This window comes from Apiospora phragmitis, assembly GCF_038363925.1.
Source record: "Apiospora phragmitis strain CBS 135458 chromosome Unknown utg000004l:1.0-3135199.0:1.0-3139288.0, whole genome shotgun sequence".
Taxonomy (NCBI): domain Eukaryota; kingdom Fungi; phylum Ascomycota; class Sordariomycetes; order Amphisphaeriales; family Apiosporaceae; genus Apiospora; species Apiospora phragmitis.
The window spans coordinates 1,226,177-1,772,335 of NW_027117402.1; the positions used below are offsets into that span (position 1 = coordinate 1,226,177).

A 546,159-nucleotide genomic window follows, 5' to 3' on the forward strand; every position below is an offset into this window, starting at 1 on the left:
CTTTTTAAAGTTATAATATTTTTAAACGTAAAAGAATATAAAAAAAGGTTAAGGTTATAAGGAAATTTATAAAAGTGAGATATTCGCTTATATAAGATATTGGCTTATAAGATACGTTAACCTTTTTAATATATAAAAATAAGCGGTATTAAAAAGTAAAAATTTATATAAAAAATAAAGAAATATAAAAAATATAATAATCGAGTTCTTTTTATAATAAAGCTTAAAATTTATAAATAATAGCTCTTATAGCCGTTAAAAACTAATAAGCGATAAATATTTTTTATACGAAACCTCGTATATTTATTAAAGTATTAAATTTAATCCTCGTTTTTTTCGTTTATAGTTTAACCGTTTTTAATAATTACGATTACTTAATTTTTAAATAATAAACTATCTTCGTAATAAAAAAAGGTACGTTTATTTAATAAATATAATATATATAAAAATAACGTAATTATATAATTTAATGTTTTAAATAATTATAGCTTATTCTTAATTCTTTTATTAAATAACTTTAGGCCTCTCGTATCGATCGAAGGTTATAACGATTATTTCGAACGAGATTTAACTAATAAAAAAGCCGGCTTCGTTAAATTTATAAATATCCTCTTTTTAAATCTTATATTTATAAATTATATTTCCTATAAAAGTAAATTACGCGCGATACGCGTCGGGATCTTTATAAAAAACTTTTTAATAATCGATTTTATAATTAAAATATGTCCGGAGGTTTAATTAACGTCGTACGAAGTTTAAAGCCTAATTAATGCCGACGCGTCCCGCGTCGTATTAATAGAATAATCGATTCGCTATATCTTTAATATTACTTATTTAGGGAAGAAATAACCGCGAATTTAAATCGATTATATATTATACGATTATATATTTTTAAAATTCGTTAATCTTCGAGAATTAGCGGGTATTTCGTATTTTATAAAAGTACCGAGCTATTAATTATAAAAGGTTATATAAAAGATTTTATATATTTAAGCTACGCGTTAAAAACTTAATTTTAGGTCGTTTTTAAGCGTTTAAAGCGTTAAAACTATTTACTCTTCTTTTTAAGTATTAATTATAATAAGTAATAAAAGAATTAAGTTATAAAAATTATTTATACGAAATTTAACGAAAGTGGTTAATTCGTTTATATAGTTATTTCGCTTATAAGCTACGTTAACTATAATAAGTTACGTAAAGATAAAATAACTAAAGGTTAGTAGCTTCTGAGATATTACGAAATCCTCGAGATCCCCGAGACTTAAGAGATATTAATAAAGGAGGGATTAAATATATAACGATAAACGATTCCTTATATATTTTTATTTAAATACTCTTTATTTTAGTAATTAATTTAAGTATTAATTTTAATTTATTAATAAAGTAAATAGCTTTAAAGAATTAATTATATATAAATATCTTTACTCGTTAACTATTTTATTATTACGTTACGAACTCGGCTATTTTTTATTATATTAATAGAGCCCTCTTTTTATCGCATACTTAAATACTTTCTCGTATTATTAGTATAAACCCTAGTACGTTTTACTAGGTTTCTTTTAAAAATTTAAATAGCGTTCGTTATAATTCGTTATAATAAACATTCGCTTTATAATTTAATTTTTATCGAAATTTTTAAAAATAAACTTTTAATGTCTTTTTAGTCTTAAAATATTATTAAAGGATCTTTTTAATGTCGTTTTTTAATTACTTTTATTAAAGTAATCGAAATAATTTCGTATAATATGTTTAAATTACGCGAAAGTATTTCTTTTAAAAATTTTAACGATATAAAAAACTTATTTAATTCGATAATAGTAATATTAATATAAAACCGTAAATAAGCACTTAAACGTTATTTTCGCGGTTATTATAAAATTAAAATAACGAGAGTTTAAAGCCACTATTTTAAAGTACCGGTAATCTTATAATCTATTTATTAAATTAAGTTTTTAAACGGCGAATTATTTAAAAAACATCGAGTTTTTTTATAAAATTAAATAAACTATATTAAGTTTAGATTAATTTAATAACAAGTGTTTAAATTTATAATAAAATTTACTTTTAATAATATATTAAATAATAATTATAGTTTAAATTATATATTTAAAAAATATAATTAAAATATTTATAAAATTATTAAAATATATGTTTTAATTATAATAAAATATATATTTAAATTAATTATTAAATAAAAAGTATTTATATAAAAGATTATTTATTAATATATATTTAATTTCTTCTTTAATTTCTTTAAAAAAATTCAAATTACGACTTTTTAATATAAGCTTAATAATATTATAATATTATACCGAGAATAAGTTTTAATTATATAATTAAATCGTGTTAAAATATAAAGCTTTAAAATTAGCTTTATTTAAAATTAGTTTTATTTTATTATTTTTTAACGAGTAAAATAACTTATTTAATAAATATTTAACTTGTGTATAATATTATTAATTTTATTAAACTAAATAATAACCTTTAAGTATTTTCTTTTAAAAACTATATTATATTTTTATAAAAAAAGAAAGTAATTAAAGTTAAAAGTTAAATAAATTAATTTTATATTAGTTAAAGATTATAATTATAATAAAAACTTATTTAAATTATTTGTTTTAAGAAAACCTCGTTTATGTTATAACCCGACCTAACCATGGGGCTAAGACCCTACTCGCCGGAACGGAATTATCATGCCCCGACTAGGTTACGACGTTATAACTACCGACCGTACTATTAGTTATATTAATATAAACCTTTTTATATTATAGAAGCGCGTAAATATAATTATAAGGATATCCTAGATAACGAAAGGATAGACCCGGCCCGGAAAAGTAACTAGGAAGGAATTACGTAACGAGGAGCGACTAGATTACCGCTTTAGCAAGTAAGCTAGAAGTGACGAGATTATAACGCCCTTAAATAAGCTATTAAAATAAATTACCGTAATTTAAAAAATAAATTACTATAAATTAATAATAAGATTATCGTAAGTTAATAAGCGATTTAACGGATTAATAAAGAAAGAGATTAGATATATAACGATAGATATTCTTTATATATTTTATATAAATACTTTTTATTTTAATAATTAATTTAAGTATTAATTTTAATTTATTAATAAAGTAAACAATTTTAACAAAACTATTATAAATATTTTTAACGTCTACGCACCTTAATTACCTTCGTTCTTACGAGCTATTACTTATTATATCGATAAAAGCGACTTATATTACACATTTAAATACTTTCTTATATTATTAATATAAACCTTAATACGTCTTATTAAGTTTTTTCTAAAACTTAAATAGTGTTCGTTATATTTTAATTACTTTTATTTTTATAAGTTATTATTTAAACCTTCGAATAATAATATTATAAGAATTACGTTTATACCTGGCCTTAGTAATACTATCTAATAAGAAAAAACCCTTATCGCTACCCCTAGCACTTCTTAATGGGACCCCGCTATAGATATTAATAATAATAATAATAATAACGAACTTACATAATAAGTATTAATTAAACGAATTAAGGAATTCGAATAAAAGAGTGCTAATTATTAATATTATTACGTTAAGCTTAAAAAAAAGCGTAATAAGCTCTTAATTAAAAATATTTTAAAATAAATACTTTATAATATTAATAAGTTACGCGAAAAAGTACGTCTTTTTTATATAATTATTAATATTATTTAAACCTTTATTATATTAAAGAAAGGTATAAAGATTAATACGTTAATAACTTTCGACGGAATAAGCTGAAACTTCTAAAGCTTCTTTATTTAAATTAAAACCTATTAGCGATTTTATAACAAGACGTTCTAGGATACCACTTAATAAGTTATTTACGCCACCTTATTCTTTAAAAGTAAGGTATTCGCTTAGTTCGAACCTTACTTAAACGAACTTGTAAAAAACAATTAATAGGTTAAGCTACGCCGCACAGATGTATAACGTATTTTCAAAAATTATAACGGCTTTGAACAAGCCTTTAAATTATTTTTTTAAAACCTCGATAAAAAGTAATAAGCGGAGAAAGAACTCGATACCTTTAAATAAAAAAGATTAACCGCTTTTTATATAGCCGAGTTCTAGCGTATTATAACTTAACTAAATTATACCGAAATTATGAAAATTATAATATATTATTAAAGATTAAAGGATAATATTAAGGATAAATTTAGCCGGTTTAACGCCCCTAATAACTTCTTTTCGTATATAGAGCTTATTATTAAAATTAATACTTATATATATAAACGACGTTGCGAAAAATAAGGCGGACTTTAGTAATAAACTAATTAAATTTAAGCTAATATAGGGCAATTACGATAATATAATTATATACCGCTTAAGAATACTACGACGTATAATTATTATAATAAGCTTATAAACCTCGACGTTATTAAATACGATAAATAAAATAAAAAGTTACGCGGTATTTATTATAATTATTAAAAATTAGGATATTATGTACGAAAATATTAAATATTAAAAAAAACTTCTAATAAATTTCGAATAAATAATATATTAATACTATTAAAGTAGAAAGTACCCTTATAATAATTATTAAAAATAATAACGCCGTTATTAAATATAATAACTTATCCTAAATAGCTTATTACGATAATAAGTATACCTTTTATTTAGCGGATAAAAAAAGTACTAAATAATTCCTTAAAGCCCCGGGAAATAAAAAAAGCTATAGCCGAAATATCGTAATAATACGGAGGGAACGATCCCTTCTTTATAACGAAGATAGCGATTTAATAAACGATATTACGAGTTAATTAAAATAACTTATAAACTACGAACGCCTAATAAGTATACCTATAAACGAATTAATACGCGAGATCGCTAAATTTAGAAATTTAAGAACTAACGGATAATTAGCTATCCTTAATATTCCTTACCTTAACTCGAGACACCTATACTAAATACTTATTACGGCCGGGTTTAATTAAAAAATCTATAATAATTACGCCGTAAAGAATAACTTATAAATCTTCCCTATATATAAAAAATACTTCACGCTTTTATAAATTTTGTACGTATATAACGCTTATATAAAACACTTTACGGAGAAACTCGAATACGAATAGTTTCCCCGAAAAATTAATAAATAACCTATTACGTAATTATACTCGAACTATACTATTAAAAAAATCCGAACATCGATCTTTAACGGACGACGCGCGTACTTATTAATATAAAAAAACCCACGGTAATTATAATAATACTACTTAACGAGACGAGATTAAAAAAAGTATTTTAAAAACTAATATTTTAAACACGCCTAAGAAAAATCGCGAGCTTATAAACGTTTAAAAGAGAACGCCTAACGCTCCTAAGACGTATAAATACTTACCCGATAAGAAAACCCCTTTAATATATTAAAAAACCTATAAAACGTTTATAAATTACCGCGAACTTAATAAACTTTCGAATTACCCGAAAAACCCGGATCTTAAGTATTAAGGATAATACTTCGCACGAAGAGGAGTATAAAAACACCCTTATTAACATACCAGGAAACGCCTTAAAAAAACGGAGAAAACAATAGCGACAATACGAAGATTAATCGCAAGAAATCGTTAATTACTTATAAGAATAGCGTTCAGGAAACAGACGCCGCTTATTATAAAAAAACGATAATAAGCGGACTAAAATAAGTCTTTATATTAAATAATAAATATTCGAACTATTTATAAATATATTATATTAATAATAAACGTAAAAAGAGTTTATATTAAAACGTTACTCGATAGCGGAACGTAAAAAAACTATATTTCATTACGAATCATTAATTACTTTAAATTCGAATAATAAGAGAAAAACGTTTTATACCGACTTAAAACCGTCAATAAAGGATTTATAACCTATAATAATAAAGAAGTATAAAAAGAAGTCGCGAACCTTTCGATCGATATTAAAAAATGCTATAAACGAATCACGTATAATATTATAAATATTATAAAATACGATATAATTTTAAAAATACCCTAATTACGAATAAATAATCTTGAAATTAATTAAAAAACAGGCTAACTTTAATAAAATATATTAAAAAAAGGTTTAATCAATAAGTAGCGGTTTAAAAAGCGACCCCCTAATAAATTTAAAGTTTTTAAAATATATATTATTATTAAAAAGCGTAAGCTAAACGTTATAACGACTATACTAAAAAAGTACCGGTAATTCGAAGCCTTTTTTAATAAAAAACTAAAAATAGGCTTACCGTTTCACATACGGTAAAATCATAAGATACCCTTTAAAAATAAAAAGGAACCTTTATTTATACCTATATATAAACTTAACCAGGAATACGAATAAGCCCTAAAGGAATATATTATAGAAAATTTCGAGAAAAGAGTTATTTAACCATCTATATTACTAGCAGGCTTCCCTATCCTCTTCGTTTTAAAAAAAAGCAAGGACGGGAAACCTAAATAGCGTATATATATCGATTATTAAAAACTTAATAAAATTATTATTAAAAACCGATACCCTTTATTTTTAATTAGCGATTTATAAAATAAATTACTATACGCTAAAATCTTTATAATACTTAACCTTTTTAATATATATAACTTAATCCGAATTAAAAAGGAAGAAAAATAAAAAACCGCGTTTTAAACTAAGTACGGCTATTTCGAATACTAAGCTATACTATTCGGCTTAATTAATATATTAATTAACTTTTAATTTATAATTAATTATATTTTATAAAAATATCTCGATAAGTTCGTTATAATATAACGTATCCCATAAGCGAATATCCTATATAAGCGAATATCCCACTTTTATAAATTTCTTTATAGCTTTAACTTTTTTTTATATTCTTTTATATCCGAAAATGTTATAACTTTAAAAAGAGAGTAATATAATTTTAATGTTTTAAGCGCTTTAGGAAGACTTAATTTTAAACGTATAAAAAGCTATATTAATTTATTATATTTTATTAAAAACTTTATAACGTAAACGAAATAATTAACCTATACGACGCGAAATATTTACGAATTTTCGAAAGCTTTTAAATTCCGAAAAAGATACGATTATTCGATATATTATTAATTTAAATATGCGATTATTTTTTTCCCAATTAAATAATATAAAAGATATAACGAATTAATTATTTAGTTTACGTAACACGGGACGCGTCGGCGTTAATTAGGCCTTTAATTTTGTACGATAATAAACAGACCTCTAGACGCGTTTTAATTAAAGAATTAATTATTAAAAAGTTTTTTACGAAAATCCCGACGCGTATCGCGCGTAGTTTACTTTTATATGGAATATAATTTATAAATACGGGATTTAAAAGGAGGATATTTATAATTTTAATAAGACCGGCTTTTTTATAAATTAAATCTCGTTCGAAATAGTTATAATTACTTTTGATCGACGCGGAAAGCTTAAGGTAATATAGTAAAGGAACTGGGAATAAGTTATAATTATTTAAGGCGTCGGATTACACGGTTACGCTATCTTTTTATATATTATTTTTACCGGGAAAATATACCTTTTTTTTTAATACGAAAATAACTTATTACCGAAAAACTAAGTAATTATAATTATTAAAAATAATTAAATTATAAATAAAAAAGGCGAAAATTAAATTTAATATTTTAATTAATATATTAAGTTTTATATAAAAAGTTATTATCGTTTTTTAATTTTAAACGGTTATAAAAATTATTATTTAATAATTTTCGAGCTTTATTATAAAAAAAACTCGATTATTATACTTTATATATTTTTTTATTTATTATATAAATTTTAACCTTTTAATATTAGCTATTTTTATATATTAAAAAAGGTATATAAAAAAGAAATTAAATATGTTATACGGGCGTATATTATTTATATTTTAAAAGAAAACTTTTTATTAACGTTTTTAAAAGCGTTTTAAACGATTTTTACCGTTTCGAATATACGAAAAAGCTTTTAAAAAATAAGACTTATTTCGCATAATCCGGAATATATTATTTTATAGTTAGATATAAAGCTATATATTTTAATATTTCCGGGGACGTTTTTTAGCCTATTTATTCCTTAAGAATTAAAAACTTTAAATAATTTAATTAAGGTTTAATTTTAAATCGAATACGTTCGAAACCGTATCGTATAGTATTAAAATAGCTTTTTAATATTTATTTTAATTAGTTTTAATTGAATTATAAAAACTATAACGTATATTATATACCGAGTTATTTTTTTAAAAAGTAAGAACGCGATATTTTGAAAAATAAATAAGATATTTAGCCGGCGCCGCTGTACGAAAAAGAAACGGCTATAAAATAAAAAATCACTTTATATATAAATTAAAAAAGATTTATAGTTTTAAAAAAATATTAATAAATAATTATAAAACGAATCGCGTTGAAAGAGTAATTATATAAGAACGTTTAAAATATGTTTATAACGCTATAAAATTTGTGGAAAGCTCGGGTATAATACGCGTACTTATTAGAATAATATAGAAGTATTTAGAGATAAAGATTTTAATTAATTTTAATATATTAAATACGTTATAATAAAATTAATTTATATTTTATTAAAAGGGGTGTAAAAGAATAGGATATTCGTTTATGAGATACGTTACCTTAATAATATCCTTATTTATTCCGAAAATAATAAGCAATACCGAAAGTATATAAAATTAGTATTCTAAAAGCTATAAAACGCTAACCTATTAATTAACCTAAAAAAAAGCGAGTTCTACTAACGATCCGTTATTTTTATAAAGTACATAATATCCTTAAGCGAAATTCGAATAAAACCTTCGAAAATTTTAATAATTAAAAAATAGTTTACGCCTATAAACGCTACGGAAATTAAATCCTTTTTAAAATTAATTAATTATTACCGGATTTTTGTCCCCGGATTTAATAAGATAACGATACCCTTAACGAACCTAATAAAAAAGGACGAATTATTCTAATAAATAGAGAAAAAAATAAAGCTTTTTATAATATTAAAAACGAATTTTTAACGAATTAATACTTTACGTAATAAACTCGTCTAAACCTTTTAAAATTAAAACCGACGCATCGAACTATATAATCGGAGGATAACTTAATTAATAAAATAATAATAAAAAATTATACCCGGTTATATTTTTTTCGAAAAAACTTAACGAATTAAAACTTAATTATTAAATTTATAATAAAAAATTAATAATTATTATTAAAACTTATAAAGAATAAAGATATTATTTTAATAAAATAATAAAATTAATTAAGGTTTATATTAATTATAAAAACTTTATAACGTTTATTACTATTAAAAAACTAAATAAATAATAAATACGATAGTTTAAGTTCTTATTAAAATTTAACCTTATTATTATTTATTAAAAAAATAACGAGAACGGTCGCGTCGACATATTAAGCCGATAACCGGACCACTAGGAAAAGGTTTTATTTAAAACGCGAACTATCCTTATTTATAACCAAGATAATAACTTTATACCGTTAAAATAACTAAACGTTATAAACTATATCTAATATAATAACGATTAGGTTATTAAGTTTCGGTAATTTAATTAAACCCCCGACCTCGTGAACCACCTTAAGGATCACCTCGAAAATCACAACGGCCTCACCTTTTACCGAAACAAGATCTATATCTTTAAACGATATCGCGAAAACTTTATTAAGGAATTTTATAAATACTTTATATATAAATATTAGGGAATATTTAAAACTTAAAAACGAATTATTAAATAATTTAATTATAAAAACTTTAAACTAATCGTAACTAAAGTAATTAATAAATATAACCTCTATAATAAAGTTAAAGCTACTCGATACCGGCTATATAAAAAACTATAACTAATCCTACTATTAAATAAAATATAAAAAACTATTATACTTAATTTTATTATTAAGCTACCCCTATTAAAAAAACCCTTAACTAAGGTCGATTATAATAATATCTTAATAATTACGGATAAACTTACGAAATATACCTACTTTCTACCGTATAAAGAATTTAGCGATATTAACAACTTAGCGTACACATTCCTTCGAATAATCGTTAGCTAATACGGACTGCCCGAAACGATTATCTCTAATAAAAATAAACTATTTACCGCTAAATTCTAGAAATCGCTTATAGCATAACTTAGAATTAAATATAAACTATTTATAACTTACCACCTTTAAACGAATAAATAAATTAAGCGGATAAACTAAACCTTAAAATAATATCTACACTACTATATTAATTACGAATAAAATAATTAAGTATAACTATTACTTATAACTTAATTTATTTATAATAATGTAAATAACGAAGTTACGCGTATTTTATTATTCCGAACAAATTACGGGTACGACCCGGAAATTATTAAAAAACCTTTAAAAAGAGAGCTAGTATTAATCGCGACTATAGAAATCGAAAAACTAAAAGAATTCTAAATTATATTATAATACGACCTCACCTTCTTTTAACAGCGAATAAAAGGATACGCCGACTAGACTAGGTTAAAAGGACTAACCTTCGAAGAGGAAGAAAAAGTTTACCTCTTATAATAAAATATTAAAATAAAACGGTTAAGTAATAAATTAGATTTTAAAAACTAATTACCAATTATTACTATTTAAAATAATACGGATACACCCTATATTTTATATTTCATTACTCGAGTTAATAATTAAAGAAACTTTAATCAATACATAACTAAAAATTAAAATAAATTAATACGAGTATAAAATTAATAAAATTATCGATAAAAGAAAAAAAAGATAGGGTTTTTAATACTTCGTTTAGTAGAAGGGTTACCTATTAGAAAATAATACCTAAAAACTTAAAAAACACTTAATAAATAACGTATCCCACAAGCGAATATCTTATATAAGCGAATATCCCATTCTTTTATACCTTTTTTAATAAAATATAAGTTAATTTTATTATAACGTATTTAAAATATTAAAATTAATCGGAATCCTTATTTCTAAATACTTCTATATTATTTTAATAAATATACGTATTATACCCGGGCTTTCCGTAGATTTTATAGCGTTATAAACATGTTCTAAACGTCCTTATACGATTATTTTTTTTAACGCGATTCGTTTTATAACTATTTATTAATATTTTTTTAAAACTATAAATCTTTTTTAGTTTATATATAAAATAATCCTCTATTTTATAGCCGTTTTTTTTTCGTACGGCGGCGCCGATTAAATATTTTATTTACTTTTCGAAATATTACGTTTTTATTTTTTAAAAAAGTAACTCGGTATATAATATACGTTATAACTTTTATAATTTAATTAAAACTAATTAAAATAAATATTAAAAAGTTATTTTAATATTATATAATACGGTTTTAAATATATTCGGTTTAAAATTAAATTTTAATTAAGTTATTTAAAGTTTTTAATTCTTAAGGAAAAAATAGGCTAAAAAACGTTCCCGGAAGTATTAAAATATATAACTTTATATCTAAATATAAAATAATATATTCCGAATTATACGAAACGAGTCCTATTTTTTAAAAGCTTTTTCGTATATTCGAAATAATAAAAATCGTTTAGAACGCTTTTAAAAACGTTAATAAAAAGTTTTCCTTTAAAATATAAATAATATACGCCCGTATAAAATATTTAATTTCTTTTTTATATACCTTTTTTAATATATAAAAATAGCCGATATTAAAAAGTTAAAGCTTATATAATAAATAAAAAAATATATAAAGTATAATAATCGAGTTTTTTTTATAATAAAGCTTAAAAGTTATTAAATAATAATAACTTTTCGTATAAAACTTAATATATTAATTAAAGTATCGAATTTAATTCTCGCCTTTTTTATTTATAATTGCGATTATTTAGTTTTTTAATAATAAGCTGTTTTTATATTAGGAAAAGAGGTGCGTTTTCCCGGTAAAAATAATGTATAAAGGGATGGCGTAACCGTATAATCTGACGCTTTAAATAATTATAATTTATTCCCGGTTCTTTTATTATATTACCTTAGGCTTTCCGCGTTAATCGGAAGTGGTTACGATTATTTCGAACGAGATTTAGTTTATAAAAAAGCCGGTCTCGTTAAAATTATAAATATCCTCTTTTTAAATCCTGTATTTATAAATTATATTCCGTATAAAAATAAACTATATACGATATACGTCGGGATTTTCGTAAAGGATTTTTTAATAATCGATTCTTCGGTTAAAACGCGTCCGGAGGTCTAGTTATCGTCGTACGAAATTAGAGGCCTAATTAACGCCGACGCGTCCCGCGTTGCGTAAATTAAATAATTAATTCGTTATATTTTTTATATTATTTAACCGGGGAGGAAACAATCGCGTATTTAAATTAATAATATATTAAATAATTATATTTTTTTTAAAATTTAAAAGCTTTCGGGAATTTATAGATATTTCGCGTCGTATAGGTTAGTTATTTTGTCTACGTTATAAAGTTTTCGATAAAACGTAATAAATTAATATAGCTTTTTATACGTTTAAAGTTAAGTCTTTTTAAAACGTTTAAAGTATTAGAATTACATTACTTTTTTTTTAAAGTTATAATATTTTCGGACGTAAAAGAATATAAAAAAAGGTTGAAGTTATAAAGAAATTTATAAAAGTGGGATATTCGCTTATATAGGATATTCGTTTATAAGATATATTATGCTAATTAAGTTACTTATAGATCCCACGTTAATAACGAGGGCTAAACGTATAATAGTTTTTTTAAACCGAGATTTTTCGATACGATTAGTTATAATAAATAAATATTATAATAAAAAGTAATAAGGAAAGAAAACCTACTATAACCTAGTAATATAAGTAATTAGGGTATTTATAAAGTCGATACTTTAAAAATAAAATAATTAAAAGAGGGAGGATAGTATTATAACCCGACTTAACCATGCGGCTAAGACCCTATTTGTCGGAACGGAATTACCATACTGTAACGAACGCTATCTAGGTTCTAAAAGAAACCTAGTAAGACGTACTAGGGTTTATATTAATAATACGAGAGAGTATCCGAACGTGCGATAAAAGTCGCTTTTATCGATATAATAGGTAATAGCTTATAAGAACGAAAGTAATTAAAGTGCGTAAGCTTAGGGGGGGGTATTTATAATAATTTCGTTAAGGCTGTTTACTTTATTAATAGGTTAAGATTAATATTTAAATTAATTATTAAAGTAGAAAGTATTTATATATAATATATAGGGAACGTCTGTTATTATATATCTAATCTCCTCTTTTACTGATCGGTTGGATCATTTGGCTCACCCTCGTATTCCAGTAATCCGGGTGATCCCCTTGTTAGTTAAATTACTGACTCACTTCGCCGTTCCCGGTAATCCTTGTGATCTATCACGTAACGTTATCTTTACTGCTTCCTTAGGCCGTATCCAGCCTGCTGCGGTTTAGGATATTATTATCGTGGTCGCCGTACGTTTTTATAGTATTAGTACGCTTATATTAATATAATTAGCGGCGCGGTTAATAGCTGTAATATTATACTTTAAGCGGGGTATTATAAATCCGGCCCGGTAGTTTTATAAATTTTAACCGTATAATTAGGTTAGGTCGTAATATTATTTTCCTTTTCTTAATTACTTTATTTTTAAAGCGTTAAGTTTTTTAAATATTTTTACCCGCTTATCGTATTAATTCTTAATAAGCTCCTTCTTTTTTTTTTATTATACTTTTTATTATAATATTTATTTATTATATTAAATCGAGTTAAAAAATCTATTTTTTATATAAAATTTAAAAAAACTAAATAATATTATAACTTAATTATTCTCTTCGATAAGTTTAGTTTCGAAATTATACCGTACTCTTTTTATTTAGAAAAGAGGTAGAAATACGTTATATTAAACAATATTTCTCACTATAAGAAGTATATTCGTCGTGGTTAATCTTACAATAATTCCGGTCTATCAGTTTTTACAGTATTTCGGGTCGTTGATAAGTCCCGTCGCCTACGCTCTAAAAAGCAGGCGGCTAGCGACTCTTTACGCGAGGCGAGCGCGGCTCTAAAGAAGGCTCATCGAGAAGCTTAAAGGGCTTTTCAGCGTTTAGAGCGAATTCGGCAATAGCGGAACTCTTTAACAACGCGTAGCGTAGAAATAGCCAGGCGTGGTCTTTATTTTTTAAACGAACTAAAAGCGGCCGAGCACGCTAAGTCCGAGGCGGTTATTAAGGCGTAGTTTTTTAAGGCGTTTAAAATAATAAATTAAAACGCGATAAATTTTAACCTCGTTTTATTTTAAACGCTTATAGTTTTTCCGTAACGTTCGTTAAATATTTCTTAAATTTTTAAATATTATTTTTTTAACGGGTAACCTTTTTATTAAACGAGGTATTAAAAGTTTTATTTTTTTTTATTAATAACTTTATTAATTTTATACTCGTATTAATTTATTTTAACTTTTAAATATGTATCGATTAAAGTTTTTTTAACCGTTAGCTCAAATAATAAAGTATAAAATATAAAGTGTATCCGTATTATTTTAAATAGTAATAATTAGTAATTAATTTTTAAAATAGCTTTTATAATTTTAAATAGTTTTATTTTTTTAAAATCTAATTTGTCGCTTAATTATTTTATTTTAATATTTCGTTATAAGAGGTAAACTTTTTCTCCTTTTTTAAAAATTAGTCTTTTTAATTTTATTTAATCGGCGTATCTTTTTATTTATTTTTAAAAAAAGGTAAGGTTTTATTATAATATAATTTAAAGTTTTTTTAATTTTTTAATTTAAATAATTATAATTAATATTAGCTTTTTTTTTATTAGTTTTTTAATAATTTCTAAATTATATTTATAATTTATTTAAAATAATAATATATGTATAACTTCGTTATCCGCGTTATTATAAACGAATTAAGTTATAAGTAATAATTATACTTAATTATTTTATTTATAATTAATATAATAACATAAATATTATTTTAAGGTTTAGTTTATCCGCTTAATTTATTTATTTATTTAAAAGTAGTAAACCGTAAATAATTTATATTTAATTCTAAATTACGTTATAAATAATTTCTAAAATTTAGCGGTAAATAGTTTATTTCTATCAGAAATAATTATTTGGGTAGCCCGTACTAATTAACGATTATCCGGAAGAACGTATATATTAAGTTATTAATATCGTTAAATTCTTTATACGGTAGAAAATAGGTATATTTTATAAATTTATCCGTAATTATTAAAATATTATCGTAATCAACCTTAATTAAGGGTTTTTTAATAGGGGTAATTTAATAACAAAATTAAGTATAATAGTTTTTTATACTTTATTTAACGGTAAGATCGGTTATAATTCTCCGTATAATCGATATTTAGCGGCTTTAACTTTATTATAGAGGTTATACTTACTAATTACTTTAGCCACGATCGGCTTAAGGTTTTTATAATCGAATCATCTAGTAATCCTTCTTCAGGTTTTAAATATTCTTTAATATCCGTATATAGGGTATTTATAGAATTCTTAAATAAAATCTTCGCGGTACTGCTTAGGGATATAGATCTTATTTTAATAAAAAATAAGACCGTTGCGGTTTTCGAAATAATCCCTAAAGTAATTTACGGGGTTAGGGGTTTAATTAAATTATCGGAACTTTATAACCTAATCGTTATTATATTAAACGTGGTTCGTAACGTTTAATTATTTTAACGATATAAGGTTGCCGTTTTAATTATAAATAAGAATAGTCCGCGTCTGGGCGGGACTTCCTCCTAATAGTCCGGTCGTCGGCTTAATACGTTAACGCGACCGTTTTTATTATTTTTCCGGTAGGTAATAATAAAGTTAAATCTTAATAAGAATTTAAAATATCGTATTTATTATTTATTTAAATTTTTTATAATAATAAATATTATAAGGTTTTTATAATTAATATAAACCTTAATTAGTTTTATTATTTTATTAAAATAATATCTCTATTTTTTATAAGCTTTAATAATAGTTATTAATTCTTTATTATAAATTTAATAATTAAGTTCTAATTTATTAAGCTTTTTCGAAAAAAATACGACCGGGTATAACTTTCTATTATCGTTTTATTAATTAAGTTATCCTTTAATCGTATAATTTAATACGTTGGTTTTAATTTTAAAGGGTTTAAATAAATCTGTTATATAAAATACTAATTCGTTAAGGATTCGTTTTTTAATATTATAAAAAGCTTTATCTTTTTTTCCGTTTATTAAAATAGTTTATCTTTCTTTATTAAGTTCGTTAGAAGTGTTGTTATCCTGTTAAATCCGGGGACGAAAATCCGGTAATAGTTAGTTAATTTTAAGAAGGATCTAACTTCTGTAGCGTTTATAAGCGTAAGTTACTCTTTAATTGCTGAGATTTTCGAAGGTTCTATTTAAATTTCGCCTGGGAATATTACGTATTTTATAAAATTAACGGATCGTTAATAGAATTCGCTCTTTTTTAAATTAATTAATAGGTTAGCGTTTTATAACTTTTAAAGTATTAGTTTTACGTATTTTTAGTATTACTTATCGTTCTCGGAATAAATAAAAATATCGTTAAGATATATTATAACGAACTTATTAAGGTATTTTTATAAAATATAATTAATTATAAATTAAAAGCTAGCTAGTATGTTAATTAAATTAAACGGTATAGCTTAATATTTAAAATAGCCGTACTTAGTTCAAAACGCGGTCTTTTATTTCTCTCCTTTTTTAATTCGGATTAAGTTATATACGTTAAGGAGGTCGAGTGTTATAAAGATTTTAACGTGTAGTAATTTATTTTATAAATTGCTAATTAAAAATAAAGGGTATTAGTTTTTAATAATAATTTTGTTAAACTTTTAATAATCGATACACATACGCTATTTAGGTTTCCCGTCCTTGCTTTTCTTTAGGATAAAGAGGATAGGGAAGCTTGTTAGTGATATAGATGGTTGGATAACTCCTTTTTCGAGATTTTTCGTAATATATTTTTTTAAGGCTTGTTCGTACTCCTAGTTAAGTTTATATATAAATATAAATAAGGGTTTTTTCTTATTTTTAAAGGGTATTTTATAATCTTACCGTATATAAAACGGTAAGCCTATTTTTAATTTTTTATTAAAAAGAGTTTCGAGTTATTAATACTTTTTTAATATAATCGTTATAACGTTTAGTTTAGGTTCTTTAATAATAATATATATTTTAAAAACTTTAAATTTATTAAGGGGTTACTTTTTAAACCGCTACTTATTAATTAAACCTTTTCCTAATATATTTTATTAAAATTAACCTATTTTTTAATTAATTTTAAAATTATTTACTTATAATTAAAATATTTTTAAAATTATGTCGTATCTTATAATATTTATAATATTATACGTAATTCGTTTATAGCGTTTTTTAATATCGACCGGAAAATTCGCAACTTTTTTCCGTATTTCTTTATTGTCGTAAGTTATAAATTCTTTATTAATAATTCTAAATCAGTATAAGGCATTTTTTTCCTATTATTTAAATTTAAAGCAATTAACGATTCGTAATAAAATATAATTTCCTTACGTTTCGTTATCGAGTAGCGTTTTAATATAAACTTTTTTTACGCTTAGTATTAATATAATATACTTATAAATAGCTTAATTATCCGTTATTTAATATAGGGACTTATTTTAATCCGCTTGTTATCGTTTTTTTATAATAGGCGGCGTCTATTTTTCGAACGTTACGTCTATAGGTTATTAATAATACTTTATAATTAATCCTCGTATCGTCGCCGTTATTCTCTCCGTTTCTTATAAGGCGCTTTTTAATATATTAATAAGGGTGTTTTTATACTCTTTTTTATACGAAGTATTATTTTTAATATTTAAAGTTCGGGTTTTTTTAATAATTCGAAAGTTTATTAAATTTATAATAATTTATAAACGTTTTATAAGTTTTTTAATATAATAAAGGGGTTTTTTTATTAAATATATATTTATACGTTTTAAAAATATTAAACGCTTTTTTTTAAACGTTTATAAGCTCGCGATTTTTCTTAAACGTATTTAAAATATTAATTCTCGATATACTCTTTTTAATCTCGTCCTTCTAAGTAATATTATCATAACTACCGTAAATTTTCTTATATTAATAAATATACGCGTCGTCTATTAAGGGTTAACGTTCAAATTTTTTTAGTAATATAGTTCGGGTACGGTTATATAATAGGTTATTTACCGATCCTTTAAGAAAACTATTCGTGCTCGAGTTTCTTCGCGAAGTGTTCCGTATAAGCGTTATATATATACGAGATCTATAAAAATATAAAGTATCTTTTATATATAAAAGAGATTCGTAAATCGTCCTTTATTATATAATTACTGTAAATTCCTTAATTAAAACCGGCCGTAATAAGTATTTAACGTAAATATTTTAAATCGAGGTAAAAAATATTAAGGATAACTAACTACCCGTTAGTTTTAAAGTTTTTAAATTTAATAATCTCGTTTATTAACTCGTTTATTAATATATTTATTAAATATTTATAATTTATTAATTATTTTAATTAGCTTATAATATTATTTATTAAATTATTATTTTTATTATAAAAAAAGGGTTATTCTCTTTATATTATCGCGACGCTTTAGCTATAGTCCTCCTTACCTTCCAGGGCTTTAAAGAATTATCCGGTACCTTCTTTATCTACTAAATAAAAAATATATTTATTATTATAACAAGCTATTTAGAATAAACTGCCGTATTTAATAATAATATTATTATTTTTAATAATTATTATAAAAGTACTTTTTATTTTAATAATATTAACGTATCGCTTTTTTAAAACTCGTCGGAAATCTTTTTTTAATATTTAATATTTTTAAACGTAATATCCTAATTTTTAATAATTATAATAAATATTATATAACTTCTTATCTTATTTATTATATTTAATAATATTAAAGTTTATAGGTTTATTATAATAACTATATATCGTAATATTTCTAAACAATATATAATTATATTAATATAATCGCCTTATATTAGTTTAAATTTAACTAATTTACTATTAAAATCCGCCCTATTTCTTACGGCGTCGCTCATATATATAAGTATCGATTTTAATAATAAATTCTATATACGAAAAGAAGTTATTAAGGGTATTAAGCCGGCTAAACTCGTTTTTAATATCGTTCTTTAATCCTTAATAATATATTATAACTTTTATAACTTCGGTACAGTTTAATCAAGCTATAATACGCCGGAACTCGGCTGTATAAAAAGCGGCTAATCCTTTCTATTTAAAGCTCTTAAGTTCCCTCTCCGCCTATCGCTTTTTGTTGGGGTTTTAAAAAAGTAATTTAAAGGTTTATTTAAAACCGTTATAACTTTTAAAAATATACTATACCTTTGTACGGCATAGCTTAACTTATTAATTGTTTTTTATAAGTTTATTTAAATAAGGTTTAAATTAAACGAGTACTCTATTTTTTAAAAAACAAGGTAACATAAATAACTCGTTAAATAAAGTTTTAAAACGTCTTTTTATAAAATCGTTAATAGGTTTTAATTTAAATAAAAAAGCCTCGAAAATTTCCGCTTATTTCGTTAAAAAGTATTAATATATTAATCTTTATACCCTTTTTTAATATAATAAGAGTTTAAATAATATTAATAGCTATATAAAAAAAACGCACCTCTTTATATAACTTATTAATATTATAAAGTATTTATTCTAAGGCGTTTTTAATTAAGAGCTTATTACGCTTTTTTTTAAACTTAATATAATAATACTAATAATTAACGCTCTCCTGCTTAAATTCCTTAATTCGTTTAACTAATACTTATCGTGTAGGCTCGTCGTTATTATCGTTATTATCGACGTTTATAGCAGGGTTTCGTTAAGAGGTATTAAAAATAATGATAAGAGTTTTTCTTTATTAAACGGTATTATTAAGGCTAAGTATAAATATAATTCTTATAATATTATTATTTAAAGGTTTAAATAATAACTCGTAAAAATAAAAATAATTAAAATATAACGAACACTATTTAAATTTTAAAAGAAACTTAATAAGACGTACTAGGGTTTATATTAATAATACGAAAGAGTATTTAAATGTATAATAGAAATCGCTTTTATTAATATAATAAGTAATAATTTATAAAAACGAAAGTAATTAAAGTGCGTAAGTTTAAAGGGGGGGTGTTTATAATAATCTTATTAAAGCTATTTATTTTATTAATAAATTAAAATTAATATTTAAATTAATTATTAAAATAAAAAATATTTATATAAAATATATAAAGAACGTCCGTCGTTATATATTTAATCTTTTCCCTTATTAATTAGTTAAATTACTTAGCTTACCTTTATATTTTAATAATCCGGATAATCCCCTTATTAATTAAATCACCGACTCACTTCGCCGTTCCTAATAATCCCCGTGATCTATTACGTGACGTTATCCTTGCTGCTTCCTTGGGCCGTATCCAGCCTGCTGCGGTTTAGGATACTGTCGTCGTGGTCGCCGTGCGTTTTTATAATATTAGTACGCTCATATTAATATAACTAGCGGCGCGGTCGGTGGCCGTGACATCGTACCTAGGCGGGGCATCGTAAATCCGGCCCGGTGGTTTTATGGGTCTTGGCCGCATGATTAGGTCAGGTCGTAACACATACCCCGACTAAGCTATAACGTTATAATTACCGACCGTACTACTAGTTATATTAATATAAACCCCCTTATACTATAGAAACGCGTAAACATAACTACGAGGATATCCTAAATAACGAAAGGATAGACCTAGCCTGGAAAAATAGCTAGGAAGGAATCACGTAACGGGGAGCGACTAGATCACCGCTCTAATAAGTAAGCTAAGAGTAACGAAATTATAACGCCCTTAAATAAGCTATTAGAATAGATTACTGTAATTTAAAGGATAGATTACCGTAAGTTAATAATAGGATCACTATGAGCTAACGGGCGATCTAACGGATTAATAAAGAAAGAGATTAAATATATAACGATAGACGTTCTTTATATATTTTATATAAATACTTTTTACTTTAATAATTAATTTAAATATTAATCTTAACTTATTAATAAGGTAAATAGCTTTAATAAAATTATTATAAATACCTTTAATATCTATATATTTTAATTACTTTCGTTTTTACGAGCTATTACTTATTATATTAATAGAAGCGATTTTTATCGCACGTTTAAATACTCTTTCGTATTACTAATATAAACCTCAGTACGTCTTACTAAGTTTTTTTTAAAACCTAGATAACGTTTATTATAGTTTATAAAAGAATTAAGAATTAATAATATTAATTATAATAAAGAAAAATAAAAAATCATGTTTACTATATATATTAAATTATTAATTAAATTATTAATTAAATTATTTATATAATTATAGTAATTATTTATTAATAATAAAATAAAAGCGCTTTTTTTTTTCCTCTTTAAATATACGCGTGGCTTTTTTTTAATAAATATATCTTACGAGGTTAAAAAACTTAATTTAAGAAATTATGTCTTTTTCTTTTATATACCCCTTTTATATTACAATTAGTTCCTTATATAACTCATAAATATAGTCTTTTCTAAAGGGATCTAATAAACCTTTAATAAACTAGGCAAATGGCCATTACGTTGTCACGATCGAGGCTAGTAGACAAGTATCAATGCGCACCCCGCGGGTGCGAAGCTACTGGTAAATTCCGACACCACTTAACCCTTAGCGCCCGTAGCTGTAGTGAGTGGTAAATGCCCAATGTGGCCGCTAAATTTCAGCTCAAGTAAACATTAAAGATCCCTTGATTAACAACTGTCCTGCCTGTATATACATGTAGCTTCAACTGTTCGATGCCATATATACCTTCTAGCAACAGGGAAAACATAGTGATGATCATCCACTCTATCATATTATTAATACCTACTCAAGTACGGATATAATACACGAGCAAACAAAACAGACGGGGTACTTGTACGAATTTGGAGGGCTATTTTATGCGGCTTACTTCAGCTTGATCCTGTTGGGAAGCCGCACCCAGGGTTCTGGGCGGAGGTCCTGGGTAGATCGGAACTTAGTGCTTAGGTCCAGCCACCACCAGGGCGGCTCCTTCGCTTGCCTCGTTAGCAGGTCTTGTCGCGCCAGACTTACCTTTTGACTTGGGGCCTACGGAGTATCTCGCATTGCCCGACGCTTTTTAATTTTCAACCTCGTGACAACAAACGTTTGAACTTTCCGATAGCCTGGAAGCAAGTTAAACCCATCATTAAGGCCATCTGCGCCTATCAGATCGCATGAGACTTGTAGCATACCTCGCCGCCTCCTCTCTACTTTATTCTTTTTCGGAGCTGAACGATGGCAACAAACACAGTCGAAAGGGGCGTTGCTCATTTTGCATCAGGCTGAGGCCACAGAACCTGGGGGTACCTACTTAGGCAATCATCAGCAATGGCACCACGTATCTGCCGTGGTTTCACCTAATAATATAACCCCCTGTATAAGGCGACCATCCTTCGTCTTCGCGGCGATGGTGTTGGGCCGGGGGGCCTTAGAGCGGCTGAAGAAAATGTCACCCAACCACGCTTCATGTTGGCGCAATGGAGCGGGTCTCGCGGTTGGGGTCGCACAGCACTAACCCACAGCCTGCTTACGAGCCACAAGTCTCGACGTTCGATAGATTTTCGGCCAGCCGCGCTTCGAAGACATAATATCAGCAGGCAATGGCCGACTGCTTAAGTCCCTCATACAGCTCTATCACTCGTTTCTTTGTCCTCTTCTCCTCGTATTCTATTGTGTTTTGATTGCCCCAAAGCCGCGTCGTGGCTCATACATAGTAGGGACCGTCTATTCCCCGCTTCGTGATGCTGCCCCGCCCCCAAGCACCGTTGACCACGGCCATCGCCACAGGTGCCGGCGGTGATGCCAAGAGCAGCAATGTGATCCTCAGTCCTACGGGGGTCGAGACCGCCCGCGCAGCAGCGCAGAAGGAAATTAACGTCATTTGGGCCCAGGTGGAACAGCGAGTGCAACAGCTTGCGAACAGGCTGGGAAAGCCGGTTGAGAAGAGGCTTAACATCAACGACGTCCTGGGTTACGTCGATTCCGTCCAGAAGTCCGAGAAGGAACAGTCGGAAAAGTTCGGTTGGTTCAAAGATGCTGTTGCCAACACATTGAAGTGCATCCAGACTATAGGTGGCATCGTATCTAGTGGTGTATCTGAAGTAAGTTGCTCTCAATTAGGTCTGACTCATGCTACTTCCCTACAGCGGGCGTTCTGTGGACAGTTTTGCGACTCAGCTTGCTTACCATGGACTCATAGGTCTTTGCCCCTGCAGACATGTGCTTCAATGCCCTCACTTTCGTGATTGCCGCGTAAGTTACACTGCGGGGTTGTTCTTCCCCCAAGCCTTCCCACGATGCTGACTTACAATAGCTGGCAAGGGTACGAGGGTATGTTCGAGAACCTTGGAGAATTACTCGTAAGGTGTTGCGACTTTCTGGAGCGACTGGATTATTACGACGGCAACATGGACATCAGACTCACCCGAGTAGCATGTCAGAACTTGCAGCTCTTTGTTGAGATCTGCGACCACAGCATTCGCTTGAAGAAGAAGCATCACAAATTCACGGCTTTTATGAAGCGCTTGTTCCTCAATGACGACAACATCTCGGGGTTGCTTGGTATGATGGACAAGCTCAACAATAAAGAAAATCTCCTGGTCAACGCGCAGACGTACAAGATTGTTAGCGACAGCGTTGGTGACATCAAACTGATCCTCGAGGGTCAAAAAGAGCAAAAGAAGGAAGACGACGCGAAGAAGTGGCGCAAGTCGATCGCCAAGGCCTTGAGATTTCCCAATTCCGCCCTAGGAACCGATGGGGAGCCATATCCAACGTGGCAGAGAACGTTCGATGCTCGCAAAGACAGACTTGTTGAGGGCACTGGGCAATGGATTCTCGAGAAGGACGTCTTCATTAATTGGACGAAGGCTGAGGAATCAACGAACCCATTCCTCGTCATTGAGGGTGCCCAGAACTCGGGGAAAACGTCACTGATGGCCAACACGCTGAGGTTACTTCGGAAAGGAGAGCGCGTCAGCACGACAAGTCGCACAGTGACCGCGTATTTCTTTGCCGATGCTGATAAAAGAAAGTTTCAAGAAGGAGAAGAACCCAAGTTTCTCGAAGTTGTTACCAGGACTATGTTGTGGCAGGTGGCCACAGCATTCGAGGCTATGGCAAAGTCCATGGCCCAGATTGCCGACAGAAACCCTGAATTCGAGGATACCGTCGACATCTGGCAGCAGTTATTCATTAATAATAAGGAACGTATCAACAACGACACGTCCTTTTTCTTCTTCATCGATGCTGGCGAATCGGATCTGAAGATGTTGGGAAAGCTCTTGCAAACACTGAGCTGTATCTCGGACGGAAAGCGTGTCCAGATCATGTTGCCTGCATCACCTGCAACCAAGGTCTGGCTTAAAGAAAAGCTGGGATCGGGTATTGGTGTCATCCCTATCAGCGAATGCAATGGAGAAGATATCGACTCATTCATTACTAGTCGCATGAACACGATGCCGATTCTCAAAGATGTCAGAAGGACTGGCATTTCAGACTGGCGCAAAACCATTTTCAACACATTACGAGAGAAATGCGAGGGCGATTACTTCAAACTGCATAGCAATTTGAAAGATCTCGAAAAGGTCGATCTTGTAGATGACATCTATGATGTCCTGGAAAACGCAGGCAAGAGCCGAACCGCCCAGATCGACTCGGCGTTGCGCAATCTGAACAACATTCGAACACCAAAAGAAATTGATGAGATCAATGAGATTATGCTATGGATCAATGATGGTTGCGATTTCCTACCTGTCGAAGCTATGGAATCGATTGTAGCTATCAAACACCGCCGAACTGCGCGCCTACGTGGACAAACCTCCCCCGCCCCCTCAACCCATGTTCGTCGGACCAAGACTGAACAGGCAGTCATCGCGGACAAAGAGCCAGTACCTTCGAGCAATCTGACGGTTTCATTACTCCCCTTCGAAGAGAAACTCTTGGACAAATACGACCCCCTCTTCACTATCACCGACTCCAACAAAGTAGTTACCTGGAGGTCAGACGAGGTGATGGAACGTATTCCCGTCAAAGTGGGGTCCACGTTCAACTCATTGGATGGCCGGTCGGATAGGCCTGTTGTAGGAGAGCCTCAAGTTATCCAAGAAGCTGAGATCAACATTGTCCGTCATTTCTTGAACAGCGTGTGCCCAGGGGAGCTTTATTCACGATTCGACTTCGAACAATTCTTCAAAGGGAAAATTGGCGCAGGTCAAAAGCAGTCTATCTGCCTTGACCCTGACAATGCCCATATTCGAATTGTCATAACGTGTTTAATCGTCCTCACCGATGAGGGGTACAGGAACAACAGGCTGCTACGAGAGTATGCTGCTTTCTATCTACTGTTCCATCTTGATGCTGTTGATCTCTCTGCTGCAGAGCTCAGCAAGGACCTGAAAGCTGAGGTTGGCCCACTCCTCGTGAAACTGTTCACGGAGAACTGCGGGATCGATGCCCTGTTTTGGCCTTTTGTTCTTAATGTGTCATTTAAGACTTGGAGCGAGGGTGAAGGTAGGATTCTACAAGAAGCCAGGGGTGAATGGGTATACTCTGCCGAGGGCGTCCGCCAAGTTGCCCTCTGGCTCAAGGATTCATTGGTGGTGAAGCATGTTGACAAAGCCGGCGGGGCCCTCATAGAGGCGGTGAAAGATCCCGAGTCCAACCTACATGAAGCAGTCTTGGGACGAGCCGCGCTGCGCATGGCTGACCATATGTTTCGCCAAGTCGACTTCACAAAGCAGCATTTCCTAGCTGCTGCGTGTTTCATTCGAGGCTATCTTGATCGGGTAAGCAACCCACCCTTGGCACTGACAATACAGGAGATCAACTAACACGCAAGACTAGCTTGACAAGAAGAAGGCCAAGAAAATGAAAGATGACTCTGATTATTATACCGGGTTACAAAGGGGTTTGAGCCCATATGAAAATGAAGCATTTACTATCGAAGAGCTCAAACGGGTGGAAAAGTGGGCATCGGGGGTGTTAAATAGCGACAAAGACACACCGGAAAAAGCTTCTCAGTGGGAGATTCACTGCGCTCTGGCAGTGTTCCAACTATGCCGGGCTGAGGAAGGGGCCACCGAGATCTACCAAAGCCGCGCGAGGAGAGCCCTGGAACTCGATCCCCGGAACTGGTACGCCTGCCATTTCCTGACAAAGCAGTCGAAGATGAGCGACACAGACGCGATTGAGCTGCTCAGTCGGGCGAAACGGGAGATTGAAGAGAAGCGCCGGGAGGATGCTGCTGAGTGGGCCAAGGACTCGGGGAACCCAGCTCTTTTGGCCCGCATTACTCTGGAGTTGGGTGACCGACAATGGAGCCTTGGGACTGACCTCAAGTCGGCCGCACAAACCCACAGGGGAGAGTTTGCATATCAGCTACGTCCATTTTAGAGACTACGTTCCTCTTCTGGAACGGTACTTGGAAAAGGAGGAGTATGCCGAGTTCATTGCGTTCATCGAGGCCATCAACAGCAACCAAGAAAAGTGGGCGCCACGTCTTGATGACCTGGTCCATGAGTTCCTCGGTAACCACAAGGTACAGGAGTCGCAGATCCTTGCTCAAGCAGCTAACGCGGCGGAGCGCTGGGATGTTGTCGAAACCCTCTTCGACAAGGCAATTGGACTTGCTTCGGAGCAGGAAAGCCACGATTTGCTGTTCTATCTGCATAATGGCAAGGCAAAAACTATGACTGCTGCTGCTGATGAATTTTTCAGGACTAAAGTCGTTCAGGTCCAACAAGATGCGCTTGAGATCCTGAAAGTTCATCCAAGTGACGCGATATCCCCTTATGCCGTGGACGATATGAAAAACAGCTTGGCCCATGAATACCTCGGAATAGCGTTCTTGTCGGGCTTGCCCGCTGAGCAGATTCAGTCCTACGGCCCGCGCATCGAGAAGCTCGTTCCGGAGTCGGACGACAAGGCGAATGTCTGGACCTCGATTGACCGGACATGCTGCCTGATTCGTTTCCATCACAAACAGAAGTCGGAGAACAAAGCGGCCAGCGACTGGACCCGCAAGATTGTGCGCGCCGGTCTCGAGCTCCTTTCCGACGGCGATTTTGACAACGACGACATGGCCTACTGGATTTTAGCACGCCTATTCGCCACTGTGGGTGACGAAGAGAACTCCCGCATTGTTTGGAGGCTACGCAACCTGTTCCAGCTTGAGGCGCAGAATCGATGGGATTCCTGGCTCGCCTCGCAACCCAAGGACATCCAGTCTGCAGCCATGGCCAGGAATAGCGCGACGCTGAGTCGGACAATTTCCGAGGTCGTTTTCGAACCTACAGACGGGAGCACTAATGGTTCGATGATTCTTGATACGCAAGCCACCCGTTCAGGGCTACTTGAGATGGTCAGCGAGGAGCCTGTCCCCAAGGCAAGAGATGACGAAACTGCCTCCAACGGATCCTCGACGCAAGAGAGCGACAATGAGCCAGTAAGCGACGCAGCAGAATCCAAGGGATCGTCGTCTTGGGCGTCCTCTGTCGTGGCCAATGCGCCGATGGAGCCTACCTCGATGGTCTGCTGCGCCGGCTGCCGCGTTCTGTGGACCATTGTGGACGTGGACATGTACGTGTGCGCCGACTGCGTGGGCACGCAGCACCTGTGCCAAGGCTGCTACGACCGTCTGTCGCTAGGCGAGCTCCGCGGCCGCGTCGGCCTCATGTGCCGCCCCGGCCACGAGCACATCAAGATCCCCGCGTGGGATCCGGCCGCGGCGCTGGCGGCCGCAGTAGGAGAAGGGAAGGAGGGGGAAGGGGCCTCGCCGCCCAAGAACAGCGTCCCGCTGCCCCAGCTGGCCGCGGACCGGAGGGAGACGTGGATCTCGGTTGATGAGTGGAAAGCACGATTGAGGGAGTGGTACCTGGATGGGGCGGATAAGGTCAACAATGGGACGTCGTCGGCGGCGGCGTGAGGAGTTGGCACGGGGAGTTTCTGGTTGGGAACGAAGTCATGATGAATGGGATACGGTTGTTTATACTGTTATCTAGGTACATGGCTGGTTGGTGTGAGAGAAATTGGATAGTCTTGAATTCGTTCTATTCTAGGTTGGCACCGTCGAACAACCATTATGTGCAAACTTTGTTGGTTGCGCAGAGCTCTGCAGCCTATTTCCAGCATGCGAGACACCCTCCTCCCACCTCCTTTTCCATGCTTGGGCCTCTCGATCGAGGCATCCGGCAATAGTCTATATATACTGCTAGGCACAGGCGTGTATTATGTCTTTTCGATAAACAAGTTACGGCCGTCATTTGTCGAGATGAACCGCACCGGATACGACACTCTCCTGCCTGCATGCTGGTCCGATTCGCGGAGTTGTCGATGCATCACGAAGTTCATCCACCATCTGCAATCTCATTGTCTGCGTATTTTGGCAATTTGACGATGCCAAGTACATGTAGGCACGTGGAATCAATGAATACTTTTGAGCAATTCCTATGTGGTTCGGTCCACCGAATTGGCTTCTACCACACGCGGGGTGCTTCTTCCTTCGTCTCTAGCTGATGCCATCGATCTTTTGGGAACAGGCCGAACTCCAGCCCTTCGTTGGTTCGTCGCGCCAGTGAGAAAGCGTGGTTTTTCGTTCATCTGTTACTGCGACCAGGCGGTTTCCAACCGAAGTACCTATGTAACAAGCGCTCAGCGGCTGTGCCCGCCTAAAGCTCCCGGATTCCACTGCTGTGGGACGTGTGCCGCTCTAGAATATATTTACAGGCCTTGGCATCAGCGACTGAAGCCCCATTCAACCTTACACGCAGCGCACGAGGCGGTAGAACATTGACGGCTGCTACTGTTTATTACGTATTTAAAAATCTGATATTTACTCTCTTTTCTTTTCTTTTCTTACCTTCTCATATCACTCGTGTCAACATATCTGTTTTATTAGTAAAAAGGAGGGCTGCTACCAGATTGTTGTGTTAGTGAGAAAATGGCATGCGTTTCGAGTGGCACGCTACTTCACTGGTGGGCCAGTCTAGCCACGAGAGGTTCTCTGCTTCTTCAGCGGGTGCTGGTCCCTGGACACCGCTAACGATTGACACCAAACGGGAAACGAAACAGGCCGGCCTTCCGTCCGGTCGATTGAGGCGAGGTGCCGGCTGCATCACACTTACTTCTCATTCGAACTACAACTGCTGCTGGTCTTTCACTGTCAGTTCGGCAAAGCGCACAAATCAAAATAAAGAAAAGTACAAGCAAGAAGAGCCTGAGAAGGATCAATCAATTTGAAATCAAGGATCGCATCGCATAGGATTCGATGCCTGCTGAGTGATGGATTTACGTGTATGGAAGGTTGGGTGACAGCGCCTGAATCTAAAAGCCACCGACGAACGAACCATCCATTCTGTCACTGCTACGGGGGCCGCGGGGGTGGGGGGGAGGGGTTGGTTGCACGCGCTTTGGCGGCTGGTGCTCGCTACTCCAAGTCCGAGGCAGAGAATCCTATCAAGAATAAAGTAACCCACCAAGTTGATCTAGGTTACGATCTACCCAACGGAGAAAGCAGACCTTCGTGATTTCTTGCCAGTAAAGAATGAAGCGCTTAGACCTCAATGTGGGCATCACGCAGCCTTACTCGTTAGGCGAGATAGCGGGAGGCTCGACATGGGTTTTATCAAAAACAAGGGGAACAAGGCACGACAGCTAATGGAAGACCCGATAAATCGGGGCAAGTTCGGTATCGTGGTTCGCCCCTATGATCCCCCACCACGTTAACCGCTTCATTTCGCAAGATTGATCTCCTTGATAGATCAAATACTGTCAGAACGAATGACAGACAAGTGCGCGGTGGGAACGGTGACGCGAGAGAGTTTGCATCATAGTGCAAGGGCCACGCCGTTGGGAACACCTGGCGACGGCGAGTGGCTCTCGATCAGGGTATTCGCACGAAGCCAAGACTTGAAGGATCGCTCCTTTCCTGGCGCCTAGTATACCGGGAGGAGTTTTGGGCCTGATCATGGGGGGCAAGGGGGCCAGACGAGGCCATACTCGGTAACAGGCGGTGGGGAATCCTCATCCGTGCCGCACTCAAATGAAATCACCGCCGCCTGCGCCATACTACCTGCATAGCGTTGGAGCACCGCGACGGGCTTGACGGGGGACGGGTCGTCCTATCGACTCGACTGCTGCTGTGCCGCACAGCATTGACGACCGTGAGAGCCCCCTTCCGACACACCCAAATGTTCCTTCAAGCCTTCTCTGAAACAGCTTGGCCAGTCCAGTCGAATCTCCCTTCTCTCCCAATCATCAAATTGGCCGGCTAAGAAGGAAAGAAAGAAGGAACACTTTGCTGGAAACCAAAGCAGGCCCTGAGTCTTGATATCGTTTAGCCGCCACCACCGCCAACTTCTCGGTTTTGTTCTGGTTCTGTCACACGGCCTTGTCAAATTCGGTCTTGTCTATCTTCACCTTGAGCCAAGGACCTCACGCTCAACCGTATCGCTCACGATGGACGGCAGCGACGCCCCCGAGGCGATTGACAAGACGGCGAACCCTCCCGAGCTGGTCTGGAACCAACTCCTGGACCCTGAGCCATGCGTCCCGGCCTACAGCCCGCAGAACCAACAGCCTCGACAACCTCGGCAGCAGCAGTATCAACAACAACAACCCAATCAGCAATACCGGCAGCACGACCAGCAACAGTACCAGCAGGCCTTGCCCGGTTCGCAGACGGCCTACCCTACGGCATCACCACAGTCGCCGTATGGGTACGCGGTGGGGAAGAGCACCACCGCCGGCAGTGGCGTGAACGGGAAGGGCGTGGGGTCGAAGCGAAATGCGACCATTTGCGGCATCTCACGGGCGCTCTTCATCGCGCTAGTAGTTCTGACGGTTGTGATTATTGCCGCTGCCATCGGAGGCGGCGTGGGGGGGAGTATGGCCGTCAAGTATGACGTCCCTCTGATATCCTCCATTAAAGAGGATTGCCGCCCCTTAGTTGGGGGCACTTCACGTTAACCATTGCTAATCTCTCGTACAGGAGCGCTTATAATGATGGCGCCAGGGGAGTGTCCAGCGAGCACCCAGCTGCCGAAGTGTCCGCGTCGACGACAAACGCGGCGGCGGCAGGCACGTCGGCGGCCAGCACCACCGCTTCGGGCGGCAGCACGACGGGCACCAGCACGGGCACCTCGACGGCGGGGGACTCTTACACGGCGCCGACGGCGGGCGTGCAGCTGGCGCTCGACTGCCCCCGAGCTGACGGGCGAGAAGGTGACGATCAAGTACGGCAGCGATTACGAGGCCAGCTTCAACCTGGCCTGCGGCCTGAACAAGCCCGGCCGCGGCTTCGACCTCTTCAGCGCCACCGTCTACACGTACAACGACTGCATGCGGCTGTGCGTGAGCTACAACCGCGCGAGCCACACCAAGGATTGCCAGGGTGTTTCATTTGGTGCCGGTAAGTTCTCATCATCATCATCATCCACGGTGGTTCCCGACCCCGCTGGCTGCCGTCATCACCTCTGTCGAGCATCTTTACTGATTTCAAAACACGGCGCAGATCTGTCGGACAACGTGGTGAAGGTGTACGCCAATTGCTTCCTTAAGAATTCGACCTCAGATATGATCTCATCGACGGACCGGTATCTATTCGCAACACTGACCCCATGAAGCGCGAGCAGTCTTCTTACACAATGGGGGAAGGCGACGAGAAAATGCAATGTTTGTTTACTAATGGGGCCCGATAAACGAAATAATTCCGGCAGGGGCGCGTGGGCGTGGTATGTCTTCCAAGACGGGCGCTCTTGCGCCTAACATCTACTCCTATCTTCTTCTTCTACCATCTACATTCGATTCCACTTCCAAAGTTATACATAGACTATGAAATGATACCACATTCGAGGCGAAGGAGTATATGCCTTAGATTATATGAGTACTTAAGTAACCTTTGTAGAATACCCACGAGCAATGACCGCATTCGAGGGAATCTTGCGTGACTTCAATTGATCAAGCCATCAAGCCCAATGCGTGGATCACTAATATCCAAAGCTGGTCGCATCAAACCGCCTTCCCGTCGGCATCAAGTAGCACGGAAGGAAGGATTTGCAATGCGATCGCGATTGATAGAGGCACGGGGAAAGCTTTGGTGACCCGGTTGTGCTTGCCTCAACCTACATGTACTCAGCGAAGACATGGGGCAGCGCCGCTGACCAAACGAAATTGGGAGTGGACATACAGAGCAATGGCCAGGCTTTCGCGAAAGTATGGTTCATGTCGGCAAGCGAGGCCTCGATTTGGAAGTCACAAGTGCCCTTCTTGCCTTCTTGCATTTGCGCTTTCCTTGAACTACGGCTCGAGTGAACCGAGATCGAATGCAGGCAGGCAAGACGCACATTCTGTTCAACAGGAAGGTGCGCTGACTGCGCTGTCTCGATCTCAGGCAATCAATGGACATCAAAGCATATAGGTTCACCTTTTCTCTCTTCTACCTACTCGCACTCAATCCCCTCCAGACACAAGGCACATACACACTTTCGATACGTCTCTCTCTACGTGATCGCTCCCTCCAAACCCGTCCTCTACCCTTGACCCCGACAGTCCACTCTTCCCAGAAGCCATCCAACAGGCATCATCGGCCTGCACAAGTACCACACACCACAAACGCCAATCAATCGACCTCACCATGGCCAGATTTTCCCTGCTCAGCATCCTGCTCTGTGCCTTGATGGCTATGCTGGCTCGTGGTGATCGTGGTAAAGTGGACATTTGGTCGAGCAAGTGCTATACCGGTGCCGCCATCGTCTCGCAAGTCCTGACGGCCTTCTGCAGCCCGAAGACTCCCATGGGTCCTCCGTGGATCTGCAGCCAATTGAACTTGAACCACTGCTACGCTTTCACTTCCGAGCGCGGAATCCACGGCAAAGATGAGTGAGGACTCATTATCCCCCAACATTCATTCGCATATACGCGCTCTGCTTCAAGATGGATTGGATAAGAAAAGCTGACTATTTCCCACGAGCCGCAGGGGCAATTTCGGCGAATTCTGCGCTGGCTGTAGGCTCTCGATGGATGGTCGCACCATGGAATGCTACTGCAGAAGCGGCGAAGGGACCGGGTCTCTCGAAGTACACGATTGACACCGGTAGGTTTTGCTGCTGGCACCATTCCTCGGGTGATGGGAAGGATGGGCGCATCACTTTTCCACACATCTATTCACTTTATAATCAACCTGGCTTTCTATCTTGTTTACCCTCCTTCCTCGCAGAAACCAGTGATTGATTACTGTGTGGTGGCCTTTGGCCACTACTCGACAGATATCGATATCTTCGTCACCGACGGATACCTACGCTGCTTCAGACACCTCGCATCCAAATGCGTCAGCGACAAAGACGACGCAGCTGCTCTGAACACCACCGATTTTACTCACGTCGAAGGTACTAACTAGCATGGCACTGCCATTCGCTGCTTAGCTGCCTGGGCTCGACACAGACGGCGGAAACACAACGGATACGTTGTAGGCAAGGAGAGTGTGCTGTTCAGCATTATCAAAGAGGCTATGGTGAATTGTGCGGGCTTTTGGGGGTTCGGTGCATGGATGTATGGTCTTTCGACTTTCGAAACCGCTACTATCTTGTGTTCAAGGTGTCTTGTTGAAGTTGAGATTACATGGGCTCGGTTATCTCTTGAGATCCACTACATGGACTAATATCAATCAAATCTTTGGAACAATTGGAGCTGTGCACCTATTCGTGACACAACTAGGCCTTCTTGATGTGTAATTAGTACATGCTGACTGAATCTAGAGAGCTGCGGCAAACAGCATGGCGTTCTAGCATTAGTACCGAATCAATCTTTTCTTGACGTTAGTGACTACGACAGGGTCATGGAAATTATGACCAAATATATCCCGATGCCAACCGTTGTCCTATACAGGCAGAGTGGTATATTGAGTGGTGTTACAACCCATTTCCAGTGCTCTAGTCTCTCATCTTCCAAATCATCATCCATCGTAGTGAAACTGGTAATGTGCTACGAGGTGAAAGAGTTGATGGATCGAATATAATCCAGTGGCAGGCCATTGTATGTCCAGCTGAAATATGCCAAGGTCGTTCCACAAAGGGGTTTGGTTACAAGGTTTGGCCGTTGCTAGAAGAAACGATGAGCCCTGAAGGTCGAACGACAATAGACCATCGAAGCTTGCCTGTTCTCTTTGCCACTCTCGCTGTTGTTGTTGTTGTTGCCAGCAGCAACCTATACAGGAAAGGGGTCACTGGGGCGAGTCAGAGCCAAGATATGAGAGAGAGAGAGAGAGAGAGAGAGAGAGAGAAGCATTATGGTAGCCTACCTGGTTGTCTGTCTTCTGCTGGTAAGCAGGCTTACCCCTGAATTTTTGGCATCCTTGACAGGTAACTCCATACCAGCTTCTCTCGCTTTTTAGACAAGAATAGATAGATATTCTATCATGGTACTCTCATTTGGTGTCTGATTAGGCTTTTTCTCTCTCTTTTTCTTTACTTAGTGGTATTAGACTTACTCCATTCAGATTGGTAGTTCATATGGTCCAAGGCTTGAGGCGTCTCATCTTACCTATCCTCATGAAGTACAAGCCATGAATGTTATCTTTGACGGCGGTGTTGCATATACCGAATAGGTCGACCTTCATCCGTTAGAGCGACTACTTAGTCATGTTTTGTTTCGCACTTTTTTTGGTACTTTTTTTCTAGGTTTGTTTTTGTCTAGTTTGATAGCATTAGATATCTTCGTACTATATATACACATGTGAACTGGGCTCAAGGTGCGTCTGGTCTACACACACAAGAAGGTTTCGTGTGGTTTCTTGAACAAGAGAGGCCCAGCATCGCGACCACGGCCGCCCAGCCCAACGCATGACACGGCTCATTACGTACACAACGGGCTTCTTCCATCTACACTCCTCCACGGACGGTCGATTTGATCACGATCTGCTAGCCAGCTTGGCCTTCCACCCCTTGGGCTGATTGGGCCGGTGCTGCTGCACGCCCCACGTGTTCCACGTGCCCGACGTCCGGTTGGTCTCAGCCACGGACACTCGCTGCGGTGCCGGCGGCGGCGGGATCTTCTGCGGATCGATCGCGATGGGTAGTAATACTCTCCAACCGCCGCCTGCTGCGGCTGGTACTGTGGCGGCATGGCCGGCATAGGGGGCTGGAACCGCGGGTCCAGCGTCGGCGGCGCCGCGTCCCCGCCCCACTGGCTGGCACTGTCGTCAGGTCGTGGCGGTTCGGTCATCTTGAACCCGCCGGCCGCGCTAGAGGTCATGCTCGCGCGCGCCGTCAGCGGGTTCAGCATATGGGATGATTGACGCTTGAGCCACGATCCGACAGGCGACTCGGAGCGGTCGTTGTTCGCCGGGTGCGCCGCGGGGTCTGGCTCGCGTGGCAGGATCGGGTCCTGGTCGTCCCGAGTACCGAACCCACGCTTCTCGTTCATGTACGTGCCACCGACTTGGTGCTTATACAAAGTACTGCCGTCTTCCGCCCGATAGGCATGCCCCATGAGTGAGCCCAAAGCGCTCGAATCTGACCGCTTCAGGCCGCCGGGGCCGACGCCGGGGCGGGTGTTGTCGTTGGTTCTTAGCTCTGCCCTCGGCGCTTGGTCATTGGCCTTCTTCCTACGACACCACCAGGATTTATAGATCAGGAACCCGACAGCAACGAGGAACCCTATACCGCCTGTTGAGTCACACTGTTAGCTTCTTTGCGTTCTGCTTGGGAGAAAGATTCATCAATAAGGGTAACTTACCAACGACCCCAAAGCCGATAGCAGTTTTAGATATTCCGCCGCCTCCGCCACCTCCGTTGTTTCCTCCCTTCTCGGCAATACCGTTGGCTGGGATCGCACTAGCCGTGGCATCCGACTTCGTTTGCCGAACCGTAGATGAAGCAATAGAAGTGGGGATAGTAGGCGTTCCTGCATTCAGCACGGAGCTGACCAATGTCGTCGAGGATAACACAGACGTAGCGACCACGGGCTGAGCTGTTGGGTTAGCCGTAGTCGTCACGCCTGCAGGCGGCGATGTTGTTGACGTGACGCCTTTTGTTGGCGACTTAGTGGTCGTGGCGCCTGGAGGGAATGCAGTGCTTGTCGGTGAAGCAGAGCTCTTAGCTGAGCCGGGTGTACTAGGTGATGACCGAGGGGCGAGATCGTCCCCATCCTCCAAGATCCCGGATCTCGATGCGCAAGGCATCTGCGATCTCCTGCCCACGCCGGAAACCTCGTCTGGATTGGTCAACATAGGGCTCTCGATATACAACGTCGATCTGCATCCTTACCTCATGTTGCGGATGTGATTTCGGAGTTTCGATTCGAACAAGTTCTCGTCCTTCGTACGCCTCACGTACGCCTCAAAAATGCCACGCGTGTCGGTTTTTTCTTTTGTTTTTCCCGCCAAAATTCGCAAACAGAGAAGAAACGAAGAGAAAGCAAGTGAAGAGGATATGCACCAAAATGCAGTCCAGCTGTTGCCGAAGAAGTCAATAAAATCTTAACGGGGTCCGGCCCTACGAAACCGTAACAAGGAAAAGATGACAAGAAAGTTAGTTGTGAGATGGGATGAAAGGGAAAGCCCAGGAACGAAACCCAAAAGCTTTAAGCTAAGCCAGCCGAGAGATGATCTTCTAGTATACTGTAGTATGTAGTAGGGCAGCCCCAGGGTCGCCGTCCCTCCCGATCACTGGCAGCGCCTCCCGGGGTCGCAATGACCGTATTCACCTCCAACTCGAGCTGTTTCGACGTCTTCTTAGCTGACTGCAATGTTTCGAACACACAGGCGGTTTCTCCCCAACTTTGTGTCTTGGTGCCGAGCTCTGACGGGGCGTAATTGCACTGGTGGCCGGGGTACCGACACACTAGCCGTCTCGAAAGGGTGGCTCTCAGGCCAATCAGGAAATGGGCGCCCGACGACAACGGCCCAAACTCCAGTTAAGCCCGTCGATCAAGCTACGTGCACTGTTTCGGCCGATGCTTTTTCGAATTTCTTTCTCGATGCTGCGAGCCCGCAATACCACATTAGGCCTCTGTGATGTGACATTACAGCAGCCAAGCAAAACGAACCGTTTCAACGGTGGCATCCCCGCGGTTGCAGCAAGCCCGGACTGAGCCTGTTTAGTCCCTCTTGTCCCGCCGCAACTGTCAAGCTGAACCCGACGACCAGACGAGGCACGCGACCGATTGCTCCAACAGGAAATGGATGATCCTATTCTTATGCCCATTCTCCACGAGCTTGGCCTGTCCTTCTGGCCTGTCGATGGCACCCCTGCGCATCATCAAGTCGGCTTGTTCGCGAAAAAGCCAGGGCAGCTTGAAGGAATGAGATCACAGGGGACTCGGAAACTGACAACCCACAGCTCATTGCCACCCCGGATTGCCCACACAACAATGAAGCTTGTGTCAACTTTCCATGTCCAGATCTTTCAATAAGATAAGGGATATGGGCAGCTGTGCTGCCTCTTAAGGGTCCCAAATCCCAATCACTGTCTCAAACAATGGCGTAGGGGACCATAATAAAAGAGCTTGATTTCGACTGCTCAGCATGTCATGCATGCGTCACCGTTTTACTGCGGCCATCGCTTGTTGTGCATCGACCATTCAGCTCTTATGAGTTTTTCGAATGTGCAATTGCTGAGAGGCTGTGCATATGACATGACTTGAAGAACGGCCCAACGAGCGGGCATTGGCGCTCACGGGATGCCTCAACTTCGTCTTGAGTGATAAGTGAACGATGGTGCTGTCGTTATCTGTCGCACGTACGCCGCCAAAATTGGAAGGTAAGGCTGCCTAGCGTTCTAGTTGTGGCGGGCGACTGCCGACACTTGAACGAACATTACATAGTGATATGCCTCTGACAACGCCCTGACATTAGTGCCTTTGTGCCTGCAGCATGCTGCTGTAGCGCGCCGCCTAGTGGCTGAGTCTCAAACAGCTGGACCCTGGGCTCCACCAGAAGACTCCCCTTCCAACGAGCCAGCCACAACATCAAAATGCCCCCAAAAAACAAAATGACAACGACAAGCTTGACGAGTCATACAGACACAGGCCGTTCCTGATGCATCTTGGCTGGAAGTTTGCACCACTCGAAGCTTGCATTCGAAGAGTGAAGACAACCAAGCCGGGCTACAAGAGTCCGTCCAACTTCTGACTCGGCTGGTAGCATATTCCCCTCCGTCTGGTCTTCGTCTGAACCTAACCTATAGTACCTCATGTGGTCTCATCGCTGTGTAACCTACACATGAGAGCCCCAAACCGAATCAGACCACTAGTGAGCGCTGATAGGAATTGAACCTACAGTATATCTCCATTTGTGTGTATGGGGTACCCCCTACATATGTATATCCACGTCACCACGTGAAGAAACCATGCATTGTTGCTCATCTGATGTAGCGGCTTCCCGTCGCCTGCGTGAGGTGAATAGCCCCTAGTGTGAAACCGAACCGAGAAAAAGACGAATGATAACCACATTGAGATCCTCTTTCCTGTATGCGGCGGTGCAGAGAGAAAAGCTACTGGCTTAAATGCCTTCTTGAGTCATACACAACTGCATATTCCTTGGGCCTACGGATACACATGGCCCGTAACGGGAAACGCAGATCGGCTCTTGATTTTGGTCCAATTATGGAATTCGACGTGTTTAGATCATCCGTCGGAAATGCCCCTGAACCCTCACCCGAAGGGCTCGGATCGGCGAGACCCAATCTCGGAACATATGTAAGGTGCCCTTCCGGAAAGTAGTACAAGCGATCGGCGTCTGTGGTTGAGTAGCATCTTTTCAGCTCAACCGCGAGCTCACGCGAATGCTAATCTTGACTGCCCGCTATTCTTGGTCGTATCTCCAGACCTGACTAAATCAGGACATTTTGGTAAATAGCTGCGCACGATACGCCCCGGAAAAAGGCCAACCACGCGCCGCCCAAGACGAACCCAATAGCTCTCACGTCCCTGGTCACTAGGCCTATTCAGCGGGTGAAGAGGGAAAGGCTCATCCATAAGGTTTTCTACAGAGCATATGGTCACTCTTGTCGCTGTAACAGAACGCCAATGGCTGCATGGATGGTGATGCATGAATGTGTTCATTAAGTTTTAGGACTAAGTATTTACACTAGAAGTACTCGCAGCTCTATCACGGGCGGCTGCAGCCCCCTTCTGCATCAAATCTAATCGATGACTTATATTCTTTTCTCCTTTTCTTGGCCTACCCCAACTTAGGTATGGCGGTCCCCTATACTTCTAAATCTCCAACGGGGCGCTGAGCACCAACTTGCGGCTGCTAGGCCCGACGTGGACCGTCTTGGGGTGCTCCGAGATGACCCAGTTCTGGCTAGCAACGTCCCAGTTGCTGAGGTCGCGGCGCGTCAGGATGGCGCGGAACTCGGCCGACTGGCCCGGCTCGATGCGCATACGGTCGAAGCCGCGTAGCTGCACGGGCGGGTCGGTGGGCCCGCCCAGAGCCACGTAAAGCTGCGGCACCTCTTCGCCGACGATGGAGCCCGTGTTGGTGATGGTGGCGGTGACGGTCTGCATGATGTCCCAGAGCTGGCGGTTGCCGCCGGGCTCGTCGGAGGCAGCCGGACCGGCGGCGTTTAGGGGTTGAACTTCGGACGCGATGGCATTGGGCGGGAGGAACTCCTCGGCGGTCTTACCGTAGTCGGGATCTTGGGAAGCCTCGGCGGCCGAAGATGTGGTGTTGAGGTACGGGTAGATGTAGTAGGGGATGTAAGGGGAACGATTCGCTGGGGAATGCATAATCGTTCAGGTCGGTCGAGAAGTTGCCAAACGTGGGGGCCTCGGGTGTCGAGCCCGTAGTGGGGTTGTACTTTCCAGCAACGCTCTTTTCTACCTTGATGTTGGAGTACTCGAATGTGGTGTAAGACAGACCATGGCCGAACTCAAAGATAGGGGTGATGTTCTTGTAGTCGAAGTACCGGTAGTCGATCATGACGCCCTCGGTAAAGTCCTGCTGGGGTGCACCTGCGCCATTGTTGGGCTCATAGATGATATCGGTACCGTAATCTTCACGCTTCGCACCCCAAGTGAAGGGAGTGCGAGCAGCGGGGTTGACTCGTCCGTAGAGGACATCGACGATGGAACGACCACTCTCCTGGCCAGGCAGACCAGCCCAGAGGATGGCAGTCACATTGGGCGAGTCGTACCATTCCGTTACGACAGTGGGGCCGGTCGAGTGAATGACGACGATCGTGTTGTTGCAGAGCGAAGACACGTTCTTGATGAGTTCGTCGCCGCTTCCCCACAGAGTGAGGTTGTTGCGGTCACCCTCGTTGCCATCAACAGTGATGTATCCCTCGCCTGAATCGGCATTCACAAAGACCAGAGCAGTGACATCAGCTTGAGATACCAGAGCCTGCGTAGATGACCATGCATAGTTGTCGATAACGTGTTCGAGCCGTGTGCCATCATCAGCAGTCTTCATAGTCAATGCGTCAAGGGGAGTGACCAGGTAGGGGAAGTCGGCAGTGCCAGATCCCCAGCCCATTGCAAGTGTTCCATCGTCGCAGCCACGGTCTGCACAGCCATTAGGTCCCTTGGGGTTGGGTCCGGCATCTTCGCCAATAACAGCAAGGAATTTGGGTGCCTTCAGGGGAAGAGCATTGTTCTCGTTCTTCAGGAGGACGGTCGATTTGGCGGCAACGTCTCTAATGAGGTTGCGGTGGTCGCGCTGGACATTAACGTGCCAGTTGATCTGCTGGTTACCCTCATTGGCGTAATAATGCATGGGACCGTAGGTGTCCTTAGTCCACGAGTCGAAGTTGATCGTGGGCTGTTCAATCTCATTGCCCGTCTTGAAGAAGGCGGCCATAATGCGCATAGCCATATCATCGAGGCGGTACTCAGGAATGGTTCCGTTGATGACAGCCAGGGTCAAGTTGGTACCCCAGTAGCTTTTACCGTCATTGAAAGCAACGTCGCCGGGCATAGTCATGTCCAATCCAGCAACAGCACTTGATGCCCCGGAGTGTTGGGCTGCCCAGTCACTCATCACGAAGCCTTGGAAGCCTAGCTCGCTCTTCAGGATGCCGTTAAGAAGCTTACTGTTCTGGCAAGCGTAAGAATTGTTGACTTGGTTGTAGCTGCACATGAACGACCCGACACCAGCCCTGACGGCATCGACAAATGGCCAGAGGTAAAGCTCATGCATTGTCTTGTCGTCGACGTTCGACGAGATGGCGTCCGACACATTGGGACCGCCTTGTCTGAAATGCTCTGGCAGGATGTTAGTCACATGGCGCTTCAGGTACGGGGATAGCGAAGTTACCCACCCTGCTCATTAACGATGAAATGTTTGGCGCAAGCAATGACACCAGTATCTTGGATACCCTTGACGGTTTCAGCCAAGCCGACACCAGTCAGCCACGGGTCGGGGAAAAGCCTTCCCAATTTCTTCCGCCTTCGGGGTGGCGACCAAGAGGTCCGGCAACAGGGCCAAGCATGACGTTCACGCCCCTTGTCCTTGTGCTCCTGTCCCATGGCCTTGCCGCGCTGGTACATGAGCACCCTGTCGAAAGAGGCCGCCACAGTCTGGCCCGAAGGGAAGGCCGAGACATAGTCGCCGAAACGGACACCCAGCGGGGAGTCCTGCATGCATAGACCTCGGAGGCCCAGTCTTGGGATTGAACCGACCTGGCCCACGCACTGCTCGCTTTGCCAGCTTCACGAAGGGTTAGCAATCGGCTATGGGTATGAAGGCTGTGGTACGTACCCGACACCGGTAGTCAAGTTGACCTTCTCCAACAGAGTCATCTGAGAGATGAAGTCTTTTGCCTTGACGTATGCATCCTCCCAACCAATTGCCTTGGGGTTCATCCATGGTGATGGGTAGAAAGGTGGCGAATGGGCAGTCTCAGCTCGCTCCTCGATCTGCACATGGTTAGAACTTGCGATTTTGGGCCAGCACGAGGAATGAACCAAGTATTCTCGAAAACATCATTTTGTCAACATCGAGTACGAGGATCGAATGTTGCCTTGAGGGTTGAGGAAGTAAACATTTTGGGTAAACACGAAAGAGACACAAGAGGGAGGAAGTGTGGCGTCTCGTCGTCAAGTTTTATGTGCTCATGTCTCACACGGGCCCGGAAGGGATATTGGATATTGAATATTGATGAACAAGCCAGAGGCAGCTGGGTAGTTGAACTTACTGGTTGCGCGCTTGCAGCTGAACTGCAGGCCGCCCAGGCGGCAACGAAAGCGTACCGCATAGTGAAAGCGTCGCTGCTAATTGGCCTTCTGGAAGGAACGCAATAAGTAGACCACGGAAAGGCTTTCGACTAGGGAGGCAAGTCGAATAACAAATGGCGCTGACCGAGAGAAAGGGAAGGTGTAGCTACACATTCTGGAAGGGGAATTTGGATGGATATATAGCGACGGTCCGGCTTTCCTTGTTCGCCTGCGCGGCGTCGCTGTCGATCGTCACATTACTTTGAAAAGTGCAGGTAAGCCAGGCATGGCAATGCATCACGTCGTACATACTGGTTGTTTATGCAGCGCTGCCTGTAAGTGACAGGGTTCTCCGCTTGTTGCATCTCCACACGAACCCCAACGAGCGAAAAGTCCGAGCTAAGGAAAGTAGGCGGGGCGGGTGGGTTGATCGATTCGGGCTGGCCAGTCCAAGTCATGTGTTCTCTAGCGCAGACGCGGGATTAACTACCTGAATGTCGAGACTACAGCTTGCTTGCATATTTTGAATAGGCGGTAAGTATGTAAAGGTAAAAGTCACGCAGGGATAATCAGCTGAGGCTTGCCTGATTTTGCCTCGTAGCCGTTGCAATACATGGTCAAGAATGGCGGGATGGGGGCCCTGTGGGAGATGGGGGAAAGAAACAAACGGACGCGGTCCAAAAGGCCGTTGGCAATTGGGCCTGGGGTTGTTGGCTTGCAGCTTGGCTTCATTTGGGGTAGACAAACAAAAGTGTACTGGACGCTTCCAGTGACCTCATCCGGCTTGTATGCACTTCTCGTAGTCGCGGGCGCCCACGTTGGCGCTGGCAAGGTTGGGAAGGGCCGATGTAACCCATGTTAATCCGGGCACGCAGGCACCAAGACAAGCCGCGACTGGCTGGAATGAAGAAAGCGAAAGAAAACATATTTGACTGACGGTACGCTTACATCCGCTTGCAATATATTTGCGACCTAATATTCATCAATTGACTGATCTGGGATCCTGTGTCGTACAACGTTGGGATAAAGTTTTCTCGTGAAATGAAGCAAACAATCTTCGCATGGCGTTCAGTTTGTTCCCTTGTGTGGCATGCCTTGCTTGACTCGTGGGCTATTGATTTATGACATGGCGCGTTGACTCCGCTCCATGAGTCCATATCGGTCAAGAACGTTTGATTGCGGGGTATGGAATAAACTAATATGTTGCAGCTTCATTCCACTCGATATTCTTGATGCCCTCGGCCGAAGAGCTACCAGGTTAGCCGGTGTGATCGCAACGGGATGGAGCAAGGAACCATCCGGCTGGGGTTGGTGATGTGGGTTAGTGCGAGGGAATGGCGCAGATTGGCTTCAATAATCGCTAACCGCTTCCTGGTTAGTGCTCCGCGTCTTGATCCATCCCGTTGTCTTGGTTAGCTTTACCAGTCCCTTGGCAGGTCGTTGTTTTGTTCGTTCATGATTTCATCGGTCCCAACCCGTCCCCAATTCCAGTTACCATGGCTCCGGATCTATCTCTCTCTGCGGTTGAGGGATTTTCACTTGCTTTCTCGGCGGCTTAGGGCTCTTTGCTGGGCTAAGCTGCGTGCGCTGCAGGCAATTGCAATCCCACCTTGGCATTAACACGGCTGAAGGAGGGAGTGTTGTTTACATGACTCATCATTTTGCATGTAAGCAAGGTGAAATGAAATGAGGTCCCGCTGATCCAAATCATATGCAGCATCAGCCGTCGGTGACGGGCTGTTGTGCCATGCCATGCCATGCCATACCCATGCTACCAGGCTACATTTGTGTTACATTCACATTCCTAATGCAGTGCTTGTAACGTGAATTTCGTGCAAGTAAGTATGACAGAATCATGGGATGGATTGCATCCGTCCAACCCAACTTTACTCAAAACTATTTACCAGATCCGGGCTCTCATCCGATCGGGTCCCTTGCTGATCTCGAAATCCCAAAGTGCTCTCTTCGTTTGTACTTCGTCCCAATTGCCCGTTTGGTAAAGAGAAAAGTTTTGTTTACTTTGGGGCACTCAGGCTCGGCAAACATCCCCCATCTCGCCTGTGGGCTAACCCAGTGCCACCCCCGCTAAACTCCCCCGCATGACCCCAACTGGGACGGCTCAGAAGGGGCACGATTCCGAATGGCAAGAGTATTAGCGCAATCCTCCCCCGAACATAACCCGGCGAGACGAGGGGTAGTCTCCATTGTGCTGCTCACCCATCCCAACGGACCAGCCTGAGATTACCTGATCCAAAGAGTAGCCAAGCGGAATAGGCCTCGAGTCGGCCCTTTTCCTCCTTGTTCTCCTCCCTCCCGGAGTCTACGGGTTCTGTGCTCATACGTCCCTCAGCCGAGGGTGGGTCTCTTTGCCTTTTTGTCTCCGTCCTTTCCGGAGAGAGCGCTCGCAGGTGCTCTTGGTCTCCTTTGAGGCCAACATCACGACCATTCTGCATAATTTCGTCATATTATTTTTGATAGATAGCGATGCCGGTCGTATAAAAAAAGGACAAGAATACATTTCGGTCAGCGGAGAATCGCGGCCGATTATGACATTATGTCGCGGTTGTCGGCAACTTTTTTCTACTCGAGTTTTCTCCGATCATGTGCCATATGCCTCAATACCATGGTTCACAGACTATATTATTCGAGTAACGCATATGCAGTTGGCCATATGCAATACATCTCAGATGATATAGTAACCACAGTGGTCACTACGCTCTCAGGTGATATATGTTAGCCTTTCAAGATCGGGTATGAAAGAAGCAGATCGAGTATGTTCGTATGTGTGTCTATTATGGATGCATTTTAAGCTTCTAAGCTCAAAATTAACTAGTTTACAAATAACGAATCTATCTAGGCCAGATCGGCGCACATCAGCTTAAGGGAGATGTTCTTATTGAAATCCACCAAGGGAAGGCCGGGGCAGAGGCTCTCCAGCACCAGCCGGTGGGCGGCCTCGAAGCCGGCCGCGGACGGGAGGAAGTCCGGCCGGTCGAACTGAAGCTCGGCCACGTCGTGGGCCACGACAGCGAGGCGCGCGAACTCCAGCCCGTTGAAGGCGCAGTTGCTGTCGCGGACGGCGCCCTCGCGCTTGCGCGTCAGCTCGTGCTGCGGCGACATGACGATCCAGACGCGCCGGCTGCTGCAGCTGACCTCCAGCAGGAGGTTGTAGGCCGTCAGGTGGCTGGCGATGTGGTAGGGCGTGCGGGCCGACTTCTTGCGCAGGAAGAGCTCGCCCAGGTCGTAGACGTAGGCCGGCGGCTTCCACTGCCGCTCCCACGCCGTGTACCGCACCTGGTCGTCGTGCAGCATGACGCGCGGATCGATCTTCATGCGCAGCAGGCGCAGCTGGCTCAGGTCCACGTGGCGCAGCAGATTGGTCTGCTCGTGGCCGGCGGGCGGGCGTGGCCGGTGTCCTGGCCCAGCTGTCGCACGCCGAGGCCCGAGTGCACCACGTAGTCAATCGTATACAGATTGAACTTCATGTCCGTGAACATGGTGCATCGTCTGGCGATGCTGAAGTTGTCCAGCTTGGCGAGCTGCACCAGGTGGTTCACGTCGTTGAACTTGATGGTCTTCATGAGGGTGTGGTATCCTTGTTCGTCAACATCTGGTACTGGTAGAATTGGTCCATCGGCAGCAAAGGGACGGACTCCGGGGCGAAGTTGGAAGGAACAAGGGGGGCACCAGGAGAAGAACCAGCGGAAGCGCGACCGGCGGCGGCGGCGACGGGACCGGCAGCAGGAGCGCGACTGGCAGCGAGAGCGGGGCCGGTAGTGGGGTCAGCGCTGGCCGCGGCAGCGTGACCGCCACCGGCAGCGACAGGAAGAGCGGCCATCGGTAGCGCAGCGGGGCCCACAGCGGCAGCGGTGGGCGCGAGGCCGAAGGGGCGGCGGGGAACCAGTCCGCGGACGTTGGCATTGGCGCTGGCGCTGGCCATGACGCTGACGCCTGCGCTGACGCTGACGCCGGCGCCGCCACCGCGGGCAGGAGCGCTGTCGTTGGCAAAGTACTCGGTCAGGTAAGCTCCGAATCCGCGAAGACACTCATTGACCTCCTCCTTCACCTCCGCCTTGATGTCGACACCGCGGTCTTTCTGTGCTTCATTCTGGGCCGCTTTGATCTTCTTGTCGACCTTCTTGTCGAGCTCTCTGACGGTGGCATCAATGTTATTCGTCTTCTTCTCCAGTCTGTTCAGTCGCGGATTGTATCCGTCAACCCTGTCCTTCACTTCTTTCTTGGTATCATCGAGCGTCTCATTCATCTGCTTCGTGAAGGCGACCATGGACGTGGTAATATCATTCTTGGTAGCACCTATTCTGACGGCCATCTCCTCGCGGAGCTCCTCGGGAAGTTTCATCATGTCATGGATCAGTTCGTTGTTGGGTCGGCCATCACGGTGAAGGCGTTCAGGTCGACGGCCGAGGCATTGTTATTAGGGCGTGCGTGGACGAAATCTTTATTATCGTCAATGAGACCCTCGGCGATGTTTCCTGGAGCATTACTATTGCCATTGTCTGAGTCGTCAAGATCGATGACAGCCGGCTCACGCTTGATCTCTCTGAGAGAGGATCCGCCTGCGCTGTCCTCTCGTTTACGCTTGCGATCGAAGTTGCTCATTGTAGCTGTCTTAGTTCATGGCTGTGGAGTTGGGAGTTAGCAGGAGAGTACAGCATCAATGACTGTTGTTGCCGTGAAAACTTTGGGTTGGACCCATGTTCTCCAGATAAAGGGGCCAACGTATAGAAAAAAGGGGCTAGTGGTGGATGGGCACATGCGAGAATGGGCAGTATTGGTATGGTTAGAAACCAACCAATGAAAAAACGCGAATGAGTGAATGATCACCGAGTGCTTGCAGTGCAATGGTATTAACGACCAATGGACTTGGGATACCCAAAGGTTAATTGTCTTTCGTTGACGATAGGGGCAAGGGTGACAAGAAACGAAATTCAAATAGCTGAGAATGATTGACGACCGGAGACGACTAACAACTGCTAGCCTCGCTGATCTCAAAATATTGATGAAGATGAAGGAATGAAGTTGAATTCTGAGGGATGTAGTGATCCGCAAGAGCAGGAGTGATAATAACGATACGCGATTCTCGCCCGATGAAGCAGTGAAGACGTCCTGAATGCTGAGTGGATATGAACTTACGAAGATGCAATGATGGTTGACTGGCAAGAGGTCGTTGTGAAGTTGAGTACCAATTCAAAGTACAAAGGTGCGAGGTCGAAGTAGGCGTAGCCACCAAGAGGAAGGAACAAATGAATGTTGGATGATTTCAATGTCAGGTCGACGTTACCAATCTGTCGACACTGCAATGCTAATATTTTCAGATGTTGATCGCCGAGCGAGTTACTGAGGCTCGAAGGGTGGAAGAAAATGTACAGTTGAGTGATGCTTGGTGAAAGGTGCGAAGGAATGGTCCCCGATGTTGACCAAGATCTGGAGATCAGTAGATATCTTGTCGGTTCCGGATGTGTTGGCTACCAAGTTTGTTACATAGAACACGCAAACTGGCTACTTCTTTGACTTGACTCGAAAATTGGATCTTGACTAAGACGGTAATCTCTTGGATATGGGAAGATGATGTAGAGCGTATGGCGTTCGTGTCTTCAAGACACGGCTTCTTATGGATAGATCGTGAGTAAATACAACGGCTACCGACTCCAGTCAAAGACTTGGCGTTCTTAGTTAGAAGTTGCTGGAAGGTTGAAGGTTGGAAGAAAAAAGTTGGGTGGTGGTCGGCGAAGGGTGCGAAATAAATCGGTTGCCGGTGCTGGTGAAGGCTTGCAGCAAACTGTGAAGATTCTCTTGGATCGCGTTCTCTTTATTGGCTCGTATGCGAATAAACGGAGGCAGGAAAAGTCACAGAAGAGGGCCTGTGATGTTGTCGAGTGAAGTTGCTCGCAAAGGCAGAGGATGGAGAAAATAAGTTGAGGGATGGTTGGTGTGAGGGAGAGAGGAAATAAGTTGCAGGATACTTGGTGTGAGGTTTGGTTGCGGGTGTTGAAGAGCACTCGCAAGGACTTGCAATTATTTGCTTGTTCTAAAGCAACTTTGTTGCCAAGTACGTGAGTGCATATAGGGAATGAATTGTGGGAAGAAAGTAGGGCTGGTATCGTGATGGTCGTCGGCGCGGCTGTGTCAATATTAGACGGTATATGAACGGATTCCATTCAGGAGAGAGCACTATGAATACTATGAATTCAAACTACCATCATGTCGATCCCAACTAACTTGCCACGAGGGCCCGCACTCTTAGCCACCTTGGCTTTGAACTCCTCGAAGAGATCCGTGGGAGTATGGAGCCGGCAGTTCCCATTGATAGCCGTATTCCGCATCAACTCTGGCAGATCCTGAATAGGGGTGCATTCTCTTCCCTTCTGGTACCAATCCTCAGCCCTAGCCGCCAACTTAGCCACGTCAAATTTCGGGCTGATGGGTTCCATGACATTGCCCCCATTGGTCACACCCCAAGAAGCCAAACATGTCGAGATCGCGGTCCAAATATCGCTCTTCTCTTGAGGTGAACGCCTTCCTCCACGCCTTGATGCCGGTGCACCAGCCACAACGCTCGTTCGTTCGTGAATAGGGCTCTCGATATCCATAACCATATGGCAGCCGATATGTCGAACCTCGTGGTCTGCCAAGCTTCCGTCTAAGCGGTGATGATGAGATTCTACCTTGATTTCGCCGATTTCGATGACGAACCGAGGGATATCAGGAACAGGGGTTTGATCTGACAATCTGGTGCTCCTCTTGCTGGGTCGGGCTTGCTGCTTAGGAGAAGATCCGACTTCCAGCGCCATGACCATTGATTCGAAAAGCTGCTTTGGTTGGTCGAGACCAAAGTTTATGCTGCTTCCAGGTTGGTCAGAGGGCCAATAACTGCACTGAAATTTGAAGTCAAGTGGCAGTATCTAGGCTTCACCGCGGGTAGCTGTGTGGTACAGATTTCGTCTTCCACTGCCATCACGAATAATAGCCTCTACCTGCCTGGAATGCTTTATGTGAGAAACAATCAATTTTAGCACATGCTCTTGCGTAAATACTGCTTACTTCCCGTCTGGTTCAATGGTCATGGGTTGGTTTCTGTGAGGAGGCCATCTACATATTTAGGAGGAACGAACAACACGCAAGAAGCAAATGATTTAGTTGCTCTGACCTCGAGCGATGCTGCATTCATTTTCAATCCAAGCTACAACCATAAGACCATCAAGACACGCCTTGGGTAAGTAGCTACTGTTGGAGATTATATGCAGAACTTCTCTTTTCGCTTCAGGCGCGCATCTCACATTGCGACCGTGTGTCTAGGCTGCCGTCCACTTTGAGAGCCGCCGCACATCTACATCCCCACCCACCCGCTTGCCCACGGACGGATGCTCAACACCTCCAACTAGACGCGCAACCAAAACAGGCAACGGGCAAACGACTTCATTATACACATGAGTCTCCGCTATCCAATCAGTCGCCTAGACCATCTTCTCGAGAGGCGGGAGAAAATCTGTTCAGTCTGCTCATCCCAATACACAACGACTTCGAACTTACTGTGACGAGTGCATGTGGGCTTGAATTCCCCGCTCCGTTTCAATCAGCGCCAAGCGCTTGAGATTATCCCGAAAACAGCATATTATATTTCACACATCTCTGGCACGCATTCCCTGGTTGGGTTTTACACTATTGAACTGGTTTCACGCGATTTCAAGGGCGAATTACTGAATCGTCAAAATGGCTAAACTACCCAACGAAATCTATCGCCAGATACTCTCACCGCTCGATTTGGGAACGCTTCAGGCCTGTAGACTAGCCAGCAGACCCATCAATCAGCCCGCGACGGAACTGCTTTTCCGCCATATATCGCTAAGCGTCGAGTTTGCGCCAGCTCATATGGCGACATCGAGCCTGAACTTCATTCAGATTGCGACCGCATCCCACTTACGACCTCTGGTACGGGAAATAGCCATCAAGACCGTACCCTCCGTGGCCTTTACGCATAAAGGGCTTCAAGGCGCCGCTCACAACATCCCACAACATGTGGTACCGGAGCCCTTCCTGCATGCTTTGCCCTTCTTGAGAGCCTTCACGGGCCTGAAAAGCCTGGAAGTCAGCTTCGACGGGGCCACGGCGGGGAGGACAGGACTCATCACCGGCGTGTGGATACCGGTCCATCTATCTGGGCCTTTTGCCGGCCTGGTAGTAGATACTTGTCTCAGATGCCTCATCGGAGAATGGAGCTGCAGCCGCCAGGTCCGCCTTCAGAATGAGCTGCTCCGAGCCATACAGGCAATAGACTGCGAGCTGAGCGCAGAGTGGCCCCCTTTGGTTACTGCCCCTCATACGGACCCAATGGAAGTAACTACCTTGACAATCAAGGGCCAACCTTTGTCCATGCAAACGGAGCTGCCGGAAATGCTTTTGTCTTGCAAAAGCTTAATGAACTTGCAGCTCCAGCTCGTAAGCCCCGGCTGGGAAACGTGGCATAACCTTCCCCGCCAGCTCGGAGACCGGTTTGATATCTTCCAAAACCTTCCAAAGACATGGCTCCTCCCGGCTATAGCCCAGAACTTGCGTGTCCTTTCGCTAGTCTACGAGCACTACTGGGGGTGGACACCTAAGATGGATTTTAGGACAGTTAACCCAGGAATCGGGCTTCCCAACCTTAGGGTTTTGTCACTAGGGTGCTATGTGTTCAGCCATGAGTGGCAGGCTGATTGGATCGCATCTTTGGGGCGACAGAACGGACATGGTGGCCTCGAAGAGCTCTACCTGAAAGACTGCCCAATCATGTGGGAGGCGAGAGTCCATTCGAGCCTCGATGAGTCTATCACGGAACTTCCAACCACGAATGGCGACGTAGTTCGCATCTCCAATGAAGGTTACCCTGACGACCGGTCTTTGCTACTCCCAGATGACCTGTCGAGCACGATCGAGGTGTCTTTTCCGCTGCGATGGAGCCATGTCCTGGACCCTTGGGCTAGCACCATGCCCTCAACCCTCAAAAGATTCGTCATGGGCTCAGATCCTTGGGGAGAGGGGCTTTATGAGCAGTGGCAACAGCTACCTGCGAATTCACCGGGTTTGCTACAATACGTGCACTTCAATATTGGTCTCGACCCGGAGCCCTGGATCGAGCAGGACGACAGACGGAGGCTGATTATGGATATCAATGGCCTTGACAAATACAACACAGCTCGGAAATCAGACTACGACTCTTACGACAACTTTGTGGACGCTATCAAGCGCCGACTGCAGTCCTCCAATGGTAGCGATGAAGAGAAAGCCGGCAACGTAATTAGCGAGGGTATCTCTGAGGGCTGTGGCACGAGTTGATCCATACCTAGTCAATCCCATGGGAGTCGAGGATTGCCTTCTGTCTGATAGGAGAGATCTTAGGAGACGGTATACTTTCCACAGGCATAATTATCTGGGCAGCAAAATGAAAAGAAAAGTTAAGATATGAATTCAAACGACCTACATGGGTTCCGTTATCAAAATTTTGCGACTTTCATGCATGGTGCATCTGTCGCGGGAACTGAACGAGCAATACTCTGATTGTTTCTTTACAATAGGGGAAGTGAACTTGATTGGGTCGACTACAGCAATAGTATCGGGTGCAAGCCCTATCCTGTCAGGCAGCCTTGGCCACTATAGCGACTTCTGGCGTCTGCGTAGAAGGAAAACGCAAACAGGTTCTTTTTATATGAAAATCACACCATCCTCTCATCCGACAGCCGACAGTCGCATACGCAAGGCAGCCAGGTCGCCAATCTCGCCCGGAGCCAACTAAATAAATTGCCATTTCTATTCTTGAGTCCGGTGTGAGTGGTGTGGTCTTGGGGACGTTGGTTGTAACCACACCAATCTGCAACCTAACCTGCATGGAAGGCATGGAACGGAACACGCTAGGGCGGATTCGACAGGAGCGTTGGTTGCCCACCCTGTCACCTCCGTCCACTGCACACCGATTCTGGTCTCTCGTTGGTTCTGTGTTGGGTTAGGCATATCAGCCGGTGGTACAGCAGGTGTTGATAGGCCAGTCAGCGGCTTTTTTTACCACACCATTATTCATCCGCATCGTTGAGCTGGCTTGCTTGGTCTACAAAACACCTACGCCACAGCTTGGCGTTTTCCATGCGAAGACCATCTGGACCCCTTGCAGGCAGGTCTTTCGGTTTCGTGGTGGTAGTAAGAAACACCCCTCACTCCGGCCCGACCAGGTAAGCATCTTGTAAGCCGTGATCAAGGGACCTACGGGAAGCAAAAGAGGGATATGATGTAGCAAATGATTGAATATTTGTGGTTTTTGCAGATGGCCGTCAAAGGAAGTGGCTACTACTATTTGACAGGTTGGACCGTACAGAGAGGCCCGGTTACCAGCGATAGACAGGAAACGAAATGGCGCCACACAACAAGACCCCCCTGAGGCACCGGGCTAAAAGCAAACCACAATACAACGTTGAACATATCTACTCCCGCCTAGCTTCCGGCGACACGTTATAGCTCGGTCCTCTTCAGGTAGTCGAGGTGCTCCTCGATGGTGGTGGTGTGTTGGTGTTCGGCCTCGTGCAACTGCTTCTCGGTGGCTGCCACGACCTGTTTGTTGAGCTCCTCGGGCTCGAACACTGCGCAGAGATGGGCAGAAACGTTAGCCGTGTGTATCATCGTATAAAGAGCATTTACCATGTCCAGGATAGTATTAGGTAGAATGAGTACTTACGAAAAGTGAGTTCTTCCAGGGTGCGGTTGTAGGTCTCCGGGTAGAAGAGGAATTGGAAGATGAACTCGAAGCCGATCCAGCCGCAGTAGGCAGCGAGGAATTTCCAGTCGATGGCATCTAGAGCAATGGGATTGACATTGGTGGAGAAGAAGCCACCGGCCTTTCCGAAAACCTGCTCAAGTCCAATACCGCGACTTCGAATGGCGTACGGGAACAGTTCAACGAGATACGCTGGAAGAGGAAGAGTAATGTATCAGCAACCAGAACGACAGAACCGGTCCAGCATGGGCGATTTGCAGAAGAGGTGGGAAAAGAGCAGAAAGACTCACTGTATGTCAAAGCATTGTTGCCCAAATTATAGCATGGCGAGTAGGCGAAGTAGAAGAACAAGGCCGCAATGGATGCCGAGTTGTTGGTTTCACCACGTTCGTTGGCAGAATGCAAGACCTTGAAGGAGACGGTCATGGCCGAAAAGACCAACAACATTGAGCTCGAAGACGCCATGAAAGCCCACCGACGACGGAAGCGGGTTACGACGAGAGCGAGAGCCGTCGCGTTGAGGAGACTCCAGCACTGATTGGCGATGTTGATGCGTGTCTTCACGGAGCTCTCCGTGAAGTTCATCATCTCGAACAGCAGGTTCTGGTAATACGAGAGGAGAGTGTTGCCAGACATCTGAGTAAAGAGACCGAGGAAAACACTGATGAAGACACGGCGGCGGTTACCAGCAGTGGACCACATGACGGACCACGTCTGCTTGGAGTTTTCCATTTCCAACTTAATGGTGGACTTGATCTGGGCCATCTCAGCTTGCACCAACAATGAGCTGGCATCTCCTTCGGCATGGTACTTGGTAAGGACGGCAAAAGCCTCATCATCTCTATCCTTACTGACGAGGTACCGGGGGCTCTCGGGGGAGAAGGCTATAGTTGTATATTAGTGTCGCCGTTTGAATGTGAGAAAGAAATAACAGCATTGAGGTGTGAGCGCGTACAAGCAAGTGCACATCTGCATGACCGAGGGAACAATCTGCAGGAGCGAGGGCAGTCGCCAGCTCCAGTCCCCCTTGATCTCGACGGTACCGATGGCGATAGAAGCCGCCAAGATGGATCCAATGAAGTAGGATGAGTTGAATAGCGAGGTCATGACAGCTCGCTCCTTGGGGTGGCTCAGCTCGCCAATCAGGGCGGACCCTGAAATGATGGCGAACAGAATGCCCACCCCGAGAATCATACGAGAGACAATGTACATGCCAACTGTGAGGGTATTCATTAGCTCGGATCGCCGTGTCCGTAATTGACTCTTAGCTTACCGTGCTGGGAGAATCCTTGCAGGACAGCGCCAACAATCATGATGATTGACCCCGCCATGATACCCCATCGTCTGCCGAATCTCTGGTTGAACCAAGGCGCGATCGGGACGGCAAGAATGGAGCCCAGCTGGTAACACGATGAAATGAAACCAAGCATGGCTGGCTCGATGCTAGCCTTTCCGGTCTTTTCGCTGATGTACCCATCGCCGAAGTCTATCACCATAGCATTAGTTCATGCTTTCTAGGGGAGGTCTCTCGCATCGCCGTTGCGCCATCACCTACATTTGTTGAAGTCGTCCGAGAATTGTAGGGTACCAATCAGTTGGGAGTCGAAGCCAGAAGTCATCTCTACGCCCATGCAGCAGCAGAATAGCCAGATGTACATGATGCGCAGATTGGGCTTCTTGTACCAAGGGGTAGTGTCCTCCTGCAAAAGCCGGGTGACGACCGGGTCGCCGGCATGTCCGGTCTTGATGACACCCATCTTGTCGGCGGATCGATGCTGGCGGATTCCAGTGATGACTGCGAAGACGGTCGGGAGTCAAAGAGAGTCTCAATCGATCTCAGTGAGGGGCGACGAGCTGGACGACTGGGGAAGAGAGACCTGGGTGAGACCTAACGCGGGCGGAAGCGTTGCATTATGAATGTCTGACACGCGATGGGGGAAATTGGCCGTCCAATCCCAGCCAAGACAGGCCCTGCCAGTTATCGGACCGCGTGCCCATCCTTTCGTCTGAGAGGCCAAGCCGAACTGCAGGCAGCAGGGGAAGCGAGGTAAGAATGCTACAGTACACACCCGAGTCATGGGGGCTGTTCCAATGAGGTGGTTGATATTATCCGGGGTAGAGTGGGACCGATCCAATGGTATGGCTGATATGATCCGGGGTAGGTGTATTGGCGACATGGAGACCAGTGACTGGAGACTGGCAGACGGGGCAGGAGACGATTTGGGTATGCATACATATGACATGCCGACCACCAACGCATGCGGGCCAAGGTGAGCTATTGCGGCCACGGCGGGGTATCGGTTGCCCAGCCCGGCTCCACCAATTCGTTAGTGACCTGGGGCCCCAGGCGGGCTGTCGGTTGTCGAGCCCGTCAAACGGTTTGGAGGTTTCAACGACCTGGACCGGGGCATTGGACGTTTGACCACAACGAATTGGACTTGATTTGGCTTCGGGTCCTCCGACATGGACGTTCCTTACGCCGTGTCCGAGACCTACTACTGTACCTGGCATCATCTGAACTCCCCGACCGACCCCGTCAATCAGTTCTAGACCGAAGCTCAGCAGTGCCCACCACCTTACCGACTGACAATGCAGGTTTTCACCCGAACCGATGGTAGGCGTATATCATTGGCTCGCTACCATTGAATGTCCGTTATGGCATTTTGATTGGAGCAGATCGACGCGTCCTTCTCACGACTCCTGTCAGGTCATCAAGCTCTTATGGTTGCTTGGCTGTCTTTGCCAACACGCCCGCCAAGGGCACAAGAGAAACCAAGACGGCAAAACTCGACTCGACGCCGACCAAACCCCGCAGCGATTTTGACTTCCCTTTTCTCCTTGAGTTCGAAAGCGAGCGCTAGCTCTAACAGCTGAACCCCATGCCAGCTTTTCATCATCTCACGAGACCGACCACAGACTACAGCTGAAGATCTTGGCTGCCAGCGGTTCAATGTAGTTGACAGGCCAATTTAACCGGGTCTCATCCAGCCGACTAGTCGATCCTTCAGACTGGTCAAATATAGCTGACTGAATGAGATTCCAGGCCTATGGGTGTGGCGAGTTGCTTGCCGGTTTTGATCGGCCACGATGCGAAGTCAGGCTTCCTCTGTTGATCTGGAACGCATCTGAACTATTGAATCATCTCCCTTGGGATCCCAAGCGAATGAATCAAACGATGCAGTACTCACCCGTATTGCTCCAAATGCAAGCGCTGTGTTTCCCATGGTTCGCTCACCTTGCCAGGGGTGTGGGGAGCTAATATCGAAGGTGCATCTGGGCAAGCTGGAATGTGACCTCGGATGCAACCACTTTGCGCCGGAAGCACATAACGCATGCGCCCTGTACCACAGATATGGAGGAACAGAATCTAGGTCAACGGTCTGATACTTCTCTCTCTCGTATGAGGCACTTCCAGCTGGAAACTTGTCCTACTGTGTGCAGCGTGCCGGCATCCGTCCTTGAATGCTCAGCGGCGTAGCCGGTAAGGCGGGACGGTGGAATCATACCCTAGCTCGGCCGAATATCTTTTGGGTGTAATCCTCGCTGGTTAAGTCGGTTGGGGTGTATTCTCCATGGCCCTCACTCTCTGAGGGTCCGTCCCGTGCTCCCACGGCGTTCCTTGCCCACACAGGCTCGGTTGCGTTCGGGGTTTCATCATAGAGACCATGTCGGTACTTTCGGGACACAGTGTTGTCCATGGATGTGACTGGTCGCGCGAGTGATGGCCGGTCGGGTGGTGGTATGGACCTGGATAGCGTTAGTTCAATATCGTCGGTCGTTCCCAGGTTTCCCATTGGATTAAGCAACGTCTCCATATTCTTTCAAGTTTCTGGTTTGCAATGATAATTCAACGTTGATTCCACGTTTATTCCATACCAAGTGGATGTTTAGGGCGAGGACGGACGTTTATTCCAGTGGACAGTTGATCGATGGTTAGTCCGTTCGTTTATTAGACCCTGCCTTCTTTCCTACGGTAGGTAGTAAGATGAGAAAGCACACATTAGATTTGACTGGTGCTAACGTCAGGTAGACGGTCACAGAATTTCTGAATATACCCTTCTTTTTATCACTTTGGAAGCTGTCAGGTTTGGGCGTGATATACTGTGTGCCGTTGATCCCAGCCGGGGTAATGAGTCCCACGAAACCCATTCCTACCAAGCCCCAGGGGTTCAGCACTACTATCCGTGTGGTTCCAAGACCATTAGACATCTTCGGTGCTGTTTCCGTCGAATGTGGGAAGACCGAATAGCGCCCATTCTCAGGTATCTCTTGCAGATTATCACCGACAACGCCAAATACTTTACATTCTTCGGTCAGCTTCAATTACTCCAAGTTGTGTCGTTGGGCACATTCGGGACTGATCAGCTCCATCGGCGATCCGGAACCCAGCATCACTTCTCGCACGATTTCGCCATCAATCTCGATGATGTCCGAATTGACTTGATCGAGATCCCACTCTCATCACCATAAAAAGAAGCCCACGGTGGTCACCAATACCAAGCGGTCGAAGGTTGGGGGAGAATGATTGGTATTCTAGTGTACTAAGCCATTAGATTAGATGATAATCTAATCGTCCATTCAACATTTTATGGAAAAGAAACTCTGCCAGAAACCTTTTGAGTTAAACTCGCGCAAATTCGAGGTTAAGTTTGGCAGATCCAGTTCTGGCTTGAAGTCATCACCGCAAGCAACAGTGATAACGGATGAAGGCATTTGCCCATAAATCAACGGCTGTGCTCGGTAGCTCAACATCAAACGTGATTTCACTTTTGTACCTCTTCAACTCAGCGAAATGCATCACGCACCGATTCAAGCACTTGCCTGCGATACCGGGCGGAGGCATCGAATCAGCACCCCAGACGAATATACACGACCCACTCTCGATGACAACCCGAAGGCTCTGCGAAAGGCATTCGAAGTTGTAAAAACCTTGGCACAGAAGAAGCGGCAACCTTAGGTGGCGAAGAAACCGTTCTGGTGGTTTACAATACAGTACAACACCGTCGTCTGCCTCCTCTACCAGCTGTCAGACGAGCTGCTACTTGCTATATGCCGCGAACTTGAGGGACCTGATGTGTACATTGCACGCCAAACATGCTCATTATTTCGGTGTATCCTCTCTGACCGAGAGTTTGTTTCGCCGGTAGAGCGGGAAGCATGGCTTCGATTGCCCTCTCTGTCGGTGGTTTTTCCTAAGCTTGGGGTTGACTGGGACGACGTCTACGAGCGCCTTCGCCGGCGCCGGTGCTGCTCAGACTGCATAGATGCTCGAATACCTAAGAAAGATGGAGGCGATTCTGATCACGACATCATTATGCTACGGATGACAAATGATACCCAGTACTGTACCGAATGTGAGGATTGGCACCCCTGGATCATGTTCTCGCATAACCAACGGAAGGAGGTTTCTTGTCCCTCCAAAGATCGGTCCAAGGCTAAGTCAGGCCGATGGAAGCGAAAAAACGGTGGTGTCTGCATTATGGTCGAGGGCGGCGCGACGATTTGCCCACATTATACTGTCTCTGAAAATGCTGCGGAAGTGGCATAACAGTATTCGTCAAGATAGCAACAAAGAGCACGAGAGGTCTCCTTGGCCTCTTAATTGCGAGCTTTGTTTCCAAGACCTGGGGGAGCCTTTCCGTTCCACCGCAGTCCAGCCTTCTGCAACGTATATCCCAAACAGACCTTACGACGACAAAGCCATGGGCAAGGCTTATGTACAATGGACTATGCCGCTCCAGTTGGATACCAAAACAGCATTGGACGGTAATTGGACAGAAAAGCTCAAAAAGGCATTCTCCAAGGCGGCCGATACTTATGATGATCTTCTGTGTCCCCACGCTAGCTTTGACGATTTGCCTATTCTCCACGATTTCGCGCGTCATTCGGACTTTCGGAGGAGGCACACTGACGCTCAGCTACGAGAATGGGGACTTATCTGGACATCTCCTTCGGGGGAACTCGGGCTCAAAGATGAAAGAGATATTTGCAAGGTTTGCTCGAGCTGGCTAAGGCCAATGGGGGTGGCGCAACCGAGGAAGTGGGAGTATCTATGGGTACTGGGAGAGCATGGGCTTTCTCTTCAAAGGCAGCTGGAGTTGCCAGTACCAACGGGACACCAGTTTTCGCCTGCCTATGAACCCTGGCTACAGATGATGAGTCCTCCATCGTATGGGCTCCCCGCAGACACTGAGCTACGTCATATAACATGGTGTCCCGACAAGCAGTGTGCGAACGGCAAGAACTGGATCACTCACCTGCAATATCTACATACCATTGCTCAGCACTTCAAGATTAGATCAGGTAAGATTAGAGCAGGTTTCACATCATCGAGGGCACCACGAGTATGCTCTCCACCTATTAGATGTGGAATCGACAGGAAAATAATGCATCGATATGGTGACACATCAGATCACGCATCAGAGGCGATGAGTTTGCCTCATCTATATAGAGGGTTGAAGTTTATTCCTATTAAAGAGGAGTGGATAGATATTTATATATATTTAGTGCTCAACACAACGCAATATAAAGCTTCAGCACTTCCCTGGCATAGACCATATTTGTCTCCCATTTAGCAAACTTGCAGTTCGGGAGTCTTACTATATCTATGTGAGTGTCAGACCATTCCGTCACTATTCGGCCATTTCCCCCGTTTCTTCTCTGACTAAGTACTATCTCCCGTACTGCAAGTAAAGGTGACTATCTAGACTAGTTCGAATGTATCCCCATGCTAAGAATTGGTCCTTGACCAGTGAAGTTCACAGTATCTGTCATCACATCTTCAGCCAACTCTGACTGTACTATCCAACCGTCAGCCGCAAAACCCTGTTCTTCGCCACATTGTCCTATTAGGATTACTATTCTAATAACATTTTCCGCAAGGCATCTTCCAGTTCGGCCGTACCCCTCACCGTATCCCCCCACCGTCGAGATCCCCTGCCACCACGCCGCCCGGGAGCATGGATGTTATCAGCTCCACGAAGTCTGGCACATAAACTTCCGGTACCTCCTTGGCAAAATGCTCTGCGATTCCTGCCCTCGGGATGTTCAACAGCTCCCATTTATTGCCCGTGGCATTCTCGATGGCCTCGTGGACATCTACAGAGCTGTAATTTCGGGGTCCGTGAAGATCCACGCCTCGAAAACTCTGTTTTGAGGCTTCAGAGCTGTCGAGAAGGTATCCCGCGCAGCATCTTCCTATGTCCTCGACGCTGACCTGGTGATACACTGTCAGTCCTTGTACTGTAACCACCTTGCATCGTTTCAACCCATGTTTGAATTGAAGGTATTGTCTTACCATGGGAATCTTATAACTTGGGTCTTCTAGTGGCGACTCAAAGCACAGTTTGTCTGTTCCTTTGGCTTTGATGGCGGCGGCCCATGTCTGAAAGTAATACGCAGGCCTCACAATGACGACCTCGGGCACCGCTTTTTTCAAGACCAGGTCAGTGGCATGGTTGAGTCTCAGCATGCCCTGTCGTTGCCATTCCACATGTTAACGCCGTACTTCAAAGCTGGGGGTTGCAATGTGTGAATGAACGTACAGTTCCACGCTCATACTGGGAGCCCATAGTCGATGAGACCACCAGCCGTCGGACACTGGGCACCCTCTTCAGTGTGGCCAGGACATTGTTGGCGGTCTGGGCGGCAAACACGGCCGGATCCCGGCCGTCGAACGGCGGTGGCAGGTTGTAGAACACGGCGTCGGATCCCCTGAAGTCAAGGCCGGACCACAGGTCTATGTCGCCCTTGGCGGCATCGAAGCGGGGGTTGCTGGTGAACTCTTCCGGCGCCTTGGACGTGTCTCTATATATACCGCGGATGGTCGGCTTCTGCTCGGCGTTCAACAGGGCGCGGATGGTGGCCTCTCCCGACTGCTTCGAGGCCGGAAGAACGGTCACGTGCATTGGTGTGTTTGGCATGGTTTCGGTTCAGACAGCGTAACCTGGACAGACGAACCTTGAGAATGGGCAGAAGGAAATACACTTTCCATCGCTCTGAGTGACGAAGACCATTTTTATAATCGCCCCCCGCCGTCTTATTACCAATCGGTCGTACCACATGGTATGGCGGTGGGCATATTGGGTAGGTGGTGAGCTTCCATAGAATGACGATCCCCGCGGGGTGTCTTGGTATGGCCGCACCTCCTGCTGCCAAAAGCGGCTTGGCAGCTCTGACCGTCATAAGATTTCGGTGGGACACTTTGCCATCGCAACTGGCTATCCCCGGCTCCCCCGGATTCTTTGGGAGCTACGAATATTCACAAATTGGGGATTTCGGGGTCTGGGGTTGAGATTAAAGTGGTGGTTAGGTGGCCAGGGGTTATGGGCAGTACAAACAGCCAGATTTATCTACACGCAATATTCCAGGTCGCTTACACTTTCGTCAGTACTTAACAAACACGGGTTTTCTTAAATCGGAACCATTTATGTTTTGGCTGTCTGCATCAACCGGGCACAAAGCCAAGACTATGCAACAATAGATTACAACTGGCTTTACCACACGGACGGAAGACTATGATAGCTTTTCGCGATTCCTCCAGTTATGCCGATCCTGCTGGATGCTTGAAGACATAAACGCGGCTGTTTTGACCTATCGAGGACAGGACATTCTGTGGTGCTAGCGACTAGCCGGGCCGGGCCGGGGGCAGGACGGACAAGGAGCACCGCAAGCTTAAGAAACTTTCCCTCGGGCGGTCCCGCTCATGGTGAAGGTCTATGCTACCGTGGTCGATCAACTAACTAATCTTAACATCGGGTCCGCCGTGGCACACTGCACCGCTACCTCCTGAGCGGGAGCAGATACGTACGCTAATTGATCTCAGAGCAGCGGCTGATGAGACGTAGCTTGGGCTTGTTAGGGTATGATTGTATTGGTGTCTACCTGTATTGTTCAGTCGTTATAAACGAATTGAGGAAGGTCGCAAAACGATGCCCGCCTCAAGTCAAATAGGGGTAGCTCGTATATTTTCCCGGTGACACTTATTGGAAAGCAGCACCACCAGTAACAGGCGCGCGGTCGCCAAGGAGCAAGTGTCTTGTGTCGAGTACGCGTTATCTGTCTCTTTCTTCTCCTCTTTCAGGCTATGTGCAATATCTGACTACTTACCTACTTCTTAACATTGAAATCTCAACCCTGGCCTACTATGAGCTGTCTCTGACGACCGCTGCAGTGGCCTTTCGTGTCATATCCACCCTATGTGAAGATAGTAGCTACGAGGGGGTAGGACGTTGAATATGACCATGATTTTACAGCCAGTCAAGTAATCAAGCCAAAGTACAAGACAACACGCATGAACTAGCAGCAAGTTATCAGTGGTTTGGCGGAGATCCAATGCCCCTGTTGCGATGCCGATCTGCCGAGTCGAAACAGGGTTAGGCGACCAATCAAATGACGTAAGGTACTATTGTGCCGCCAGAAATGCGACCTGGTTGCGTGTGCGTCGGCGGGTTCTAATTGATGCTTTCAGTTTTCTATCGATGAGTGAGTGTGCTGGCATCGAAAATGTAGAGACACCAGTCAACAAAGCGAGCATATTGAGCACTAATTGCATGTAGTTTTGCTTATCCTCTGCGCTTGGCAGCAATGTACTTGCCATTCAGCGCTGGACAAGACGGAATGTCGGCGATGCTAGCGGGCTGCCCAGCCAGACTAAACTCTACTGACAGTGGATAACCCACTATGAATGGCGCTCAATGTCCCTTGTTTCAGTGGACATGCCAATCGGACCACGATCAATGAGTTGGCAGACGGACGGGAGCTTAGAAGTACATAAAGTTAGGTACGCCCTGCCAGCCACTGCGAAGCTTTGTTGCTGTCATTCCAACCATTCCCGTCAGTTTTGCTATTCATCATCATAATCATCATCATGCTTGGCTCCAAGGTACGTTTCTCGGGTTCCCCAGCGCACGCGCCCGACCATGTGCAAACGAAACGCCTCAATGCAGCAAACCCTCTAATGTGCAATGCAGATCCTCCCTGCCATCCTCTTCACCCTGCTGTCCGCGGCCGGCGCCTCAGCGAGCGCCGCCGACGTCGCGGAACGCGGGGATGTCGTGCTGGTCGAGCGCCAACAGAGCTGCGCCTACACCTGCGGCTCCAAGTGCTATCAGCAGAAGGACATCGACCAGGCCGTGAAGACGGGCTACGGCCTGCACCAAAAGAGCCAGACTCTCGGTAAGCGACCCAGCGCAGCGCAGCGCGTCTTTTTCTCTCTGCCTCTCCGTGCACCAGAATCTGACAACTGCATTTTCGCGCATTCTATCTAGGCAGCAGCAAATACCCGCATCAGTACAAGAACTTCGAGAACTTCAATTTCCCCTCGCCGGCCCCATGGTATGAGTTCCCGATCCTCTCGAACGCCAAGATCTACACGGGCGGCTCGCCGGGCGCGGACCGCGTCATCTTCGACAACAAGGGCAAGCTGGACTCGTTGATCACGCACTCGGGCGCGAAAGGCAACAACTTCGTCAACTGCGTGCAGAGTAAGCAGCAGGGCAAGCAACCCGACGACTCGAAGAGCGGGGCGGCGCACGAACTCCTCGGAGCCGGTGGCGGCGGACTACTGGCCACGGCGGCAGCATTGACAGCGTTGGTTTTGGCATAGGGTTATAGGTCGATATCACACATATGATTGCAATATTCTAAGAGTTATCGTGGAGGTGTTCGGTTCACTTGAGAGACACATGCTTGCGCAAGCCCCTTATTCGACGTCGAGCATCCATTGGCTAGGAAGCTCTTTCATCTTTCCTTCGGCTGAACTATCGTACTCTTCCCCCCATGACGCGCTTCTCCAACGCCTCCTCCATCTTCTTGATGTGTTCGTCGATCTCGCCGACCCGGAGGCCTCGACACTCCTGAGGCGCGCAACCCTGGGGCGGGGACCAGCGCCAGCCCGACTCCAAGAAGACGAACAGCCGCTGCAGCCCCGCGTCGCGCAGCTCCCGCAACGGCTCCAGCAGAACTGCGTGTACCTTCCATAGACTGCTGCTTTCTCCGTCGAGCCCGATGAAATGCTCCAAGTATCGCTGGAAGCTTCGCCGGCCATCAACGGACGCGATAGACCAATCATGGGCGGGACGCCCAGATACCTGACTCTTCCAGTGCGGGTGGATCATCGCGGGCCGCAGGTAGCTGTCCCACGCCAGCCGAAGATGTACGATGATGGTCAGGCCCGCCAGGTCGTCGCCGCGCTGCTCCCGCAGGTGGCGCACGGCGGCGCTCCAGTTCTGGCAGACGAAGTCGGTCTCCGGCCGGAGGTGGAAGTTGACTCGCGTGCTGATGCTCGGGAAGACGAGCTCGAGGGTGCGCAGCTGCGAGAGCGCGGCCGCGGGGCCCAACGCGCGGTGCCGCAGGAGGAACTGCGCGGCGCCCAGCGTCGACCGCCCGGGCATGGCTGGTAGGGTCCCCGGCTCGACCCAGCGGCGGCACAGGATGCGGCCGTCGTCGGGCACCACGATGACGCGGTTGCGGCCGTAGAGCACGGCGATGGCTTGCGCGTACATGGCGCGGCTGACCCGCATGAGCGCCCGGGGCGGCATCCAGCATTGGCAGCGCGACGCGTACCCGCTCTGGCGCGCGCCGCAGATAGCGCCCATCTGGTACGAATCCTGGAGGGTGAGGAGGGGCTGGCCGGCTGCGGGAAGGCGCTGAAGGACGGGCTGGCAGCTTGTGAATCGCTGCCATCCCTGCGTTTCGCGACGTATCGTACTGTAGCCTGTATCCCTACTGGCTGCATGGCACAAGGTATGGTTCGTGAAGGTGATGCCAAGGCCCCTTCTGGGGCTCCACTCTACCTCTTTGGATGGAGTGACCAGGTCTGTGTACTCGAGTATGTTTAACCGGACCTCGGGTGGGAGGGCCATGAATCGAAAAGGCTGATGGACATCGCCTTCCAGCCCTTTCGCCCCGGAGCGCCACGTCCCGGGCTAAGCTACAGAGACGGCCCTTTCTTCTCGGATAAGGCGGATCTGACAGTCGCGGAGACTGCCCGGGTAGTCCATCAGAGGCTGCAGGACGGCTGTCGTTGCTTCGCTGTCGCCAGTGTCGCAGACCAGATGCAGCTTCAGCGTTTGACCGTCCGTGTGGGCGAGAACGTGATCGGCCGTCACCTTCCACGCGTCGATGTAGTCCCCTTCGAGCGGACATGAGCGCCGGAATGTGGAATCGTCCTTGTACCAGGCTGGCTTACGAGGCGCCTCTAGGTAAAGGTGGACGTGCAGGGACTGCAACTGCGCGCAAGCCCGGGGCGGCAGACGTCGGAGATAGTTGAGGCCCCATTTGACGTCGTGATGGTCGACGATCAGGCGGTTCCTCGAGAATAGCAGATCCCTCAACTCGTCATGGATCGCGCGACAAGTCTGGAGAATGCTGTAGACGAAACGGTACCCGTCGTCGCTTTTGTCTCGAAGCCGCCAAGCTCGCCCCGGCCTGCGGTGGACGATGATGTCTTCGTTGACCAGCAGCCCGGCCTCGATGTATATTTGACGCCGGACCGAGCAGGGGAGATGGAGGAAAGTACTCGCGCTATCCTGCTGGGCCGTGTAGCTGGTGGTGTCGATGTTCGACGTCTGCTCTTTTGCCGTATTGGGCGCGTGTGTATGGTGACTATTCGACTAGGCTTGAGTGAAGGCTCCAGAGTAAGGCAAGAATTAAGAAAGAAAAAAAGAGATAAAAGATGATGATAGTGAATTCTGCAAAGTGGTTATCAATAGGTTGACCCAAGTTTTATCTAAACCTTCATGGTAACGTTCACCATACCTTGGAAATCATAAGGCTACTACCCTGTACGGTTTACTGCGTAAAATCCTGTATGTATTCCATATAAATTGGTAACGACCGTTTCCAAGGGGCCTTGCATAATTACTTGTACAGTTTTATTGTAATTGTTCACCCGGTTCCGAAAGTGGGAAATAGGGTTTCGAGTCTTCACAACTCCTGGCGGGTATTGGATCCGACCTTTAGCATATGATCTATCATTGAGACTGTAGTCGACCAAGTTGCTCTCATGCTCGTACTGCCTGAGCGGTAGACTCGCCGTTTTTGACCGCGCCTATGGAACATGGCGACTTGCCCTTCGTGGAGCCCCCCCCCCCCTTGAAGTAATTAGGGCCTCACGTAGGTTGTTGGAGATGTCGCATCTTCCCAGACCACTTCCAGGGGGTGCTTCGACAATGCCAATCATTGATCATTATGCAGTTTATTATTTAATCATTTTGGCCCTTTGATTCAGCGTCACTAAGCTTGAATAAAACCCTGAAATATTGATGGGATAGCTTGCCCCCTGAATCCAATGAGAGTGAAAGAAAACTGTATATCTCCGGTTAGATGGCACCTCAAATCTCGCGAGGTAGATTGGTGACTATGTAAGTGCGACTGAGGTTGTGCTCCGGCATCCATGGATAATTACTTAAAATAACAATCTACATGCGCATCTTTGCCTTCATTAGGCTATAACAAGCTGATAGCGAGACGAGTCCAGGAAAGCGCAAAGGGTGATACGACATTTGCTGGACTCAAGCTTGGTTGTGAGACATTAGTAAACATGACAATAAGAAACCCATATAGGTTGCATCTAATAATTACATCGTCACCCATGACTCCGGCGACAAATTGTAAAGATTGAAACGTGAGATTTAAATTCTATGAGTCTAGCGTAATTCGTTGAGCTGTTCTAACCAGCCTTCTTCGTCGCCTTGCTTCGGAGCTTCATCATCAGGAACACCAGACCATACGAACTGATGCAGAAAAGCGCAGTGATGCCAACCTATAAAGCACACATGAGGTTAGTTCTGGGATTCGAAAGGCCAGTAGGTAGTAGCAGGAGGCGATAAGGGGGAATGGGGCAATTCAAATACTTACATCTCTCCACCCGTAGTAGCTCTCGTTGATGTTCATGTTGCGCAAGTAATCGGCGCCCGAAGTGTAAGCGCAGTACTCACACGTGTCTGTGGCGTCGCGGTCGACGACGTAGCCGCCGCTCGAGGCCAGGAAGTCGGCGAGGTAGGTGCCGCAGGTGGCGTTGGGCGGGACGGGGATGCGGGTGAGCTCGTCGGGCTTGCACTGGACATTTACGTCCCAGACGACGGGCGTGAGGAGGCCGCCGATGAGGTACGTGAAGGGGTCGATCCAGTAGAGCCAGTAGCGCCAGAAGGCCTGGATCTGGGAGTAGGGCACGACGACGCCGCAGAAGTTGATGAGCGCCGCGCCGATGACCATGGGGTTGGCCAGCGCCGCGAAGACCTCGCTGGGCGAGTAGGCCGCGATGGCCTGGCCGATGGACGTGTAGAGGAACTCGTACAGGATCATCTCCAGGTACACCTGCCCGGACTTGCTGGCCGCGACGGGGAAGCCGGCGGTGAAGTACCAGCACACGAAGTAGACGGTGGCGCAGACGATGAGGACGGGGATCTCGGACATCAGCTGCGCCGAGATGAAGGCGAGCCAGTGGTAGGCCTTGGACTTCTTCTCGCGCGTCTCGAAGAGCTCGCGGTTCTTGATGAAGAGCGGCTGCATCTGGTTGATGCAGCCCGGCGCCACGAACACGAAGTTGAAGACGGCCATCAGGCGTAGCTGCAGCTCGAACGACCCGTTCCCGATCATCCAGAAGGTAAAGCCGCCGAACAAGGCGTTTGTTACGTGGAAGCTGATCTTGTTCCATATGTAATCCGGATTCCGCCAAAGTGCGATGGACTGCCGCAGTGTAACGAGCTTGATCTGATACATGACTGGTGTGGCATAGTCCTTGGACTCGGCTTCCGTAGGTTCGGGGGTAGTTTCGGAGGTAATGCCCGACTTCTCCAAGGTCTGGCCATCATCAAGGCGTTCCAGCTCAGCCAGGGCCTCAGTGCGCTCTTTCGACGCGTTCCAGACCTCGGGCCAATCGATCTCGGTGCCAAAACGTCCCTGGACCACGTCCACGATGTGTTCGGCGGGGTTGACGTCCGGGAGGGCGGCAGCGCTGTTGCGCGAGAAATAGTCGAGCACAATGGAGGAGTCCTGGCCAGTGGGTCCAAAGTACGTGGTTCTGCCACCCTTGGCGAGAAGCAGGAGAACGTCGAAAGCCTCAAAGAGCGCCGCCGAGGGCTGATGGATGGTGCAGATGATGGTTTGGCCAGACGCGGCGAGCTTGCGCATGAACCGACAGATCTCGTAGGCGCTTTGGCCGTCCAAGCCGCTGGTGGGCTCGTCGAGGAACAGAAGAGATGGCTTCGCAACAAGTTCGGTGGCAAGTGTGAGGCGCTTGCGTTGCTCAATGGAAAGACCGGAGCCGGGGATACCGACGAGCGCGTGTTTCAGAGGAGTCAACTCGAGGAGCTCCATGATCTGGTTGACGTAGGCGATCTTGTCCGCGTCGGGCACAGAGTAGTCCTGTCGGAGCCGGGCGGAGAATACCAGCGACTCGAATACTGTCGCTGTCGGTTCGTGTACGTCGTTCTGCTCACAGTATCCCGTGGTCCGTTGGAAGCTGATGCCTTGGGGCTTGCCATTGACCATGATAGAGCCATCAATGCGGCCGCTGTCCTTGCGCTGCGCGAGGACGTCCATGAGTGTGGTCTTACCTGCTCCAGAACTGCCCATAAGTGCGACGAGCTGGCCTGGCTTGACGTAGCCCGAGACGTTTTGAAGGAGTTGCTTCTCCTTGCCCTCATGGTGCACGAAATACGAGATATCCTTGAAGGTGAAAACAGTCGATCCTGCTATGGCGTAGTCTCCTTGCTCAGGAAGACCTTGGGTCTGAGTCTTCTCCGGATCTTGGCTCTCTGCCAACTCCTTCTGCTGACTCCGTCGCTCGTAGAGGACCTTGGATCCAGCCCCCGAGACAAGATTCACCTCGAAACCAATTGCTGCAATAGCCACGAAAAACACCCAGAAGGCAATGAGGATGCCGACATTCCTCCATATTTCCCAACTGTGGATGTCATATTGAAGATTCAAGTACTCGGCACCGTTAATATGATCATCACCAGGAGCTGAGCCGACGGTAGTGCAGCTGCGATACTGGTTACTGTCATAAGTAGGTCCAAATGGGACGAACTGAGGTTCGACACAAGTCATTTGTCGGTTACCCATCTCACTGGCCATGACTGCGTTGAATGCGTAACTGGCCGGGTTGATATAGGCAATCCAGCGGAACCAGGGGTGCATGTTGGGGATGGAAATCAGATAGCCTGCGTAAACCATCATCACCATGGTCACGAAGCCGCTGATCTGCGCCGCCAATCCGAAATGGCGGCACCAGGCGCCGATGAGTCGGTACAAAGACGCGAAGCACAGTGTGATGAGGATATAGATGAGCCATTGGGTAAAGAACCTGCCAGCGTCGTGTTGGTAGCCGACCATAAAGTAATAGACTACGTCGAACAGACTGAACATGACGACGATGAAGGGGATATCGGTAAGAGCGCAGGCGAATGCGTAGGCAGCCGGGCGGTTGAACCCGAGGCGCTTGTGTCGGGTAAAGATGGGACGCCCCATGAACGATGCGACAGTTTCGCTCATCTTGTTAAGACCCCAGAGGAGAATGGGATAGAACAGAGCTCCAGGCCGTCGGAAGATGGAGCTACTGTCGCCGGGGAGGTTGTACATCAAACTGCCAGTAACCAGTGCCATGATGATAGAGGAGGCCAGTTGCAGGCCGTTTGTGAAGCGATCACCCCAGAGGATCTGGAACTGCCTATTCACATCATTAGCATCTCATGGTAGGGGCGGCTAAGGCAGTTATAGCATGTACATACCTCTTGGAACAGACCCAGACCTGTTTGGAAAATGATGCAGTGTAGGGACTCTTCTCCCTAGACAGGAACCCGACAGTACGGATCTTCTCCAACTGTCCCGCAAGCTTGAGATCCTCAATCTCGGCAACGAGAGAGGAGTCGGTGGAACGCGCTGTTACGCCAGCCTTCATGCGACGGTACGTCTCGCTGCTCTTGAACCGTGCTTCGAACTCCTCGGCTGTGTTGGGCAAGTTATCCTCGAAGCCGGGGCGGGCAGTGCGCTCCGTGAGGACGGCGACAGAGGTGAGGAAGTCGGCCACATTGGCACCTGGGGGGCACTTGAAGCCCATTTCCTCAAAGTAGGCCCGGGCCTCGGCGCGGGGGCCATAGTATATCTCCCGGCCCTCCCCGGCCAGCACGAGCACCTTGTCGAAGCAGTCATAGATACCGTTGCCGGCCTGGTATAGTGTCGCGATGATCGTTTTCCGCTGCTCGTCCGCCGTCTTGCGTAAGAGACGTGCAAAGTCAAGCGCGTTACTGGCATCGAGACCTCGCGTCGAGTTGTCCCAGCACTGCAAGGGAGCCTGGGTGCTCATGACTTCGGCCAAACTGACACGCTTGCGCTCGCCGCCCGAGACGCCCCGCACGAACTCGTCGCCCACGATGGTGTCCTTGGTGTGGCCAATAGCCAGGGAGCGAAGGGTGGCGTCGGATGTCTGTGTGATGTACTCCTTGGGCTCCTTCAGGTGATCAGGCCTGGATCCGGGCAACTTAGTCGAGGTTGCGAAGTCCAGTGTTTCGGAGACCTTCAGGGTGGGGGAAGTGCATGTCATCTGATCACTGTCAGTTATGGGGTTGCCATGCAGAGGCCTCCTTTTCCTGCCTTACCTTCGGTGTTCATAACAACTTGATGACGGAAGTGCTTCGCTTCTTCATGGCCAATGTTTCCGTAGCGTACCTGCCCGGTGACCTCGAGGAACTCATCACGCTGGTTCGACAGAATCTTCAACAAGGAGGTGCATCCAGAACCGGGTCTACCTAGGACAAGAAGCTAGGACCATGTCAGCGGAACCGCAGTCAAGGCCAGCGATATATTTCAGGGGTCAACTTACCATCTCGCCAGGGCATACTTGGCCGCTCACACCTTGAAGGATGTGCCTTCTCGGCCTGTTGCTCTTGCCAAAGGTTGGAACTAGATCGCCCAGGACCGAGAGGCAGTTGGAGCCATAGTCTTGACCAAGTCCGAAGACTTCGATACCGACGTCCTCGAAGGTGACGGTGATCTGCTTCCGGGTCACGCCTGTCCCAGCGTGGTCGACTTTGCTGACACTAGTATCACTGTCAGATACCTGGTTGGTCGCCATCTTGGGTAGGTGATTATAGAACGCAATGACCTCACCATCTCACCAAGAAGGCGGCAGTCTTGGCTGGCACCCATTGTCCTTATGTAGTACTCGGTACTCCGTAAGTGCGGCAAGATGGATCGGATATACGGGTTTATTTTGACGGGTGGGTTCGTCCCGTCGCCCCATCGAAAAAGCATCCCGTCTAGGCGATAGGAGTTCGGGCAGTCGCGCCGCGTGTGTGGTTCGTCCAGAAGTCTGTCGGGGTTTGTTGGTAAGCTGTCGCCTGCGCAGCTCCATTGAAGATAAGCAACCCTGGCTGATCGGTTAGTCATGGCTGCATGGTGAGTGTCGGTCAGTGTTGTTGGTATGCAAGACGGGGTTGCTGTTTTGGGGAAAGGGGTTGCATTGGCCCGGGAACCTGGCGCAAGCTCAGATGACAGACAGATCTAAGGGACCAAGAAGTGCCGGGAATTGTGGGACACGCATGCGCATACACGACACTATTTGGCTACATGATGTTGATGCACAACGAAGATGTCACTACTATATTCTACTGGGAGCAACTGGAACTGGTGTTGAGATTGGGACTATGTATGACTTTAGAGACTTGTTGAGGTTTGGTGGTTTCCAGCGAGCGAGCGTGCTGCTGCTGCTGCTGCTGCTGAGGAAGAAGACATGCCGAAACACCGAGCTCAAAGGAACTCAAATCTAGACGTTTCAGCACTAGATCACTGCACACTTCAAGGAGTTGAAGCTCCCACTGCTTACGAACGCGCAGCCCGCTATAGCACATACCCCACCAGAACTGCGACACTCATTACTGAAACGTCAATGGCAGCTGGTTATTACCTAAACTAAACGTATTTTACGACGCCCCAGGCACCTTTAATTTGCTGTATTCGAAGATGAAGACTGACTCAGAGTCGCGTGCTTTTGTACATTTCAATTTCCATAATGTCATTGCTCAAGTCTTCTCACCGAGCCTACCTCTATTTAATCATTAATAATTCCGGTGCACTAAACCTTCCTTTCTGCGCGATTCCAGGCCGCCCTGCGGTCTACCACTCGACCCAGCCATTTGGAATCGATTCTGCCGTCCTCGGACTTACGGAGAATAATGGACAGCGCCCTTTAGCTTAATCCGTGCCCATTCATTCTTCCTTCGCTGACCCGACCTCAGTCACATATCTCAATCCCATCCCTCCTTTTGATCTTTTCCGGCTTATTCCTTTTCCGATCACATCATTCTCCGGCGAAGTATGAACAAGATCTCCAAGGCCTGCGAGCCCTGTCGGGCCCGAAAGATCCGTTGCAATGGATCGCGACCGGCCTGTCAGAATTGCCACGCAGACCCTTCCCTCTGCGTCTACCGCGCCAAAGCCCGCATACGGAAATCCCTGAAGAATCCCGATCGCCTCAATGCTACGCTTCCACGACGCGATGGCGGGCCTAGCGACCTGACCCGGCCCGTCGCGGGAGCTGATTGCAGCGTCGACAGTGACCGTGGCATTCCCTCGGGGGATGAGGGCGGCGTGGCCAGCCCGGCCAGCGATGGTCACGTCATGACCGGCCCGTCATCGGAAAAGCCACTGGCGCAACAACGCTGCCAATCCGACCCAATCCATATCGATGGTGGTGTCACAGAAACGCATCTGGCCCCGACGAATTTTGATAGCTCTCAGCTTTTCTACGGCCCCTCTTCCAACTTTGCCTTCTTGCAGCAGGTTCATAGAGGCATCTTGTCCAAAGTTTCGCATTCACAGCCACAATATGGACGTCCTCGGGGTGGTGACAGGTCCGGCCTGGACACCTTCATGCAGAGGTCCATATTCTTTGGGACGCCCTCGAGGGTAGATATCGAGGCCATCAGATCGCCTCGGGTTCAATTGCAGCAAGTCTCATTCGACCAGGCCAAGGAGTTCCTTGAAAACTTCAAAATATCGTCGTACAGCAGAATGTCGTTTTACACCATCCCGGAATTGGACGATCTTCTTCGGCAATTGTACCATACCGACGATCTGATCCCGCCACAGACCAAAGCCTGCTTCCTCGCCATGCTTGCTATCGGTGCTTTATGGTCAGAGCATACCGTCCTGGCCGAAACACTGTACACCCAGGCCAAACGCGAAGCCGTCGTCTTCGATGATGCGGTGACTCTTCAGATGCTGCAGTTCTCATTACTGATGTCCGACTACCAGATCAACATGGGCCGTCCGAATTCAACGTACCTGCATCTTGGTGTGGCATGCAGGAAGGCGTTCGCGCTGGGTCTGCACAAAGACGGCCCGAGTCTTCGAAACGGCGAAGGGAGCCTTGCGAAGCACCGGAACACTCTGTGGCTCCTCTACTTCTACGAGACGTGTCAAGCCCTAACTCTAGGCCGGAGGGCCTCCATGAGCATAAGTGACATATCTTGTCCCTTCCCTACCGATCCCCCTTTCGTCGCCAACTTGTGTCACATAGCCAAGATCATGGAGGACGGCGCCAAGCTTATCTACGGGCGCAAATCCGAGTCGCTGCGGCAGCTCTACGTCACGGCCGAGGGCCTATATGCTCAGCTGCGGCGGTTCGCTGAGTCGTGCGACATTGCGTCGGCCCACGCAAGCCAAACCCAGTCACCGGCCGAGGCTATCGAGACACTCACATTACACAATTGTAAGTTGAGAAGACGCGCGATTTTGGGTGTACCTACGTGCTGCATAGTTTGGACTTTGACTAAGCGTTTGCAGGTTATTATCTTGGGGTTATCTTGACCTTTCGACCCTTCTTGATCGCCAACTATGCCATGCGGTTTGGCAAATACCAACGAGATAACGGCGAGATGTGGCTTCGGCAGGCGTGCCGATATGCTACCGATGCTGCGCAGGACTCGATCATTTTCATGAGCAGCATAGTTACAAGGATTGCCATCTGTAAAGTAAGCTTTCCGCTTCCTCTGTCTCACCCGACTCCCGCTCGCTGGCGACTAATAAAAGCTCCACAGTACCACCGTTATCAGGCTTTCTTCATAGAATGTAGCTGTGCGGTACTTATCTACGATATCTTATGTCAGCCATCTAAGTACACGTACAACATCGAATACATTCATACCGCCCTCCAGACGCTCAGCTCGATGATAGTCGATGAACCGGTCACCTCGGCAGTCAACTCCATCAAACGAGTGCTTCGAACCATCGAGGATTCGATATCGACCCAAGGCCACGGTGCTTCTCCCGCCGAGTCTGCACATACTCCCACCAGCCGGGGACAAGCGTCTACGGCTGTAACGCCGAACTCTGGGGCTCAGAACCACTATTCTAGCATTCAATTCCCCTCCCTCGATCACCTCACCCAGAATGGTGCTGAGCAGATGATATTCCTGACGGAACGGAATTACCCCCAGCCTGCAGCCGCAAGGGCAGCACCGATGGGTCCGTATGCCACTGCGGCCCCCGGGAATGGCTTTGGGCCTCGATCCCTCGTTTCTCAACGCCGCTTCGAATTTCAACTTGGACGTTATGACCACGGATCTCTTCAACTTCTTCCCCATGGACGTTACAACGCCCTTGATTTCACGCCAAGGTCCGATGGCGGGTAGGACTCACCTTACGTAATATTTATTTGGTAGTTACATGCGAACAAACAATCTATCCCACCAGCCGCAATGTCCAAGACAAGATGGGTGATGCAACCCCGTTTTTCAGCTTCCCCAACCTAGTCGGTTCTTAGTTACATGTGAGGCCCATTGATAGCTCAAATGACCTTGCCGGCGTGTACCCGCCAGAGGGGGTTTCAGTAGTGGTACAGCATATGCCTCGAAGGCGAATGAAGAGTTATGTATCAACCAAACCAAACGTAGCCCAAAGACAGTCGTTCGCGAAAGCCACCAAAATCTGGGTAGCCACTTTGATGCGTTGTATCATGCAAAAGGCAAGAAGCAAACATGCATGTATAAGTGCCGATCGCTGCAACTGGCCAGAAATGGCGTTGGCGGCAAGTGAATCCGTACTCACGTGTGACAAGAGCGGGATTTGGGAACAGGCTGCAAGTCATGCTTGGTATATGATTCGACAGCCTCCTCTTACTTAACCTAGCCTGTTTGAAGAACACCCTTCCTCTCCTTGTTGAAGTCGCCATCTTATCGATATGGGAAAACCAGTAACCCAGCTGCAATGAGCCATGGCCGTCGAGATAGACACATTTCATACAACAGTTGCAGCTATCAAGTCATCAAGCCCAGACACCAACTCAACAGATCGTCCTCGGAGCTTCAATGGTACCTTCCCATATTGTCGCACACAAAAGAGCAAGCTTGTCCAGCTTTCTGACGACTTGCTGTTGTTGATATTCTTGGAGTACTGCGATCGGATAAGTGCCTTCACTTTCGGTCTTACTTGTAGGAAACTGGTCGACCTAGTACATGGGGAGTTTTACCGGAAAGCCTCTCAGCATGGCCCTGCGTCCGTCGTCAGTTGGGCAGTTCAACGAGGCATTGTGGCTACACTGGATCGCCTGTCGTACCATCTTGCCCCCGGCGAACCCTTAGAGCTCGATACCCACTCAGAGTCATTGATATCGCCAGTATCCTGGAGCGGCTGGAAGAGATACCCCAATGGCAACATGTACAGATATTTCTCTCGGACCGACCACGCCATTGGTCTTTTGGAGGAGGGGCTTGTCGATCTGAATGGGGTTCTCCTGAACCGGAAGCAATACTCCACCACCTTTGGATCCGCGTTGCAACAGCATAACCTTTCGGGATGGACGCCAATCCATATCGCCGCTCTATTTGGAAACGCCGACATGGTTGAATACCTCGTCGGAAAAGGGGTGAGCATCAACAGTAAAGACCGGTCAAGGGCCAGGGCCCCCGGACCCCCATATTCTACGCCGAGGTGTCGGACGAGCCCGATACCATCCTGCCTCGCATGGTTCGCCTCGGCGCGGACATTAACCAGAAAGTGGGCAGTAGCCAGCTGAGCTTGTTGGCCTACTTGTGCAGCGCCCGTTGCTACCGGCTGGCGCTCAGCCTGCTCTGGGCGGGCGCTAAGGCCAGCTTCAAGACAACGACCCGCAAGACGCCGCTCCACCTCTGCGCCAATTTGCATAGTTGCGCCAACGTGTACAGATACGCCAAGACGAGCTGGACAAGGCAGGACCTGGTCAATATCATCCAGGCCCTCGTCATCGAAGGGGGCGTGGACCCCAACACCAAGGACCGAGCTGGCAACACCTTCCTGCACTACGCGGCCAAGACGGGCCGCGAGATCTTCGTCGGCGCCTACGAAGCCCTAGCGTCTCTGATAGGTCTGGCCCTGGCTCCCGCTTCGTGGGGTCCTCCTCCTCACGGCAACGGCACCACCACCAACGGTGGCGGCCCCAAAGTGGTCTTCGACGTGGACGCGCAGGACGGCCGCGGCGAGACCGTGCTCATGGTCGCGTGCGACATGCAGTCGCACGTCGACTACCGGGCCGACGCTCTGCCCCGAGCTAGGGCGGCCATCCAGGTCTTCCTCGAGACCCTGCGGCCCAGCACCGGCCTGAAGGACGCCCGGGGCCGCCGCGTGACGGACCGGCTCTGTCGCCGCGTCGGCAAGAAGGGGTCTTCGTCTTCCACGAGACCTCATCCCGCGAGGCCCCATCTTGACGCATAGATCCGAAAATACTTGCAGTTCCCAGTTCCACCCGCGACACCCGATCATCGGCCCGTGTCGTCGAGCAACAGCGGCAGCGGCGGCAGCAGCAGCAGCAACCTCGGCTGGAAGATGATCGAAACACCCGGAAAGGTGCAGCAGCAGCCGCCACCTTTATTCTTTCCGAAGCCGCCGATGGCCTGGCAGCAGATGGAGATTGACGGAATCATGCATTCGCGACCGAATCCCTGTCCGGACAACGAACCTTGGACCATCTTGATATATCTAGATGCTTAGGCAGATTTTTATTTGCGCGAGAAGAGTCTTTTGACCTGTCAACATATACATATGATCGAGCGAACCTTCCCTCATGACAAGATGTCCCCGTCTTAGAGAGCACATGGCCTAATAGTGGAAATAATTCAGTGCTGCAGAGTCTGAAGGGGTGGCTCGCGAAATGTAGATCATGTAATATGGCTTACCCGACCGTGTTCCTGACTCGACATGATGCCGGCGAATAACTGCTACCATTGCTATGGGATTCACGCTTTACTGGATATGACCATCTTGTCTTAGAGAGACCCGTAGAGGGAGGTCGATTTGAGCAGGAAATATTAAGCACGCATGAAAGTCGGTCAATCTAGAGCACTTCCTGGGGGTTATGAATCATGTATTGTTTAAGGTCGAAGCTACCTACAGACGTCAGTGGACGCCCTATTAGACCTTGAATTCTTGTGCTGCGGGATCACACCCATGTTGTGTACGCGTGTGCGTTTGTGTGTGAATCATCTCCATTCGCTCTTGTTTGTAGATCGGGGGTTCATGTGCGTAAGACAGGCAACCGTGGAATAAACAGACCAGCTCATTGCATGGGGTGGTATCGAGTAAGCGACTTTCGGGGTTTATTCCTTCCACTTCCAGTGTTTATCCCATCTTATTCTCGTATTTATTCCACCTTATTCCAGTGTCTCAAGATGACTGACTGCAGGATTGCTCTATGGCCCCCTGTTCCCAGAGGCGTAATGATTACGTCCAGAGTCGATAAGGTAGGCTTACTCAATCTCTATCTCATGGATTTCGAGAGACCTAGTCAAACCTCTCTCGGCTAAGTCGATCAACATGGTTGACTGGGATGCGATCACATCGAGATACAGCAGCACCTTTGGATTTGGGTGTTTAAAGGCGTCTTTGACTTTAGGAAAATCCTCAGCCTACCAATAGCACAGTGCCTCTCGCTCGGTAGGGTTTCGATTCAATATGTCTCCCAAATCAGTACCGTAGTCGTCCTGTGGGTGATAATAGCGATCCTCTTGTCGACCATCTTTGACGTCGCAGAAAACGATGTTCCGAATGTTTGATCGCACCTCCATGGGAAGGGGCGGGGACAAATGTCGACGCTGGACCTCATGCTCGTCAAGAGCGTCTGGGCCGAGAATATCTGCCTTGTGATCAAGAATAAATTGATACGACAGCAGATCCACTTGTGGATCGTTATTAACTTCTGACTCGCTTCCGTCATTCGCATGGATACTGACCTGCTCAACCTTGTGGCGAAAAGAAATCTCGGAACCGGTCAGCTGATTCGTTGAGGAAGATGTATCCACTGGGCATGTCTTTCTCCAAGTCCTTAATGAGGTGGTAAGCCAATACTTCGAGCTTGCCTATGGCGTATTGATACCAATACCGCTCAGAATTACTCCAGCAGCCACCCCGTGGGCCCAGTGCTTTTCCCCAACGTAGATTTTCGTAAGATCAATCCATTCCAGGAAGCTGAACTCTGGCTGTTCCTTCAGAGGAGGCAATCGGTAGATAGGTATGCGAACGTTGTAGTGCTTGATGGTGACTCGTCGAGCTTCAACGCTGACAGAGAGAAGTGGGCTGATGTTAATCTTGGTCGGTAAGATATTTAGAGTGTACGCGGAGACGAAGAAGACGCGTTCCTCGGTTTCATCGCATATGGCATCTTCCCAGATCTGGGCACGGATCTCCGGCGGAAACTTCGGGAATTTAACGAGAGGATCCATAATGACTTGAGGGTACCTAGGTATTGCACGGTCGAGAGTAATAAATAATATATAAAGTATTATAATAAAAAGAAAAGAAAGTTAATAAAAGAAAATAATATTTAAAGTATTATAATATAGTTTATTATTAAGTTAATTATATTATTAAATCGGCCACTTTTTTTTAACTTATATAATTATAATATCGATTTAATTAAAAAAAATCGTATTATTTTAATAATTTAAACGACGCGAGAAAGTTCGAATCGAATTAGTTAAAAAGCTACTACGAAAGTGTACGACGTCCCTCGAACTACTCTAGGCGACCGACTCTATAATATTAAACCTCGACGCGAAATTCGATATTTATAATATAAATTAAATTTAATTAAAAAAGAAGTACTTTATAATTATATAATTAATTTAAATATTTAAGAAATACCTTTTAATATTAATATTATAAAAGATATAGTTAATTTTTTTTTAAATCACGTAGTAGCGACCGCGTTAATAATTATTAAATTAAACGCTTTATTAATTATAATATAACGAACGTTATCTAGGTTTTAAAAGAAACCTAATAAGACGTACTTCGGTTTATATTAATAATACGAGAGAGTATTTAAACATACGATAAAAAAACGGCCTGTTAATATAATAAGTAATAATACTTAGTTCGTAAAGTAATAATAAAAGTAGTTTAGCGAAAAAATTCTTATAATAGAATTATTATAGCTATTTACTTTATTAATAAATTAAATTAATAGGTAAATTAATTACTAAAGTAAAAAATATCTATAAAAAATATATAAAGAATATTTATCGTTATATATCCCGTCTCTCCTTTATTAATATCCCTGGGTTCCCGGAGATCTCGAGGGTCTCGCGAGATCTCGTCGAGCCGGCTCTCTAGATCTCGTTAAGATCTCGAGAGCTATTAACCCTTTAATTATTTTATTTTTATTTAACTTAAATTAAGTATCCGTTTAATTCGTACGGTCTTAATTTATTTAACCTTAATTATTTCTTTTTAATTATTTAAACTTAATTATTTAGTTTATTTTAATCGCTTAATATTATTATTATTATTTTACCTCGTGTTTTTTTATAATAATTATTATCGCGTTTTTAATAAATAAGTTCGTTATTATTAATAAATTATAAGCGTTAATTAAGTAAGGCTAGCTTATACTAAGTCTCGTATATATTCCGGGGTATTATAAAGCTGTATCGAAAGTAGGTTTAAGTTATATAGTTAAGCTAAGTTATAATATTATTTCTCTCTTTTTATTTACTTTATTTTTAAAGCGGTCGGTTATTATTAATATTATACTTAATCTTCTTTTTTATTAACAAGTTACTTTTTTATTATTATAATATATACTTATTATAATAAATCGTATCACGGTAAAAGTCGCCTAGAACGCTTTTAAAAACGTTAGTAAAAAGTCCTCCTTTAAGATATAAATAATATGCTATTACAGTGCGTTTAGACTAACCACTACGCCATAAAACAAAAGCTTCGGAAATAACTAGACGGTTATTTTTATTTAATTCTACGCCTTAAGTACTACCCCGCGGGGGAATAACCCGCCGATCGTAATATTATACCCCCTATTTAAGGGCATACCCTTATACTTAAGGCGATAAACTCTTAATAACTATATAATTTACTTAAGCTCGGTATAGAAAAACTTTAAAGCTTTTATATAAAGAATTAATTCGTATAAGGCTTTATTTATTTATTAGCGATTTTATTATTTTCTTATTATATTTACGGACGTAGTTAAAAATTATTCCCGCTATATAGACCGTAAAACCGGCTTCGTACTCTTTAAAACGCTTCTTATTAAAATTTTAGAAACGTATATCGCTTATTTTATAATACTCTTTAATTTAAGTAATAATTTCATGCTAGGTGATAGTATTTTTAATAGCGGTCTTTATAAATTCCTTTATATTTTTATAGCTGGTATAAAAGAGGAGCTGTTATTTTCGAATCTTATCGTTTATATTATATTTTTTTATATAATTATTCTACTTTTTAAAAAATTTAGTAATATTAGTACCATTAAATTATAGCGAAGGGAAATAGTTTAAATTAAGTATCGGCAGCTTTATCCGGTTATTTATAAGTTTAAATAATAAAGCTATCCTTTTAAAGGAGTTATTATTTAAGTCCGCGGGTAAATTACTTAGCTTACCCTACCCTTTTATTAATTAGCTATTTCCGCGTCGTTAAGAAGCTTTAATAGTAGCTAAATTAGCGTTAGTCTAGCTCGATAATAATAGTACCGAGTAGGCAGTTAATAATAAAAGGGGGGGGGGGGTAAGCGTGGGTAAATCTTAGCTCGTAAATTACTGATCGATACTTGAAAGGGCCTCGGTGATAGTTAAAACGTTAACTGCTTAGCTTTTTCTCGCTAAATTCTATTCTATTAATAAAGAAGTTATTTTTCCGTTCTTTTTTTAATAACTTACTTAATAATTCTTATCCTTATAAGATTATATGATTTTACGGATTTAATTCTATTTTTAATAATTAAGAGATTTTACTATTAACTTAATTATTATAATTATTGTTTTTAATAAATATAAAGTTTCGATTATAATCTAGTTTATTTTATTTTATTTAAGCTATTTAATAATTAATATCTAAGCGTCGGCTACTTAGGTTATAATTAAGCTTTAATAAACGAACTTTATTAGACTTTTAAGCGAAGAATCCTATTATTATACCGTAATATTTAAAATATTAATCTATTAAATACTACGCTTCTTATATATGTTAAATATATTTATATTTTTCGGCATATTAACGTGTTTTGTTTTATCGTTTAAATTATAGCCTTCTTTATTCTCGATTTCGTTACGTAGTACGATATTTTAATTAAATTATTAAGGTTTTCTTAAAACTTATTAATTTAGTCTTTTAGTATTCGTTCTCTTTTTTTTACTTAATTCTTTTTATTTAAATATTTTCTTCTTTATAAAGAGGGTTTAAAGATAAAAATAAGCCTATATGGGGGAGCTATAAGAATATATAATCTATATTATTATAAACTATGGTCGTGTTATAACCCGACCTAACCATGCGGCTAAAGACCCCACTCACCGGCACGGGAATATAATACGACAGCCAGCGATCGTACCGCCAGCTATACTAACGTGAACGCAGTTATATTTTAATAGCGTGCGATAAAATAAGCGGCCTTAGCCCCCGCGGTGATAGGATGAATATAGGCGGATATAATAATAAAGCACGACGAGTCACGTAACGAGCCCCGGAGCGACAAAAGGCACGACACCTAAGGTAAGCTAACTAAGGTTAGATTACTATAATTTAAAGGACGGATTACCGTGAGCTAATAACGGGATTATTATAAGCTTATAAGTAATTTAAAAGATTAATAAAAAAAGAATTAAATATATAACGTAAAGTATTTCTTATATATTTTATATAAATATTTTTTATTTTAATAATTAATTTAAGTATTAATTTAATTTATTAATAAAATAAATAATTTTAATAACCTTATTATAAATACTTTTAAATTTACGCCCTTTTATTACCTTCGTTTTTATAAATTATTACTTATTATATCGATAAAAGCGAACGTTTATCGCACGTTTAAATACTTTTTTATATTATTAATATAAACTTTAATACGTTTTATTAAGTTTCTTTTAAAACCTAGATAGCGTTTATTATATTTTAATTATTTTTATTTTTACGAGTTATTACTTAAACCCTTGAGTAATAATATTATAAGAACTATATCTACGCCTGGCCTTAATAATACCGTCTAATAAAATAAGATCCTTATCGCCACCCTTAACGCCTCTTAACGAAACCCTATTATAGAAGTCGATAGCGACGATAACGACGACGAGCCTACCCGATAAACGCTAGTCAAGCGAATTAAGGAGCTCGAGCAGGAAAGCGCTAATTACCAGCATTATTACGTACGGCTCGAGAGAGAGCATAATGAGCTCCGGACTAAAGATACCTTAGGATAGATACCCTACGATATCGATAAGCTACGCGAGGTACGTCTCCTCTATATAGCTATTAATATTATTTAAACCCCTATTATACTTAAAAAAGGTATAAAAATTAATACGCTAACATTATTTAACGAGATAAGCGGGAACTTTTAAAGCTTCCTTATTTAGGTTAAAGCTTATTAATAATTTTATAAAGGGGCGTTTTAAAACGCTACTTAACGAGTTATTTACGCCGCCTCGTTTTTTAAAAATAAAGTACTCGCTTAGTTCGAACCTTATTTAAATAAACTCGTAAAAAATAATTAATAAATTAAGTTATATCGTATAGAAGTATAATGGATTTTTAAAAGTTACGATAGCTTTAAACAAGCTCTTAAATCACTTTTTTAAAACCTCGACGAAAAACGACAAGCGGAGAGGGAACTCGAAACCCTTAAATAAAAGGGATCAGCCGCCTCCTATATAGCCGAATTCTAATATATTATAGCTCGATTAAACTGTACCGAAATTACGAAAGTTATAATATATTATTAAAGGTTAAAGGAAAACGTTAAAAACGAACTTAGCCGGCTAAATACCCTTAATAATTTCCTTTCGTATATAAAACTTACTATTAAGATCGATACCCGTATATACGAATAACGCCGCGAGAAGTAAAGCGAATAATAACGGTAAACTAATCGAATCTAGGCTAATATAAGACGGCTACGTCACTATAATAGCATACCGAACAAGAACACTACGGCGTATAGCTACTATAGTGGACCTATAGATCTCGACGCCACTAAACACGATAAGCACGATAGAAAGTAGCACGTCACCTATTATAACTATTAAAAGCAAGGAAATTACACTCGAGAATATCGAGTACTAAAGAAGGATTTCCGAAGAGTCCTAGACAGACGACATGCCAATGCTACTAAAATAGAAGGCACTCTTATAGCAGCTATTAAAGGTAGCAGCGCCACTATTAAATACGGCAGCTTATCTTAAACAGCTTACTATAACGATAGGTGCACTTTTTACTTAGCAGATAAGGAAAGGATGGGATAGTTCCTAAAAACCTCTAAAGATAAAAAGAATTATAACCGAAACATCGCGATAATACGAAAGGAGTAACCCCTCTTATATAATAATAGTAGCGACTCCACGGACGATATCATAAATTAACCGGCGTAGTTAATAAATTATAAACGTCTAGTTAATATATTAATAAAAGAATTAATAAATAAGATTATAAAATTTAGAGACTTAAAAACCGATAGATAGTTAGCTATCCTTAATATTTTTTACCCCGATTTAAATATTTACGCTAAGTACTTATTACGGCTAGGTTTAATTAAAGAATCTATAATAATTATGCGGTAAAAGACGATACCCGAATCTCCCTTATGTACAAAGGGTATTTTACGTTCTTATAGATTTTATACGTATATAATATTTATATAAAACATTTCGCGATAAAACTCGAATACGAATAGTTTTTTTTAAAGGATTAACGAACGACTTATTACGTAACTATACCTTAATTATAATATTAAAAAAATTTAAACATTAATCCTTAACGGACGGCGCGCGTACTTATTAATATAAAAAGATTTATAATAATTATAATAGTATTACTTAAGAAGACGAGATTAAAGGGAATATTTCGAGGATTAATACTTCGAATACGCTTAAAAAAATCGCGAGTTTATAAACGTTTAAAAAGAAGTACTTAATACTTTTAAAATATATAAGTATATACCCGATAAAAAAACCTCTTAAACGTATTAAAGAACTTATAAAACGTTTATAAATTATTGCGAATTTAATAAACTTCCGAATTATTTAAAAAAACCTGAGTTTTAAATATTAAAAATAGTATTTTATACGGCGAAGGGTATAGAAATACCTTTACCGGTATATTAAAAAACGCTTTATAAAAAACGAAGGGAACGATAGTAATAATATAAAAATTAATCGTAAGAGGTTATTAATTACTTATAAGAATAGCGTTCGAGAAATAGACGCCGCCTATTATAAAGGAATAATAATAAGCGGACCGAGACAAGTCCCTATGCTAAATAACGGATAATCGAGCTATCCATAAATATATTATATTAATAATAAGCGTAAAAAGAGTTTATATTAAAGCGTTACTCGATAGCGGAGCGTAAAAAAACTATATTTCATTATAAATCGTTAATTGCTTTAAATTCGAATAATAGGAGAAAAACGCCCTATATTAATTTAAAACCGTCGATAAAGAATTTATAACTTATAACGATAAAGAAGTACGGAAGGAAGTTACGAACCTTCCGGTTAATATCGAAAGACGCTATAAACGAATTATATATAATATTACGGACGTCGCAAGATACGATATAATTTTAAAGATACCCTAATTACGGGTAAATAATTTTAAAATTAATTAAAAAATAGGTTAACTTTAATAAAATATATTAAAAAGAGGTTTAATTAATAAGTAACGGTTTAAAAAATAACCTTTTAATAAACTTAAAGTTTTTAAAATATATAACGTATCCTATAAGCGAATGTCCCATATAAGCGAATGTCCCACTTTTATAAATTTCCTTATAGCCTTAACTTTTTTTTATATTCTTTTATATCCGAAAATATTATAACTTTAAAAAAAAGTGATATAATTCTAACGCTTTAAGCGCTTTAAAAAGATTTAATTTTAAGCGTACGAAAAGCTGTATTAATCTATTATGTCTTATCGAAAACCTTATAGCGTAGACGAAATAATTAACCTATACAACGCGAAATATTTATTAATTTTCGAAAGTTTTTAAATTTTAAAAAAGATGCGATTATTTAATATATTATTAATTTAAATACGCGATCGTTTCTTTCTCGGCTAAATAATATAAAAGATATAGCGAATCGATTATTTAGTTTATATAACGCGGGACGCGTTAGTATTAATTAGGCCTTTAATTTTATACGATAATAATTAGACCTCCGGACGCGTTTTAACCGAAGAATTAATTATTAAAGAATCCTTTACAAAGATCCCGACGCGTATTACGCGTAGTTTACCCTCGTATAAAATATAATTTATAAGTACGGGATTTAAAAGGAGGATATTTATAACTTTAACGAGACCGGCTTTTTTATAAGTTAAATCTCGTTCGAAATAATCGTAACTACTTCCGATTAACGCGGAAAGCTTAAAGTAATATAATAAAGGAACCGGGAATAGGTTATAATTATTTAGAGCGTCGGATTATACGGTTACGCCATTCCTTCGTATATTATTTTTACTAAGAAAACGTACCTCTTTTTTTTAGTACGAAAATAGCCTATTACCGAAGGATTAAGTAATTGTAATTATTAAAAATAATTAAACTATAAATAAAAAAAGCGATGACTAAATTCGATATTTTAATTAATATATTAGGTTTTATATAAAAAGTTATTATCGCCTTTTAGTTCTAAACGGCTACGAAAGCTACTACTTAATAGCTTTCGAACTTTATTATAAAAAGAACTCGATTATTACACTTTATATATTTTTTTATTTATTATATAAACTCTAACCTTTTAATATCGGCTATTTTTACATATTAAAAAAGGCGTATAAGAAAGAAATTAAATATTTTATACGGGCGTATATTATTTATATTTGAAAGAAAGACTTCTTATTAACGTTTTTAAAAGCGTTTTAAGCGACTTTTATCGTTTCGAATATACAAAGAGGCTTTTAAAAGATAGGATTCGTTTTATACGATCCGAAATATATTATTTTATAATTAAATATAAAGTTATATACTTTAATACTTCCGGGGACGTTTTCTAGCTTATTTATTCCTTAAGAATTAAAGATTTTAAATAATTTAATTAAAGCTTAATTTTAAACCGAATACGTTTAAAACCGTATTATACGGTATTAAAATAGCTTTCCGATATTTATTTTAATTAGTTTTAATTAAATTATAAAAGTTATAACGTATATTATATACTGAGTTACTCTTTTAAAAAGTAAAAACGCGATACTTCGAAAAGTAAATAAGATATTTAGCCGGCGCCGCCGTATAAAAAAAACGGCTATAAAATAGAGGATTATTTCGTATATAAGCTAAAAAAGACCTATAGTTTTAAAAAGACGTTAATAAATAGTTATAAAACGAATCGCGTCGAAGGAGTAATTATACGAGGACGTTTAGGACACGCTTATAACGCTATAGAATTTATAAAGAGCCCGGGTATAATACGCGTACTTATTAGAATAATATAAAAATATTTAGAAATAAGGATTCCGATTAATTTTAATATATTAAATACATTATGGTAAAATTAATTTATATTTTATTAAAAAAGGTATAAAAGAATAAAACATTCGCTTATATAAGATATTCGCTTATAAGATACGTTATTATTATTAAAAAACCTAATCTAAACATTATAACGACTATATTAAAAGAGTACCGATAATTCGAAGCTTTTTTTAATAAGAAATTAGAAATAATCTTACCGTTTTATATATAATAAAATTATAAGATACCCTTTAAAAATAGGAAAGAACCCTTATTTATACTTATATATAAACTTAATTAAGAATATAAATAAGCTTTAAAAAAGTATATTAGGGAGAATTTCGAAAAAGGAGTTATATAACCATCTATATTACTAGCAAGCTTCTTTATCCTCTTTATTCCGAAAAAGAGTAAGAACGGGAAACCTAAGTGGCGTATATATATCGATTATTAAAAACTTAACGAAATTATTATTAAAAACCGGTACCCCTTACTTTTAATCGGTAACTTATAAAATAAACTATTATATATTAAAATCTTTATAGCACTCGACCTCTTTAATATATATAACCTAGTCCGAATTAAAAAAGGGAAGGAATAAAAAACCGCGTTTTAAATTAAATACCGATATTTTAAATATTAAGCTATACTATTTAATTTAATTAACGTATTAACTAGTTTTTAATCTATAATTAACTCTATCTTACGAGAATACCTCGATAAATTTATTATAATATATCTCGACGATATCCTTATTTATTTCTAAAATAATAAATAATATTGAAAATATATAAAATTAATACTCCGGAAGCTATAAGACACTAATTTATTAATTAACTTAAAAAAGAGCGAATTCTATTAACGATTCGTTATATTCGTAAAATACGTAATATCCTTTAAAGAAATTTAAATAAAACCTTTTAAAATTTTAATAATTAAAGAGTAGCTTACGCTTATAAACGCTATAAAAGTTAAATCCCTTTTAAAATTAATCAATTATTATTAGATATTTATCCCCGGAATTAATAAATTAATAATACTTTTAACGAATTTAATAAAAAAGGACGAATTATTTTAATAAATAAAGAAAAAAAATAAAGCTTTTTACGATATTAAGGAAAAGATCTTTAACGAATTAATACTTCGCGTAATAAACTTATTTAAACTTTAAAATTAAAACCGATATATCGGATTATATAATCGGAAAATAATTAAATTAATAAAATAATAATAAAAAGTTATACCTTATTATATTTTTTTAAAAAACTTAATAAATTAAAATTTAATTATTAAATTTATAATAAAAAGTTAATAACTATTATTAAAGCTTATAAAGAATAGAGATATTATTTTAACGGAATAATAAAACTAATTAAAATTTATATTAATTATAAAAACCTTATAATATTTATTATTATTAAAGAATTAAATAAACGATAAGTACAATAGTTTAAATTCCTTTTAGAATTTAATTTTATTATTATTTATTAGAAGGGTAGCGAGAATGGTCGCGCCGACGCGTTGAGCTAACGACTAGACTATTAGGAGGAGGTCTCGTTCGAGATACTAACTATTCTTATATATAACTAGGACGGTAACCTTATACCGTAAAAATAATTAAATAATTCGATTACGAAAACCTTAAACTAGTCGTAATTAAAATAATTAGCGAATATAACTTCTATAATAAGGCTAAGGCCGCTTAATATTAATTATATAGAGAGCTATAGTTAATTCTACCGCTAAATAGGGCGTAAAAAATAATCGCGCTTAATTTTATAATTAAACTATTAAATAAAATTAATTATAATAATATCTTAATAATTATAAATAAACTTATAAAGTATACCTACTTTTTATTATATAAAAAGTTTAGCGATATTAGCGACTTAGTATATATATTTCTCCGAATAATCGTTAACTAGTACGGGTTACTCGAAATAATTATTTCCGATAGAGATAAACTATTTACCGCTAAATTTTAAAAATTACTTATAATATAATTTAATGTTAAACATAAGCTATTAACGGCTTACTATTCCTAGACGAATAGATAAACCGAGCGAATAAATTAAACCTTAAAATAATATCTACGCTACTACGTTAATTACGAATAAAATAACTAGGTGTAATTATTATTTATAGCTTAATTCGTTTATAATAGTGTAAATAATAAAGCTATACGCATGTCACTATTTTAAGTAAACTATGAATATAACTTAAAAATTACCCGGAAACTCTTAGAAGGAAAGTTAGTACTTATTATAACTATATAAGTCGAAAAATTAAAAGAACTATAAATAATATTATAATAAGACCTTATTTTTCTTTAATAACGAATAAAGAGACACGTTAATTAAATAAAGTTAAAAGGATTAACTTTTAAAAAAAGAAATAAAGTTTACTTCTTATAATAAAATATTAAAATAAAGCGACCAAGCGATAAACTAGACTTTAAAAAGATCGGATTATTTAAAATCGTAGAAGTTATTTTAAAAAATAATTACCGATTAATACTACTTAAAATAATACGGATATATCCTATATTTCATATTTTATTACTCGAGCTAGCGGCTAAGAAAACCCCGATCGATATATAGCTAGAAATCGAAATAAATTAATACGAGTATAAAATCGACGGAATTATTAATAAAAAAAAAGAAAGGACGAAACTTTTAATACTTCGTTTAATAAAAAGGTTATTTATTAAAAAATAATACTTAAGAACTTAAAAAATACTTAACGAATATTATAAAAGAACTTTAAAGGTTTAAAAAGAGCTCCCCTTATAAAGATTAATAGGCTAGGCTTTAAAAAACCGGCTAAACTAAAGAACGATTAATCGATATCCTCGAAAACGCCTAAAGAACGTAAGTTATTTAAAGTAAAGTTCTCTTAATTAGTAATTAAAGAAGAAATACTATCCTCTTTATTCAGCTCTTATATCCCCCGACGGAACGTTTCCGAACGTTTTTTTACCATAACCTTTTTTATACGATAAAAACGAGCTAGGCGACCTAAAGTAATAAATAACTATATTTATAATAGGAATAGGGCCTCTTCTATATTTAACTCCTCCGCCTTTAGCTTTTTTTATTAGGCAGCTAGCTTCGTTAAAGCCGATATAATAAAGGTGCTATTATAAAAACGACTAACCCGAATATACTCCGAGTAACAAAACGACTTCTCGTTTATATAATAAGCTAGGTTTTAACGAAAATAATAAATACAGGGTATACTAATTAAGTCACCCGTGGATTCTAAATTAATAATAAGAGCTAAACGCGTAACAGTTTTTTTTAACCGAGATTTTTCGACATAACTATTTATAATAAATATATATCTTAATAAAATTAAATAAAAAAAAGAAAAACCTATTACGACTTAATATACAGGTAACCGAGGGTACTTATAAAATTAATACTTTAAAAATAAAATAATTAGAAAAAAGAGGATAGTATTATAACCCGACCTAACCATACGGTTAAAAACCCTACTTACCGGCACGAGAATACGATAACCCGATCCGGCTACGATATAATAATTAGCGATCGTACCGCTAATTATATTAACGTAAACGTAGTTATATTTTAATAACGTGTAATAAAATAAGCGGCCTTAGTTTACGCGGCGATAGAACGAATACAAGCGGACATAATAATAAAGCACGACGAGTTACATAACGAGCCCTAGAGCAATAAAAGGCACGACGCCCGAAATAAGCTAACTAAGGTTAGATCACCGTGATCTAAAGGACGGATCACCGTGAGCTAATAATGGGATTACCGTAAGCCTATAAATAATCTAAAGGATTAATAGAGGAGGAATTAAATATATAACGGAAAGTATCTCTTATATATTTTATATAAATACTTTTTATTTTAATAATTAATTTAAATATTAATCTAACCTATTAATAAAATAAATAACTTTAATAACCTTATTATAAATACCCTTAAATCTACGCCCCTTTATTACCTTTATTCCTATAAACTATTACTTATTATATTAATAAAAGCGGACTTTTATCGCACGTTTAAATACTCTCTCGTATTATTAATATAAACCTTAATACGTCTTACTAGGTTTCTTTTAAAACCTAGATAGCGTTCGTTACAAGTCGGTACTCGTAAAGTTAGCCCCTTATTAAGCTACCTATACGCGGCCTTCTTTTTAAGAGGGAAACATCGTAGGAGTAACGAAATAAGCGTTTAAGTATATACTAAAGAGTATATATTTTTAATTAATTTGTCGTATATCGAAAAATATCGCGAAATTAATGTTATACCCCTCCATGTCACATAACTAACTATCTATGCCTCAGGTCGCGATTTCTTAGCCCTGCTATAATATTTACTTCGTTACGTTTAAAAACGGGTAGTACTTATAACATTTAAATATTATTTAAATTTTAATAGGTACTTATTAAAAAACATTTTAATATTAATGTTAAATATGATAAATTAAATATTAAATAACTTATAAAATATCCCTTTTATATAATTAAAAACGTCTTTTAAAAAACGTTAATTTAGTTTTTTTAAAGGGTTAAATAGTTTAAAATTCACGAATTTAATTTAAAAAAGCCCGTATTATTAATGAATTTTAAAAGAACTAAACTAATAAAATGAAAAAGCGTTTAATAATAAATAAAGACGAAGATAAAAGTTCGTTTAAACAAAAATTAATTAATAAAAAGCGTTCTAATATTTATAATAAAATAAATTATAATATATAAACATATAAAAGAGATATAAACATATAAAAGAGATATAAACATATAAAAGAGATATAAAATTAGGTAGCGAATTAAATAACGAGTTTTTTTAAAGACTTTTGAACGTTATAATTAAATTAATCTATATAAAATTATCGAAATATAATAAAGGTAAATTCTTTAATAATATAAATCACTTAATAATAAATCACGTTAAACTTTTTTTACATTTACTTTTAAGATAATATATTTATAAATATTTTAATTCTTTATTATTTAATATAGACACTTTTTTAAATTCCTTTAATATTTTTTTTTTTTATATTCGACGATATTTATTTTTTAACCGATATATTTTCGAATAAATATTAAATTCTTATAATTAAATATAATATTATTATTATTTTTCTTTTTTCGATAAGGTATTATTTAATAAGTTAATAAAAGTGTTTTTATACCCTTTTTATATAATATACTAGTATTAATATTTAAAGTTTAAGTTTACTAAATTTTTTAAAAATTATAACTTTTTACAAGTATTTTATAATGATAAACATGTTATTTTTATTTAATGTATATTTATATATTTTAAAAGCTTTAAATATATTCTTTTACACGTTTATAAGCTTATAATTCTTTTTAAGTGTATTTAAAATATTAATTCATAATATACTTTTTTTAATCTCGTTTTTTTAAATAATATTATTATAACTTTTATAAATGTTTTTATAATAATAAATACGCTTATAGTTTATCTAAAATAAAACTTTCATTTTCTTTTAATATAAAATAAGTCGCTTATTACTTTATTAAATAAGTTATTTATTTTTAAGTTTCTTTATAATGTTTTTAATATAAACATTATATATATATAATATTTATAAACGAGATGTAAAAATGATCGTTTATAAAATAATTTCCGTTAATTTTTAATTAAACCTTATTTTAATAAATATTTAATATAAATATTTTAAATTCGAATAAAAAATACCGTGGATAATTAACTATTCGTAAATCTTTATATTTTAAAGCTAAGCGATTTTATTTATAAACTCGTTTATTAATATATTAATTAATAGCTTATAATTTACAGGTTATTTTCATTAATTAATCGGATTTTCATTGTTATTTAAATTAATATAAGTCGAGGTAAATTCTTTATATATCATTATAACGCTTTAGGTATAACTTTTTTAAATTTAAAAAGTTTAAAAAATTATCTAGCTTCTTTTTTCGTTATTAAATACTTAATATGCTTATTATATTAAGCTAATTAAAATAAGTTCTTATAAAAGTGTTTTCCTTTTAAGTAATATTAATATATTATTTTTTAAAGACTTTTTAAAACTCTGTTTTAAATATTAATCTTTTTAAACGTGAAACTTTTTATTTTTATTTTTTATAATTATAATAAGTAATGTTTTTCGATTATAGTTAATAGTATCGAAATTTATGAACCCGTTATAATAATTATATATAATAATATATTTTAGTTATATATTAATATAATCACCTCGTATTAGTTTAAATTTAATTATTTTATTATTATTAACCGCTTTACTTCTCGCGGAGGCGTTTATATTAACGTGTATTAATTTTAATAATAAGTTTTATGTATAAAAAGAAATAATTAAAGGTAATAAACTAACGTACCCCACTGTTTAATTTCTATTACTATTTAATTTCCCCTCTTTTTTAAACATTATATAATAATATATAATTAATTTTATTATAATATTTAAAGTACCTTATAAGCGAATATTCCATTCTTATATACCCTTTTTAATAAAATATAAATTAATTTTATTATAACATATTTAATATATTAAAATTAATCGCAATTTTTATTTCTAAATATTTCTATATTATTCTAATAAGTACGCGTATTATACCCGGGCTCTCCGTAGATTTTATAACGTTATAAGCGTGTTTTAAACGTTTTCGTATAATTACTCCTCCGACGCGATTAGTTTTATAATTACTTATTAACGTTTTCTTAAAACTATACTTTTTTTTAATTTATATACGAAGTGATCCTCTATCTTATAGCTGTTTTTTTCGTACGGCGGCGACGGCTAAGTATTTTATTTACTTTTCGAAATATTACGTTCTTACTTTTTAAAAAAGTAACTCGGTATATAATTTATATTATAACCTTTATAATTTAATTAAAATTAATTAAAATAAATATTAAAATATGTAGCTTTATATCTAACTATAAAATAATATATTCTAAATTATACGGAACGAGTCTTAGTTTTTAAGAACCTCCTTATATATTCGAAACGGTAAAAATCGCTTGAAACGCTTTTAAAAACGCTAGTAGGAAGTCCTCCTTAAAAATATAAGTAATATACGCCTTTATAAAGCCTTTAATTTCTTTTTTATACGCTTTTTTTAATATATAAAAACAGCTTATATTAAGAGGTTAGAATTTATATAATAAATAAGAAAGTATATAGAGTATAATAATCGAGTTTTTCGTAATAAAGCTTAAACGTTATCGAGTAATAGTTTTTATAGCCGTTTAAAATCAAGAGGCGATAATAACCTTTTATACGAGACTTAGTATATTAATTAAAGTATCGAATTTAGTCCTCGCCTTTTTTATTCGTAATTTAGTTATTTTTTATAATTACGACTACTTAATCCTTCGGTAATAGGTTATTTTTATACTAGGAAGAGAGGTACGTTTTCCCGGTAAAGATAATATACGAAGGGATGGCGTAACCATTTAATCCCACGCCTTAAATAATTATAACTTATTCCTAGTTCTTTTATTATATTACTTTAGGCTTTCCGCGTTAATTAAAGGTAGTTATAATTATTTCGAACGAGATTTAATTTATAAAAAACCCGGTTTCGTTAAAATTATATGTATCCTCCTTTTTTATTTTATATTTATTAATTATATTTTATTTAAAGAATAATAACGTATAATACGCGTTAAACCCTTTATAAAACACTCTTTAATAATTAATTTTTTAATTAAAATATGTCCGGAGGTTTAATTATTATCGTATAAAATTAAAAGCTTAATTAACGTCGACGCGTCCCGCGCTATATAAACTAAATAATTAATTCGCTATATCTTTTATATTACTTAACCGGGGAGAAAACGATCGCGTATTTAAATTAATAATATATCTAATAATTAATTCCTTTTTAAAATTAAAAAACTTTCGAAAGTTTATAGAGATTTCGGATCGTAATCGAATTCCGCGTCGTTAGTTACGTAACGTCGACTTTAAGATATAATATATCGCTATAGCTTTTCCTATACTTAATTTCGAGTTATTTTAAAACGTTAAACTAAACCTTTTTTCTTTATTTTTTAGTTCTATACTTATTAAAATAAAGTTAATTAAAAGTTATAGCTCGCTTATATACGCAGCTCGTTTATAAGGTATGTTAAAATTAATTAAAACTATTTAAAATCGTTTTTATTAAATACTTTTACGTTATTTTGATAAGTGCGCGTATTATGCCCGGGCTCCCCGTAGATTTTATAGCGTTACGGGCGCGTTTTAAGCCTTTTCGTACGATTACTACTCCGGCGCGATTTATTTTATAGTTATTCTTAACGTCGCTTTAAAACTATAGGTTTTTTTTAGTTTATATACGAAGTAATGTTTTATTTTATAGCTGTTTTTTTATATAGCGGCGTCGGCTAAGTATCTTATTTACTTTTCGTAATACGTTTACTTTACCTTTTAAAAAAGCGAGCTGGTATATAACTTATGTTCTACTTTTTATAATCTAGTTAAACTTAATTAAAATAAATATCGAAAAGCTATTTTAATACCGTATAATCCGGTTTCGAACGTATTCGGTTTAAGATTAAGCCTTAATCGAGTTATTTAAAGTTTTTAATTTTTAAGGAATAAAATAACGGTACTTTCTTTTTAAAAGCCGACTATAATAATATAGTAAAAGAACGCGGTAAAAGTAAAGCGTTACGCGAAAATGTAGGAAAGTGAGGAATTAGACCGTGCAGGAAATTAGACCGTGGGGTACGTTAATTAAATTATTTTTTAATTTCTTCTTTTAATCTTTAATAATATATTACAATTTTCGTAGCTTTAATATAATTTAATTAAGTTATAATATATTAAAATTCGATAATATAAAAAGTTGATAATCTTTTTTACTTTAAAGTCTTAAGATTTCTTTTAACTTATCGCTTTTTAAAGCGGCTTTAAAAAAGTAACTTAAAAATGTTCTCGAAGCTATTATAATTTTTAAAGATTTATTAGACATCTGTTCGATATAATTTCATTGATGAATTATTTTTATAAGATCGTTTAAATGAGTTTTAAACTAAACGAAAAGTTTTTTTTAAAAAAAAAACTAAGCGGCGTAAATAACTCGTTAAATAGTATTTTAAAATATTTTTTTCATAAAAGTATTAATAATTTTTAATTTAAACAAGGAATCTTTAAAAATTCCCTCTTATTTTATTAAAAAGTAATAATATATTAGTTTTTATTTTATTTTTAAATATAATAATAGTTTCAATAATACTAATAATAATATAAAAGAAATATACTTTTTTACGGAATTTATTAATATTATAAAGTATTTATTTTAATACTTTTTAATTAGAAGTTCGTTACGTTTTCTTTTAAATTTAATATAATAATATTTTTAATTAAGGTTCTTTTCTTCGAAATATTTAATCCGTTTAATTAATACTTAATAGATAAAACTATTATTATCGATTTTTATAACGAATGTTTATTAAATGATATTAAAAATAATAATGAGGTTTTTTATTAAATAAAATAATAAAGTTTGAATATAAGCTTAATTTTAATAAAGATATTATATAAAGTTTATATAATAGTTTATAAAAATAGAAATAATTAAAATATAATAAATATTACATAAGTTTTAATATAAACTTAATAAAATAAATTTGAATTTATATTAATAATATAAAAAAGTATTTAAATATAAAGCAACGCTTTATTAATATAATAAGTAATAATATTTAATTTATAATATAATAATAATAAAACTTAAATAAAGCTATTTATATAATAGAATTACTAAGATTAGTTACTTTAATAATAAATTAAATTAATATTTAAATGAATTATTAAAATAAAATGTGTTTATATAAAATATATTGGGAATATTTATTATTATATATTTAATTTCTTTCTTATTAACTTAAAGATCACGCGAATTTTATGAGATTTTATAAAGCCGAATGTTTAAGTTTCGTTTAAATCTCGAGATTCGTTGCGTAATCTTTTTTTATTTTAATTATTATTTATATAATTTCTCTTATATTATTTATTTTATTTTATTATTAAACTATTATTTTAAAGTATTTATATTAATTATTATTTACTATTATAATATTAACTTTAACGATTAGTTAATAATATAGTAACTTTTATTACTATAAATAAAACTATACGCGTTAATTAACGAGGTTAAATTACGCTTAATACTTTATAAGCGCTTTAAATTATCGTAGTCTCGTTTTAAAAGTAAATACTAGCCGTATCGTCGAGTTAAGTCGTAATATAGTTTAAAAAGTAATATAGTTCGCTTAGTAATAAATTACGTTATATTTAAAAAACGAGCTTTATTTATTAATACTTTTTATATTAAATAAAAGTTTTACTAGGTATTTATAAAGCGGCTAATAACGTTTTAAAGTTATTATTTATAATAATATTAAAGGTAACACATTTAATAATATAATAAAGGATAGTATTTAAATTAAAATAAACTATTACGTTATTTAAAGTTAGAAATAATCTTTAAAAATTTTATTATTTTAAAAAGCATTAAGTTATATTAATAAAGGTGGCGTTTATAATTTATTAAAAAAAAGAATAGGTTTATTAATTTATAATTAAAATGTGATTGTTTAAACTTTTAACATTAAAATAAAAGAAATTAAAAACTTAAATATAAAATAATATAAAGAAATAAATAAATAAATAATAATAGTGAAGTTATAAATATTAAGTAATTAATCTTTTATTATAATTAATTAATTAAAAATAAATAATATTATAAAAAAAATTAATAAGAAATAAACACGATGATTTTTTTTAATTAAATAAACGCCGTATAGTAATTATAAGATAAATTATATTTATAAGTTATATAATAAATTAACGTATCCTATAAGCGAATATCTTATATAAGCGAATATCCTACTTTTATAAATTTCCTTATAACCTTAACCTTTTTTTATATTCTTTTACGTCCGAAAATACTATAAATTTAAAAAGAGAGTAATATAACTTTAGCGCTTTAAGCGCTTTAAAAAGATTTAATTTTAAGCGTATAAAAGGCTATATTAATTTATTACGTTTTATTAAAAACTTTATAACATAAACGAAATAATTAACCTATATAACATAAAATATATATAAATTCTTAAAAGCTTTTAAATTTTAAAAAAATGCGATTATTTAATATATTATTAATTTAAATATACGATTATTTTTTCCCCGGTTAAATAATATAAAAAATATAGCGAATCGATTATTTAATTTATATAACGCGGGACGCGTCGGTATTAATTAAGCCTTTAATTTTATATAATAATAACTAGACTTCCAGACGCGTTTAAACCGAAAAATCAATTATTAAAAAGTCCTTTACGAAAATCCTAACGCGTATCTCGCGTGGTTTACCTTTATACGGAATATAATTTATAAATACGAGATCTAAAAAGAGGATATCTATAATTTCGACGAGACCGGCTTTTTTATAAGCTAAATCTCGTTCGAAATAATCGTAACCACTTTTAATTAACGCGGAAAATTTAAGGTAATATAATAAAAGAACCGGGAATAGGTTATAATTATTTAAGGCATTAGATTACACGGTTACGCCATCCCTTCGTATATTATTTTTACCGGGAAAACGCACCTCTTTTTTTAGTACGAAAACAGCCTATTATTAAAGAACTAAGTAATCGTAATTATTAAAAATAACTAAATTACGAATAAAAAAAGCGAAAACTAAATTCGATATTTTAATTAATATATTAAGTCTTATACGAAAAGTCGTTATCGCTTTTTAGTTTTAAACGATTACGAAAATTATTACTTAATAACTTTTGAGCTTTATTATAAAAAAAACTCGATTATTATACTCTATATATTTTCTTATTCGTTATATAAGCTTTAACCTTTTAATATTAGCTATTTTTATACGTTAAAAAAGCGTATAAAAAAGAAATTAAATATTTTATACGGGCGTATATTATTTATATTTTAAAGGAAAACTTTTTACTAACGTTTTTAAAAGCGTTTTAAACGATTTCTACCGTTTTAAATATATAAAGAGGCTTTCGAAAAATAAGACTTATCCCGTATAATTTAAAATATATTATTTTATAATTAGATATAAAACTATATACTTTAATATCTCCGGGGACGTTTTTCGGCCTACTTATTCCTTAAAAATTAAAAACTTTAAATAACTCGATTAAAGCTTTATTTTAAACCGAATACGTTTAAAACTATATTATTAAATATTAAAATAGCTTTTTAATATTTATTTTAATTAGTTTTAATTAAATTATAAAAATTATAACGTATATTATATAGCGAGTTATTTTTTTAAAAGGTAAGAACGCGATATTTTAAAAGTTAAATAAGATGCTTAGCCGGCGCCGCCGTACGAAAAAAAACGGCTATAAGATAGAAGATCATTTCGTATATAAGCTAGAGAAGACTTATAGTTTTAAAAGGACGTTAATAAATAATTATAAGACGAATCGCGTCGGAGGAGTGATTATATAAAGACGTTTAAGACACGCTTATAGCGTGTAACGAACGCTATCCGGGTTTTAAAAGAAACCTAGTAAGACGTACTAGGGTTTATATTAATAATACGAGAGAGTATCTAAACGTGCGATAAGAGTCGCTCTTATCGATATAACGGGTAATAGTTTATAAAAACGAAGGTAATTAAGGTACGTAGGCTTAAAGGTATTTATAATAGTTTTATTAAAACTGTTTATTTTATTAATAAATTAAAATTAATACTTAAATTAATTATTAAAATAAAGAGTATTTATATAAAATATGTAAGGAACGTTTATTATTATATATCTAATCTCTTCCCTTATTAATTTATTAAATTATTTAGCTTACCCTCGTATTTTAATAATCCGGGTGATCCCCTTATTAATTAGATTACCGACTTACTTCGCCGTTCCCGGTAATCCCCGTGATCTATCACGTGACGTTATCCTTGCTGCTTCTTTGGGCCGTGTCCAGCCTACTGCGGTTTAGGATACTATCGTCGTGGTCGTCGTACGCTTTTATAGTATTGGTACGCTTATATTAATATAGTTAGCGACGCGGTCGGTAGCCGTGACATCGTACCCTAGGCGGGGCATCGTAAATCCGGCCCGGTGGTTTTATGGGTCTTGGCCGTATGATTTAGGTCAGGTCGTAACATAGCGCTATAGAATCTGCGGAGAGCCCGGGCATAATACGCGTACTTATTAGAATAATATAAAAGTATTTAGAGATAAAGATTCCGATTAATTTTAATATATTAAATACGTTGTGGTAAAATTAACTTATATTTTACCGGAAGGGGTATAAAAGAATGAGACATTCGCTTATGTGGGACATTCGCTTATGTGGGACATTCGCTTGTGGGATACGTTAATTAAAATATAGAGGGGGTGTGAGAAAGAAAAGATGTAATCTCCCAAGCTAAGTTTTCTGACCCCGCAGGGTGTGTCCATCAGGAAGGAGCCACGCGCACCTCTGATCTAAACTAACTTCCAGAAAGTGCTTGGTTCGATTTGCTCCAACAATTCTTGATAATACCGATTAAGTTCTACCCGCCGCCACGCTGCGTACAAGCCAATGCCATTAGCCTCCTTCTCTTGGCCCTGCCGTTATTGGCGGTGATATTGGTACATACTTCCACTGACGTTCACTGATGCTTAAATCTACATAGTAATCCTCGGCCTTATTAGCCACCGACATTCAAGGTAGGAACCCGCGTAACCGTGTGAGTGACCTGCACCAGATCGGCCGTCTCCTCGCCGCTGAGTTTGATCAAGACGGGCTTCAGGTGTCCGATGTGATCCCCTTCCGTCAACGCGACGGGGCCGAACTCGGCCCAGCCCTGCGGGAGCACACCGCTCGACTTGAGGCGCCGGCTGGGCTGGAGCGACGCCTGGCACTTGTCGGTCCAGAAGTGCACGACTTTGTCTGCGGTGAAGTCCCTTCCTTGTAGCGGGTCGGAAACATTCTGGATCCAGCAGAGGCGCAAGCAGTCCCGCCTCTGCTCCCTTCGCACGCCCAAGAACAGGATGCGCCGCTTCCCAATGCTCTGGTCCGTCAGATACAGGAGCGCGCCATAAACTGCGCCCCGCGCAGGCTGGTTGTCCGAAAGCGCGACCAGCTCCAGCACGCTGCGCAGGGTGTCGAATGTGGCGGCGCGACGGTTTCCGATCAGCCAGGGGAGTGCGATGCTCTGGACGCTGCGCGAGAGGTCGTCCTCTGCCGTATCAAACAGCAAAAGGAGCGCAAAACGGCTACGGACCTCGTCGAGCGGCACGGACCGCGTCCGCAGCTCGCGTCTCCGGATGGGCGGGATGTATACCTCGGTGGAGGCGACGGCAGCCCAGGTGCTGGGAAGGAGGGGCGGCCGGCCCGGGTACTCAGACCTCTGGAAGATGCCGCCGCTTAGGGAGCCCTCGAGCGGAAGGCAGATGCGTAGGCCCTCTCCCCGGGAGTTGTCACGGTCCCACAAACTACTGTCGACAGCATCCAGGACTGCGAAGAAGTTGCTGAAGCCGCGGATGAGAGGCAGCTGGATGCGCAGGCCGGCATTGGTCATGGCATACGAAGACGCTCGCCAGTCCTTCTTGGGAGTCTCCCCGATGGTGCCGCAGTTGGCAAAGCAGGACGGGTTCGACACAAGGATGTCCTCGCGAGCGGACACGGAGGCGGTGGGGAGCATCCAACAGAAGATGGTGTGGTCATTCCGCACCTTAATGATCTTGCGCTGCAGGCGGATGAAGGCTTGGGCGCCTTCGTCGTACAGCAGCGGCATGTTGATGTCCAAGATACCCAGCATGCAGTACGCCATGTCCTCGATACGGGTCGTGGTACGCTTGGCGAGCCACAACATCTTCTCGGCAATGCATACGCTACTTAGCCGGTCTTCGAGGGTCAATACTTTGGCCCTCACGCCTGTGATATTGGCGATTGTCTGGACGAGCGTGTCCTTGGTGCCCAGCGCATGCCAGTCTTGAGAAAAGAAGACGACGTCAATCGGTGCTACAAGCTCCTGCAGTGTGAAGCCCCTCGTAAACCAGCGACTGCTCCGAAGCTGTGCCCGGCACTCATTATCGGCCAAGTCGTGTCCCGACACATCGGCAAGATAGGCAAAGCAGACTGCACTGTGGCGGTACCAAAAGTACATGGAGTTGATGGCTTCCGACAGCTCGGCAGAACTCGTCTTGTCAATGCAGTCGGTATCGACCCAGAGGTAGTCTAGACCGCGACTACGTGCCTGGAGCCATGAAGCCTTTATCTTGGCATAGCCCTGTCTCCCTTGTATGCCGTCGCATGTCGAAGGTGGCCCAGCTGTCGCGGCATTCCATTCGTGGAAAGTAACCTCCTGGCCATGCTGCCATGTATGCGACAGGATAGCATATTCGTGTTCTAGTAGAGAACCAACAAACTCCTCTATTTTGAGTGTGTACGTTGATAAGTCGCATGTGGTACTGGTACTATGTAAGATTCCCGTGCATGTTCGTATGCGACCGCTGCAAAGCTGCCTATTACTCATAACTGTACTGAAGTCTTGCTATGATTCTTTGGTAATTAAGTACCTAGGTTAGTTGATTCTATTTTTATATCTACGTCTGGTGATCGAAGGCGACGCAGTTTTAAGCGAAGTTTCCCTGCACCCACCAGCAACGCTCAATCAGAGAGCATCTCACGTCAGCACAACAACCAATGAATGGGCATAAATATGATAATTGCTACGTTCGCTGCGTCTTTTCACCCGAACGATCCTCTTAAGGCATCCTTCATTCCAAGAGGAAAGAACCCAAGCCCCCACCTACCCATCCAACAGACAGCAGTCAGTCAGCAGCCAAAATGGATGAAATGAGCAGTGTCAACTGCACCTTATACTGCTATCCGTTCTCGCTGTATTCAATAATGGTCACACACCTTATCCAACTTGCCAAGAAATCCGGCGAGCCGCACGATGCGACTTCACCCGCGCTCCACATCCGTGAGCGAGTAATCGACCTGGATCACGACGAGAACATCGCCGAATGGTATTTACTGAACGTGAATAGAAAAGGCCAGGTGCGTCTCTCCACTCAGCCAATAGCGCCAAGTGATTGATTGATGAGCGAGAACGTACCACCAGGTGCCAGCCATGGCCGCCGACGGCACCGCGGCCTCCATCACGGATAGCCTGGATATATCCTACTGGCTCTGCGGCATGTTCCCCCAGCTACTCCCTCCGCAGCACGAGGCTACCATCCGCCGTCTCCTGCGCGACCTCCACGCAATCGAGGGGATTTCCATCACCATACGCCGCCGCGAGGGTCCTGAGGAAGACCTGATCGATCCTTGTGTCGAAAACATGTTGGCCCGCGACGACATCGGCCCGGAACACCGCCAAGCCCTTAAGGCCAAGAAGATCTTGTAAGTCCGGCGTTTTTATGTGCCCCCGTCCATCACCCCTATCTTCGCATCTATCACGTGCTCCAAGTCTAGAATGAGTGATCAAAATCTGTATTTATGTCGCACCTTCCTCTCCCCACAGTGACGACAGCCATGTGCCTAAAGCATCCCACCACGTCAACATCGACCGGGCCGAGCAACAGACGGCCTCCCTCCTGACCGATGTCGCACGCATCTACGAGCAGCACGGCCGGGGCAGCAGCTGGCTCCTGGGCGCCGACGTCGGCCCCACGCTGCTCGATGCCCAGATCGTGCCCTTGGTCACGCGCGTCGAGGATGCGGGGCGCGCGCGCCTGGTGCCCGAGGGGCTGCGGCGGTACGCTGCGGCTGGGAGGGCCTCGCCGGAGTGGGACGTCGTCATGGGCGGGAAGAGCACGATCCATAGGAAGGAGGACGGGCAGGTGTGCGATATGACCGCTGAAGGGCCGTTGACGACGCTTTCCATACCCCGTCGGTCGTGATATTGTATGACGGGTAGGCTTGGCTTCTGGTAAGGTTGAAATCTGTTCATATTAATTTTATTACCTCACATACTTACACTATGTTATAACAAGCTCTCGACGCGGTATCTAGTGACGAATAGTTGGTAGTGGCATGGTTGGAAATAGTATCACTATGCATAGTAACTTGCTCTTTGTGATTCATCCGTTTCTGCGTGGCTGACTTGGCATAGAATGAAGTTTAAAGGTGGTAAGAGAGATAATCAGCATAAAATGGTTAGTAGTTTTTATATTGCAATTTGTCGCCCCTTGGTGTATGACTTCTTGACATAAGACAAGGATGCCAGAACTGAGGCTACTCTCAGACTCGTACATGCAAGGACCTCGCGAGACTATTAGGCTCTCTGCTGTTCGTATTGAAAAGCTGGATGTCAAATCCCTTGGCTACGAACAACTGAGACTGACTATTATTTTACCCCTTTTCTGGCTTACAGTCACCGTCGCGAAGGATTACAAAGACAAAATTGACAGGCTCAGATTGATGATGGCAACTGTGATTAGATTACGGTAGTAACACTGAACAGTCATAATGGAGTCAGTGTTAGCCTTGAGTCAGAGGGCAAGGTACACCGGGTTGGTCCCTTTCAGTTAAGCACAATAAGGTTGCGGGCCGAACCGGCACGTCTCTTTTACTTCAGATGACATCTCGACCCCTAAACCTTGCATAATTCAGAAGACTGCTTTAACTACTGCGAGGAGCAAAGATTGCCGGACTAAGATAACACTCATAATGAGTCAGGATAGATCAGATATGATTCGACAGTCCTACCGCTAGTGTATGTAACCATTAATTCACTTAGTAGAGTCGCAGTACGTAACACCGACCGAATACCATTCTATAATTAGTGGAGTAGAACGAACCACCGGCTCGACCAGCTTTCAAGCCCCATCTACTAGCACATATACCAAGCTGAAATCACCCCGTAGTAATAGGACAGGGCGGTATTCGCGTAGCATCAGAAGCCGGAGAGGATCGCGGTGAAAGATAGCAGAGATTTGACGAAACGCGGTGTCTTCGGAGATGCCGGGTTTGGTGAGCAGGGTCGACTCTAATATATAGGAAAAGGGTAACTGGCAACCTGTGAAATGAGTTTGTTCGCGTTGAGTTTCACGAAAGCCGTATGCGAAGAGGATTACCCTGGCTTACCTACGAGGAAAGAGGAGGCAGTGATACTGGAGGCCAGCATGGGTCAGTGAAGAGGTTGCTCCATGAGCAAAAGTGATGCAGAGCTGAAATAATGTGTGTGGACCCAAGGGCAAGTTTTATATATCACAAGACTACCAAAGCAAACAGTTACATGAACTGATTTAATCATTTCAGGTGACTATGTGAAACTAGACAGGTTTTTTCATGTTTCTTATGGATCGTTCAGGAACCACGCTGACGTCCAGGGGCGCCCCAAAATGGAATTGATCATTGGAGAAGCGCCGCTGCTTGTCCTTGAATGGTGTTGACATCTCGATAGCGTTCTCTCGAAGTTCCAGGATGGTAGATTCAGAATAGAATGGGGGTCAATGTAGTCTCAAGACCGACGGTCCAGGTCCGATGAGGAAATCTTGACTCATGTCAGGGCGTGCAGATCTCTTCGAAGCGTTCACTCTCCCTTCATCATGTACGACTAACAGATAGGCGCGCAATATTTATTACCCGCGAGGACCTTACCGACTCCCGGCATTAGTATTACCTTTTTTTTCTTCCCCCGAATAAACGGGATGTCACAAGAAGGGATAACGACGACTCCTCGAATAAACGGTGAATCCATCCCCCCTGGGACACTGGGATAACGAGGAATAACGGCTGGAATGGGAAGGAATAATCCCCGAAATTCGCTTCATGTTACCTTCTTCTAGCGACACCTCGGCCAAACCCCCGGGATCAACAAGCTGGCACGGATGGGGGCCGAAGGGAGCGCGACGCGCTAGAACCACAAGGTTGCGTACATCCTGTTCAGCAACATGATGCACTACTCCGAGGAGTACCTACCAGGGCATGCACACCATTTCCTTTGCAGAGTGGGAGGCGTGCGTCGAGGTGGTGCGCCTGCGACGAGGACCGCAGCAACTGGTACACGACGCCGCAGTCCCTGGCCTGCGGCCCTCCCACGTGAGTTGGGCTCGTCTACCACATCGCTGACGCTGCCAATGACCGCGACTACTTTGACGTCACTCCCAGCTGTCCCAGCTACCGCAGCAGGGTTCGCATGGCCGGGCCGGTCTGTTCGTCGGCGTGGACTACGCACTCGACCAGAGCGCCGCCACATGGCGCCGTCCTTAAGGGCACGACCTTCCGCAGAGTGCCCCGGCATCCCCATGAATCGTTTCTTTTCGCCGGCGCGACGGACTGGGGCTGCTTCATCGTCATCATTAACGACCAAGACGAGGACTAGACAGGAGAAAGCTGTAGCCGCTTCAGCGAAGAAGCCTGCCATTACTCCGTAGTCAGTAGCAAAGCAACCCTGCCCTCGACTCCATCGACTCGGGGGATTCGGCGATTCGAGTTCGGGGACGGCATCGTGAGCGAATGCATGCGCGCATCATCGCGACCGAGTCGGGTTAGACGAAGAGATTCGTGTTTCTTGAGTGCGCCAACATTGTGGAATCGAAGGGGTGGCAAAATGGGTACTGCTGAGCTGGGCGGTGGTGTCCACGGAAGGAGTTGGAACTCTGGTTGGGGAGGTCGTAAGTAGTGATAAACTTGCAGTATTGATGCCCAATGAGGGGTTTTGGACTGTTTCTATTATGAATTAGTGGTAAGCGCGCCTGGAAGAGTGATGTAGATTGACACCAAAAGACGTGAATGAAATATGTGGTGGCAGCTCGGATCCTCTCGACACCCACGATGCGATGCACATTTGGTAGCGCCGACGAGGTGTTGGGTTCAGCAAAGGTTTTCTTTCCCTCAATGTTTCATCTGCGATCGCGTAAGTTTGCCCTCAATCGTGTCTTCTTGCAATTTTTAGCGGCTGCTCTGCTAAACCAAGCGCTTGCGAATGCTAGTCATAATGAAAGCATTAATTGTTGTCGTGCGACGACGAGAATCAGGTTTTTGACAAACTTTATGAACGGGAGCGCCCGCAGTTGGCAGTGTTGCTGCCGTAGTGGGGGAAACGGGCAATGCAAAACCAAATTCCAACGACATCTCAACGCCATCAACGACGGTCACTAGCGGTGTTTGTTAATTAACTTCTTTCATTAATAGATGTATGCGACATTATATCCCTAAAAACGATTCAGACGGCGAGCCCTTTGTGTCTGGCTGTCGTCTGCCCAACTCTCCCTCCCTCTCTCTAGCGTCTCCTGGCGGCGGGGGTGCCGGTGGGTTGCGACGACGAAGAGACAGTGGACGAGGTGGTGCCGCCGTTGCCGTCCTTGCCCACGACGACGGCCTGCACCACCTGCCCGGCCGCGTTGGTCACGACGTTGACCAGCGCGCTCAGGGGGTCGTACTTGTACGTCTTCTGGATGAGGCCGCCGTCGAGGATCTTCTGCGCGCCCGTGTAGGTCATGTTCTGGTCGTAGTTGCCGATGATGCTGCTGACGACCTTGCCGGCGTCGCCCGCCACCTCCTGGACAATGTTGCCCAGGTTGTCGACGATGAAGTTGATCTTGGAGTCGCCGTTGACGATGGAGCCGAGTAGGCCGTCGACGGCGCCCACGACCGAGTCGACCAGGTCGACGGCCGTGTCCAGGACGTTGATCAGCAGCGGGTTGAGGTCCAGCGACGCGAGCGTGCGGTTGACGATGTCCACGAGGTTGCCGAGCCGGATCACGAGCTCGAGGTTCGCGTCGACGTCGGCGATGGTGATGTTGACCTTCTTGATGCCGACCTGCACGCCCGCGTTGATCTCGACGAGCGACGCGACCTGGGCGCCCAGGTTGATCTCGGCCTGCAGGTTGTCCACGACGAGCTCGATGCGGCCGACGTGCAGCTCCGGCACCTGCAGCAGCACGTCGGGCGGGCCCATGTCGCCGTTCTTGGGAGTGCCGCTGGGCTGGCTGCCGCTGCTGCCTCCGCCGGTGGTGGTGGTGGCGGTACCGGTGGATGATCCCCCGGTAGGAGCCTGGGAACCGCTGTCCGCCGACGTGGTGGGCGCGGGCGAGGTGGCCGCGGCGGTGCTAGTAGGGGAGCCGCGCCGCCGTCAGTGGTCGACGCTGTCTGCGCCGCCACGAAGGCGAGCAGCAGGAAGCTCCAAAGGAAGGAGAGGAGCGCGCGAGACTGCATGGTGCTTGACTAAGAGCGTGGTTGTGTGGGGTGAAAAGAGTGACAGACAGCACACACGGCAGTAAGACACACTCGCGTCTTAGAGGGCAGCCGGGGAACTCATCATATAAGAGAGATCCTAGAGAGAGAGAGATCGCAAGATTTCCATGGCACAAACCACACCATGCCCACCCCCCTGGTCAGGAAATTAGCTTACCTGCTCTGTTTGCTGCAGTTCCCCGTCATTTCGTCCCGCATAAGGCTAGAGGGGGGCATCCATGCTCGGCTGCCGTCATCGCAACCGACTCTTTTCTCGGAAGCCGACGCGCAGAGAGGGAGAGAGGAGGTGGCTTCTAAGGCAACAAGTGATACGACGATGGAAACTGGAATTCCAAGTTGGGGAAATTGCACAATGCAAGCTCTACTGGCGGTGTCCTGGGTGTCTTTGTGGTCTTCCTGCAGGCGCCCCATACTCGGGCCCCTCCCCTCTCGAGGCACAGGCTAATGCCGGTGCAGCTGGGCAGCCAGTCTGCAGCTCTGAAGCCCCTGTTTTGTGGCGGGGAGGGCACCGGATTAGGCCCAAACCCACGTCCAGCCGTTCCAGCCGATGGCCTTTTAGGGCCAACGCTATTGTTTCAGTGCCATATAAGCATATGTTATGATTCTCTTGGTAACGCACCTCATCTCGTTCGAGACTTTGCAAGCTAACCTACCTAGGCGCGCGCATTGCATTGCATTCACTGCCTTGGAAATTGGGAACAACTGGTCATATCAGATGGCATTCCGGGGCCAGTGGAAATTGGATCGCATGGACGCCGGGTCAGGGAAGAAGACTGCAACCCCGGTCAGCTCGCGCAGCCCACCTTCGTTCGCCAACGGGCGCCGGATTGACGCAACGTCTCTGCCATCCTTTAAGGTAGTGGCCTCCCCCTCCCCATCCCACCCACCGACCGACGATTGTTGCTCGTTGGTATCTGCACGTCAAATTCAGGTCCAGCGTCAAGTCACAGCCCAGTCAGTCAGTCAGTCAAACGTTGTCCAACTGCCGCCGCCCCAAGATGCATTCACTCTCCTTAAGGCCATTGGCCCTCATCTTCCTCCTGTCTCTCATTACCCTCATCCTGGCTGCCGACGATGGCTACATCGGCTACGACCTCAACAAGCGCGGTGACCCCGACTCGGCCATCTACGAGACAGCCAACACCAAGGGCGGCGTCATCCTGCCCGAGGAGCCGGACGTGCGGCTGAACGCCTCCGTCTCGGTGGGCGAGATCGACATTGAGGTCGACAACCTCACGGCCAAGGTCAACCTCGACGCCAAGGTGCTGAGTCTGCTGCACTTCACCGCCGGCGTCGACCTGTCCATCGACCGCGTCAAGCTGCAGATCCAGAACGTCAGCGCCAAGGTCTACCTCGAGGCCCGCCTCGAGAACGTCGTCTCCATGGTGGACGACGTGCTCAACTCCATCGACCTGAACCCCATCATCGCCACGCTCGGCAAGGGCGTCGGCAACATCGTTGGTAACGTCACCGATACCCTGGGCAACGGCGGCGGCGGCTCCTCTTCAGGTGGCGGCTCCGGCTCGGGCACCTCGTCGTCGGCCGCGCCCAGCGCCTCGGCCTCGGGCAACGCCAAGCGCGGCCTCAGCGCGCTCGACTACAACATGGCGCATGGGATCCTATACTCGACCAACGACTACTCGGGCAACACGCACGCGAACCGCATCCTGGGCCAAAACGGCACCATCTACGACAGCTACCTCGACAACGACGGGCACGAGACGCGTCGCGAAAACGTCGGCTTCTACAGCCGCGATATGACCTTCACCGGCCACAACCGCACCATCACCATCGATGGCAAGACCGAGTACGAGATGGGCTACTTCTACATGCCCTACCCCGGTCTCGAGGTCTTCGCCGCCATCTGGATGGACACCGTGGGTCGCATCGTCAAGACCAAGATCGTCTCCGAGGCGGAGGCGGGCGGTACCAGCACCATCAGCTCTGAGACCGTGGAGAAGTCTTCTCAGAAGTAGCGGCATTAGTAGTACTGCAATAACCCTAACGAATAATATATCACTTAATTAACTCGAACTCGTCACATTGTAACGCTACCTCGCTTGATCTGCGTTCACTTGATTCGTTCCTCCCATGTGACGCGTGGTGTTTTTCGGGGTCGGAGAGTTCCATCGCTTAGCTGTCAGTAGATTGGGAATGCAACCCACCCTTGTACGTCATCGCCTTTGGTCACTCCTGTCGTCTGGTTGCCGATCAGATGGCATTAATTACCATGAAACTGGTGACGGCACCGTTGATATGCAAACCTGGCTTGAGGATCTGGCGATAAAGTTCGGACGAGATGAAGAAATCACATCCGCTTCTCTCTGAGCTCTCTCGCGCGAGTCAATCTCTGGGTACAGTATTTTCTGGCGCCCGACTGATCAACTTTGGACTGATTCCACCAAACGAACGATGGCGAAATGCCAAGACTTCTAACTACCAATCATCGTGTGGGTTTCAGCCCTGGTGGAGCGCACGCCCACAGTGGGCCTGTGGATGGCTGGGGCAACTGCGGAAATACCACCAATACAGTAGCGATTGGCAGGGCGGATCTATTTTTTCGGTGGTGATCGATCTGCCGTTGCTGCCATTTCTCGACTTTCCCATCCAGTCCGGACCTTTTCCCCCTGCAGAAACCCATCAACATTCTCCATACGGCGAAACCTCCGATAACCACAACCAACAACGAGGGCCCCACAGTCCTTCCGCAGCCCCCCCTTCAAACCCAGAACCATGTCCATATCTTGCGAAATCTGAAATTTTGCAAATTTCCTTTTTTTTCTTTCCCGTCCTCTTCAAAGCCATGGTGCATGGGGGCTCGGGAAGCCGGCACTGGAACCAGCCGTCGGCAGTTCCTGGTTCAGAGAACAGGGCGGCTCACCGTCGAGTTGGGACACCGGAATAGAACACAAGGGAAAGGAAAGAGAAGGTCAAGCAAGGATTTACGGAGTATGCCGTGCCGAACGTTCTGGCTTTAACGAAACAGCCATTCATTCCACTACGTCACTGGCCCCTATCAGTTTTTCGCGAACCTCGAGTCGAGGAGTGCAAGCAGTGGTGGGAGGCCACCCAAACGAACTGCAGTACTGAGTACAAGGGGTCAAGGGTTCTTCTCTCCGAGGCTAAGACATGCATATGCACGTATATGTACTATTCAGGAGTAATTTGTAATGATCCGTACTGCCGGGCACACCATCAGCCGCCAACAACGGTTTTGTCCCCTGTAAGCCTGGGCTTGTGCTTGTAGCAAACGTGCATGCATACTCTGTCAGGCATCAGGGGTTGAAGCAGGGAACAGTACTGATCACCACACTTTCTCTTCCCCAATCACGATGCGGCACGTTCCAGCACACCCGCAGCGTGTGGCTTCCTTGTTCTTTCTTCGCTTCTTCTTCGTCTCCCCCGCCCCATCACGGAGATTCCCTTGAGCGGGACTGCCTCCTCGGAGGAAAAAAAACGTAGGCAAGCGGCCGACCGGCTTATTCCATGCCATGACCCATGGTCCTAGAATTCCTCAATCTCCATATCTTGTCCCAATCACTTCGGGCTGCCAGGATGCAGATGCTCAACAACTGCCTCCCCTATCTTTTAGCGTGGGAAAAGTTTGGTTGCGTTTCCCACGGAAGCGAGATGACCTTCAACTCCTACTGCCGGGCTTCCTTGTTTTTGAATATGGTCGCGCGCAAGTGCCAGCGGACACGATTCATTCGGCTATCGTAAGCCATGATCTGACCACACTCATCGGAACTGCCCGTTTACTGACAATGTTTTGTTGTTGTTTTTCCCGCGGATCGCTTAGTACGTGTGCTTGGCACGTTATCTTATCTTACCCTCCAGAGCCAAGGCTATTCATCGCTGCGCTCTCGGAGTATCCAAGCCGATGATGAGTTACGGGTTACTTTTGTTCTCGTTGCGGCCCATGAGGCTTTCCCTTCCAGAAGACGACGATTCACTAACACAGCTGTCGTTGTGGAACTGACAGGGGCTGGTGGATCTCGATAGTCCGACAGCAGTCGCCGGCTCCGATGACTAACAAGAGACTGGAATATCCCGGTCTATTGATCGTTCGGGTTTATCTGGAGATACCTTGTACGACTTCTACTTTTGGTAAGGAGTTGCGTTCTTCTTCAGTCAACCTCGCTTCCGCCCAGAAATGAAGCATGATCTTCAATTTGAATTCACCCAACCCAGAGGAATCAATAGACCATTCATACGCTATGGAGACTTGGAAGTCCAGGCCGACTCCGCAACGATCGAGATCTGCAGCGGCCGGCCCTCTGTCAGCGATAGCCTCAAAACAAAACAAACTTGCAAAGAATGCAACCGTTCGAGTCAGATACCGATTCTTCCGCGTGTATATTCCACATTGCAAGTCATGCGGACGGGAAAAGTCAGGGGTTGGGTGCAGCTAGATTTCAGGGGGTGCAAGAACCATGAATTATATGGGTTGATCTTGTGCTTTTCCTGACATACGGCTCCTCGACCGTAAGCCTTGTGATGAAACCTCCAATAACAGAACATCGCCGCGATCGACATCACGGAGTGCTTGGTATAATAACTGTGCTGCTTAAGATGGTGATAAGCCATTCGTCGCCCATCACAGTAGCTGAGTATGTCGCCCGCTTGGCTTAGTGGTAAAGCGCATCACTAGTAGTATATCAATATATACGCCATATCCTATCACGGCCTCTGGTAATGATGAGATCACTGGTTCGATTCCAGTAGTGGGCATGCAACATGCGGAAATTTCAACACTATCGACATTTTGCTGCTTGCTTGGCCTCTCCGCATCACATAGACCAACTTACAGCTCTGAAGACGACTAAGATTAGGTACTAAGTCCGGGTAAGGAAGCTACAATGATTAAATCTCCAAATCGGTTCAGCTTTACATAGCGTGCCAGGGGGTATATTGGGTTGGGGATATGTTTATCCACAGATAGATAGATGGCCGTGTCACCTTGCCGTTCGAAGAGATATAGCCATGTTTTGCGTGTTACGGTCACAATGGTCGCCGTTGTACTAGCTATAAAGCCACACATTTCCTATAAGCGAAAGAACACCAGACCTACCAGGCAGTAACAGTGCCTCGTTAATATTTAAATAGATACGTTTAACTCGAGGTCCCTAGTCTACACATATCATCATGCTTTTTACACTTGTCTCTATAACTTAATGTTTAAGTATAAACACTTTAATCACTTAGCCGTTTTATTATATAAATAGCTACTTAAACTTAATATTAAACTATCGTAGTTTAAGTTTATTTAATTAATAACTATTTAAAAAGAAATCGAAATATTATAACTTTAACGAATTTTAATTTTAATATAACTAGTATTATTAAAAGCACTTTTCGAATTTAAGCTAATAATTTAAATTATTTTATTTTCTTTCGATTTACTTTAAAAGTTATATTATTAACTTATTATTTTATCTTAAACTACTATTATATTTTATATTATAATAAAAGTACGATTAAAGTTTTTAATTATTTAATTAGTTTTAAGTTTATATACTTTATATAATTCGAGTTTTAAACGGTCTCTTTTTTATTTTAATTTAATTAATTAAGCGTTTAAAATATTAAGCCTTTTTTAAACTTATAAACTAATAGCCTCTTATAAATACTATTAGATTAATTATTTTAATTATAAATTAAAGCTTTAATTTAAAGTATATATTAAAAACTAATAAGTATAAACGCTTTTTAAATAAATATTTATTAATTATTAAATTATTTAAGGTTTAAAAAGACCACTTTTTAACCGCGGCCTTACTCGTATTTATATAATCGAGAGTTAAAAGATTTAAAAATATCTTGTAAATAAATTCCGGTAGCTCGCTACCGGTTAATTATTACTTTAAATTTATAAGTTAATTCTTAAATGTAATATTACGTTTAACGTATCTCATAAGCGAATGTCTTATATAAGCGAATGTCTTATTTTTTATACCTTTTTTAATAAAATATAATTTTACCACAATATATTTAATATATTAAAATTAATCGGAATTTTTATTTCTAGATATTTCTATATTATTTTAATAAGTGCGCGTATTATGCCCGGGCTTTCCGTAGATTTTATAGTGTTATAAACGTGTTTTAAAAGTTTTTATATAATTATTTCTCCGACGCGATTCGTTTTATAACTGTTTATTAACGTTTTTTTAAAATTATAAGTTTTTTTTAGTTTATATACAAAGTAATCCTTTATTTTATAGCCGTCTTTTTTATACAGCGGCGCCGGCTAAGTATTTGATTTATTTTTCGAAATATTACGTTTTTATTTTTTAAAAGAGTAATTCGGTATATAATATATGTTATAATTTTTACGATCTAATTAAAACTAGTTAAAATAAACGTTAAAAAGTTATTTTAATACTATACGATACGGTTTCGAACGTATTCGGTTTAAGATTAAGCCTTAATCGATTTGTTTAAAGTTTTTAATTTTTAAAGAATAAGTAGGCCGGAAAATGTTCTCGGAGATATTAAAGTATATAGTTTTATATTTAATTATAAAATAATATATTCTAAATTATATAAGACGAGTTTTATTTTTTAAAAGCTTTTTTATATATTTAAAACGGTAAAAATCGATTGGAACGCTTTTAAAAACGCTAGTAAGAAGTCCTCTTTTAAAATATAAGTGATATACGCCCGTATAAAACATTTAATTTCTTTCCCGTACGCTTTTTTATTATATAAAAATAGCTAATATTAAGAGGTTAGAATTTATATAATAAATGAGAAGGTATAAAAAGTATAATAATCGAGTTCATTTTATAATAGAGCTTAAAAGTTATCGAGTAATAGCTTTTATAGCCGTTTAAGATTAAGAGGCGATAACGACTTTTCGTACGAAACCTAGTATATTAATTAAAGTATTAAATCTAGTCTTCGCCTTTTTTATTCGTGGTTTAGCTATTTTTAGTAATTATGATCACTTAATCTTTCGGTAATAGGCTGTTTTCGTATTAGGAAGAGAGGTGCGTTTTCCTGGTAAAGATGATATACGGAGGGATGGCGTAACCGTATAATCTAACGCTTTAAATAATTATAACCTATTCCTAGTTCTTTTATTATATTATTTTAGGTTTTCTATATTAATCGGAAGTGGTTATAACTATTTCGAACGAGATTTAATTTATAAAAAAGCCGGTCTTATTAAAGTTATAAATATCCTCTTTTTAAATCCTATATTTATAAATTATATTCTATATAAAAGTAAATTACGCGCGATACGCGTCGGGATTTTTATAAAAAACTCTTTAATAATCGATTTTTTAATTAAAACGTATCCGGAGGTCTAGTTATTATAGTATAAAGTTAAAGGCTTAATTAACGCCGATACGTCTCGTATCGCGTAAGTTAAATAATCGATTTATTATATCTTATATATTATTTAGCCGGGGAAAAAACGATTACGTATTTAAATTAATAATATATCGAATAATCGTATCTTTTTTAGAATTTAAAAGCTTTTGAAAATTTGTAAATATTTCGCGTCGTATAGGTTAATTATTTCGTTTACGTTATAAGGTTTTCGATAAGACGTAATAGATTAATATAGCCTTTTATACGTTTAAAGTCAAGTCTTCTTAGAACGCTTAAAGCGTTAAAATTATATTATTTTCTTTTTAAAGTTATAGTATTTTCGGACGTAAAAGAATATAAAAAAGGTTAAGGCTATAAAGAAATTTATAAAAGTAAGATATTCGCTTATAGGATATGTTATATTAAATATTAATTAATAATAAAGAACTAAGTATTTTTAAACATTTTATTTTAATATAAAAAAAAGATGTAAATTAAAAAACTATAATATATAAAAAGTATATATTAGTAAATATAATAAATAAATTTTATTAATTATATATTTCGTTATAAAATAGTTTTATATATAATTAGTATAGTTATTTAAAATAAATAACTGTTATTATTTCGAGTTTTTCTAGTTTTATTTATAATGAATAAATAAATAATTAATTTTAAAGATTTATTTACAAGATTTAAAATTTATTACCGAGGTTTAAAAATAATTAAAAAAAATATCATTTAGATTTATAAACTTTATACGAACTATTTATTTATAATAAATAATATTTTAGATAAATATTTTAATTAATTCGATTAAATTAATTATATAATGATTATTAATTTTATTTATATTATAAGTAAATCGAATAAAATTATCCTTAATAAAATCTTATTTAAAAATAAAGAAAAAAGGTTAAATTATTTTTTAAATATATAATAAACTCGTTAAAAGTTTATTATTATAATTAGTATAATTTTTTACTTAAAGTAACGAGCGATAAATTTTAAAGAGTAAGGCGCGCTAGTTTATTTTAAATAACCGGGTAACGAATAGTCGAAGTACGTTATATTTAAAAATAAAGCTTAATTACGCTTATTAAATAGCTTAGGTTTTAAAATATTTCTTTAAACGAAAAAAGGGTTTTAACGAACTTTATAAACTCCGTTCGAGTTAGTCTACCTTTAATTTTATCTTATAAAAAAGCTCGGGGTATTTTAAATATTTTAAAGCTATACGTTTCGACTCGCTAGTTTATATAATTAAAATAATACTTTAGATAATAAATTTAAAGATTAAAATAAATATAACTAAAAAGTATAAAAAGTAACGAATTTAATAATATCTTTTAATTATTAATAAAATAGTTAAAAGGCTTTATTTATTAGTAATTAATTTAAGTAGCTAATTATATAATAAGACGATTAAATAATTAAAGTGCTTATATAAAGTAATCTTATTCTTTTTTATTACGCTCTTTAGTATAGATTACTGCTACTAATGTTACGACACTTATATTCGTATTTAAAATCCGAATCGAATTTTATCCTCACCACTACCGCGTTAATAAAATTTTACTTCTTAGTCACGGTTTTACGAATAAATCGAATATAACGAACGCTATTCGAGTTTTAAAAGAAACCTAGTAAAACGTACTTAGATTTATATTAATAATATAAAAGAGTATTTAAACGTGCGATAAAAAAACCGCGCTATTAATATAATAAGTAATAGTATTTTAGTTCGTAAAGTAATAATAAAAGTAATCGAGCGAAAAGATTTATATAATAAAATTATTAAAGCTATTTATTTTATTAAGAAATTAAATTAGTATTTAAGTTAATTATTAAAATAAATTAATGTTTAAGTTAATCTTTAAAATAAAATTTTTATTATAAAATATACAAGGAATCGTTTATCGTTATATATTTAATCTCTCCTTTATTAATATCCTTAGTTCTCGAGGATCTCGAGGATCTCGCGAGATCTCGTCGAGCCGGCTTTTTAAACCTCGTTAAGATCCCGAGAGCTATTAACCTTTAATTATTTTATTTTTATATAACTTATAACAATTATCTTATTTTAATTATATCGTTTTAATTATTTAAACCCGGCTGTTTAGCTTATACTAATCGCTTAATATTATCGTCGTTAGTTAATCTTACACTTTTCCTTTAATAACCGTTATTATGCCCCCGGCGGGCAGATTTATTATTATTAATAAATCGTAAGCGCTAATTAAGTAAGCCTAGCTTATACTAGGTCTTATATATATTTCGAGGCATCGTAAAGCCGTATCGAAAATAGGTCTAGGTTATATAATTAAGTTAAGTTATAATATTATTTCCCTCTTTTTATTTATTTTATTTTTAAAGCGATTAATTATTATAAATATTATACCTTAATATCCTCTTCGGTAATAAATTCCCTCTTTTTTTTACTTTTTATTATAATATATATTTATTATAACGAATCGTGTTAAAAAGCGCCGCGCGTAAAAATAACCTAAGACTAAGAAGTCTCGTACTTATAACCTTCTTATTTAACGTACCTTATAAGCGAGCTACGCACTTTTAATTAATTTTTTTATAATTAATTTTATGTTAACTTTTCACTTTTAATAAGTATAAAACTAAAAAATAAAGAAAAAAAAGTTTAATTTAATACTTTAAACGTTTTAAAATAACCCGAAATTAAGTATACGAAAAGCTGTAATAATAAATCATATTTTAAAGTCGACGTTACGTAGCCGACGACGCGGAACTCGACCACGATCCGAAATCTCTATAAATTCTCGAAAACTTTTTAATTTTAAAAAGGAATTAATTATTCGATATATTCTTAATTTAAATACGCTATTGTTTTTTCTTTAATTAAGTAATATAAAAGATATAGCGAATCGATTCTTAGTTTACGTAACGCGGGACGCGTCGACGTTAACTAAGCTTTTAACTTTATATAATAATAACTAAACCTCCGGTCGCATTTTAACCGAAGAATCGATTATTAAAAAATCTTTTATAAAGATCTTAACGCGTATCGCGTATAATTTATTTTTATATAAAATATAATTAATAAATATAAAATATAAATAGAGGATATATATAATTTTAACGAGACTAAGTTTTTTATAAGTTAAATCTCGTTTAAAATAATCGTAACCACCTCCGATTAACGCGGAAAGCCTAAAATAATATAATAAAAGAATTAAAAATAAGTTATAATTATTCAAGGCGTTGAATTAAACGGTTACGTTATCCCTTCGTATATTATTTTTATAAAAAAAACATACCTTTTTTCTTCTATAAAAACAGCTTATTATTAAAGAACTAAGTGATTATAATTATTAAAAATAGCTAAATTACTAATAAAAAAGGCGAAGACTAGATTTAATACTTTAATTAATATACTAGGTTTTATATAAAGGGTCGTTATCGCCTCTTAGTCTTAGACGGCCACGAAAGCCACCACTCGATAACTTTCGAGCTCTATTATAAAAAGAACTCGATTATTATACTCATATATATATATATATATATTTTATCGCATAAGCTTTAACTTCTTAATATCGGTTATTTTTATATATTAAAAAAAGCGTACGGGAAAGAAATTGAAGGTTTTATACGAGCGCATATTACTTATATTTTTAAGAAGGATTTCCTACCAGCGTTTCTCAAAGCGTTCTAAGCGACTTTTACCGTTTCGAATATATTATTTTATAATTAAATATAAAGCTACGCATTTTAACACCTTTAGGAACGTTTTTCGACCTATTTATCCCTTAAGAATTAAAAACCTTAAATAATTTAATTAAAGATTAATCTTAAACCGAATACGTTCGAAACCGTATCGTATAATATTAAAATAGCTTTTCGATATTTATTTTAATTAATTTTAATTAAATCGTAAAGGTTATAACGTAAATTATATACCGAGTTATTTTTTTAAAAGGTAAAAACGCGACACTTTAAAAGGTAAATAAGATACTTAGCCGGCGCCGCTGTACGAAAAAGAAACAGCTATAAAATAGAAGATCACTTTATATATAAACTAGAGAAGATTTATAGTTTTAAAAAAAATATTAATAAATAGTTATAAAACGAATCGCGTCTGAGGAGTAGTTATACGAGAACGTTTAAGATACGCCTATAACGTTATAAAATCTACGGAGAGCCCGGGTATAATACGCGCACTTATTAAAATAATATAAAAACCCTTAAAAATAATAATTATTAATATATTTAATTAGTTTTAAGCGTTATAATTAAATTAATTTATAATTTATAAGGCTTAATAATAAAAAGTACGCAGCTTACTTATATACGTAGCTCGCTTATAAAGTACGTTAAGTTATTTTTAAAAGTTTTATTACTATATTAAACGGTTACTTTTATTATATTCGTCGTAGTTTTATTTATTAAGTTTCGCTAAATAAATCTTTTTTTATTTATTATTAATATAATATATTTATAATTATTTACTATTTAATATAAAGATTTTTTTAAATACGCTTAATATTATTTCTTTATATTCGGCGGCGTTTGTTTCCCGGCCGATATTTTTATAAATAATTAACAAGCTTTTACGATCGAGCGTCGTATCGTTGCTATTCTTCCTCTCTTTCTCGGTAAAATATTACTTAATACGTTAGTAAAAGTATTTATATACCCCTCCTCGTATAAAGTACTAGTTTCATACTTATAATTTCAGTTCGTTAAATAGTTTAAAAGTTTATTAAGTTCGTTAAAGCTCGAGGCTATTTTACGGGTTTTTAATTATAATAAAGAGGTTTTTTTATCAAATATATACTTATACGTTTTAAAAGTATTAAGCATTTCTTTTTAAACGTTTATAAGTTCGCGATTTTTTTAAGCGTATTTAAGGTATTAATCTTCGAAACACTCCTTTTAATCTCGTTCTTTTAATTAGTATTATTATAACTATTATAAACATTTTTATATTAATAAGTACGCTCTTCGTTTATTCGATATAAACGTTTAAATTTTCTTAATAATATAATTAAAGTATAAGTACGAAATAAATTATTTACCCATCTATTAAAAAAAACTGTTTATTTTTAACTTTTTTCGTAAAATATTTAATATAAATACTATATATACGATATTTATAAAAAAATAAAGTATATATTATTTATAAGCGAGATATAAAAATCGTTATTTACGGCGTAGTTTTCGTTAACCTTTTAATCGAACCCTATTATAATAAATACTTAGCGTAAACGTTTTAAGTCTAAGTAAAAAATACCCGGGATGGCTAGTTATTTATTAATCTTTAAGTCTCGGGGCTTAACGATTTCCTTTACGAGCTCTTTTATTAATATACTTATTAGTTAATCGTAATTTATAAGTTATTCTTATTAATTAATCGTACCTTCGCTATCGTTAAAATTATTATATATCGAGGTAAGTTCTTTACGTGTTATTATAACGCTTCGGTTATAACGTCTTTTAACTTTAAAAGCTTTAAAGAATTATTCGGTCCTTTTTTTATTTATTAAATATATAATATACTTATTATTATAATAAATTATTGAAAATAAGCTGCCGTAGTTAATTATAACGTTACTTTTTTTAATAATTATTATAAAAATACCTTCGGCTTAAGTAGCGTTAATATACTATTTTTTCGGGATTTTTTAAAAATCCTTTTCTAAGCATCGATATTCTCGAGCGTAATACCTTTATTTTTAATAATTATAATAAATAATATTAATGTTTATAAGTTCGTTATAATAGCCGTATATAATAATTCTTTTAAGTTATATATTATTATATTAATATAAACGTCTTATATTAATTTTAACTCGGTTATTTCATTATTATAAACCGCTTTATTTCTCGCGGCGGTATTTATATAAACGCGTATTAATTTTAATAATAAGTTCTATATATAAAAAGAAATAATTAAGGGTATTAAACCGGCTAAATTCGTTTTTAATTTATTGATTTACCCTTTAATAATATCTTATAATTTTCGTAACTTTTATATAATTTTAACCGGGTTATAATACGTCGGAATTCGGCGGTATAAAAAACGGCTAACCTTTTTTATTTAAAAGTTTTAAGCTTTCTCTCGGCTTATCGTTTCTTATCGAGATTTTAAAAAAACGATTTAAAATAGTCTTAAAACCGTCGTAACTTTTAAAAATCTATTATACTTTTACCCGGTATAACTTAACTTATTAATCGTTTTTACGAGTTTATTTAACAAAGCTCGAATTAAATGAGCGCTTTCCTTTTTAAAAATAAAGCGACGTGAACGATTCGTTACGTAGCGTTTTAAAACGTCCCTTTATAAAATCGCTAACAGGCCTTATTTAAATAAGGTCTTTTTAAAGATTCCCGCTCGTTTTATTAAAAAGTGTTAACGTATTAATCTTTATTCCTCCTTTAAATACAATAGGGGTTTAAATAATATTAATAATAATATAAAAAGGCGTACTTTTTCGCGTAGCTTATTAATATTATAAAATATTTATTTTAATATTAACTTAATTAAAAGCTCGTTACGCTCTTTTTAAAGTTTAGCGTAATAGTGGTAATATTCAGCGTTCTTTTATTCGAAATATTTAATACGTTTAATTAACTCTTATTAAATAAGGCCGCCGTCGCTGTCGTCGCTATTAACCTCTATAGCGGTGTCTCGTTAAGAGGCGCCGAAGGTAGTAATAGGAATCTTTTCTTATCGAGCAGGGTAGCTAGGTTTAAACATAGATATAATTATTATAAAGCTATTACTTAAAGGTTTAAATAATAATTCGTAAAAATAAAAGTAATTTAAATATAATAGACGTTATTTAAGTTTTAAAAAAAAACTTAATAAAACGTACCTAAATTTATATTAATAATACGAAAACGTATTTAAATATATAATAAATAAAACGCTTTATTAATATAATAAGTAATAATATTTTAATTTATAAAATAATAATAAAAGTAATCGATTGAAAAGATTCGTATAATATAATTATTAAAATAAGGAATATTTATATAAAATATATAAGGAATTATTTATTATTATATACTTAATCTCTTTTTTTATTAATAATTTTAATTCTTAAAGCTCTCGAGGATTTCGCGAATTCTCGTCGAGCCGGCTCTTTAATCTCGTTAAAATCCCGAGAGCTATTAACCCTTAATTATTTTATTTTAACTATATCGTTTTAATTGTTTAAACCCGGTTATTTAATTCTTATTAACCGCTTAATATTAAGCTAGCTAACGATACTACGGTCACCTCATATAACGGCGACCTTAAAAACTAATAATAATACTACATAATAATAATACGAATAATTTAATTAAAAATTAATATAAAATCTTAAAAACACCGTTTTAATCTCGAAACGCTTCTATAACACTCTTAATCTTAGATTTAAAATCAATTTTAATTATAACGGCTTCCGGCGCCGACGATAAAGGAGTAACAGCCTAGGGTTCCGGTATAACGCTATTTATTTCCCTCTTAATTACTATAGTATCTCGTATACGCGTAAACTTCTAATTAAGGTTAAATATTACTCTTTTCCTCTTTTTACCTCTTTCCTTTTTTAAATTACTTTTTAAAAATAATTTCTCGTGTTTTAATTAGCCAATCTAGTCGTTTAAAGTATTTAGACTTTTTTAAAGCTTTTAGAATAAAACCCGGCGCGTCGTACTATTAAAAATAATATTATTATTATTAAACGTATCCGCTAACTCTTTAATTTAGCGGCTAGTTATAAGTATTAATAATGTTATAAAAGAGAATTATTTATTAAAAATCGGGGGGGAGGTTTAAATAATCCTGCCTCTACCTGGTTTTTTATCCTCCGGTTCCGGCTATTAAAGAGCTTATTAATATCGCGAGGGAATATACTAGTTATAGCTTAACTATTAGTTATTATATATAGCCGAAAAATAAACCTTATAATTAGCTTATAATATTAAAAGAAGTCTTTTTTATTTATATTTATATTATTAAACCCTATATAATATAGGGTTACTTTTTAATAATAAATATCCTTTAATATATTAAAAGGATTAAAATCTAAGGGTTATAATAAGTATAATAAGTATACCGGAAAACAAAAAAGCTATATCTTATACTTTAAGCACGTTATAATAAAATCCTCGCTTACGTAGCTAGCGTAGCTATTTAAAATAATAAGCCGTTATTAATCCTCGTTTTTAAGCTTTATATAAAAGATAAAGACCTTATTTAATTATACTAAAGCTAGCTCCTTATTAGTCCAGCCTTTAGGGGATATCGTAAAGACTTAATCCTCTATGGTATTCGTTAGCGAGTCCTCCTCTTTTAAAAACCATTACTACTGGACTCATTAACCCTTAAATATAATAAAAAGAGGCAAGGCTCGGCTTAAAGCGTTATTATATTCGACCGTAGAAGCCTATTCTCGATTAAAAGAGTTTATAATTAATATTCTCTTTATTTTAATAAGTTTAATAATTATTATATTTATTTTATAACTAAGCTAATTATCGATCTCGTTAATATTAAACCGAAACTCTAGGGGGATCGATTTTAAAATAAGATTATTAAGCTGCTAGAAAGATTCGATAATTTTTTCTACGGAAGTTACGTTAAGCCTTAAAAGATTTATCCTTTTAAAAAAAGTAGCACCGATAAATAAATAACGAGTAATAAATTTTTTAACCTAGTATTTACCGAGTATTATATTAATCCCGTTAATTTAAAAAATTTATTTAGCGAATATTTAAAAAATAACGTATATTAATAAGTAGCTTAAATTATATTACATAAGTTATTAAATCACGATTTAAAACTCTTCCGCTATTATTAAGGTTTAAAAGGACTTATTCCGTTGTTTTATAGTTTTACGGCCGTAAATCCGAGCCCTTAGAATTATTCTAAGGATATTATGCTTCTCGGCGGCTTGTTTTATTAACGAGCTATTTATAATATCTTAAATCGCGCGTTATAATATTAACTCGTTAAGTTTACAGCCTATCGAAAAGAGGAAAAAAAAAAGGAAAAAGATAATATTATTTAATTAATTATAAATTAAAAACTAACTAGTTTATATACTAATTTATATATAATACTATTAAAGGCTATTTAAATTTAAAGGTCGCCGTTATATAAGGTGACCGTAGCACCGTTAGCTAGCTTATCGTTATTAATTAGTTTTATACTTTTCCCTTAATAACCGTTATTATACCCCCGACGAGTAGGTCCGTTAGTATTAATAGATCGTAAAGCTTAATTAAGTAAGGCTGGCTTATACTAGGTCACTGTTATAACCCGACCTAACCATGCGGCTAAAAGACCCCACTCACCGGCACCGGGATACGATAACCCGATCCGGCTACGATACCACAGCTAGTAAGCGCACCGCCAGCTATATTAATATATACGCAGCTATACCTTAATAGTATGCGATAAAACAAGCGGCTCTAGCCCGCGTAGCGACGGGACGAGTAAAGGCGGACATAATAATAAGGTATAATAAGTTACGTAACGGATCTCAGGATCGCGGCGAGATCTCAAGATCCGGCTTAAATAGATTTCGTAAAATCTACGAGATTTAAAGAATTAATAGAAAAAGATTAAATATATAACGATAAATATTTTTTATATATTTTATATAAATATTTTTTATTTTAATAATTAATTTAAATATTAATCTTAATTTATTAATAAAATAAATAACTTTAATAAAATTATTATAAATATTTTTAAATTTACGTACTTTAATTACCTTCGTTTTTACGAACTATTATGTATTATATTAATAAAAACGGACTCTTATCGCACGTTTAAATACTCTTTTATATTATTAATATAAACCCTAGTACGTCTTACTAGGTTTCTTTTAAAACCCGGATAACATTCGTTAGTCTCGTATATGTTCCGGGGCATCGTAAAGCCGTGCCGAAAGTGGGTCTAAGATCGCATGGTTAAGCTAAGTTATAATATCGAATCGTTAACTTAAATAGCTTATTAAATGTTTATATAATCTCGTGAAACCTAAACACTTTAACCACTTAGCTGTCTTATTATATAAGTAGCTACTTAAATTAATTACCGATAAACGAAGCCCTTTAACTATTTTTTTATATATAAATTAATATTTAACTCGTTTATTAATAATTAGAAAATATTATTAATAATTAGAAAATATTATTAAAATCGTTACTTTTTAAACTTTTTAAATATGCTTTTTTTAACCTTTTAATCCGCTATTTAAGGTGCTATTTTAACCGTATAAACTAACGAGTCGAAACGTATAACTTTTAAAAAACTTAAAATACCTCGAGCTACTTTACGAAATAAAATTAATGGTAGACCGACTCAGACCGAGTTTAAAAAGTTCGTTAAACCCTTTTTCGCTTAAAAAGAATACTTTAAAACTTAAGCTATTTAATAAATATAATTAAGCCTTACTTTTAAATATAATATATTTTAACTATTTATTACTCGGTTATTTAAAATAAACTAACGCGCCTTACCTTTTAAATATATTAAATCAAGAGATTTATTACTTATTATTTTAAACTAAAAACTATATTAATTATAATAATAAGCTTTCGACGCGTTTATTATATATTTAAAAAGAATATCTAGCTTTTTTTTTTAAAAAAAATTTAACATTTTATTAAAGATATTTCTATTTAATTTATTTATAATATAAATAAAATTAGCAATATTATAAGCTTAAATAATAATTATTATATAATTAATTCGGTTAAATTAATTAAAATTTTTATTTAAAACACCGCTTATTATAAATAAGTAACCGCTATAAAGTTTATAAATATAAATAATATTACTTTATCTTTTTTAATTATTTTTAAAGGCGTTAATATATAATAGTAATAGTTTTTAAATCGCGACGATAATTTTTATAATTTACGAATAAATCTTTAAAACTACTTATTTCTTTATTTATTTAAAGAATAAACTAATAATAAACTAGCGATAATATAGCTATAAAATATTTATTTATTACGGACGAAACCGGAGGACCCGGAGTAATAGCGGCTACTTATTTTAAACGGCCACGATAATTACGTATAAAACTATTTTATAATAAAATATATAATTAATAAAGTTTAATTATTTTATTTATTAATATATACTTTTTATATATTAAGCCAGCTGACGGTGTTACGGTCACTTTATACAACGGCGACCCTTAAATTTAGATAGCTTTTAATAATATTATATATAAATCAGTATATAAACCAGTTAGTTTTTGATTTATAGTTAATTAAATAATATTATCGTTTTCTTTTTTTTCCTCTTTTCGATAGGCCGTAAACTTGACGAGTTAGTATTATAATGCGTGATTTAAAATATTATAAATAGCTCGTTAATAAAATAAGCCGCCGAGAAGCATAATATTTTTAAAATAACTTTAAGGGCTTGGATTTATGGCCGTAAAATTATAAAATAACGGAATAAGTTTTTCTAAGCCTTGATAATAACGGAAGAGTTTTAAATCGTGATTTAGTACTTTATATAATATAATTTAAGCTGCTTATTAGTGTACGTTATTTTTTAGATATTTGCTTAACGGATTTTTTAAATTAACGGGATTAATATAATTCTCGGTAAGTATTAGGTTAAAAGATTTATTATTCGTTATTTATTTATCGGTATTACTTTTTTTAAAAGGATAGATTTTTTAAAGTTTAACGTAATTTTTGTAAAAAAAATTATCGAGTTTTTTGAGCGGCTTAATAATTTTATTTTAAAATCGATCCTTTTAGAGTTTCGGTTTAATATTAACGAGATTAGTAATTAGCTCGGCTATAAAACGAATATAATAATTATTAAATTTATTAAAATAAAAAAAATATTAGTTATAAATTCTTTTAATTAAAAATAAGCTTTTATAATCGAATATAATAACGTTTTAAGCTAAGCTTTACCTCTTTTTTATTATATTTAAAGGTTAATAGGTTTAGTAATAATAATTTTTGAAAAAGGAGGACTTGTTAACGGATATTATAAAGGATTAAGTTTTTACGGTATCCCTTAAAGGTTAAACTAATAAGGAGCTAGTTTTAATATAATTAAATAAAATCTTTATCTTTTATATAAAGCTTAAAAATAAGGATTAATAGCGGCTTATTATTTTGAATAGTTACGCTAGTTATGTAAGCGAGGATTTTATTATAACGTGTTTAAAATATAAGATATAGCTTTTTTTTTCCGGTATATTTATTATATTTATTATAACTTTTAGATTTTAATTTTTTTAATATATTAAAAAATATTTATTATTAAAAAATAACTTTATATTATATAAGGTTTAATAATATAAATATAAATAAGAGGGATTTTTTTTTAATATTACGAACTAATTAAAAGGTTTATTTTTCGGTTATATATAATAATTAATGGCTAAGCCGTAATTAATATATTCCTTTACGATATTAATAAGCCCTTTAATAGTTGGAATCGGAGAATAAAAGACTAGGTAGAAATAAAATTATTTAAGCCTCCCCTTGACGTTTTTAATAAATAATTCTCCTTTATAACGTTATTAATATTTATAATTAGCCGCTAGATTAAAGAATTAGCGGATACGCTTAATAATAATAATATTATTTTTAATAGCGCGACGCGCCGGGTTTAATTCCGGAAGCTTTAAAAGAGTTTAAATATTTTAAACGGCTAGATCGGTTAATTGGAGCACGAGAAGTTAGTTTTAAAAGGTAATTTAAAAAAAGAAAGAAGTAAAAAGAGGAAAAGAGTAATGCTTAATTTTAATTAAAAGTTTACGCGTATACGAGATACTATAGTAGTTAAGAGGGAAATAAATAATGTTATATCGGAACCCTAGGCTATTACTTTTTTATTGTTAACGCCGGAAGCCGTTATAATTAAATTTAATTCTAAATTTAAAATTAAAAGTGTTATAAAAGCGTTTCGAGATTAAAATAGTGTTTTTAAAATTCTGTATTAATTTTTAATTAAATTATTCGTATTATTATTATATAATATTATTATTAGTTTTTAAGGTCGCCGTTATATAGGGTGACCGTAGCACCGTCAGCTGGCTTATAGCTTTTAAATTTAGGTTTTTTTTTAATATTAAAGCGAAAAATTCGTAAATATTTAATTTTCCGCTATTAATTAACGTTTAATATAAACGTAAGTAAGGCTAACTTTATTTAAGCGTAGCACCGGGCCCGAGAGTTAGCTTTTAAACTTAAAATAATAGCTAGCGGGTGGCGAGCCACCGGAATCTATTCACAGGATATTTCTAAACCCTTAAACTCTCGGTTACATAGATACGAATAGGGCCGCGGCTAGGAAGTGGTCCCTTTAAGCCTTAAATAACTTGACGACTAGTAGACACTTATTTAAGAAGCGCCTACACTTATTAGCTCCCGGTATATACGTTAAATTAAAGCTCTAGCTTATAATAGAGATGTTGAGCTTAATAGTACCTATAAGAGGCTGTTATTTTATAAGCTCGAAAAAGGGCTTAATACTTTAAATAATTAATTAATTAAATTAAAATAAAAGAAGAATCGTTTATAAGTTAAATTAAATAAAACATATAAGCTTAAACCTCGTCGAGTAATTAAAGACTTTAATTATACTTTTTATAATATAAGAGATAATAATAATTAAAGATAAAATAATAAGCTAGTAGTATAATATTTAAAATAAATAAAAAGAAAATAAAGCGATATAAATTATTAACTTAAATTCGAAAAGCGATTTTAATATTACTAGCTATATTAAAGTTAAAATTTATTAAAGTTATAAATTTTTAATTTTCTTTTAATAATTACTAATAAAATAAACTTAAGTTAAAATATAGTTTAATATTAAGTTTAAATAGCTAAGTAGTTAAAGTGCTTAATTATTAAATAATACTTATATGTTTTATATATTATATATAAAAATATTAATTTACTCATCACCACAAATTAATATCACAAATATTCCTGAAAGGTCTTTCATATAACACAGGCTGCTGTGAATGACCATAAACCAAAGTGGCAACTCTCATTTGTACAGATAACAGTGAGGGCCGTCTATGGTGCTCATCTGATCGCGGATGACGGAACCTTCGCCAACGTAGCCCATGTCGATGGAGTCGTCTAAGGAAGTCAAGGGAGACGGAGGCTCGTTGTTCCACTGTGGTTATGGGGGTTTTGAATCAGCTCTTTGCATACTTCTAAGTACAAAGACCAAATTCGTCCATGCATGAACAAATGGAAGCGTTGGGGCCTGTTAAGGGGGGAAGGGAGTCGGTTGCTTTGTGAAATTTACTGTTCTGTGGCCGTAGGCACCGGCATCCAGGTCGACGTGACGCGTTTTCGGGTATATTGCTTGCCTGCGGTATGTACTGTTAGTCTTGTCTACGGTATTTAGGATCACGGGAGCCTCCGTGTGTGGCCTCTACTTACCATAGCGATCACATGCGGTCCATCATTCCATGGTGAAGATAAAAACACGGCTCAGCTGTAGCAGTCCACTACAATGTCCATGTTAGACAATCTTCTGCTTCATTGTGAATTTTGATTTGAGCCAATATATCCAAAAGTGGATGTCAAACTTACGAAGTCACCACTCGGGTCGCCGCTACATAGGCTATGTCAGTAGAGATCCAAAATAATCGATATATACGTATCAGGGGGGATAACTTACTTGATGGTGTAATGACCAGCACCGTGGGGGCCGATTTCACCCGTATTGAACGGACCCTCGAGCAACAAGCGGTATTCCTTGATATCGGGCTTCTGCAGGAGATCTACAGGCAGTGTTAGACATCTTGCCCTGGATAATCAAGGGGTGTATTGAACTTACTCCGGACAGTAGAAGCGTTGGCATAGCGCATGTTCATGGCGGGGCCAACATCTCGTTTCAGAGGTCTGGGGTTGTAACCCAACCCGTCGGCTTGCAGGTTGGGGGCGGTATCGTGCAGGGCGCCGTAAGGGCCCAGGTTGACCGTCATATTGGCAAAGGGGCCCTTGGTAACCAATCCGCCGCCGAGGCCACAGGGGAGCACGATGTTGTCCCCAGTGACAACTTCGGGGAGAACAATGACGGAGTTGGGGAAGTCGGGCAAGTACTCGCCGTTGCCTCCCATGCTGTCATCTTCGGCGTTGAAGATGGGCGAGTCCTGAGGCGCCTCGGCATATTTAGACCAGTCCCAGTACTATTTGGTTCACATCCAGTCAGTTTCTCTGCTTTCCCTTCCCGGGTCGCTAGATATTCGTGCTCGCTTGTGGTGGAGTTACTCAACGGTTGGTAGCCTTCATAGCCACACTCAACTCTCAGAGCCTTTTCCCAGCTGTGCATGAACCAACGGTTCCAGGCTTGGAAGTTGGCGGTGTAGTGTGCCGTAAACGTTTGCTGGATGTGAGTAACAACAAAGTCATCGAGCTGGATGCGGCCGAGCAGTTAGAACGTGGCATATCAAGGACAAGAGTTATCAGCAGAGACTTACACGGTTCTTCGCGCCTGGTGAAACCGATGCGGGTGTTTTGGCAGGCGCGTCCATCATGCATTGCATGGCCCGGACATAATCAGGTCTCTCCTCCTCGTGAGATCACCACTGTAAATCATGCTATGTAAGCCAATGTAGCATCCCCAATGAGGGCAGTGAGGGGCGACACTTACTACTCGCGGCGGTAGACCACATTGTCGAGATTGCAAGCTGCGTCCGGACCCCGGCTGCGCAGCTCGTCGATCAGGCCTTGCTGGATCTCTGCGATCCGCTTCTTGAGAGGCTCCTTGGCGGACTCGTGGTCATTGGAGGCATCGCTCAGCTCGTGCTTCGAGATGGCTGCGCCCGAGGCCACGCTGGCCAGGGTTGCTGCAAGGCAAGTAGCAATAACCGACGCCCGCACATTGGCGAATGCTGGGACGTGAGACGGAATGAACGTGAAGGATGCTAGCAGACCAAGGAAGTAAAACTTGGCTACAGACCAAAGAGAAGAGGGACGAGGGTGAGCTAGAGTAGAGAAAGAGAAAGGTTTGGGAGGTGCCGATCACAGGAAACCATACGTGACAGCAGAAACCGACTGCAAACGGGTAATTATGTATTCTCGAGCAGAACCCGAGCAAACGGAAGCCCGGCTGTGGCAATACGGCCTGGAAGCATATGCCAAATTGCAAAGTGCTTTGCCGCTCTAGAATCGTGACAATATCGACATAAAGTGGTAACCACGGCGGAGTTAACCATTGCATTGGTAACGAATGTGGTCTCGCCAAGGGCTCATGCAAGTCGCCCAATAGGGACGCACCGGCGACATTGTTCAAAACAAGACTAAAGCCGGCAGCCGGGTGGACTTTCGGTGAGAAGCCATCTACAAGCGAACAAGATCAATACCTTGATTGGCTCGGATGTCTAGCAGTCATTCCCGGGAAATCCTTCCCCAAGCATTAGCCGCATAGTTCCAGAACACATGACAGGGGTTCAATGCGCAGGCATATTAACTGCAATGCAACTCCATCTCGTAAAACTTTTGTCTTCTTCTCTTTTCATTCGGCAACACCAGTGCATCGAAGGAGTCGAGGTCGGTCATCCGAGTGTTTTCCTTTCGATCCTCCCCTAGGCACAAGCCGGATTAGGGAGGTCGCATTGTTCTGCAGCGGCAGCACATTCTAAAGCCCTGGGTCGTGCGGACAGGGACGACGAGCCTTGAAGATCCCTTAATTTCCTCGCTGAACCTAGGTGAGTGAGATGGCGTTCGAAGCGATGCAGCCATGGGCCTTGCCGGATCCTTCAGCTGAAAAACACCATCCGAGCAAGGTGAGGGGCCACGTGCATTGATTGAGTGTTGCATTGTGTGAAGAGGGATGGATATCGGAGTTTGGACTGGCGCTGAGCTGCCGCCGTTTGCTGTGCCTCCCTTGAGCATATCAAGTGACATTAGCAAGGACACTGCAACAAATTGCAGCAGAATCATGAGAGTCAGTGGCTAACCAAGGATGGCGAGTCGTTGCTCAACATGCAGCCAAGGACTCCGGCAGAAAGGCAACACCCGCGTTGCCGAGGGAGCACACTTGGCAATAGAAATGGAACAAAACGACTCGGGGGGGATGGGGTGGAGTTCCACATCAGTGTTGATCTCTTGCGAACGAAGTTGGGAAATACGATTCGTGACTCTCGCGCCTCTTTGTCAGTAGAGTGATGAGGTTGAGTGGCAGCTGCAAAGCACAGAGGTCACAAGTTATAACCAATAGAAAAGGGATTCTCAATTTCCCCGGGAAAGCAGTTTCACGTTGCTTGGACCGGTCAGCCGCCACCGCCTGCAGGGCCTGCCGTACTAATTCCTCAAACAGCAGGTCCAGCTGTTCGGGACCTCACGTGACGGTTCATTGCAGAATTCAGGGATAGTGGACGGATAGGCACCGTTCAGTTAAAGGCCCGACGAGCGAAGGCAGTACAAGCTACCCCTTGAAAGTTTGTTCAAATCGTATCCTTGTGTGAGAGCCCTTGTACAGGTATTTCCTGCGTTTGCAAGACCTCTATCGTGCTGAAACATATCCCTTTGAGGGCATCTTCCACGAGTAGCTAGTCAAGTCAGGTTAGCCACATGCAGGCATGTCGTTGCTTCCTATATGTGGTTGCGGTCGTCACTTGCAGGTACCAGCATCGTTGTAGAATCTTTCGATGATACACCTATATTGTCACCTCGACCCCCATGTCCTGCGGTTGCTGGGACGTAGCTGGAACATGGCAACGTGCCAGCATTATACCAGGCAGAATCCTTCGAGATTTGTCGCAGATGTCCAGATCAGGAGTCACCATTGAGCCACTAGGCATATATGTCCCCGCATCATTCCTTTTCTATCTTTCTCCCCTTTTCAAAGTTTAGTTTGGGCGATCCCAAATGTTGATGTACGGAGGGAACTGATCATCATCGTCGTTCTGTTCTATGCTCGTAGTTCGAAGAGAACGAACCTGGCCGCCCCCATCGCAAACCATCTACTAAGCGCTAGAACCCCCGTCCCGTCCCGCCTAATTACCCCTTACGTATTTTTGGTGTTTGCTTCTCCAGGCCGGCACGCCCCCCACCCCCCGTCCGAGCATGGATCCCGCGTCCCTGCCTCCTCCTCCTCCCCCTCCCGACGTCAACCGGGGCCCCGAGATCCTGGCCGTGACCGGCACCCTCGTGGCCGCGACCCTCTGCGTCGTCCTGCTCCGGCTCTGGGTGCGGCTGCGCCTGGTGCGCCAGCTGGGCTGGGACGACTTCTTCGTCGCCGCGGCCATGGCCCTGCTCCTGGCCGAGATGATGGTAATCGTGCCCGAGGTGCGCTACGGCGCGGGCCGGCACCGGCAGTACATCCAGCCGCCGGAACACATACCCATCGGCCTGCACCTCAACTTCGCCACGCAGCCCATGTGCCTGGTCGCACTCACGCTGACCAAGGTCAGCGTCGGCGTGTTCTTGGTCCGGTTGGCCCCGACCAGGAACTACCGGGTCTTCATCCATGCCATCATCGCCTTCACGGTGCTTTCGTCGACGGCGGGTTTCTGTAAATTGCTTGAGATATCTGGCTGGCTTTAGGGTCAATAGTACGCAAATTTACTTACAAAGACGGGATACAAGTGACGGTCTTCTTCCAATGTCGACCGCTTAGCTTCAACTGGGACAACACGACGCCGGGCGGTAGATGTATCCCGGCTCAAGATCTCAAGATCGCAACGTGTAAGTTTGGCTGCATCTGTAATTGTGATAACAGGGCCACTTCCACTTCCCTTCTTTGTATAACACAGGCTTATGAATAAATTATAATTATCTAGACTTCAACTCGATCGTCTCCGCCGCGACGGACTTAATATTCGCTTTACTTCCCGTTCCGATGTTAATCAATGTCCAGCTGAACTGGAAAGCTAAGTCCGCTATTATCGGTATCCTATCTCTGGGTGTTTTGTACTTATCCCGCTCTCTTATTCCCCCTACTATCTCATTATTAGAAAGTCGGGCCTGGGTTGCAAAACATTCCGCTGATACAATGTCGCTGTTATTATTTACTGCCACCGCTGCCGCCATCGCCAAGATGACGTATCTTTCCAACTACGGAAAATACGGCGACCTGCTCTTCGACAGCGCCGACATCACGATCTGGACGACCATCGAGATCACCGTCGCCATGATCGCCGGCTCGATCCCCTGCCTCAAGCCGCTGTTCAAGAAGATCCTCGACCTGTCGTCGGTGTACCGGGGCGGCGGTGGTGGCAAGTCGAGCCACCAGCGCTACTACTACGGCCAGAACTCCGGGCATCACTTCGGCAACAACGGACGGTCCCGGTCCTCGACGTTCGGCGCACACCGGCGGCGGACCTTGAAGGCGGAAGAAAGTGGCAAGTTCGAGATGTTCGGCAGCGTTGTAGACGGCAGTTGCCGAGCGGGCGGCTTCGCCCATGACAACAATACGTCATCGTCGTGCACCTGCAAGGGAGGCAAGTCGAATCACGATGCCTCCACTGTCGCGCTGGACAATAACTCGGAGGAATTTATTTTGCAGGGGCTCGTGCCCGAAGCGCCGGTGGGCATCACCAAGACAGTGCAGGTCACGGTGGAGAACCGGTCCAACTACGGGAAGGGCAACGATATGGCTTGAGGGGGGTGCGTGAAATACAAAAGAGGATGGGAATACACACGAAGTCACGGCCTTGTTTTAACTGATCCTGTAGATTAGGGAAAACTATATAATAATATCATATGCCTCAGTTCCTTCAAAACCACAGTTTCAAATCAGCCCGCCCAGAGCTTTCATCGAGTAGAAGAGCAACGGACACTCAAAGCCCTGCAGTTAATCGGCAGGCCAATGCGACAACACACCTCCTACGATATTTGAATCTTTTCATGCTGCGAATATGATTGAGAGCTATAGCAACACATTTTCAATCGCACGAGAAGCTGGAAGCGTCTCAAGGTAGATGCATTATCACAAAAGGGGCGGAGAGTGACATGGCAAACCTCCTCTCTTGTCCGACGGTCGTTCTCCAAAGTGCGACCATTTGATAGCCTCCCAAATTGATGCACCGGAAGATGTATGCGATAAGATGTGATCTGACGAGTATCATCCGATCGAAGTGATCGTCCTATCAATGGTTTGTCCACCAGTTCGGTCAGGAACTGCAGTGGGAATGTGACCAGCAGTCACAATGATACCCTAGGTTAATAAGTACAGGGCCAACAGCGCTAATATGGAACAGATGGGTGCGACCCACTGAACCCACTCCTAATTCCACCTCTATCTCACCAACTACATAGTACGGAGATCCCCTTCAAAAGAATCGAACCCCCCCCCCTTGTCACAAAGTCCCTTGGCACAGCTGCGCACCAGCTGCCTTTATACCATAAAAGACTAACCAGCTCGTACGGAATGGGACAAGGATTATTTAACCAATTAAAATCTACCCTTAAGGTAAAAACGGTGCTCTAGTACGGTATTAATTACACAGCGTAACTCCAGCTGACAGGACGGCCTCCAAGGTCGTCTTGGCGACAGAGGGGGGGGAGGAGGGGTTCAGTTCTTTTGAAGGGGACCTCCGTATGCATGTGCTAATTGCCATGGTCTTCAATGTCATTGTTTAATTTGAGTATATAGTTGAGTAGTCTTAAATTCAGGTATTATTGTAGTAATAGCCAAACGAATATTGGCCTCCTCGTGGTATTGATTCGTGCGCTGGGTGAAACCCATTTACAGTAGCACCAACACCGCCCCCAGATCAGGGCAGCAGGCCAGACCCGACAGTCTGTATCGCATCCACTGTCCACCTAGGGCCCTCGCTTTTGAACCAAACTCCGCCGCTTCTGCAGCATTCCATTTTCCCAGCCTCGAGGTTCTGACAGGCTGCCATAGAATCAGGAAGTTAATTTCCTCATCACATGAATGTACCAAGATCGGCGGACCATTGTCGCTCGGGTGCGGTGTAATGTGTGTCGAGCCGATACGAGTCAGATTGCGAAAAGATCGGTGAAAGATCCGAGATCGGACTCGAACCTGATGTGATTGAACTGTCCGCATGGGGAAAGAGCGTTGGGGTTAGGGTGTTCCAATTGGCCGGCCAAAAGTTGTGTGCCGCACTTGATCTTCCGTGCACCGTTCATTTCCCTTTGTTGTCGACCAGTGCTGATTTTCTCATCATGTTCTCCGTGAAGTCAACTTGTATGGTGCCTCTTCAATCATCCCCTCCTCGCACCCCCATGCGGTTCTCCTCTCTGAGGTAGATCATATCGACGTTGCCGCGGACGTGCAGGTTTAGTTCGGACCCCTTGCTGACCTGCGCGTTCACATGCAACCGTGCTACGCCGACTGTTACCGGAGCTCTAGGGTCGAGGAACCCCTCACCGACGGGGGTGGCGGGGCTCATGTAACTGCTGTTCATCAGGAGGCTGCCGTCAAGCGATTTGTGGATGTGCGTGGTGGTGTTGGTCCTGGCGCTGGTGATGCTGGTGCTTCTGATGCTGCTGGTGGAATCTATGGACGATGTGGGTGACAATAACGACGTAGGCGACGTGAGTGAAGACGAGAACGTCGACGCTGTTGGTGAAGAAGATGATATCGAGGACGATACGGAGTGCATCGACGACGGCCTGGGCTCGGCGTCCGTGTTGATGCTCAACGGTTGAGGTTGGAATGGCCTGGAGCTTTGGAAGCCGCGGGTCGCCATGCCGGCCGTCCTCTGTGGAGGCTGCTGTCGAGATCCGGGGCTTTGGTTCGTAGAGGCTTCCATGGCTGCTGCTCTTCTCATCCTTCTAGTCTCCCAGATACAGGGTTTGGAGGGCGATGGATTTGGTGACACGGGTTATGAAGAGCTGGATGGCTTTCTTTCCGGCTTCGCTGAAGACTGACGAGTACGTCACCGATCCTACTGCCACGAGCAACAGGACAACCAGATCCCAGCATATACACGTCCAGATGACAAGACAGGCCAGGGAATCAGCGGTATGTTTTCCAACAGAGTTGAGGTTGCCGCTCTTTTGAGTTTGGGTTTCCGTTTGGGTTGGCGATCGACTCGGTTCCTGCAGCGATGATAAAAGGATGCGTAGCTGGCTTTCGGGTGATGAGTCTATAGTGAGTTGGGTTGGCTCTGTGAGGCGTGTCATCCTTATGTAGAACATGAGCTGTCTCTCCCTCCCTCTTTCTTGGCATCCACGTCGATGGGGTGTAATAAATGTGATGCTATACCTACTAGTGTAGGGCGGGAAACTGGGCACGACTTGGTGATTAAACTTTGAGGGGGTGGATTCGGTGGTTGTGTGCCTGGTTTTTTTTGGCACGCGATGTAACTTCAGCGGTCGGTTTCGGGTTATTTATCGAGAGGCTCGGCTGCTCAGCCAGGAATTCTAGAAATGCGGCGAGTGGCGACTGCGACCTCCGCAAGAAAGATCTTGGTCAATTCTCCCTTTGCCGAATACCGAGGATCCAGTCTACTGGCGCCGCTATGGGTTCATTCGCAGCCCATTGGTTGTTCTATTCATGTCCTCGACGGCGGTCCATGGCGAATGCCACGGTTAGTGTTTGGACAGGGTAAGGTTAGCCGGCTTTTACAGTCGGGAGGATCCCTGTTCTGCAACGCAATCTGGGGTGGATAACCTGGCACATGCATTGATCAACGTCGACTGCCGACGACGAACTCGTCGGCGGCAGCATGCGGCCGTGAGGGGGTAGGGCGCCCGCTAGTGACCAACGCATCGTGGGGGCTCGCTGCCTTTGCAGATGACAGATCGCGTCAGGACCACGTCAAGACTAAGCCGGATCGACTCTGTATGTGTGTGTGTGAGAGTGTGGCCGCTGGATAGAATTTGAGATGAACGCTTCGCCGTTGTGATTGACGGGTAATATGAGAGGTATATGACATGGACATGCAAGTAATTCGTGGTAGAGTGGGCCTCGCGATGTATCTTCATGCATCGCCTTCACATGATAGTTTTCAAAGTACATGGACTAAATCACCTGACATAGTATTCAAGATTACCTGGCTTCTTCTTGCCGCCTGCCTTGATATACCATGTTCACAAGCCTCCACTCCATATACTACTCGCTGCCACTGAGAAAAGGGGCTATCCGGATCCGAGTTTCAGCCGAGTCGGAAAAAACAGGCTCTTTAGTGGTAAACTTGGCACGACGTTCTTGCTTCTACTCGTTGATACAGGCCACGGCTTCCTGATTGGGGCTGTGTAGTCGAGAAATCCTGTTGGTGTTTTTCACACACCAGAGGCTCTCGAAGACATGGCCCAACTCTGGATTCCATGCTATCTCTCTTTTGTTATTCATGAGTTCATAGTCTACCTCCTTGAGCAGTTACATCTTTTCTTCTGACCTTCGTTTCTATGAAGCCGGAACCGAGTTGCCGATCTTCAGAAGACTCCAATGCCTACTAAGATCCCATAACGCAAACGTGCTCGCGAGAGCGAATCTTCGAATTACTAGTATGCAATATAAGCTTTCAGATTACTACTGTTATATTCAGGAACCATGTCCCGGAGAGGGAGCCCCCGTCAAGCTTATGGTGAGTTCGGGCCACATGGTTAGTCTTAACTATTCATAGAGTGGTCTAGGCATCTACATATGTACCGTGGTAATAACGTGCGTGGCTAGACTCTGCACACGCGGCCAACATGGATAGCGAGTACCCTCCCGTCAAGCCACGACGCCTTTTATCCCACCCGGAGCTTCTTCCACATGGTGTGGTTTTCAGGGCCAGACCGACATACCGTTTCCCACCGAGTTCGCAAGCGTGGTTCCCATCGATTACAACTTACCTACGATATGAAAACGTCACGACTAAGCTTCGACAACCCACTAAATCCAACCGAAGAAGCACCTTTTCCCAAGGGAGGCAGGAGGGGAATGAAGCACGACTCGGGTTGGGCTATTAGAATTTACAGTGGTGACTCGTTCATTGATATGCCTAGCAGATGTGTGGCAATGATATCCATCAACGGTCTATGTTACAGAAATCGAGCCTCTCAGGTCACAGCAGCCAAGCAACTAGGTCAGCTAAACACCCAATCGTTGCTTGTTGCGGATCTCCCTCTCCTTATCCTCCTGCTCTCATGATAACTGGGGCGGGGGACGGCCAGATGCACACCCCATGATGGGATTGACCCATTGGAACAGAACTGGGTCACACTGGCCACTATCTGCTATGTACATATGAACTCGACTGTCGATCTGAGTGGGACTGCGCGGGGGGTATGGAGAAAAGAAAGGCGATCACTCCCCCCCCGCTCCCCCTTCTTTTTTTATTATTTCTCCTCACTCATGCTTGGCCTTGGGCACGATCAGATCCCTGGCCTGGAACCCACGTTCCAGGTCCGCAGGCTCGGGATGCCTCGCCGCCATGTGAATAGCATCGGGTATTGCCTGGGAGTCTACGTCAACGACCGCAGCCGACCCTGGGTGGTGCGCCCTCCTCCTCATCGGCGACGGCGGCTGCTTCTCTACGGGGTCGTCGGCGGCATTGTACAGCAGCGGCCGCCACCAGCGGCGCGGGGACGGGTCGCGGTGCGAGTAGGCGGCGTGGCGGCAGCTCCAGAGCCAGAAGGCGACGTAGAGGAACCATAGGACGGTGTAGGCGATGTTGCAGGCCAGGAAGACCTCGAGGGTCACGGGGTAGCAGCGGCACACGGCGAGGTAGATCAACGAGCCCAGGGCTTGGGCTAGGGCGGCCAGCGTGAAGAAGAAGTAGATTGTGGCCTGGTGGTGGTAGACATAGGATTGCCTCCTCTCTTCTTTCCAGCTGGTGTTGGAAGAATGTTCCAGTGTGCTGGTGGTGGTGCCCGTGCTGCATTGTGTCAATTATTAAAAACGGCTAAACTATAAACGAAAAAAACGAAAACTAGATTCGATACTTCGATAAATATACGAAATCTTATATAAAAAGTGTTTATCGCTTATTAATCTTTAACAGCTATAAAAGCCACTACTCGATAACTTTCGAGCTTTATTATAAAAAAAAACTTAATTATTATACTTTATATATTTTCTTATTTATTATATAAGCTTTAAACTCTTAATATCGGCTGTTTTCGTATATTAAAAAAGTTATATAAAAAAGAAATCGAAGGTCTTATACGGGCGTATCTTACTTATATTTTAAAAGAAAACTTCTTATTAACGTTTTTAAAAGCGTTCTAAGCGACTTTCACTATTTTAAATATCTAGGGAGGTTTTTAAAAAGCAGGACTTATACCGTATAATCCGGAACATATTATTTTATAATTAAATATAAAACTATATACGCCGACGCCTCCGGTAGCCTTTTCTAGCCTATTTATGCCTTAAAAATTAAAAACCTTAAATAAGTTAATTAAAGCTTAGTTTTAAACCGAATACGTAAAAATTCGAATCGCGCGGTATTAAAATAACTTCTCGATATTAATATTTACTAGACTTAATTAAATTATAAAAAGTATAACGCAGGTTATATACCGGCTCGCTGTTTTAAAAGGTAAAGTAACCGCATTATAAGAAGTAAATAAGATATTTAGCCGGCGCCGTCGTACGAAAAAAAAACGGCTATAAAATAAAAGATCACTTCGTATATAAGCTAAAAAAGACTTATAGTTTTAAAAAGATATTAATAAATAGTTATAAAACAAATCGCGGAGGAGGAATAGTCGTACGAGGACGTCTAAGACGCGCTTATAACGCTATAAAATCTATAGAAAGCCCGGGCATAATACTCGTACTTATTAAAATAATATAAAAGCGTTTAATAAAATAAATTCTAAATAGTTTTAATTAATTTTAAACGTAGTAATGAAATAAATTTATATTTTATTATACGAGGTTTTAAAAAGTATTTAATTAAACCGTATATTTAATTAAACCGTGGATTACGTTATTTTTAAAAACTTAATTAACGAGTTAAGTCATCGGTTAAATTAAATTAAACCTCGTATTAACGCTTATTAAATTTAAATATATAGCTTAATAAATATTAAACGTTTTTAAGGCGTTTTATATGTTAAAGTAACGTTAATATACTTAATTTTCAATTAAAAATAAGTTCGTTAAAACTACTAGGTTTAAAATAATTAATTATAGCCGTATTAATAAAGTAATTATTATTAATATTAACGTCTTTTTTAATAGACTTAATACCTCGAAGTTAGTTAATATCTCTTTTAAACGCTTTTATAATATTAATAAAATAAGTATCGGCTAAAGCGTTAATAGTAATTATTAAGTAATTATCGAAGTTACCAGCTATTTAGCCTTTAAAAAAACGTCGAGAAAAGGGAATAGATTACTACCCTAAAGTATATAAGCTATAATAAGGTAGCCCTCCCGCCGCTAGTTATTTTTAAAGGGGCCGACGTTTAAAACCAGTAGTTTCTAGACTAAGACGGCTATCTTTAAAATAATTAACGGTTTAAAGCATCGCTTAAAAAGTGGACTAATAATTTTATAATATTAAATTAAATTTAAAATATGTTTATTCTTTATATTCGATCTCGCTATAATAATAAATAAGTTATCTTAATTTATAACGGCTATAATTTATATATAAATAAAGATTTTTTATAGCTTTATTTTATTAATAAAATATAAATCGTTTTTTATAAGCTATATTATAATTATATCGTATAAGTTTTAAATATAGGGGTTTTCGAGCTATTAAAAAAAGGGTAGAAATCTTTTTAAAAGTATATTTAAACGCGGTCTTTAAATTAAAGCCTATTAAATTAAATATATTAAACATATACCGCTAAATTAAAATTAACGTTTTAATTCCTTTAACGATTTAAAATATTTAAAAAATAATTAAGATTTATTATCGAAATTAATCGAAACCTTTATTATTAAAATATATTATCTTAAAAGATAAAGGTATTACTCGACTATATTTAAAACTACCCCCGGTAATTAATAAAGAATCGACGCCCGATTTCGTCGCCGAATTAGCTTTAAAACTTATTAAAACACCGTTTAATAATTAAGTATTAAGAAATAATAATTAAAAATTAGCCGCTATAAACCTTACTTTTAATCTCTTTTTTTAAAAACTCTTTACTCGTAAAATTAATAAGGCCTTTAATAAATAAATTAATAAAATCGCGAGCCTCGAAGTTTAAATTAATTATTTTTAAACTAAACTTAATAAAAAAAACTATTAAAATACGTTAAAAAGTAAGAATCGTACCGGGATAGCGATTTATTCGTATAGCTAATATACGACGGGCTAAGCGGAGGCTAAAGGGTAGGGTCGTATTTAAGGACGAATTTACCGACGTTGAGGTGCTAAGCAAGCCGCAGAACGATATAGAGGGAATAAAAAATAATAAAACGGAAATAAAGGATTATATTATTATTAAAAATATTAAAAAATAGCATGTCCTAACTAATTTTAACTATAGAAATAACTTGAATTAAAAGGGTATATTTAGTGGGTTTTCTAGTCCGCGAAGGGGTGGTCCGTGGAGGGGTGCTTTAGCTTAGTTTCTATATGGCAAGGCAGATATTGCGAGTCGAGTGAAGAGTTTTGTCTTTGCCAGCAAAGGTTTTTTATGATTGTGGCGTCTATTGGATGCCGATATAGACAGAAGGGTGTTTTGCGATAGCTAGGGAGAGACTTATAGCTAGAGCTCGTATCATCACTGTCATTAGTAGAATCATTATCTTCTTCACGAGGTCCACCACCTGGCTTGGTGAACTGAACTCACACGAGTACTCCGCCATTGGTTCTTTTCTGCTGCATCGACTCTGCAGTAAAATTTTGGAGAAACCGAGCCCACTGCAGTCCCGATAAGATGCCATCTCCTATCACGACATCCCAATTTCGGGTGGCAGATTTGGCTTCGGCCATATTTTTGACGTTATACTCATCGCAACCGAATTCCCTCGGGCATGTCGCCCGGACAAGGCACGCCTCCAGAAAGTGACGTGCTAAGTCCTTGACCCTGGAAAAATTCTCAATATCCTCATGGATAGTCATAAATCGTTGCCCAGTCAGGTCCGTAAGGCAAACGGCGGTTATACCCATGACGGGCCGTGTGATGATTAGTGAAAAGAGGTTGTGTGGTACATAATCGAGAACAGCTCGAATGTTAGATAGAACCAAATCGGCACTGCACAAGCTGGATGTCTCTCTTTAATGCTGCAAGTAGAGGCATATATGTTTGTTGCTCAAAACACCAGTATTATATACTCGCGATGCGTTTTACCAGGGGTTCCAGGTACACTACAATGCCCATGATCTTGCTAAGAAACATAAGGTGCCCATTGTGTTTCTTATACAACCAAGTAACCTGATTCTTCGCCTTTGTTTTGTCTCATTATTCAATGAAGCAAAAAAACTTGTTAAGTATATTGATGAGCGCATGTTGAGCATCGTCAAACGTGGCTTTCCTTCTTTGTTACGCCTCAAAGCAAGGGATGAAGTCTGCGCTCAGCCACGAGGCACGTGAGAAGGGCTGCTACTACCTACGTCACATCTTTTTTACCCCTGGCAGTGGCCGTTGGTGGCGGTTGCCGAGCAACCAAACAAAACGAACGCTTCCTCGCTTGGAGGAGGAAGATCCCTGTCGGAAACAGGTGGACAGCTAACGGTTGCGCCAGCGCATACTGCCATTGGAGCCCAATGGCCGGATGCAGCCACCGCTGCAAGCCAGCATTACACGGAGAAAAGGCTGTCAGTCTCATCGGCACAATTGGCTTATTTTAACGTTCGCATCAGGAACGTATTGTGGTCGATGTTCGTACGTACATGTTCTCCCAGGACGGGAGATGAACACCTAAACGGGATCGCCAGTTCTGCAATTGAGCCGGCTCATCCAATCCGTGGGCTATGGCGCACTAGCAATCGTTAGCGCGCATTACCAGGCATTAGCATGACTTGACAGATCATCCTGGCACGAAGGAAGGACTTCCGACGAAGCCAACTTGCCCAGCCAAATGTTTGTCTTCCCCCCCCTCCCTCGTTCGCTCCTCGGAGGCTGCTGAATTCGCGGGGATTCGCTATCAGTATGTGGTGGTGTGGACCGGTGTGATGGAGGCGTGGCCTGTAACGAAGGAGAGATTGAGTAATTTCGTACCATTGGACGGGTGTCACCATCATTGCTGCTGTTGAACAGAAAACCGGACATCGTGGACCGTTGGGATTCGCCTGCCTACTAGACGACTCAGACGCGTCCCAAACTTCTGTGTCTCTATGTGCGCGTATCACTCAATACTGCAGGTGATAGTGAATGCACTTTGCGGGAGGCGATGCAACAGCAACCCTCCTCCCCCATATGCGGGAAATCAAACTCGACGGGGTCCAGGCCCGGAGGGAGGGAGGCCAATCTGTACGATGGCGACAAGTCATTTTTTAGGTATCATTCGTTAGCCAATGCCTGCCTGGGGATGTTCGAAAAGCAATGGTGTTGTTGTTATTTCAAGGGACGGGTTGCTTGCTTGCTTTTAACAGCGTTCTATGCATGGAAGCACCAATGAGTCACATCCTCCATACCACACCAGCCAGCCGAGCACCCACTTGCGGTGCTAGTCTTGGGGATGGGATGAACGCCCCCCGAGAAGACTCAGCAGAAACATTCAGATATACCCTTCTGGATTATGGACATCATTGAGAGTAACGGAAGTGAGTGAGTTACTGTGTTCACATCGGACGTATCTGTCTTTGATATCGAAGCCGTTTAGAGTCCATGCATGGCCACTCCGTCCCTCCCACACCACATGGCAGTAGGTAGTGGCCACAATGCAGCTGAAGCTCTGGCTGAACAGTGCTGTGAGCGGGAGCAGCCACCTTGGTGTGGGTGGGGCTTGGGTGTCTTAGCGGCCCAAGTTTCAACCAATTCAGCGTTGTGGGTGGCCTGCGCTGCAACTGTCATAGGCTGCCCGCTCCTGCGTCAACACCCCCTCCCCGCCGCTAAGATATTTTTTTTACTGCCCTCGCAGCAAAGGAAGTAAACAGAAGGCCTCCCCCCACCCCCCCAAGCGAATCCAGTCCTTTCCAAACCGATCTCCATGCTAAGGACCGAGCCGACTCCATTTCGGTTCGACACCGCAATTTGTTCGTCAATCTCGCCATGCCTACCTCACCGTTCTTTCTGTTTGCTCTTCACTCTTCAGAGATTTACTAAAAGACTGCAGGAAGGTAAAATTCTTGTATATTTTCTTGCATCGTTGCATTTGCATTCTGCTTGGTTAGGCGTTGGTTTCTTCTTTGCCGTTGGATTGTCGTCGACTTCCACTTCCCAGTTTTCTCGTACCCGGTAAGTTACGTGTGGCCTGTGAGGTCCTCCCAGGTTTGATCATACAGACCAGGACATGATCATCTCCTCGAATCCCTGCCGCCCACGGAACCTTCCCTGCCTATGTCAAAATAGGTGGCCTCGGCTTGCTGTCGAGGTTTGGAGGAAGAAAAACTCCTCTTCCCTCCTCGTTCTGCACCTCTTCATGGCATTTCTGAACCTCAAACCAAACCATAGACAACTGACCTCTTTCTTTACAGTACACCAGTCTTAGTTCGCGACGTTACGACAAACCCTGATGGCCGATTCAAGATACCCCTCGATATTCCGACCCTACGTCTTCTGTAATTAGACCATAGCGTTGCGTTGTGTTGCCTTCCCGCGCACAAGTCCTTCCTGTTCAACTTCTCTCATTCTGAACCCGAGACTACCGGTAGTCTGCCCGCAAGATGGACGGCCCTCCACCGCCTCCGCCGCCTCATGGCTCCAACCCCAGGACCACCAGTTCCGGCGCAGGTAATGCGAATCTACCGCCCGGAAAATACGACATCTTCATCATACCCTCCCCACTCCTCCGGCTCCGGCTTCTTATACCTGCCATCCTTGAAACCCCAAGTCAACAGCTTTGCCGCTGGCTTTGCTTCTGCTCTGGTTCTCGTCGTTGTCTTCCAGAGCATGGCGCCGGCCTTCAAGACATGGTGGAGTAATTTCCAAGGAATGGGCCAAATGGGTATGATGCTGCTTACCATTGGAGTCGGGGTTGGGGCATGGGTGCTTGGAAGAACACAAAATGGCAGTCTCCCTGGAGCTGGCTTTGGAGGAAGCGCCGGTAGTGATTGGCATACTGGCCCAGGCGCTGGTTCCTATGCCGGCGCCGGTGCGGGTCCTACTCCTAATGGTGCGCCTCCACCACCCCTCCGCACGGCCACCGGTCCTCATCGTCACACTCGGGACCACCACCCGGATCTCACGGAGGTGAGAATCCCAAGAATTCCTGGCAAGAACGTCCTCAAGCTGAGGAACCACAACAGGACGCCCCTAAACCCGAGGACCCCAAACCAGAGGAACCTAAACCCCAGTCCGACGGGCACAAGAATGCGTGGGAGAAAGCCCGGGAAGAGACTCGACGGAAAGAGGAGGAGCGGAAAGCCAGGGAGGCGGAACAAAAACGAAAAGAAGAAATAGCGAAGCGGCTGCGAGAGCTTCGCGAGAAGGAAGCTAGGGAAAGAGCAAAGCGGGAGCAAGCCGCGCGAGAAAAAGCCGAGGCTGAAGCTCGTGCGGCAAGAGAGAAGGCCGAAGCTGCAGCTAAGGCGGCTAGAGAAAAAGCGGAAGCAGAGGCGAAGGCCGCTAGGGAGAAGGCGGAAGCAGAGGCGAAGGCGAAGGCGCAGCGTGAACAAGAACAAAAGGAGAAAGAAGAGAAGGAGAGGCTGCAACGCGAGAAGGAGCAGGCTATCAAGGACAAAGTGCACCGAGAAGCACGCTTGCGCGAAGCTCGGGAACGAGAATTGCGCGAGCGTCTCGAGCGCGAGAGGGCACTCCGCGAGAAGCTTGAAAAGGAGGCCATGGAGAGAGAGTCACAGAGGCTTCAGGAGGAAGCCGTGAGACGGATTAAAGAGGCGGCCGAGAAACGCGCCAAGGAGGAGGCCGAGAAGCGAGCCAAAGAGGCGACTGAGAAACGAATCAAGGAGGAAGCTGAAAAACGAGCCAAGGAGTTGGCTGAGAAACTAGCCAAGGAGGCGGCCGAGAAACGTGCGAAGGAGGAGGCCGAAAGCCGCGCCAAGGCGGAGATCACCAGGAAGAGCACATACGCTTTCTCTTCGGTCGGTGAGAGGACCAACCCTTGGCCAAACGGCAGACCGCCTTCCCAGGCACCTTCCCAGGCACCTTCGCAGCCAGCTTCTCCCGCTGTCCCCAGCCCTGCTCCTAGCTCTGTTAAACGTCCCCCACCTCCTACAGCCAAGGCGACCGAAGGTGATGGGAGTGAATACTCTTACCGGCCCTATGATACACCCAAACAACATCACCGACGGAGATCGGGCGAAACTGTCTTCACAGAATCCTCTTACGCATATTCACAATCAACATCGCGCACCTCGCCTCCCCCGTCAGAACGTGGCGCATACTCGACCAAAGACCCGGACAAGATCGTGATCAAGGCTGTTTACAGTTTTATGAACCAGTTCGCCAAGACACCCGCATCGCAGCTGTTTTCGGGGCAAGGTACCGTGACTGATGGCTTGATCCTTCGCATCACCACAGAAGGGTTGTTCATCGACGACGATGTCCGAGGTGTCCCGCAACGAGAGTGGGACGTCAAGGCCTGGACGCTCAAGCTCATGGAGGTATGGTGCCCCTCGCGCGATTTTGCGGCACCCGCAGCCACCCCCACGCCTGCGCCCAAAGGCAAGCAACGTGCGCGCATGGATCGCGGACAGCCCAAGGTCCTCACCGGCGACGAGGCCGACACGTTCCTTACCGACATGCTGCGAACCTGCAAGAATGACTGTCGCCTGTGTCCGCACGGCGATGGTGCCTCGGCTTACTCACGCCAGTCGGGCGAATTTCGACAGCAAGGACTCCATGTCCTGCGCGCCACCATCCGAGACCAAGAGGGCAAGAGGTACATGTTTGTCCTCGGCGAAGAGGAGGGCTGGAAGGTCTCTCTCGGGCTGCAAAGGCTTCGCCGCGGTACCCAGGTGCGTCAACTCGGTGTCCAAGCCATGTCGGTTCCGGAGGCGCGGAACACTTTGGAACTACTGGGGTGGACCTGAGCTATTGCTCTGAATCTGACCTGGAGACGACCCGGCAGCCTGGACTCTTTTAATACTGCTTGCGCGGTGGAGCCGAGCCCGGATCAAACGTGTTGTGTCTGGCTAGGGAATGCTGCGATACCCCCCACTTTGGCATTCCAGAGCGCGATGCAACATGCGATGTGGATTTGATGACTGCTTTTTGGGCAACCATAACGACTCTCTCGCTTTGGAATGTTCGGAAGACTGATATGTAATTGGTGTTGGTGGCATACTATGTTGCATATAGAGTGCCAAAGAATCACTGTCGCAAGATTGCATGAGATGAAGAAATTACAAACACACACATACACACAAACATTCCAGTCTTTGCAATTGTGTCATCGTGACATGTCAGAACTTGATTCATTATTATCGTAGTGATGCAATATGTAACGCCGGTAAACCAACACCTCCCTCAATACTCCTCTCCCTGTATGTATCTCGTAGGCAGGCCATGGTTTCCGTCTATATGCATTTTTGCCAGCCAAGTCAAGTGTTGGCTCATTATCTCTCGTTTTGGGTAACAGAAGTGGCAATACAAACATGACGAAGTGACGAGCCAATCCTCCATCCCCTAAATTAATCGAGCTAAAACCCCCGGGGGTGAAAAAAAGAAGTGTTTCGTTAATTCATCTCAATTCCTCATCTCTCATCCCATCTCATCTGATCTCCTGTTTTTCCTCGTCTACTGCTGCGGCCGTCGCACAAAAACAACAACATCATCATCATTTGTCCCCGCCGAACAGGCTGAATCGGAACCGGCTCTTCTTGCCCTGCTGCGACGCGCGGCCGAAGGACTGCTGGCTCATGATGCGGCGCGACCCGGGCCGGCGCTGCTGGTAGTCGTCCTCGTCTTCGTAGTCGTCCACGTCCATGTCGTCGTCGATGTGACGGCCGTCGTGCTGCGGGTTGTGTACCGACGGCCGGCCCATGCCTGCCTGCTGCTGTTCTCGCTGTTGCTGCTGGAGCTCGCGCGTGGTAGGGGGTCCGTTGGTGGTGGTGGGAGCGGTGGTGGTCGCCGTCGCGGCGTGCCGCATCCCCGGCATGGGCGGCGCGTCGCCACGCAGCGCGCGCTCGACGTCGGCGTACTGGCGGCGGTAGTCGTCGTGCTTGGCTTTCGCCTCGGCGTGGCGCGCCTCGGCCTCGGCCTTGCGCGACTGCAGCAGCGCGATCTCCGTGTCGAGGCGCGAGATGGCGTCCTCCTCCTGCGTCATGAAGCCGAGGTACTCGGTCACCTTGCTCTCGAGCGGCGACAGCACGCAGTCCATGACGCTCGGCGACTTGAGGCGCTGGATCGCGTTGCCAAGGGCGGCGCCCGCGGCCGTGTTGGTCCGGGCGAGGGGGCGGCCGTCGCCGCTCGAGGCGGAGTCCGAGGATGTGGGGCGGGCTTGCTGTTGCTGCTGTTGTGGCGTGTGCACGGCGCCGCTGCCGGCTCGCCAGGGCGAGTTGTGGTCGCTCGAGGGCGAGCGCGGGCCGCCCGGTATCGGCTTGCGGGCGCTAGAGGGGCCGGTGGGGCTGGCGCCCTGTTGCTGTTGCTGCAGCTGTTGCTCGCGCAGCTGTTGCTGGCGGCGGTCCCGCTCGCGCTGCTCCCGGTGCTTGTCCACGAGCATCTCCTCGGACCGGCTGCCGCTGCCGTACGAGGGGGGGCCGCGAGCGCATCTGGGCGCCGCCGGTCCCGCGCGTCACGGGCGGGCGGCTCTGGTCGGGGGTGCCGTTGATGGGGATGGGGCGCTGCACGTTGGGGCTTCCGCCACCGCCTTGCTGCATAGCCATAGCTGCTGCGTTTGGGTTGTTTGAGTTGGGTGGTGGACCGCCGCCGCCACTGCCTCCGCGGTTGCTGTCTAAGAAGTCGTAGAAGTCGTCGTGGCTGTCGAACTTGCTGGATGTGCTGGGCCTGCCGTTGGTGTTGTTGTTGTACTGGGCCTGGGCTTGCATCGCCGCGAGCTTCTCGAAGTCGCGGGGGAGTGATACGAGGGCGGGAGGACGGGCTTGGAGGAGGCGGTGGTGGGCGAGTGCATCCCTGGGAAAGGGTACTGGACCGCGACGCTCATGAGGGCGGCGGGAGTTCCGGATTTTTAATTCGTAGGTAGGTATGGCTTGGTATGTATGTACTTCCCTTGGTGGGGGTGTTTTTTGTGAGCTGGCACCGCACCGCAGAAAGTGGGATGAGTTGTTGGAAATGGAAAGATCCAGGCCAGGAACAAAATGTGGAGTGAGGGTGAGTGTGAGCTGCAGGGGCTCCCCAATTGAGTATGAACAATTGGATGGAGGAGGAAGTATTCGTATTACTTCCAATCAGGACTAGGGGTTTAAGAGTTTCAAGATAAGAGTGAAAACAAAAATGAAAGAAAGTAGATTCTCGTAACGGTCGGGAGATCGCCTCGGGGAATGGTGAAATACGAAGCTCTTCTAAACGGGAGGTTGGTGTCTGAATAGGCGGCGGCTGGGGATTCAAGCGCCCCCCCAAAGTCGGGCAAGTCTAGGGAGGGGGGACCCGACCATTGCCCATCTCTCAAACAATCTCCACCCCCACCACTCACTCGCCATTCACCACTCCCAGCCCGCCGATTTCTGATCAAGCTAATGCCCATCTCTTGCAGGATGCATGGCATATAGGTTACCCCCAGGCAGTGTCTCGTATTGATTGCAGCTAGAACATGACCAGTCGAATCTCATGTTTTTATCGTGCTATCTTGCCTTGTCGGATGGCTGCAGCCCAGAGGCGTCGTTTGATGCCCGTCAAAAAGGAAGCCCCGTCGTCCCCTTCCCACTTTCCCCCGTTCCCCCCCCCCGAAAACCCGTGGCTGGGGAATTGGGCCGATCAATTGAGTTGGGCCAAGAACCAAGGTAGCACGGGTCGAAAGCTTGGACCCCATAACCCGCCAACCTAACCTACCTACCTCCAAGCTACCACTACCACCACTCCACCACTGCTATCCCGTACGCACCAGACATCAATACTATCTAAGAAGTACGGCGATCTGAAACCTGCCTTACTTCTGAGACCTACGTCATCCAACTATTGTGCGCACGGGTTCCAGTATATCAGACTTCGATGTGCCTGACGATCGTTGCCGCTTCGAACTACACGCCATGCTTCCTATGAGACTCCTAGTAGCCGCCGTTGCAGGCAGGCTTTTTATTCGAAATACCACACGTCCAGGGGACAATCTGTCGATCAAATCCCTCCCATTCCTTGTTTCAATCACACGAGGAAAACCAGAGTTTTTCAAACTACCGAACCCAGCCAAACCATTCTGGAAACGAGTTTGGGATGAAGCCACAAATGTAGAAACAGTTGTGAGTACAATGGTTCTATATGTACCCTTTCTTGGGGTAGCTGTGTGTATATGGCTAGGAGGAAGGAGATTGAACATGAGAAAGAGGTCGAGCGGAAATCGTTGGAATAAGTAGGGCCTTGGGGGTTTTTACTTGTCCTTTCTCAGCTTCAACATGCTGTCGTTCTCGGCTGGCTGACCTCAATCCTGTGAAAGGTCTAGTCACCGGGTCGGTCTTGGCTTTGTTACAATTAGCCGTGGTCTAGTCCACATGTTTATTTGGCGATTATTGTCAGAGAGATGGAACTCGATCGCCCAGAAAATTCTGGAGCAGTCTACCTTGTCCAGTTGAAATCATAATAAATACTTCTTGCTTTCTCGTCTAGTATCTTTTTCTATTTTCACGAATTTTGCCGGGGCACAGGAAAGACTATAGATATCTTCTCGTATCGCAAATTTAGAAAAGGTTTTCTATACAAGTGTACTGTTATTTAGCTACCTGTCATTCCTCCTTTGCTCATACTATATGGCCTACTTACTTCGCAAAGCCTTCCCAGTTTCATAAGCCGGCAGATCTTGATTCCGCAAAGGCTTGTATTAGTTACTCTGGGTAAGTAACGCCCTCCGGCTTCTCGCACGCCTCGTAAGCGATGAAGACGCGATCCCCCAACAGCGTCGACCCGAGCAGCTCCTTCTTCGCCTCCTCGAGCTCCTTCTTGCACTCCCCGGCCAGCGGCCACGACGTGGCGACGAGCACGGTCGCGTGCGTCGCGTCCGGCGCCAGCTCCTGCAGCTTGAGCGTGCAGCGCAGCGGCGGCTCCACCTCCTGCATCTGGAACCCGCACTCGCCGTGCTCGACCGGGATCCGGGCGTCAACCTCGGCGAGCTCGGTGCGGATCGCCGTGCCGTCCAGCACGGTGCCGTCGAGCTGGCGGTGCGCCTCGGCCACGTCGACGCGCTCCGCGAACGAGATGTAGGCGAACGCCGTCGTGCGCGAGCCCATCTTCTCGGCGCGCGCGGGGGAAGTCGAAGCTCTTGATCCGGTCGATGCGCGCGAACAGGTCGCGCACGTCGGCCGCTTGGGCCGTGCCCGCGAGGTCGTACACGCTCAGGACGAGCTCCGGGTGCACGTCGTCGTCGCCGTCGCCGTAGAAGAGGGCCTCGGAGAGCTGGGTGTGCAGGACCATGTTGTGGTAGAAGGTGCCGCCGATCTCCTTGTCGGCGCGGATGGCGTCGCCGCGCTTCTCGAAGCGGATCTGGGCGGGGCCCTCGAGGCGCATGGGCAGGAAGAAGCTCTGGATGGGGCCGAAGCGGGCGAAGAGGGCGCGCAGGTCGGCCTCGGGGACCGTCTTGGCGATGTTGCTGACGGACAGTATCACCTCGGGGTCCTTGTAGTACTCGGGGGAGAGGTTGGCGTGGCCGGTTTGGGCAATGTCGACCAGGCGGTCGCGCAGGGGGGGCTTGCAGGTCGTTGGCCCAGTGGGCGCGGATCTTCTCGCGCTGTTCCTCGGTGAGGACGGGGTGTCCGCTGCGCTCGGTATCCGTGGTCCAGTACTCAGGCATGATGGAATCTGTTTCTTCTTCTTCTTCTTTTTTCCGGGGATGATAATTGGTTCAGGGGTTTAGGATAACAGTAAGTGTGTGATGGAAGATGTTGAGGGTTGGTTTACGGTAATTAGGGATAGGAAACCCGGTAACATGATATGCTACGGTACTAGAAAATGTGTAGCACTTTAGACAACGGGCATGTTGTTTCAAACAAAGAATTCATGTTTACTCATGATGGGTTTGTGATCTTGAACAACGACTTGACTTTTTGCCACATGTCCTCTTTGATAATTTAGGCAGTACCTTTCTTCGTAATAGCTGCTACCAGCAGCCTTTAATACGCTTTACATGGCTATTACTTATCAAAGGGGGGCACCAAAGGCGCCATCAACCTCCACATAGTGACTGGATACATGAACATCCTCGAGCCTGTTGTTGTCACCATGTCACCCTCATGTTTGACCGTCTCAAGTAATTGAACAAGTATTACGCCCTTCTGCCTTGAGAATTTGACATGGACAACCAAAGTCACCCCAGCCAGTCACCATGGTGCTGGGGGTATCTCATAGTCCTTGGGCATTATCAATTCCATCCGTGGTTGAGATCTGTACTTTGACTCTGACGTCGACACCAAGAGACCCCCATTCGCTAGGAATGGAGGAAGACACCCTCCCCTCTTTCTACTCAAGATTTATAGAGAAGGCCCGCTCAGCAGGGGTTAGCAATGTGGGCCGTGCAATCATTCTGCCTAGCCATTTTATTAACACATGCAACAGACTAATAACTAAACATAACCCCGAGAAATTTATAAAGCTAGTATTAGGAGAGTTATGGTACTGGCTGGAACATAAAAATTCATGACGTCGTGAAGTGTCGTACGCTTAGTAAAACAGATCTATAATACACAGGCAGGGATAGTCGTCTAGTCCCTAACCGTTGCACCCCATCGTAACATAGTATTTTATGCAATGATGCCCAAAATAGGAAACCCATCAAGACGACAAAAGAGAGCTCAAGAGCTTCCCATCATGAGTCGCCTGAGCTCCTCTGCATACAGATCCTTGTACCGCCGAACCTCAAGGTCCAGGTTCTCCATCGGAGGCATCAGTGAGCCGAAATGCGGGCCCCGGCGCCCGTACGCCAAGGCCTCCCAGTCGTCCCCGGCCAACCCAACAACATCAAGCACAGCGTCGAACCCGCCGCGCGCCTGCAGAACGGCATACAGGAGCGGGTGGCAGTTGCGGTAGACCATGCGCGCGAGCCCAACCACGGGCGCGACGGCGCGCCGCTCGTCCCGGTAGTAGCCGTGGTAGGAGAAGAAGCGTTCGACCAGCGGCGTCAGGATCTCGAGGCGCTCGAGGCCCGGGGCCGCGTCTCGCAGCAGCGCGACGGCCGGCAGGTTGACGCCGCTGCGCGACCGCGTATGGATCCAGTCGTGCAGCGCCACGCGCCGCAGCCGCGCGACGCTCGCCGGGCTGAGCTGCATCAGGAAGGCCATGAGCGCGAAGCCGTCGCGCGCGACGAAGCGCTGGCCGTACAGCATCGGCGCGGCCTCGGCGTGGATGGCCTTGCAGGTCGCCAGGCAGGGCCGGCGCGAGCCGGTAGTCGCCGTGGTTGTTTCCGTCCGCAGGCTCTGGGGTACACCAGTCGTGAGACCTCGAGAACGGATGGCGGTGCTTGGCGATGCGGCGGTGCGCCTTGCCCTTGGCTTCTAGGTAGACGCCTCCGCGGGGATCCGTCAGGACCAGGGCGTAGATGGTGTTCCGCAGCTCCGCCGGGAGAGACTGGAAAGGGAACGGCTTTTGTTGCTTCTTGGGTCTGGTGGTACGCTTGCGTTTCTAGATGTGTTATTAGTCCAAGTACTCCGTAGAGCAATTGCGAATTGGAATTAACTCACCTTGTGTGGCTTGCCAAACTCGCCGTCGTCATCATCATCCATGTCAGTACCTTCTTGTTCTTCGTTCTCGATATCGAAGAGCATATGGTCGCTCAAGTCCGTCTCTATATAAGACACAGGGGCGCTTTTTCTTTTCGAACAGCGCAAAGCCGGGGGGGGTTGGACTTGGACAGCCACTGCCGTAGTCGACATGGTGAATGCCGTTGCTGGGTAAATTCTGGCTTGTAGTAGCTGATGGGGTAGTAGCAGTTGGTGGCACCGTGTAGTGAAGTAGGTATCTTGAGTGAACCAAAAACTGTTCGAAACCCAACACAGAAACAATTGGTAAGAGGCGTGGAAGCAAACGGTACGCGAGAATATCTTTTCCAGACACCACGAAATGGACTCGAAACCATGTGCTTTAATAGAGTTGTGGATGCTCAATTTAATGGCTCTAATCGCCATTGCTGCCTGGCTTTCTGCCTGTTGTGCCTCCTGTGCCTGTTGTTAGTGGATTGTCCCACTATTTCATCATTACTCAGCTGCCCCCCTTTTCCCCAAGTGTGTCAGGCACACCACGAGAAGCAGGACAAATGCTAAAGGGATATTGTTCTTGGTGTATTTTACGACAGTGAGGCTGTTGTGGGAGAAACTCTGACCCGTCACTTCACTCACTTCTTGAGATGAATGGTCCGTCACGCGGCTCTTGTCTCCATGAATGCTTTCATTCCTGGGCTTCATGGGGCATATCAGTGCTGGCCGTTGTAGATAATCTTCGTTGAATATGAACTAGTTAATCTCTGCCACAGAGGTATGCGTGCTTGTAGGTACAGGGACGAGTGGCACGCATCGTGGCTCAGACTCCTCCACGCGCTGGCATAGGTACCGGCTACTGAAGGATATAACACTCCCCTGCCTATGAAATATGGACCAGGCTTCCCGAGAGGCTGTAAGAGGCAGCGATACCCCAAGGCTTGAAATATACTCGTAATTCTTTGCACGATTTTGATATTCACTCGTTCACCCATGAGACTTGCAGTCATGCAGGACCTCAATAAAATCTCTCTTGATATCTCCAACTCGGGGGTGAACAAGTAACTATAGTTCTCTTCCGACTCCTTGGGTGGTGCCTGGCTCAGTTGGCTCAGCTGGCTCTCCGTGCCCTTATTCTTTGAGCCTTTGTGGGAGTCCCCTCTGAGATGACACGATGATAACAATTGCAACTTTGGTTTAATTCGAATTTATATTAATCGTTCTCCTATGATCCCGGGGACAGACTAAATTACTCGAACATACCGAGAGAGAAGACACCCCTGGGCGAAACGATTAGATTATATACCGTCCGTTCTGTCTTCGGGCTTGAATACTGCCAATGGAGCTTCAACCAATAGGCGCAATTTGAATCTTCATCTCGTCGCGCACAGGGCGGTTGGGTTGATCTTTGAATCCTTGAGGCGACAAGGGCCGTGATTAAAGTGATCGATTCGTGTCGGGCCAGGGCACCTTGGTCACATCTGCGTGAGTAGTCGATCACTCGATACAACAAGATAATGGACAAAAAGCATGCTTACTTCCAAAGCAGCGAGCTACTCTAAGCTCCCCAGGTGCACATATTCTTTGTTTTGTTGCGAGTGACAATCCGTATAAGAGGGCGAAAGACGGGACAAGAAAGCCCTTGTTATTCATAATCGCGTTGTGGGCGTTTCTTGAGACGCCAAAGGGTACGAGTCCTCTCGACCACGTATAACAGACATACAGTTTGTGATATGGCATTGGATGCCATGACAGCACAAACCAACGACCGATACCCTCTCGGCGACACGTGTTACTGCAACAAGGCCCTCTTCACACTTGAGGGGGAGGTACTCCCCAGTCGCCATCTATACGACTCGATCACGATGCGTTTCGAATACGCATCCAACGACACTCCCCCCATGGACACCATGGACCTCGAAATGTTCGACACAGAAACCATAGGAGAGTGCGATAAGCGTTGCAAGAAGCCTTGCATGAACATTGCCACGGACCGCGAGACGTACGACATGGCCTTGGAGAGTTGTGATATGCTTGGTCTTGACTACATGGGGATGCCAGTGCTGATTGCACTATATCCGGATATGGGAGTCTTTCTGCAGCATCAGGTGGCTCCACAGAAATTCCACCAGCTTATCGAGCCTTCCACTTGCGAGATGGACCTCGTGGAGGAAGCGGGCGTTGACATGACCACAAGTGTGCTCTTGGGCCCAGTTGCACCTGACTATTTCTACCCGCATGCGGGACTCGTCTTCCCGCCGACACAGCAAGGGCAAGATGAAGGGCAAGACGAGGAGTTTCACCGACCTCGCGAGCCTTGCGCCGCGATCGACTACCCTCCGCCTGTTGTACTGGGCGACGGACCTCCGGCCTGGTATGGAGAACCCTTTCCTGTTACCGAAGGCACTACTATGAGCCAACCGAACCGGACGACCCGGAAGAGGACGTGGAATGGGACGACCCTTCGTATCACGGCATTCCGCCACAAACGCGAAACATGCCCTTCCGCACTCTTCTAGAGCTAAACAAGTCGTTCCGTATCCTGGTAGAAGTGCACTGGCCCCAAGTCGTGGATATGTACAACCAATCGCCGTGCCGCGACGTCTTTGCCAACTTCCACACCATTCGAGATCTGGCTACCATGTTCAACTTGCGCCTGTCTGAGGAGGTGTTTGAGGAGAATGAAGAGGAGCAGGAGCAGGACGAAGAGGAGAAGGATCAGAATGAAGACGCTCCAGCGACTGATGCCGATGATAAAGAAGGCTCGGATGACGACTCAGATGCTTGTACGTCCTTTTTGGCAGCTGATGATGATGATGATGATGATGATGATGATGATGATGATGCTAGTGATGCTGATTATAACGACGATTCAGATTGTGCGTCCTCTTCGGCAGCTGATGATGATGATCATGACGACGATTCGGATTGCGCGTCTTTCACGTCTGCTGATTCGGATGATGATCGTATGGACATATAATACGTATCTTTATCTGAGCATTCGAGGCTCGTCAGGCCCGCCACGGAAACCGAGCAAACCGGGGAACATCCGGCTAAGAGTTTAGGTACCATTACATGTGCGGAGATAAGTCCGACGACGAATGGAGAAATGAAGGATACCTAGGCTTCAGAAAGCGGATTACTTGATCCCTTTGAATATGACTTGATTGACATCTAGAAATAGCTTCCTGTTCGTTTCTCATCCAGGACGTGACATGACATCCAAGGACAAACACAACATTGAAGCTTTCTTCGACTTGAGAGAGTGGCAAGAACAAGCGGATGAAACACATCTGAGGACGCAAGATGGTTGGTGGAGACTCCATGTAAGCGAGATCGGGCGGGCCCGTCGAACAGCTGAACACTACTGAAGCTGTGCCTGGGGCCTCATTGTGTTGTGGTCCGCCAGCTGGCAAATCTCGCAAAACCACTGCGCTGGGTTAGATTGGGTTGCTGGAGCCTGGAGCGCATGGAGTTGGAGGCTGGTTCTGGAATGGCTTAGTGGATTTACCCGCTGTATTTGGTTCTTAGTGAAACACCCTTTGGCTTTGGGGTTGGTCTCGTTTCCTCTATTCAGACGGACTTGCGATGCCCATGCTGCCTCCCTTTTGTCTGCTTGGTAAATGCAAAATATTGAGAATTACAGCTCGTTCCAATTACAGTATGACTTACCAGAATAAAAACCGGTATAGAGGCGCGGTTGACTGTGACTATGCGACTAGATAGGTACGTGTCCGGTGCTCCAAAACCACCATTGCTCAGGCGGGTTTCTGCCAAAAACCGTCGGCATAGCGTGCTGGCTACCAAAACCCCAAACCCCAATTACCGACGTCGTGACCTGATTGGCCCCCAGGGTGAACAAGAAACATTAAGCGGAGGCCACTCCCTGGCATTTTTGAGCTGCTCGAGTCTCAGGCCTGCCTCGAATGCCTGCACATGTAACATGGCTTTTTCTCTACCAAAGCACCGAGCGAATGGCAACCCCTGTTTGGCCCATCTGGTTGCGGAAAGCCTCCCATCTATGGTAGCCATCCCATGAAGTTGGCGCGAACCGCCAAAATGGGCACTGCGGCGAAACGGACTATGGGGCCCCTGGGGACGCAGTGTACGTACGTACAGCGCAGAAAAGCAGGTTCCCCTTTTACTGTACAAGCCGTGTGTATGGTAGATATGGTTTCGGCAGTCGATCAATAAAACATTGACACCTCCCTCCCACGCCCTCACCTCGCGCTTTCTCTTCTTTGCCAAGATTTCTTCTTCGCCTTCACTTTCCCCTTTTCTTTCTCTCTGCCCAGACGTCGTATACCCGGTGTATAGTCCGATCTGCTTGTACTAATTGCTCTAAACAAATCGAAGCCGGTCTTCTTTCACGTCTAATAATCACATCACACCAAATCATATATAAAAAAGAAGATGCCTTCGAAACAGCAGAGATACAACGACGTCAGCGCCGACGACCGGTCCAGCACCGAGGTCGAGTCGCTGATGGAGGTCGAGAAGCCATGGCAGACAGCCGAGCGTCCGACGCGGACGCAGCGGACGTGCGCTGTCTTCAACCAGTGGCGGTGGCTCATCGACACCACGCTGCTCGTCGCCATCCTCGTCTTCGTCATCCGGCTGCAGTCCCCCGCCGCCGTGCAGGAGGAGTACCAGCTGAACGGCGACATGACGGGCGTCGGCCCCAAGTGTAAGAGACATTGATTGACCAACCCCCCCCCCCGCCTCCCCTTCAACCTGGACTGGCATGCTAATACACGTTCCACGCCACAGTCACCCAGAGAGTCGTCAAGTGGGAACCGGACGAGGAGTACGCACCATACAACATCTCCGAGTTCTTTAAGCCCGAGGTGCTGGACAAGTGGAACAAGCTGATGCCACGTACGTGATCTCATCCCACCATCAACACCACCCCTACTAACACGCAGCCAAAACAACTAGTGGGTATGGGTTTCCAGTGGGTAAGACCCGACCTCGCCAGTACAGCCACCTGCCGACGCCGATCGAGTGGACGAGGGAAAGACGGTTTTCACGACGTCGTGGACGCACCAGCTGCACTGCCTCTGGGCCGTGGTGCAGACGTACGCTGGGCTCAAGTCCAACACGACGCTGCCCGAGGACCACCACTGGCACATGATCCACTGCTTCTCCTACATGCGCCAGGCCATCCTCTGCTCCGCCGACACCGCCATCGAGGGCCACGAGACCACCTTCCCCGACGACAACGGCGGCTCCGACGGCTGGGACGCTCACCACGTCTGCAAGGACATGGGCGAGGTCCGCTCCTACCTCGAGAGCGTGCGCGCGTACTCGGACCAGGAGATCTTCTAGATCAGGACAAGAGAGAGCCGGAAACTCAAGTCAACTTATAGCACGGGCGCAATCGGAACGAGCTGCTAAAATGATTCGGCCTGGTGATTGAACCGCGATGGTACCGCTGCTTCATCAGAGCAATAAAGCGGCAAACCCAGGTGGAGCAGCCCAACCCAACCCAATATACTGATGGCTACTTCTCGACATCGACCGCCGCCCAAGAGCGTCGGGGGAGAAACGCGCCGCTGGCCTAACGCATTCTGGCTGTTCGTTCGTGCATCTCAACGCAGAGCCTTGGCGAACCACCTGGTCATCCTCGTCGATCGAAGGTTGGTGGGTTGGTAGAGGTGCCAGGCACGTTATATGAGGCCATCCGCTCCTCATGCCAAGGAGTTCGTCATCATCACCCATCTTCGATCAAGTATACTTTATATAGACGATTGGTATGAGAAACATGTGAAAGACATCCACATCATCATCTTTTCCCGGTGTCCCTTACGTGATTCATGGCGATCGAGCTAGCTGCGCCGCATGGCTGCATACCAAGTTAGTCCCTGAAGTTACGCTTTGGGTCAAGTGTAGGACCCACCGTCAACCACATCCGTCCATCGCTTCCTTGTCAGCATCCTCCCAATTTGATTTATCCGGTTGAATCACGTGTGGCGGAGTTGACTTCAACTGTAAATGAACCTCATCTTACGATCGGAAAGGATATCATGTAATGACTGCGCCCCCCCTCAACAAAGATGGGAAACGATGAAGAATCTATTCATGACATGCGAAAATGCCCCTGGGGTATGATTCTTTCCAGCTTGTGAAATGATTCAGACGCAAGTAAACCCTATTTTAACTCCGGCCATGCTTTTTGTTGTCCCCCCTCTCGAAATTCAAAAACATCCTCTTCGACGGCACCTGCGCTCTAGGATGTGTTTTTCATGCCGGTCGTCGGTTCGGGCTTCACCAAACGCAATGCCCACAGCAGCCAATCCTCGAGGACGAGGAAGTTCAGCAGGAACTTGTTGCCCAGATAAGAGATGAGCACGACAAAGGCGCCGGCGACGGCGTCTAGGATATAGTGGTTCGCGGTCGAGACAATGGCCAGCAGGATCAGCGCGGGGTAGCAGACGCCCGAGATCAGGTACGCGGCCCGGACGAAGGCGGAACGCCGGGTCTCCTGCTCGCCCTCGTCCTCCATCTGTTTTAGGAAACGCGGTACCTCCAGATTGTCGCCGGTCGCACCGGGGGAGGGCGAAAGGATCGAGGAAGCGTCGTCGAGGGACCACTGCTTCTGCGACGAGGAGCTGCCAAAGGGGCGGCACCAGGTGCGCATGAACCCGCTCTCGTACACGAACACGCAGCCGATGCAGAAGGCGTAACCGAAGTGCATGCTGGGCATCGCCGCGAGCTTGTTGACGTAGTTGCCGCTCATCCAGACGCTGGCGGCGTCCTCGGCGTTGACGGTGTCGAGGAAGCCGAACTCTCGCGGCAGCAGGCGCGGCGGCATGCACGGGTACACGGTGAAGGTGAAGAAGGCGCACAGGTTGAGGAGCGACATGGTGCGGCGCACGGTGCAGAAGCGCGTGTGCGAGGGCGCCATGGTGTAGTACCACGCGATGAAGCCGACGGTGCCGGGGATGTGGATCAGCGCGTAGACGCGGTTCAGGACAGTCAGGAAGAGCTCGCGCATGTCGCCCGCCACGACCCCGGCCAGAAACCACTGCTGCACCCGCCACTCAATCCACCGCTCCGTGCCTGTGCCCTGGCCACCCATTAACCACGCCTCCAGCTCCAGGATCGAGATGCCGTGGTCCTGGGCCACATTCCAGAGGCCCACGCTTCCTCCGTACCAAACGGCCGACAGGTACGCCGTCATGCGGTAGAAGAAGTAGGTAAGGATCCAGTAAAACATCTCGATCAGGAACGGGAACTTCTGGAGGATTCGGGAGTGGACATGACGGGCGAAGCGGAGCGAGTTGGGCGTATGGACTGTCCAGATGCCGAGGATGCGCCTGCGCTTGGGGGCGAACTGCGAAGAGGACGGCGACGGCGAGCGGTAACCGTCTGAGTCGAACGAATCTCGCCCATAATCGAAATCGTCTCGTGCCGGCTTGAGGGACTTGTAACACGGGGAGTTGGAGGAGTTCAAGATGGAGTAGCTCTTTCGTCGGGTTATGAACATGGCGCCGAAGAGGATTCCTACGATGACCTGGGGTGATCCTGGTTAGCTTCGGGATCAGTCGCCGCCTAGGGGCGGGTGCTTACAACTGGCTCAACCCATTCTGGCATTTTCCAAGCCTTCAACTTGGGAAGATTGGGAACACCTGTGTTTGGCTCCATGATGGCGGGAAGTCTGAATGCGCACGCTTTCCAGCAGTGGCAATAGGTGGCAGGATGCCCTTAGTGTAACGAAACACACGAGAAGTGGCAGGCGAGCAGAACGAGTCTCTTGTCTCTATCGAATGATGCCGAGGACCACCCTTGGATTTGCGACACCAAGGCCACACGGCTCAAAAACCCTGGAAAGTTCTGATGCTACCACAGTGGTCGAAGCAGTAAATTTTACTGAAGCGGCTGTTTTTTCAAGAAAACAGAATTGCGTTGGAGAGCTCAAGGCGGGTGTGGCAAGTCGGGCCAGAAAGCCGATCGAGAGGACTCTGGAGGGAGTGAAACGCCTGAAGCTACTGTGGGCGATTAAGGACCGAGGAAGTATTCAACGCAAACCAGCAAAACCCTCGCGAGCCAAGAGGCAGAAGGAAAATTAGAGAGATATTACTATGAATATTGGAAGAAAGACGATTCTGTTGGGTATGGACAGGAAGGGAGGAAGAAGAAGCAAGCACTTGCTTGATGCGACGAACTGACTTGACTGACTGACCACATGCATGGGACAGCTAGTCAGGGCAGAAGTCAGGCCAGTCTGGTACCAAATAAGTGGTCTTTCGCTTGCGAAATGCTTCGAGACGTTGGCCGCAGCCTTTCTGCTTCTTGGCTGGGCACTCTCAATGGCACTCAATGCAAATAATCCGACTGGGTGGTGGAGTTCGTCAGTCACCCCATCAAGAGAAGGGAATCAGTGGAGCGGGTTCGAGAAGGGGGTTCATTCAAGCTTAATGGAGGGGAGAGTGGTTACTGTATTGTGACTGTACCCGTTACCCTACTGCCAAGCGACGAAAAGGACCAGGGAACACGCCTGCGCCGCGAACCCGCTGCCGAGCTAGCCGTCTTGTCGTGGGTACTGAAAGGGCAATCTGCTTTGTCTGTCTCATCACCAGCAAATTCGCCAATTGCCATACTGCTTGGCGATAGGGGAAATAAAATGACCGTGGCGGCCATGGGTCTTGGCACTTTGGCTATGTTGGCGGGAGGCAGGCAATGGTGGGGTTTGGTATATACTGTACGTATTTGTCGGGCGCATATACGCGCTGTGCCGCATCTGGATTTGGGGGAGGAAAGATCTCGTACTGTATCGATTCGATGTTGGACAAATTGGGAGGTGATTGGCAAGGTAAGTGATCTGTAACCTTAACTTAGATGCTAACCTAACTGATGACTGATCTGCCCAGGCACGCAGGGTATTGAAAGTTCTCAAATTCTTGCAGCTCGTCATATCGGGAGGGGAACCGCGCGTACCAAGCGTTTACTTGTGCAATGATGCGACAATACTTGTGTAAGAATGCAACGGCGCCCAAGTGCAACCGGCTATCATGCAACGCCCGTTAATGCAAACATCCCGTGATCGTACCGTCAATTACTGTTTAGGAATAAAAGGTTGTCCTGTCGTGACGGTTTATCCATCGGGATCGCGTGGCACAGCCTCCGTCCTGGCACAGCAAATCAAACTAAGCAAAACGGTAACCGGACTACCATGAACCAATCGGCTCAGGCTGCTGATTATGGCCCAAGCTCCCTCGTAAACTATGATGGTCACCACACAAGGACTTTCTAGTGATGAGGCAGGGAAAGTCGAAGCCTTGCACCTGGCTCAAGTAATTGCGAGTAAAACAGCCTGCTGCCTGCAGCTGAGTTCGTCCCCATAGGACCCCGAGCAGAACACCAAGTCAGGCCAAGTCTATCTTATGTACCCCCACAACTTCCCACCATGGTCGCGTGCCCACTGCCCAGCCGAATTGCTGGCCGAGTAAGAGCCGCAACGAGCAACCTCACTACCACTAATAAGGTAGCATTAGGGGCTGCTAAGGTTGATGGTTGATTGTACTAGGTTTTGCCTCCCTACAGCCCTGTCGGGGTCGCTTGACACCTGGCTAAAAACCTAGCCTGTGAGACGCAGAAAACACAACGACTTCATGTTTGTTGGTTGGCGTGTGCGATTCACGAATATTTTACCTGAGAGAGAAGAAGAAATACAGAAGGCTGTTCGTTTTCTTGGGTCCATTTCGTACGCTAGAGTACAAGTAGGATCTCAGTGATCTCCCTGCCAAGACACTAAGCAGTATCATTGTCGGAAAGCAATCCCAGTAATTCCCGCTCAAAGTGGACGAAGTGACCCTTTTCCCACGAATTTATCTCGCCTTTGTTGTTCCCCTGAGAAAAAGGAGAGAGATGTATATACAGGTGGCAGGCGGGCACGCACCGTACTACTGTCTGTACATTACATTATGTTCATATTAAGATATTGAGATGTGACGCTATTAATAACACTCAGGGATTGTATATACAAGGTTCGGATACAAGCACGGCGTCCTTAATAGAAGCTCCCAATAAATGAAACAATAATGTTTCGTATGACTGATTCAATATCCAAAGCGCGGGTGGGTGGTAGGAGAAGATTAGCGATTGGCGAGTCTCACTCATTGCCCAATCCCCAATGCAACTGACTTCGTTACTCATCACAACTATCGCCCAATTAAAATTGGGGATTGAAACGTTTCGACGCCCGGATATTCACTCTTCCTGGATTATGCTAACAGCACCACTGCCAGTTGGATCCGGTCGGTCCCCGAGATTTGATGCCCGGCGACTTGGAACTTTTCGAATACCAGCGCCAAGCCTCGACTGCCCGCTACCGATGCCTAGCTACTGCTATCCCGCCGTAAACAAGCCCGCAAGTCCAGGCCGATAGGCCACTAAACAGATGCCTAAAAGAACGACTCCATCTCGGGAGCAACAAAAACCCAGAGATAATAATCAGAAAGTAGGTGAAGATTGAATCGAGGTTTTACCGAGGCATATTACCGGCTGGCCAGAAAAGTCGTACGGTGTCTTGCTTGGCGGCATCATCCAATCACCGGCCTCGGGGCGACGAGCTCTTGTCCGTTTTCGGCTGCTCGAGTTTGCTGGCAACAAATTGAACTAGGTATACTGCGCCAGTCTCAATCCGCTTCTTCTCGATTGGATCGGTCTCGGATTGATGTGGTATGTATGCATTCACGCCGCTGTACACTTACGGTATTAGTATCCTGACTTGGCCGTCCGGCCGTCATGAGATCAAGACGTCATTGCATGACTCGTTTCCCGCAACTTGTTCTACCGGTACATAGCCCAGGCCTTTGACGGGCTGACTAGCCTCTACGGAGTCAAGAAGGAGGCCGCCTTTGGCATTTGGCTTCTGCATGTTCCGCATCCCAACCATGGCGACATCATGTTCCAGTGTCGCAGTTTACCGACTCCAGGCTTAATGACTTTCGGTGCAGAGTTTGGGCAGGGGGGGGGGGGGGGCGCCTCCGACCTACCTGGTCATCTACTCCGTACAAGCGGCATCATCTACTCCACTTGCCCGACATTGCATGGCCCGATGAATGATGAATCGGCTCTGTTGATTTGCGCAACCGAAGTCGGGCCCCAAGGTGAAGGCTGGTCTCGGGTTCGCGCACCATCGCCCCCATTTTCAGCCTATGTCTTTCTCAATTCAACCCGAACGAAAGTAATGCTGTGGCTTGACCCGCGCCACTGGAGGTCCGGCCCGGTTTGCTCCTCTTTTCCCCAGGCAGACAGCTTTCTGTGAGACCTGCGATAATGGTTTTATGGGTTTGTCAATTGGAGACTGCTAATCTCGATTCAACTCCTCCTATTAATAGCTACCCTATTGATATACTCAATAAAGCTGCCTTAGCCGAACTGAACTAGATTTAAGGCTGAAGTTCTTGTATTTTTTTATTTTATGGTGTTGAGTGGTTTCTCCCAATAGTCCACTCAAACACACTTGAACACTCATCAGTCAATTACCATGGGTCGCAATCAACCTTACTGCTGTATCTGCGGGGCTCCGATGGTAGAGGCTGGGCAATGGTAAGCTTTCCTGCTTACAGAGCTCATCATCGTCCTTCGTAATGACGCAGGCCGGAGCGGAGCTTTTATTGACCCCCATGCCAGCGACGACGAGTCCAGTGAATGGCTGAACCGCACCGTTCTCCTTACCACCGCTCATGCTATCGACGAAAATGATAACGTCCAACTGGATCTGTATTTCCCTACTCATGGGCGATTTCTGGACCTCGGTCCTGACCTGCCAGAGGATTCCACGCGGCTTGTATTAAAACTTGACGCCCAATGTGACGACAATAACTGCTTCCGAATCCTCGAGTCTGGAGAGACTGTCGAAGCCTTTCAAGTCGAATCAGACGTATTGACTCCCGTCTATGGTGCGGGCGGTCCTCTCTACATGGCCGTCCACGCCCCCTGCATCAAGCTTGCACGCCGCTTCATTCAGAGCAGAGGGGGACAGCAGTAGAACGGCTTTCATATGGGTCCCGACGATGAGATACGCTCCATCAAGCAACTGTGGCAGGTGCTGCACCGTCGCATGCTAGGAACTCTCCCCGTCGTCGGCGAGTACCTCATAGAAGAACCGCACGATTATTTCGGGGGCAGGTTGTGCAGGAACGTCTACTGGGAGCTCGACGATGATCCGAAATATGGCCAGGTACGTTTTTTCTTTTGTAGTTTCTGCCTAAATGCATCATACGATGACTTACATCTTACGAACTAGCTTCTGGAAGCGGACCCCCTGGAAATCGTCAACATCACCGAGTCTATCCTGCAAAACCTCGAGCCGATACCGGCAAGCAGCCCAGAGCAGCAAGAATCTCGCCACAACACAGCAGCACAAGCGAAGCTACCCAAGACTCCCAGTGATCTACGGCATTTGGATCCAGTTTGTGACTATGCACACAGCCAAGAATGCTGGTGTGATGTCCTCGCTACGAAAACATCAACTCCTTGGTTGTGGGATTTAGACGGCGAGGCCGTGCGCAGGAAGCAGCAGAACGGTGATTGGAACTGGGAACATCTCGTGCGCCGGCTCGCCCAGGTCCGCATTCACGAGCCGGGTGACACGACCTTGCAAATTTCCCTGGGACTGCGGAATCGCCGTAAGATCAACGGGGGTCTCGCGCACCGTGCACCTCACGCACCACACCAATTTGAGGCTCACGATGAAAAACGTAAATTGCAATAAAACCAACAACAAATCAACCACTCCATCAATTGAGCCAATTCTTTCAGTATACGGCCTCTATATAGTCCTCTGCCTCGCTCTCACTTTCGCTGCTCGATTCGACCACAGTTAGCTCCTGTTTCACGCGCCGAGACCTCGTCGGTGCCTCCCCCTCGGCCTATATACCCTTCTTAGTTATGAACACACTTAATAGGCGCACGAATTCCTCGTTTAGCGCAGGTAAGACTCTCTTATGTTTAGTAGTACATTTTTTACTTAAAGCCGTGTTTAATTACTTATTTAACTACTTTATAATATTAAGCTAGATTATATTCTTAATAAGCTAGCTAACGGTGCTACGGTCACCCTATGTAACGGCGACCCTAAAAACTAATAATAATACTATATAATAATAATATAAATAATTTAATTAAAAATTAATATAAAATCTTAAAAACATTATTTTAATCCCGAAACGCTTCTATAACACTCTTAATCTTAGATTTAGAGTTAGATTTAATTATAACGGCTTTCGGCGCTGACGATAAAAGAGTAACAGTTTAGGGTTCCGATATAACGCTATTTATCTCCCTCTTAACTGCTATAGTATTTTGTATACGCGTAAATTTCTAGTTAAAGTTAAGTATTACTTTTTTCCTCTTTTTATTTCTTTCTTTTTTTAAATTACTTTCTAAAATTGACTTCTCGTGTTTTAATTAGCCGATCTAGCCGTTTAAAGTATTTAAACTTTTTTAGAACTTTCGGAATAAAACCCGGCGCGTCGCGCTATCAAAAATAATATTATTACTATTAAGCGTATCCGCTAATTCTTTAATTTAACGGTTAGTTATAAGTATTAGTAACGCTATAAAGGAGAATTATTTATTAAAAACGTCGGGGGGAGGCTTAAATAATCCTATTTTTATTTAGTTTTTTATTTTCCGGTTCCGGTTATTAAAGAGTTTATTAATATTACGAGGAAATATATTAATTACGGTTTAGCCGCTAATTACTATATATAATTAAAAAATAAACCTTTTAATTAATTTATAATATTGGAAAAAATCCTTTTTATTTATATTTATATTATTAAGCTCTATATAATATAAGGTTATTTTTCGGTAATAAATATTTTTTAATATATTAAAGGGATTAAAATTTAAGGGTTATAATAAGTATAACGAGTATGCCAGAAAGAAGAGAAGCTATATCTTATATTTTAAATACGTTATAATAAAGTCCTCGTTTACGTAGTTAACGTAATTATTTAAGATAATAAGCCGTTATTAATCCTTATTTTTAAGCTTTATATAAAGGATAAAAACCTTATTTAGCTATATTAAAGCTAGCTTTTTATTAGTTTAGCTTTTAAGGGATGCCGTAAAAACTTAATCCTCTATAGTATCCGTTAACGAGTCCTCTTCCTCTAAAAACTATTATTACTAGACTTATTAACTTTTAAATATAATAAAAGGAGGTAAGGTTTAGCCTAAAGCGTTATTATATTTGACTGTAGAAGCCCATTTTTAATTAAAAGAGTCTGTAATTAATATTCTTTTTATTTTAATAAATCTAATAATTATTATATTCGTTTTATAGCCGAGCTAGTTACCGATCTTGTTAATGTTAAACCGAAACTCTAAAGGGATTGATTTTAAAATAGGATTATTAAGCCGCTTAAAAAACTCGATAATTTTTTTTTACGAAAGTTACGTTAAGCTTTAAAAAATCTATCCTTTTAAAAAAAGTAACACTGATAAATAAATAATAAGTAATAAATCTTTTAACCTAATACTTACCGAGGATTATATTAATCTCGTTAATTTAAAAAATCTATTAAGCAAACATCCGAAAAATAATGTACGCCAGTAAGCAGCTTAAATTATATTATACAAGGTACTAAGTTACGATCTAAAACTCTTCCGCTATTATTAAGGCCTAAAAAGACTTATTCCGTTATTTTATAATTTTGCGGCCGTAAATCCGAACCTTTAGAATTATTTTAGGGATATTATGCTTCTCGGCGGCTTATTTTATTAACGAGCTATTTATAACATCCTAAATCGCGCGTTATAGTATTAACTCGTCAAGTTTACGGCCTATCGGAAAAAGGAAAAGAAAGGAAAACGATAGTATTATTTAATTAATTATAAATTAAAAGCTAACTGGTTTATATACTAATTTATATATAATACTGTTAAAGGTTATTTAAATTTAAGGGTCGCCGTTATATAGGGTGACCGTAGCACCGTCAGCTGGCTCAAGTGCTTTAATTAATTTTTAAAATAAAAGCCTCGTAATTAATTAATTATAAATCTCTTTAATATTAATTATTATATACAATAATTTATTATTATTATTAATACTCTTTAAAGTATTAATTATAACGTTAATAATTTCGTTAATAAATCGATCGGCGTAATATTATTAAAGTTCGTAGAATTACCCTCCTCTCTCACCGAGAGGTACTACCTATAGAGACGAGAATTTATAGCCTTAAATTAGTCCCGGGGGAAAATTCTCGTTATATACCAACCGGCCTTAATCGTGCCAACCGTAAAGGCATCTTTTCGAGCTTGTTTCCAGGCGTTCACGAACTCCTCGTGGCCTAGAAACCATCGTGAGGCCTCTAAAACAGGCGTCGCGCAGGTAAGCCTTGAATTTTCGCTTTAAAATAGAGAAGGGACCGACGTCGAAAGGCTAAGTAACTTAAGAAGTATGCGCCGGTAAGTAATTAATTTAAATCTTAGTTATAAAGTACGTTTATATAAACTCTTTAGTGATATATAACCGGTGACTATTAAATATAAAGTGTCGTTATTAATTAAAATTATTAAGCTTTATTTTTAATATAAACACGTTATTTATTTAATTAAGTATAATTTAATTATTAGTTTATTTATTTAAATTAATAATAAACTATTAATTATAAATTTTAAAGTTAAATTCGTTATAAAACTATTATTATTAAATATATTTATTAATAAAAATAATTAATAAAGGTAAAATATAACTTAAATTATTTATATATACTTTAAAATAATTACTTACTTTAATTTATTAAAGTTTTTTATAAAGACTTCTTTTAACTCTATTAAGTTAATTATTAATAAGTTATCTTTAATTTCTATAATAAAATTAACCTCATTAATATTATAAGAGTATTTAAAGGTATATTTTATATTATAAATAAGTTAAATTAATTTAAAAAAACGTATAAATTATTTAAAAACGCGTCGTTTAAACGCTTTATACTAATTTAAATACTTTTAATTAACTTAATTAATAAATTTCGAAGTATAAATTTATAAAATTAATTAATACTAAGGATTTTTTAATTATTAAAGGCTTAAAATATACGTTATATATAAAATTAAAATTAGTATTAAAATAGCAAGAACTAAGGTTTTCTATATTACTTTAAAAGGGGTACTACGTACTTACGCGTACGAACTCCTTTTTTATTTTATTAAAAATGATATACGATACCCTTTATAGCTCGTATTAAAAATAAATATAAATAATAAAATAAAAATAATTAAACCTCGATTAAAACCGGAACTACTATATATACGAGAGCTTATTTAATACTAATTAATAGTTACCCGTAACGATTATAAATTAATAAAAGTAAAAAGACGGTTTTACGCCTTTATCGACATAAGGACGACCGTATTAAAGAGCCCCGAGAATTTCCGCCCGTTAAAAATTCAGAGGAAAAGCCGAACTAAATTAATTATATAAAGAGGAACCCTTTTTTCCGAGTATATATTATAAAGAAGAAATTAAGTTCTAAATTATACGCGAAATTAGCTAAGTTATATATAATTATATATTTAAATAACTTTATTATATAATTTATAAAATAATAACCCTTATTAAAATAAAATTAATTACGATTAATAAATCGAGATCGAACTTAAATATATCGGATTTTAATAAACTAATAACTTTAAACCTCGAACTAATTATATACGAAATTTTTTTTTTTAAAATACCGGGATCTTTTTAATAATTTAGAAAAAGAAACGTTAACCTCGCTTTTTAAAAACTCGAACTTTTAAACGTACTCTTCGAAAAAATAATACCTAAACTATTTATAACGTACCTTATATAATACTTTTTAAAATATTATATATTAAAAATAAAAAAGACCTCTTTTAAAAAATTATTTATTATAAAATTTAATAAATAAACCGAATATTAATTTAATTAAATTAATCGTATATTTTAAAAAGAGCTCTTTAATTACTTTAAAAAATACGGAGTCGATATATTAACGGACGAATCTTTTAAAGCTAAGCTTACAAGTCTAGTGACCGGCCGATCCTACACATTAATAAGACCGACCGGTAGAACCGACTTCGGAAACCCGAAAAGAGGATATTCCATACTCTTCCCGAGAACAGACAGTCGAAAAACCGCCGCCTAAGCGAGATATACCCGGTCTCCGTACGGAGCAATCGTCCGCGATATTATAGGGCACTTTAAGACCGACGTTTAATTCCGGAGTCTTAAACACTTTAGGCCCGACGTCTAACCCTGGATTCCTAAGTACCCGAGCGTCGCAAAATATCGTCCTTTTTCTTTTTCTAACTCCGGTACCGCTATATTAGACCGTACGATTATTTAGTCTAGCGTACGTTACAGAGTATAATATCCCTTTAAGCTGAGCTATTTATAATAATAAAATCGATTAAAATAAAGTCGTTACTTTTTTAAAGGTATAAAAGAAGGAAAAAAACTATATTAATAAATTATATAATATTTTTTACGATAAAGTATAGATATTTATTAAAATATACCGACGGCTAGATATACCGGAAGACTAATACTATAAAATCTTCCCGGATATTCTTTCCGGCCGTGTAAAGGTATTCTATTTTAATTATATCGGACCCGAGAAGAGATAAAACGAGATATACTACTTTATAAACTCGTATTTTAATATAATAATAAACTACGTATAATATTTTATAAATTAAATAATAACTTCTTTTATACGAGTAAAAAATAAAAACGCCGAGAAGTAACTTATTAAAGTTTTAAAAATCTTATTAAATAAGTTCTAACTCGTATAACGAGCTTTTAAAAAAGGATTCGAAAAAAAGATCGCTCTTTATACCTTAATAGTACGAGCTTATTAAAAAGTTCCGGAGCTTATACCGGCCTTTATTAATTAAAAGCTAATATACGAAACGTTATTTTCGAACCTTCGCGTATCGCTAAGTATAATAATAAACTAAATATTATCGGAACGATATTTAATAAAAAAATTATATCGAAACCTGGCTATAAATACGTATTTAATTAATAAACGGTTTATAAATAACCGTACGAGAGGAAACCGACTAACCTACGGCAATAAATTACTATATAATAGCCGACCACTAGGATAAGAAAGGATCCAGCGACCCGCCGGCACCTTCCGACCAAGATTACCGTACAAGAACCGGAAGTTCGAACGAAGAACCTGCCGAATCTACCATAAACAAGGCTATTAATCGATAAACCACCTAGCCGAAAAGCAGTCCCGAATAAGGAACTAATATCTCCAAGCGTGCGATAGTATCGGATAAGGCCCCATTTCTTAAGACAAGTACGAAACGTTCGTCCAGGACTAAGAAAAAAAAAAGGGAGGAGCTAGAAAACGACGAAGAGGAGTACGATTATCTCGATCTAAAAGATATATAATAAGGTATTACTTACCTAACGGACGCCGTGTTTTATTACCGGCTTATTAGCGAAGATATTTATTTTACGAATACTTAATTAAATTAAGAACGACGAACGAGAAAAAACCGATGATCGATATTATGTCGCTCCGAGAATCGTATAAAAAGGGAGATCTCGGAGATCTGTTAAGTCGACGGCCGAGATAACCCTGTAGACGCCTTTACTAAGAAATCTTTAAATAAAGCCCTCGAATAGCTAGTATTAACTAATAGGTTAACCGTACGCGTAGAAGCGTACGTCGAGAAACTAGACTCGCACGGCGAGTAAAAAGAGAGGAGAGAAAGAGATATCTTCTTTTTTAACGAGGTATAACGTATCGCGATATATAATAACGCCCCTACTATTATTATTATTTTTATTATTATTATTATTAAGGGACTTATTATTTAATTAAGTTAATATTAAAAAGGTATAATATTACTTATACGGCTTAAGTAGGTACCGAATACCGGATTAGCGTAACCCATCTATACGAGACGTTTATAAAAGGAAGACTCGTTTTAAAAAAGGGAACTACTTAAATTTATTATTAAAATAAAGACTGCCAGTATTAAAATAATAAGAATTAAGGTTTTATATTATTTTAAAAAAGGTACTACGTATTTACGCGTATAAACTCCTTTCTTATTTTATTAAGAGGGGTATACGATACCCCTCGTAGCTCGTATTAAAAATAGATATAAATAATAGAATAAGAACAATTAAACCTCGATTAAAACCGGAATTACTGTACGTATAAGAGCTTATTTAATAATTAGTTTATTAAAAGTACGAACTATAATTACGTTTATACTAATATTTAATTAATTAAATACCTTTTTTAAACTAATAAAAAGCTTATAAAAAAGTATATTTCTCTTTAAAAATTAATACGCCTTTAAAGCGACGTTATAATAACTAGTGTATTATGTTATTACTTTTAACGTATCTTATAAGCGAATATCTTATATAAGCGAATGTTTTATTCTTTTATACCCTTTTTAATAAAATATAAATTAATTTCACCATAACGTATTTTAATATATTAAAATTAATCGGAATTTTTATCTTTAAATACTTTTATATTATTCTAATAAGTACGCGTACTATAGCCGGGCTCTCCGTAGATTTTAATATTAATAGATATTAAGAATAAAAAGTATATTTCTATATTTTGTGTAATACTTTTAAATACGATATAATTTTCGAAAAGGCCTAAATAACGAAATAAAAAATAAAGCTTCTTTTTTAAAAAAAAAGTAGCTATAGATTCGTATAATATAGGTACGAGTAAAAAACCTCGGACGAAAGCGACCTACCCTCTCGTATAAATATATAACGATAAAGGATATAGGGTTCGGATATTAAATACGGAAGGAACTTTTATTATAATATTAAGAGTTCCCTTTATTATTAAAATATTTAAAGAACGGCTTATTACCCCTTTTTGAGGGGAAAAAATTAATTATAATATCGAACTCGTATAAGAAAAAGGAAAATGATTAAAGGTTTTTTAAAAGTTATTATATAATATATCGAAAAAAAACTATTAGTTTTATAAAAAGTTTTAATAAAATTATTAAATAAGGGATTTATTCGAGTAAGCTATTCCCCGGCGGCGGTATTAATTCTTTTCGTATAAAATCTTAAAGGAGGCTTACGGTTTTATATCGATTATTAAGCTTTAAATAAGATTATAAAAAAGGATCGCTATTTTTTATTATTTATTTAAAAAACTTTAATTTAAATCTTATAAGCGAAATAATATATAAAACTAGACGTCGCGGCCGTATTTTATAAAATTAAGATTATAAAAGGTAACGAGTAAAAAACGGCTTTTCGTACGAAATACGGGCTATTTAAATAGCTTATTACTTTTTTTAATTTCGCGAATATACCGAGCACTTTTTAAAAATATATTAATTAAACTTTATAAAACCTTTTAAATAAGTTTTACTTTACGTATATTAACGATATTTTTATTTATATAAATAATAACTTTAATTAATATTATACGTACGTTATAAAAATATTTTAACGCTTTATAAAAACTAGTTTATAACTCGATATTAATAAATACGAATTAAAAGTTACGAAAATAAAATATTTAAGCTTTATTTTTAATGTTCGAAACGGAATCTAAATAAACCCTAAAAAAGTTCGAATAATTTAAAAATAAAAAACCCTAAGTTCCGTACAAGGAGTACGAAGATTTCTCGAATTCGTTAATTATTGTCGAAAACTTATTCGAGACTTTTCGAGAATAATAACACCGCTTATACGCTTAATAAAAAACGACGTCTTTTTTTACTAAGGTTTTAATTATTAATAAATATTTAATTACTTTAAAAACTTAATTATTTAATAATTAATATTATTATAATTCGATTTAAACCGTATAACGATACTCGAAACGGACTCTTTAAAATATTAAAAGGGTTCTTTTTTAATATAATAATAAAAGGCTTTTTTATTTTTACGCCTATTATTTTAAAAAAATATCGCCTATTAAATATAATTACGAGATTTATAATAAAGAGATATTAATAATTATTCGGTATTTAAAAAAATAAGATACCGAGTTATAATTCGTATAAAAATTTAACGTTATTACGAACTATAAAAACTTTAAATATTTTATATCTTTTTAAAAATTAAGCGAGAAATATATATAATAAACGCTTATTCTTAACCGGTATAATTTTCGAATTAAATATAAAATTAATTATTAAAATAAACAAATAAACGTTTTATTTAAAAAGGAGTAAGATATATTACGAAACTTTTATAATAATAAGATTTAATATTAAAAGTTTTAATTAATAATATTAAAAGTATTTAATTAATAAAGTTATTTAATATAAATAATTATTATTTCCTTTTTTATTTTTAAACTTTAAGCTTTATAAAATTAAGGGTTTTAATGAAATAAAACGTATCGTATAATTATATAAAGCTTAAAAAATAGCGTTATTAAGTTCCCCTCGTTATTATAACTTAAGGTATTAATATTTAAATACGTTTTAAACGTAAATAATTAGCCTCTTTTTTATAATTAACGCTAGGTACTAAAATATAATCCCTTATATACGAAGCTCGTCGTTAAAGCCTATAATAACCTGCTCGCTAAATATTTTAAGTATTATTAAACCTATACCACATTTACGAGAAACTTTTTCTAGCTAAGGATAAGCCTTTTCGTACGTCGATATATAAAGAATTACGACGTTTATAATAAATTAAAGACTTAAAAAAACTAGAAATAAAAGTTTTTAAAACTATTATTAATACTCGATAAAATTTAGAAAAAAGTTTCGGTAAACTTCGTTACTAATTTAGAAAAAAGTTTCGAATATACGAATATAATAATCGAACTTATAATAGAGATTATAATAAAATTTATAACGTAAGCTTTCGTATAACGAGTTATTAATTAATACGGCTCGTTTACCGTAATTATTTCGGATTATAAAAGGTAATTTATAAGCTTTTTTTAAAAACGAATATATTAATTTTTAAGGATCGAATAATAAATCTTTATAGCATACTATTTAAAAACCGACGAAGCTACGAAATAAATTAACAGTGTTATTAAAGCTTATTTAAAAGCGTATATTACGAAATATTAAAACCGATAAGCTATATTATACCTTATTATTAATACGTATTAAATGTTTATAAATTAATAATTATTAGGTTAATATATTTTATAAACGAATATCTTATATAAACGAATGTTTTATTTTTTTATACCCTTTTCGATAAAATATAAATTAATTTCACTATAACGTATTTAATATATTAAAATTAATCGGAATTTTTATCTTTAAATACTTTTATATTATTCTAATAAGTACGCGTATTATACCCGGGCTCTCCGTAGATTTTATAGCATTATAAGCGTATCCTAAACGTCCTTATACGACCACTCCTCCGACGCGCACGATTCGAAACCTCTATAAATTTTCGAAAGCTTTCTAATTTTAAAGAGGAATCAATTATTCGATATATTATTAATTTAAATATGCGATCGTTTTTCCCCGGTTAAATAATATAAAATATAAAAAAAGAATATATATAACTTTAATAAAACCGGGTTTTTTATAAATTAAATCTCGTTGAAAATAATTATAACTACTTTCGATTAACGCGGAAAGCCTAGGGTAATATAATAAAGAAACCGGGAATAAGTTACAGTTATTTAAGGCGTTAAATTAAACGGTTACGTTATCTCTTTATATATTATTTTTATTAAGAAAACATACTTCTCTTTTTAATATAAAAATAGCTTATTATTAAAAGATTAAGTAATTATAATTATTAAAAATAATTAAATTATAAAAAAAAACGAGGATTAAATTCGATATTTTAATTAATATATTAAGTCTCGTACGAAAAGTTATTATCGCCTCTTCATCTTAAACGGCTATAAAAATTATTACTCGATAACTTTTAAGCTTTATTACGAAAAAAACTCGATTATTATACTTTATATATCTTTTTATTCGTTATATAAGCTTTAATTTTTTTTAATATCGGCTATTTTTATACGTTAAAAAATGTATAAAAAAGAAATTAAAAGTTTTATACGGGCATATATTATTTATAATTTAAAGGAGGACTTCCTACTAATGTATTTAAAAGCGTTCTAAGCGACTTTTATCGTTTCGAATATATAAAGAGGCTTTTAAAAAATAAGACTCGTTTTATATAATCCGGAATATATTATTTTATAATTAGATATAAAGTTACGTATTTTAATACCTTCGGGGACGTTTTCCGGCTTATTTATTTATTTTTAAATTAAAAACTTTAAATAACTCCATTAAAACCTAATTTTAAACTTAATACGTTTAAAACCGTATTATATAGTATTAAAATAACTTTTTAACGTTTATTTTAATTAGTTTTAATTAAATCGTAAAGGTTATAACGTAGGTTATATACCGAGTTACTTTTTAAAAAAATAAGAACGCGATACTTTAAAAAGTAAATAAAATACTTAGCCGGCGCCGCCGTAAATAGTTATAAAATAGAGGATTACTTCGTATATAAGCTAAGAAAGACCTGTAGTTTTAAAAGAATATTAATAAATAGTTATAAAACGAATCGCGTCGAAAGAGTAGTTATACGAGAACGTTTAAGACACGCCCACAGCGCTATAGAATCTACGGAGAGCCCGGGTATAATACGCGTACTTATTAAAATAATATAAAAATCTTTAAAAATAATAATTATTAATATATTTAATTAATTATAAACTTTATAATTAAATTAATTTATAACTTATAAAGCTTAATAGTAAAAAGTACGTAACTTATTTATATATATAACTCACTTATAACGTATATTAAGTTAAATATAAGCGTTTAAAAACGTATGTTTAATTTATTAATTACTTTATTTAAATATTAACGTATTAAATTAAATACGTTAAATTTAAACTAAATGTTATTTCTTTATAAAAAGAATAAAATACGTAGCTTAAAAAGTGATAAAAAACTCTAGCTTTATAATATAATTTATTAACGCCTTAATAATAAATAAAGTGTTATATTTAAAAATTAAAGTAAGTGAAAAGAGTAAAGAGGTATACTAAGTATAATAATACCGTTATTCTCTATAATATTCCTCGAATTCTACCGAAATATAGCTTTTATAATCGTCTAGGATTAAAAGGCGATAAGAGCCCTTTTTCCGCTCCTTAATATACTTATCGAAGTGTCGAATCTAGTCTAGGCTCGTCTCGTTATCGGTCTAGCTATTAGAAGTCGGTTTAATCACTTAGTCGCCCGGTAAGTCGTATTCGCGAGACTAGTTTACGAGGTTATATTAGCCTTAAATAATTAAGAACGGCGAAATATACTAGCCTTATAAATTAATATATTTAATAGCCGTTAACTATTCTTAATTATTAGGTTAAACCGACTTCGCTTTTTTATATTAATCAGAGAGTGTTACGACGAGTATTAACTTAATCATGCTTATTATAAAGCCGGTCTCGTTAAAATTCTATATATCTTCGTTTAAAATGCCGTATTTAGCCTTTATATTCGTAACTAGCGCGAAGCAGCCGGAAATAACACCTGCATCCTCGTAAAGAGCCCTCTAATAATCGTATCGACGGTTTGTTCGAGTCTTAAGGTCTAGGTTGCGGTCGATAAAGCGCCTGACCTAGTGCTTGCTAACGTGGTCGCCGCCGCGCGACGCTGTGAGGAGATTAGCCATATCTCTTATAATACTGATATTAAGAGGCATCCTCGGGTATTTAAATTAATCATATAATTACGAAGCACCTCCTTTTTAACTAGATTTAATTTATATCGTGGATGTCGGATTCCGCGTCGTGGGGTTCGGCTGTTGATTTAATAGTTTAGGGTAGCTCGTTCGCTTAAGAGATTTATTAAATTTTATATCGTTTAAATTATTAAAACGATTTTAAATTCTTTAAATTAAATCGATATTATAATTATAAAGATATTACGTATTAAAGTTTAAATAAATTAAAAAAGTAACTCGTTTAATAATATAGCTTATTTAATAATAAACTACGTTAATTATTTAAAATAAATTTAAAAAAATACTATAAAAATACTATGAAAAGATTTATTTATTAATTAATACGAAATTATAAATTTAACGTTTAAAAGAAAAGTTAAAGCTTATAAAGTTATAAAAAAATAAAAGGTATAAATAAATTTAAATTTAAAATTTATATTAATAAAAAGTATATAATATATAAAAAGGGATTAAATTAAATTAAAATTAAATAATTAAATAAATAAATTTTAAAAAATCTATTATATTTATAATTAAAAGTAATTATATTATAGTTTAAAATTAATAACTAATTTATATTATTTATTTTTTAAAAGAGTTAATTATAAAAGGAGGGGAGGGGGGGGGTTAATTATAAAGTAATATATATTATTATTTCCTTTTCTTTAAGATAATAACTAAAATAATAATATTTTAAACAATTAATAAGTATTAAAAGCAAGGTATCACAATTAACATTTTAACAGCCCTTTAATAACAAAGCTAAAACAACAACAGCAATATGTCTGCCCCAGTTAACCAAGGATCATGCTGCTCCAGCGAACAGTCCGGCGGTAGCCCCCGCAGCACACCCGCCCCTGCTCCGGCCCCCGCTCCGGCCCCCACCCCTGCCACTGGCGGTTCTGGCAGTTCATAATCAGCTGCTGTTGGTAGCGGTTATTCAGGCTCTACTGCGAACTAGATATCACGCTCTGCAGCGATGGATCAGAGACAATGGGGGGAAAGGGTAGTAGTGAGCGGGAGGAAGTTCGCTGGTTTAAGATCTGGTAGTTAGTGGCGACAAGGCACAGATAGGATCACAGAGGTTTCCAATCAAGATATCCCAGCGTGTGAGAACTGTCCCATGTTCCATGTGTCTATACCCTTGTGCATTCTCATGCTCACAGTCTATTTCCGGAAGTCTATGTGTTGTAGGTGCACCACTTGGGTCGGCGAAAACCTGAATTCAGGGATAGTAGGACATGCTCTGTGTTTGAGACTTCTATGCGCATCAAACATGTAAAGTGATTAGAGTCAGTTCCCTCTCGGTGCATCATTTCCCGCAAAAATCTGTTTATTTGCCGGTACGAAGTTTCTCATCCTCGAGGATTCTCTTTATCAAGCAATCAGGAAAGAGCAGCTTCGTCGTCCAGGAGGGCTCTCCTTCGATGTGACACACAAAAACGTGGCCTATGGCTTGCAAACATTCTTTCAGGAGGCCCAGCACCAGTGCAAGCAAGCAGGAAGCAATGGCTGTCATGAATCCATGGACTACACCGAACAGCCACACGAAAGGAGTAGCTAAGCACCACACGATGTACGGGAGCACGATCAGAAGTAGGACGCCAGCGATGACGACTTCGACCCTGACGAACGCTTTGTTGGGGTTGGGTGTTGTTGCTCGAGTCGACTGCAAGAGAAAGAGTGTCAGTCAATAAATGTTCTTGCTAATAGAATAACGAGGGACGGTATGAGAGGAATCGGTGTCGTGAAGGGGCCCACGTTGGGCTGGGGATTGAGTTGTACCAAGGCTGCATGGGGTCCATCGTGTTCTGTCGGGGAATGAAAGGATAGCAGAGTGAGGATAATGTCGATAGTGATATTTCCTTGCTTTTCTTACCAGCTTTTTGACATATTGATCCAGCTTCTTCGCCATGTCACGCAAGTGCTTGGCACCATCAAATGCGAACATAGCATGCCCCAGATCATTACCATCTTGGGCCCAGATTTCCCACTCCAACTCCCCTTCCATGAGAGCCAATGCGTGGTCAGCGACACCGAATTGGCCGGCGAGATGGTGGAGCCGGTCGCGGAGGGCCTGGAGCCGCTGCTGGCCGGGGCGGTCGGGGTCGTTCAGGGGGTCCTCCAGCTCCACATTGGCGTCGCCGATCCACTCGTTGCAGAAAAGGGTGAGATTGTCCATGATGACAGGCAGGAGGTCTCTGGTCTCTTCGAGCAGGGACCGCGCATTGGCCAGGCACTGCCCGGACGCCCAATAGTAGACGGCCACGGCGTCCAGGTCCGGGTCCTGGGGCGGGGCAGGCTGGGCCGGAAGGATAGGTTCTTCTACCAAATCCGCATGCTGTGATTGAAATTCGAGTCAGTGAGGTGTACTTCAAATAAAGAGTAGAAAGAAAGAAAGAACAAAGAATATTTCGTATATTTATATGTATAAGTTCTGCTTATTAACTTACTTCAGGTGTCGCGCGGCGGCGGCGGTGATATTGGTTACGACGGCGAGCGCGTCGTCTTCCGTGTGTTCTGGGCATGGCGAATCTCCAGATGAAATAGTAAATTTTGTGTCGCAAAGTGAAGTTATTTGCAGTTGTGCGTACCTCGTGCAAGTGACGTGTTGTTGTTGTTGTTGTTGTTGTTGTTGTTGTTTGATTGGCCCTAGCATACCAGTTTGCATCGCCGCCTGAGGAGCTCTGCAGGAGGCAGCTGTTGATGCCCCAACCAGTGGTGCTCTAAGGCATCCAAATAGCCCTATAGCCCAGTTATGCTTTTGAAAACAGAGCCACTGGTAGGTCCCTGGAGGTTTATTCTAGCCTGTTTAGTGAACTGAGGCAGGTATCTGGGCTAACACATCAACCTCCAGGGGCCTTTCCCGATTGTTCTGTCACCGTTAAATAATCGGTTACAAAAAGACTGAGGTTTACTCATCGCACTTCTTGTTAAACATCCCTTCCACCGCAGCAGCAATCTCGCCCAATCTGCATAGCGCAAAAATCAGATGAGTCTGGCCCTCTTCTATTATCAGTCATGCCCCCGTGTGTCACCTTCAGCATCTCTATTGTTATTTTGTTCTACACATACTGAACCATAGTACCCTACACCCATACCCATGGCCACTACATCCATATAGACCAGCCTGGCAAGGGAAATAAGGTCCACATCCCCGCAATGAATCACCAATTCGTTCCTTAAACCAGCAGACTTTCCGACAGGATGCTGAAGGGACCCCAACCTCACTTTTGACCAGCCGTATCTAGCCGCACAAGAGACGTGACAGCTTGCCTTCAGTCGAGGGCAATGTTGGCATTGATGTTATCGACTGATACCGAGGTCGAAGAGCCAAGAAGAGTCGGCGTTGCGCGGTGAAGGAGTGTTTCTAGGTGGCTCTCGAAGACCACTGCCTTTCGCATCGCGCAGTCAGGCTCGTTCTAGAGAAACACTCAGATCGTTTGAGTGAAGGCGTCAAGGCCCTTGCCGCCGTGAGCCTCAGCTGCCTTCCGATCCTCCCTCATCTGGATTATCCAATGTGTGCGTCCATAAATCCCTGAGGGTGTTCTCAATCTGCAGTAACCCTTGCATCTTTCCCCGTGCTGGAGTTGAATATAAACGAGAATATACTGCTTTGCACTTCCCAGCGGAGCTTAGGTATTCCTGTGTCTTGGGCGCTGCCCTCAAAGCAACAGCAACCCGAACCAGTGGTAAAGCCAACTGTGCATCAAGAGGCCGTTGGATGATAGTCCTCGCCCCACAAACTAAGCCACGCCCGCAACCTCAAGAGCAGAAACCCCTCCAGCTCCTCCTGGCCCTCCTTCTCCCGCTCTCGCGCCGGAGCCCACTCTTCTCTCGTCCGCACGATGGACCGCACCAGGTCGCTCCTCTCCTCCAGCTGCCAAGCCAAGACCGGGTCCCGGGCCTGGGCCGTGCCCGTAGCCAGCAGCGCCTGAGTCGCCAAGGCCTGCGCCTCGGCCTCGCTCGCGGCGCGGCTGTCCTCGGTGGGACCGAAAGTGGCCTGGATACGGCAGAGGAAGATGATGGCGTGGAAGAAGATGCCGCGGACCCAGGTGCGGCCCGGGGGCTCGGCGGCGACGGGAAGGTCGAAGAGCGACGGCAGGTAAGGGGGTCGTTGCTGGTAGAATAGGTGGCTGGTGTGGAAGGCTCGGTAGATCCGCCCTGTTCGCTCGAGGATATCCGTACTCTGTGTCGTGTACTCGGGCTGACACATTGGCGTGTTTTCGAAGAGGGACTGGATATCCTTCAGAATTCCCGCTATGAACGAGACGGCTCCGATGAATCTCCATGACAGCTGTGAGTCTGCGTCTGTTTCCTCGCTGGCCGCGCGGTCGAAGAAGTCCTGCCATTCTTGGGTTTCAAACAAAGATGCCTACCTCTTGAATATCGCCTTTGTCACCTGTATATCATTTAATCAGGGGGACGGTTGGGATATTCAAGTGGATCAGGCTTACTCACGACGTATGGCCCTTGGCTTCAGATAAGTGCCCGATCAAATGCAGACATGCTACTGGCAGAGCCTATCTGCTTGATCAGGTCGATCCCGGCATTGTTGTGGAGGACTAAAGCGTCTTGATTTGGGGGACCAAGCGACTAAAGAACGGTGGCGTTACTATCGGTGTTTCGCTTGGCTCAAATAGGAACCGGCACGCCTTACCTCGTAAAGCACAAGCAGTCGTGTCGCGCAATAGATATCCGAAAGCAGGGAGGGATCGTCAGCCTGGATGGCAGCGGCGACATTAGCCAGGGCTCTGGAATAGAGTGCAGTATGCAGAAGTGGCGAGGTCGAGGATCCCACCATGTAAGCTGCCCGAGCTGCAACACAATGCATGGCATCGTCCAAGAACGGCCTAGAGTCATAGCGGCTCGGGAGGTAGGATAGGAAGCATGAAGACCATCTTTGAAGAAGGGAACCGGCACACTCCGGGTTGTGCTGCAGCAAGCTGCTTGCACTTGCCGTGAGATCTATGCTGGTGAAGCTGGTTAGGCATGTGATGTCGAAGTTGAACCTGGCCCGCATGGTCTCGTAACCGTTGTAGGAAGGCAGAATAAGCGGACCAGCGTATTGCTGAGCGCGAGCTGACGCAGCGATCACTTCCGCCTGTGGGCTGCCCTCGGTCGCACCCGTCTTATTAGTTTCGCGGTTACGTTTCCTGTTTCTGCAGCCGGATCTCGCGGCTTGGTGGCGGATGACCAGCCGCGTATCCTCGTTTTGACGCCCAGTCCGGAAAGGCTCGACGGCGTCCACAAAAACGAGAGCCGGCCCATCCTTGCGCCGGCTGCGTCTCTGTCTTCTGTAGGTGCCGGCTCCATAAGGGGAGTGTCCGCGCGACAAGCGAGTTTAAAAACTGTCACACAAGCCGCTTCCCGGATTGGCTGCCAACTAAGGAAACGCAAATAAGGAGACGGTTGAAGTTGGCCGGCCGCAGCTGTATGCAGTGAGATGCGCGAGTGATGCCTGTTCCTGGGCTAGTGTATGTTACATTCACTGCAGGTGCTAACCGTCTTCGAAGTGCTACGGCACAGCAGGGGGAACCCGGGATGTCCGGTTGTGGCCAAAGGATCTGGAGAACATAGAATTAACGTATCCCACAAGCGAATGTCCCATACAAGCGAATGTCTCATTCTTTTATACCCTTTTTAATAAAATATAAGTTAATTTTACTATAACGTATTTAATATATTAAAATTAATCGGAATCTTTATTTTTAAATACTTCTATATTATTTTAATAAGTGCGCGTATTATGCCCGGGCTCTCCGTAGATTTTATAACGCTATAAGCGTGTCTTAAACGTCCTTATACGACCACTCTTTCGATATGATTCGTTTTATAACTATTTATTAATGTCCCTTTAAAATTATAGGTTTTTTTTAGTTTATATATAAAGTGATTTTTTATTTTATAGCCGTTTCTTTTTTATACGGCGGCGCCGGCTAAGTGTTTTATTTACTTTTCGAAGTATCGCGTTTTTATTTTTTAAAAAAGTAATTCGGTATATAATATACGTTATAGCTTTTACGATTTAATTAAAACTAATTAAAATAAATATCGGAAAGCTATTTTAATATCGTATAATACGGTTTTAAATATATTCGGTTTAAAATTAAGCTTTAATCGAGTTATTTAAAGTTTTTAATTCTTAAGGAATAAATAGGCTAAAAAACGTCCCTAAAAGTGTTAAAATACGTAGCTTTATATCTAACTATGAAATAATATATTCCGGATTATACGAGAAGAGTCCTATCTTTCGAAAGCTTCTTTATATATTCGAAACGGTAAAAGTCGCTTAAAACGCTTTTAAAAACGCTAGTAAGAAGTCCTCCTTTAAAATATAGGTAATATACGCCTATATAAGATATTTAATTTCTTTCCCGTACGCTTTTTTTAATATACGAAAACAGTCGATATTAAGAGGCTAGAGTTTATATAACGAATAAGAAGGTATATAGAATATAATAATCGAGTTTTTTTTATAATAGAGTTCGAAAGCTATCGAGTAGTGGCTTTCGTAGCCGTCTAAGACTAAGAGGCGATAATAACCCTTCGTATAAGACCTAGTATATTAATTAAAATATTAAATCTAGTTCTCGCCTTTTTTATTCGTGGTTTAACTATTTTTAATAATTACGATTATTTAATCCTTCGGTAATAAGCTATTTTTATATTAAGAAAAGAGGTGCGTTTTCTTAGTAAAAATAATATACGAAGGGATGGCGTAACCGTATAATCCGACGCCTTAAATAATTATAACTTATTCCCGGTTCTTTTATTATATTACCTTAAGCTTTCCGCGTTAATCGGAAGTGGTTACGATTATTTCGGACGAGATTTAATTTATAAAAAAGCCGGTCTCGTTAAAATTATAAATATTCTCTTTTTAAATCTCGTATTTATAAATTATATTCAGTATAAAAATAAACTACGCGTAATATACGTCGGGATTTTTATAAAAGATTTTTTAATAATCGATTCTTTAATTAAAACGCGTCCGGAGGTCTAGTTATTATTATATAAAATTAAAAGCTTAATTAACGCTGACGCGTCCCGCGTTATATAAGTTAAATAATCGATTCGTTATATCTTTTATATTACTTAGCCGGGGAAAAAACGATCGCGTATTTAAATTAATAATATATCGAATAATCGCATCTTTTTTAAAATTTAAAAGTTTTCGAGAATTCGTAAATATTTCGTGTCGTATAGGTTAACTATTTCGTTTACGCTATAAGGTTTTTAATAAGACGTAATAAATTAATACAGCTTTTCGTACGTTTAGAGTTAAGTCTTTTTAAAGCGTTTAAAGCGTTAGAATTATATTACTCTCTTTTTAAAGTTATAATATTTTCCGACGTAAAAAAATATAAAAAAAAGTTAAGGCTATAAGGAAATTTATAAAAGTGAGACATTCGCTTATATAAGATATTCGCTTATGAGATACGTTAATTAATTTATATATACCCTTATAAACGTTTTCAAGGCAGCATAAGTTATAAGCAAAGTGTTTATTCAAGATTTCGAATGTTGTTCTTTATTTTTTATATTATCCCGAAATAGTAATAGCCGTCTACTTGTCCTCTGGAGAAGAAAAGAAAATCCATGAAATCTAAGGAGAAATCTAATCGTGCGGGTCTTTTCTACTCACTGTATACACTCATCATCATCAAACCCATTAGAACGCCAAGTGAGAAACCAAAAGGCGCTGATTCTTTGAAACCCCACCGGGCGATCTCGCATATATGGCATAGACCTCCCAGTAGATCAAAACCCACGTGTAAAACTCCCACGAGCACACCCAGCCTCTAACCTAGTGTAAAACCACATATGTCAGGCAAACCCCATCCCATCCAACTAACAATCCGGCACGCTAACCGGAATGTTCAACGGCACGCTCGTCGCCAGCCCGCTCAAGCTCGTCTCCTTGAACTCGTTGCGCATGCCCTGGGCCGTCAGCCGCATGGCGCGGATCGCGTCGTCCAGACTGACCTTCTGCTTGCCCGAGCTGCTCAGCGCCAGGTTCGCGCTCGAGATGGCCTTGATGGCCCCCAGCGCGTTGCGCTCGATGCAGGGCGCCTGTACCAGCCCGCCGATGGGGTCACACGTCAGGCCCAGGTTGTGCTCGATGCCGATCTCCGCCGCCTGCTGGATCGTCTCCGGGCTCGCGCCCATGCACGCGGCGAACGCGCCCGCCGCCATCGAGCACGCGACGCCCACCTCGGCCATGCAGCCGCCCTCGGCCGCCGAGATGGTGGCGCCGCGCTTGTAGAGCATTCCGATGGCCGAGGCCGTGAGCAAGAAGGTGAGGATGTCGCGCTCCGGGTCGTCGCTTACGAACTCGACCGTGTACTTCAGTACGGCGGGAATGATCCCAGCAGCGCCGTTAGTAGGTGCTGTTACGATGCGTCCGCCGGCAGCGTTGGTCTCGTTCACCGCTGTCGCAGTATGAGTTAGTTATCAGTAAAACCCGGAAAGAGGACCTATCTTACCCATGGCATAGACCGAGAGGTGGTCCATTGCGGGAAACGTGGTTCGGCGGAGAGGGGAAGGCATGACCGGATGATAGAGGGAGCCGTGCACGCGGGGAGGAGTGGCCCGCTTGATCGCCGACTCGGAACGGGTCAAGGCTCTTGATGTGGAGGACGTTGGTGATTTGTCCTTGTTTTCACTGGCGGACGATGCCAACTGTCCACTGACGGTTGAGGTATGCGAAGGGTAGAGTCCCCGTGTCAGCCTGCTGTAGAGTGCAGGTGCGCGCCGGTGCAACTTGAGAGATCCGGGCAAGACAGCATCAGATGGTGCCTGCACGCCCTCGAGGATGCTATGGTCCATGGTCTCCCAGATGCGGAACACCTTGTCGTGAATCTCGTCATCGGTGTAGCCATGGCTCTTCTCGTTCTCATACACGAGTTGCGCAATGGTGAGGTTGTGCTTCTTGCACAGGGTCAGGAGACTTTGGGCATCCCGGAAGGCGTAGAGTGGTTGCTTGCTATTGCCGGTTGCCTCGCTCGCATCCGAGGTGGGAAGACCAGACGGGCCTGTGGATTCGTCATGGACGCCTGCCTGCACTATAGCCCCTGGTTCCCCAGACTCTCCAGAGCCGTCCAGAAGCTTTACCTCGGCGCCCGTCTTTCTATCGCCGGCCGCATCGGCTCTCCTGATCTCCTTGTAGTACATGTTCTCCGCCAGATCAGCCGGGTGTCCGGCTTCGTTGGTGCCAGTCAGAGACCCCTGGGACGAGCTATCAGAGGGGGCATTCTCCGGGTTGATTGACAAAGAGCCATTCACGACGAAACCGCCGCCCACGCTGAACAAGTCATTGGTCGCGATCATGTACCCGTCTTTGTCGAACACCCGAAACCTCATTCCGTTGCTGTGAAGAGGCAGCTTCTTGCCCCACTCCCAGGTGAAGTCGCGATCGTAGTCGAACGAGATCTCCTTGCCCTGGCCCTTGGGGAATCCATGGCCCAGATACAGCTTCTTCTTTTCCTTGATCTCGGTGAAGCGCTTGGGCACGTAGGCCGTGTCGACCGACTCGACGTCCGCACTTTCGAGACCCAGGAGCAACGCCGACGGGGTCATGTGGCCTTCACCCGTCAGGGCCAAGCTCCCGTACAGCGAGATGCGGATGCGATCGACCTGCTGCAGGAGGCCAGCCTCGATCAGGTCGGTGATGAAGATGTTGCCAGCACGCATGGGCCCCACTGTGTGGGAGGAGGAGGGCCCGATGCCGATGGAGAAGAGATCAAAGGTCGAGATGACGGCATGTTCGTGATCAGCTTCGCTGTAGGTGCCCCCCTCGCCTTCGTCCTCGTCGTTGCGGGTGCTGTACCGACGAGCCTGCGTCACGTGCCGCTGAGTTGACGCCGTGGCTGCACGCAAAGACGCGCGGCGTGGCGCATGGTGTGGGGTGACAAGAGACAAAGGAGCGACACTATGCAGAGGCCGGACAGTCGTCCTTCCCAGCAACCCTAGCGGCCGGGTGACTGCTCGGCGCATCTTGATGGCGGGATTGCACTGTAACAGGTGAAGAGTGAACCTGGATGCAGCGATGGCAAACGACCAATTAAAAGGACCAATTTGAGTTGCAGCGAACCGAATTGGGCCTGCAAGCACAACGCTTTATGACTCCCGAAGTCGCAAGCTTAGCAACCGACGACGTCGGTCAAATTGCCAATTGGCCTTTCCGTGTATGCCAAAGTCAAACGATGAACGGATTGGACTGTGCTAATCGTAAGAAACTGTCGAAAAGAAAGAAAGAAAGAAAGATATGTACCCAGCAAGAATGAAGAACGGGAGTCTCACCGTCGCTTTGGAACTTGGTCAACTTCCCAGGCCATGAACAAAGATCCAAGCTTATCCCGGTCCCTATCGATAATTCGGGCTATGGGCCAATCACAGTCGACGTATTGACCCAATCTCTGGTCAAGTGGGTATCTGTCAGTTGGCCTTATCAATTATTGAGTAATTGGCAAGCGTCCATTGAATATAGCCGGAAGGGATCCGGCAAGAGACCAGATGAGTTCGCTACTATTACGGACGGACAGAGCTTTATTGTTAGGCTACTGTATATTTGTTGCTCGAGTCAGGTGAGGAAGTAGTCCATCTCTGATAATCGCCCATGGACTTGATGTGTAAAAGAAAGCCCGAAGAGAACTGCCAGTTTGAGAAGGGAAGCTTTGGTCAAATTATCATCAATTCTTGGCGGCATGTCATCATGCTAAAGCCAGTACACTTGCACGCCACCTACCTATCCATGAGGCGAGCGTGCAAGAATCCACCCTATGGTACAATACATCAAATACCACGCAATGCAATCATGAGCTGAGATGAGATGAAGCCATCATCCCCATATTCGTGATCCCCCTCTAGTATAGCACAAGAATAACCTTGCCAGGTGAGGCGTAAAGCCACTCGCGAATGCTGCCCCTCCAGCCCCTTATTACATGACATGGCGCTTCGAGGCTCGGAGGGGGCAGAATTAGATTGGGTTGAAGGTCGTATAATAGTGTACAAGGTGATTGGTATCTCTGTAAGACACATCGCCTGAGGTCGAGGTACAGGTTGCAATCGAAGTGCGGACACGACGGGAAAATCATTAAGACCCTACAGAGCAGGCTTGGCCTCTCGCCGAGGGCGGCGCCGACCTGCTCGGCTGTCGCTGAGCCGCCTCCGGGAGCTCCAGCAGTGAGAATCTGAAAGGACATTTAGTAACCATAACGCAAGGCTTGTCAGATCACTCCAGAATGACTTACCTCACCACCCATCTCGCGCATCTTCATCTCCTTCTCCATCTCCATCACCTGCTGCTCCTCGGCCCACGCAAGAGCCCACGGGACACCCAGGACAAGCGCAGAACTGGCAAGTACCCACATCGTCTTGCCGCTAAAGCTCAGCACAGACTTAACGGCATCGGTTGTCGCAGTCACTGTGTTGGCTATCGAGGACCGGGTGTGGGGAGGCACGATGTCGCGCAAGGCGTACAGACGCTCGGCGAAGGACTCGTCGACTGGGTCATAGTCAGACTCGTTGGAGATCTCGGAATCTACAAGTGAGAAGTTCGTTAGCAACCGGCACAACCGGAGGCGCGCAAGCAAACTGGTGTCACAGGCAATCGCAATGCGACAGTCTGGACGGGGCGACGTGGAAGACATACCGGTATCAGTGAAGTCATCTCCGTCTTCCTCAGGACCGGGCTGACCCTCCTGGAAATGCTCATCGACGACCTCGGTAAGCTGAACCATCTTGATATCTGGTCTGGATTCTGGTGGCTGGGTCGGGAGTCGATTGACGTAGGTGACGTCGCTAGCACAATTGTCGAGGTCTAGTGGCTCGAGGGATTGGAGCTCAGCTGTATCGGCGACGGCGGGAGAAGTCCAGGTGAGGATCGGAGTGTTTGGTGGTGCAACAATGCCGGAGAGGTAGGGGCTGTCGTGGTTGAAGATGAATCCAAGGTTACTAGCAGTGGCGGCGGAATCAGCAGCACAAGTTGGAGCTTCTTCAGAAATTTCGCTGGGAGCCATGACGCTAAGCGGGTTGCTTGTCAACTTGCGCTGGGGTGGTGGTGGATCCGTCGGTGCCGATGCTTTTCCGATGCCGACCCTCCGTTAGAATTGAACGGAAGCAGGTGGTGAAGTACGAAAACATATGTAGATACTGTGCCTTTGCACGGTACTTGGCTGGGGACTGCAAGACTGTCCCGGCTCTCCACAGTACACTCTTCCTTCACCTTGTGGACATCACCACGCAGCCCCGTGTCTCCGTCGCACGGGTCGTTTTTCGGGATGATAGGGCCATAGAGCTCGGGACATACGGCATGCGATTAAGTCGGTTGACTTCCCTCGGACGCTAGATGCTCGCGACATTTCGCCGACGACAAGACGACGACGGCCTGGTCGCCCGCACCTCCTGAGCCCAACAAGCCACTTGTCCAGTTGTTATTGAAAACATCCAATACCATGATCAACGATATAGTCATAACAGACTGTAATATTTTTCTCACTCAACCCTAGACATGAGCATACCTGCATAGGTTCTCATGAATATCACATGCGCTGAATCTCCTCTCCTACGCGCAATGTCTCTGGGCCGCCCCGAGATGCGTCCCAGCAGGCGGCAACGTAGCCAACCCATGCCGAACTAATACTTCGATATTGTCTGGCCAGTAGTATTGAGTTGGCTTTTGTTCTTTTCAAGTAAGCGGTTGCATTGTACACTCTCTCCTTGATTGGATCGGAACCGATTCCCCACGGCCATTGCCTCATTTGGCGCTTTCGGGGGACTTCAGGACACGCGATCTACCGATCATGAAACAGCCTGACAACGCCCAGATACTACGCGTAATAAGAAGCTTGACCAGAGCCGTTTTTTCCTGTATCGAGAGAAAGAGAGAAGCCGAGCTCGGCTCAGCCTTGATCGGCCGAGTCCTATCACTCATTAGGACAGCCGCTCGTCGCACACTTGCATATGGTAAACAAAGGGGCTTAGAAGTCATGTTTCAGCCGAAAGCAATATCCTCGTTTGGATTTTAGGTTGTGGGCAATCATGATAGGGTATATCTCTCCAATCGAATTTTTAGGGGACATCGACCAATGCGATATAAAGTCCATATGTTGTCCGAGGCTCTGTTCCTGTCTGGAAATACCAAGTCTTCAATAACACCTATTTCTTCCCTTTAGACCAAGCTCCAACCCTCCAACTCTCAGCGCCGGTCGCAGTGTACATTATCACTTTAGCAGTACGTAATTCGTATCTTCCGTATTCGTGTTCAATACAACATCCCGTCTCGCCAAAATGCGCGCCGTAGCCATTGTTGTCGTCTTTGCGGCTTCCATCGCCGCCGCGACTCCCGCCATGAGCGTCAACAATCTCAACAGTAGAAAAGCTGACTGTGTAAGTTCATCATCATACTTCTCAAGCCCCTTTTTACAGCTGTTCGTTCTATCCTAACCTACCCAGTTCTGCAACGAGAACAGCTGCGATGGAACCCCCTTGCTGCGCCAATGGTAGCTGCCCTTGAACCCTCGGGCAGCTCTTGGAGCAAATGTTCTGTATATGGATCATAATACAAAGGGTGTTTTGTTTGGAGATAGCAGCTGTGTTGGACTTTGGGGGCTAAATGACAAGTGTTAGTCATGATGTCCTGCTTGTATTTTAGAAGGATATACCAAATTGGAAAATATATCTCCACTTTGTGTCTTTGGTTATTGTCGTTTCTTATATGATTCACCGAGATATTCCTTTTAAACTTCGGCTCACTGCCAAAGATAGCCCAGGAGGAACGAAATACCCACACCCAGCAGGTTACCCCTGAGTTCGCAAGCATCCGGACGACTCAGAATTCAAGCGACATACTAACCACGGAGAACCATGACTCATGGGCAGCACATATCATTCGGGAGAACAGAGCGCAACCATGTAAGATGCATTATCATCCTAAATGGCGTGGTAGCGGAGGGATCCAGTCCCCAAAATATGAGCCGGCCTGGGCGCATTGTCAACCCAAGTCCTCTTTCGGGTACGTGCCGCTACCGTGCCGCATCCTGCCTCACGTCGTCGACCTGTGTGGCAACGCCGGGACCTATCGTGTACAACTCAGTTGCAGAGCGCTCCTAACCCACCCCACCCGTCACCACCCAGCGAGCCTCTATTACAGGGAAGGAAACAAGGAAGTAGACATGAGTAGTAGACTGGCCGAAAATGGTTTCTCGCAGTCCTCAGCAGGTATTACTTTCGAAGTCGCAATAGTATATGTATGATCGATCAAAGGAAGAAGTTGAAATAAAGTTAGGCGTTGCTGAACCCCGCCTATTTGGTTGGTAACATCACCCCTATCCGCGGCTACTACCTAAAGCTTTAGTGGGGCAACAGAAAACCGAGTGGAGGCAGTTGCAGGTAATTAGGCCCCCTGCCCGTCTAGCACTGAGCGGGATTGACCAGTTGGGTTTGTGGTAGGAAATTAATATTAATCCGACGTCTATGTATGCACGTACTATTTTCATTTCGTCCGACGGCCAATTGCTTTGAAGCGCAAGACAGTAATACCCCCGAACCTCATGACCAATCAATCTCTCGTTGCGCGCGCTATGCTTTCTAACATAAAACCATGATGATGCCGGGGCATTCATTGCCCTCCTCCCTTCCGTCATGGCAGGCCACGTATGCGTATGTGTAGGTATCCGTATGTGCTTTCATCATCATGTCATACCCTAATTACTCTCATAACAACCGATAAGAAGAAACACAGCGACACTTAGTGTCGAGGCGACGGTTCCGCGAACCGGATCCCCCGCCGCGCCGGGGGCACTCTGGGGGTATCATCGTCATCGCTATCGCTGTCCTCGGCGGAGTCTCACCCAGACCCAGAGCCGCCTCGCGTCGCCTCCGCTCGGCCGGCGTCTCCTTCTCGGCAACGTCATCGTCATCCTGAATCGTCGACAGGGCGGCCATGCGTCTTCGGTGCTCCGCCGCCGTCTCGGGCTGGTCGCTGCTGGTTTCTCCGGCCCCTGCACCATCCCCACCCGTGTTGAAAGCAACCTGCGACTTCGCCGGGCCAGTTCGGCCACGGGTGACAGGGACTTCTTCTTGGGGCTGGGCTTGCGCCTTCCTCTGTTGCTGCGCCTTGTCGCTTTCCCCCCTCTTGACTGACGGCCTTAAGCTTCCGGTAGCCGCTGGACTAGCAGTTCCAGCTTGACCTTGTTCCTTAGCCAAAGCCTTCATAGCTGGCGAAGCGTCGGATTGCTGGATGACCTCTCGCCTTTGCTTGACATCAAGCTTCTGCACTTCCCTCAGGAAATCGTCCTTCGTCATTCGTCGACCCTCACCACCAATCGTGAACCTGATCTTGCGGTCATCTTCGTCTGCAACCTCCGGAATTGCAGCAGCGTTCTTCTTTCCGGCCCACCCGCTGAAGCTAGGCTTGACATTGCCGGGCTTGGCGCCAGGACGTGAAGGTCCTGCCGAGCTGCTTCCTTCGCCAGACGACTCTACGCCCTCTTTCTGGGCTTCCTTCTGCGCCTTTTCTCCCTTCTTTCCTAGGCCCATGTACTTCAGACTCGAAGAAGCCTTACTGTCGGCCTCTGGATTTTGGGCCTTGCTGGACGGCAACTCGTATTTCTTGACGACTTCACCATCTTCGTCCTCAACGATGATCTGTTCCATGGTTAGCACAATACCTGCCGAATAAGGAAGTTAATATTGAAACTCACAGTGTTGCCGAATTGATATGCCCGGGCAGGTTCGTGCCTTCTTTGAGAACTGGTCTTGCCCTTCCGTTTCTGGGCCTCTTCGTTTCTCCATTCTCCGACGCGCTTCTTCAAAGACTCGTATGTCCAGTTGCCCTTCTGAGTCTCCTGTTGGGCCGCTTCTTTCAGACCCTCCAGATTTGACACGGCTGGGTGGTGTTGCCCATGAGTCTCTTCCACAGCAAGCACCTGACCATCTTCATCCTCGATGACAATATGATGCCCTTCGTGGTAGACACCGACTTCTGGTCGGCTACGGTTTTGCTCGTCCGTACCATCGGCGTCGAGCTCCGCCTGGGCTTTGTGTCGTTTTTCTGCCTTCTCTGCCTCCTTCTCCGAACTCTCGGAGCCCTTCTCTCGCAAGTCACCAGACGACTCGTCGCCTGCAAGTGTCCCGGAAGGATCCTTCTCTTCGAACTGGTTCTGTTGCGCAGCCTCGGAACCCGGAGACATTGGCTCGAGATTGCTTTGGGAACGTCGCTGGGGAAAGATGGCCGACTCACTGACGGGACCGCCAGGTCCAATCCCGTCATCCCACACCTTTCTACGTCGACGACCGTGTGACGACGCTCGGCTCGCAGACCTGCCATTGTCTTCGTCCTTTCGGCGTCGTAGAAACTGGCCAGGTAAGCCAGTCGGTGGCAGTGTGCCTGGGGGAAATTCAGGAAGCTTCATATCGTCGCCTTCGGTATCGGACATGGTGCGCGCCTGCGATCGCGACTGGGACGAGATGCGGGGCAATCTATTCATCCAAGAAGGACCATCCTCGGGCGCGGCGGTGTAGGACATGGTGAGCGACAAGGTGTTGATGCGCTTGCCAAGTGTAAAGACTGCAATCGACGATCCATGGACGATGATGGAGGAAACGACAATGAAAGTCACAATAGGCCAGACAAGGGTAATAAGAGCATGGTGTGGTGTTCCCTCGGGTGGAAGTTCTGCAAGAGGTATCGTGTGCTCTGTCTCGAGTTCGGCACGAGCGAGGATGGCAACGAAAATGGCACCCACACCTATAGGTCCGAAATGCCCTGCAAACAGAGCCTCTCGCCAAGTCTTGACGTCTGGTATAAACGGTTTCAGTGCCAACATGATCGGAATGCGTCGGAAAAGAATGACCAGAATGGATATAGCGACGAGCTTTCCAGCCGACAGACCCATTTCGACGTTGTTGAACTGTTCCCAGGGGATAATGGTGCCGAAGTAGACGAAGTAGGTCAAATGAGGAGTAGATCAATGACGTTGGAAACGTGAGACTCCTCTGTCTTAGACGAGAACCATCCGTCGTTCGAGAAACCAACACCGGCAGCGAACCCCACAAGCAAGTCGTCCACACCCAGAATACTCCCGGATCCGGCGCAAAACAGAGCGAGGACGAAGTAAAAGACGAGAAAACTCTCTCGATCGATGAGGTCGCGCTTCTCGGCATACTTGATGCCGTGGCGGGCGATGTATCCGACCAAGAAGCCATAGATGGCGCCGAAAACGCATTCGTAGAGGATGGTGTAAACGATCCAATGGTACGTCGTCTCCCTGGCATCCAGATGCTCCTGAATAAGGTATAGAGCCAAGTAGATGAACGGGAATGCCATGCCATCGTTGCAGCCAGATTCGGCGGAGAGCAAGTCTCGCAAATGCTTGGGCACGCGCTTAGCGAACTTGCCCTTACCAACAACGGACGATGCCAGGACAGGATCGGTGGCAGTGACACAGGCCGCTACGCACAAGCTTTCCAGCCAGTTCAGCGGCGGAATCAACCACCAGATAAAAAGACTGGTGATAAGCCAGCCAAACGTCATGACGGGCAGCAACAGGAGAATGACGGACCTCCAGTGCTTTTCCATGTAGAACTTGGGCAACTCGACACCAACGGCGAAACATTGCACGACGAGGACAATTCTAGAGAACTCCAGTGTAACTTCGTCCGTGTTACCCCATGTTTGTGGATTAATAAGATTAGCAGCATGCGGCCCAAAAATCAGACCGCAAAGCGTAGCTACAGTAGCTTCACCAATATACATGCGCTCCTTAATAATAGTAGAGCAGAGCATGAAAAGTGATGTGAACCCACCCAGGATGATGTACACCAAGTGCGACTTGGTGACGGACAGATGATCCCACGTCATGGCTGGAGATTATCCGGGGTATTTACCCTCGGGAACTGCGGTTCTTACTTGTTTTTTTTTGTGGAAGAGGAAATCCAACCGTCCAGCTTCGAAGGAGGTTCAATTCGGCCGCTGGTCGGAAACGGGAGCAAATATGGCTTTACCCCGAGCGTGAGGGATTGGTCGCGGAGCTGTGTTCGAGACCGATGCCACCCGAACAAAAACAAACCCGCTATTCGCAAACCGATCTCGAGGCATTCAGATCACTATCTTGTGTTGATATCCTACGCGAGAGTGACGGCAGCAGGCAATTGGGAGCCACGGTGTGAATAGCCAATGGGCTTCGGTGGTGGGAGGGATCGAGATCGCCGCGAAAGAGCGCAATTCGTGCAAGTCGTGTTGTGGTCGTGCGAGCGTAACGAGCTCAAAGCTAATGACAAGCTTGTTGTTGTTATTGTTGTGGCGAAACAAGCTCTTCCTCTCAGCAGGCGCACAGCTAAGGCGACTGCAGTGATTGGGTTTAGGGAAGAGAAGCAAAGCCGTGGGTCTGATTTCCTTCCGTAGGCTGTTGAGGTTCGGAAAAGGAAAATAGAAGAAATACCTCTCTACAGGGACGAGAGTTATCAACAGCAGGCTGTAAGGGAAGGGAGAAAGAAAAAAAAAGAGCGCCGTCGTGCGCCAAGGCAATGGGAATCTTCTGTCATTTTAAAGTTCCGCCGCGCTTGGGTATTTCTGACGATGAGCACTTGGGGCGTTGGGAGTAGGGTCCGATGGAAGGATCCAAACAAGCTAAACAAATCGCACAGGGCCGAGGCGGGGACAGTCTAGGCTTGCACGCCCACTAAAGTCCAGGGGTCCCTTGGTTCTTGGGTGCTGATGGTCGATGGCTGAGCTACATTGGTCGCCAATCGCCACAAAAAACCAATACCCGTACAACATGGGCGCATTCTCGAGTGGGCGCAGGTGGTGAGTGGTGTGTCATGTAGCGAAAAAGTACCTTGAAGGTTCCAGCGACGCCGCTGTTTGTTGCTGATCAGATAGATAATCTTCTAGTTCGCAAGCCGATGAGCAGATGCATATGATAGCCATTAATGTATGGCGATGATCGCGTAACTTATATCCCCCTCCCAATGGACCTCGGATCTGATAGACCCTGATTAAATACGTCTACCATTCGTTCTGAAGTCATAAAATTGATTTTTCGAGTAATTATTTATTAGGTACAGATTTCTAAGACTATCGGTATATACCTCTAGTATATCTTGAGCGGGAGCACGAGACTTATAAAGCCTTGGAAGCGCCTGGTTCAGTTGATCTCTGGTTCTGGATGGAGGCTTTTTTTCTGACGGAACATGAAGCTTCAACCTTCTTCAAAGCAATGCAGACCTTGAATTGCGGGGTGATTGATCATTGCCCTTCCCATTCTCCGACCTGGTGCGATGAGCGTTGAATGACACAAGAAGACTCAGATGACCGCTTGGCAATTACTGAACAAACTGCAGTATACCCGTATGATGTTTCTGGATGCGGGAAGGCGCTGGCCAGAAAAGACGGTCGTACCGATAGCACACACATCGATTTCCAACTGACACTGACTAGCTGTGTCGGATAGTGACACAAGCTAGCGACATTTTTAAGCTTATTCGCGCCCTGCTGTAGGACTCTGCTGTGTGCGCTGTGAGCGGCGGTATCTCAGAAAACACCAGGCCTATCTGCCTGCCTATCGGCTCCTTGCACGGCACGTGTAACCACCGACTTTTGGCATGGCATTTAGATCGCCAGGCTTCTGAACACTCACTTCTTCATCAAGCACCTCTCCAATATCTCGGTAGGCAAAAGGAAGCACGCATGTAAAGAACCGCATGTCGTTAGAGATCTGCAAACATGTGAGCAAAATCCATGTCGGTTGCATCTTTCCAAGCAGTTGATTGGATGGACAGCAGACTCCTACAACAGCAATACATGGCCGTTACTTCGAGGATACCAAGTTCGTCCATTCCATCATGGGTATCTGGAACCCGTTAGAACTCTCGAATCACGCTGATGTCTTATCTCGCAGTGCCTGTCGATTGGAAGGTTCGGCTGCACGCAGATTGATTTGACTTTTCCTTTATAGCGTTTCTGGCTCGCTATTGGGCCTTGCATTAGTGAGCCTCAATTTGCTACCTAACAAGCACGTTTCCGTTTGTTCTTCTTTCCCTCTCCTTTCCCATACCATCGACATCGTATTTTGGCGTTGGGCATGCTTTCCCCGTGCCCAAACAGACAATAACAGCCGAGCAGGACGATGCAGAGACAAGCACCAGGGTTGTACGTTCGCTCTGTGGAAATGGCCAAGCTGAGTACAAACAAAGCAAAGCAGGGCATTCAGCTTGTGCCGAAGTTCCGTGGAGTGGTTTCCCGCAGCATTGTAGGCTAGCGCCTTGGCGGTTCATCCCCAGAGGGTCGGGACCCATAAGATTACGTCGCTTGCTACTGGGGTGCTTTTTCCCTCTCTTTCTCTCTCTGCTAGCAGTGCTCTGTCTATCCGACATCTGGCTACCTGTATGTCTACGACAAGTATTTCTCAGTTAATAGTCTGCCAAGCTCGGGATGGCACAAGGACGTCACACGCATCCTCTGCCCGGAAGGAAGGTGGGCAGGGGGCCGGGTGCAATCTTTCTGTGCGTTTCTTCCTGGGTTGGCAAACGGTCGGCAGGTCGGTCTGCTTGCATGTAAGATTTGGCCCAGTTGGCGAGATGGGCGATGGCAAGCCAAGCAATGCTCGGCATGAAGAAAATTCCAAAATTCCATCAGCCAAGCTGCTCCCAAGACCGCCCGTCTGCCTGGGCATTCTCGGCATTGTGGACTGGCGGTCACCCAACCACGGATTACATCGTCATGGACGCAAACAAGCAAGCGAGCGAAGCTTTGCAAAGAGAGAAAAAAGCTCAATTCCAAGAGATTCGTTGTTCCCCCAAGCAACTCTTGTCCAAGTCTTGTTCAACTGCTTGATTTACTACTCCGTACAGCCCGGGCATGGGCAGAAGAAGGCCAAGCTGGACCCGATTTGGTGCATGGATAGACCTAACGAACGGACGGCCGTAGCGTGGGGAAGGGCGTTTGTCGACCAGCCGACCCCCTTCGTCCAACACCTCCAACTCACGGTCCGGCTCCGGTTGTTTCATTGCCCACCGATGGTGTGGGGGCCAATTTCTCTCCCATTCCACTCGAACTTGTCTTCCTTGATCTTTCTTGATGACTGCAGCTTTTCAGGTGCAGGTTTAGACAGCCATAACAGGTCACGACCCTCACCGAATCTGTAGGTTTGGGGGGTTCACGGATGTAGGCCCCGAATGCAGGCCCCGAGTCTACTGCCCGATTCTACCGCAATCAACTAATCCCACCCAATTCAGCGTCTCTGCTACCCGACGCTACACCGAGTTGCCCTGTGGCCCCCCACGTTGTCTCGCCCGGGAATGCGATTTTGCTGTTGCGGCTCTGGACCTTTACCAGGACTGCACTTTGACTTCTCCGAACGGCTAAGATCCCTGCACTTGGCGGGGTGGCATGCCAAATCCTTCCCTTGCATCTGTATTAACGGGTCACATGAGCTTGCATCTGCAGTCATTGGTGTCTTACTGGAATCGATCGTATTCGTCCTTGGGACATGTATTCTAGGTTTGTGGCTACGACAATCTTGCTAATCGGTACTTTCTTCTGCAACCTCCCACGTTTGGGTGTTTAAGCCCATCATTTACAACTTGTCCGGTGATCTCTTTGTCATCCTTGGTGCTTCTTGCCATCTGCCATCCTTGATGTCCTTCTTGCCGTCCTTTTTGCTTATGTTTTCGGGTTTGACTTTTTGCGGGCGACGGGCCTTGTACCAATCATCTTCAATCGGACTCGGCTCAGGTTGTTTGCGGAGGACGGCCGAGCAGCTAGAGAGGGCGGAGTAGGGAGGCGCTGAGCGCTGGCAGACCAAAGCGGCATACCTTGAGGTGTTGGACATGAAGCAGCGTTGGTCTGAGGGTCCACTGTGCCCTCCTGCTCCTTGCCACCTAGTGCTCAATGTGTCAGTGTCGTTTTTGGTATACTTTTCAGGCTGGCTACCGTGTAGTGTCCACCCCGAAACATGCCCACTGCGTGCAAGATAGACCTGAGGTCGTGGAATGCCTGGTGTAGGGTTTGATTGCAACGACCAGCTGGCTCCTTGGGGAAAGCTTTGACTTACCAGTCTTCTTCTTTCTCCTGCGGGCACGCCAGTCTTGCATCCTGCGACGGAGAGAACGATTGGAAGTGTCCGGGTCCTTGGGCGGCTTTGGTTGCCAAGGCTGTTTGGGAGGCTTGGGAGGCTCGGGTTCCCTGAGGTACTTGGGATCCTTGGGAAGTCTGGTGTCCAATCGAACCTTGATTTTCTTGAGAGCCTTCCGCCGTGCAAGGGTATGCGGTTGAGGGTCAGGAGGGGGTGCAAGATAGTCACTATCGCGAGACATATTTGTAACATGTAAAGGATGGTCAATTGCTTGCTGGAGCTGGCGACGCAGAAGGGAATTATCACCCAGTGCGGGGGCCCACCTTCCCAAGTGTAACACCATGCTGCTGCCATTGCTGCTACCGTTGTTTCCGTTGCTGCCGTTGTTGCAGTTGCTTCCGTTGCTACCATCGCTGCAGAATAATCGTCTTTCTATACGAGGAACCACCGGCGATGTCCTCCTTCTCAAGCATGGCAGTGCCGTGCAGGTCAAGCACAAACTCTCCACAGTTCGGGTCCTGAGGGCGATCCAAAGCCTCTAAGCCGAGAAGGCCTGCAAGTTTGTGGACAGTGAGATAAACGTCCGATTCTTCGAATAACGCATTGCTGACCTCGTAGAACCTGCTGTCCAGGCGTCCACGCCAGTACTCGCACGGAATAAACGCACCATCCGTCAACTGATAGACATGTCCGTGGATATTATCATCAATTTCGAGACCGGGGTAGGTTTGGTCCAGCACATATTCTTTCTTTCTCTGATGAAGATATATCCAACCATAACGATTCCCTGAGGGGCTTGCGAGTGACTATGAACCAGATGCAATCCGTACGCCTTGTGGGCGCCATGGCGAACGAATATCTCAGCAAGTGCCCTCAAAGTTCCATGTTCGACATCGGGCTCTTGGCTGTCACCTGGTAAGGAGTTGTATCTATATTGAGTAAGCTCTCTTTGCTTCCGGTCGAGCTAGCCTTGATATGAATTCCCGCGTGTCAAGAGACGACTTGGAATCTGAAGTAGTTGGATAAGGTTGCGGTGGATCCACACAACACCAACGCTCAAGGGCTGGCATGTCTCAACAGCAGCGATAGCCATGATTGCAGTTTATACTTGATAAAATATTTCGTTTCGAATTGCTCCTTCAAATATTGAGGCCTAGTTTGCTGCGTATTCAGACCTCAGTTGGCAGGGTTCAAGGATCTATTTATGCCTTGCTTGCCAGCGGCAGACGTCTTTGATAAACTTCTACATGGTTAATATAAATGCCGCATCGCCTTGCATATCACCATTTTCAGGACTGGTGAGATGTTCGTTCGAGGCCAGCACAACGACTCACCTAGAAAACAACTTTAAAGAACGCTGATGTACAAAGACAGCGGAAATCGCGCAAAACTCCAAGGGTAAGATTTCAGTTTTTTATTGATGATATGTATTGGCTGACCAATGACGTGCGTCTTTGTGAAGCCCCTACAAGTGGAAATGGGAAGTTTAGCTAGTATCTCTGTTGAGCATGAGCGGGACAAAGAGATCACACCGTGTTTCCAGCTGTCATTTTCGTATTGAACACTATTAGCTGAAAGCATGATTCTTGGGGTGACCCTTCAAAGATTACCAATCACTTCTTTAACCTTTCGTTTTCTATCATAATCATATATCACCAAAAATTCTACGGCCTTTAGCCTATCAAAGTCAACATAGGTATAACTTATGTTTTTCATGAGCTGCTGCCAGGGTGAAATTTTCAACTTTGAATCAACCATTCATCTTCACATTTACTCACACTACCTTAAATCGCGACAAAGCTCTCACCATGGGTGCTCAAGATTGGATGAAGCAAGCCATTGACGAGTTCTTTGATCATCATAAGGACCCAACCCAACAAGAATGCGACCAAAAAGCTCACGCATTGCTACGGGCAAAGGCTGTTAGGCCTGTGGAAATGCAAGGATCTTTGAGTTATACTGTGATTGCTACTACGGAGACAGTCGTCTCGTTTCGGGTTCCCGAGGCAAAACTTGGGAATGAATACGAGAGCCTTGCCAAGTACATTCACGGGGACCTTGTTCCTCAGTCAGCGTATCATGGCAGACTCGGGGATGAGAAGGACGATAAGAGAAGCCTCCTGATTTACACCATGCCTTACCTCCCAGGAAAATCATATTTGGAAGTACAGCCATTCGGACCTGAGTTGACCGACGTGGCTTTGGAGAAGCATGTCAACTATATTCGCCACCTGGCAAGGCGAGTAATTTGAGAGATACAATACGTTTCTTTGTTCTAATACCTGACAGATATCTCGCGGGGTCCTGGCTGAAACCTCAATCTATCAGCCCAGAGGTACTTCAGCAGGCACAAATCGGTATTAGAACCAAGCTGGCTCTGCTGAGAGGCTCCGAGAAGTATGGCTTCCTACATGACATCATCACAGAGCTGGAAGGCGAAAGCGGGATATCTTACTTGTTCAGCAAGGGGGTACCCCCAGGTCCTGAGTCACATGGATCTCTCGGAAACCAATGTCCTCGTAGATGAGGAGTCCTTCGACATTTCAGGGGTCATTGATTGGTCCCAAGCGTCTGTTCAGCCCTTCGGGTTTGAACTGTGGGCTTTGAGACGCATGTTGGGAGTCATGTCAGGGCCAGGGTGGCATGATTATTCCTCTCGAGGGGTCAGTGAAAGTGCTTTCTGGGACGAGTTCTGGCATGCTACGGGAATCAACGATGACAAGCAGCGAAATTATATTCAGCGTCAGTCGCTGTTAGCGAGTAAGCTAGGGGTGGTCATGGACTTTGCATTTTCCAGGACTCTGGATGGAAGGCCTCTCGACGTGGTTATGGATAAGCCTGCGCGGTATCTTAGAGAGTGGCTGGGAGCGTCGTGGCTACAGATCTTACCCATCAGGCAGCCTGGAGTAGAGAATGCTCGAGCTGGAGCTCGAGAGGTCTCTCGAGAAGCTGCAGAGGGACAAAAGACCACCACGGACCTATCTCCAGGTATCGAAGCGCAAGTTGATCCTACAGCTGACACTATGTAGGGATGAAGCTGTAGTTTGGGAACGAGAATGGCTTTCGATCCAGTCAGAGCGGATTATCTATTATCAGGAATATGGCCGTTCTGTCTCTTGACGGAGGCTAGGCCCTACCACAACAGTGAGCTGGGAGACTTCCCTTTTTCTTTTTTCATGAGAAAGAAATGAAACACTCGAAAGTTCGAGCAAACAATGATAATTTGTACTTCGGGGACGTTAAAAAGTAAATCAAGGTTTTATGATAGTCCGCTAATAGGTACTGAGTCATATCCCCTTAAGCGTAAGATACACTAATAAGAGTAAGGACTTTCTCGATGCTTCCGTATATGTTATTACCTAAGCGAGTTATGCATCTTCAACGGCGTAAAACCCTTACCATATAAAGATACATGAAAACCTGGTTGAACCAGAGGCTATCTCCACACGTATTGCAGTATTTCGCGCTCAGGGGAATACCCTCTGCTACTACCTGAGCCAGCAGGCCGCCGCCGACCTGAACAACAAGGACGGCACCAACGGCAAGAGCCAGACGCTCTGGGACCACGTCGAGCCGTCCCACCTCGCGGCCTGCGTCAGCTCGCACAACCACTTGGTGCGCTACAGGAACCATACCGCCGTGACACGCGAGCTGGAGCACGTCCAGGACCTCTTCTGGGCCGGCAAGGTCGGGCCCCATGCTGCACTACGGCCACGGCCCGGGCAAACGCTTGCCGCCGCTGCAGACGACGCCTGTTAACGGTACCGGCACCAGCACCGGCACCGATCCCACGCCTACCAAGAATCCCAAGTTCAGCAAGCCTTCGCATGGGAATTCAGGAAACCCAAGGAGGCAAATTACACATTGCGGCCTCTAGAAGAAGTCTCTCATGCCTCGAAATGCACCGGACTAGTTAATAAAGAGCAATAAATAAACACTTTTATTTTCTTTCATTTCTTCTTTTTGCCAATAGCTATAAATGTAATACGTTGTTATCTATATTCTTATACTACCAAACCTGTTAACGATATTCATGGAGTTTCGGTGCAAGTTGCCGATTGGTCTGTCGGGGTTGTTTGGGCCGACTTTATCGTGATCCTGGTTCGGCAGCCCAACACCAAGCAACCAACAGCCAGCCGCTTACGAGCGCTTCCGCGTCATCTTGTCGCGGTTACCTTTTCCAACCCTGTTGATGTACAAAACGAGCCCTGACCGGCCCATTTCGTTGTGCAAAGTTCGAGAGTGTTGTTAATACTTTTTTGTTGATAGACAACAGGACAGGAAATCGCAATCGCTACGTCACTACCACAATGGTGTTCTGCAATTTCCCTAGAGCGGTGGCATATCTAGCTCTCTGCCTCTCTTTGCAAGCAGCCGCACTATCATTTACAGGACCGGTCCAGTCGCTCTCGGACATCTCTATCACGGAACTCACGCAGCTCCTTGACAGTGGCACTGTCACCAGTCGCGACCTCGTCGACCTTTACTCGGACCGTATCGCCGAGGTCAACGCCGAGCTCAATGCCGTCATCGAGATAGACGTAGACACCGCGCTGCACGTCGCGGAAACGCTAGACCGCGACCGATCCAACGGAGTACTCAGGGGCCCGCTCCACGGCATCCCCATCCTGGTCAAGGACAACTACGCGACCACAGGCGGATTCAACGAGTCCTTGAAGACCGGCGCCGGGAGCGTCTGTCTGGCGGCGGGGTCCCGCCCCCGCGAAGACGCCACCGTCGTCGCCAAGCTCCGCGCCGCCGGCGCCATCATCTTAGGCAAGACCAACCTAGCCGAGTTCTCGGGCGCGCGCGGCCACCACGTGCCGCAGGGCTGGAGCGCGCGCGGCGGCCAGACGTACGGCGCGTATGTGCGGGGCCAAACGGCGTGCGGCAGCTCGAGCGGCAGCGGCGTGGCGGCGGGGCTGGGGCTCGCGGCCGCGGCCCTGGGGACCGAGACGGGGGGCAGCATCACGTGCCCGGCGTCGTTCGGCAACGTCGTGGGCGTCAAGCCCACCGTCGGGCTCACGTCGCGCTTCGGGGTCGTGCCCGTTACGCCGCGGCAGGATACGGCGGGGCCCCTCGCGCGCAGCGTGGCGGATGCGGCGCTGCTGCTCGAGGTCATGGCGGGGCGCGACGTAGAGAGGGACAATTACACGGCGGCACAGCCGTGGGACAGCCCGCCGCGCTACACCGAGGCCTTGAACGCGTCGGCGCTCCGGGGGAAGCGCATCGGCGTCATGTGGTACGAACAGGGCATCGAATTTGGCATGAACTACTGGGCCAACAAGAAGCAGATCCGGCGGCTCTTCGACGCCGCTCTGGACGATCTTCGTGGCGCGGGGGCCGAGCTCGTCGATGTCCCTTTCGGCGATCACGGTGGTGCGGACAAGGGGCTCTTCAACATTCACGTCCCCATGCGCAACGGGGGCGACTATATGCTCCCGGACCTCAAGGAGGCGCTGGCGCGGTACTACGACAACATGGCCCCGGACGATAACGCCGACGAGGCCAGCACGGCGATCCAGAACCACACCCAGCTGCTTGCCTGCCTGCGCGAGGACCCCCGCGAGCGTAGTGCCGAATACAGCCTCGAGATCATGGCCGCCATCGCCGAAGAGGACGAACCGCTGGGCCCTGCCGGCGGCGCCGAGGCCTGGGCCGCCTACGTGAACGTCTCGACGGCGACGGGGTCTCTCCTCCGGGGCCCCCTGCAAGAGCAGAACCTCGAAGGCCTCGTCATGTACATGGACCTGGCCATCGTGCTCGCGTCGGCGCCCGGGCTGCCCATCGTCACGGTGCCCATGGGCGGGCTGGGCGACGACGCCCGCGTCGTGTACGAAGGTGAAGGAAACGATGACTACAACCTCCCGAGAGTGATTACGGGCGCACCGGGGATGCCGCAGGGGCTGAGCTTCGTGGACGAGAAGTGGACGGAGATGGATCTCGTTGGGTTCGCATATGCGTACGAGCAGGCTTCGCAGAGGCGGTGGACGTTGGCGCCGTGGGTGAAGATGGAGAGTGATCTGGACAATTGGACTGGGGACCGGATTGGGGAGCTATGATTGTGTAAACGCCGATCAGCAGGGCGGCACATATATATACTCATGATGGCGCGCTGGAAGGGAGCTGACATTCATCTTGCGAGGACTTATCCTTGACGACGTATGGGACATTCGTGAGTGGAAGACCTCGGCTTTGAAGAGTTACGAAGTTCAATTTGTCAGGACTAGTTTGGTGTTTTGTCTCGACTTCATGACATCAGAATGCACGGAGAGTCCCTTATCTCAGCTTCTAGTTAGGTGGCGATAGTGTGTCAAAGAGTGCCTCGACACTTCAATAACCATCCACGAGCAAGGTTGGTAGCCATGATGAGCTTTCAAACATAGTATTATTCAAGATTGATAGCCACAAACTTGTTGTCTAGCCCTTTCTCCCTTGCGTATCCGCGAAGATATTTCTCCGCACGCGTTGCTTTGATGTGTCAGTGAAGAAAGCAGCTAGTTGCCCCATCCTGGATAGTCAAACTTCGTAAGCAACAAAACTTTTTCACTCAGGCCTTACCTTAATGATTTCCGCCGCCTGGCTCATTAGTGTGCTTAACAAGAGACCAGACAGCCTTTATGTATTCCGCCTTAGTATTTTATAGGAGCCGCTTACACCATAGTTCAAAGCTGACTGGGAGATGGTGTTCTTGTTCTCAGTTGTGAGTGGTATATATCGTCTGATGCTATGTAGTATGAAGTAGGTAGGTATCAGTCCTATCATATATGCTCTGTGGCCCCTAATACTTACTAGAGGAAGAGGTAGCTTGCAGGGATGAGTTCTTCCGAGAGGTTGTGCCGGCCAGCAGTGTCGGATGGAGGCGATGACAAACCAGGCAGTAATGTAGTAGACTCCTTCTAGTCCCAAAGCCCAAGTGCTTGCATACCAACTTCCCCACTGACCAAAATCAACCATACAAGGGTAGAATCGATCTGCTTTCCCATATATACCCACCTTATTGTTCCACTCCAGGGTGTCAGGGTATGCATGGGCAACCGTGGCAGCACCAACATTCAACAACACCAAACAGCGCGCCGGCATCAAGAGCCTCTTGCATCGCCAGCTTTTCGAGAAGCCAACACTGCCCGAAAATATCGATCTAAAGAGCAAGACGGCCATTGTGACCGGATCCAACACGGGCATCGGTCTCGAATGCGCCCGCCAGCTCCTCGACCTGAGGCTCAGCAGGCTCATCCTCGCCGTACGGAACGATGCCAAGGGCCAGCAGGCCCGCGAGGGCCTAGCAAAGACGCACCCCTCCCTCCCCGGGGACGCGATTGAGGTATGGAAGTTGGACATGGAAGACTACGCCAGCGTCACGGCGTTCGCGGAACGAGCCAAGGCGCTCGCGCGGCTGGACATCATCGTCCTGAACGCCGGCGTGGCCAAGACGGTCTACAAAAGGGCCGCAGCGACGGGCCACGAGGAGACGATCCAGGTGAACATGCTGTCGACGGCGCTGCTCGCCCTCCTCCTCCCTGTCGTGAAGGCCAAAGGCGCCGCTTCTTCCTCCTCCGGCCGCCTAGTCGTCATGCAGTCCGACACGTCGTCCTGGGCCAAGTTCCGAGAGAAGGGGCACGTGCCCCTCCTGCCGGCCCTGGACGACGAGAGGAAATTTGACCGCGCCGACCACTACTTCACGTCCAAGCTCATCCTGCAGCTCTTCATGATCGAGCTCGCGAGGCGCGTGCCTGCGTCCGTGGCGGCTGTCGTCACCATGCCCAACCCCGGCTGGACCTACGGGACGGGCCTCGGCAAGGGCAGCGTTACTATGGCGGAGAAGATCATCTCTTTCCCGAACAGGATACTCGGAAGTTCCCCATCGGCGGGGGCGCGCGTAGTCACGACCGGGGCGGTGGCATTTGGTCCGGAGGCGCATGGACAATACATCGAGGATGGGAAACTCCAACCGTGAGTCTTTACTTTCGCCCTATTTTTTAGCTAAATGTGGTCAGTTTACCTACTGGTGCTAATACCTCTTCAGGACAGGAAAGCTCCATTTGTCTACACACCAGGAGGGGAGAAAGTGGGCCAGACAATTTGGGACGAAGTCATGTCCGCGTTGTCATTTGCCAGTATGGCAGATATTGTTAAAGAGCTGCAAAAGGGGCTGTAACGTACTTGGTGCATTTAGTTTCTGTTTTAAGTCTATCCGTAGTATAATCTATGTCGAAACTTTGCCCAGTCCTTCCGGCGTGTCTTGCTGTTATGGGCCTCTTGTGAGAGGTTGCTGAGCATGGAACAGAGGAGCTCCCCAGTCACCATAGGCTGCATAATTCCCTGCAAAAGCTCATCCTTCACAAATTCGGAAGCGGACTGAACTGATAGATCCTTGCATCCTTCACAATCATCATTCCATTCTCCCCACCATAACCATTCGTGGATGAGATCCCCGTCCAAATTGCGGCTCACGTCGGGCTTCCCCGTTGGTCCTGCAGGGTCAGATCGGTTTAGATCGACCTGGAGAGTGACGCCATGGAATTTTTCATATTTCGGAAACTGGTCATCACACTCGAGGTCTCCTTCATCTTCGTCGTCTTGCCGCTCTTCCTCGCTCTCGCCTGCCGAGGGGCCGTCTGCGTACCGAGAGATGCGCTCCAAGCAGCGGTCGATGTCGGATTGCTCCCCTTCGCTCTCGCTTTCCGAGACGCTGCTATCGTCTTGCATACCATAGTTCTCAGCGCTGCAGTCAAAGACGGTTTCCATGGACCATCGCCGCATAGCCGCGACGCGCGCCTCGCCGGCGGAAGCGGCCCAGGCTCGCATGTCCTTGACCGTGAAGTCCTCGAACTCGTAGACAATGCGGGCATTCTCCTCGGCGCCGTCCAGCAGGCGCTGCAGCTCCGCCCGGATGAGCTTGCAGAGGCGCAGCAGCGACCACGGGCTGTATGATTTCGGCGCCTCGGCTTTCGCGCGCTCGTCCCTGGTGAAAGGTGACGTGCCCCGCACAGTCAGACTATAGGCTGGTTGAGGAAAGAACCGCCCGCTTGTTGGCAACGACGAGTACAAAAGGTATTCATATATCATGAGTCGGACCTCAGGCGGTATGGTTGTAAGAGTTGGGGGCGGTGACATTATAAATTCAGGTCGAGCTTGGTGGTATTGTAGCAAACAGTAAGGGCATAAAAGTCACTATGATGGAAGACCAAGAGAAAAGAAACATACAACAATGTCAGTTTTGTGAGGAAAGGAATGTGATGACCCACCAAGATGCCAATTACCCACTCTAATCATCTATTAGGCACCAAGCAATATGATAAGTAATGATTATTCTTTGTGGCGCAGGCTTACTTCCACGTCATTGTGCAGGGCAAATTGAATACAGCCTGTACACAACTCTCCCTCAGCTTGACCGATCACTTAAAAAGAAATTTGGTGATGGCTTAATTGCCAGTTTCATCCCGTCAGCTCATCCGTTCAGCTCTCTGGCTTCTCTCTAAACCTCCCGGTCTACGGTTTCAACTACGCCGCGCAATCAGATCTATTGTTGCATTTGCGGCGGCCCCTTCTTGGAACCCAGCGCCCGGTACGTATAAACCTGCATGCAGCCTTATCATCGGCCGGGCCTAACCAAAATTCCTGCAGTGACGACGAGTCCAAGGATTGGCTCACTCGTGCAGTTGTGCTGACGACTGGCAATGACACCCCGGACGCTGCTGGTGTCAAACTCGACACTTTTCGCTCCCACCCGTCCGTTCAGCACCCGGTCCTCCACCCCGAGCATGCCCAACGATATGTTCTGCAGCTTCCCTCAGAGTACCACGAGCGCAACGGCTTCCCCATCGTACCCTCGGGCGAGAACGCCATAGCCATGGACATCGGCATGGCCGGCGGCCATCTGTACTTCCCCGTGCACGAACTGTGTTCCCAGCTGGCCCAACGCTTTATGGACAACCGAACGGTATCGCGGGACACGTTCCAAACGCAGCCCCAGGAGGCAATATCCTCGGTCAAGCAACTGTGGGAGGTCTTGCTTCACCGCATGACCGGCTCGGAAAGTCAGTACATTCTACCGGAGCCGCACGACTATTATGGGGGTAGTGGCTGTCGGAACGTGTATTGGGAACTGGATGATGGTGAGCCGGAATACGGCGAGGTTAGTAACCGCTGCTTGTTGAGATTTCCATCTCACCACTTTTTTTAACCATGTTATGCTTACAATAATCACAGTTGTTAGAAGCAGCGCCAATGGAAATGGCCAACCTTACCGAAGGAATTCTTCAGGATCTCCAGCCGGAGGCATCAGAGAGGCCAAAGGAGATAGGTACTACTGAAGATGAGATAGCCTATGGTCAAGACTGGTGGTGCGAATCTCTCGCGAAACAGCAGCGGCTGCCCTGGCTCTGGGACTTGGATAGTGAACTCGTCCGTGAAAAGCAACGAAACGGCAATTGGGACTGGGAGCTTCTCGTGCGTAAGCTCTCCAAGCCTGAAATTCACGAGCCCAGTGATACGACCCTTAATCTACCGGTGGGCTTACGTAACCGCCGCCGGATCTGGCGTTGTCTCGAAGAAGCAAGGGTTGGCGATACAAATCCTTGAGAAACCAAGATGTATGTAGGCGCGCGGATGGTGTTGGTGGTGCGCTGCCAAGCGCGCTGAAGCGCGACACTGCAGATTAGTTAGATTACTGGATACAGAACAATGCCCGATTCAAACATGTTCGTTCCTTTATATGACTAGTGCTGATCTCAGAGAACTCCACAGACTATACGAGCAGCCAAGGATAAATCCCCAGCTGATCTTGGCAAAACCAGGGTGTTTCGATGAAATGCAGTAGGTCGATATTAATCGGCTACATTGGCCAGCGGGTGCAGAAAGGCTGACCGAGGCGCCGGCATGTTATCTACAATGGCCCCCGATGAGCGGAAGGGCTGTGTTTCTTGGCCGTGACCCAGCCAATAGTCATTGGGGAGCATGTGTTACCTATTTTTGGAATTGTTCAGGGCCATAGGGGCGACGTCAGATGGAAGACGAATGAGAAACTCCTGGATGAGGACTCCGCCGGCAGGATCTGGAGGATCTGAGACTCTGAGCCCGCCCCCACCCCCGATGTCAGCAATCAATCGTACCAGTAGCTGGTATTGTGGGTGGAGAGCCCGACACGCATGTACAGGAGCAAGAATAGCTTTGTCTCTATCTCCACGGCCTGTACGAGGCTGGCCCAGAAGAAACAGACCACCCAAAAGTAATTAAACAACTGTGAGGTACCCCAGGAGGTTAGGAGAGAAGTTGAAGCAAGTAGAATATAAAGTACAAATGAAGCCTTCCAGTAGTCGAGGTTTTGGAAAGGGGCATCTGAAAAGACAATCATTCACCGCCTCAGTAGTCATGGAGCCGTCGTTGAGTTCTATGTTGTTGCTCTTTCTTGCAGCTCCCCTTGCATATGGAGCTTCAATATCTTCTTCAGCGTCTAAGGCCACAGTGTCCTCGAAAGATTCGTCAACAGCTTCTTCAACCGGTAGGTGCACTATCATTCAACCCACGTATATATATCTTAACATGAACCGCCCACAGATGATGGGAAAGACCATGTCACTGTCACTTCGGTCGTCACCGGGCCTAGCGGACCTACCACCCGTACCGAGACCTTTGTGCCGACCACCTACACCCAGTTCAAGGAGGTTTCCTCCACGGTGACCACGAAGACCATCGTTACTGTGCAATACGGGGGGCACGTCTTCCAGCTTTTCCACCTACAGCTATGAGATTGGGCCGGGAGGAGTTGGCTGGCACCTGCCCAGTTTCAGCAATGGAGCCCTCTCCCTCTGCCCCTTCCTACATATCTTCCGGGGGAGAAACCGTGATCTGGATCAAGTTTGATAATTAGTTCAACGGCATCCAGTACTACACGGACTAGTTCCGCGAATGTGACCTCGTCTAGGACAGGGTCAAGCTCTAACGGATCGTCAACCAAACCCTCATCCACTGATTCCACGAGCTCAACGACTCACCATGCAGACTCTACTTCAGGCCAGACTAGCTCTAAGGCTTCTAGCAGTGCATCTTCCAAAAGTCTACGTCAGACCAGTCCTACTAGCACAAACAGACCAAATCCAGCAAGCACAACGTCATCGGCTAGATCATTGAGCCAAAGCAGCAGTGCATCATCCTCCAAGACTAAATCTAGCAACACAACTTCCTCCAGCAGCATAAGCTCGGCTGGTGAAAGTAAATCCGGTCCAACATCTAAAGCAAGTGCGACAAGCAGTACTAAGGCATCAAGTACTGGTCCAAGCATCACCTCGTCTACCGCTATGATTACTGCGACCATCACTCAGGCCCCAACTGGCTTCTCTGCCGAGACTGTTTCAGGTACCACGTACCCATCCAACACCTGGATCACAACGAAAGATAAGGATGATCACACTACAATTCTCCACGTCATCATCTTTGGAGGTGGCCCCCCCGATTATCATGTGGGGGTTGCCGCCCACTCCCAATGTCCAGTTCAGTTTTCCCAAGCTTCCCAAGTTTCATCTTCCCTGTATCAAAGTCTTTGGAGTCTCCGTTGGCAGCTGTTCTACCGACCCGGTGACAGACGGCCCACCTGGTGGTGAGGACAACCCAGAAGACCCTACTACAACGGACAAGACAACCGAGAAGACAACTGAGAAGACAAGCACAACCAAGAAATCTTCGACCACGGACGAGTGCAGTTCCACGAGCACCGTGTCAGCTTGCGAGGTCAGGTGTGCGAAGACTATCAGTAGTAGTTCCTGCGCATCCTACAGCAACACCTGCTCCGAGACCAAGACCGGCTGCTCGGTCACCGGCACCATCACCACTATCACGAGCAGCACCAGTGCTTGCTCCACCTGTGGAAGCTGCATAGCCCGGGGACCGGCCGGGAACGGCGGGCCTCCAGCCCCCGACGGACCCTCCTATCCGACCCGACGACCAGAAAGAAGGAGCCTCCGACCTCCGCAAGCGCGATCACCCTCGCCACTTGCAGAAGCGTGCCGGCTCTGCATGGGAAGTCAAGACGCTTGGTGCATGCGCCCTCGCTTCTGGAACCGTGTCAAAACTGACCAGACCAGCTTGGCCCAAGGCGACTGGTGATATACTCAATCCGGACTCTCAAGGCAATATGAAGGCGAAATGGTCCGTGATGTCCCGGTACGACCGAGCCACGGGCACCGGTCCTTGCGGCACAGTGCCTACTGTGACGAGGATAGATGCAAACGGTTTCAAGGTCGCTAGTAAATACCAAGCCTTGGACGGCAAAATCAAGCCCGACAATGACACGCTTAGTCTTGACTATGCGTGTAAGTATCAATCCCCTCTTGCATTTTGAATGATGATCGCTTTTTATCCCCCGAGGGAGGTAAAAGCATATAACCAGTGGTTTCCGAGACTGACAAAAGAGCTATAGACGAGAAGTCCTAGATTAAAGATTTCCTCGAGTCGACCGCTGGTACATCTACCGGGGGTGGCAAGCTTTCATGCTCCGATATCAACACATTCTTTTCCCTCAGGCTAAAGCGCCACAAACTTGTCAATGGAGCTTGTTACAGCCCGTCTGGAACTCCATTGCCAGTGACAAAAACCCCCAATACTTTATCGCCATGTCACAGTATGTCAATGGCGACGGCAAGGCTCCTTCTTCCAAGACCCTGTGAAGCCCCTCGCGCAGAACTACATCACGGATCCCCTCTACAAGGTGGCGGCGAACGACGGGAAATGGCACTGGGCAACAGGCAAGACAGCTGGTACGACTACCACTTCAGCAATTGATGCGTTGAGGGAGATGATCAATAAAGGATTCGAGCGCACCCTCATAGGTTGCGTTGAGATGAAGATGGCTCCTATGCTCGACCTCATGGACAAGACAAATAACCGGATATACGATGAGCTGTAGGTGCTTCTTGAAGATTTCTTTACCCGCCATTTAAATTTCAATACTAATCACGTGATATAGTTCACTTATCGATCAGAGGATCGGTCTTGCTGCCAACCAACCACTATTCGGCGCCGCCAATGTGCCAAAGTGGACTACGGCCTTTGGGTCCAATGGCATCGCTGGGGCTTATAAGGACTACATGACCAAGAACATCGAGCCGCAGATCACCCTGCCCCCAGAGTACCTGACCAAACTCTGGGATTTTATCAAGGACGGACTAGCAGAGGCTGAGAACCTACAGGACGTCAAAGAGGACTCGAATGACAACACCAAGCCGGGAAAGCATTATCCGGAATGGCAGCAAATGAAGGATTTTGCAGACGACGTTGACAAGATTTACAAGCAGTCGGGAGCTTATGATTGGGAATACACCTTCTCTTTCCAATGGGACCGCAACAACAAGCGGGACGAGGGAGACGCCGGGGGAGAAAGTGAAGAAAGCGACCGCAAGCTCGAACTCAGCTGTTCCGGCAAACCCGTCAGCGAGTCCGCATCCGCCACCAAGTCTGGCACTTCGTCTAGCACATCCAAACCAGCATCTCAAACGGCCTCGTCGGGATCCACGTCTCAGTCCGGCGCGTCGTCGTCATCGGCATCGAAGACATCCTCAGGCCCCTCGTCGTCCAAGACTACGTCGAAGAATTCCTCCGCTTCCTCCTCATCAACCGTCAGCAAGACCAGCAGTCGGAGTAGTAGTACCAACAGCCAAAGTTCTAGGACTTCCTCGACAAAGACCAGCAGCAGAAGCAGCAGCACGACGCAGCCGCCGCGCGTGACGGCGCCCTCGGTGACCATCGGCACGTCGACGGAGAAGGTCGATAAGTGCGAACAGGGCTACAGCAGCTACTCCATGATGGCCAAAGCGACGGCGCCGGCCCACGCGAAGTCGCAGCGGTTCTACGTACCGCGGGCGGACACGCTCACGGGCGGCATGGACTGGTCCGTTGAGTTCGTCGACGGCTTCGTCGGCGAAGACCCCAAGAAGTTCGACAAGAACAAGCCCACGGACCCCAGGACCGTGGTGGCGTCGTGGTCGGTCGGGACGTTGGAGGGGAAGGACCCGGTGGCCAAGGGGAAGGGTGGAAAGGATATGAAGATCGAGTGGAAGGCACCCGAGAAAGCTAGTAAGTTATACTACAGACCGTCTCCCCTTTGCTTTAGAAACAGACAGCAATCTCCTTGTGTTGTGGACATAGTGCTAACTTGGAGCCCCCCAAGATGGAACGTTTGTGGGGCTCGTGTACGTCGAGCCTGTAGGCCAACAGGAATGGGGCATTATTGCCAAGGGCGGCAAAGCAGCCTGCGTGCCAGACTCGTGTAACGGCCATCCCCGAGTGGTAAGTCTTTATTGGTTCCATACCAATTCCCCCTCCCCTCTGTCCCTTCCCTCTCCCTCTTTCTGCCTCTCTCGCTCTCTCTCTCTCCTGACTAATACGAAACAAAAGGTCTCGGACGACAACGGCAAAGTATGCAAGAAGTGGCCCTGCAGCACGCAGATCGTTTGCTCGGACGACGGGCCGATCACGCCGCGCGCCGACTGCCTCGTCGTCGAAGACGGCGTCCTCGTGCCGATGTGGTACGAGGTGAGCATCGCGGCCAACAACTTCATCGAGGACGGCGGCTCCGCGCTCCAGGGCGAGGAGAAAGGGGTGCGGGGCCCTGACGGCCTGGAAGAAGCACGACATCAACATCCGCAGCCAGGACGGCAGCTGGACCGCCGTCCAGGAGTTCACTTTCACCCTGCCCATCAACATCAGCTCCGGCTGCGTGGAGCGCGCCATTGCTAGTGCTGGGGGGCCGAAGGATCTTCGCTGTCGACAAGGGACGAGCGGGTGGGTTTTTATCTAGAGGTCTCACCACTTGCTTATACGTCATTTTCCTGTGATCAAGCAGAGATGATGAAGTTTCAAGGGTGGATCATGCTGCCACTCATCAGAAAGAGCAATTGTGGTAGGGGCGTAAAAGGTTAACCTTGGGTAGCGTAGGACTTTTCGAAATATAATAGGTTCAGTCACATTTTACTCGCACGATGTGGAGTACATGACCTACGATCACCTGGTGCTGATAGCAGTTTAATCATTTCAGTGGCTAATAAATCACCGATTGGTCTAGTAGGCCAAAAGAAGCTTTCACTCTTGCTATCCTCGAGTTCTACTAGCTGACCACTGGGTATAACTATTCCTCGTCTTCTTCCTCCGGCAACGAAGCATTCAATGTTCTTCTCCTTTTTCGGTCGGATCTAATGCTAGGCCGGCCCAGAAGAAACAAGAGAAGAGGCAGTTGTATGCAATGCCTCGTTATGTTTAAATAGATTAATTAAAACGTCGAAACAGTACGGCTGCCACGGATCGACAAAAGCTTTATGATACCTAGGTTCTATCAGATCGCAGAGTGCAATACATTTCTCCAATCGCACATAAAAGGCTGCACTTTCTGTATCCCCTCTTGCGTGGACCGAAGCTGAACACACAGCATGGCCGCACACCAAATTTTATCCTTCTTTCATCCTACAGTCGACTGGCCCCCGGCCCTTACACAGAGCGCCGTGGCCTCGACACCCGGTCCTTCTCTACTCAAGCTTCCCCTAGAGCTGCGCAACGAAATCTGGTGTCTTGTTGTCCGACGCAAAAGGCCTGTGCACCTCCGTAGGCCCTCATACATGAGCGCCTGGGCCAGCAGCGAGCCAATCCGGATTGAAGCCAGCAAACCGACTACTCTCAGAACCTTCCTCCGCTCACCTCCCACCACGAATGCAGGCAGTAACGCCATATTCCTAGTCAACCGCCAGACACACGCCGAAGCCTTCGCTGTGTTCTTTTCGGACAACAGCTTTCTCGCCACTCACGATATGGAGGCATGGGTTTGTCTGTTGATGATGTAAATGACCAGGCTCCCTCGCGCCCCGGACTTCCTACTCGGCCCTGTGATCTTCTGGATTGACAAGTGCGCTGATCGGAATGAATGGGCAACGCTGATGCTCCTCTTGAAACGCATGCTGCCGAGGCAGTCCACAACCCAGCTGAAGCTGTTCTTCGAGACCCCGGGGAGCTAACCAATGCATCCCGGGTCCAGGACATCAGGAGCTCGCTAGTCGTGTGAACCAGAAGCGCTGACCAGCACTGACCCGCCCGTTCGCGCCCCCGGCTATATTGCTCTCGCATACCGTCCACTCATCAACCCGGGCCGTTGGGGCATGGAATGAAATACGGCTATTCATGCCAGCCGCCATACCCATCTTCAAGATACATGGCGCTCTTGAATACTCACTCGCAAGTGCCCACAGGGGCTTTGCTTCGCAAACGGGGACGCTCAACGGACTGCCGTAGGGGGCTCGCTGTGCTCACGTACCTACCTGATTGGAGACGCCGAGCACGAGCCGTAAAGGCTGGGACTATGCTGATACCAACTACTTCATCGAGCACGTCCTTGCTGGCGTCGAGGCATATGCAGGCCGTCACACCAGATCCAGATTGGCCGGCGGCACTCAAGGACGAGGCCAGGTGGCTCGATACGTCGAGGGCATTGGCATCGATAGGACGGAGCACGCCCTATCTGCTGAGGAGGGCAACGATTGACAAAGTGAGAGGCACCGTGGCATTGCGATTCCTGGCCCAAGATGACCGGCATCTGTTTGTCGTTATGATTCTAATAGCGTATCAGAATGCTACGACAGCCATTTCCTGTTTGTGATGGGCTACTTAAAGACTGTATGTATGTGGCTTGATTTCCCTTGGGGTGTTGAAATGCCTAGGGTCCACAAGACACGTTCTAATTACCAAGTGGTCTATGCTTTCAATCTGATAATGGGATAAGGGCGACGGAACTTGGTTTGATAGCGATTTACAGGAGCTATCGTCGTCACAAAGCAGAACACCGCCGGCAGGATATGGGGGGGAAATGATGTAGGCATGACACCAGAGCAAGACGACAGCGGTGTGGAAATTGCAATGCCATTTAAAGATAGAGAAATATCTGGTTCGTCCTGTTTCGTTCTGACTCGCGATGTTGTAATTACCACGTGTTGCAGGGGGCCAGGCACCTGACTCGTGCTTCCGATTTGATTTAGGGCTGCATCAGACAGGAACATATGCATACATAGTACGTGCGTTGATGCGCTAATTGGCTTTTTTTTTTTTTTTTAAATCTATTCATAGATGCAGCAGCAGCAGCATATGTTTTTCTTCCTCTTTCAACTCTCTCATGAATTGGCAACCTACTCCTATCAATATGAATACTTCTCTCCTTTATCGGCTACTATTGGAAGTCACCCTGTTTGTTGATCATTGCCGCCCGCTCGTCATGGTCGGTCAATCCCGAATCTGGTTCTTTGGCCCGTGCCGTGTCTTCCACTACAACACGGGGAGGAGACAAGGATCTTAGGCCCGGCGTTGCATTAGGGCCAAGGTCCTTGATTGGTTACCAGGGCTGATGCCGACCCGTCAAACCTGCGAGATAATGTCGCACTCCACGCACACCAAGCCCACACTGGCAGATACTGGCAGACACCGGGGCCATCATTGGCTATATTGTTCCAGCATCGTCGGTGCCAAAGTATCTGGCAGCTTCCTCATATCTTGTTTCTAGCGGGTCGCGCCGTAAGTCGGCCGGCGGTCGCACTCAAAGCCCGGCGATCTTGCCTATCCTCAGTCCCCTAAGTCGGATAACATCACCAAATGGTCGCCCTAGACAGGGGATGAACTCCCGACTCGGATCCAGTTCTGCCTACAATCTGCGGGGATCCCATGCCTGCTCAGTGCCCAGCAGCGTGCCCGACTCTTTTAGGTTTTTGCCGTCTTGGTAGCGAGCAAGGTACACACACATGCTGCAGAGATTGATCGGTCATGGGAATCTCGGGTCGTCTATATATTGGAGTCGCATCGCTGTGCTGATCTGTTACCCGAGCTGCGCTCTGTAGACTCTAGTTTCTTGGTCGCTCGAAGCTTACCTTGGCTCACTCTGAGCCCTGTGTAGTCCCCCACCATGCGTTTCTCCCTGGGGCCAAGCCTCCTGCTTCTCTCATCGGTGGCAGCCTACACGCCAGAATCGACTGCCCAGACGGACGCCGTCGCAGCCAAGAGCTTTGCTACTCTCAGCCGCGCCGTTAGCGACGGGACCTTGAAGAAGGAGCTCGCCACCAGAGGTGTCTCGCAGGAGTGCACTATCCCCAACGCGGTGGTTCGAAAGGAATAGTGCGTGGCTTCCATTATCGTTCGCTTCACAAACCCGTATTATAAGGATTTTACGTACAAGTTCTATGCTTACTATCGGTCTCACGGCCGAACAGCGCCGACCTCTCAGATGCAGAGAAGATTGACTACATCGATGCCGTCAGGTGTCTGATGACCAAGCCTTCCATCACCCCGCCTGAGGTGGTCCCCGGTGCCCGCACACGCTACGATGACTTCGTGGCCACTCATATGAACCTGACCAAGGCCATTCATATGACGGGCAACTTCCTGACTTGGCACAGGTAATTACTATGACTTCCCACTTCCACCCCTGACGAAACCAGTATTAACCAACCGCCCTGCTTATCAGATACTTCCTCTTCACATTCGAGACAGCCCTGCGCGACGAGTGCGGCTACCAGGGCTACCAGCCGTACTGGAACTGGGCCAAGTCCTCCATGGACCCCATCCATTCGCCCTACATGGACGGCAGCTCGACGTCCCAGGGCGGCAACGGCGTCTACGCGCCCCACAAGTGCACGCCCTTCGTCGACAATTCGACGACCCTGTGCATCCCCCCGGGCGAGGGCGGCGGCTGCGTCGAGTCGGGCCCCTACGGCGTCATCACCGCCAACATCTCGGCCACGTCGCCCACCTTTGAGCCCGAGGGCGGCGTGCCCGTCGGCCCCCTGTTCAGCTACGGCCCGCGCTGCCTCAAGCGGGACATTTCGCCCTGGATGACGTCGCAGTGGCTGACAGACAACGTGAGTAGTGGTGTCGAACTCTTTACCTTACCACCGCGCCCCTCCTCCCTCTTGGCAATGCATAGCAGCCAACTGACAAGACATAACGAACTAACTTCTTCCCAGCACACCATGGAGCTCTTCGCCAACCCCACCCACGACATCGCCCCCTTCCAGGACATCCTCCAGCTCGACCACCCTGACGGCCCCGTCTGCGTGCACTCGGCCGGCCACTTCACCTGGAACGGCGACCCGGGCGGCGACGTCTACAACAGCCCCAACGACCCGCTGTTCTGGCTGATGCACGGTGGTGTCGACCGCGCCTGGTGGATGTGGCAGAACCTGGCGCCCGCCGAGCGCGCCTTCCGGATCGCCGGCACCCGCACCATGCGGAATGACCCCCCGAGCGCCGACGCGACGCTCGACGACCTGCTGGACATGGGGTTCAACGGCGTGCCGTCGCCGCTGCGCGAGCATGTGAGTACGGTGGGGGGGCCGTACTGTTACATTTATGCTTGAAGTGAACGTAAATGCCGAGCTGCGCAAAGTAATAGACATAGAAATACACACAATAATAATAAAAGGTTAAAGGCATAATCTTCTGAGTGTTTCAATTTCTTCTAGGCTGACATGGGCATCGATCGACTCCACGTCATAAAAAGTATACCTACCTACAAAGGCATCGTATCCCCCACATACGCGTTCCCGCCCCCCACCGTAACAACGAACACCTGCCGCGGATCCCCCGAGTTGACCTTCCCCGACCGGTCCGCGCCTCCGTCCGGCTGCACGTCGTCGTAGGCGAACGCGTAGCCCTTGCCGTCGAGGCTGACCTCGTGCAGCAGCCGCGCGTAGTGGTTCGTCGGCTCGCGCCGGTAGTGCGTCTCGGCGGGGACGGGTGGTCCGCGACGTCGGCCAGGCTGGACCGCAGGAAGCCCGCGGCCAGGCGTGGGATCAGCGCGTTGCGCGTCGGCGAGGGGCCCGTCACGAAGGGCCCGCTGTTGCAGCCGAGGATGTCGGCCGTCGTCGGCTTGCCGAAGGCCTCGCTGCCGCCGCAGAACACCAGCTTTCCGTCGCTGGGGCGGACCGCGCCTTCGACGACGCCTGCCGCTGCTTGCGTGTTGATCCGCAGCTTCGTCCCCGTCGACTCGTGGTACTTCTGCCACACCTCCTCCACCAGCGGCTCGTAGTACCCGCCGAAGTCGGCGCCGTTGGTGCCACCGTGCGTCGGGCTGAGCACCCGCAGCGGCGTTGGACCGCCTCTCTTGTCGGGCACGATCAGCTTGTCCCACGGCCGGCCGTCACGGCCCGCCTGTTCTCTCAGGCCTTCACACAGGCGGCCCAGCCCGTCGGCGGCCATGCCCGAGACGTGCTGAACGCCGGCGCCGTCCTTCAGCGACAGCGCGATGGGCAGGCGTCCGACGAAGTCAACATAACTAATATTGGCGAACAGCTGGTCGCGGTTGAGGGTGAACTCGGCGAAGGCGAAGTCGACGCCGGCGTTGGCGTCGGTCGGGTTGAGCACGCTGGGCTCGACGAGGGCGGCGCCGGCGGGGCCGCCCGGGTTCAGCAAGAAAGTAAGCTTCGCGCCGCGGCTGAACCAGACGCGGCCCCCGGCCATCTGCGGGCAGCGCACCGTCACGGGCGGGCCGCCGGGCGGGCCCAGGCGGATGGCGCAGTCCGCGGCCAGCGGCTGCAGGATCCGCGGTGGGTTGGCGGGGAAGTAGAGGGAGCGGCCGTCGGCCTGGAGCAGGACGCGCGCGCCGGCGTTCTGCTGCAGGGAGAGGCCCGTCACGTAGGCGTAGATCTCGTCGGACGGGGAGGGGCTTTGGTTCTGCAGCTGGATGTCCAGGGAGTCGGGCATGGTGCTGGGCTGGTCTTTAGTGCGCGGGGTTCCCCACTGTAGAGCCTGTGCTGTAGGTGATGGATGTATGTAAATAATCGAAAATAATGATTATGTTTGTCCTTTTTGGAAATGATGTCTTGCCGTCGAGAAATTGGGTACGCGCGTTTGTTTTATCGGCTCAAAAACTTTGTAAATTCCAGGGCCTACGTCATTAATGCGCCAGTGTTGATGTACCTGGCAACTCAGTTCAACTGCCATCACCAATTTCACGGCAACTCGGCTCCGACAACAGACAACATTCAACCCAAACGGCAACTCATGTGAAACACCAGATGGATGAATTTGTGTATGGACTGGTAAGAGCATTAAAGAGGTATTTTGAGATGTACGGAGTTTACCTCCACCCTCATAATTGCAGCAATATTTCAATGGGGTCTTGCCAGAGACAAGATCCTTCTGTTCCTTCCGTCTCACAACCCAAGGGGCACCTGGTAGCTGTACTCCGGTGCCCCAGCCCACTGAGGGAAGGCATTCCCAACCTTCAGGTACCATCCCATAGGTAAGAAACTACCCATCTCTGTCCTTTTGCAACCCCGCCCCTCCGTCGCAGCCGGCCTCCCCTCGAACCGGTCCTGGATCCAATCCAGCCAGATCTGCCGCGTCGCATCCAGCGTCGGGACGTGCCCGGTCCCGTTCACCACCAGAAACTCCAGCGCGCTGTCGGGATGCGCCGCGCACGTGGCTGCGACGGTGGCGTTGGTGACGCTGTAGGGCACGTAGACGTCCTCGGTCCCCTGCAGAACTAACAGGGGTCCCCGGAACGGCCGCCGACCGGCGTTGGCCAGCTTCCCGTAGGCCTCGACGTACCACGTCTCGTTCCACCCGTCCTTGAGGAGCTGCGCAGCGCCATCGCCTAGGAACAGCTGCTGCGCCGCCCCGATACTACCCTCGAGCTCCCGGAAGAGCTTCACGCGCGCCGCGCCCACGGGCGTGAACCAGTCAGCCAGCTGGAACGAAGGGAACACGGACCCGAGCGCCAGCGCCACGAACGGCGCGATGAGGGACGGCCACCCCGTGAAGACGTCCGTCGTCGGGCTGCCCGCGACCGCGCCCCGGTAGCCCGGCGCCAGGTCCGCGAACTCCTCCGGCGTCTTGCCTTCTTCGTCCGACAGGACCTCGGCCACGCTCCACGCCGCGCCGCCGCCCTGGCTGTGGCCCATGGCCACGAAGCGCGCGTCCAGCGCCTCGGCGAAGGCGGCGCGCGCGGCGCGTAGGGCGTACAGGCCGTCGCGGGCCGAGATGCGGCTCATGAGGTACTGGTGCGGGATCTTCTGGGTATCGCCGCCGCCTTCGCCCCAGGTCGTTGAGATGCCGAGACCAGCGTAGTCAGGTGCGACGACGGCGTACCCCTCGAGGGCCAGCGTGAAGGGCGCCGCGTCGCCGTACCACAGGGCGCGGTGGGACGACGGGGCCGCCGAGGCGAAGAAGCCCGAGGTGCCGTGCGTCCAGAGGACGACCGGGGCTCCTGCTCCTCCTGTTGGTTTTATTTGGTCGTCGTAGCTTCGTTTCTCTTCTGCTTTGTCGCGTTGTTGCGCATGTTGGTTTCCAGTTGCCGAGGCGGTAACGATATTGCGCGCCGTGAAGGGCCAGAGTATGAAGGCGGTTGCGGGAACCACGGTGCCGTTGTGGGTACGGGTAGTGTACAAGATGCGCGAGAGCGCCGTGTTGGGCGGGATGGCGAAGGTGCTCGGGTCGGTGAAGGCCTGGGTCTTCAGCAAAGTCCCCGGCTCCAGGGGGCCCGTGCTGCTGTTGGTCAGGGGCGGCAGCGTGTAGAAGTCGTCCTCGTGCGGCCCGCCGTTGGCCAGCTGGCTGCGGTCGAACCGGAGCACGTTGTTCAGGCTTGTGGCCTCGGCGTCTGAGAGGTTCGTGGCCACGATCTGGTCCGGTGTCAGCGCGAAGGTCGAGTTGAACCCGGTTGACTGCTCCGCCGCCGGGGGCGTCTGGGCGCTAGCCGAACTGGCGTGGCCGGAGAGGAAGAGCGCTGTGATGGCCTTTGCAGGATAGAACATTTTAATTTATGTTTTTGGTCAAGGGGGCGGGTGTCTAGAAGGGGCTCGTCAGAGAAGCTGTTAATTATTTCGGTTGACCATTATGTTTCTTTCATGGGCGGTGCGGTCACAGTTTTATACAAAGTTGTTACGTGATTCCTCGTAAAGTCGGACAAACAACAGATCTACTGATGATTACTCTACTCGGTCTATGGGTTGATTACCAAGCTGTAAGGGATAGAAGTAGTACGTGTTGGGACCAATGAGAGCTTCGTTTGCAAATGTGGAGCGCCAACGCCGCGGCGTTCCGTGGCGATGGGGTGGTTGACAATTCCTTGGCTGTGTCGCCGCTTCTCGGTCCAGCTGACAAAGCTAAAGCGAGTAGATGACATAAGTCGACAATTTCCTTTCTACAGTGCTTCGGGGATTGCTATTGGCCGAACCAAGCATTCTATAACCCGAGCCCCTTTTCAAAGTAAACCCTCTCATACCCATCCTCGACCTTCCTCCCTGTCTCCGAGAACCCCAGTTTGGCGTATAGGCCAATGTTCTCCCACATCATCACGTTGGTGAACAGGGTCAGCTTGTGCAGTCCTCGGGCCCTTGCCAGCTCCTCGGCGAACCCCATGAGCACGCGCCCGTAGCCTTTCCCTTGGAAACCCGGGTCCACGACGAGGTTGTTGATCTTGAGGGCGGCGCCAACGGAGTCGGGAGCCAGGATGATAGATCCCACTGCTTCTGGTGCCGCCATATTGGTGCTCTTTTCCTTGTCTTCTTCCTCTTCGAGATCCACCTGCTGCTGCTGCTGCTGAACGGTCTTTTCGCCGTCACTGTTGGGAGTCGGCGACGAGGCATCACGAGTGCTTCGTTGTACCAGAACCCAGACCTCCTGAGTGCCCTCCTCGAGGATCTTCTCATAGTCCTCGAGCATGGGTGCCGGCGGCTTTCCGATGCGGTCCACGTACTTGGCGTAGGCGTCCTGGACCATGGCGCGAATCGCCGGCACATGATCCCGAGTTGCTCTGATGACTTGAACGTCGCCCATGACTTATTGGTTCATGTGAAGGCGCGTGATTAAAGAGTGAACTTCTGGAGCTTGCCTGTTTATCGTCGTTTCAATGGTCTCTGTTTTTTCATCCGCAAGCCAAGTCCAAAGGCGCCAAGCTTTTGAGGATACGGTTTGACAAGACATGCAGATGAGATGCTTTACTTCGTGCGACTATCGGGGGAGGGCTCTTATTAGTGAAGCATGCACCGTGTATGAGTCATGTCCGATCCGATAAGGGTAATTTGGAGAAGGCGGGGTAGCTGATAAAAAGCCAGCTTTTACGGATGAAGAAACCGGGGGACAGCGAATGATATTTGGTTGGTTGAGATTATTTGTTGTTGGCTCAGGAGTAGGCAGGTAAATAGGAGTCAAAACCCTCGGCCAAAGGCAAAGGTTCGATAATACAGGATAACGCTTACCCCGTCTGTTTCCATTTGTGTCCCTTTAAAAGTATGCACGTCGCCGTCCACAGAATTACTTTGTCACAGCCCTCAATTTGCACAGCAGAGGCTTCTTCTCCCAGAGTACAAAGACCTTCTGCTCCCTCCAGTCGCGGCTATCGTCGCAAAGCTCCAAATCGAAGTTGAAGAACACCTTGGCAGCTAAGAGACGGATCTCGTGATAGGTCATGCTGTGTGATTGGTAGATGGGTATTTCATTAGTTGTATGCTATTGAATTTGTTCTAAAGCAATACTTCATTCCGGGGAAACGGGATGAAATTCGGGAAAGAACTCACTTCTGACCCAGGCAGTTTCTGGGACCGCATATGAACGGCTGGAAAGCATCACGTTGGTCGTCCTTGTATTCGGGGTCGCCCAGCCATCGCTCGGGGGCGAAGGTGTTCGGGTTCTTGAAGTTGGCGGGGACCGGTATAAGGCGGTATGGTGGACCGAGACAGATGTCTGGGTTTTCATGTGGTTAATTAGCTGTAAGATTTTGCATACTTACTTGACTGGTGTGTTTTACTCACCCCTGGGGCTGTCCACTTGTCCAGGATGACATTTCCGCCCTCGGGTATGATGCGAGGTATCATGTCCGAAACCGGCGGGTAAATGCGCAAAGCCTCCTCGACGCACGCGTTCAGGTACGGCAGCGCCGCCAGGCCTTCGAAGTGTTCATCGCTTTCCGTGGCGAACGCGCCGCGGATCTCGCCTGTGACCTTCTCTATCTTGTCCGGGTGGATTGCGAGGTAGTAGCACACAGCCGCTCAGCAGCGTGGCCGACGTCTCGGTCCCCGCCGTCATGAAGATCTCGGCGTTGGCGTGCATCTCATCCAAAAACAGACCCCGGTCCCGGTCGCCCGCTGCGAGCACGAGGCTCCGGATGTCGGGCTGCCCCGGGCGGCCGCCACGCCGGATGTGTGCGTCGACGCGGTCGCGCGTGTGCTGGAAGTGCGAGAAGCGGAGGTCCTTGACCCATTACGGCTCCAGCCGGTGCAGCACGGTCCGGAGAACGGGGTTGTACTCGGTGAGCTGCACGAGGGGCAGGACGGTGATGGACCGGAACATGCGCTCGACCCAGGGCGTGTACTTTCGGTGCTCCAGCAGGCCCAGCGGCTCGCCGAAGGTGAGGTCGCTCATGATGTCGAAGGTGCAGAAGTTGAACATCGCCACCATGTTGACGCCCTCCGCGCCGTCGGCCTCGGCCTGTTCGCGCAGGACCGCCACCAGGACGTCGGCGTACCTGCGGAACAGCGGCTCCTGCTGCTTGAGGGCGCGCTCGGAGAAGGCGGGCGCGAGGACGCGCCGGGCTCGGTTGTGGTCCGGACCGTTGGCGGTGATCCTGTTGTGCACGGGGGCCTTGGTCGGCCCGAAGAACGCGACGGACTGCGGGTTCTCCTTGCGGCCTTTCGTCTCGGGCCCGTAGATGTCCTTCCATGCCTGTCCGCTGTCGGCATAGCGGAGGTCGTTGGGGCCATACCGGGCGTGCAGTTGGACCAGCCAGCTGCAGGAATCTCCCTTGAGCGCTGCGAACCAGTACGGAATGCGGGAGCAGGCGGCACTGTTTGGACCTGGGATTTCATGCAATGGGTGGAATTGGGTCGCGTAGACGAAGCTGCCAATGAGGTAGGTCAAGAACTGTGTTGTGTTGTCATGTTAGCAGACCCCACTCTCGCATCTCTCATTCCTGTGTCTTACAAGTGACAATCCCATCAATGGGATGGATACTGCGTCGTACGATACCAGAGCCATGGTCGGATCGAAATGAGCGGGGCATCGGCTTCAACTGGGTAGCAGCTGGGCTAGATACTCCGTGAATTAACGAGTGCCTACGGATAATCGGCCATGGCGCTCTTGTCGCTGGGCGTCAGACATCTGGACGCGGCTGACCAGCATGTCAGGGGCAACCCGATGGGGCAACGGTACGGCATACCAGGCAGAGACCGTGGCGTCTGGGCTTGCGGCCAAGTTGCACAGGGGCTCGAATGGGGAGTACATGTTCATCAAATGCTAGCAAGGTAGAGACAGTAGCTTAGTATCGATATTACAGTAATGATAAGGGCACAAACCCGACATCTCTATGTCCATCTTTTTTATCTCCTTATGTTATAGTTAGCTCATGAGAAAGGGCTACAGACGTTGAAGAAGCTCAGTCAAAAGTAAATAAAACAACACACAATCGGTGAACAACACCAGATATAGACCAAAAAGCAAAAACATACAACACCGAGGATTCCCAGGTCGTCACCGACCCTAGTACTAATTCGGCTCTCTGCTGCTTATATATGGGAGAGCGGACGGGATCCCTAGTATTCAGCAGGATATGGTCGTATGTAGCAGAAAACCCCTTTTTGGGAGGCTATATCTCACCTCTGTATATTTAGCCACGCGTGGGCACCTGCTAATTATCGCCATGTAGGAGAACAACACAATGTTCAAGGTGTGAACTAACATGGCAGAGGCTCTGCCTCTGGTATCTGGTTTTCCGAGCTAATCCATAAGCATGGGCAGCTGGATGAGTTCTGGGTCGTTTCTGGAGAAAACTCGTTACGTGGTGGTTTTATGGTTCGTGTGCCGTTTCTAACTCTCCTTCCATTACTGGTGTCTAGTCTCCAATGCGCCGAGTGATTCTGCTCGGTACAGATATCCAATGCGGATTATATCCGTAATATGTGTTCAATAGGCATTGCAGCCATGCAGATATCCACTCACAGTTGCATGGCAAGGTTCGACAGCGCCTCTATACCATTCACAAGAGATCTCATCCACAAGGGGGTTGAGAGACTTGGAGTAGAAGGCAAGCACCGGCAGTTTCAGTCTGCATTCCAAGCTCTGGATGTTGGTTTTCGGGGCCAATGCGAACAACAAAAGCCACAAGAAGGAAGGAAATGACGACATAGAATATTGCTGAGACGAAGACCAAGACGACAACAAGAAAGACAACGCGCGGCACTCGACGTACAAAGCAAGAGAAGAGCCCGAGGTGTCCCTGAAGTGCAAGCGTGCAAAGGAGTCTCTCTGTGTGATTTGCTATCCCAAGGCCTTTTCAGTACGGATCCCAATCAGCGTTAGTCTTCATCACACGGGTGATCAACGAGAGAGATCCCAATATCTAGGTACATTGATTACTGGATTGTGACATCAAAATGCAGCATTACCTCATGCGTCCGGGTCAGTACAATACTGTCTGAGAACGCACAGCTTCTTCCGCGTCTGGCCACGGCGAGGGGGAAAACGGTGCAATATCCGCCGTCCGGACTGTGTTGTCCTCGAAGAAAAGTCGGCCGGTGAATCAGCTAGGAGACCATAGTGCTGGGTTGACTTGTTCATTTCATGTGATTGTTATGCTACCCTGGCCACCTAGTAGTAGTTCCATGATGCTAACCACTTATTAAAAATAATAGACCGACTCATGGCAGTAGAAGTCCACCTTGAAGACGTCACGTCACCAAACTATCTAAACAGTAAAAGTCACCGCTAACGTATGAGCATGTTCACAGGGTTTATAGTATTAGAGGGAAAGGGGCAGGGTGCTAAACCGTCTTCTACCCTTCCTCCAACAAATATGTACACTGGGGGGCCAACAACACAACGCCAAGCTGTTTGGTTGGCTCTCATGGCAACAACTATCCCCCCCCCCTCTCTTTTGCCTTCTTCTCTCTATCTTTACACCTCACCATCTCTGTCTTTTTCTCTCCAAGAACTCGTAGATAGGAAGCAGGTAGCGCTCTCTCTCTTTCCCACTACACAACTCCCAAGTGGATCCTCTTGTGTGTACATCTTGTCTTCTTTTACCCCTAACCAGGTGTGTGCCGCTACGCCATGATGAAAAGACCCATGGATGGCAGCAGATACCACAACAACCATTAGCGAATAAATAATCCATTTCCGCGAAAAGACTGCGTCGGAGCAGATTGCCAAAACCATAGGCGACTCTCGACACAACAAAGCAGAGTAGTCGAAAAAAGTAAATACAAGAATTTGAAGGTGAATGCCGAAGGGTGGATTACAAAAATTTTATGTATCATATCCCCTCATCATCAATCAGAACAACCGACGAAAACCAAAACCAAAAAGATGTGTAGAAAGAAGTGTTGAACAAGGTGCAAGGAAAAGGAATCGAGCAGCCGTCAGGCTGGATGCGTATGACGGACGATTCGAGTCGCCGTCGAAGAGACAAAGGAGAAATGCAGGGCAGGCATGCAATGCGTAGCATAAAGTGTGAGTTAAGTACGACGCACGAAACAAAACTGTATGGGTATCAATCGTGTGCTGTACTCGGGAGAGGAATGAGGCCGTTGGCTATACAAGGCAAGCATTCATCCTTCCGAGTGTCGGCGGCATTGCTTCATTCAGGGGTATATTTTCGGTGGGCATCTTCAAGAGCTGCGACGCTGTTAGCCTTTACATCCACAAAAGACCCGTCCGTCTTCAGTCAGCTTACCATGTAGTGTACTAATCTGCCCGGCACGATCTTCGCATGCGATCTGCAAGCTACTCCCGAACACGAAGTCGAGCAAGACACTGTTCGGAAGCTCCTGAATCTCGACATCAGGGATGTAGGGAAGGCGGAAATCGCTCATGTGGTAGCGCTTTGTCCCAACGACCCGATCCTTGGCGGCAGGGGCATGGCCTTGCAGGGCGCTCAGCACAAGGAAGCCAGCCGAGTCCAGGCACATACTGCGGCGCTTCCAGAGGAGATTGTCGGGGAACTGGACGTTCACGTCGCCCATATACGAGGACACGAGTGATTCTGGGGGCGGGGGCGGGGTCGGGTTGACCGACGAGACGCTTGACTCCGGCCGTGAAGTCACCGCGGTAGAGACACCGTCGTCCTCTTCCGCTACTGTAGGGGAAATACTAGGTGACTGAACCTTTCGGCTGCCGCCCAGTGAGTTCGAGAGTCGGCGTATGAGGCGCGAGGCGGTACTCTGCTTTTCGCCTTTCTCGTCGGTCTCCTCGGTAATGGAGGTTGGGGACATAGTCATGTCGCGCTCACGGCTCAACGACCGACGACTAGAGATCGAAAGCCGGCGGGCGATGCTGCCACTGCTGCTATGATGAGCCGAAGGAGGTCGGGTCGGTGATCTCGAAGAGGTTGCTGGAGACGGAGAAGGCAGGTTGTCGACCGAATTCGAGCGACTTGAAACGGAAGTCCGGCGGTCCTTGATAAAATCCTTGACAATACTCAAGGACGTTCTGTGCTTGTTCTCAGCGCCATTGTCAGACTCTTGTTTTGAGTTTCTTCTCTCCTGGATCGTCTCTTTCGGTTGCTCGGTGATGGTTGGAGCATCAGCAAGTGGTGCGGCAGCAGGGTCGGAAACTGGTTCCTGGGCGGGTTCGGCCTTTTGGTGCTCGACCGTGATAGGCGATTGCTTGAGGTTGCCGGCATGGTAAGCTTGAAGTTCGTCACGGGAAGAGGGCCGCTTAGGGAATGGTTGTCCTCCATCTCGCACGATCCTTGCGGTAACCTGGACAGCCTCCGGCCGACCGCGAGGTGCATATGCAACTGATAAGGTAGGGTTGGGGGGCTCAAATACCGATAACCTGCTCTGGACAGAGGCTGAACGATCACGCTTAGTGACACGACTCGGGTCTGGAGAGCCCTCACGAGACTCTTCAGGTGTAGCATCTCGTGCGTCAACAGAACCAGCAGGGTCGCCCGTGGAAGGGGATGCGGACGGTTCTCTGATGCTCGCCGACTTCCGCACCGTAAAAAATGTTGAGGAGGGGGTAGTCGGTCTATTTCGGGCGGCGGCGGTGGCTTGGGGTTCACTGCCGGCTTTCTTTTCCTTGCCAGACATCTGCTCTAGGGCCTTGATCCTCTGAGAGATGCTAGACCCTACAGAGGGAACCGGCTTAGACTGCATGCTGGCGTTGGAAGACTGTCGTGAGAGGCCGTTGGTCATCGATGTACTGCGCAGACTGCCAAATCTGTTGGTTCCAGGTACAAGTAGAGAGTTACGAATCGGATTAGACACGGCTCGCGGCAGCGCTGGAACTTGTGACTTTCTGGGGCTTGTACTGGGGAATACCGAGGTGATGGGAGATTTGGCAACTGTCATAGGCTGGGCGTGCTGCAACGTCGCAGCCTGCAGCTCATCCAAGAGCGCTTCGTCGAGAAGAGGGTCGGATATTTCGGAGCGATGGGTATTTTTTGAGAGCTCGGCTCGAGCAGCATCAATGGCGGCGGGCTTGCGCTTTACTTTGGATGGCAGTTCCGGGGTTACGTCGTCAGCGCGAGCGACATTCGACTCCTCAGTAGGTTGAACCTTCACCGAGAGAGCATCAGAGGGTGATGGGATGACCTCAGCCACGACAGGGATACCCTCAGCAAATGAAGCTTTCCGGAGATCCTGAGTTGAAAACCTAGACTTTAAAGTCGGTGTTGCGGGCGACTTTGCCTCGTTACTTGAGAACCTGGAAAGTGGTACGCCATAGGGGGACTTGGGCGAAGGCTCATCTTGATTCAGTGGGGCTACTGCTCGGCTGCGAGATTGCGGAATTTGAACCTCAATTTTGGATTTATCGGTAGATGTTGTAGCTTCCTTGGGTGACGCCGCTGCCGTCACATTTTCGACCTGATGGTCATTTTCTGGAATCTTGGCAGCTTCTTCAGGTAACGGCTCATCGAGGGCCTTTGAGACATCCGGCTTCCCATCTGTAGCGTCATGGTGCACAACTGGGCTGCCGGTAGTTTCATTATTACTCGGGACGGTGGCCGTAGCGAGGGGTTCCGCCTCACATGGCTCGTTCTCCATATTGTGCACCTCGTCGCTGGTATTGTCTTCTTTTCGGAACCCAGTGGCTCGTTCTCCATATTGTGCACCTCGCCGTTGGTATTGTCTTCTTTTTCGAAACCCAGTGGACCGTCGTCGGCATCTAGCTCCGTATCCTTTGCTGGGTGGTGAACAGTCTCATCAGTGGACTCGGACAGTGAAGAGGCCTTTGTCGACACGCCAACGTCAGAGGATCCAACCGTTGGCGAAGGTGGATGCGAGGCTGTGGAAGTATCTTCCGTGTTGGCCTCGGCGTGATGCATTGGTAGGATAGGCAGTTCAGTCCCGGTTGTCGCAGGTTCCACATCGATATTCTCGTGATTTGTCTCCCCCCCTCTGTATGGTCTTCTGGTTGCACATCTAATGCAGTGCTCTCTGCCTTTGGGGGTTCAGGCTCGGGGACTACCTCGGCGGGCAACATGCTCAGCTTCTTCTTTTTCTCCCGAAGCTGCAGAGCTTTCATAAGACGTGCCTTCTCAGGTGTCATCTTATTCTTGTCGGCGAAGGCTGAGGACCCTTTGAGGGAAGCGCCCGAGCTTGTAGCGGGTCGGGTCGGGAGTAGTAATGTAGTAGTATTGGCAGCTTCCGGGTTCTGATGATGATCTTGGGTCGCAGTCGACGTGGCATTTGTTGTGGATTTTCCCTGCTCCTTTTGGCTCAGCTCCTCTTCTTCCATCTTGTGCTCCGCCTTGTTCTTCTTTGCGCTTCTAGACAGCTTGAAGCCCGCTGGGAGAGCGGCAATGGGCCTATAATTGCCAGGTGTATTCGGCCTCAAATTCGCGTCCATAGAAGGGCGGGGCGCCAACTTCACCTTGGGCTTGCCATATGGGTAGGACGAATAGGTGTACATCTCTGGCCGCGTGAGCTGCGAAGACTGGCGCCTGGGCGGCTCAATGTCAATTTCCGACTTCGTGGGTGAGGCTGGTCGGGCTGCTCCTGAGAAGGTCGCTGGGTCAGGGATGGAGGCAAAATCCGGACCTTGTGGGTCGGTAATTTGCTGTCGATCCAAGACCACCGGTGGTTCTGGAGACGATAAAGGAGGTGAATGTGGAGTGGCCTCGCTGTCGTCCTCATTTTCTTTCTCGTCGTGAATTGATTGTCTCTTTCTTTCTCTCTCCTCCTCCTCCTCCTCCTCTTCTTCTGTAATTTCCATCAAACGCCGCCTGCGAAGGGAGCTAGTCGACGAACAAGCTGAGCCCGTCGCAGTGTGCAAGGAGCAAGCTGCCGAAAGCGTGGTGTCCTTGAGGTCCTTCGCATTCGTGAGCTCGAAAGTTGTGTTGAACGGATGGAAATTATCGCAAATGGCGTTGAAATGGACTGTTGCTCGGGCTATATATACGGTGAAGCGTCTGTGGTTAGTTTGGTGATCGCCTCAAAAGCTCATGTGTACCTGCACTGGAGTGCAGAGAAAACATGCGCCGGGTGGAAGTTATCCGTAGTAGGTACTAGGGTACTGCACCAGACGAAGAGGAACATTCTTACCTTGCACAAGTCTTGAACAGCCCTCCGGCTGGTACTTGATGATGATATTTCTTCGCCGATATTTCAAGAAGCCGTACAATGGTGACGTTTCCTCGTACTGGGCAATGGCCTTGCGCATCTCCACGACGCCCGTCATCCCCCGGCTGTGGAGCTCAACTTCATCGCGACTCGCATATTTGAGGAGGAACCTGTCGCGCAAAGACAACGGTTAGTAACCAGGTATACGGCATAATAACATTTGGGGCCGATCGGGAAACAGTGTAGATTGAGCTCTGTTCAAGCCAGTCGTCGCATGCCAGGAACTCGGTATCCAGCCAAAGAGGAGATGGGATTGAACATACCACCCGCCTGATTCAGCATTCGCAGCTTCGTGCGCCTCCTTGATGGCCGCACTGTCCAATCCCCCCAACGACATTCTTTGCCTTCGCGATGGGAGATCAGGCTCGTAGAGGAGTAGAAGTGGAAGTCGACACGGAGTCTAGTCGGAAAAGTGGTGCGAGGTCGCGCGAAGATACTGTTGTTCTAGCGAGCAAACAATCCCTCTCCCTTTCCCAGCATTGAAAACCAGTCGGATCCGGCGCCAGCGCAGCCAATTCGTCGTTCTTCTTCTTCTTCTTCTTCTTCTCCTTCGGGGAGGGACAAACGGAGGTTGAATGTTGAAGAGATCCCCGACATCTAGTCGACGGCTGGGATAGGAAGCGACAGCATTCGGTGGCGGGTCTCCAGCAGGCCTTTTCCGAGCGGGCAGCAATGGAAGGGTTATAAGCGATTGCCAAAGACGCGCACACGAAAACACACAGAAACAACAAGCTACGTTGTCTAACAAAATCGCTCTTTCGCTCTCTACTCGAACGGTCCAGGCAAATGGAAGAGACGACAAGCCCGTTGTGGCTATTAGGAATTGAGCATGAAAGCACAAAGCTCTTGCGAGACTGGGGGTCTGGCGTCTGAGCGGGACAGGGCAATATTTCGCCGAAGGCTACCTATTGATAGGGGTCGAGCAAGTCGACTAGCGCTTGCGATGGTACAGCAGGGGGACTGGGATGTCGCTCTGCGACTTTGCGAGGGTAGAGGGTTACAGCAGAATATGCTTCCGAACTAGGTTAGGAAAGGTGAGGTCGGATTTGATTCGAGCTTGCGACTGATTAGATAACCTGATGGGCCAGGGGTTGCTGGAATGCAGTCGCAGCCAGTCTGTACTTCTACAGCCAGTATGCGATGGCAGACTTGTTAAATTGGTATTAACGGGTTATTAGACGAATGACGCAGTGCAGTAACAAGACACAAGCAAGAACATCTCAATATCAATTAACACACAAGTCGCAAAATAGGCCGGTAAAGTGTAAGAGAAAAGGAAGAAACCCAAGGGACGGGGCCCGCAGGTTAGGGAAGGTAGGCGGGCCTTCTCTGGCTGTATGTAGGAGCTACCAGGTACTGTAGAAGCTTGTGTAGAAGAAGCTACCTAACCTTAGATGCTCCTTAGGGTAACGAGATATGTACGCGTAGGTAAAAAAGAAATAAGGGCTGACAGGCAAATCTAATCGATTGGGTTGAAGTGAACAAGATACGATTGTGAGATGCAGACCAGTCTCTCCAGTGGCTGTAGCGCACGCGAAGTGATGATGATGTGGAGGAAAGCGGGTTGGCGAAAATAGTCCACGTCCAAGCGGTTTAGTGGCTGCAGTGGTCGGAAGGGAAGGGGGGTTTTCTGAGGCGATCCGCAGGCGGTGACCAGTCACATTTCACCATTCAACCCAACCCAGCCCACCCATGCAGGTGTTCGTTCGCACTAGGCCACAACTACTGCTTCCCTGCACGGTCCAGGGACTTGATTCTCTTCAATGTTCAATCTTACTACCACGAGGTCTTCGTGAAGAAATCCGCAAATAGGTTAGCGAAGATCACAGAGTAAGCGCACGGCATACTTACAGTAAGTACATTAGGTTAAGTATGTAGAGAAATAGTCAGCTTGAAGTCTGTCACCCGACGCATGGATCTCTGCATGTCCTGTTGGCAGCCTTGAAGCCAGAGCCATGAAATCGGAAGGCAGTGAAATACTTCTTCATTGGTCGTATTTCTGAATATTGTGTCCTTGAACCCTCCATACCAGAGAACATGGGGACGTGTGTTTGTCTCCGTGTCTCAATAATCATGATGTTTCTACGTCCGCTTGCGTGACTGTTACCTTGTTCTCTGAAACGGCCGAACTCCGACTGCCGATGGCTGAGCAAGTTCATGACGGCAAGACTGCCCGTCTTGCCCACAGCACTACCGGCACAACCCACGATGCAGTCTCAAGACCTGTGTTGAATTCCAGAACTGTAGTCAGCCACAGTACTGCCCATGATTCATAAGCTGAATCCCGCCGGCACACATGTTACACCTGCTACTGCGCAAAACCGAAACCCTCTCTCTGCACAATATTGCATGGGCGCTAGCGTATGGTGCCTTTTGGGGGAACTCCCGCCCGCTCTTTGTGTTCCCCACCAGAAAGAAAGATCGAACCGAGATACGGATGAACTGCACCTTATGGAATTATGATCCTTATTGTTCTGAATGGGAAGTCTTACACGGGGAATTTCCGTACTTTATAGATATAACAGGAGCAGAGAGAAGAAATTCGAACAGTACAGCATCTGCTTTCTTGTTATCACAATCCCACAGGGCAATAGAAAATCACCCCTGCAGCCAAGTTTCGGAGGTCGCTTTTGGGTTAGACAACAGAGTTCCGGATCACCACAGCGGCATGCGCTGAGAAGCATGCAAGCGGAAGAAAAACCTTGATGTGCCCAGCATATCATCTTTCCCGGGAACGTCTCCTTGAAATCCCACCGTGGTAATCTGCCGCCTGTCCTGCACCAACCTACCGGTCGGCATTACTCCCATCATGACATCTCATACAGCTGATGTATCGTGTCACCTTCGGAGCATGGAATACATAACTCACCCACGCCTCGGAAACAACATCCTGCTACACGTGGTGGATCTCCATTGACTCTCCAAGAAACAGCAAGTGATGGGTGACGGAACTTGTTTTATGTACGCTTTGATCCCGCACCCTTCTAGGCACCCTACCGCATGCAAGCATGCAAGCTGAGGGCGACCGGACGATCGAATCAGATCCTAGCATCGCCATGCGGTAGCGGATATCCATTCACGACACGGCCCCACAAACCCGTGATCAATCCCCCGAATGTTGCATTGTGCGATAGGTAGGCAGGCAAACAAAACAAGTCACCCCAAGCCTGCTGGCTGTTCTCGGAAGCTGCCTTCGTGACAGCTATCTATATATGTGCACTTACCCAGGACGTGACATTGACATTTGACAATCCATGCAGCAGCATGTCACCTGCGGGAAAGGAGAGGTCATAGCAACAGTTCTATCACAGACCTCGAACCATACGATGAACGCCTAGCTTTCCCATTCGAAGAGCTTCGTGTGGCTTACTCAGCTCATGGATAAGTGCGCATGCGGTGCACAAGTTGAAGCCTCCTCTCCTGGATGATATACTACACTGCTTTGTAGGTCCCCACAATCAGGGGCAGGCAGTGAATATCGATAGCAGTGGCCGTTGCAGGGGCACAAACATTTTCTCAAATACCTCTAGAATAATATGACAAGAAAGGAAACTATATTTTTTTTTAGGTTTTTTTTTGACAGTACAAGGAAGGGAATGGATGCTGTTGCGGGAAAAGCTCGTTTGGAGTGCAGCACTATGCTCATTCCTGAAGCCACTGGAAGCTTTCCTGCTCACCTTAGGGTCTACCTAACGCCTCAGCTTTCATTGTTAATATTTACAGTACATTATGTACGTCTAATGACGAAGAGGTCATTCGCCGTGAACCCAGTCTCATCCAGCCGCGCTGTCAGCATCCCAGGGCACACCACAAGCTTATGCAATGAGTGAGCGAGCTCGTCAAGTGTAGGGGGGCTATCAGGATAAGAAACCAAAATTTTACAGGAAGACGAGGGAAGGTAACTTGAAAGGGAGCGGATTCTCGTCTCAGGGGGTTCTGGATGGCAAGCACTCTACTAGCCTGAATACCTACTACTATGTTTTGTTGGCTCTCCAGCTTCATCTGACAGGGCCGATGGAGATTGCCCAGTCCAACAGCATATCTGTCAATTAGTTCATCTAGTATCCAGGGAGAGGGCAGATCAGAATCAAGTAGCGTAACCGCATAGAGTTGGGCCTACGAGCTAGGTAGATATCACAGGAATAGAGCTGGGGGTGTCATCAGGGCAACCCCATCGCCGCAAAGGTTGGTGTTATACCATGGACTGATTACACATCGCATCAGACTCATCAAATTCCAGGGAGGAAGTGAATTTCAACAAGTCAACAATGTACAACCTCGTATCATTCAGGTCCACCCAAGAGCGCTTGCTTAATCTCGCTATTTCCACGGGGCTTCTTGTCCTCTCTTCTTATTTGTTTTCATGAGCCAGCTGCCTACTCCTACACAGATACACAACTATTGCAGCGGCGGGAAGATAAAGAAAAAATGTAAAATGCGTATGTCCACCGCTGAGAATGATTCCTAAAGGCTAGAAGCTGCTTGCCATTTCTTCCGTGTCGTCTCCCTTTAGGAATATCACCCTGGTTTAGTCAGAAAGGGACAAGAGCCCGTAACGCCCCGTCGTGAATTGTCATTCGTGTACAGTTGTATGTTCAAAATACCAGCGCTCCGTTTCTGTCCCTTTTTTGGACGGCGTATGTCAAGAAGTCCCACGGGGATGTCGAAACGGCACCCCACACGGCGCGGCAGCAACAATCAAAAGCATCAATGCCCACTGTAATCGGGGGTGTCCGCTAAAGTTCAGCAAATTCTGAAGACGGGTCGTCATGACGACTCTTTCGCTGCCTCTTTCACCTTGTCGGGCAGATGGATCTCGGGCAGGTCTTTCGACTCGGGACGCCCGAGATCGGCGTTCTGAGGAGGTGGCTCCGCAACTTCGGGTGCATCGCTAAAATCCGGATTCGGGGCCTCTTCCTCCACTGCAGAATCTAGGGTGGTAGGTGTAAAGACTTCGGGGTTATCGTTGATAACGGGTATAGGATCATGACCACGCCCACTGTTGCTGGCCGAAATACCAATCGCCGGGTTTCCTCCATCGGCAATCATCTGCTTGGTCGAGGTCAAGATCTTCTCAGACTCGCTGACCTTTCCGCTTGGAGCGTTAGGGTCTCCTTCCACACCAAGAAACTTGTCCTTCTGGTTTTCCAGGAGAGCAGCCTTGTCGAAGCGTACGACCATGCATGACAGGTTGTCAGTACTGAACCGGGCCAGGGCATGATCAACGAGCTGCTTCGCGGCCGAGCTAGGGTCTGATGACTCTCGTACCAAGTCAACAGCTTCTTGATCCGAACAGACATCCCACAACTAGACAAACGTTAGCGAGTAAAGAGAGGGGAGTCAGATCATAAAACTTACACCGTCGCATGCAATAATGACAAACTCGTCCATCTCGGCATGGATTACCGTCTCGGTTGTGTAGGGGTGCCCGGTCACCAGATCCTTCATATAGGTATCTCCTAGCGCACGCGTGACAGCCAACACACCGTTGACGCGGTTGTTGAGAATCAGGCCACCGGCATTGGCAATCCTCTTTCCTTCGTTCTCATCACTGCCTTTGTGGTCGTAGGACAGCCGAAGCGCCTTTCCATTGCGGCAGAGGATGATTCGTGCGTCGCCGACATTTGCGGTGTAGAGAACTCGTTGTCTCGCAGCTGTTGGTTTTAGCTTAGCATGAGCAGACTCCGGAATGGCGTTGGAGGTGTCATTGTCTTCAGACTTACCGTCTTTAGACTTTGACGCGTCCGTAGCCTTGGAGGCTGCCGCGGCGGCGGGCGCAATGGCCTGCGATCCGGTGGCAGAACTAGAACTAGGGACACGGTCCTCCCAGCGCAGTACTGCGACTGCGGCAGTGCAGCCACTGTTCTTGAGCGGGAGCTTTTCCAGCTGGTTGTCGACACTGGTAAATGTCTGATCCAACAGCTCGGGAATGGGTACGTTGGGGTTTCGTTTTATAATCTCTTCCAGGAGGATGTGGAGCTTCTTCCCGCACCAGTCAGCAGCGAAGGTTCCGGCATGACCATCGAAGATAGCGAAGTAGCCGTTGTCCGTCTCAACCATATCCTGCGAGACAATCGATTCGCTCTGCGCTTCACCGTCTTCGCTGGGCTCGTGCGACTTGGAACTCTTTGCATCGGCCTCGGCAGCAAGCATGGGCGCAGGGGTATGAAGAAAGTTGTACAAGAAGGCATGCGTATCCTCCATGGTACGCCGACATTTCTTGTTTCGGTCTTCCCAGACACCGACGCGGAAAGTCGAACGGGGGCCAGGCAGAGATTCTCCCGCCGAGTTGTTGTGCTGGCCCTGAGGCACAGCCAGAGCCGGGTCTTGCTTGCCCAGCTTTTGCAGGGCCGTCTGCGTATTCATATCGCTGTTGGATCGACCGACTTGGGAGAAATTGAGAGTGTTTTTGGCGCTGGCTATGAGACTGCTCGCCTTGGAGCCAACACCGCTGCTTCTACGCTTCTTCTCGACCTCGCCTTGTCGCCCAGAGGGGTTGCCATTGCCACTGCGCTTTTCGCCACTCGCGGCCTGATCACTGGATTTTATGGAGACGGGAGAGGAGTTGTCGTTCTTCGGGTCGGGAGACGGCGACTTCTTTCCAGCTTTGGGCGTCTCTACAGCCGAGTCGGATTTGGAGGAAGAGCCGCCACCAAACATCCTATTCAGCAGACCTCCTTGAGAGGAGAGACTGCGTCGCTTGTTCCCTGCCAGATTTGTGACGGTGGAGAGTGCGAGGAAGTGCGATGGTCGGAATAGCGAATCAATACGAGATAATCCGCTGTGGTGTGTAAATGGGGGGTGTCGCGTGGTAGTGACGTCGTGGGGCGAGGGTGGATTGGCCAAATCCAGGCAGCTTACAGGTAAGCTCTCGAGGCTTGGCTCTCTAGGCTACTAAATCGCCTGTCTTGATAGGAAAAAGGTCAGCTAAGACAGAATAAAAACCCCAGTAGGATGTTTATTTAGATGGGTGAGGATATTTGTTGGTGTTGTTGCACTGTTTGGGTTGATGCAGTGGGAGGAAACAAGGTTGATGCAGTGTCGCTGGTTGGTAGGCAGAATCGGGAGGTCAATAGCTGGAATCAATAATCCATAGTAAGGCGGCTGGCTGGTGGAGGTTGAGGGGTAGAATAAGTAAGTCGGGTCAGGTACTGGAGGGATTCAATACCAATACTGGCAGGGGCAAGGGGGCTTGGGGGGCGCTGGCTGGCTGGCTCTCTTAGCTCTTGGTCTGAGGCCTTGTTCTTTGTGTGCAAGTGGATTCACCTGGGATTGTGCTGGGGCGAGTTGTTCGCTGTCGCATCACGCTCAACGCTGGACAGGCACTGACTGACTGACTGCAAGTGACGTCTGGCTTAACCTAGCCGGACCGTTGGCGTCAGAGGCAACCTCGCTTGACAAGCGCCTAAGGTTAGGGTGCCTTCCGGAATTCCTTCCAGGTTGGGAATGTTCAGGGTCTTGCACAATTGCACAAGTTCTGGGGCTTCTTTGATTGAGGCATGCGCTTGCAAACAATGAGGCGCGAAGATAGATGAGATCAACCAGACGGCAACTAACCTTGAGCTGGGGGTACAAAGCCAAGAAATGATCTTCCTTTACACAAAAACACGGACGGAGATAGACCAAGTGACGCTGGGAGGAGGGCGAGGGGGTAAATTCAATATTAGGGACAATGGAAAGGGACAACATTGAATCGGGTTCGTTCTCTCAACAAGGGCGCCTTAGGGCAACGGGCAACGCAGCAACCGGACAGCGAGAACAGTGAACAGACCCAGCTTACGATGATGCAGGGTCCTACAGTATGACTCGTTTTGTACGTACCTTAGTCGTTACGGAGTTCGAGTGTTGCAGGATCTCGGTAAGATCCAAAGCGGAATCGAGTGTTTGTGTACTGTACGGTCAGGTCAAGCTGGTCTTGGCCGCAAGAAGGAGTCGGGAGAGGGAAGAGAGGGAGAAGTTGAATAGAAAGTGAACCTTGAAGGCTTGCGCCTAATGGTCACGAGATGGAGTGTCGAAAGGCGCGTATGTACGAGTAGAATAGCCGATCCGGCCTAACCTTGGGAGTTATGCTGCTGTTTGATGACGATGATAGGTGATAGGCTGCGTTGGGTAGGCTGTCTGGGAGATGGACATGCTTGCGTTGCGTTTCGGCGCGTGGGCCGTGGGGCACGCAGTGTCTATCACTATCAGCACGATGTGTGTGTATGTAGCTGCTGCTGTTGGCTGGCTTGTTTCAGCGCGCTGCCCATCTTGATCCCTGGCCCGAGCTACCGACTGACATGATCGCCAATAAGAGGGTTCAATCCGGTTACGATAACAAACCAATGGACAGCAACGTGTTCGTGCAAAACACAGCCTCTCACTTGAAGTATTTGCATACATGATTGACTGTGAAACCGATATCTGTATTATCCAGGCTACTTTTTCTCTGAGGTCCTTCTTACATGTACAGACAGACTATCATGGTGCTAGGCAGGTGTACATGGCTAATGTCTCATACACGTACGGTGCATTGTTACGTCATCTAGTAGGCTGTTTCGCCGAGTCGCACAAATATAGTGCGATGCGGTCCTGCCTGAACGCCTGAACCCCATTTTACTAGACACTGCAGACCAGTAGCGACAAGTTCGTAAGCACCTACGCACCTACGCAGCATATAAGAATGTGGCTGAGCTCGACTTGCTTCGTAATATACAGTCGGACTTCACGTGGATGCAGACAGGCAAGAACGCAAACCGGGGTATTTCCCAGTGCCAGTCATGGCAGATAAAGCTGAAATAGGAATGGGCCAATAGACTTGACAGCAAAGACTTCGCATTCAACGACTCCGCTTGGGAATCTGGAAGTCCGAGATGGAATCAAGCAGTGGACCTTCAGAAAACGGTCTAGAATCTCAATCCGATGTGTTGTAAGCCAGGTCTGGTATATCGTATCGTATTAGGTAGGTACATAATAGGTAAGTAAGGACGGGAAAGAGAGAGCCACCAGGAACCGAGAGCGGGGTTTTACCACATTGCCGGTAAATACATATCGTCATCACGTAATTGCCATCTGCGCAACCGTGGCAGTGGACCCTTGCTCAATCCAGGCTCTACCCGGTGAGCCAGCATCAATTGGCCATTGTCTCAAGTCCTAATTCAATATACCAAACTGCATCGATTCTACCTAAGCCGAAATATATATATACCAGATTATAGATTGTATTGATACCTAAAATCAAAAGACTCGAAAGCCGCTGCATCCGAAGCCAGTCACCCAGGGAGCCGCCGAACCACAGAGATACGCCAAGCTTCCAGCTTCCAAGTTTTATCAAAGTTCCGGGCCAAGTAAGAGACCGCAAAGACGGACGATGCCTCAGGAGACCCATCGCCCAGCCTTCGCGGGCCGCGAGAAGCCCTCGGTCTCCTACGGCCTGCCCTTCCCGCTCACCCTGCTGCACCACGCCGGCTCGACCTTCGGCGCCACCCGCCTCTACGTGCTGTGCTCGGCGTCGCTGGCGCGCAACACGCCGCACCTGACGGCTCTAAAGGACACGCTCAACTCCAAGGTGGCGGGCGTGCGCGTCGGCTTGCAACCCCACACTCGCTGGTCCGAGGTGCTCGAGGTGGTGCGCGAGGCGCGGGCGCTCGACTGCGACCTGCTCGTGACGCTGGGCGCCGGCTCCTTGACGGACGCGGCCAAGATCATGTCGCTGGCGCTGGCCAACGACGCCAGCACGCCCGAGGACCTCGAGGGCCTCCTTCCCGACCCGTCGGCCGCCAGTAGCCGTCCGGACCACACCGCCTCCAAAAACATCAAGCCTGCCCGGATCCCCGTGGTATGCATCCCCACCTCGCTGTCGGGCGGTGAGTACTCGGCCTTTGCCGGCGCCACCAAGGACGCCGACGGCCGCAAGTATTCCTTCTCGGGCCCGGCCATGTCGCCGCCTTCTCTAGTCATTCTTGACCCGGCGCTCGTGCAGAGCACACCCGCGCGCGTCTGGCTCAGCACGGGCGTGAAAGCCGTCGACCACTGCGTCGAGACGCTGTGCTCGCTGAAATCGGACGACGCCGCCGACACCGATGCCCGGCATGGGCTGGCCCGACTGATACCGGGACTATTGCGGTGCGCCAAAGACAAGGACGGTAAAGATGAGGACGCGAGGCTCGTCTGCCAGCTGGGAGCTATCGATGCCATGTCCGCGGCCACGCGAGGTGTCCCGCTTGGCGCCAGCCACGGCATTGGCCATCAGCTGGGTCCCGCGGGGGTCTCACACGGAGAAACCAGCTGCATCCTGCTTCCAGCGGTGTGCAAGTTCAACTACATGCAGAATGCAAACCAACGCCGGCAACGCTTCATCCAGAAGCTCTTGTGGAAAGATAAAGAGGCACGGGTGATATTCGAACGGGAAGGACTAAAGCAAGAAAGTGCCGATTTAGGGGATCTGCTAGACGTATTCATCAGGGAGCTAGGGATGCCTCGTACATTAAAGGAGTTTGGGATCGGCAGGGACAAGTTGGGTGGGATCGCGAAGCATAGTCTCGAGGATCGCTGGGTGAAGACAAACCCTGCGCCGTTGAACGAAGCAGGGGTAATGGAGATTCTGTACATGGTGCTCGAATAAAGAGTGCCGCCGTGGCGGTTCATATTCAGATATCCCAAGCGAGTAATAGTAAGCAGGCACCAAAAACAATAGTCCGAACTCCGCAAACAGACAAAAAGTACGCCTCGTTGTAAATGCAGGGGACAAAAAGGCCAATCTGAAGACTGAGCCTTCTCTAAAGACCAGATTTCATCACTTCCGAAGACTGTCAAGGCGAGCCTGCAAGTCATCATCGCCCGGGTCTGCACCACCACCTCCCCGACAGCTTGTGCGACTCGGCCTTCGGTGACCTTGTCGGACTGTAATCCCGTAGGTGTCTCACCAAACTGTGGCAACTATTAGATCCGGAAAGGAGTATAATGAATGGTATCAAGGCATTACTCACTGCTTGGTTCAGATCCACTCCAAGCTCTTCCATGACCTGTTCTACGATCTCGTCGCCTTCTTCCTCGATGCCCGTGTCCATGGCATCATCGATCGCATCGTCCATCATCTCCTGGCGCTGCTCCATGATATCGTTTTCGCGCTCAAACTCCATGGCAATGCGTTGTAGCGCGGGCAGGTTCATCGACTTGTTCATGCTGCCAAGGGCCATGGTGGCGCCCTTCATGGCCTGCATCATCTGTTCGTTTGTCCGGTGGGTCTGGAGGCGGAGAGAGATCTTCTGCAACTGACTGCGCATGCTGTAGAACTTCTCGACATATCTGGATTGAAATACCGAAGGGGTTAGTACGATGTCCAACGAAGTCCCGCATCTGGGGCGGGTGGTGGATGTGTATATTCACCTTCTTGTGCGCACGAGATCTTTGGCCTGGATCTTGGCGGCGCCCATCTGGCCCTTCTGGGCGCTCTGCTTGATTTGCGTCTGCAGCGTCTTCTCCTGCTTCTCGAGCTTGACTCGCATCTGGTCCAACTCTCGTATCGCCTTATCGAGCATGCGCTGGTTCTTGCGCAGACGCTCGGCGGGCGTCATGCGCTTGCCGAAGGCCCATTCGAGGATCTAGTCGCCGCATTATGGTCAGTATCTTCCTTCAGCGACCCAGCCACCGCGATTGCCTTGGGAACGGGCGTTATTGTGTAGTGCTCATACATTCATGATGCCTGTCGTGTCGTTACAGCAACAACAATGGTTGAAAGTGGATTTGTATGTTTATGCCTTTGGTAGGCTCCTGGAGACTAGCCGGCCGGGAGAGGGATGATAGATATGCTTCAATTCTGAAAACCGACCGAGCCTGTAGGCACGTTAAGTTGTCGGTAGGATTCACTGCGCCGGTTCGTCACGATGCCGCACTGCGTCGTCAGCAGGAGGAGATAAGGTAATCGGTTGCCTAGAGTCGGGGTTGTGGAGGTAAGTTTGGGATACGATAAAGCTGAAGCCAGCAAATAGACCTCCTCCGATCCCCAGATTTCCAAGGTTAGCTGGTTGGGTTACGAGATGGGCAAGCGTAACAGATGCGATGCGAACCCGCTGGTTACCGTCACACTACGGTCAGACCAGAAGCCAGACTGCCTTAGTCCTCTCCCTCAAGTGAAAAAGCGGAGGGGGGAAGATGGTGGCAGGTGGGGCTGCATGTGGTGTGGCTGCCACCACTGTACTAGAACAAATCAATTGCCAGCCCAGCAGCCCCGGCAGTGCCTATTGGCTCTCAAGCAGTCAAAACAGATCGTTGATGCTTGGAAGAGCTCATCAACTTCCAAGCTTTGCATGACGTGTTTTTCCGAGCTCCGAAGTCCAGCCAATCATGCGCATTTGACCGCAGGACGGGGCAAATTTCCAGTTTATGCAAGTCGGGGTGTCGGGCTGCGACGGTCAGTTGAGAAAGAAAGAAAGCGAGAGCTGAATTTATTACTGTCGGACCTTCATTATTACAAAATTTCTCCTCCGGAAATTTGTGAGGCTAATTCATTTTTCTCATCCGCCTCCACCTACAATTACTCCATCCACCACCTGATTTGCATGGATGCACACACCGCGAAATGAGTCAGGAATATTCTTCGAAGAAGGGCAAGTCCGCCAAGGGCAGGTCCGCCAAGGGCAAGTCCCGTGCCGGATCTGAAGGCGGCGAGAGCAGCAATCGCGACGCCACCGACTCGACCGCCAACGGTAGCAGCAGCTCGGCTGGCAAGCCCGCATACGCAAGTAGGAAACGGCTCGACTTCGCAGCATGCTGCTCGACTACAACAACTGCTCGAAAATGATTCTGGCTACGGCGGCAGTATCGCAGGAAGCGACTTTGGCGGTGCATCCGGAAAGCTGCCTATGGGGTCTCCGCGCATCGACCCGAGCTTGGGTGACTCCTCAGTTACCATTCCGACCGGCAATGGCGACTTGGACCGCCGAAACCAGGCTGCCGCGGTCCACCAGCTGTGGTACAACAAGCAGAGACTGGCACTCGCCCGTGCAATCAATGGCGTCGTCGACCTTTTGAAGGGACTACAGGAGACCAATGTAACATGGCCGGCGCATTACCCGTCTGTGTCCAGGACCGACTCGAAATTCTCTGACCGCGAACGGTCTTCCTCACGACCCTCCTCGAGGCCCGGCTTCCAAACCACCCACTCTATGGCAGGTGAGGCTGGCCCGTCCCAGCATCCCGGACATTTACGACGATCGATGACTTCGGCGGATGACTACAGCCCCGCCGAATCGAGCAGAGAAGCCGAAAACAAAGCAGCCTCCGAGCCCAGGCTGGTCACCCCTCAGATTGCGCAGGAATTCTCCGTCTTGAAATTAGATCTCAAGCTTGGCGCCTTGCATCAAGCCGAATTGGTTCACTCGCTTGAGAAAGGCTCGATTGCTGCGTTGCTTGATGGGAAGATCAGCTCAAGCATTAAACATCTCCTGTCACTACGAGAGCGCATAGAAGATACGTCCAGCAAGGTGCTCATCACAGGTGACTTGAATGCAGGAAAATCCACATTCTGTAATGCACTGCTGCGCCGAAAAGTCTTGCCCGAGGACCAACAACCCTGCACCAGCATTTTCTGCGAGGTCCTGGATGCACGAGAGAACAGTGGAGTTGAGGAAGTGCATGCCGTCCATAAAGATGCCACCTACAATCGCCAAGACGAATCAACCTATGACGTATTCACACTCCTGGATCTCGAGGAAATTGTTGCGGACAACGCGAACTATATGCAATGCAAAGTCTACGTCAAGGATGCGAGAACAATTGATGAGTCCCTGCTCAACAACGGAGTCGTAGATATCGCCCTGATCGATGCCCCGGGTTTGAACTCCGACACCACTAAGACCACGGCCGTGTTTGCGCGCCAAGAGGAGATCGACGTGGTTGTGTTTGTGGTTTCGGCTGCGAATCACTTTACCATGACCGCCAAGGAGTTCATCTGGGCTGCCGCTGCCGAGAAGGCCTATCTCTTTATTGTGGTCAATGGTTATGATGGAATCCGAGCCAAGGAGCGATGCCAGAAGATGATTTTGGACCAAGTCCAAGGATTGAGCCCCCATACGTTCAAGGAGTCCTCGGAGTTGGTGCACTTTGTATCCAGCAATGCTGTGCCCACGGCACCACCGCCTGGCGGCCCTGATGGCAGTGGGAGTGGAAGCGCGAGCGGAGGTGGGGGAGGCGACGACCCCAGCAATGACCCCAAAGGCAAGGGTAAGGAGAAGGAGAAGATTCAGGACTTCGAGAAGCTTGAGCAGTCCTTGCGCAGGTTCGTGCTCGAGAAACGAGCAAAGTCCAAGCTTGCACCTGCCAAGACCTACCTGATGAACATTTTGAACGATGTCAACGTATTGGCAACCGTCAACTCGGATGTCGCCCAAGCGGAACTTCGCCGTGTCAACCGCGAACTCGAGGAAATCGAGCCTGCGTTAGAGTCGTCGAGGAAGGCCAAATCGGTGGTTGGCGACCAGATCGATGGAACAATTGAGGAAACCTGCAAGGATGTGTACGACCACACTCGATCCGCCCTGAATCAAACCATCACCGATGCTGGAGCCAATGCCCTAAGCGTCCCTTACCGTGGCATCTTCAACGCCTTCGACTTTGCCGAAGATCTCAAGGAGGCCATGCTCTCGGAAATTTCCGCCTCCGTCGCTGAATGTGAGGGGTATGCCCGGACGAAGACCGTTGGCGGTGTCAACGTTATCAAGCAGCTCGGCATCCTGCATCTAGGCGACGATTACCACGGGCTTAACTTCCGGTCAGATGTCATGTTCACGAGGAAGCGCCATATGCTTGCTAAGCAGATTGACATTCCCACGGAATTTTTGGACTTTGTGGACTGGTCGACTCTACTCCAGCGGCAAGAGAAGTTCGCCGGCACTGGTATGGCACTCACCGTTGCCACCGCACTTGGCGGTCGAATCATGGGTGGTTACGGGTACATGGACCATGCTCTAAGCCTTGCCAAGGTGTTGGGCAGCGACAACCTGCGGCGCTTGATTATTCCAGGTATTGTGGTGGCTGGTAAGTTATTTAATGATCCCCCTTCTTCGGCACAACTCAATGCTAATCTTCTACACAGTTCTCGGCGCTACTGCCTACATTCTCCAACAGATCCCGCAATCACTGCCGCACAGGATCTCAAGCAAGATCTCCGCGCAGCTCGCTGCCATTGACTACGTGCACCTCAACAGCACACGCATCGCCAGTGAAGTCCGCAAGGTCCTGCGTTTCCCTGCCGACAATCTTCGGGTGGAACTCACTCGATCTGTCGAGCAGCTTGGCACCCGACGAGACGAAACGTTGAAGGCACGCGGTGAGAGCGAGGTTGCCCTGAAGTACTTCGGCAACCTTGTCCGCAACAGTGCTCGACATCGTGATACTGTTGAGGCTGTCAACCTCGACGCGCACCCCCATGACCCAGCCACGGAAATGACCCTCTCCTAAGCATTGGTGCCATCAACCCCGTTTTCTCTATTACGCATTGTTCAGGCGTTGGACGGACCCGCAACCACAAAAACTTCCTACTTTTATTTGAGATATACACAACATACCCCGTCACTCTTCGCGGAGTTGGCAAGCACCCCTTCCCTCAATGTTTGGTCAATTTGGGCATGACGCTTGGAAGAAGCATACGAGATCGGAATATGAAGAAAAATAAAGGCCTGTCTTGTTCGCAATGGCGTCGGATCGGACGAGCAAAGCAAGCAAGCAAGTCGCTCCTGACCTCGTTCCCTTTGGGTTGGCAAGTCAGCGTACCATCTTGTCCGGTTCGACTCCCGCCAGATAGGCTCACCTCCCTACTCTGTCTTCACATACCTAGTTCACAAAATGAATGAATGAAATAAAAATTGAAACGCTTGGTCATTATCGTCGTGTAGCTGTGTCTAGCCAACTTTGGCATCAGTCGGTCTCATATCTGGGACTCAACTCATCTAGACTCCAAGATCACAAACTTTGGCCGCCTACCCCCTGTCCACACCAAGCTACTCGCTCAGTCTTCTGCCTGCCCTTTTAAGGATGCTAGTCAAGCTGGCGTTGGGCGCTGGGCTTCTTTATGAAACCTCCGTTGTCGTTGGGCGGCATGACGCAATGATCATGGTTCGAGGAATGAACGAAACTACCATCTCAGAGGGGGGCGGTGAGGAGAAATAATGTTGCCGAGGAGCAGGCATTATTAAAGGTCTGGCTGGATCTTGACTGTCTGCCGCTAGGCGCGAGTCAAGCCTCGCATCACTGATATGACCCTGGTCTGGGGTGATATGTGCATGTACCTTGCATTACTAATGGAGCAGCGAAAACTCTAATCCACGCGGGAAGATCATGGATGATGGTTGAGTTCCTCTGTAGCATTTAGCCTATTCGGGCGTAATTGAAAGCTTGTAAAATGAAACCGCCGTCGGTGTAGAGGTTCCCGCACATTAGCCATTACGACGTGATGCACAGCCATGAGTATTGCATGAGGTCCAGCCAATAGCAGGCTCGCCTAGTTGAACTCTATTGGGAGCCGAGTACTACTTACTACGTGGTATATCATGCCGATACCATCCCCCTTTCCCCCTCCCATCATTAAATGCGGAACCACGAGTCGCACAGCAGCTAGATTTCTTCTGCAGCAGCTGTCCCCTGACATCAACTTCCGCTGCTGGAGGCCAAGATGAGGATGACTGCCTACCGCCTGTTTGCCCTATTCGTATTCCTCTTGGTATTCTCAGCCAAGGCTTGGGGTGCCTGTCTGGCTGCTGTCAAATACTGTGGCTATTGGATGGTAGGTGACTGCTGCAGGGGCAGCGGCCTCGCCGTCTCGGCACTTTCAGCGTTGATTTTGGGATGGCTATGCCGGGGCTGGTGATAGTATAGTCCAGCATCGTATATCTAGATCTAACGGTTAGTGCAAGTGCCCCTGGCTAAGCATCGTGAGTGGAGTCAAAGGGTAGCATCGTCGTGAATACTAACGGATGGAGCGGATCGAGTGTGGTATGATTTTCTCCAGTTCGACCGACTAAGAGGCGGGGGAGAGAGTACGGGGTCTCGTCCCCAACGGCTCCCTAAGCGAAACACCTAGTGACTGCCGACTTTATGGAGTCTCGGGACTGGGTGTGAAGAGAATCTGTACGTACATATTGGGCAGCTATGCCCAAATTGCCTTAGTATGTACAAGTGACAAGGACGGAAGCAGGGCTGAGAGTCCGTTGTATAAAACAAGCCTCGGCGCCTTCCATTCTATCTCTGTCTATCTCTGACCCTTTGTGATCGGCAAAGCCTATATCTCTGATAAGTTCTGTCCCGACCAAGTAGCTGAACTCAAGTGAGGTGGCCTTGTTCTCCCTTCATCAGATCAGCTCTTACCACGATACCGCGGCACATTAGTTTAATTATCATCCATCCACCATGCAGATCCTTGCCAACACTTCCCTTTTGCTGTCAGCGGCCTTCGCCTCCCTTACCATAGCCGCCCCGTTCTCACCACCCGCCCACGATCGTCGCCAAGCCTATGGCCTCGTGGGCCAGGGCTTCGAGGGCCCCGAGAAGAAGCTGGGGAACCAATATAACTACTGGACGGTTATGGCCAACGGCACCGTCGACCTGACGCGGCGGGCCACCATGCCCGTCACGGAGCCCAAGATTATCCCCATGGCCAAGGGGGCTTCGCACCCGGCCGTCGTTGTCGAGCCCCGCCGCACGGTCTTGTGCCTGGTGGACTTCCAGAACCTGTTCCTGCACCCCTCCATCACCCCCTCGGCCGCCTCCGGGCGCGCCGCGGCGAGCGGGCCCGCCGTTGACATGATCAAGTCCTTCCGGAAGGCCGGCATGAAGGTGACGTGGGTTAACTGGGGCCTGACGCAGTACGACCTGCTCACGATGCCGCCCGCCTTCATGGCCAGCTTCTCGGGCGGCACGAACCAGCCGGACAAGAGCTTCGGGAGCGAGATGGGCATGGTCCAGGACTCCCCCTTCCCGCCCGCCTCCTCCAACGGGACAATGACGACAACAAATGACAATCAGGACAACAACTCAAAAAAGATGGTCGACGCGGGCCCGATGCTCATGCGCGGCGCGTGGAACGCCCGGCCCTGGGGCGTGCTGGGCCCCATGATGGATGAGGGCGTCGCGGCGGGGACGGATCTCCTATTCCACAAGAACCGGCTCAGCGGGCTGTGGGGCGCGCAAACGCCCTTCGGGCTCTGGCTGCAGGAGAACGAGATCACGACCATCTTCTTCGGGGGCGTGAACGCGGACCAGTGCGTCTGGAGCACGCTGGTGGATGCTTACTTCAAAGGTATGTAAAAGAGAAGAGAAGAGAACGAGAAAATGCGCACTCCGCACCAACCGAAACTGGATACCAGAAGACTGACTCGCTCTTGCGTGTGCCAGGATACGATACGGTATATGTGGACGACATAAGTGCCACCATTAGCCCGGATTATACGACGCAGATGACGCGGTATAACGCGGACGGCTATGGTGAGAAATCCCACTCCCCTGAGTCGCTTTATTCCAGACACTTAACTTGCGAGTGTCTCCCTTGCTGACAAGCATTGATTCCGCAGGCTTCCTGGGGAACAGTTCAGACATCGTTGCAGCTCTGGGTTGAGCTTGGCGGTGACTACGACCGCGAGTAATCATACAGCACCCCCTAATTATTTGGCGCCTTGTGTGCAAAGTAATGCATTCTTGAGCCACGGCACATACATATGCATCAGGGCGTTGAGGCATACGAACACTCTTCCTTTATTTGTATATATTTGAAGATAGAAAGACAATATCGAATACCCCTTTTAATCTCTATAGTTGCTACCCTAGTATATCAAATCCGAATACTAAACAGCCAGCGTTTCTCCCCATTCTTGGCTCGACTCTTTCTGTCATAACTAACCCCCTTATCTTCTCCCCCTCATGAGGCAGCAGCAGCCGCAGTAGTAGCCAGCTTCCAGCACACATTGATCGCCGCCGCGTTAGCGAGCAAGTGCGCCGGGCTCCGCACCGCCGGCACGTCCGCGACGTAGGCCGGGTAGTACACGAAGACCTTGGCCAGGACGTGCAGGCCCAGCAGCCCGACGAGGTGGCCGTCACCGGGCCGTAGGCTCTGGGTCAGCGCGGCGGCGAGGGCGTAGGCCGGGAAGTTGTCCAGCAGGTTGGCGTGGGCACTATACAAACGCAGCGGGAGGCCCTCGAGCTGCGCCAGGCGCCGCCGCGGGTGCGACAGGTCCAGGCCGTCGCGCTGGGCCATGGCCTGGCCCGCGGCCGAGAGGGCGCCGCTGGCGCCGTAGCTGACGAAGAGGTACAGTGCCGAGAGGGCGGGGATCATGCCCGCGTGGCTGCTGCTGCTGTTGCCGCTGCTGCCATAGCCGTCGGCGACTGAGGGCGCACCCGGGCATCAGCGTGACGGTTTGGCGGATCAGGTATTGCAGGGCTCCGGTGCGTGCGACGTAGTCGGTGACGGGGATCAGCCCCAGGTAGGCCAGGGCGAAGATGCCCATGGAGATGCCGGAGGGGTTGGGTCTGACTTCGATGTTAGCTCTCTCGTTCTTTTTTTATCTTGAATACGGAGGAATCATGAAGGAAGATGGGCAATGTGACGTAAAACGGACGAACATGCTGTCATTGTTGGTCCCTTTTTCATCGGTTTCTCCGGGAGGCCCTTGGGTTTTGCTTGTCTGTTTCTCAGGCATGTTGAGTTTTGCACTTCTCCCAAATCTTCCAATCTTGTATGCGATGATTGATAATAAAGAAAAACCGAATGCAATTATTTATGTCTGCTTGATCAAGTATGTCTCTGGATTTCCACATGCTGAGATCCATGAGGTCAGACGCTCCATCGTTTCCCCGCAATCGGTAACGTATGTCACCCCATAACCGACACCCCTGTACAATACTAAAATGACTCACCGCTACTTTTCTTTATTACCTATTTTTTTAACTAATTTTAAAGTAATTTATCTTATTCTTTTTATATTATATTTATTTAATATTTATAACACTTTATATATAAGATAATATTACTATTATAATTTTTAACGTTATAAATAATAAATTAATATGCCGGGCCGCTTTAAATTAAGGTATATTAAAAACTACGCTAGTTAACCGCCTCTATAGAGCTAAATCGAAGCGGGAGGTTAAAGAAAGTTATTAAAGGCTCTCTTCGGTATAAGAAAAGCATCTAGTAGATTAGGTTTTAGTTTAAAAAGCCCTTAGCGTAGCACCGACGTATATATAAATTAAGGAACTAGCTCAACGGGTTTTAACCCTTAAAGGAGACTATTAACTATTCGGTAAAAATTAAATAAAAGCCTTCCTTCGACGCCACCTAGCCTTAAAAATAAAAAGGTAACGCCGAATCGACTTTTAACGCATTAATAAAGTATTAATCGAAATAATTAAGTCTTAGTTTTTAATTAAATTACGTATATTTTAAATTTAAATTATTAAACTTAAAAATAAATATAATATAAACGAGCATAGTATTTTAAAAGGTTAAAAAAGTAATAGCTTTATAATAAATAGTTTAAAATTACGTTCTATTTATTAAAAACTACCTTAAATAATTTAAAAGATGCTCGTTTACTTATTTTAAATAAGTATAATAGTTATATAATCAACAATTTTATATCCTTTTATTATTAAAATAATATTTATTTATTATTTTTACCCCTTTATTTATTACATATTCTTTAACCCTTTAATATTAAGGTTTTTACCTTTATAAAAGTGTATTATTAAAAGGAGATTAGTTTCTTAACTTTATTAACGGATTTATCCCTTATTAATAAATAAAACTTCTTTATATACTATATTAAAGCTCATAAAAAGGCTTTATCGATTTAAAATATTAAAGGTGGTTAACGTGGTAATAGTTTTTAGCACATATATATTACTAAGCCACTTATCAGCCCTTTTTTAATTAAAAATAGTAACCGAAAGTGACTAGAAGAAATAACATAAGTCTTAACTAATTAAAATAAAGCCCTCACACTTATTTAAACTCTTTTAACTAATAATATATTATAGTTAACATTAAAAAAGTATATTAATATAAAGCATTAAATTTAACACTTTTATTAATTAAATTAAAGCAACCTTATTATATAATGCTAACTATTTAAAAATACTTAAAAAGGATACCATGAAAAGGATTATTTATTAGTTAATACGGAATTATAAATCTAGTCCTTAAAAGAGAAGTTAGAGCTCGCAAGGCCTCGAAAAAAGCAAAGGGTACAGATTAACCCGAATTCGAAATTCGCATCAATTAAAAGCATACAACGTACGAGGGAGTGGCCAGACCAGGTTGAAATTGAGGACTCGGATTCTAAGATATCTACTGTATCTACAGTCGAAAGCGATTACATTATAGTCCAAAATTGAAGGAATGGTGGCCATTTAGAGTTGGTGGTCGATTTCCGCGTTCTATTTTGATGGGGTGTCGGTTATGGGGTGACATACGTTAGTCAGCCGCCACAACCAACATCCCGAACTACCCGAGGCACCCTTGTGGTGCCTCTCCGAGCTCCGCGCAGCTGATTGCGTATTCATAGTACTAGTACAACTCCGAGAAGAGAAAAGAGATCACGAGACTTAAATCTCGGAAACAGAGCAGGCGCCGACGTGTTCTCCGGGTTTTGGTTGTACAAAGTTACAAATAACCGCCCGAGTATACGTTTTAATATTTATTTCTTCGTCATCAACGGTAAAGGGACTAATCGGGCTGGGGAAAGAGTTGGCATTAACCAGGAGCAGCTGCCGATAGGGGCCAACATGCAAGGCCGTACAACCTCCCCATAGCGAGAAGCGCGTGGCTAGTAAAGTATATACAAGAAATCAACCATCCAGAAACTCTTACTCTTATTCCGTCATTGGATCCTCTTTTCTTTGAATACTCTACGAAAGAGCCTGAACAATGGCACCGTAGGCCGCCTTTTCGTTGTAACTGCCATCGAACAACGTCGGGTTCTCGTCGCTGCGCCATGATTGCTGAATTCACCCCACCACAAGGTTAGCGAATTGTACGGGAAACAAATATCATGTCACGTTCAAGCAATTGCAAAGACGGAAAGAAAGGGGCTTACCGTGTCTGTAACACCCCAAACAGTGATCCCCACGCACTTCTCCACCGCAAGGCAAGCATTGGTGACGGCCACGTAGTCGTTCGCCGCGGCGCCGGCGATGTCGAGCTCGGTGATGGCGACCTCGGATACGCCCGAGCCGGCGAGGGCCTCGAGCGCGCCCTGGGTGCCCGACGAGGCGCCGGCGCCGAGGTGGGACTGGGTGCCGATGCCGTCGATGGGCACGCCCGCGGCCAGCCACTTCTTGACGTGGGCGACCATGCCGTTGGTCAATTTCGCGTAGCTCGCGCTGTCGAGGTTGTAGTCGTTGATGTACAGCTTGGCCGCCGGGTCCGCCGCGCGCGCCGCCTCGAACGCGATGCGCACGAAGTCCTCGCCCAGCACGTTGGACCAGACCGAGGGCGGAGGGAGCCGTCTTCGCTGAAGATTTCGTTGACGACGTCCTGCACAGCAGGAGTTAGTACGGAGAGGCTTATATAAGGAAGGAGGGAAGGTGGAGGCGGAGGCGGAGTGCTTACCCAGGCGTAGACTTTGCCCTTGTACTGTCCCACAACACCGTTGATGTGGTCTTGCAGGACCGTCGTGAGCTCGGCAGGGTCGCTGATCTGCTGCACCCACTGCGGGATCTGGGAGTGCCAGAGCAGGGGTGTGGCCGCGGATCAGCATGCCGTTGGACGTGGCGAAGTTGGCGACCTGGTCCGAGCCGGAGAAGCTGAAGCTTCCGCGCGAGGGCTCAGTGGCGTCCCATTTCACTTGCGGCGGACCGTTAGCAGCGCCCCCTATACATAATACTTCCCGATGAGAGAAAGAGTCGGGATGGGTACTACTCACTGGAGTTCTCTGCGGTCAGCTGGCCGAAGCCGGCCTTGAGGATGTCGGTGGTCTGCGAGTTGCCCAGGCTCTGGGGGTCGGCGATGTTGCCGTAGTAGAGCTTGCCCTTGGCCTTGAAGAGGTCGTTGATGCTCTGCGAGGGTGCCGCACGGCCCACAACGGCGGGCGCGGCGAGGATCCCTGCGGGGCCGAGGAGGCAGGCAATGGTGGTGGCCTTCATGTTGGAGATGGGTCTGTTGTGGTGTGATGCTGCTATGGGACGGAATATGAGACGAACTCTAAGCTTTCCGAAAACACAAACTCAACACGGGACGTTGCTTAATTGTTTGGAACACGGGATGGTGGTAAACTCTCACTGTTCGAACGTAGAACGAGCGTGGTCGGGTCTTTATATGAGTGCGAATCATTGTGAGGCGCCTGCCCTTATTGATGCCTTGACATAACTTCAGGATCAGGCGGCTACGGCTTTGCCACGATTATTTGTCCGGACGGTACACTTGGGTCTGCGATCCTTATTCCGCGAATCAGGGGCTGCTTGCGCCTGACCAGCCCTTGCTGTTTATCCCGCTACCAAAGTTTTACGTAGCGGCAACGACCAGGTTTAACCTGGGGATCAGCTACACGCGGGGAGAACCAGAGGGGAGTGACTGTGTACTGTATGCGCGCCAAAGAAGCAACTCGTGGCTGATGACGAGGGTTACACTCGGGTTGACAGAACCGGGGCGGGCAGCGGGTGACTCTCATTCAGTCGGTCTCGGCGCCGATCGTTGCTTGTCTGAAACGCCGAGGCGCGCATTGCAGTTTTCGCGCCAGTAGCAGCACCCCAACTCGGCGGATCCGATCTCTGAACCTGGTTGGGGGCCAGTGTCTTCTAAAGTGCCAAGAGTACCGCTTGGAGTAATGATGATTCAACAATTGTTAATCAATTGCCGGAGTCGGAGTCGGCAGGGTTCAACACCTTCCGTGCTCCGGATTCATTTCAACACCGGCCGGGGCACCAGGCACAGCAAATCTCCCTTGACCCGGACACGCGACGGAAGAATCACCATCCACGTCTGGTGCAGTGTACACAAAGGAACTTCGGTCCACACAATTTACAGGACCATCTTGGCACCATGCAATTCCGTTCTTCGCTGTACCCCTACCCCGTATGGTGAACCCCTCGCTCGCTGACTCTAAGAGGGTGGTTAATTCTGTCATGGCCGAACAACGACCTATCCCCTTGAGTCCCAAGTACACCAATAGAAGTGGGCAAGTTTTTAACCAATCGATAATCGTGCACACCACGTGATCATGTCAATACGTCCCTTTTAGTGATCTGTGCGACCAATGAGATATTACTGATTAGGACCCATTTCTATTGGTGTACCTGGGACTCAAGGGGGATAGTCTTAAGTCTGTAGAGACAGCTCTGCCCATAACCAAACCGGTAATTATGTATGTCTAATGTCAAGATCTGATCTATTGAGAGCTTCTAGAGTAGTATTTTCTGGCTTGCACCCCTGTGGATGCCGTAATGCGCGTGCATGGGTTAGCTCCCAGGTCGGTAAGAATGAGGTAAACCGCAACCATGAGGGAATAAGATATACTGGCATTTTGACTCAAATCATTTTGACGATCCCGTCATTGCTCGATTTGGTCTTCTGTTTTCGTTCCTTCAGTTCAAGTTCCCCGTCTTCCGCGGGGGCTCAGTTGGGGAGACCGGGGGCTACGCTCGGATAGCGCATCCCCCGATACGACATAACCCCGTGTTTCATCTTCGACACGCGCCACATCTTTGGCCGCGTAGATTGGAAACATGGACGACGACGTTAAATTTGACTTCAACATCACCGCCAAACATTTGCGTCAAGATAAGCTTTCGTCAAGAGATAATTGCCCAAAACCAGCAGCCTCCTTACTTCCATCAGCCCCTAAATCTTTGTTCCACGACACCCGGTCTACCCCTGTCTGTCCATTCGCAACACAATCATCATGGGTGGCTTTGACAAAAACTTCACCTTCTTTACAGTAAGCAGACGCCCCTCTACTAATCTCCCCTGCCGTAACTCGAGGCTAACGAAACATCTCATCAGGTGCCTGCTGCGTTTGTGCTTCTCTTCCTCCCGAAGTTCTACAGCTTCTCCCTGGGCCTAAAGTATCTGGATCCCGCCGACCCACGGAAATACCAGCCCGCGGTGCTCAAGGCGGATGACCTAGACGATAGGGTGGGTTGCCCTCCTAACCCCTCTCAAGCTCCCACATACAACGGAAGCCGTGAAAGAGGTTCTCTTCTGGCCTGGTGACTGACTCCTTTTCTTTGCTTTTTGGCTTTCTAGACTAAAGCCCGCATCCTGCGCGCCGAAGCCGCGTTTGCCAACGGGCTCGAGACACTCGCTTTCTATGCCGCCGCCGTGGCCGCTGTCAACGTGCAAGGCGTGAATCCCGTCGCGGCCAACATCCTGTCTTTGCTTTACCTGGCGAGCCGCGTTGTGTATAACGTCGTTTACGTGGTGTTGCAGGACAACCCCCGATGGGCTCTGGTGAGGAGCATGACGTGGTTCTCAGGCATCGGCATCATCTTCGCCATGTTCTTTACGGCCGGTACCGCTGCGCAGTATAAATAAGGACTATCATGACTATCATTAGATACTGAATCGCGAGAATTTTATCATTCACCTTGGCATATAAGGACGAAGTGCAACCTGAAATAGCTCCAAGTAACCCTTGATATCATGACACTATATCAAGAAGCCTGCTGCCTCGTGGCGCCCCCATGTGCGGATCAACGCGGCCAAGAGGGGTGCGCAATGTTTGCTTTGATGAGGGTGAAATACGACGTCGTATCATAGCCAATAGCATACTAAACCCCTATGAGTTTTTTCCGAGTGCTAAATCCTCTCCCTTCTTTTCCCTTCTCACGTCCCTATCTTTCTGATTGTTTCAGCCTCAAGTTCTGACTTGTCCCATCGCAACCAATGAAGCTGCTGCCCAACCGAGGATGGGAAGGGGAAATGGCAAGAGAATGCGAAAGAGGGGTTAAGTAGAGGCGGGAAATGAACCAGGATAGGAAGGTGGTACTTATGATTATAAATAGGCCGTTATTCTCTATATCTTTAGGAACTTAATTATACTACGAGCATGTTATTTAATCACTACTAATCTGACCAGAGAACTTCAGCAAGGCCTTGAGAGCTTACGGCAGGTCTTTCAGGTCTTTCAAGATGAAGAGAACTATCAGTTGGGTTATCGTACAACTCTGCGCTTTTGCCACCGCAGTATCATCCGTGTCCACAAAACCAGCACCAAGAGGAACACACAAAATCATAATCGACACCGATTTCAACACCATTGGCGATGACGGCCAAGTCCTAGCCATGGCCGCCCAGCTGCACAAGAGCAAGGTGGTGGATATACTCGGCGTGACCGTAGTGACAGGCAACCAGTGGCTGGCGCAGGGCGTCTCCGACGCCCTCAAGGCCGTCGAGCGGCTCGGCATCGAGCAAGACGTGGGCGTCTACGCCGGCGCCCACGAGCCCTTCCTCCACACCTACGCGGCGCACCAGCTGGAGAAGCAGCGGTTCGGCAACGGCACCCAGTACGTGGGCGCGTACGGGACACCGCCGCCCCCTTTGGGCCGGGCCGCGAGGAGGCGCTCGTGGCCCCGCCCGACGGCTTCGCCACGCACACGGCGCCGCGCCGACGGAGCGCGGCCCAGTTCATCCTGGACGCGGTGCGCGAGCACCCGCACCAGGTGACCGTCCTGGCCATCGGCCCGCTGACCAACCTCGCGCTCGCCCTGCGGCTGGACCCGACCGTCGCGCCGCGGCTGCGGGCGTCGCCGTCATGGGCGGCCAGCTGTACGCCGCGGGCAACTCCTACAACGGCGCGGGCGAGACCAACTGGTGGCTAGACCCGGAGTCGGCACGCGCCGTGCTGCGCGCGCCCATTCCCAACAAGATACTGCACCCCCTGGACCTGACCGACACGGTCCGCCTCACCAACGCGACCTACGACCGCGTCGGCGGCCACGAGCCTGCCACGCCCATCACGACCCTGTTCCGCGATCTGGTGGAGCGCTGGCCCTACGCCTACGACGCCGTGGCGCTCGCGTCGCTGGCAGACCCGGGCCTGCGCCGTGACGTGCGCGCGCTGTACGTCGACGTCAGCTGCGCGTTCGAGGACGAGACCTACGGGAAGGGGCTGGTGTGGACGGAGGATCCGTACCCGGGCACCGGGCTGGAGACGGCCGCTTCTGTGGTCTTCTCCGTCGACAGATGACCGCTTCGTCGAGCTCTATGTGGACTTGCTTACTCGGCCGATACTCTTATAGAGCCGAACGAGGAAGTGGATGCACACGCGGATTGGTTTCTTTTTCTTTCGTATTTAATGATGGCCTTTGCTATTATTCTATATAGCCCCTGTAGGCCGTTCCTAGAAGACAAAGGCAAAAAGTATATTGCTAGCCAAGAGGAAAATGGCATATAGCTTGAGGCAAAGAGCAGAATCCGCACCGGCAGTAGTTACTGTCGGACTTGTACTAGGTCGGGACTTTTTAACTTGTTAGTCTGGTTCCTTTTTTGGGATGTACTTTCAAGGGTGTTACTGACGCTGTTGCCGGCTTCGGTGGTTGCCGATGAGCTGGGCGACGCAACACCCGTTGATGTACCTGAGGCAGAGGAGACAGTGGATGACTCGACTGTAGTGGAAGTTGTGGCAGTCGGTGTTACCTCGCCGGTGGTCGACGAGGAAGCCGAGGTGGCACTTGTCTCCTTCGGGGTCGGAAGCCCTTGGGTGCTGTCGTGGATGGATTCGCCGCACTGGCGCTCTTGGCAGCGGGGATCGACAGTGGCACATCGGTGGTCTTTTCGGTGCTAGGCGTAGTGGGCAGCACGCATGAGCTCGCTGTCTTGGAGAGGGCGCTGCCGTAGTACATCCAGATGTCGTAGTTGTCGGGGCCAGCACAAGAGAGGCAAACAGCGTAGTCAGTCAAGAAGGTCTTGTCGTAGCAAGGGTCCTCGCCCCGAGAGGCAATGATTGACTGGCCTAAATGACATGTATTAGGATCGGTGCCTTTTCGTTATGATGCAGCATGTTTGAGGCCAAGAACAGAACTTGCCGCAATTATCGTGACAGTTGTATGCTGGTGTGCCAGGCTCTGGCATCTGCTGGCGCTTGGCGAAGTGAGCAGCTAGTTCGTTGCTGTGCACGTACAAGCCGTCTGTGACTGCCGCAGCCGCAAGCGAGGAGAGAACGAGAGCTCTGATAGTATACATTGTGAAACGTATGGTACCAGCTTAATTGAAAGTTTAGCCGTATAACAACAACCCAAGGAGTTAAGGAGGGGATATTGGGGTTAGAAAATGTATTCTGTGTGCTATGGACCTAATAAAATGACTTGGGGAGCAATTGGTTGTTATAAACAGTGTACACTTTGGGGTTAGAATGCTCATGCAACGAAGACCATACCATCACTCGGTCCCGATTCTCGGTAAACGAGGTTGGCAATGTCGTAACAATTCGAAAGTAAACATCAGCCCAGAGTGCATGAACTGGTGGGTTTGTGCGAAAACACTGCATGGGAGAAAATCGATCGTGCACTGACTTGACCAACAGAGTGCGTAACTCTGATGGGAATAGTGTGGCTAGCTGCTCACCATCATCCGGCGCTCCCCCGATCTTCTACGAGGTGACTATGTGTGGCATGGTTCTTCCTGAGGAGTCTGACAGCCAGTATCCTTATTGGCTAAGTAACTAGTCTAGAGCCGACTGGTACGGTGGTATTGGAGCTAGCCTGCGGGAAACCGGTCTCGGCCTCCGCGGCTCCGCGGCATGGAGGTCTTTGGCGAACGCTCTGCTGACTCTCTGGCTGCCTGGAAGAGTTTTTCCATAGATGGTACTCTGGAGATGTAGGCATGATGTTGGGCCGATACTCGGACCCGGACGTACTAGGGTCTGACCATCATGATGCAATGCAACGTGGTGTTACCTTAGTTCGGGGTTGGGAGTGCCTCGTTATCTCTCGGATCAAAAGTGGGACAAGTGATCCCGGATGAATCTGATAAGATGGTTTTGATAAATTGGCTTGGCATTACATATTCTACCCATAATGCAACTTAGTCGTGGTTTACTTCTTCTCCCTCTTCGCTGTCTGAATCTTCTACGAGGATCTCGTCATCATAGACTGCGGGCCGCAGTACATCTTGAAAGTAGGGCAGGGCCCCCTTGTCCCATTTCTGCAATTCGGAATACTGAGTAGCAACTGGTTTGTCGAGAAGCTTGTTGCGACGCAGTTGATACACCTGTCCAGCTTTGCGAATCTGGTAAACGGGCTGGTCGATCTTGAACTGGCAGCGTAGGCATTCAGACGGAAGCTGTGCGTCAGCACCAGCATCAACAACATCGCCATGATTGGCATCATCGTCTTTTGGTGTCGGGGGCAGGCAAACGTCGAAGCAGAAGTAGGCGTGGTTGCGGCGGAGCTGAATCACGAGGAGTTGCTTGGTGAAGACGGGAACAGCAGGATCACCGCCGAGATCTCGCACCAGTGCCTGGCAAGCCTTGTCGGCCAGTTCCTCGGCCCAGACCTTGACATGCTTCGGCCGGCGGGACTCTTGGTTGTACCGCTTTTTACAGAGGCACCGAACGGGATGGCCGGCTTCCAGAGCCGCGCGCGATTCCTCGTCGGGCTGGATAACGAGCATGATGCGAGGTTGAAGTTGAGTTAGAGTTGGGCTGATGTGGGGGAGTTAGGCCGGCATGGAAGGAAAGAATGACGGCTCAGGCCTGGGCCTCGCCAATGGGACGACTTCGGCAAGTACCCAGGTATAGATAGAGGGGTAGCTGTTTGCCTATTTGCCTGTTTGCGCTAAGGTGGAAGGGGTGACGGGGCACTCCGGGTCTCCGACCCCGGACGCCGGGGTCTAACGGTATGGTATCCCTGTCTAATATCGAGACAATCAACTGTTGGTCAGGAGTCGGGGTTCCATGGTCATACGAGGAGAGAGTCCTAAGTAGTAGACCATCTTGGCGTGATAGTGTGAGTAGTGGGAACATCGACAGAGGTTAACTCGAGCAAGTATGCCTGCTTTAAGCGAATTCCACCGTTTCCGATTACGGCCTTGTAGTTTCTTGAACCATTGCCACTCACTTCTCACCTACATAGTAATGCGGATCATGCTGGGCTTGTCATAAAATTTCACTCAACCCCTGACTTGAACTTTCTCTGCTATTTGAAGTCAACCTGTCTTGGACATCATCATGTACTCTGCCACGATTCTGACGGTGCTAGCGTCGACCTGCGTTCGACGGACTATGGCTCAGCAGTTCCACGGGCGGGGAGCCGAGGGCACCGATATGGGTCCCGCCGCCTTTCTATGGCCTCATGACCGTCCATGGAGTGCAGCTACTGACAATATCAGCCCCTACGGTAGCACCATGGGCGTAACAAACCGGACGACTTTCCCCCTTTGAGTAAGTGAAGAGATCGGTGCAACGACTTAATTATGCCAGCTACCAAGAAACCACCCGCTAACCACCGTTGCATCCGAAAGCCCAGGGCGAGGTAGCATTATCTATTGCCGACGAAGTATATCAGGTGGCATTCAAAATCGCATACGACAATGGTATTTCCAACACCACACAACGGACCTACCCTCATCTCACGTATGTGTACTGCACTGATCAATATAAAACAGAAGCTCGGGCACAGAGTGACTTCGCCCAGCAAGCCGTCAGCAATGTTATAGAGATCGAACCAGGACACCAGTGCTACAAGATCGCCCCCATCCCCGAATCGGTCAAGGCTGGAAGCAACGCTACCATCCAGCTCGAGTACTGGGCTTCCGACGCAAAAGAGCAAGGTGGTGCAAAGCAGAGCTTTTTCGCCTGCGCTGATTTCGTACGTGCCCTTCTGTCCCTTGTTTAACTATACACAGAAATAATAAGCCATCCTCGTCGTGGGCACCGCTAACACCAGACACCCACATGTGTAATACAGACATTCGTCGAGGCCAAGGACTTCACTCTGAGCGTGCCCTGCTTCAACGTGACCGCCTCCGACTTCAGCCTGGCCGGTCCCTCTGGCTCCTCGTAGCCCAAGAGCCCGATTGATGAGGGCGGCGCCTCCACCACTGCCTCCTCTGTGGCCTCGACAGGAGGCGGGCTCACGGCCGGCGAGAAGCCTGGCATCGCCGTAGGTACCATCGTCGGTTCTTTCGCCCTTGTCGGCATCCTGGCTTTCGCGCTCCTACGCAAGAAGGGAGTCCAGCAGCAGGCTGATGTCGAAAGCCCAGCACGCCAGGGTGCCCATAAGGGGGTCACTGGTGCGATGTCTGAGCGCTCCGCTTGATATGTAGATTGATTGATAAGCTAATATGTCTTATTAGTTTCCACTCAATTCTGAGACACAAAAACTTGTCAACTCTCCCTGCTATCGAGTTCTGTCCGTCGGCTAGCCAGGATCAGAGGTGGCAGGTTTGTAGTAGAGGGAGAGGACCCATGAATGATAGGATCATCACAAGTAGATGAATATTGGCAATGTATTTTTATGAACTTTAATGCAGGCCAAGCTATTTAGGTAATTAACTCTTCATGTATACAGCTAGGGAGATTGTCCTTCGATCTGTGTATCGTGACGTGCTATTCTGTAGAACAGATCTGGCGAACATGTGCTCTGATGATTTATATACCTGGTCATACTTTCAATACACACAAGGCCCGAGAGCGAGAGATTCAGGGAGTCCCACCAGCAGCGGCACTTATTAAGGGGCACCGATTTGGTCGAAATCAGGCGATTCCCCATGAAAAGAACAGCAATCCATCATCTTCTGATCTACGTCCAACAACGATGAGTTATCTACTCTCCGCTTTAGTAGGCTACAACACAACCAGTAGTATGCGGGACCGTCCGGATGTACTCCGACCACTGGCGAGTTTGTGTCTGTACCAGAGGAGCTCCGATAATCCTAAGCTACAAGAAGCGCGGGATGATATCTAAGCCATTGAGAAACATTTCGAGAGACAACCCATCCTTACTCCGCAAATCATGTACGAATACGTAATCTCCACGGACTTCTTTCAGAAACAAACATATGCTCTCGGTTAGAATATCTTCTACAAGGTCTCGTCCACGGGAATGCCATAGGAGAAAAGGCTCTATCTAATGTACGCAGGAACCAACCATCGATCACCCGTACACTTGAACAAAGTCTGCCAACGCTTCAAATTTACATTTGGTATGTAATCAACGTGGGCTCAAAATTTGATCGACATTTAAAATCTCAAGCGTCTAATATATTCGATTCAGGGGTATATCAGACGTCTACGAGGCATTATTCGGTCCGTTAACTGTAGCAAAATCTTGAACTGAAGTTCAATAATCTATTCATACCAGCCTAGCCGCGCCCGGACCTGGGGACTAAACCATTATCCGTAACGCTTGCGATGACCAGGGCGAAGAAGGCGGAGACGGAGGCGAGGAGTGAATAGGACGCAAAGTTCCTGAACTCGTTTCGCGGCTATCCGGCGGGCCATGCTTTCCCCCTTCACTTGTCAATACCGGTGTTGACCCCTGCACGCTGGTGATTAAGTATAGAGCTGGTTCCAGAACCATGGGCAGTCGTGACACAGGTTGAGCGTATGGACATCTATATCCTTTTGGGGAGAGGCTGGCAAGTCGGATGCTGCGGCCTGGTTTGAAAAAAACGGATAGATGTACCGTGGTGGCACGGGCCACGAATAACAAAAGGCAGATGTTTCGGTAACTGCGGTTGGTTGTCGTCGAGAGCCGATCACTGACGAGGTAGGGCGCGACTACTAAGCCCTGCAGGGTGAGGATGGCCGGACTCAGCTCCACCAACAACGGTCGTCATTTGCCTACGAATCTTGGCGCGAAAGTCCACAATTCGGAAGTCGGCGTCGGCAGTCGTCGAGTGTGGCCGACGACCCCTTTCCCCACGAGCCCGGTCCATAGGATCCTAGCTAGCCCACCTCCACCCAAAATTCTGGCATATTCCGTCTGCTGTGCCAATCTCTCCCATTAAAGATTGGCAGGCAAGTTGTTCCACCAATGAGAGCCGGGGCATAAGGAATATCGTCTCTCGGCCTTCGTGTTAACAACAAGGGAAAGTGTATTACATTAAAAAAAAGGAAAAAAAGCAAATAGGTAGGATCCATCAGCATGGGTGTGGGCGGGCCATTGTCAGCAATCCTCGGCCGAGAGATTTCAACCCCCATACATGATACGGGATAGGCCTCCAACCGGGTTAGTTGGAAAGTACTGTACGCTTATCTGCCATGCGAGACTAACGTTGACAACCCCGGGAGAGGTCCAGACCCAGCCCTAGGGTAGCATTCCCTTCCCGGAGCGGTAGGACGACAGGGCGATCCTGTCTCCCCGGTCGGCGCTACCAGTGTATGCATGATAGGTCCCCTAGTGGTAGCGAAGTCGTATCCCGAGTGCTTATCCCGGCGCGCATGTGAAACGATGGGTGGGGGGGGGGGCGCGCATCGAGCCATCGCCGATGCGGGCTGCTCAGAAAGCTAGCAATCATAATGACTGTTGGGCCATCGTGCGAGATGCAAAACATTGGGTGGGAGATCGCTTCGTAACCGGTGTGGCGAGTCATCACTTAACGCCGATTGTCACATATCAACTGTCATCCGCCATGGTGCAAGAACCGGCCACCCCCTATATGTGCGATAATAACGCTGAGGAGGAGGATGGTAGTGTCTACATTAACGATCTACGCACTAGGAGGAACATCAAACTCATACTCTCCCCGCGGATTACTAGTTCCAGGTATACGATACCCGCCGTGGTGATGTTGACTCAAAATCTCCATGTGGGAGAGAGGCCCACACCACCTCTCGCCCGCTAGCATTGTCTCTTCCTCCCCAGGCACCAGGCCCTTTCTAAAATTCAGTAGTAATAGTTGCCATGTTATAGGGGGCTCCACCCGCTCTCCTCCCTCTTCGTGTTCCAAGAAGGAATGCTACCACGTTTGCTCTCGTTGCTTTTGCTTTGCTGCCTGCTATCTCCCGATACCGCTAGTCCCAGAGGCAGCTCCGATGATGATGAATTTGTTTACTTCCGAGGGCTATGTGCTATGTACGTCTGAGGTGCGTAGCGCCGCGTCCGTTATGGGACATGGGAAGGTGAGAGTTGCTCAGTCTATTAAAATCTGCACCTCCTGCTCGTTAGAGAGCGAGGGCTGACTTCAGCTTGATGAACCTGCCCACGTTTCGCTTGACAAAGGAGATCCTCCGATTTCCGCCTGGCTCCCTGGAGGGGGAGCCGCTTATCCATGTGTTTACGATTCAGATGGCCCTTGAGGCTGGCTGCGTAGTAGAGACGCCGTTAGTGTTGGGTCGCTGTTGAGAGCGGCTGGGGTTGCTGTGTCGCTGTCAGGAGCGGCGTAGGGGTTGAGGGTTTTCACCATCCATTCGAAGTCACGGAAGCCTTTCTCCCCGAGTATCCATTTGGCTGGGTCCTCGTTTCCTGGGATGTTCTCTCGTAGCTTCGCTGCCACAAGAGGGCAGTTCATGGCGTGGCCTGGGGTCCTGTCTGCTCCGCATTTGCACTTCTTTGCGCGTTCCGGGTGACCGAACCTCCAGTGATAGGGGTCGAAGTCGCCGTGTCCGGAGCGCTCAGCGAGGAGGCGGTGGAGGGTTGTGCGTGTGAGGGAGAGTTCCTTGGGGTGTCCTCTCCAGGGTAGCTCCCATTCTTTATACGAGACTGGTTGGTTCCTGGCCCAGTACTCGTCTACTTTGTGCTGTCTGAGTTTCCTGTTCGTCGCGCGGACGTGGGAGAGTGTGGGGAGGCGGTGGTTTTCCGGATACAGGGTAACCGTGTTGACTTGGTTGTTTGGGGGAGGGTTGGGTGGGAGTGAGAGGTTGATGTCTGGGTGGGAGTGTGGGGGTACTCCTTTGCTCCCGAGTCCGGCCTCGGCGTCCGCAGCTTCGTTTCCTTGGATGTTCATGTGGCCTGGTGACCACTGTACTGACCAGTCTTGGAGTTTCTCGACGTTGTCCCGGAAGCGGATTTGTACCGCTTGGGAAGTTGTCGGAGGGGTGGCGGGTGATGCGTTGGATGACGCCGGTGTTGTCGATGCAGAAGTGGAAGACGCCGGGGGGCCGGGTGAGGGCCCACTCCGACGCTCGCCACGCTCCGTGAGACTCGCCGTCGTAAACTTCCGCGTCCCGGAGGGTGCCGTGTTGTTGGTAGATTTGTTCGCCCCGTTGGTAGGCAACAACCCCCCACCCCGTATGCTCGGCTTTGGAGCCGTCGGTGTAGATGATTGTGTGCTCGGGGGAACGTGTTCAAGCCACTGGTGGTGGAATTTGGTCGCCGCTGGTTTGTCGGAGAGTAGACGTGGGAGTGGTTTGGTCCGCCATCGTCGAGTGAGGATGACGGGCCGTTCCGCTGGTGGGGTGAGGAGTGCCGTGCGTTGGAGTCTTGTGGATTTGTCTACGGGGGGCCGGGTCGTAGGTCGTCCTCCGCCGTGTGTCGCCGGAGGTGGGGCCGTGAGGCGTTTGGTGAGGGGGGTGGAGCGGGTCCAGGGATCGGAGTCTCATGGAGACCCGGAGTCTGATTTGTTCCAGTATCACCTTAGCCGGGGGGATGCCGGATTCCCGGTGGAGGACGGGGATGGGGGTGGTTTTCCAGACCGGGAGGATGGCTCGTGTCAGGGTCCTTATGGCCCGGTCGAGTCGGGTTACGAGGCCTTCCACTTTGCAGCTTACGATCTGGCCGCCCACCCTGGCGCTAGGCTTGAGGAGCCCTGTCCACCAGACGGAGGCAGCTCCGAACCACCAAGGTCCGCAAGAACTGATGAATAGCGGCAGTGGTGTTCGGACTATTTACACCTCTGTTTTCTGCTGTAAGCACCGTAATAATGCGCGACCAGGGCATGGTATTGTATGTGATCGCATTGTACTTCCGCCACCTCTTCCGAACTCTCTGCACCTGGCAGATCACTCATTAGACAGGGGGGATGGGCTAATCCAGGAAGAGCCAAGCTCTGCTTACACCTGTGCATTCGCGACGTCAATCACCCGGTCGATCAACAAGCCCAACCCCCTCTTTGACAAGGACTTACTAGTGCTCGCCTACTTGAGGTGGGTTATCCCAAGCCTGGCTGCCTGGGCTTTGGCAGACCGTCGCCACCGTCTAGGCCGCTAACTGCTTACATAACTTGACTGTGTATATCCCTGCTCGAGCCCCTGGCTTAAACGCGCCGTCACTGGTCCTGGGAGTATAGAGATAACGAAGGAGACATATAGTAAGACAAGATTGCGTGCAGGTGTGCCGGGGTTTGATTGCACATACCTAAATGGCTGCTACGATAGCTGCATTTGTCTTGCAGAGTTTTCCTGGCATGAACCGTAAATCTGTAAGCCAGAGGTTAGCATTGAGTTTCACTGTGATTAAGCTGCAACATTCGTTCAGAAGAGACCTCAGGTGAAAACTCGGACTGCGAATGTTTCGCTCTTAAATATGATCCCGGGTCACCTCAACTTTTGGTATTGTTGTAAGCTATTTCAAGTAGTTCTATGGAAATTGGTACCAGCTGTATGCAACTGTTCTGTTATTAAGTCGTTATATTTTTGACAGAGAACCCGTAGTGAAACCAAGTCCTTAGCCCTCGCGCGGGTGTAAGGGAGCTGCCTCCTTCGTGTATAATATCAGCTCCCATCACACCAATCCATCCGACAGTTGTTGAAGTCTGTGCACACGTCGCTGGCCGGCGTTGCGTAGAGGTCGGAGCCTACCACCGAGCTGCCCTGTGCCGAGCTTTCGTAATCACGTTCGCTATCGGTCTTGTTTTCATAGTGATCGTCGTCGTCGTCGTCGTCGTCTTCTTCGTCTTCGGTTGCTGTCGTATTAGTAAACTCGTCGAATTGGTACCAGGTCCTCGAGCTGCGAGACCAGTTTGTGAGCCCGCGCAGCCCCCATGTTAACGACGGCAAGTTCGAAGTTGACAACTATCTGCGTTCGAGCCGTCGCCCAGGTGGTGGAGGACGTCGTTTTCGTCCCAGGGAGCGAAGAGTGCTGTTGTTTTCCGCGCTCCCGGAATTGCTGCAAAATCTTGCGTGCTTTGGCGGCCCGAATGAGGCGGCTTTCGAGGGCCATGTACAGGAGACCCTGCGCGATGGGCATGGCGAGCGCGTGCTGGAGGTACGCGTCCTGAAAGAAGCACATGCAAATATCAAAGTAGAGTCGCTGCTCGAGTCGCTGGCTCTTTGTCATGCTGGCAATGTTTGCCCCGGAACCAGCACCTGCGATGGCGCTGCCCAACTGCACGTATCCAGCGTAGGCAAAGCAGGAGAATAGCTTGCCCGAGTGTCGAGAGTCGAGGTGTTGGAGTACGATGTGCTTCATCTGGTTGATCGAGGCCTCGTATATGGCGCTGGGGGAGCTATCGGCCGAGGTAAAGACCCGCAGCTTCTGGTGTCGCTGTGGACCTTGGAGAAAAGGGCGGAAGAGGGTAAGGATAATAGTGTGAAGGTACATACTGTGTCCGGCGTTAGATACACGCATAGGAATAGGAAGGAATAATGTGAGACTTCTCAACCCGTCCTAAAGAGAAGTAAGGTGGGCTTACTGAAAAAATAGAGTGTTGCTTGACGTGCCCTGTTCCAGTCTTTGGAGTTCCGGTCCTAGTGTCGCGGCCCATTCGAGAAGCTTTGTATACTTGCTTTCGGCAAATGCAAGAGAGACTCTTTCAGCGAGGGGTTTCTGCCGATCAATGGAGTATACGGCTGCTATCTCTTGAGCGAGAGCCCAGAGCGTGCACAGTGCTGGGAAGGCGCAGCCCATCCAATGTGGGAGAGAATGTGCAGGCCAGTCGTAGTTTACTGCAGTTCCGCGTCTGTTCTCGTGATGTTCGCCGGGGATTGGTAGGATCGGAGGATACTCGATGGCTTGTTCCTCATAGAAAAGGGTATGCATACTGTGATGATTAGCGGCCAGAACAATGTATACCAAGCGATGGCGGCACAATAATTACGCACCTCAGCCAGTTGTATAAGCCCCAAGCCGCCTGTGCAGATGCGACTTTCATATACGAAGGCATGTTGTTGAAGTGGTCCCGGTGACCTTTCTCATCAGTAACCCCGAATAACTTTATACGCTCGCCTATCTGGCGGCTGAGTTGCCGTGTTTCGAGAGCCAGGTCCTCATGACATTGTAATCTACACACCGAGCTGAAGATCGCGAGGGCAGAGGAGTTAGGTAGACGATCCAACATGCGCTCCGCTCGGTAGAGCGTCTCCGCTTCCTGGAAGAACGCGTGACCCAACGCTGACGCCCGCGAGTCGATGGCAGCGCACGTATACTATAACCATGAACAGCACGTTAGTTACTACGCTCACAACGGCCGGGTTGTAATTAGATGGGCCACGGAGAGAGAACCTACGCAGGCTTGGGAGAGTAAGGAGCTAACGAGAAACGGGCTGCAGAAGGTGATTTCCAGGTGGACAAGATCGTGGAGAAATAGATCAGCATCGAAGAAAGCATAGACAGGGTGGTCGACCTCCAAGTAGGAGGAAATGACGGTAGCAGCAAAATCGTTGCTGATGGGCACGCTCGTCCAATAGTCGATCTGCAAGCGGTGCAGGCGCTCATCGATATAAGACGGGGGCCTTGCTGGTCTCGGAGACGGGGCACTGGCAAGTTGATGAAAAGAGCCTAGTCGTCTGTTCAAGGCCGCCGTTAGGCTACCCAGGGGATCGGTCGACCCAGTTTGCCCTTGCAGGAGGGTAGCTGGGCTGCTCGAGAATGAGCCTTCGGCGTCAAGGAAGTGTTGTTGGTCTAGGCCGGTCTTGAATATGGGGATGGTGAAACGAGGTTGAGGGTCAATAGTGGCGAGCGGAATCGGAGAGAGTGCAGGATAGGCTATTTGATAGCGAGCAGTCAACTCGTCGAACCCGAGATCCACCCGGGAGAGGGAATGAAGACTACCAGCCACGCTCGTGTCTGTTGAAGAACGTCTCCCTTGCAGTGTTTCGAGCTCGCCTCTAGCACTAGCAAGATAGGCCAGGGGTTCGGGGGCTGCTTTGAGGTCGCGCAGGACCTGGACGATGTTCCCTTCCGGAGTTGCGGATAGCAAGTTCACTAGCTCGACATGACTATCGAGACAAGACTGCAACTCCTGTACTCGTTGCTTCAAACGCTCCCCGGAGGTGCTGTATCGGCATGGTAACAGCTTTCTGGTGCATTTGGAACAAGACGGGCGTTTGCCGTCGCACTAAAGCCCAGGCTATCAGATCTGCTCCAGGATGTCCGAGGGTTCGTTAATGCTTTGTGAAGCTACTTACAGCGGTCTTTCTGGTCCGGCAGGTCTCACAGGCGATCTTGGGTGTTGGTTTCTTCTTGAGATGAGGCGGCGATGTCGGATCGGGACAAAGGTGGCCATAGGCAGGGCGTGGTGCAAGAGCCTTATACGACATGGTGTTTTCCGCTATCGGCCTAATCCCATTTGAGAGTCAAATGCTGTCTGTGGTATGGGGGAGAAGTGATACTTACCTTGGTGGTTACCGATGGTTATACGGTTTGTATGTGTTCAACTACAAAGAGGTTGGGCTGTCACGAGACGGATCATGCATCAAGGTGCAGCCGGTCTTTTCATCTTGCCATTCGCAACTGCTGTCAAGGCTCAAGTGGAATAGACCAGACTATATAACCCAAATGCGTATTTGTTTCCGAAGTGGACGGTGGACGGATGTTTGCTCAAAGTGCGACGTTGCATACGGGTGTTGGTGGAGATGGAGGAGGAGAGGAGCAAAAGCCATTACAAGGCCGTGATCCATGGTTGGAAGCCTGGGTAGGACTCGTCGTATCGGAATAGCAGGAAGCTCAAGGGGGACGATGAATGATCTATCATCGATCCTTCCCAAGTTGGTCTCCCTCATGCCGGTGAGACACTGCGTGGCGGGACTAGTGAACTCTAGCTTTCTTTTTGGTCTTGTTGGAAAGTGGTAAGGTGGACGGACAAGATCAGAAAGCAGACGCGACTGCCCGCCAGCTGGCAAGGGGGCGGAATTCTATCCCGTCATTGCCCTACGCATGGTCAACGACAGACAAGTGATGCGACCGGCCTTATGCACGGCAGGTTGATCAGCCCGACGGGGCTGGTATCCCCTTCCCCTGGACAGCCATCTGTATGTAACTCAACTGCGTAAACGAGAAGAAAAAAGCAAAAGTAGCGAGAGAGGGGTAGAACGGTAGTGGGGATGCCTTCGTATGTATATCTTATTTGACGCATTTGGATGGCGTCACGTGGCAGCCATGTTGTCTGATTGGTTCCAGAGGATGCCCCAGCCCATGTTGGCGGAATTGGGTGTCCAGGGTGAGTGCAAGGGGGATTACAGGGGATTGCAGGGAATTGCAGGGGGGCTACAGGACATCCAGCCAGCCCATCAGTAAGCCCATCAACGCCTGTCATCGGTGTCAAATCTGTCAACCCTGTCAGAGACGAGCAACCCTGTCAGCATCAGTCAGCGCTAGATCACCATAATGATTTGATACACATATGATGTCCCTTCCAAGCTTCTTTTCTTTTTCAGTCGCCAGAGGCGTTACCAACGTTGGTAGCGGCTGCAAGGATCGACATACCACGGAATATTTTTCTATCCGCGGAATGGCACAGTCGGCACATATGCCCTGCGCTTCGCAGGTAGCCAAAGAAGATTAGCCCGACCGCGGGTGGCGTCTTGCTCCACTCTTAAGCTATTGTTCCACTGCATCGTGGCCGACAGATAGCTGTTCTAGGGACCCAACCCGAGGTTCTAGCTGCTTACCGAAGCTGGCTGGCAATTCAGCTTCGAAATATGGAGCCGGGAAGCCTCAATTGGTAAGTAGCGAAGACGCGTCTGCTTGTTGGATGTATTTGTCGGTAAATAGTGAAGGTTCAGCCGGTGGGATGGAGGCAATATGTGAGGTAGTCACCGTGCACATGGGTACACCGAGCAGACTTTTCCCAGGCCCGCCTATTTTACGTACAGTACCTGGTAAGGTCTGATGGGGACCCCATCCAGGCCCCAGCAAGGGATCCTATAGATAAGTCTGCTACATCTGGTAGCAATGGCTTGACTTTGATGTGGATTATTCTAACGAAGGTGACCTGCTGCGAATTTGTTGCTCCCGCCCCAGCATAAAAATGCCGTGCGCCGGAGATCCCTATCTGCGGATGTTGCTGACAATGGACATGGTCTGCATAACAGCACCTGTTCGCCCACCCTAGATAACTAACCACATGTATCTCTTTCCAGGATCTGCCAATAAGTCTCTCCCGGGGAGCCCTCCTTGACCGCTGATTGGGACCGACAGCAAAAGGGGTGGCCGGGTAGTTCTCGTGTACCATCATATCATGCTCCCGGTGGGGGAGTGCTAAATAGGGTAGCTCACCGAGAGGAAATGGGATGCGGCTCCTGTTCATTGTGCTGCTTCGGGAGACGAGCGAGCCGTCGGCTCGGTATCATATGCGTTACAGTCACAGTTCTCGGGTTCTTTTCGCTTTGTGTGGTTTGCGTTGCTTCCTGGATAAATGACCTAAAGTCAGTCATGTGTTGAGCCAAGGACGCAAAGCGAATAAAGAGAAAGAGCCCCCTGCAGTGTCACTTGAAATCTATTGGAGGCTCTCTGTTTCCTGCCGCTACCTGGCAGTACACTGACTTACTGGTGCGTTAGAGTAGATGCAGTAAATTTGTGTGTCAAACCAATAGTTGGGCTGAGGCCTCTGATCTACAGATCAGCCGGCATGGCAGGCACCATCAAAACAGCGGTGGAACAACAGGGAGCCTACTTTACTGTAGCTATACAAGGCATGAGCAGTGAGTGTGCAACCCTTGTACAACAAGCCGGTATGATCAAATCTGTACACCACTTCTGGCACAATAACATGGTGTTTTGGCACCACTGATAACATTCCTTTTTGCGAGGATGCTAACGACGAGCATTATCAGTGCCAGCTGTGGTGGGTAGTTCCAGACCTGGCCTAACGGCGAGGTCAAAGCTGCAGCACTGCTGCGTAGACGTATGCATACTTTGTTGATTTCTCGTACAAATCGCCGATGGGCAGTTATGCAGCAAGGCCAACACGTCTTGTCAGTTTGACACCTATGGTACTTGAAGGGTACGAGGAGAGTAGAGTGTCGGTTCGGCAAGCGCCCCTTTAGGGTTAGAAAATCAATGCGCTTTGGCACAAGCAGGTGCTTGGTGCCAGGCCGTCCCGGCGCTCACCTACTTCTACGGCTTGCACGCCCTTGTAAGCACTGCGGAGCAAACAGCCATTATTGGTTATGGCTAGAGTGCTTTCAGCTAACCGAGCCCATATGCAGTATTTTCCAACCTGACACGAAGCCCATGGCCGTGATCTATCGCATGGTCTGATCGGCACTTGGATCTTGGTTCACGGAAAGATTTCGGCGATCGCTTCATGTGGTCTCTAAGCCGCTGATAACGTCAGCATTCTGTGCTGGTCAGGTCAAGCTCCTAGCGAGTTTCACTAGTGCCCCTCTGAGCAATGTTGATAGCTTTCCAAAAACGATCCATCAACTATCTAGCAAGCTAGGTACTTGAGAGAATGACTGAAGTGGACTGTACCCCCGGATTTTACCCCCACAAATGGCTGTCAATTGGAGTGGGCCGACATTATCCCCTTGAGCGCCAATTACAACAATAATAGTGGAGTGCACTTTCTGAGCCAATCACACAGCGTGCATGCTGCTTAAAAAGGCCGTGAGCCACCAGCACGTAGCGTAGCACTGAGTGAGCTGTGCGACCAATCAATTCACACAGATATTGGCCCTCTTCTTTTGTTGTACTTGGCGCTCAAGGGGATAAGATCTCTATTTGAATCAGGTGGCGGATCAGTGTTTCACCATCTGCGCTGTGGTCCTATCTTCGATGCCACTATCCAGGTAACGCTGTGGGTGCTGCCATGGCTTCTTGGCACTGGGCGCTGCGGGGGCACCGGCCGAAACGGCGTGCCAGAAAAAGACTCTGCCAGAGGCTGTCTAGCCGTTCTTAGCTATCGATAGTCAGTGAGTGCAGGGATGGTACAGCATGTGATCGTTCTCACCCGCATGCACTTGTTGACGGCTCATTGGATCCGATGAAAGTCGGTAAATACGACATCTGAATAGCGATACCGAGGGCTCCAATCAGCAAGCGCACCAATAGTGCCAACTGGCCCTTCCGCGCAAAGCAAAGAGGAATTCAGAACAAGCTGAGTCGGATGCAGAGTCGGACCCTGTCAGCCTGTGTCGGACTTAACGACAGAGAGAAGCTCCTCAGTCCCGTGCAAGCGCTATCCCGCTTCCGGATCAGCCGCTCTGGCATGCAGATCATACTGTATTCAAGAAATCGAATCATTCCCCACACTCTTGCCGCCCTTTATTTTTATTTTCTGGCAGATCCCAGAATCTAGAGCGGTCTACGCACGCATTTTCAACTGACTGTCCACCTGCCAAAAACCAGGTATGACCGCATACCAACAAAAATATTGATAAATCGAGAACTAAATCCATCCCTCGCCATACATGACCTGCTGGTCGGTACCGTGTCTGACCGGTCTCGGCAGGACGGCACGCCAGGTTGAAGATGACAATGGTGAAAAGTCAGGCTTAGGGCGGGTTGTCCGAACCGTCCTTGGAGACCCCATCTCTGTTGCTGGGAATAGTGGCGCCACGCGATGCTGCGGCCCGCTTCTAGGCTGATGCATCGCGTGTCACTGACATAAAGCCCTTTTACATCTACCTGCTGAACCCCGCCGGATGCTGTCAGGCCCGCCTGAGCTCAGGTGGCGGGAGGAAGTAGGTCTTGGAGAAGCAGGTGTGGATAATTCCATTCCTGGTCGGGGATCTATGACAATTACTCACTCGTCGGCAATAGAATAAGGGGCGCCAACTGTAACAGCACTATGTATATATAGGAAGTGATAATAGACTTATTTCCCACTCGAGATCTGGAACCTATCCGACAGCACCACGTGGTGCAACGGTAGTAGTGGTAGCAACAGCAGTGGCAGCAGTGGGAGTGGCAGTGGCAGCAACGGTAGCGGCAGCACAGGCAGCAACGGCGGCAGCGGTAGCAGTGGCAGTAGTGCCAGCAACGGCAGCAGTATGGTATTGCAACAAAAGCCGCGATATTCCATGGTGTCGACGGGCAATCGATGCGCTTGTCAGCGCCGGCAATGGAAAACTTCAGGTCCATAGCCAAAGACAGGTGTGGCGTGATGACCGTGCATGGTAGCCGTGGACAGGCCATAGTAGGTGAAAGATCAGTTTTTCGTAGTAGGTGCAAGACTTCTCCTTTATAGATCCTCTTGGCCGTCCTTGTCAGCGTAGAATTTGTCCAAACCACAAGTGCATCCATTGGTTTGGCAGTCCCCGATATGCTTCTTTTGTCGCACGACGACTCCTTCTGGCTTTGGCGTTCCCACAAGCGGCCGAGAGGTTGGAAATGCCCAAATGGAAGGCCAGATTGCATCGTCGAGCCCGGCCTCGGACTCTCTTTCCAGTTCCGTAGACATTTGCTTGACCGCGGCGGCGTTGCATGTGATGCTTGTAAGGCCTGACGCCCATCCATAGGGTAAAAACAGACCTACCAGGGTTAAGCTGGCCGGCAAGCACGCGCTTGCTTGCATCAGGGAGAGTTTTCCGCCGGTTGATCCCATCCGCATAGACAACGCGGATTGGTAGCCTGAGCTGGGAAGGTACCTGGTATATCGACAGGCCTTGCAGTGCTGTAACCAGCTCCTGCTGCGAAGTCCCTGCTCCATCGTCGCCCAGGATTACGCGGGCCCTTGCCTTTTCCGCAGGTGTTCCCATAGTATTGACAATGTGCCGGAGCGTCTCCGCTGCCTCCCTTACACAGACCAGCTCATGAATCCCTAGGGTAGGGTACAGATGGGTCGGGAGAAAGTGTTCCTTTTCTCCTGTTCCCAGTGCGCAATGTGATGCCGATTATACCAACCTTGCCCTGGCACAGCAGTATTGAAAAGTCAGACGCGAGCGCCACAAGAACCGAGGTGTCAATATTCAACACTTCTGTAAAGGATGACGACTGGCTCGGAAACATGATCCCCATTAGCCCAATACTGAAGCTAGGAATAGGCGGCAACGCAGCACCGCACAGTATAACCGCCCCAGTCTTGCGACAGAGTTGAAGGAGTTTGTCAACCTGAATATGCTCACCTTCCGAGACCCGCGGAAGAATGATGTATGTCTTCGGCTGTTTCGTACGAATACGGTGGTTTGCTGCTGCCTGTGTTATGTCCTTGGCAATCTTCAATAAAGGAATGTCAAGGTCAGCGGTCTCATTGTCGAATGGATCATCCTCTTCATCTTCACTATCCCCACAGTAGACGGCTTCCTTGGCAAGGTCATAGATAAGCTTCCTGTTGGTCATGGTCGAGACCTTATACCAAGCTAGACCGCCATCGGTAATCACGTCGACCGTGATGTGGCGTAGTTTGGAGCTGGATTGGGTTCCCAATGAAGGCATCATCCGGTGTCCAGGTGCCAATGATGGTTTCCTGGTAGGATCGATGCAGATTCTGCACCTGATGTCCACCACGTCCCTCGAACGTTTCACCGTCTCCCAGATGGCCTCGTAGAATGGGAGATTGGCACCGCTCAACCCGTTAACATCTTGAACACCCGGATCGTCGGCCTGACGTACTTGCTGTATCTTTCCTTTCCAGGACTCTGGCGTCAGTCTGGACATCTGAGCTCAGCACTTTCAGCCTAGAATGCAGCTGTGTCGTTGTGCCCACTCGAGTGTCGCGCACATGGGCTGCGAATTGCTCAAGCTCGGATTGTAGGCTCCTAGCCCTTTCAAATAGTTCTTGATGTAAAGCTTCCATGACCGTACCTGGTGCCGCCTGGATAAGGCGATGGATACGTAGGCGTCAAATTCTGCTTCGAACAGAATACTCCCACTACTGATGTGAGCACCAACTGAGCAAAAGCGAAGGACAGATAGCAGGAACTGCGATGGCTTCATGAGTAGTAGCTCTAATAGCAAAACAGAAAAGATATAGCTCGAATCGTCGTGTCGAGACAGCGTAGGTAGCGAGAGTAGCGACAGCCTAGAAATCACAAAAGGATGACTCAATGTGCCTTCTGGCGAACTTGGAACCCTGAAACCCCAATCGTCAAGATCCACTGGGAATCGCCGCAACTGATTTTCCGTCCCCCGGTAGGAGCAGTGCACCTGGCTTCCAAGCCTCTCCCAGTTTGTCTGATGGGAAAGCTACCATAGTTTATTTGTCAATGGTGTTCGGTTTTGTCATCATTCCAGGTATAAATAAAGGTCATACTTTCATCTTGGGTAGTGACTGCTGGTGCGCTCTCTTGCCCGAGGTATTCTGGTGTGGAAGTCAGAATTACCCCACCCCTCTTATTGCGGGCAGTTGGTAAGGTTAGTGGCATCGGCCGCCAAGGCCGCCTCTCCTACAACCGCAATGCGATCTTTCGGGGGCAACCTGAGACCCGCCCAAGAGCCGCATGCTCTTCATTGTTGCATGGCAAGGACCTGGCGCACCCTTTTGATATGACCCTGATAGTTCTCCGTAACCTAAGGGGTTTTTGACGCGTGGTCAAGAAACAGTCTCGGTTCTTCTGATCTACACCCATGATCGCCGCTGCCGCTTGACTTAATACATAGGCTACCAGTATGCGGTAAGAGAAATGCGCAGATATGAGTTGATATATCTAAGGTCCATTTTAGATTCGAGTTACTTCGGATGAATTTACTGGGCGAGCATTACGTCGTATGGCGAGGCGTCGGCCCCCTTTCACGCTGCTGCGCACGGGGACGGAGTCTTGTCGGGCCGTAGCTGGATCGTCCAGGAGTCGGCTTCAATCATGGGGGGGAGGGGGAGGGGGGGACAGGGGCGAACTCTTACATGTAGAAACGAATAATCTATCAGAGAAGCACAACGCCGCAATTAGGGAGTTATAGTAGGTGGCAGGAAATTTACGCGCTCACTGAAGCCGAATTGTACACCCCTAGGCTAATAGCTAATGCCTTTTCTTTCTTCGCCATATCACAGTGTAATGCATTATCTGCTTGGGTAATTATCCAAATATGCAATTTGGTCCTCGGAGCCAAATATACAATAACGCCGATAATACACAATACCAAATATAGACCCAGCGACAATTGACAGGAAGGAAAAGAGTTCATTCCGACCATGATGCCTGCCTGTATTTAAAACAGCCGGTTTCCAAATGTCTACTTTGATGGGTATGGAGCGGTCATCGTAGATCCCGCACATACGATGTGCACCTGCTATTCGGGAATGGAGCCAAGCTGTACCAGAGTTGACGCCATGTGCGGGCGTCCTGTCAAACGCGGGATGACACCCACCCATCTCATGAACAAAATAATTATCGTGAGGTTTGACATAATTTGGCTGGATGGATTCAATTCCCACGACTTATTGCAAACTTCGGAGTCATTGATAATCTCCGTAAGTATCCATGGATGCTTATTGTTTATCTAGGAGGCACAAACAGCATCTGGGTAGTGGTACCTCCAAGTCAGGCACGTGATGAGATAATATTTAATGTTTCCTGTCATTTGCGACGCGGTTGTCATTGGTCGAGAAAGGCATCCTGGAAACAACCAAAAAAAGACATTGATCGAAACAATTAAGGTTGCGCAGTGCTGGCCCATGTGCGGATGGGACGGCAAAACACCAGATGCGCATCTTTGCATCATTGTGGGGTCCACTACCACCGCCCCAGATGCATCCCTGTTTGCGGTACGCCTACAAGTCGCATTCTGATACGCATTGCAACCACACTCGAAATAAAATTGCACGTCGATGTTGGGCAGGTTTGGAGACGATGCTCCGGAACAACGTCCGCCAGTACATTCCTCTGGAAAAGACACGCGGAGTGTCCCCAAGGAGTTGAAAAGGCATTTCAGCTAGCCAATATCGAGATTTGCACCGGCGCCCCTCGGAGCAGCTCCTTTTGTTCTCTTCGGGTTTGCGCCTCGACATGGATAAGTCAGCTAGCGACCCGGTGGTTTTGTACTATGACGTACTTGACTCGATACAAAGCAGACATTCCTCCTTAGCTTGCGAAGCTGTCATGTCGAAAGTCATCCGTCGGTTCGATGATGCCAAGGTGATAGCACTTGGCACTTCCACGACAGGACCTGGTGCGCTGGCTCAAGAACAATCGCGTCCCAATCAAACAATCAGTGGTCCTCTCGTTCGCACGCGTCATCGCCAGATTAAACCATCAGCAATCGAGGACGGTACTAGCTGCCCAAACCATTGAGGTAAGGGGGCTATGCAAACTGAGATGTGATAGTAACCGAGAAAAGACAATAAATCAACCAGATACCATCCGCGACTTTGCTGCGATATTGAGAATATTGAGGATTTGGTCAGTTAATAAGGGCTAACATTGCGATCGAGCCCATCGTGTTCCAGAACTCATTCCAATGATCCGTTGTCATGGCTACATTACCTACCTGCATGTGCTTGCCCAACACACCACCCGACTTGAATAGATGATTTCCTCAATGCCAGGGCAGGTAATGACGATGTTGCGCTGAACTTGTGCTAGGTGCAGCTAAAATGGGAATTTGAAATTAGAAACAGCCAAGTGCATGTGGCTTTGGTCCTCGAGGATGAAAATGTATTGCGAAATTGCAAGCGCTGGGAAACGGAACAGCCCATGGATGTGGCCCCATGGCCTAGGCCCAGGCCCAGTCTCCATGTCGAGGTGGTGCTGTCTACTATTTTCTTAGCGGAGGATCGCGGCTGGCCGCAGGGCATTTGCATGCCGGCACCCCTGTCGGACCAATCGTCAGCTCCCCCATAGCGCCCCAACGCCCATAGTGACAGGAGCTTACACACCCTTGCCACCTAAGCTTGAAATGCCTGTCCCGGTTGGGAAGAAATCACCTTTCATCTAGCTGTATTCGGAGGTGAAAGCCCATAAATCTTTCCAGCAATGGAAGCAGTCATCGCCAACAACCTGCTTTTCTACGAGGAAGGTTATGTAATCTCACAGATTGAATGTATGAATCCTGGATAAATAGAGTAAAAGTAGCGTAGCAAGCGTAGGTAAGTACAGTAGTGTAGGCTCTTGGGGGCCTGGATTGGATTGTTTTCGGGCCCTGAGGATTCTCGGGGAAGCGTAGTAGGCGTGTCCTGCAGGACGGCAAACGGGTCGCAGATGCCAATCCAACGATGACGTACCACAACTCAATGTTTCACGTCACCACCGCCAACCCATTGATTCAACACTTGAGCACCCTTTGGCAGAGTACATGCAGTACCTAACTTGGCACTGCACAGAAAACCTGCCGCAAGCCTTTCCCTTCCCCCTTTGATCTCCTCATTGAGACTTCATAAAACCTTTCTCCTTCCCGGATCCTCGCACCTGATCTTGCTTTTACATCTCCCATCTAAGCATTCCCCAAACTGTATTCTCTTTTCTCGTTGTGATACCCCCCAAAACAAGCTTGGTACCTATATACCCATACAAGCTTTAATAACCCCCAAGTCCCCCATCTACGACCCGAATCCCTCTTGGCCAACGACATACAACACTCAATTAGTGCTACACACCAAGCATCTTCAACCATGTCGGTCAACAAGCCCACAGACGTGAAGCAGAAGGAGGCCGATGTCAACCGCAAGCTGCAAATTTACGGCATCCTCAACGCATTCCAGGCTGGCAAGGTGCCATCTGTAAGTTTCCCATGCGCACACCATTCGTGATCTTTCCCGCATGACAGGTACTGACATGCGATTCGCCTACAGAATGACCAGATCGATGTCGCACTGAACAGCTTCCTCGCTTCCAAAGCGCTCGCGAACCCTTCCAATAAGCTCTCCACAGAAGGCCGTGCACTTGTTGGTGACTTCCGCGAAGTCGTCAATCAAGCAAAGAACCTGCTGCTGTCGAAGAATGAGGGAAATCTGCTGCAGGACTTCATCTGGCAGACCACCCAATTCAACCCTCTGGCCGTCAGCACACCGAACGCGCCCATCAACAAGGAGATCGCACAGCAGCATGGTAACCAGGCAATGGAAGGTCTGCGAACACTTGGAACTCTGATCATCACTAACGGACAATTCCGCAAGTTGCTCAACGATGCGACCATTCTCCTTCGCGACATGGCTGGTGATGCCGCCGCCAACACCGCTAACAAGGTCCGACCTGACGGTGATGCGCTCAACCAGATCGACAAACCCGCCCAAGACAACACTTGGCACGATGCTCCTAACATCAACAAGGATAACGTGAAGTCCCAGCTCCAGGCGTTCTACAAGGGCAACCCTAAGGAGGATGCCAAAGATGCTGCCGCGGCTGGTGTCAATGCTGCCCAGCCTACATCCAGCGGCATCAACGACCAAGCCGGCCAGCAAGCGGCTCACGGTACCGCCCAAGAGCGTCTGCAGGAGAACACCTCAGAAGCGCACCGTCAGCAGGCCATTGAGACCAAGGAGAAGGGCAAGGAAACTGCCGCTCAGTACCGCGAGCGGACTAAGCAGTACCTCTCCAAGAAGATGCCCGAGGAACGCCGTGAACAAACTATCTGGCGTCTGAAGGTATGTTCGCATCACCGACAAGTTACTCGCTCTTCTGTCTTGCTAACATCTGTTAGAAAATGGTACTTGAATGCCAACAACACCCCGACTATCAGACAGCCATCACCACTCTGCTCGATCTCGCCGAGCAGTATGGCGGCCACGCTAAGCAGGTCACTACTGGTGCTACTGGCACCATCCAGGAGGGCCGTTCTGGTCTGGCCCAGGCCGAGGCTGATCTCAAGACATTGATTGAGCGTTTTGCGAACGGTACCTCCAGCGACGACCTCTGGTCTTCTATCCAGACCGTCTATGAGGACGCAGACAGAGATCCTGAGCTTAAGGACTGGTTCAAGTCTATGAACAAGTACGTCCGACGCTGCCTCCAAGAGCAGGGTTACATCATGGAGGAAGACTCTACCAGAGAATGGAACCACCTGTACGACCACGGCAACTATCTCCTTCGCGACCGTTACCGCCAACACACCGATCGCATCGTCGACGAGATCAAGTTCCTTGCTACTCAGTTCGACGAGGACCCAATGAACAAGCGCTTCGGACAGTCTCTCCAGAAGCTGTTCAACGACCTTGGCAACGACGCCAATGGCAAGCCTACGTTCAAGCCTCATCTGATCAAGGACTTGACTGAGATCATCATTCCTTCTGCTTTTGAAAGCATTGCCTACATCCCCATCCCCCGCATTGAGTACTCCGACCCCATGATCGATGCGGTAGTGGAGAACCTGGTTCTGGAGAGTGACAACTTCATGCCCAATGTGTTTGAGATTGCTAGCGACCACTACTTCCGCTGGGGACGCAAGAGTGTTGCCAATAAGAACAAGCAGGCTTTTGATGTCAAGGTCACTGGTATCCAGATGGACTTGCGTGATGTCAGCTACTATGTCAACCGAAAGCAGGGATTCCCCTCCATTACCGACACCGGTGTTGCCAACCTCTTCATGGGTGGTGATGGCTTCTGCTTCCGCATGAAGTTGGCTTCGGCCGACAAGGATGATCGCCAGAACTTCTTCAAGATTGAGAAGGTCGATGTTGATGTCAAGAACCTGCAGGTGAAACTGGTCAAGTCCAACCACAAGTTCCTCTTCGGCATGTTCAAGCCTATCATGCTTAAGGTGCTTCGCCCGGCTGTGCAGAAGGTGGCTGAGAAGCAATTGAAGGATCAGTTCAACCAGTTTGACCAGCTCATGTACCAAGTCAAGCAGGAAGCCGATCGCGCCCTTGACGAGGCTAAGGAGAACCCCGAGCAGGCGCCCAACATCTACCAGCGCTACGTCACGGCCATCCAGAAGCGAGCCATGCAAGGCAAGGACAAGGTCGAGGCTGTCGCTAGCCAGACCAAGGTCAACATGGCCGTTACCAAGGAGGACAGCATCTTCCCCAACATCCAGCTTCCTGGTGGCATTAGCTCCAAGGCCACCGAGTACAAGGAACTGGCTCGCAAGGGCGAGAAGTGGGAGAGCCCCGTCTTCTCCATTGGTCAAGCGTCCAAGAGCAAAGACCTCCCCAGCGCACCCACAGTCACCCGCAAGGCCCACAACCTCGCCAGCGGCAACACTGGCCACACGAACGGCAGCGCCCATGGCAATGGCACTTTGGGCGGAAACGGATACACCACTGGCAATGCGCTCAACGGCTCCTCCAAGCCTCTGGACGCCACATCGCCCCTGGGTACCAATCCCGCCAACAACACGGTGACTATTTAGGAATGTCACGAAGATCACGAAGAGGAGTGCGGGCTTGATTGATTTTTTCATTTGTAAGAGGACAGGGAAGATGGTCGATGGATGGACAGGTTATACCCCGGTCGCGCGCGCGACCATACATGTTCATGGCGGGAAACACGATGATACCTTTGGTTCTTTGCGTTTTACTTTCCCTTTGTACGAGTACTTAATCACCAGCAACCTAATACTGAAGAAAGAATGGTTCTTTATCTGCCTATTGAATTTGTTTACTTGTGAGATGACTGTAATCAGTTTGACCACTCTCTGTGCATGTTGTACTTCTGCACTGGACATATATGACTTCGTGTACCCAGCTCATCGAAGCAAATGCCACCATCTTAGTCATCGCAGCCGGCGTATTGGTTCCTAATGACCACGATGATTTATGCACCACATAGACCGTTAAGCTCATCAAAGTATCAATTTACTCATTGCTCTCTAGTCCACCATTTCCAGCATAGAAACTACTGGGGATATGGGTTTTCACGAGTGTCACTCTTCTACAGGCTCTATTCATGTCACAATCCCATCATCACATCACGTTTATCACGACGCTTTGTCATCAGACGGTTTGGTGTTTGACTTCGGTTTTCTATTGGCTACTTCTAACATGTTTGCCTCGCTCTTCAGACTCACTACACAGAATGAGTCTCGCATTGCACCCCTCCCGCGGGATTGGTTTTTCCCCCTTCTATTATGGTTGACCAATCATGTCGATCTACCATGAGTTGCTTATGGTAGGAGTGAAGGAAGAGGAAGAGAGATAGAAGAAGAAGAAGACTCGCCTAGCCTAGACGCTTTAGTTCTGAGGCTTCTCCGGCTTGGGCGCAGGTTTCGGCCGAGGCGAATCCGTGACCGGCTTAGGCGCAGGTTTAGGGCTGTTAGTGATGTCGTAGCCGCCTCGTCCCAGGTCGGGGAAGAAGAACCCCTCCGCTGCACCCGGGTCCAGCCGACTGTGGTTGACGAGCGGCGCGAATCTGCTGCCGTTGCTGCTGGTGCTGGCCCCATTGCTGCCGTCGTTGTCAGAGGAGATGATGGTAGGTCCGGAGGACTTGGACTTGGGCTTCGGCGGGGGGGTTGCCGGTGGTCTCGTAGCTTCCACGACCCATGATGAATGTTGTTATTGTTGAAAAGGAGTAAAGAGGTTTGGTTATTGTAGAGTCAGGGTAGGATGTGTTTGTGGTTGTGTTTGAGTAGGTGTTGATGGTTTGATGATGAAAGATGTTATTGGTACAGAAGGTCAACCTGGCCCCGTGTATTTATAGAACCTACGAGTGCCTGGGGGACACGATACAACAAGCTGGGTGTTTTCCATCTTAGAGCTTGTTCCATGCTCATTTCGTCTGTTTTGCAAACAGACTGCACTGTTTGACCGCATCCAGCACCGTGTTATAATCCAAATAGTGTATAGAAAGAAAGAATGAAAGGGTATAGAAGAACCTGAACAAAGCATATGTATGTGAACAATGACGGGGGAAGGAAATTTGCATATAGGGTGGGCTAATTACTTTACTGAGACACCCCGGACTCTTTGTCCTCCCAGAATACAATGCGGACGAGCAGGGTTTACACAAAACCTCATTGGTCGCCGAAAGGTCGGTGAATGCTTACTCGAGTCGACCGCCTGGGGGTTTGACTGCGATGCTCTGCGTCTCTGTCTCGCCGCCTTCGGTACTACCGGCGACCGTCTTTCCCTCCTCTCCTCTATGTAGATGTTGATTGGGGATAATTAGTTCCCTATAGCACGCACAGTTCACTTACCATAACCCCGACTATAGAGTACATTTTCTCATCTGTTAGGTGTTATCTAGATGTGATGTGCAGCTTAAAATATAGCATTAAGCCTCAATTGAATGCAGTTCTTCCCTAAGATTCAAAATTCCTGATGCATTCATGCCAAACGGTGCAAAACAAAGTATTCTCATTCTCGCCGAAGCAACTGTACCATTTCATCTGGCTTCTAACGTACAGCCACATTTGACCAATAAAATATACTAATTCTCGCCGAAACATTTCCATCATTCCATCTGATTTCTCTACTACCATATTTGACCATGCCTACTCCCAACACAGACCGGCTTTCTGCGGCAGCCGTGGGTTCATCTGCGCTTGCCATCTACATACTATGTCTCCTTCGGGTCACCAAGATGATTGGACCTCGCCATGCTCAACTTCTCCTCCGTATCCAGCAGGCCATGCTCAACGTTCCCAGCCTGTATAAGCTTGCCACGAACCACCAGCTCGCCCTCACGGTCCCTCTCTGGTTTGGTAGCGCCTTCAAACTGATCGAAACACTGATCAGTAAATATCGTTGGATCAAGACCTTCTTCCTCAAGTCTTTGACTGTTTCCATCACTGTCCCCGCTTCCGATATCCTCAACACCCAGATTCAGTCGTGGATCACGCATAAAGAGCAGCCCAAACGGCGACACTACAACTTCACTGCGACAGCGAGTGGGAGGGCAACCTTCGACCCAAGAACCCCGGGTAAAATAACACTGGAACCTGAGTACAAGGATATACAATTCTGGGAGGACTGGCGTCCGTTCTGGACTATCCGAGACACGAGACTCAGTTCAAGGCATGACAACGGCCCCGTAAGCCGCGGCCATGACATGACCATTGTCACCCTGGGCTATTCGATTGCTCCCATCATGAAGTTCTTCGCGGCGTGCCAGAGGCTGGCCGAGGAGAAGCCCCCGAAGCAAGATGATTTCCCGGTGACTCGGGTGTATTCCATCTGGATGGACCAGGAACTACCCAACCTCGTGTGGTGGAGCGATGGGGAGCGCACGGCTAAGCGGCGCCTCGACAGCGCCTACATCGACGAGGGGGTCAAGGGCGAGCTCCTGAACAAGATCCGCCTCTACCTGAACCCGCTGTGGTCCCAAATGTACGCGGCCTGCTCCGTGCCGCGCCGGCTCGGCTTCCTCTTCTAAGTTCTTGGGCCCGCCCGGCACAGGCAAGACGTCGCTTTCGCGATCCAGCTGCCGCTGTACATCCTCGACCTGCCCGCCCTCGCGAACGACGCGCAGCTCGAGGCGCTCTTCCGGGACCTGCCGTCGAACTGCTTCGTGCTGCTGGAAGATATCGACTGCGTGAGTTCGACGCGAACGGTGAACAACGACGCCGCCGCCGACGACTACTCGAAGAAGAACAGGGGAATACGAAAGGCGAGGGTGCTGGTGTCACGCTTTCGGGCCTGTTGAACGTCTTCGACGGTTCCGACGCGGTGAACGGCCGGCTCCTGCTCATGTCGAGCAACCACCCGGAGCAGCTGGACCCGGCCCTGATCCAGCCGGGCCGCGTCGATCAGAAGCTGTACCTCAGCCACATCAGTCAGGCCAGCGCCGAGACCATGTTCTTCCGCATCTACGCCAAGTTTCGCGAACCGCTACGGCAGATGTGTCGGGTACAGAAAGAAAACGAGGAGGCCGAGTCCCTTCTTTCTCCACCTCCTCCCCCGATCGTCGAGATGACCGACTCCGAACTTAACAACCAGTCTGCTCCCTGCGCTTGCCAAGCCGAGATGGGTGCCATGCCCCAAGTACTTTGGATCGCGCATCCCGCCTGGGACCTTCACGCCGGCCGAGCTCCAAGTCTACATCTTTGACCACGAGGAGTCGCCGTGCGTTGCCGTCGAGAGCCTGGACGAGTGGGTGAAGTAGCAGGCTGGGTCTAAACAGCAGCTAGCGAATTAGAAGCAGTGCTACCTTCAGGGAATAAGATGATTGCGCAAATACAGCAGTCTCTAATCATGACAAACACTTTTTGCTCTTCGCATCCATGGTTAACCCAGTGACTGTATGACTGTCTCCCTCTATTACTGACCAACACCACTAGTTGATACGACATGTGATTACTTGCTCAAAAGGTGAGATATAAGCGCTAGGGCCAAGCATGAGGGAAATTAAGTACTGATTATTTCTTATGTATGCGTTAAGTGATTTGATGATGGTACGTTTCACTTCTTTTGTCTAGAGTCACTCCATATCCTTATTGCCAATGATCTCATCAACTTCCGACTCATCCTCAGACTTTTCCTCCTTTTTATGCCCTCCATTGCGGGGGTCGCGGCTACTGTATCCGCTCCTCAGGCTCATCTTCTCTCCAAAGTAGAAAAGCACGAAGGGGATGGGCAACATGACAATCGTCATGCCGCCATAGCCGGCAAAGAGGATCCTCGTCGGTACGTTCTGAGCGAGATATACGGCGAAGACCGGCATGATGCCCGCGGATAAGTAACGCGCAAACGCCATGGCCGTCAGCGCAGTATGTGCATGGTGTCTGGAGTATGCATCGGACACGTACGAGACCAACGAGACCTATGATTGTGGCGACAAAGATCAGTAACAGTTTGAGAGGATGCTGACTCGAAGGAACGCATCTCTACTTACCAAGATATCCATGGTTCCCCATGTCAGGATGACAATGCCGGCGAACACGAGCTTGACATTCCCCCTGGCATTGGCCGTGAAGCCGACGGCGAATAGTGTGGTTGAAAGTATGAGACCCCCGAGTAAAGCCGGGAGCAGCCGATTCTCTGTCCTGGGTTTGCCAAATGCATCTCTGGGCCCCTTGCATGCACTCAGGAGGTCAATTATGATGTTTGAGGTCAACGAAACCGAGGCGCCCAGAAGCATGCCCAGAAAGGCCAGGCTCGTCTGCGCAAAGGTGAAGCCGTACGTGTCCCGAAGCAAAAGCGGCCCGCTGATGAAGAACTGGAAGACGATGGCGTAGTTGAGCGCGAGGTACAGGGAGCAGACCAGGACGATCGGGTCACGCACCAGCATCAGCAGGGGCTGGAAGACGCCCTCCCGGACGACCTCGACGGTCGTGGCCCAGAGCACCGCGGGCCGCCACCACGGCTCCTCGTCCTCCTCCATGGCCTGCTTCAGGATCTTGCGGACGCACGTCTCGGGCACGAAGAGCAGCGCGCCCAGCGTGAGCGACGCGTACAGCAGCGCCGTGAAGGACAGGTAGGGCAGCCCGAAGATCTGCAGGATGACGACGCCGACGAGCCAGCCCGCGGCCGCGCCGACGTATTGCACGAAGGCGAGGATGGCGTAGTAGGTCATGCGGCGCTCCGACGGCCAGAGCTGCGAGAGCGTGCCCTCGGCCAGCACGATGCAAGGGCCGCCCAGGAGGCCGATGAGGAAGCGCAGCAGCAGCAGCTGGCCCATGGTGTGGGCGAAGGTCAACCCCAAAACGACGGCGCCGTACAGCAGGAAGTACACGAGCATGACGGGCTTGCGGCCGTACCGCTCCGCGAGCCAGGGCGTGTAGAACGGCGCCGACGTCATGCCGAGGAAGGGGATGCTGAAGGACAGGCTGGCCATCGTCCGGGACGTCCCTAGCAGGGCCTGGAAGATCGGCACCGCCGTGCTGAGCGAGGTCGTGGTGTACATGATGGTGAGTACGGGGAAGAGCGTGAACATGGACGTCGCGATTTTCTTCCAGAGTGGCCACTGCCGGGGCAGTACCGGGGCAGTATCCGTCTTCTGGCCATTTTCGGGATCGATAGGAAAAGGCAACTTGATTTTCATTGTATTATCCTAGGTAGACCTGATCCTGCAAGTCTTCTGAGATACATCGGGTAGCCCGGGGGGCGGGAGGACGGGAGGGCGAGGCGAGATTTTCGAGACTGAAAGCACTCGTTGGACTAATATGTCGTCGGGCAGGTCACCACTTCAAAAAGTAACGAACGATGGGAAAGAGGGTAGGTTACAGACGAGAAGGGAATAATCAATCAATGGAGAAACCCGCGTCTTTCAAGGGTAGGGATCACAAACTAGGGACCATCTGGTGCTTTGACGGGCTCTGGTTATGACGACAATTCCGGCCCAAAGTGTTACGCTGCGTATCAAATGCATCGCCTCGAGGGCTGTGGCGCTGTCTCTGACATCCGAACAATCTATGCCGTACTTGCGACCTGCCACCACGACAGATGACAGGTCCGATTCCCTTCTTATTTAACAAGCACTCAGGCAGTCTAGACATCCAGTTTACCTGGTCTGACGACAGTCCGCGAGCTGCGTCTGCGTTAGCGTTGTGACGACATGGCACGCAGTTTGACGTTTTGGCTGATATTCGGTTGCGGAAATGTGACTTGAAACCCCACGAAACCAATGCCGGCCTGTAATGAACGTGGTCTCTCAGACCGGCTGTCCTGGATACACGGGCAAACCACTTTAAACGTTTCGGAACCGAAAGTTAATCCCAAGCCACACAAAGTCTCGAACAAAAGCTTAATGACCACTCCAATTCGATCGATCCATTGAAGTGAGAACTGTAACTCGCTTCATCTAGATGCGGCCTGTCGAATTTGAAATAACTTAGCTGCCTCTGTGCTTTCTTTTCTCTCGTCGAGATCCAATCGCGATGCTTTCAGCACACAGGGAGACAGTTTGGTACCAAAATCAGTCATAGTATGTTGGGTGCTAAGCAGAGCATCAAATACCAAGGACAGAGCAGGAGGAGCATGTGCGAGCTTCTGGCAAGGTGATTTCAACTGTCTAACTTCAGAGGAAGACGTCCCGCGGACTACCGGGTCGGGACCGGCAGCCGCCACCAAGCTCCACGTCAACCCCCGTACAGTTAAGGCAGCAATCAGCCATCAACCATGTTTCCCAGTCTTTCAGGGTGACTTTGGTTGACTGAAAATGGTGTGCGCACTGGTTCGTGGTCGCTGGCGCTTGCCCGGACGTCAACTGTGTCACGCTCCACGACATGGCCGGTGTGATCTGTGCATCCTCTCGCCCTAGTCCTGGCCCATGGATTTGAGCAAGCTCATGATGGCTCAGGGCACTCGTCTGTGAGTGCAAATAACTCTTTTCAGGAGTGTGAGAGACCGTGTATCGAAAAGACGCCCAAGAGGTAGGCGCTTCTGATTCATGATTTAATATGTCTTATCGGGGGCTTGATTCCACAGTTGGTATTCCACCAGAGTACATGTGCTTTTCGAGAGTGGTGGTTCACTGGAGTACGGAAATGGGCATTGTCGACTATCCGTACGTGAGGCTGATTTCTTGCAAATCATGTGTTCTCGTCCTTGGGTAGGGTGACCCGAAGAACCTCTTATATATCGAATAGTGAACACAGTACCATGCTATGAATAACACCGTCTGTCTCTGCCTCCACTGTGCTACTTCAGTCGGCTGTGTAAAGCCACGCGCATGAGATTTTCCAACGATGAAGTTCTGATTAAGACAAGCCACCCTCTCGTTGACTCACCCATATTATTGACCAGCATAATGTGCTGAGTGATTATTTCGCAATTTTGGCTAGGAGATGGGGCTTTCTAGGTGGTGGAGTCAGCAAGAGAGGACCGAATGTTACCTTCAGCTGTGCTTTGTGCCCCCAAGAGCCCCCTAAATCGTCGATGGGAGCTGGGCGTAAGGCATCCAAAGTCACCGCCAAGGCAGTCGCTTGATACTAATACTTAAAGACTTCCACGAAGGCCGAAAATTGTTTCTTTTGAATAGAAGGAAGGTTATGGCCTGACCCGTCACTACCCGGATATACACACACTTACGATTTATCTTCCGCCCTGGCGTGTGTCTTGGACATCATGCAAGACGAGCCAGCACCGACCGGCGAACTGGATGGGCGACGTCCCAACGACGAGAGCCACTGCTTCGTCCATGATCAGCAAACGGAACCAAATACGCCGTTATCTTCACCGGCCCCCAGCGCGACCAACAACATCGCCAATCCTGGCCATGACGAAGTGACAAAGACAGATGGCACGGCCCTGAACTCAACGCCATCCAAAAGGGGCCCCCAAATGGCGCTGGGCGATGCAAGCAAACGAGAAATATTGGCTGACTGAAATAGGAAGCTGCGTGGTCGCACTTGGTGTCTTGGTGGCCCTCGTCTGCGTTCTGCTCCAGCACGACGGAAGCCACTTCCTGACTGGAAGTACGGCATCACGCTCAACGCGCTGGTCTCGGTGATGTCCTCAGTACTCAAGGCAGCGGCGGTGCTGCCCCTTGCCGGTGGGATCTCGCAGACCAAGTGGCTCTGGTACAAAGAGCCGCGCCCACTGAAGGAGATGGAAACCTTTGACGACGCAAGCCGGGGACCATGGGGCGCTCTGCTTCTGATGCTCGATTTCCGCCCTCACTACGTTGCCTCGTTCGGCGCCCTCCTCACCCTCGTCGCCATGGCGGTCGACCCGTTTACGCAACAGGTAGTGCAGACGCAGCCGTGTGTGTGGAAAGACACGTCGGCGGTCGCGCGCATCCCGTGCGCCAACATCTACAACCGAACTGACACTACATTACACCAATGGGACAAGGCCACGGATAATATGAATATATACCCGGCCTTGGCGCTGGCCATCTACCGCGGCCTCATATCGCCATCTGATAATGTTTTCGTCCATTATCTCGCCCATCTGCCCAAGCGGCAACTGCACCTTTCCAGATCACGATGGGGCGACCTACCAGTCTATCGCTATGTGTCACAATTGTGATAGTATCACCCACCTATTGAAGGAAGCCTACGACCCAGAAACTGAAGGCAATATCTACAGCTTCCCCAGCAGGATAAACGTGACTGACTACCACCCTCTCTCTACCACAACCAGGAACAGTACCCCAATGACGAGCGACCAAGGTTTTTATGTCGAGATGGTCATGTTTACCAATCATAGCGACCCAGAGGTGGTCGGCCAATCGAAGAGCGGAGAAACCACGGGTGGCATTCATGCGTTCGGTGCCCGCTGCAGCCTATTTCCGTGTGTGAAGACGTACGGGGCACAGGTTTTGCGGAATAACCTTGAGGAGTACGAGCTATTCAGCGAGGAAATTAAATTGCAGGATGACGGCCCAGCCATAATAGTTTCGGACCAGGCCATTCGCCATGCGATGTTGCGTGAATGCTCTACTAATACCACAAACCGGACTACGGACAATACCATCCCGATTGTCTTAGACGAGTTTGAGGAAAAACATAGATGGGCAATCGAGGACTGTTTCTGGTAGGTAAGAGATAATGCCGCCGGATGTGGAAGACTCAGTTGTGGTCCCGCCACCTGTTCCCCCCCCTTTTTATTTTTAAGCAAGTCTACATCAGTCGGACATGTGAACCGCTAACGTTGTCGCTAATAGGTGTTTCACCACATCGCTGCTCTTGCAAACAAAGCACTTGCTAACAAAGCACTTGCTGAGCAATCTGTTTGCCGACAAACAGCTGTTAATCATCAGTTCCGATCTACTTCCAATGGGTGGCATCTGGCTCGTGAACCTCTTCCAATCCGGCTCCGCGGACATGAGCTCGGTAAACCGGTACATGGCCGCCCTGGCCGATTCAATCACGCAGCATTTGCGGACCGAAGGCTTCCGCGAGTCGGCGGCCTGGGCCGAGGGCTCAGTACTGCTCGAGCGGACCTGCGTCCGGGTGAACTGGGCATGGATTGCCCTCCCCGCAGCACTTTTGGTGCTAGTGCCCGTGTTCATCGGTCTGGCAGCTGTTGCGACGCTACGAGCGAGCTGGCAGGAGGAGTACGGTCTGGGAGACGAGACGGTGGCGGAGTCGCGGATTGGGTTCCTCAAGTCCAACCCCCTGGCCCTGCTGTTTTTCGGGCTGCATCGCGATGTGCTGGATGGCAAGGATTGTCTCAGTGACGCGATCACGATGCGGGATGTTGCGCAGAATGTCGACGTGGCTCTGAAATGGTGTTGGATCGATGGGCAGTGGCAATTTGTGAAGGCAAAAAGCCCCTAGGCTGCCCATACTCATACCCTAATACCCTACCTATCGTCCGGGATACTTCATATGACCATGCTATTTCTCTGATAAAACGATCGATCTATGGTTTCCTGTATCTATCCAGGGGATTCGACGCCGCAGAGCGTTCAGGCAGAAACCTTCGGTTAAAAGGGGGGGGGGGGGGACGCCTTTGGGGTCATTCTCCACACCACCATGGGCACTAATCCGCCGGTTCGGCCTGTACTACTAGACCGTCCATGGATGCCCTATTCCTATTTTGACTTCATGCTAATGCCCATTCGGCATGTGCCGGGCCGGTCCGCGGAAGGCGATTACTCATAGTATGAGTACATCGGCAGAATATGATCTACCCTCAATATATCTGTATACATGTTGCATTCGTCTTATATCCGGCAGAAAGATGCCTTGTTTCCCATAAGAGTCCGAGAGGTGTTAAGAGCCTATCAGCCTCCAAGACATCGAAGCATAAGTAACCTCTGCTGTCATGGATGCAGCGTCCAACCCCGCCGTGCAGCTCCAGAATATGCCACCGGGGGTACAGCCGGAGCCGGACGAATTATTCGAGCAACTGAGACAAAGCTTGTCGCGAGTTGCCTCGCCGGGCTCTAAACAAGCTGTCGACAGCGGCGACCTCACGGGGAGGATTACAAACGATCCCCATCTAGAGGAAGTTATCGCCCTCGACGCAACTAATGGTGATGGCCATAGGTCCGGAGTAAGCCACGAACTGGAGGCGGGACAGCCCCCCCTCCGCGATAAGCCCACAGACGAGGAGAGAGCCCATAACGACGAAGCCGAAGCCGAAGCCGAAGCCGACGTCTTCCCCGAAGGCGGCCTCCGCGCCTGGCTCGTAGTCGCCTCGTCCTTCTGCATGGCCTTCGCCTCCTTCGGCTTCATGGTCTCCATCGGCACGCTGCAAGCCTACTGGCACACGCACCAGCTCGCGCACCTCACCTCGCGCGACGTCGGCTGGATCCCGTCCCTGTTCACGTACCTGAGCCTCGCGCTGGGCCTCTGGGTCGGCCCGCTCTTCGACCGCTACGGCCCGCGCTGGATCGCGGCAGTCGGATCGGCCGCGTATTTGGTGATGGTCTTCCTGCTCGCCGAGTGCACGCGGTTCTGGCACTTCCTGCTGTGCTGCGGCGTTCTGGGCGGCGTGTCGGCCGCCGCACTGACGACGACCCCGCTCGCCGTCGTCGCGCACTGGTTCGCGCGCCGCCGCGGCCTCGCGCAGGGCGTCGTCATGATCGGCAGCTCGTTTGGCGGGCTCACGCTGCCACTGCTCCTGCAGGCCGCGCTGCCGCGGTACGGGTACGCCTGGTCGATGCGGATCCTGGGCTGCATCTTCGCGGGCTGCCTGGTCGTCAGCAACGTGCTGATGAAGGCGCGGATCCCGCCGCGACGCCGCGCCCTACGATGGAAACGAGCAGGACAGAAAAAGAAGCAGGAGCAGGGGCGGGAGCAGGAGCAGCCCATCATCTCGCTCGCCATCTTCGGCGACCTCCGCTTCAGCCTCCTGACCGTCAGCGTCTTCGGCTTCGAAGTCGTCCTCTTCAGCGCCCTCGGGATGCTCCCGACCTACGCCGCGGCTCTGGCCAACGCCACCGCCAACCCGACCACCGACCCCGCCGCCGAGACGACATCGATGGGCTTCTACCTGATCGCCATCCTCAACGGCGCGAGCTGCCTGGGCCGGCTCGGTCCCGGCTGGCTCGCCGACCGAGTCGGCCGGTTCAACATGCTGCTAGCCATGACCGTCTTCACGCTCCTCTGGATGCTAGCGCTGTGGCTGCCCCTGCGCCCGCAGTCACCGGTGGGGATGCTGTACTCCCTCGCGGCCCTGTTCGGGTTCGGCACGGGCGGCTGGATGGCGCTGACGCCGGCGTGCGTGGGCCAGCTCTGCCGCGCCGACGAGTTCGGGCGCTACTACGGCACCCTGTACTTTGTGGCCTCGCTCGCGACGCTCGTGTGCATCCCCGTCAGCGGCGAGCTGGTCGAGAGCGTGGGGCCGACGGCCTACGTCGTGTTCCTCTGCGCCGTGCTGGCCTTGAGCTTGCTGAGCTTCGTCTTCAGTCGGTGGGCGTGCTTGGGCAGGCGGTGGCTTTTGATGGCCAAAGTATGAAGCGAAAGCGATTGCAATAGATAATTGGTTTTGTGTCGATCATATTTATATGTATGTATACTTTTCTACACTGAGTTATTCAAAGCTCATTCTCCAATATTTTCCACCTTTATCTAAGCACACATGCCCACCGAAACGCCATGCCAAAATGTCGTCGATTCGAAAACATCCTGCCGCTAACCAGTGCGTGGCTGGCCACTCTGCAAATGGAATTTCAAACCCCAGAAATCCAAGAAACGGCAAAAAGTGAGAGAGAGGGCCTCGTTTAATCGAAAACATCCGTGGCGTAGCGAGCATTACGCAGCTCATTCCACCAGACCTTAGCCTCCTCCTCGGTAATGTCCTTACCCTCCCTCTTCTGGGCCGCCATGTGCATCTTGAGCGCGACGTCGGTGACGGCGTCGCCGACGGCCTTGGAGCCGCAGATGTACAGGCGGGCGCCGGCGGCCCAGGCCGTCTTGATGTCGAAGCGGTCCTCCCAGATGGCGTCCTGGACGTACTTTAACCCGCCGCTGACCTCGGGCTTGCGGCTGTAGACGCGGCGCACCTTGACGGCGCCCGACTTCTCCCAGGCCGCGAGCTCGTCCGTGTACAGGTCGTCCTTGCCCGGCTCGCGGCAGCCGAAGTACAGCGTGGCGGGGGCCAGCTTGCGACCTGCGTCGAGCATCGCGGCGCGCTCCTGGATGAAGCCGCGGAAGGGTGCGAGACCCGTGCCGGCGGCGACGCATATGATGGGGGTCGTCTCGCCGTCCGCGGGCAGGTGGAATGCCGTGTGCGAGGGGCGGACCGAGACGTTGAGCCGGTCGCCAGGCTTCAAGGCGGACAGGTAGTTGGATGCGACACCGACATACTGGCCCTGGCCCGACTTGGATGGAGCATCCAGAATGGAGAACGTCAGTGTAACGTGGGATGGGTTCCAGAGCGGGGAAGACGAGATTGAACTAGAAATACGGTTAGTTAAACATCCGTTAACAGAATGGGGTAATGTGAAACAACTCACTATTGACGCACGCGCATGGGCGGGAGCATGGTAAGGAAGGATGCAAGGGGCAGGTTGACGGCCGGGTGCTTCTCCAGCAGGTCCAGCACGGACATGCGCTTGCCGATGATTTCGGTCGCAAAATCGTCTGAGGCGAGTCGCTGGAGCTCTGCCTTGACCTTCTCGTCCATGGTTGCCTCAGCGAGCATGGCAATGTTCCTTTTGGTCGCGGGTTGTGCAAGCTCGACGTAAGCGCCGAAGATGTCGTTAGCAGAAACAGGCACGCCGGTGGGCAGCGAGGTCTGTGCATCAGTCTTGATGGTGAGACTGGCGTCCCAGGCAAGACCAAAGCGCTTCAGTGCACGTTGCACGGTGATCGTGGGGTTGAAAGGGAGGACCGCCAGGTAATCGCCGGCGCGGTAGGTCGACGAGCTGGGCAGCTTGATCTCAAGATGCCTCTTGACTGGCTCTCCCTCAGCCGTCATTGTTAGGCTCTCCACTACTTCAGCTTCCATCAAGTCTTGGCGGAGAGCGGACAAGCGTGGCTTATCTACAGTAACACTCATATTGGAGGCGAGGAACGGCTCATCTTCACCCTTGGCAGCGCCATAACGCTTTGCGAGGGCGGGCCATAGTTGCTCATCCTCCCAGGCCTCGAAGTCGGTGAAGCAATCGCCACTAGCGACATCGGCGAGACCGATAGGTGCAAGTCGCTCAGCGCCTGCCTCCGCAAGCTTGTCGTTGACGAGCTTGGGGATGCGGTGGAAAGTCTGTGCCCATTCGTGGTGACCGCAGCCGAACACTGCGTAGGAAGAGTCTTTGAGAGTGCTTTGGTCCTTGATGCTTTCAACCCAGTTGACGAAAAGGCCAGCGTTGTCGGGAGGTTGGCCCTCGTACGAGGCAGTAATGACGACAGTCGGCTGGTCCTTAGGCAGGTTTCCGAATGAACTGTCCATGCAGTCCAGTTTCTCAACCTTGAATCCGTGTCGGGGCGCATCAGAAGCTAGGCGCTGAGCCAAGGCTTCACAGGTACCGCTGTTGGAACCGTAAAGGACAGTCAAGGGCTTTCCGGAACCGGTACCATTGGCCGGAGCGGCGTCTCTTGATGCCTTGGGGCTAGAGTCCTTCTCTGGGCTCGTGCCAGACAGGCGGTGTTCCAATTGGGTGGGCGTCATGCCATCGCGGAGCATAGCTCTCATGTAGAACTCATCCGGTTTGATAGTCAAGGTTTGCTTGATATCGCCGTCGTATCTATCCATCACGAAGTTGAAGTTCTGCAGTAGCATGGTGATAGCAAGCAGCGCTTCCTGCCAAGCGAAAGGTCGGCCAATGCAGCCACGAGCGCCATTGCCGAAGGGCTTCCAACTGTTCCGCGGCAGCTTCTCGAAGTTCTCATCAAGCATGCGCTCTGGTTTGAACTGGTCTGCGTCATCTCCGTAGACGGTCGGGTCAAGGTGGGACTTGGACAGAAGGAGGAGCAGTCTGTCATTGGCCGTGACAGGGTACTTGCCAGCTAGAAGCGTGTCTTCCTTGGCATGCACGCCGAACGCCGGGAGGGGCGCGTCTAGTCTGAGAACTTCGCGAAGGATAGCGTTGAGGTAGGGAAGTTTGGACAAATGGTCCACGGTGATCTGGCCCTTTCCGACAACGTCGTCGACTTCTTGCTGGGCTCTGCGGTAGACTTCGGGGTGCTTCAGCAATTGTGCGAAGGTGAAGGAGAGTAGGCCACTTGTGGTCTCGTGTCCGGCAATCAGGAATGTGATCAAGTTGTCGGTGATTGATTGATCGGTCATCTTCTTGCCAGTTCTGGAGTCGACACCATTCAGCATGGCTCCCATCAAATCCTTGCGATCGCTGGGGTTCGCCTTTCGCTCCTGCAGCACCTCGTCTGCAGTCTTTTGGAGAGTCTCGATGTCCTCAAAGTACTTCTGGTTCTCCTTGCTGTAGAACCACGAAGCGACGGCCGGACGACGAGATCGGTTGCCAGCCTCTACGAGGAAGTCACCCATGGCCTTGATGAATGGGTGCATCTCGGCCTTGTAGAAACTGTTGAAGCGATAGTCCATGGAGCACAGTGCTAATGTGTCCAGGGCCAGACGGGTGAAGTCGTCCGTGACCATGATCGGGGTGTTGGAGCCATACCGGGCCCACTTCATGGCCAGTTGGCCGGCGATGTCTCGCATCTCATCGAACATGCCTCTGATGCTCACGGGGCCGAATGCGGGGACCAGCACTCGGTGGGCGATACCCCAATTCTCCTCGTCGATGAAGGCGGTGAAGAGACCGTCGTGGACGGCATCTCTGATCTCCCTCAGAGCTGAATCCGGGAGCTTGATGAAACGCTTCTCGTCGCACACCTCGTCGACCAGGTTGTGGGAGCCGAGGACGACAAGAGGGCCGGTGGGGAGGTTCAGACGGTAAATCTCGCCATACTTATCAGCAAGGCCCCTCAGTGACTTCAGAGGGCACCTAGGATCGATTTCCGACACATTCCAGCCCAGGAAGGGCAGTCCCGGAGGCTCAGGTACCGGAGTGCTTTCCGACATTCTGAAGACCGGCGGACCGACTCAGATGTGTGGTAAGGACGATGATGTCAAACTGATGTGTCTCAGTCGATCGAGTTCGGCTGATGAAGAAAGAGTTGGTCGATGCACTGGTATGAAATAGGTCGGGCGGTTAGGAATGAAGAAGTAGGAGGGGGAGATCTAGCTGAGCTGATCTACGACCATGTAGAGTTGGTATATATGCTGCTTCAGCTCTAGGATGACTTGTCGCAGAAGTCAATGGGCATGAAATCAATTTATAGATGTGGCGCTTTGCCCAGTTCTCCCTGCGTTCCGGAGGTGCTGGGCTACTCCCTCCCCCCTACCTAAAGTTTTAGCAGCCATAGAGACCCTGGAGTCGGCAGGGCCCACTGACATTGCCCGCGGTGGACTGCGACGCCTGGACGCGGAGGGCCGCTGTCGAACCATTTCGCCGTTCCCGGTCCACTGATCTCTTGGCGATAAAGATAGAAAAGCGGGCTGGGCGGGGTCATGCAGTCAGCCTTTGCTTTTGGCAAAAGTGCCGTGATTATTCAGCTGGCCAGTCGTAACGGTGCCGTCAAGATCGTATCACGCACCGACTGCCATAAGCCATCTAGCCATGGAGGTTCGAAAATGGCTACGAGGCAAAAGTATGGGGACGAGGGACGCATCCATGTCGTCAATGGCATGACGATTGTTAATAAACGGGGTTTGGTAGGGACGGTTGCCATGCCGGAGGCCCATAGAAACTCTTTTGCGCCTCGGCTCGTCGGAGGTGTCGGCAGCGCCCCACCATTTCACATGCAGCCAAACAAATCTGCCATGGCCTAGAGCTTGGCTGCAATATAAGCAGCATCCAGAATACACACAAACCCTGGATAAGCGAAGTGAGCCCGTACGAATCAGGGGCAATGGGTAGGCCAGATTGGGAAGTGGTAACCGGTTGGTTGGGGTGTTGGGTGTCGGTTTCGGTTTCTGTGAGTCGGTCAGCTCGGAGAAGTTTGGAAGAAGCACCGGCGAACACTTCCCTTTTCTGATGACGTTAGCAGGCTGGGCAATACGACGTTGAGAAGTGCCGACTGACCAATTGGTGTTAATACTCAACTTACTACTGGTAATTGACAAATAACGCACTTCGCAAATACCGCCAATGATAATACGGCCTATGATAATACGGCCTATACATAACGGGCTCAAAGTCCGTCGGGCCAACTGTTTGAACGGCGGGGTTTCAAGAGGAGGAGTCTCTGCGTGTCTGGCATGGCTCAGCCGCTTAGGTGGCAGGCCCATCACTAAACTCAAGCAGTCTAGGGGTCCGACCTCAGGGATCATTTAGCCAGCATAACCCTGCCCTTCAAATTCTTGCTTAAAACATTGCACCGACGTGGCAGCTTGATCTACACTTGCCCTCATGCATTATGCATCCAAGCACGACACTAATCAAATTGAACTGTGAATTGTTGGTGCAAGTACGGAATATATCAAATATGTGTCATTGAGAAATTGAGAACCCCCACGCGAAACATTCAAGTACCACCCAATGCAACCGCAACTGCCATAAGTACTATTGCAGCCTTCAGGGTTGGTAATCACTACTACTACTATCATTATCGTCCACGCCATTAGAACCTCCGTCGTCATCCGCCGCCGGGACCCGACGACGGCGCGTACTGCGCAGTCTCTTCGCCCGAGGCTCGCGCACCGTGATCACCTCTTCGGCGGACGATGACGGCGCCGGCGATGACGGTGGCGTCGAGGGATCGCTTTTGCGCTTGACCCCTTGCTTCACGGCGTTGCGGATCATTTTGGACACTTCGAACGAGAAGCCCGTGTTGATGCCGCCGTCAGGCCGGATCTCGTAGCCCGCCCGCTTCTCCGGCCCTTCTATCATCTCGTACAGCGTCGTGCCGTGGTAGTCTGACGGGAGCCATGACGTAACCGTGTTGGTCGCCGCTACACAACATTGATTGATCATCATGTCAGCCATTTACGTCGTCTTGCAATGTACAGTGATGATGAGTAAGTAGTGACTCATTTCATCTTCGTGCTTACTTACCTTTCAGCATGATGCCGTACGAAGCATTGAAAAAATTACCCCCCTTGCTCGGGTCGGCCGGCGCCTCCGTCGTGCACGCGATGAAGAATTTGTTCCCGTTGTTCCCCTTGTGAGTGAAGCGCGAGTGGTTAATGGAGCACAGCCCCGACGGCGGCGGCAGGTCGAGGTCATCGAAGGTGACCATCTTGCCATCGAAGGGGAAGCTGAAGTTCTTCTCGGTGCGCATCATGTCCATGCGCGGCGCCCCCGCGTTCGCGATGGCGTCCTCGTAGTCCTGGATGATCTCGTCGGGCAGCCGCGACTTCAGGATGTTCCAGCCAAGGCCCGCCATGCCCTGCGCCCGGTAGTTGAGCCGGCGCTCGTGCTCCTGGCGCGCCGGCGTGTTGAGCCGCTTGTTGCAGGTCGCGAGCCGCAGGCCCGGCTGGTGCCGCGACCCGCACGTGTAGCCGAAGTGGCACAGCTGGCCCAGGTCCTCGCGCCGGTCGTCGCGGCGGCGCTCGACCACCTCGAGGCAGACTTGGGTGAAGGCCTTGCGCATCGCCTCGTCGGGGAAGAAGTCGCGGAGCACGACCATGACGAGCTCCTTGGTGTCCGCGTCGCGGAACTGCACGCTCTCGTCCTGCTCGATAACGTACTGGAGTTGGGCGAAGTCGATGGTCTTGGTGCCGCGCCGCAGGCCCTTGTTGTAGCGCGGGCCCTTCAGGGGCTTGCCCTGCCAGTACGCGTCCCACTCGTCCTGCATCTTCTGGGTTCCGGCGGTGTAGAAGTCATTTATGGGATAGGGGGTTTCGAATCTTTTCAGGTATACTGTCTTGACCGAGTCGAGGTACGCTTGTTTCTGGGCGGGAGACCAGTTGATTCCGAGGCGCTCCTCGATCTGCTTGGCAGTCTCTTCTACTACTACGGATTTCATCGCGGGCGTCTTTAGGGGTTTGTTGTTCTAGGAGCTAATAACGAGCGGAACGACGAACAGTCAAGATAAAATGCTGTACCAGTGTCCAGAGTCGATGCACTTATGGTGACGGTAACGTGGCAGTCCTTTGTTTGATAGCTCGCCTCCTGGTCGACGACTTCGGCAAACTCAAGTCATGACCTTCAGGGGCCAAGTCCAGACCATTACGTTTCTGGCGAAGTCCCGCAACGCGTTTCGTGCATGCAACTATTCGGCAAAAACGCTTTCGGCTTCTCTGAAACCCATTGTATAGAAATTACAGTCCTTGTTTGAAGCTGTACAACAAAGGCACACGGGTGTGGCTCAAAGAACTGACCCATTCTCGACAACGGCGTGTTGACAGCCCCCAGATATGTCTCAGTCAGTCCCCCAAATGCTTATATTTAAAACTAGCATGGTGATAATTTACCACGATAAAACAATGATGAACTAACAATGCCCGCATTGTGGAATCTTGTTTTTGGAAACTAGCGACTATTTCCCATAGGACAGGAGTCTGGGGAAATCTTCAAAACGGCAGCGGAAACTAGCTACAGGCAGATTAGGTATAGACCGATATAGGCAAACTATACAATAACCCATTTACTTAACGAGCTTGCTTCCCGAATTAATCTCACTACCCACTGCCATATATACTGGACAGACAACACAATTAGCCTGGGCTGGGAGTATTAGTAACTAGGTGGCTAGCCAAGACCCTAAAGACATAAGGCCATATGAGACTCGTTACAATTCCTCGTCCCAGCAGGTTTTCAGGTTGTAATACGCTCATAATCACTGCTTAAAACAGACTCGTACAGTACGGCTACTACGACTATGCAAGTGCTATTGCCGGAGCAAGAGGAGGGCACCGGGTCCAGTATCACAGGACGCCAGGAGGGTCTTTCGAGAAGCGAATTATCCTGGAGATATGGTCTCCTTTGGCATCTCACCCGAGCCTATGGACTTGAGCGCATTGAAAGCTGAGTATCTGATCTGCGCGAGCACGACTGTACATATTTGACGTCGGGCTTGACTATACGCTTCCTTTTCCATCGCGCCACACTCCCAGGCAAAGTATTTGGCACATATGGATGCGAATATTCCACGTGATAAACGAGTAAACGCGCTACTTTCCTACACAAACATAGTAATCCGGCCACAGCCCCGAGCAGTCTGTCTTCACAGCAGGATTCCAGGCGTAGAAGTCGCTGGAAGAAATTGTAGCACGCGCGCGTCAGCTTATCTCATACTTCGTTATGTATCATATGAGACAGTCAATGGGCCTGAGACTTACTCCAAGTTAATGCCAGCGGCGTTCGCAATCGCCCAGCAGCCGTCACCACGTTGAACCAGAACGAATCTTTTGCACCCGGCCACCATTCCGTCCTGTAGTTCGATCATTAGGTCAGAAGTCATCCCCAACGGCCGAAGGCTTGATTGATTGTGTGCGATCTTTTTGCGACCTTACCTGTATGGGTGTCGGGGTAGCCACCGGCGGCGGCCCCGTACTGGTAGTGGTCGAGGATACGGTCACCGTCCCCGGCAGAGAGGAGGAGGGCGCAATGGTAGCGGTGCGGGACGTTGGCGTGCCCGGCACGGCGACGCAGTAGTACAGCCCGCCCACGAGGCCGCACGCCGCGCCGGCCCCCGCGGCCGGGTTCCAGGCCTCGAACTGCGCGCGCGAGAAAGTGCCGAAGATGGCGACGACGTCGTCGCACGAGTCGAGCGCGCCGGCCTCGTACCACCCCACGCACGCGTCCGTGGTGCCACCGCCCGCCGGCAGCGACGGCGCGGGCGGCTGCACGCTGGCCGTCGAGACGGGCGGCCGCGCGTCGCTCGGCCCCGCCCACACGCAGTAGTAGTAGCCGGCCCAGAGGCCGTCGCAGTTGCCGTCGAGAAACGGGTGCCAGGCGAGGAATTGCGACTGCGTCAGGAAGGTGTACTTGGCTACTATGACGCGGCATGTGTCGCCCTGCAGTTTGGGGGGAAAGGAGGGAAGAATTTTGGGTTAGTACTTATGTAGTGTCGAATCGAGACTTCTCCATCTTGGGCAACTAAGAACACACTTACAGAGCTTGTCTGGTACCATGACTGGCAGTCCGACGGCAGGGGCCCTTGGCTCGGTGTCGGGGAGAAACTGAAGTCGACTGAAGGCTCCGGCAGCGGAGGCCAGCTGATATAGGGTGGGAGATCTGTGCTATTACCCCCTAGCCCGATTTCCCAGGGTATACTTACCGAAACCTGTGCCGTAATGCCCACACAGACGTAATTATAAAGAAACAATCCCGTGCAGTCTTCTCCCACAGTGGGGTTCCAGGCGTAGCTGTCAAGGAAGCGTCGTATTAAAGAAAAGAACTAAAGGGGGTTTGGATGACGACATACAAGTCTCGTAAGCCAGCCCAGCCCGAGTGCTGGCGCATGATGCTTTGGCAGTCGTCGCCGGGCTGGACATAGTACCACTCATTGCAGTAGCTCGGCTGTCCCCCCAGCGTCTTGATAGGTGGCCATTCCGTCGGCGCCGGCGGCGGTTCCGAAAGGGTGTAGTTGGTAACGGGGTTGCGGGTAGAATACGGCGTGGTCGGGCTCTGGACCGTCGTACGCGAAGAGCTTGTTGCAGTGGTCGAAACTGGTGGCGGCCGCGTCGCCGGCCCGTTGGGGTCGATGCCTACGCAGTAGGCGTACGTGGGCCAGAAGTTGGTGAGGCAGTCCTGCGACACGGACGGGTTCCAGGTCAGGAACTGGGCGTGGGTTATGCCGAACCGCGCCTCCACGGCGTCGCAGCCGTCGTCATCATCCTGCACAACGTACCAGCTGTTGCAGTTGGCGGGCGTCCCGGTCTGCGTCGGCCCCGGAGGTGCCGTGATCCGCGAGGTCGACGTGCTGGTCGTTCCCACCGTCGTGGTCGGAACCGCCCCGGCGGCCACGCAGTAGGCGTAGTCTGGCCAGAAGTTGCTGAGGCAGTCGCTGGACACGGCCGGGTTCCACTTCAGGAAGTCGGCATGGCTTATCTTGTAAGTGGCCTCCAGAGACGCGCACGTGTCGGTGTCCTTGACGATGTGCCACTTGGTGCACGACGATACTGTCCCGGGCTGCGTTGGCCCAGGCGCCTGGGCTATTGCTGAGTTGACTGTAAGAGCCAACGCGAGCAAGGCAGTCTTACTTGGAGAAATCATCGCGCTTTGGACAGGGTACTGCCAGTGAGGAAGGGGCCGAAGCGACAGCCTTTGCTTTGAAGGGTTTTAGATAGCTATCGAGCTGTCAGCAACGTCTTGATACTGGGCACAGGAAACATGCTTTCCGGCGGACGGAAATGTGAAGGAAGACCTGGACCGATAACGACGTTGCATCAATAGACCCATCATCTAATTAATATTTCTTGGCTAGAGAGACCTATTAATATCCCGATAGCATGAATAGCCTGTGTTGAGGTTCACGAGGCACCTCTTGATTGTACGCCGGGCCGGCCAAGAACTCTCTGGTATTGTCACAGTGCGAATAAGACGGTGTTGGATGTATTGTCTGGTCAGGGGCATGTCGAACCTGATTGGTGGAACTCTGCTGGTGGTGCCCTTTTGGGTAAGCGGCGATAACGAGCGCGCCATCTTATGTCAGACACGACCACACTACGGTGCTGCTAGGATTATACGGTTCTTATCACTTTCCTTTTTGATATATTTAGACGGCGAAGGGTTGCCATTAATAGCTCATGCTTGTTCTCCGTCATGCCAACCTCGGCGTAATCGCCGAAGACCCCCATGACGGCGGCGGGTGCGGCAGACGATGTCGGTTGGCCCATCGGCAGCAAGTCCTGTGCTATCTCATCACCAAAAGGTGATTAAGACAGGTCGTGCGTGTTGTATGTTTGCTTCTTGAGACCAAGCCTGACTGCTTTATGGCCGCCTTCTTATTGATCCCCTCTGACAGCAGAATTTTCTTGCGGAAGCATCATCGCTCTCTAGCAATGTTACCACTTCTACTTCTGTCAATTCTCCCGGCAGTTCTTGCTGGCTCTGCCGCCTGGCAGCCGAAGCTTGAGTACCACAAGCCTTTGTTGCCTCTTGCAGTGGAACTGTCTGGGTATGCTGTTCGAAACAAGACAGCAGCTCCCCACGCTCAGAAACGCTGGTTCGGCATGAATCCGGGCCAACCTATCAATCTATGGCCGGATAGTACGATCAAATACTGCTATGAAACTGAAGCGGGGAAACAGGCTCTGTTCAACTACCTTCTAGCAGCGACGCAGAAATGGCAGGATGCTGGCCTGCACCGGGATGTGTACAAGTACCAGGAAGTGGCAAACCCCGGAGACAGCTGCGTCAACTACGCCAATCGCGCTACAACACTGCTGATTAGATACCTTTCCAACGAGAAGAAGTACGACGCCAACATCGGGGTGCCACCACTGGACGGCAATAACCCCAGCTTCAAGGGCCCCGTCATGAGAATTGGCACCGTCGACGATGTCGGCAACTATCCGACCATCATCGCACATGAACTTGGCCACGTTTGGGGGACTTTCGCACGAGCACCAGGTATTTCTTGACTGCCCCATCACTACCCAGGGATCCTGACTGACATGAGTCGCGCCATGATACAGGACCCAAACTTCTGGGCCTCGCCGTATTCCCCTCGCGGTGGCACGGCATTCGGCACTTATTTCGACTGCCCGGCTGTCGTTGGGTACGCCGAGGCCCTGGCTCGAATCCGGGCGGAGGACCCGCAGAATGAGCAGTTCCTCTGCACCCATGCCAGCGTGGCCGCCCATTTCCAGTTCGCCGCCAGCCAACTCCTGCCCGATCTCAACACCCAGCTCAAGTCGAGCTGGGGCGTGGTCGGCCAGTCCGAGGCGTACGTCGATTTCGAATCCATCATGATGTACGGCAGCGAAGCGTTTGCGGCCGACGGGCAGCGCCCAACGTTGAGGGCGAACAGCGGCGATTTCACCACCAGGGAACCGGATCCCAGTTATGGCGATGTTGTGGCCATCGAGGCGCTTTACGAGAATCCCTTTGACGCCAACCACCAAGTGCCCACCCTTCACAATGCGCCCCAAAGCTACTGGTACGTCAAGTTCACGGATCAGTTCCACAAGTCTAAATGTAGTGGCTAAGTGACATCGCCTGGCGATGTCATCTTTTACCGAACTAGCAGTAATGCGGCAAGATGGGGCTCGGGGGCTCGAAACAGTATTTGATGAGATCGTTTACGTAGTACTAGGTCATCTAATATATCGTGTAACCTGCGCCATCATCAGTATACAGCATGACTACTTCATCTTGCATTGGTGTTCTGAAGAAATAAAATAAACCCGGTAGCACCGTCTGGATCTAACAAGTTGTGATTGTAGAGATTAAGCCTGACTCATTCATTTTACAAGGAATTCATTGTGTAGATGGATCAATAGACTAGTTATTTAATATACATGACATTGGCACAACTAAAAGAGAGAAGAAAGAAAAGGGGCGACCGCAATACCTGCGCGACGAGAAAGTCAGGGGCCGCTAAGCACTTCCACCGCACCCGGCATCATCGTAGCCCGAGCCTTGAAACTTGTGGTGATACCCACCCACCTTCTTGGCGGCCTTGTAACCCTTGTCGAAGCAGCGGCCGACCCAGATCGGGGTGCGGAAGTTGACGTGCCACTCCCAGCCCTGGCAGTCGGCCTTGTCGGCGCAGTACTGGAAGTTGTAGCGCGTGACGCCGAGGCCCATGCAGCCCTTGAGGGCGTCGAGGAAGGCCTGGCCCGAATCGTGCCCGTTCCAGCCGCTGCCGCTGATGTCGTAGTCGGCGAAGAAGAATTTGTACACGCCGTTGCACTCGCCGCCGGCGCGCGTCTGGAAGGGCCGGAACCAGCGCGGGTTGATCTCGTACGTGTAGTCGCCGCGCGTGTAGCGCCCGCCGTGCTTCCAGTGCATCGGGTTCGCCGCCTCGTCCGTGTCGCAGCTGCCGAGGATCTTGTCGAAGGCGGCGAGGCAGTCGTCCTTGTTGAAGTCCTTGGCGCCGTTCTCCAGCTTCATGTAGAAGTCGTGCTCCTCGTACGTCTTCTCGTTGTACTTATAATCGGCCTTCCAGTTGATCTGCCCGTCCTCGGGCTTCACGCGGTTCTCGCAGAAGTCCTTGCGGCTCGCGTCGAGCAGGTCCTTGCCGGCGTACGGCTGGTTCTCCGTCCCGAGGTCGGACCAGCACACAATCTCCTTCGTCTTCTTGACTTTGCACGCGTCCTTTCCCAGCATCTGCGCGCGCTTCCATACCACCGTCTGCAGGGCGAAAGCAGCCATGCTCTCGTGCCCGTTGGAATTGGGGTGGAAATTTCGAGCGAATGAGTCTGGCAGACCGATCCCCAGGGGTGCATTCGGGAGACTATCTCCTGGACAGCCGGCAGGCGAAGGTTCTCTGGAGTCCAGGCGGTGTAAAGCCTCTGCCCTGGGGTTTCGACTTTGGTACAGCAGGGACTCGTACAGGTCGTCATTCGCTAGGGAGCCAAGGTCAGAGGCATACCATTGGATCTCCTCGTCTGAGACCTCGGTGGTCTTGTTCAAATCCCGCTTCTTGAGCTGGTCATGGCCAGTGAAAGCCTTGACATGAGTATCCCGTTTGTAGAACTGCATGTTGGGCTGCTTGGAGTTGGGGAAGGTTCCGTCGTCGCTGAGCGAACACATTTGTCCATCAACGATGCTCGGCCAGTCAGCCCAATCCGCATAGGCAAGTCGATACTTCTTCTTACCATCGTTGCTCTCCACGGTCTCCCGGATTGCCTTGTTGATATTCTCTACCAAGGTGTTGAACTTTTTCCGTCGCTCAATGCTTAGCGACAGGGGTGAGCCAAAGAAGTATCTCCATTTCCAGGCGAATATGGCCCAATTCTGTTTGTTGGCGTCACCGCAGTCTCCGCTTTCGGTGTTGAAGTAGGGCGCATAGCCGGCGTAGACGACGACGCCGTCGTCGTTTACCTTGTCGTCCAGCGCGTCGATGACCTCCTGAATATTGGGCTTCAAGATGCTGTCAATGTTGCTCTGGGCCTTGTCGATAACGTCTTGGCATGACTTTTCGCCATCCCAGGCTAAGAAGACACATTGTTTCAACATTGCTGCCTGTTGTCCATTGTTAGAACTCAGGTATCAGCGAAATATTACCCGGGTACTGTGACTTACAAGACAAAGATCATTCCCACCAGCTGTCATCATCACAAGGTCGACCTTTCCGTTGATTGCTTTTGCCTGGTTGTATATCTGCGGCGTTCTGTCCCCGCTGCAGGCCAGAAACTGGAAGTCCGTGACCGATTTTCCAAGTGCTTTATTGACAATCTGCACCCAAGAATAGGTGTACCGGGAGCATCTCCAGTCTTCGTTGTTGTGGACAGGGGTGCCCAGTGGTTTTCCAGCGCCTATGCCTGCGGTGAAACTATCACCGATGGCGGCCCATCTCTTGACCCAGCTCAAGTCGGACGGATCATCATCTCTTGAAGCCAGAAGAGGGGCCAACCCAGGGACCAGGGACACGTTTGCGGGACGAGCGTCAACAGGTCGGAGCCCAATGCACGAGAGGAAAATCAAGATCTGGGGCAGCATTGTGGCACTAATTCACCACTTGGTGATTGCGTAGTGGTCCTGGTCTGGTCCGTAGCAAGATTAATTGCACTTCGCCTGGGCAAAGTTAGGCTACGGAGAAAATAGTATAGCTAGGGGTATTTTATGCGTCTATTCAAATGGCTTCGTCGCGCAGTATGCCAAGTCCCCTGACCTATTCCTCGAGCTCCCAATAATCCGGTGGGAAATTAGGCTAACCAGGTCTTACACAGTGTTGGCGATAAGAACTCAATGTACACACCCGCCGGTGACCACGAGGCGGCGTTCGTTAAAGTCTGTGATCTGACATAACTGGGCATCTGACATCCATGCAACAATCGTATAGTATCTCATATACTCTCATTCAACCACGAGACGGCGTTCGTTGAAACCTATAATCTGACATAATTGGGCATCTGACCTCCATGCAACGATCGTATAGTATCTCGACCCTGGAAGTACAAGGATCCCAAGCAACCAATATGCCTGCAACATTCGTATACCAGATTAAGCCCACCCCCCTTACCTCTCGGGTGCTTATGCCCTATGTGGTATAGCACTGACCATCCACTTACACATTCATGGCCTTCAACAGACACGAGACGCGTTCACACACATCCCTTGCAGCATTAAGGATTGATTAACTTTTTGAACGCGCGCACGAGTGCGAGACAAATTGAAATTGTCCGTCTGCTTTCACGGTATGCAGAAACAGCCGTAGCTAAACTCACCGGAGGCAGTCAACTAATTATTGCAATGCACCTCAAAATCTTCATCTTGCAGGCCATGGCGGCGGCGCCAGCCGTCCTCGTCCTGGCCCAAAGACTTTCTTCACCCATGGCGACGGGGGACTCGACGTTCAAGCTGCAAGCAGAGGCAGCCCTCGGCATCGCTGCAACAGCCGATCCCGATTACACCTGCTCCAAGACCAAACCTTGCGCCTCGGGTTGCTGTGGGCCCCTGTGAGTGGTGATGGATCTTTGCCGTCTTGCTCGGTCTGAGCTGACTTTTGACTACCTCCTAGCGACGATACCGGTACGGGGGCTTGCGGACTGGGTCCCAAGTTTTGCGGCGAGGACTGTACCTCTACATGCCAGGAGAAGTCTGAATGCGATCCGGATAACTGGGGGCCGCAGTATGCCAACGCCACTGACTGTCCCCTCAATGTCTGCTGTAGCGAGTTCGGCTTTTGCGGCACTACGCCTGGTTTCTGTGGTGGTAAAGTCGTCTCGTCGCCCGAGTGTGGTAGCAGAAGCTCTGATGGCCGCACCATTGGCTACTACGAAGGCTGGAATGGTCAGCGGCCATGCGGCAGTAAGTATCCCTGAGTCCGAGTTTGGAATTCGCCAACTCGAGGAACATGGGCTGATATTCGTCAAGCAATGAAACCGGACGATATTCCCTTGGGTTACTATACCCATATCTTCTACTCGTTCGCCCTTGTTCACCCCGATACCTTCCACGTGGTGCAGATGGATACCGAAACAGGCTCTCACTATGACGAGGTCACTCAGCTCAAAAACAGACAGCCTGGACTAGAGGTCTGGATCGCCATTGGAGGCTGGGCCATGAACGACCCGGGCCGTACAGAACAGCTTTTTCCGACATGGTCAAGTCGGAAGCCAACCAGGACGCGTTCTTCGAGTCACTCATCTCTTTCATGGCCCTGCACGACTTTGACGGGGTGGATCTCGATTGGGAGGTAAGTGCACTGTCCCGTCTTTGAACTGGGGAAAGACGAGAGGACTGATCTGCAATCTCGAACAGTACCCCGTGGCAGAAGACCGGGGAGGCATTTCAGAAGATTTCGACAACTACGTACACATGCTCGCACGTTTGAGAAATCGTCTCAATGGGACTGGGCACCGTGTTGGGATCAGCATCACACTGGTAGGTAGTCCCGATCAAGATGAACCCGTGCAAGGCCTTGCTGACTGGACAAAAAGCCGGCATCTTACTGGTATCTCCGCGGTTTCAACATTGTTGACATCGAGCCTCATATAGACTTCTTCAACATCATGACATATGACATCCGCAAGTTGCAACCCGATCATTACCTACCTACTGACGGAAACAATTTCTGACCGGCTACTTAATTCAGATGGTGTCTGGGACAAAACGGTCAACTCGATAGGCCCGTATGCTTTTGCTCACACCAATCTCACGGAGATCCAACTAGGACTCGAGCTGCTGTGGCGCAACAACATCAACCCACAAAGGGTCAACCTCGGACTAGGTTTCTACGGACGGAGTAAGTTGTCGCCCCCAGTCTCCAAACTTTTGCCCATGCGCACTCCTCTCTGATCCATCTTGGATATGACAGGTTTCACCATGAAGGATCCCTCATGTATGCATGCCGGATGCGAGTTCATCGACGGCGCGCATGGTGGCGAGTGTACCGGCACCCCCGGTGTCCTTTCCGCCGCCGAGATCAACCGGATCATCAAGGACGGGGCTACCGTCACTTTTGACGAGAAAGAAGCCGTCAAGATCGTGACCTGGGACACAGACCAGTGGGTATCGTGGGACGACGCCCAGACGCTGAAGATCAAACAGGACTATGCGAACAAGCGCTGTCTTGGAGGGTGAGTTCTCCCGAGCTTCCGCAGCCGTCTCCATGTCTTCGTTATGCCCAAGAAGGCCAACTAACATTCAATCTTCCCATGCACGAAGAACCATGATCTGGGCCATTGATCTCGACGACGGTACCCTGATCAATGCCTTGGGGTCGAATCTTTCCCGGAAGAAGGCCTCGGTCTTGCCGGAGAAGAACAAGACAGACCTCGCTGATGGGTTTGAGGGTTGGTGGGTCCCTGTTCAGTCAGATCAACAGGCTCTGGCCTAAGTAGGTAGTCAATGAGACGCCTCTGCGTGTAATAGTTAGTTTACCAGGAGGGTTTGGGACTGTGGTCGGTAAGCATCTTATATCTTATAACCCAAAGGCCACCATCAAATATATTGCCAAGTACTATGGCTATACTATATGATTGATCCAATGCCACTACTGGCTTCGAAAGATGTGATCTCAGTCGAAAACGCCAAGATATTCCGAATCGTTGAGTTCTCAAATAACCTTCAATGGTACGCGCAGGCGAATATTGCTGCAGAGTCAGGGCTTTCATCCTCCTAGGCGCGTTAGATGGCGGGCGCATTTTTGAAAACGTGGCGCCTACGGCGATTAAGCTGACATAAACTCTATATTCGAACATGAATAGAGGCTCGCAGTAGATGTATGGGCGTTTTGGATAAATAATCTTGGCAGTCTGTAGTTTTTTTCTGTTGCTGAGTCAAAGGTACGGCTCCGGGACAGGAGTTGGGCCACCGGCCATCCACGGCAGCTCCTGAAGGCGGCCACTTCGTCAACTGTTTTCTTTCCACCGACCATAACCTTGTTTTCCTGTTTCACCTCCATTATCTCGGCTCATGATGAATTAATATGACCGAACAATGTAAGCGCATGTCCCTGATAGGATTATACGCACAATAACCTCCGGATCCTGTTAATACCGTGGAGGCTGTGCCGCATGTATTATGAGTCGTCTGCCAGCCTACTACATGGTATTTTGGGATATCATGGACTAGGAGGCTATGATGCTATATTTCATTGCAATCGGCATCAAAGTTAGGAGTTTTACCCTTGGGCGGTTCATTTCCGGTTGCGTCAGGGGAAGGCCGATATCGTACCCGGCGGTTGACGAAGCTTATTTCAACCAACATCCTACCTTATCGGAGAAAGAGGAAACACACACCTCATAGATATTATAAGTTTCCAAACACATCCATGTCGTGTCAAATCGGAAATCGACCTCTCAAGTTATCTGAAGACGCAGCTCATATCACGTCTTACCTGTTGAAAGCCTTTTTACCTGGTACTACCGAATACCCAAACCGCTACACCAAGAGCCATACGACCACCAGATGGCCTCCATCCCATTAAAAAAAAATCAATTCCACGTTGAGTCAATAAACCAGCCCTCATCCACCACATCCACCACCACCATGCCAGCCACCCCCTCCAATCCCCGCCCCCGCCCCCTGATCCACATCAACGGCTACCCCGGCGTCGGCAAGCACACCGTCGCCCGCGCCCTGCAGACCCTGCTCGCCGCCCACGCCCTGCCCGCGCGCCTGGTCGCCAACCACCTCCTGATCGACGCGGCCAACGCCGTGCTCCCGCGGGCCGAGCGCGGCTACCACGCCCTGCGCCGCAGCCTGCGCCTGGTCGTGTTCGAGGCCCTCGCCGACGGCCCCGCGACGCGCGACCAGGTCTACATCTTCACCGACAGCCAGGGCACCGACATCGTGGGCGCCTCCACGTGCGCCGAGTTCGTCGTCACGGCGCGGCACCGGGGCTGCGGGCTGGTGTCCGTGGTGCTGTCGTGCGACGAGGGGGCCCACCTGGAGCGCGTGCTCGCGGCGGACCGGGTGGCGCGGGGCGGCAGGATGGTGGATGCTTCTTTAGCCAAGACGATTCGGGAAAAGAGCCGGATATACCGGTTCAGCGAACTGGCCGCGGAGGGCGGCACGCTCGAGGTGGACGTTACCAGTCTGAGCCCAGAGGAGGCGGCGATGAAGATATTCCGACATGTCCTGGATGCCTGTCCCGAGTTGGGGAGTGATGTGGGTAGCGCCGCACAAGCTAAATGAAGAAAGTTCTTATGTTGAAACTATACCCAAGCATTATGCCAATATGTTAAGAATAAATGGGTATCATATATATTTAGAAGAATGAAGGGCGGCACGCCAATGAAAACATCACATGACCTGCCGATAGATAGAGATCAGTGCAAACACTTCAAACTTTCAAATCCGTGACTCCACCTCAAGCCGCCCATGATTGCGACCAAGAACGCCAAAGCGACAATGACGCTAGTGAACCCGTATATGTAAGCGTGACGCCTTCTGAGTCCCGTTAATTCGGAAGCCCAGGTGGACACAGTAGTGAGGCACCCGCAGAACCCATCCTCGATACCCTGGAGCACCTGGCAACCGATAACGCCGCCCGAAGGGACATGCGCGAGGTCCCAAGCCATGCCCAAGACCGCGGTGCCGAAGATATTGACGACGAAGGTGCCGAGGGGAAAGGAGGCGATGCGACCATTCAGGTACAGCGATGCGTAGAAGCGGCCCAGGCACCCAAGAGGCGCGAACACCAAGGCGAAAGTGGCGCGACCCCGCCACGTCTCCGATGCTCCAGGGTGCGAGGAGCGGTCCGGTGGAAAGATGGAAAGGAGAACTGCGCCAAGCCAACAACCCCAAGCCAGAAACGCACTGATTCTGTCGACGACCTTGCGAGTGGCGAAAAATGGTAGAGAAGGCATCACAGGCTCAAGGCAGATGGCAAGGTGAGCCCCAACGAACAAGCCTGAGATGGACAGGGAGACAGTTGTGAGGATGACTGCAAGCAGGGCCATGAAGGAATAACCACCGTTTCGCGACATGGGTGTACTTCCACCATCGGGGGTGGTTAGATCGTTGGAGAGAGCGAGGAAGACATCTCGGATAAAGGAGGAGAAGGAGGTGAACGACCCGCAGAAGCCGGTCGCCAGGCCAATGTAAAGCGGGATCGTCTTCTTGGTTGCCATGTGCGCCTTCTTCGCGGCAGCAAGGTCGACCTGACCACTCCCCGGACTGGAGCTGCCGCTCTCTTCGTTTTCGCGGGTTTTCTTGGCCTGTTGAATTTGCTGGTGATAGTTTGGAGTCCCCCACTCGTTGAGAAACAGCTTGCGATCTTCCGACAAGAAGCCCATCACAATGCATCCGGCAAAGTTAGGCCAGACTACGCTTGTGGCCATCGGCGCGCCGGGGTAGTAGGTCAAGGCTTGCAAACCAAGTCTCGCCAGAGTCCCGAAGATGGAGAAAAGGATTAAGTACGAGATGGTGTAAAGCTGGGTGGCCAGCCGTGAGACTTCATAGGTCTCGCGATGCTGTTTTCCCGGTGGCTGTTTCTCAGCTTGAACATCGCTATCTCGCCGCCGCCTCTGCTGGTCTCTGCTGTACTGCTGGTCCAGGCTCCTCGTCCGCTCTAGGGGACGACCGGTGTCGGTAGATTTCGGCATCATGCCGGTTCTCAACCGGCGAGAGAGCAGACGCTTCCGCAACGTTCGCATACGAGTCTGGAACATCGTGATCGAACCTCGAGGCAGACGAACCGCGGCGATGTCGGCTGCCCTGTGTAGTGGAGACTTGCGACGAGGGCGGGTGTCCTGTATTGACACCCGCGAGCCAGCGGTCTCCGGATGCCGGCTTGGCGGAAGCTCCCCTATGTTCTTTCGGGGCGTGTTCCTGCGTTGGCTCTTCAAGCTGGTTTGTGGCAACCCCGGAAGCTGGAGTCTCCCTGATTCCATCCAAGGCCTTGTCACCGTTTTCATCTTGTCTAGACGTCTTGTCGGGATGAAGCGAGGTAACCTCACTAAGGTCTTGCACTTGCGTCATTGTACGTCGCACGCACAACGAAGTGCAATTGAGGTGGCGCACGTCAGTTGTAAAGCAAACCCCTCTATCCGAGAGCAACGATTTGTGTATATCATGAAAAGGGATCCAGTCGCTGCATCTTGGGACATCAACATCTCTCCCATAGTCCTGGTCGCATTGTGTCGTTCAAGACGCGAAGTAATTACTTCTTCAGTGGTGGATACACTTCACGGATTTGTTTTCTCAGGTCAACTTACGTAAAGGCTCCCTGGCAGCCTTAGTCCGCTGTTCGGATCCTCGGATCCTCCCCCAGAGTGGGCGAGCCAAGCGCTACAGGGGAGTAGCTCTCCACTATTGATGCTTCCCCCAAGCTTATCGCTTATCTCCCCGACAGGTACCCAGAGAGCCCCGCGCCCAGCCAGCCAGCATGACCAACGAACGGACACTCCGCCATCTGGGAGATAGGCTGGACTCCGGCATAGGATGTCCCTCGTGAGCACACGCAGCAGATAGTGTGTACGTAGCTAGGCTTTAACTCGACGTGCAGTCTTGGAAACACTCTTTCTTGTTCTTGTACACGTCTCGTCTCATCTGGATTGCCATCATTGGATATATCACGGTTGCTTGCTTGCTTTCTGTTTAACTAATAAACCTTACCTAGTTTCTCCTCCATAGTAACACAAGTCCCGAACACCCGACCAATCCGTCTCCAACCTAGCTGTCCGCGCAATGTCACTTCCGTCCAACGTCCATGTCTCCCGACACCCTTGCTTGCTGGGCAAGCTGAGCCTTCTTCGGTTCAAGAGCGCTTCCACGCGCGAGGTGAAGGCCCTTGTCAATGAGATCGCCACAATTGTCGGCGTAGAGGCCCTGGCGTCTGCGCTGACCCCTGCAGACGGCCCCAAGGTAAGCACAACACCCGACGAGGTCTCCGTTGCCACCAGGGGGATGAATTTGCTTAACACGTAACGACTGGTTCGCATATAGGACGAAACTCCCATTGGCTTCGAGTACACCACGACCACGATCGAGCCGCAAGCCCTCTCCCTCGTACCGATTCTGCGATCCGGCCTAGGCATGGTAGAAGGTACGCCATCTCCAACCACTTCCATGAACATGCAGTAACAACTAGCTAACCTCCACCCCCCAACCAAAACAGCAATCCAAACCCTCCTCCCCAACCCGGTCCCCGTGCACCACCTAGGCCTCTACCGCGAGCCCTCGACGCTAGAGCCGGTCGAGTACTACAACAACCTCCCGCAGCACGTGTCCTCGGCCTCCGCGGCGCACCAGTCGACCCCCGAGAAGACGGCCAGCCTGGCCATCATCCTGGACCCGGTCATCGCGACGGGCGGCACGTGCGCGGCCGCGATCCAGACGCTGCGCGAGTGGGGCGTCAAGCGCATCCTGGTGCTGTCGGTCGTGGCGGCGTCCGAGGGCGTCAAGCGCGCCGCCGCCGAGTGGCCCGGCGCCGTTGAGATCTGGGTCGCGGGCGTTGATACCGAACTGACCGGCAGCGGCATGCTGAAGCCCGGCGTCGGCGATGTGGGCGACCGGCTGTTCCTGACCATTGGCAAGTGAGGAAAGATACGGCCAGGGGAGGGAGGGGCTGTGGGGGAGGGAACACGGAGTCTTCCGGTGGTTTTGGCACGGGTGATCCCCCTTTACGGAGAGAAAAAAAGAGACGAAGGACAGTAGGTAGGGAGTGGACTACATTACAGTAATTTGAAAATCTTATTATGCGTCATTGCCATCAATTGACTTCGATCATACTGAACAGGGGTCGTGATGTTCAAACATACGACGTGGAGAACACGCAAGTATGACCATATAATTATTTACACTGCTTAAGCTAACATGAAGAGATCCGCTAGTTATTCCACCTCAAAAACCTATGCAGGGACATATCTCTCCTCATCCAGCAACGTGCTCTCCTTCCAACACTCCCCGAGCCATAATTGCGTAACTACACGAGGTATCGGCGTTCTCCTGCTGATAGTTGCCCGTACCTCTGCACTGAGATCCCTCTCGTTCTGGCCATCGGCACCAAACACGACGACGTGCGACACGGATATGTCGTCGAGATCCTCCGATATGATGCCGCCGCCGAAACGCACCCAATTCTTGAACTTGAGGACCCTGATGGGCGATATCGACTCGCCTACCGCGAAGTAAACCACATTGCGCCGGAACATGTGACACTTGAGGTTTGCCAAGTCGTGGCCGTGCTCTTCCAGCTGGGTGACGAACTGCTGCTTGTCAAAGGGCTCGTAATCAATCTCCTTCTTGGGCATGTCCGTCAGCAGTTCTCTCAGCTCCTCCAGGCTGAGATTCCTAGCATAGCTGTCCCCAAACTCATCCACGTTCTCCTGGGCCCAGTTCCGCAGCCCGTCCGTCCCATGCAACAGGTGGCCCGGCTCATAAGGCAGCACGAAGTTGTTGCCCTCGGCGAGGCAGTCATATACCCACTTCGGCCGGATGATCTCCACTTCTCCGGCCTTGATCAGGCTAGCCACCTTGACCACCTTCTTGTTGGCGAGGAGTATCATCTTCGAGTCCACTACGGCTTTCTGCTTGATTGTCCCGCCGTTTTCTTTTATAATAGACTCAACCTGCGCCTTAGATTTCCTCGGTTGCGTCGAGTCGCTGAGCACGCAGAACTCAAGATTCTTGAACACGTGCGACTGCGGGCCTTCGAAAGCGGCGGGCGCTGCGGCATCTTGTCCAGCGATGACGACCTCTTTCTTGACACGCTTGGTGGTTCTTGCCCGCTTCTTCTCCATTTTCATCGTCTTACCTTCATTGGCCTCCTCCATACGTTTTCGTAGGGTCACGAACTCGTCATAGTCGAGCGCCGAGTCCCATGTTCTATCAAGGCGGAGGCCCTTGAACCTCGGGAACCGCAATGTGATATTCTTGGCGAACTGGTCTGACGTGGTGGCACTGGCGGCCTTGACCGAGATCACAAAAGAGTCCGAAGCACGGATCCACTTGTCTGGCCTCTCGGCTTGCCTCGCCTCGCCTCCACCGAGGACAACGTACTCCGAAGGCGGATTCTTTTTGTTCCAGTCATGCCATTTCCCGTCCGTGATCTCGAGAATCTGTTGGTAGTCCTCGCCCTTGAAACCTCCACCAACTTTGCAGAAGCTGTAACATGTCTCTGGATTAGCACCCGCTCTGATGTCGTTCTTCGTAGGCCGAAGCCCGCAAAGGAAAGACGACAATCTGCCTCCTCGGCGGCCTGAGCCATAATAACCTCCAATAACCACGACATCGACGTTCTCTCCCAGGTCGTCCATGTATTCTGGCTTAACCTTGATCCAGTCGTCATTCCGGCTGTTCAGAGTGTAGACAGATCGAGGATCTTTCAGAACAAGGCCTTCGGATGCACTTGCGACGACGGTTCGAAGGGCTGGCTCAATAACGTCCGGGGACGTAGCTGTTTCATGGGGATGAAGTTCAAGCCTGCGATGCACACCCTTGACGACCTTTTCGAGGGCCTGGCGCCGATCGCGTAGCATATACTGCCTTAGATCATTATCATTCAAGTACAGGATATCAAATACCCGATAAACTGGCCGTGGCCCGGTCTGGTCGAAAGGGTTCTTCTGCGCTGCTAACGCGACCGTCTTTAGCGTCCCGAAGTTCATGATCTTGTCAATATCCATGTCCCACGTCACCATCTCTCCGTCGAGAATGATGCTGGTTACTTCTGGGACGAATGCGTCTCGGAGATGTCGCGTAAGGGAGGATTTTTCGTCGAAGAAACTATTGCCGTAGAGATACGTGTAATTCTTGGCTTGCCGCGACCAGAAGGCGAATCTCATACCACCCCGTACTGTGTCATCCTTTTGCATGTGCATTTGCATTCGTTCACCATCCAGCTTCTCTTCGATCCAGAAGTCATTGTCAGTTTCGGTGCGGTGGCTACGGGTAAGGACATCGACCATTTTCTGAAATGTGCCAGAAAACTGAAACTGGGCCAATTGTGGCTGGAATATCTGGAAGAGCTCGATTTGGCTCTGACGGCCGTCAAGGTTTACATCGGGACTGTGGAGCTGCCAGCATACGCGGCGAAGGTTGGACGACACGTTGAAGAGAGCATCGCCGTCGGCATGCCATATGTTGAGGAAGGTTCGCTCCGTAGCACCGACTTTCATCTGTTTCAGGATGATGCGAATGAGCCACATGAGCTCGTCGGCATTCATCCTATGGTAGAAAGACTCGAGGATAGGCATTTGTTCCTTTTCACCTGAGGCGGCTGAAAGCTTGTCGAGCATCTCATTGACGTCGGCTATCGTCATGTTCCCCGGCTCCATCCGTATTGGTCTCCTGGAGATCACTTCATGGCATCTTCCACTGAAATCGCCAGTCATGGAGCTGACCCTCTGACCAGGGTCCTTCCAACGCAGTAGGGCCTTCCCGTCCTCCGAGTTCCTGTCAATCTTCAGGATTTTGACAAGGAGTTTACCGATAGCATTCTCCTTGAGACCATAGACAGTTCGATCTCGGTCCTGGCTCGGGATGATGAGGCGCATTGCAGGATATATATCATTGCCTACTTCTGTGCGCCATCTCGAGAAGAACTGCTCGATGATGGAGCGTCTCTGTTCATGAGGTGACGTCTTATTGGGGCCATGAGGACCAAGCTTGGCGCGATGCACGTTGGGTCCTGTTGGCTTCTTCTTGTTTTCATTCAGAGGATCAAACAAGCTCTGATATAGTTCGGAGAACAGCCAAGTCCTCGAATGATTCTTGGGCCTATACGGATACCTGGTGGTGATGGTCAGCGCCGAGTTGTTTCGTAATATTGACTTAGACTACTTGCTCCTCGTCCAGTTCTTTGAGTGTGGTGCCGGCCACCTCGTATTGGCGTCTTTCTTCGTCCTCCGCCTCGGGGCTACGGGGCTTTTTACTCATGATTATGACGATTGGACGACAAGACTAAATGCTGCAGAGTTGGAGAGGGATGTCACAGAAGCTCTGCCTGCGAGTTGAGCGTTACTGTGGGCTGTGGATTGAGTGTCCCTTCAATGAGATGTTTGATGTTGCAGTAACCCGATAGGCAATGTTCCTTCTTGAAAGACACCCCTAGATGAATAAGGGCGTTCAAACATCCAATCAGAGAAGTTTGGAAGACGGGTAAGAAATTAATCCCATCGGGTCTTCCTTTGATGCGTGTTGATTGACATGGGGTCACGAAGCAGGCAGCAGCTGCGTGAGAGCCTGCCTGGAATTGGAATGCTAGGTTACATCTTCTAAAGTTCCAAGTGCGGCCAAGATGGCACGCGCTCACGCAACATTGAACAGTGTATTTATTGGCTGCATGATGAGCCTGTCAGTCCCTCGCCCAGCAAGCATTGGATCAGCTCTTTACGGGGGTACAAGCCAGTTGTCTGCATAAAAGATGCACGTATTTCGATTTACCAATCAGGGCCCAACTCTCCAAATTTACAATTGATTGCTGTGTCGCAGACAAGGGCATTGAAAGGAGGAAGCTGTGAAGATACGCTGTTACCCAACTGTAACTGCATTTGAGCACAGACCATCTGAGCTGCCCAATCCACCCACCTAATTGGCCCCCCTCTGCGTGTACCACTAGATTATCAGTTTACGCGCTCCACGAAACGCGATTTGCGCTGAGTGCCACCTAAAATCGGTTCGATGACCCGGGCGCAGACCCAGACTCAAAACATTGAGTGGTCGACCGATCACCACAACACCCTCTCTACGACAAGGGAAACAGCTGCATGCTATCGACCGTCCTCCGTAGTCTCCTGCCTTCAAGACCCTTACTCGCGTGCCGGAACCCGGTGGTGTCTGTCGCTTCACAGCAACGAGCGCTTGGTTGTGCCTTCTCGAGGCATGCATGCAGATGCACTACATCTTCTAGACCACTAGAAGCCAACACCATGTTCAAGCGGGCGCACGACAAGTTCCAGGCCTCAGCGCCGCCCGTGTCGCAAGCCCGATCTGGCAAACCGGATCTCTCCAAGCAGATGTACCACTCGAGCAGCCCGCGCGATGGCAACATCGTCGACTTGGTCAGCAGTAGCCAAAGCCGTGGTACGTCAGGTGCGAGTGTAGGGTCTTCGAAGGCACCTGGTCAAAATCAACTACAACCGAGGTCGAGTAGTTCCCTGTCTAGATCCAACACTGGGTCATCTGTGACCAGTTATACCAAGCCTTCCGACGGCTTCGCCACTCTCTATAGCAAAGCCGACTCGTTCAAGGAAGAGCCCACCACCCAGCAAACAGGCTCGTTTGGTGGTGTCGCTATTGACTCTGTCTATATAGCCGAGGACGACTTCAGCGACGATGACGACCTGGAGTTAGACTATGCTTGCCCATCCGCCCTCCCGAGTCTGCCGCCACCTCCCAAGCCCACCAAGCAAATACCCGAGTCCCCAGTATCTGCCCCGTCTACAAGCCAGGTACCGATACCGGTGGACCTCTTCTCCAGAGGCCCATCGCTTCCCTCCTCAAGCAACAAATCATCTCCCGCCGAAACGCCAGTCTCCTGACGGTCTCGTTCCCGAACAGCCCATTAAAAAGAAACGGCAGCTACCAAAGCACTGGGGTGCGACCAAGGAAGAATCGATTGACCTTGATGCAGCTGCGGAGAAAGGTACCGCATTGGTGGCCACCCCAGCACCAAAGCCCAAAGACAAGCCCATATTATGGGACACGACCCAAAGTGCAATCAAGGACAAAAGGGCGCAATTTAGAAACAAGACCAAGAAATCGGAGACCGAAGGCTCCGTCGCGCTGGATGATGTCCGGCCTGCCCTTGATTCCCACACGACCAAGAAGAATGCCGCGATCTCGCTCAGTTCGGAGCAACGTCAGGTCCTTGACTTGGTCATTGGACATAATCAAAGCGTCTTCTTCACTGGTCCTGCCGGAACAGGAAAGTCTGTTCTAATGCGAGCCATCATCGAAGAGCTCAAGAAAAAGTGGGTGCGTGATCCGGAGCGAGTGAGTGTCACGGCGTCCACGGGACTGGCGGCGTGTAATATCGGAGGACAGACCCTGCACAGTTTTGCTGGAATCGGTCTGGGCAAAGAGGACGTGCCTACGCTGGTCAAGAAGATCCGCCGCAACCAGAAGGCCAAGAATCGTTGGCTGCGTACCAAGACCCTCGTCATTGATGAAGTTTCCATGGTAGACGGTGATCTTTTCGACAAGCTGGCTCAGATTGCCCGGACTATACGAAACAATGGACGACCTTGGGGAGGCATACAACTCGTTATAACAGGCGATTTCTTTCAATTACCCCCAGTGCCAGACAAACAGAAACGAGATGTCAGGTTTGCATTTGAAGCAGCGACCTGGACCACGTCCATCGACCATACTATTGGTCTAACGCAGGTTTTCCGTCAACGGGATCCAGGTAATATGCCCTTACAAAACTTATACAGATGACAGAGGCTAACATCCAAATAGAATTCGCCAATATGCTCAACGAGATGCGGTTGGGTAGAATCAGCGAACAAACGGTGCAGACTTTCAAACAGCTTGCCAGGCCCCTGACTTTCGACGACGGCCTGGATGTGACGGAACTATTCCCTACGCGACAGGAGGTCGATAGATCAAACGAACAGCGGCTACGCAATCTACCAGGTGCAACCCAAAGATTCGACTCGACAGACACAGGTCATCCCGATATCCGAGACAGACTACTCGAAAATATGATGGCGCCAAAGGCCATTGAGTTGAGAAAAAGGAGCTCAGGTTATGCTGATCAAGAATCTTGATGATACACTGGTTAACGGCTCACTGGGCAAGGTGAAGGGCTTCATGTGTGAAGCTGCATTCGAAATTTGGAGTGGAGACGGAGCTGGATCTGGGGACGAGGAAGATTCGGAAGCTCGCTCCAAGAAGAAGATCAAGGCTTTCAGTCGAGATCCTGAGTCGACCAAGGATCTGAAGGAGTACCCGGTTGTCCAGTTCAAATGTGTTGATGGTACTCACCGGACCCTATTGATGCTCCCCGAAGACTGGAAGGTGGAGCTTCCCAACGGCGAAATCCAAGCCCAACGGAAGCAGGTACCCCTGATTCTTGCCTGGGCTCTCCCGATCCATAAGGCGCAGGGCCAAACATTGGAGAGAGTCAAGGTCGATCTGGGCAAGGTCTTTGAGAAGGGACAAGCGTATGTGGCGCTCAGTCGTGCCACAAGTAAGCACGGCCTGCAGGTACTACGGTTCGACAAGAACAGGGTCATGGCGCATCCACGCGTGATCCAGTTCTATAACAAACTGTACAGCGTGGAATCGGCCATCAAGAAGAAACCAACACCGTCACTGGCGGATTTCACTTCCCGGGGCCGTTTGGAGTCCAAAAGCAGGGGGATCATTAATATAGACGACGACGAAGAAGCCATGGCGGCGGCATACGGTTAAGGTAAGAGCGCATTGCAGGTCCAGTGCAAAACACGACTACAGTGGCCAGAATATACCCAGCATAGGGACGGAGTTTTTGAGACGGAGCGAAACTGCCCGGGTTGACGAATACACTGAGGTTAGCGACGAGATATCTGGGGTGCAAGTCGATACGACGTTGCCTGATAGTGGGTTGTTAGTAATCATCATATGCTCCGGCTGCGACAGCCGCGGGCAGTAATGGAACTGATGTAGATGTAACGAATATATTCTCCAAGTATACCACTCAACTGAACAGACTACCTAGGTACTTCAAGTAGCCTGTCAGCTCTATCATGTGGCCGATTACTGAGACTGAAGCTAAAACCATTTGCTGATTAATTGGTAGTGGTTAGTGGTCTGGAGTGCAGAGGGGAGAGAAGCTAGGCAGCGACCGGGGTTCTTTACTTACATTTTATCGATAAGCAGCACAGCAAGTGGCAGACGCTAAAGTTGCCAAGTCCCCCCTCCATTGCCTGGAGAACCTTGAAACCCACGTTCAAAAGGTTTGATAAGCTCCAAAGATAAATTAAAAGTGACTACTCGTACCTTACTGAACCTCCAGTACCACCCTCGCTGGCCTGCAATCCCTCCAGTCTTGGTCAAGTCGATCAACCACCATCCCATCCCACCCTCGAGTCCATCAGTCAATCTGTAAATTCGGCACATGCACATCTCTTGACCATTCTCCCTCTCCCTCTTCTTCCCCAAACCGCCCACCATGGCCGAGCAGTTTTTGGGAATGCGTATGACGGTGATCCTGAACAACCCCAAGGATTTGACATTGGTGGGCACTATCTATTCCATCGTTCCCAACCAACTGCTGGCCCTCCACCAAGGTACGCACAGTTAATTTCCATTCCGGTGACATCCCTTTCTTTGCATGAGGGCCGCTGACACATCCTTGCGCAGTCCATGTCTTGACCACCGGCCAGCATTACCCGACCTTGGAGCTGAACCCAGCTTTAATCAAGGACATCAGAGAGGCGCCACAGCAGTCGTACAACGAACAGCCACCGCCAAATACGGCTCCTCCTGTTGCTGCTGCAGCCCCGGCACCCCCAAAGTCCTCCAACGCGAGTTTCCAAGACCCGGCCATCATCAACATCGGCAGAAGACCGACTTCGATCCGTCATGACGAAAATCGCAACCCCCAACCCCCTAATACCAGCGAAAAGCGCGATCCCCGCCCATCGTCTCGCCTCGCCCAGCACGATCTTCTGGTTCCAGTCCAGCCAAGCGACATGATACCGCAGTCCTGGAGACAACACCTCTGGCAAGAGAACTAAACAGGCTGACGATCGTTGCCAACGCCAGCAATGCTGCCCTGGGGAAGTCACCTGCCGTGGGAGACGACCTGGATCAGAACGATACGACCGAGGACGAAGCGCTCAATGCCACGCCCACCGCCCCTCAGGTTGTAGATGGGCTATCAACTGCCAAAAGCAAGAAATCTCGGCAACGACAACGTAGGGGTGGTCGTAACGGGAACCGCAAGAATGACGGGGATGCCACACCCACCTCAAGCGCGAAGCCTACTGAGCAAGGCCCCGGATGGCGTCAGACTCCCATACTGCAATCCACCAAGTCTTTCCAGCCTTTCGCGTCTCTTAAGAAGAGCCAGAAGGGCCGTCAACCGCCAAACGCCGACAATGGTTGGGCCTCAGAGGATGTGACTGACGTTCAGGAGGCCGGGGACTTCGATTTCGAGGGGAAGCTTGGCCAAGTTCGATAAGCGGACCATATTCGATGAAATGCGCCAACAGGATAAAGTCGCTGACGATGAGCGTCTCGTGTCCCACAACCGGTTACCGCGACCCAAGCCAGGAACTGCCGGTGGCAAGAACCTACACTATACGGAGAACGTCCTGGATGTGCCGTCGCCCACGCCGAAGCTCAAGGAGACACCCGACGACTTCTGGAAAAGTGAGGCTGATGATGCAACCGTTAACGGTGGTGAAAAGCAAATGAGTGGGCGGGAAGGAAGCGGCCGCAATTCTCGTATGCGGGGCGACTCACGAATGTCCAACTCAAGGCGATCCCAGTCACGTAAGGCGAGTGCCAGTGCAATACAAGGCATAGGAGGACCAAGTCGGGGCAACTCCAATGTAAGACATCCCGCCGACAACCTTGCACACCAGGTGCATTTCCGCACGCCTTCCGGGATGCGCAGGAGTACTAACACTGAAAAGCAACCAATCCCGACGATAAGTGGAGAGGGATTCTACGCCGTGCCTTTGAATCGACGCATAGAGACGGTAACACATCTCCAGATGTTGAACCTGGAAAACATTGCCCATAACGAGATCGGGTTGAGTGAGGACCTGATGGCCGAGAATGCAGGCCGTAGCGTTGCCGAGGTGGCCTTAACTGCGCTTGGTGATCCTGCCATCAAACTTCGCAACGCCACGGCCTCGCCTCCTAATACGCCCACCATTGTTGTCTTGGCTGGCAACAACAAGTCCGGTAGCCGAGCTATCTCCGCCGCTCGGCATCTACGAAACCGCGGGATCAACGTACTGGTCTGTGTGGTGGGGATTGAGCGTGAAAAGGAACTTATCGAAGAATTTCGACGTCAGATTCGGCTCTTCCGCAACTTTGGCGGCGCTGTATGCTCCAAGGCGCAGCTCTTTGAGAATCTTAGCAAGAACGCTACAAGCTTGGTGGCCTCATCACAGGTGTCTGTTACGCTCATCATCGATGCTCTACTTGGTCTTTCGATCACGTTCGAAGAGCTGCGTCCGAGCGATCAAGCTACGACATACGAGCTGATGGAGTGGGCGAACCGCAACGAGGCTTTCGTCCTCGCTATCGACATCCCCAGCGGCGTAGACCCGACGAAGGGCACTGTCAACGTCATCGACGGCGCCAAGCTGTACGTGCATCCCCGCTACGTAGTCGCTCTGGGTGCTCCCAAGCAAGGACTCCTGAAGGCCGTGGAGATCGGGCAGGATGACGGCGACTTGATGGTGGAGGAGTGGAAGTTCTACCTCGCGGATATCGGACTCGGTGCCAGCATATGGCGAAAAGCTGCGACTAGATTGCGCCGCGGCATCGACTTTGACGACAAATGGGTTCTTGAGATGAAGTACCGGGCTTTGGAAGAACTGAGTTGAAGGCAGATGCCCCGTACGTACAAGGCCTTGGACTGCCCGGGATGGTGGTTTGCCGACACTACGTCACGTCGGACCAATTTGGCTGCGATTTACGGATGAAGAAGATAAGACTGGGAGTTGATGATTTTTGGTGGCATTGCATTATTCTTCATACCCACTGTGCTTGAGCATTTCCAGGAGTTTTACGACTAAGGTAACATAAAATAGGGAGGCGTTTCGGCGCTTTGTCATTAGGGCGACGGTTGGTTAATAAGGGCAACTAGACAGAGTATACCAAGTTTTACGAGTGAATGGTTACAGCGTCTCTTTTCTAGCAAGACGAGAAGGGATTACACGTTATTTATTGTGTATCAATACAGTTCCAACGACTGCCAGGGCAGGACGTGATTCCGACCTGCTGTACATCTATCTGTCCACGAATCACAGCCCGACGAATTAGTGCATTGCGTCCGTATGCCCGATCTTTGGAGAATAGGAGTGCCACGCTTAGGGCATCAGACCCAACACCCCGAAGAAGTGGTCGCGTGGGTCCGTGGCACGGCGCGGCGCCACTGTGTCGAGCTGGTGGCCTCGACGATGCTAATGAAAGTAGCGTCGTCGTAGTCGCAATTCCCCTTCTTCGTCCTCTTTACCAATTATAACAGTAATGCCAGCCGCGACCTGGTTGCGTGGGATAATAAGACGGTATAAGAACGCTAATCCATGTTGGCCAGTTCCTCCGCGGATCTCAGGACAAAGCCGGGGTTTGCTCCGGTCCCACCCGGACACTTTCGCCACTTCAAGACGAACACGCCCGAGAGAGTCCGACTTCATGTATCGGAATAAGTGGCGACTCTCAACAGTGTTTCTGGCTATATCCTAGTAGCTGATACTAACGGCCTCCAATAATAGAATCCGATACCAGCCACCTCTGCGGTTCATGACTTACTCCAGTCAAACCTACAATAGTTGAGTCTTGAAACAATAAGGACGAGCTCTGGAACAGCTGGATGGCTACCTGTAACCCCTGGCTCCCATCTTCCCTATATGATTCAGATTGGTACCAACCAGTTTGGTTAGTAACGTTTAGGTAGATCTTTGTTCTGGTCGCGCATGCCATCCTTACAGGGTTAAATACGGCAGGTTAATGGTATGGGTGTGTGTCAATGCGCTGCTGGCCCAGGCCTTCATGGGCTAATCGAGACGGAGCGACAAGGCCTATGAGACAATCAGGGAGACAACTCCAGCCGGCCTGATTGGACTCCCGGCATTTTGTAGATCAGCGCGCCAGAGACTATCGATACATAGGCCGTTCAGAAGAAATGTATAAAGTGCCACCTGCCGCTTCGCATTGACAGCAGCCTGGAGCTCAGTAACCAGTGTCATCTTCACTGCCAAAGAAAAGAATCATCACTTGGATCATCTGAGTACACGCCGGAAGAACTCCTGGTCTCCCTTCAGATATACTTTCTCTGATTCGCACTCAGCCCAAACCCCAAATCCATCGCCATGCGTTTCCAATCGCTCTTCATGCTCCTCCCCATGATGGGCAGCAGCACCCCTCACCAGCGCCTCGCCCACCGGCGCCACCGGGGTCTCGTCCGCCCCGGCCCTGCTGCTGTTGGCGTCCCGCCAGTCCGGCACGTGTAAATGCCCCGAGCCCGACGGCAAGTTCCCCAACCCCTGCCGCTGCACCCAGTACATGCGTTGCACCAACAACATCCCGATCATCGGCGACTGCAACGTCGGGCAGAAGTACGACTCCGAGCTGGGCCTGTGCGCCCCGGAGCGCATTGCAAAGTGCGCGCCTACGCAGGACTGCTGCTCCTCTTCTTCTTCGTTGTCTTCTTGAAAGTTTGGCTGAGCTGGGGTTCTGTGTCGTGCTGCTGGTTGGTACATGGGCCGTTCAGGGTAGGGAGCTTAGAGAGCGAGGTTAGATGGATATGTTCAAATATTTGGGCCTAAATGCTGTCTACAATACCCTGCTATAATTCAAGATTCCTATGGCATTGTCTTCAAGTGAGCTTTATGGCGGCATTCTTGAACTTTCAGTCGTCCCCTACGCTATGTCTGAGATCACAGCTGCGGCTAGTTCATGGAACTGAACCCCTTTTTACCAACCTCGTTGAGTAGATATTGCTAGATAGGTTATTCTGATTTTGACACCTAACTTATTGGTGATGTTAACCTAATCTAATATATATACATCATATTCCAACACGGGAATATTAACTATAGTTTTAAAGTGGAGTAAAGATACAGATGTTACTTTTAGCCAGTGGCATATTCGTTATCCCTAAAAACCGGAATGGTTATATTTTTTTTTATATGCTGAGAGTGACAACTGAATAGATGTTGACATCAATAAGAATCACACTATTGGACAAGAACCGAGTAATTAGCTTATTCTTGTTACCCAGCTAATCACTTACAAGTAACGTGGTCTGATGGTTTACTCATGCTTGTTTTGGGGGTAGCCCAGTGTTCAACGAAGCAACGAGCATCCTGGTGACATCCTTGGCTTATCTCTGCCACATCTATACCCCTATATCATTTCTCCCGAAAAGCTCCAAATGTAGAACAAGCTGGTTACCTAGCATCTGCGAATCGTAAGCCTGAAAGGCAGAGAATGGATTAATCTACCGTACAAGTGCTTCATTATATCGCAAGCTGTTTGCCATACTGGTCCATTTAATAATACGCGAGCTTAATATGACATGATAATTGTGAGCACTTTCAGCCAAACCCGGTCCCTTTAGCCTGTCAAAGCAAACGAGGGCGACTATAGCTTCCCCATCGCGACTCCGCCTATCAAGCCATCACTTGAGCAAATCACTTAGCTAGCTGATGCACCTTAACCCGCAGTCCCTTGGAGTCCTCCGGCATGACGGGTACGACAGTATCACTGGTGATGACCAAGTCAGCCGCTGACGTCTCAAAAAGCTCCAGCCTGCCGACGTCGTCCTTGCCCCGGACCTCGGCCGTCCCGTACACCCGGAACAGCGCCGCCAGCGTGAGGTAGAGCTCGGCGTACGCCAGGTTGATGCCGAGGCAGGCCCGGCCGCCCTTGCCGAAGGAGACGAGGTAGCGGTCGAGGCGGGGGTTCTCAACCCAGCGCTGCGGCCGGAAGGCGTGCGAGTCGGCGAAGACGCGCTCGTCGTGGTGCACCAGGTTGCTGGTCATACTGAGCGGCGTGCCGGGCGGAATGCGCCACTCGCGCCCGCCGGCCCGGTACACGAGCGTCTCGTCCGGGCAGATGCGGTGCAGCCGGTGCGAGATGGCGTGGCTGAGACGCACGCCCTCCTGTACGACGCCCGTCAGGAAGGGCAGGCGCTCGAGCGCGGCCAGGCTGAGCGGCTGGGCCGGGTCCGGGATCGCGGCCTCGAGCTCGGCTTTCAGCTGGGCCAGGAGGTCCGGCGCCGCCAACGTGAAGTACGTCGACACGCCGAGCGCCCAGGCCGTCGTGATGGTGCCCGCGGCCACGACGACCTCGCCCTCCTGCCAGAGCCGGTCGCTCGACTTGTCGTAGTCAGACAGCTTGCTGTTGAGGATCTCGTGGAAGATGGTGCGCTGGGCCTTCTCGTACGCGTGCGTCTGGTGCGCGCGCTGAATCTCGGCGACCTGGCGCTTGACGTCGGTCTGGAGCTGCGAGTAGGCGCCCATGGCGGGGCTCAGCCGGAGCAGCCACGCGTCCGGCAGTTTGCGGAGCATGTCCATCAGCCACGGGAAGTGCTTCAGCACATGGCCGGATTTGCCGCCCTGCAGCATGGCGTCTCGGAAGGACGGGTCGAAGTCTGGGGCATGGAGACGGTCCTCGCTCCGTCCAAAGGCATAGTACTCGACAATATCTACTTTCGAATTAGTAGGCAAAACTCGACTGCAAGTCGCAAGAGGGATTCCTTACCGTTAGTTAAGGCAGCATAAGCATCGTCCAGCTTCATCGTGGCCCCGCTCGTCGCAAAATCCTGGAGACGTCCAAGCAGAACGGCCATATTCCGGTCAACAAGCGGCTGCAGGGCTCGCACGCTCTGCTTCGAGAAGTACGGCGATAGTGCGGCTCTGCGCACGCGGTGCTCGTCGTGCCCGAGAGTACCAATCAGGCTCTCATCGACGCCGAAGGACCGGGTGATCCAGTCCCACTTGTCGCGCTTGCGACCGCTGCCGGCATAAATCGTGTCATAGAAGTCAGGGTCTACAATATGGATTTCATCCGGGTTGATGCGGATGATAGGCCCTTGATTACAGCTGGTCAGTATGAGCTCTTCAGACTCGGGACAGGACCGGCACTTACCATATTGCTTGTGCAATCGCCCAATCTTGAAGGTATACTCGGGCTCGGCTACCACGTCGTACCAGAATTCATACCAGTACGTCCATGCCGCAAGTTTCGGCCCTGGGAAATTGGCAATTGGACTCAGATAGAGACGGTACACGGTGAGGTACAGTACGTAGAAAATGAAGAATGCGATAAGGGATACCAGAGTCACAGACCCGCTGAGTGCATCGACGGAAAGGATGGATATCGACATATTGAGCCGATTTTTTTGTTTTATTGGGAAGAGATGAGCGGGAACTGAGAAGAACGAAGACCTTGCGGCAGGCTCTTGCAACCTACCAGCAGCTCAGTCACTTACGTCGGAATCCGGCTTCTTGTCAGTAGAAATGCATATATGTTTATGGTATATCAGTATCCAGGCACACGCAAGGGCGCGAAATACTCAACTCCAAAAATCCCGGTGGAGATACTAGCAGCAACTGCGTCACCGTCTTTGACAGGGGGGTGGGCCCGTCAGTTCTGAACTCGGGTCTTCGTGCAACCTTCTTTGCCGGATGTTGTCGGACGCGTACCATGGTGAGCATGCAGGTGGTCAGCGCTATCACACCCGCAGTCTCACATCAGCAATACCAGATTAGCAACACCAAACGGGGAGTGCCGCGTCAGAATGAATGTACGGCACGGGTCTGGATTGTTGGCTCTCTTATCAGCATGTTGTACGTCACATACTTCCGTACACCGCGACCAAGTATCCAGCTTGCTTGCTATGGCGTGATCTGCTAGGTACATCCCCCTTTAGAAATACTAAACGAAACATGAACAGCCTGGCTGGATTCATGTAGATATCTGAAATAGACGAACGGAAGTTGGCTGAGTTTCCCGTGGGTACCTAAAAGGCAAACAGTTACTCTGGACATCACTATTGCAATTTCTGGTCTTGAAAGCAAACTGAACGTCATGGAACCACTATCGTACCAGTCGAGGCTCGTTTCTCCTGACGAAGCCAGCTTGACGGGTTGCTTCACAACGCTACCCGTTCGAATTCATCCCCGAGATGACCTCGCCAACTCTGCAAGCCGCCGCTTTGTAAAAGACTGGGTGAGGGAAATCGGCGACGGCCGTGAGAAGAAAACCCATTTCTCTTTCTCGCCAGTGGGGAACTGGTCTTCTCTCATCTACCCAGAGGCGATTCCGGAGCGGCTGGGCGTATTGGCCTACCTCTCCGACCTAGGCCTGATTCACGACGGTACCATTGCTCCTATATAATCTCCCCTTCACGCATTTGCCACTTTTGCTAATAGGGCTTTTCAGATAAGGGCGAGGGCCTCAGCATTGACGATGCCAAAGCTGAGAACGATGAGCTCCATGCAGCTCTGGATCCAAGCGATCAGCGATCTCTGACCCCCGACTCGAGGGCCATGAAGACCAAGAAGCTTGTCTCACAGTGCATCCTCGAATGCGTGAAGCTTGATCATGAACTTGGTCTGAACATGCTCGCTGCGTTCCGTGATGTCTGGCTGGCGATAAGCGAGAAGAACAGCGACAAGGAAGCCCAGACCATAGAAGAATACTTGCAATACCGCAGCGAAAACGGCGGGATGCTGTAAGCAACAAACCACATTCCTCTCTGAGGTTCCAAGACTAACCAAAGTGACAGCGTCTTCTGGCCCATGCTCCAGTTCAGTCTTGCGATATTCCTCTCGGAGGCAGACTACAAGCTCGTGCAGCCTATTATTGATGCAGCCACGGAAGGACTTCTGTTGGCCAACGACTATTTCAGCTGGGAACGTGAATGCAGAGAACTAGAGGCAGGACATTCCAAGCGGATTGTAAGTGCCGTTGAACTGTTCAGAAGAACAAAGGGCCTTTCAACCGAGGCCGCCAAGAACGAGGTGAAGCTCCGGGTCATCAAGTCAGAGCGCGACTTTTGCCAACGACGTGACGAACTCTACATGGCCCAGCCAGACATACCCTTGAAACTGAAACGATGGATTGATTGCGCCGGCTTTGCTGTCTCAGGAAACCACTACTGGTGCTCTGCTTGCCCAAGGCAGAATGCATGGAAGAACGATGCTCTTGCAAATGGCGTCAATGGTAGCAAGGCCACCAACGGCAGTGTCACCAACGGTACCAAGACCGCCAACGGCAGCGGCGGCGTCAACGGTGCCAACGGCAATGGAAACAAGAGGGGATTCTCACCTAGTACCGAAGACGATGCTCCCACGAAGAGAAGGAGGGACTCGGGCGTCAGCGTACATGAAGGCAGCAGCAGCGACAGCAGCAGGCTCGATAACTACGACACTTCCAGCTATCCGTTTTACACGCCGTCCAATCTTGCTCTGGATGCACCCGCAGACTACATCTCAAGCATGCCTTCCAAAGGCGTCCGAGGCGCCCTTATCGACGCCCTCAACACATGGCTCCACGTGTCTCCGGCCGCGATCAAGCACATCACCTCCGTAGTCAATACGCTGCACAACGCATCCCTCATCCTCGATGATTTGCAGGACAACTCCCCCCTGCGCAGAGGCCTCCCGGCCGCGCATGTCGTCTTCGGGCCGGCCCAGTCGATCAACAGCGCTACCTTCATGTTCGTCCGCGCCGTGGGCGACGTCGCGCAGGGCCTGAGCCCGGCGGCCCTGACGGCCGTGCTCGAGGAGCTCGAGGGCCTCTACCTGGGCCAGAGCTGGGACCTGTACTGGAAGCACAACCTGGCGTGCCCCAGCGAGCCCGAGTACGTCAACATGGTCGACCACAAGACTGGCGGCATGTTCCGGATGCTGCTGCGCATGATGCAGGCCGAGAGTGCGGCGTCAGCAGCCGCAGCTCCTGCGAAGACACAACTGGACTTTGAGCGGCTCACGCTGCTCTTCGGCCGCTTCTTCCAGATCCGCGACGACTACATGAACTTCGGCGACTACGCGACGCAGAAGGGCCTCTGCGAGGACCTGGACGAGGGCAAGTTCTCGTACCCGTCGTCTACTGCCTCGCGCACCACCCGGAGTACCGCGGCCACATCCTCGGCGTCTTCCGGCAGCGCCCGACCGCGGCCACGAGCAACGGGTCGCCGTTATCCAAAGAGTGCAAGGCGCATCTGACGGCATGTCTGAAGAAGTGCGGGGCGTTCGAGAAGACGCTGGACTGCCTGCGGGACCTCGAGCGCGAGCTGGAGCTGGAAATTGACCGACTGGAGCAGCTGGCGGGCGAGGCAAACCCGATGCTTCGCTTGTGCCTCGCCAAGCTCAGTGTCAAGTGAATTGTGAGGTTAGAATAAGCGCGATGATTTTATTGGCGCGGGTTGCTCCGCAGTATTGTTTATCTACTTTAGTTTGTTAGTGTGGGTGAATGCATACCATGAACGACACGTTATCCAGCATGACCAATCAAGTGCCGGCATTTTTGTGAGACCATGTTCAGTGCAACCATCCTACATATAAGCTGTCAGTCCTCTTTGAATCTGTCAGATTGCGTGCAAACCCCTCCCCATTAATTAGCCTCATGCCAAGTAAGAAGCCAAGATGTGCTGGTTAATGATCCTTGATGGCCCAGACCAGAGCGCAGGCCTGAGGCAAAAGGGGATTGGCAACGTTCTCGCTGGTGCCGCTTCCGACGTGACCACCTCCGAGCTCTTCTACGACGACTCTCACGTCAGCAGCGTATCTGCGGCCAAGATCAATAGTCAGTCACACCGCCGACCGCCCGAGCTGCTCGGCGCCGAGGCATACACGCAACGCGCAGGATAACACCAGGGCCCATATATGCAGTCAGCAAACTCCGGGCCAGGCCTGCGCCCGCCTCGTGTGCAAATACAGATGGGATGGTCCAGAGATACGTACTAGGTCGTTTTCCCGCTTACCAATATACCTGACCAGACCGGATCTCTCCTTTTTTTTTTTGCATGTGAACTTTCAATCGTTGGCCCCTGAAAATAATCGCTCAGAACTCGATTTCAAGGGGCTCACGCAGGTGACTTACAACGCCACAATAACCGTGTCCCAGACCTGATTGTCCAACGCCCTCATCGGTTTGAATCATTGAATCTAAAATCAAAATGCGCCAATCATTGTACCTGCGCTGCATCGGCGTCCTTTGCGTTTGTATTGGAGGAAGCAAGGGCCTGACAGCAGACTATGGAGCCTGCAACAACGTAGTACGTATGATCAAGATGGCGCTTCGATGCCAAAAGGTGAAGGGGTAAATTTAACATTCTTAGTGTGGCCTTCTACTATTAGTAGAGCCCTCGGTTAATACACCGCTTGGCATCGTTGCTGCAGACCCAGACTTCGACCCAGCCGTCGACCAGAAGAAACTGGATAACGCGTGGGACGAAGAGGGCAAACCGCTCTTCTGGGTGCAGCAGCAGCAAGCCGTCCGGCCCAGCTGCCTCTTCCCACCGCGAAACGTGGACGAAATCGCGACCCTGATCGCGGCGGCGCGCCAGGACGGCTGCCCCTTCGCCGTCCGCGGCGGCGGGCACTCTGACATCCCGGGCGCGAGCAACAGCGACGGCGGCATCACGGTGAACATGGCCGGCCTGAGCGACGTCGTCGTCGACGAGGCCGCCGGCGTGGCGCGCGTCGGCGCCGGCGCCAAGTGGGGCGACGTGTACCGGGAGCTCGAGAAGACGAACCGGACGGTCGTCGGCGGCCGGCTGCGGGACGTCGGGGTGGGCGGCTTGTTGCTGGGCGGGGGCTGAGCCACTTTTCCGGCTTGCACGGCTGGGCTTGCGACAATGTTCGCAATTACGAGGTAAGTATAACTGGCATCGACAACAGCACTCTATATATTGTGATCATGTTTGTGTTTAGCTAATTAACGCTGATAACCACAGGTTGTTCTTGCCAACAGTACTGCCATCGACGTCTCCCAATCTACCCATCCGGACCTCTTACCGCGCCCTCCGGGGCGGCGGGAACAACTTTGGTGTCGTCACACGCTTTGACTTGGACCTGTATGCGCAAGGGCCGATGTGGGGGCGGTCTGCACGTCTGGCCGCTGCTGCCGTCCGTGACATCCACCATCACGGAAAACTTCGTCCAGTTTGCCCACGAGGCACCGTCAGACCCGCACGTCTCGCTCTTTGCCGGCCTGGGCTACATGCAAGGCAACTTTGCCTGGGCCGTGGGCCAGTACGACGCCCTCGGCCGGGAGGAGCCTCCTATCTTCGCTCGGTTCCGAGACGATGTCGAGACTTACGGCGCACAGAAGATCGCCAGTACCGCGCGTGTGACCTCTTTGTCGAACCTTGCCGAAGAGCTCAACCAGTCGGAGCCGCCAGGGAAGCGGAGCCGTTTCACGACGGCGACTTTCAAGGTCGATCAAGCACTACTACAGCAGATGGCCGCGTTCTATGTGGAGCAGGTCAAGAAGGCACTTGACAACGGCCTGGAAAAGGATGAAGGCTTTGCGCCAATGTTGGGCATTCAACCACTCACACGAAACATCCTTCGTGAGCAAGCAAAACGCGGAGGAAATGTGATGGGTCTCAGTGAAGAGGATGGGCCCCTGATGGGTGAGTTGCTTTCTTCCCCTATGAATGAACTATTGCTTACGGAACCGTTTCTGTCAAAGTATGCTCTTTTGGATGGGAGTGGTCTCACGAATCGGATGATGGGACCGTCATTGCCGGTATCAAGGCTGTGCTCGAGCAATCAGTAGCAGCCGCCAAGGAGAGAGGGCTGTATCATCCCTTCAAGTACATGAACTACGCTGCAGAAGACCAGGACCCCATTGCAGGTTACGGTTCTGACAACGTCAACTTCTTGAAGGAGGTCCAACAAAGGTACGATCCTGGCGGAGTCTTCACGAAGCTAGTCCCTGGGTGGTTTAAGGTCAGGTAGGCTCTATCAGCCACCAATTGTCTTTCAAAGAGCCCAGAGGAGCACATGTAAAAAGAACTCAGCCATATGAATATCCTCAGATAGCATGATGTAACGCTGGAAGCGAGTAATTACTTCGCCAATGTTTCAAAGTACCACCCGTTCATGACACATGACGTAATAACCCATAGGCCCTAGGCTTTGTCCTTGGCCAACCCCGGTTGTCTCGGAACATATTGAACCTTAGTTCGATAAAGACGCGTATCACCATGTAAGAGCTAAGGCGTAAGGGGTGACCAGCGGGCGAATAGGGAATGGCGGGATATGTGTAGCTTCCGGGGCTTATGCAATCATCTTTTGACAGTATTCAGGCGCCGCCAACCGGTGTCTGATGTAGGTGTGGGGGCAGCGCGGGTGGCATCTTACCGGGATGTCAAAGATAAAAACATGTAAGACATGACTGCATGATCAATAATATCAACTATGGAAGGTTGTGCGTCCGAGTCTCCCCGCAGTAAGCACGGGACGGGACCCGACTTCAACTACAGAATATCGGATCCCCACTAAGCACTATCTGGGATCGATAGTGCTACCGCGTCCTTCAACACCTGGCTGACAGGCTATTCAGCTGAATACTCACCTTTCTCACGTCAGAGCACTCCGCCACGATATAGGGCTCAATATTGTGCTGAACACATGCATGTCATCCTGTATTGTATTTTCATTTTTGGGAATAGTCTCGATGGGTCCTACAGCCTATCACAACCGTACGGATTTGCTACGATGACGAATTGAAATGGCTGTCATTCTTGATCCCCCGTGATAATGGCACGGAGATTGCCTATCCAACTCCCATTATACTACGGCTTCACTAATAGCCACAACGAACATCTATCATGGCATTCATCTCCCTATTGCCAGCTTGGAGCTGGGGACAACAAGCTGGCCTTGCGGTAGCTATTGTAGGCCGTACCTTTCAACCCTAACTTAAATTGAGCTAATGTTTGCAGTTTGCCCTGGTCCTTGCATCAGTGGTGGTATATGACTGCTTCCTCCATCCAATTTCCCACGTTCCTGGGCCATTTTTGGCAAAGTTCTCTCCGGTGAGTTGTCATAAAATAGCTATGTCAGACGCTCTGTTCCTAATAAGAACAAGCTATGGATAATGAGAGCCTTGTACCGCATGAGATTCAACTCGGAACTACAGGCCCTTCACCAACAATACGGTAAGATAGTCCCCGACGGTTCGGTCTTACAAAGAAAACTGACTGACTCGATACCAGGCCCTGCTGTACGAATCGGCCCCAATGAAGTATCCTTTGCCTCCCTGGAGGCGGAGACCGCCATCTACGCAAAGCAGGAGGACGGTCGTTTTTCCAAGGACGGGACCTTCTTGACTCTTTTCTCAGACCTGGTCCTGAACGCGCCCACGCTCATCACCATACCCGATCCCACGCTCCACAGGAAGCTACACAAAGTGATCGAGCAAGCTTTCACCCCTCAGGCGCGCGCCAAGCAAGAGCCTATCCAGAAGCTCCATATCGACATGGCCATGTCCAACATAGACGAAATTGTGGAAAAGGGGGGCTCGAATGGATCTCGCCGACACGCTGGAGACCATGTTCTGGGAGATCATTGGTGATCTGGCGTTCGGCGAGCCGCTGATGTCTGGAAAACGCCGTAAGTCGTGCAAGCGCGTTCTTCTTTGAACCAACAGAAAACTGAATCGAAGCCTTTAGCTGCGTACGAATCCTTGAAGCAACGTGGTAAAGCGTCGATGCCCATAGTGGAAGCCCTGAGCTTCTGCCTCACAATGCCTGGCATCGCTCAAGCACTCCAGTTAGTCAGGGGGCTTTTAACAGCAGTAACGCCATCCTCGCAGCTCTCCAAGCTTGTGCCATCGACAAAGCTACGCGAGTGAGTAACTTGTTTCGTGATTCCCATGACACTTCTCTAACTGACGTTTCCCAAAAGTTGTATCGACCGGCAAGATGGCAGAGAAGACTTTCTCACCGCTATCATGGGCAGCGAAAAGCAAGGTCTGACACTCGATGCAGATGCTTTCTTCAGTAACGCTATGGGTCTAACGTCCGTACCGCCTCTTTCCGTCTAGAACGCAGCAGAACATTTCATGCTGACAGACAGATGCACCTAGACTGGCCGGCTACCAGACTACCGCTACAACGCTGGCGGCCACGTTCTACCACGTTCTGCGCTACCCTGACGCCTACAACAGGCTCTGTGCCGAATTAAGGACCACTCTCGCCAGTGAAGATGATATCACAGGGGAGCGGCTCGCCAGGCTACCCTTTCTGAACGCGTGCGTCCGGGAGACGTTGCGACTCTTACCCCCCGCCAACGGCAAGACGGCACAACGCACCGCTCCGGAAGGCACCATAGCGGGCCTGTACATCCCCGCCGGCACCATCGTGTCCGCCGACCTGTACACGATCCAGCGGTCGCCGGAGCACTTTGCCGACCCCGCCGCCTTCCGGCCGGAACGGTGGCTGGAGGGCGCCGAGAAGGGCGCCGAGTTCGCCGCCGACGATCCGGCCGCGTATCGGCCTTTCCTCATCGGTAGCAGGGCATGCATCGGCCGGCACATGGCCCAGCAGAGCATTCGGCTGATCGTGGCCAGCTTGCTCTGGAGGTACGACTTCGAGCTTCTCGACCCGGCGGGGTTCGTCTGGGAGCGCGATGCTGGGAGCAGCCTCATTTACACGGACTACAAGGTCAATGTTCATGTTAAGAAGACTGGTGCGAGGGTGTAGAGGACGGGAAGTAGATCAACGCTTATTCAGTGTGGCAGTATAGGTATGTGCTGAGGCAGTGCGCATATTCACTCGTAACTAAATAGAACTGATGCAAAAGTGACCATACTCAAAGAAGTGCTACACGTACCATTCTCAACTAACAGCTGCAAACCATGGACATCGCGCTACTATGGTGTTTGTATAGGGAATTCATTTTAAACCCTTGTATATTACCGAAGCGTCGTATCAATGCCAATATCGCTCCTGACACAGCGCGTGCTTGTCGATATGGGTATCGCTTGTCTCCAGAAACGAGTATATTACATCCTAACTTGGGGGATCCCTTCTAAAAGCTACTTCAAATATGTTATCATTATCGCGGCTTTTGCTATCAGTGTATATATTTCCAAGTACCCCCTTGGCCAACCAGATACTCAGATAGCAGCATCCACCTCAACCTTGACTCTTGTATTCGGTCAAAACCGCGTTCTAAATATCTTTCTTGTATCATGGAGTCAGTCCCTGAAACTCGGCTACAGGGGGGGATTTGCATACAGCAGGTAAAGATAATGTCCTACTCACTAGGCGTGTCTCGAGCCCCGCTGTGTGTGTGGACTACAGATCCCCGAGCGGGTAAGTAAGTTGACTAAAACCCGTTGGCCTTGTTATACTCGTCGACCACCTCCCTCGTAGCCGTCACGATCTCGACGCAGCCGGGCGAGTCCGAGTGGCAGCAGACCGAGATGGCGTAGTCCCTGGTGGGCAGCGGGACCACCTTGCCCGAAACGGACGACGTGACGACCGAGTCCTGCAGCTGCTGCCGCACGTGCCGCTTGACGTCCTCGACCCTCCACGGCTTCTTGACACGGTCGATGACGAGCAGCCCGCCGTCATCGTACTTCACGTCCCCATAAAACTCGGCCACGAACTCGAGGCCCATCTCGGCCGCCACCATCTCCTGGCACGTGCCCGCGAGCCCGAACACTTTCAGGCCCCGCGGCACCCCCGCGTACACGGCCCGGCACACCTCGGCGTCCCGGCACATCATCCCGTACAGGATCCCGTGTGGCTTCACGTGGTGCAGCGCCACGCCCGCGGCGTCGAGGAAGCCCCGCAGCGCGCCGACCTGGTACACGATGTTGGCCGTGTGCTCCTCGGGGCTAAGCTTCATCTCGCGCCGGCCGAAGCCTTGCACGTCGGGCAGACCTGGGTGGGCGCCGATTTTGATGCCGTGCTCCTTGCACAGACGCACGGCTTGTTGCATATGAAGAGGGTCACCGGCGCTGTTTCATTGTCAAGTTTCAGGTCAGCTTTCTTGAAATCTTCTCGGTATAACATGGAACATTAAGCGGACTCCTGACGTACTGGAAGCCACAGGCCACGTTGGCGTGGTCAATCATGGGGATGAGCAGCCCATCCGGCCCGCAGCTGTAGTTGCCATATCCCTCTCCCAGATCAACATTGATGTAGGCTTTGCGTGGTGCCATTGCGGGTAGCCGGGTCTTGCACAATTGCGTATGCGAGATCAACTGAGGAAAGGGTGTTTGGGTTTGGCTTGGCTCCCCTCGGACTTTGTTTCCTTGTATGGTCGCATGATAAAGACCGCAGCAATTTGGAAAGGAATCACAGGGTCACAATACCTCGCCGTAATCTAGCGCCAGGGCAATTGGAGATGGGTTTTTGGAGATTCTCCAAATCCTTCAGCCCATAGTGGCACATGTCCTCAATGCCAGCCCACTTGCCATGTTTTCTTACCCCAACTTGAACCTTATCACGCATGCGGCTGCCTATCTCGGCATGTCTGCAATAGCTTCTTATCTTCAACCCCAATGTTGACTTATCTTGCATGGACAAGCATCATATCCCAACGCTGATCCAACGCAGATCCCCGGCAATTCCGTTGTACCGAAATGGTATGTACCGAGATATGTGTTGCTGATCAGGTGCCGCCGATGAGCCTGATGCATTGCATATCTATCCTGCAGGCTGCTCTCTCCTTAAATGGGGCTTATGCGCCTTGATGCAACATAGCTCACCCTTATCACAAACAACAGGTAACACACGATGGATCATCTAAAGACCATCCTCATAGCGAACCGCGGGGAGATCGCCGTCCGCATCATCAAAACCGCCAAGCAGCTGGGCTTACGCACCGTCGCCATCTACACCGAGCCCGACTCAGCGTCGCAGCACGTAGCCGACGCAGATGAAGCGCACCTGCTGGAGGGGCCCGCGGCCCAGGCGTACCTGGACGGCGCGCAGATCATCCGGGTAGCGCTCGCGGGCGCGCAGGCCATCATCCCGGGCTATGGGTTCCTGTCGGAGAACGCCGGGTTCGCGCGGGACGTTGCCGCCGCGGGGCTGCATTTCGTCGGCCCAAGCCCGGAAAGCATCGAGCAGTTCGGGCTGAAACACACGGCGCGGGAGCTGGCAACCAAAGCGGGCGTGCCGGTCGTTCCTGGGAGCAAAGGTCTGCTGCGCAGCGCTGACGAGGCCTGTCGCGTGGTTTCCGAGGACCTTGGGGGCTACCCGGTGATGCTAAAATCCACCGCGGGCGGCGGCGGCATGGGCCTGCAGACGTGCGCCAACGATTCCGAGCTCCGGGCCGCGTTCGATACGGTGCAGTCTCGCGGGGAGGCACTATTCCACGATTCGGGTGTGTTTCTCGAGAAGTACTACCCCGCGGCGCATCACATTGAGGTACAGGTCTTCGGCGACGGCTGCGGACGGGTGGTAGCGCTCGGGGAACGCGAGTGCAGCATCCAGCGGCGGCACCAGAAGGTCATCGAGGAGTGTCCGAGCCCCTTTGTTATGGCGGCACAACAAACGAAGAAGAAGCCGGAGCTGAGATGGGGCCTCGCCGCGGCGGCCGTGGCTCTGGCCGAGTCCGTGCAGTACGCCAGTGCGGGCACGCTGGAGTTCCTGGTCGACGACGCGACGGGAGATTTCTTCTTCTTGGAGATGAATACGCGACTTCAGGTGGAGCACGGTGTGACGGAGATGGTGTATGACGTCGACCTCGTCGCCTTGATGCTACGACAGGCAGACGCAGTACTTGGCGGACAAGGGGGTCTCTCCACTGAGGAGATAACGAAACTGGCTGAAGCAGGGAAAGTACCAACTGGTCATGCTATAGAAGTCCGGGTGTACGCCGAAAACCCCGCGAAAGGATACGCCCCGTCTCCCGGTCTGCTTCAGAAAGTGGAGTGGCACCAGCTTCCCGAGACGCGGTTAGACACATGGGTACGTGCTGGTATAACAATCAGTCCTCATTACGGTAAGTGGCCTTCAGATCATATCCATATCTATTCTGCATTAACTTCTGGTGACTTTTCCAACTTGTGATGGTGATGAAGACTAACATGGCGTCCGATCGCAGACCCCTTGTTGGCTAAAGTCATCCATCATGGTCCAACCAGATCAGATGCCTTGGCGGGACTCCAGGAGGTTCTGTCCAGAACTGTCATATGCGGACCACCTACAAATTTAGATTTCCTGTTAGCTGTACTGCAGGACCCCAAGTTCCAGGATGGCGAGACAATAACGCAGTTCCTGTCAACATTCGAGTTCCGCCCGGCAGCGATAGATGTTTTGGCCGGTGGATCGTATACCCTCATACAAGACTATCCGGGCCGTCCAACCATCGGCAAGGGTTTCGGCCACGGGGGCCCTATGGACCCCGTAGCCTTCCAATTATCTAATGCGCTGGTGGGAAATCCCCTTGGGGCAGAGGGCCTTGAGATAACGCTGACCGGTCCCGATCTGCTGTTCTTGGGCGATGCCGTCGTGGCGCTGACAGGCGCAGCCATGTCAGCAACTTTAGACGGTGGCACCTTTCCCATGTGGACCAGAGTTAAGATATCTGCCGGTCAGCGGCTTACTATCGGGAAGACACTGTCTGAGGCTGGGTGCAGGTCGTATTTGGCAGTGTACGGCGGATTCCTAAACGTTGCCGAGTGGTTTGGTTCCAAGGCTACGGTTTCTGTGACCTTGGTTGGTGGGTACCAAGGCCGACCCATTCGCGCCGGCGATCTCCTGAAGATCACCAACAAGCTGCCTCCAGAGCTGGCGGGATCGGCCTCTGGTGCCTCTGTGTCCATCCCGACCGACCTGGTACCCAACTACAGCCATGACTGCTGGGAACTCCAGATCATGTATGGACCGTATTGCGAAGACTACCTGGCCAAGGAAGACTTCGAAATGTTCTACAACACTGCTTGGGAGATATCGCATAACGCTGCCCGTGGTGGCATAAGGTTGATCGGGCCGCGGCCCAAATGGGCGCGGGCGGACGGCGGAGACGGAGGCGCCCACCCGAGTAATGTCATCGAGTACGGGTATCCCATGGGCGGCATCAACTTCACTGGTGATGAGCCGGTTGTCCTCCCGAACGACTGTCCTGACTTTGGCGGATTTGTATGCCCCTTCACTGTTGTAAAGGCGGATTATTGGAAGGTTGGACAAATCCGATCTGGTGACAAGGTCCGGTTTCGTCCCGTGTCCCCTCGATGAAGCCCTCGGTGCACGCCGAGCACAAGAAGACTTCATCTCAGCCGTGGCGAAGCACCTAGCGACATTAAACGAAGACCCAAGTGGTAGTGGTCTGGGCGCTATCTTCAATCCCCTGGACAATAATATGGCACATACACCGAGTGATCGTGCCAGTGCCGAGCCAGAGCCAGGCCTCATAAAGCTCCTCGAAGAGACGGAAACCCATCCATGCGTCTCGTACCGCCAAGGCGGGGATGACTACCTGCTTGTGGACTATGGCCACGGCAGCTTCGACATCAACCACAAGTGCCGGACCACGGCGCTCAAGCGCAAACTCGAAGCCGGCACCTCCGGAACGATCCGCTTCTCCGCGACGGGCGAGGGCATCTACAACACGGTCTGCATCGGCAACTCGATGATGATCTACTACAACGGCCTCGCGGTGCCGCGGGCGCAGCTCCTAGAATACCTCGTGTCGCTCGAGGCCGGCCTGGGCCACCTCCGGACCGCCCGCGTGCCGAGCCGGCGATTCACATTGCCACTTACCTTCACCCACCCCAAGCTCGTCGAGTGCACCGAGCGGTACATAGCGAACCAGCGGCCCTACGCAAGCTACCTGCCCGACACGTTCGACTTCGTGGCGGAGAACAACGGGCTGAGCCGTGCGGCGTTCCGGCGGCTCTGGCTCGAGGCCGAGTTCGTCTGCGTCGGCATGGGCTTCTTCATGGGCCTGCCCGAGTGCCTGCCCGCGGACCCGCGGCACCGGCTCAACGCGCCCAAGATGAACCCGAGCCGGACCTGGACGCCCGAGGGCACCGTCTCGTGGGGCGGGTCGTGCCTCGCCATCTACCCGGTCGACTCCCCCGGCGGGTACATGATGGCCGGCCTCACGATTCCGGGCGTGGATACGCTGGGCTATAAAGAAGGGTTCTCGCGCGAGCGGCCCTGGATGTTCGAGGACATGGACGTCATCACGTTCGAGGAGGTCGACGAGCGCGAGTACGACCGGCAGATGGCCCTCTTCAGGTCCGGGCGGTACCGGTTCAAGGTCGAGTCGGATGCGACGTTCGACATGGGGGCGCACAACGTGCTCCTGGAGAGCACGCGGACGAAGTCGCCGCGATGAAGGAGCGGCAGAGGAGTGCCAGGACAAGATGGTGCGCCTGGAGAAGGAGCTGCTGGCTAAGTGGGACGAGGAGAAGAAGGCCAAGGGTATTTCCGTGGACAACATCGAGGCGCTTCTGGATGGTGAGTTAGTTCAACGGTTGTATGCAGCTGAAAGTGTGCTGAAGAGAAGCAAATGCTAACCGCTGGATTCCAACAAATAACAGATCCTAATATTGAGGTCATCGAGGCGCCCGTAAACGCCAATGTGTGGAAGATGTTGGCACAGGAGGGCCAGACGATAGAGAAGGGACAGGTGGTTGCTATCCTCGAGGCCATGAAGATGGAGATCAACGTTGCGGTGGATGATAGACTTGCAGGGTCCACGGTCGAGAAGGTGCTTGTGTCATCCAACGACATCGTGCAGAGCGGAAAGCCATTGGTCTTGGTCAGAGCGGCCGCCAAATAAATAAGACAGTCATATCGGCAATGACATATTTGAGGACCGTGCGGCCTGTTAAAGGCAATCTATGCTTGGACGAATCTATCGTCAGCACGTCTTGTCACCTCGAGAACCTAACCGCGTGTAACAAGTCGGATGAACTAAATCCTTAAACACTTGCATACGAGCCATAGATCGTCTCAATCACTTCTGACTATTGGGGTAAGACGCAGTAGCCTGAACAAGTGATTGATTAAAGTGGTACGAATAGACCATTGAAAGAGCCTCTATACAAGTGGTTATGTCTGCACAGGATAAAGCATGTGAGTGCCATATTTACGGAAACCCGAGACGGTAGAGCACTCCGTCAGTTTGTACGCCAACACGTCGACAATGCGCAATAGCTATGGCAATGAATCAAACCCTGTGCGGTATCTTGACCATTAAGCCTAGCTCAGATGACCACCCGGCTGGTAAGGCTGTCTGGTGCAAACGGCAATCCGGAAGATTATACGAATTGATGCAAATGAACAGCGATCTGCCTAGAAGGGGCCATGGTAAAGCAGCAAGCTAACTAGCCTTTACTTCACGCCAATAACAACCCGCCACGGTTTCGGTCTATCGATGCGGGCGTACTGAGAAATTCCATCAGGCTAGATCCCCCCACCAGGAGAGTTCTTGGGGATGTCTACTTAAGTTTCCTCGATTGCCTAAAACATTTACGTGGAAAATTTCAGGATTTAAGCTATTCCACCACCGGTATCGAATGCAAACGCCATGTCATTCGCCAGCTATGTGGGTGCCAACGCCCTTCTACAGATAGGGCTGTCTCTCAGTGTCATCGCCCTCATCATCCACAATGGACGCACTAGTTGATCGAACTAGATGGATGACGCAGCACGTTTTGGGGGCCTCGCTGATTCTTCTTAGGTGCCCGTCAAGGGGTGGGCCCAGTCGGAACTCAGAAATCTGAAGCGAGTGAAGCATATTAACCATGCAAACCTCGTGCCGACCTTAAGGGCCTTCATCCAGGAGACCAAGACAACGAAGAGTTATAACATGGTATTCCCGCTGGCACTAGGAACCTTGAAACATCTATTCGAGGGACGGTTTGATGAACAGCCTGAGATCTTCGCCAACGCCGGAACCTAATGGGCCAGTTCGTCGGTCTAGCCAGTGGTCTTGCACATCTTCACCACTTGTCTATTGCGCATAGAGACATCAGACCTTCCAATATTCTGTTGTACAGAGGACCTGAAGGACCTGTGGCTCTGATTGCAGACTTTAGTCTGTCAGTCGACTTCATGAATTTGTCAGGTTGGAGCGACACTAATTATTGCCTATCGTGGACGGTACCTCTCATCTGTCGATCCGTCCTCGCTGCGGTACAGTCTACCCGATCGAGGCATTGCAAGGGGCGATAAAGACACAGCGGGCAATAAAGATATTTATGCCTCAGTAACATCAGGAGTACGGAAGATCCCCACGCCAGAGGCAATCTTGCCTAACGATGTATGGAATCTCGGTTGCGTCTTTATCGAGATGCTAGCATACATAATTGGAGACGGTGCCCAAGGCGTGGCGAAGATGAGGGATCATTTCCAGATTTCCAGGCGCCACGTAGATCGGTTATACGAACGAAAGTCAGATGTTGACGCGCGAATCAATCTGGACGTTCTTGGCTGGGTCGCCGAGGCAAACAACAGCGTCATCGCGCAAAGGTTGAAGCCGTTATGGAGCAAGATGTTCGCCGAGGCCTCACTCCGCATCACTGCAAAAAACACTTGCATTGAACTGATCGATGTGAGTTTACTTATTCTATTATCTGCCTGAGTCTACTGCAAGGTTGTCATTCCAGAACCCGACCCTAGCATCCGCTGAGATCTCTTGTACTTACCTGACATTGTCCAGATGGAATTGGCAAGGGTCACGTACCATGACGGTATCAGGGAGGTTACTTTCAAACCCGCGTCGAGTTTAAGGCCCTTGACTACTGAGGAGAGGCTCAGGCGGAACTTGGAATTATGGCTTGGTCAAAAGATAGACTGGTGGCCACTCAGTCCCTTGCCGCCAAAATCATCTCCTAACGACGTCATCATGGAATGGGAAGTGAGTGCATCGATGTTGGATTCCCTTGATCTGAAAACTGCTAACTCGCGTTCCAGTGCGATTCACATCATCTGTCGGTTGTACTTTCGAAAGAACAAGCAAAGCTTTACAAATCCGTATTTTCCCCACTTCAGGCCTCGAGCCCATCAAGAGAATTAGGGAGATCCTCGTTCGAAGATAGAGGTGACTATTATGCGATCCAGATGGACCCTATAGCGGGCGACATTGGTAACAGGTCCCTGATCCCGACGTCGGACTTCGGGGATCGGGATCAAAATTCATCATCATCATCACAATCTTCAGGCTCGCGAGAATCTTCACGTTCGCGGCAGTCTTCAGTGGCGGACAAGAAGAGGACAATATTCTACTGCGTGGATGTCCCCTACAGTGAACCGAAGAGGACCCTCCTTTACTCTGTAGAAGATGTCGATGCCCTGGAAGACGACCGAATGTTCTACGCCAGGGCTCACCAGGGGATTCGGGCTTCGAAGGGTACTGGTTTGACTCGATGGGTAATTCATCTGCTGTACTGGAAGGCTTGTACAAGGGTGGAATTCATCCAGGTATGACGAAACAGCTTTCCTTTGAAAACGACTCAACCAGTTGACATTACTTTCCCTTCTTAGTTCCATATTGTTGCGGATGGCAAGGATGAAGTTCTCCGTGGTGAAACTGGACTCCCACCAGTTGCGAATCTCGGCTACCAGCGTTTGGTCCGTGTATTGAATGCTGTGCAGTTTAAGTGCATTGCGGAACAGATCGTACATGGCCTGGCTAATCCATCCAGCGCCCGGGACAAACGTACAGTCATCCAAATGGTCCCTAAGAAGCTTACACCGCCACCTTTCGAACGAAGGATGGGCGAGGAAGGCTGGGGCATCGACATCAAGGTGGCATTCTCGGTGACCAAGATCCCGATCTGGTTGTCGTCACGTACGCTGCTCACATTGGGGTTCGTCACGGCGTGGCTCTCGTTGATTAAGTCGACTGATTTGACCAACGCGTTCGTACCAACATCTTTCTTGGTTGGAATCGTTACAGTGGCATCCATAGCCATTCAAACTTTGGCCACCTAGGTTAGGTCTAGCTTCTCCACGCGGTTGATGTCTTGAATCTTACGATAAGATCACGTTTCCTGGCGTCAGCTGCTGACTGCTTTTCGGTTTTTTTCGTCCGTACCTTTAGTAGCCCTTTCAGCCGGTTTTAGTAGCTAATTCTTATCATAGTTCCCAGCTTAGGACTTTATGCTCTTGCCTTCGGAATTACGGGTTTCGGAACTAAAGTTTCTCTGGTGTAAGCGATGTTGTCAGGCTCACTTAATTTAACATAGGGGGGGTAGCTAGGATACTTCAGGGTAGTTGCTCCCACCTCAGATCAGTACGCACAACACCTGATGCGTTTTCACACTCTCTACATCATGCAAAGATTTCGGTAGTTGGCTGCATTTTCTTGTTCTCTAATCTCGCTCTTAACATTGGGTCTTTGCAGAATATTCCTATTGAACGCAACCGCAGTGATCGCCAAAAAGGAGGAAACATAACTAGAAACGTTGTTGAAAACCTCCGTGACAAATGACAAGTGAGTAACGCCTCCTCTGTTGAATTCCCGTCATTCTATCAAGCATAAGCCACCAGCCCGAGGTTCCCATGCTCAAGCCGGGCCGTCAGCCCGTCGATTTTCCGGTTGTGGAAGTCCTCGAGCCCGCCCATGGGGGAGGATGGAGTGCATCGTCTTCATGCGCTGCAGGGCCGCCGTGTCCTCGGGCGAGAGCTCGCCGAGCATGCCGGCCTGAGCGGCCGTCCCGTTTGCCTCCACGATATTGGTCAGTTTGCCCTGCAGCTCCGTGTCGTGCAGGTCGTTGAGCGCGTTGAGGCAGAGGTCGATCGTCTCCGTGATCGACTCTTGCTGCCCTTGGGGGCCGTCTCCTCGTCGGCGGCGCCTTGGATGACTGGCGGGATATGAAATGTTAGCAACATGAAAACAGAAGGTGAAATACACCACTGAACAGCAGCGGAAAAATTGGGGTAGGGATATCTTACCTGGCCTCAGGATATTGAAGGCGCGATCAAAACCTTCCTCGTCAAGGTCGGACAGGATGGGCTTTTCTTGCATGCGGATCTGCTTGAGCGCAGCCATGACAACAACCAGAAACAACGTGTAACCCTCGTCGACCCTTTTCGCAAACCACTTGGAGGCTGAGAATTATTTGCAGTCTCCCCCGCAAGCACGCGTTGATGGAGGTCGCCGCCGCCAGCGCACTCGAAAGCGCTAGATGATGCCCAGACGAGAAGAAGGGGTCAATGAAGCATCCCGCATCGCCGACGATGCGGAAGTTGGGGCCGGCATACGCGCCGGCGCTGTAGGAATAGTCCGCGGCCTGTCGGATGCCCGAAGCCAGCTTGGCCGGCTCCAGGTACGACGATATCATCGGGCACAGCGCGACCAAGCTCGCCAGGGTTTGGGCCTCCGTGGTCCCTTCGGGCAAGGCCTTCTTCTTGGCCTGGAAGATGTCCTTCCGAACCACAGCACCGATGGATACGGTGCCGTTGTGCAACGGCAGCATCCACACCCAGCCGGATCCATCTATGGCCATGCACGAATACATCGGTTAGCGGGTAACAACAAGCCTAGATTTGCAATTGCTTGACGAACTCACCTTTCATGCCTTCGGATATGGGCTGATTTTCGCGATCCGTTCCTGGGCTTGGTGGGATATTTCCACTGTAGTATCCCCACATGGCAATGTTCTTGAAGCTTTCGTTGAACTTGCGGTTCTTGAGGTACTTGGTCGAAATAATGCCCGCTCGGCCCGTCGCATCCACGATATAGTCGAACGATATGGTGCCGGATCGGCCATCTTTCGTGGCCCAGTTGGCCGAAACCGGCCGTCCCGGGTTGGCCAGCTTGTTTTCGCTGGAGAACGCGTCGTTCTGGTAGGACTCGAAGTTGACTGACTTCAACGAGACGTTCTCGAACGTCTTGGCGGAAAAGAATCTCGTCGTACTCTGATCTCACCACGTTCCAGGAGTATCCGTTGGGGCCGTTGGCCCGGATGAAGTCGGTGTCTGTGGTGTCATTGCATTAGCAACGTAAGCTCCACGCATGGCCACAGGGGTTAATTTGCTCTACTCACATCCGGCACTCTTTGCGTTTAGCTTGAAGAATGCACCGCGCTGTGTTCCTAGGTCAGCCTATCGGAACTGGCAACAAGTATACAGCCACTCCAGTCGTCGACTTGAGGGTTATCTTACCTTCTTCTGGAAGCCGTGCTGCTCGAAAGCGTCCTCGAGATCGATGAAACGAAGCAAGTACCTCATGGACGGGACCAGACTCTCTCCAGTGTGGTATCTACAGGCATACGTCAGTTGGTCAGGCGAGGCAAATATGCGATGAAGCTCGGTACGCGGATACATACCGATGGTGGCTGTCTGCTTCGAGCAAGACAACATCAACGCCTTCACGCGCGAGAGCGGCGGCGGTATAGGAGCCTCCGGGGCCACCACCGGCTACGAGAACGGTACAAGATTCAGGGATCGACATTTTTCGATATGTGATAAGTCGAATACGTACTACTGAGGAGTCTAATTGTATCTGTGTCTTGTGAGACGCTATTAGAGGCCTTGTTGAGGCGAGATATATTTTATTGAGTTTCTAACGGGATACCCGGACATTACGTCGAGTAATGGCTGGAAGCACTATAGTAATTTTCCAGTATTTCAGTCAGCATTATGGATAATGCTGCTTACTGAGGATTATGGGCAAATAATTCGAGCTTATTTTACATGATTTTCTGGGAAGATTACAGCATGCGGTAATCGTATTATAATGAATCGATCTTGCTTTCGTCGATCTTGGTCTTGGTCTTGGGCTTATGCTGACAGCCACCGACCGTATTCCACTCCGCCCAGCAACCGGGAAAAAGGAGACCCGGGCCATAGTGATCGCTCTACGAATCAGCGGAGAGGTATGGGTCTTGCCCAGGTAATTATGGGATAATTGATTGGCATGCACTTCACCTAGTGCGTAGGGCTTATCTGCATGATCTTCTTCCCTTGGCATCCGAGAGCCAAAGCCAGTCGTATTACACGACAGGTGCCGCGTCCCCAGTTGTCTCGAATCTACCCACGCCTCCCGTGCCTGCCGTACACACATCGGCCCAAGCTTCTTGGGCATTGCTCAGCACCTTGTCCAAATAGGATGGAATAGGAGGGGGGGGGGGGTCGACATACGGGGGCTGGCGCACGGCTTACGCCCAGGATGCGCCGCGCACCACTGAATAGAGTGTGGCGGCCGGGAGACCCCCGTCTTGGCTCTATGTGACGTTTGGCGTCGCGGCACGGTAGTGTTGGGCCCATGTCAATGTTATACGGCAGGCGCAAATCACCACCCCCGCTCCTCCCTTCAGTCTTACCTGCAGGGCTGGCCAAGGTTTCTTTACGCTGGCCCCGGTAGGTAACGGGACGCTCTGGTTGACGGGACGCTCGGGAGAAGGCGGCGGCGGGGACCGTTCGCTGCCCAACCGGCAGAACAAGGACGGAGAGACGCCGCTGTCGGCCGCCGTGAGCGCGAGGAGCGAGGTGGCTGTGAAGCTGCTGTTGGAGTCGGGGGCTACGGTCAACGTGGACTGAGTATACTTGTACTCCCAACGCATAGAATCCAAAACGGTATACAAAGGATCTGGCGCAAGCAAAGAAAGAAGGGCATCAGGGGTGGCTTATAGTCGATAAAACGCCGAGATAGATAACCAGAACGCACTAGTTAAGCGGAAGGAAGGGGAGAACGAAAGACAATCCATACTCAATGTTACATATACTCAAGACAGGCTGGTGACTAAGCAAAAACATTCATGCAACAATCGTTTGCTTTTTCCCATCGCTATGACAGGATGGAGGCGTCGAGGTTTTGGGAATTACTGTGGTCGCAATGCAAGTTGCCGTATCACCCGGATTGCCCCAGTCTCCGGTAAGTATGACCCGGCCAAAAAAGAACCCAAAGTCATCTTCGCGGATAGTTGCCTGAGTGCCGAAATTGATCATCAAAAGCGGGTAATCGATGCCGAAGTCCCACCTATGCGAAACCTACCTTATGTAGAAGATCTCGATCAAGAACGGAAAGGTCGGCCCTTAGATAAACCACCTATACAGTTTGGAGCATACGGAACATAGGATTGGCCTTTAACAACTCTCGGGATCGACATCAGCCGAGCCAGACACTCCTCAGAGGTCAGTCACGTAGCTAGCGACCATCTTCGCAAAGTAATACACGTATCTCGACTCTAACCCCTGAATCGCTCCATTTGTTCATCTAGGTAGTCTTTGTACTAAAGAGATAGGCGTAGCAGACGCTGTACAGTGCGTTTCGGCGGCCTCGAAGAAAAACTTATAAGCCCCGGACCTTGACTGTAACCTGAACGCCACTCTGCTTGTTGAAAAAGTAGTCATGAGTCGTCCAGCTCTTGCTCGGGTTCACCAGTTCAAACTCAAACTTGCGAATCATCAGTGGTACAAATTTATAGATCTCACTAAGAGCAATCTGCGGTCATGTTAGTGCTTATCTTCGGCTTGTTGTCTCGGATAAGACTTACCTGCTTCCCGATGCAGGTCCTGGTGCCCGCTCCAAACACCAGGTCGTTGCATCTGTTCATGACGGGGTCGGTGCGCTCGATTCATCTGGCCGGGCGGAACGTATCGGCGTCCGGGCCGTATGCTGCCTCGTCCCGTCCAACCACGGCCGGGTTTATGCCGACTTTGCATCCTGCGGGGATGTGCATGCCTGCTAGCTCGATGCCGCTCTGGCCCACAACCCGAGGCATAGTGAAACCCATGCCGGAATGCAGTCGTAGTGCCTCTTTGATGGCTGACTTCACCAGTGGGAGCTGCATGACTTCAGAATAACTGGGATACTCGGATAATGTCCCGTTCTCCACGGCTTGGTCAACCTCCTTGCGAATTTGCTCATACAGGACGATCCTTGGCAAGGTAATAAAAGACTGCCTGCAGCTCAATCATAGTCGCCTCTGCACCTGCTGTCCTATCGAGTCAGCTGTATCAGCATATATGGTAAACGAACGCATGAATTTCATGCAATGGGGTCACTTACAGAGCCGCAAACGCTTCGTTCTTGACATCTTCGACGCCGAAATCCACCTCGCTTCCTTTGGCGCGGACAATGGCCAGCAGGTAATGCAAAAGATCCTTTCTCTCCCGTTTCCCGGGCGACGCCGTAGCGGCGTTTCTTTCGTCCACACTCGTGCGCGCCGTGTCGATGATAAGATTCATCCCTTGAAGTCCCGTGCGTGCCGTGGAGCTAAGCATGAATAGGCCCATGATCAACCCACGCACCAGGGGCGTAGACACCGCCGCCGGGGTCATGACGGGCAGCATGAACTCGAGAGACTCGAGAAAGGCGCCTTGGTCGCCATGATTCTTAATGAAGCCGAGGGAGCGGCCGAAGAAAAGCTCAGCAATGACGTCGTAGGCGTACCTTACGAATGCATTCCATTGTCAGTACTCACGTCACCGCTCTGAGGCTTGGACTTGGGCAGAAAAAGATAGGGGATAAGAGTTTCCTCACTCACCAGAGAAACCAATCCCCGAGATCAATCGCCTGCCCGGGACCGACACGCTCGATCATGCGCTCGACGAACAAGCGGCTGCAGTCGTCAATGTACGGCTCCAGGGTCAACACGGTCGACATGCTGTAGATGCCGCTCATGATGCGGCGGCGCTCGGCGTGCACGCGCACGCGACCTCGTCGGGCGCGATGCGCACTAAGGGGACCGTACCGCTGGTGTAGCCACAGCTGCACCACGTCCAGGTCGCCGCGTCACGGAGGGCCAGAACGGGCCGGGGACTTTGCTCAGGGGGTGCAGGGTCCGGCAGTAGATGCACCATAGTACGAGATATCCAACGGCAGCGAGCGAGCCGCCACCGATTTATGAAACTAAGAGTTATCATCATTGTGTATATTCTCAGCTCTTTGAGATTTGTGTCAGGGTTGATGATGAAGCTCAAACCTCGTCAGTATAAACCAAGATTTCATAACGAGACCCAAATTCAGGTGAGACTCGTGAGAGAGAGAGAGTGTGTGTGTGTGTGTGTGTGTGTGTTTTGTAATTACGCATAATTCGGGTCGTAATCACCCCGGGGGTTTGCATACTACGAGGGATTACAGCCATATGCCTGTAGCCAATTAGGTAGTTGATTAGCATGGCTTACAGCGACATGCAACCACTGAGATGACACTGCAAATCATGTCAGCTTTGTTGATGGCAGCCACGCTGCACCGTGTCCCGCAGTCTAAGTACCGGGAGGATGCGATCTGTCAGTCGGATAAAAGCTACAACCCGCGGTAGGCTTGAGTCATGTCTTGTATGATTTCCGATGATTGGCATCCGTTCAGTACGGTGCTCAGTAAGTAAGTGGCTTGCATTTGGACCACGCCACCAGATCCGTGGCGCTGCATGGCTAAAACAGCCTTCATCACCGGCGCCAATGGCATCAGTGGCAGCGCCATTGTGGGACATCTGTAACACAACCACCTCTGACGATTGGGCCTCCATTATCTTCACTTCCCGGAGTGCATTCAAGCCTACCGTCGCCGATCCTCGCATTAGGTTCATCGCGATCGACTTCCTGCACGATGTTCCGGACCTAGTGAAGCACATGCAGGAGGTCTGCCGCCTCGTGACCCACGCCTACTTCTGTTCCTACCTGCACAAAGACGACTTCACCGAGTCATATGCTGCCAACAAAGCCCTATTCGCAAGCTTTCTAAGCGCGCTCGACCAGACCACACCCAAACTGGAAAACGTCACCCTGCAGACGGGCGGCAAGTACTACAAGCTGCACGTCGAGCCCGTGCCGTCGCCTGCGCGGGAAGACGACCCGCGCCGGCACGGGCCGCTCGAGAACTTCTACTTCCCCCAAGAAGACTTGCTGGCCGAGATGTCTCAGCGCAGTGGGGGTGGGAATAGTAACAAGGCCCCCAGGTGGTCGTGGAATGTAGTGCGGCCCGGCCCTATCATCGGCGTCAACGCGCAGCCATTGGGCCTGAACGTGGGCCTGATCATGGCTGTCTACTTCCTGATCGGCCGCGAGCTGGGCACCGAGTCGCCCATGCCGACGAACCGCCGTTACTGGGGGGGCGCCGACGACGCGTCGTACGCGCCCCTGATCGCGGACCTGGCCGTCTTCGTCTCGACCCATCCGAATTGCGCCAACGAGGCCTTCAACGTCGCCAATGGCGACTCCTTCAACTGGCGCCACATGTGGCCGCGCCTCGCGGCTAGCCTCGGCGCCCGGGCCGACCCGGAGCAGTGCTTCGCGAACCCCACACCCGAGGAGGGGAGCCGCGGCGCGCTGCAGCTCGACGGCTGGAGCTTCGCCGACTGGTGTCGCAACAAGCGGCCCGTGTGGGACGCGCTCTGCGAGCGCCAGGGGCTACCGGGCGCCAAGGCGACGTTCGACCTCGCCGGCTGGGAGGTCGGGGACTTCCTTTTCCGGCGGACGTGGAGCACGACGCTGAGCGTGGACAAGTCGTGCCGGTACGGGTGGACTGGGCATATCGACTCGTACCAGGCGTTCGTGAATACGTTCGACAAGTTTAGGGAGCTCAGATTGATACCTAAGTAGCACACCTAATGATACCATGTCAATCCGTTTTCCAAATCATCATCAATCAGATCGCCTTAGTAACGTGAAGATTCCTAATCAGGTGCGGTACTCTCGAAACTGCGCCGGAAGGGTTGCTACTGGTAACGTTCACACACAGCGCCAGCAAAAAGCTTTCTGACTCTTGTAATCAGCCATTTGAAAGCAGGTAAGGCATCAATAGCTTTGCCAAACAACGACTGCATGCTATCAAAGACTTGTTGAATCACTCTATGTAAATCTCATTTCTACAGTTGTTTACGTACAAGCCTGTTAGACTGCTTCCATCTAGTCACTCTTCAGCCGAGCCTCCATAATCGACCACTCCCTCGGCGTGCTCCAGTTCCCGACCACCTCCAACCCCACACTCTCCAGCAGCGCCTTCTGCTCCGCCTCGGACCGCTGCGCGCCCCCGACCGACGCGAGCATGCTCAGGTCGAACCGCGTCACGTTCTTCGACGGGCGCAGGTCTTGCAGGATGACGCGGCCACGTGAAGGGGGTAAGGCGCCGCGGATGCGCTTGGCTTGGTGGCCTAGACCACCGCCGCTGGATGAAAAAGAAAACAGGATCAGTTTGGCCTTTCTTTTCTCTTTGTTGTCTCGCTGGCCTTCAAGTGGGAAAGAGGAGATGAAGAAGAACCTACATATCAACGAAGATAATGTCATGTGCATTGGAGTTGGCCAAGACAGTTTCGAAGGGGTAGAAGCTGACGAAGTCTTCCTCCTGGGTGGTACGGGGGACGACCATGTAATCGTTGAATTACTTGCCGAGACTGGGGTCCTTGGACATGCTCTCCCAGAACGTCTCGGTGGTGTTGGCGCCGACCTGCCAGCCACAGTGGCTCGCGTCAGGCAGCACCTTATAATCGTTGGCGCGAAGCCAGGTTGGGAGGGCAAAATAGGAGGGCATCAAGCCGATTCTGAGAGGTTTCCATCATCAGCACAACCGTCGCAGCTGAGAGGGTAAAACAAGATAATGAGATACTGACTGGGTCATAACGTTCCCCTTTCGGTAGGGTTGTGTATAGTCTCTCGTGATCGCGTTTGCTGCATATTGGCCCAGTGATACTTGATCAACCATATAATGTACGTCCAACAGGCGCAGGATTCGAGCCAACAAGGCCGGATCAGCATTGAGCTCTCGCGCAATGTCCGCGGTGCTCAGGGCCCCCGAGTGCTTTGCCAGGACGTCGAATATGCCCATCTCACAAGCCACGCCGGCGCCAAACAGCTCGAGTGGTCCCCATGTCTGCGCCTCAGCAAAGGTCATAGGGGTATGGAGCTGGTGGACGGTCTTCTCAGCAAGATGCAATGCTCAGATACGAACTTGCTCGTCTTCGGTCCCAGAAGAAAACAAGGTAGGAACTCGGCTACAGAGAGCCTCGAACTCCTGGACCCATTCCTCGGTAGTAGACATGGTTATGCGATGGATGGTTTGGTATTTGATGATTCTAGCTGCCCAAGAATACAATGCTGCGAGGGAGCCCGACGTTTTATATACTCCGTACACCAGGAAGCTGAACTCGCCAAGGGGTTATGCATCTATCGGGGTATTACATCCGCATTTAGAGATATTCGGCATGCTTACATGCACCAATCTGGCAATTACAAGTCGTGACAGACGGCTTACACGGCTGACTATATATGAAGGCCATTCATGACGTCGCACGTACAACTAAAACACCGCTGTAACATCCTCAGTATTAGAAGATTATTCACTCAGCACTTTCAGCATCTTTCTGGCCATTCTCGCCCTGGCTGCTTTCGTTAATTCATTCGTCATGGCGCCAAAGACTTCAAGGGGTCTTCGGAACTGTTCTGTGTCGACAGCCAGCCTTTTATGAAGAAGTCCGAGGAACTAGTCGGTCTTGTGCAGTCCCCTGCGGAGCATGCCACGTCGATGATCCTGAGAACAATGGAAATAGCTGTTATCAGAACTCTGTTGTCCTTGAATGCGCTCCAAACTATTCTGCCTACAGGTTCCATCCCTCTCCAAGACCTGGCGGCAGCCACCAAGACCCAAGCGCCCCTGCTCGAGCGTCTCCTGAGAGTGGTGACGAGAACCGGCTTCCTTACCCGCGAGTCTATTGGCGCATACAGCCATACACATACGTCCTTGGCTTACGCCGGGCCGATAGGGGCGCTTTTCTCGCCCTGCTACGACGAAGGAATCCGGGCCCTGGTCAGACTTCCCGAGTACCTATCCGTGCTGGCCAAGGAGGAAGCGAAAAACGCCAAACACAGCCCCTTTACGTGGAACGAAGGCCAAGAGGGCAAGGCCACCTTTGAGATCCTCTCCGAAATGCCGGCCAGGACGGAAGGCATACACACGCTGGCCTCGAACGTCCAGCACCTGCGGCCCTACACGGGCTTCTACGACTTTGCCAAGCTAGCGTCTACTTCTTCTTCTGGCGCCGACGTCGACCGCGATCGGCCCGTTTTCGTGGACGTGGGCGGCGGCAGCGGCCACGTCATCGAGGAGGTCCTGCAGGCATTCCCCAGATCCGCCCCGAGCAGTGCGTCCTCGAGGACTGCGCCAAGACCCTGGCGCTGGCCCGCGCGACGGGCCAGCTCCCGGCCGGCGTGCGGCTGCTCGAGCACGACTACCTGACCCGCCAGCCCGTCGCGAACGCCCGGGCGTACCACCTGCGCGCCTGGGTTGGAGTTTGGGATCGTGGAGGCAAGCTTGAAGAGGCCATGAGCTCGAACTGACATATTCCAAGGAAACGGTTGAAATAGTTCCTATTTCCCCTCCCATTACAGAGGAAAAGGGGGTGAAGATGCTGCTGGCAATTTACATCATAGGCACGTTGACGTTAGGTTCCCTCGTTTCGCAGGGCTGCTTTTACGCATATACGGTATTGGTGATCAGGTTGGAATAGATTAGATCAGAGATCATTGAACCGGGCGAAGTTTGTTTGCGGTTTGTGGTGCACTAGCATCGAGTGCACTTTATACGACCCCTGGAAATATTAGACGTCAATAATCGATTATCACTTAAGCGCCTATATTCGTATTTCATGTGCCTGTGTTACTACTTCACGTCTATCTAGATACGAAAGTAGCCCCAGAAGATCTGAGTGCTGCGTTAATATATTTTATAACATAAGGTAATTACTAGTGAGACCCTACAGGTACATCATCCATTGAAAAGCTATCCGCCGAATCAGAATGACTCAGAGATCGGAGCAAAAGATCCTGATGATGTGTTTTAATATTTATACTGCTTTTTGTTGATGTCCCACAGTTAATGATGCTCACAAGTATCCTTTGTCCACGACTGAATCCCTGGGCCGCTTGCACACGCGCGGTATGTATTTCGCTCCATGATGCAGGTCTCGTCTTCTTAGAAAACTGTGCCAAGAACAATCACGCTGTGTCATCTGTTCATGAGGATGGCGATGTTCTGGGAACCTCGATTTCATTATCTTACATTCCCTTGCTATGCGCTCTTCATGCAGCTTATGCCTTTGGAATCATGGGTTACTTGAACTGGTAATATAGAATAAGTAATTAGGTAAACGTGAGTTGCTTATACACTACCAGTAATTACTCATGCGTGCTTATGCATTAGCTGGATATTACGGCTTGCTTATGGGGTAATTTAGCTGCTTACAACTTATGGATTCACTTATGCCCTGGTAATCGTGTCTTGCTTACATGCATGAGCAAGCCGTCACGGATTGGTGTCTCGGGTCACTCAGCGCCCGGCCATGACATGACGTATTACTCCCTATTGGTTTGTAACAAGGAGTCTTGAAAGCCCCCCGATAACGACGCACAACATTCTCACCCAAAACACTACCCACGGACGCAAAGTGAGATCTGCAGCATTCGCCTAACATGAACGGCCACTGTGTTCCCATGGCCTCCGAGACGAGCCGGGCCGCTCATTTAGCCCAGATCGTTAGTGAAAGTACGGCCAAAATCAAGGCCTACCGTCAGGAAGAAGGGCTGCCGCCCCTCAGCTTGGGCCCCGATGCGCCGCTCGACGTCAAGTACCCTCCCCACGTCGAGCAAGGCCGCCGGGCCCTCATCGACGCCAGCCTGGAGCTGGGCGACCTGGCCACAGGCCCCGTCGAGCTGCGCCTCGTGCCCGGCTGGGCCGTCATGACCATGTTCGCCGTGACGCAGTTCATCTTCGACTTCGACATCCCGCATCACGTCCCCCTGACCACGGCAGAGGGTATCTCGTACGACGCCCTCGCAAAGCGCGTCCACGTCGGCCCAGCCGTCCTGTGCCAGATCCTGCGCGCGGGCATGCCGTACCACATGTTCCACGAGCCGCGCCCGGGCCACGTCGCGCACACGGCGACGACCAAGGTCATGGCGAGCCGGCCCCTGATCAAGGACTGGACGGGCTTGTCCAACGACGTGCTGCTGCCGGACGCGGCGGGGCTGACCGAGGCACTCCAAAAGGAGCCCGCGGCCGACGACCCGGCCAAGACGGGCTTCATGTTCGCCAGGGGCGGCGGCGAGCCCGGCATGTACATGTACCTCGAGAAGCACCCGGAGCAGGTGCGGCAGTTCGCGGGCGTCATGGGCGCGTTCCAGCAGGACGAGGCGTACGCGCCGCGGCACCTGATCGAGAGCTGGCCCGCGGACGCGCGGGGCGGCGGCACAAAACTCGTGGACCTGGGTGGGTCTACGGGCATTGTCGCCTTTGCGCTGGCCGACGCGTTCCCGGGGCTCGAGATCGTTGTCCAGGACCTGCCCGGGGCCCTGGAAGCTGCCCAGGTCCGAGAGGGCAAGAATTTGTCGTTCATGCCGCACGACTTCTTCAACGAGCAGCCGGTCAAGGGCACTGATTTGTACGTAATGAAGGCCGAATCACTACTTATTCTGTGGTTGGCCGTGTGCTGGTCGTTAACCTTGTGTGCTCCGCAGATATTTGTTTCGCTGGGTCTTGCACAACTGGCCCGATGCGCATGTCCAGCGCATTCTACGGGCTTTTATCCCGTCTCTGAAGCCCGGCACCAGGGTCATCATCTTTGACGAGATTATGCCTCCGGCTGGCTCGATGAGTTTGAGCGTGGAGCGGAATCAACGGTATACCAATACTTAGTCCGTCGTGTAGTTTCCTTTCGGGCAATGCTAATCTTGCGTCCTCCAGAAATAGTGATTTCGGCATGTTGATTCTTTTCAACTCCAAGGTACGCATACCCAGACCTTCCACCTGTTGTTTCTTTCATCGTTTTCCTTCACTCTAACCGGGATCTCTCTATCGCAGATTCGTGACGTTGAGGAATGGAAACAAGTCATCAACGAAGCAGACCAGCGTTTCGAGGTCAAGGATGTCAGATACCCAGCTGATTCTCGGCTGTCCTTCCTTGAGATCATATGGCAGCCATAGGAGCCTGGTATGTATCGGGGTATCTGTAGAGGCCTTGAAAAATCCCTAGATATAAAAGAGAATGTTAGAAATCAACAGTCTGATCCAAAGCAATATGGCACAAACTATGAATATGAATCGCTATTACCGCAAACTACGATTACCAACAGCAGATGTCATTTTGGAGTCCCCCTAAAGCTCACTGACGTCCGAATTTATGACAACGTTAATGGCAGGGTTAGGGCTTTGACAAGTTGTAAGGATAACAAAATAATTTCCTGTCTAAAATGAGTGTCAAACTATGTACGCACCTTTGCAGGTGTTAACAGAATATCGTACATAGACTTCCATATACATCGTAGACATCTTAGATGTAGTGAGTGTTTTTATCCCCAACCCGAAATCTATACATAATAGGAACACATATGACAGAGGAAAAGGTAAAAAGACACACACAAGTCCAGGAATCCTCCTGCTCATAGCGCGTTTTCTTTCTAGGAAACTAGCTTCTTCAAATCCCCAATCGTCGCCACCTCGAGGTAGAACGCGTCGCGGATCTCGATGCCCAGGTCCTCGCGGAACTTCTGGGAGATGACGAGCGACATGAGCGAGTCCAGCCCGATGTCGCCGATCTCGCACTCGTCCGTCAGCAGGCCCATGTCGATCGCGAGCTCCTCGGCCAGGATCTCGATGGCGCGCGACGCGGCACCGCTATCTTCGTCGTCTTCGTCGTTGTCCTCGCCGCTGGTGCTGTCGGTCCCCGGCGTCTTTGCGCCTCCCATCTGTCCGTTCAGGGGGGTCATGTCGCCCGGCGTGAGGAGGTTGTAGTCGAGCTGAGGCACCTCCTTGGGGCTGCCAGACTTGCTCATCGGCCCGGACCGCGGTGGGGTTATGGTGGAAGCATGTGCGGGGGTCGTCCCGCCGTTGTGGTCTTCGCCGCCAATGCTGCCGCCATGGCCTTCTCCTGCAAAGAGCTCGCAAGTGGTAGCGGACTGGGAGTCGACGCAGCCTTCTTCTTGCTCTTCTTGGCAGGAGGAGCAGCAGCAGACGCCGCCGCCCCCGCGCCACCGAGCGGGCGGAAGAAGCGGTTCAGCATCACGCGGGGCCACTGCCGGAACAGGATGGCCTCGACCACGCCCACGATCTCGCCGTCCTGGAGGATGTAGACGTCGCCGACGTACGAGGTGAGGTTGTTGCTGCCGTAGGCAGCAGCCTCGCCGTTCGCCGCCGCCGCCTCGGGCACCATGCGCACGTAGGCGAGGTAGCGGCCGCCCGGACTCAGCGGCTTGGCGAAGCGCATCGACTTCCACGAGGGCGTGATGAAGAAGTTGTTGGTATTGTCGAAGTGGGTGCCGCCGTTCAGGACGAAGCCCGAGAGCGAGACGCAGCCGTCGATAAAGTGCGGCGGCACCGTCCAGTCGCCCTGGGCGTCGCGCGGGAACACCACCTCGGCCACGGCCTCGTCCTCGTGCAGCACGACCGACTGCATGGTGCGGTACATGCCGCCGTAGTCCACCAGCTTGCCGAAGAGGGTGTAGGCCAGCTCGGTCGTGAGCTTGTTGGCCGTGCCCTGGGCCGCCATCGCATGGAGGGCGTCGATGCGGCTGGTCACGAGCCGCGTTGTCCGGGCCCAGTCCGACAGCCAGGCCGAGGAGTCTTCGTAGTGGGCGGTGGCGTGGCAGTACCACTTCTCGTTGGCGGGGTTGAACCACTTGATGTGGACTTCGCGCTTGTCGAGGTCGGCTTCGGCATTGATCAGGATGGGATGGGGATCAATAGGGTCTGCGTGCTTCACGACAGGATCGTGATACTCGAAGTTGGCCACATTGATGCCCATTCCGCTGAGGTCCGCCGAGAACGACTTCTCTTGGATCCTTCGGGCCATCGTGAATGCCATATCAGCATGAAGGAACTATCAAAGGTTAGCTGAATCTCGAGCATGGGGGATAAATTGGTCAGAAACTTACCGACGAAGCAACACCATAACCGTTCATGGCATGCCCTTCAATCACGTCCTTGAGCACAGGGGCGGTCATGTCGGATTCGCCCAAGACCTGTGCCTTCGAGGAGTCGTAGTTCTCGGAGTAGAGTCGATGGATGCTTGACGTGTGGAACCCGCTGACGGTGGGAAGGACCGGCTCAGGCATAGCCTGGCCCTTGGTTAAGTTCCAGTCTCCGCGGTACTGGATCCAGTAGTTCTTGTTGTTCCAGGCGTAGGTCGGCACCGGGGCGAGCCGGAGCGCCGGCTCGAAGGGTCGGTGGTATTCGTTCCAGTCGATCTGGAGTCCGACTTCGAAGAGACTGCACAGCGTCTTGGCCAACGACGTCCAGTTCTCGGTGTCGCGATGCAGACTGGAGCACGCGAGACGGGTTTCGGTGAGCGTGCGGTTGACGAAACCGGCACATACGGGATGATGGCCCATCTCGAGCCAGACAGTGGCTTTTGAAACCACGTCAGATTCCCACGCCACATGGAGCGCTCCCGTGAAGTCGACAGTCTTTCGCAGGGAGAGGGGCAGGTACAATGGATCGACTTCCGCGCCGGCCTCGATGACCGCCGAGTCTCGAGGGGGATATGATGGGGATGCTGGGCTTGTTGTAAGCCACCCCCTGGGTCTGGCGGATGAGATCTTCGAGTACATGGTCCATCTGGGCCGTATGGTACGCGTGCGGCACGTCCAGGCGCGTCGCCCTGTACCCAGCCTTGGTCAGACGCGCCGAAAGGGGCTCGAGGTGCTCCACGGGGCCGCCGATCACCGTCTCCTTGGGGCTGTTGATGCAGGCGACCTCGAAGGGCGCGCCGTCGGCCTCGCGCGTGATGTCGGCCACGGAGCCGCGCACAGCCACCATGCAGTGGGTGTTCGGTGTGCACTGCGAGTCCAGGATGTCGGCCCGCGTCCCGACGAGGAAGACGGTGTCGCTGTCGGACAGCACGCCCGCCACGGCCAGGGCGGCGTACTCGCCCAGGCTGTGCCCGATGACCGCGGAAGGCTTGATGCCGAACGTCATGTACATGCGGGCGAGGGCGATTTCCACGCACACGATGGCGAGGTGGATGGTGGAGGACGGCAAGTTTTTCGCGGGCGCCGGTCTTATCGGCGATGGCGTGCAGGAAGGACGGGAAGTGCTGGCGACGGGCAAGGCTGTCGAACTGGTCGAGCTGCGAGCTGAAGAATGGCGACTCGCGGTACAGCGACGCTCCGATGCCCATGTAGAACGTGCCTTGGCCCGCAAAGGCGAAGGCGACCGGGGGTCGTTTCACCGAGCACGGGGTTTGGGACATGGCAGTCTCTATGTGCGGCCGGAGCTGTTTGACGGCGTCGGCCAGGGATGTTACGACGACAGATTTCCGGTATTCGAAGTGGCGTCGCCTGGCCGAAAGTGTGTAGGCGACGTCGGCAAGGGATACTTCTGGCGAGGTTTCCATGTACTCGACAAGGCGCCTGATATTCCAGCTGAGAGATTGGGCCGTCTTGGCTGAGACCGTAATGGCGTGGGATCCTCGTGTGTCCTCGCCTATCCGTGGCTTGGGACTGGCCTCTTGGATGATCATGGCCGTGTTGCCTCCCGCGGCACCAAAGTTGTTGATCATGGCCAGCCTCTTCTGCGTGTTGGCCGGGCTAAAGTTGGCAGCCTCGTAGGGAATTACGACCCCCATCTTGCTCAAGTCTGGCAGTGCAGGGTTCAAGCCTGTCTTGACACCGATATGAGGCGGAATGGTGCCGTTCTGGAATACCAGCATGGTCTTGACGAACGCCATGATACCCGCGGCAGCCTCTCCGTGGCCCATGTTGGCTTTGACCGAGGCCACATGCAGGGGTACAGGTCGATGGGCACCATGACGAGCGGGTGCGAATACGCTGGTCACAGATCTCATCTCGGTAGGATCTCCAGCCTGCGTTCCGGTGCCGTGCATCTCCACGTAACCCACCGACAGGGGGTCAATCCCCGCACGTCGGACAATCTGGTCGTACAACATGGATTGTGCCCCGTCATGGGGATGCGTGATCGAAACTGCTTCCGCGGAATGAGAGGTGGCCGCCGATAGGACCACTGCGAGGATATTATCGTTGTCGGCCTCTGCATCTTCGAGCCTCTTGAGGACCACGCTTCCGACTCCATCTATCCAGTCATCTCTGGTCAGTTGCATACTTTCGTAATCACGCATGGATATAAAGCATTAAAGGGGCGGTGGGCACACCTGATCTACAGTATCCATCTGCACTCTCGTCCCAAGTCTTGCAGCCTCCCGTTGGGGAGAGAAAGTGGCCTTGGCTGAGCCCGGCATACACATCCGAGTTGGTTATGATATTCATCCCTCCCTAAAGTGCCACAGCCACAATTCGATCAGCACTTACACCTTGATGGCAATTAGTATGAATTGGAGTAAACTTACGGTAATGGCCATATCAACATCTCCATTCCACAGCGACGAGCACGCGGCTTGGATGGCTGCCAAGCTCGAAGAGCACGCCGTGTCGACACTGAAGCTAGGGCCCCAGAAGTTGAAAAAGTAGTTGATGCGTCCGGGGCCGAACGCTCGGCATCCGCCGGGGATGAAGTAAGTACCGACATCCTGTCCCGAGTTAACCTCGCGATAGTCATCGCTGGCCTGGCCGTAGTAGGTGCCGACGCGCCGGCGGTGGACGACGCCTCGGCCGTCGACGAACCCGGCGCTCTCCAACGCTTCCCAGGCCGTCACCAGGGCCAGCCGCTGCATCGGGTCCGTCTGCTCGGCCTCGCGGGGCGACATGCCGAAGAACATGGCGTCGAACAGGCCCGGGCTGTCGACGAAGCAGCCGAAGGGGGTCTTGGACGTGTTCTGCTTCTTGCCCGTGGGGTCCACGTGCGTCTCGGTGTCGAATCGGTCGGGCGGGACGGGCCGGTGCATGTCGTCGCCCTTCATCAGCCGCTCCCAGAATTCGTCGGTGCTGTCGGCGCCCGGGAAGCGGCAGGCCATGCCCACTACCGCAATCTTGGACGATTTGGTGTCCTTCGGCGGACTCTTGCCGAGAGGGAGGTCCAGGGCCACTGGCATGAGGGCGAGGTCTGACACCACCGCGTTAGGCAACTCGGCCCGCCAGCGGTCTACTAGGTTATGGTTGTAGTGCGATGGCTGTATGCTAACCAGTTGCGCAGATCTGGGCTGTAGCTGCTTCAGTTGCCCGGAGACGGTGTCGATGATCAAGTCCCACCGCACCCGCTCGGTCAGAATCTCCTCCATGATCTGCTCGAGCAGGGGTCCGGCCTCCGTCTCCTGGAACGGCTCTCCGCTGACCGGCGATATCAGCGGTAAGTACAGTTCCCGTGTGGAGTCCATCTTCGGGATGACTGGCCCGACGTGCTCCGTACCATATACTCGGTCGGTATGCCACATGCCCTGGATTTTCTTCATCGCCACGTTCTTGGTCTTCTTGAAGCCGTCGGACTCGGAGAACAGCGCCTTCAGCGTTTTGGGCGGTCCGCCTATGCTGACCGAGCCTCCGGCGTTGTCGACGTTGAAGACCGTGGCGCCATTGGTTGGCGGATACCCCTATTACGTTCATTAGTAACTGATCGTCAACTAACGACCGGCATTCCAGTTCTGCACTGACTTTGTCTTCGTTGAACTGTTGTACGTATTCTCGCGCGACATTCTCATCCACCCCGTGTACGCAGTATACCCAGGCACCATCGGCATTGATCTCCTCTTGAGAGACCTCCAACGACCGACAGACTTGATCAACCGCCAGACCAAACCGGAATGACACTCGGGCGATGTCTTGGGCAATGCCTGGTATCATCGAGATGTTTGGCGACAGACCAATGGCGGCTGCTGAGAGTAGGCCCGAGCCCCTTCCGATGAGGAAAGTGCTGGTTGGTATGAAGTTGTACTCCAGCGGATGAGCCCCATGGTAACTTGGCAGAAGATCGGTCAGCTTTCTGTAGTATCTCCACCGAATGGCTCAGGGGTAATAATTACGCAATGAAGCTTCCAACCTGAAAAACAAGAACCAGGACCCGCTCGATGGCTCCTCCGAGTGGCGTCTTTCGTAATTGCACAACGTGGTCTGTCAAGTCGAGGACGCTCTCGAAAGGGGGGACCAGGTCACGTTGTGGCCGGCTTAGTCGGTTGCACTCCTCCTTCACTGCCACTGTTACAGATTGTAAGAATGATGCTAGAACCACATGATCTCGCTCTTTGCTGAGAAGATTTAGCTTTCTGAAGAGCGCTCTCTGGTCGCCCTCGGGGTCGCCCTGGGGATCTCGCCCGAAAAATACAAGACTTTGGCTGAAACCATCTTGGCGAGTTTTGCTTTTTCTTTCTCGTGTTTGCTTGCTTGTTGAAAAGCTTACACTAATTACTCGACACCAGGCTCTCTCCAGCAGGGCTATAAGACTTACAAGGCTGCGAGTATTTAAGAGTCTTCTTGAGTTTAATATATGGATACTTGCATATTCGCCTGTCCGGTATCACACGTCAGCATAAGACATTACCGCACCCTCCGGGGCTGCTTACTCTGCTTACCCATCTGCAAGGTGACAGGCCAAAACACGCGTAATAAGGAAAAAAGACCAGCAAACGAGCCTCAAGCCAGGGTTCTTATCGCGATTGTGAACTCAGGGCCCGTATGTTTTGCCAACTTTAATTCGATGTCGAATGTTTCAGCCTGGAAGGCGGACAACAGACTCGACTCATCACGATGCGGGTTACCTGAACTCAGGCCCGTCTATTTTGGGGTCTTCGCGGCGACGGACGTCCTTTTCACACCTCCCACCCGGAAGCAACTCTTCGCGATCTCCCTTACGAGAACGGAGATTCAGTTACACCCGAGCTCCGCCACTTTGAAACACCAAAGAAGAGATTTTCATGTGATGTTTCTCACGATCATTCAGCATATCTCCTCCCTCCATCATCATTGTTAGCGATCCAACTGGCCGGAGAGAACCCGACTCGACCGGCTGTCGCTTCCGAGACGCTGATACAACGACCTATGAGTGCGATATGACAACCATATCAGTCCCAAACAAGTCATCCGGAAGCATGATTCGAATAGAGAAAGTGTGGTCACACAGTCCGTCCCGCCGGTGTCAGACCGTTGACTGCGTCCTCCATAAGCCGTTGGGAAAAGCACGCAATTCAGTCTCCCACATTCTAGAATGGTGATGTCGTTCCATATCCCGATCTTATTGTCCCATCGCATTTTTCAGTGCGCGGCAAATAGCATTATCCGCAGACCAAGAACGCCTCTTCACACCGCTAACGCCGGTACTGTCGACGCCTCCTGCGCCAACTGATATTCAGGTTACGCATATTTATAAGCTGAAAAACGTAAACGGAACCAATCAGCAACAGTGTAGCCGATAGCGTCAGCAAACTTTAACAATATCGGTGGCGCTGGCAGTGTCGGTGTGATTATACGTATTGATAAGACGGAGATATATTCTGTGCCGGTACCAGCAACCCATACGAGCTATTCGCATGGGTATCCATACCTGTTCTAAGACCTGTATCGTGAAGATAGGCACATTAAAATCTACCGCACCGGAGGAAACAGGCTGACACGAACGGGATGGGATGCGACGCCCCCCTCAGGTGAAGTCAAGGCCTTAGCCCAGTATAGATGCCAAGCAGCCTAGAAGGGCTATCGTGCTAGCCGCGGGATTTGCTGGACCTGACAATCAATTATATTACTTGCATTGGCTGTACGTCATATGTGTCTTTCGAAAGAACGCGTATGCCTCGATGATGGAATCGATGCACACGTCAGCGAGTTGGCGCCGTGCTTGTCCTTCTGGCCCTTGTCGTAGCCCTCGACGGCGACGTGAGATTATTCTTTCTTGCAGTCGCTGAGCCAGACGACAGTGGACTTCGGGGTAGCACACCTCGCGTCAAACGAGTTGGACCGCTTAACGCGAAGACGTAGGGCGACGGCTCGCAGAAGTCGCCGATGGCCTCATCGGCCTGCTCCTGTCTGAACATCTTCTTCTCGTCCCAGAACTTCACCACCGTGGTCGCCGGCAGCTCCACGGGCTTGATCGTCTTGGAGCGACTTCTTTGTCGTTGTCGGCGCCTTTGTCGTGCTGCTTTCCTTCTTGGTGGTGCTGTGCTCCTTCTTCTTACTGGTGGTGGCGGTGGTGATGGCCCTGAAGGTGATTGATGAGCTATTATATGCCTTATTGGATGAGGGTCGATTCTGCCACTATTTGTTTTACAATGTTGTTCGTAGCATCCTGGATTGTTGTCTGCCTCTTGGCAAACGCTCAACCTTAGAAGCCTCTCTCTCTCTCTACCACCCTACCACCCCAGGGTATTGTACTGGGGCGTTTCATCAACTCAGTGATACATGCTGATATACGCTTTCATCCAGCCTGTATCCCCTTGATAGCGAGGACGCAACTTTTGGTGCCATGCTGTCCATAAATGATCGGCAGGTGGATGTATCTAATCAAGCAATATGTACAGTGGGATCAACATTATGCCACTGCCACTGAGCAATCCCTGATCCGTACATTACGGCATAGCCTGGTAGGAGCAGCACTTTCTCTATGACGGGGATACGTAGGGGGTTTATCCGTCTCGAAGCAATCCACACCCATTGGCCATCTTCAGCTATATGACCGTACTGGGAAAGGTCCTCCTGACAATCGGAGTCCGGGAACACCGTTCTGGACAACGCGTCTGCAACCAGGTTCCTCTTTCCTGGTATGTACACGATCCGGACGTTCAATGATCGAATTTCTTCCGCCCACCGAACATAAATGCCCTCAACGTTTTGAGATGTCGGAAAAAACGTCAGCGGCTGATGATCCGTGTGGATTATAGATGGGGCGGGTGCTCTAAGGTATCGCTCATGCATAGTGACACCGTCTTGTGCTCTTTTTTATGTATATGATACATTTATTCTATATTTCTGAGCTTTTTCATAAAACGCTCAGCTCAGTAGCCATAGTGAGTACTTAAATTAAGGGGCAACTATAAACCCCCATAGTACTTAAAAAACCATAGTAATAAGCCAGATCCGGGAACGCGCATGCAATACCGGTCATATGACGTCGCGTGGCGCACGAGGTCATCATTCCCACAATCAAATCACCCCCAAGAATCCAGAGCTCAATTCGGATCTACTAAGACCGAAATACATAACCTGCAACTAGAAACACAGAAATCATTTGGCGTAGGGACTCGTGGAGGAAAACAGGGCCAAGGTGGACGGTTTCACAGGCGTCAAGGGCTACAAAGAATCACCGCGCTGTGCTGGAAACGTTGGCCGCATCTAGCACGGTCGCCATGTGCAAATTCCTCGAGGAACACGGCGCGTGCAGCCTAGTCCCCGCGTTCTACACGTCGCCGTGGCGGTAGCAAGGAGTGGAGCTGCAGACATGGCTCACGATGAACAAAACTGCCGGCGACGAGGGCGCCGGCGACATGGCTACCGATGTTGAGATTCGCCGGTTCCTGTGTCGAGGAGCACGGGCCAGACGTGAACGGGATCGACTGTGACGTTTCTCACAAATCAATGGACATACACATCACTGATGCACACCGATTGCGTTTGCAGCCGCTCGACAGCGTGGTGCAAGGGTAGTGGCATGGTTGCAGGAAGAAAGGGGCCGATTCCAACATTAGAGGCCCCCTTGTGCCCGACGCAAAACGCCTTTGACCGGGCGAGAGAGATTCACTCGGATGAGGTTCTATCGGTTCTTCAATCATGGAAAGGCTGAGATACAGTTTTTAATACTCGATATGGTACAAAATGTGCATCGGGATTGCGAAGAATGCGCCAAGAAAAGCCTCAGTCGTTATTCTGTTGCCTTTTCTCAACATTCAGGGCAACTTTCCCGCATAACAATCCATCTGAAGTAATAAGCGTGTCAAACTTGTGTTACCAAGCACGAAGTGATCTTGCAAAGCGGGAAGAAGCATGAAGGGTATGTTTGTATCGCTTAACCTTTTGCTTTATCTTGCCGCCGGGGACAGTGTCACGTCAGCATGGAAAAGGATGCCTAAATATGTTTTAACAAAAAAGGGGGTGGGGTTAAGTTCGAACTGAACTCGATGCCCTCTCCAACAGTATATCATCCATTCGTAAACACACATTCAGCTACCGATACCTTTACCAGCATCCATTCATCTCGAACATGGACAGCTTCCTAGCAGGCTATCTCGGCCACGGCCTTGACTTCCCCCTACTCCGTTTCCTGGACCGATTCAGCAACCGCACCAAGACAGCTCTCCTCACTGCTACCACCGTGGGAGGCGCCTTTTACAAGGGCTGGTTCGTGCTTCCGGCCATGATCCAGCCCTCCTGCAATTGCTCATCGGCCCCTTCACCTCCACCGCGTCCATATACCGCAGCGACGGGCTCTCCAAGGACGTTACCGACTAGGTCTCGCGCAACATCCTAATTCCCCGGCAGACCCGCGTCCTCTGAGCCTATACCCACCAAAACCTGTCTCCGTTTTATCATCACCCGAACTTCCGCCCGCCCCGCCGGGGCCGGCGAAGCCCAATATCGTCTACCTCCCCGGCCTCCGCAATACCTCTTTCTTCTACCGCCACCGCCCCTTTCTCGTCCGGGTCGCTCGCCCCACCACTCATGCGCACGGGGGCGACTACAATGGCGAAAACGAGGGTGCCAGACAAGGCGGGAAGCGCATCTCCGTCCTGTGTTTCGGCCGCTCGATCGACCCCATCAAGCAGTTTCTCAAGCTGTGCCGCCGCGCCAGCCAGGAGAAGCAGAAGACCTACGTGACGGTGCACTTGGTCTCCCTGGCGGACGGGTCGTGGCCGCTGCAGTACAAGCCCAAACGCGCCCTCGACACGATCCACCTCGACGAAGCTGCCAAGGCCTACCTCGACCCCCTGACGCAGCAGTTCTACGGCGACCTCGCCATCCCCTACCAGCGCGTCTACATGTTCTGGGGCCCGCCGGGGACGGGTAAGACCAGCTTCGCCATCGCCATTGCGGGCTTCCTCGACATCCCCTGTACGTGCTGCCGCTGCCCAACATCAGCAACGACGCGCAGCTGCAGCGCGTCTTCGAGTCGATCGAGCCGCGCTGCATCGTGCTCCTCGAGGATGTCGACTCGGCGCGCATTCGGTGGGACAAGGCCGGTGGCAAGGACCAACAGGCCGTTGCACAAACGGGTCCGACGCTGTCCGGGCTGCTCAACGTGCTGGACGGCGTCGCATCCGCGCAGAACCGCGTCGTCGTCATAACAGCCAACCAGCCCGACACCCTGGACGAGGCTCTGCTACGGCCCGGGCGCGTCGACAAGCGCATCTACTTTCGGTACATCACCCCCGAGGTCGCGCAGCAGATGTTCTTGCGGATCCTGGCCCCGCGGGTCTTCGCGCGCCTCCATCCGTCATCATCATCTTCAGAAAACCACCAAGACGGTGGTGCTCTGAAAACATCCAAAGAGAGCAGCAACGCCTCGCAAGAAGAATCAGACGAAATGAAACGCCTCGCCGCGGAATTTGCTGCCCACATATCCCTGGATACGCTCACGCGGGTGCAGCTCCAGGAGTATCTGCTCAGCCGTCGGACGGACCGGCAAAAGACGATTCGCGATACCACCGAGCTCGTGCGTAGCTGCAGACGACCAGAAAGCATGAAGGTAGGAGCTGGGGAAGGTGATTCGTCTGCTGCTTTGTGGATGATGAACGTTGAGCAAAATTCAGTTCAGAAACCGAATGGGGATGATGAGGCTTCGCTGGGTTCACCGAGTCACCCATTGTGACTTGGGTAGCCCGCTGGAAAGATCCCGGCACCTCGAAGCGACGTCGCCATCGGCGTCGGAAAGACTGCAGTGGAAATAAACTTGTGTACAGGGTGAAACAATATCCGGTCTGTGTGAGCAGGAGGATAACCCGGGCGGATGATGATTGGCACCCACCAAACAAACTTAGAGCCCCCTATGGCCTGCTTTTCGAGTCAACCGCAATCAGCGAGAAACTTGAGACGGAAAGCTTCGGTCTATTGATAAACACCCGCGCTGGGCATCCTCGCCTGGGCTTACAGTAGCTTAAGGCGGTCTGTTCGCCATGTCCGTGCCATCCGCTTCATCGTGTAATCCGATGTGAAACTGAAATAGAGCAACTTGAGCCCATCTTTCTATTGAACGTCCAAGTTACGTTTCTCCCTCTTCCTCTGGTTTTCACTGGTATAACAACATTCAGCGTGTCGGTTCACAACATGTCGAGCTGGCGGTTGCTACCGTTACTGCCCCTGACCATCGCGGCCATTCTGATGATACCGATAGTTGAAGCTCAATCAACCCTTGGCCCGGACATCTTAACTCTTGCGGCATCACTGCCTTCTTGTGCTGTAAGTATCTTACTCATTCCGGTCAGGAGATATGTCTAGCTCGCTGTTAATCGTTGTCTACATCGTGGGGGGACAGCGACCCTGCATCGTCGTCTTGCTCGGCACCGGTAAATGCCCTTTAACGAACATCAAGAAATTATCCGACTGTTTATGCACGAACCACGACTTGCTGTTGGACGTCGTAGTGTGCGTGGAGAGCGCCTGTGGACTGGAAGACTCAATAAGTAAGAGATCGGTTTCCCCTTATCGTGCCCGACAGCAGCTGCCATACATCTACCTAATACGGTCGAGTCACAACAACAGAGGCGAGCAAGGCCAGGGAGCAGCTGTGTGCCTCCTACCCGAAAGAATCGCGGGTCCTACAAGTCAAAGTCGTTAGCTGCGTGGCCATCGCCCTCACATTTCCCATCGTGATCGCGCGTCTCGTAGCGCGGTATACGATATCGGGGACGCTGTTGGGCGATGACATCGTCATAGTGCTGGCTTCGGTACGTGAACGAACCACCCTTGGCGGCAACCAAGTGAGCTCATCACACAAAGCAAAGATCTTCGCCATCTCCGCCGACGCCCTAATCCTCGCGACCGGCTTCCTGGGCTTCGGCCTGCACCTTTGGGACGTGGACCCGGCCAAAGTGACCGCGCTGCTGCAGCTCGTCTACGCGGGGCAGATCGTCTACAGCCTGGTCAAGACGCTCGCCAAGGTGGCCATCCTGTGCCTCATCCGGCGGGTCTTCTCCCAGGTCGTGTGGATCCAGCGCGTCGTGCGGGCCGGGTTCGTCTTCTACTTCTGCTCGGGCGTCGCCTTCACCACGGTCGTCACGATCCAGTGCCTGCCGATCCAGGCCAACTGGATCCCGTCGCTGGAGCCGCGCAAGTGTCTCGATATCCAGGTCGTCCGCTATGTGGACGGCGGCCTCACCATCGCCGAGGACATCTTCATGATCGTCCTGCCCCTACCGCATCTGTTCCGCATGCAGATGAGCATGCGGAAGAAGCTGAGCGTCTCACTGCTCTTCGGTTTCGCGTTCTTGTGAGTATTGCTTGCTTGATTGCCTGCCTGTCTGCATTTGGTACTTTCGGACGCCGTGTGCATCCCATGCATTGACAGTGTGCTCGCTCCAATCAATAGCGCCACGATCACAAGTATCGTAAGGCTCAAATATCTTGTTGAATATGGGACTTCGTTGGATCTCACGTGTAAGCCTGCCAACACCACTGCATCTCCACAAGATGAAACTGATTTGACTTACTTCTCGTTGTCAGGGGTTAACGTTGAGGTCGGCATGTGGTCCATGATCGAAGTGCACACGAACATCATCTGCGCGAGCCTGCCCGTTCTCTGGCGCTGGTTCTGGAACCTCGCGTGGGCCGTCTGGAAAACGATCACCGACCGCGACGCCAAGGCGAACAGCGGCAGCAACCTGGCGACAAGAGTGATGCAGCGATCATTGAGAAGACAGGAGAATCGCTCCTCGTTGACGTACTACCAGCTCCAGAGTCCGGAGGAGAACAGGATGATGCACGAGATGCTGTTCACGCCGATCCCACCGCTGACGCACACCAAGTCTGCGCCGGGCGGTCCCAGGGGCGGCAATAGGAACTTCGATGGCGTCGAGGGCGATGGTTATTACAACACCTTCGCCTGGAAACTGCCTTACCAGAGGGCTCGGAGGGACGGAGTGATAATTCACAATTCCAGGTAGATAGAGATATCGCTGATCTGATCCGAACGAGAGCCTTTCCAAACAACTCAACTCCAAAATAATAGCAGTAACCTAAAACAAAGGACTATTTACCTACTTGAAATGGACCAAAAAAAAAAAAGGAAGCAGTTCTTCTGTGGTCAGAAGAGCGTGGTAATCTCAGTGATGAGAGTGGGATTCGAACCCACGCGGATTGCTCCACCAGGATGAAGATATTAAGGTGACCTTAACCTGACGCCATAACCAACTCGGCCATCTCACCGGTTACTGTTGAAGATTGGTCGGCTTATCGGTATACTAGATGACTGCCTCGTTAGGCTGGCCACTAACCATTAACCTACATATCCGATCTTGAGAATCACATTCTAGAACAGCATAATATCGGCAATTGTCAAAGACAGAACAACATAAAGATAGAGAATATTTATTGCACATGACATCAGCTACATTCGATAATAAACATTCCAATCAACTATATATATTTGGATTACGCCAAATTTTCAACAGCTCCTGCTAAAATATGAACTTCGATAAGCGTCATTCTGGGTATCTTCCATCGTGAATCTCGTCTGCAATTCCTCCTCAAACATCACACCCTGTTTTCTGAACTATACCTTAATCACCCAGCCCATGTCGTGAGGCGCATGGCAATAATAAAAGCTCCCAAAAATCCCGAAACCGAAAGAAAGAGAAAAACACATTGTTTCCTCTCATCCCATCAAACGCCCCATAGTATTCCCCAGCCTATGAAGTAAGAAATTAAATGTCACGAAGCTCCTGCCCACCCAGCAGCCAAAAGTAATAAGAGAGCATCACATCGCTAGATCAAAAGCCCGAACCCTCCATCGCGTTGAAGTTGGAAGGGTCCATGGCCATGTAGTCGAGCAGGTCAAGCCCGCCAATGTTGACGCCCTGGTCAGTCATCGTCACGTTGGAATTTTCGCCCATATTCTGGAATAAACCAGGTCCCGGAGGAAGGTACCACGTCGGATCCTCTGGGTTGGTCCATTCCGTGCCTGGCTCGAACAGATTATCGCTGATGCTGTGGTCGAGGGCTGAGCCACTCACGGCTGGTGTATGCGACCCCCCCAGGAGAGACGATGCGCCGTGCATGAATGTGTAATTAGACGTATTCAAATCGAAAGGCGTGGCAGTGATGGGCATAGACGGGGTAGTGGACCCATCTATGGGAATGTCAGTAGAGTCTCTTATATGTTTGACTCGAAATCTCGAAGTCGCCAGGGAATGCTCACCCAAAGACTCCTTAAGCTTAGAAGACAAGAACCCGCTTTCTATGCCAAGAGAGTGGGAAAGCTGGCCGTTAACGCTCTCGGCCCGGCTTATATCACCGCTCCTTGAATCACTTTGCATGTTCTGCGTAGGCGCATGCTTGAATCTACTACGTAGTCGATACGTAAGTGATTCGAGCAGGTCCCCGAAGCGGATGCCGAGATGGACATCATCGACAACGCAGCCCCGAAGTCCTGCAACAGCCTGGTCCATCAGCATGATGCTGAGATTGATGTCCGACTTCGGGGCACCAAGCGCAAATGTTTTCAGAAGAAACATGGCACCGCTGATGATTCTGAAGTATGTGCGGACTGGCGCATGCTTCAGATATCCATCCGGGAGCAGGCCGTGCACCACAGTCCGGAGCAGGTTACGACTTCCCTCCACCACTTCCTTGACAAACTGCTGGTCTTCAGCACGGAAATCGCCGAGGTGGCCGAGAGGAAGTGCGCCTAGGAAAGATTGTGTTTGGGGAGACAACATGGCAGAGTGTCCATTCGCACTGGGGCCTTGGGCGCCGTTGCTTGGGCGGCCAGTTTTGTTGGTACATCTTTCGACCACGGCTTGCAAGGCCAACGAGTTCACGTATATCCGGACATATTCGTACTCAATCGTGAGGATGTGGCGGATATATGGGGGCATATCATGCATACGCTCGAAATCCTTCCACCAATCTCTCAAGATAGGCTGGAAATCCTTCAGCATAGCTGTGTACTTGCCAGTCTGAATGATTTCGGTAGTGTGCTTGCGGGACCGAAAGAGCCTTTCGTTTCCAAGGTGCATGGCATTACTAACACCAACCCAACAGTGGATGATGCGATCGTCAAGCTCCACGTCGGGGACGTAATTGAAAGTGGCGGAAGACATGTTGGTGCCTGGTGTGTTGCCGTCATTTGTCGCGGGCCGCTGCTTGGAGCCCCTGAGCGCGGGGTCGCTTGATCGAATGCTTTCCGGCACCATATTGGTCCATCCCAACCTGCCTGCCAACTGCGTGGCATATATCAGTAACAGACGCTTGATCCGCAGTGCTCGGAGACGATAGCCTTCGTCTTCATATTCAGGGCGAGTGATTGCATTTGTCGCGAGTAGTTCCTCGATGTTGTCAAAAACACCCAGCTCGTATGCAAGGCCCATGGCTGTGCTCAGCAACATCCAGCACATTCGATCACTTCTCCAGGCCGGCTCAAGCCATCCCTCGATTCTTTTACCGCCAACGTCGCCGCGGAAGTTTCCATCCTCGTCTGTGTGCATATTAGCGTCATAAGATGGCAACATCAGTTCTTCGATAGCTTCATCTGGGGGGAAGTGCAGAGCCCGCGGATGCCACTCAGTCAAAATCATTAAAGACTCGATAGTGCCTAGTGTGCGTAAGCTTCCCTTTCTTAACCCGCGCCAGGGAGCTGTGCTCGAAGTGAGAGACTCGTCAGCCCCTGAGCCGCAGAACCCGCCCCCGAAGGCCTCTTGGCCCCATACGCATCTTTCGATCATGCGGCGCAGGTACCGCCAGAGCTCCTCGTGAATCGCATGCGATCTGCAATGGCCACCAGGACCAGATATCATGTAGTATCTCGACGCAATGGTAAGCAAAGTGACGACGAGGATAGGCTCCTCAGTCAAGAGGGTGTAGTGAGTCCCTGGGTTTCCAAAAGTAGGTGGCGAGATAGGGGTCATAGGCGACAGGAACTTGAAGTAGCTTTTGGACATTAGCCAGTGATCTCGCGGGGCCAGACTGCGTACTTACTACGCAATGTACTTGATGGCTTCTTGGCTTGTAAACCAACCGGCGCGAACGAAGCGAAACCGGGACCAAGCTTTCAGCGCATCCCCGTACCCGGGATTTAGATGAAGGTCGAGCATCTTGTCAAGCTTTTCTTTATCGTGGCCTTGAGCCCCCATCATCAGACGCGGGTCAATGGGCTCAGCAGACTTTGACTGAATGCGGCTTGGCTGAACATGAGCATTCAGTAGCGAATCAGTAGGAGTCTTAGTTTGAAGGGTAGCCGGTGATGGCTGCACCACTGTACTGATGCTCTCCTGCCGGCGATGCATGGTATCAACATGAACACTGTGGTAGCAATCAGTACACAGTCCGAATATGGCATATACGCGCAAAGAAGTTATTAGACTGACTTGTTCGTGGCCGCCTTGTAAAGAAGGTCTAAAGCATCGTGTGGCCCATAGACCTCTTGGCGCATAACGGACTGTGCCTCCAGATTCTCCATCTGCGCGTTCGGCTCGCCATCGCCTATATCAGTGAGGCTATTGCCTCGGCTCTTCCCACCGCTGTCTTGATCCGAGTCCGGGCGCTTGAGAGGCTGGTTCCTGCCCGTGGAGCCCCCAGGCGTCAGCGGGACATTGCGATAGGCATGTTTATTGACCGGCGGTGGTGGTGAGGCTTCGGATACGCTCAGGTGGTGTTGTTTCCGGCCGTTACGGACGACGTAGGCCTCGTCGCCCTCTTCCTCGCCATCTTCATCGTGTTTGCGCTTTCTTCGTGTGGCGCTGAAGTAGCACTCCTTGCTTTCGCGCCGGCAGCGGACGCACGGGGGGTCATGTGGGTTATCTACGCTGCCTAGATCGCAGCGCACTTTGCGGCGTCGGCATGGTATACAAGCCTGTAATGCGAAACAGAAACAGCACATTGGTCAGCAAGAAGCTCGGCATAGATTCGTCACAACAGAGTCGCATTGGCAATTGGACTGACCTGGTATACCCGCTTGTGCTGGGGAGGCTGGGGTGAGGGATCCGCGCCAGCTTCTGATGTCTGGCGCTGCTGCTGTTGCTGTTGCTGTTGTTGCTGTGGTAGCGGTGGCTGCTGCTGTTGTTGACTTGGCGGTAGCTGACTCGAGAATTGGGACATGGCAACAAGCAATGATGACGGGCCGGTGGCCTGATGGCCTGACGGGAACCTTGCGACTCAAGCACAAGGTCGAATGTTTCTTGCGCAATGAAAGTGGCCAGTGTCTGTAGGAAGCCCCCCACGTCTCTTGGAAAAGTGAAGATAGTTCGGTTTAAGGCGGTTGTTGAGGGCTTTCGAAGGCTCAAAAGGCGGGACGGTGGTGAAGTGGGACGAGGGGTGCTTTTGTAAGGACGGGGAAGCTTTTTTATTAGTCAAGGCGCCTTTTCGATAGGGACTTATGAGGGAGGGTAGCAGAAGCTCTTCTGACCCGAACTCCTCTCTTTTCCCCAACCGCCAACGGGCCCTACGACAAGCCCAGCCAGTTCCCGATACCTAGCTGGGCAGGTATGGGCTTCATTGGCTGCTAGCTACATGGCTCACTGCAAGTACTACGTTGAGTGCGGGGATACAGTACTGTAGAGCCTTCACCCCCATCCCTCTTCCGTACTAAATCTCCGGCCATTACATAAATCTCCTGCAGTCCAATCGTAGACTCTAGACGACCCTTCCTTTGGTATTATCCATCAATTGGCTGAGAAAGATAGATATTGATTGCTGAGAGACAATGTACGATTCCAAATAGAGCTAAATATATGTTTATTTGCGCTGTCTGCCTACAGTAGGTGCACTGTTCATGCTGTACATACTTACATCAGGTGTATAAGTACGGAGTAGGTAGCCTGCCTAGAAGATTTTGAGTGCTCAACGATCAATTGGAGCGGAACACTGAGCAGAAAGTCCGCATGCTGGAAGCCTATTTGCGTAGCCCAGGTCATGTGCACTAATTCGGAGCTCGGCCGGATTACTTGTATTTGTAAACCATCGCCTCAAGTCCTACGGGCATCGCAAGAACGAATGGGACGGACCAGTGCAATGGATCGTTCGAATCATAAAGTCTCTTCTATCGAGGGCCTGCGCTGCGGCTGGTCCAAAAAGGGTCACGAGCATACGGGGGACGTGGCTGCGTGGACGAGTGAAAATGAAAAGCAGCGCTGTACGAAAAACCTTCGATTGGTCTGATAAGCTGGCCGATTGTTCCCAACTGATCAGTCAGATCTGGGGCTACCTTGCATCCCTATGTGCAACCCACCTCAGCGGTCTAGCCAGTCAATGAATAGCAACGCGCATGCGCTTGATGTTCTTCCAGTCAGCGTACAAAAGCACCTCGGTCATCTCGGTGTAATGATGGCATCCACATCCAACGGGAGAGACATGAAATCGCATTGGAAATCTAGAAAATTGGCCAATCAAAAGCATTGTTGCGTCAAGAATCAGAGTTCCAAGAGCAAGATGGAAAATTGGCGTGGCACAATATGCATATGTCCTGCAATAGCGTATTGGTTTTCTTTTCTTTTCCGTCTTGCCAAGAGCAAGGCGCGAGAAAATCGTAAAATCGGATATCTACATGTACCTGAGTGGCGGTCGAGGAGCAATTATTATGGCTATGAAATAATATGCCAGTCCTGATTCCGTAGAACGTTTTCTTTCAGAGAGCGTAGTCATAAATTCTACGAGCTGCTTCGCGAACTGCCGCTCTGGAAGCTAAGGATCTGTCTGGTCTCAGGGTACCCTGCGTCGGATTCACCTGCAGACCGCGGAAGTCTGACCTTCCCGCTCACCGAAAAATGGGGATGCCGGTAAGACATGGGAAGTCACGTTGGACAGCTCCCCTAGCTATACACTAGTCGCTGACCTCAATTGATTAATATCACTAATATGAGCCTTTATTACAACGCTCCCCCGGAATTTGATTCGCAAGTCAATTCCTCCATTGTCAATAAATCCAGCTGAGTACCAGGAACGAATTGGCGGTGTAGAAAGGTCTGCCGGGCCTGTGTGATGTCATAACCTATGTCACGCTGGATTCCAGCTCTTCGCCCTGCAAATCGATAGTTGTGATAGGCTCAGCTGAAGTGTCCCCAGATCTGATTTACCCCAGGGGGGAAAGACACGCGACCCAGATACAGGGAGGATCGGACGGAGACTCCTTTCGCCCCCTGATCTGATGCGAGGTCACATGAACCATGCCTGTACACTCTGACCACGTCCGTCAAATAGAACAAACCCCGAATGTGTTTGTATGTCTTATCGAGGGATAGAGTATTCCATGCTTTAGATTGAAACCAGCTTTATTCATACGTTGTTCGGCGGGTATGCCGGGTATCTAATGGTGACTTAACTATAAGCGTTGACGGCAACCTCGATTGGAGTCATCATCATTGCCACCGTCCAGTTCATGTCAATCAACTGTCTTCACCCCCCTCTGGAGTGACCGCCTTCCATTCTGCGACAGTGATGATGCGGGAAAATCAAAATCATCGCGGTATAACTGCGTCTTGTTTATGACATGGTGCAGTGAAAAGGAAACGGGACGAATTAACAAACGCAAAGTCCACAGGACTAACTCCTGCTTATTCGGCCTCTTTTTATGCCGCCTCAGGAAACTCCAATGCAATGCATTAATGGATACTGCCCATGTTTCCCCGAAGCCAATAATACAGTGTACAAGGGGTAAGTTCAGGAACCAGAGGATTAGTCGTCCCACTAGGCCACCTTCTTCTGATCAACCTAGTAGAGTAGGTCAGTATAAGTATTGCGCGCAGTGGGACGGTGACTTACCAAGAAATCCCAGATCATGCGAGCCAGGTTGTCTGGCAGCGTGAAGAGATCAACTGAGAACTCGCCCATCTCCATGTCATTCTTCGTGTAGGTATCCTCGTTCTTGTGGTCGTGGATCATCTGGATGACGTGCAGCAGGTCGTCCTCGTCAAGCTTGGTCATGGCATCTGCCATCTTCTCGAAATCCCACTGGTTTTTCCGCTTCTTGCCGTCGTTGGCCTTGCGAACCTTGTTGACCTTGGGATCCTCCTCGGTGCTAACGGGGCCGGTCTCGCGCAGGATGTTGAGCAGGGCCTGGGAAGGGTTCTTGAAGGTGACGGTCTGGAGAACTTCGTATCGGGGCGACTGGAAGTTGAGGTCGTGGTATACAGTGGTCTTACCACCCTTCTCGGTCGTGAACATGTCAATGGACATCTCGAACTCGCCCCATCCCTCATTCTTACAGGTGAACGGAGGCTCTGTGAAAGCTGCACGCACACTGTCAGTGATACAAAGACGCAAAAGGGAAGGCCCGGGTTTGCATGAGATTAGACGACGTACTCTGGTTGGGGTTGGCGAAGGACGGGTGGAGGTTGTAGGTAACCTTGGTGAAGCAATTGGCAGGATGCTCGCCACCTTCGGCGTCAGTGAGGAATATCTTAACGCTCCATTCCTTCATAGGAAACTCTGGCATAGGAGACTCCTTGTCACTGTACAGGAAGAATATTGTTAGGAGGCCGAACGTATGCGATGGCGGGTTGCGGCGCGTCGTGCGCGGAACGCGGTCTGACTTACATGTTGCGCTGCTCGGTAACGAGCTTGACCTTGCGCTGCAATGCCAGAATGTGTCAGCTAATTAATACGTCGCAACTCACTGGGTTTGCCGGAGGGAAGCGACGGATTTCTTACCTCGAGCTGCATCGTGGACGGACTGGAGGCTCGCTTTCGCTTGAGGCCTGCACTGTGATTCTCGGGTTCACTCCTGTCGTCCTCCAGTCGCCTCGAGGAGCGCGTACGAGTAGGCCGGGGCTGAGCAGCCTTGTTGCTTGAGGTCATGTTGCCGGATCAAGGTTCTTCCGTAGAGTATCCTTGTGCGCTTTTTCTGGGGCTTGGATCCTTGCCAAGGATCTGTGCGTTCCGTCTGGAGTTTGTGCTTGATTCGTGATCCTGAAAGAGTCCGTGCGCCAAACTGATCAATGACCTGGGGTGGCTGAAGCTGCATTCAATGTGGAAAGTTGTGTGGGTGACGTGAGTGACGAGGGTGGGTAACGAGGATGAATAAGTCCGATTATTGTTAGTAGGTAGATTGGCTTGAAGTGTTTCTACGTTCCGTTCAATATATCTGAGCTTCGGAGTTTTGTTATGCTCCTCCAGTTTATAAGATTCAGATACTCCCAGATGTCAAGACATCTCCGATAGATGGGTCGGGATTCTTCGTCGCTTTCAAATTCTCATCTAGCATTCAATGAAAGGTACAGACTCTTCACTTTCAGTAGAACGCTTCAAGTGAAACCGTGTACACGCAATCTGCAACTCAAAAGACTTCTTTGCTCGACTTGTCTAAGGCACCCTGATTTGCACGATTATTCGTCGGAATAAGCCACCATTCACTAACCACAGTGTTTAAGCAGGCATCCGAGCCATCACAGCCGGAGATAGGGAGCAGGGGTTTTTTCTTTATTCTCCGTCATTATATAGCAGAGGCTGCCATCTAGCTTTTGTCTATCCATGGGACTTGCATGTATGGCAGTTGAATCTTTCTATGAGAATTTCGAATGTATCAGGTATGACAATCCCCCTTTTTGAGTTGAACATTGAGGGGTCACCTGCTCGTTGTGAGTCCTTCAGCTCTGATGGAGAAGGAACCCATCAGCTACCTTCATTCTTCTTATGAGATATCAATGCTTCTAAACACCATGACGATTCTGATTCGCAGAAGGGTCTCTTGGTTTACGTTGAACTCGAGAACTCATCCTGGTATCAAGACCCAGACTTGTGTTACAGTCTAAAACCGTGGCAGTACAGCAGAAAATCCAAAGATTGGTATAAAGAAGATATGGCCGACATCAGCGATGGTAACCCGCCACTACGACACAGGCTACCTGCCGCCCTTCGGCTTTTCCGATGTTGAATTTTAGAGCCTGGACCACATCGAGAACGAGTATGACTCCGAGGCCGTGGCCGGGACTCTCAAGGGTAACAACGGCTACGGACCCTGGAGGCGGTTGGAGGAGGCCACCCGGCATGCGTGTAGCGCAGCCCACGTGGAACACTATCGTCTTGAAGAACACATGAGAGCTTGGTTCAAAGTGTATAAAACCTCGAGTGTGAGTGTGTTATTAAGTTCTGATCAAGTCACTATCAAATCTATAAGTCTCTGATAACGCTAGATACAGCCCATTGCCCAGGCTTGTTGCGTCACCATTACTAAATTAAGCATGTCGAATTGGGATCATTCATTGTCTCTCTATTTTGATGTTGCATTGCTATTTGTTCCCAATTAGCCTTGCCATGGTCTTGCTCGAGCCCATCGAAAAGGGGCAACACATTGATTTACATATATTGATACATAAGTTCGACAATGTTGTAGGCAAACGTGGCCCGCAGATAATGCCACCTAGCCCAGTATATCGCCCCCAAACCCAACGGGGCGTCTACGCCCATCGTTCTCGGGCAAGATCGCCAAGGCTTTGTACAGCTTGCCCATGCCGTTGGGGCCGCGGTCCACCAGCCTCTGGCAAGCCTTCTCGATCTCGACCTTGTCGTTTCCTTGGCCTTGGACTTGACCGGCCCGCTTCGCCAGCATGTCCGCGCGCTGCTTGATGCCCATGCCCTCGAGGAAGTCGGCCTGCTGGACGGGGCCGTGGACCTCGACGCCCTCGCTCGCCTTCATGGCCGCTTCGGCGATGGCGAGGAAGTCCACGTCGGCGCTGAGGTCGACAAGACCGGGCTCGCTGAAGGAGCTCACGCGCTGGTGCTGCTTGATGCCGCGGAGCGAGTTGACGGGGATCGTGTCGCTGGGGCCGTAGTCGAGGATGAGGGCGGCGCCGGAGGGCTTCTGCTTCGGATATTGTGGTGACCCGCCGATGCGAGTGGCGAAATCAGTAGCGTAGAGCGAAGCGTCTGGGCAGACCTCGATCACAGCATTGGGGGTGGACTTCAAGGCCCGGTAGCGGGATGATGTCTCGGGGAGGTAGAGGGAATGACGGGTTGAGGAGGATGACAGTGTGAGCTGGAAGTCGGGAACAGGTCCTCCGTGCTGTTCCGCCTTGGGCGTACCAAGGGACTGATGGGTAGAGTCTGGCGGTGTAGGTGCGACAACCATTTCTCGCCACTGAAGGGTTGGCGATGTTGCGTTGGGTGTTCTCGGGTTTGGACCTGGGGTCGAAACAGGGGATGGGGTTTTTTGTGTGGGTGGAACCTCAACGACTTGGAATGCGTGGATGGGCAGAGCATCAAAGAACTCGTGTGCTACAATAAAAGGGGTACTGTCTGGCTTCTGGGGTATTGACTTGATAGTTTCAGTCCAGACGATGGGCAAGTCAGAATACTTGGAAGTGCTGTGGTGCCCTGATTTGGACTCTTGTGACTGCGCGCCTTCACCACACAGCAGGTTCTTCTGTGCTTTCCTTAGCTCAGCACTGGCTTCCACCATGTATACTGCATCAATAGCGGAGGCCATGTCCTTGAAATTTCGAATCGTCTAGAAGTATGTTAGCAGGGCTGTCGTGGTGCTTGTAGTGATGCATCGTATATTCAAGATTGACCTACACGCAGGATATCATCCATCAAAGTACCTCTCCCAGGGCCGACTTCGATGAGCTCAACTCCCTGCTTGGGGCGGCCTTGGGACATCCATTCTGCAACAAACCAGATTCCGATAAGCTCTCCAAAGACCTGAGAGATCTCAGGAGACGTGATGAAATCTCCCTTTCGACCGAACTGGTCACGGCCTTGTTCAATGGCTCCGGTATAGTAACCTCCAATATCTCCAGTAAGACACATGCGCATGTAGCTAGCCAGAGGGATCGGGCCAGTGACCTATAAGAAGAAAGTTAGATACCAGATACTCCATTGAGAATAACAGAATCACCTTGATGGCCTCGGCTAGTTGTTTAGCCAAAGGGGTTGACCATTTGCGACCGCCATCTTCATCTTGTCTAAAGGCCGTTGTGGCACTGAAGCTTCTTGAGCTGCGGTGGAAGAAGCTAGGGGCAGCTGATATGGAGAGCCGGGAGACTCGGGTTTTCGGTAAAGTTCTCAGCCCTTGACGGGCTACCAAAGTAGCAATTGACCTCATCTTGGTCAAACTAGACATCACGACTTTTCCATGGCAGGTAGCTGGCACATATCAGAATCAAGAAGAGAGACGGAGACAGAGCTATGATGAGAGGAGTGGTGTCGCATCAAATTATTATGGGGACCGGAGCTCTGAAGCTAAAGCTTGGAGCTCAAGCTCTGCCGGCTTCAAAGCTGCGGCTACCCGAATCAGTGGGCAGGTTCAATTGGCTAGGAGTTTAGGACGTACACTTCAGCTCCCTGAACAACCAAAAGTTTTGGACTGAGCATTTCCCGGTATCGCGAACTTGACGTAACACTTACTACTCTTTGTGACAATCCAAATAGGCCGAATTTCCAAGTCACAACCTCCACCGCCAGCAACTAATTCTCGTACAAGCACTCGGGCAGCGGCGCCCAACTCGAGGGTGCCCTGGACGCTTATACATACGGCTTTCACCATGGCGAGCAAATCACGATGGGCCGACACCGAAGAAGACGCTGAGCTGGAGGCGAAGCTCAAGCGCGAAAAGGAGGAGAAGAAGCGCCTCAAGGCCGAGAAGGCTCGCAAAGCCGCCGAAGAGGAACAGAAACGCATAGCCTCCAAGGCACAACAAGCTGCCGCAGCAGAACAACAAGCACAGCAAGAGCAAGGACGGTTACTAAACGAACCCCCTACGAAGCGGCGGCGGCTCACGCCCGATCGAGACGACGACAGGACGACTGAAAAGGGCAAAGGAAAAGACGACGGCAGCAGCAGCACGGGCGAGAGCAGCGCCAAGCTCCTGCGATTCGAGGCGCCGACGTGGAAGCCCACCGCCAGCGTCGAGAACTACGACAAACTGAACGACATCGAAGAGGGCACCTACGGCTGGGTAGCGCGCGCGAGAGACCTGCGGACCGGCAAAGTCGTCGCGCTGAAGCGGTTAAAGCTGGACGAGGCGACCGGTGGCGGAATCGCGACGACGGCGACGACGAGCCGCGTCGGCCTGCCCGAGACAGGGCTGCGCGAGATCCAGATCCTGAAGGACTGCTCGCACCGCAACATCGTCGGCCTGCACGAAGTCGTCATCAACGACGCCGCGGCCACCCACCCCAACCGCAAAGAGCCCATCGAGGCCGTCTTCCTGGTGCTCGAGTTCGTCGAGCACGACCTCAAGTCGATCCTCGAGGACATGGCGGAGCCCTTCCTGGCGTCCGAGGTCAAGACGCTGCTGCGGCAGCTGGGTGAGGGCGTCGCCTACCTGCACGCGCACTGGATCCTGCACCGCGACCTCAAGACGTCCAACCTGCTGCTCAACAACCGCGGGCAGCTCAAGATCGCCGACTTCGGCATGGCGCGCTACGTCGGGGACCCGGCCCCGCCGAAGCTGACCCAGCTCGTCGTGACGCTGTGGTACCGCGCCCCCGAGCTGCTGCTGGGCGCGCCGACCTACGACGCCGCCGTCGACCTGTGGAGCGTTGGCTGCATCTTCGGCGAGCTGCTGGCGCGCGAGCCGCTGCTGCAGGGCCGCAACGAGGTCGACGCCCTGTCCAAGATCTTCGAGCTGTGCGGCGTGCCGACCGAGGAGACCTGGCCCGACTTCCGGCGCCTACCCAACGCGCGCAGCCTGCGGTTGCCCTCCGCCGCCAACGCCCCCGCCGCCGTGACGGCCAGCATGATCCGCGCCAAGTTTCCCCTCCTGACCGCGGCCGGCTGCCAGCTCCTCAACTCCCTCCTGTCCCTGGACCCGCGCAACCGCCCCTCCGCGGCCGACATGCTCCGCCACGAGTACTTCACCCAGGACCCCAAGCCCAAGCACGAGGCCATGTTCCCCACCTTCCCCAGCAAGGCCGGCCAGGAGCGGAGGCGGCGCAAAGAGACGCCCAACGCGCCCGGCAGGGGGCAGAAGGCGCCCGCCAGCGTCGACTTTAGCGGCATCTTCGCGGGCAGGGAGCGCGAAGAACGGGGCGGCGGGTTTAGTTTGCGGATGATCTGATGAGATCCGATGAACCAACCCGGACTGGGCTGAAGGAAAGTCACACATAGCCTTAGAGTAGTACATAACTGCCTTCCCCTTTATCTGTGATATGCCTTTTAAATGATGCTGTCCATAATGAAGTCGAGATAAGAAGGGTTTATTCACTACTACAAGCATCAACAGCAGCAGCAGCCGATGGTGTGGTTCAGACAGTAGAAGTCATTGATTAACACCCAGACAAAGTATAACGTCACTTGCAAAGGTTTTGGTAGGTGATCATATTAAGCTATGTGTCGGTAAAACATGCGTCCCACCAATGGCTCATATTTGTCTCTAGCAACAGTTGGTCATTTCCATATCTTGCGTTACTCTCCTAGGTTAGACACTTTCGTGTCTAGGAGATATGTTCTTTTTTTGTCGCCCCCAAATAGCCTCCCTGTCCTATCCTCACAAGCTATGTATAGCCCAAAATGCGGACCAACATCAAGTATTATAAACGCCCAATGCAACATATTCAACCCCAATTCTCCGTGCTCCGTATTACCAAATTTGTATGAGTTTACCCAAGATGCAGAGTAAGATGCTGCTGCCCTGATCATAATATGCACAGTTTGAAAAAGTTGTGGGAAAAGACAAGACGCTCCACGCTCAACCGGGTGTCGGTCTATAGCAGCTGACCGAAGCCGGCCACGAACCATGTGAAACTCAGTATCGTGATCACACTCATCGACACGGCGAAGCCCAAAGCCTTGGTATCAAGGCTGGCGGCGCCGTTGCAGGTCGCGCATTTCCACTCGTTCAGCGGCTGGTAGTCCTGGGGCTTGTACAGCCCGAACTTGAAGCCGTCAAATGTGGAGAGGTAGCCAGCTTCGGCCGTGGCTGAGACGGACGACTCGGCGTCGTAGATGATCAGGGTGTACTCCGCAGTCAGCAGCTGGTTCTGGACAGCTGTCTCCGCGTAGGAGTGCGTGTCCCAGGTGTAGCTGCCCTTGGTCTCGTAGGTCATGTTTTGCGTCAGAGTCCACGTCTTGGAGGCGGTGCTGCAAGAAACCAGGACATCGATGGCAGTGGGCGTAGCCTGCAGCGACGTATAGTTCCATCCCCAGGTGATGGTCTGACCAATCCTGTACAGCTGAGTTCCCAGAACCGGAGCGGGTGTCAGCATGGAAACACCGCCGGCGGGATCTTGCGGGTCAAACGTCTCGTGCGTCGGCGAAGTACTGTTGCCGGTATGCGTGGGCTTGGAGTCGCCGGACTTAGTTATGCCTCCCGTGTTCAGGTTTGTTGTTTGGGGCTCATCGCCTCCCGTAGTGGTCGATGGCGCGGGCTTGTCAGTAGCCGAGGGTTTGGCGTCGCTCTTTGGGTCCGCAGTCTTGGTGGGCGCTGGTGATGCAGTATCTGCGGTATCGTGTTAGTGTTTTGCTTGTGACTTTATTTGTGGAGAATCCTGTTACGCAACATACCTTTGGAGGGTTCATCTTGCCGTACGACAAGAGTATCGACATCAGGAAGCCAGCTCGGCCATGCTGAGGCAGTAGAAGAAGAAAGGCAATGGCAGTGGTCAAGATTTGACCGAAGCTCATTGAGGCCCTCATGGTGTTTTTTTTAACGTCTAATGTCTCAAGTGCTGGAATGACGGTTCGACTTTCTCCCACGCGGAACTGCGAGGAGGGCAAGATTGATATGGGATAAGTCGAGTTGGACGCCCGCTAGGCTGGTTGATACAACAGTGCCTCTGATCTTCGAGAAAAGCTGTTGTGACACGTCCGAGGAGCACGAATAGTTGTCGTGGACGGGACCTGTTGTGATTTGGCTGGACTTAGTTGCGGCTGATTGCTGCTGCTAGGGCCTCCTTATTCTCGCTGGGCGTTGGGAAAACAAGCCACAGTACGAATTGCGTGAACGATGGGCAATATTACACGGACGAAATCTCCCTTGGGAATTATTAGGCGGCCGAAGACAAGTGGTGTAAGTGTCTCGGATATAGTCGAAGCGATTGTCGGAAAGAAAATAAACAGCAGAATAGCGAACGTCGGGTAAAATAGATGTGAATTATCCCAGGGTTTGAACGACAGACCGTCAGGAGTTGACGAGTTGGGATGATGGTGAGATGGGGAGACAGGATCTCGTGGTCAGGGAAATTCAGGATGGAAGCGTCTTTGAAGGCAGGCTTAGACGTAGAACCTTCGCTGGGGGGCTTAGCAGAGACGGGCTTAGGTAATGATGAAGGGGGACTGAGAGCCAGCTGGACTGGAGTCGGGGAGTTCCGTGCATTAATGACGGGCCACTGAGGAGGGAGCAAAAGACGCCGTTCAGAGTGTCATCCAGCCAGCGTCTGGGATTTTCGGGGCTTTCTGGGCCAGGTCGGTCAAGTCAGTCGCTGGATTCAGTGAACACGAGAAGCTGTGGCCCACCTGCGGTACGTCCTCGCGCCCAGACGGGTTTGGTGCCAGAATTCTGGTGGATGCTCCGTGATGGGATTCCTGGCTTCTAGAGTTCTTTTTCATGCAAAGTGAATGAACCTTGGTCTAACTTGGCAGATAGGTGGGCTCTGTTTTGCGTGTTGATATTCTTCAGGTTCGGTCAGGTTCGGTCGGGGGGTCGAAGATAAAACTATGGAAATCTCAGGTCTTTTCCCGCAGCCTGTGTCTCGCCGGTCTTGTTTACAATTGAGTGAGTGTATGCATGTATCGGCCGTTTTGTTATTTTGGACACGCAAGCCGCCGCCCAGCCAGTCCGGGCCATTTGCGCTATCGATGGAGAGGGCGATGAGTGTGAACCGCTAGTCGACCAAGCGACGGCGATCTGGGCTTGGCCAAGATCGTATTTGCTCTTCGTCTCTGCCACTCCTGTTCGTTCGTCCAGTCCCGGGGTGGGGCGAGCAGGACGCATCCAGCATCCTGCATGCATGTGGTTCGGGTTTGGCTGGTTTTTTTTTGTGTTCACTTGTCCTGGCACTCGCCCTCTAGTCTGCCAGACGGTCGGGCTTCTGTCCAGCAAAAAGCCGCCTAAAAATAGAGATGATCTTCTCTAACAAAGCCGATCACCTCCTCGTGTTCCCCGTATATATTTTATGTATGGCCTCATCCACATTCCTCGATTGAAACTCATTGAGCCTCACGAGATGTGTCGAGGTTGGTGTAGCACATTTTACAATTGCCCCGAAAGACAATAGACTCAAGTCTTAATGGCGGGGAAATTTACCTTCTTGTCGCCTGTATCGATGGAGTTTGATTGACTACAAAACCTGCAAAATCCACTGGACGCCATCAGCACAGCAGCAATGCAACCCGCCATCTGACCAAAGCGCCCTACCGGAGCTTGCTGCAGGCAGGTACGCATACGAACATTGTGTATTGAGCTGCAGCTATGTAGGTACACAGCCAAAAACCCAACCTCCCTCGATCGATGCAGCGCAAGCATGGCGCTCGGTTTTGTGAACACCCGGTGGCGGATTGCTTCTTTTCTCATTCCTGTAATGAATCCTTCTGATGAATCGACGTCATTCCGCCTGTCGGTTCGCATTGGGATCCGGATCTGGCGGAGAGGGTAAACTCGTTGATCCAGGGCATAAACATTCAGGGGTGCATCAATTCTAACATCGGAGCAATCTATCATCCAGTGTCCAGCCAGTTTTGGTTTTGCGTGAGGCTTTCGGACGCAGCCATGCGCGCCGTGCAGTCCGTTGTGGAATCGGATGATCCCAACCCATCCCAACCCAGCCACAACAACGTGCAAACCTTTCCATCTTGACTTCCCAGTCTGAAATAGAGAGACATCTTGCTAATGGTTGATTAAAGACAGCTCTTAATCAATATACAGGTATGCATGCGGTAATACATACCTGGTTGGACAGCTCTGCCGTCGAAAGCTTCGGTCCGTTGCAGGAAGGGAATTTGCAGCACAGACCCAATTCATCAATATACTTCAAATCCCGTCCAATGTCCAAGCGATACTTCGGTTTGATTCATGGCTCTGATTGTCTCGAGGGAATGAGCATTGCTCAAGCACAGTTCTCCATCAAATCAGTCTACGTCAATAAGCACACCTGTATGTGCTATTAACGCAGCAATGGGTTTTCATGGACTGCGTGTCTTGCCAGTTCTTGGCTTGCCTAGCACCTCGAATATCATTGCTTGAAGCTCAAAATCGCCTGGGCTGCCGCACCAGAGCCAGAGGACAGAGTGAGAACGAGAACGGCGAACTGGCCATGTACAGTATACTACCTACCTACCTACAGTGCAGACAATTCAAATGGCCATCCCATGCGACGGATTGAATAACAAGAAATTCTGATTCAGGAAGTGTATACCATCTTAACAGGTTTGCCTAGGTACTCTCCCACTCAAGGTATGGTGATTTACCCGCTCACCGAGATAAGGGCAGACGGGACGACAACAGTCGATAGATGCACATACTGCCGATCTCTTGCCTTTCGTGACGGCAGCTACGAGAGTTGGGTGTCAAGCAAAAGTCATGAAGCCCTACGCAGACACGCTTTATCATCTGGCGAAACGCTCTAAAGGGGGCGGCCACTTTTCGAGCACTTATTATTCCTCACCTGATCGTGGTCCCATGCTTTCCCTCGATATTTGGGGCTTGTCATGTATCATAATAATGTTTCGTGTCAAATACCTATGTTAACTTGTCACAGAAAGTCATCTTGGTTCGACATTTTCTTCACCTTGAGGGTTGCACTAATGTGGTAGGGTTGGTCGTGCCCATGGCAGATCTGAATCGTCTTGCTTCGAAACCTGCTTAGTAAGTCGACGGGCTGCTGCTAGCCCGAGGATGAGAAGTTTTAAAGCACTTGTGGCTCTGTTGAAGAAAAGCCGCGATGGACTTGTCGGGACACAGTACTCAAGTTTTGATGTATGTTTCGATGTGATTGTTGTTCCTTTCCGTTTCCCATGTCTCATACGTAAACGGTACGGGAATAACCACCTGGCGACCCAGCCAAAGTTGGATCTTCCCGGTACCGCGGAGGGCGCTAGGTGTAGATCAAAACAGGACCCGAAGAACCTAGCAACTGGCGGGGGTCTGGTGCATCTCAGCAGTTAGTTCATCTTGCTATTTTCTCGATCTGCCATAGATAGAAAGAGAAAATAGAAACACTGGGGGCTGGAGTTGGAAATCTGAAATCCGAATATAGTAAATCGAATCCTAATAATAGGCATCGGAAACCTGCTGTGGTCAATATCAAAAGGAATGAATGAATATAAATGCATCTTACTTACATGTAGATAACCTCCTTGCCGCCGGTTTGCTTGTCAAACCAACCTTTGCAGGCTTAAAGAGGAAAAGGTGCTCTGTAAACGACCCCTAATAGGACCCCAGTTTAGATGCAGTCAGCGCCAACCTTATCTTCCAAACAGCGAGCCAAAAGCCCCACCACCACTAACACTGACAACCACTAAACGCGACTGCGCTGCTGTTGAAGCTCGAAGCCCAAGCTCCTTTCAAACAGAGGCAGAAGCAGGAGCAGGTGCCGTTGCCGCCCCAGGGACCAAACAACGAATCAACTGGCAGGTCCAAACGATCTGTCACACTGCCATTGGCCATTTCTTTTCATTTTATTTTGTCTCTATTCTTTCCCTGGTTGGGGGGAGAAGGGAGGCGTCGCACGAGACGAAACGAGGGAGTAGATCTTTTAGGGTTGATCTCTTTTCGATCGTCTATTCTGTTCTCCCTTCCATTCTCCCGCATTCCTTCTCCATCTTTGTGTCTGGAAATCCCAGTGCCTATTCACACACGCGCCCGAGTGAGATCAAAGTCAATTGCGGCTTGATCACTCGACGACGTTCCCGTAGCTCAAGATGACGGCGGCTACGTCAGGTACCGTTACTATCGACCGTAATTACTTTGAGACTCTGCTCCGCAGGTAAGTTCAGCCCCTCCGCGTCCGGAACCCGAGCTTGAAGCAACTTCAAACTAGACCCTAGCAACCCTCCCCTCAATGTCTCATCGTGAAGCTTTCCCCTCGCCTGCGGGCACAGTGGAAGTGAAACTTTTGTCGCGGAGGCTGACTCGTAGTATAGGGCCAATGTTGTACGTTTGTCCCCAACGCCAGACGAGACGATACGATACGATTCGATCGATCTGCTAGTCCTTTGAAACACCACTCTAATCAAACCATCTACGTAGGATACCAATGACTTCGCGGTGGCGACAACAGGCACTCCGTCTCGAGCCCAGGACTTCACCATTGTCCCGAATGTCGAGTATGAAACACTTCTCTCCATTGCTCACAAGTTTTCCCGACTTCGACAAAACCTAATCAATGGAGGCGTCACGGAACCTACCATTGCTGTAAGTCCGCACTATCCACACCTGCCGCAACCCCATGGATCGGCACATGAGGGATACTTTCGGGCCACTCTACGAGTTGCCAAATCCAACGTCGAACTAATGCTTGCGTAAAGGTGTTGAGCCAGGACGTCGAAGCCCCGCTTCCTGATGCCGGCACTCGACCTTTGGAGAAATTGGAGCAGGAGAACACTGACGACGGCGGGGTCGTGCTCAACCATTCCAAGAGCTCGTATTATACCTCCAACAATAAATCGGATGGGCGGCATCACACATCGCACATCGGCAACGGATTTGGAAATGGCGGCCATCATGGCGGGTACGGCGGCAGATCGGTTGGCAACCAGCAGGCATGGGGCGATGTGGATGTCGCCGGCGACGACTTCTCGGCCTCTTACTCTGGCGAAGGGTTGAGCCCCGAGGCAACTCATCACCAAACGTTTGGCCAATTCACCCAGAACGCTGAGGTCCAACGACCACAATACGCCCGGATGTGCAAGAGAACCATTGTTCTGGCTGGACTTCCTGACAACACAAAGCACGAGGACATCACCAGGGCTGTGCGCGGTGGCCAGGTTCTCGAGGTTTTTATCAGATCACATGAACACATGGCCATGGTTTCATTCTTACGCGAGGAAGATGCTGTACGCTTCTACGATCACTCGAGGCGCCATGATCTGTACATCAACAATAAGCGGGTAGGTGTATCTGGCCCCTCCTGCCATGCGATAAGCTAACCGCCGCTATAGGTATTCATCAAGTGGGCTGAACGACACTTCCATCTTGCCGGCCATGTCGCACACAAGATCGTTCAGGGCGCGACCCGTAACATGGTCATCCGGCGCGTCGACCCCACTCACACCGAGGACAGCGTTAGAGATGATCTTGAACACATCCACAATCTGGTCGTGATCAAGATCGAGTTTCTTGGGGGCAGCTGCTACATCAAGACCAATTCTGTTCATAACGCTATGTTCGCTAGGACCTGCATGATGAGTCGCGCGTAAGTTTCATGAGTTGCTTTCTAGACTGTACAGATGTATTAACGGTATGGGTAGCAAGTACAAGGGGTCCAAGATTGATTGGGATTTGGATGAGTGCGCGCAGCCCCTGAGAGTAGAGCAGAAGCCGCCGGCGCCTCCCAAGCCTCAGCGCAACCCCTCACCGAAAAAGCCTGCTGTCAGCATCAACCGCTTTGCTACGTTGCGACTGGATGATGAAGATGATGAGAGCGATGATAAGTTCGACACCTCATCTGAGTTTCCTGCATCCACGACTGTCGGGGTGACGGCATAAGGCCGTGACAGACAGCCAACCGGGAACCGGGGCATCCTCCTCCCATTATTTGTACGACTACTGCGCGGGTCATGCAGCATCAGATCCGTCCCGACAAGGTAGAGCCATGGAGGAGACGGTTCGTATGTCTCGTATGGTCTGTGGCTACTTTTTTTATTGACTGGAGGGGTGGGGGCGGCGTCGAGGAGTTGAGGACGGTTTGATATGGATACCCAGAATTGTCAAGATTGTTACAGCACCAGCATACTCGACTTGATGTCAGGAAGCTGGCAGGGACGGTTACTCAGGGGGGTGAGGTCTGAAAATTGCAGATGCGAAGTGGTAACAAGTGTGTTCCTGTAGCTTTGCGTATTACGAAACAACACGACTCATTTCAGCCATACTGAGTGGCTATACATTCTGTTCTCAATATGGTTCACCCAATGTTGTGAAAGATGCTGTCTCCTCTGCCACGTCATGTACCATCCTGTCAGTTAGTCCATCACCAGCTACCCAACTGCTTGAAGTGACAATACGTATGGTACGCCCAAGCCAAACCCAGAAATAGAGGTCGTTATTTGACTGTTGTAAGTTGGTCCCATGAATAAACAGATGAACGGTAGAGGGTTCTTTGCGGATGTTACAAGGGACAAGTTGACTTCTCCTTTGCCTCTCTACTTCCTTGACCCGGCCGTACGGTACACTAAAGATGATTCTATTCTGGGGTAGTCCATCACCAAGCGCTTAAAGGGTTGATAGGGAGATGCCGACAAGCAAACCAGCAAGGGAACAAACAAACAACCGGCGATATCGACCTTCCTTTTTGGGAAACTCGTTAGATTCTTTGCCTATACGCAGAAAGAAAGCTGGGTGCCTAGTATGTGTACAGCCAATCGGACAGGAAGAAGAGAATTCGGTTCCGGAATCCTTCTCATGCATGCATGCAAGCAAACGAAGCGACAGGTATCTATTAGCTATCATCAGCTATATAGATAGCATAGTAATCGTTCTCGGCCCGGGTAAGGTGTGGCCCTCTAGTAAAGGCGAGAGGTGTGTGTGATCCGATGTGACGTGGTTCGAGGGAGGTGCAGCGGGTGGGTGGTGCGTGACCGGGCGACGGATCGAGGCTGGCTGGCTGGATCGATGATGGTTCCATGCCATGCGACAGAGACACATGGGTCCTGTGGTGATACGATGTGGTTGCAGGGTCTATGCGTATTTGTGTGTGAATACAAGTAAGTACTTCATCTGTTGTATACTGCTTCTCCTTGGACCAGTCGAAGCTGTATATAGAGAATGTGGCGCCAGTCACACGATATGGTACGGCATAGTCGGGCTGGTCTGTCTTGGTATCCCGCATCCCGCCCCCTACAGACGACCAGGTTCCCCGCGCCAATACTGACACTCTGAAGTTGTGCAAACACACCTTGGTCGTACATACGTAGTACTATCCCACCTATCGAGCCTTATCACGAGTGTTACATGTATGCGGATAGTCCTGCGCTTTTCTCCAAGATCCAGGTTGATTCGCGACAGCTCAATATCACTGTTTTCTTAGACTTTGAGCAATCAACGGAGAGAAGGTATTATCCGAAGAGAGACTTCGAGTGTATTCCATCTGAAGTTCATCACATCAACAGCAGCAGCAGCTGCTGCTACTGCTACTGCTATTACTACCAACGATCACAGCCACTACGGGTTTGCCCACGGCTGGTCGGCATAAGTGATGTAGACGACGATGCCCTTTGAGATTCGGTCTGTCCGGGATGCGTGCCGTGTGGCGGCCGTTAGCTCTTGCTGAATGAAAGACATACATACAGCCACGTTTCCATCAAGAAGAGCACGTTAGATTTGCTGGAGTAGCTGCCATGTACTTCCATAGCACTAGGTACAGGGAACTTGCTTCATAACAACGTACTTCAAGATAGCGATCATATGATAAATAGCAAATTGTCCATTATAACTTAGCTCGTAATATCGCTATAAACCAACGTATAGTATTTGATCTGATACTAAAAAACTAAGGGTATTCCATGCGCTATGACTCCACACGACCGCCCAGATGCATGCTCACTGTACGACTATGAAAACCATTGGGGTTCCCCCTTTTCCGCCTCCCTCCCGCCTCCCGCCTCCCGCGACCGCGACCGCGACCCCTCACCCGCCATCGACAGACTAGATAGCCATTATTAGATGGATCCCTAGATCCCGCTTAGCGTTTCGCGTGATTCCTAGACGCATCCTTCAGGAAACCCATTAAGAAGTCTCTATCTGCAGGTGTTAAAGGTGTCTGGCTGCCACGCCTGCTGCCGAGCGATGCGTTATCACCAGCGCCGGAAGCAATGGAAGCAACGCGAGATCTGGGTCGCATGTTCTCGCCCATAGAAGCCGGCTCCTTCCCTTTCCCAAAGAGCGAAAGTAGGCTACTCTTCTGCTCCACAGTTGCCTCGGGGCGGGCCTTAAAAATCCCGCTAGGTACGGGAAGCGTCGCTGCTGAAGGCGCCCCCAGAGACATGGCGAGGTTGGAGGCGCTCGAGTCAAAACTGGTCCCATATGGATACGCCATAGACCGAGTTGGTGTGGACTGCTGGGGTTGGGGGGACTGCTGGAATGAAGGCACCGGTTTCTTTCTTGATGCAATAGCAAGAGCTCCGAACGGAAGATTCAGTTCTGGGTTCGACACCTGGGACTGCCCATGGTGTTCGAGACTTTGCCTTACTGCGGTGGCTGGTGACACAGACTTTTCTAGGGCAGGCACAGCAGCAGCAGCAGCGGCGGCCGCCGCACCAAGGCCTAAAGGCGATCGGCCCTGCGGCATAGTCTCGCCGCCCACCAGCTTCTTCGTTGTATCTGTCTGCTTGAACATATCCAGAAGGCTTGACTGGTGCTTGTTAAAGGATCCAACGGGATGCGAACTGTTTGATGATGGGAACTGCGGGCTGGCTGGTCCGATATTGATGTTCTGAGGGTAGCCTTGAGACTGCGGAGTGTTTTGGGGTGGGGCTGCATGCTGTTTGACGTCTGGCTGTGGTGTAGTACCCTTGAACACACCCAGCAGGCTCATCGAGTGTGCAGTTGGCTCGAGGCTTTGTCTTGGTTGAGGAGGGGTTCCTTGTGCACCAAGAGGGCTTTGATGCTGATACTGCTGATACTGCTGGCTCTGTTGTTGATGCAAGTGATGCTCCTGCTGCTGTTGTCGTTGCTGCAAATGTTGCTGTTGCTGCTGCTGTTGTTGATATTGTCTTTGCTGCAGATGCTGTTGTTGTTGTTGCTGCTGCTGCTGCAGATGCTGCTGTTGTTGCTGTAGATGCTGCTGCTGCTGCTGGGCAGCATTGGCTCGGTAGCCTTGCGGTGGTCCAGTAGCGGCCATCTGCTCATGCATTGCTGGCGTTGGCACCATCCCTCGAATGAGTAAGGATTGCTGGACCTGGGGAGGTTGAGGCTGTGGATGCATGAGCTGTGGTGGCTGCTGATTGGATTTGTGACGGGGTGAGACCAGGATTTCTGGTTGCCCATTATAGTCTGTCGATATATGAACCTGGGGCCGAGCAGCCTGGTGCTGGTATGCTCGGTTAGGTTGCTGCTGCTGTTGAAACTGTTGTTGGCCAACACCAAAATAAGGTGGCTGTCCCTGTGGGTAGGACAATCGTTGTGTTGGATGGTTATGAGGTGGTGTGCGAGGTCGAGTTGCTTCGGTGAAGACCTGTTCATGTGGCGTATGAGGATACGGGTGAGCCGAAGGCGAAGCGCTGGTATGACCGTTCTGGCCCGTCGATGGCGCTTTGGATTGCAGGATCGACATCAATGCAGCCCCAGCGTTCACATTGGTCGCAGCGCTGACACCTGACGGCATGTATGCATTGCTAGCATCGGTACCATTCGATCCTAAGCCTGGTTGGTAGACGGACGTGGGTATAGGAGGCGAGATCTCATCGATCTCGTGCTGATCGTCCTCGGTGAGGAGATCCTCCTCCTGTATAGTAACAGGATGTTGCTGTCCCGTCTGTCTCGCAGCTTTGTGGGCATCGCGCTTCTTTTGTTGGACTACCCATTTTTTCAAGGGTACCAAGAATGGCGCAACCATGTAGAATTTGTTGGCATTCGTGGCAGCTTCTGCGGCGTTGCCCTCACCGCGACCAACACCCTTCTTTTTCCTAAAAGCCGGTAGATCCTGCAACTTGTACCATTGGATTTTGCCAATCTCTTTTCTGGTTTTGGGTTCGAATACGGTATCCATGGGCACGTCCCGGAAGACGTAAAGACGCATGTGCTGATCACGCATAGTGATCTCGATGTACTTGACATTGTTGTCCTCGGGAACAAGACCGGCGCCACGAACATCGAAGCCCGTCTCTTCGAAAACCTCACGGATGGCGCAGTCGAGGTCATCCTCGTCCTTGTTTATCTTCCCCCTCGGAAAGCTCCAGTTGGCGTTGCTTTTCCAACCTCGGACAAGCACGGTGCTGTCCATGGCATGATTCATCATGATGGCGCCGCGCACAGGCACTCGCGTCTTGTACAGCACGAACTCATCAAACGCCTGCATGTAGCTATCTTCGCTGAACGAGGCGAACAGAGGACAGTGCTGGAACATGCGAAGGCAGAAGGTGCGCAGCGACATGTTCGGCAGGGTCGGGTCTAGCGGTCGAATGAAATCTTCGTAAAACCAGTGTGCCTCCTCAACTTGAAAGCAGATGCGGGCGACAGACTGTAGGTCTTCCTGCGGGAGGTTTATAATGAAGCGGACACATAGATCGTCCAGCCAGTCTTCGAGAGACATCTTTTCCTGAACCTGAGACATCATGGGCCAAATATTCTAGCATATCCACGGCGAGGCGCGAGAGGGTTCGGATGTAGGAAGCGTTTGGCGCGACTGTCAAGACGAAGAGGGAGGGCTCATGCGTCGGGTGTTGGTTGACGTCAGTCAGCAAGCAATCAGGTTGAAGCCAGCAATGCTGCTTTGGAGACGGAGAGGTGGAGTAAGCGTGACAATTGGAAGTCAGGTCATCCAAGATGTCGGTCGGTAGGAGGTAAGAATGACTTCTCCCAACTTGAGAAGACTGTTGAATAATGCAAAAGAAGGAATCAGTTGGGCACTGATGGGGCAAAAAGGTTCGCGAGGACGGTTGGGAGCGTAGCTTAGGGCAGCTTCTTGAGGCTCGAGTTGGACTGACGACCTCAACAAGACGATTGTCGGCCTCTGTTGACGTGGAGAGCTCTGAAGCCAATTATTTGCCTGCAAGCTGGAGGTGGAGGATGTGGGGGGGATAATGGATTGCGTGCGATAAGATAAGGTCGTCGTGTGGCTTGAAGTTACCGCAAGCCACCATTGATTGTCGTGCACACCATTCCTTACCTCTTACCTAAGTAAGTATTAGTGTGCGGACGGGCGGCAGGCCCTCAATGCAGAAATGGACTTTTGGTGGTCCATATCGACTTTTTACATCGATTTTTAGAATTCGCACGTTAACCAGTTGCCGGTTTCCGTGTCGCGGCGGAGGCTGGATCATGGAAAAAGTACAGTACCTACCTACGCATACGTCAACTGTAAGCAGTAGTCACAAGAATGGACACAATTGCATTAGAGGTGGCAAGCACCAGAATTAGCCGGTGATAGTTATGCTATTCGCCAGTCGGCAGCCCAATACGCCGGACCATCCAATCGGTCTGGTCCCAAATGCCTGCGAACAATTGTTTAACCTAATCCATCACGTTCTCGAGTCTGTAGTGGACAGTAGGGAGAGCTCATTGTTGCGATCAGATGCTACGGTCTTCGAGGTAGTATTCATTCGGGAGGCAACTCTACCACTTCCTCCCCAATGTCGTCATATGAACAGACGTCGGGCTTTTCCAGCTTAGCACCACAAAATTGCCCAGTATTGTTTGTTGTTTACTTGTCACGAAGTTCGACCGATCAACGATCTTCTTATTTCTAGGTATGCCCAAGCATGCCCGAACTCTAAGTTTCCTGCTTCGCTAGCTGGGCGACGATCAGCGGTCAAACCACCAAGGGGACCCTCCAAGCCATTCCACTTCCCTTTTTCCAACGTACTTGGTTAGAATAGATGAAGTGTCGCCCAAAGCCCCAAAGCCCCAGAGGCCCAAAGCTCGTCGGCCTTTGGCGCAGATACGCTTTTTCAGCCATGTAATTGCGCTGGAAACCTTGATCGGGGGTTTCCCAAGCCGCTGGGATATCTAATTAAAGACCTCACCTCACGTAGAGCCGTAACAGACCGCAGCTATGAGCGCGTACATCAAAGCTTCTCGGAAGATCCCTGGCTGAAGAGAGAATTGTACCGTCCTGTCTTGGCCCCTTCTATGTCAGGCAGCCGCATTCCTCGGTCGCCGCGGCCTTCAGAGGCTGTGAGCATCCCGTCTCCATGGCCATGTTGACAAAGGGTCGCCATGTGATGTCGATTAGCCAGCGCTTGGAAGTATTCCGTCTGCTCGCGACTCAGGATGGCCACGAGTAGGTACAAAGCCGCTGCGGCTCAACTTCAGAACTCCGCACCTACATGGGCTCCGGGTAAGCCTTTGCCGGTCAAATAATGCAGTATCCATGTGCGCATCGCTGTATGCCTGCTTCTGTTGATGGATGTGACCTCATTCGGTTTGTTTTTGGCCACCGCAGAGTCGAGAGAGCGGAATCCAGTATTGAATAGACCTAGAGCAAGTAGCGTCGTCGTATGCGTGGCAACGAAAATAATGATGGGTTCATTTGGGAAATGAGCTCGTCGGCCGATGTCTTCCCAATGTGCAATAATACACATTTGTCAGCTCGCTTGCAGTTCATGTTGTAGTTGCTTTTAGCGAGCCAAGTAACATTTGAAAGCTCGTGAGTCGATCTGTGATCGCGAGCCCAAACAACCATGAATGCAACAGTCGTCCCACTCAAGTCAGCAGAAAAGAAGGGGAAAGGCTCTATTTTGTATTCAATGTCACCCACCATGCTACGACCGGGTTTCATGTATGTAGACCAAACAGTGTGCAGGTTTTGGCGGGCTCCTTCAATTGACAGCTCACGTGCCCAACCAGCTCCTGCAGGAATGACGAGGGAGACGGGCAGGAAAGGGACAGGTGATCAAGGGCGTAAACCGCGATGGGCAGCGGCTAAACTCGGTTGCTTGGCATCGACTTCGCCCGTGGACCAGACTTCACATAATTCAAGGGGCTAGCAGCTGGGCAGAAACCTCTAGCGCTTAGTGCCATGCACCTACTCGTTTTTGACCCAGCCGGACCGTGGCGGTGATCAGAGGAACGGGGCAAAGCGGACCCTCCGACTCGGTGGTGGGGCCGTAAAATCCTTCATTCTGACCCACTTGTGGCCTCATCTCCCGACTGATTAGCATTGATCAGCCAACTGAGCCGCTCGTCTCATTGGACCACTGCAACTTTCCCCCCCTAGTCACTGGCCCCCTTGGGACATCCGGCTAGTCATACAAACCAAGGTCTCATTTATATCATTACGTTATTTCTTGGTGTGTTTGCCCGCCATGATCATGGATTGTACAATTGTCGGAAGCAGGTAGTCTTGGAAGTGTTGAGGTCGGGCGGGTCATGTACATACATTGGATAGTTCTAGTCAGGGCGGGCCGTCAGTCGGCCTTGCAGCCTATGTTACTTACCTCCTAGGTAACAACCATGAGCCCACCAGCAGTAGCCCAGCAGTAAAACCCGTTAATCAATCAGCAAGCCGATGACTAGTAGTACATACCACAGGAGTGGCTTGTGGCAATTAACTGGTAGCTAGGCGTTTTACTTGTCAGGATTCTAGAAGGACGGTTTGGGCACCGGGCTGTTCCATGATGTGGTTCAGCTGTGTCGACCTACTGGTAGTGCAGTAGTAATTTGTGTTGGTCAGCCACCTCAGACTCACTCAGTTCTCGGCGGTACTAAGTGTAGCCTGCAGCTCTGGGTTTGGGCTGTGCACGAATACCCCCTCATTGTCACAATGCTTTGGGCTGGGCATTGGGATTCACCGAGAGGCTGTTACGGCTAACATACATACATGTTCCTTGTCCGCAATGCGGTCAGAAGGCTCAAGGTGGGCTCATGGATGGCGGTGGTCACTAACAACTTGGTGTTTCGGCCTCAAAAATTTATTTGATGGACTCAATGTGTCGTTGCCTGAAATCCTAAAAAATAAACCCTTGTTCTGCCATTTCCATTACATACATGCATTCGGTTTATCCCCCATTTTCTTATGGTTTCTTTTATTATTGGCCAATTGGTACTGATTTATTCGAATCACACGTGATTGGAAATGGTTTTGGATTAGGTGTCGACTAACAAGTGAAAAAAAGATTGACAGACGAACTTGATCAACAGGTTTATCCACCACAGGAATCTGCCATCCTGTCTGTCTACAGGCGTTCGGGCATTTTTCTCTCGTTCGGCGAGTCCGCAGTTCGGTTCCGCATGGTGCAACACGACCAGCGTCGGAAGCATGCTCTGACATTGGACGATTTTTCCTTCAATATCTCTGCCTGCGTCTGCCACGCACACTGCCTGGGCCTCTAGGCCTCTGAGAGCTGAGCAATGCGAGCCAAGATGGTTCGGCGAGAAAGTGGCTTGACCCAGGACCCAATCAGAGGCGGTTTGGTTGCAAGGGAGGCTTGCCAATTGCGACATTTAAAATCAAACCCTTCCAGGGTTGACTTCCAAGACTCGCTAGCGTCGGGCGCGGGGCCAAGGGTCAAATCTGTGTGCGTCGGAAAATCTGGGTGGGTACGAAGCGAGGGTCAGGACGTGAACATGCTCGTACCAAAATAAAGGTGGGTGCGTAGACTGGTCCCGACGTCATCTCTCTGGGGTGGATGTCTTGGTTTGGATTTAGTCCAGGAATCTTCCCCAGACACCAGACCGGCCAGGGACGAAGGAAGCAAAAGAATGCATAGAGAAAGGCAGAGAGGGAAAAACGGTGCAAGTCTAGTGGTCTAGCAGAATCCGTCGATTGGGCTTTAATTTGATTGCAGCAAATACCAGCAACTGTCGGCTAAGAGAGGCAGGCTGGTTCATGGCATACCTACCTACCGAGCTTCTTCATTGACCGTGGCCGAAACCTCTCCCTATCTCTTCCTCCCACTCCGCCCTACGCTTTGATACGTACGTACGATGAGGATCTATCTGCTGCACCACACAGTGACCACTGCAGGAACTATCCCCTTGTACGAAGCAACCTAGACTAAAACAATTGGAACATTGGAACGGGAGAGATGGGCCACAGGCCAGCCACGCTTACTACAAGATGTCATCTTCCAGTAGATGCACGTTCCAGCATGGGGTAAAGCCAGGATACGGACCAGGATGCGACCAGGATGCGGCCAGGGTATAATTCGACTGGGCAAAGTAAAATGGGATATATTTTTTTATCAGTTAACATGGGCAGTCACCCTCTGCCCATGTCGCTAGTCTGGTTCGAGGGTGTGTTTTTTCCACCCACACTATGTAGATAACGCGACAAGCGCAGTCAGCTTCTGATCAGCCTCTCGTAGCAATCCGATCATAGGCCCAGACGCTGCGACTGCTCTGATAGGTTGTGCACTCCCATTCTGGTCAGTGGTCCCAGTCGGCCCCCCCTCCGAACCCTATCCTCTGGCTACTGCACGTATGTATGTACCGTACCGTACATTCTATCTACATACATGCAGCGGCACACCCCTCCCCCGGCCCCCCCCATCCTAACGGATACTAGCTGCCAGAGGAAAATACAAGACCCACCATCCCTGCTCTCTCTCCCATGTCCCCTGTCTATCCACTCTTCCCATCATTGACCAATCCCCTCGGCCGCGCGCGCGCCTCTGAGGGCGAGAAGAGGGACGCAACGCAGATACTCGACAAGACCCAGAGGAGGTGCGCATTGAGAGTAGGTATCCAAGAGTGGTGCCGTCCTCTATTTCTCGCTTTTGCAAGCAGGCTAGGTAACCTACGTAGGCGAATCTTGGAATTTCTGGATCTGCATAAGTACGCCGTCTTTCCCGTGGTCGGTTCCCCGTCTCGAAACCTTTCCTCTTTCACTCTTTCTCACCCATTCCTATATTGGCTTCCAACTGTTCAACTCGGTAAAGATGGCTCCCTCCTCTCACAAGTCCGAATCCAAGGAGACCGGCAGCGGCTACGTGCGGGATTCCGACGATGTTGCTACCGGCCATGTCGTCGAGAACGCCGACGGCCTCGTTCGCCGGCTCAACAACCGTCAAATCCAATTGATCGCCGTCGGTGGCTCTATCGGCACTGCTCTCTTCGTCAGCATCGGCCAAGGTCTCTACAATGCCGGCCCGGCCAGTCTCTTCCTTGCCTACCTCCTCTACAGCTGCATGCTCGGTCTCGTCAACAACTGCATGGCCGAGATGGCCACCTACATGCCCGTCAGTGGAGGATTCATCCGAATGGCCGGCAAGTGGGTCGATGAGGCCTTCGGCTTCATGGCCGGCTGGAACTTCTTCCTTTACGAGGCTCTCCTGATTCCCTTTGAGATCACTGCCCTGAATATTGTCCTATCCTTTTGGCGTGACGATATTCCTGCCGCCGCCGTTTGCTGCGCTTGTATCGTACTTTATGCGTGAGTTCTCACCGAGTACTAATCCTGCCCCTTGGCGCACCGAGTACTAATACGGCCTCCAGTCTGCTCAACATGGTAGCTGTCCGAGCCTATGGTGAGGCTGAATTCTGGCTTTCCGGAGGCAAACTCATCCTTATCATTATGCTATTCTCCTTCACCCTCGTCACTATGTGCGGTGGCAACCCAAAACACGATGCCTACGGTTTCCGCCACGTAAGTATATATCATCCCCCCCGTTTCACAGTTCAGTCGTGGTGAGAATTGCGCGCGGTGCCCTGTTTTTCTTCCGGGCGTTTGTACTAGACAATTGCTGACACTATCGCAGTGGAGCGACCCCGGCCCTTTCCGCGAGTACCGTTCCACCGGCGGCTTGGGGCGCTGGGAGGGATTCTTAGCTGCTCTTTGGAACTCCTCGTTCACCATCGTCGGACCCGAATACATCTCCATGGTTGCTGCTGAGGCCAAGCGACCGAGTATACACATCAAGACTGCTTTCAAGACCGTCTACTACCGCTTTGGCGTTTTCTTCATCCTCGGAGCGCTCTGCGTTGGCATTGTTGTTCCCTACAACGCCAAGGCCCTCGCAGACCTCTACGACGGCAGCGGAAGCGGTGCCGGCACTGCTGCTGCCTCGCCCTATGTCATCGCCATGAACAATCTTGGAATCACCATTCTCCCCGACGTTACCAACGCCCTTATGCTTACTAGCATTTTCTCTGCCGGCAACACTTATACAGTAAGTCGATGTCCCCTCCCCCCCCCCCCGCCCCCCAACGTGCTCGGTTGTTAGTTTGCTGACTTCCCAATAGTACGCCGCTACACGCAGTCTCTTCGGTCTCGCTCTTGAAGGTCGCGCGCCGCGCTTCCTCCGCAAGACTCTCAAGAACGGAGTCCCGATCTGGTGCTTTGCTGTTACCATGTGCTTCCCCGTTCTGTCGTTCCTGTCGCTCGGCAGCGGTAGCAGCGAGGTTTTGACATGGCTGGTAACCCTGATCACCGCTGGTGGTGTCATCAACTTCATTGTGATGTGTGTCACCTACATCTTCTTCTACCGTGCTTGCATGGCTCAAGGTGTGGACCGCCAGTCTTTCCCGTACACTGGCTGGTTCCAGCCTTACAGTGCCTACATTGCTCTCGCCTTTGAGACGTGTGTGGTGTTTTGCTACGGTTACGCCAGCTTCTCGCCTTGGAGTACGAAGGACTTCTTTGTGAACTACACGATGGTGATTCTGGCGCCTGTTTTGTTCTGCTTCTGGAAGCTTTTGAAGCGCACCAAGTTCGTCAAGCCCCTTGAGGCGGACCTGGTCTGGGACCGTCTCATCATTGACGCATATGAGGCTTCCTTCACCCACGCTCCTGTGGGATTCTGGACCGAGGTGCTGCAGATGTTTGGGCTCCGAAAACAAAGCAGGGAACCCAGCAAGGTTTAAAGTCGAATTTACAGTAAATGTGAGAAATGCGTGACGATGGCGTTTTGGATCGAAGATACCCTGTTTGCGCTCTCTTCCACAAGAGGCTTGACGCAACAATGGAATTATTTGTCTTAGCCCGGAATTTATTATCAAAAATCCCCCCCAATATTGTTTCAACTCTACAAGGTCTCTCGGTTGTGACATTTATACTCTTCTTTTTTCCAATCTCTCCGTGGTACTATGTTTGTGTGTGCATCTATGCGTTGTTTTCTTGACTACGGATATCAGCTGGCCAAGGATCTGTTGAAATGCATGCTAATATCGTTGAAGAAATTGAAAGAGAGATTCTTTACTTTTATTCGCCAATCACCAATACAGATATGGTTCGCTTCTGTCCATCGCCAAACCACGGCCATCAAGCCAACGTGCCGATAATCGCGCATTGCCCCTGAAACGTTCGTTGTTGGCATCACTGGCGACCGTGATTCCTCGGCGAGCCAGCATGGGGCCTATGGCGGTATGTGGTTCATGGAGATTGCCGTCTGTGGGGACCTCAGGGATCCAACCCATCCCTTGACACTTGCAACAAACAAGTCATGTATTATTTGCCTGATTTGACCGCTTTTACCTTTTCTCGTGTGTCTGAATCCGAGCTCTTGGCTGCCTGAAAATTGGCCAAAACCCCATGTGGGCATTTCTCCAAATCCCAAAACCGAAATCCTGGAGAAAGTCGATCCGTGACGCAACCACGGACTTGGTTTTTAGTGCATACGCACGCAAGTCAATTGTCAGTCAGTCAGTCAGTCAGTCAGTCAGTCAGGGTTCTTTTTCTGGCACACGACGGATACCACCTGCAAGGACCGCCGGCCCTCTTGGCTACATCAACGTTTATCCTGGAGGAGTAAAGTCTTTCGGTCCCCTGACGGGTTGCACCGAACTCAGGGACAGACACCGCACAGCCGCTTACTCTAACCATACTCGGACTTACTACTACGCCTCACTCACCACCACCTCGCTTGGGGGGTTGGTTTGATACCCAGACTCCTATTTTCCCCATCTATCTACTACCACTACACTACCACTATCTATACTACATACATATCTGATCGATCGCTATCAAATATATCTACCGCCCACTACCATCCAAGCTCCGCACCTAATCTACGGGAACCAACCCCAAACAACCCCTCCCGGTCTCTCTCTCCCTCCCCCGCAAAATATAGATACGTACCTTGCGCTGTATACTGGATACATACTAGGTACTGCTGCGCATTGCTTCTTATCTATCGCCTTGGCTTGCCGCTACTACTACTACTGCACTGTGCTACCACGGTTCACACTTGCAAAGTTGCATCCTGGTGTGCAGGTGTGCCGCGCGCGACTGGGGCTGAGACGGACGGGGAGATAAGGAAACCGCTTCCGTGTGCCGCGCACACGCATAAGCCCTGCTGAGGCTGCGGCTGCGGCTGTCTGGTCGGAGCTGGAAACGGACAAAAACGGGTAGCGAGTTAGCGAGCGGGAAGATAAGCCCAAGAGAGTAAAAAGGCGCACACGCAACGCAAACTCCGACTCACTACCTACCTCCTGCCAAGAGGCGAGGGAAGCAAGGAAAGGAAAAGAAAGGAGAAGACCATGGCGCTCATCAACGCGACGACGAAAAAATGGATCTACCTCATCACCTACAACACCCTCTCGTTCCTGCTGTGGACCCTCGTCACGCTCCGCGCCGTGAGGGTGCTGGTGCTCGGCCCCGACACGGACGAGTATGACGACGCGGCCGACGGCAGTTTGTACCGGCAGCTGCCGTTCCCCTTTTTGGCCTTCACCCAGACCCTGGCGTTCCTCGAGGTGGCGCACGCGGCGCTGGGGCTCGTGGGCGCGTCGGCCGCGACCACGGTGCTGCAGATTGGGGGGAAGAACCTTGTGGTAAGCTACTAGCCTCTCTATGCTTTCTTTTTCTTCGGTATTGTTCGTTCTATTTTGCATCTATCTCTCCACTACCGATGTGTATGTGTGTCTTAGTCCTAGGTGCGGGTGTGTCCTACCTCGGGATATACAGATATGTGCATGTATCATGTCTCGCTGTCCGCCTAGCCACTAGGGGGGGAGGCGTCTCAAGAACGTCTAAAGCCGCACTTGTTCTAACGCCCGGCGATCTAGGTATGGACCGTCATGGCGCGGTTCCCGGAACTCTTCCTGGGCACCGATAACGAAGGTAACAGCTTATGGGGCCAAAGGGGTGGCCCAACGGGTTTCGCGGGCTGTGTCCTGGCCTGGGGCTGCTCGGAGATGATTCGGTATGCCTTCTTCGTCGGGCAGCTGCTCAGGGGCGAGCCCTTCGGCTGGATCAAGTGGCTGCGGTACAACGCTTTCCTGGTCCTCTACCCTGTCGGCCTCGTCAGCGAGGCTTGGCTGGTCTATCTCGCCTCGTGCGGGCCTCGGATATCGGCCCCGTATATCGGGGTTATCTATTCCTGGGTTTGCTGACCTATCTGCCCGGTAAGCAGTCTCTCACTCTCTTGCTAGTTATTGTCCTATGCTTATGCTTTCCGCATCTGGAAATCGTTTGCACCCGAACCATCCCCCTCCCCCACACCCCTGGCTGATAAGCTGACTGACGTATTCCCCGACAGCTGGGCCGTATCTCTTTACCCATATGCTAAAGCAGCGCCGACGTGCTGTTCAAAGAAGAACATAGACAAATGCGATCGGCTTGTCATGAAACAAGCAAGTTGTCGATCATAAGATAATAGAAAAGTGGGATGGATTAATTGACAGGCTACTAGACTCTAAGAAGAAATAGAAAAAGAGGGAAATCATATTCCTCATCCACCTATATCGAGCCTGCCCATTGCTTAGCTTACCGTTCTTAGTCGTCATCATCGCTATGCTATGGAAACCTGGAAAAATGTCCCGAATGCTGCGTCCCGTACCCTTCCCCCCTAGGGTGGAGTCGCCGAAGAAGATGCGCTGCGCATGCGCCGACGTAAAAATAACCGCCCTCGGGAGGGCTGGGCCCGCTGGCGAGCTCTCCCGTAAAGGTTGAGACGTTGATCCACCTCGTCATGTCGTACTGCGGGAGGCCCCGGGCAGGCTTCCCAGGGTCGGCACGCCCCATACGCATATGCATCGATAACCTATAAAGATGTCTTCACAGTCAGCGTGGACCGTAGGGAATTCGGCGGGGTCGCCGGGGGGACCATGCCGATGTCAAAGTTGCGAGTACCGGCCACGTTGAGCTGCACGAGTGGGTGGGGGCTAGACCGTTGGGGAACTGGGCACGTATGTACATCATGGGGACATCGCGCATGCATGCCTGCAACCCTGGGATAAGGGAAGGGATCGACATGGGACGCTGTTGGCGGTGGTGTCAGGTTCAAGTTCAGGTCTGCTCGGAACGGCGTGAAGTCGTCAGTATTTGGATACATCATTATTTACATGACGCCCTTGGCCAGTACGTTCTTCGTTTGGTCGCTATCTGAGCATGCGTTTCCCGGACCATACCAAATTAACACCATTGCCCATGTATATGGCACTGGCATGTTTTCGATTGTCGTCCCTGGTCAAGTTCGAACTCTACAATGCAGGCACCGGGGACCACCGGATATGTATGTGTCCTTTGAATAATTATATCCCGCATGGGTGAATGTGTATCGAGAAGCAAATCCCCTACTTGGTGAAACTGCACGCACGAAGGTGCATAAATATTCGTTGGCATCAGGCACCGCTACAAAACGTCTCAGTTCATCACTTCCCACTTTCCCACATGGCGATTTCGTTCACGTGATGAATATGGTCTATCAATTCGACAGAGCAGTATTCTACAACTCGCTATAACCCGACAAATACAGACTAAAAGAACACAAAGCAATAATGTCGACTTTTTCCCGCCTATGTCCGCAGCTGGCCCTTCTTGGACCACTCCCGAAGCACGTTCTTCTGGATCTTGCCGGTGCTCGTCTTGGGCAGCTCCCGGACGACCTCGACCTCGCGGGGCACCATGAACTTGCTAATGGCGCTCTGGCCCTTGGCCCAGTCGATGAGGCCCTGGCCCTCCAGCTGCCGGCTCTCCTTGACCGTGATGTAGGCCTTGGGCCGCTCGCCCCAGTGCGAGTCCGGGACGGCCACTACGCCGGCCTCCAGCACGTCCGGGTGTTGGACGAGCATGCTCTCCAACGCCACCGAGGATATGTTCTCACCGCCTAGTGGTACCATGTCAGGCCAGGTTAGTATAAGAGTTACATACATACACGCTGTTGTTTTCCTCGAGGAGAGTTGGGGGTGGGAACTTACCGCTGATGATGATATCCTTGGCTCGATCCTGAATCTGCGCGCTCCCGTCTGGATGCCACGCGGCGAGGTCGCCCGAGTGCAGACCGCCCCCAAGGAACAGCTTCCTGGTGGCCTCGGGGTCCTTGTAGTAGCCCTTGGCGCAGATGTTGCCGAAGAAGACGATCTCGCCGATCTCCTTACCGTCCTTGGCGACGTCGACCAGCACGCCGTCCGGCTGGTCCGTCTTGACGACGCGGATGGGCAGGCTCGTGATGAAGCCGTGGCCCTGGCGCGCCATCTTGGCGTACTTGTCGGGCCGCGGCAACGCGTCCCACGCCGGCATTGGGTACCCCTTGGTGATGGGGCCGTACGTCTCCGTCATGCCGTAGACGTGCACGGGCTGCAGGTTGAGGTCCGTCATCTGCTCGAACAGGTGCGCTGTCGGCGGGCTGGCCGCCACCGTCACCTTGACCGGCTCGGGCAGCTTCTCGGCCTCGGGGGACGCGCACAGCAGCGTGTTGACGGTCGGGGCTGCGTTGAAGTGGGTGATCTTCTCCTCTTTCAGGAGCTTCCAGATCAGGGGGTAGTCGATCTTCCGTAGGCAGTAATGAGTTCCTCTTACAGCGGTTACTGACCAACTAATAGAGTTATATTAATTCATAATCCATTCTCAAAGGAAGAAGTATCGTTCTCTTCGTTCAGAGATTGATAAAACTTACGGAAACGTCCAACCCATGGCATGGAACCTGTCTTTGCGTCAGTAACCCATTTTATCTTCTTGTCTGCTCAGTTGGATAGATCATAATACATACATGGGAAGGGTCCAGAGATACCTGCATCGACCGGTGCCATTGTAGTTGAGGCCCGACTCGATGATATTCGCCAGGCTGGCCAAGTACGCACCCCTATGCGTCATGACGACTCCCTTTGGCCGTGACGTGGTCCCCGACGTGAAGGGGATGGCGATGGTAGCGTCCTCATCGCCGCCGGCGCACCGCTGCGAATAGAGCCCCGCCCACCCCTTGCTCCCCTGCGCGACGTCGTGCTTAAGCCCCTCGAGCACAGCCTCGTCGAACTCGCCGCCGAGCTCCCCTCGGTCGCGTCCGTGTCGGCATCGACGATGAGCGGGACGCCGGCGTGCGCCTGCCTGAACTCGTCCAGCAGCGCGACGTACTCATGGTCGACGACGATGGCATCAACTTCCGCAAAGTCGAAGATGTACGTGATGTCCGCGGGCTTCAGCCGGTAATTGACGGGCACGATGACGCCGCCCGACGCCGCGATGCCGTAGATGCTCTCCAGGAAGGCCGGCGTATTCGTGGCCAAGACGCCGACGCGCCGGTACCCGTGCTTCTGCAGGTAGTAGGCGAGCCCCCGGGCGCGGTCCGCGAACTCGATGTAGGACCGCCTCAGGACGCGGTCGTTGGCGGTGACGTGATAGATGGCCGTCGCGTCGGGCTCGATGGACGCCGCGCGCTCCAGGAAGAACGTGGGCGAGAGCTGGTGGATGTGGTGGTTGTGGGTATACTCATTATCAGCAGCAGCAGCAGCAGCAGCAGCAGCAGCGGTAGCTGGAGGAGGCGGCGCCGGTGCAGGCGGTTTCGAGGAACCCCCCAAATGCCCAAGGATACTCCTGAGGCGCGAGGTGGCTCCGGACATGACGATAGCCTCACTTTTGCTGCGGCTTTGAAGGCGGGTTTTTCCGACGATGATTACTGTGTAGCCACTGTGTTATATACCAGTCCAGGCAGTAGTAGTAGTAGTAGTATTAAACCCGTCTTGATGAGCTATTCACGTACAATCAGAGGGCGATGGTCAATACTAACGGTGCATACAAAGACGTGTTTAATAACTTAGATAAAAGGGGAGTCAAGCCATTGCTAAAAGGGCATCACTCGGCAATGGGTGAGAAACGGTCAGAAGTTTACCCCAAGCTTTCGCTATGTCATTGGAGGCGGGCGCTGACTCCGTAGGCTCGGCCTAGGGGAACTGAGGTAGTATGCGGGGGAAGCCTACCACCAATGGTCCGGGGTAAAATGGGACTCAATCCCACCACACACTAGCTTCAACCAGCAAGGGATGTACATTCCCATCTCGCTCAGGCAGGTATCGTCTACATGAATTTCTCAGGCAGGCTAAGGACCCGATAAAGCTGCATATCTTCGCCCAGGAGGCAGACTCTTGCCGGCAAATGGCCCCTCTGCTTACTTGCCCCTCTGATTTCCATCTGAACAGGATCCCATCCACCATCGGCCGGGACCATCATGTTCGGGAATACGCTGGTCACTTGCTCGGTGCGGAGCACATGCGGTACAGTCGGTTGCCCCGCAACGTAGTTTGTATATCCTAGTTCGGCGGATTGATGAGGAATTCGAATGATTCGCATTTCGTCTTTTGTGTTTTGCGTCAGTGTTGGGTTCTCGGGATAGTAAAAGCGTTACTTACCATTGACTGATATCAGCGCAAGCAAGGAGTCCCCATGCAGGAACTTGATATCAATGATCTTTGCTTCTCCAAGCGACAAGCAAGAGTATGATGTTTTGGTGGCTCCGCTGATTCCATTTACAACACTGGCCTCGGTGCGGTATAGATGAACTATGGGTCAAGTTAGTGGAGTGGTCCAAATAATGCCGCGGCCGGGTCTCACCGTTGCTGGGCTGTTCATCCTGCGAAACAGCGGTGAAAGTCAAGCTGTTGATAGTGTTCTTGAACTGAATTAGTGAATGGAGAGGTAAGCATTGCGCAGGCAAGAGAAAGACTCACCTCATGCTCAGTGATAGACATGCTGACATCGAGCTTCGACACGCGGTTCTCTAGCTCAATCCTTGTGGGCTGCCCGAAACGAACACTACGCCTCTCGGCCTCAGCAATTCCATTGAACACCGCGCTCGCCTTGTCCACCAGGTAATTCACGAGGAACTCGACCTGGGGGAGAACACCACCTTCAGGTTGGCCGAGCTCTTGGGACCTGATCTGCTTGTCGAGCATCTCCAGCACAGACGATCCGTTCTCAGCCTGTTGCCGGTCCTTCCCCGAATCTTCCGGTGAGACGTTACTTAGATACGCTCTTAGAGGGCTGGCCTTCATACACTGTTGAATGTACGTCAGGATCTTGCCGTGCTCCATAGTAGCTTCCTTCTCGGACAGCTCTTCGGATATAGTTGATGAAGCCAACCGGTCGATTTCGAACCGGAGCCAGGTAGAGAAAGAATGGAAGAGTTCCAGCTCTTCCATCACTAATAAGAGGATCTTGTTCCCTACGAGCATCAGGCACGAAACAATGTCCATAACTGTGGTGATCTGTGCCGCAGTGAAACCGATGTCGTTCTTCGAGTCGTGAAATCGCGCTATGCCCAGCAAACGGCTTAGTATAAGGGCGATCCGTTCTAGCGACGGCAGGAAGTTCTCATGTACAAGGCTCCGGAGTCCTTCTAGTCCGGAACTGACCGCCTTATCCCATCGTTTATGACCCTATTGTGTGTAAGCAGAGAGACGCGCTATCATGGAGTAGGAGGTAGGTCTTACGCGTTCTGCTAGCTGGTCAACTAGCCATTCCTTCACCTCCGGGAAGGTGTGTCCTGTCACGACCGAGTGGTACATGGCCTGTCCGATATCCATTTCACCGTAATTTCCGGCCTCTTTGAGTGTTTCGTTGATACTGTTCAGAAATTTGCTTGGCAATTCTCTGGTGGCCTGCCATTCATATAACATGCGCAGCTGTACTTGCTTGACATATCTGAGTAGCTTTTGTAGAGTTGTTGTTTTAAAAGCCAGCAAGGAAAGGTTTTCGGGGAGGAATATATAAACGTTAAGTCCCAGGGGACTACATATAGAACATTGGACCCGCTGTCTGTTACCGATTGGAACACGAGGAGTGTGTCGAGACATCCGGGTGGGAGGCATGTGCTGACAGCTTCAGGGCACTACCTTGACCAGAGGGGCCTGGTATCTTGAAGCGAAATGTTCCGATGACGAAGGAGTCGTAGATACTAAGGTGGATGTGTCCGTCATCGGACCCGACGACCATAATGTCGACCTCATCACTGCTCCCTGGCGAGAGGGGACAGAACAGAAACTCCAAAGAAGCTCTTGTGGTGAAAACATACATGTCATCGCTATATACCATTAGTTCGCATCGCACGTGCCTTGGGAAATAGATCTGGCTTACCCAGAACCACCCGACGCAGGCAGAGGACTGATCTTGGGGAGTGCCGTCTCGATATCGAGGAACGTCAGCTCCCTCGGCAAGTCCAAAACATCCTTGCGGTCGCTTTCGTCGGTACCATTGAGTGACAAGCCTTGCAAGGCTGCAGTCACTGATTCGGTAGCCTGAGGAGATGACCGTCTATCGGTGCGATTCTGCGCCCAGCCGATGTAGGTGATGGCACGGCTGCTGCCAGCCTCGCACACGGGGATCTGGTGGATGGCTTTATTGTTCTCCAAGCCCAGGAGCCTGACACACCCGTCGCTCCATCCGACAGCAAGAAATTGGCCTAGCATGCAGTGATTAACAGGGCGGGACGGACGACGACATGCGACGAACGGGCTGAGTCAAACTTACCATTGGGCTTCCAACGCAGGGCCTGCACCGACTCTTTTTCGCCGCGCTGGCTGCTCTTCACGACGACTTGGCCATTCGACCGCCATATCTGCAAAGTTTTGGACCCTGCTGCTCCAGCGAAGAGCTCGATGGTGGGATTGTAGGTGAGCATGCCATCATGTCTTTGGTCCAGCACAGTGTGGCTCATGAGCCCAAGCTGGACAGGCTCGGCCATTACTGGAGCTTGAAAACCGGCGTATTATCGCGGGGCCTGGTCATACTTAAACGGATGGATGGCTCGGACTTTTGCCCAGGAACATAGTGCTGGGGAATATTGAGAGAAAGAGGATCACTTAACGCGCCTTGACGCGATTACTTGGGAGGTGCACCAATGCGAGTGGAAGTGTTCTTGCGTTTTCGGAACCACAGTGTTGCTTGTTAGTTTCGACACTTGCTCCAAATTCCATATTCCACACACCACAGGACTTCCTTGCCATGCTTGTACGCATACCAACCAGATGGTTTATTTACTTACTTTTCGTATGCTAAAGATATGTTTACAAATCAGTGAGAGAGAAACAAGCCATTCCGCCAATTTTTGATGCAATGTTTTCTTTTCATCATCTCGGAAATACTTCCAGTACATCACCCATAGTAAGGTATAAGCACCATCTGTATGCATTTCATAGCGTCTGCTTTGGACAGATTACAAGTAAATCGCGCGATATCAAGTATTGCGTTTGCATCAAAGGCGCGATGCTCTATAGACTTATTTGCTAGCCGCCATAGCCCTCTAACCACTTTACTTTTCGCTGTGAAACCGAAGTACTGAACTCCATCCCCTTTCCAGGACTATTTACTCGACTAGATAAGAGTCTGCCGAGGACTTGATGTCCTTGGAGAATGTAACCTCTTCGTTCATTTCAACCAGCGATACCGACGAGACCTAGTTTAAACGCCTGTTAGCACAGTTTCAAGAGAGTGAAAGAAGTCGGGTACTTACATCTACGTCGACATATGGTGATGTCTTGGAGAACCGCACTTGCATCGGGAAGAACTCGTTCTCGTCGTCTGCCTGGGCCTCGAACTCAAACGAGCCAGTCGGTTCGTCCGCCGTCACTGTGCCAATCGACCATTCTAAGCTATCTCCTGAAACCTCGTAGGTTGCATCGAAACTAGAAACCGAAGGCTCGCTTGTGACATAGGGAATCACCACGCTAACATCCTTCAGCTCCTCTCCTCCAGTCAGCTCGTACTCGACGGTAAGGCCGTAGTTGCCCTCAGAACCCTTGTTGACCCAAACAGTGAACTGGATCGGCACGGCAGTGGCATCGTCTGTCTTCGGGGTGGCTCTCCACCTCAGCACACCGACGGCGTTGTTGACGGGGAAGCCGCGCGCAACATTGCTCATCTGGATGACCTTGGAACTGTTGAAAACACCCTTGTCGACATTAGGATGCGTGCGGAACTGCGCGCCGTGGGAGGGGTGGGCCGAAAGGTCAAGTTTGACCTTGGTCAGGCTTGGGTCGGAGATTCGCAACGTCAGATCTCCGCTGACAGCGAGTGAGTTCACAGCTCCTTCTCTTGACAACTTCGCCGATATGGACTCGTTGATAGTGACGTGGATGGCATCCCGATCGAGGGTAGAAGACATTCGGGCAGCGGCGGGCTCGGCGGCAGGCGTCGGCGCAGCGACAGGAACGAGGGGTGAATCGTCCACTTCCGAGCCCATATCGCCCCGCACACGCTCGAACATGTCGGTTGTCTTGGACTTCTTCCCCAATTGCATTCCTTGCCCTTCAAAGCAGGCTTGTGGGCAGTCTTGTTCTTCTCGGCTTCGTAGCTATCGTATGTATCTTGCGAAGGGACGGGTAGGCGGCGTGTACGTGGGGTAAATAGGCGTTCGTGGGACACCGGCGCGGCCACTTCGTGCGGCATCCTTGCGCTGCATCTCGAGCTGCTTCGCCTTCCGCTTGCGCTCTTCCGTGGCTTCCAGTTCCTTGTTCTGTAGTTGCCGTTAGCATCCCCTCCAGCACCCCTGCTACTTTCAGACATACCCTAGCAATGATCTCCTGGATGCGCTCTTCATGGGACTCCATTTCGAGGAAAGTCTTGATCTGGCTGATGGTCAAGTTCTCCCGGTAGCCCAAGGTGACCAGCTCGTCAAAAGCACTGAGCAGTTCATAGGCATTTCGGAGAATTTCGCGCTCGTCCAAACTCTTGCATGTGCTGGTGACGACTTGGGCGAAGAGATGAAGCGAGTTGATGTCCTGCAGGATGTTGGATTGGCGGTTGGTGATGAGGACCATGTACAGCTCGTCCAGGGGCTGGTAGACGAAGCGGACATTGTCCTGCTCCACGGTGGTATGCTGTGTGCTCGAATCGGCGAGCTTCGGGAAAGACGCTAGGAGAGCCTCGATTCGCGATCGGGGCATTTCGCGGAACTGTCTGGAGAGGACAGCCTTGCCCCCTCGGGTGCAGATGGATGCAGCCAGGACAACCTAAAGGGGCGGCGTGTAAGCAGTTTGGCAATAGCCAGGTGTACTCTCGATATGTCGCCTACCATCTTGTATGTATGTGTGTTGACTGGAACACGGCTATAATACTATGCGAAAGGGAATTGCGCCAACAGCGGCTGTACAATGGATGGATTTGTTGTCTCTAACTGAGGTCGTAATCAATCGTGAATCTCAGGTGCACGATTGATACAAGCACAGCTGTCCCCAAAGGACATGGAGCCAATTCAGGGATTAGATGTGGGATGTGGCCCGTGAGGAGCTGAGCCACAGCCGAATCTCCTTGGATTTAGGTACGGGGTAGGTAGCAGCTGGGAAAGTGGTGTGGCTGATGTACAGTGTGAATTCCCAGGTGCCTATGCCTTCAATTTATTTGAGTTCGGAGGCACTCCTACGGGCAGAGCACATTCAAAGGCCTACCTACCTCATAGCAGAAGTAAATCAACAGGCTCACAGGTGGCCTGCAGGATACTGTAAACGTACAAACGTAAACAGGCTTACTGAAGGCAGCCTACATGCAGATTGGCATGTGAATATTATTTCGGTAGATGATGAAAATGCACATATGTATGCATACACATTGATGTATCCTCAAAAAGCAACGATGCTGCTTTGGCAGACTGCAGGTGCTTAATTTAGCACCTAAATTCACTTGGGTCATCAGCCACAGCACAACTGCTGCGCGCTGGAATACAGTATGACCTCACGTAAGGCCAACCCACCTGCCACCCACGCGTTAATTGGAATGCTGGCCTTGCAAAAGCGTGTTGGTGTCAACCTAAAACGGTTAATAATCCAACCATCCATCCACCCATTACTTCACAATCAAAGGATTCTGCTAATCGCCACACTCTTTTCATTCTTCCTTCCTACCTATTGATTGTCCATCCCAGACCAGGATCAAACTCTTCATCGTCTGGACCCTGCCTGTACAGATCGCAATCGTAACTGCCTTGTCCGATCCGAAAGACCGATCATTGTCCGAACTGAAGCTGACGCTTTCAACCACGTACCGATATACCAGCCCGTCTTCCATCACTCTGTCGGCGTAGTTGCTGTGAGATTGGGTTCTGGGATTTTACCGTACCTATTATCTTGTGACGCGCATCTCCAAATCGTCAGAGATTGTGGTTCCGGTTACCTAGCAGCAAGTCGCAAGGATCCGTTCTCCGAGTGCAGCAACTTGGTTATCGGATTGTTTCGACCAACAGCACAACCATACCCAGGACCGCTTGCGCCCAACAAATTTGCTGGTGTTTCCGGCCACAATCAACAGCAAACCAGCAGTTATTTCGCAACAAATGATTTGGCAAGACTTTACAGCAACATACAAACTTGGTTTAGGGAGTCTCGGGCTTGTTTTTGCCAGCAACCGTGATAGACCGCTGCTGGATTAGGACTCCTTTGTTCGTTTTCCGGCTTCGTAGGAGTTTTCCATGGTCTTCTCAAGGCAACGGTCTCGCAGTCTGTCGAATCGATTTATTTCTTCTCAACATCAGTACCACCGCCTGTAAACAGTCAGCACCTGAGTAGTGTTGATAAACCTATCCACAATGACGGATGAAGATATGGAGATCATTACTGGCAATAGCCACACCGATCAAGTTGAAGATATTGATATAGATCTCAACTACACCTCTGGACAGATGGATGATGACATGATACTTGGCGATTACGACCAGATCGCTGACGGCCAACCACACAGCCCTGAAGCAGGAGATGAGCAGATGGCAGAGGGGAGATGATGCGTCGTATGGGATGGTCGATGCTGACGAGATCGATTACAATGAGGTGGCCGACCCAGCCAATGACCATGACATTGAAATCGGCGACACCGACGACAACTCGTGGCAGCCAGAGTCGGTTGCCATGGTGCAGGAGCATGGAGATGCGCAGACTTCTGTTGATGAGGTTGATTTCGCTATAGTCGCAGATGCTAATGACGTTGAAGCCCAAGATGCCACAGAGGTCGGGGGCGAGGTCTGGCTTGAAGGCCAAACCTCGAATGTCGCAGATCTACCCTCAGCTGCCGCACAAACATCTCCTATACCGGAGGCACAGAAGGATTCCTCAAATGCTATCGAGACCATCCCTAGCAACGTTGACCATACGGAGGTATCAAACGGCGCTTTAAGCCCTGTAACCTCGAATAACCCTCCCAGCATAGAAATTGGCAGTACTGCTCCGCGGGAGCAGGGAACACAGCAGCCGGGCATGCAAGAGGGAGCATCAAGAGGAGCCTCACGAGGAACCCCAGGAGGAGTATCAAGAGGAACGCCTTGATGGGTACGAAGAGGAGCATCAAGAGGAGCATAATGGAGAGCATCTCGAAGAATATCCCGGTGAATACCAAGAGGGATTCGAGGAACTCGATCAAGGCTTTGGTGAAGATGATCAAGAGCAAGAGGGGGCAGAAATGGGTGCATCCGAGGTTGTTGGTGCCGACGCCACCGGCGAAGGTCCTGAACCGTCGATGGATCTGCAGCATCTCGAATCAGGTGAACCCAATGGAGGGGATCATGTAGAGGATGCACAGGCTACAGATGAGTGGCCTGGAGAAAATCTTGGCATTTCTGACGGGGTCCAGGCAGGCGTTGACTCTCATGAGACCGCCAGCCAAGTCGAGCAGCAGGTTCCTTCCCAAACCCATGAGGATGCTCCAGTCGCACAGAGTTCATCTCCCCTTGCGAATTCTGCCAGTGCGGAAGACGATAATGCTGGGGAGAGCAAGACCGTTGGGCCATTGCCGCACCCGCAAATCACTGCTACTGAGGATCCGTCAGCTATTGCCGCTCGGTATGACATCGTTGTCCAATATGGAGATTCGGATTATCAGCTCTTTGCTAAGTCCACGGAGGATGATCCGAATCGCTACTTTCTGAGCGACCGATCCACGTTAGACTTGCCATTGGCTGAATTTCTGTCGAGTATCCGCGAGGTTATAGCTCAGGAACTCTCGCCCTTGGATGAGCTTGTAATGAGCATCGATGGGTTGGGCGTTGAGTTTGCAGAGGTACGTTCCGCTTCCTCAATTGCTTAAGCCTTGACACTGACTCGTGACAGACTACGACTCGTGATTTTATCGAAAGATATACATTCGGTGATATGCTGGTGTTGTACGACAACCTTGCAAGCAATGACGATGCAGACTTCAGACCTGATATCCACATTGTTCTGCAGGTGCGACCTAATTGCAGTCAGCGACTTGCTGCACTAGTGGACCAAGCCAACTCCGGTCGAGGTCTGAGTGATGTAGCTCTTTACCGTGATTCACCCCAGCTCGATGATGACGACTTCGATGAGGATTTTAAGGAGTACGAAGAGGATGAAGCCCTCGCGATAACCCCCGAACCCGAGAACGATGAGTACCACGATGACGTCGACGACGAGGCGGATGACAATCATCAACCAGACGAGCAGAAGGCTCTCGAGTACACAGAAAACGACGATCAAGACCAACGTTCGGACTCCCAAGAGGTAAATGGCCAATCTGCTGACATACCAAAGTCGCCTGGAGAGGACGAAGCAGAAGTGGCCAACGTGGACGACGATTCACTGAACGGCAATGATGAACTGGATCTCGGCCCGGCTAAGCAGGGTAATACCCCTTTTTTCTCAAGTTCTCCTGCGGTGCATTGCACGGGAAACCCCAGCGAGTGCTTATACGATGACTGCTTTCTTATGGATCTCTCGGATGATGGCGATGACCATCAACCTGGTCTTTCGAGCCCGGTGGTAGCCCAGTCTTGTTTTCATGGCACCCCGAGTGCGCCTAATCATGCATCTCATAGCAAAGTCTATCAGGACACAGTCTTACTTCCCAATACGTCGGATGCTAATTCAAAACGCTCTCAAGATCAACCAGGCTCCAACGGAACACAGGGTCAACCGATCAATCATAACGATGAACCTCTTACTCAGAACGGACACGGGTCAGACGCGTCTTCGCATCATACCAGTGTCACAGCTACCTTGAACGGAGACGATCAGGATGAGATCGACTACTCTGACGATGAAGATGGTGACGACCAGGATGCTGCAAACAGTATCTTACAAGATGGGATTACTACCCAAGAACCCACAGCGCCGACCAAGTCGCAAACCGCTGCCGACGATGAGATTACTTGGGAATCAGAGGATGAGGACGCGGGTGATGCGGCCAATACCACACCTTCCAAAGTGTCGGCACAAGTGTCGCCGACAACGAGAAAGCGCACACGATCTGCTTCTAACGCGGCAGATGACGAGGCACCTCCTAGTAAGCTTCTCCCATTCATATTGTCGACCCCAAAAATGCATGGCTAACTCGGTGCAGGTGCTAGACCTCGTCTGTCATGATCATCTGCGAATCCCTCCTATTTTCCGGTTCTTTTCGCGTAGTACTGATCTTTACACTCCCCCTTCTAATTGCGACCATCCCCGCAGCTATTGGGGAAATCTCGAGACTGATATCGTTTTTCGACGGTCTCGGTCCTTGCTATACTTTCTCGAAAAGTATAGTCGGTCTTGCCTTTGATACTAACGAAAACAGATTGATATCGGTTCGATTGTCCTTGTTTGGTAAGTAAACGAACATGTGTCGGCTGCCCAAACGCTGCACACCATAGTGTTATTTCTGGAGTTTTCGACGTCCAAAGCTTCCAGGTTTCGCCAAATTGATACCCACGCTTTCGGTCTTACAGACCACTCTAATCGCTGCGTAACTGCAACGAGAAGCAGAGTCTTTATTTTTAGGTCCTAGGGGCGTTCAAGAGTCTTGGGGTTACTTTACGAAAAGAAGATAATTCCCGGAATGGGGAATCAATGGAGGGTATACCATTCCAGCGTTTTGGTTTTCTGTTTTCCCCGAGGCATTCGCAGAGGCGGTACCTGTATGAGTACGCACGCAATGTCTGCGGCGGCACAAGGACGAACCATCATAACAGCAAAGGAGAAGAGAAGGAGAACAAGAGAAGTTGCTCGGGAGCTGTTGGTGATGTTTACACATCGGAGACACAAACCTCCGGCGACATAGCTAGCTGGAAGATGAACTCGAGATCCGGATCTAATGTAGGCTTTGGTAATAGATCAAGCTGCTGGCCTGGTATCTGAGGTGGACATATCACAATTTCTCTGTGGTAACTCTGTGTTAGTGTTGAGGAAGGGACACTGAAGTCGCGGCGGCGACGGCGGCGGCATCGTAGTAGTTTAGTACTGAGTTGATGAAGCCAGCTAGTTCCTGGAGGCAATTGATGATATCGTCCTTGCAGATGAGTTTGGGATTCTTCCTGGATCCCGTCTTCTGATTTTCTTCTTGTGTCAATCGGCAAGCAGGCTATTCCTCCAGTTGCTCCACGCAAGTGAAACAATGAAGTGCAAAAAGACTCGCTCTCGTCGACGCGTTAGGATAGATGGATAGGATATGGCGTTGCGGGCGTGCCCCGACACAGGGTCCTACGGATAGATATCATCGAATTTCCTTTGATTATATGAGCATTTATGCAGAACGGCGATTCCCATATTGGTATTTGACGCCATCCACATCTTCAGTGATTACTTACCTAGTCCACGAACTACAACCAGGCATTCTCCAGCATCTCAGCTATCTCGTCACTCGTCGCCGGCCCATAGGGGAGACTCGGCCGAAGAGTGGACAAAAAGTCGGTGTCACGTGAAATGACGACATGCAGGGGTCTTTACTCAAATATAGTATTTGCTCAGGCTAGCTCTGGAAATGGGAATGTGAGAGAGCCGCACACTCACCGTCAACCGAAGGAGAAAAAAAGTATCACCATAGAGTGACCGGTCCTGGTTCGGGATGCGCCGTTGACCGCCTGCCGCTGAGGGTGCATTGTGTGCACTATGCGCTGCTAGCTCGTGGGGTCCGCTATCCTAGCTCTGGAATCTATGCGTGTGTGGTGTGGAAGGGAGGGGGGATATTTCTGCCGGACGGTTAAAACCTAGCAGATAGAAAAACGGAACGAGGCCGCACTTTGTAGCCGCTTGGCACCGCCTGGCCGGTCGGCTTAACAAGCAATGAAGGTATACTATTACTACACTTACACGCCATTAACTAGCACTTCCTCTTAGGCACGTAATGGCCGCGACTGATTAGTTCTTGGGTTTCTGGCCCTCTATCAGGCCCCTCCTCCCCTCCCCGTATCGTGTCCGTGGGCAGGTGAGCTTTGAATGACACTCACCACTCGGAGCAATAAGGGTTGGACTGTGCAGGTCATCCATCATCATCATAGTAGTAAACAAGGGGCCCCATATAATAATAACCTTGGCATATCACGCGACATTTGGGCGTAATCAGGGTATTTTCATTACTCAATCGTTTGCTGATAGCGCAATTACCCGGACTGCGACATCGACAACGCCAACCCCGGATGTCGTGATGTGATTGCAAGAATTGATGCAGCAGACTGAGCCTCGAAGTCGTCAGGAATTCGTCGGCAGCAGCAAAGGTTCGAGCAAATGAGGCTCTTTTCTCTATTTAGCAAGTTGCTAGATTGCTCCGAGGTTAGCGCAACAAGCCGGGACAAGACTTTAGGGGGGCGATCATGGTGTGCTGGCTTCCTGGTTGACAGTTGCTTTTGCGCATCTGGAGCTGGGCGAAAAAGCTTGGTCAGAGTTGGCAATGTCTTCGATTGCTGGGCAAGCGCTGGGCAGAAGCTTGATACTACATAAGTAGAACTCGATAATTGACGATCACGCCCGGAATTGCCATTTGCCTCGCACGAAAAAGGAACATCCTTTTTCTCGAGTCATAGGCCAGTCACTATCGAGCAATTGCAATCGCGACTCATTCGACGGCTGAATTGTGAATGCAACGTGCCATGGGGATACACCCACAAACGTCAGCGGCGCGCGGCAAAACCGCTTCGCTTCTGCAGGTACCCCGTGTTTGCAGGCCGGGAGGCATCCCAGCATCCCTACGTTGCAAGTTGACAGCTGATAAAGATTGTCTTGCCGCCGATATGAGGGCATCGCGTTCCCCGATGAGACGATCAAGTCGCCTCATTTCCGGTTCTCTGGTACAGCTACCCACCCACGAAGATAAGCTGAGTTCATCTCATTGGTAAGCCAGGGACAAAGGCCGTGCGGCTGGTGCGCACCATGTCTGGAACCACCACACCAGGATTCCACTCACCAGGGTTCTAGATATGTACCAGATGCGCGCTTCCAGGCCGGCCCGGGCTTTCTTCGCCTAACTCGCGGATGCTGAGAGGCAATACTTGTATGGATCGAGTCAGGCTAATCCTCAATGACAGCCAGCCCCGGTTTCAAACGCCGATAATCAAGCCTGCCATAAGCAACAATAAGCCTCGGCTGCTGGCATTGACAGAATCTAGAAAGCGTTGAAATGGCCGTTGACGACTGAGCAACCAGGGTTGTCCCGGCGAGCAATGGCGGGCCAAGATTTGACTGGGGCCCTCCGGACCGACTAGTTGAGACATGAGAACAAGGCCCAGTCCGATAATGGAAGGTCGCAGGAGTCATGCTGTAATGAGCAAGTGCTTCGTTTCGGGATCTCATGCAGTAGTATGAGGTCCAGAGAAAGGAGCCGGTCTAGTGTCAGACTACTGTCAACTACCTCTTCCCAACATGTGTTTCTGGAATGCTGTATGTAGGAGCATCTGAAAGCGGGTAAGGATGGAGGCGGAAGGAGGTTTCTGGCCGCATCTGCTGTATGTAGTATTGATCCGCCCTAACCGGGCGGACTCTCGGGGGGTTGGTGAGAATCACGACACGATTTTATTGTCTGGAATTGACTAACGCCGATCATCGGTGCTGTGACTCCCGAGTCCTGTCGGTGTGCTTTGCCATGGAACCTGGCAAGTCCCGTATATTCGCATCAAGCCCAATCTCCTTCGCCGGGTGTCTGACTCCATCCGGTCCTTGTGTCAGCCGTAATCTTTGAGATTAGAAGCTGGGGAAGATACATCCAAGCCACGAGATGTCAATTGGGGTGGCCGCTCAATGCTCAATGCGCCTGCTGTCTGCCATATCTTATATGTAAGCTTTCCTAGCTGCCCCTAGCTTGCCTAGTACTTTCCGTTCTTGCAGCTTCATTGGAATGGAATGTTACGGCCGTGTTGGTTCCCGGCGGTATTTCCCTTCGCAGTAAAGAGCGGCTCATCTCAGTGGCGTTAGTGTGTGGGTGGATCCCGGCCAGTGCCAGCTTAGAAGAAGAAGAAGCAGAATTGCATGTACCTAATGACTGCACCCCGCAAAGGACTACGCACCCCCACTGTATTTTTCCGACCTTCTAAGAAGGGTAGGATACGATATTGCTGCGATATGGATGGAGGGTCATCCCGCTTTGCGACGCTCTGATACGCTCGCATGCCTGGCTCCTGGCTGCTGGGGGCGAGGGACGCCTACAATGTCCGCCTCGCCGCTAGGATTCGGGAGCTTCCTGGTTGGTCCTAACCCAGACATCCAACCGACCGATCTGGTGTCGGTTCAGGGTTGGCTCTTTCGCCGCCTCCTGGTTTCATGTAGGCCCTACCTAGTACGGAGTATATTCCATCAAGCACAGGCATGAGAGACAACCTGGAAGGCAGAGATAAGGAAACTGGGGACCGTTTGGTCCCCGTTCGATCCATTCTATAGGTGTCGGACAGTAACCAATCTGGTGGGCCGGAGAGAGAGGCAGGCTTGTTGGTGACTTTATTCTATTTCCAATTTTTGGCCCCGTTTCCCTCTGCCCTCCCTGGCGGCGAACCCCAGTGTCCAGACCGGATCCGATACTTGCCCGCCTGCTCCCGTTACTGCGTCGCTGCACTGTAACTTGGAGCAATCGCAAGTCCAGCCTCTGGGCAGGCGCACCTGCATCTCTCGAATCGTCCCATCCCAGCCCACCCCCCTTCCGACTAGGATCGCCCACATTGCATTCAATCCACCCTGTTTAGGCGCGCACTCGGCTCGGTAATCCCTCATGGCGTTCGACACCCTCCTGCTGTTCATATAAGTCGCGATCCCGCCCACCTACTGTCTCTCTTCTCTTTTCCCTCTTCCCACCTTCAGTGTCAATCGCTCGTACCAACCAGTCTCCCAAAATTGCTGGAGCCGATCATCGTCATGGGTATGTGAACCAAGTCGGCTCGACGCCACTTTTCTGGAAAAATTTCGTCGCTGACCATTGCCCCCAATAGCTGAGAAGGACATTGAAAAGATGCCCTCGGGCACTGCCGACGAGATCACGCGCGGCGGCCTTACTCCCCCGGCGACTCCCATGCGCCTTACTTCGACAACGCCAAGTTGTCGGACGACTATGATGGCAAGCCGACGGAAGAGGAATTCGCGACACTTCGCCGAGTCCCCGGCAGCATCCCCGTGGTGGCCTACATGATTTGCGCCGTTGAATTCGCCGAACGAGCCTCCTACTATGGTGTCCAGCCCTTGATCAACAACTACGTCAACCGACCCATGCCCGAGGGTGGTAACGGTTATGGCGCGCCCCCGCCTAACACCCAGGAAACTGGTGGTGCCCTGGGCTTGGGTACGCAGGTCGCCAACGCGGCCGGCCAGTCCTTCAGTTTGCTGGCATACGTCCTGCCGCTCCTGTTCGGTTACCTGGCCGATACCAAGACCGGCCGGTTCAAGATGATCTGCTATGGTGTGGCTGTCTGCGGTCTCGCCCACATTCTCATGGTCGCTGCCGGCGCCCCGACTCTTCTGGCCAACGGCACCGCCAAGATCCCCTACTTCATCTCTCTCTATATCCTGTCGCTTGGTGCGGCCATGTTCAAGCCCAACGTGTCCCCGATTCTTCTGGATCAGATGACCACTACCGTGCCCAAGGTTATTCTGAACAAGAAGGGCGAGAAGGTCATCCAGGACCCTGAGTCCACCACCGAGCGAGTCATGCTCTGGTTCTACCTGCTGATCAACGTCGGAGGCTTCATGAACGTCGCCACTGCCTACATCGAGAAGTACGTCGGCTGGTGGTTGGCCTTCCTCGTCCCCCTTATCCTGTACTTGCCCCTGCCTTTCCTCTTGTGGTTCCTGTTTAAGCGCCTTGTTCTGCACCCTCCTGGCGGCAGCAACCTCCCCGACTGTTTCCGCGTCCTGGGCGTGTGCATGAAGAATGGTGGAATCATGAGGATTGGTCGCAAGGGCTGGTGGGACTCCGCCAAACCTTCGGTCATGGCTGCTCGCGGCCAGCCCGTCACCTGCAACTGGAATGATCAGTTTGTCGAGGATGTCAAGAAGACTTTCCAGGCCACCGGTATCTTCTGCTTCTTCCCTATCCAATACCTGAACGACAACGGTATCGGCTCCGCCGCCAACTTCTTGTCGACCATGTTGAAGACCGACGGTGTCCCCAACGACGTCCTGAGCAACTTCAACAGCTTGAGTATCATTATCGCCGCCCCGCTTCTCAACTACGGCCTCTACCCCTTCCTGCGAAAAATGCATATCCACTACGGCCCCGTCGCCCGTATCACGACTGGTTTGTTCCTTTCGTCGGTCGGTGGTGTTGGCTACACTGTCCTGAACTACTACGCCTACAAGATGTCGCCCTGTGGTAACATGGGCTCCACCAACTGCACGAAGGACGGAGGAGTTGCCGACATCAGCATTTGGTGGCTGGCTATTCCCTTCTCCATTGGTGGTGTCTCCGAGCTCTTCATCAACGTGCCCGCTTACGGTATCGCCTACTCCCGTGCTCCGGTCAACATGCGAGGTCTCGTTTCGGCCATCAACCTCTTCAACACCGGTGTCGCCTACATCATTGGTCTGGCCTGCTCGTCGGTCATCACTGACCCGTACCTGACGTGGGATTTTGGCGGCCCGGCCATCGCCGGCTTTATCCTCACCGCCATCTTCTACTTCACCTTCCGACACATCGACTCGGAGGAGTACGAGATCAACACGACGACCGACTATACGCTCGAGCTCGAGGGCACTGGCCCGGTAGTCGGCGAGAGCGAGAAGAACCACAGCGTGAACCGCCCTGCCCCCATTTCCGACAATGAGGAGATGATGATCTCACAGAAGCAGTAGTTCTGTGGGCGTGGGTGTTTGTGTTTGAATAGTTAACGGAGCGACGGAGTTTAGTTGTATGAATTGCAAAAGGCACCTTGAATGATACCAAGACATGCGTAATAAAGCATATGCCAAAGCGTATATGATATATAGTACCGCTTAATGAGAACGGTTCGCATCAACATTAACCAATCTTTGAATCTCTTCTTCTTGCATGGCCGTGATTGCAAATGCTAAGAAACAAGGGCCTGAGTCGAGTGTTATACAGCAAGTGAGGTTGGAATAGGCTTGGCGCTCTGCCCTTGTAATCATGATGCGGCTCAACTTGCACAGACCGGGGCTTGAGTTGAGGGTGTGGAAGTACCTAGCTTCTTCTAATTTAGTTGGTCAGCTTGTCACACCCATACGCGTACACACACCCTTTGAACGTATTAGTGTTAGGGGCATTCGGGTATGCAGTCACCTACCCTGTATCACATCATATGATAGCTGCAAGAGGGGATAGGAGCCAAAGGTCTTGTTTTGGCGCAGGTTCTAATTGTTATGGTAAAAAGCAGCATTGGATGGGTTTTCTTCGTTGCATCATCTTGCTATGTTCTTTGCATGTTACTGGGTAACTAACTAGGTAACATGTCGCTAAGTCATCCTATCGCAAGCTAGATAGCTATTATCAGCTAAGTTAGGTAATCTTCCTGGTACTATGATGAACCGACTTACCATCCCGTCGCTTAGCTATACCTTAATGCCTCTTGGTTACTATGCTTACTCAGCTTCGAATTGTATACTTGAAGTCATCAGACAGCAACCAAAGACCGACAGCTGGCGGAGTTATCTTGTATCAAAGTTGGCATATTACTGATTCTGCCTCTTATTCTTCCTTTACAGAGCAACCTGACATGGAGGGAGATAACCTAGAGCGGCCGCTGCGGTGGATTATTACTACCTATGGGAAAAGACGCCTGTCTCCCCTGGCAAGCCGAGATACACGGACATATCTTCTGATCCCTGGCAGATCTCTTCACGTGTCTCGATACCGTGTTTAGACGGGGTCGCTTTGCCATTGCCGGCAGCGTGGGCCTGCAACATTGCAATGGATCTGGCAGGTCGGGACCTTGCCGGATCGGCGCCGTACTTTAGGGAAAGGGGGGGGGGCTCCAACTTCTGCCACCGCCTGCGCCAGTTATTCTTGGAGCTTGGGCTGTGGGCCTCTTCCTGTTCTAAGGCTGGATGCTTCGACCGTGGGTTTCTGCGGTGTGAGCTCTGTGGGGCATGTTGATCACACCGACCGCACTGTTGCTCGGTCCACGTGTAGACGTTGGCGGTGTATGGTACGTAGATCAGATAGCTAATAATAGTTACTGTTGTTCCTTTGGGCTGTCGGTGTTAAAGATGGTCTTTGTGGATGGAGCTGGTAAAAAAGGGGGATAATGGCCGGCGGCGACCTTGCAAATGGGCTTGGCATCTGGCCATCCTAAAATAGGGGCAATGCCAAATTCCTCGAGAAATGAGTAGTTGACTCAAATTGAGCTGACTGGACTATCGGGTTTCGGCAGAAGTTGACACTTCCAGTGTATCTGGCTTTGTCTTAAAGAGAAAGGTCTCGGTGCCGTTTAGGTTTCTATCAATGCGTACGCTGCCAACAGCTTCCTGGTGTTTTCCTTGCTGCTCTCTGTCTTACAGTACCCGGATTCTTTGGCCCCCGTGATAGTCATGATGCATGTTCAAAAGAGAGATTGAATATGGAGATACACAGTCTTTTAGCTGTCCAAGTCGCTGATTGCAGTAGTCGGGGCATCCAGCAGACCGTGGACTAAAGAGCGGACACAAGCTCAACTGCCTGGACCCCATTGTGACCGTCAAACTGCTCTATATCACAGATAGCCAGGAAGTGCTGGTGCCTAAGGCTACTACCCGTGGGAAGAAATATTTTTGTGAATAGGCTCGTCCTTGTTACTGGGCAATGTGGCTAGAGGGTAGTCAGTTAGTAACATGATAAATGTCAATCAGTGGTAGACTAGCTAGTAACGGAGTACTTCGCTGACATGGGGTAGGATAGGTAGCTAGTGATGCGGTAGTTGGTTAGTTCTTGTGGTACAGAGGTTGTCTGCCCGTGTCTCCTTTTTCTCGCCTGAACGTGTCCGGACGTACGACCATTCTGTGATAAGATAGAATCAAAAAGATATGCGTTAATGCTTGAAGTGCAGTTTCTGAAATATAAGCTATTTCAGTAATGACCAGGAACTCGTCCGTTGCAGACCTATCACATGCCACAGAATTGCCTCGGCGTCCCAGCGAGGGGTTCTCTTAGGATCATCAACTTCATAAAACACGTCTTGAGGATCGCCACAGCCTGGGGCGCGGGTCGAAGTGTTGTTGGCTACCACCGGTTCCTCGCCAAAAGCGTCTGTATCAACATATGTTAGTTTTAGTCCCAACATTGCAAGCTACGGACAGGGGACTATAGGCAGCAATAAAGAAGCACAGATGTTCGATGGATAGGGGTAGCACAGACTAAAGCCGCCCTTTTGCCGCACCCCAGAATTAAGCGGCGCAAACATCTGTCGATCATACACCCCCGATGCACAAGAGGAGACCGACATTGAGGATAGTCGCATTGGGGGCAGGGTAGCCTAGCGCTGGTGGCCGTGAGGCCAGCAAGAGAAGGAGAAAGAAAGGGAACCAAAAGACACACTGGTGATTGCCAACAAGGGTTTGGCAGCTAATGAATGTGAATAGGTCAAGAGTCCATGAGCCCAAGAGGTAAAACGCAAGAGTTGCCCTATCGAGACGGGGAGTGGGTGGTTTACACACATCACTTCTTTTTCGTAAAGACAGCCACTTTATATTTGGGACGCTGGAAAGGAGGCAGGAGAGTCGAACGCTTCATCTGCGGGTGGCGCGCACCTAGGAAAGAGACGCATGGAATTGATCAACGGATTTTATGTCAAGCAAAGGCAGATAAGGGCCTACACGAAGGAAGTAACGTCCGAAAGGGGAAGTGCACCCCTTTACACCAGCTTCCTTCCCTGCCATGCCCGCTAACCTCGTCCTGATCCGGCTTGTGTAAAGGTAAAGATCGTATGCAGGGCCAACCGCGAAAGGACTTGGATTTGGTGCTAAGGTCATATTGCATTGGTAACATGTAAAAGTCAAGTCACGTATCTTCGTTGACTCCATCTTGTACGAACGCCCCTTAGCTGGGCCGACCACTGCTTTCTGAAGTCCATCACGGGTTCGAAATGCTTTCGATCTCCCGGGCATAGCCGAGTTATATTTTTCTGGGCCACTATACAGCTCACAAGTCAGAGTAGTATATCACTTGCAACTCTCCCTTTGCTATACCCGTTAGGAGACTAGGTCGTTACAATAGCCATGCCAGATTAGTCGTGCCACATGGTTGGAATTCACACAATGCCAGCTAAACAAGAAGATCATGCGGTTTGCCTAAGCCCTGTGAAGATCTGCCATCATCGATCATCTCATTGAGGGTGGCCTACAGAGTATGGGGTGGGAAGGGGGAGCGAATGCAAAAAAGTGCCTGCAGAGGGAGTTGAACCCTCTTGTCTTTAAGTATAATAGAATAAGAGATATTAACCGCTAGGCTATACCGAACCGGGCAAGGGAAACAGGTATCAACAGGATACTTAAAGCCCAGAAGGGGAATGTGTTGCTTGCTGTTAATGCGGTGGTGTCCTAGGTGCGAATGAACTCAAATCTCTGTACCGTACGATGTCAACTCGAGTTACCCAGGCTCACGCAGACTGATTGATTAGCAAACGAAACATCTAGCTTGCCCTCTGGCCGTCACATGAACTAGAGTACGGGCGCAGTTGGTTCAAAAGCCCAGTCTTTCTTCTCCAGGGAACGAACGCATTTGACCCCAAAATATGAGCTTGGTGTGACTTCGTGGAACGGTAACGGTAACCTATTGCGATGGTAGTCATGGACTCAAAAGCGGCTGTGATGAGAAGGAAATATCACCCACGGGCGTTGACAGCCCCTCCGCTTTCTCGGGGGCCTTGGGGCGTGAGTCCTTGGACGATGTGTGTGTGTCTTCCACGCCAAACTCGAAGGAAAATCCAGAAGTTCTCTGTCCGCGGTAACGGCGATAACTTTTCCAAGACTGAACCGAGGTTAGTACAATCTGACTTACCAAGGCTTATAACGGTGTCGAGCTGCTACGTAGGGTTGGATGGGTTGGCGGTTGTCGTTGCAAGGGTGAATCGGTATGGTATATGTGCATAGATGGGTATCTAGCTTTGCCTTCGCAGTGATCCGGCCTTGGAACTTGTAGCTCAGGTATCCAACAGAAGAATACGGAGGTGAAATAATAATACAGCAAAAAGGGTTGTAACTGTCAGACTCGGCACCCTATGCCAAACTTGACTGACCAAGTCTAGTAGCTACATGTCGCGGGAAAAAATAAACACCAGATAGATGCGAACGGTAGACCTGCTCTCTGTGATATCCGAGCGTATCCATCAATCATCTATTACCCAGCGGAAAGACTCAGCCATAAATGTTGAATATCAATCTAGAGAGGGGGGGGGGGATATATGGTCTACTCGAGGGCACATCTAGAGATTTGATAAGGTAACCCCTTAATAAAGGGTCAACAACCACATTTTCTGGCGAACAGGACATACCTGGACTTACACACAATCCAGGAGACCGAATATATGGACTCAATCATCACCACCCACGGATTTTTGCCGACATTATGAGTAGACCTGTTTGAATGGGTTGGACTATAAGGCCCCGTGTTGAACGAGATTCCAATTCAGCGTAGTTTTAATGGTAGGAATCTTACGCTCTACATTGGTCAGGTTATCACGACATGCTTATCTTTACGTGGGTGCAAGGCTCGCATCTATGTATGCTCATCTGACCTAAGATACTCTTCATGAGAGGTTGGCAAACGGGAGCAACTGCAATAAGCTTATGGTCGAGGCCCTCATCGAACATCTTGGGATTCTCGATTTGGTGCTCTTGCATGCGGCCGATTATTGACTTACTGCTTGAATTGGAAAAAAGACTCCCCTGGGGTTCCCCATGGACACGAACAAATGAAGTAAGCAGGATGCTTGCTCCAGAACGTCGGATACGAGGTAAGGCCATAATCCCCCTCCGCGATCTGAGATCTCTGCGTGATCTGGATCAGGGTAGGTTGAAATGGTTGACCTCCTCTGATTCGGCCTTGCTCCGTGGAAGGAGGCGTGGAATGCCTTTCCATTAGAACCGGCAACGGCTCCCAGGTAGAACGCGGAAGCCCTTGAACTGAGGATGTGATACTGCCATCCGGACTCTTGTGTAAGTTTGTAAGGCACGAAGTGAATTAATTATGAAGTCTTGACACATAATATCTGGTGTTGGTTGAGTATGGGATTGCCGGCCAGGCTCGGCTGATAATCCCACACGAGCGCATGGCCTTTGACGAGGCCGACGACACACACCTTGCTTATCAGCTAGTGAGTTACCTAAGGAAATACGAGGGATCTTCATTCTTCCTTTATGTACACGATGTATTCTAGTGTCGACCAGGGCTTAGGTGGCGGCCTAGCCCATATGACGCGGCAGACAATGTGGGAATTATAGAAGCCACCACAGAAGAAGTTTTATCGTTGCGAGACTCGTAAGGGCGTTACGAGAACGCCACTAGGAACAGTGACCGAAATAGTCTTAAACGGGGTGGTCTTTCCGTATAGACTACGGGCGACATGGCCGAGAGGAAAGACGATACAACGAAACATGATCGGAGGCGGAGCGCTAGCATTGCGAAATGCCAGGGATTATTTCTAGGAAATAATCCATGTGCCATGTGCCATGTGCCGTAACCTTAAAGGCAAGCAAGGAAATGGAGGCCCTCGGGTGCCGCATTTTGCCCATCAACCGGCTTCAGCGGGCAACACGTCATATCGTTGGAAATACGGGGTGGACATTTTTATTTTGTTGCCCAGTCCGAGCAAATGTTGAATTCCATACCGCCCGAGCCACCATCATTAGAAAAGTATTGAATTCTCATGCCAACACGGACTGTCTCATTGCAGGGTAAGTATGTTATCAATATGGGTATGGTATACTACATGTAATACTTAAGTACATAAGTAGATGCACATATCCGCTCAATTGCTTGTATGCAAAGGCTCAATCCCCAAGCGTCTCGAATGGTGATTTTTAAAACACGTTTCCTTGGCGATTAGTCTCAGAGAGCTTCGCGTCCCGTCCACGTTGTCATCATCTGTCACGCTGTGCACCTCCCGGGAAATTGCCGCATCTAGTTTCTGCAGATGCGCTATCACTAGTCGAGAGCTTTGGTCGGTGGCTGTGCAGAAGAGGGCAACAAAGAGGTTAATACATTCATCAATATGTTTGATGAGAGCCATGCTTCCGTGGTCCCAATTGTGGTGAGAACCGCGGGCCGCTTAAAGTTTCCAGTTGATGATCATTTCTCCGCAACCTTGGCGGGCTAAATACAGAGAACACAGAAATCGGTATGTGGTTTCTAAAGCATGAGACTGAGCCTCTGAGCTCTGTATATGTGTAACTATCGACACACTAGAATAGCATCTCGCAATAAGCAAGTGGCCCGTCAATCCCTGCGGGTAGAGTGAGAGGTGAGTGCACCCTTTTCCCTGCATGCCTTACCTGCCACATCCCTGTATTATTATCCCTTTCAGGCACGCCATATTCCCTCGTCGGTATCGCGATGTAGAAAAGCCGGATGGATAGCCACTCGACTGTATGTGCTATTAGTTCTCCTAACACCGAGCAGGCCGTCGACCTGCCTTGTCACAAGACAACAGTGAAGATCCTTGGTCGTCACACCAGAGTGCAGACATCTCCATGTGTCATGGTCCCATTCCAGAGGGGGTACGTTCATAGCGCGCCGACCACCAAACACACCAGCAACCTTGGAAGGGGGTGTGTGACTGGGAATCCCCACTCGCCGAGTGCCTCCTGCCTCCTTCTTAGGCCTTATTAGCAGCCCCAGGTACGGTGTCTGTAGGCGGGTGTGCCGTCCTGAAACCTCGAAACACACGTAACGCCCACCCCAAAGTGGTTCTCGTTACCTTTATTCTCCTAGCCCCGAGTCCTCACCATACTTGGTACATGCAATTGAATCTAGAATCCATCCAGTCCAGACCTCCTCCCCCCCCAAACCAAAGAAAGAAACCCCCCCAAAGCCAGACACGACACGCTAGATTAGGTCTTCTGACTAGGAAGGTTAACAGCCACCCAGGAGGGACACTTTGCCCGAAAGTCGCATTTTGGATTGCCAACGCAATTAACCGTCTTGATCTGATCGCAGCGCATCGCATCGCATCTTCAGTCCATCTCTCTGATCTCCATCTAACCAACCTTCTTTCTCCCACCCGACGAGACGACCGACGACCACGTCCCTGACAAGACACTGTTTGCGCCTTTGTCTTTTTTTCGACGCACCAAAGAAGACTTCACGCCCTCTTTTCGACGTCCACCTCCATTCCGACTAAACAACGATCGTTACTGCCCCCATATGTATCTGGTTCATTCCCTTTAGTGTGCGCTGCCACCACCAGTCCTTTGATTCAGCTATTCGTGGCATCCAGCCGCCTTTCTAGCCACCTGCCATTGGAGAGCGCAAACGAACGCCATCAGCTACACGATCCCTCGGGGTCGCCTTCAAATCCCATCATTGAGCATATTCGCGAACATTCGCCTTCTACGCTTGCCCTTGTACTATTGGAACCGCCTTTTGTTTCTCGCCAGGCGCGAGCTACTGTACAACCATCACAGGTCTGTCGAGTACCCCGGCAATTAGTTGGATTGCATTGATCCTGCACGATTTGGCGCATCCCTTCTGAAATGATGCTTGACGAGAAGTATGGCAACCTCACTTCTCACCCTTCCGGACAATGGATCCGTCTATTAGGGGGGGACATCCCGAACTCGAGTGCCGGGGGCTAACGTGATTCTGCTTGTAGATATATTGGACTGGCATTAGCCATGTCATCAAGTTTGGCGATAGGTATGTCGTTCCCATGAACATTCCCAAGCGACACCTGTTTCTATCTATGAGTAGCAGCTGACCTGTTCCTCTGTATAGGCACGAGTTTCGTAATAACGAAGAAGGTACGCATTTTACTTCTCGAGCAAACGCCGCCTTCTCATCAAGGCTCCCACCGTGTCCTAACTCAGGGCTGATCTCGTCTTCCAGGGTTTGATGCAAACGAGCGAACGACATGGCTTCGAAGGCGATGGCTTCGTCTACCTACGGAACCCGGTGTGGTGGGCTGGCATATTATCTCGTGAGCACCATATGAACCTAGGCAACCGCCTTGAGTTTCTGAATCTAACAAAGACTGTCTTCCAGTGGTTCTCGGAGAAATTTGCAACTTCGCCGCCTATGCATTTGCCCCCGCCATTCTCGTAACGCCATTAGGTGCCCTCAGTGTTTTGATAGGAGCAGTGCTGGGAGCTTATTTCCTCAAGGAGGAGCTGGGTACACTGGGCAAGCTCGGCTGCGCTATCTGCTTGATCGGTGCCATCATCATCGTTCTGCACGCCCCGCCAGATGAGAACATTGAGACTATTGATCAGATCCTTCAATTTGCGCTCCAGCCCGGTGAGTAACCCCGAAACAATGCGCCGGTTTTTCCTACCCCTAACAATAGCCTAGGGTATCTCCTCTACTGCCTCGTGGTCGTCGTGTACGCCAGCGTCATGATCTACAAGATTGCGCCCATTCACGGCAAGAAAAACCCGCTGATCTACCTCTCGATCTGTTCGACTGTCGGATCCGTCTCCGTCATGTCCGTCAAGGCTTTCGGCATTGCAGTGAAACTTACTTTCGCCGGGCATAACCAATTCAGCCACGCCTCCACTTACGTTTTCATGATCTTGACGACCGTCTGCATTCTTATCCAGATGAACTACTTCAACAAGGCATTAGCCACCTTCTCGACGCAAATGTATGTTGACCTGATCCGACCCGCTTCCTAGACGAATCCATGGCTAACAGCGTGCAGCGTGAACCCCTTATACTACGTGACATTCACGACCGCCACCCTTTGCGCCTCCTTCATCCTCTTCGGCGGCTTCAACACGTCAGATGCGGTCAACACGCTTTCGCTACTTTGCGGGTTCCTCACCACCTTTACCGGTGTCTACCTACTCAACCTTTCGCGCCGAGATCCCAACGGCGACAAGATGCTTGGCGGTCGCCGTGACGGTAATGACGCTACCGGCACCGACATGATCTCTAGCATTCAGACGAGACTTAGCATGCAGGCGCGACGCAGCACCGACCCGAGAATCAGCGGAGATCGCGAGGGGCTTATGCGAGCGTACGATGAGGAGTCGGGCGCTTTCGGTCTTGCTGATCTCGCAGACGATTCCGAGGACGAGTCATCCTCCAGGAGAAATGGCAATGGAAATGGCCATGTCGCGAAAGCGTATGGGAATTCGATCGAAATGCAACCGAAAACAAAAGGCGGCGAACGGTAAAGCCTCGGAGCTTGCCCTGTAGATTTATACATCTTTTTCTCGATTCAAACTGTATATATCCTCCCGTCGTCCCTGTCCACTTTCGGCCAAGAACAACTGCATGGAGGTCTCGAGCTCGACTTTTGCGGGCACAACTCGCTTATTATTACTGGAGTATAACCCGTAAGGGATGGCTTCTCCTACGAACATTTTGAAAGAGGGATATCGCATATGACTTGTAGGAGGCATGAGAATGAGGGCTCTGGCGGGAACAACAACATGGGATTTGGCTGGTTGATAGGTATGGATGGGTCTCTTTTGTGGCGTTCAGGGGTGGGTGGAATAAGGCAGAGAAATGGACGGCGGCACACTTTTAGGAGTTTGTGGGCTCTGCAGCCAAAAAGAAGGTAGCAAGATCTACCTCTTCGGGTCTTTTTTCTCAGATTTGTATTTTTTTTTTTTTTTTTTGGATTCATCAGGGCGAGAGGGGCGCATGCATACAATCACGGCTTAGGTGATATGTGCATAGTCTGTACGAATACTTCACTTGTTGCGCGAAGACTGGGACGGGCCGGCCAGGCCATATATGGAGGAACACATGGTGTCGAATCGAGTCGAGTCGAGTCTTCCATCACCATCACCATCATGGAAGAGAAAAACAGACAAGGAAAGGGAGACAGAGAATACAGATGGAAAGCGAGTGGTTGAGCTTAAGGGGTAGGCGGAGAGGAGAGGAAATGAGAGAATTCACTGCTTGCTCTCTCCCCTTTTCTTCCTACCTTGAACTTCTCGTTACCTACTTATACTTGCTTTTCCCCATCGATAGAGATTATTAGACAGACATGAATGAGAGATACCAGCTACATATTGGCCATGAACCGATATCTGTGCCCTGAGATTGCTACCTACATGTATGTATATATGCATGGTTGGTCATGGCGTCATGTCAAGCCTATGGGGATGGGCTGAATTTCGGTGCAGGATGTCATGCATGAGAGCCACACATTTCAAGCGCCGGAAGTAATCCCGAGTGTCTCCCAAGCCCATGCGTAGCAATTGACGCTTCATATCAAGATTCACGGTTGACTTTGAGTTCATGCTTGGGACATATCACAGGTATGATCAGGTTTGCCAGGGCAAGGAGTAGCATTGTAGTGAAGTTGCTTGTTCATGCAGTCATCTACGGTATCATGACCATTACAGACACGGCTGAATGGCAACTACTCACGTAGTTCAAGAAAGTTGTGTTCCCCGAAACCGTTCCCCTGCAAATGCAAACGTAAACGTGATAACGCCATTGTGAGATTTCATACCCGTGCGTTCGTTCACATTCCCCGCCCTTCCTCGATCATGATTCCATTAGGGTCTCTTGAGAGAAGTCCAGCACCGACTTGCCTCAAATCTACTGCTGCTCGGCAGGGGCGGCCTCCTCGCCACCCTCCTCCTGCTCGGCAGCGCGGGCAGCCTCAGCGTTAGCCTGCATCTGGGCGGCCTTAGCACCGTAGTCCTGGCTCATGGGCTGGACGACGCTCTGCTCCTCCTTGGGCTCGATGATGGTGACAGCATCGGGCAGGGACTTCTGGGGACCGGCCTTGCCCTCGGGGTCAGAGCCGCGCATGATCTTGACCTTGATACCCAGGACACCCTGGCGGAGCAGGACGTGGCGGGTGGCGTGGTCGATGAAGTCGTTGGCGGGCTGACCGGAGTGGATCATGAAGCCGTCGGTGAACTTCATGGACTTGGCACGGGCGGCACGGAGCTTTCCGGAGACGACGACCTCGCAACCCTTGGCGCCAGACTCCATGATGAAGCGGAGGACACCGTAGCAGGCACGACGGACGGCGAGACCGTTCAGGAGCTTGTAGCGGAGGGACTCGCACTGGGCGACAGCGGACAGACCGCGATTCTGGACCTTGGCGGCATAGAGGGAGACGGAGTTCTCGGGGAACTTGAAGCGCTTCTGGATGAGCGAGGTGAGCTCACGGATGCGGCGGCCCTGCTCGCCAAGAACCTCCTGGGTATGGGTGGCGCGGATGATGATGTCGGTGACGGTGGGCGTGACGCGGACCTCGACGCCGGAGTAACCCTCCTCGGCCAGCTCGTGCTGGAAGAACTCGTTCAGCTCGGCGTAGAAAACACCGTCAGCCACGAACTTTCTGCGCTTGGAGCTACAAGAAGAACATGATATGTCAGTACGAGGGAAGATACGACACAATCAAGCGAGTCGAGCGAGACGAGAAGCCATCCATGGCGAAGCGCATAATTGCAACAACCAGCGATGCCCCCCGCATCTCTCTGCGTTCGTGATCATTATAGGGAATCAATCAATCGACATACATCTGAGTACCCGGGACGGCCATCTTGACGATTGGTTTTTGCTGGTTGTGAGATGACTGTTGAATAGGGTTGTGAGGGAGGTCTGGTCGAGGTCGAAGAGGGTCGTCTGAGTGGGATGGCAGATATCGCGAGAATTCGATGCAAATGTCGTGGTGGAGATTTTGCCCAACTGGCTGCACCCTCGATTTTTTGGCTGGTTAGGGCTTTTTTTCTTGTGTGGGCGAGTTGCGACTCTGGGTTCTGAGGTACCTGGGTACTTGTGAGAAGGAGTTGAAGAAAGGCACAGACCAAGGGCTCCCTTTCTTAGCATTTACCCCATGCAATCGATAAGACAGTACCCCCCACCTTGATGGTCAGTCTAAGTTGCTCACATGTGACGTCGGCACCAGCCACACCCCAGAGCTCCGACAATGAACAGGGTCTCTACATAGAAGAGAACAACTAGGTACTATCAAATTCAGCTATTGATGCTGAGCGGGTGGCATTTTGCAAATGCATCACATTGAATATATTGCTAGAAATAGGTCTTATTCTCTGCTTGATATCAGTCACGTACATACATATATGTAGTGAGTCAAGGAGTGTAGTTGTAGTGATGGTGCTAGTATCTGGTATGTGCTGTCAGGACTCAGCAGGAGCAGTTTGTTGCCACTCTGGGACAATTTACCTTTATTACCCCACTACAGCTGGGCTGATTGTTCATCTATCAACTTTACGTACACACACTTCTGCTGATGCTGATGACATTGGCTGAGAGGGCTTGCGACAGCAATGCACTTTGCCATATGACCCGACAGTAGCACAATCCAGTCCAGTGCTACCTTGTAGCCCAACAAGCCAGCCTTTGCAAGAGGCCGAGAAAGCACCACCATCACATCGTGAGATCACCTTCCTCGCTCACAGTTCGCTCACAGTGACTGCCTGCTACCTCCCCCCAAGTATCCAAGGCCAGGCGTGTCCCCCAAGCACCTGGGTGATGCAGGCCACATCGCGCAAATCCCCCAATCATTTGCCATGAATTTAGCTGCCGAGCTCTAATGCGCCGTTGAATCCTTCTTTTCTGCTGCCACCGTACTACCAAAAGACCACACTTCACCTCAATGCCACCACTCGGCGATAGTGATATTCTATAAAACTGGTCACTCTCACACCTCTCCATCATGCACGTCAAAAAGATTGCCGGTGTCGAGGCCGTTCGCGGCGGCGAGATGCAAAAGGGCGACATGCACCTAACAGATCATCACATCGTCATGGTGATACCACCTGCAGAACCAACAGGACGGCCCCGCGAGCTCTACATAGCCTACCCGATCCTTGCTCATTGCAACTTCAGACCCTCCCACCCAGCTTCAGGCCGACCCTCGACGATTCGCTTACGATGCCGAGATTTCATGTTCATCAGCTTCCACTTCACCGAAGAGGCTGCTGCACGCGAAGCCTTCGAACACATCCGAAATCACACATGTCGCTTGGGTTCAATAGAGAAGTTGTATGCCTTCAGCTACCAACCGTTGAAGCAGGAGAAGCACCTGAATGGATGGGAAATATACGATCCCAAAACAGAATTCCGCCGACAGGGCATCAGTATCAAATCGGTCGACCGAGGCTGGCGGATATCTACCATAAATCAGGACTATGCCTTCTCGCCGACATACCCCGGACTCCTGGTAGTCCCCTCCAACATATCCGATAATGTAATCAAGCACGCAGGACCTTACCGATCTCGTCAGCGCATACCTGTCTTGACATACCTACACTCGCTCAACAACTGTTCCATCACTCGCAGCTCTCAACCCCGCACTGGCCTTAGAGGAAATCGTAGTGTTCAAGATGAGCGCATCGTCAGCGCCAGCTTTTCGGCTTCCGCCACGGTCGAGTTTAACGGGCTCGATGTGCACCCCAGCGAGTCGGTCGAACCTAGCCCAGCTGCCAGCCAGGCTGATCTGAAGGAAGGTGGCAGCCCGGATGGCAAGTCGCAAGATGCAATCTCGCAGTTCGAAGATGAGCTGCTGCAAAGCGGCAATGCTGGCTATGACCCCAAGACGGGAAAACGGCTCGTATACGGCGCACAACAGAACAACCTTATTGTGGATGCTCGTCCGACGATCAATGCCGTGGTCATGCAGGCAATGGGCAAGGGCTCCGAGGACATGACGAACTACGACTTTGCAAAGAAGGCCTACTTAAACATTGATAACATCCACGTGATGCGCGACTCCCTCAATATGGTTATAGAAGCCATCAAGGACGGCGACATCAGCCGCCTGCCCCCAAACCGCCGCCTCTTGGAGAAGAGCAACTGGATACGGCACATTTACGGTATTCTCGATGGATCTGCCCTCATTGCCCGGCAAGTAGGCATCCAACATTCTCATGTGCTTATTCATTGCTCCGATGGGTGGGATCGCACCAGCCAGCTTTCAGCTTTGTCCCAGATGATGCTGGATCCCTACTATCGCACCATAGAAGGATTTATTGTGCTTGTCGAGAAAGACTGGCTCTCCTTCGGCCATATGTTCGCACTGCGGGCTGGCTACCTCAACCACGAGAAGTGGTTTACTGTCGAGAAGGATCCAATGGCTAGCAGCACTCTCCAACCTGGCGAGTCGGAAGGGCGTGCTGGCGAGGTGTTCGACAGTGCCATTTCCAGTGCAAAGCGCTTTTTCAATCGCGGCCATGGTGCGGATTCTACAGCCACCACAGCTGATTCCGATGACCCGGTTTCACCGCCAGATGAAGCCGGACAGACTCGTCCTACTCCTACAGTAGAGGCGAGTCAAGCCACCAAACCCAGTGATATCTCACCTGTGTTCCATCAATTCCTGGATGCGACATATCAGCTGCTATACCAACATCCGTCACGATTTGAGTTCAACGAGCGTTTCTTGCGGCGGCTTCTTTATCATCTCTATGCAGCACAATACGGTACTTTCCTGTGGAACTCGGAGAAAGAACGGGATGACGCCAAAGCAAAGGAGCGGACGAGGAGTGTATGGGACTACTTCCTCAGTCGCCGGCAGGAGTTCTTGAACCCCAAATACGATAACACCATTGACGACCGACAGAGTGGGCGGGAGAGACTTGTTTTCCCGCGCATGAACGAGATCAGATGGTGGGCCAGCGCTTTTGGCAGGAGCGACACGGAGATGAACGAGGAGCTTGACAACGCAGCTGCTAGGGGCGAGCGCATAGGCGACTACGCACTTAACAATCCTCTCGTTTCGAGCTCGCCCGCGAGCAGGGGCCGCAGTCCGTTGCCAAAAGGTCAACCACCTGAGATGCCTACCAGCAAGAGTGTCCTCGCCGGTGTTGAATCAGCACATGAAGCACTCACCCCTTCCCTTAGGCAGAGTGCCACTACCGACAGTCCAGGTGCATTCGCGGATAATATCGCGAAACTTAAGGATAGTCTCGCAAACGTAGACCTCGGAAAGGGTATGTTCAGCGGTTCAGATGCAGGGAGCAAGTCGACCAACAGCAACATGACGGCCACCAGACAGTCAACGGATAGTGGATGTCAAGAGAACCGCAAGGCCAACAATGGAGAAGAAGAAACAGCACAGGAGATGAAGGACGTCACCCCAACGTCGACGATACCATCATCACACCCCACCGGTGCCGAAGGAATCAACAGCAACGCGCAGCCACAGCAACCGTTGGATGGGGCGATGGAAATGGAAATGAGTTAGTTGCTATACCACCCAAGACCCGATAGCGTGTGGAATTTCCAGGATTTCATCCCGCACAAGCGGCGGCGATCCAGCATCTGGTCGACCATATCCGCCGTCAGTGGCGAGGATGTGGCGGTCTCGTTTCGCGAAGGCGTTCGCGGTTTCGTCGGAAGCGGGTACGAGCATTGCCATGAGGACCAGCAGGAGGAGCAGGAGAAGAAGCGGCACGGCATGGGAGGGCTTTTACCCGCTATAGAGGAAGAGCTTGCGCACCGGACTTGGTACAACAGAGTTTACGCTGGGGCTTCAGAGGCGGTTGATAGAATCGGGAAATTCGTTGCGGAGTAGTTGAGCAGTTGATTTACGACTGCTGTTGTCCACCCAGCTCTTTCCTCCCCTGACATGAGACAGGGGAGAGGGAACAGAACCAGGGGAGGAGGAGGGTTCCGAAGACCTGCTTGTCAGCAGACCGCCTACGTTTACAGGATGGTGGAACGGTGCTGGTTGATACTGTATGAGTGTAATGCGAAATCAATATTATGAACAATGATGCCAAACGAATCCCGGCGAAATGTGACTTTGCTGGCGTGGTGCTGTACTAGCATTCGGGATATTCAGCTGGATAGGCCTATAGCTGTTGCTTTTTTTATTTGGTAGTCATGGAAATCACCTGGGTCCGGAGGTTGGGAATAACGGCATGCATGTCACTCAGAGACCGGAGGGAATTTGGGAATTTGCTTCCGCAATATTGGCCCAGCACGTCTTACTCTTTTAGCGCCTCTCTCTACATAGCAGACTGCATAGCTACATAGCTAGCTGACAAGATCGACTACTTTAAGCCCGAGGTATTCATTTTTTTTTACTCTTTCTCGTTCCATTTATTCTTCCTGGATATCCCTTTTCTCTTCTTCTATCCTGCCAGACAAAAGTGATGCATCATCATCTATAAGAAGACCTCAAGGTTGACTTCGAGCACACTGACGGGGAACTTGATCTCGAACTTCTCGAGCACGCTGGGGTGCAAGACGCCGAACTCGCCGATGCGCCGGCTCTGGCCGCCGAGGCGGGCAAAGATGGCGGCGGCGCGGCCACCGAAGAAGGTGGCCTCATCGATGGGCTCGAGCCAGTAGCCGTCGCGCTTGGTGTGGTCCTGGCGGACCTCGAAGTCGGTCTTGTCCGCGCCGAGGCCCTCCTCGCGGGTCAGGAAGGAGGTGCGCAGCATCAGCATAACGCGGTCGAGCAGGCCGTGGACCTCCTCGAAGCCCGAGGTGCGGCCGCACCAGGCGGCCGAGTAGTGGCGCTCGTTGCGGGCCTTGCGCTCCTTGGTCTCGTCCTTGAAGACGACGTCGGACGCCTCGAAGACCTTGACGGGCAGGCTGTGGGATTTGTTCTCGCGGATGGTCTTCAGGAGACCCGGGAGAAGCGAGGTCCGGACAATTTGGTACTCCTGGGTTTTGGGGTTGGCCAGCCGGACGGCGGTCTTGCCATCGTCTTCACGGTTCAGCCAGGCAAAGTTCTCGTCGTGACTGCGCGCCGTGGTTAGCTTCTTGGTCTCGAGAGTAATCTACCCTGCATCGTGTGTGTACTTACCCGCACAGAATCAGGGGCATGACTTCACTCCAGCCTGCCATACCCAATTCGAAACGCACAATATCGGTCATCTTGTTGATGCTCAACGGCGCGCCTACAGTCTTGTTGACCGACATGCGAGGAAGCTTGTTGAAACCATATGCGATACCCAAATCCTCCATGATATCGCACCGTTGCAGAATGTCTGCTCTGGTAGGGGGATTGACACTTCCACCAGGTTCGGCTTGCTGGAGGGCTTGGCGGAGAGCGCCATCTTGGAAAGCAGCTGGCACACCTCATCCGCCTTCAGCTCCAGGCCAAGACAGCCATTCAAGTAATCTATTTCGACCTCTTGTGACCTGGGCGACAAATGGGGTGTTATCCTAGTTTGGCCGTTGTGGTCAGAGAGGACCTTGACGGGCTCAACTGTGAACTCCTCCTTGCAGTATGTTGAGAACATGGTTACCATCATGTCGATAACAATGGCCAGCTTGGTCGCATCGGTTGCTGTAGCCTCGATGAGGACGTTCTTGGTATCCATGGTGATTTTAGAGTGGTTTCCGTTGATAATGGGGGGCATGGAGCAAACCACCCGGTTCGCATCATAGATGACGGGGTATACGGGCTTCTCCCGGATAATGTGTAGGTATTTACCCAGATTCTTGTCTTTCTCGTAGAAAGTCATCATCTCCTCGGCCGTCATCTCCTTGGTTTGGTTCAGGGGTGCGAACTTGATCTCTTGCGGAGGCAGCGCCTCGTACGTGAAAGGTCCCTTGACGGTGTCCAAGTCATGGGTTCCGATAGCGACCAGAGTCCTTTGGCGCGCCAGGTTCTGGTGTAGCTTGTCTTGTAATGCGATGAAGGAGTCGTAACGCTCCTGGGTGAAGGTGATATTGCGAAGAATAGCGCCTGCCACCAGTGGCCGCACCTCCATGGTATCCTCATGTACAGTGATGGTCTCAAGCGCGCCGCTGGCCGGGGTTATGAGTCGGAAGGTGGGGGTGGGCTTCTTGCCGCGGAAGATGTTGAGCATCAAAGCGATGCCCTCGAAGCAGAGCATGTCATATCGGTTGGCGGGGATCTCAATCTTGAGTTGGGGCGCCTCCTGCACGCCATTGACGACGGGCCGATCGTCATTTTCGGTGTCTTCGTCCAACTCGATACCAAACTCGAAGCAGAGATCCTCGAACTCTAGGGTCGTGTATCTGGGCGGGCTGTTAGTGGGGGTGTTGCTTGCTGTAAGACGCGGGCAGCTGCGCTGAAGGGGGGGAAGGGAGTGTACGCACTTTTGACCCAGAGCTTCGAAGAGCGCATACTTGTCGACAGCAATGGTAGGCATCCTGAACGACTGAGGCTTTGGGGCAGTTGGAGTTTCGACTGCGGTCTGTAACCAGTTCTGTTGTTGGAAGATCGCAGCGTTGAGTCACCCGAAATTTGGCTGATGGGTGGTGGTGCCCGCCATTGCCAGTGTTGCTGCCCCACGTTCCCTCAGTCAAATCACAATCGATATCGGATTTGCGTCGAGTACTTACAGAAAGTACTTTACTGCCCCTCAGCCACTAGCCACACCACAAGCCGCAGAAGAAGACTGTTACAGCCTACAGGCGCCAATGCACCAATTAATGTCAATGGCAACCCAACCAGCCCAGTAACCAACGTGTGACTCCTGGGATAACAGAGTAAACACTAATCCACCATCTGAAGGCGCCATTCTGGAGAATGTACAGTACGGAATCGAAAGAATTTTCAAGTACATAGACTAGATACTTTGCCACAGCATCTGATGGAAGACTCCAACACCTAAGGTATCTATCTGATGTAACACATTGGACTGTGTGAGATACGGAGCTTGAGACTGCTGCTGATACGCGTGGTCGGTCACCTGATATGGATGGCTCCTAAATCGGGGCCATTGGCGGTTTGGTCCCCTAAAAACAGCCTCCTTTGCCGGCAGCCCCGTAGATCGCCGCTTGCGCTTGCCATGGGTAACAACGCTAAACCTTGCTTGCTGACTCATCCCTATCTTTTGCCTCCAACCTATTTCATTCTCTGCCCCTCCCCTTCTTTTCAACTTTTTACTTAACTACCGATCAACAACATCAACAATCACTCTCCTTCCTCGACCTACTTGTTTCCTTCTTTCCATCTACACCGCTCCACAAGTATTCTACTTAGAAGCAATCCCAAGCTACTCGAAAAGCCGCTATCGATGTCCATCGAGAACCTCAAGACCTATGATCCCTTCGCAGATGCCGAAGCCGATGTAGATGCGGTACAGCTAGGTGGCAAGAAAGAGGACTACGTCCACATTCGTATCCAACGTGAGTAGCCCTCCTACAACTCGTCGCAAGCAACCGTGCACTGACCCGCCTTCACCACAGAGCGCAACGGTCGTAAGACGTTGACCACCGTTCAGGGCCTTCCCCCCAAGTTCGACCGCAAGAAGATCCTCTCTGTCATCAGAAAGAAGTTTGCCTGCAATGGTACGGTCGTAGCCGATGAGAACATGGGCGAAGTCATCCAGCTACAGGGTGATCAACGCAAAAGCATGCAGGAGTTCCTTGTCGGCAAGCAAGGACTCGAGCTCGACCCCAAAATCATCAAGATCCACGGATTTTAAATTGGCACTACGGTGTCTTCATATCAATCAGTCTGCCTATTAGCAGTGCAGAAGTAGGGGAGGATAGCCAACTGTTGGAGTGTACAAACTATAACTACACCTTCCATAGGCAGTTGAGCAAAATGGATTACTCGGGAGCCGTAACCGGCTATGCCCTTGTTACACATCAACACCTTGTCTTATCCATGCACTATTCGTGTGACGATCGTAATACCCATGAACTGCCATCAAATTCCCATGTCTTTTGGCATATTGTCAGGTACGATGCACGTAGTCAACTGCATGGGTGCGAGAAATGTATGTTGTCTGGTTGGGCCCCCTAGCCTGTGAGAAGAGCAGGTGAGTGACGTTGGCAAATGTACAATTGTCCCCATCACATGCAGAGCTCCTGCAGAAACCCTTGACATTCGCTTGGCTCCTGACTTCGAGTGCCTGGAAGAACAAGCTCTGATGAGTTGCAATAGCTACCCCCTACCCCCTCTTGAATCCTGCAAGCAGGGGATCGTATGTTCCCTATCCCAACGTGGGGTCAAAATATCCAGGGGAGAAAGCGCTCATCTCGTGGTCAGATTTGTACGTCATCTTCCAGTCTTGGCGCCTTGACAGCGCAATTTCTCACCTCAAGTGCATCAATTGTTGCCCCTGTCTGTAACACACGCCGATGACTTATTATGTACACCGGAATACCAACATTCAAGTTACCTAATCCAATAACCTTAGGTAACCTATCTGCGTATTGGCATGTCAGACATCAATCTACTAGTACGTAGAAACAAAGTCGATTTTATGTATTGTATTGAGAGAGGGGTTGGGGGCACCTATGCAAGCAGGTGGCAAGCCACACCTGTACATGCAGCACTGAGCACTGAGAACTGAGCAATAGCGAGGGGCTCCTCCCCCCTACCGACAGCGCTGGGAGAAGAGCTGCTCGCACCGTAGTTACGTGAGTACAGCACGCAATCCCCCCAAGACAAAACAATGTTAGCGCTTGCACCGCCAATCTACATTAGGTACGCTGTTGTGCCCTTGCCTGTTGGTACCCAAAGCTGCCCCTCTGCAGCCTCTCTTCTCTCTCTGCCTTGCGGCTTGCCTGCATTTTGCAAAGCCTTTCCCTGGTCCAGTTGTTCTCTCTTTGACCAAGCCAGCCACACCAATCCAAGCCAAACTTGACTCTCTCCACACAACGAACACCGTCCAAGATACCCCTCGATGATTTCACACTTCCTCACTGTCCATCTTGTTCATCTGGAGCATTAAACAGAAACGCATTTTGCAATACATTAGAATTCTAGAGTTAATCCTTCTCCTGGACTCAGCCCATTCCTGGACCTGGACCTGGACCGTCCCCGCATCCCACCGCCGCCGCAGCCCGCTAGGTTTCTTTGGCAAAACCCGTAGTAGTCCCCCGAACGGCACTAATTGGACGAGGGAGGAGTGCAGGCCTTACGAGCTGGTGCTTGGTATGCAACCCCGGTGAGGCGGCTGGTAGCAAATCTCGTTGTCGTTGCATCACACTCACTTACGCACGCGATCAGCAACAAACCCTCATCCAATTCTCCTACAACTGCAACACCACCACCGAAACCACAACCGACCCTGCAGTTCGCCATGGCTGACGCGCCGAATGCGAACGACGAGCTCTACCCCATCGCCGTGCTGATAGATGAACTCAAGGTCCGTACAACCAACCATGCCTGGCTGCTTGGCCGCCCGTCACGACATCAACAACTGCCATCGCCTCTTCAGGGGCAGCCTCTCCTTTGCGTTGCACGCCGCTAACTATTCCGCAGCACGATGATGTTCTCCTCCGCCTGAATGCCATCCACCGACTTTCGACCATCGCCCTCGCCCTGGGAGCTGAGCGCACTCGGGAGGAGCTCATCCCCTTTCTCGATGGTCAGCCACAACCCACCTTTCACGTCTCGTCATAGCCTACTAATACGCGTACAACAGAATCGGTCGAAGATGAAGATGAAGTGCTAGTTGCACTCAGCGAGGAACTCGGCAGCTTCATCGAATACGTCGGTGGGCCTCAATGGGGACACGTCCTGCTGTCTCCCCTCGAAAACCTTGCTGCCATCGAGGAGCCCGTCGTCAGAGATAAGGTGAGCCCAGCCCCTTTGGTGTTCGTCGCCTTCTAAAAGCTTGTCTACTCACATAATTTCGATAGGCCGTCGAGTCACTCAACAAGATCTGCGAAGAGCTTTTGCCCCAACAAGTCGAGGAATACTTCATCCCTCTCACCATCCGGCTCGCGAAGGCAGACTGGTTTACCTCGAAAGTTTCAGGATGCGGTCTCTTCACTACGCCCTACAAGAAGGTGTCCCCGGCCATCCAAGTCCAACTACGCCAACAATTCGGGCTCTTGGTCCACGATGAGACGCCCATGGTCCGAAGACAGTCGGCCAACAACATGGCCAAATTCGTAAAGGAGATGCCAGCCGCCATCGTCGTTGACGAAATGATACCCCTCTTCCAACACCTTGCACAGGACGACCAGGATAGTGTGCGCCTGCTGACCGTCGAAATCCTCATTTCTATTGCCGAAGTCGTCCCCAAAGAACAGCAAGCCAGCCACGGCGTTCTGCTCACATCCCTGCGCAACTTGATAGAAGATAAGAGTTGGAGAGTCCGCTACATGATTGCCGATAGATTCGAAAAGGTATGCGATGCTTCACCAGTATCAAAACAATATGGATGACAGCTGACAAATTTCCCCAGATTGCCAAGGCGGTAGATGAAGAGGTCGTTTCACGGGACTTGGTGCCCTCTTTCGTAAAGCTGCTTAAGGACAACGAGGCTGAAGTCAGAACTGCGATTGCTGGTCAGATCCCTGGTTTCTGTGCTCTGGTCGACCGGACTGTACTTCTGAATGAAATCATGAGCTCCGTTGAAGACTTAGTGTCGGATACCTCGCAGCACGTCCGTGCCGCACTGGGTACTCAGATCAGTGGCCTGGCTCCTATCCTGGGCAAGCAAGAGTAAGTGAAACCAGCTATGAAGATACGTTTATGGTGCTAACTGATACCGCGCAGGACGATCGATCATTTGCTGCCCATGTTCCTCCAAATGTTGAAGGACGAGTTCCCCGAAGTTCGTCTGCACATAATCTCCAAGCTGGAGCTCGTTAACCAAGGTACGTGCTGCCTTTGATGGTATCTGAATCCACATCCTAACCGACTTTCGTAGTTATTGGCATCGATCTCCTATCACAATCGCTCCTCCCTGCTATCGTCCAGCTTGCCGAGGATAAGCAATGGAGAGTCAGACTCGCTATCATTGAGTACATTCCCTTGCTGGCTAGCCAGCTGGGTGTACAGTTCTTCGATGAAAAGCTGAGTGGGCTCTGCATGGGTTGGCTTGGTGACACCGTCTTCTCCATCAGAGAAGCCGCTACGCACAACCTGAAGAAACTCACGGAAGTGTTCGGAGTGGAGTGGGCTAGCGAGGCCATCATCCCGAAGGTCATGGCTATGGGCACGCACCCCAACTACCTCTACCGAATGACCACCTGCTTTGCCATTACGGTAAGTCCTGATGCGCATTCAATGTTGACCAGACACTAATAGTTCGTAGACCTTGACAAGTGTTGTCAGCTTGGAGGTCATCAGCACATCGATCCTGCCCATGCTTGATAAGCTGGTCGCGGATGAGATCCCCAACATTCGGTTCAACGTGGCCAAGACGTATGCGGCCCTGATTGATGTCTTAAAACGTCTTCCGGAGCAAGGCACGATCTACTCGCTAGAAAAGGCTGGAGAGAAGGAGCTTACGGCCTCGCCGAAGTCTTTGGAGCTCATTAACGAGAGAATCATGCCGTGTCTGGAGAAGCTGCAAAAGGATGACGACGTTGATGTCAGGTTCTTCGCCACAACAGCAGCGGCTGCTGTCCCTGGAGCAGGAGGAGATCCTATGAATACGTCGCCTTAGAAGGGACAGACTCGCAATGAAACAACTCTCGTCAGTCGTCCTCGCGTGGACCCAGACCCCACAACCTACTCCGACGTGGTGATACTGGAAGGCATTGAACCATGAAATACCCCTACCACTGTTGTCCTGGAGCCTTGAGAGAGACATGGTACTTCTATGACAGAAGGTCAGAGGCTTGGTCCTACTAGAAAACTAGCATTTCAGGTTTTGGGAGTCGGCCATGAATTGAAATAGACCCCGGCATAACGAGTCTCAGGGAGCCTGGAGTATGGAAGGACTCAGTACGAGGCATGCTTCTTCTCGCAGCGCAGTCGAGAAATAGTTGTATGAGTAGTACAAGTTACGTAGCTGAGATCACCAAAAAAGAATAAATGCAATGATTTGAGATGGATGAATAACTGGAGATAGAGTGACAATAATGGCCGTTAAGCCCGTCTTTTGCTGGAACTTTCGGTGTCCAGGACTACAGGGTACCTTTCCAGCCTCACGTAGCCATTACTTGACCTCAGTCTTCCCTTCATTTTGTCTAAAGTTGTCATGTCATGATGAAGCCCTCGCGATCTTCCGGAAACACAGACTGCTGATGGTCGATCCCTTGACGCCGCCGAAGCTGAAGCTCGGATACTCGACCCGGCAGACCTGTTGGAAGCGCCACCTGCGCTCTTCTTCTTCTTCTTCTTCTTCTTCTTCTTCGTCTGCCCGTTCCTCTGCTTGCTGCTGCTGCTCGCCGGCGAACCACTTGTCGAGCTCGTCCTCGGTCCAGTTGCAGCTCGTCACGAGGAACAGGCCGCCCTCGCGCACGAGCGGCAGCACCCGCGCCCGGTAGTTCTCGGACACGCGCCGGCCCGTCGCGGCGTCTGTCTCGGAGCTCAGCGAGACGGCGTCGAAGGTGCCCTTGTCAAGCACGACGTCCCAGCCGCGGCCGCCGTGGGGGGAGCGGGCGGCGAGGGGGTGGGAGGGGGGTGAGGATGTCGTGGATTTGGAAGTCGATGGCTGCCACTTCTTCTGCCGCCGTTCTTTCTTGTTGCACTTTCTCTTGCTCTTTCGGGTTTGCTTCTTCTTCTTGTTCTTCATCATCGTCAGAGTCCCGGTCGTCGTCGTCGTCGTCGCAATGGCGGGGCGTCAACCCCTTCCGCCGCGCGTCCTCGATGCGCCGCGCGAACTCGACGCTGCGCTCGCTGTAGTCGACGCCCAGCATGGGGCCCGTCCAGCCGGCGTCGCGGAGGCCGAAGAGCATGTCGCCATTGCCCGTGCCGAGGTCTAGGAAGCTCGTGTTCGCCTTAGTGTTGTGGTTCTCGTCGGGGTCGGAGGAAGAAGATCCTTCAGCAACGTGAAGAAATTCTTCCAGGAACTCGATCAGCTTCTCCTGTGCGTCCGAGTCCTCGAACCAGTTGGTGCCCGTGTCGGCCGGGTCGTGCTCGTGGTTGGTCAGTTCGTTGGTGTAGAGGTTGTCCCAGCTGGTTTTATGTAAGTGTTAGTCAGAGGAACCAAGGGGTCGCTAGTTTCGCAATGTGATACAGTTTGCGCATTTGTAAAGTATGTTATACAAGGGCCAAGGTTGTATTATTTTTGTATGTACGTTATATACAACATACGCACAACAAGTGGAAAGGGTATGCAGGGCAGTGGCAGTGGCAGAGGCAAGGGCAGAGGTATTCTCAAGATTAGGTCGTTACGAACTATTCTTTGGTTCCGAGCTCCGACGGCTCCAGGTGCGTCGGTTTTGCTGCCATCTTGGTTGTGTCTTGGTTGGGAGTAGATGGTGACGATGTCGCTTTCACGATCGAATACCGGTGCAGAAGCTTAAGGTGCCCTGAATCGCGGTCAGGGTTGCTGTTCAAGTACTCCCGGAGAATGTATGCTCTGGAAGCTACAGCCAAACGAGCGCAATCCTTCGATATTTCTTTCTACCTAACACTTCGCGGGGTTATCTTTCCAACAGCGAATCTATTGATAGTCGCATGGAGGGGCAACTGGCAGAAACTGATAGTGTTTAGGCACAGGGGGGCCCAGTGGTGCTAATACGGCAGGCGGTGAAGCTGAATCGGTATATCCATCCCCTACTCGACGTGATTTCTACATCATGAAGGAACTATGGATCATATTCAAGAAAGCCAAAAGTTGCCAAGGGGTATACAGAAGGGGCTGACCCGATTGCTTTTTCAAAGCTTCTCGATTTCGTGTCCCTTCACATCCATTGCGCTTCCTCAAAAGCGCCAACAGCCCCTTTCTTTACCGAGTACTCGCCCGTCACCCACGACTCCCAACTCCGAGTCGACTCAAGGTGTTGGAGTTTGGTTTTCACAAGCACCCAGCATAGTCATCTAGTTCTCCTTCCTTCCAATAAACAGCAATGTGCTAAGCCCCAACTCCGGCTGGATGTCCCGACCTTAGCATCAAGAATACCATAAATGGCTAGCAACGCTTGTAATCATGACTTCGTCCAAACCACTATCACAAAGTCCACACCGGCGCCTTGACAAGCACCTGCCGTCCTCGTACCTCCACTGCTATGAATCCAGCAAAACGAACCCTACTAGCGTCCTTGGGGGGTGGTGCTGCTGTCGGTTCCGCCATGTCAGTATTCGAAACAATGCTGCCTTTTCTACTTCCGGGCTGCTGTTGGCTTCCCAGCATTGTCAACATACCACTCTTGGTCTTCTCACGTTTTGCTGCTTTCTCATTGTCCTTGCCGCTCTCTTCACCTTCTTCAGGGTCTGGTAGGGGAGGGAGCGCCTGCTTTTCTGTCTCCATGAAGTCTGTTTTTATCCCGTCACCAGGCAGGGGTAACACCAGAGCCACGTCCCGACTTTCCAACGACATGTTGGCCGCGATCCCCACGGCCAGTTCCACAATCATGGCCACGCTCCCGTCTACTCCAGGGGGCGGTGGTTCTACCATGTGCTGATACAGATGCGCCGTGAGGTTGGTCGAAGTCAGTGTCGTGAAGTCTTGGCGGTGATCCCCGCTCTCGGGCGAGCTCAGGGCCTGCTGGAGACCTTCCAGCGTAGCCATCCGCCAGCTTACCACCTTGGATGTCAGGGCCTCGTATTCCTCCGCTGCGCTGAGCGTGTACGAAAATCTGCGAATGTTCTGCTCAATGCGCTTCAGGTGCTGACTAAGTTCCATCTCAAGACCGGGATGGAAGCACTTGTTGAAAATCTCATCCACTACCCACCGAATGATGACGGCGCGTCCGACAGCCGTCATCTCCTGTTTGCCTGTCTTGATCGCCTCGGCGCTGACATATTTCTCGATCCAGCTGGGTACTGTCTTCCAGTCTTTCCGAATGTTGAACGAGAGATTGTTGATCGCCCCGTTCAAGCGATTAAATCGGGTAGTATACTCATTGTCATCAAGCGATGTGCGTGACTGCGAAATCCGTTGGTTGGCCACAGCGTTCTGGAGCTGTTCGACCTGGCCAGTGAGCTGCTCTATTTGTGTCTTGCCGTCAAAGTAGAGTCTCTTTACGTTCTTATACTTGGTTACTATATTACTCATTAGTCAATCATCAGGTCACCAGCATGTCGCGAGAGGACGAGGCATACGAAGATCTTTGAACTGCTTCTGGGGTCAGATTCCCGCTCCGGGTTAGAAGGCTGGGGGCTGTTGCGTCCGGCCTCAGCGCTCGCATTATCGAACTGCTGTCGTTCCGGTACATTACTCGCACGGTAGGCCTGTACATTCCCGGGGACACCAGGCGTGGGAGGCAGCGAGCCAAGGTTGGGTCCCTGGCTGTGGCGATAGCCCGGAGGCGGACCGGGAGGGGGTTCAACTTGACCAGCAGCCCTCATGTTCTTCTCATTCTCGCCTGTTCTACGGGTAGAGGGAGGTGCACCGGGCGGAGGCGGCATGTTGTCCAACTGCGATGCTGGAGAGGAGGAAACGTGAGGCTGCACTTGTCGCTGGTCTAGCTGGGCGTAGTTCAGAGCAGGCGTGTATTGCTCACTGAATATGACAGATGATCGTGCGTCCGTGTCGGTAATGGGAGAATCATGCGACAGCTGCGACACAGTCTCGGGGTTTGGATGCTGAGCCTCGGCTCCTAAGTGAGTGGTGTACAGCGGCGGAGGATTACCTTGCTGATATTGTACTTGACCTGGAGGGGCAGGGTATGGCTGATGATACTGATCCTGAGCGGGGTCGACGACGATGCGTCCGTACAGCTGTTGTTGTGGTGATTGTTGCTGCTGGTGATCGGCCTGAACATGGGCCTGCGCCTGAACTTGAGCCTGCTGTAGGAGCTGCTGGGCACGAATCTGGTGCTGGTAAGCGATGTCGTCGTTTGCACTGTAAGGCGAGGAATCTTGGTCGGTGGGCACCTGCCGGATAGTGGTCTGGTGGGGGTGGGGGCGGGGCTCCTGATTGTTTGCACCTGCACTCTGCAGCTCGGGACTGATAGCAATATTGGTGTGGTCACGATTGTAACCTTGTTCGCTGTCACCACCGCCTTGTGAAAGTGGTGAAGGATTGACGGGCTGGTGGCTTGAAGAAGGCGGGGGTTGTTGTTGTTGTTGCTGTTTCGGCGGCGGCGGCGGCGGTGGTGGTTGCTCCTGGTCCTGCGGCGGCCAGTCAGAGGGCTGCAGTGGTGTCTGCTGCTGCTGCTGCTGCTGTTGCTGCAAATCAATTGAGCTCTGGGAAACACCTGTAGTCCGGATCGAGGGCGGGAAGTTGTTGCTAATTCGCTTGGATGACCTGCGTCCGAGGCCAGGTGAGTTGTCGTAGGAATTGTGGTGCTGGTGGTAGGCGTGTTGATCCGAAGAGGAGGAATTGCTACTGTTGTGATTGCTGTTACTGCTGCGACCGCTGGCCGATGATGCACCAGCTACAATCTTCTTGATCAGCTTCCTAGCGGATCGCTTGTTTTCTGTGGGGGCGGCGGGCTGCTGCTGCTGCGGTTGCTGGTGCCGTTGAAATGGAGCACCAATGGCCTGCTGTGGCTGCTGCTGCTGGCCTGAAAGTGGATGACCCAGGTGTTGGCCCTGGGAAATAATAGGTGAGCTAAGGGTCTGCGGCAGGTCGTCGGCCGAGCTGGCAGCCGCGAATTGCAGCTGCGTCTGGATGGGTGTAGAGACCTGCTGTGGGTAGCGAGTCGATTGAGATCGCGACACCTGCTCCGAGAAGTCTTGGCTATTCTGCGATTTGGGCGGTGGTCGTGGAGCGAACTGCTGCTGTTGGAGGTGGTTGATGTTGATGTTGTTGGCAAAAGCAGCGGAATTATTCGCTGGGTCGCTGGTGTGGCCGGCGGGGTGGTTTGACGTAAGGGCGGTGGGATCAGTGGTGGTGCTCTGCCCCGGGTTGCTGCTATTATTATTATTATTACCGCCTGAGTAGCTCGGGGATTGACCCTGTTGTTGCACTAAAGGCGGCGGAGGACCCTGCTGGTGCTGCTGGAATTGGGGCACCTGCTGCTGTAGTAGTGGTAGTGGCGGCTGACCCTGTTGCTGACGCTGAAACTGCTGCTGCGCTTGCTGTTGCTGTTGTTGTTGCTGCTGCTGCTGTTGCTGTTGCTGGATGCGCAATTGATGCAGTTGCTGCTGTGCCGAACGTGAATCCTGTAGATGGAATGAGTCACTTGAACTCAGAGCCGTCGACGAGGCAGAGGGTGGAGTATGTGCAGAGCCCGCAAGAGAGCCCGTGCCGGAGGACGAGGTGACCAGTGTTGATAGGCGCGGCGGCGGCAGTGGTTGCGGCTGCTGCTGTAGTTGCTGCTGGTGCTGCTGCTCAGCGGCCAGGTTATGCTGAGATCGATTGCTCTGCTTTCCAAGGCGGGCGAAGGAGGGCATAGTTATGTTTATTACCCACTCCTTGGAATGGGGAGGGAACAATACAAATAATACAACAATAAAACACCAACTAGTTTGGAATAAGTTGCTTGCGCCTTCTTTGACTCAAACCTTTCCTGTCCACTCCAAGGCAAGAAAAAAATTGGCAGGATGGACTTTAACCACACACCACACGCACCGTACAGCCGTACCACACACACACACACACACACACGCACAAGCACAAGCACACACCCCAGATAGAAGGAACCCGTACGGGGAAATAGATGTGCGTCGTGGGAGCTGTGCTGCGCTTTTTGCGGTGCTGTGCTGAGAGCTGCAGTCTAAGGGGCCTGCAATAAGACAAAGAAAGATGGGACGGATGGATGAAATTGGCGTATTCTTCGTCGGATTGATCACTTGCTCGCCAATGCTGACAACTTGACAAGCTTCTCTGGACCGAATCGAGTCAAGTTGATGGGCCCAGGTCTCTTCCTTTGCAGCTGTATTGCAAGGGGGGAGGCAGCTTCAAGGGGGCTGTGCAACGAGAACACCTCCAATACCAACGGGTTAGTCCTAGTGCCACTCGCATTTTCTCGACTTCGGTCTCTTTCTGCTTACCTTGGCCTGTATGTATCATACGTATAGTTGAATGGTAGCAAGTTGGGAAGATAACGGGATCGGCAAGGGTAGGTAGTAGTAGTAATAGTAACCTCTGCAACGGAACTGCCTTGTCCCGTTTGTGTTCTGTTGCTCTCTCAGTCTCTCACCATTTGACGTAGTCTTGGCAGCTAGGCTTGGAGCTACTCCATTCCCGGCGTATTATTGCTTTACCGGACGAAGTAGGCTCTCTCAGCATCAAAGGAGAGATAGCACTAATAAGTCTTGGCTCCTATGCCTCGTAGTGGGGGGTGGGAATAGGAATGGCACAAAGGCGAGACGGGAGAGCTATAGTGAGGTAAAGTGACAAAGCCACGGTTGTGTGGCCAAAAACGGGACTGATTATCGAAAATTCATAAAGCTCCGGCCGCAGTCGAGATTGACACTCTCGCCAAAGCGCGCTTGGTGATACCAGATAGATGAAGAATCGTGGGCAGAATTTCCCTCTTCGTTCGGCACGGTTGGGAAACGGAAAAGGAGGTTGTTCAACGTGAGCGTCGAGAGTTGTAGGTTGGAGAGGGAATCCCTACTTCGGCCCATGCCTCCAAACGGGGAATGATCTGGCTGCTGCTACCACCGGGGGCATACTGTACGTACGCATCCTTTTTTTCCATTCACCGTGCACGCCCATCTCCCAGCTCCTTACTGGCCACATTGGATAGAATGGGATAGCCAACTGTATTAGGGTATATGTAGTCCAGGGTTATAATACCCAGGGACAAGGTACTACTAACTTCCGGCCCCCGCCTTCTGACTAAGAGGCAAGCTGGGTATCTGTAGAAAGCCCTGCGACAAAGCAAAATGTGATGGCATTGCTTCATCACATTTGCTGCGCGAAGGAAGTGCCTAATCTCGCCTGGATCCAAAGACCTACTCCGGATTGGAGGGGCTCTCTAATACATCCTGGCAGGTGACAGGTCTATCACAATCAATACTTACCTTACCTAGTACTAGTATAATGCGGAATGGGGTCCGTTGGTATACTCAACTGCTATACAAACTCAACTTTCAACACTGACAGATCCTTCCTAAGTCATACTTACTATATAACTTGGTAGATTACATACATACTTGGTGGTAAAGAAACTGCTGTTGGGTTGTTGGAAGCCAAGCAGCCGAGACTTCCATGTCTAGTATTCTCTGTAACGTTGATTCAGTACAGCAGCGAACCGGAGATGTCTATTCTATCACGTTTAGTCTCAATATCCAAAGAGAACACCGTCAACCGTTACCTATCCGTCTTGCCTCAGTCCTGTCTGCGATGCTTCCCACCTATTCGCGCTCGGCGCAAGTGTATTCGCATTCGGCACGAAGTGTCGCCATGTAATAACGCATGACAGGGCAGTATAGAACCTCGGCATGCACCGCCAGGGTATCATCATGTTGCCGTCGAATTTGACGTGAAACGGCCCCCAAGGATTCCCCACGATATGTTTCTTACATATGTCACCGACTGTGAGTTCGGAAACACAAAAAATAGTTGAGATGCATCTCAACCCAAAAGTCCATGGGTGTGAGTGGAGACGCCTTATTCATGCAAGACCAACCCCTGTAAAAGTGGTGTGGTGAGGGCTATTAATAGAAATTGTAGCGGGTGACTGGGTCGATAGAAAAGTACTACTGTGTCGATCTCATCCGTCCCCAAGCTAGCTCTAATTCATCGCCATCCGCAAGTTTGCTTCATATTTGTTGGCAGTCGCAGGTTGTCTGCTGGAACAATGGACCTGTATGTAGCATCGACGCCAAAAAGCAGTAAGTGCGCAGAAGAAGTAACGAAGAAAGCAAGGAGATCTGCGAAAAGAGACACTAAAGGGCGCCAAAAGTAACGTCGCGAGATAGAAAATCTGGCCGGCGGTCCGATGATGACAAGTTGCGGCGGAGTCATCCAGCCAGCCCTCTACTGATTGGCGCAGTGGCAACCCCAGGACAAGAGCACCTGAATGGCGAGTCTCTTCTTGATGCGTCTCGGCCTTTTGGCCACCGAGCATGCTTTGTCAAAAGGGCATATGCCACATGCAACATGTACATAAATCGGGTTGCTGTTAAGCTGCCGAGCTGAGAGCTCGGCAACATGTCCGTTCCCCAATGTAACAATGCGCCGTGTACAGCCTCGCTCTTCCTGCATGAGATCAACCTGTATGTATGCATTGCATTTTCGATAGCAACTTGCGGTGACAAAAGATCTCTCGTTGACAGACGCAGAATACTCCAAATCTGGATCGCGAATCTAAGTCGGCAGCGGGTCTAACACGCTCTTGCGAACACCGCCCCCTTTTGCAACAGTCTGCACATGTCAGCAAACGGCTCGCAATACTACCACCAAGTCCGTGTGTTCCGTGCCTTTGCGGCCCAACGGAGACCAACATACGACGACCTGGTGATGTGAATAGGGCATGACGGTATAGTCTTGCACATCCCATCCTGACCGCGCCAATCTCCGGATGCAGGCGAACACTGCCCCCTTGAGGCCGGTTCGCGGCAAATGAAACGCGCGATTGCTGTCCACACTGAGAGTCTTCAAATAGACATGAGCAATACAACGTCAGCGGACCAAGTATCAACCAAGATTAGAGTCGAAACGCACACGCAGAAGGGGCTTGCAACGTCTAACCGTTGGGTGGCATATCGCTGTTCAGTCAAAGCCAGCGTGATGATGCCGGAGATATGAACTATAGCACTGTCCTTATTTTAACGGCACATGTCCTCCAGTGGCCCAATCCAATAGCCGAAGCTCAACAGTCGTCGTTGCATAAGTATAATTGCGACAAGGGGACGGACGGCCCCCAGGACCAGCTACTGTACTCGGTAACTGAGCTACGTGCGATAGCCTCCCCCGTTGGTGTAGGAGCATCGCCACGAGTTCATGCACAAACAGTATATGAACAGCCCTCGTATGGTTGCAACTACCGACTTCCACTGGAGTGCAAGGCTGAGGAGTTAGAAAACTGGTTAAGGATGCCAGCCAATGTCACATCGGCCAGGCTCGAGTTGTTTGGTCTCGCGACTTCTTACCGCCGAAGGGGTCTGTGTTTTGGGGGCAGCTGCACGACACGGCTTTCCACCACAAGGAAGCCACAATTTGCAAATGACCAGTTGCTCGGATATCCATGCCACGAACACAGATCCGGACGTAGCAACGGGGCTATGGCTCTCCGATGTTATCATATCGAAAGCCAAAAATTCTTTTATAATTCCTGCCAGGATTTACCTTTGCCTCTAGAAGTAGGACACGGCTTCAGCAGCACCTTGATGGACAAGTCGAACCGAGTGCGGGACCATTCGGATGTAACAAGGCGCTACAAACACGTGTGCATCAGAAGGAAGGAATTATCCTTATTGAGCGCCGCGTCAACTGCCGCTGGTATCGTGGTTTTCACAACACACAACAGCCAACCGGAGAATGCATACCACGATGGCGACTGTGCTTGAGACAGTTGGCGTCAGCTTTCCCCCTCTGTGAAACCACAATAAGGCCATATTGATTCATGCGGTGAGCATACCGCCTCGAAGATCGTCATATATCAGGAATTGACACAGGAGCGTCGTGGATAAGCGTCGTATGGTTACTACCGAAAAGGAGGTGTATTGAGTATGGGATTCTTAACGGCATTTATTCCGCTTGGCATCCCCAGCTTCTCCTTAAGTGTTTTCTGAAATCATGTACCCAGCCAGGAACTTTCTCCGCCTAGGCTAGGACTGCGTACGCAGGGCGCCTGCATTTGGTCCCGTGATTATCGGTCTGTGTCCCCAAACCGCAGACGGGTCCGGAAGAATGCTGATGGCTTGACTCGACTTCCATAACTGTAAAGCATGATGGACGAAAATGGTGAAGTTGACCGCTTTGGTCGATCTCGAGAAGTAGCCTACCACTTCCGTGGTAGGGCGGCTGCTTACCGAACTCGGTGATACCGTGGTACGAAGGTGGACGGCCGCCCGTCCCGAGAAATACAAGCAGCGAGTGGCCCTGTGATATCTCGGAATATTTACCACATCCACAAGAACCTACCCAAGGGTCTGCTTGTGTCCCTTTTCTGGCATGAGAGGATACTGGGACAAGACTCTTGCGAGAGGCCTCAAACTCGTATGAAGACTAGTCCGCATTCGAGGGGCGTGAATATCATCAGCGGCCTTGAGACGTTCTCTCCCTCAACGGGGCGTTGAGAAGTGATGCAGGCGGCTCGATCTGTTGGCTGCTATGATGCAGTATTGACGACATCATAAAATTACTCACGACCTTGCCTATGGCTGATCTCATATTTAAGCCTCACAAATATCACTAAAAGACACACTGGGTCGGCCATCTGTTGCTGTGTCACTCGAGAGCGTATGTCTCGGTTGAGATCGAAGCTTCGGGGTATGTCCAATCAGTGTCAAGGTATGTTCCCAATGTTGACTTTCAGATCATGTTTGGGAACCGCGATCGAAGGAGAACGGTGCGAGACTTGGCCACATCGTGTAATGGTATGTCGATTGACTGCATCTGTGGCAGAAGCCCCCAGGATGCCTGAGCTTGATGGTCGAAAGTGACCTCGAGTTTGCACCGATCAAACAAGCGTCAATCGTGTTTTGATAGAAGTCCCCATTATTGCTTTGAACTAGGTTGACCAAGGCTGAGTCTACAGGCATCACTTATGACCTGGGAGTGTCGAAGGCCAAGTGAGGGCCTGGAAACCCATGAGTACTTTCGAGAAAGATGACAAATGTTTGCTGCCCAACCCGGTTTCGGTGTTGGCATTCCATAAAAGGAAGAACCCAAGCAGGTGCAGCGGTTGGCCACAGGCATCCCTCGTGGGTTCCTTCCTACGAAGCGCAAACCACCACTGGATTATTCAGGTTTGTCGGTTTGAAGTCAGGGCACCGATGTGATGTTGTGGGCCACACACTTGGAATACAGAGCCACAACATCGCCTTTGTGGTATGTTGCTCTTTACGACAGATGACTGGAAAAGTCCACGTCCCTTACCTAGCACAATCCAGCGGTGTGAATGTTACCGAGTGCTTGTTGCCCTGTTCCGGAAGGCAGCAAGAGCAATAATGAATATAAAACCACGGCAGGCCTCGCTCTTTCCTCTTCCTCGGATGATATCAACCACCTGCATACTTAGTCATAGTCCATTGCACCTACCCCCCGCAAGCTTACCTTCAGAGCAGCCCAACCTCCACTTGAGATACTTGCCTTCTCAAAACCGACCAGAACAATTCACACGATGGCATTCCTTATCGTTCTTAGCTCTATGCTCTCGTTGGTGTCCTGCTTGCCTAGCTCACTGACCAACCTGGCCAGTCTCGCTACCACTACGCAGCCCACCGGGCGCAAGACCAAGACCTTTCAAGATCTCGCGCAATTCGACTTCAAGAACTGGACTTTGACAGAGGTCTGTCTTGACTGTACGCGCACCTCCCCAAGTGACTTATTCGACTGCGCGTACAAGTGTAAGAACACCCGCCCATATATACATGGCAATACGAGAAAAGGATGCTCGCTGATAATCTGGAACACAGTTCAATGGGAAGACCCAAACTTCAATACCTCTTCCTTCTGCAACAACCCCTGGAAGTGGGACGGGGTCACCATGCAGCAGGGCCCCAACAACACTTACAACACCAACTACTTCGTGTGTGAGATGCAGCTGCCCGAAGTTTGGCAGTTAAAGATTAATAACATTACGGACGACGGACTGTTCGAGCTTGGGTTGATTCACACATGCAAAGATGATATGTAAGGCTCGCCTCTCCTTTTCTCGATGACGTCCGATCGCATGATGAACAAGTACTTGACTAATAAGTATCCTCCACGAATGCAGCGACTTCAATCCCTCAGAGATAGCTGAATTCTTTGCTGTGCCCAACGTCACGATGCAACTACTGGGTAGAGATGACTACAGCATCGTCTACGCAGCGCCCGGTCCCGTCTCTGTTCTCGTTCAAGGGTTATCATCCTCACCCGCATAACGTGGCAAGCAGCCTTGATATCAGAGTTCGACAGCCCCTCGACGTGTACTACGTCGGAGGTCACTCGATAGACCGTCATCGCTGATCCGGCGGCCCTGGTGTTCTGTGCAACCCAAGATGGATTACGCGGGTTGCACCAAATCATTAGCTATCGGGAATGTGCTGCTGAAATGTTCAGGCCAGGGAAGGGGCTCAATGTGCTGCATGTTCGTCTTGGAGGTATATTTCTAGTTGAGAGAGCATAATGCAAATGAGACATTTCCTAGCTGCATCGCGATTCACACGGGAGCTCGCTCGATTAAACCAGCAAGCAGGATATGGTGTTTAGCATCCAGAGTAGCCAATCAGCCTGTTTCAGGTTATCTCTGGTGCTTTGAATCTCCTCAGTGGTTGGGTATTGTAGGTCTCGGCTAGTTTTCTCTTCCAAACAAAACGCCCGGCAAATTGCTTGCTTCACCCGGTTTCCTGTAATTTCTTGAAGCTCGCTCCGGCATGCGAAATCATCTCTTTTGGAAGGTCGACCCGGGCTCTCTTTAGCGAAGTTGCGGCTCTAGAGGACGATCACTACTTCAAATAGGACCAGACGATTCATTACAGGTAAACTATATAGGCCCGAATGACCATGCTTCCAAATTACCTATATATGACATGATATAAGTGATGGTGCATCTTGGGGATGATAAATGACGGAGCGAGGTTCTCAAAGTAGGAAAATAATGCGAATGACCCCCTTTTAAAGCAAGACAGGAGAGCCATAAAAGGGATCTGCGTTTAGCGCGAACGCTATAGTGAGTGTACTGTAGGAGCCGGGATTGATGGGAATGAAGCCGGACTCGGCAATTCGGTCCTTCTGTCCACCAACGGAGATACGGGGCCGGGCGCCGTCGTAATCCCAAGCTAGGAATGCCGGATCCTGTCAGCCAAAGTCCCCGGAGAATACGCATACTACCCCCACGTCTGCTCATGGCCTAACTTGGACATGCATGAACATATTTGTAATATCCACCAGCTTAGAGACCAAGCTAGATCTAAGGAGCGTCCTTTAGAGAAGCTAAGACTGAGCTAGGGAGTCCTGAAGATGATTCGTAGGGAAATGTAAAACAAGGATCCGAGACGAGAGCCCGACGAAGAATATATGAAGAATATGACACCACCGCAAGACTTATACGCCTGCAATTGATGGGCCCTTAAAATTCGTGAAGATACAAAATGCCCGGAGGGTTGCCGCCCCGAACAAATAGTTTCGAAACAACAACAGAACGAAGACACTGCATAAGAAATCGAGAGTTCCAAAAAGGAGCATACAGACACCCATAGTGAGAGGATTGGTCTGAACCGAGCAGTAGTCCTTACCAAATTGCCGTCATTGAGTAGGTTGGAACAAGCTACGTAAGTACGCAGTATTGGAAAAGACAGCCGGGGCTCCTTTCAGTCGCCGGTAGGCGGTCAAGACTAAGTACGATGAACCCGGAGACACGCCGCTCCTTATATGCGTTGAACGACCCGACATCGCACCGAGTATGGGGACAATGGCCTGATGGCCAGCAGTGCAGTTCCGAAAACACTAAATCTGGTACCCACATATCGTGATCCAACACCTTCCTATCTCGGGCCAGAGTGATGAGTTGATCCTAAAGGATGTGAATCTGGAATTTCTTCCTCTCACGAATGAGTATTGCTGCCGACCGAGAGACAGAGAGATGCAAGGACGTGGATTTCGGATATCTATTTTTGTTTTACGTACTGTAACCCGGCTTGGCAAGGCTTGTAGAAACTCAAATCATGACCGATGTCACGAGGCCCACCGGAAAAACCACGAACGATGAAGAAGGAGATTCGAAGTTGGGCCGGGTTGCTCGAGCAATAGGGGACTTTTTGCTCAAGAACTGGATTATCTTGGGTTTTGGAATTGCGTGCATTTTGGCATACTTCTTTCCCAGTAAGGAGCTTCTCTGGTCTTGTGTGCTTCGACCGTCGTGATTGACTAATCGGATGGCTAGATGTGGCGGCCCGGGGCGGTATCATCAGATCCGAGTACTCGGTGCTCTATGGGGTGATTGGTCTGATCTTCTTCATCAATGGGATGCAGTTATCGCCCGAAAAGCTGAAACAGCATATTACGAACTGGCGTCTGCATATGCTAGTGCAAGGCATCGGCTTTATTACAATACCCATTATCATGTTAAGTACGTCGGTCCAGACCAGTACGATGAACTATGGAAGACTGACCTGGTGGTAGTACTGATCCATATAATTGTTGCTGCAGGCGGCGTAAGTTCCGGGCTCTTCGATCCTCGAATGTTGATGGGCATGATGGCGGTTAGTGCCATTCCTACCACCATAGCATCCAATGTTGTGATGACTAGGAATGCTGGGGGTGATGAAGCTGCTGCCATCATCGAGGTAGTCATCGGCAATGTTTTGGGACCGTTTCTGGCCCCAGCCCTGATCTACGGATTCCTGCCGGCGGATGCTGCATTCGATCAATGGCGGCCAGCAGCGCCGTCCACGATGGGCCCAATGTACGCACACGTGATGAAACAGCTTGGGCTGAGTGTGTTATTACCTTTGGCAGTGGGACAGGCATTGAGATGGGCGTGGTCGAAGAAAGTTGAGTGGATATTGCAAACGTTTCGGTTGGCAAAAGTCTGCTCTCTTGGTATGGTTGTGCTGGTCTGGTCAGTAACCTCCTTTCCCCCTCTTCGAATAAGCGCAGACTTGAAGCACGCATGTTCGTACCGTAGCCAAGGCCTTTGTTAACATCTTCGCAGGTCAACGTTTTCAGGGGAATTTAAGACGGGGGCATTCTATCTGCCCTCCAAGTCCTCCATTGCTTTCAATATTGTCATGAATCTGGTGCTATACGCGGTGTTCACTGTTATTTGCTTCTTTGCGGCGTACCCTCCCCAGTTTCTTACCAAGACCATTAACAATATCGGTGCTGAGTCCGAGCTTGGACTGCGGCTCCCGCATGTGATGAGGCGTGCTTTAACAGTCAAGCAGCTTCCCAAAGTCGAAGTCATTGCCGTCTGTTTCTGTGGTGCAGCGAAAACGACCTCGGTCGGTATACCTCTTGCGGAGGCGATGTGGGCTCAGCATGACGACCTGACAAAGTCACTTGTACAAGTGCCTATACTGCTTTACACGACTGAACAGGTGTTTGTTGCCCAGTTCCTGACCATATTCTTCCGTTGGTGGCTAGAACGAGGAAACAAAACGCCCGGGAACGAGCAATGTACTGGCGCAGCCCAACTTGAGGCGGGTTTGGCACCTACAGCGGATGCCAACGGCGGAGATGATTTGTGTGACGACAAACAACAAGAGCCGGCTGAAAAGGCCCAGCGTTTCGAATTGTCCAACTCCAGCGAGAGTCATGTTTCCAGCAGACCAATTTAGAGCTATCCGAAAGTGTCAAGATATTACCTAGAGGAAGGATAAGATACAGCTGAATCAGACAAATACCTACTACAACTGTGAGGCTTCTGTTACTCCCGTCTGTAATAAGGTATCTGCGTTCACGTACTTTTTGGGGGCTCTCTCTACTATCCTGTTAGATGAGTTCCCAACCCCAATCATGGCCTATCAAAAATATCAACGTGAAGTTGGAGCAAACGCGTGCCAATGCAGGTGATTACTAGTACTAATGGTAACACCGACGTAACGGGCTTCCCCGCCCTTCCCCATAGAAGCTTCCATTCCTACTAGAATATTCAAGCAGCAACCAATCGAACCAACATGAACTGATTGTCAATTGGACTTCAAGTTCTCCGGATCCAATGTTATCGTCATTGCAGTAAATCTCGAGAAACAATTTATTATTTCAAGAAGGCAGTGTAAACATATAACGTCCGACAGCGTGTGGAAAGCAGAGCAACAACGGACATCGCTCATCTTCACGGTTTCATTCAATCAACAGCTCCCTCCCGTCCCTACGTCATTTCTCAACGGCCCCCCGTTTCTACTACTGCGCGTCGCCCGCCAACGCTATCTCTATGGTAGAACTGCAACAAACATACCCGAGGCTGCAATAGTCGACTGCTCACGCATCATGAATTCGGACAGGACTCTAAGAGGAAGCTGCCATTGCGGAAGGAATCAGTATGTAGTATCAGTTCCTACCAGCTCCCCTCGAGATTGCCATATTCTCTTTGATACGGATAATACATCTCAGAGTAAGTGCCCACACCCGACCTAGCCACCTTGCCACAATCCATCGCGTCTCTGATGATTGACGAAGCCAAGTGCTAAACACCGACATTCTACTCTACAGGAATCTCCGCAGCAACTCCGCTGTCCGCCTTCCTCCGTGTGCCATTGTCCTGGTATCACAGCCGGACGTTTCCCTTCTTCCCCGACGAGTCTCGATCCTCCATCCGTCGCGTCTACTCCCACCCAACCGAGCAACATGTTATGAGGCAGTTTTGCGGCTTCTGCGGCACCCCGTTGTCATACTGGAGCGAGGAGCCGCGCACCGAAGCTGACTACATCCAATTGACTCTTGGTAGTCTACTTGCCCAAGATTTACGTGACCTGGATGAAATGGGTCTTCTTCCCGATAACGATGGAAACGATAACGATATAGAGGAGATGGACCTGGCTCCCACGGCCCCCGTCACCACCGGCCCGAATGCACCGTTGCTCGGCCGCGAATTCAGCGGTCTTCCATGGTTTGACAGCATGGTAAGAGGCAGCCAACTGGGTAACCTGCGTACAAGCAGAGGCGCCCGTGAGAGTCGAGATGGCCATGTTCGCGTTGAGTGGGAAGTCACTGAATGGACTGGCGATGGCGTTGGTGGTGGTGAGGGCATAGACGATGAATCCGAGAGCTCGAGCTCGGGCAAACGAAAGCGTGGGGATACAGAACACGACGACGCCCAAGGCGCTGCTAGGGGCAGCGCACACTGATCTGTGACTGTTGTTGAGCGAGGCTGGGTCTGAAGGACCGGCGAACCGCTACTGGGTACGAAGTATAATATTGCTTGCTATACCTGGGAGCCAGGCTGGCCACAGCTCACAGCGCCTGCATTTCGCTTGGAACGCCTCGCCGTCCATAGACCAGGTCTATTCAAAGGCGAACGAATGTTACGTACAATAGCCGATACGTTGATTGCTTTGAAAAATCGATGTGCAGTGTGAGTTTTAGGGATAGAGAAGAGGGCAACACACCCGAACATCCGATATTAGACGCAATTGCATTGTGTAGGGACAAGTGCAGTATGGGAGAGAATGCTGCTGCAGTCATGGCATGACCTAATGAACTGGACAAACATGCTGTGTGGTTCGACAGCTGTATGTATGTACGTTGCAGCTTACATAGCCGTTATTTGGACGGGCATCAGAGATATTTCCCGCACGTATCAAGTATAAAATCGAGTTTCTCATGATCAACTTTGGGGTTTTGATTCGCCCTGAGCTTCTGACATATGTCTTGCCAATCAGGGCGTACATATGTAGGTCTGGTAACACATACCTAGTAGTACGAGTCCTAAGGTGATGCAGGGTCTACTAGTATGGCACGGCGGGCGGGATGGTTCTTCAATTCCGAACGGGACGGGAATGCACAATATAACACGCACAGCAGGCGCGACGGGCTGGAGTAGGTGATAGGTGCTCGCTTCGTGTACCCAGCCACCTACTTACATAGTCACTACTGACTGGCAGCCCGCATAAGGCTTGACCGGGCTTTGCGAGCCGGCCGGGCGAGATGGCGAGATGGTGTGTTGGAACGGAAAAGCGATTGCTGTTATGTCGCATGTAAGCTGGGCAAGCAGCAACTACATACTCAATAGGAAACGGCGATCGTCCTTTCCTTAGCGTCTTGTGTGCCTGCTGGGTGTCGTGACCATTCAGCCACCTACCCGAAGTTTTGACGACGGTTAACCTGCACATCGCCGCTTTCCATTCGGAGACACGGCCCGCCCTTCAGATTCCCCAACACTGGAAAAGATGGAGCACCGTTCAACCAACGAAACCCGGCTTGGAGGGCAGTAGAGGTGAGAGGGGTCAATGTTCAATAGTCCACGCCTGTCAGTTGCCTGGTAAGCCCGTCCTCACTGTACCTATCCGACCCTAGTGCCGTCCTGGCTGTCCTCGTCTCGTTCGTTCGTTCGCCCCAGTGAGGTGAGAGACGGGACGAACGAGACTCGAATTGGATTGGGCTGGAACACTGGATCAAGGACGAGATGGAGGACCCTCCGAATCCAATACGACGAATACCTACTAAATTTACCCCGCCGCGGGGGATCACTCGTTACAGGTATGGGCTTTGGGGGTAATAGCCATTGATCGTGCACGACATCTCGGTCGTCACGGTCCGAAGTCGAGAATTAGGTAAAGGTTCGTCCAAAACGGCCTGGAAATAAAACCATCCCTACACACGAGGCTGTTCGATTATTATTATAAGAAGGCCATGGTTATCTCTGCGAAGTAGTAGTTCTACTTTGTCTCTCTCTCTCTCTCTGTTCGATGTTCCTGGTATCTCCCTCATCCTCGTCCTCTTCTTACTCGATTGGGCCTTTTCTCTGAAGGTCGTACCCGGTCTTGGCAGGCGCCTCAAAACAAATATCCATATTGACCCCAACCGACATCGAGCCTCTAGAAGCCAGAGCTCTCAGAATAGCCTAGATACCCGGTCATCTCCTGTTTGGTCTACCGTCTTATCTACTGTTCCACAATGTCTCTTCCCGCCGATTTCAAGTGGGGGTTCGCAACAGCTGCGTGAGTAGTCACAGTCTCATTCGGCCTCACCCTAGGTCTTTATACTTACCTCATGACCTTGCATCATGAACAAGACTTGGAGTTGGAGGCTGACCTGCGCCCTTCCTGATTCAGCTACCAGATTGAAGGGGCTACCAAAGCTGATGGCCGTGGACCTTCCATCTGGGACACCTTCTGCAAGATCGAAGGCAAGACTGCAGGCGGGGCCCATGGAGATACCGCCTGTGATTCGTACAACCGGACTGGCGAGGACATCGCGCTCTTGAAGCAGCTTAGATCCAAATGCTACCGGTTTTCTCTGTCGTGGTCTCGCATCATCCCACTTGGTGGCCGGAATGACCCCGTCAACCAGAAAGGGCTCGACCACTACAGACAGTTCGTCGACGATCTTCTGGAGGCGGGCATTGAGCCATTTATAACCCTGTACCACTGGGACCTTCCTGATGAGCTCGACAAACGATATGGCGGTCTCTTGAACAGGACCGAGTTCCCACTCGACTTTGAGAATTACGCCCGCGTTGTCTTCAAGGCAATTCCCAAGTGCAAGAACTGGATCACGTTCAACGAGCCCTGGTGCAGTTCTGTCCTGGGCTACAACAGTGGCTACTTCGCACCGGGCCACACTTCGGATCGCACCAAGTCTGCGGTTGGAGACAGCACCCGCGAGCAATGGATCGTTGGACACAACTGTCTTGTAGCTCACGGCCGCGCTGTCAAGGTGTACCGAGAAGAGTTCAAGCCTACAGACAAAGGCCAAATCGGCATTACGCTCAACGGAGATGGCACGTACCCATGGGACCCGGAGGACCCTGCTGACGTCGAGGCCGCCGATCGCAAGATCGAGTTCGCCATCTCGTGGTTCGCGGACCCCATTTACTTCGGCAAATACCCCGACTCTATGCTGAAGCAGCTCGGGGACCGTCTGCCCACCTTCACCGAAGAGGAGCGCTCTCTCGTCCAAGGGTCTAACGACTTCTACGGCATGAACCACTACACTGCCAACTACGTCAAGCACAAGACTGGTACTCCTCCCGACGATGATATCCTCGGTAACTTGGAGTGTCTCTTCTATTCGAAGAGCGGCGAGTGTATTGGCCCGGAAACCCAGAGCTTCTGGCTGCGACCGAACGCGCAAGGTTTCCGTAACCTTATCAACTGGCTCAGCAAGCGCTACGACTACCCAGATATCTACGTAACGGAAAGCGGTACAAGCATCAAAGGCGAAGATGATCTGCCCATGGACAAGATGCTGGAGGATGATTTCAGAGTAAAGTATTTCGATGATTACGTCAGGGCAATGGCGAAGGCTGTGTCCGAAGATGGCTGCAAAGTCAAGGGCTACATGGCTTGGTCTCTCATGGACAACTTTGAGTGGGCTGAGGGTTATGAGACGAGATTTGGCTGCACCTACGTAGACTATGACCATGGCCAAACGCGAACCCCTAAGAAGAGTGCAGAGGAGATGTGGAAACTCTTCGAAGATGTCATGGAGAAGAACTAAGCGATCTTGTCAATGCTTGGGTGTCTTAACACTCAAGTGGTTGGGCACATTTTTTATGAAATCTGGACTCATCAATCTTCCATAATCCCTTTGCGCTTAAGTATGCCTGCAGCTCCAACGTATACCTACCTGTCTTCCATGGGAGTTTCGGCGATTCGCTGTTTGATTTGCAGAATTCGCGCGCGGCTAATTACTATACAGTTGAATCGTCGATTCTGCCTGGGGCCAATCACGGTCCTTATGGCCGCACGAGATGACTGGGACCTAAATCGGGTTTGGCGCCTGTAGTAGCGCGAAACGCACTGCTCTGCTGGCACTGAAACGGCGGACAGGCCACAAGTACCGTAATTTCCAGGAAGTGCGACAATGGGCTTCCGAGGGATGCTGGCTGTGCCAGTGTGTCCTGTCTGCCACTCGATTATGGGTCGACGACTTCACTGGAGAGGCGGAGAAGCTCAAGCAGTTGGTCATTCGCTTCGATACTCAAAGGTTCACAGTAAGGGGCCAGGCGAACCTCCCGATGATCCAAGTATATGCGCCCCTTGGTAAGCAGCCAATTTCGTCGAGAAAAGCAAGCCAGGATTAGCTGGTTGGATAATAAGGAGAGCCCCGAATACATCGAGTGACAGTTCCTGATAAGGAACTACCGCCTGCAGCTGGATCTGGGTCGACTTCATGTGCATCATACAGACGGCAAGCAGGATTGGGCCAGAGAGACCGCCAAGATGAGTACGGTCTATAGAAATGGACTTGTGACCATCATTGCGAGCTCGGCTGCTTGTTGTGACGAGGGTTTCCTTGATAAAGTACGGAAAATGTCTGTACTTCTAGGCGTCTATGACTGGGGTCATCACCGAGGCGGCCCGCAATCCCATGACTGTCACTATAACAAATGGCTGAATCCAGTTGACTTTAGAGGTTGGACCTTGCAGGAGAGAGTGCTATCTACGCGGCTTCTGTGCTTTGCGTCAGACGAAGTCCAGTTCAGCTACCACGAGAGCAGGGCCTGCGAATGTGGACAGCAGCTGATGGGGGACATGTATACTGCGAGAGAGCCAGAGGAACAGTGGTTCTCCACGGTGCGGGAGTACTCGCGCCGTAGCCTCACGAAGCAGAGTGACGTCACTGTAGCCTTCAAAGGTATACAACACGCGGCCGCCGCTAAGGTTCAGGAGGCGACCTGTGTATCCATGATCTGGCTGCAGCCAACGATGACACCCTTCACAGCGAGAAGCCTGCTGTGGTACAGATATGGCTATGAGGAGGTCGCGGCATATTTCCCGAAAGATCTCGCTGTGCCGAGCTACTCCTGGACTTCACTCAAGGGGGAGTTTGTACACTCGTCTTCGAGCCAGTTCCAAGGCGCCAAGTTTCCGACGAAATGCCTTGGCTTTGATGCTGAGGATATCAAAAGTAAAGACCTGGATGGGACAAGTATTAGGCTTCTAGGGATGGAGTCCGTAAATTGGTATAAGGAGAACCATGCTGCTGGAACCAACTACCCCGACAAACAGACTGATCCGGTCAGCCAGCATCGACTTTAACCAGCAATCAGAAATACTTGACTTCAACGTTAGTCACCAGAAATGATCTCCATGTTAAACGTTTCCTGCATACTTGCAAATGCCTAGCCTACCCAGGGCAGCAAGCCACGAATTGGAGGATTTGATTGGGTAGGTGATGGCCGAATTGGATATTTTAAGCGCCGAGGCAGGGGCACAGCAAATCAAGCTGATCAGTATCCCACACGAAACCCAAGAGGGCGGTAACAGTGTTTCATCGACTTCACGGTTTATTTTGTCTTATGAGAACCACCTTCGGATGAGTTGAGTTACACAGACTCCTAGAATATCATGTTTTATTGAGAATTTAGAAAGAATTGGCCACGTCCTCGGCGCTCGCAACTACACGCTTTTATTATGTGGGACTTCCGCTTACAAGGTCCATTCACGATACAGCGATTTTGGTTAATCCTCGCTGGTGTATTATCCGGGAGTGGCGAGCTGACAAGCGAAAGATGGAAGCCGGTGGTACAAATCGCAGGCACTACGCCCACAGCAACACCAAGCATAGAGTTGCTTCCTGCCGTCGACTCTCTCTGCTCGTGGTGCCGACACACCGAGAATGAGAAAAACCACCCTTCGACGCATGCAGCAAAAAACTCTCGTGGTTCCAATAAGGATGTCGGAAGACTCAGGAACGCGCAGCGGAGGGTTGTTGGCTGTGTCGAGCTCTGCTTTCTGCAATACGACTTTGGAGAGATTATGATCCCAAAATCTTTGACAACATGATATGTTTCGATGCTCGATATAACTTCGAGAGATTCACGATTTCTGACCAGGCGTGTTTCCCTAGCGTCCAAATTTACTGCCCAGAAGGTAGGCAATATCCCTCTTTATGGCAAGGCAGACCCAATCGTCTGTACGCTGCCGAACTAACAACCTTCATACGCAGGAAAACCCCAAGCGTTACGGCTCATTACTGGCAAGGAGATACCGACTACGGCACTGTCGCAGAGTAGCTACAATTTCATTTCGCGCAACCTGCGTCAGTGTACGGAGGCCCACCCAGCTTGTCGCCAGAGTCAAGTCGGTCTAAGGAAAGCCCTAGGCGAAGGTTGGCCGAAGCGAATGCTTAGGATTGATAAAGGAAGGTCCCAGGTGAAAGTGGTACCTTTCAAAATCAGTATGGCCTCCAAGTATATGGCTCTTAGCTACTGTTGGGGCTGCCAGGAAGCCATCTCAGAGCTACGTCGGAGACACTGCCGCAACTACGCAAAGGAGTCAGTATCAACTCCTTACCCAGAACTTTAGAAGACGCTGTTCAAGTGGCCATCAGCCTCGGGTCTGAGCTCATATGGATAGACTCTTCGGCCAGGTCCTGTGGATCATCTTGTACGATGCCGACAGAGGCCGGAAAGATGAGCAGTGTATATGCGCAAGCTTGCTTACCATTATTGCTAAGTCCTCTTCCGCATGCAGCGAGGGGTTCCTATCAAAACGGAGACAGGAGTCCATCCATCTTGCCAACGTACGAGTTAATAACCAGCCTACCGAGGTTAGGGCGAGAGTTGTCCACGACTGGGACCATCACAGGGGAGGAAGACAGTCTCACTACACCCATTACTCGAAATGGGTCGACCCAGTGGACAAAAGGGCTTGGACACTACAGGAAAGACTGCTTTCGACGAGACACGTAGCATACACATCCGGCGAACTGCAATGGGGCTGTCAAATGCTGAAAGATTGCGAGTGTGGCCAGCCTCTGTACGGAAAATCGGACGAGCCCCTTGAGCCTGAAGATCAGTGGTTTGCGATACTTGAAGAATATTCCACTCGCAGCCTTAGCATGCATACCGACAAACTTACGGCCCTTGCTGGAATTGCTCGGAAGATGTCGATCGACCTGAAGCGGCAACAATACGCAGCGAGCATATAGGTAGACCAAGAAACAAACGCGCTATGGGCGCGAGGACTGTTGTGGCGTAGCTATCCAGTTTGGAACAAAGGCGACGACGAGCCCTCGCTACCGCCAACGTACACTGCACCGACATACTCCTGGGCGTCCATTATCGGGAAGCTGTACCACTCTCCGTTTAACAGCGATAAAGACTACAAGTATCCTACCAAAATCCTGGACGTGGTAACAGATCGCGCCTCTCCGGACGAATATGGGCGGGTCAGTGGAGGGTTCATCCGACTAGTTGGCCCCTTACTACGAGCTACAATCCGCTGGAACAATACAGACTCATATCCAGATCTGAAGCAGCAGTTCAAAGTCGAGGGTTTCAGAGGGTATGGTACGGGTGGCCAGCTTGATGTAACGCTGGAGAAAACTACTTTGAAAGATGGTAGCTCCAGTGTCAGGCGTAAGAAGACGCTGCCGTCGACTGGAACTGAGCGAACAGCGACGGTGGAGTGCGAAGAAGCCGAAGTATTTATCCTGCCGATACGAGCAGAGCTGCACCAAAAGATCTGTATGTGGACCATTTGTGCTCTCGCATTCGCCTCATTTGCAATGAGTACCCCAAGGACTAACCCCATACTCTTCACAGCGTACTTCCCCCCATCAGATGACAGCTACACCGTAGAGAGTCTCGTTTTAGCACGATCAAGCGTGCATGAAGGCTACGAGCGTGTGGGATTCTATGATCTTACAAGTGATCAGGACCCCGGTGCTTGGCCTACTACTGAAGTCTGCATTTTTTGGATGTATTGCACACCATGGTGGTCCAGGTTAGGCACTACCTACTCAAGCCCCTCTCCTGCCTCACTTGTTGTACCATATCCAATCAGCAACAGCCTTTTGTATAGTAACGTTAAATATATGTGACAAGTGCATTGAAACAAGATCTAAGAAAAGATAAAGGTGTATCTAGGTAGAGAGGTGAGCGAGATGGGATCTCGGCAGTGTCCATCTTGGGGGTGGTATTACGGGTGTAAGTGCGAGTCTGGCACATAGGTTCATGAAGAGTGGAGATACGGGGTGGGCTTATGTCAGCAAAAGAGGATCACCCCGGCCACTAAAGCTAGACCTAGAGACGTCACCTGCAGCCAGCAACAAGAGCATCTATCCAGTTGCTCATCACAACAGCTGCTGCCTTGAACTTCTAATCAAAATAAATCCTTGGTGGGCTGATACGTCGCCTACTCAAGCGCCATAGTATCTTACGAACGTCTTTTTCGAGAATGATGAGGTGACGGCAGAAAGATGGAAGCAGTTCATCCGACGGCAGGATGGGAGAAGGTCGGAGACCGCTTCTATCGCAAGACGCAGCTGTACACGGCCGTCTTTGACCAGGATCTGGATCTCGACAATTACGTCGTCGCGGGAGCTCCTTATGGCGGCGCCATCGGTAAGTCAAGCTTCGAAAGTCTTCTTAATGAATTCGTAGCTCTTCATTATTATTTTGTCTGCTTGGGTTGTCCACCACTTGTTCTTGGGGCACGGTCCCAGGATCCGTCGCCTCCAACTGCTGCCAACGCCGATACGCGATAGCACTGCAAAATCCCTTGATGCTTGTCCCGCTACCTCTCCGGTGTATACTAAGCCATCATTTACTGATATTTATATAGCTATCTATCGAGATGAACAAAAGCTGCAAGCTTTCCGCGCAGCCAAGTCTAAGCCGAGCATAGACATCTACAGCTGCGCCGGCAAGCTTCTAAAAAGCATCGCGTGGGACAAGGGCTCCATCAAGGGTCTCGGCTGGTCTGAAGACGAGAAACTCCTCGTCGTGAGCTATGATGGCACCGTTCGCTGCTATCTCGACCTGCAGGGGGATTTCACCCAGTTTTCTCTAGGCCAGGTGGCCGAAGACTTCGGGGTCCAATCATGCAAATTCTACGATACTGGGATGGTCGCGTTACTATCCAACAATTCGCTCATATCTGTCTCATCCTACGACGAGCCGCGGCCAAAGCAGTTGGCCTCGCCTCCAGAAGGTGAAGTCCACGCCTGGACGATTATCTCGCCAAGCTTTACACTGTCGCGGTCTGTGGAGGTCCTCCTAAGTATCGGACAGACGATTTATGTGGTTGATGCTACCGAGTGCGAAGACAGGTTCCTGGACATAGGGCCCTTTACACACATCAGTGTTTCGCCTAACGGCAAGTTCACTGCCCTCTATGCCGCAGATGGCAGGGCTCACGTCATTACCGCCGACTTCCAGAACCGCCTGAGCGAGCACAACTCTAGATCCAAGATCCCTCCAAAGTATTTGCAGTGGTGCGGTAATGACGCAGTTGTGATAGCTTGGGATGACGAGGTCAACGTGGTTGGCCCCCGAGAGGCTGTTGCGCAGTATTTCTATGATGGCAGAGTACACGTAATACCTGGTGAGTTGGCGTGTTTTCTTGCCGATTTCCCATTCTCCGGACTAACAGCGTAAAGATCATGATGGTGTTCGTCTGATTACCAACGACGTCTGCGATTTCATTCAAAGAGTCCCTGATACAAGCGAGGAGGTTTTCCGCTTCGGAACAGAATCGCCCGCCTCGATATTGTTGGATGCAGTAGAACAACTTGAGAACCAATCACCCAAAGCCGATGATGACATACAGCTTATCAGAGGTAATCTTGTCGAGGCAGTGGATACATGCGTTGCTGCCGCAGGGCAAGAATTTAACATCCACTGGCAAAAACAGCTTCTCAAGGCTGCTTCTTTCGGCAAGTCCGTGCTTGATATCTACAACAGCGATGACTTTGTCGATATGTGCGAGACTTTGAGAGTACTGAACGCCGTACGCTACTATGAAATTGGATTACCATTGTCATACGAGCAATATCAACGTTTGACCCCGGAAGGACTAATTCAGAGACTGATTAACCGACACGAATATCTTCTTGCGCTAAGGGTTGCTGGCTATCTACGCTTGCCCACCGATCGGATATACGTGCACTGGGCATCAGCGAAAGTACGCATGGGCTCCGAAGACGATGATTCAATCTGCCGGATGGTGGTTGAGAAGCTGGCCGGCAAGCCTGGCATTTCTTTCGAGGCCATTGCCCATGCAGCTTATGATGAAGGTCGGGGCCGTCTTGCTACAGAACTACTGAACCATGAACCGCGGGCTGGCCGCCAGGTGCCGCTTCTCCTTAGCATGGAAGAGGACGAGATCGCATTAGACAAAGCCATCGAGAGCGGTGATTCCGATCTGATGTTTTTCGTCCTCCTGCACCTCAAGAAGAAGCTCCCGCTGGCTTCGTTCTTCCGGGTCATCAATGCGCGCCCCGCCGCCACGGCCCTTGTCGAGTCGTCCGCGGCGCTCGAAGGCGACAACGCCTTGCTCAAGGACCTGTACTACCAGGACGACCGCCGCGTGGATGGTGCCGGCGTGTTCGTGCGCGAGGCGCTGCGCCAGCCCGACGCGCGCACAGCGGGCGACAAGCTGGCCCTCGCGGCCAAGCTCATGTCCGACTCGCGGGAGAACACGTTCGAGCTCGGGGCCCTCAAGGAGGCCGCGACGCTGCTGCGCATGCAGGAGACCTTTGATCGCGATTTCGCGGATACTTTCACCGGGCTCAGCGTCAACGAGACGCTCTTCAAGCTCATCCGCCTGGGGTACCACAACAAGGCCAAGAAGATTCAGAGTGAATTCAAGGTGCCTGAGAAGGTGGCCTGGTGGATTCGGTACGTTTTTTCTTTATTGTGTGATTGATTCGGATACGTAAAAGTTTTGAAGAATGCGGTTTGCTGACCCAAACTTCGTCTAGGCTTCGAGCCCTTGTAGCCAAGAGAGACTGGAACGAAGTCGAGGAGATATCCAAGAGCCGGAAGAGCCCTATCGGGTGGGAACCCTTCTTCAACCAGACCCTGCAAGCCGGCAACCAGCGTCTCGCGGCCGTATTTATCCCGAAGTGCACCAACCTGGAGCAGGGCGCCGTCATCACCATGTACGAGAAGTGCGGCATGCGCGTCAAAGCAGCCGAGGAGGCCGTCAAGATCCGCGATGCCGAGGCCTGGGTCCGGTTGCTCGAGGCGGCTGGGAAGACTACCGTTGAAGGGAGAGAGATCGAGAGACTTGGGGCTACTGTGTTTAAGAAGTAAGGACAATACTGATATTGCATGTACCTTCTATTTATATCGTAGTGTGCCACGAAGAATACGTCACGAGAATACACATTTGAAAATATTTCTCATTTATGTACCGCTGTGTCTATTGTTATTGCCACACCTACTATACTACAACGTTACTACTGCCTGTCTGGCCTCGCTCCAGCTTCGTATGGAAATCACATGTATACAAGAAGTCAAGAGGATATAATTTTTAGAACTTTTTCATTCCTGGTTTCATCTACTATTACTATTGCCACTTTGTAGCTGTCCCCCGATTTTTGTTCGCCATCCGTAGATTTCTATACCATATCGCCTTTCCCTGTTCATGTTTCCCGGCTGTGTTGTATGCCAAGCACCGCCGCACGCACTCGCTCACTGCCTGGGAAGCGTGCTCGAACAGGGAGAGAGAGAAAACACATGAAGAACAGCAGACCGAAGAAAAGATGGAGAGAACAAGCGGTATCATCGGTAATATGTCATGGATGAAAAAAGAGACCTTGCATGCCAAGTAGAACGCCCACCAACCTCAAACATGGAGGGCGAACCATAAAAGAGAATGTACTTTCCCCCAACAACATGACCGCAATGCTGTTGCACACACATCATTATACCCCAGCAGCGTCAGAAGGCGTAATGACATGACCATGAATCGTGGAAGTCGTACGTGAAGAGCGTCGTCGTAACGCGAGAGTGGAGATGGGAGAAAGTCCGAAGAAACAAGGAGAGTCGGGAGAGAACCAGTGGTGATGATATGCGACTAGCAGAGCGAAGCAGTAGTAGTAGTAAGTGTTCAGTATTCCGTCACCAGACCAGAGTGGTACGGTGTCCTCTATCATGAGAGCGCCCCAGAAAAGCCACCCGGACCCTTTTGTTGAGGACCTGCGCAAAAAAAAAAGACCTGAACTTTTGTACATGGTGAAAGAGGCTACGCCGACCGCCAACAACCATCGCAGGGCCAATCGTTAATCATCATCTTAAACTCGTGTCGGACCACGGCGACCCTTCGCCGGGACAGTAGTCCAGCCCTCAGGGTCCTGAGGAGCAGCCGGGGCGTCCTCGGTAATGGGAGTTGCTGGGACAGACTGTTGTCCACTCTGGGAACCGCCATTGGAGCGGGGGCCTCTGGGCTCGCCATAACCACCTCGGCCGCGGCCACCTCCACGTCCTCCACGCGTCTCACCACGTCCTCGAGGAGCGTTCTGGTAACCACCACCTCGGCCTCCACGTGCCTCGCCTGGTGCGGATCGCCAACTACCACCTTCTGTGCCTCTCGCCTTGGGCGCCGGAGCCTGCTCCCTGGGTTTTGCGGGTGCTGCCTGTTCACCAGCAGTTCCATTCTGTGCATCATTTGGTTCCTCGGTTGCCTCGGTTGCCTCAGCATCAGCTTTTTCGGCGGCGGGAGCAGCCTCCTTCTCAGCCTCTGCAGCAGCGGCCTTCTCGGCAGCCTCCTTAGCAGCAGCCTCCTTTGCAAGACGGCGTTCCTCCTTGGCCTTCTCATCAGCCTCTTTGCGCTCTTTCGCGGCTTGCTCCTTCTTCTCAGCAATTTCACGTTCCTTCGCAGCCGTATCAATAGGACGAGCGGCGCCGAATGGGTTCGCCTTGGGATCTGAAGCAGAGGCAAGCGGGGGCGATGTCACACCAGGAGCCTCAGAGACTGTGCGCTTCGCAAGGTTGAGCTTTGGCCGACCTGCCGGTGCAGCAGCCGGTCCAGCCGGCGAGGATGGTGCCTCGGATCCATGTTGGGATTGCTCAGGAGACTTGTGGTCAGGTTTCATATGGGTGCGCCACTGGTTGTCGAGCTCAGCAGCAGTAGGTGTGCGCTCCGGGCGATCAGGACGCTCGGGTCTCTCGCGGAACTCGCCACGGGGAGGTCGCGAGCCCTCGGCAGTGCGGCCCTCGCCCCAGGTAGCAGGAGAGGCGCGGCGCTCCTTGTTGAGAGATTCGGTGCGGTTGACGTCAGTCGTACGGGCACGGCTGCTTCCGCGTGACTCGGAGCGCTCCGCTTGGGGCAGAGGCGAAAGGGGGCCCCTCCGCTCCCAGCTAAGGTTGGAGAAATCACGGCTGGGCTTGGCCTCGTCAGCAAAGCCAGCATCTCGGGGGAGGCCCACGACGCTCGCGCGCCTCGCCAAAATCGTTACGTCGCTCGTTGCTGCGGCCGGGGATATCAGCCAGAGGTCCTTTGCGCTCCCAGCTTGAGAGATCCCGAGCCTCGCCACCGCCGCCCATCCGATCACTGTTCTTGGCTGCAGTCGCATTAGCATATGTGAACAGGTCCTGTTAGTGAAGGGGAAAATACTTACGAGGATCGGCAATCTTGATTCGGATGTTGCGTCCCTGGAAGGACTCGCCATCCAGTGTCAAAGCCTTCTTGAGGCCCTCGACGTCCTTGAATTCAGCGTAGGCGAAACCCTTGGGGCGCATGAGTTCCCTGTCCTCAATAATGCGGACGCTGCTCAAATCGCATCCCTCAAAGAACTCGGTGACTGTCTCGTTCGTAGCCTCGTACGAGAGGTTGCCCAAGTGAGCAGTGTACGGCGGCTTAGTGGGAAGTTCCGTGGGGTACGAGTCGCGCTCGCGAACAGAAAAGCCTGTTTAAGAAAAAAGATGATTAGTTGACAGTTGACGGCGATATAGAAAACTCGTAATTAGTTACATACCACGGTCGGCATAGCTGCTGGTGCTGCCATAGCCAGAGTAACCTGCGCGAGCGGGGGCAGGCAGAGGTTGAGAGCCTGAAATGGAAGTTAGCAACAAATATTCATGTGATATACGGTCAGTGATTGGTAGCTTACCGAAAGAGTCCTCCACTTCATCAGCCCATGAGCCACCATATTCTGTACACCATGTCAGTAATTGATTCCCGGTTTATCATCGAGTGTGCCAGTGTGTATTCGTAGTGTCGAATCGACCGTAGAGTGCATCCCAACGTAAATCGGCGATGGGTGGTGTATGGAGGGGTGGAGAGGATCTCGACGTACTGTCTTCATTCAAGAAGGCCCCGAGGGACATCTTCTGTTGCTCCTTCTTCTTGGGAGCTGCAGGAAAAACATGTTAGCAATGATCATAGACAGCGTTTTTCATCCGAAAAATTGACGGGGTGGGGATCTCAGTGCACGCAAACAATAAAGGCCGGTCCCGCTCTTGTCTCTGCCAGTGCAAGGAGACGCAAGCGACAGAGGATTGGGGTAGTTGGTAGAGTGTGCAAATGCTCGATCGCCGACAGCACATAGCGAGTCGCCGACATGCTGAGGGGGTTGGTGGCGTGGTATCGGCAGTCGGCGACGACAGGCATCCTCGGGAGAGGGCGACAGGAGAGATGCGCCAGGCAGAGGGCAGAGGGCAGAGGGCAGTGGGGAGGGGAATACAGGTGAGGCTACGTACCCATGATTGCGGTTGTTAAGAAAAGACGCGCGACGATATCACGAATCGCAGCGCGTTGTTTTTTTTGGTAGTCGTGAGAGTAGTTGCGGGGTTGTATGGTCAGAAGAGATGTGTGGAGGGTTTGTCTTGTTCGATGTCGTCGTTCAAGAGGCTTTTTTTCTTCCCTAATGTACGATTTGTGACCAGGGAATGGAGATAGATGGCCTGGACTCCGACTTGAATTGGGATTTGGTTTGGTGTGGTTTGCCTTTGGTGGGTCTGTCCAAAAAATTACAGAAATCCAGCAATTATGAGCCAATTGGAACCCCGCGATTCACCGCGCAGAAAAAAGTTAGGCAGGTAACGCACTGTAACAATCGATTAGAGAACTGCTGGAAGACACAATCCGCGTCATCAGTCCCGTTACGTCTGTGTTCATGGCCAGGTAGGTTCATGTTACATTACATTCATGTTGGTCTATTTATTATGTACAGCCGGCCAGCTAACACTCTATACAGCCTATTTATACCCCTCTCCGGTTCTGCCTGCTATGGTAAAAATTAATAAAGAAAGAAAAGATTAGGAAGCTGAGAGAAGCAACACGAGTCTCGCTGTGAACTAAGGATTTCTGATGATAATATCAAATCAAAATTGCTGTTCATCTTGGGACATTAGGTAGTCGCACATGCCCTTCTTGGGGGTTCCCGTCGCTTGACACTAAGTATCAGGTAAGCCCTAGGTACATAGGCTGCCGGCTCGCAGAGTTTTTATCACATCATGGTGCCCTGAAAACCATAAGACAGTGGCCGCACACAACCTCCCACTTCTTGGTGGTTTCCCGTAGACCCTTAGGTTTTCGATGTATCCCAGTACTTTCTCCGTTGAGAACGGAGGTGGGGTTCATTAAGCTCATTGGGCGTAGCGCCTTCAAGCTTCAGCTCTAGTAGGTGGCTCGTGCAGGGGTCTACCGGAGAACCTCACCCACCGGCGATGCCAAGCACCAATTCCATTATGAGCTTTTCAACCTCACCCTTCATCTTGCATCTGCCTTGTACGCCGTGGTAGTCACGCAGATAGCCTGTCTCTTATTGGATCTCGAACCGTACCTGCAGCCTTCCCTTCGTTTATTGGCGTTCGAGCCTTGGTTCTCCAAGTGTTGGGGGCTGCATTGAGAAGACCAAACTTTTGACCCTCGAGGGGCGGGCTCTAGTTTTGCTGAAGCTGTTCTTTCTTGTATCACCATTGGCTATAACTTGTCTTATACAAATCAACTAGTTTCCCCTATATTCCTATCATGTCTCCAGCAGCTCCATCCTCGGGCCAGCAGCCCCCCAACCCCACGGGGGATGAAATGCCCACCCGAGATGAGCTCTTCGAGATCGGTGCCAAGTCACTACAGACCGGTGCCTTAACGGGTGTCATGGGCGCTGCCTTCGGAGCCGGCTCAGGTATCATGCGCGCAGCCCCGCCAGGTCTTTTCGCGCTGGTGGCCGGTATCCAGTGGTTTGCCCTGGGATCCAGCTTTATGGGTAAGCAAGCAACCAACATCCCAAGCCATCAAGATGTCGCCCCGTCCTAACACCCCCAAGCTTCCAGGAGTCTTCTTTGGCATGCCTGGGGAGGTGAAGAGTACCTGACTTCAGCGGACAAGGTTAAGGCAGGTGCAGCTGCTGGTGGAGTGTCCGGTATGATAGGAGGCATGGCTCGTAAGTTTGGTTGGTACCCCTTTACCCGACTCTCCAATCTCATACTCTATTCTAGGAGGTCCTAGGAATATCTTACCAGGTATCCTGTTCTTTTCCACTCTGGCTGGTGGTGCCACCTACATGTCTCAAAAACTCCAGAGCACGGTGCCCAAGGAGAAGAAGAGCATCATGGCATCCAAATGGAGTCCCATGAGGCAAATATCGGATCAAGAATACGAGAAGATTCTCGTAGATAAGATGCTTCGCATAGATGCCGAACTTGCCATTCTGAGCGACAACATCGCTGCGCTGAAGCGGCAATCTTCGCCGAGCAGTTCTGCAAGTCCTGAGGCTGGCGGTAGTAAGCCCGCGTCAGAAACAGGCAAGGCTGCTCCGCCGTCATCTGACACCCAACAACCAGAGAAAGCAAGGCCGAGGTGGTTTTCATGGGGAGGCGGGTCGTCATAGCGCCAAATGATAATGAAGACGCCATGGCTTTGGTATAGCACATGAGTTCCGATCGCCCCATGATTTGGTGAGATAATTCAAGGGCTTGGCTCCGAGTATGGGCAGCAGCAGTCTCTTTCAAACCGGAGGGTGCATTGTCTACTGCATATAGCTAGTGTAGGATCGTGTAAAACCAGAGCAAATTCATCAGAGTTAGAATCATGTCTACTTTGAGTAACAGGCGCTCTCGTGGGTCACGCCGTGGAAGGGGGTTCATGTCTTTTCACTGTGACATTCATCCCCAAATTTTCACATTACATGACTAACTCGATGAATCTCATGCCAAGAAGTGTAAGCTAACGTCGGCAACATCCCTGGTAGATAATTATGTAGCCTTCAAGGCTGCCATTGTCGTGAACTACCTCCAAAGGGTCATCCAGTTTGCCAACACTAGGGACTGATTGATACATCAAGGGAGGCACCCTCCCCTATTTGGCTGCATATTGTATATTACAACCATATTTAGCACTTTCTGTCTAGGCTGTGGTCTCGAAATAGAGCGAGCCAAGGTCATTTTAGTGAGCTAAGAGATATATAAGATAGATATCTGGCCCCCTGGAATCACTTGTAAGAGTACTATTACATACATAAGATTGGTGGGTAGCCAGGAGGCACGTTCCATACCCTTCGAGAGGCTGGAGAGGCTTTACCACCCCTAAAAGGTTAAAACGGAACGATAATAATAAGAACTACTACTATACTATTACTACTATTATTACTATTACTATTATTATAATTATTACTACTACTATTACTATTATTACTACTATTATTACTATTACTATTATTCTTCTTCTTCTTCTTCTTCTTCTTCTTCTTCTTCTTCTTCTTCTTCTTCTTCTTCTTCTTCTTCTTCTTCTTCTTCTTCTTCTTCTTCTTCTACTACTACTACTACTACTACTACTACTACTACACTACCTAGATACTACATCCGTCTTCCCAAACACGCGCTTAAAAACTGGAGAGAGGCGAGCCGAAGCAGCCAACGGCGCGCCATGACCATGAATTGGCCCGGTCATCCAATGTCACCCGCCGATCCGCGTCGGCTCCGAGTTGAAAATGAAGGCGACGATCCGCTGAATCCATTCGGTCCGGGCGGTGGTCATGCCACTCCATCAGGCAACCCCCCTATGGTACTGCAGGATTTAACCTTACCTATGTAGCCAACGGCAGTGGCACAGCAGCAATCAGTCGTACGATACATGGCTAACAAGAAACGGGCCCCTCCCCCTTTTGCAGCAGTTGGGATTTCTGACATGAAGGGGTTATTGGATAATTGCACAAGAAAGGAACAGAAGAGTTTACCCAAGTTGCTTGCCGCTGCCGTAGTAGTAATATTGGCGGGGTGGTGGTAATCGCAGTGGCTTTCTCTAACGCCTTTCTCTGTTGTCTTTCTCAAGTAAGTACATGTAACACACCGGAAGGAAAGCAACGCTCGCTCGCTCAATCTTCAAACCCTGGTTAGCATTAGGAGGAATAAACTTGTTCACGGACAACGCAGTTTCTGTTGATAATAATACGCAGCGCAGTTTCCAGATCAAGTTATAGGTCTCCTGGTTGGCAGCAAACACTAGGCTCTTCATTAGAACTGAAGCCCAATGCATAGGATGTCACTCGAAGCTGGGGCAAAGAGGCATTATAATAAGTTAAGTAGTAATTGACGCACGCCGTTATTGCTAGGTGACTTGACTAGCTACCAAAATACTCCATCATGGGCTTAAACCGAGGGATATCTATAAAACGAACAGGGTATTCTTGCAGACAGCCAAACAAAAAAGAAACCGACACTGATAACATGAAGTGAAGTGTTGCATGACATCATGCACCTCCTCCCTCCCCGACCTCATTACACCATCCGCCCTTCCACTTTTGTTTTCCACTCCTTTTACCCCCAGGGTAATAGATAACCTTACTTAAGCGACTTTGACGGTAGATTGGCCAGTGTGGTACGAGTACTTGCCAGTCTTGAAGGCATTCTCCTGGAGGAAGTCGAGCGGGACGCCCTTCTGCACGATGGGTGACATAAGCAAGTTGAGCGACGTGACGTCGCCGTTGACGTAGGGCAGGAAGTACTGGTCGAGGAACTTCCAGACGGGGTTATCCCAGGCGACGAGGCGGGTGTAGAGCCCCGCCATGTCGACCGTGGTCTTGGAGTTCTTCTCTAGTGCGGCCTGGTACTCGGCGAAGACCTTGGTCATGGCCTCGCCGTCGGGGCTCGGGTTGGTCTGGAGCAGCGTGTGTAGGCGGTTCACCAGGTGGGCGACGCCCTGCAGGCCGCTGTTCATGCCGAAGCCCGTGTTGGGCGTCATCTTGTGCGCGGCGTCGCCGACGAGCACGCAGCGGCCCTGGTGCCACTGCTTGACGACGCCCTCCTCGATGTTGCTCAGCATGCTCCACTGGCGGTTGGCCCAGACGTCGGCGAAGGTGACCCACTGGCCGGGCTCGCGGCCGGGGAACTTGACGTCGGCGTACTTGGCCGCCAGCGCGTCCTTATCCTCGTCCGAGAAGCGGGGGCCCCGGTCCGCCGTCGGCTTGTCCAGGCGCTCGTACACCAGGAAGTGCTGCTGCTGCTCGGCCACGATCAGCTGGATCGTCATGCGGCCGCTGTGCGTCTCGTAGCACGTGGCCGCGTCCAGCTCGGGCGACCGCGAGGCGTAGCCGTACAGGCCCTTGTAGCTCGAGACGAAGGGCTCGTCAGGCTGCTTGGCGGCCTCCTCGTTCATCAACCGGCGCACGGTGCTGCGCACGCCGTCGGCGCCGATGACCATGGACGCCGTGTAGGTGCTCTTATCGGCGCACGACACCGTCACGCCGGTCGGCGTGGTCTCGATGGAGACGACTTCCTTGTTGAGCAGCACCTTGGATGGGTCCGGAAGATTGTTGCACAGCATGTTCATGAGCTTGGCGCGGTGAAAGCACATCCAAGGGTGGCCGTGACTATTGAGGCGTTAGTGGATCGGCTGTCAAGGATATAGGCTAAGCGAGAGCACCTACTTGATCTGCATGGCTTCAAACATGTTGCTCTTCGATAGTATAGAACCATCCCTCCGCAGATTACGCTTGTAGAGGACGGGCATGTATGTGCGGTCAGCCTCTTCCAGCATGCCGAGCTGGTCCAAGAGGCGGACATTGTGAGGCCAGACAGCGACGGAAGCACCAGAGTCGACGTCGAGCTGGTCTCGGCGCTCTAGGATGACATAGTCGATCCCGGCCTTGGAGAGTGCATGCGCGGCGGTTAACGCCACCGGGCCACCGCCGACCAAGATGACACGGAAGTCCTCGGTCTTCTGGTCCGCCATGACGAATGTGTATTAGGAAAGCTTGGTATTAGAGAAGCGAGAGTAAAGAAAATCGGCAGTCGCTTGCAAAGGTTTGAATGTAACCAGAGACAGCGGGAGAGTGGAAGGATGGGAAGGGTTCGAGATGTATACGATCCGAGTCATGGCAAGACTTAAATCAGACTGGGGGTCCTCGTTTCAACGTACCATCCAGACCGGGCCACGATGTCGACAAGTCTACATCGGACACGTGAAGGCCTGTCATAGAGTGGAAGAATGGCCGACGTCTCATATTCGGCGGACCAAGTGCGGAGGCGGTTTGGGCTATCGACCCATGCAGACTCCGCTCTGCCACCATGGCATATTCCATGGAAATGTCGAGCCAGCGAACCGTCACGAACTGTTCAGTGTTATCCCTCTTTTTCAGGAGGCACTGGACTAGACCCTGTAGCATAGACGGTAGACCCGTTGGGTGGCCAAGCCGTGGGCCATGGCAACGCATAACCCTACCGGGACCCTCGCTCTAGTAGGATTTGCTGAGATTCCCAAGCGGGTGGCTAGTGGATATGGGATGAACTTTTCTGCGTTTGGAGATGGAGTACCTGCTGTAAATACCATGACCCCATCCCGGAGATACTGCTGGATGCAGCTCGCACCCCTTTTCCGTACATCTGGACAGGCCGCGGCCGACTAGAAGGTCGAAGACGAAGTCATCCGAAGCAAATTTTGTCTAGACCCCAGGCCGCATTTGCCGGAACCAAGAATTGGAGTGGCAGACGGATTGGGGTTCAGAGCCGTTGTTTGATGCAGCTTGCAGCGTGGTGCACCGTTGTTTCATTAGACATCGGAACGGGCAAGATAGTCAGTCGTACGAGCGATTAGTCAAGGCTTAGGGAGACATTAGGCTCGATTCACCACAGCGCCTAGACGGGCGCTCTGCCCAGGTGGGCAAGTGGTGTCTGCCTAAGCCTCCACTGAATCTCTCCGCGAGCTACATGGAGTGAACCGAGCTTACCTTATTAAGTAGGGACTTGATTGCATACAACATTGTATCTTGGATCAGTCGATCAATGTTATGACACAGCAGGCACAGCATACCAAACCGGCAATTAGCGCATAGCATGGTTGACATATCGTTACTACGTCTATTACGTACATACGATAAAAATTTAAGGGCATTGACCATAACACGACAATATTAGCCTAACAGGCAGCGCCGCCGCGGTATCGTGGCTTCGTAAGATGATAGATGCAACGGTGCTCCACAGCCGTCGCAGTGACCAGTTCCAACTGGGAGGTTCCTTCGCTCATCAGCCATTCTTGGCCCCGCGCGCTAGAACCGCTAGAACTCAACTCAACTCAACCAGCCATCCCGGAAACCAGATCTGAGAAAAGCACTCGTTTTAGCCTAAGGTGGACAGTCGTTTCGCCAAAAGGCCAGTAGCGAAATTGCCAATGCCTCTAGCTACTTGTATTCTCACCAACTGCCGGCGCGCCCGGTCTCGTCATTGTCCAGTGGTAGTACGGGGTCTTTTAGCTTGCTTCTTCGTGGCTACATGTAGCTGAAATGCACTTCGGCCGCGGGGTCGGGCCCGACCGACAGTGAGTGGATGGGAATCTACCCGTTCAACGACCAAACTGCAATTCAAGCTAAGGCGGACGGGACGTTTATGTATGTTTCAGTCAACACAGCTTCATCGACGAGCCCCTGGCACGATTCTAACCTCAACCATTTATGTAGCAAGTATACGGCCGGCTACACTAGCTGCTGCTAACCAAGTGGGCTGCCTGGTGCCTGGCTGCTGCACTGTACCCAGCAGACAGTGTTATGGTTTCTTCTGGCTCGTGTGGATGTCGCCCTCATTCACCCTGCCATTGGCATCACATCATTTCCTTTCCTGGAACCCGGGAATGACGACCTCCATACGGGCAATAGTCCTTTGGAAACCCCTGGTCCGGAACTCCCTTCCACTAACTCCCAGCAGAAAAGACTGGAGCTGGGATGAACTTGCTCGCGGCTCGCCCCTGTCTCTGCCCTGTCCTGGGTCTCCCCGAGTTATGGCCTTGCGGGGGGGCCCTGGCAGGAACCCTGGCAGTTCGTATAGTGGACCACCGCGCCAACTGAACCTGGTCCCGAGAATGTGGTGTAGGGCCTGCAGGCCACACGCTGAATGCTAGATCCGGTGTAGGCGGCCCCGTCCGACTTCATTAACCGCAGAACAAATTCGGCCTCGCATGGGTTGTACTGGATATTAGCGTCGCCTCAAGGGGAGGCAAGAGGGGACAGCCTGCGTATCCAGGTTTCATTGCTTCTTCCTTAGCACGGCATGTCACCTCGCTTCGAACGGCATACCAGAAGGCATATGGCCTTGCAGCAGAAGCACTGGGCACACTTTGCTTTCGTACGAAAAGGAGATAAAAGACTGATAACCCCCAACGTCTCCGCCCCCCTTCGCGATCGGTTATCTATACCAGCTAGCTATACATACATACCACCGTTGTCTTGTATGGTTGTGTAAGTCGTTGTTGTCCAGTCTCTTCAGGGACTCCTCACCAACATGGCCCGGCTTTCTTCAACGCTGGCCCTATGGCTCTTGGCCATCTTCACCATCCTCGTCGCCGCTCAGAATTCGACACAGTCGGCTAGTTTGGTATCGGTTCTCCATTCGATCGAGCACCAACTGCCAGAATGCGCCGTACGTAGAATCCACTACCTGCTGCCCCGTTTGCTTGCCGCAAGCAGAGTCCCCATACTCTATACTGACAGCCGAACAGTTCGAATGCTTCCAGGCCAAGGCCGGATCGAGGTCCTGTGTCGAGGTTAACGACTTCATCGTCACAGATTCTAGAGACTGCATGAGGGCGAGCTGCACAACCCACCAGCTGATGGGTTAGTTACATTGCCCGTTCAATCTGTTCTGGGAACCTCCTATACTCATTATTTGCAAAACAGGTGCTGAACGGCTTTTGACGAAAACATGCGGAGTTGAGCCGCGGAACATCCAGCCCATGATCCGGGCCGTTGCGTGGACGCTTTGGGCCGTCGCTACAGTTTTCCTGGCAGGGCGCCTACTCGCCCGCTCTTCGTATTTCGGCGGCATGTTATTAGGATATGATGACTGGGCTATTGTGACATCATTCGTCGTCCTCACTGGAGTGACCATTGGTGCTGAGTTGAGTATGTTACCCGAGTGAGACAAGGCATGTGAGAAAGCAGGCTAATGTACCACAACAGTGGTCGTATTTGGCCTCGGTACCGATCTGTGGACGCTCGACGAAATGCACATCAACATTGTGCTCATTGTAAGTTGCTGGATGCTCTCACAAACCCTCATGCTTGTGTATGTACCAGAACTTGACTGACCGCGATGCAAAATATTAGCTCTTCTACATCGCCGAGTTCGCCTACGTCATCGAGTCTACTCTCACCAAGATCTCGATTCTTCTCCTCTACCTCAGGATCTTCCCGGATCGTCAATTCCGCAAGCAGATATTCGTACTTATGATCGTCATGGCCCTTTTCTGCGTGGCGTTCGTTGTCACCCTCCTGACTTACTGCGTGCCCTTCGACTACACGTGGACGAGGTGGGATAACGAGAAGACGGGCAAGTGTATCAACATGGATGCGCAGACGTACACCTGCGCCGCACTGAACATCATCCTGGACATTGTCATCTTCTTCATGCCCATTCCGCAACTGTAAGTATATTTGATCCCTCTAGCCATGAATGGCAGGCTGACGTTCAACCCCCCTTTAGGATGAAGCTCGATTTGTCATGGAAGAAGAAGGTTGGTATCATCTTCACCTTCCTTGTCGGCCTCTTCGTCACCATCTGCAGCGTGGTCCGCCTCCAGGCCCTCATCGGCTGGACCCGCAGCACCAACCCGACCATGGACTACGCGACCCTGGCGGTGTGGTCGCTGGTCGAGCTCGACGTGGGCGTCATCTGCGCCTGCATGCCGGGCATGGCGGGCCTGTTCCGCCGCCTCAAGAAGCGCGGCACCGAGTACATCCGCTCACGCAGCGGCGACAGTCACAACGCCTCCCAGGTGCTCGCCAGCGCCAGCCGGGGGCCCGGCCTCAGCTACTACAAGAAGAACCAAAACGGCGACGGCATCACCAAGACCACCGTCGTCTCGGTCCAGCGCACGCGGGGAGGCGGCGACTCCGCCAGCGAGTCCGAGGTCGAGCTTGTCAACCGGTCCAAGGAGAACTACAACAACGACTTTCAAAAGGGCTACGGCAATGCTGTATAAAAAGGCAGGAGCACGTTCCTATGTTTTATTATTATTAAGAATATTCGCACTAAGAGCAACATAAAAAAACCACATAAATTCATATTACAATCTATAACACTTTCGTAGTCTCGGGATATTACATTGCTATACGCTTCAATAACGACCGAAGAACTGAGCCTATTCTTGACACACTATGTCGCTGGGTAGGGGCCACAGAAGCGAAGTCGACCCCTGCTTGTCAAAAGGACATGAAACGGTGACGTCTACACTTTGGATACACTTGAGTCAATTAAATGACAACTACTTGACCACCTTGGGTTTCAGAGGTTGGACTCTGGTCCTCGCTCTTATTTGTCTCGCATCAAAATAGTTTGCCCCCCATAGTGTTTGGCATACAGCAAGAACAAGGAGCCTATTCTCCACTGAATCGCATCTTCCTGTCCTTCACTTCAGATAGGAATGGTGATCTGTGTGATCCTCTTTTTCTTCGTGCCATTTGTTTCCCCCCTTTTGAGGAGTGAATAACGGTGAGTCGAGTGCTATATAAGGTTGTTGGTGTGTCTCTGGACCAACCATCACTAACCAACGGAAATTCATATCCAAATATACCGCCCAGCATATACGTTATGATGTAGGCATGTGCATAGGTTATTAGGTAGACCGCTGTTTAGGAGCCCGTTCTGGAAGCTGGTACTAAACCAGGATATGGTCTTCCACTCCGCACGTGTCATCATAGATACGGTCAGTGGCATGGAGTCTGGAGAGGTGAATCTTCCATAGGATCCGCGAATCTAGCCAAGGATTAAAGTCCGATCGAGGGCGAGGGCGTTTAGTAATGGATGCGTGTGTACATACAAATACAGCCTGACAAAGATTTGGTCCCGATAGAGAGACCTTTCTTTTGCTCCCGGCAAAAACTCATCACGAACCGGGCCTGCGGCCGAACCCAGAATATCTATATCGAGGATCATGCACGTCTAAACGTTACCGCCGGGCCAAACCTTAGCAGAAGGGACGGTTTGACGGGCACGAAAAAGCAAGGCCCCCAACCTCATTAGGTTCGATCCGGCACGGGCCAAGGGATATACCCACTCCATATCTTCGTCTATCCTTCTAGTTTCTGCAACAGAAAAATCTTGCACGATCTACTAGTAACTACCGTGCTCAGTGGAGCACTATAACCGCCGTGCTTCCCGGTGGAGACCCTTTCTTCACCTGTAAGTCCGACCTGGAATGGATGGAGACGAAAAGAAGAAGAATGGTAGTATATAAATATAGTGTCCGATGGGGTTTTCTTTTCTTTTGTTTAAATAGAAGAAACAAACGATATGTACGGCATCATCACATCATTTTCATGAACAAGGAAACTCAACCGACCGCTATACAAGTCTCAGACACACATGCCTTTTTAAGTCTTCTCGAAACGAAACTATCATATTATATATAGATACGTCACCCACGCTATCAGATATCACTTCACGCACATAAGGGGCGGTGAGCTGGTAGTAGTGATAAGTAATAAACCAACCCAGCGTGAAGCAACTCGAACCGGGGAGAAAAAAAGAAAATGGGAAGCTCTTTCGAGACCTCGGGCCGTTGGGTGCTCGACTCGGTGCAAGGGGGTCTTTCATCCCTTCACTTCGACGCCGCGGCGGCGCCGCCGGTCCAACTCGGGCCCGAAGAGGTCCTCGTCCGGATGCACGCGGCGTCGCTCAACTACCGGGACCTGGTCATTGCCAAGGTAAGTCCAAACGAGGCATGAATAAGTGATGTAGAATGTACACCTCTGTACACAAGCTCCTGCCGCCGTCCATTTAGGTATGCAAACACCCCACAAGAGCCAATGCTAACCTTCCCTTCCAAGGGCAAATCCTCCTCCATCCCGCTCCCCGCAACCCCCGACGTGACGCCCGGCAGCGACGGCTCCGGCGTGGTCCTCGCCGTCGGGCCGTCGGTCCCCAGCACCGCGAACCTGCAGCCCGACGCGCGCGTCGTGACGCACCTGGCACCGCACCTAGGAGACGACACCCTGCCCGGCTTCGAAGACATCCTGGCGGGCCTGGGCCAGCAGACGCCGGGGACGCTGTGCCGGCTGGGGGTGTTCCACTACTCGGTGCTCATCCCGCTGCCCGAGCCTGAATCAACGTTCAGCATGTCTTTTGAGGCGGCCGCGACACTGACCTGCTCAGGCCTCACAGCCTGGAACGCCCTCATGGGCCTGCGAGGCCGCGAGGTGCGCGCCGGCGACTGGGTGCTCGTGCAGGGCACGGGCGGCGTGAGCATCGCCGCGCTGCAGATCGCCATCGCCGCCGGCGCCGTCGTGATTGCCACCACCAGCTCCGATGCCAAGGCGGACCGGCTGCGGTCCCTAGGCGCGCGGCACGTTCTCAACTACCGGAGCCAGCCGGACTGGGGCGCGCGGGCGAAGGCGCTGACGCCCGGCGGGCGCGGCGTGGACCATGTCGTCGATATCGGGGGCGCGCCCACGCTCCCGCAGTCGCTCGAGGCGATTCGCAGGGATGGCGTCATCACGGTGGTGGGCATGATCGGTGATTCGACCGCCAACGAGATCCCACCTGATGCCATGAGCGCGCTCTACCGTATCTGTGTGTACCGTGGTGTGTTGCTGGGAACGAGGAGCATGTTCAAAGACATGGTCCAGTTCTTCCACTATAAGAAGATCGATCCAGTTGTTGACGATGTCACATTCCAGCTGGAAGTTGCGATTAAGGCATACGAGAGGTTAGAAAAACAGCAACACTTTTCCAAAGTCGTGATTAAGATTGTATAGTAGGGTATCATATATTGAGGTTTAAATGGAGAATACCACGTAGCTGTCTACACTAAAAGCTTTCTCCATCCAAAATGCTGTGCCACGCTTCTGCATGCATATGTACATAGTTGCACTGGTTGGGGCATGCGCCAAGAGCATAAATCAGAGAACGCAGACGGTCCCGCTGTAGAACCAGCTCGTAATTTTCCGTACGGCTCTGTTACTACTGGATCTTTATCCTTTGGCCTTTCGGCTTGGGCAAGGAAAGGGGTTCGGACTCGCAACCAGCAGACATGCCAGTTTGCTCTTGCACGAGTGCAAGGCCTTTGCGAGTCTTGAACCTCTCAGGTCCGGATGAGCGTCGACAAGACCAGAATTTCGGAAGCGAATCCGACGGAGCCAGTACTTGAGCAATGGCTTCTACTGAAAGAATCATGCTCTTCCTGCAACCCCTTCCCTTCCTGATCTAGCCCTCTGAGATTAATACCAATTTCTTGGTATGCGACCTCACTCATTTCTTGGAGCCATATCGCTTTTGCATCATCTTCTTGTAGTGTCCTTTCTTTCCAGACGTCTTCGCCTCTTGGATCTGGCCATACTTGCTCTTGAAGCGCTTGGTGGAGTTCTCCTGGTCCATGACCGACTCGAGCAGAGTACGCTTCTTGTCCTTCTTGGTCACTCTGTTGGTGAAGTACTCGGTTCTGCCCTCGATCATAGTGCCGACGTGGGAGTATTCAGGGATGCCACGGGAGTTATCCTTCTTGCTGCAAAATTGTCAGTGACTGTTGGTGTTGCTACCACGTTACATAGAGACTTACTAGTGGCGTTTGGAGTCCAGGACATCACGCATCTTGAGCAGCTGCAAGTCGCGCTTCAATTGCGGTGTGAGATCAGTGCGTGGCAGGTTGTACCATGAAGCGCCAGCATCTGTCTTGGTAGCCTATTTGCATGTTGAGTTAGTGACGAATGGCAACAACCATGCTTTCAGGCTTGTACAATGTATCAAGTGTTTCGCAGTCAGTGTAACTATGATAATAGAAATCACCGAGTGCAGCAACACCCCCCATGACGGGGGTGGGACGCTGCTCAAGATATATTGGGATATTGTCATCACGCGAAGAAGTGCTGATTGGGATAAATAAAAAGCGTCGGCAACATACCCTATCCTTCTTGGACACCCTCGGCGGCGGGATATGCAGAACAAGCTCACTGGAGGGGGTGGGCTCCTTGGCGACAGCTTCCTCTGTTGTCGAGGTCTTGGCCGGTTGAGCGGAAGACGACGCCTTTGCGACGTCGAGCTTCGCGGGCTTGGTCAGGCTGGTGGCATTCTGAGCGCTGGCCTTTGCAGCCAATCTGGCCTCTGCTTCTTGCAGAAGCTGCTCGATTTGGTCTTCAGTGAGGCTGGCAGCCGTTTCTGCCATGATCGCAGAAAGAAGAATGCAAAGTCGGAGTGGGAAGAAAAAGTCTTGTAGAAAAAGTTTATCACGAGAAGATTATGGTGGAGCTGCTGCATTTGTGGCTGGGTATCAGAATCCTTCCAGTCTTTATCGGTTGGGCCCCGCCCTCCAAGCCCCCCAAGCCCCCAGGGCCCAGCACAGCAGGCGGCGCTGTCAAGCCTGAAGCCACCAAGCCACAGCACATGCCACATGCGACGTGTAATTGATTGGGCGGTAAGCTACACACCACCACAGTCGGCACACGAGATTCTTGGGGTGGTGTTGTACAGTTGTTAGACTCCCGAGGTCGCTTTGAAGAACGCATGTACATATGACATGGTTTCTCAGAGACTCGGACCTGCCCGGGATCCAGACATTGCATGATGTGAAGATGTTCAGCAGGAATCTATCAAGGCCCCATTTCCTGTCGTCACACTCAGCATAAAAGCAAGGAAGACCGGTCAAAATACTTGCCTCAAGCTACATAGTAACCTATGAAATGTGAGGTATAGCAGGTAGACGGTTGGACATTACTTATTCCGGCAAAGCAGATGGGTCTTTGGTTCGTCTAATTGGTTGCTCTTGTGGTATATTGTGTCCTATCCCCATCCGTCCAGGGCAGAGGGGCATTTGGGCAGTCGAGGGAACAGCTTGAAGCAGGCTGTGGAAGATTCCGTGCGTTACGTTGCTCTACCTTATGTGAGCATCGTGGGATTTTCGTCTTTAGCCAAAGCCTCGTCTGGCTCGTTCCTAACATGTCCGACGAACAGCAGGCAGAAAGACGCACCCTGGTCTAGTCCATCTCGGCCGGCTGATGCCCAACCGCGTTGCGTCAATGCCAGCGCATTCGGTCTTGCTTCGTTCATATGTACATACTCTACGACTTGATAATACACTCGTCAGGTATCGGAGGCAACCTGTTTCTTGAAGGGAAAAGAAGTGAATAGAGTCTCTCTCGAGTGCATGTTCTGGATTACCTATCTATATACATACCTCTTATGCAGCGCCAGCCATACACCGGCTGTTCCATCTTCTGATCATCTAACCATAGCCCATCATCGATACCTGCCCTACCGGCTCTCTGGCCCATCCCGACTTTTCAACGTCATTGCCCAACTTGCTAGTAGTGCTTTGGGACCCCATTCTTCAAATACCCGGGTGGACGCGAGCGACGTTTCTTCTCTTCTCTTTGGTTTGCTCATAAAGTCTTGCCTGCCTAGGTTTTGACTGCCTTCCCACTTTGCCACTCTACGATACTGGGTACCATAGCACCATAGCGGGAGAAGACGGGATAACAGAAGAAGAAGCAGAAGAAGAAGAAGACGGACGAAGGAACACAGCACTTGTAAGTCTGCCGAATTCTATTTGATCGTCGAAGCTTGAATATAAATTCCATTTCAATCCAATGAGAGATTGGAAGCTACTACCACGGGCTTGACCCGCATCTTTCCCTCTAAGATCATTAGTAGGCCTGTCCTGTCGATTAGCCGTCTGGTTGTTTCGCTTCCCCAGCTTTTGCTACTCTGCTACTACTTTGTACGCCAACCGCTGATTGATTGATTGATTGATTCAAGCATAAGCATCCCCCCAAGTGCTCTGCCGCACCATCGACCCGAGAAAAAGCCCCCCGAAATCAAGCTCAGGCGAATCGAAATTCTTGCTCTCTCCGTCCGACAGAAAACCTCCCCACTTGACTTTAGGTTACGACCGGAAATCAGCGTCGAATCATTCTTCAATCCAGCAATCGGGAAGTGGCCATTCTCGAGGGATTTGGGAACTTTTTCGCCTATCAGTGATCACCACACCGCCCCTCACTTGTCAGCACCAGTCAGTGAGACGAGACCAACCCCAGTTCACACCGTTCCAAGGTCAAGCACACACAAGCTTGCGAGCCAATCAGGCAAGTCAATCGCACTGGACATCCCATCCTACCACTACCCAGCCTAGCCTGCCTCTCTACCCGCCACTCGCACTACTTCCACTCCAAGTCGAGCAATCAGTTTCGAGCAATCGATCAATCAATTGCCCTGCCTCTCAAAGCTCGTTACATCATTCGCTCAACCACCAGACCAGGCGCAACACAACTGGTTGCGGACTCAACCAGTGTAAACAAATAACAAGAAATAATTTGGAAACACTGCCGCAAACCGTCAGCGTCAACTATTTACTGACGCAAAACCCGGACAGCGCAGTTTTGTGATACTTGTTGGACGCGGGAAAGAAAGCAAGAAGTGTGTGCGTGTGTGTCAGTCAAAGTAAGCCAGCGCCGCGGAAAGAGATAAACCTTCCCCCGCGCGTCGCGATCGGATTGCGCCGAGTACTCGCTCACACTTTTCCTCCCACTCGCGTTTGCCTGTCAGACGGGAAACTCAAATCGTGCAAGTCGTGCATTCCCGCACAACTTTTATTCGTCGAATACATATCTACCAGGCAATCGTCCCGAGTAGCTGCAACGGCCGCGCCCGCAGTCTGCAAGTATGGATCAGCACAACCAACAGTCGTCGAGTAGCCACCCGCAGCAATCCTCGAGGAATGCCCAGAGTAGCAACAATGCGGTTTATGATACAGCCCATGGCGGCCACTATGGTAAGTCAAAGATCCGATCTCTCGAGCAATCAAGCAAGCATCTGTGGTTGCGCAATCATCTGCTTTCTGTGCGACGTCGCTAACCATGTCTCTATAGGCGCAAGCGCCGCTGTAAGTCAAAGTCCCTGCCCCAAGTCTCGAATCCTCATCTCCCAGTATTATTTACATTAGCCCTTTTCCATTTGTAGCTCGCCAACTCTGGCTATGCTCCTGCGGAGCTCTACACCGGTCCCTGGGCGAACGTACATCAAGGCCTGCACGGCCAGTACAAGGACATCCTGACAACATACTGGCAGCAAACGATCCATCATCTCGAGTCCGACAGCCACGATTACAAGCTACACCAACTACCGCTTGCCCGTATCAAGAAAGTCATGAAGGCCGACCCCGAAGTCAAGATGATCTCGGCCGAGGCGCCCATTTTGTTCGCCAAGGGCTGCGACATTTTCATCACAGAACTGACCATGCGCGCATGGATCCACGCCGAAGAGAATAAGCGCCGCACGCTGCAACGATCCGACATTGCTTCCGCTCTTGCAAAGAGTGACATGTTTGATTTCCTCATTGACATTGTCCCCCGTGAGGAGGCGAGCCATGCAAAGAGGGCCCCCGCTCAGGGTCAACCAGCTGGCGGCGTGCCCGCAGCACCTGCGTCGCAGATGGGTGGCCAGCACATGCCACCGCCGAACCACATGGACCCGAACTATGGTATGGGCGGCCACCCTATGCCATCCGACCAGGATTATTCTCGTGCGCCCAACATGTACAACCCGGTTCAGCCTGGCCAAGCCCCTCAGTACGGCCAAGCACCGGCACCTATGTATGGCGATATGGACCCCAACAACATGTACTACGCGGGAAGCATGCAGCCGCAGCAAGTAAGTTGTTCCTGCTTTCCACCACCCCCCATCCCACGTCGCGAACTCGATACTGATCCAATCTTCCCCCTAAATAGTAGTATCGCAGCGGCTCGACGGAAGAGGAGACGTTGCCGCCTCCCGAACCGGCGCCGACCGAGCCTAGTCATGTTGAGTCATCTGGACAGACTGCCCAGACTGTCTTGCCTTCCAAAGAGGGCGACGGCCATGGGGATCAGGACTAGATACGTAGCCAATCCACTCCGATGGGGAACCAGGGAGTGGAACAAGTGAACAGCTTCTTTCTACTAGCAGCGCTGTCTTTCCCTTTCAACGGCATCTATTATTTTTTCTTCGAATTCCTTCTCTCGTTTATTCACGAAAAATCCCTTGGCTTCACCGGCTATGGCGTAAATGGGGTTTTTGAGGAACGTTGTTTTTGGTTCCTTTGATGGTACATAGCCCACAAAGTATATCCAGTTTGCTGATGATTGTGGTTTTGGGATTTCCTATTTATCTGGAAGGGTATTGCATGAGCTGATGAAAACAAAAATTGAATGTCATGACACGGAATAATCATACCGCTTCGCTTTCGTTATGTCTCGAAATCATGTGCTGAACAGTAGTAATCGCGTTGGCTTTCTCTCGGCCTTAGTAACGTAGCATGATTGGCCTCTACGATTTGCCTCCGAACCGCAGATTGGAGGAGAAGTTGGCGAATCTCTGAGCAGCTTGGGCAGCTTGCTGGCTGGCGCTGGGACCAGTAATTTGTGAAGTGAGCCTGTAGTAATGCGTTGTCAGTGTTTTGATCAAAGTACTTCGAGGCATAGCAGTCTGGCGCAGGGCAGAAATGAGGCACGTGAGCGAGTGCATTAGAACATACTTTTCCAGTAGCACCGGGCCGTTCATGGCGTGCACGCGACTGTACTTTTTGTTGCGCGTGGAGATGTCGAAGAACTCGTCCGTGTTCTCGCTCTGCAGCAGCTGGATGGTCTGCTCGAGCTCGTCGAGGTTGCTGCGCAGCATGAAGCCGTTCTCAAGCCCGTCGACAAAGTCGGTCAGGTGGCTGACGTCGAGGGCGAGGGCGGCGACGCCATTGGGGTTGATCTTCTTGACGTCGTTGCTGAGAGGCAGGGCAAGGATCTTGTCCGAGGCGTGCGAGAGGGCGTCGAAGTAGATGAGCTCCTTGATCTCGCGCGGCAGGCCCAGGAGGGTGCTGTTCATGATGTTAGAGAGGTAGCGCGTCAGGGTCTGCATGTAGTTGGAGGGCTCCGTGGGCGTGGTCTGGCCGGTCCAGTCGTACTCGGCCGTCTCGACGAGGTCGTCGATCTTGGAGTTGACGAGCTCGAAGATGCGCTTCTCGGCCGTCTTCTTGTTGTCCCGGAACTGCTCCGTAGCGGCAAGCTTCAGGGGCCCGCCGGCAGAGGCGGACGAGCGGGCGCGGATCAAGAGTTGTTCTAGCTCTTGGCAAGCCGTCTCGAAATGCTCTAAATTGATGAGGATCTGGACGATTTGACCCAGATACTGGGTGCTCAGGCGCTCGACCAGCGACTGGCAGACCTTCTCCGTAAGGAGCTCATCGAGAGACTTGCGCAAGGTCTCATCGATCTTTGTAGGGTGCTGGAAGTGGTCGTCGGAGAAGAAGTAGAATTGGTTGAGGAAGTTTCGGATATCAATACAGCAGAGGGGATACATCTGGGAGAATGGAAGGACGCACGGGAAGGTAAGCTCGCTAACGTCCTTGTCCTGTGTGAACCAACTGACGTTGACCACCTTCTCATACTCTTCCACCGAGTTGATGGCCATAGGCATGTAATCATCTGTGGAGACGATTTCCTGGAAATCGTCGCTGAACCGTCGCTTCAGAAGCTCGGCGTACTTGTCGAAAAGTTCCACCAGGAACTCATCCAGCCTTGAAACAGAGTAGCCCCAGCCTGCCATAGTCTGAATGAAGAGGGCGATGACCCCTTTGATCTTGAGCAGAATCTCGGCGTTGCCCACTTCACCCAGAGCTTTCGTGGTGAGTGAGATGGCGGCTGAGCACATGGAATCCCACAACTCTTCGACATCAATAGCTGTACGTAGCTGAGGCACACGCCTCATGGTAGCCTTCTCAATGATGGCGAATCCAGCAATACCCTCCAGGAGACTACTCAGAGATGACTCGTCGTCACTGGTAAGACTGACAGACGATGGAATCAGAAGTTCCTTTTGCCGTCGCCTTGTGGCTGCATAATCATTGCGAAACCTGTCGTTTTGGCCAAGGGCGTCGTGTATATGCAGAGCCTCGAATAGGGGCGTGAAGTCAACCTGCAACTCCTCGTTATCCAGCACGTCGAACTCCTCGCTTTCGTCAAAAACCAGCTCGATGGCCGAGTTCAGCTTGAAGTGGCTGAGAAAATCGTCCGCCTCTATCCTATCCCTTTGACGAGACCGACGCATCTCGGTGTGGTAAAAGGCAACTTCACCCAGGAACTGTGACGTCTCGCGGATACGGAACAGCCACGTGTTGAGGTCGTTCATGACAGCCTCGGATATTGACTTTTGCGAGGCAGGTATGGATTTCTGGATCATGTCTGCTAGCTTGTACTGCGTCCCGTACTTGTTCTGGATCATAGGGATCAGGAACTCGTTCTGCATATCCTCGAGGGACTTAAGGGCAGCATAGTACTGCTTCTTGCGGATGAGCTCATGGGCGTTGTTCACAGCATGCAAGATCTTGAGCGACTCCTTGAGAGCATCCGAGACATCGGATATATTTTCCCGCACAGCACGGGTGCTGACCAGGGCCTGCTTCTGTTCGGCCAGCTTCTCCGTGCTCTCCTGGATGGACTGGTTGAGCTTGAGAATCTCGGTGGTCAGGGTGACGGTGCCCTGGCGGACCTCTTGGAGCTGATTGACCGAGCTCAAGAACTCCTCGTGTTTTGTCAAGCCGATGCGCTCGATGTCGGATTCGCGTGCCTCGGCATACTGTGTCAGATTCTGGGCCAAGATATTCGATCGGTTGGTGTACGAGGCATCTTTCAGCACGGGAATCAATTGGTCCAGGAAGTCGGAGTCCGAGGTGGAAACAATGATTTGCTGGACAGCAGTGCCATAGTCATCGTAGGTCTGGACTCGTCGCGGAGCCATTATGGGCCGCGATGCACTTGGGCTCTTCGTAATCGGTGTCCGAAGTAACAGCAGTTGGGCGGGCGGCGCAAGTTGAAAGTCAACCTGGATAGGATCACGCTGAGACGGCTCTAAATTCTTTGAAGTGTCTTCGAAACCATGACAGTAGAGTTCCAGTCGGGTGCCGGCTGTAGATATGCGAAAAGCGTCAAGTTGCTGCCTGCGAGGCTGACGACTTTGTTGTTTCTGGATATGATAGCTGCATGGACGGAGTGATCAAGCTTCAAGTTGCGTTGCGACTTGGGACTCAATTCCAGTGGGATCATTGCTGCAGTCACAGTGGAGCGGTCCCTGTAAGCTGTAGGCGCGCCGCGCTAGTTTCACCTACTGTTACCCCCCCACACATCATTTACCCCCCTAATGATTTCCCACCTAAAAGTTCATGTTGAATGTTTTACTTGTACGGAATCAAGTTCCCAAGATTGCAGTTTTTTAGCATATGCTTAGCCCCTAAGATAAAGGTACATATATCCTATGGTAAATGCTCGAGGAGAGTATCTACTATTAGATAGACCCGCCAAGGTCCGATCAAGCACTGGTAGAACTGTTACGCATTAAAGGGGCAGAGTGCTGATATTACTATCCTCTCCAATCATCACTCGGAGATTCATTACCCCCGGCCTGGACTTGTAGGGAATAAGGGCCAGCACTGTCAAATATATGTTGGCTTTGAGGAGTTCTGCATGGTTAATGCGTAGTAATACCCATATGAATACACCAAATGTTATATTTCAATATGTACCAGCTCTTTGAAAGCCAGTAATGGCATAATAGCAAGTAGTATATAGGTTGTGACTCGGTGAATACAATCGTTAATAAACTTCAATGTGCTCCGTTATGTTGGCTACATGTACAGTACGTGTATGATATGCACCGAACCGACGGGGCTCCAAGGGTAGCACAGGCCCCATTGCTGCATGCAGTTCAGCGCTTACGCATGCTAATTGCTCTCTTATCCACGCATGCTAAACCCAAGTGTTGAGTGCAACGGTTCGACGTCAGGGTGGCAGGACACTGAACAGAACACTTCCTGTCCTTGCTTTGCGAAGACAAGACCAACCTAGGAAATTCGAGATTGGCTGACCACTACGCCGTCCGGGAACAAATGACAGGTAATCCTAGGATTCCCGATACCTGTTCATTTTCCTCCAGCATAATAGGCATTACCGTTCTCTTCCACATGGACTTTACCTGATTTTCTTATATAGTTCTTGGTCGAGTATGCATTTACTGCGACGATGATGTGGCGTCATAGGGACAGGCGTTCAGTCTGGTCATTGCTACCGATCTGGGTCTCTCTCTTCTTGTTAGTGGCCGGGGTGCAGGTGCAGGCCCAACAAGGCGACGATAATACAAGCAGTAGCAATAGCAGCAGCAGCTCCACGACGATAACAACCGCCCACGATGCCAGCCGATCGCTGCCGCCCAGCACCACAGCCCAGTCGACCTGCGAGTCGAGGACGGTCAACTACATCACCCACACCCTGCCCCAGCAATGTCTCACGACGACACACTCCTCGAACCCGGCCCCATCCACGGAAAGCGTCGCTACGCCTGCGCAATCGCCGGCGGTGGCGTCTGCCAGCGATGCCGCGCAGAAAGTGGACGAGGAGCACGAACTGGACAGCGATGGCAACGACCTGAGCACAGGGGCTTTCATGTCCTTTGAAGAATGGAAAGAGATGATGTTGAAGAAAGCCGGCCAGGAGCCCATGGAAGTGCGCACCCGGAAACCGCACGACGGCCGCGGCGACTATCCCGGGGGCGATTTGGGCTCGATAGGCGAGGAGGGCGAGATATCCCTAGACTTCGACGCCTATTCGGACAAGATCTCCGAGATCACCTCGTCGGGAAAGCCCGCCCCCAAGCAGAAAAAGGAGAAGGAGGACGCGGTAGAGAAGGTGACCTACGACGAGGGGCTGGCCCACGTCTACAGGAGCAAGGACGCAGGCAAGACGTGCAAGGAGAGGTACTCGTACTCCTCGTTCGACGCCGGAGCGACAGTCATCAAGACGAGCCCGGGAGCTAAGAACTCCAAGGCTATCTTGGTCGAGAACAAGGACTCGTACATGCTGCTCGAGTGTGCCACTGCGAACAAGTTCTTTATTGTCGAGCTTAGCGAGGACATTCTCGTCGATACCGTTGTCTTGGCCAACTACGAGTTCTTCTCGAGTATGATCAGACAGTTCCGCGTCAGTGTCAGCGATCGTTACCCTATCAAGTCGGATAAATGGAAGGTCTTGGGCGATTTCCAAGCGCGCAACTCACGAGATATCCAGCCCTTCCTGATTCAAAACCCCCAGATCTGGGCAAGGTACCTGCGCATCGAAATCTTGAGCCACTATGGCAACGAGTTCTACTGCCCACTATCCCTTCTCAGGGTGCACGGGACACGGATGCTGGACTCCTGGAAGGAAGCAGATCCTGCAGATTTCGAAGAAGAGGAATCTAGTAAGGCAGCCCCTGAGTCAGCCCCGGAGACGGAGGCACCAGCAGAGGAACCTCGGGAAAGCGTTCAAGTAGAGGAGCCAATTCCCGTGGAGAACGTTGTGGCTGTAGCCGAACAGAGCCTCGTAGTGCCGTTCTGGGACGGCTCATACCTTGAACGCGAACTTCAGCAACGCACTACATGCAAGATTATGGATAAGACATCAAATGCATCTTCTTCTGCACTTGGAGAAGATCGCGTGCCAACGCCCGAGCCCCTTCCCAAGGTTGAACAGAGAGATAAGTTCATGGAGTCGAACAAGGTCCAGGAAGAGACGGCTCGGCCCTCGTCTCTGAATCCAACAACAGAGCCGACTGGTTCTGTAAAGACGACCTCTACAACAGCACCGACTTCTGCAAGCTCTGCAGCGGTCACCTCAACCGATAGCCCGGCAACCCCAAAACCTTCGGCACACACAGTCGAAACAACACAGTCCTCTGGGCCCCCTGTCCCACCCACCAAACATACGGTCCCCGCATCTGTCAGACCGTCGAGTGCCGCAGCAGCTAAAAGCAAGGCTGCTGGCTCCAGTTCTGTCAAGCCGCCGCCGCCCAAAGCGTCTCATAATTCGAAGGCCACCGCAGGCAACCGGACCACCACACCGACCAGCTCCGCGCCGGCCTCGACCCCGACGGTGCAGGACTCCTTTTTCAAGCAGCTGACCAAACGGCTGCAGACCCTCGAGTCCAACACGACGTTGTCCCTGCAATACATCGAATCCCAGTCGCAGTTCCTGCAGCAGGCCCTGTCCAAGCTGGAGCGGCGCCAGGTTGCCAAGGTCGACCTCTTCCTCGATACCCTCAACAAGACGGTCCTCTCGGAGCTGCGCGACCTGCGCGTCCAGTACGACCAGATCTGGCAGAGCACCGTCATTGCCCTCGAGACGCAGCGTGACCAGTCCGAGCGCGAGCTCCTGGCCGTCAGCAGCCGCCTCGGCGCCCTCGCCGACGAGGTCGTCTTCCAGAAGCGCATGGCCATCGTCCAGTCCGTCCTCCTGCTCGGCTGCCTCTTCCTCGTCATCTTCTCGGGCCGCCTCGCCAACGGCGGCGTCGAGCTCTACTACCCGGGCCAGTTCCTCGCGGGCGGCGGCGGCGGCGGCGGCGGCGGCAACAGTCGCATGGGCAGCCCCATGTATCCCAGCACGCCCAAGGCCGGCATCCGGCGGGGAGGCGGCGGGAGACAGCAGGAGCGCAGTCCTCCAACGGGTCTGCGGCATTCTATCGAGGACTCGGACATGAATACCCCTCCTCAACAACGACAACATAAACCTCTACCCTCACTACCTATCGACGGCCCCATAGATGACGATCGCCATAGCAATGGCAGTATGCGGCAGAGCATCGAAGAACGCACCCCTCCCCCTGAACCGGATACCCGTCGTGCCATGTCCGAACCACATATTTCTCAGGAACGCCTCCACCCAATCAGAGCCACGACTATGATCTCTTCTTCTACTTCTTCTTCTAACAGCCATAATAACAATGAGAGGCCTCCTAATAAGAGGGCCGTCTCCGACTCGGCCGGGCTCGAGTACTATCAGCCTCCCACCCCATCCAGCCTCCAAGAAAACGGAGGTGAAGAAGACATGGGCTACGATTCCGAACCTAATATGCCCCGGAACCGCCGCCCGGACCGTGACCGAGGAGATGTGGAACAGGAAAGGGACGTGGAAGGAGACGGAGACAGAGACTACTTCTGCCCCTCCCAATCACATTCCCGCACAAACGGCAGCTCTTCCCACCACCATCACCAACGTCCCTCGTCGTCCTCTTCCTCTCTCGCCAACGAAGAAGCCACCATCACGGCGCTCCCTGCCACTTCTTCTGCCACCCCGACGACGACAGCATCGGCTAATGCCGCCACCACCACCACCAAATCCCACCAACAGGAAGCAGACGAGGGTAGTTCAGAGAGGCACAACGATGGTCTGACCCCGCATCATCACGCGATGTCGATATGCAATGGAGGACACAGCAGCTTGTCTGCCAAAGAAGACCTTCAGAATAGAGCGGAGCCAATAATTGAAAGAGGCTACAATGGCGTTGCAACAAATAACACAATGACGGAACCATCGCACCGCGCGGCCAGACCGCCTATAAGTCATACGGGTTCATTGAGGAAGCCACTGCCATCATTACCAGAAGATCCCGATCCAGATCCAGACTCGGATACGGATTCCAGTATAGATCCAGGCTTTGATCTAGTATAGCAGAAGGTTGCATTTCTCTATTCTTGCGTTGTATTTAAGCTAGAGTAATGAATTACGAGCAATGAGATACCACTTCGTTTCCCTAAATAAAATTTGTGAATGATTAACATCGATCAGTTAGCTTTGTCTACACCGCATGGTTTCAATCGGCAATCACGGACAGTCACGGGCTTCATGGAAAGGATTAGGGAAAACAACGAGATGCGTTCAAGACTATCTAAGTACCTGTCGCCGTGGGTGTCACACCAAGTGCAATACCAAATCGACCCGAGAATCAAGCGGCGCCCAATGATTCCCAAGTATGAGTTGAGACAAGTGTCGAGAAGTGAGAGCAGAGGCGGATAACCGTGGCTGCCCAAGGATAGGCATATTAGTAGGTGAGCCGACGCGAATAGTGCAAGGAAATTGGGGCAGAAAGGGGAGAAGATCATCGCGAAGATCTCGGAACGGTGCCGAAATCGGGGATTATTCCGTAGTCTGACGTTAACTGATCAGATCGGATATGGCCGGATATGGCCGGATAATACATGCGGTTACCGATGGAAGGATGAGTCGAAGTACCGGGAGGACTGAGCGTGAAGACTGTGCTGGGTGTGCAAGACCCCTAAGAACTCACTGCGGAGAGAAGTGAGAGTAAGAAGGGTACGACGTGTCGTAGTCGAACTCCTCGAGAGCTGCCAGGCGGGTGCCGCGATCATATTGAGAACGGCGACGCCGCTGCTCGTCACGGTAGTGTTGGCCAGCGTTCGGGGTGAAGAGTCCAACGTGCTCTGCATTCTCACAGCTACGCTTCATCTTCGACTGGTTATCCGGAGCAGGGAACGGTTCCTCCTCGCCAGCTTGAGCGGGGGCGGGGCCATTGATGGTGTAATACAGCTTAGGACGGTAATGGGCGGCTTCGAGCATGACCGAGCTGTTGCGGAACTTCTGGACCAAGCAATCCTTTCCTTGAATCGTGGCATACGAGATCTCAGCAACCTTATCGCTCTTGAAGCAGTTCCATCGCTGGTTGCCTCGTGCGCGGACAAAGTCGATGATGTCAAGCGGATCCACGAAGTTGATGAAAGCATAACCCACATTGCAATCGTTGGCGAAATCGATACGGAGGTACATGAAGTCGTACTTGCCCCAGCTTGATTCATCGACGATGCGCTTTAGCATGGCCTGGTCAACCTTGTTGGGAATGTTGCGAAGCATGATCGTGGTACGCACGTCGATACCCTCACGGATACGGGATATGTCGACGTGGTTGTGCTGGCTACCGGTGTTGCCGTGATGGTAGGGAGCCCGCTGGATTCTAATAGCGTGCTGTCGGCGGCCGTCAATGCTTCTGTGGAAAGCCTCCTGATTTCTGTTGAATCCATCCGAGACTCTGGGATACTGAGGAAAGCTGGCGTAGGAATCCATGACTCTGGAATAGCTGATAGGACGAGGCGATGCCCACACTGGTTGGTACTGGTCGAGTAGATAGGGAGCAGGATACACCATGGGAACCATACCCAACGGGGCCTGGACTTGAGGACGTGAGATCGACAGGCGCTGTAGGTCATTGGTCAAGTCCGATGTGTTGCCAGTGCGCAGGGCAGAAACCGTGGCCGGGATGTCAGGTCGATGGAGCGTCATGCAAATCTGGAACCCTTGCTGTAGTTTGCATTAGTAGTTGTTCTTACATCTAGTAAGGCAACCGTACATACCTCTGTGTTATGCAAGTGAAGCTTCGAGACTGCTTGCAGAGAAACATCGTTCTCACAGTATTCAACAATAGCATTGAAGACGCTACCCTCGACACCCGTAGCTTGCAACTTGAACGCAAACAGATCGCCTTCATTCTGTAGCTTTTGCTGCAGCATGTCGTACAGCTGCAGAGGATTGGTTCCAGCAAGGGACGGGGAGCGAAGACTGCAAGGGCAACCTGGCCTTCATGGGCCGTGATGATACCACCTGTAGGATTAATTACCTGTGAAAACTCACGAGGGTTGATGTAGAGGGCAGACCAGCCTTTCCCACCAAGTTGGGCGTTTTGATGAAAGATACAGGCATCTCGAATGTTGCTGAAGCGGGCGTAGACCACATTGCCGCGGAGCTCAATCTGGTTCACACCCGACAGGTTGAAACCCCTGTGTGCAAGAACCTCCCGAGAGTTAGCTTGAGACAAAGTGAACAGTAGCCATAATTACTTACAGAGAGGTAGTTGTCAACCTCGACCTTGTGGATGGCAGCACCGTTGGGAACGTAGATTATGAGGCATCTCGACAGGCCAACATCCGTGCTGAGACCCTGATGAACGAAGCCGTCGGCATCCCTAGCGGCAATGACCGTAGGCGGACCACTGGCGGGCGGGACGGGAGTAGACGACTGAGGGGAGAAACAAGAGGCAGTGGGAGAGAGGCTGTAGCTACTGACGAAAGGATCGCGGTAGCGACGACGAGAGTCCAGTGAAGCGGGCGAAGCGGCAACAATTGCACCTCGAGAATCGCGAAGGCCTAGACCAATAGAGTGCGGGACCCGGACCGAACGAGAGATGCCATCATCAGGAGAGAAGGTAGTCAAGCGTGTATCCGGTGTGCCATTGAACGAGTCGGCAGCGCCACTGGAGGAGCGAGGGGATTGCATGGCAAAAATAGCCAGTGGCAATGTGTTATTGTTGTGGGTTGGAGGGAAGTAGGAGGAGGGTGGAGGAGTTGGTGATGTTAGGTTGGAGGATGATGGAACTGGAAGAAATCTTTCGAGGGTTTGGGGCGCCCTGGCTCGAACTTATAGGATACCTAAGTTGGAACTCGACGAAGTTTACCTTGGAAAGGAGTGAATATAAAATGCGTTGTCGATGATGTCGCCCTGAGATCGCTGACACTGAGTTTTTAGAAGTGATGGATATAAGTTGTTGTTGATGTGTAGTGACGAGGATCGTCGAGTGCCTCAGAGGAGAAAGAAGGTGGAGTAATATACCACCACCAGGACGAGGTTAGGTGTGCGGACTTGGAAGAAAACTTCTGAATATCACGCCTTCCTTGAGTGGGAGTGGTGGAAGGGGGAAATCACTCGAGTGGTGAGGAAGGTGCGCTCCTTCCCTTGGGGATGAAAAGGCAAGAGGTGCTGTTGCACGTCTAAGACTGCAGTGCCTACTTTACCTCAAATCTTTAGGAAGGTACAAAGTACAGAGATATCATGACCAACGTGACTGCTGTTCCACTCTGTTCACTACAGCGACCAGTCTTCAGGAAATCATCAATTCATGTCATGCCCATGCAGCAATTCAGTCACTTAGCTTCACATTGGATGGGGCTTATATCTGCGCATTGAAGCAAACTTAGGCATCGTTATGACGGGAACTTGGACTGAGGCGATATGTGTCGTGCCTATTTCCTAATTAGGTCGTGAACGGGGCATTGCTAGAAGATCATTGGCCAGGTTTGCGATACTTGATCCTTGGGGGCAGGATTCCCCAGGTCCAAGTAAACACCCGAGTAAGTCAGTAGACACCCATGAATATAGTGGTATCAAGGGCCAGCCTAATAATGTACCTGATGCATACCGACTGCATATGCTGTTCTAGGCAGATTTAGGGGCTAGCTCTTGTGAACGGCGATTTCAGGGGGAGGTGTTGCACAGTCATCATTCCTCAGAGGCCAATCAGACGGAAACATAGATTCTAAATCATTGGACGGAATGGGCTGGCCATGAGAACTTCGCACGGAACACATCTAATGCTTGGGACGATGTATGGAAACGATCAACTGTGCGCTTATGGAACGGAATCTGTGAGCTCTCAAATCACCGGACGAGGCGCATTTGCTTTGTTGGCATGGGACGGAAAGAGTCACTGGTGATGATCATGCGTCGGCCGGAACCCCATGAGCCTTCAGGTCAATGGAATCTCTGAGAAATGTGGACCTTAGGAGTGTTGAATTCGCTGTAGCCAAACCATATGAAATTTGTGAGGTTCAAACAACAGTTGAGATAATTACTTTGGTTTACTTGTGCATTACACGCTAGCCACAAGAGAGGCGACTTGGGCGTGACAATTGCTTCAGATATCAAAGTTAAGTATGTATTAGTGAACAATGCCCAGTGGTGCTCATGGACAGAAAGTTCTGCTTCGAGTCACATGGCGGCTGTTGACAAACTGGTATCGGGAAGGGAATTTGGTGTTGGGGGGCTATCGTTTGTCGTCTTGCTCCTTTTATAGTATATTTCCCTACTTAAATCTGTCCACACCAGAGTGAAAGTAAATAATTGTCAAGTCCTACCAAATGAAAAAGAGCCGGCCAGAATTCTTTGGGGAATTGGCTTGCTCGCTGATCCACCGACAGCTTTGGTAGGTAAAAAGGGACTCCTAAACAGAGGTTGAGGTGGGATGGAAGTTTGCTGTAGGAATAAGATAGGGGCAAAGAAGCCAGCCTTCCACAATAGCACACAACCTAGTGGTCCAGCATATTTTTGTTACAACAATACGATCCAGCCTCGTGCCCTATTTACATCCTTTCCTACATGCCAAATTATTGAGGCATCCAGCCCCGAGGCCTTATTTCTTATTTCAAGTAGTCAACAACGTCTCCAAATCTCACACATCCGGGGCCCTCTCCTTTTCGCCTACCTAATCTAATAACTTCTCGGCAGCCCCAACACCTTCTCCCCAATGTAATTCATAATCATCTCCTGCGACACAGGCGCGATCCGCGGCACCAGGCACTCGCGCAGCCACCGCTCGACGTCGTACTCGGCGGCGTACCCATGCCGCCGTGCGTCAGGACGGCGCGCTCGCACGCCGCGAACGCCGCCTCGGCCGCGAGGTACTTGGCGCTGTTGGCCGCCACGCCCACCGCATCCTGCCGGATATTCGTCGTGCTCGTCGTGCTCTGGCTCTGGTCAAACAGCCGGGCCGCGTGGTACGTCGCGTGCTTGGCCGCCTCGAGCCGCATGTAGGCGTCGGCGAGCGGGTGCGCAACGCCCTGGTTCGCGCCGATGGCCCGGCCGAACACGACGCGCTCGCACGTGTAGCGGGCCGCGCGCGCCACGGCGGCGTAGCCCAGGCCCAGGGCCTCGCCGGCCAGCAGGCAGCGCTCGGCGTTCAGGCCGTGCAGGATGATCTTGAACCCCTGGTTCTCGGTCCCGACCAGCGTGTCGGCCGGGATCTGGTAGTTGTCGAAGAACACCTCGTTGGCGTCGACGGCGCGCCCGCCCATCTTCTTGATCTTGCGCATATCCAAACCGGGGGAGTAGGAGGACGACGATGTCCTGTCGAGGTCGATGCAGAACAGCGACAGGCCCTCGCTCGGCTTGCGCACCTCCTCGAGCGACGTCGTGCGCGCGAGCAGCATCATCTTACGCGCCACCTGCGCACACGTGATCCAGATCTTCTGCCCCGTGACGCTGTAGGATTGCCCATCGGCGCTCTTCCGAGCCAGGGTGCGCAATCGGAGCGTGTCGAGCCCCGTGTCGGGTTCCGTGACGCCGAAGCACGTCCGCCACTCGCCCGAGATGATCTTGGGGATCGTGCCCTCCCGCTGCTCCCGGCTGCCGAACTTGGCCAGGGGCTGGGTCGCGTAGACGTTGGCGTGGATTGACTGGGCGCCCGCCATGCCGGCTCCGGATTCCGCGATGGTCTGCATCATCATGGTGGCTTCCGAGATGCCCAGCCCGGACCCTCCTAGTTCTTCCGGCAGTGCAATTCCTAACCATCCGTCCTTGGCCAGGGCTGCGTGAAACTCTTTGGGGTCTTGTTCGTTCTGATCATGCTCTTGCCAGTAGCTGTTGGGGAACTTGGCGCACAAGGTTGCCACGGCCTCTCGGACTGTCATTTGATTCTCGGTAAAGCCAGTTGTTTCCATGATATGCCGCCGGCTCGTGGCCGAGAAGTATCTGCGATGGGTGGTAACATTCCTGCATAATAATGTACTTGGGGTCGCACTCTGCAAGAGAGATCCATTGAAGACACGATCCGCTCTTGTAAGCTGCCGCAATGCTTGAAACATTCTGTCCCTTTCAGCTCTACGCTGATGAGGTGGAAAGCTTGCAGGTAGTGGATGAGTCGATTCGGAGGCGGAAACAACTATCGATGTGAAGAACAACTCGAGCTTCTAGGTAGATTTGACCTCCTCAACGAACCTCGGCAGTAACACAACACAGCGTCGTTGATAATGGGAATAGCAGCGGGGTGCTTAACCCCACTGCCCCAGATGCATCGGGTAGATCATCACTTATACACAACATGAGGTTATGCAGCCGTGGGCCAATCTCTTGGAATATTGCTGGGCTACAAAAGACCTTATTATTTCATTCCTAATACTGGAGGTTCTTCATCTGTTAAAATACCCGTTCAGCATAGCAATAGTAGCATAGCTACAGTAGCTGACCAACGGAGTTCACTCCGTCTCTCCGCACGCCGCACTCCGCACTCCGCACTTTAACAGCACCAAGGAGGTCGGACATCGGATCCCCCTAAAGTGGACCTCGGCTTTGTAAGTAAAGGGAGGCAACAACGTATGAAGAATCGCAACTTGTATAATCTTAACACTTTTTGGTTGTCAGTTCAAGGCCTTGTATGGATGGCTAAGGCCACGGGAGTACTCTGCACTAATCCTCTCCTAGTAGACACAAAATTGACCAGGCCAAGCTCCTGTGGTGTGGGATGGCAGGCAGCGCATCAAGAAGCTCCATGCTTCTCCATGGTCGTCGCGGTAGACCGTGCGTGTCTCTCGCATCACCAAAGACCACATTACCACCATAAGCAGTAGGACGATGGACTGTCCGGGCTACCAGCACAAGATATCTCACAACAGCTTCAACTTCTTCAACACTAACCCCGACAACAAGCCGGACAAGTCCCACCTGCCCCTGCACGGCATCACCGTAGTATCCCTAGAACAAGCCATCGCCGCCCCCTTCTGCACCCGCCAGCTCGCAGACCTCGGCGCCCGCGTCATCGAGATCGAGCGCCCGGGCGCGGGCGACTTCGCGCGCGCCCTCGACGCCCGCGTCGGGCCCGGTCTATCGTCGCACTTCGTCTGGGCGAACCGGTCGAAAGAGAGCCTGGCGCTGGACCTCAAACAGCCCCGGGACCTGTCCGTCCTCCGCAGGCTTATAGCCGACCTACCCGCCGACGTGCTGGTCCAGAACCTGGCCCCCGGGGCCGCGGACCGCCTGGGTCTCTCGTACGAGACGCTCCGACAGGAGCACCCGGGCCTCGTCGTCTGCGACATCTCCGGCTACGGCGCCAGCGGGCCCTACCGCGACAAGAAGGCGTACGACCTGCTGGTGCAGAGCAAGGCGGGCCTGCTGTCGACGACGGGGGGCGCGGACGGCAAGTCGCCCGCCAAGATCGGCATCTCCATCGCCGATATCGCGTCGGGCATGTACGCCCTGACCAGCATCATGGGGGCGCTGATGCGGCGGGAGAAGTCCAAGACCAAGACGGGCTGCCGGATCGACATCTCGATGCTCGAGGCCATGGTCGAGTGGATGAGCTTCCCGCTCTACTACACCTACCAGGGCCAGCCGGGGCCCCGGCCCATGGGCGCCTCCCACGCGTCCATCTACCCGTACAGGCCCTTTGAGACGGACGGCGGGGGCTCCGTCATGCTGGGGGTCCAGAACGAGCGAGAGTGGACGCAGCTCTGCGCCGAAGTGCTGCACGATGCAGCGCTGGCGGTGGATGCGCGGTTCGCCACTAACCCGAAGCGAGTTGAAAACCGTGAAGCCCTGCAGCAGACCATGGTCCGGTCCTTCAGCCAGCTCTCGGCAGAAGAGGTCATTGCAAGGCTCGACACAGCAGGCATTGCCAATGCCAAGGTGAACGACATGAAGGGTGTCTGGGAACACCCACAGCTCAGGACACGACATCGATGGACCGAGATTGGGACCTCACAAGGGCCTGTGCCGGCATTACTCCCGCCAGGCGTCTCGGGTGTTGATGAGGCCAAGATGGAGGAGGTGCCTAGTGTTGGACAACATAATGAAGCTATATTGAAAGAATTGGGATTATAGGACTAAGCTGGTAGAAAAGCCGTTCCGTTTCGGTATCTGAAGTCGATATGAAATTTATAATGCATTGAATCTTCTGCATTATCTCTATTAGAAGTACATCTGCTGCTGTCAGGATCGCTATTCCTGGTATTCCTACAGTCTCTTCTTCTTGGATCCCCGGGTAGAGGATCAGCTCCATGCTCCAGAGCCTGAAACCGCTGCTCCCACCTTTTAAGTGATGAAAGATAAAGAAGCATATAAAAAAAAGCCAAGGTAGGGGGTATCGCTTTCGTTGGTCCCTTTCCTTGCTCACCCAAAACAACGTAGGTGTAATTCCCAAAGTTGTGAGTTTCTGATACACGTACCAATCGTTTCCTCTTTACCGTCGAGGTCCGTTGCCCCTGATGTAGATGAAAAAAGCATCCCTAACGCCCCAACGAGTTTTTCGTGTCTTGCAAAGATGTCACAACAGCCTGATATGCAAATTCTCTTGGATCCTTCCTTGGCGGATCAAAGAAAACCAGAAGTGTAGAGGAAAGTGCAGGTCTATCGGATTGACAGTTGTGATGCCGCCCAAGAAATTTGTCAGCAGGTATTATTATTCGCCGCCCTGTTCACTAGGAGCGCCGCTGATCCCTCCATTAACAGGGGTGACCCCATTGGTTGATACCAGTTTGATCCGGGTAGGATTCGCCAGCGGTTGAGGGGTTCCGGCACTGGTTGTGGGCGCAGCACTGCTCTCCTTGGCGGAGGGATCCTCAAGCTCGGCCAGCTCTGGATGGTCGCTAAGCGCCTGTTGCGCCTTGGCATTAAAGTAATTCTATCACCCCGAGGTTAGTACAAATACCCCTAACACCTCCCTGGTAATCTTGAACTTACCTCCATGACAATGGCATCCGAGTAGAGTAGACTGCCGTCTTCGTTGTACGTTTTGCAGTTACTGCACATGAGCATAATGTCCTTACGCATGTCATTGACACTGTTGTACTCTTCCTTCTTGATCTTTGCCATTATCTGGTTCATGCAGATAGGGTTCTGAATAAGAAGGTAGTAGTCGCCGTAGTCACGCTTCGAGGGAAGTTTGACAAAAGGACCAATGATGAGTCGCTTGACAGGCTCGTCGTCCCCATCGTCTTCCTTTTCTTCAGGTTCGATGGGGTCGTCGGCCTCTAACGACATCAACCCGTCATGAATGCTGCGTAGAGTCCTTTGCAGGATCTGTCGCGTCTCAGGTGGTATGCGGGAGTCATTGCCATTAGTAGCCACCGCCTTGGGTCGTCCGCCCGGCCCACGGCGCTTTTTCGCAGGCGGCTCGCCATCCTCATCTTCAACCTTCCGCTTCTCGATGTTCTTGCTGCCCGGTTTGCGACCTCGTTTCTTCGGTGGTGTCTCAACTTCTTCCGTAGATGCCCTACTGGCGACTGGCGAATTTGCCCCGGAGGTATTGTTGATCGCGGCCAGGCGCTTGAATCGATTGGTTTCCCGTCTCTCCTTGCGAGCATTCTTTCGCGCCGCAGCGGCCTCCGGCGAATCCTCATCGTCATCGACAGCCATGAGCCATTGCTCTTCAGTCAAGCCATCGTCGTACTTAACGCGAGTACGCTCACGAGCGCCGCGACCAAGGACCTCTTCTTCCTCTTCAGGCTCGGGGTTACCCTCATTCAAGTAGATATCCGGAAGTTCGTTCTCAGCCATGAGACGGGGCATTTGCTTAGAGCCGGGGCCATTGCCGTAAGTCAGATCCTTGGCTCGCTCCTCATCGAGCTTATTGAAGAGAACCAGTTCGTCGTCGTTTCGGGCAAGGATCATGTTGAGCTCCTCATCATCCATTTCATCTTGATCACCAGTCTCGGCCATATCGGCAGTCTCGAGCAATGTACGCAGCATAGCATCACGATCTGTTTCCGAGGACTTGTTATCGAATCGACCAGCTTGGATAACCTTGCCATCCATATCAAGCTTGTATCTGGCACGCTCCAGAATCTTCTCCTCAACGGAGTTTGAACTGATGAGTCGAAGAATTCGCACTTCGTTCTTCTGGCCGATACGATGAGCACGATCCTGAGCCTGCAAATCCTGATGCGGGTTCCAATCAGAATCGTAGATGATGACAGTGTCAGCAGTCTGGAGGTTGAGACCGAGACCACCTGCACGTGTGGACAGCAAGAACATGAAATAAGGCGAATCGGGAGCGTTGAAAATCCTCAGTAAATCCGATCGATCTTCAGATTTAGTGGTACCATCAAGTCGAAGGAACTGGATGCCGCGGAAACGCAGGAAATCCTCCATGATGTCCATAATGGCCGTCATCTGGAAGAACATGAGAACTCTGTGGCCACTGGCTTTGTACTTGGGGAGAACACGATCCAAAAGCTCGAATTTTCCGGAAGTCCTCCACAGTAAATCGTTAGCCGTGCTCAAGGGGTTCATCTGGTTCTCGACTTCGTCAAACACAAAGGGATGATTGCAGAGCTTTCTGAGCTGCATGATCATGTTGCTCAGACCACGGACAGAGGCCTTTCCGCCCTTGCCGTCACTCACGGCAATCTTGTTGTGCGTGACCATCTGCTTGTACAAACGGTTTTGCAGGGCGAAGAACTTGCACTTGATGACCTTCTCTGTCTTGTCCGGCAGATCTTTCTCGACATCCTTCTTCAGACGTCGCAACAAGAAGGGCCGCAGGACTTTGTGGAGACGTCGAATGATAAGGATTTGTTCTTCTTCGTTGAGCTCCATCTTGTCCTGACTGCCAGTGTTTGCAAAAGGCGTATTGAACCACTCATCGAACGTCTTGACCGATTTGAAGATATTCGGCAGGACAAAGTTCAGCATAGCCCATAGCTCACCAAGGTTGTTCTGTAGGGGAGTACCAGTAAGAATGAGACGGAACCGAGTGCTGTAGTATTGCGATATCGTTGCGCTGAGCTTCGAGTTGGTGTTCTTCATTCGGTGACCTTCGTCGATGATCATATGGAACCACTTGATCTTGCTTAGAACAGGGCGATCCTTAATGATGTACTCGTAAGTTGTGAGCAGGACTTGGAAACGGCCTTGGCGGATCTTGTCCTGTTGTTGTTTTCGAGCGTTTGGTGGACCCTTGTATACAACTTTGGAGACGGTCGGAGCCCACTTCTCGAATTCAAGGTTCCAGTTTGTCAGAGTACTTAGAGGCACAATGACCAAGTATGGGCCGTTTTGCATCTTCTTCTCGATGAGATAGGTGACCAGACTAATGGTCTGGATTGTTTTTCCGAGACCCATTTCATCGGCCAGAATACCGTTGAGATTGTTGTTGTATAGTGAAAGCATCCACTGCAGACCTTTGATCTGATACTCTTTGAGGCTACCACCAACGAGCATATCAGCTTGCTGGGTGACATCCTCTTTGACACGATGGGCCACTGCGTAGTAGTCAATCTTGCGACCGCCGTCCTCATCCTCACCCTCGTCGACCTCGCTTTCCTCATCTTCAGGGGCGGCGCCGTTACCATGGAGTTCAAAGGCTTGCCGTTGCTGTGCCTTAACAGATGAGGCAAGTTGAGCCAAGAAGCCATCGGTCTGTTTGAGCAGATGAGTGATACGCGTATCCTTGGCTTGGTCAAGCAGTTTGAGATAAGCCTCCTCGTCGTTGGCCTTCAGGGCCTGCAGACGTTGCTTGGCAGTTCGCTCAATGCGCTTCTGCTCCTCCTTTTCGATGTTGAAATGATGAGAGTACATCGTGCGACCCATCTTGGAAGTTCTGACTCTAGCCGCACTAGCGCTCTCGAGTATCTCCGATTTGTTGTTTTGCACGGATTGGAGGAAGTCAATGTGCTTCTTCTTTTCACGGTGCTCGCGAGCGTCTCGTTGCTGCTTCTCCAGCTTCTCGGTAATACGGGCTTCACGAACATTCTGCTTCTTAGTGCGACGATACTGACTGCGATTAGTGGTCATAGCCAGGTTGTCGTAGTGCATCATCTGTCGCCCAACTTTTTCCCGGAGATTCCTTTGCTTAGCATAGAGACCCAAAGCCTTCATCTCAATGATGGCTTTCCGCTTCATGGTGTCATCTGCCTCAATCGTATCTTTGGTGGTGTCCCAATGGGCGATGTTTCCAGGGAGCGACTTGAGCTCGGAATACCGCGCCCGCATGCGGCTGAAGATGATTTTCTCCCGCTCATGCCTCATTTGTTCCAAGTCGACGCCGGTGGGGAAACAGCTGGGTACAACCAATCGCTGTTTCCTCTGGCTATGGTCGAAATAGGTGATCTCCCGTCGCAAAAGACCCGACTCGTACGGCGACTTGACCATCTTATACGTTGGCCCCTTGGGTGCAGGCGGAGCTTCGGGTTCAGCGGGAGCCACATCAGGCCCGACCGACGCAGCTTTGACAGATTCGGGGACAGGAGTCGCCGCCGTAGCAGGGGCAGGCAGAGCTGGAGTAGAGTGCTCAACGACAGCCTGTCTACGTTGGCGCTGGGCACTGAGGGCCTGCTGCACGGCATAGGGGACACCGGCGTTCTTGCCAAGGAATTTGAAGGCCTGGATCTGCTGTCTCAACAAACTAAGTTGCTGTTGAGAAAACTGCGAGGCTGAAGATGCTGTCGAAGGCGAGGCCGCGGTGGTTTGAGAAGGCCCTGATGTTGACGGAAGTGCAGAAGCGCCCAGTGCTGTTGAACTAGGCGGTTGTGATGACTGAGGCGCAGGTGTCGGCTGGGCCTGGGATCCGGAAGGCACTCCATTGACTTGGCCGCCATTGGTGGCATTATGTTGTTGCATCTGTTGTTGATGTTGTTGCTGCTGCTGCATCTGAAGTGCCTGCTGTTGATGTTGGCGGTAGGCATTTTGCAGCTGTTGCTGTTGCTGGACGTTCACGAGGATCTGGTTGAGTCTCATATACTCGGGATCTGACTTGGGAACACCTCGTTCTTGCATTTGTTTGAAACGCTATATGAGTTAGCAGAGAAGAATCATGGCGAGACAAGCATGAACAGAGCTCAGGTTCTAACGCTTGGTTAGGTAGTAAGGGGTGAGGGAAAACTAACCATGAACATCTCCTTGATCTGCGCGCCATTCATCTGCTGAGGCATACCCTGTGGCCCAGGATGCTGGACAGCAGGGGGCGCCTGAACCGATGCCATGATCAAGATCCGGCACTTTATCAGTGACCGCTCAAGTGGACTTGTATGGAACTTCGGCTTCGAGCTGTTGTAGAGTCGTTGATCACAAGGTCATGACCATTCGCCCCGAGTCGACTAATTGGGAGACATCGCGTTAGTAAAAAGGCCAGGCGCTCAGTTTCCAGCAGGTAAAGAAAAGCAACGAGAACATGATAGCACAAGGGCAATGGCGAAAAGATGGTGTGAAAAGATAGAACTGAACGCGTCGCAAAAGCTATGGTGTGGGTGTAGTTGCGCCGGACTTACAGAGATATCTCGGCGATCCCAGACAATAGATTATGGCAGCGCGTAATTGCAACGTATACAGCCAGGGAGCGCAGGCAGACGAAAGATAATGCAGTTCCAGACGCGACTAAAGCTAAATAAGTGTTGAGGTTGCGATGGGATACGGACGAATCGATGGACAAAACGCGCTGTGGAGACTAGAAAGCGAGCGCGGGAGTGGTAGTTGGTGGTGGTAGTGTGTAGTATGGGCTTCGCAAATAGTAAGAGGACGTGGGACGCGGAGGGCGGATTGGGAGTTCAGAAATCAGCCGCGTCGAAAAAGTCGGCAGGAGGGCCGGTCGGGTGGTGCAAAAGTGCCGGAAAACGAAGGTTGCTGCCTCTTCCCGATGGTTGTCGATGAATTTAGAGGGGGGATAGGCGATGCGGCTCGTTTTTTGGATGCGCGACCGATTGATGGCGTGGAGTGAGATGGTTTGATGTGAGAGACGAACCTGGGGAGCCTTTGCCAAATTTGCTGGCTGGGAACACTGACCACTGCCGACTACCTGAAATTGGGGAGCGTGCCAAGTGTGTTTTGACGCACAGACCATTTAATGGCTCGTGACCTCGGAAACACTATCATCCGAGTGGATCAGGCTGGTCATGTGGATACTTCGTATTGGTAGGCCAGCCAATCAGAATTAGGCATCGCTCTGAGATACAGCTATGCTTCATCGTGGCTCACATTGAATTGCTTGCTTTCCATTGAAGACTATGAATACAATCAATAAAGATTCCTATAGAAGAATAATAGCGCTGTTACAGTTCTTGTGAATGTAGGCTCAACAAAACAATGGCTGATTGTACGTGGTTCTGATTCAAAAGGCCTCTCTCTCGCTGGCTGTTGAGCGCACTATGGCGGGCGTTTCGCAGCAGCTCATTGTCCCGCACTGGCAATGGCCAACAGTGAGTTCCTTTTTCAGCACCCAAAGCTTATCGGTAGTATAGCCTAGACGCTCGAACAAGATCGTCAAGAAATGCGCTCCTCGTTTCATTGGTCGACCTCACTGACCCAGTCCCCTTGTTGCGCACTTACATTTAGGGGACGCATACCACGTATGACGGAAAGCTTCCCATCTTTTATGCTTAAAGGCTGCTGTCCTACCAGGACACGTCTCCACAGCTTTTGGAGGCTAAAGTAAGATTATACGTGCATGATTAGTTAAGACTGCCTGGCTGTTTCCGCATCAAGACATGACATGACGTCCTGAATTGGACCCATGTAACACGTAGATCCAGACAATTCATCGCGGCAGTCGAAGGATTGCCGCCTGCCCAATGCCAGGTACCAGGGGTGCGAACTGCTGCCCCGAGCACACCCGATTGCCGGACAGCCTGGGCTTTCTTGGCCCATACTACCATGCTAGGCAGGCGAAGCCACCATGACGCTCTCGTAATACCGCTGTTTACCGCTCCAGCTTTCACCGCTTGACCCGTTTCTTGTCAGGGCCCTCGTCCTCTTCGTCGCTCACCTCCGCGTATTGAGTCACAGGCTGCGTATCAGCATAGGCACCAGTAAACTTCGGGTCTTTCTTGGCCAGATCGGCATATTTGAGCAGCGCTTCCCGCGGGTCTTCGTACAACATCTTGCTGAGCGGGATATTTTCGCTAACATGCTTTGAATCCGGTTGATTGCGCATGAATGGTGTGATCTGTTGGACCTGGGGTCTTCGAGGGTCTTTCGATCTGCCTGAAGCAGTAACACCAGCCTTTCGCGATCCCGACAGTGCGCCAGGAGCAACGATCGCGTCGCCCGAAAGACCAAGGGACTGGTCCGTAGTAAACTCCGGATTGTCATCGACGTGTCGCTTCTTCGGTGCCCTTGACATGACATCTTTGGCACCACGCGTTGACATGTTGGGGTTGTATAGAATGTGTGTTTCACCGTTGGCCGAGCCAGTGACGATTTGATTGATCTTGGGGTGCCAGTTCACGGTGACCAGCGGTTTGCCAGGAGTGATGGGTGTTGTATACTCCGCACTCAAGTTTCCTGGATTAAGGATATGCAGGTGGCCGGTAGTGGAACCAGTGATGATGCTGGCTGAATTGGGTCCGTATTTGATATTCGTCGTCGGGTAGTGGTCCGATGTCGATGGATGGTCAACAGTAACCAGGGGCTCCTTGAATTTGCGAGTATCCCATAGTTTGATCAGGTTGTCGCCTCCCCTAGTCACAACCATGCGACCATCGGAGCTGATGTCAACTCCGCCGGTCCATGTGTTGGTTTTATGCGCATCTCTGATCTCAGCAGCAGGCCGCGACCAGGGGCCATTGCCACTCCACATAACCAATGTGCCATCTAGAGCTGCCGACACCAGGACGTTGCTCCCACCTTGGGCTGGTGCTCCCCAAGCCACCGCGGTCATTCTCGATCTGCCTGCAACACCGAGGGCCTTAGACTTGAAGACCAAGACTTCTTTCTGACTGCGTTTGTTGTTGATATCCCAAATGCGCAACGTGCTATCTGTTCCTGCCGTAACGCACAGGTTCTTGTCCGTGGGGTGCCAGGTACCGGTGGTGATTTCCGATACGTGTCCTTTTGTATTATTCATGTCCCTCAAGTACATGTCGCCCTTGACGAACTCGGTGATAACGTCGCCATCTCGAGACAGAATCTTGGCTTGGGGGTGTGCTGATACACATAGAAACATGCTGCCGGCGAGAGGATTGAACTCGACATGGTGAATCGGATGCGCCTCGGAGGCAGCTGAAGCCTTGGCCTGATACGGGTCGACACTCCGAAAGGCGCGAATGGTGGTAGGCGTCATGGAAGCAAAATCGTGCAGTTTCACAGTACAGTCGATAGATCCCGATACCAGTCTGCCACCGGCAGGATCCAGGGACACTGATGTGACTGCGCGGTCGTGTGTCTTGATGACCATTTCATGCGACGTGGGATATTCAGCTTCGTCCTCGCTGTCATCCGAGTCGTCGTTGTCGTCATCGTCGCTATCCTTCCCAGCATCGGAGCTCGAATTGGGTCGCTGCTGGATCTCCTTTCCCTTCTCTAATTGTGGTTTTTCTGTAGGCCGTTTACTGCGCTCGAGTTGGGCGGAAATGTCAGCCTCTTTGGATTTCTTGCCGAAAGAAGTCGGTAGGAAGGCGCGCATGGGATCATCTTCGGCCAAGTCTGGTCCTTCGACCTGAAAGTTGTCGTCGTCGCTCATCTCGGTGGACTAATGGGGTATTAATGGGCAGTGCGACTGATCAAAAGGAAGATTGTAGGCAGCGATCGCGAGGCTGAAGGAAACGAAGCTTAAAGAAGTTACGTTAGTGGCTTGTGGTTTTACTACTATGTAGGTGCAAGTCATGTCACTGTGTTACCCCACCCAGTCAAGCCAGCCAGCCCAAACTGGAGAGCAGGGAGAGCCAGCAAGCATGAACTGAACCCACTGTGTTACGGTGTGAGGCGCTTCAGTGACAGCATGTGGTACGCCAAGTCATGACAGATGACGGAGGATCGCTTGTATCGGCATCGGGCAGGAAGTCCAAGAACCACAATTTCTTGGAGGAGCACCTGGCACCCACGCCCCCCCAAAAGACCCTCTAATTGTTAATGCCTGCGATTCATCGATGGGTTATCATTACAGCAGTGAGCATTATCAAACCCAAGGGACCAATAGCTTCGCAGTCACTTTTGTTACCCATTCACTCCCTCGACTACAATTCCAGAATTCGAGGCGAAACGCCTCCCCCGCATGCTCGACTTTCCATATATCATAGTTTCGTCAATCCTGAAAGTCTCCTGATACCAAAGGGTCGAGCGGTTTCCCCTAGCAATGCGACCGTCAAACGCGTCCCCGGGTCCAAGTCACATATGGTTACTCGAGCATCTCCGGTTTATCTAGAGAGCGGCCTGCTTTGGCAGCTCACCTCGGAAGTTCGTCCCAGCCAACCCCCCTCTGCACTGGATTCCCACGATCGCGACTCATTCGAGTGGTCTGGTATAACAGCTCGTCACGATGCCGGTTATGCCGAAAAGCTACGATGCGAGCTGGGTCCTTGCTGGCTCGGGCGACAACGATGACAACCACGGCTCGGGCCCGAAGATTGGAAACTGGAGTTCTTTGATTGGTATCATCACGTCTATTGTCGGAAATATCCTGATCGCCTTGGCCTTGAATGTCCAGAGATATTCGCACATCAAGCTGCAGAAGCGCAAAACGGAAGCAAGGGAAAGGGCGAAAGAGGCTTTGCGGAGAGCCCAGAATGGCGGGCGGAACGGATACGGCGCAATCAACGACTCGATCGCAGACGCTGACCACGACGCCGGCGAGGAAGATGACGTATTGGAATCGCGCCCTCTAATGCATTCAAACGGATCGGGTGACTCGGGTGACTCGTCGTGGAGCGGCACCTCAGCCGACGAGAAGCAAGTCGCATCAACATATCTCAAGTCACCATCATGGTGGCTGGGCCAGGTGCTCATGACGGTGGGAGAGATGGGCAACTTCCTGGCCTACGGCTTTGCTCCTGCCTCTATCGTCTCGCCTCTCGGTGTCGTGGCCTTGATATCCAACTGCGTCATAGCGCCCCTCTTCTTTGGCGAGATTTTTCGTGCCCGGGACTTCTGGGGCGTCGTCATTGCTGTAGGAGGCGCTATAACCGTTGTGCTGAGCGCAAAACAAGAGGAAACAAAATTAGAGCCTCACGACGTATGGGATGCTATTACAACGATGGAATTCGAGATTTACATGGGTATATCCATCTTCCTGATCGTCGTTCTTATGTGGGCTAGTCCCAGATACGGCAACCGTAGCATCCTGATCGATCTAGGTCTTGTTGGGCTATTTGGTAAGCCTACACTTATTGCTTATTGTTTGAAGATATACTAATACGCAGCAGGTGGCTATACGGCGTTGACCACCAAAGGCGTTTCCTCTATGCTGTCCTCGACTCTCTGGAGAGCATTCGCAACTCCGGTCACCTACGGTCTACTCCTTGTCCTACTGAGCACTGCAGTGATGCAGGTTCGGTACGTGAACAAAGCACTTCAACGATTTGATTCGACTCAAGTCATTCCGATCCAGTTTGTCCTGTTTACTCTTTCTGTAATCATTGGAAGTGCGATTCTATACCGCGACTTTGAGCGCACTACCTTGCAGCAAGGTATCAAGTTTATCGGGGGCTGCTTCTTAACCTTTTTCGGCGTCTTTCTCATTACCAGCGGCCGGCCCCGCCACGACGATGAGGATGAACTATCGGATGATGAAAACATCGAAGAGACCATCGGCCTGACGGAACAAGACTCCAGCGGCGATCGTACGGCGAAGCCAAGCAACCACCAACCAAGAAGCAGCGTTTCAAGCACTGCCTCCTCCCGTCATTCCTCTCGGCGAGCCTCGCGGATTAGTTTTGCTGAGTCCGGGGTGAATAACCCCTTGAATGCTGTATTCCACAACACGGGCGTGCCTTCCACAAGAAAGCCCGACGGTTCAGTGTCTCGAACCTCGTTACCCTTGGAATCATCACCATTACTCAATAATCCCTGGCGGAACTCGGTGGAGGATCGTCCAGCACATCCTGGATTCATGCCGACGTTTTCGGACGATAGTGTGGTCACGATACACTCGGCTACCCCCGCAAATACTGATCCGTCGCCCACTACTGGACTCGGAGCCGCACCTCCCACGACAACATATACTACTACGAATACACAATCAGAGAGACCTACAACCCCACGACCTTCATTCTCATCGTCCAGACCTCACAGTCATCATTTCTCGAATACGATTATGTCACCCTCACCACTCTCTTCCACCATCACGGCGGTAGTGGCCGACACGCTACTACGCGATAATAACACTATGCCCCGGAGGAGATCAATCCGGCGCTTACGGCCGACTATCAGATCTAGTCTTTTTGTCTCCCAGGACGGCGACGATCTCGAGGCGCAAGAATCAGGTGCCCTGCGGCCCACGGCAACCGAACCGCAGCTTCTTCATCGCACTGCGCCGACAACACCAGCTTCTGGGGACGTGTCTGACCCAATGATGGGGGCCGAGGAGCGTCAAGGGCTTCGCGGGCGTGCTCGTAGTGTTAGCAACACCCTCGGCGACTTCTTCGGCCGTAAGAGCAAGCGGCGCAACACAAATCCTGAAACTAGCTCGAGCAGCAATAGTCCGTCCGGCGAACGTGTATCACCTTCGACGACGACATCAACTGATAACTCTGGACCAGGAGCACAGCAAGGTGGTGCCGCCTGAGAGAGTCTTGTGGGGGAGGAAGAAATGCTTTTTTTACATGTACGAAAAAGACCTTTGCACTTGTCATTTGAGGCGCGGGCCATAGCCACATGCTGTTTTTTGAGAGCGTTCCGAGAGACTGCATTGGATAGGCGTTCAAGTGTCCCCTTCTTTTTGGTCTAATTGTAGGTATGAGGTTGTTCCCACTATATCGTTAATACCCCTCAATCGTCGTCGAGCTCTTCTTCGAGCCAACGGGCGGCACCTTATAGATTTTATCAATGCAAATAAAAAACCCAACCAATCATATGAGCTCACATTAATGTTTCACTTTTTTCCCTCCCTCTTCCCTCTTTCTCTCGTATAGCTGAACTGCCCCCCAAAAATTCCATGTAGAGGGTCAGCAGCAGCAGTTCAGCATGCCGGATACCCATCTACGAATCCGCCAAACTCTCAGGCGGTCCAATCGAGAAGAGCCTGCTTACCGCTACCCGACTTGGCATATGCACGTTGCCAGGATGGTAGCTCGATAATGACGATATATGTAGGAATGTAGGATTTCCCCATTGCGAAGTGAAAACCGGCCGCGCGGCGGACCACCACCAACCACTTTTTGCCATTGGTGATATGCGATGCGGCGCCCCCGGGTTTTAGTAAACGTTCGCATTATGATGTATACAGCCCGCCGTATTGTATCGCTTATTCTCTCTGATTTCCTATTTGTTCTGGCAACTGTTCCAATTCCAGGCTGTCACGCACGTAGGCCAAGTGTTTGCTTGCCTTTGCTTCAGCTATATAGGCCATTCCTCCTGGCCGGCGTATATTAATACATGCGATGCCGCTGTCAAATATTTGACAGATTGGCGAAGCTCTCTCAGACCAAATAATACTCTTCGTCCATCACTTGCATTAGTATGTGCTGCAGATCGAAACCTTCATATAAAAGTGACGTTTCATTATCACCACCCACCCACCCACTGTGACTTTCTGCAGCGGCAGTAGTTCACACTCGTACTAGTCCAACAACAAACATGGCCGACATAATAATACCGACGCTGGCGCCGGCGACGAGCAGCAGCCTCATGATCTCCTCCCCCATGGCGGCCTCTCCCGCGCCCACGCCGTCGACCGTGTACACGCCCGACCCGGGCTGCCTGGACGCGTCCAACCGCGCCAACTACTGGCAGGTCACGACGAGCTGCTACCTGGCGAACCTGCCGTACGACGACGCCCCGGGGCCGCCAACAACATCCTCGACGACATCCCGGACTGGCTACGCTGCACCGTCCCCATGTTCGGCGTCCCGGGCTACGGCAACCCCGAGGCCGCGACCTGCCTCGCGGGCGGACCGGGCTACCCGACGGCCGCGGCGCCCGGGCCGGACGGGGTCAAGACGTACTTCGCGGGGTGTCCGTCCGGCTACGCCGAGGCGGTCGTCAGCTCGCGGCCGGGCTATGATCCGTACAGTTATTCCGAGGGCAGCTTCGACATCAGCTATTACGTGACGACGTGTTGTCCCACGTATGTTTCTACCTTTTTCTCTTGGGCGGGGAGGTCTTTTTCCTTTGCTGACATATTTTCTACTACAACAGAGCCTTCCCCTTCCAAGCCGTCACGCTGGGCCAGGGCCAAACCACCCGCACCTCCCACGACGGGACCGGGTACTCGCTCTTCGTGTACCCGATGCCGGGCTGCTACGCGACGTCGATCAAAGAACTATCAGGCGGCAAGGAGCTGCCCATGCAGACGACGTCCAACACGCAGGCCTGGGACAAACGACAAGAACAGCCACCGGAACCGACCGACGCGACAATCACCTGGGATTACGAGGACGGCACCATGTACGCCCTGCCGCAGATCATGGCCCACACCGTCTTCATGGGCACGCACACCTGCTACGAGGACTGCATGTCGTGGCAACAGGTCTACTACCCGGACGGGACGGGGGTCCCCGGCGAGCCCAACTCGGAGACGGGCGAGGTGACGAGGCCGAGGCCGTCCGAAACAGGAGGCGGAGAAGAGAACAATCCTCTCCCTCCTCCTACAGCCACTGCTACCAATGAAGAAGGAGGAGGAGGTGGTGGCGGAGTGAGCACCCCCACGGCTACTACTACTATGACCAGCTCAGGAGGTTCAGGGTCAGCATCGGGTGGTGGTGGTAATAATGAGTCTGATAAGCCTGAGGACCCTGCCGATACGGAGTTGGCTAACGCTCAGTCGCCTGACGTCTCATTGGCATCACCCTTACGAGGCGAATTCAGTGTAGGAAGCTGTAGTATCGTTGCCTTGATAGTTCCTTTGATGGTAGCGATTCTAGTTCCGTAGAGTGTTGGGTGTTTGAAAACTATCGGACCCATATCCATACTACAAAGCCTAATCTAATGCGTTTAGAACATATCAATTTTACCTCTTTGGTCATATAGGGAGTCAAGGCGACATTCGCGAACCTTGCAGACTTCAATGACTTGTGCTGTCGCAATAACACTTCAAGTCTTGGTTCATCAATCAGCTAAATAATACCAAGTGAGCAAAGTCACAAACTGCCGATATGTATATTTGAGTAATGTAAAGAAGAAAAAAGGAAGGTATATTTAACTATGAATACAGCCAGAAGAAACAAAAAAGGAAGAAGCATGCTTCTGTGATCAGAAGCGCGTGGTAAATCTCAAGTGATGAGAGTGGGATTCGAACCCACGCGGATTGCTCCACCAGGATGAAGATATTAAGGTGACCTTAACCTGACGCCATAACCAACTCGGCCATCTCACCTGTTGCTTGTTGAAGTATGGGAGCTTATGGCGGTATATACATGTTATACTCAATGGTGGGCGAGCTACTATTGCATGGCGAGGAAAAAGAGGGGTCGAGCTCCGAGGGGTGAGACAGTACTAGAAAGCTGAAGAGTGACAACTTCTAGGTAAATTGACTAGCTACCAGAACCAGACTGACTGACATGCACACCAAAATAGGCACTAAAAGTAAGGCTGTGAAATAGATCCGGCGGCAAAGAAGGCTGTATTGATACACGACTATTAAACACCTTGCTCCTTTCATTCTACCTCATCCGGGGAGTAAGTACGTATGCAATGTCTCCAAGCCAAGGTTGTGGAATTCATCCTAGTGTTCCTTGTATTCTGCTGTTCCAAAACCATTCACAAATGCGCAAATCTAGTAATGATATGATACACATGGTACCCTCCTGAACTACGAAAGGTCGCCGATCTCGGCCAACCATGTAAGCACTTCTCGAGGGAGTAACAAGTCGTTATTAGAGAGCTTCTAATCTTCTTCGTCACCTTCAGCATCGGCGTCTTCCTCCACTTCGACGACCTCCTCGTCGCCTGCGGCATCCTGGTGGTCGTCAACCTCGGCGATTCCGTACGGTTGTGTCTTGAAGCCCTCTATCTGCTCCATAACCTGTTCCGTGGGTGCATCCACCGTAACGTGCAGCTCGTCTATGATTTGCTCGTTCTCGTCGGCAAGTCCTGCTTGTACACGTGCGATGTTCTTCGTACGCTGAGGCCGGATGGTGCTGCGCTGCATGACAGGGTAGAAGTACGCAGCCTTCTGATGCAGCGCCGTCTCGTCGTTGTGGAAGGCCAGGAGTAGTTCCTTGTCGTACTTGGTCACATGGTTGAGCTCTGTCTCCTGGGTCGTCTCATAAGCGCGGACGCGCTGGAAGGGGAAAACAGGCTTGCCATCATCGTTCTTGATCGGGTAAAGTGAGTCGTCGTCACATTTTGGAGAACCAGGGTCAAACCGCTGACGAAACCTGGCGGCATTGGAACTGGTGTCGGGGAGGAAGAAGGCGTAGTTCATGGTGTTCTCCGGCTTGGGGTTGTTCGTAGGATCCGTCTCATGAGCCTCCAGCATGGCTTGGAAATTGGCCTCTTCTACTTCGGACTTGTCCAGTGGCTGGAACAGGCCATGGAGGAGACGCTTGTCATAAGTAGAGCTGTCGGATACCGGATTGTTTAAGAATTTGATTGTTACGTACGCTCCCGAGTCTGGGAAGGCTTCTGGGTCGGGCAGCAAGGGGTACGCATCTACGAGACGCAGATTGCGTTTGCTGGGATGCCGTACGCGGGAGCTATCTTTGAGATTCGCCTCGGCCGCAGCAAAGCCCTGGTCGATCTTTCTCTTGACATAGGCTGGGGAGTCTCGGTCAGGTTCAGGAGATCGTCGCTTCGGCGCACGCTTGATGGGCTTCGGGTTGACACTCCGCAGTGGTCCGCTGCCCTGGTGCGATTTCCCACTCGCAGCAATGTACTCGGTCCTGCGCAAGAATGACACGGCACCATCGCCTGTCTTGGGCTTGCCGAGCTGTGCTATCGATCGCAAAAGAGGCTTGTCGTGCGGATGGGGTTGGGGCACCTGTGCAGGCGCTTGGATAGCTGGCGGTACCACGTATTAGGCTTCTTGTCTTCTCAAGCGAACAAATTGGTATGCTGAACTTACAACTCTCGTCTCCATCGAAGATGCCTGGCATTCCAACCAAATCCAAGGGCATACCAAGCTCGGCATCTGCCTCAATATTCAAGGGCTGCTCTCGGGCCAGTCTTCCAGCAAAGCTGGGGGCCGTGTAATGTCCACTTGCCAGGCCAGTGTTCGGAATGTCGAGAAGCTTCGGGGGGTGAGGCGGAGGTGGAAGGGCATTGGAGAATCGGATGCGCGCTATGAAATCTTGGTGAACTGGGCGACGCTCGCCATTTCGCGATGAGGACGCCATGTCGAAAAGCGCCCTAGCAGGGTGCGATCAGGCCAATCGTGACGCGATAGAATGAGTCTGTGAAGGTAAGTGTGTGACGTCTTGAATCTCGTAAGAGGAGAGATCATATGGTAGCAGATCAGGTAGCAGATCAAGAGCGATAGTGATAATGGGTGCAATGTTATCGAAATGTAGCACGGGCGGCGCGCGATTGATCGCGATTGTCCAAAAGCCCAGTCCTGACAGGCATTTAGGTTCACCAGGTACGTAAAGTACGGTAGCTTAGCTTCACGACCTAGTGCACGGGCCCCATTAACTACATTGTATGCCTGACACAATCAACTTTATTCGCATACCGTAGATCGTGACTATGTACTCCGTACTGCACGCAGTGAATGAGCATCACCTTCATATCTAAGTGCGAGTAAATCGACTGAATGGATTCCTGAAAGAGCAACTGTGTCATCAAATGGGTATCTAATCTACCACTGAGTGCAAACTGACTGCAAAGTATCTGATCTCGAATCTAGGCACTTGATCTCAATGCCGATCAAAATCGTCAATCATTCTCCTCCTCAACACATGCCATCTACCAGTACCATCTCAACTTGATAATCTCGTCTCTCAGCAAGTTGCATCGCATATAATACTAGTACAAGTACCGCCAACATGGACGGTAACAGCAACTCGAGCTTTCTTCATCATCGTAATATCAATACCAGGCTGTTGCAAACCACTCCAGTCATCCTCTTGATCGCGCCACTAGAGAACCACACAACGCCAGCCTGTACCAACATCGTCCAGCGATCCCTGCTCAGTTTCCTTCTCCATGTTGTTGTCCACAGTGTCAACAGAAGGAGACTCCTTGACAGCGTCCAATCCACCCGAGGTGTCGAACTCAGGAGAAACAGTCTCCATGTGAGGCAACTTGGGGCGATGGACGACCTCGAAAGTAGAACCCGCCTCTTTGGCAAAGGCAAATTTAGACTGGGCAGATGGAACGGTTGTCTCCTCGGAGGGCGGCGCAACTGGATCCGAAGTTTCGCATGGAGAGGAGCTGCCCGCTCCCACGTCACGATGGCCATCTTGCAATTTTGGAGGCGCGCAAGTTTCTTTGCCACTGCGAGGCTGGGAGTTCGGCCCGAAACCAATCGCATTGGCTCCAAAGCGAGCTACGGTAGTGTTGCTGCTCCGGAGCTCCTAACCCTGGAGCTCCCGAAGGACAATCGTAGCGTACTCGCTGGAAGGCAGGGCAAACTTGAGAATAACTGCAATCTTGCGTGCCTCCGGGGCAGGGCTTGCCGTAGGTAAGTTCGGGGAGGTGTCACTGGAGACATCCATTGCGTCGTCCACAGGAGCTGGTGCTTGCTCCTTGAAACCAGTAGCCTGCATTTCTGACGCAGCAGAAGCAGTGGCAGTCTTTCCGGCGTCTACGTCAGGGTCCGCCGATGGCTCACCCCCTTCGACAATATTGACCTGCTTGTCCACCTTGATTCTCTTGTTGCTGCCGTCCAGGGAGGTTTGGACCCAGGTATCATTGAATCGGACCTCAGCGTCACCTCCCTCTTCAGCTTTGCGGCGCTCGGTTTCTCTGGCATCTGCAGCAATTCGGCGGTCATCCTTCTGAATATTGAACCAGCCTGACGGTTTGCCATCCTGATTATTCGTGCCTCGCTCCTGTCGCTCCGGCTGTTCCTTGGCACGTTGAGCTTGGATGTCGTCCCAATCCGTTGGGACAAGTTGCTCGTTGTCATGTGCGTAGGAATGCACGTAACCTGTAGGGCGGTCGATGAAGGTACCAATGAACTTGCGATAGGCACCAGTCAGGCTGAACTCCTTCTGTCGGCGTTGCATGTTGTATGGGTCGAGGGCACCGTTCTCTTCCTTGCCCATGAACTCGACGTAATACTTGCCGACCTCGTTATCAGGATAAACAATATCGGAACCTGGACAAGGCAAGACCACGTCTCGGATGGTATAGCGGCCTGCCTGGATGTCCTCTTCAGTTACCACATGAGCTTCCTCGCGGACTCCAAAGTCATCATCATCGTTCTTCGGAAGATGGATATTTTCCTCGTCATCATCGTCGATTTTGGCCTTCGCCGGCTGGCTACCATTTGTGAGTACAAGATCTCCTTTCACGATAGAATCGCCAAATAGCTCCCATCGCTTGCTTGCAACAAAGTTCCAAACCAGCGATTGGTAAGAGTGGAGGTACATGCTGCGCATGTTTCTGGGGATCGACATCAAGGCGCCAACAAAATCATTGGGATGTTTGGCTAGATGCTTGATGATACCAAACTCCAGGTTGCTTCGGCGTGGTAGCTCTTTGCAGGCCTCATCTGCATTGCCGGTCTCCTTGAATCTGGACAGAGCCTTAGCTCGGGCAATGTCGTCGTAGCGAACGAACTCGCCGGGTCGTGGGACGGAGGTATCGACGGTGGTCAAGGAGGCATCAAACGACAATAGGTCCATGATAGCACCTTCGAAATCATCTTTTAGGATCTTAAGGCCAATCTTGTTGGTGCCGATCTCAAAAGTGCCAAATCGTTGCGTGCCAAAATAGTTGATGAAGCCGCGTTCGTGTATGCGCTCCAAAGCGGTGTCGATTGTAGACTGTGCAATCTCCAGCAACTTCTCGAAAGGCTCGTTCTCACAGTCTCGGAAGACGCAGTCCTTCATAACGATGGTAAACTCGTTCCCCTTCAGGCAACCAAGGTACAAGTCTTTTTCCTCGAACTTGAAGTCACCGATCTTGATATCTCTGATCCGGTCGTTGATGAAGAGCATCTTCGATGGGTCTCGAGACCTTACGCTGACTCTCTGAGATGTAACAGCACGGCGATCCTTGGTGCCTGCAGTGCTGAACATCTTGGGGTGCTCCTTCAAAATGCGAGCAATATTGCCCACAGCTTCCATGGTATCTCGGTTCTCCTTGTACAAGGTGAAGTGGAGAAACTTGCCCAGCTTTCTGGGGTTGGGAGCCTGGGGATCACCACGTCCATTGCCGCGATTGTTCCATCTCTTGTTCGAGCCAGCAGCTGTAGCAACAATATTGCCATTCTGGTCGGTGCTCGTCTCAATCTTTTCAGAAAAGGTTTTACGGATTTCCTGTTGTTCATCAGCGATTAATACTCGAAGGGGATGTAAGCAAAGTAACCCACAGCATGGACTTTCGTTCTCATCTGTCGATCCTCGATCACTGGAAGTTTCATAGAACCGTGTTTGGTAGGTTTCATCTTCGGATTTTCGCATATCTTGTTGTAAAGATTGGTCAGATCATCAAACACAGACTGGCCCACCAAGTTCACCAGGAACTCGGATTTGGGCTTTGCATCAGCCTCCTTAGAGGCATCGACATCCTTTGACTCGGGTACGGTGCCGCCAACCGCACCAGAGGGCTGATCAGCGGTTGCATTGGAAGCACCGTTGGCAGCAACGGGATGAGCCGACTGCTCAGGTGTAGCATTTGCAGGCGCATTGGGCACCTGTGTCTTGCCGGCTTTGGCCGCTTCCTACGATGACGAGTTAATACTGCCTATACAAGATGCAAGCCTTGGCACCAAGCTGGGGGATAGATAAGATAAAACGTACCTTGCGATTGTACTCTCGGGAGTTCATAGAAAACTCCTCAAGCTTGACAACCTTGCCATCCTTGGTGATTTCATGTACCTGGAAGTCGGTATATCTGCGGAGAAAGTATCAGCCTGCTACTCCCTTGTAGACGATTGGCAGCCATGAAGATAAGAGTTTGGCGGACCAAGATTAAGCGACCGGAGTTGGAGGCTCGTCGGTATCATGATCATGGGATGCCAGGGACTGGGGGTGGTTTGATACGTACCTCTTTCTGGTGACACCGTTCCATGCATGTTCCTTGGGGAGACGAAGTGCAAGATGCCCACATTCCGCTCGATGAGACCTCGGACATCCGGGTCATTGCCCTGCGTCATAGCAGTGTGCGTCGCCATGGCGCTGGACTTCCTCACGTTGGATGTGTTGTTGACGGGTGGTGTGTGTGGGAGAGCCGTGATGTACAAGGTACCGTTTGTGTAGACAGGAACTTTTTTTAGACTGTCCGAAAAATAGCAGCCAATAGTGGGGTGGAAAACAGAATCACTGGGATGGATGGGACTAATAAAGAAAGAAAGATAAAAAACGAGTTGGAAGTGTGTAAACGAATCAACGATCTCGGTTGCTTGTGCCAGCAACCCAATCACCCTGTGCGGTTCTGGAAAAGATTATGCAGCTTGTGCCTTCCCAGTCACAGCGCAGGACTTAGGTGTGCTTTCTTGTGTCGTGAGAGAAGGCTAGTTTGAGGGCGTGCAACATCAAGTCAGAGGCTTGGTGATGGACGAAGTAGGCACGATCTAGAAGTGGGCCAAAAGTGTGGTCGTTGCTTGGGTTCAATCAAACATGAGTTGATTGATCAATTGACTGTAACGCTTTTCTTTCCAAGGCATCAAGATGTACCTGTATTGTCCTTTGCACATGGATGCAGGGGCCTACGCCGGCCAACTACAATTAGCTCTGGGTTGAACTGCAGCGGCATATTTACCACTGAAGTGCTCAACCCCACCAACCCGACCAACGTACATGTACACCTACCGAGCTGCCGACAGGAATCAGATTGAGTATAATGTTGCCCAATATTTGCAAACACCTTGTAAATACATAAGATGGATAGTCATATGCACCATTTGAAGAATGCCGTGCCCACTAGTCGAATCCAGTATCCCGCCCCGCCCCGCGGTGCCGAAATCCTGTAACATTTTGTTCCCTTTCCGTCCATTGGTCGTACTTTTGCATATTATGTTGCCGAGAACGAGACACGCACAGAGAGGCAGAGAGAGAGAGAGAGAGAGTCCTACGGGAGAGAAAGGATGGTTATCACTACTTCCTACCCAGTATGCTGGCTAGGCTAGTTGGCTAGGTGCGAGTGAGACTTCTTCCCTTTCTCGCTTTCTTTCCCTTCTCCCTTCTTCTCCCTGGACAAATGTCCATTTCTGTGTAACGGCATGTCAAGCAGGCCAACAAGGGGACAAACTCCAAACAGACACCCGAGAGACTGACCTGCAGCAACTAGCTCCTTGGGCCTCTGGCTTGCTCGCTCTTGGGGTCCTAGGGAGAGAGAGAGAGCGCGCCCCATGCCGCAACTCGGTTAAGACCCCATCGTCCCGGGATCCCGCCGCATTTGTTTGCTACAGCGTTTCCAGCGGGGGTTTTTCTTGTGGCAGGCAACTAAGGCCGCCGTGCAGTAGGCCGGGGGACAAACAGCCCAAGCGCATGAAAGTATGCAGGCATGTATGCAGATGCATGTAGATACAGATTGCAGCGGATGGTGTCCATCGTCCTTAGTAGCCTTATCTCTATTTTTTGCCGAGAAGCCCAACTCTTTTCCTTACATGAAGTATGTATGATCGTGAAAGGGGCCAGGGTTTTGGTTCAAGTCGCACATCCGATCATGTAGGTGGAAACGACGCCTATAGTCTATTGGTAGAGTATGCTAGGGGTCTTGGGGGCTTGGGGCCTTGGAACATCCAAGGAAGCTCTCCTGAGTACTGTCAGGTAGGTACTCCGATCGCCTGCATGGGCTGCACGCACTCTAACCTACTTGGAGCCTCATTGGCAGACAAGTCGTTAGATAGCCAGCTAGTCTGGGCCTACGAGCCTATAGGGTTGATTGGCACCACACCCAGGTCTTTACCAAATGTTACTCACATTTCACGAAAGCTGCATGGGTTATCCTATCCCGTATGGGTATACTACGAACTGACATATTGGACTTGCGTTTCTCTGCCGTTACTTATTAAAAATTCCCCGTCGACTCTCTGATTTGATCCTGCGCCTGACCCCTTCCTTTTGCTCAGCGCTTCCGAACACTGCCAAAATTCCTGGGCCTTTCTTCATTTCGGGTTTTCACGGCGCAGCAAGCAAAAGAGCTGATGAGATGATGAAAGCTCCTAGCTACTTGACTAACATAACATCTGGCAACCTGTGGCTGGGATGGCATTTTTGGAGGAGTCCTACCACGACGATTTCTTACGCCATTTCATTTCAGACAGATTTCGGATTTCGGCTGTCTTGTTGTTGTATTGGGGGCCGTACTCGGTCCGGCGCATATCGTGCTTGC

General features: G+C 49.4%; 166 protein-coding genes across 166 annotated transcripts; 87 read left to right on the forward strand and 79 right to left on the reverse strand.

Annotated features, from left to right (window-relative positions):
• Positions 1-22,818: 22,818 nt before the first annotated feature.
• PG994_003520 (uncharacterized protein) lies at positions 22,819-28,001 on the forward strand (the record flags this gene model as incomplete). Its single annotated transcript, XM_066854929.1, has 5 exons — positions 22,819-23,178; positions 23,277-23,329; positions 23,391-25,863; positions 25,922-26,415; positions 26,471-28,001. 5 exons carry the CDS (start codon positions 22,819-22,821, stop codon positions 27,999-28,001), a joined length of 4,911 nt encoding a protein of 1,636 aa, XP_066719207.1.
• Positions 28,002-30,532: 2,531 nt separating this feature from the next.
• PG994_003521 (uncharacterized protein) lies at positions 30,533-31,773 on the forward strand (the record flags this gene model as incomplete). The annotated part of the gene is made up of 3 exons (XM_066854930.1): positions 30,533-30,972; positions 31,065-31,484; positions 31,647-31,773. The coding sequence occupies 3 exons, from the start codon at positions 30,533-30,535 to the stop codon at positions 31,771-31,773; spliced, it is 987 nt and encodes a 328-aa protein (XP_066719208.1).
• Positions 31,774-32,708: 935 nt separating this feature from the next.
• Positions 32,709-32,957, forward strand: PG994_003522 (uncharacterized protein; the record flags this gene model as incomplete). The annotated part of the gene is made up of 1 exon (XM_066854931.1): positions 32,709-32,957. One exon carries the CDS (start codon positions 32,709-32,711, stop codon positions 32,955-32,957), a length of 249 nt encoding a protein of 82 aa, XP_066719209.1.
• Positions 32,958-34,924: 1,967 nt separating this feature from the next.
• Positions 34,925-36,299, reverse strand: PG994_003523 (uncharacterized protein; the record flags this gene model as incomplete). The annotated part of the gene is made up of 2 exons (XM_066854932.1): positions 34,925-35,736; positions 35,807-36,299. 2 exons carry the CDS (start codon positions 36,297-36,299, stop codon positions 34,925-34,927), a joined length of 1,305 nt encoding a protein of 434 aa, XP_066719210.1.
• A 2,987-nt stretch (positions 36,300-39,286) lies between these two features.
• PG994_003524 (uncharacterized protein) lies at positions 39,287-42,270 on the reverse strand (the record flags this gene model as incomplete). Its single annotated transcript, XM_066854933.1, has 5 exons — positions 39,287-39,789; positions 39,830-41,278; positions 41,335-41,723; positions 41,775-41,932; positions 42,211-42,270. 5 exons carry the CDS (start codon positions 42,268-42,270, stop codon positions 39,287-39,289), a joined length of 2,559 nt encoding a protein of 852 aa, XP_066719211.1.
• A 2,812-nt stretch (positions 42,271-45,082) lies between these two features.
• PG994_003525 (uncharacterized protein) lies at positions 45,083-46,592 on the reverse strand (the record flags this gene model as incomplete). Its single annotated transcript, XM_066854934.1, has 3 exons — positions 45,083-45,610; positions 45,664-45,845; positions 45,929-46,592. 3 exons carry the CDS (start codon positions 46,590-46,592, stop codon positions 45,083-45,085), a joined length of 1,374 nt encoding a protein of 457 aa, XP_066719212.1.
• Positions 46,593-46,600: 8 nt separating this feature from the next.
• PG994_003526 (uncharacterized protein) lies at positions 46,601-46,849 on the reverse strand (the record flags this gene model as incomplete). Its single annotated transcript, XM_066854935.1, has 1 exon — positions 46,601-46,849. One exon carries the CDS (start codon positions 46,847-46,849, stop codon positions 46,601-46,603), a length of 249 nt encoding a protein of 82 aa, XP_066719213.1.
• Positions 46,850-48,438: 1,589 nt separating this feature from the next.
• PG994_003527 (uncharacterized protein) lies at positions 48,439-49,418 on the reverse strand (the record flags this gene model as incomplete). The annotated part of the gene is made up of 2 exons (XM_066854936.1): positions 48,439-49,125; positions 49,398-49,418. 2 exons carry the CDS (start codon positions 49,416-49,418, stop codon positions 48,439-48,441), a joined length of 708 nt encoding a protein of 235 aa, XP_066719214.1.
• Positions 49,419-49,960: 542 nt separating this feature from the next.
• Positions 49,961-51,562, forward strand: PG994_003528 (uncharacterized protein; the record flags this gene model as incomplete). Its single annotated transcript, XM_066854937.1, has 1 exon — positions 49,961-51,562. The coding sequence occupies one exon, from the start codon at positions 49,961-49,963 to the stop codon at positions 51,560-51,562; it is 1,602 nt and encodes a 533-aa protein (XP_066719215.1).
• A 1,164-nt stretch (positions 51,563-52,726) lies between these two features.
• Positions 52,727-54,745, reverse strand: PG994_003529 (uncharacterized protein; the record flags this gene model as incomplete). The annotated part of the gene is made up of 6 exons (XM_066854938.1): positions 52,727-52,854; positions 52,950-53,180; positions 53,279-53,872; positions 53,921-54,205; positions 54,262-54,474; positions 54,544-54,745. 6 exons carry the CDS (start codon positions 54,743-54,745, stop codon positions 52,727-52,729), a joined length of 1,653 nt encoding a protein of 550 aa, XP_066719216.1.
• A 3,771-nt stretch (positions 54,746-58,516) lies between these two features.
• PG994_003530 (uncharacterized protein) lies at positions 58,517-59,375 on the forward strand (the record flags this gene model as incomplete). The annotated part of the gene is made up of 2 exons (XM_066854939.1): positions 58,517-59,291; positions 59,353-59,375. The coding sequence occupies 2 exons, from the start codon at positions 58,517-58,519 to the stop codon at positions 59,373-59,375; spliced, it is 798 nt and encodes a 265-aa protein (XP_066719217.1).
• Positions 59,376-59,895: 520 nt separating this feature from the next.
• PG994_003531 (uncharacterized protein) lies at positions 59,896-60,910 on the reverse strand (the record flags this gene model as incomplete). The annotated part of the gene is made up of 3 exons (XM_066854940.1): positions 59,896-60,204; positions 60,286-60,462; positions 60,533-60,910. 3 exons carry the CDS (start codon positions 60,908-60,910, stop codon positions 59,896-59,898), a joined length of 864 nt encoding a protein of 287 aa, XP_066719218.1.
• Positions 60,911-62,856: 1,946 nt separating this feature from the next.
• On the forward strand, positions 62,857-63,594 carry PG994_003532 (uncharacterized protein; the record flags this gene model as incomplete). The annotated part of the gene is made up of 3 exons (XM_066854941.1): positions 62,857-62,871; positions 62,960-63,164; positions 63,257-63,594. 3 exons carry the CDS (start codon positions 62,857-62,859, stop codon positions 63,592-63,594), a joined length of 558 nt encoding a protein of 185 aa, XP_066719219.1.
• Positions 63,595-63,748: 154 nt separating this feature from the next.
• PG994_003533 (uncharacterized protein) lies at positions 63,749-64,852 on the reverse strand (the record flags this gene model as incomplete). Its single annotated transcript, XM_066854942.1, has 1 exon — positions 63,749-64,852. One exon carries the CDS (start codon positions 64,850-64,852, stop codon positions 63,749-63,751), a length of 1,104 nt encoding a protein of 367 aa, XP_066719220.1.
• A 63-nt stretch (positions 64,853-64,915) lies between these two features.
• On the reverse strand, positions 64,916-65,759 carry PG994_003534 (uncharacterized protein; the record flags this gene model as incomplete). The annotated part of the gene is made up of 2 exons (XM_066854943.1): positions 64,916-65,557; positions 65,748-65,759. The coding sequence occupies 2 exons, from the start codon at positions 65,757-65,759 to the stop codon at positions 64,916-64,918; spliced, it is 654 nt and encodes a 217-aa protein (XP_066719221.1).
• Positions 65,760-66,660: 901 nt separating this feature from the next.
• PG994_003535 (uncharacterized protein) lies at positions 66,661-71,067 on the reverse strand (the record flags this gene model as incomplete). The annotated part of the gene is made up of 4 exons (XM_066854944.1): positions 66,661-66,753; positions 66,849-69,663; positions 69,725-70,473; positions 70,816-71,067. 4 exons carry the CDS (start codon positions 71,065-71,067, stop codon positions 66,661-66,663), a joined length of 3,909 nt encoding a protein of 1,302 aa, XP_066719222.1.
• Positions 71,068-72,308: 1,241 nt separating this feature from the next.
• PG994_003536 (C6 zinc finger domain protein) lies at positions 72,309-74,626 on the forward strand (the record flags this gene model as incomplete). The annotated part of the gene is made up of 3 exons (XM_066854945.1): positions 72,309-73,704; positions 73,779-73,966; positions 74,033-74,626. 3 exons carry the CDS (start codon positions 72,309-72,311, stop codon positions 74,624-74,626), a joined length of 2,178 nt encoding a protein of 725 aa, XP_066719223.1.
• A 581-nt stretch (positions 74,627-75,207) lies between these two features.
• On the forward strand, positions 75,208-76,882 carry PG994_003537 (uncharacterized protein; the record flags this gene model as incomplete). The annotated part of the gene is made up of 3 exons (XM_066854946.1): positions 75,208-75,846; positions 75,888-76,630; positions 76,708-76,882. 3 exons carry the CDS (start codon positions 75,208-75,210, stop codon positions 76,880-76,882), a joined length of 1,557 nt encoding a protein of 518 aa, XP_066719224.1.
• Positions 76,883-78,322: 1,440 nt separating this feature from the next.
• PG994_003538 (uncharacterized protein) lies at positions 78,323-78,685 on the reverse strand (the record flags this gene model as incomplete). The annotated part of the gene is made up of 1 exon (XM_066854947.1): positions 78,323-78,685. One exon carries the CDS (start codon positions 78,683-78,685, stop codon positions 78,323-78,325), a length of 363 nt encoding a protein of 120 aa, XP_066719225.1.
• A 21,939-nt stretch (positions 78,686-100,624) lies between these two features.
• PG994_003539 (HET domain-containing protein) lies at positions 100,625-102,454 on the reverse strand (the record flags this gene model as incomplete). The annotated part of the gene is made up of 1 exon (XM_066854948.1): positions 100,625-102,454. The coding sequence occupies one exon, from the start codon at positions 102,452-102,454 to the stop codon at positions 100,625-100,627; it is 1,830 nt and encodes a 609-aa protein (XP_066719226.1).
• Positions 102,455-102,768: 314 nt separating this feature from the next.
• On the forward strand, positions 102,769-103,829 carry PG994_003540 (uncharacterized protein; the record flags this gene model as incomplete). The annotated part of the gene is made up of 3 exons (XM_066854949.1): positions 102,769-102,984; positions 103,049-103,329; positions 103,451-103,829. 3 exons carry the CDS (start codon positions 102,769-102,771, stop codon positions 103,827-103,829), a joined length of 876 nt encoding a protein of 291 aa, XP_066719227.1.
• Positions 103,830-105,858: 2,029 nt separating this feature from the next.
• PG994_003541 (uncharacterized protein) lies at positions 105,859-106,143 on the forward strand (the record flags this gene model as incomplete). Its single annotated transcript, XM_066854950.1, has 2 exons — positions 105,859-105,972; positions 106,042-106,143. The coding sequence occupies 2 exons, from the start codon at positions 105,859-105,861 to the stop codon at positions 106,141-106,143; spliced, it is 216 nt and encodes a 71-aa protein (XP_066719228.1).
• A 1,012-nt stretch (positions 106,144-107,155) lies between these two features.
• On the reverse strand, positions 107,156-108,315 carry PG994_003542 (uncharacterized protein; the record flags this gene model as incomplete). The annotated part of the gene is made up of 2 exons (XM_066854951.1): positions 107,156-107,984; positions 108,287-108,315. 2 exons carry the CDS (start codon positions 108,313-108,315, stop codon positions 107,156-107,158), a joined length of 858 nt encoding a protein of 285 aa, XP_066719229.1.
• Positions 108,316-109,127: 812 nt separating this feature from the next.
• On the forward strand, positions 109,128-110,105 carry PG994_003543 (uncharacterized protein; the record flags this gene model as incomplete). Its single annotated transcript, XM_066854952.1, has 1 exon — positions 109,128-110,105. The coding sequence occupies one exon, from the start codon at positions 109,128-109,130 to the stop codon at positions 110,103-110,105; it is 978 nt and encodes a 325-aa protein (XP_066719230.1).
• Positions 110,106-129,463: 19,358 nt separating this feature from the next.
• PG994_003544 (uncharacterized protein) lies at positions 129,464-130,964 on the reverse strand (the record flags this gene model as incomplete). Its single annotated transcript, XM_066854953.1, has 6 exons — positions 129,464-129,595; positions 129,731-129,857; positions 130,109-130,211; positions 130,268-130,619; positions 130,736-130,846; positions 130,911-130,964. 6 exons carry the CDS (start codon positions 130,962-130,964, stop codon positions 129,464-129,466), a joined length of 879 nt encoding a protein of 292 aa, XP_066719231.1.
• Positions 130,965-131,027: 63 nt separating this feature from the next.
• Positions 131,028-131,361, forward strand: PG994_003545 (uncharacterized protein; the record flags this gene model as incomplete). Its single annotated transcript, XM_066854954.1, has 2 exons — positions 131,028-131,034; positions 131,099-131,361. 2 exons carry the CDS (start codon positions 131,028-131,030, stop codon positions 131,359-131,361), a joined length of 270 nt encoding a protein of 89 aa, XP_066719232.1.
• A 2,139-nt stretch (positions 131,362-133,500) lies between these two features.
• On the forward strand, positions 133,501-133,980 carry PG994_003546 (uncharacterized protein; the record flags this gene model as incomplete). Its single annotated transcript, XM_066854955.1, has 1 exon — positions 133,501-133,980. One exon carries the CDS (start codon positions 133,501-133,503, stop codon positions 133,978-133,980), a length of 480 nt encoding a protein of 159 aa, XP_066719233.1.
• A 448-nt stretch (positions 133,981-134,428) lies between these two features.
• Positions 134,429-135,037, forward strand: PG994_003547 (uncharacterized protein; the record flags this gene model as incomplete). The annotated part of the gene is made up of 1 exon (XM_066854956.1): positions 134,429-135,037. The coding sequence occupies one exon, from the start codon at positions 134,429-134,431 to the stop codon at positions 135,035-135,037; it is 609 nt and encodes a 202-aa protein (XP_066719234.1).
• A 1,567-nt stretch (positions 135,038-136,604) lies between these two features.
• On the reverse strand, positions 136,605-137,159 carry PG994_003548 (uncharacterized protein; the record flags this gene model as incomplete). Its single annotated transcript, XM_066854957.1, has 1 exon — positions 136,605-137,159. One exon carries the CDS (start codon positions 137,157-137,159, stop codon positions 136,605-136,607), a length of 555 nt encoding a protein of 184 aa, XP_066719235.1.
• A 2,534-nt stretch (positions 137,160-139,693) lies between these two features.
• Positions 139,694-139,996, forward strand: PG994_003549 (uncharacterized protein; the record flags this gene model as incomplete). The annotated part of the gene is made up of 1 exon (XM_066854958.1): positions 139,694-139,996. The coding sequence occupies one exon, from the start codon at positions 139,694-139,696 to the stop codon at positions 139,994-139,996; it is 303 nt and encodes a 100-aa protein (XP_066719236.1).
• A 6,423-nt stretch (positions 139,997-146,419) lies between these two features.
• PG994_003550 (uncharacterized protein) lies at positions 146,420-148,400 on the forward strand (the record flags this gene model as incomplete). Its single annotated transcript, XM_066854959.1, has 2 exons — positions 146,420-146,560; positions 146,661-148,400. 2 exons carry the CDS (start codon positions 146,420-146,422, stop codon positions 148,398-148,400), a joined length of 1,881 nt encoding a protein of 626 aa, XP_066719237.1.
• A 746-nt stretch (positions 148,401-149,146) lies between these two features.
• On the reverse strand, positions 149,147-150,472 carry PG994_003551 (uncharacterized protein; the record flags this gene model as incomplete). The annotated part of the gene is given in 3 exon segments (XM_066854960.1): positions 149,147-150,034; positions 150,060-150,441; positions 150,456-150,472. The coding sequence occupies 3 exon segments, from the start codon at positions 150,470-150,472 to the stop codon at positions 149,147-149,149; spliced, it is 1,287 nt and encodes a 428-aa protein (XP_066719238.1).
• Positions 150,473-152,300: 1,828 nt separating this feature from the next.
• Positions 152,301-153,262, reverse strand: PG994_003552 (uncharacterized protein; the record flags this gene model as incomplete). The annotated part of the gene is made up of 3 exons (XM_066854961.1): positions 152,301-152,705; positions 152,770-153,205; positions 153,255-153,262. 3 exons carry the CDS (start codon positions 153,260-153,262, stop codon positions 152,301-152,303), a joined length of 849 nt encoding a protein of 282 aa, XP_066719239.1.
• A 997-nt stretch (positions 153,263-154,259) lies between these two features.
• Positions 154,260-155,228, reverse strand: PG994_003553 (uncharacterized protein; the record flags this gene model as incomplete). The annotated part of the gene is made up of 3 exons (XM_066854962.1): positions 154,260-154,880; positions 154,969-155,085; positions 155,145-155,228. The coding sequence occupies 3 exons, from the start codon at positions 155,226-155,228 to the stop codon at positions 154,260-154,262; spliced, it is 822 nt and encodes a 273-aa protein (XP_066719240.1).
• Positions 155,229-157,021: 1,793 nt separating this feature from the next.
• On the forward strand, positions 157,022-157,675 carry PG994_003554 (uncharacterized protein; the record flags this gene model as incomplete). The annotated part of the gene is made up of 1 exon (XM_066854963.1): positions 157,022-157,675. One exon carries the CDS (start codon positions 157,022-157,024, stop codon positions 157,673-157,675), a length of 654 nt encoding a protein of 217 aa, XP_066719241.1.
• Positions 157,676-157,731: 56 nt separating this feature from the next.
• PG994_003555 (uncharacterized protein) lies at positions 157,732-158,136 on the forward strand (the record flags this gene model as incomplete). Its single annotated transcript, XM_066854964.1, has 1 exon — positions 157,732-158,136. One exon carries the CDS (start codon positions 157,732-157,734, stop codon positions 158,134-158,136), a length of 405 nt encoding a protein of 134 aa, XP_066719242.1.
• A 1,433-nt stretch (positions 158,137-159,569) lies between these two features.
• Positions 159,570-160,484, forward strand: PG994_003556 (uncharacterized protein; the record flags this gene model as incomplete). The annotated part of the gene is made up of 3 exons (XM_066854965.1): positions 159,570-159,843; positions 159,927-160,034; positions 160,162-160,484. The coding sequence occupies 3 exons, from the start codon at positions 159,570-159,572 to the stop codon at positions 160,482-160,484; spliced, it is 705 nt and encodes a 234-aa protein (XP_066719243.1).
• Positions 160,485-161,385: 901 nt separating this feature from the next.
• On the reverse strand, positions 161,386-162,803 carry PG994_003557 (uncharacterized protein; the record flags this gene model as incomplete). The annotated part of the gene is made up of 2 exons (XM_066854966.1): positions 161,386-162,672; positions 162,729-162,803. 2 exons carry the CDS (start codon positions 162,801-162,803, stop codon positions 161,386-161,388), a joined length of 1,362 nt encoding a protein of 453 aa, XP_066719244.1.
• A 3,847-nt stretch (positions 162,804-166,650) lies between these two features.
• On the forward strand, positions 166,651-167,154 carry PG994_003558 (uncharacterized protein; the record flags this gene model as incomplete). The annotated part of the gene is made up of 2 exons (XM_066854967.1): positions 166,651-166,712; positions 166,770-167,154. 2 exons carry the CDS (start codon positions 166,651-166,653, stop codon positions 167,152-167,154), a joined length of 447 nt encoding a protein of 148 aa, XP_066719245.1.
• Positions 167,155-167,166: 12 nt separating this feature from the next.
• On the forward strand, positions 167,167-167,880 carry PG994_003559 (uncharacterized protein; the record flags this gene model as incomplete). The annotated part of the gene is made up of 2 exons (XM_066854968.1): positions 167,167-167,346; positions 167,413-167,880. 2 exons carry the CDS (start codon positions 167,167-167,169, stop codon positions 167,878-167,880), a joined length of 648 nt encoding a protein of 215 aa, XP_066719246.1.
• A 13,927-nt stretch (positions 167,881-181,807) lies between these two features.
• Positions 181,808-182,398, forward strand: PG994_003560 (uncharacterized protein; the record flags this gene model as incomplete). The annotated part of the gene is made up of 2 exons (XM_066854969.1): positions 181,808-182,131; positions 182,312-182,398. 2 exons carry the CDS (start codon positions 181,808-181,810, stop codon positions 182,396-182,398), a joined length of 411 nt encoding a protein of 136 aa, XP_066719247.1.
• Positions 182,399-183,131: 733 nt separating this feature from the next.
• On the reverse strand, positions 183,132-185,169 carry PG994_003561 (uncharacterized protein; the record flags this gene model as incomplete). The annotated part of the gene is made up of 4 exons (XM_066854970.1): positions 183,132-183,275; positions 183,713-184,228; positions 184,514-184,957; positions 185,005-185,169. The coding sequence occupies 4 exons, from the start codon at positions 185,167-185,169 to the stop codon at positions 183,132-183,134; spliced, it is 1,269 nt and encodes a 422-aa protein (XP_066719248.1).
• Positions 185,170-187,707: 2,538 nt separating this feature from the next.
• Positions 187,708-189,852, reverse strand: PG994_003562 (L-serine ammonia-lyase; the record flags this gene model as incomplete). Its single annotated transcript, XM_066854971.1, has 2 exons — positions 187,708-188,288; positions 188,343-189,852. The coding sequence occupies 2 exons, from the start codon at positions 189,850-189,852 to the stop codon at positions 187,708-187,710; spliced, it is 2,091 nt and encodes a 696-aa protein (XP_066719249.1).
• Positions 189,853-191,084: 1,232 nt separating this feature from the next.
• PG994_003563 (import receptor subunit tom-22) lies at positions 191,085-191,876 on the reverse strand (the record flags this gene model as incomplete). Its single annotated transcript, XM_066854972.1, has 2 exons — positions 191,085-191,398; positions 191,510-191,876. 2 exons carry the CDS (start codon positions 191,874-191,876, stop codon positions 191,085-191,087), a joined length of 681 nt encoding a protein of 226 aa, XP_066719250.1.
• Positions 191,877-194,605: 2,729 nt separating this feature from the next.
• On the reverse strand, positions 194,606-197,719 carry PG994_003564 (Na(+)/H(+) antiporter; the record flags this gene model as incomplete). Its single annotated transcript, XM_066854973.1, has 4 exons — positions 194,606-194,658; positions 194,709-195,504; positions 195,561-196,769; positions 196,844-197,719. The coding sequence occupies 4 exons, from the start codon at positions 197,717-197,719 to the stop codon at positions 194,606-194,608; spliced, it is 2,934 nt and encodes a 977-aa protein (XP_066719251.1).
• A 3,801-nt stretch (positions 197,720-201,520) lies between these two features.
• On the reverse strand, positions 201,521-202,173 carry PG994_003565 (uncharacterized protein; the record flags this gene model as incomplete). The annotated part of the gene is made up of 2 exons (XM_066854974.1): positions 201,521-201,738; positions 201,912-202,173. The coding sequence occupies 2 exons, from the start codon at positions 202,171-202,173 to the stop codon at positions 201,521-201,523; spliced, it is 480 nt and encodes a 159-aa protein (XP_066719252.1).
• A 163-nt stretch (positions 202,174-202,336) lies between these two features.
• Positions 202,337-203,025, reverse strand: PG994_003566 (uncharacterized protein; the record flags this gene model as incomplete). The annotated part of the gene is made up of 3 exons (XM_066854975.1): positions 202,337-202,687; positions 202,747-202,844; positions 202,935-203,025. The coding sequence occupies 3 exons, from the start codon at positions 203,023-203,025 to the stop codon at positions 202,337-202,339; spliced, it is 540 nt and encodes a 179-aa protein (XP_066719253.1).
• Positions 203,026-203,740: 715 nt separating this feature from the next.
• On the forward strand, positions 203,741-205,691 carry PG994_003567 (uncharacterized protein; the record flags this gene model as incomplete). The annotated part of the gene is made up of 4 exons (XM_066854976.1): positions 203,741-204,175; positions 204,359-204,957; positions 205,256-205,277; positions 205,341-205,691. 4 exons carry the CDS (start codon positions 203,741-203,743, stop codon positions 205,689-205,691), a joined length of 1,407 nt encoding a protein of 468 aa, XP_066719254.1.
• Positions 205,692-206,242: 551 nt separating this feature from the next.
• Positions 206,243-207,994, forward strand: PG994_003568 (amidase; the record flags this gene model as incomplete). The annotated part of the gene is made up of 1 exon (XM_066854977.1): positions 206,243-207,994. The coding sequence occupies one exon, from the start codon at positions 206,243-206,245 to the stop codon at positions 207,992-207,994; it is 1,752 nt and encodes a 583-aa protein (XP_066719255.1).
• Positions 207,995-208,614: 620 nt separating this feature from the next.
• On the forward strand, positions 208,615-209,889 carry PG994_003569 (NAD(P)-binding protein; the record flags this gene model as incomplete). The annotated part of the gene is made up of 2 exons (XM_066854978.1): positions 208,615-208,635; positions 209,005-209,889. The coding sequence occupies 2 exons, from the start codon at positions 208,615-208,617 to the stop codon at positions 209,887-209,889; spliced, it is 906 nt and encodes a 301-aa protein (XP_066719256.1).
• Positions 209,890-210,449: 560 nt separating this feature from the next.
• PG994_003570 (uncharacterized protein) lies at positions 210,450-212,516 on the forward strand (the record flags this gene model as incomplete). Its single annotated transcript, XM_066854979.1, has 4 exons — positions 210,450-210,860; positions 211,454-211,500; positions 211,560-212,070; positions 212,145-212,516. The coding sequence occupies 4 exons, from the start codon at positions 210,450-210,452 to the stop codon at positions 212,514-212,516; spliced, it is 1,341 nt and encodes a 446-aa protein (XP_066719257.1).
• A 1,875-nt stretch (positions 212,517-214,391) lies between these two features.
• On the forward strand, positions 214,392-215,036 carry PG994_003571 (uncharacterized protein; the record flags this gene model as incomplete). Its single annotated transcript, XM_066854980.1, has 1 exon — positions 214,392-215,036. One exon carries the CDS (start codon positions 214,392-214,394, stop codon positions 215,034-215,036), a length of 645 nt encoding a protein of 214 aa, XP_066719258.1.
• Positions 215,037-216,538: 1,502 nt separating this feature from the next.
• On the reverse strand, positions 216,539-217,568 carry PG994_003572 (uncharacterized protein; the record flags this gene model as incomplete). Its single annotated transcript, XM_066854981.1, has 2 exons — positions 216,539-216,998; positions 217,318-217,568. The coding sequence occupies 2 exons, from the start codon at positions 217,566-217,568 to the stop codon at positions 216,539-216,541; spliced, it is 711 nt and encodes a 236-aa protein (XP_066719259.1).
• Positions 217,569-218,350: 782 nt separating this feature from the next.
• Positions 218,351-219,452, forward strand: PG994_003573 (uncharacterized protein; the record flags this gene model as incomplete). Its single annotated transcript, XM_066854982.1, has 2 exons — positions 218,351-218,737; positions 219,240-219,452. 2 exons carry the CDS (start codon positions 218,351-218,353, stop codon positions 219,450-219,452), a joined length of 600 nt encoding a protein of 199 aa, XP_066719260.1.
• Positions 219,453-220,857: 1,405 nt separating this feature from the next.
• On the forward strand, positions 220,858-222,307 carry PG994_003574 (uncharacterized protein; the record flags this gene model as incomplete). Its single annotated transcript, XM_066854983.1, has 4 exons — positions 220,858-221,066; positions 221,162-221,347; positions 221,416-221,809; positions 221,915-222,307. The coding sequence occupies 4 exons, from the start codon at positions 220,858-220,860 to the stop codon at positions 222,305-222,307; spliced, it is 1,182 nt and encodes a 393-aa protein (XP_066719261.1).
• Positions 222,308-222,459: 152 nt separating this feature from the next.
• On the reverse strand, positions 222,460-223,652 carry PG994_003575 (uncharacterized protein; the record flags this gene model as incomplete). The annotated part of the gene is made up of 2 exons (XM_066854984.1): positions 222,460-222,672; positions 222,699-223,652. The coding sequence occupies 2 exons, from the start codon at positions 223,650-223,652 to the stop codon at positions 222,460-222,462; spliced, it is 1,167 nt and encodes a 388-aa protein (XP_066719262.1).
• A 452-nt stretch (positions 223,653-224,104) lies between these two features.
• PG994_003576 (secretory lipase) lies at positions 224,105-225,703 on the reverse strand (the record flags this gene model as incomplete). The annotated part of the gene is made up of 1 exon (XM_066854985.1): positions 224,105-225,703. One exon carries the CDS (start codon positions 225,701-225,703, stop codon positions 224,105-224,107), a length of 1,599 nt encoding a protein of 532 aa, XP_066719263.1.
• A 430-nt stretch (positions 225,704-226,133) lies between these two features.
• PG994_003577 (acetyltransferase) lies at positions 226,134-226,727 on the reverse strand (the record flags this gene model as incomplete). The annotated part of the gene is made up of 1 exon (XM_066854986.1): positions 226,134-226,727. One exon carries the CDS (start codon positions 226,725-226,727, stop codon positions 226,134-226,136), a length of 594 nt encoding a protein of 197 aa, XP_066719264.1.
• A 477-nt stretch (positions 226,728-227,204) lies between these two features.
• PG994_003578 (cytochrome P450) lies at positions 227,205-229,018 on the reverse strand (the record flags this gene model as incomplete). The annotated part of the gene is made up of 7 exons (XM_066854987.1): positions 227,205-227,361; positions 227,468-227,633; positions 227,680-227,883; positions 227,933-228,116; positions 228,174-228,809; positions 228,870-228,951; positions 229,005-229,018. 7 exons carry the CDS (start codon positions 229,016-229,018, stop codon positions 227,205-227,207), a joined length of 1,443 nt encoding a protein of 480 aa, XP_066719265.1.
• Positions 229,019-231,519: 2,501 nt separating this feature from the next.
• On the reverse strand, positions 231,520-235,847 carry PG994_003579 (uncharacterized protein; the record flags this gene model as incomplete). The annotated part of the gene is made up of 6 exons (XM_066854988.1): positions 231,520-231,557; positions 231,616-233,858; positions 233,942-234,276; positions 234,357-235,279; positions 235,433-235,620; positions 235,774-235,847. 6 exons carry the CDS (start codon positions 235,845-235,847, stop codon positions 231,520-231,522), a joined length of 3,801 nt encoding a protein of 1,266 aa, XP_066719266.1.
• A 4,430-nt stretch (positions 235,848-240,277) lies between these two features.
• Positions 240,278-242,170, reverse strand: PG994_003580 (uncharacterized protein; the record flags this gene model as incomplete). The annotated part of the gene is made up of 2 exons (XM_066854989.1): positions 240,278-240,817; positions 240,869-242,170. 2 exons carry the CDS (start codon positions 242,168-242,170, stop codon positions 240,278-240,280), a joined length of 1,842 nt encoding a protein of 613 aa, XP_066719267.1.
• Positions 242,171-244,859: 2,689 nt separating this feature from the next.
• PG994_003581 (uncharacterized protein) lies at positions 244,860-246,113 on the forward strand (the record flags this gene model as incomplete). Its single annotated transcript, XM_066854990.1, has 1 exon — positions 244,860-246,113. The coding sequence occupies one exon, from the start codon at positions 244,860-244,862 to the stop codon at positions 246,111-246,113; it is 1,254 nt and encodes a 417-aa protein (XP_066719268.1).
• A 154-nt stretch (positions 246,114-246,267) lies between these two features.
• On the reverse strand, positions 246,268-247,188 carry PG994_003582 (ESCRT-III subunit protein DID4; the record flags this gene model as incomplete). The annotated part of the gene is made up of 5 exons (XM_066854991.1): positions 246,268-246,297; positions 246,347-246,427; positions 246,478-246,796; positions 246,878-247,092; positions 247,183-247,188. 5 exons carry the CDS (start codon positions 247,186-247,188, stop codon positions 246,268-246,270), a joined length of 651 nt encoding a protein of 216 aa, XP_066719269.1.
• Positions 247,189-248,069: 881 nt separating this feature from the next.
• Positions 248,070-250,948, forward strand: PG994_003583 (transmembrane GTPase fzo1; the record flags this gene model as incomplete). Its single annotated transcript, XM_066854992.1, has 3 exons — positions 248,070-248,232; positions 248,318-250,525; positions 250,584-250,948. 3 exons carry the CDS (start codon positions 248,070-248,072, stop codon positions 250,946-250,948), a joined length of 2,736 nt encoding a protein of 911 aa, XP_066719270.1.
• Positions 250,949-252,892: 1,944 nt separating this feature from the next.
• On the forward strand, positions 252,893-253,789 carry PG994_003584 (Isochorismatase hydrolase; the record flags this gene model as incomplete). The annotated part of the gene is made up of 1 exon (XM_066854993.1): positions 252,893-253,789. One exon carries the CDS (start codon positions 252,893-252,895, stop codon positions 253,787-253,789), a length of 897 nt encoding a protein of 298 aa, XP_066719271.1.
• A 607-nt stretch (positions 253,790-254,396) lies between these two features.
• On the reverse strand, positions 254,397-255,174 carry PG994_003585 (uncharacterized protein; the record flags this gene model as incomplete). The annotated part of the gene is made up of 2 exons (XM_066854994.1): positions 254,397-254,860; positions 255,090-255,174. 2 exons carry the CDS (start codon positions 255,172-255,174, stop codon positions 254,397-254,399), a joined length of 549 nt encoding a protein of 182 aa, XP_066719272.1.
• A 2,209-nt stretch (positions 255,175-257,383) lies between these two features.
• PG994_003586 (uncharacterized protein) lies at positions 257,384-258,619 on the reverse strand (the record flags this gene model as incomplete). Its single annotated transcript, XM_066854995.1, has 4 exons — positions 257,384-257,476; positions 257,572-258,011; positions 258,087-258,347; positions 258,400-258,619. 4 exons carry the CDS (start codon positions 258,617-258,619, stop codon positions 257,384-257,386), a joined length of 1,014 nt encoding a protein of 337 aa, XP_066719273.1.
• Positions 258,620-260,373: 1,754 nt separating this feature from the next.
• On the forward strand, positions 260,374-261,005 carry PG994_003587 (uncharacterized protein; the record flags this gene model as incomplete). Its single annotated transcript, XM_066854996.1, has 3 exons — positions 260,374-260,409; positions 260,475-260,606; positions 260,718-261,005. 3 exons carry the CDS (start codon positions 260,374-260,376, stop codon positions 261,003-261,005), a joined length of 456 nt encoding a protein of 151 aa, XP_066719274.1.
• Positions 261,006-261,602: 597 nt separating this feature from the next.
• Positions 261,603-262,136, forward strand: PG994_003588 (uncharacterized protein; the record flags this gene model as incomplete). The annotated part of the gene is made up of 1 exon (XM_066854997.1): positions 261,603-262,136. The coding sequence occupies one exon, from the start codon at positions 261,603-261,605 to the stop codon at positions 262,134-262,136; it is 534 nt and encodes a 177-aa protein (XP_066719275.1).
• Positions 262,137-262,224: 88 nt separating this feature from the next.
• PG994_003589 (uncharacterized protein) lies at positions 262,225-262,659 on the forward strand (the record flags this gene model as incomplete). Its single annotated transcript, XM_066854998.1, has 1 exon — positions 262,225-262,659. One exon carries the CDS (start codon positions 262,225-262,227, stop codon positions 262,657-262,659), a length of 435 nt encoding a protein of 144 aa, XP_066719276.1.
• A 445-nt stretch (positions 262,660-263,104) lies between these two features.
• PG994_003590 (dynactin arp1 p25 subunit) lies at positions 263,105-263,654 on the reverse strand (the record flags this gene model as incomplete). Its single annotated transcript, XM_066854999.1, has 2 exons — positions 263,105-263,424; positions 263,489-263,654. The coding sequence occupies 2 exons, from the start codon at positions 263,652-263,654 to the stop codon at positions 263,105-263,107; spliced, it is 486 nt and encodes a 161-aa protein (XP_066719277.1).
• Positions 263,655-264,785: 1,131 nt separating this feature from the next.
• Positions 264,786-265,106, forward strand: PG994_003591 (uncharacterized protein; the record flags this gene model as incomplete). Its single annotated transcript, XM_066855000.1, has 1 exon — positions 264,786-265,106. One exon carries the CDS (start codon positions 264,786-264,788, stop codon positions 265,104-265,106), a length of 321 nt encoding a protein of 106 aa, XP_066719278.1.
• Positions 265,107-265,638: 532 nt separating this feature from the next.
• Positions 265,639-266,728, forward strand: PG994_003592 (uncharacterized protein; the record flags this gene model as incomplete). The annotated part of the gene is given in 5 exon segments (XM_066855001.1): positions 265,639-265,821; positions 265,937-266,003; positions 266,076-266,278; positions 266,378-266,469; positions 266,482-266,728. 5 exon segments carry the CDS (start codon positions 265,639-265,641, stop codon positions 266,726-266,728), a joined length of 792 nt encoding a protein of 263 aa, XP_066719279.1.
• Positions 266,729-269,690: 2,962 nt separating this feature from the next.
• Positions 269,691-270,359, reverse strand: PG994_003593 (uncharacterized protein; the record flags this gene model as incomplete). Its single annotated transcript, XM_066855002.1, has 1 exon — positions 269,691-270,359. The coding sequence occupies one exon, from the start codon at positions 270,357-270,359 to the stop codon at positions 269,691-269,693; it is 669 nt and encodes a 222-aa protein (XP_066719280.1).
• A 1,904-nt stretch (positions 270,360-272,263) lies between these two features.
• PG994_003594 (uncharacterized protein) lies at positions 272,264-274,830 on the reverse strand (the record flags this gene model as incomplete). Its single annotated transcript, XM_066855003.1, has 5 exons — positions 272,264-272,894; positions 272,985-273,332; positions 273,394-273,716; positions 273,798-274,454; positions 274,699-274,830. 5 exons carry the CDS (start codon positions 274,828-274,830, stop codon positions 272,264-272,266), a joined length of 2,091 nt encoding a protein of 696 aa, XP_066719281.1.
• Positions 274,831-279,695: 4,865 nt separating this feature from the next.
• PG994_003595 (uncharacterized protein) lies at positions 279,696-281,110 on the reverse strand (the record flags this gene model as incomplete). The annotated part of the gene is made up of 3 exons (XM_066855004.1): positions 279,696-279,955; positions 279,990-280,274; positions 280,354-281,110. The coding sequence occupies 3 exons, from the start codon at positions 281,108-281,110 to the stop codon at positions 279,696-279,698; spliced, it is 1,302 nt and encodes a 433-aa protein (XP_066719282.1).
• A 3,886-nt stretch (positions 281,111-284,996) lies between these two features.
• Positions 284,997-287,671, forward strand: PG994_003596 (uncharacterized protein; the record flags this gene model as incomplete). Its single annotated transcript, XM_066855005.1, has 3 exons — positions 284,997-285,104; positions 285,177-285,968; positions 286,025-287,671. 3 exons carry the CDS (start codon positions 284,997-284,999, stop codon positions 287,669-287,671), a joined length of 2,547 nt encoding a protein of 848 aa, XP_066719283.1.
• An 820-nt stretch (positions 287,672-288,491) lies between these two features.
• Positions 288,492-289,007, reverse strand: PG994_003597 (uncharacterized protein; the record flags this gene model as incomplete). Its single annotated transcript, XM_066855006.1, has 2 exons — positions 288,492-288,787; positions 288,965-289,007. The coding sequence occupies 2 exons, from the start codon at positions 289,005-289,007 to the stop codon at positions 288,492-288,494; spliced, it is 339 nt and encodes a 112-aa protein (XP_066719284.1).
• Positions 289,008-289,746: 739 nt separating this feature from the next.
• PG994_003598 (uncharacterized protein) lies at positions 289,747-291,305 on the forward strand (the record flags this gene model as incomplete). The annotated part of the gene is made up of 3 exons (XM_066855007.1): positions 289,747-290,585; positions 290,655-290,808; positions 290,871-291,305. 3 exons carry the CDS (start codon positions 289,747-289,749, stop codon positions 291,303-291,305), a joined length of 1,428 nt encoding a protein of 475 aa, XP_066719285.1.
• Positions 291,306-291,675: 370 nt separating this feature from the next.
• Positions 291,676-293,238, reverse strand: PG994_003599 (uncharacterized protein; the record flags this gene model as incomplete). The annotated part of the gene is made up of 2 exons (XM_066855008.1): positions 291,676-292,017; positions 292,090-293,238. 2 exons carry the CDS (start codon positions 293,236-293,238, stop codon positions 291,676-291,678), a joined length of 1,491 nt encoding a protein of 496 aa, XP_066719286.1.
• Positions 293,239-295,262: 2,024 nt separating this feature from the next.
• On the forward strand, positions 295,263-297,421 carry PG994_003600 (uncharacterized protein; the record flags this gene model as incomplete). Its single annotated transcript, XM_066855009.1, has 4 exons — positions 295,263-295,421; positions 295,533-295,902; positions 296,120-296,675; positions 296,902-297,421. 4 exons carry the CDS (start codon positions 295,263-295,265, stop codon positions 297,419-297,421), a joined length of 1,605 nt encoding a protein of 534 aa, XP_066719287.1.
• A 490-nt stretch (positions 297,422-297,911) lies between these two features.
• Positions 297,912-299,549, forward strand: PG994_003601 (uncharacterized protein; the record flags this gene model as incomplete). Its single annotated transcript, XM_066855010.1, has 1 exon — positions 297,912-299,549. One exon carries the CDS (start codon positions 297,912-297,914, stop codon positions 299,547-299,549), a length of 1,638 nt encoding a protein of 545 aa, XP_066719288.1.
• A 265-nt stretch (positions 299,550-299,814) lies between these two features.
• Positions 299,815-303,074, reverse strand: PG994_003602 (bifunctional unspecific monooxygenase/NADPH--hemo protein reductase; the record flags this gene model as incomplete). Its single annotated transcript, XM_066855011.1, has 2 exons — positions 299,815-300,490; positions 300,550-303,074. The coding sequence occupies 2 exons, from the start codon at positions 303,072-303,074 to the stop codon at positions 299,815-299,817; spliced, it is 3,201 nt and encodes a 1,066-aa protein (XP_066719289.1).
• A 1,555-nt stretch (positions 303,075-304,629) lies between these two features.
• On the reverse strand, positions 304,630-306,022 carry PG994_003603 (uncharacterized protein; the record flags this gene model as incomplete). Its single annotated transcript, XM_066855012.1, has 2 exons — positions 304,630-305,006; positions 305,110-306,022. 2 exons carry the CDS (start codon positions 306,020-306,022, stop codon positions 304,630-304,632), a joined length of 1,290 nt encoding a protein of 429 aa, XP_066719290.1.
• Positions 306,023-307,448: 1,426 nt separating this feature from the next.
• Positions 307,449-308,132, reverse strand: PG994_003604 (uncharacterized protein; the record flags this gene model as incomplete). The annotated part of the gene is made up of 2 exons (XM_066855013.1): positions 307,449-307,993; positions 308,114-308,132. 2 exons carry the CDS (start codon positions 308,130-308,132, stop codon positions 307,449-307,451), a joined length of 564 nt encoding a protein of 187 aa, XP_066719291.1.
• A 253-nt stretch (positions 308,133-308,385) lies between these two features.
• On the reverse strand, positions 308,386-309,216 carry PG994_003605 (LysM domain-containing protein; the record flags this gene model as incomplete). Its single annotated transcript, XM_066855014.1, has 1 exon — positions 308,386-309,216. The coding sequence occupies one exon, from the start codon at positions 309,214-309,216 to the stop codon at positions 308,386-308,388; it is 831 nt and encodes a 276-aa protein (XP_066719292.1).
• A 959-nt stretch (positions 309,217-310,175) lies between these two features.
• Positions 310,176-310,586, forward strand: PG994_003606 (uncharacterized protein; the record flags this gene model as incomplete). Its single annotated transcript, XM_066855015.1, has 1 exon — positions 310,176-310,586. The coding sequence occupies one exon, from the start codon at positions 310,176-310,178 to the stop codon at positions 310,584-310,586; it is 411 nt and encodes a 136-aa protein (XP_066719293.1).
• A 33-nt stretch (positions 310,587-310,619) lies between these two features.
• PG994_003607 (uncharacterized protein) lies at positions 310,620-311,153 on the forward strand (the record flags this gene model as incomplete). Its single annotated transcript, XM_066855016.1, has 1 exon — positions 310,620-311,153. The coding sequence occupies one exon, from the start codon at positions 310,620-310,622 to the stop codon at positions 311,151-311,153; it is 534 nt and encodes a 177-aa protein (XP_066719294.1).
• Positions 311,154-311,544: 391 nt separating this feature from the next.
• Positions 311,545-313,611, reverse strand: PG994_003608 (uncharacterized protein; the record flags this gene model as incomplete). The annotated part of the gene is made up of 2 exons (XM_066855017.1): positions 311,545-313,134; positions 313,195-313,611. The coding sequence occupies 2 exons, from the start codon at positions 313,609-313,611 to the stop codon at positions 311,545-311,547; spliced, it is 2,007 nt and encodes a 668-aa protein (XP_066719295.1).
• Positions 313,612-314,364: 753 nt separating this feature from the next.
• On the forward strand, positions 314,365-316,453 carry PG994_003609 (uncharacterized protein; the record flags this gene model as incomplete). Its single annotated transcript, XM_066855018.1, is given in 8 exon segments — positions 314,365-314,570; positions 314,633-314,922; positions 314,944-315,192; positions 315,204-315,310; positions 315,376-315,568; positions 315,710-315,859; positions 315,932-316,193; positions 316,282-316,453. The coding sequence occupies 8 exon segments, from the start codon at positions 314,365-314,367 to the stop codon at positions 316,451-316,453; spliced, it is 1,629 nt and encodes a 542-aa protein (XP_066719296.1).
• A 1,154-nt stretch (positions 316,454-317,607) lies between these two features.
• PG994_003610 (uncharacterized protein) lies at positions 317,608-318,255 on the forward strand (the record flags this gene model as incomplete). The annotated part of the gene is made up of 1 exon (XM_066855019.1): positions 317,608-318,255. One exon carries the CDS (start codon positions 317,608-317,610, stop codon positions 318,253-318,255), a length of 648 nt encoding a protein of 215 aa, XP_066719297.1.
• A 134-nt stretch (positions 318,256-318,389) lies between these two features.
• On the reverse strand, positions 318,390-319,733 carry PG994_003611 (CrcB-like protein; the record flags this gene model as incomplete). Its single annotated transcript, XM_066855020.1, has 1 exon — positions 318,390-319,733. One exon carries the CDS (start codon positions 319,731-319,733, stop codon positions 318,390-318,392), a length of 1,344 nt encoding a protein of 447 aa, XP_066719298.1.
• A 1,018-nt stretch (positions 319,734-320,751) lies between these two features.
• Positions 320,752-321,603, forward strand: PG994_003612 (uracil phosphoribosyltransferase-domain-containing protein; the record flags this gene model as incomplete). The annotated part of the gene is made up of 3 exons (XM_066855021.1): positions 320,752-320,928; positions 321,010-321,109; positions 321,182-321,603. 3 exons carry the CDS (start codon positions 320,752-320,754, stop codon positions 321,601-321,603), a joined length of 699 nt encoding a protein of 232 aa, XP_066719299.1.
• Positions 321,604-321,914: 311 nt separating this feature from the next.
• PG994_003613 (DNA ligase) lies at positions 321,915-324,942 on the reverse strand (the record flags this gene model as incomplete). The annotated part of the gene is made up of 2 exons (XM_066855022.1): positions 321,915-324,795; positions 324,851-324,942. The coding sequence occupies 2 exons, from the start codon at positions 324,940-324,942 to the stop codon at positions 321,915-321,917; spliced, it is 2,973 nt and encodes a 990-aa protein (XP_066719300.1).
• A 992-nt stretch (positions 324,943-325,934) lies between these two features.
• Positions 325,935-328,425, forward strand: PG994_003614 (DNA repair and recombination protein pif1; the record flags this gene model as incomplete). Its single annotated transcript, XM_066855023.1, has 4 exons — positions 325,935-326,537; positions 326,587-327,415; positions 327,469-327,678; positions 327,749-328,425. 4 exons carry the CDS (start codon positions 325,935-325,937, stop codon positions 328,423-328,425), a joined length of 2,319 nt encoding a protein of 772 aa, XP_066719301.1.
• A 739-nt stretch (positions 328,426-329,164) lies between these two features.
• On the forward strand, positions 329,165-331,559 carry PG994_003615 (uncharacterized protein; the record flags this gene model as incomplete). Its single annotated transcript, XM_066855024.1, has 4 exons — positions 329,165-329,282; positions 329,356-329,698; positions 329,737-330,169; positions 330,210-331,559. The coding sequence occupies 4 exons, from the start codon at positions 329,165-329,167 to the stop codon at positions 331,557-331,559; spliced, it is 2,244 nt and encodes a 747-aa protein (XP_066719302.1).
• Positions 331,560-333,047: 1,488 nt separating this feature from the next.
• On the forward strand, positions 333,048-333,390 carry PG994_003616 (uncharacterized protein; the record flags this gene model as incomplete). Its single annotated transcript, XM_066855025.1, is given in 2 exon segments — positions 333,048-333,158; positions 333,175-333,390. 2 exon segments carry the CDS (start codon positions 333,048-333,050, stop codon positions 333,388-333,390), a joined length of 327 nt encoding a protein of 108 aa, XP_066719303.1.
• Positions 333,391-334,370: 980 nt separating this feature from the next.
• PG994_003617 (uncharacterized protein) lies at positions 334,371-336,067 on the reverse strand (the record flags this gene model as incomplete). The annotated part of the gene is made up of 3 exons (XM_066855026.1): positions 334,371-335,386; positions 335,443-335,772; positions 335,830-336,067. 3 exons carry the CDS (start codon positions 336,065-336,067, stop codon positions 334,371-334,373), a joined length of 1,584 nt encoding a protein of 527 aa, XP_066719304.1.
• A 704-nt stretch (positions 336,068-336,771) lies between these two features.
• PG994_003618 (Ophiobolin F synthase) lies at positions 336,772-338,912 on the forward strand (the record flags this gene model as incomplete). Its single annotated transcript, XM_066855027.1, has 3 exons — positions 336,772-337,060; positions 337,126-337,417; positions 337,472-338,912. 3 exons carry the CDS (start codon positions 336,772-336,774, stop codon positions 338,910-338,912), a joined length of 2,022 nt encoding a protein of 673 aa, XP_066719305.1.
• Positions 338,913-339,332: 420 nt separating this feature from the next.
• Positions 339,333-339,557, forward strand: PG994_003619 (uncharacterized protein; the record flags this gene model as incomplete). Its single annotated transcript, XM_066855028.1, has 1 exon — positions 339,333-339,557. The coding sequence occupies one exon, from the start codon at positions 339,333-339,335 to the stop codon at positions 339,555-339,557; it is 225 nt and encodes a 74-aa protein (XP_066719306.1).
• A 308-nt stretch (positions 339,558-339,865) lies between these two features.
• Positions 339,866-341,831, forward strand: PG994_003620 (uncharacterized protein; the record flags this gene model as incomplete). The annotated part of the gene is made up of 6 exons (XM_066855029.1): positions 339,866-339,964; positions 340,028-340,491; positions 340,646-340,817; positions 340,855-341,326; positions 341,386-341,650; positions 341,825-341,831. The coding sequence occupies 6 exons, from the start codon at positions 339,866-339,868 to the stop codon at positions 341,829-341,831; spliced, it is 1,479 nt and encodes a 492-aa protein (XP_066719307.1).
• Positions 341,832-342,798: 967 nt separating this feature from the next.
• PG994_003621 (cytochrome P450 3A19) lies at positions 342,799-344,404 on the forward strand (the record flags this gene model as incomplete). Its single annotated transcript, XM_066855030.1, has 6 exons — positions 342,799-342,859; positions 342,917-343,206; positions 343,250-343,313; positions 343,373-343,550; positions 343,608-343,721; positions 343,789-344,404. 6 exons carry the CDS (start codon positions 342,799-342,801, stop codon positions 344,402-344,404), a joined length of 1,323 nt encoding a protein of 440 aa, XP_066719308.1.
• Positions 344,405-345,032: 628 nt separating this feature from the next.
• On the reverse strand, positions 345,033-345,873 carry PG994_003622 (lactam utilization protein lamB; the record flags this gene model as incomplete). The annotated part of the gene is made up of 2 exons (XM_066855031.1): positions 345,033-345,669; positions 345,752-345,873. 2 exons carry the CDS (start codon positions 345,871-345,873, stop codon positions 345,033-345,035), a joined length of 759 nt encoding a protein of 252 aa, XP_066719309.1.
• Positions 345,874-346,450: 577 nt separating this feature from the next.
• On the forward strand, positions 346,451-350,450 carry PG994_003623 (uncharacterized protein; the record flags this gene model as incomplete). The annotated part of the gene is made up of 5 exons (XM_066855032.1): positions 346,451-347,663; positions 347,877-348,878; positions 348,940-349,876; positions 349,926-350,125; positions 350,209-350,450. 5 exons carry the CDS (start codon positions 346,451-346,453, stop codon positions 350,448-350,450), a joined length of 3,594 nt encoding a protein of 1,197 aa, XP_066719310.1.
• A 1,515-nt stretch (positions 350,451-351,965) lies between these two features.
• PG994_003624 (serine threonine kinase) lies at positions 351,966-353,608 on the forward strand (the record flags this gene model as incomplete). The annotated part of the gene is made up of 4 exons (XM_066855033.1): positions 351,966-352,226; positions 352,335-352,532; positions 352,589-353,095; positions 353,159-353,608. 4 exons carry the CDS (start codon positions 351,966-351,968, stop codon positions 353,606-353,608), a joined length of 1,416 nt encoding a protein of 471 aa, XP_066719311.1.
• A 574-nt stretch (positions 353,609-354,182) lies between these two features.
• PG994_003625 (uncharacterized protein) lies at positions 354,183-356,072 on the reverse strand (the record flags this gene model as incomplete). Its single annotated transcript, XM_066855034.1, has 7 exons — positions 354,183-354,727; positions 354,792-355,115; positions 355,189-355,510; positions 355,548-355,597; positions 355,666-355,723; positions 355,784-355,880; positions 355,948-356,072. The coding sequence occupies 7 exons, from the start codon at positions 356,070-356,072 to the stop codon at positions 354,183-354,185; spliced, it is 1,521 nt and encodes a 506-aa protein (XP_066719312.1).
• Positions 356,073-356,613: 541 nt separating this feature from the next.
• PG994_003626 (uncharacterized protein) lies at positions 356,614-357,183 on the reverse strand (the record flags this gene model as incomplete). Its single annotated transcript, XM_066855035.1, has 2 exons — positions 356,614-356,715; positions 356,944-357,183. The coding sequence occupies 2 exons, from the start codon at positions 357,181-357,183 to the stop codon at positions 356,614-356,616; spliced, it is 342 nt and encodes a 113-aa protein (XP_066719313.1).
• Positions 357,184-357,911: 728 nt separating this feature from the next.
• Positions 357,912-359,246, reverse strand: PG994_003627 (uncharacterized protein; the record flags this gene model as incomplete). Its single annotated transcript, XM_066855036.1, has 5 exons — positions 357,912-358,064; positions 358,117-358,168; positions 358,217-358,501; positions 358,632-359,015; positions 359,110-359,246. The coding sequence occupies 5 exons, from the start codon at positions 359,244-359,246 to the stop codon at positions 357,912-357,914; spliced, it is 1,011 nt and encodes a 336-aa protein (XP_066719314.1).
• Positions 359,247-360,025: 779 nt separating this feature from the next.
• On the forward strand, positions 360,026-361,165 carry PG994_003628 (NAD(P)-binding Rossmann-fold containing protein; the record flags this gene model as incomplete). The annotated part of the gene is made up of 1 exon (XM_066855037.1): positions 360,026-361,165. One exon carries the CDS (start codon positions 360,026-360,028, stop codon positions 361,163-361,165), a length of 1,140 nt encoding a protein of 379 aa, XP_066719315.1.
• A 306-nt stretch (positions 361,166-361,471) lies between these two features.
• Positions 361,472-362,453, reverse strand: PG994_003629 (uncharacterized protein; the record flags this gene model as incomplete). The annotated part of the gene is made up of 3 exons (XM_066855038.1): positions 361,472-361,823; positions 361,948-362,103; positions 362,173-362,453. The coding sequence occupies 3 exons, from the start codon at positions 362,451-362,453 to the stop codon at positions 361,472-361,474; spliced, it is 789 nt and encodes a 262-aa protein (XP_066719316.1).
• Positions 362,454-363,023: 570 nt separating this feature from the next.
• Positions 363,024-363,794, forward strand: PG994_003630 (uncharacterized protein; the record flags this gene model as incomplete). The annotated part of the gene is made up of 1 exon (XM_066855039.1): positions 363,024-363,794. The coding sequence occupies one exon, from the start codon at positions 363,024-363,026 to the stop codon at positions 363,792-363,794; it is 771 nt and encodes a 256-aa protein (XP_066719317.1).
• Positions 363,795-365,026: 1,232 nt separating this feature from the next.
• Positions 365,027-366,536, forward strand: PG994_003631 (uncharacterized protein; the record flags this gene model as incomplete). The annotated part of the gene is made up of 4 exons (XM_066855040.1): positions 365,027-365,994; positions 366,071-366,232; positions 366,297-366,336; positions 366,414-366,536. 4 exons carry the CDS (start codon positions 365,027-365,029, stop codon positions 366,534-366,536), a joined length of 1,293 nt encoding a protein of 430 aa, XP_066719318.1.
• Positions 366,537-367,009: 473 nt separating this feature from the next.
• PG994_003632 (polyketide synthase) lies at positions 367,010-373,027 on the reverse strand (the record flags this gene model as incomplete). Its single annotated transcript, XM_066855041.1, has 10 exons — positions 367,010-367,479; positions 367,509-368,427; positions 368,483-369,013; positions 369,039-369,666; positions 369,698-370,637; positions 370,717-370,837; positions 370,912-372,048; positions 372,110-372,413; positions 372,478-372,886; positions 373,024-373,027. The coding sequence occupies 10 exons, from the start codon at positions 373,025-373,027 to the stop codon at positions 367,010-367,012; spliced, it is 5,463 nt and encodes a 1,820-aa protein (XP_066719319.1).
• Positions 373,028-374,452: 1,425 nt separating this feature from the next.
• On the reverse strand, positions 374,453-374,728 carry PG994_003633 (uncharacterized protein; the record flags this gene model as incomplete). Its single annotated transcript, XM_066855042.1, has 2 exons — positions 374,453-374,660; positions 374,712-374,728. The coding sequence occupies 2 exons, from the start codon at positions 374,726-374,728 to the stop codon at positions 374,453-374,455; spliced, it is 225 nt and encodes a 74-aa protein (XP_066719320.1).
• A 1,909-nt stretch (positions 374,729-376,637) lies between these two features.
• PG994_003634 (uncharacterized protein) lies at positions 376,638-378,242 on the forward strand (the record flags this gene model as incomplete). Its single annotated transcript, XM_066855043.1, has 3 exons — positions 376,638-376,839; positions 376,916-377,489; positions 377,513-378,242. The coding sequence occupies 3 exons, from the start codon at positions 376,638-376,640 to the stop codon at positions 378,240-378,242; spliced, it is 1,506 nt and encodes a 501-aa protein (XP_066719321.1).
• A 618-nt stretch (positions 378,243-378,860) lies between these two features.
• On the forward strand, positions 378,861-379,863 carry PG994_003635 (Satratoxin biosynthesis SC1 cluster protein 4; the record flags this gene model as incomplete). The annotated part of the gene is made up of 2 exons (XM_066855044.1): positions 378,861-379,053; positions 379,133-379,863. The coding sequence occupies 2 exons, from the start codon at positions 378,861-378,863 to the stop codon at positions 379,861-379,863; spliced, it is 924 nt and encodes a 307-aa protein (XP_066719322.1).
• Positions 379,864-380,112: 249 nt separating this feature from the next.
• On the forward strand, positions 380,113-380,532 carry PG994_003636 (uncharacterized protein; the record flags this gene model as incomplete). Its single annotated transcript, XM_066855045.1, has 1 exon — positions 380,113-380,532. The coding sequence occupies one exon, from the start codon at positions 380,113-380,115 to the stop codon at positions 380,530-380,532; it is 420 nt and encodes a 139-aa protein (XP_066719323.1).
• Positions 380,533-381,357: 825 nt separating this feature from the next.
• Positions 381,358-384,682, reverse strand: PG994_003637 (uncharacterized protein; the record flags this gene model as incomplete). Its single annotated transcript, XM_066855046.1, has 5 exons — positions 381,358-381,716; positions 381,786-383,515; positions 383,564-383,887; positions 383,953-384,437; positions 384,527-384,682. The coding sequence occupies 5 exons, from the start codon at positions 384,680-384,682 to the stop codon at positions 381,358-381,360; spliced, it is 3,054 nt and encodes a 1,017-aa protein (XP_066719324.1).
• A 2,583-nt stretch (positions 384,683-387,265) lies between these two features.
• Positions 387,266-388,375, reverse strand: PG994_003638 (uncharacterized protein; the record flags this gene model as incomplete). Its single annotated transcript, XM_066855047.1, has 5 exons — positions 387,266-387,289; positions 387,341-387,807; positions 387,881-388,029; positions 388,115-388,149; positions 388,229-388,375. The coding sequence occupies 5 exons, from the start codon at positions 388,373-388,375 to the stop codon at positions 387,266-387,268; spliced, it is 822 nt and encodes a 273-aa protein (XP_066719325.1).
• A 1,561-nt stretch (positions 388,376-389,936) lies between these two features.
• On the reverse strand, positions 389,937-391,619 carry PG994_003639 (Protein arginine methyltransferase NDUFAF7; the record flags this gene model as incomplete). Its single annotated transcript, XM_066855048.1, has 3 exons — positions 389,937-391,022; positions 391,091-391,360; positions 391,413-391,619. 3 exons carry the CDS (start codon positions 391,617-391,619, stop codon positions 389,937-389,939), a joined length of 1,563 nt encoding a protein of 520 aa, XP_066719326.1.
• Positions 391,620-392,058: 439 nt separating this feature from the next.
• Positions 392,059-393,576, forward strand: PG994_003640 (kinase-like domain-containing protein; the record flags this gene model as incomplete). The annotated part of the gene is made up of 1 exon (XM_066855049.1): positions 392,059-393,576. The coding sequence occupies one exon, from the start codon at positions 392,059-392,061 to the stop codon at positions 393,574-393,576; it is 1,518 nt and encodes a 505-aa protein (XP_066719327.1).
• A 646-nt stretch (positions 393,577-394,222) lies between these two features.
• Positions 394,223-395,153, reverse strand: PG994_003641 (uncharacterized protein; the record flags this gene model as incomplete). The annotated part of the gene is made up of 2 exons (XM_066855050.1): positions 394,223-394,930; positions 395,022-395,153. 2 exons carry the CDS (start codon positions 395,151-395,153, stop codon positions 394,223-394,225), a joined length of 840 nt encoding a protein of 279 aa, XP_066719328.1.
• A 4,221-nt stretch (positions 395,154-399,374) lies between these two features.
• PG994_003642 (RNA recognition motif containing protein) lies at positions 399,375-401,160 on the forward strand (the record flags this gene model as incomplete). The annotated part of the gene is made up of 6 exons (XM_066855051.1): positions 399,375-399,439; positions 399,597-399,606; positions 399,703-399,867; positions 399,981-400,562; positions 400,614-400,867; positions 400,923-401,160. The coding sequence occupies 6 exons, from the start codon at positions 399,375-399,377 to the stop codon at positions 401,158-401,160; spliced, it is 1,314 nt and encodes a 437-aa protein (XP_066719329.1).
• Positions 401,161-403,351: 2,191 nt separating this feature from the next.
• On the reverse strand, positions 403,352-405,940 carry PG994_003643 (uncharacterized protein; the record flags this gene model as incomplete). Its single annotated transcript, XM_066855052.1, has 1 exon — positions 403,352-405,940. One exon carries the CDS (start codon positions 405,938-405,940, stop codon positions 403,352-403,354), a length of 2,589 nt encoding a protein of 862 aa, XP_066719330.1.
• A 5,266-nt stretch (positions 405,941-411,206) lies between these two features.
• Positions 411,207-413,130, forward strand: PG994_003644 (General amino acid permease AGP2; the record flags this gene model as incomplete). Its single annotated transcript, XM_066855053.1, has 4 exons — positions 411,207-411,700; positions 411,763-411,913; positions 412,026-412,436; positions 412,510-413,130. 4 exons carry the CDS (start codon positions 411,207-411,209, stop codon positions 413,128-413,130), a joined length of 1,677 nt encoding a protein of 558 aa, XP_066719331.1.
• A 1,614-nt stretch (positions 413,131-414,744) lies between these two features.
• On the forward strand, positions 414,745-415,599 carry PG994_003645 (tyrosine phosphatase-like protein; the record flags this gene model as incomplete). Its single annotated transcript, XM_066855054.1, has 2 exons — positions 414,745-415,038; positions 415,273-415,599. The coding sequence occupies 2 exons, from the start codon at positions 414,745-414,747 to the stop codon at positions 415,597-415,599; spliced, it is 621 nt and encodes a 206-aa protein (XP_066719332.1).
• Positions 415,600-417,003: 1,404 nt separating this feature from the next.
• PG994_003646 (uncharacterized protein) lies at positions 417,004-419,043 on the reverse strand (the record flags this gene model as incomplete). Its single annotated transcript, XM_066855055.1, has 5 exons — positions 417,004-417,314; positions 417,406-418,022; positions 418,104-418,130; positions 418,197-418,531; positions 418,570-419,043. The coding sequence occupies 5 exons, from the start codon at positions 419,041-419,043 to the stop codon at positions 417,004-417,006; spliced, it is 1,764 nt and encodes a 587-aa protein (XP_066719333.1).
• A 903-nt stretch (positions 419,044-419,946) lies between these two features.
• Positions 419,947-420,618, reverse strand: PG994_003647 (anaphase-promoting complex- cyclosome- subunit 4 domain-containing protein; the record flags this gene model as incomplete). The annotated part of the gene is made up of 2 exons (XM_066855056.1): positions 419,947-419,979; positions 420,148-420,618. 2 exons carry the CDS (start codon positions 420,616-420,618, stop codon positions 419,947-419,949), a joined length of 504 nt encoding a protein of 167 aa, XP_066719334.1.
• Positions 420,619-421,548: 930 nt separating this feature from the next.
• PG994_003648 (uncharacterized protein) lies at positions 421,549-422,159 on the reverse strand (the record flags this gene model as incomplete). The annotated part of the gene is made up of 2 exons (XM_066855057.1): positions 421,549-421,877; positions 421,946-422,159. 2 exons carry the CDS (start codon positions 422,157-422,159, stop codon positions 421,549-421,551), a joined length of 543 nt encoding a protein of 180 aa, XP_066719335.1.
• A 621-nt stretch (positions 422,160-422,780) lies between these two features.
• Positions 422,781-424,490, reverse strand: PG994_003649 (Coatomer subunit delta; the record flags this gene model as incomplete). Its single annotated transcript, XM_066855058.1, has 5 exons — positions 422,781-422,870; positions 422,928-423,721; positions 423,794-423,929; positions 423,982-424,425; positions 424,488-424,490. The coding sequence occupies 5 exons, from the start codon at positions 424,488-424,490 to the stop codon at positions 422,781-422,783; spliced, it is 1,467 nt and encodes a 488-aa protein (XP_066719336.1).
• A 1,503-nt stretch (positions 424,491-425,993) lies between these two features.
• On the forward strand, positions 425,994-426,185 carry PG994_003650 (uncharacterized protein; the record flags this gene model as incomplete). The annotated part of the gene is made up of 1 exon (XM_066855059.1): positions 425,994-426,185. The coding sequence occupies one exon, from the start codon at positions 425,994-425,996 to the stop codon at positions 426,183-426,185; it is 192 nt and encodes a 63-aa protein (XP_066719337.1).
• A 13-nt stretch (positions 426,186-426,198) lies between these two features.
• PG994_003651 (uncharacterized protein) lies at positions 426,199-428,778 on the forward strand (the record flags this gene model as incomplete). The annotated part of the gene is made up of 4 exons (XM_066855060.1): positions 426,199-426,555; positions 426,608-427,453; positions 427,504-428,698; positions 428,756-428,778. 4 exons carry the CDS (start codon positions 426,199-426,201, stop codon positions 428,776-428,778), a joined length of 2,421 nt encoding a protein of 806 aa, XP_066719338.1.
• Positions 428,779-433,506: 4,728 nt separating this feature from the next.
• Positions 433,507-435,435, forward strand: PG994_003652 (H+/oligopeptide symporter; the record flags this gene model as incomplete). The annotated part of the gene is made up of 2 exons (XM_066855061.1): positions 433,507-433,510; positions 433,601-435,435. 2 exons carry the CDS (start codon positions 433,507-433,509, stop codon positions 435,433-435,435), a joined length of 1,839 nt encoding a protein of 612 aa, XP_066719339.1.
• Positions 435,436-443,403: 7,968 nt separating this feature from the next.
• Positions 443,404-444,903, forward strand: PG994_003653 (uncharacterized protein; the record flags this gene model as incomplete). The annotated part of the gene is made up of 6 exons (XM_066855062.1): positions 443,404-443,425; positions 443,504-443,529; positions 443,615-443,705; positions 443,771-444,022; positions 444,077-444,368; positions 444,426-444,903. The coding sequence occupies 6 exons, from the start codon at positions 443,404-443,406 to the stop codon at positions 444,901-444,903; spliced, it is 1,161 nt and encodes a 386-aa protein (XP_066719340.1).
• A 1,381-nt stretch (positions 444,904-446,284) lies between these two features.
• Positions 446,285-447,242, reverse strand: PG994_003654 (40S ribosomal protein uS3; the record flags this gene model as incomplete). The annotated part of the gene is made up of 2 exons (XM_066855063.1): positions 446,285-447,050; positions 447,220-447,242. The coding sequence occupies 2 exons, from the start codon at positions 447,240-447,242 to the stop codon at positions 446,285-446,287; spliced, it is 789 nt and encodes a 262-aa protein (XP_066719341.1).
• Positions 447,243-448,379: 1,137 nt separating this feature from the next.
• PG994_003655 (protein phosphatase) lies at positions 448,380-450,908 on the forward strand (the record flags this gene model as incomplete). Its single annotated transcript, XM_066855064.1, has 1 exon — positions 448,380-450,908. One exon carries the CDS (start codon positions 448,380-448,382, stop codon positions 450,906-450,908), a length of 2,529 nt encoding a protein of 842 aa, XP_066719342.1.
• A 925-nt stretch (positions 450,909-451,833) lies between these two features.
• On the reverse strand, positions 451,834-453,798 carry PG994_003656 (Bcfrs1; the record flags this gene model as incomplete). Its single annotated transcript, XM_066855065.1, has 3 exons — positions 451,834-452,416; positions 452,481-452,707; positions 452,755-453,798. 3 exons carry the CDS (start codon positions 453,796-453,798, stop codon positions 451,834-451,836), a joined length of 1,854 nt encoding a protein of 617 aa, XP_066719343.1.
• An 834-nt stretch (positions 453,799-454,632) lies between these two features.
• Positions 454,633-455,079, forward strand: PG994_003657 (eukaryotic translation initiation factor eIF-1; the record flags this gene model as incomplete). Its single annotated transcript, XM_066855066.1, has 2 exons — positions 454,633-454,780; positions 454,841-455,079. Coding segments are annotated over 2 exons (387 nt in total), but the record flags the coding sequence as incomplete, so codon positions are not given.
• A 1,572-nt stretch (positions 455,080-456,651) lies between these two features.
• PG994_003658 (uncharacterized protein) lies at positions 456,652-459,009 on the forward strand (the record flags this gene model as incomplete). Its single annotated transcript, XM_066855067.1, has 8 exons — positions 456,652-456,753; positions 456,870-456,975; positions 457,033-457,184; positions 457,250-457,741; positions 457,801-458,060; positions 458,115-458,215; positions 458,269-458,606; positions 458,656-459,009. The coding sequence occupies exons 1-8, from the start codon at positions 456,688-456,690 to the stop codon at positions 459,007-459,009; spliced, it is 1,869 nt and encodes a 622-aa protein (XP_066719345.1). The 5' UTR covers positions 456,652-456,687.
• A 540-nt stretch (positions 459,010-459,549) lies between these two features.
• On the reverse strand, positions 459,550-460,742 carry PG994_003659 (uncharacterized protein; the record flags this gene model as incomplete). The annotated part of the gene is made up of 3 exons (XM_066855068.1): positions 459,550-459,903; positions 460,040-460,466; positions 460,690-460,742. 3 exons carry the CDS (start codon positions 460,740-460,742, stop codon positions 459,550-459,552), a joined length of 834 nt encoding a protein of 277 aa, XP_066719346.1.
• A 721-nt stretch (positions 460,743-461,463) lies between these two features.
• PG994_003660 (uncharacterized protein) lies at positions 461,464-464,795 on the reverse strand (the record flags this gene model as incomplete). Its single annotated transcript, XM_066855069.1, has 3 exons — positions 461,464-462,489; positions 462,558-464,313; positions 464,605-464,795. 3 exons carry the CDS (start codon positions 464,793-464,795, stop codon positions 461,464-461,466), a joined length of 2,973 nt encoding a protein of 990 aa, XP_066719347.1.
• Positions 464,796-470,641: 5,846 nt separating this feature from the next.
• Positions 470,642-471,386, forward strand: PG994_003661 (uncharacterized protein; the record flags this gene model as incomplete). The annotated part of the gene is made up of 3 exons (XM_066855070.1): positions 470,642-470,822; positions 470,937-471,153; positions 471,221-471,386. The coding sequence occupies 3 exons, from the start codon at positions 470,642-470,644 to the stop codon at positions 471,384-471,386; spliced, it is 564 nt and encodes a 187-aa protein (XP_066719348.1).
• A 1,782-nt stretch (positions 471,387-473,168) lies between these two features.
• PG994_003662 (sodium bile acid cotransporter) lies at positions 473,169-474,782 on the forward strand (the record flags this gene model as incomplete). Its single annotated transcript, XM_066855071.1, has 4 exons — positions 473,169-473,325; positions 473,387-473,572; positions 473,626-473,908; positions 474,158-474,782. The coding sequence occupies 4 exons, from the start codon at positions 473,169-473,171 to the stop codon at positions 474,780-474,782; spliced, it is 1,251 nt and encodes a 416-aa protein (XP_066719349.1).
• A 652-nt stretch (positions 474,783-475,434) lies between these two features.
• PG994_003663 (uncharacterized protein) lies at positions 475,435-476,291 on the forward strand (the record flags this gene model as incomplete). Its single annotated transcript, XM_066855072.1, has 2 exons — positions 475,435-475,558; positions 475,657-476,291. 2 exons carry the CDS (start codon positions 475,435-475,437, stop codon positions 476,289-476,291), a joined length of 759 nt encoding a protein of 252 aa, XP_066719350.1.
• A 1,768-nt stretch (positions 476,292-478,059) lies between these two features.
• Positions 478,060-479,604, forward strand: PG994_003664 (glycosyl hydrolase family 1; the record flags this gene model as incomplete). The annotated part of the gene is made up of 2 exons (XM_066855073.1): positions 478,060-478,103; positions 478,218-479,604. 2 exons carry the CDS (start codon positions 478,060-478,062, stop codon positions 479,602-479,604), a joined length of 1,431 nt encoding a protein of 476 aa, XP_066719351.1.
• Positions 479,605-479,970: 366 nt separating this feature from the next.
• Positions 479,971-481,148, forward strand: PG994_003665 (uncharacterized protein; the record flags this gene model as incomplete). The annotated part of the gene is made up of 2 exons (XM_066855074.1): positions 479,971-480,149; positions 480,245-481,148. The coding sequence occupies 2 exons, from the start codon at positions 479,971-479,973 to the stop codon at positions 481,146-481,148; spliced, it is 1,083 nt and encodes a 360-aa protein (XP_066719352.1).
• Positions 481,149-482,291: 1,143 nt separating this feature from the next.
• PG994_003666 (uncharacterized protein) lies at positions 482,292-483,042 on the forward strand (the record flags this gene model as incomplete). Its single annotated transcript, XM_066855075.1, has 3 exons — positions 482,292-482,386; positions 482,410-482,533; positions 482,653-483,042. The coding sequence occupies 3 exons, from the start codon at positions 482,292-482,294 to the stop codon at positions 483,040-483,042; spliced, it is 609 nt and encodes a 202-aa protein (XP_066719353.1).
• Positions 483,043-484,314: 1,272 nt separating this feature from the next.
• On the forward strand, positions 484,315-487,153 carry PG994_003667 (uncharacterized protein; the record flags this gene model as incomplete). Its single annotated transcript, XM_066855076.1, has 4 exons — positions 484,315-484,459; positions 484,680-485,441; positions 485,497-486,736; positions 486,820-487,153. 4 exons carry the CDS (start codon positions 484,315-484,317, stop codon positions 487,151-487,153), a joined length of 2,481 nt encoding a protein of 826 aa, XP_066719354.1.
• Positions 487,154-488,136: 983 nt separating this feature from the next.
• On the reverse strand, positions 488,137-490,547 carry PG994_003668 (uncharacterized protein; the record flags this gene model as incomplete). Its single annotated transcript, XM_066855077.1, has 6 exons — positions 488,137-489,395; positions 489,463-489,750; positions 489,820-489,894; positions 489,955-489,996; positions 490,141-490,197; positions 490,544-490,547. 6 exons carry the CDS (start codon positions 490,545-490,547, stop codon positions 488,137-488,139), a joined length of 1,725 nt encoding a protein of 574 aa, XP_066719355.1.
• Positions 490,548-491,816: 1,269 nt separating this feature from the next.
• On the forward strand, positions 491,817-492,675 carry PG994_003669 (uncharacterized protein; the record flags this gene model as incomplete). Its single annotated transcript, XM_066855078.1, has 3 exons — positions 491,817-492,051; positions 492,112-492,228; positions 492,284-492,675. 3 exons carry the CDS (start codon positions 491,817-491,819, stop codon positions 492,673-492,675), a joined length of 744 nt encoding a protein of 247 aa, XP_066719356.1.
• A 1,952-nt stretch (positions 492,676-494,627) lies between these two features.
• Positions 494,628-496,013, reverse strand: PG994_003670 (uncharacterized protein; the record flags this gene model as incomplete). The annotated part of the gene is made up of 2 exons (XM_066855079.1): positions 494,628-495,651; positions 495,709-496,013. The coding sequence occupies 2 exons, from the start codon at positions 496,011-496,013 to the stop codon at positions 494,628-494,630; spliced, it is 1,329 nt and encodes a 442-aa protein (XP_066719357.1).
• A 2,537-nt stretch (positions 496,014-498,550) lies between these two features.
• PG994_003671 (CFEM domain-containing protein) lies at positions 498,551-500,249 on the forward strand (the record flags this gene model as incomplete). The annotated part of the gene is made up of 6 exons (XM_066855080.1): positions 498,551-498,688; positions 498,768-498,882; positions 498,946-499,170; positions 499,228-499,295; positions 499,375-499,691; positions 499,751-500,249. The coding sequence occupies 6 exons, from the start codon at positions 498,551-498,553 to the stop codon at positions 500,247-500,249; spliced, it is 1,362 nt and encodes a 453-aa protein (XP_066719358.1).
• A 1,549-nt stretch (positions 500,250-501,798) lies between these two features.
• PG994_003672 (zinc-binding alcohol dehydrogenase-like protein) lies at positions 501,799-503,022 on the forward strand (the record flags this gene model as incomplete). Its single annotated transcript, XM_066855081.1, has 2 exons — positions 501,799-501,972; positions 502,096-503,022. 2 exons carry the CDS (start codon positions 501,799-501,801, stop codon positions 503,020-503,022), a joined length of 1,101 nt encoding a protein of 366 aa, XP_066719359.1.
• Positions 503,023-503,515: 493 nt separating this feature from the next.
• On the reverse strand, positions 503,516-504,425 carry PG994_003673 (nucleolus protein required for cell viability; the record flags this gene model as incomplete). Its single annotated transcript, XM_066855082.1, has 3 exons — positions 503,516-503,768; positions 503,823-503,944; positions 504,165-504,425. The coding sequence occupies 3 exons, from the start codon at positions 504,423-504,425 to the stop codon at positions 503,516-503,518; spliced, it is 636 nt and encodes a 211-aa protein (XP_066719360.1).
• Positions 504,426-506,917: 2,492 nt separating this feature from the next.
• PG994_003674 (nuclear transcription factor Y subunit C-4) lies at positions 506,918-508,128 on the forward strand (the record flags this gene model as incomplete). Its single annotated transcript, XM_066855083.1, has 4 exons — positions 506,918-507,026; positions 507,124-507,137; positions 507,215-507,904; positions 507,985-508,128. 4 exons carry the CDS (start codon positions 506,918-506,920, stop codon positions 508,126-508,128), a joined length of 957 nt encoding a protein of 318 aa, XP_066719361.1.
• A 430-nt stretch (positions 508,129-508,558) lies between these two features.
• Positions 508,559-511,015, reverse strand: PG994_003675 (exocyst complex component; the record flags this gene model as incomplete). Its single annotated transcript, XM_066855084.1, has 2 exons — positions 508,559-508,664; positions 508,767-511,015. The coding sequence occupies 2 exons, from the start codon at positions 511,013-511,015 to the stop codon at positions 508,559-508,561; spliced, it is 2,355 nt and encodes a 784-aa protein (XP_066719362.1).
• A 1,277-nt stretch (positions 511,016-512,292) lies between these two features.
• On the forward strand, positions 512,293-515,751 carry PG994_003676 (uncharacterized protein; the record flags this gene model as incomplete). The annotated part of the gene is made up of 1 exon (XM_066855085.1): positions 512,293-515,751. One exon carries the CDS (start codon positions 512,293-512,295, stop codon positions 515,749-515,751), a length of 3,459 nt encoding a protein of 1,152 aa, XP_066719363.1.
• Positions 515,752-516,363: 612 nt separating this feature from the next.
• Positions 516,364-518,364, reverse strand: PG994_003677 (uncharacterized protein; the record flags this gene model as incomplete). The annotated part of the gene is made up of 4 exons (XM_066855086.1): positions 516,364-517,392; positions 517,446-517,610; positions 517,664-517,882; positions 517,933-518,364. 4 exons carry the CDS (start codon positions 518,362-518,364, stop codon positions 516,364-516,366), a joined length of 1,845 nt encoding a protein of 614 aa, XP_066719364.1.
• Positions 518,365-520,400: 2,036 nt separating this feature from the next.
• On the reverse strand, positions 520,401-521,579 carry PG994_003678 (uncharacterized protein; the record flags this gene model as incomplete). The annotated part of the gene is made up of 1 exon (XM_066855087.1): positions 520,401-521,579. The coding sequence occupies one exon, from the start codon at positions 521,577-521,579 to the stop codon at positions 520,401-520,403; it is 1,179 nt and encodes a 392-aa protein (XP_066719365.1).
• Positions 521,580-522,489: 910 nt separating this feature from the next.
• On the forward strand, positions 522,490-523,734 carry PG994_003679 (CAIB/BAIF family enzyme; the record flags this gene model as incomplete). The annotated part of the gene is made up of 1 exon (XM_066855088.1): positions 522,490-523,734. The coding sequence occupies one exon, from the start codon at positions 522,490-522,492 to the stop codon at positions 523,732-523,734; it is 1,245 nt and encodes a 414-aa protein (XP_066719366.1).
• A 577-nt stretch (positions 523,735-524,311) lies between these two features.
• Positions 524,312-528,833, reverse strand: PG994_003680 (putative component of SWI/SNF global transcription activator complex; the record flags this gene model as incomplete). Its single annotated transcript, XM_066855089.1, has 3 exons — positions 524,312-524,533; positions 524,593-528,639; positions 528,738-528,833. The coding sequence occupies 3 exons, from the start codon at positions 528,831-528,833 to the stop codon at positions 524,312-524,314; spliced, it is 4,365 nt and encodes a 1,454-aa protein (XP_066719367.1).
• A 1,724-nt stretch (positions 528,834-530,557) lies between these two features.
• PG994_003681 (WD repeat domain-containing protein) lies at positions 530,558-532,303 on the reverse strand (the record flags this gene model as incomplete). The annotated part of the gene is made up of 1 exon (XM_066855090.1): positions 530,558-532,303. One exon carries the CDS (start codon positions 532,301-532,303, stop codon positions 530,558-530,560), a length of 1,746 nt encoding a protein of 581 aa, XP_066719368.1.
• A 795-nt stretch (positions 532,304-533,098) lies between these two features.
• Positions 533,099-535,342, forward strand: PG994_003682 (magnesium transporter NIPA-domain-containing protein; the record flags this gene model as incomplete). The annotated part of the gene is made up of 2 exons (XM_066855091.1): positions 533,099-533,930; positions 533,982-535,342. 2 exons carry the CDS (start codon positions 533,099-533,101, stop codon positions 535,340-535,342), a joined length of 2,193 nt encoding a protein of 730 aa, XP_066719369.1.
• Positions 535,343-536,612: 1,270 nt separating this feature from the next.
• On the forward strand, positions 536,613-537,646 carry PG994_003683 (uncharacterized protein; the record flags this gene model as incomplete). Its single annotated transcript, XM_066855092.1, has 2 exons — positions 536,613-536,842; positions 536,914-537,646. The coding sequence occupies 2 exons, from the start codon at positions 536,613-536,615 to the stop codon at positions 537,644-537,646; spliced, it is 963 nt and encodes a 320-aa protein (XP_066719370.1).
• Positions 537,647-538,600: 954 nt separating this feature from the next.
• PG994_003684 (uncharacterized protein) lies at positions 538,601-540,050 on the reverse strand (the record flags this gene model as incomplete). The annotated part of the gene is made up of 2 exons (XM_066855093.1): positions 538,601-539,715; positions 539,780-540,050. The coding sequence occupies 2 exons, from the start codon at positions 540,048-540,050 to the stop codon at positions 538,601-538,603; spliced, it is 1,386 nt and encodes a 461-aa protein (XP_066719371.1).
• Positions 540,051-541,229: 1,179 nt separating this feature from the next.
• PG994_003685 (uncharacterized protein) lies at positions 541,230-543,997 on the reverse strand (the record flags this gene model as incomplete). Its single annotated transcript, XM_066855094.1, has 4 exons — positions 541,230-543,140; positions 543,194-543,544; positions 543,624-543,717; positions 543,744-543,997. 4 exons carry the CDS (start codon positions 543,995-543,997, stop codon positions 541,230-541,232), a joined length of 2,610 nt encoding a protein of 869 aa, XP_066719372.1.
• Positions 543,998-546,159: the final 2,162 nt, after the last annotated feature.